At 42.2% G+C, this 576,716-nt stretch overlaps 4 protein-coding genes, 1 long non-coding RNA gene and 2 pseudogenes across 10 annotated transcripts; 3 read left to right on the top strand and 4 right to left on the bottom strand.

The window, feature by feature from the left end:
* The first annotated feature begins 39,623 nt into the window (after positions 1-39,623).
* Positions 39,624-233,528, top strand: Me3 (malic enzyme 3). 4 transcript variants are annotated; one of them, XM_045144838.1, is made up of 15 exons: positions 39,624-39,776; positions 39,921-40,327; positions 116,483-116,616; positions 118,699-118,848; positions 163,419-163,494; positions 171,819-171,980; positions 183,321-183,424; positions 209,192-209,301; positions 224,923-225,020; positions 225,311-225,439; positions 229,692-229,797; positions 230,394-230,536; positions 231,016-231,189; positions 231,925-232,023; positions 233,299-233,528. In XM_045144838.1, exons 2-15 carry the CDS (start codon positions 40,145-40,147, stop codon positions 233,458-233,460), a joined length of 1,830 nt encoding a protein of 609 aa, XP_045000773.1. In that variant the 5' UTR covers positions 39,624-39,776; positions 39,921-40,144; the 3' UTR covers positions 233,461-233,528. The 4 variants fall into 4 exon arrangements, with proteins under 4 accessions (XP_045000773.1, XP_045000772.1, XP_004658322.2 ...); XM_045144837.1 differs by having other exon boundaries at positions 40,130-40,327; XM_004658265.3 differs by lacking the exon at positions 39,624-39,776 and having other exon boundaries at positions 39,867-40,327; positions 225,311-225,424.
* Positions 233,529-245,356: 11,828 nt separating this feature from the next.
* On the bottom strand, positions 245,357-287,212 carry Ccdc81 (coiled-coil domain containing 81). The gene is made up of 15 exons (XM_004658266.2): positions 286,965-287,212; positions 280,149-280,210; positions 277,385-277,538; positions 272,596-272,852; positions 269,774-269,853; positions 268,573-268,697; positions 267,714-267,837; positions 265,197-265,287; positions 264,650-264,796; positions 262,938-263,042; positions 259,938-260,110; positions 258,519-258,597; positions 258,075-258,295; positions 247,253-247,378; positions 245,357-246,147 (listed from the first exon to the last, which is right to left on the bottom strand). Exons 1-15 carry the CDS (start codon positions 287,038-287,040, stop codon positions 246,006-246,008), a joined length of 1,962 nt encoding a protein of 653 aa, XP_004658323.2. The 5' UTR covers positions 287,041-287,212; the 3' UTR covers positions 245,357-246,005.
* A 29,896-nt stretch (positions 287,213-317,108) lies between these two features.
* LOC101595735 lies at positions 317,109-318,186 on the top strand (annotated as a pseudogene).
* Positions 318,187-326,057: 7,871 nt separating this feature from the next.
* On the bottom strand, positions 326,058-358,343 carry Hikeshi (heat shock protein nuclear import factor hikeshi). Of its 2 annotated transcripts, none has more exons than XM_004658267.3 (5): positions 358,101-358,343; positions 349,421-349,658; positions 330,871-331,022; positions 327,727-327,845; positions 326,058-326,137 (listed from the first exon to the last, which is right to left on the bottom strand). In XM_004658267.3, the coding sequence occupies exons 1-5, from the start codon at positions 358,128-358,130 to the stop codon at positions 326,083-326,085; spliced, it is 594 nt and encodes a 197-aa protein (XP_004658324.1). In that variant the 5' UTR covers positions 358,131-358,343; the 3' UTR covers positions 326,058-326,082. The 2 variants fall into 2 exon arrangements, with proteins under 2 accessions (XP_004658324.1, XP_045001784.1); XM_045145849.1 differs by lacking the exon at positions 358,101-358,343 and adding an exon at positions 357,775-357,996.
* A 4,898-nt stretch (positions 358,344-363,241) lies between these two features.
* Eed (embryonic ectoderm development) lies at positions 363,242-424,303 on the bottom strand. Of its 2 annotated transcripts, XM_004658269.3 has the most exons (12): positions 424,086-424,303; positions 416,300-416,452; positions 399,527-399,619; positions 394,486-394,551; positions 385,235-385,360; positions 383,713-383,794; positions 381,489-381,580; positions 379,342-379,475; positions 375,699-375,804; positions 365,421-365,579; positions 364,481-364,554; positions 363,242-363,578 (listed from the first exon to the last, which is right to left on the bottom strand). In XM_004658269.3, the coding sequence occupies exons 1-12, from the start codon at positions 424,197-424,199 to the stop codon at positions 363,452-363,454; spliced, it is 1,326 nt and encodes a 441-aa protein (XP_004658326.1). In that variant the 5' UTR covers positions 424,200-424,303; the 3' UTR covers positions 363,242-363,451. The 2 variants fall into 2 exon arrangements, with proteins under 2 accessions (XP_004658326.1, XP_045001451.1); XM_045145516.1 differs by lacking the exon at positions 399,527-399,619 and having other exon boundaries at positions 424,086-424,290.
* Positions 424,304-503,610: 79,307 nt separating this feature from the next.
* Positions 503,611-536,000, top strand: LOC123459229. Its single transcript, XR_006636115.1, has 3 exons — positions 503,611-503,730; positions 517,106-517,223; positions 535,870-536,000. It is a non-coding gene; the product is annotated as an uncharacterized LOC123459229 (long non-coding RNA).
* On the bottom strand, positions 535,868-536,015 carry LOC123459907 (annotated as a pseudogene).
* Between the last annotated feature and the right edge of the window lie 40,701 nt (positions 536,016-576,716).

Raw genomic sequence — 576,716 nt, forward strand, 5'->3', positions numbered from 1 at the left:
ATGCCACTTTGCAATTTTGGTAACTTTCAAATCAGTGAAAGTTAACAGATAATATGCTTATAATTAAAAATATCCACATATTATTTACACCATGTTTAATATTAAGATTAGATACCTTCATATATATTGTTTTGCTGATAGACATAGCAGTCACTTCAAATATTAGCAAAAGAAGATGAAAATGTGTAGGGCTTGACCTCGTTATTCCTTTTTTTTTTTTTTTGTATTTATTTTCTCCTTAAGTTGATTTCTGTTTTCAGTTTGCTTGTACTTAGACTACTGAAGTCTTCTTCATGTTCTTTCATTTGTTTTCCTTCAAATGGTTACACTAGGTCAGATTTGAGTTGTATTCTTAGTGATAGAATTTAGAACAATATAATGCATAATGTAATATATACATCTTTGGAAATGAAAGACAGGATGGGAAAATAGGACTTTTAGTTAATACGGCAGGTTAATACTCAAGGTATACACTGTAAAAATAGAGATGTGATATTTGCTAACTAAGTTCATGGACAAATCATGCAAACTGGAGATAATTTCATTTTCTCTTTCTGTGTCATGGGAGAAGTTAAAAATGTTGAGCTATAAAGCTACTTTGTGAACATTTCTATTAAGCTAGTTATGGATCTATTTAAGGAAGTTATTTGAACAAATTCTCAAAGCCTCATGCTCACCTCAGAGTTAAATGTGATTGGACAAATTTCCAGGCACAAGGAAAAAGAAGCCTATCCCTGGGTCAATATTGACCTTTTCCTATTTGCAAACTTTCCTTTGTACAGTGAAGCCCCCGGAAGAGATGAAAGAGAGATAGAAGCCCCCCTATAAAATTTTAAGCATCTTTCCCTAAGAAGTTTCTGTCATTTTTTATAAATTAAAAGGAGGAGGGGTCATATCTGCTTAGAGTTTGCTTGTTATTTTTCACATAACTCAAAATGTTGCCAGGTGTGGTGGCGCACGCCTTTAATCCCAGCACTAGGGTGGCAGAGGTAGGAGGATCACCTTGAGTTCGAGGCTAGGCTGAGACTACATAGTGAATTCCAGGTCAGCCTGGACTAGCGTAAGACCCTGACTAGAAAAAACTAAAGAAAACAACTTGTTTACACGTTCTGGCATAGTTATTTCTCCTTTCCTCTCTACTCATTACTGGTTCATTTTCCTCTCCTAATGTTTCATCTCCCACATGTCATAGATTCATTCACGGGTTCATTGATGTGGTTAAAATCAATTGAATGCTAATAAAGTAGCATATACCGATGATTCAAAGATCAACAAAATGCACTCCTTTTCCTCCAAATTAATAAGAGCTGGTTCTTAAAGGCTGAATTGTAGGAATTCAGAGAAAATTCCAGACACACTGAAAAGTATGTACAGAATTCCCTTCTACCTTTGTGGTTTAATTTCTAACATGCCTGGAATGTCTTTGGGGCACTAAGTGATGACATGGCAGTGAGCTTGGGAAGGTCTCGACTGAGGGAATTGCAAGAAATGTATCCCTTAGCTGACCCTTGAGTGTGGGAAAGAGCCCTTCTGCCTGGGATAGTTCTTCCTTAGGGCCCTGGAGAATGATTCTGAAACCCAAGTCAGAAGCTCCATAAAGGGTAAAGGAGAAGGAGGCAGAGGATGGAATTAAATCACTAACTCCCATGTCACCTGGAGAGAACAAGCCGCATCTTCTAAAACCAACATTTTTCTGCAATGTAGAGAAACATGCCTAGAGCTGGTACCAATCTGAGTTCTTTGGGGCCTGATGATTATATAATTTAGGGAGGAAGAGCTCTTTAAGAAAATAAATACAAAATTATAAGACAAAAAGTAGAAACAAGGATTTGAAAGGTATCCAAACAACTAAGGGTCCCAAGAACCTTCATTTCTTTTGCTTTATGAAAATCCCACTTTTGGCCATAGCTTCTGCCATGGAACAGACAGGAATATTTGTTCTCTCTCTCTCTCTGTCTCTCTGCATATGTGTGTGTGTGGTTTCCCATGGAGACAATAGGATTTGTTTTAGTGGCATGCCACTCTAGATTGTGTGTGTGTGTGTGTGTGTGTGTGTGTGTATCAGTTCTATTCAAACTTAGGAATGAATCCAGCTTTTGAAAGCAAGTGATGAGGAAGTGTTCCTGGGCAGCATCACAGAGGGGTTAGTACCCTTGTTAGTCCTCAGAGGAACGAGAATTGCTTTCCTTTCTGAGCCTGTGAGTCCTGTGAGCCGCAAGAGCAGTCTCTTGTGTAGATCCTTCCATGAAGACTAAGCTGCCTTGCTCTGGATGTCAAGCATGTCCCCACAAGTATTCATGTGTTCAGTATCTTGAGTTCTGGAGTAAAAGCGGTGATTCACTGGGGACAGACTGTGCTGGTGATGCCTGCAGGAGTTTAGACAGGCAGTTTGCAACCCAACACCCTGTTACATTTAAAATAAAACGATTGATAACTAACAACCATTTTGTCTTCCAAAGAAAACAATTCTTTATGTTGAAAAACAAACTCTGTGATGGCCACTAGGGATGGAATACTGGAGAAATAGTGATTTGTTAATTTGTTTAGTATCTTCACTTTTATCTAATTTCTTTCCTTGTCTAAGAACTTTGGCATTAACATCTACTTAGTCATTTTGTCATGCATACTCCAAGACTGTACAAGTTCTAGGCACTGGTGGGATCTAAGCTACATAAAAGCTTAACAAACAGGTCCTGCCTCATAAAAAAAGTTCAATAGGGACTCTAACCCCCAGCACTGCTTAATAAACACCTGCTGAAGTCAATAGTGTTGGATTAAAATAAATTAACTGAGTACAGAAGAGAGTAAAGAGTAAAATATGTATTTATCCTATATTTTAAACGTCTTAAAAAAAAAACTTTTCCATAGAAAAGCCAAATTATACAGGGATTGTAGGCTCTACACTTAAAGAGTCCAGCATGAACTCCAAATGCAAATTTTGGCTCTGTAATTAGTCACCAGTTCTGATGTAAGCAAAACTCTCTACTATTTTGTGTGTCTGTTTCTCAGTATAACCAGTGATTTTTAGGACAGCACTTACCTTGGACTGTTACAAGAGATAATATATCTAAAACATGTAATAATATACCTGATGTATACATTTAATAGTAAGAACATTTTGACTTGTAAAGGATTTACAAGAGCTAAAGGAACACACAGAAATGAGAGGGAAGAAAGATTATGTGGGCGATTGGTTACCAGGGTGTAGTTTAGGGATGGTAGAGGATGGATGGAAGGAACAAAGGAAGGAAGGAAGGGAGGGAGGGAGGGAGGGAGGGAGGGAGGGAGGGAGGGAGGGAGGGAGGGAAGGAGGAAGAGAGAGAAGAAGGAAGGATTCAGGGTGATGACAGGACATAAGAAGGGTTAGCCCTGGTTCTGTTGCTTTACTTGACTTTGTCAGGAGCTGTTCTCATGTCACCCAGAGCATCAATATACTATGAAGAAGTGTGACTGTGGGGGGCTCTCATTCAGTTGTTTCCATAGGGTGTGTGACTCTGGCACGTGTGATACCAATATTTAGGGTTTGAAAATGGAGAGTCAGACTGAAAAACAGGGCTGGCAGTGAAAGTATTAATAGTGCAGAAACTTCAAGTGCCTTGGGGCAATGGATAGTCACAAGGAGATCAAGCAGTAGGACAAGTTGAACTTGTTCCTGAGTGCACATGAGTGACATAGGGAGACTACCAAATAACTGAGGTCCTTTAGGAGGGGAGAGTGATGACATTGCAAAATTTTGGTATTACTGAGAATTTATTCATTCTCTCATGCCTATAAAACTGGGAACATTTAGAGTACACAAATTTTTAAGTATCCCCAATATTATTCTTTCCTTTTAGTACTGCTATGAAATTTGACAATCTTGTTCACCTATTTTTAAAAATATTTTATTCATTTATTCAAGGGAGAGAGAGAGAAGCAGACAGAGAGATAGAATGGGCATGCCAGGGCCTCTTGCCACTGCAAATGAACTCCTAATGCATGTGCCACCTTGTGTATCTGGCTTACATAGGGACTAGGAAATCAAACCTGGGTCCTTTGGCTTTGTAGGAAAACACCTTAACCACTAAGCCACCTCTTTAGCTCTTGTTTACCTATTTTGATGATACTTTGAGAAAAAAAAAAAGGACTGGCAAGCAAATGCTTTACCATGTGTTATGTTAGTTAAGCTTAGTCACACACTGTTAGCTTTCAGTTTATCCTCTGAGACAATTCTTTTATAAAAACAAAAAAAAACTGAGAAGGGCTGGGGAAATGATCTCAGTGTGCCAAGTGCTTGCCTTAGAAGCATGAAGACCTGAGTATAATTCCCAAACCCATATAAATGTTGGGCGTAATGGCTCACATGTGTAATCCCAGCCCTAGGGAGGAAGACATTGGCCAATGTCACTGGCCAGCCAATCTAGGCTAGTTGGTAAGCTCCAGGCCAATGAGATACTCTGTCTCAAAAAAAGTAGAGGGCTGGGTGTGGCGGCACACACCTTTAGTCCCAGCAATCAGGAGGCAGAGGTAGGAGAATCACTGTGATTTCAAAGTCAGCCAGAGACTACATAGTTAATTCCAGATCAGGCTGGGCTAGAGCGAGACCCCACCTCAATCCCCTGCCAAAAGTGGAGGGTAGAGGGTTGGGGGGATAACTCAGTTGGTAAAGTTCTTTCCACACAAGCATGGAGGCCCAAGTTCGGGTCTTAGCACTCACAGAAATATCAAACATGGTGGTGTGCACCTGTTCTTTGAGTGTTGCGGAGGTAGAAACAGGGACTTGCTGGGACTTACTAAGTAACTTACTAGTCTAGCCATATTGGTGAGCTCTAGGGTCTGTGAGAGAGACCCTATCTCAAAAAACAAGGGTGAGAGCAATTGAGGAGACAGCTGATATCAACCTCTGGTGACCATATGCGCACACACACACACACACACACACACACACACAATGAGGTAGATGGGGTACCTGGGAATGACACCTGAAGTTGTTCTCTAGCATACACACATGCACTCACACATACAGAAACATAAACATGCACACACACATGCACACACACCTCACACTTGGGGAAAAAAATTGAGAGAACAAGTATGTCAACTGTGTTGCAAGGTCCCATAGCTATTCACTCCATCTCAGGATGAATGTTGCTCAGTGTGTGATATATTGCTACTGGGACTCAGAACACGACGCCCCAAAGTCTGGTGCTTTGGCTAAAAGGGATTAAAAGGTTTAAAATGCTAGAAATTACCTTTGGCCAGATTCCCTCTTCTGCCTTTCTTTGTTCTCCTCCATTTCTCCCCAGAAATCAGCCAAAGAAACAAGGCCTCCTCTCTTCCCAAGACAGTCATAAACAGAAATAAATGTCACCGGAGGGGGTCCCACAGTTCTTGTGCATCCCTCCTGTAATGGGTGTCTTGTCCTAGCCTGCAGAAGAGAATGCTCCCGAGATGCTGAGAAGGAGCACGCCCAGGTCTCGCTGTGTACCTTAACAGCTAACTAGAACCACGCTTCTGCGTGCCTCTTCATTCTTCACCACACATGTTACAGTCTTCTTTTTTCTTTCTCAAGGTAGGCTGTCACTATAGCTCAGGTTGACCTGGAATTCACTATGTAGTCTCAGGGTGGCCTTGAACTCATGGAAATGTCTCACCTCTGCCTCCTGAGTGCTGGGATTAAAGGTGTGCACCACTATGCCCAGTTTTTTATTTTTTCTTTGCATGTTACAGTCTTGATTGTCAACTTGATTAGACCGTGAAGCACAGAGGAAATTAGAACAGCCCACGTCCGCTGTTTCCAGGGAGGATGAAGTAGGTGGAGAAGAACACACACACTCCAACGTCAGCTTTTACATGGGTGTTAGGCGTTCACACTCAGGTCCGCGCTCTTGGGAAGCAAGACCATCCACTGAGCCATTTGTCCAGACAAAAACAGATTTTTAATACTATGTGGTAAGAATATGAGTGCAAAGTATAGTAAAAGAGAAAATATGGGTAGCATAAGGAGTGAAAAAAATAGTGTTGGAACAGCTTCTTTCTGGGGCCTCAAAAATCAGCAACTGCCAGTTCTAGGCATGTTGGGAATTCAGTTCACATTGGCATCTACAGAGGTTAAGGACTCATTTTGCACTTTCTAAAGTCCCTCAGTATTGACCAGCCTGTGGAGCGGATGAGGCTGTCTGTCGACGGCACACACTGCCCTGGAGCTTCAGAGCGCTCAGCCTGGGGAGCAGCGTGCGGCTTCGGAGGTCAGCCCTCCCGCAGACCACTGGCGCAGGGCTGTCAGACCCGGCGTTATTCTCGGTGGATAAGGTCTGCTCCCAGTCCGGGGCTTCCTTTGTCTGCGCGCTCCTCTGTCTCAGTCAATCTTTTTGCCTCATCAGGTTAACTTCAGGCTCCTTAACTTGCCTGGGTCTCTGTTCTCACGGGGTAAGACCAGTTTGAAACAATGGGTTGCCTCTCTCCGGACATGGCATCTGAACACTGTCATGTCGGTTCCATAGAGTGACAAAATGAGATTCCTGTCCACTGTTGACAGTTCGCTGGAGGACTCTATCTCACCCAAACCTGTGACTGGACATGAAGCTCGTGGAGACTCTTGGTGTGTTCTGAGCGGAGGAGTGCTGTCATTTTTCACCATAGGCCCCTGACTCAGCTTGTGGACGACGCTTCTCCCCTCACCTCGAGGGAACCTCAGGGCAGGAGCTGTGTCCCAGCTGGCTTGCTTCTGTTCAGGGCATTGCACATTCTGACCCCACATTTTTCAACTATCACTCCTTTGGGAATTTCTGATGCTCTTCTACTTTTTCTCTCTTTGGAATAAAGTCTGTGTTTTTCTTTCTTTCTTTCTTTCTTTTTCTTCTTTTTCTGGCTCTTCTCCTTCACCCGGTCACAAAGAAGCAATGTCTGGTCTGCCTTCTTACCCAGAAGTCTGTTTCTTCTCATAAAAGTCAAGGACTCACCAATTTACACTTGAACCTTTTCTCTCCAATTTTTTTTTGCTGTTGTTGTTGTTCTCTCTGGGGCCTTCACAGAATTGAAAATCTTTTTTTCCATGGTTTGTAATCACTGTTGACTGGTGTAATCATCAGTCTGATACAAGTTTCTCCATATATCCTAGAAAACAAAAACAAACTCTTTTTAGTTTTCATTTCGAACTTTACTGTATGAACATATTGTATATTGGCCATACTCCCCACTCCCCTGCCCTATTCCAGGGAGAGCTCTCCTCAGTGGGGCTATTGTTATTCATTGTGGGGTCATGAATGCACCAGTCAAAACAAATGAACATTTTGATATGGACAGTGAACAAAATAAGGAGGACAAAAGGAAGGAGAAAACAAAACGGAGGAGCGACTACCTTGTAAGTGGTGTGTCCTCGGGGGATAAGGGTGGGGGCAAAACTTGATAAAGGGATGGAACCATGGTCACATTCATACATTAGAGTTCTCCATTAAAATATATTTGATAATTGTAAATTTAATTTAATTTACAATAACATTCTAGAGCTGGAGATATGGCTTTGCAGTTGAGGTGCTTGCCTCAAAGCCAAAGGAACCAGGTTTGATTCTGCAGGACCTGCATAAGCCAGATGCATGTGGTGGCACCTGGAGTTTGTTTGCAGCAGCTGAAGGCCCTAGCCTGCCCATTCTCTCTCTGCGTCATTTTTTCTGTGTCTGCTTCTTCCTCTCTCTCATATAAATAAAATAAATATAAATTAATAAAATTCTATCTCAATACTATAAAAAAGTTTTAATTTTAATTTTGCCTTAAACAATATCCATGAAAAAAAATCTTTTGTATGCTTATTTTTTTCTAATATGCATTGGCACAACTACTAAAGATTTTCAGTTATTAATCAATATACTACCTCAAGTGTTCTCTGCTACAACTTTCCACACTTCAGCAAATAATGAGCTGCATGATTCCTGATATGACTTTGATAGGAGTGTCTCCAGAAAACTCAGTGCTGAAGGTTTAGTTCCCAGCTGGTGGAAACCAATCACTGAGTGGTAAATACATGGTGAGGACTCTGACCTGATCAATGGATTAATACACTGGTAGGTTCCTGTCTGACAGCATTATTGGGCAGAGGTGGGAGCTAAGTGTTTGAGGGAAGGTCACTGGGAATATGCCTTTGAAGCATATATCTTGTCCCAGCTCACTGGTCTTATTCTAAGAAAAGAGAAAGTGAGTTGAGTCAATTGATTAAAGCAAAAACTTCACTAATAATGGTCACACCTGTCATTCACTGAATGTAGGCTGCCTGCCAGCAGATGGTGAGCAGGTCACTTGCTTTACCAATTCACCTATGTGCAGAAACGTAGCTGTCCATGTTACAATAAAAAAGCTGGGGTTTAGTGAGATGAAGTAACTTTCCATACGCCTTTCTGAAGTAGGAATGTCAGAGTTAAATATGGCTGACCCTAAATGCCACACGGGATTCCAGGTAGAACAGAAATCCTTTGAAACATAGGGGAAGTTAGTACAATGTTAAAATTATTAACCTTAGGGGATGAGGATTTAATTCAGTGGAAGAGTGCTTGCTTAGCAAGCACAAGGCCCTGGGTTCAGTCCTCAGAACTAAAAATACATATATTGTGCTGGAGGGATGGCTTAGCACTTAAACCATTTGCCTATAAAGCCAAAGGACCCAGGTTCAATTCCCTAGGGCCCATATTAGCCAGATGTACAAGGGGGTGCACGTGTCTGGAGTTCATTTGTAGTGGCTAGAGGCCCTGGCATGCCCGTTCTCTCCCTCTCTCTCTCCCTCTTTCTCTGTCAAATAAATAAATAAAAATAGAATATTTAAAAAATATATATATTGGCCATAACAAATTATTCCTGACCACTTAAATATATATATATAAAATGTATATATTTACATATATATAATGTATATATTTACATATATATAATGTGTGTGTGTATATATATATATATATATATATATATATATATATATATATATATATACACATACAGTGTTGGCTATGAGTTTGCATTTGCCATATACTGCACTACAAAGACAACTTCCAGTAATTTAGTATGGAAGACTTTATATCTAATAGTACTATTTCATTATGTAAATTTTAGCATTTTTTTTAGTTTTTAATAGCTTTACTAGTATATAATTCACACATTACACAATTCATCTATTTAAGCTGCACATATAGTTCAATTCAATGTATTTTATATGTCCACAGATATGTGATCTGTTATTAATGCCTATCCTTCTATCTTTCTTTTTTTTTAATTTAATTTATTAGTTTTCTTTTCAGTAAATACAGGCAGTTTGGTACCATTATTTAGGCTCATCTGTGATCTACCCCCTCCCATTAGACCCTCCTTGTTAATGAAAATGGGTCTTGCATTGTGGAGTTAGCCCCCAGTTATTGGTATGATAAATGTCTCTGCAAATCATGACCCAACATGTGACTCTGACATTCTTTCCGCCCCCTCTTCCGCAAAATTCCCCTGAGCCATGTTGGGTTCATTTTTGGTCTGCTTCAGTGCTGAGGTGTTGGGGGCCTCTGAGGCTCTGGCTCTCTGATTTGGTAGGAGTTGATTTTTCTCTGCGTTGATCTCCTTCCCCTTTGTGCTGGTATCCAGTTCACAGGAAAACATCACCCTTGCTTATTTCGCCAGTTGTCCTTAGTTTCAGTTGGGCCCCTTTGAGGTATGTTGGGGCAGCTCTCTTCTTAGGATCTGCATCTATCTGGAAAAGAGAAGTAGATTCTCCAATGGAGAGTAAGTGGTATACATATATATATATATATATTTACATATATATATTTACATATATACATATATATATATATATATTTACATATATATACAGTGTTGGCTATGAGTTTGCATTTGCCATGTACTGCACTACAAAGACGACTTCCAGTAATTTAGTATGGAAGAATTTATATCTAATAGTACTATTTCATTATGTAAATTTTGGCATTTTTAACACATAAAAAGCCCTTTATATTCTGAATAGTAAGCTAGTCATTTGCATGCCAAAAATATTGGAAAGAGAATGGAAAACAGCTGGTGCTAAGGAGAAATTTTTACATCATAAACATCATAGCTGATAACAAGGATTGTATTTTCTAGGTATTCACTGTGTTCCAGGTTCTCTGCTTAGCATGTTATCTATATTGGTTTACTAGTTGCAACAACCCCCACTGCATTATTGGAAAGAGAAGGCACAAGGACTTTCCTAGGAATCACAGTGAGTAAGTGGCAGAACCGGAAGTCTAGCTTGGATGATGACAGACATCTGCTTTGGATTAGAGTGGCACATTTGGAATGGTTATCTTGAAAATAATGTTTTATGTAGTGTGTCAGGGTTCTTTTCTGTCCTTCAGAAGACCCTATTACAAATTAGAGTTCTGACATGCTCTCACTGTGGCTATAGGGCATAGAATTTCTACATTTTCTGACCAGAGAGACAAATATTAAAGATTTCCAAGTACTCACCCTCATACCACCTACAGTGTTCTCAACTGTTACCTTCCACACTTCAGAAAATGCTGGGCCTCTGCAGAAAACACCAGTCCCTGCAGCTCAGAAGCTCAGGGTTCATATCTATTTCTAGTTCCCCATAAATGCAGAAGGCTGCAACATAAATAGTCCTTCACTCTGAAACAGAACAGGGCAAATATATCCACAGGCATACATGGGCTGTAGCTGGTTTAATACACAGAGTTCCAATGGCAAACACAGCAAAGCCAACATGACAATAAGAGGGAAGAGGAATGGGGCTGGAGGAAGTCTGCTGACATCACAGGGGGATATCAGCCTGGCCATCTGGTTCCCTGGAGAGGAATAGGGAAGAACCTGGGAGACACAGATCTGCCTCCTTCAAACACATGCTGAACTAATTCACCAGTAAAAGCCCTCTTGGAGGAATCAATAACAGAAGTATATATGAGAGATAAATTATCCCTGTTCAAAGATGGACATAATGGTGCTTAAAGAAGTCTTCAAATGCCTACTATTTAAAGTCAGATAGGCCTAATTCAGGTGATCAACTTGCTTGCTGAAGGAACATCTAACAAGTTGTTTAACTTCTTTGGGCTTATGATTTATCTGGATTATTTTTTTCTGTCCATTTGAGGCATCACAGAACACAAACATGTTGATAAGCAGAAAGAAAGGGGATGGAAGACTCTTCACCCCAGCCTAGCTATCTTCTTCCCAAGCACCATTTGGGACATGACTATAAATATGTTGGCATTCTCTAAGACAATTGTCATGATTCATGGTCAGTAATACCTTGGTAGATAGGGAAATAAGCAATTTAAAATGAGTCATATCTCAAGCACTATAATAGAAATCTCCTAACTGCCGCTTTTTCAAGTGTTAGCTTCTATTGCTAGCTTAAAAACAAACCAATACCATGCTGAAGTCAATGATAAGGATGTAATGATAAGGATGTAAAGACTGGCTGTATCTAATTTCAAGGCTAAAAATGAACAAATGGCAGTGGCTTTAAATTGGCCATAAAGATAAAGGATAAACAGATGATAGACAATAAAATTTTCTGGTCCTTCCTGGCCAAGAGCTAACAAAACTCAAAGGTAAACTGGTGACAATAAATGCAATCAATTATTATTACTTTCTGTCTTGGAGACATCCTGAGTTCTAGGCTCAACTCTTAGTTGACAACCAGGCTAAACCAAATCATATGAATCTTTAGTGCTTAGTGGCCATATATGGATTTGATGATTGGCAAGCCACCCATGAGTAGAAAGTTCTAGATCAAGCATTAAAACCAAAGATGTAGATAGACAAGAAAGGAGGTTACAAAAGAGAGTGATGGATACCAGGGAGTGACCAAGGAGATGACCCAAATGAGGAAAAAGAGCCAAGAAAAGGCAGGTAACTGATAGAGAGGGATTGGAAGGCAGCTTCAACAATGAAGTTCTACCATTCAGTTTTGCTCCAGGTAGTACAGTATGGAAGATCATTGTAGAATTCAGAGACCTGATATAAAATAGCAGTATACTCATGATGGCCACCAGCTCTCTTTGCTATTTCATGACATGAAGGTTTAATGCCATCAGCTAGTTAAGTGCCTTGTATTTGCTTCAGGTATCTTCCTTGATCTTGGGAATGAATTATGAGCACAACCTTTATCTGCACTAAGATTATGGTTTGGCAGTGGTGGTGAGCCTCAAACAAATTATTATAGCTATAATAATAAATCAGATGATTTAAACTGGGCAAAGTTCATGCAAGAAAGCTACAAATACTATAGAAATAAATATAGGAGTGAGCTCAAAGATGTCTTACTGAGCCACAAGATGAGTAGGCATAACTGACCTCCTTAAGGCTAGATAACAGGTTGGACTAATTCAGTCATAGCTGATATTATAGGCAAACCAAGGAAAACATGAGACTGGGAGACAGGAATTATCTTCATCCACTAAAGGTGTGGCTCTAGGAAGTTCTTTGGCATATTCTGAAAAGGGTATATTTAAGAGTGATTTATACTCACATAATCTCATAGGATGTGGCATTGCTGAATAGTAAAATGTGTGTCCAAATTGCACAAGACAAGTAATATAGGATTGTAGCATGTGTTGTGGAAAAGCCAACGCTAGCTTTTCCTTTAGGATACTTGATGAAATTGGCAACTCCCCAAGAGGCCCAAGACAGATCAAATGTATTTATAGTGAATAGAGATACAGTGCACAAAAGGGCTTAATAGAAATTCAGAAAAAAAATATTTTATGGGATGTTATTCCAGAAGGAAAGGAGAGAATATCAAACAACCTTAATCAAAACTTTAGCATTCAAAAACACAATGTACCAAAACTCAGCAAATAATATGCTAGTGGATGGGCATGGGCAAGAGCTTGCACTAGAGCTCAAGAAAGACTATGACAGAAAGCCATCCAAATGGAAACAGATGGAGGTAAAGGAAGTTGGCCAGGAATTTTGATAACAAACACACAAGGAATAAAACTTAGGGATTCCTTTATGTCTGATAATTCACAAATAATGAATGCACTTTACAAAGGTGCTTTCCAAATGCCAAGAGTGTTATATCACTAAAAATGAGCAATTGTATAAGTGGCGGGAATATGGGAAGTTTGAATGTTCTTGTAGTTAGAATGATATTGAAAGAATCTAAATGGTTGTTCTGTTTTCTGAAACATTTAAGTTCATCTTATTGACCCTACTCTGATTTGCTCTTCATGTTCTTTCGTGGTTTCGTTAGCTTACATTTTACTGAAGACATTTCTTTATTTTGGTGTTTGTAATTTCTGAGAGTCAAAACCCGGGTTCACAGTTATACTGCCACCTGATTTGCACAGCCATGGGAACAAAGTAGGCATTGAAATGAGTATAAAGTGAATGAAGTGACTTGAAACCTGTCAGGATGAAGAAGCCAGATCTGCCTAGGCTTTGAAGAAAGCAAATTCCAAATATACAGAGTAGAGACCAAGCCATATTGGGTTGACCTCCCCACTAAACATAACCCAAACTATAATTCTAAGGCTGAACATGCTGACTTGCCCAGGAGAAGTGTGAAACAAATTATTTTCTGCTTCAGAAAAATAGGCTGAATCTCTTAGTAAATTAAGGAAAACTCAAGACTTTAGTTTTGGGCATGATGAACCCCAACTCACCTGTGTTCTATCCAGGTGGAGTTATTAACCTCTTGCATATAAGACATACCAGTCTAGACATCAGCAGAGAAGTTGTGACTCAAACTAAAATTTGTTAACAGTTGATTACTTACCTGAACTATAACATATGGGGAAGGTGGAAGCTCAGACTGGAAGCATAGGTTGTATGTTCAATATTTCAAGTGGAAAATCCTTCAGAGTGATTATAAGGACTAATGCATTTGCTGAGCAGAGTAAATTTGAGAACCAGGGCTCACAGTGGGGAATAAATGTCTAAGTCCATGAGCCTTCAATGCTGGCACGCTCAACCTCAATGTGTCAGATACTTACAGACTCTTCCACTGAGTTCCCTCTAAAAAGAAGGGCAGAAGGGGAACAACCAGTGGAAAAGATGACACAGTGGCTAGACTCCCTGCATAGTCAGGAACCAAATGCCAAATTTAGCATGAACAACATACAGCAAGTGGTCATAACAGGGGTCTTCAAACTTGTTTTCTGGACCAAGCATGAGTAGGAAAAGGACACGGGTACCAGTTGGTATGCTTCCTGCTGGGACTAAAAGTCAAAACATGGAAATAAATTACATATTGAAATTTAGTATTTCCCTTCCTTCAGCCATGGGTGACATGGGTCACTATATTGCATAGCCCAGGCAGCCAAAATCAGCTATACTGATAGAGACATCTGCACAGCAACCATTAAATTCCTGTCATCCAAGCTTTATATAACAGATCCCATTTAAATCCTACAAACAAGCGTTTTCTGGAGGTAGAGCCAGTACATACACAATCTATTACAGTCAAGACTTCATGAAGGGACCCAAGGACTATATTCTAAAGGAAGGAATGCACATTTAAAGTTTATGAAAACACAATTGTTCCATTAAAACTTCAATGTTTAAATTCAGTTGGAAGCAAAAGTAACCTTCTTGCTAATTTGTCATTTGATATAAAACCCTAGAGTTTGCTTAAGCATTCTCTAAGGATTAGGAAAAGGGGGGTATACATTTAAGACTTTAAGCAAGGCTGGGAAATAGCTCAGTACCTAAAGGCACTTGCTTGCAAAGCCTGTGGCCTGGGTTTGATTACCCAGTACCCACATAAAGCCAGAAGCACAAAGTAGAGCATACATTTGGAGTTTGTTTGCACTGCCAAGATGTCCTGGCACATCCATACACTCCTCAGTCTCTCTCCCTCTGTTTGCAGATAAATAAAGTTAATTTAAATTTAACAAAATAATAAGAACCTTCAGTGAAATAATTAATTGCAACTCTAGGGATGCACAAATGTTATTTCATTTTATTTCAACCTTCTCATGGGATGGGAAAGACAATTTTTTTCTTAAATTATCTAAGAGTGCTGAAAACTCTTTGATTAATTATGCTTTACCTCTGAAATATTGATTTTTATTTTACATTTTGAGTACTGAGTGAACAATATTCTTCCCCATAAAGTTTCACTTATATCTGCTTTATATGAGGTCACATTATTGTAATTAAGGGGCCATACAGGTTTGTCAAGTTATGATGTACTATTGGGCAAGGTTATTTCTTTGTAGATTTTTCATATTTTTGAAAAATGTATGTATTTTGAGTTTAGCTTCTGGAGGATTTATGAACTTGTAAAACTACAAGTGATGTATATCTGTTATGCATGTGCATTTTCTAGCACCAGTTTAAAGTTTTCACCTACCTCTCAATGATATTCTTTTTTTAATTTTTTTAAAAATTATTTATTTATTTATTTGAGAGCGACAGACACAGAGAGAAAGACAGATAGAGGGAGAGAGAGAGAATGGGTGTGCCAAGGCTTCCAGCCTCTGCAAACGAACTCCAGACGCGTGCACCCCCTTGTGCACCTGGCTAACGTGGGACCTGGGGAACCGAGCCTCGAACCGGGGTCCTTAGGCTTCACAGGCAAGCACTTAACCGCTAAGCCATCTCCCCAGCCCTTTTTAAAAATTTTTTTGATTTACTTGAGAGCAATAGACAAAGAGAGAAAGAGAGAGAATAGGCACAACAGAACCTCCAGCCACTACAAACGAACTACAGATGCATGGGCTACCTTGTGCATCTAGTTTACATGGGTACTGGGGAATTGAGCCTCAACCCAGGGTTCTTATGCTTCACAGACAAGTGCTTAGCTGCTAAACCATCTCTCCAGCCCTTAACAATATTCTTGATCCAACCACTGATTAAGATAAGTACTGTAGGAGTTTCTAGGAACATAATTAACAAAATTCATGGAGCAGAATGGTTCTTTCTTGTACAATTGTATGGAATGAAATGATGCATTTCTTGCTCACAAAAGCATATGAAATGAGTTTCATGCTCCATATTTGTGATCCACATACTTTTCCTATCTGTTAGATTCTTATCCCTCTATCATTAATATCCTATCAATACCCTTATATAGTGTCTTATTTGTTGAGATTTAGTATAGAGGTGGTAGTGTAGTAGTAGTTTAATCTTTGCTTAAGAAAAATATTTTATTTATCTATACACATAGAGAAGCTGGACTTGCTCCAACACAATCACTCTCAGTTTTCATTTCCCTTGACTATTGGAAATTACTTATTAGATAACTGTTAACTAGCGAAATAATTGTATTTGTACATAGAAGCATATATATTAAAAAGTATATAGAGCCAAGTGTGGTGGCACATGCCTTTAATCCCAGCACTTGGGAGGCAGAGGTAGGAGGGTCACCATGAGTTCAAGGCCACCCTGAGGCTACATAGGGAATTCCATGTCAGCCTGAGCTACAGTGAGACCCTACCTCGAAAAACCAAAAAAAAAAAAAAAAGGTATAAAAGTGACAACTAATGTTGAAAAATGCCTGCTATTTAAAATTGAACATATAAACTACTCTTGAACCATACTTGTGGTAGTTTCAGTGTATGTCTCCAATAGATTCATGAGCTTTATTAAAGCTTGTAACTTGAATTTTCAGCTTCCTGGGTTGAAGAGGTATCACTGGAGGCAGATCCTGGGTACAGCCTGAAGGTAAGTTTGGGGGTGGATCTGAATTCCAGCCCAAGATATGCAGAATGAGTTCTGCCTGGATTTCTGCTGCTTCCTGAAGCTTCTTGCTGCTGGCTGTTTGGTTATGCCTCTCTGCTTGGATCGTGAAAGACAGCTAGCTTCTTCCCCCATCAATGCAACTTCCCCTGGATCTGAAAGCTTCAAAAAAAATTCCTTCTTCCTATAAACTGTACCTGTTTTGGAGGTTCATCCCAGCAGTGTGGAACTGACTATAATACTACTCCCAACTACCTACTGCCCCCATCTTGACATAGTTTCCCATTCAAAGAAATGTAGTCATGAATCTAAGATAATCTAAATGAAAATGTGATGTTTTATTGAATCATTACAGAAGACTAGATGGAGATAAACAAAATCACTTGACATTCTCCTTTCCCATCTCATGCACTTGTACCATGTCTTTTGGATGGCTCCAAGGTATTGCTCAACCCCATTCCAAGCTCTCCATAGTTACCTCCAAGGTAATTTATCCAGTCTCTGTCTCCTATTCTCTCTTTCTGGTAATTATATGTAGTATAATAGCTCTATTTTATTTTTTTTTCCTTGTTCTTTTATTATTCCATCTCTTTCCCCACTTCCCAGCATCCTCTAAAAGCTTATCTAACAAGAAAAAGTCCTCCCTTGTGTGGAATTGTGGTTGGAATTAGTATTTACATTTGGGACTCATTACTTAGTTTCTATAAGCACTGTCAGGGAAAAACTGATATTTATTTGAGAACTGAACTTCAATTTAGATTTTATCTTTCTTGATTAACCAATCCATAAAACTGTTCACACCCAATTTAGTTTGGTAAAATGAATTGTTTATACATTTAGTCAATACATAGTTGCTTTGGATTATCCTGAGCAAGTTAATCACTATATGTAACACACACACACACACACACACACACACACACACACACACACACACACAGTTAAACCAGTCTTTTGGTCTAAGTTCCCTGGTCCAGGAAGGAAAAGCTTTAAGCCCCAGGCAAGTGGAAAACTTATTTGTGTAAATACATCTTACAACAGAGAAAGTTTGGCACATTCTAGAACCTGTAAGTATTTAACTTCTCTTTTACTTCTCCATTAAACTCCACAAAACAAACCTCCAGGGGAAATAACATGATGGAGCATGTGCAATCAAGCACATTGGTAATGTTAAGTCAAAGCATCTTTTTGTCTTTGTTCCCACAGTAGGGAAGCCCTGTATTCCTCCTGACATGAGGCTGTAGACATGCTCATACATGGGTTTCAGATGGTGCCAGGCTATGCTCTCAGGAATGATCACAGCTCATATCTATTGGGTTTGGGAAGCAAGGTGAATAGCACAGATCTCAAATATCTCTTTGAAAATTTCCATCAGTAGTAAAGTAAAAAACTGAACTTGATAAGTCAGTAAGTAGCTTTAGGAAGGCCAGATTCTGATTTCACCACCTGAGGAAGGAAGTTCATCTGTCCTGAAGTAATTGTCATCCTCTGCAAACAGATCTACAGTGGGTCAGTCCACAGTAGTGAAGAAGTACCTAGAGAGAGAGCTACTCTCAGCTAACAGGCATACCAGACGAGGAGTTGAGACACAGCTCTTTTTCTGGTTCTGTCATCAATGACTTGTGTGACCTTGCCCTTGAAGCTAACTTCTGATCACAATGTTCTATCATAAGCACACTTTTGTAATGTACAATTTGGGACCAATGTATACAAGAAAACTTCATCTAAGGGAGTGTAAAATCAGGTACTTACTGGCTTTCCACTCATGCAATAATGGCATTAATACTATGGGGGTAAACAATATCTCTGTGATTGAGTTTGTGTTTTCTTGATGCCTTTGCCTTGTACTACATTTGTTCATTCAGCAGAGAACCCAGGCATTTCCTTAGGTGTTGGGAGTGCAAAGAAAGTCTAAACTGAAACATCACTCTACAAGGTAGTCAGCATTCAGGATCCCTTTGGGAAGTGTTCCTTACCTACCTGTTTCTCTCTAAAAGTTGAAACAAATTGCTGCATGAATCAAGAGCTCATTCTATTTTACTGTAGAGCAGGATTGCATAGGATAGAGGTACCATGGCTTGTTCAATCATTCACTCATTGAATGGTGTTTTTTCCATTTTCGGTTGTTTCACTATTATGAACAATGTTGTATAAACATTTATATGAGCATATATTTACATTTATCCAGAATAAATGCCCAAGAGTATAAATTTTTATGGCATGCCCATGCTTCCTTGCTTTTATAAGAAACTGCCAAACTGTTATTAAGAATGGCTATACCATTTTATATTACCACTATGAATGCATATGAGGTTCAATTTCTCTGTATCTTTTCCAGCATTTGATATTATCATCCTTTCTCAGTTAAACAATTCTTGTAGGTTTATACTGAAATACTTTATTTTATTTTGTATTCTGAATATAATTTGTTATTTTAATTTGTATTCTAAATCTAATTTGTTATTCTGAATATATTCTCTTATTCTATTTTCCTATCCATACCTATTTTTTCTCCCTTAGTAATTGGATTATTTTAATGTTAAGTTTTACGGTTTTAAAATATATGAATTTTAAGTATGTTGAAGTAAAATTATATAGGGAGTAGAGGAGATAGTTGAGTGGGTAAAGTGCTTATCATATAAGCATGAGGACCTGAGTTCAAATCTCCAATGCCTGAAAAATGTTGGGTGTGGCAGCCCACCTGTAATCACAATGTTGGGGAAGCCAAGACAGTCTAGCTGAAGTAGTAAACTCTAGGCTCGTTAAGGAACCCTGTCTCAAAAAAAAAAAAAAAAATTGAAACCAATGGAGGAAGATACCCAACATTGATATCTGGCCTACACACACACACACACACACACACACACACACACACACACACACACATGTACCCACAAACATCTGAACATTTATATATAAATGTACTCAAACCACACACACACATACCCATGACAAAAGATATAAGGTGTTTGTCAGATAAATGACTTACAAATATTTTCTTCACTCACTACTTTGGCTTTTCATTCTCTATATAGGGTGTTTTTTTGAAGAATGAGGTTTTAATTTCTTGATTATCACATTTTTATTTTATAGATTATGCTATTATGTCTAGAAAGCCTCCATTAGGCTCAGATCCAAGAGATACTCTCCTGCTTATTTCCTGAAAGCTTTATGTATTTTTTAACTTAAATTTAAATCTTTGATTTATTTTTTAATTAATTTGATGCATCATATGAAGTTTAAGCTGAGTTCTTTTTTTAATCTAGGGATATCCAATTATTCCAGTATGTTTTGTTAAAAAAAAAAAAAAAAAACAACTATCCCTCCACTGACTTGTTTGACACTAGCAATTGACTTATTTTTAAACTGACTTATATGAAAGCTATGGTCCATGCCTTGATTGAAGTCCTACTCTCCAGAGGGAAACTGCAGCAGTCACCACATCTTAGTATAAAAACTAGAATGGGGGCCTGCCAGAGTTCGGGGGAATGTGGCTGGCTTCCTGTCACTTCTCTTTACTTCCACACCTCCCCTGTAAGTGCCTGGATCCCTAAAGTCTGGTTGCAGGTCTAACCAGATGCATGGCAAAGGTCCTGCTCACAAATTTTCATCTCAGGTCTCTGCTCCCTCTCCCACAGTCACTTAGACCTTTCAAGTAAACTTCAGTCTCAGTCATCGAATGCTAGCTGAGATGCTGTACTGTTATGTATGAGACCCACAAGGTCTCCAGAATATGGTTTGAAGTTTCTATCCAGACAAAGAATATTAGGATGGAATAAAACAGAAATCTGTTCATTCTCCAGTGAAGATGTTATGCAGGTTTGGGGCTCAGTAATGATATGCCAAAGTATGGTATTTGGGCATGCTAAAATTGAAAGGAAGGACATTGTTACTCTCCTTTTTTCCTCATGACTGACCATAGAAAACAGGTAAATCACAGAAATTAACTCCTCTCCCCAAAGCCTACTTAACTACTACTTAACTACTATAACTCTAACTTGTCCACATTTTTCTGTGTAAAAGCTGGCCACAAAGAAGTTCTCTAACCTACCTTGTATTAAACATAAGACCTGGGCTGAGGAGATGTCTTAGTGGTTAGGCATTTGCCTGCAAACTCTAATGACCTGGGTTTGATTTCCCAGTACCCACATAAATCAGATGCATAAAGTGGCACATGTATGTGGAGTTCATTTTCAGTGGCAAGAGGCCTTGGTGTTCCCATTCGCTCTCTGTCTCCCTCCTCTCTCTCTCCTTGCAAATAAATAAATTAATTAAATATTTAAAACAACATAAGACTTTCATTTTAGAAGCAGTCTTGCCCTTTATCTGAGATGAAATGCCACACAGATAAGCCAAAAAGAATCTTTTTAAAAAAATTTTGTTTATTTTTATTTATTTATTTGAGAGTGACAGAGAAAGAGGCAGAGAGAGAGAGAGAGAGAGAGAATGGGCACATCAGGGCTTCCAGCCACTGCAAACAAACTCTAAATGTGTGCACCCCCTTGTGCATCTGGCTAATGTGGGTCCTGGGGAATTGAACCTCGAACCGGAGTCCTTAGGCTTCACAGGCAAGCGCTTAACCACTAAGCCATCTCTCCAGTCCTCAAGAAGAATCTTTATAGACCTCACTGCCTTTTCCTTCCTAGCTTCTGACCATTAAATAATATTGTGGGGTGATTTTTTTTGTCCAATCATATTTCCACATGGCTGTCTATTCTAAGTGGAAAGTTTCCCTGAATCTTTACGTCTTCCTTTCTGAAGACTCATAATTCCTGTAAAACTTTGATTAAGCAACTTAGTTCTGTGCTCTTCTGATAAGTCTCTCTTTTGTAATGTGTGAGGGCAAGGAAAGGCAACTCATATTTCTACCCTTACATACACAAGCAGTCAGGCTCATTGTGACTCTGGGCCAGTGGATAATGAGATGGATGTTTCTTGCTTCACTGAGAGACTCCTCTACTTAAACCCATTAGTCCTAAATATGTAAAATATAAATTAGCACTAAATTAACAATAATAGCAACAACAACCCATTATTTGTCCTAACTTATCTGGAGCACTGGTCTACATGGTTAAACTGGCTAACCACAGACTTGAGCCCCTCTGCCCACCTAAGGATTACTTTAACAGTGATTACATCTGATTGTCTTTGCTTTAGCATTTATGGCTTGACCTCCAGATCCATGTTTGAGGAAAATTCATCCTTGTAAAATCAGCTTGTAAAGGTCTTGTCATGAGGCATTTCTCCTCTATGGTAACACTGCCTGCCAGAAATCAAAGGATAATTTTCCTTCAGTGCTAATAGCTAGAAATATGATTCATCAATTAAGAACTGGAGAACACTGGCCTCTTTCATAACTGAAAATGCTCAGGATGTTAATCAACCATAGTCATCCTATTCTGTGGCAGACTGGGCATGTAGTCAAAACTTAAAAGGGAGAATTCTAAGCATGTACTGTTAGCCATAAAGAACTTTCTCTTTGTGTAAGATCCATCCAATAATGATTTGCTGCTGTCCTAGATTGTATGCTACTTAACCATAAACTGAAGAGATAACTCTTGTTAAGGTAATGCTAATTTCTGTAACACATAAACAAAAAAAAATACTAACAGTTTAACGAAACTGAAATGTGTTTCCTCTCACTTAGGTGAGTGTTCCTACTTGGTGGGGAGTTCTATCCAAATGGAAATTAAGACACCCAGGCTCCTTCCAGGTCAAGCTCTTCCTTCTTCAGCATGTGGATTTCAAGGTTGTTGCTTCAGGAGACAGAGCATTGAGGTGACAAGTGAGTGTTCACAGAGGCCTGGCCTGTGAGTAACTCAGATCATTTCTGTAACACTCTTTGGCTAGAACTTGGTGTCTTTACCATCCTAACTTCAAGTATGCCTAGAAAATATATTAACACTTTGTGCCAAGAAGGAAAAGCAACAGGGATCATGATTACTGTATAGTGTATGACATTGCCACTGTAGTTACTGCCCATATTGGCCTAAAGCAGTTATGTAATTTGCAAAATATTTGGGGATCTTCCAGGTGATCATCCAATGTAGCCTGTCTTGCTGATTATGATTGGGAAAACAATGAGTGTGAAGATAATGATGCAGAAAAGACTTCACCATGAGCCAGTAAGCTCACCACAAAATTTGTTCAGTTCTCTTGCTTCCTTAAATATGCATGGGTGTCTATATCCATTACTTTCTCTTACTTCTGTGAACAAATGCCAGATCAGAAGCAATGTAAGGAAGAAAGAGTTTATTTTAGCTTTAAGTTCCATAGGCTAAATTACATCATAGTAGGAGCAAGAAGCTGGCATCACATATCATAGTCACATATGGGAAGAGAGATAGAAAGAGAGAGAGAGAGAACAACAAGTGGGATGCACTATAACACTTCAAGACCTGCCCCCCACCAATTACATATTTCCTCCAACAAGGCTACACTCTATAAAAGTTCCTCAACAGCATTACCAGCTGGGAATTAAGTATTCAAACACATAAGAAACATTTTACATTCAAATCACCACAGTGCATAAAATAGTGAGAACTTTTCTATTGGAATAAACTGCTGATAAGTGACCATTACCGTCATTCTCAGATATTTATCTAGAATGAGGATATTGTACCTAAGTTAAAAAAATGATTTGTCTAGAAAGGCAATATAGTGCATTGGCTACAAACATCCTAGAGATATACCTAGATTTAAATTAGATCACATGCTAACTATGCTGATTGAGGCGATCTGTAGCTATTGCTTCCTCCTTGCTGTAACAAAATACCTGACCAGAAACAGCTTATGGAAGGAAAAGATTTATTTCATCTTACGGTTTTGAGGGAAAGCCTCATCATGGCAGGAAAAACATGGTAGAGCTGACCAGGAAGCCTGGGTCACATCTTCATATCATCAGTAAGGAAGTACCCTATGGACTGTGCTTGGAGCTAAGCTATATCACTCTTAGCAACATACCTCCTTCAGTAAGTCTCTACTTCATAAAGTCCCTACAATCTTCTCAAATTGCCACCAGCTGGGAATTACTTATTCAAAATACTGAACCTATAGGGGACATTTTATTCAAACCACTACACTATATAACTGCAAGTTATAGAGACAAATTTGAGCTAGTTTATGCTAAGTTGAGAATTTCTTATAAGGATGTAAAGGTATCTTTGAGTTTCAGAGGTAGGAAAAACAGCTAAAGTTCAAGAAGGGACACAAATTAGTAGTTATAAGGCTACCATGACTGACTCTCACCTCTGCTATACTCTTTCAGGTAGGTTCATTTTCATTTTCTCTGATTTCTGTATTTCTCCAGTCATATTATTAGGGCATGCTTCCCCAAACATGTCATATCTCTGTGTCCTGGAAATAAGTATGAATTTATTATCCAATTTTATTATTCCAATTTCAAGTTTCAATTTTGGTGATATGTACACCACTTGTTCTAACAAGTAATGATTATGAAGGCATGGTTTCCAAAACTATCTCCCAGAGGCTATCTCCCACAGATGTGAGCTCAGTTCCTACAAGAGAGGGAGAGAAGAAATGAAAGAGAGAGGAAGATAAGGAGGAAGAACAAGAGGAAGAGGCAAGAGAAAAAAATCCTGATAACAAATAATACTCCATGAGTATCAGTTTCTTTTTTAGACAATGATACCTAACCCAAAGAGCTATTTTGAAGAGAATTGAAGGACACAATGCATATAAAGTCCACCAAAGTACCTAGTAGAAAGAATAACGAAGGACTAAGTGCATGAATAAAAACTAATTGACTGAAAGCTCAAGATACAAACTTAAGCATATATATGGGAGTTCTGATAAGTGAACGTTATTGAATTCCAAGTTTATTTAAATACATTTTTTCATGATGTAGTATTAAAAACTGAGATTATTGCAAATAGATTGTGAAAATATTAGAGTCTTGAATAGTAAAATAGACTTGCAGACTTGCCAAGTTCCATATCTGAGCTGTTAAGTAAGAATTTAAGGAAATGCAGATACACCCATTATATAATAGAAAACTCTTATTTTTAATCTCATATGACTTAGTGCACAATCGTTTAAAGCAGATAGAGGCTTTGTGAAATCAACTCATCCCCAGGCTTCCATTCTACCACTGAGTTAGAAAGTCTTGCACAGAGATAGCCTTTACTGTGTGTGTGTGGAGGAAGAGAAAGCACATGCCCGTGTATGTGGGTGTGCGTGTGTGTGGGTGTGTGTATGTGTGTGTGTGTAGCTCAAAGGACAACCTCAGCAGATTGGTCCTCATCTTTCAATTCTTCTGATCATTCCTCCCATTACTGTGGTATATTGGGATTACAGACATGGATGCTACTTGTACTTGTATACAGTTTTCTGTGGGTTTTGGGGATCTGAACTCTGGTTATAAGACTTGCACAGGCAAATGCTTTTAACCAGTAAGCATTTTCACAAGTCCCAGATGTAGTGTTTAGTGTAATGTTTATTTCTTTAGTGTTCCATGAAAGCAAAACATAGTTATAGATGGAAATCCATCAAGGCCCATTTCAACCCATTTTAGACAGCCTGGCTTTCATTGATGCTGTCTATCATCTTGGTGGAATTTGAATCAGATGCATCCCACCCCCATAGACTCCTGTGTTTTGAATACCTGGTCCGCAGCTGGTGGTAGTTTGGGAGGTGGAGCTTTGCTAGAAGTGGTATGTCACTGTGGCAGGCTTTGGTATGTAACAGCTTAGCTTCACCCTTGCCAGAGCTCAGTTTTCTCTCTTTCTCTTGCTACTGTTTTCCACCTGCTGTGGCAAGAAATGATGGCCAGCTTCTGGCTCTACCATTCTCTCACTGCCATAATAAAGCTTGCCCTAGAGACTATAAGCCAAAATAAACCCATTCCTCCCATTAGCAGCTGTTTACTTGGGTGTTTTGTCCCAGAAATGCAAAGGTAACTGCATTTTTCTTTGGAAAACCAAAGGCAAGACCCTTCAAAACTGTCAAAGCTCCATTCAAAGATATAGCTGAGTTCTGTCTGCACTGTTTTCATCATGGAATATCAATGTTAAAAATACATTCCTGCTAGGAAACATCTTGAGTTTCTCTCTTCCTCTAGAAGGCTATGCCTAAAGTTCACTTTCTAAGACCTAACAGTAAACTGAGTCACAACTGAGGGGGCAACAGGAGAGTCAGTTACAAACCTCTGGCTTCCTAGTCCAGATATGTCATCTAATTAAGTAGCACTTCTTGTTTTGGCCAAAATTTTCACGCAGAATGTAGTATATTGTCCATGAGCTCCATTCCTAGATGCCTGTGCCTAAAGTTGTTTCATCCCTGAACTCACACACCATACATCACCCACTTCTCTAGCCATTCCTTCTTCCTAGTAAATCCTCCGTCTTCTAACCCTTTCTCCTCTATCATTTCAACCACTACTTCATGACAAAGAAAAGAATAGTTTAATTACAACAAAAGTCAGAGAATTAGGGGATATCTGAATACAAGCTTTTCATAGTTAAGTCAAGGTTTAATGGCCTTCTGAGAAAGTTCTCACTTTGTTGCAAATGCATTAATCTTCATTTATTTTTTCCTTAGATTATTAAGTCATGAAACTGAGATGACTCTTCACTACAGTCCTCACTGTAGGGGTGGAAAGAAAAGAAGAAGTTTGGGGGCTGGGAAATGGCTTAGCCATTTGCCTGCAAAGCCTAAGGACCCCAGTTCGACTCACCAGGACCCACATAAGCCAGATACACAAGGAGGTGCATGTGTCTGGAGTTTGTTTGCAGTGGCTGGAGGTGCTGGTGTGCCCATTCATTCTTTCTCTCTGCCTCTTTCTTTGTCTCTCTCTCAAGTAATAAATAAAATATATTTTTTTTTAAAAAAAAAAGAAGTTTGGACAGGATGATATTGAACTCAGCCTTACTATGTAACAGTAATAGTAGTTTATTTTATTAATATTTTTCTCTATATACTTTTTATAAAAAGTGTGGGGCTGGAGAGATGCCTTTATAGTTAAGGTGTTTGCTAGCAAAGCCAAAGGACCCAAGTTCAATTCCCCAGTGCCCATGTAAGTAGATACATAAGGTAGCACATGTGTTTGGAGTTGCTTTGCAGCAGCAAATTCTCTATCTGCTACTCTCTCTCAAAATACAAGTAAATAAAAAAAAACTTAAACCAAATGTGATAGTACAAAATTGCCAAGGGCTTCTTAACAATGACACTTCAACTTACTAAATTCTAGATCCCTAGTCTGCTCTGCTCCCCAACAGAGCTTTGACTTTGAGCCCACACTCTCCCCAGAGTTCTTACCCACACAGTTCCAGAAGCCCAGCCTACAAAATATGTTAATAAAAGCTAACACATTGGGCAACAAAGATAGCATTAAAAGATCATGACATCAAAGTAAAAGAGAGACTGATTGAGAGGGGGAGGGGATATGATAAAGAGTGGAGTTTCAAAGGGGAAAGTGGGGGAGGGAGGGAATTACCATGGGATATTGTTTACAATCATGAACGTTGTCCATAAATTTTTTTAAAAAAAGAAATAAACAAAAATGAAAATAAAACGATTACAAGCTGAAACCATGAGTTGAAATGAATAAACTTAAAACTAAAATTCACAAAAGGATATTAAAGTTCAAAGTTTTCTGTAACCCCCCAAAAATGAATTTTTCAAGAAGCCCATTGCCTCTTTAATAGCTCCCCTGACCTTCGAGTTTCTGCTAGCTACAACTCAGCGTGGACAGCTTTTACAAGTACGAAGTGGTACGAAGCTGCCCTACTAGAACGGTGACGGCTTAAGGTGGATAAGAGACCTAGTACGCTTTACTCACCAATCTGCATCTTAAGTAGGTGATTATATAGGTGGATGAAAATGCCTGTTATTGAAAAGATTTATTCTTACTCTTTCTACTCCAGTGACTGGCATTTAATACAATTTTGTACTTTTATATCCATGAATATGTATCCCAAACACCTCATCCCATTTACAGTATGATGTTTTATATATATACAATTCCCTCCAAATTGTGCTTTTCTTATTGAAAAAAGAGAGAGATAACCAGAGCTCTTATATTAGAAAAACATAAATTATTAACTAATGCTAATTTAACTAGTTTATTGAACATGCCCAACTCAATGGGCCACTACAGGAACTGGCATCTTATTTCTTCCCATCACTGCTTTCAATTATGCTTGGTCAGGTCTCCACTTCATGAGCCTTGAGAAAATCTCAGGCAGTTCTCACAAGTTCAAAGTGGCTTGGAGATAATTGAATTTTAATGAAGTCTAACTTAAAGCTCCAATCTCACATCCATGTCAGATTATCCTCCGAAACCTTTGCCTGTTTCACATGGAGTGGGGAAACTCAGCATAGAAGAGAGAGGATGGATACGTTTGTTACGTCCTTTTCTCCACTCCACTAATACTGGACCCTGCCTGGTTGGAGGAAGGGAGTATGACAAGGGATGCAGAAGGTTAAATTTTAACCTCCAAGGCTGTCTTAATCCCTAGAACCTATGATTTGGAAAAAAAGAATCTTCACAGATATAATCAAAGATCTTGAAGTTACCCTAGATGGGCACTAAAGGCAATGACATGTCATCACATAGATCACTCAGAGGACACATGCCCAGAGAAGAGGAAGAGGCAAGGGGTCATGGAGATCAACTGGTGTGATGCAGCCACAAGCTAATAGAGTATTGATTGATGTGAGAGATAGAGGATCCATTTGGCCAAAAGCACTGGGCCCAAGCCTGGTAGCAGCAACTTTTGTTATAAAACATAGAACACTGCTATTGGTCTTAGTTTGAGACTTTAGCTAAAACCATAAGCTCATAAGAAAAGTCTCATTCAATATCTTGACATATAGTATAGAACAGCAAGATTTCTAAAATGCAAATATATTGTTCAAGTTTGATAGCTTTCCTACTAATTCTCATTCATTAGCAATCACCTCTCCATTCTACCTAGGATTTTCTTCTTTTTTTATTAGTTTGTTAAGACTTATTGCTAGATTTTTTAAAAATCCTCAATTTAGTATCTGTCAGTTCCTATGAACTTCCCATCAGTAAGAGTTCCAGGAAATTTTATCTGGATCACATATAAATCTAGTGCCTTGCTTGCTTCTTAAATTAAGAGAATGTCCATCTATAGTATAAAGCTTCATAAAAAAAATAAGGGGAAAATAAGGCTCCTGAGTGTAATTAGTCTGTTTTGATGTTTAGAAGTGATTTTCTTCCTCAGAGGAAGTGCTCTTCTCCATTTCTTCAGGCACCCTACCCCTGCAGAGCTGCTGCATGTCTTCCGTCATCCAGAAAAGTTTCCAGAGAGCAAAGTTTCTATTATTGGCACTGTCACTGATTAATTATAAAACCTACATGATTTCTAAAGTCCCTTCCAACTTTACAATTATGTAATTTCATGCACTCTATAATTACTGGGAGTTTTAGAAATCTTCCTACGAAGCTTCAATACTTCTGATTCATAGATTCCAAGCCTCCCTCTTGTCACACACATCTGACTAAAGCAAATGTTTTTAAGGACATGGAGTGGTCTGTTTGCTGGGTGTGCTGAATCGCACAGAGTCCTCCGTGTGCAGAGGTCCTCTGAGTGTTCTATGCAGACAAACTATGGCAAGGGCTCTTGGGCATTTATGACTGGGCACACCACTGATATACATGAAGCCTTGGAACCATCTGAAGAAAAATACGAACATAGTTTCAACGGGGTGGTATTTAGGTTTGACTTGGTGGGCCAGGCTGATGCTTCAGTGCATGCAGACAGAGCATGCCTGTCCTCCAGGAAAACCAAAGCAAACAAAGAACTTTTGTAGGATAGACTAGAGTTAGAAGCACAAGAGAAAGCAGAGGTTCTGAGTATGATACAAGGTCATTGTAGTTACCTTTTCATTGCTATGGAAAAATACCTGACCAAAAGGTGCTAAGGGGAGGGGAGATCTACTTTGGCTTGAAGTTTTGAAGGGAAGCTTCCTGATGATAGGGAAAGCAGAGACAGACACGAGCAGAGGGTGGAATCGCCATCAGCCACAGCAAGTGGAAAACAGCAGCAGGAGAGAGAGCTGAGCTAACACTGGCAAGCTAGGGGCTTAAGAGCCTCAAGGTCCACCCCCATTTCTTCCAGCAACACTCCACCTTCTAAGTTGCCATCAGCTTGGGACCAAGCATTCAGTCCACATGAGTCTATGTAGGATATCTGATTCAAACCACAATGGTTGTTTGGGAATCCACGTTGGCCAAGACCATTTGTGTGCTTTGAAAAAGGGAGACATGTTCCAACTGAATCTCTCTCCCCTGCTCTGGTAGATAGGAAAGAACAGGTGCAAAGAAAGAGATCTATAAGCCCACTCTACCTCTCCTCTGCCACAGCAGAAAACAAAATATGTAGACTCAGAAATGCAGAGACAGTAGAAAGTAGCAGTGTTTCAACACCTGCTAAGAGAGCAGCTACCCACAGGGTCTCAGAAGTTATGGTGTCAGTGACCCTGGCAGGACCTGAGTAGTTTCTGGGGGCTGGAACAGGTGGCCACAGCCCCAGAGAGCAAGAGGGGCAGAGCAGGCACATGTGTGACTCTGATAAAACTTGATTATGCTTAGTAGAATACAAACCAGCTTCTGCAAGGTGGACTCCTGGAGATGGACAAAATTGGAGTTAGATGAGGTCCTTGTATTTCAAGGTGAAAAGGGGGTTAGATATAGCAAAATAAAGGCTGTGGGGACAGTGAACTTGTCTGCAACTTAATGTAAATGAGGCCCCAGTGAAAGGCATATGATTCCCATTTTAATATATCCTAACATAGTATCTAACATACGTGTGTGTGTGTGTGTGTGTGTGTGTGTGTGTGTGTGTGTATTCTGTGATCATTTAAATACAAGTAAAACTAATGAACATTCAATCTTTGTTTCTGGATATTACCTGCTTTAGAGATGTCCAAGTATTTCACACTCAGCCTTTGAAATCTGAGCCTGTGAAAGTTCAGTCAAATGAAATTTAACCAATTGAATTGAATGCCCAAAACTGTTCCATATAAGTACACTTAAAGTACTAAAATGTCAATATTTGGTATTTACTAGAAAGTTACTATGTAGTAATTTCATCTTCTCAGCCATCTTCTGAACTAAATACTACTATGATCATTTTCACACAGATAAAACGGAGTTTCAGATGGATTAATCAAATCCCTGAGGATCACACAGCCAGTGATTGGTAGAACTGGGATCCAACCCCAGATGTATATGGCTCTAGAGAGAAAGCTCTTCGTTACTATACAAAGAACTTGGCATTTATATTGGCAAAACAACAATCCCTTTATTTTGTGTTACAAATGAAAGTGTTAAATAAGTGCCCATGGGGCTCCATTCTCAGAATTTGCTTTGAAACAGCACCACTAAGTCTGTTTAGTTTTTTTTTTTTTTTTTTAAGGCAAATAGACTTGGTATCTAAATATGATGTCTGGGAAGCAAACCTCTCCAATCCACAACATTTCTTTCTGCTTGATTAATCTCCACTTTCACTCTTGTAAACCAGTCTTCCATTTGAAGCCAAGCCTTAAGCTTAGAATGAAAGGAGAATGAAATCCACCTGCTCTCAGAAGCACAATTCCTGCTAATAATGAGCCTGTGCTGACCAGTCGGGGGACCTGAAAGGCGGAACTGTGTCTTCTTGGTTTGGCTGAATCTCACAGTGCGGTGAATGTTGCTCTGTGGGCTGCATCACTGCACAGATAGCATCCATTGCAATAATCTTCTGCACAAGTTAAGCTCAAGAGCCCTGCATCCACAAAGGAAACAAATTACATCTCCTTGGGGGGAAAGCACAGTGAATTGGGCAAAGGCATTTGGGGCTGAATACCAGCTGAGAGGAGGGTCAAGCTGCTAAACCTTGTGAAAAGGGGAAACAAAACCAATTGACATGATGAGGGGCTGAAGAGAACCCAGGTTCACTGGGAACAACAGCCTATCCTGATCTCACCAATTATAAAGAGAGAAAACACACTTTTAAAAACACTTGAAAATGGAAATAACCCAAACTCCAATGAAAACCTCAGAATTCTTCCAGATCGCTGATGAGCCCTGCCCTACTGAGAAGTGAATGTCGGCAGGGAAAAACCATTTATTTGCCCCTCTTTTATGGAAGTGTGTGGGAACTGTTACAAAGTCAATTAGGAAGCTGGAGGATATGCTCATTAGAGTTTAACAAGCTCGGAGGCTGGAAGGCGCCAGGGAAGCAGCCAGTGGCCCGGGTCAGCTGGTCCAGGGGACGCTGAATGGACCAGATGGGCAAATCACATCATGGACAAAGAACCCTCCTCTTACCCTGCCGGGCCACTGCTCTGACCTCCAAACAAATAAGGAGGGCACCGATTTGTTCCCCTTATCAGCTGCTTAGCTCAGCAGCTGCTGCTCTGAATTTTCTGTTTCCATGTCCTTCCTTTTTTTTTTCCCCCAACAGTTGCCTTTTTGTCTAACTTTTATATGAGGAAGGAGGAGGTGGAAGGGCCCAGAACATAATGGAGAAATGACAAAGTGGTTGTTAGAAGAGAAAGTGCTTCAATGAGGTATTTCAAGAGGGGTAGAAAATAGATATTTTTAAAACAACCTCTGGGAAATCTGGCATGGAAAATACAAGAAAGTGCTGGTCATTAGTTATCTCCCTGTTTGCTCTGATCACATGGACATTTCTTCTTATAATTCCAGTTGTTGTATGGAAGTGGACTCATGTATTAAGTGGCTTGTAAATTGTTTCTGCCTAAGCTAGCAATGAAAATAAAGATGGCCCATAGGTCGAGCTGGGACTCAAAGCAGACCTGCTAAGAACTAGCTGCAGGGCTAAATAAGAATCTGACAGATATCTGCACTCTTCTATCTGGAAGAAATTCTATTTAGTACAACTACTTTAAAAGGCTGAATGAATTTATAAACAAATATTTCAACATGTTCTTGAAATAAGAGACTGCAGGAATCACTGAATCTCGAGGACCACCTCCATTAGAAATGTGGTTATTTAAAATATGTCTTTTTTTTCTTGTGTAAATTATGTATTGAATTGGTGAGAATGGATACAAGAACAGAGAAGCAGAAAGCAATGCAACAGAAAAATTAAAAACATGTTTGAGGGCTGGAGAGATGGCTTAGCGGTTAAGCGCTTGCCTGTGAAGCCTAAGGACCCTGGTTCGAGGCTCAGTTCCCCAGGTCCCACGTTAGCCAGATGCACAAGGGGGCGCACGCGTCTGGAGTTCGTTTGCAGAGGCTGGAAGCCCTGGTGCGCCCATTCTCTCTCTTCCTCTATCTGCCTTTCTCTCTGTGTCTGTCGCTCTCAAATAAATAAATTAAAAAAAAACAAACATGTTTGAGCCAGGTTCCATGGCACACGCCTTTAATCCCAGCACATGGGAGGCAGGGGTAGGAGGATCGCTGAGAGTTCGAGGCCACCCTGAGACTACATAGTGAATTCCAGGTCAGCCTGGACCAGAGTGAGATCCTACCTTGAAAAACCAGGAAAAAAAAAACAAAAACATGTTTTCTTCTACTACCAATCGCTATTTCACTTTTCCTTGCAGTAGTCTCAGAATGTCAGAGAACTGTTTCTTCGCACCTAATAAAATGGCAAGGATGAAGCTATGAAGCCAAAGGATAATGAATCAGGAAGCGAGGCAGGGAGGTGGGGAGAGGGATGTGAAGAGAGGGGGAGTCAGTCTCCCTGGAAACAGCTTCATACGAAGGAAGGAAGTCTCTCAGAGGAACCAGAGGCTCCAGGCTCCACTATCACTGCACACAACCCTGTTTAAGGAACTATGTACTATGCAAGGTGTGCTGGTTTGATTCAGGTGTCCCCCATAAACTTAGGTGTTCTGAATGATAGGTTCCCAGCTGATGGATATTTGGGAATTAATGCCAGTTTCCCCATGCCAGTGTTTGGCACACCCTCCTGTTGCTATGGTCCACCGTATGTTGGCCAGGGGGTGATGTCCACCCTCTGCTCATGCCATCGTTTTCCCCTGCCATCGTGGAGCTTCCCCTTGAGCCTGTAAGCCAAAATAAACCTCTTTTTCCCACAAGCTGCTCTTGGTTGGGTGATTTCTACCAGCAATGCCAACCGGACTGCAACACAAGGTTAAAGAGTGATGGTGAACATGTTCTCTCTCATATGTGGATCCTAGCTACAGATGATTGGGCTTCTGCGTGAGAAGGAAAATATTTAGTAGCAGAGGCCAGTAAGTTAAAAAGGAGACATAAAGGGAAGAGAAAGGAGGGGAGGAGGGTACTTAATAGGTTGATATTGTATATATGTAAGTAAAATGATTGAGATGGGGAGGGGATATGATGGAGAATGGAATTTCAAAGGGGAAAGTGGCGGGGGGAGAGGGAGGGAATTACCATGGGATATTTTTTTATAATCATGGAAAATGCTAATAAAATTTTTTAAAAAAGAGTGATGGTGAGGATGAGGATGAGAGAACTAGATATGAGAGGACACTCTCCACTTGGGGTCTACCTTACATCAGTCCTGGTCAAACACTTCATATATATCCTCAGTGTCCTGGGACCACCATGGTATCTTGAGTCTTAAAACCCAGCCCCCTCAAGGTAAGATAATGTCTCTAGATTTTGTTTCTTCATTTTGAAAAATGAAAATGGTAACCATGCAAAACTCCAACCTATATCAGGCTAGATTAAGATGAGAAAATCTAACCACATAATGTATATCTCACCTAAAGAGCCTCATATATGGGCGGAGGGAGGGTATTACCATGGGATATTTTTTATAATCATAGAAAATGTTTTAAAATTTTGAGAAAAAATAAAATAAGATTAAAAAAAAAAAAAGAGCCTCATATAATGAACAGGCTTTGAGAGCTGAATGAGAGGAAGAGAATGATGAGGCAACCTCAAGTGCAGCCATAGGAGGAAGCTACCATCCCTTAGGGTAGCGGAATGAAAGAAGCAGGTGTGACCATCTTAGGCTGGGCCTGTTGATCAAGAGGCCTGCTGCTAAGTCTGCCGGGCCTGAAAGAGCTGGCTAGTGTGTGGTAGGAGGCTGTCCTCTGGGACCAATGGCTGGTGCTAGGCAAAGGCCTTTGAAAGGAACCAATAGCATGCAAACAGTAAAAAAGAAATCTTTCCTCTCCAGACTGCATCTCCTACTAACGGCCCCTATTGACAAAAACCACTGGGAATCCTGCTGCCAAGGAATTGGTTTTTAGAATGCGTGCTCCAGCCATAACCAGAGTATGCAAAGGCAGCTCTGGAGATAAGAGAAGTAATTTGAAAACAAATTCAGTGGTTTACAAAACAATTATGAGATTAAGTGAGCTAATACAGGTGCTTTTCAACATAGGCCCATTTTAAGTAGAAAATAATGTTAGTTGGAAAAGCATTCAATATGCCCAACCTGTAACCAACATAGCTCAGCAATGCATTACACTAGTGAGTATCAGTCATTTATTGATGTGGTCATGAGACAGAAAGAAAGTACCCTATGTCTTGTTAGCCTGGAAAAAAAGAAAAGATCAAAATTGAAAGTATGGTTTCTATAGAACTGTCAGTTCCTTTCTCATTGCTGGGGAAAACCATCCACCCAAAGCAGCTTAGTGAAGGCAAGGAAAGGGTTTATTTTCAGCTTGCAGTTTTGAGGAGAACTCTGTCATAGTAGGGGAAACACGGAAGAAGTAGAGAGTCAATGTCACGTCTCCACATCACTAAGGAGAAGCATTGAGCACAAGACAGTAAGGGGGAGTGACCAGTGACATTTCAAGTCCTGCCCCAGTGGCACACTTCCCCCAGCCAGCTGCCTCCTTCTACAGGTTCTACAGTCTTCTCCAATAGTGACATCAACTTGATACTAAGTATTCAAACATGTGAATCTATGGAGGGCTCTTAAAATCAAACCAACACAGGAACCATCTTAAAGTTGAAAAAGCTTAAGTACAGGATCATTTGTATTTAGAAAGTGCTTAGAACCGAGCCTGGCATATGGTCAGTATGATATAGTGCACTTTAAACAAATAAATAACCAAAAAATAAAACAATCTGGAAGGTTAGGATCCCAGTTTTATTCATGAGGATAGTAAGGCTTAGGGAGGTCATGTAAAGTACTCAAGGTTACTTGAGCTACTAAGTGCTCAAATCCAGATCATCTGAGTGCAAAGCTGTGAGCCTCTATGAGCCCCTTCAGTGCTCACAGAAGACAAACTATCAATAAGCCACTTTCATGGGCGACTGATAAAAATGTAATAGAAGAGACACAAAGTGAGGCATTTAGGGACCATAGGAGTAAGATGAGTGACTGGCTGAGGAGTCTAGAAGAGCTTCTAAAGGAGATGGTGTTTGGGCAGCTGTGAAGGAAGAACAGGGCTTTGAATAAGATGCTGGAAGCAGGAGACACTGCTTGAGCAAAGCACCCCCCCCCCCCGTGTAAGGTATACATACAGAGTAGGACGATGCAGATGACAAGAAAATAAATGCTCTGCTCCATGCTTCATTGTGAAAAAATATAAGCACAGTTGAGGAAATTAAAATATTGTTAGCAGCAATACAAATTTAAGGGTTATTTTGAGGGCTAGGTGTAGTGGCGCAAGCCTTTAATCCCAGCACTCAGGAGGCAGAGGTAGGAGGATTGCCGTGAGCTCAAGGCCACCCTGAGACTACATAGTGAATTCCAGGTCAGCCTGAGCTAGAGTGAAACCTTACCTCAAAAAAAGAGTTATTTTAATGCAATTATGACCATAATTTATGTATGCTGTTATGAATACATTTTTGAAAAAAATTAGCTAAAAATAATGTTTTAAATTCACCATTATGTAAAGCCATTAAATTTTTTTCAGAAGATAAATGATCTTGTTTTACAGCTCAATTGTACTAAAAATTGGGCTGGAGAGATGGCTTAGTTGTTAAGCGCTTGCCTGTGAAGCCTAAGGACCCCGGTTCGAGGCTCAATTCCCCAAGACCTACATTAGCCAGATGCACAAGAGGGCGCATGTGTCTGTCGTTTGTTAGCAGTGGCTGGAAACCCTGGCACACCTATTCTCCCCCTGCCCCCTCTCTCTGCCTCTTTCTCTCTCTGTGTCGTTCTCAGATAAATAAATAAAAATAAACAAAAAATTAATAAAAATCCACTTTGATGCCCTTTTGAAAATGTGCCAAATTTAATTTCAATCAAGTCCATCATTGGAAGGTTATGCCCTAAATTTGATTTGTATAGATTTTATTTAATTCACCAAACTGAGTGTATTCTCTGTTCCAAGCACTGCCCCAGATGGTGATGATGCAAAGACTTGTAAATAATGGTTTCAATCATTGAAGAACTCACAATTTAGTAGGGCAGCATACAGATACTCAAATTTCTATCTTTATAATAGAAAACAAAAGTAATAAGTGCGCTTGGACATGGAGCCTTTGGCTAGGGGCGATGGAGTGAGATTTCTTCCAGCAACTTCAGGAAGCAGCCTCAAGGTGGATGGTAGCAGAAGTCAGTAGATAGGTGAAAGGAGAGGGGCCAAGACACATTAGGGACAGTCACTAGTTTTATCTGATGCTAGAACAGCCCACAGACTGGATGACAGAGTTGTCAGGAGTTGCAAGAAATTCTGCAGTGTCCCCATGATTCTAAACCTGGTCTCTATAATCTTATGTTCAGCTCTGAAAAACTCAGGAAATTGTCATGGAACCAGAAATGAAACCCACACAGTAACCGAAGCTAACAATTTCTGAGCTTCTATTGTGCCAATTACTTTAATATAAAATGTGTATTGTGCCTGGCGTGGTGGGGCACACCTTTAATCCCAGCACTCGGGAGGCAGAGGTAGGAGGACTGCCATGAGTTTGAGGCCACCCTGAGACTCATAGTAAATTCCAGGTCAGCCTGAGCTAGAGTGATATCCCACTTGAGAACCCCCCCCCCAAAAAAAAGCATATTGTGTTTTAGACTTCAGGTACTAGTTAGGAAGAACCATCCTATTGTTTCTTCCTTTAAGCAACAGGCTCCCCTGATGAACTTTAGTAGAGCACAGCCACGCTTTCGGTTAGACACAAGCTTCTAATCTTCCTGGGATCTTGATGTGACTGTATGAGGTACCAATAGAATGTGAGCAGAAGCCAAGTTAGCGTGCAACTTCCATTTTGCTTCTTCTGGAGACAATCACGTGTCCTCCAATTCCTCTTTTCCCTTTCCACGGGGAAATACTGGGAAGACCATGTGATACTAGTGTCTGGAGAAAGAGCCGGGCCTGAGGTTCCAGGACCCAAGCAGCTGCCTCCTGCTGCCGCCTTCTCCCCTCTGCCTCATGGGCTTGCATTTAGCCACTGACATACCCAAAGAACAAACGCACACAGAGAAGAGCAGAACTCTGAGAACCCTGTCTGTGTTCAGAGAATACAGTCCACCTGTGAGGACATGTGAGAGACTTGCTGTACCAGCATCAGTGGACTGAGGCTGTGAAACTGTATGTGCTTCTGTGAAAATGTTGATGTTTCCATTTTGCTTTCTAGCTGGATTTTCAAGAACAAAGGTTACCCATTGAATGTCTCCAGGTGAGGAAAAGACCATTGCAATGAATTAGGACAGACTCCCTTAAGAGACGCTTTCTGGGGATTTGCTGTGTGCAGGCTTCTAAGGATGGAAGCCAGCGTGTGCAATTTCTGCCTTCAGGATGTTTGTGGACTGGGAGGGAGATGTGCAAATACAGGGACAGTATTGGAAGGAATGAGTTAGTGCTCTTTGTTACAGGGAAATAAAAATTTCTGACTTAAACTAGTTTAAGAATTTGTTTAAACCTCATTATGTAAATATCCTGAAAACCTCAACTTCGGGCACTTACAGTGCACAGGCTGAGACCCCACGGATGGAGCCTGGGGTTCTGTCTTTTTGCCTCTGCCTCTCTTCCTCTGCCACCTCATTTTGGTTCTGTTTTGAGAAGCGCAGTTTATTGAGAATCCTATTCATTTCAGACTGCACCTGGGGGTTTAGTGCAGAGAAAGGAGCTGCAGGAGGGAGACAGTCACTGCTGGGGAGATCAGGGAGTCCTGAGAACGGGCCAATAGCACGGCGATGTCTGCTCTGCACTTGGAACATGTGACTGGGGTGAGCTTTGAGGGGGTGTCAGAGAGAAGCATGCCATCTGTCTGGCAGCCAGTCTGAGGGTTCATAGTGCTATCACTTCCTTCCTCTAACAACCATTTATTGGGCAACTATATGCCGGGCACAGAAGAAAAATGGCTTTACTTGCAGATTCTCTTACCGAAACATATATTGAGGAGGAGGCAGACATTAAACATATAAAGAGCAAGCTATTAAGTGACTTACTAACTTATGTGTAATAAAATTAAAAAAAAAAAAACCCTTCACTGTGTGTCCTCTGGTGGTGGTCAACATTGGATGAGTAGAGAAGTCCTTTAAGTAGGCAAATTAGTGGTGACCAAGGAGATGGGAATGTAGCTGTGTGGCGAGCTGGGTTCCGAGGCCAGAAGAACTGACAGCGGAGAGTCCAGAAGACACCTTTGAAGAAAGAGCGAAAGCAGAGAACAAGGTAGAAAAGGATGAGCACGAACAAGTGGGCAGGAGCTGGGCTGTGAACTCACCAAGTTCCCCCCACCCCACCCCCCCGCCACCACCTCAGGCCCTGACATTACTCACACGGAACAAAATCAGTGAAATGTTTGCTTCACAAGGAATCTCAGAAAGGAAGCATGGATTTAAGTTCAAGGCTAGGTAAACAAGTTTTTCCCATCTCGCCCCACATTCATGGCAGGCAGACTCCACAGGGTCCCCAGAAGCCCACTTAAGAACTAAGGACATTGCACTTATAGATTAGAACTTTCTGAACGCTGGGTAGGGTGACTGGGTAACTAGATGTTAAACTGTATTTAAAATAATTATCGACGTTCTTGTAAGCCGCGTGTGGGTGGTGGTTGGTGTCTGGACTGCACGCATCCCAGGTCTTCTTCCTGGGGTCCAAAGCGGCTACGCTGCTGCAGGCGCGCGGTTAAGGAGCCCGCGCGCATCCCCAAGGGAGGCCTGACGCCCTGAAGAAAGAATTGGGGACCGCTTTTCTGGCACGCAGCAGCAGCCAGCCTTTGAGGGGCAGGACAGGGGACCCTGGGGACCGCAGCGTCTGCCCAGAGGACAGCCGGCTGCGGAGCATCATCTTCACTCGGGACGACGCAGGTGAGCCGGGGCAGAGGAAGCGGGGTGTGGGCTGCGGGGACCCCTCTTGACCGCGCAGTCGCCAGTCATCCGGGATGGGGGCGGGGACGACGCGGGCTGTCAACCACACCGGATCTGCTTTACCGGCTTGCTTTCGCTTTGCAGGGTGCTCGGCAGGCCTGGCGCACCGCACCCGAGCAGGTGGCCTCGGAGGAGGGGCGGCGATTAGCACTTTGAACGCTTGGGGAACCCCTGGCTCCCCCCCCCCATTGGAGTACGCGTCCCCGGCTCCCGTCCAGGTGCCCTCCAGCGCGCGGGTCCTGGCTGGCTCTAGAAGCGCGGCGTCCCTAACCTTGATCTCTCCCCGGTGCCAGGTCTGCGCCAGGATCATGGGCGCCGCGCTGGGCACCGGCACACGGCTGGCTTCAGTGCCCCGCAGGGTCTCGGGCAGCTTCCCGTACTGGGCACCCTCCGTGCCAGCCCAAGGCTGCCACTCCAAGTCCGGCCCACCTCGCTCGGTGCTCCTGAAGAAGCGTGGGTACGATATCACCAGGAACCCACATCTCAACAAGGTAACGGGCTGGGTCTGGAAGAGTCGCGAGGCCCGAGCCACCCCGTGGCTGGCGAGGAGGGGAGCCCCGCCCCCTGGGCCTGGGAAAGTCTGGCGGGGCCCTTTCTGGGGCTTTCTGGGTTTGCCTTGCCAGAGCCGGGCTCGTTATAGCTTTTCAGCCCTGCCCCCTCACTCCCTTTCTCCTGGTCATTTCTTCAGCATAACAGTATAGATATAGACCAGACCGAGGTACCCCTAATGTTGGTCTGACCTAGGATCAGATTTCCCTGGGGTCAGATTTCTGGTGTATCTTGTGCATCATTCCTTTAACTTTGGTGAGCTGGTGTCCTTATCTATTAAAGAGATGCACCTCGCAGGAATGTTGCAAGGTTTCAAGAGAAAATGGAGGTAGAGATCTTAGGACCAGTGAGAAAATAAACGTCAGCTACGGTTATGATCATTTGGAGAAAAAGATGAATCTGCGTGCAGACACAAAGCTCTAGTTATATACATCGCATTTAGTGCTTGAAGGAGTATCAGAGATCCCAGGCCAAACCTCTCCAGTAACAGAAACCGGACAAAGGGAACTTGCTCAAGGTCACCCCTTTTTAAATGCGGGCGCTGCCTCCTGGAGCGCTTGTGTCTAATGCTTCTGCCTTGCGCAGCTCACTGTTAGCACCTTTGTACAAACGCATTTCTTCTGGAAGAGCAGAAGTGTCTCCACGGTCACCGTAACTTGGGCAACTCCAGCTTCTTCGAGGCTCGACTTGGTCCAGTCAAAAAAAAATAAAAAAAATAGACCAATTCGTGCCTCATTTGAGACAATCATGTCGCTGAATTTAAAGTCATATTTTAAATTATTCAAAGTGCCACCTATGCAGTTACTGCAAAACAAGCATTTTAACAATTGCTCTGAATCAGGATTATGAAAGTGCAGCGGGGCAACCTGTATAGGAAATGTAGAGTTTTTATTTTTTCCTTTATTGCATGTGTATGTGTATGCATGTTCATACGTGTGGGTGAAATTGTGTGGAGGGGTGTACATGCACATGTGTGCAGGTATGGAGGCCAGAGGGTTGACTTCAGGTGTCTTCCTTAATTGTTCTCCACCTTAGTCTTGAGACAAAGTTTGTCACCGTGCCCAGAGCTCATGAGGTCAGTTAGACTCGCTGGCCAGTGAGCCCCAGCGATTCCTATTTCTGCCTTCTTGGTGCTTAGATTACATACATCCCCTACAACGCCTGGTGTTTCACATGGGTTCTGGGGCTAGGTGAAGACCTCTGGTCCTCATGCTCATTTCCAAATCAATCACCAGCTGGACCTAGCCCTGGAACCGAAGATAGGGTTTAAGGTAGGGCCACTTATACCAACTGGCTTAAAATAAAATGATATGGTGCTCTATTATAAATCTGGATGTTGTCATCAGATATCAGATGCTGGAAAGCAAAATGATAAACTCCCAGTACAGGCATCAAGCACTATGTTAATCATTGCCTTTGAAGTATGTATGTATTACCAGTCAGCCATTGTAGCTTTGTGAGTTAAGAAAACAAGGGGGAGGGAGCCCAAATGCATTTCATATATGTTTGTGTGTGTGCTGTGCATGTGTGTATGTAGAGACCAGAGAATAATCTGGGTGTCTTTTTCTCCATCTTAGTCTTGAGACAATCTTTCACTGGACCTAGAGCTTACTGGTTGGATTAGCTAGCCAGTGAGCCTAGAGAATTCCTTGTCTCTGCCTCCCCTGTGCTGGGATTCCAGGCATGCACCATGCTGCATTTTACATGGGTCCTGGGGATCTGAACACTGGTCCTCCAGCTTACATGGCAAGTGCTTTTCTCACAGAGCTATCTCCCCAGCCTCCCAGTACTCATGTCTTTTCATCCTTGGTTTTGGTACCCTAAAAACTTCTGTCCCCAGTTTAAAGCTTTTTCCTTCAAAGTCATATAAATGGAAGGCGATCCATACATCGATGGGGTCTGACCTTTCTTGATGTTATATAACGTCTTCATACATCTCTAAAGATGCTGATGCCCCTCGCCCTGACCTGTGGGGAGAGAGGAAAGCAGTGGGCAGGAGCTTTGCCAGGGAGCTACTATGAATGACCATCCCCTCCCTCTGGCTGTCCAGGTCATCGCCAGCATCAATTCAGAATCTCCAGAGAAGGCTTGGGCTTTCATTCAGCCAGAGGGCAGGACTGTGTTGAGGTTAAACAGAAGAACAAGTTTATCGCTGAGAAACAAGAGAGGGGAAGCCTTGAAAGAGTCTTCAGTGCTGAAGTTAATGGCAAGTTTGTGGGTAGATTTTCTTTTCTTTTTTTCCTAGAAGGTGAATCCTTCCAGGGCAAGAACTGAAGTAACTGAGTTTAATGTTCCTGTGACCAGCATGCAACTGCACCAGGGTAGCTCCTGAAGGATCTAACAGTGCACATAAGACTTCAGGCTATGGAGGCTTGGGGCCAGCACCGCAGCATTCTCTGCATATCTGAGCTTACACAGTTCTTACCTAAATTACTCTGTATTCATTGGTGGTTTATGGTTACAACAAGTTGTCTTTGAATGAAACACACACACACACACACACACACACACACACACACACACACACAGAAGATATACAGAGAGAAGAATATATGTATATACATATAGATATAGAGAAGAATACATATATTCTTCTTCTCTCAGTGGCAGCTTAGAAGTTTATTTGTTCTTTTGAACTGAGAGGAATTTGTCATTACAGTCTTGCCTCATCCACCATTTTGGACATGGTGGCTGGGTTTTATGGAGAACTAAAAGTTTGTTGGTGTTGCTGTTTTCTTCCCCTAAAGCAGGTAAGATAGTATGTTATCCCAAGACACATGCTTCAGATATGACCAAAGAGTAGGCCTCTTGGTTGAAAGAAAAGCAATAGATTACTAAGTAAACATGAGTTGCATACAAATCAATTCAGCCCTGAATTTCTGGGGTGCTGACACATGCCATAGAAACTCAAACACTGCTTGGATATTTCAGGACCAACTAAGTAGAAGCAGTTGAAATAACTATTTCCCTATTGCATGTTGTCCTATCTTCATGGGATTGGTCAATATTTGGTGTTGGGCCTTTGTGCAAAGAGCAACTAGAAGATCTTGTATTAGTTAGACTTAAAGGTCAGACAATGCTAACAAAGTGAACTCCAAATACAGAGGCTTAAACAAGGTAGAATTACGTCTGTCTCATATAAATAAGTCTGGGTAGGCACTCATGGGTAGCCTGTGGTTGGGCCTGTTGTTCTGTCTTCCTTTTTAAAAGAACCATTCACAAGTCTTAAGTATCATTTCTATTCACATCCAGTCAGACAGAATTTGGTCATATGCACACTTAACATAACTTGGAATTGGAGTCTTTGGCTGAGTACTCATGTCTTCAGGAAAAAAAAATAGTTCTGTATGATTAACAAAAGGAAAGAATAGATATTTGTAGAAAATGTCACAAAATGTTGAACTGAAACTTGCATTCTTTTGCTGTGTTCTTCTCCAATCTCTCACTTGCTCGATATCTAACTTTTATGAAAGAATGTGTAAAGTCAGTCTTAGACTTTCCAGTCTTTTGGTCCACTCCTCTCTCTGTTAACCACACACTGAGGGTCTAAGACTTTGGGCATATCTTTCACCACTCTCTTCTCTCAGACCCTGTAACTAAAACATCAGAAAAATCTCCTTGCTCTGTCTTCAGACTACACCTGACATCCAGCCCCTTCCACCACACGCTGTGCTGGTTTCAGGCCACTGACTCTGCTGCATCCCTGTGGAAGTGTGCCCAGTGGCAGCTTCCCAAATGGTCTCCTTGTTTTTATCCCCGAGCGCCTCTTGTTTGTTCCCAATACAATAGCAGAGTGATCCTTCTACAGTGCGTGTTAAATAAACACTTCCAGGAGCATTAATGAGCCCTTCAGAAATGTTGGCTTATTTTTATGAATGCTTCAATCCATAAAATTGTGCCACTTTTCTGCTTAGAACCTTGCAAAGTCAACAGGTATGCAATGCCTTTCATGACTTGGCTCTTTGTGCCTTCGTCATCTCCTGCTTGTCCACACCAGTCACTGCTCCAACCACACCAGCCTCCTTGCTGTCCCCCAGACACTGCAAGCATGCTCCTACCTAATGGCATTGTGCTGCCTGGTCTCTCTCCCCAGGATACACTTATCCAACACAGTCACATAGTAGTTAGCTCCCTTCTTCATCGGAGGCATCTCACTTTCGCAATGAGACCTACTCTGACCATCCCACATGAAGTTTCATGTAGTCCTTTCAACCTTCTTCACCCCTTCAGCATGCTTCCCTTTCTCCCAACATATTTGAGGCTTCCTCGCACACTACTTGATGTGTTTACTTATTGTCGCTGCTGTTAATTGCTTAGATTTCCTTCCTGTGGTGCAAGCTTCATTTCAGCAGGGATTTGTGATGTATTTCAGGTACTTAGTGCTCAATTAACAGACAGAATGAGTGAATGGGTCAGATTGTTATCTGAGTTGTCAGCCTCAAAGCCTGGGTCCTGGCAGCCCTAACAAACTAACCTTACCAACAGCCCTCTATAGGCCAATTAAAGAGAAAAGTTAATAGTGAAAAGTAGAGGCAGGAGATTTATTCAATGTGGAAATTCCAATTCCCTAGGGTCCATTGTCTCAATCACCAGACAGCCAAAGGGAGAATCCTACATGAGTCTCTAGAATATCATCCCTCCTGACAGGAAGGTTACCAAGTTCAGGAGTTGCTCAGATTCTCTGCTGACATTGCCTTCTCTCCTCCCTTTCTTTCACCTCCCTTCCCACAGAAAGAGCCCTTCTTTTACTCTAATGCCTCTCCTCCCTCAGTGCCCCCATCTATGGCATTGAAATGCCTATTTGGGATGTGGACAGGTCTCACAGTAGCCCGTTTTTGTGTCCAGGGTGTATCATAGAGTGAAGTACAAGGGAAGCACAACAAAGAAATATTTATTCTGTCTATTTCAAGTTTTCCCAGACTTAATAAGAGTTCAGGGAGGAAAGATGTCCCATTCTGAAGACACATGCTAGAGGTGGAGAATTAATTCTTAAGCCCCATGGAGAAGCAAAAAGGGATATCTAGGGAGTGAATTAAAGGTAGAAGGTCAGCTTCTGTCAACATCTCCAACTTTCTTGGACCTTGATCCTCCACTTTTGACTTCTTGGAGCCCCCATTCCCTCTCTGGACCTCTTCAGTTTCTCTGTTCCTTGGGTGTGCTGCACAAGAGAAGCAGTATCAGGGGTAGCTTCATCTCCAATGGTCTGAAAATTAAACAGCTCTGGGAAGAGATTTGCTGTTGCTGGAACCTGTAGTTGATAGGCAAAGTGTTCTCTCATAAGCATGGGGCTATAAATAGTTGTACTGTTCTCCTGAGAAAGTGTGCTATGTGTTAAGTAAGCATTTACAGGTTCATTACGAAGACTTGAGAAATACTATCTCCTGTCAATGAACACTTAATTCAAAATGCAAAATGTTAAATGGACTCTATACCCATGAGAGTTACTAGAAAAAGATGTAACTCTGGAGAGTGACTTGGAAGTGAATGTCTGGAAGCTACTATACTTATAACAGTGAGATTATGGGAGATTTATTTCCTCTATATACAATTTCCTTTAATTCCCCATTGTCTTTTCAATTTTATGTAACAGTTTCTTTGGGAACCACGAGTTGAGTAAATAACATTCACATTAATTTTTTGAAAGTGAATCCATCTGTAATCCATGGGTGTAACTCCCTCTGCCATGGTCTTATTTCAGGCTTTTATAATTAGCTATCTTCTGCAGATAATAGTTTTAGATTCGTGTAATAATAAAATGTTAGCATAGGAACCTCCTGCCAGTTCTAAAAGCAGTTGTAAACAGCAGTATTTGGATTACATAAGCAGCTGCATGGAGGGCAAATCCCTCACAGAAGTATGTGCTGTCTGGATCCAACCTGGGCCAACTGGCATCTTAAATCATTTTAACTTTTGGCTTGATATCAAGTTTCTTTGGACAATTCTTCAGGCTCATCTCTAGTCTCCCCACTTCGCGTTTCTCTTGTCTGTCTTTGGCTCTGTAGACTCATGGGGCTTTACAGTTTTATTTTACATTACATTTCTGTCATTTCTACCAAGGATTTATTTTGTTAACCATCTTCTTCTTCCCAAATGCCAGTCATATAGCGAGAGGGGAAAATGGCCTTTCGATTTTTTGGCCATTGCAGAAGGGCGCTAATGTGAGCACTTTTGTTGGCAAAGACGTAGATTACTGCTAGCTTCAAAAACGTTCACTTTGATGTATAGAAAGTATGCTTGGAAAGCCTTTGGGGTGGTGTCTGACCGCCTTTCTGATGTGGAGCACAAAAGATGCTCTATGACTGTGATGAAAATCTGATGGGTATCCTATAATTGGGGTGCCAAGGTCAGTGGCTAAAAGCATGCATTCATTTTGTACCCAAGGGGTTGCCAAGCAGCCCGGTTAAAACAGTTCCTACCAAGAGTAGACAGGAAAGAATAAAATATACCCAGTCATTTGAGGAGAGGGGTTTTTGATGGAATAAGCATCAGCTTTTGAGGAACTTGAATAAGAGAACATTAAAGCTGCATTTGCTGTTAAGAGGTTACTGAAAACTAGAAGGACTAGAGGGGATATAGTTGAATGGTAGGCAACTTGAGAATATTATTCTTTAAAGCATTTTGTCTCACTTGGTATCATTGTTTGGTTGTGAGCTACAGGAACTCCACATGTGGTTGGTCCTGAAACATACTCCTGTGAGGTGTAGAATTCTGGAGAAAACAAGCTCTGTTGAACCCTTTGTTTTGTCCTTTTGGAAAACAGAAGGATGGAGTCCACATCTCCATGAACTGGCAGCTCTCCTGAGTTGTGGGGCTGTTCAGTGACTTCCTGGAGGAGTTCACTAAGTATACAGTGGTGCTATACTCCAGTAACGGTTCATAGTTTCAATACCCTTTTCTGGTATTAAAAGTGGTATTGAGAATTCCAGCTCAGAATCCCATTATGCTGATTTTCCTGTGATAGTGTAATTGAAAAAAATTCATATAATAATTATGACAACTAGCATTTTTGGAGATACAATATGCCAGTAATTATTCTAAACAATTAGCATAGACATGAATTCATTTATTACAATACCACAACCTTTTTGTAGCTAGACAGTGTTAGTCTTATATTACAGATAACAAAACAGAGGCAAGAGAAGGTTAGCACACTTACCCATGGTTACACAGCTTGTGGCAGAGTTGGGTCTTAACCCCAGGCTATCTGGTTAGTGCCACACCTACATCCCCTGGGCTACACTACCACTTCCAGTGCACAGGAGCCCTCTTACTTGGAATTATGGCATGGCACCTGATTGCTGTGGCCTTCCCAGGGTAATGACAGTGGTATTCTCATCCACTGCTGTGGACCTCTGACTGCCTGTTATCACTTTTACTTGTTCGGCTAGAATTAAGGAATTACAGGTGGAAGGAATTTCAAAGATCACTGGATCTACTTTTTAAAATACGTTTAATTCTCCCAACACTCAATTATCTACATATTATATTCATCAGTAGGCATTTTATGAGATCCATTTTGGCAGTGAAGACCTCATAGTAAATCCAGTATTTCTTCTACCTATGAGAAGTTCACAGTATAAAAAGGGGTGCAGGTGAGGACCCACAAGTAAGGAGGCAGTTTCAATTCACTGGGTAAGTAAAGTAAGAAGGTAATTTTGTAAGTGTTACAAAAGCATGGAAGAGAGGTACAGAAATGCCTCTGATGGCAGAGTTTTCAGAGCCAACACAGATGGTAGTATCAGAGTTGGCAAATGAAGGTGGTGGAGGAGAAGCTGTTTAGGTCAGACCATTAGACAGAATGACCACCCATTGCTACTGTGGTAGAATGGGCAAAAATTTAGTTCAAGACCTACAGCCTATAAGGGGCTTCAGTTTCAGAGCTTAAATCATATAACCTCAAACTTGACAAATAGAGCTAATATCTCCAGAATTTGTAGATGCTCTTTGATTTTATTCATTGCATTGATTTTATGTTGCAGGAGTACTATTCAGATTAGGTCACTTAATCCTCAGCACACTTTAGCACCCAGCAGCTTCTCTGTCACACTGCCTTTCTTCTTTCTTTAAAATATATATTATTTATTTGAGAGAGAGAGAAAGGCAGAGAGACAGAGAGAATGGGCATGCCAGGGCCTCCAACCACTGCAAACAAACTCCAGACAATGCTCTCCCTTGTGCATCTGGCTGTGGGCCCTAGGGGATCAAATTGGGGTCCTTTGACTTTATAGGCAAGCACCTTAACCACTAATCCATCTTCTCTAGCCCGACTGCCTTTCTTGAGAATGCTACACAGAAGCAACTTTTTGAGCTTCCACATTCCTTTGGCATCTAGAATATATATGTAGGTGATGTTGGCTCCCTCCCCATCTGATCTCAGTGATCACTTGTTAGTTGTGTGTCTTTCTTCATCATTTGTGTTCTCTTCACACCCAGGAGCTTGTCTTTGAGGTACACAGCCAGAAGACTTCCTTCCCTATAGTATCCCCTCAATGAGCATTAGCTCCATGAATCCTTTTACTATTCTTTCTGCCTCAACAGATCAGAATCCACTAGAGTGAAGATCTGTGGCTGGAAGCCCTGGCGTGCCCATTCTCACACTCTCTCTCTTCCCCTTTCTCTGTCAAATAAATAAATAAATATTTTTGTTAAGAAAAGGTAACACTTAGCCTTTCATCCTAAACTACTTCCTGAATCAGCCTCTAGTGACTTGAGCAGAAATACTCCTGAACCTCCATAGTGAAGCAAAGACGTGCATTAATATTAACTATTGTCACGTTTCAAGCTGAAACACCTGCTAACATAGCTCGTGCTGCTACTCCTGTCTGTCCATGTCTGATAAATGAACATGCTCCTGACTCCTTCCTTCTTTAAACATTTCTATTTTTCTTTGCTGTAATGTGATCTCAAAGACAGTCCACAAAGTGTTTGGCAGAAAGCTGAGCCCTCATGTCAGACTCTCTTTTCTTATCTCTCATTTTATTTTTGGTCTATTCTAGTCTGTACTTATTTGTTTTGACTGTCAAAATCTTTTGAGGTCACAAGGACAGGGAATAGTAACACACTTGGTGCTTGCTGAAATAGGAGGAGAGATAGTTAGTGTCGAGAAATACCCATTAACATCCAGTTTTAGAAACAGGCTTTGAAATCTGCCCATCAGAGCTCGACTATTTCTCCTGCTCTCCCACTCCAAGAGCTGGCAGCAGCTCCTTCGTGCACATCTGCGGAGCCTCAGAAGCTGCTTGGCCCGGCTGGAGGGAAGTGGGAGCATGAGCGCTGATAGCACAGCTGTCAGGATGGCGGCCTGGCCTGCAGAGGTTCAGTACCTCCACTCATCAGTTTCCTTCAGTCACTGGCCTCAGCTGCAAGGCCATAGGGTCCTGAGCATCTCCAGCTGCTCTACTGATGAGTGAGCTGTTGAATATTCTCTGACCATCTCCCAGTCAACTAGACAGTGACAGCTGCCTCCTCTGGTACTTATGATCCCTGGGAATAGCATTAGAAATAACAAGAGCAAACCATTATATACTGCCTTTAGGTACTATAAATAGGGTTAGTTCTAAGCAAAATAAATATTATCGAGGGAATTTTGTACTATATCTGTTTTCACCTCCTCTTTCCACAGCCTCTTCTCCCATGCACATTGCCATCCAAGGCACATCCTGCACGTCTGGATGGTGCCCCTAAGATACCCACAGCTGCCAATCTGCAAAGGCCTGTATTGTTTATAGGGACTTGCTTCCTGTCCCAGATCTCATTGACCACCCATCATCCATCCACCCACCCATCAGTGTTTCTTTTTATTTCATATGTGTGTATATATAGTATGCATGTGTATATGCAGATGTACATATCCAGTGCCAACGGAGAAGGTCCCCAGGAGTCCCCTACCGTCACTCGTCTATGTGTTTCCCTGAGACAGAATCTCTCATGGACTCCAGAGCTTGCTGTTTTCACCAGCCCCAAAAATTCTCTCTTTTCTCCAACAGATATGGGTGACTATGCCCAGATGTTCATGCGGGTACTGGGGAATGAAAATCATGTGGTCTCAGGCACCCTCCAGCCCTCATGGTTACATGGAAAGTGTTCATACCTACTGAGCCATCTCTCCAGCCCCCAGTATTTATTGATTACCTAATATATACTAGAGTGGTTAAGTATTTGGAATAACATAATGAACCCCAACAACTATGAACCTTTTTCTTATTGGGTATATAACCTAGAGAAGCAGACATGAAATAAATAAAAGTATAAAGGTAATTATTGATGGTAAGAAAAAAAATAAACAGGTGACATGGTATCTTAGTCTTTCTGTCACTGTGGAAAATACCTGAGAGAAACCATCTATAAGGAGAAAAGATGTATTTGGCTTACCGTTTCAGTGGTTTCAGTCCAACTGGCTCCATTGCTATGAGCTATGCTGGGGCAGAGCATCATGGAGGTGGTGTGCATAGAAACTCAGCTTTGGCAGCCAGTAAGGAGAATGAGGGAGGGTCCAGGGACAAGAAAGACCCTTCAAAGTCACACCCCTACTGACCAGTTCCTTCAACTAGGTCCCACTTCCTAATAATACATTTAACTAAGAACTTATTGTTAGACCAATCCACTGATGAACTTAGCACCCTCATGACCCAGTCATTTCTCATTATTGTCACCAGCTGGGCACCAAGCTTTCAAGACACTGGGCATTTTAGGGGAGTACTTCATATCCCAACCATAAAATGTGGGGAAAGTAATAGAAGCTGGTCTTAAGGTTGCTAGGGAAGACTTTTTAAAGAAGGATATTTGAAAAGAGACCTAAAGAGAGAGGCCAGACAGAGGAGATGTTGCACTCATTATAGTCTAAGCAGAAGGAATTGTTTCTGTAGAGACTGGAGGTAACCCATAGCTTCACATGGCAAATCCTGAAAGCTAACCACAAGACCAACAAGAATGTTATAAGAAGCGGGAAGACTATGTAACATCAGAGCTAGGGTCAAATGGTATAGGGTCTGGGAGTGTGAGGTGTTTGCTAGGAGTCATTGCTATAAAACAAACACCATTACGTGGTTCAAAGCAAGGACTCAATCTCAGATTCCTTGAGACTGTTCACCACTCTATTGAACACCCCTCTGTGGAACACCTGCTGTCTTCCAGCACTGAGTTAGGCTCACAATCCTTAGTTTCAAGAACTTGGAGTCCAGGGGAGAGACAGCCCTGCAAACTCATAATGCAAAGCAGTATGATGGGGTTTGTATTGCACTAGAAGTATGCAGTTGCTAATGTGTCCAAGTAATTTTTACCTGGAGGGGGAGATGAAGCATAAGTAGGTTTATTAAAGTGGGCGAGTTTTGGTCCTATATTAAGTTAAATAATGTGTTGCACAGTATTAAAGGGAAAGTCACCTCTGACCTCTGCCCTGAGGTGATGTTTCTTTTCTTGCATTGAGATTCCTAGGTAGACAAATGGGGAAAGATATTTCAAGGAAATGAAGGACCATTGCATGGTGTGTGTGGTCATGTGGGTGATTCTGGATTAGGACAGAGTGTGGAGTGATGGGGCTGGAGAGCAAGTTATTGTGATGGGGGGCGGGGGTGTGGAGGAGTGGAAAGGACCAGGATAAACTCTGTGAGCCAAGAATTTGACCTTAGTCCCAAAGATGAGGAGGTGACACCACCATAGGATTTGAACACTAAATATATCACTTGGTTCCAGATAGGGGAGAACAAAACCATGCAAAGTACTTAGAGGAAGACCTGATATGACTGATGGTGAGGTGAACACAGATCTGAGTGGCCTGATGAAACTGGAAACTGAGTTCTGTCCAGAATTCCTCATACTCCATGGTACAATCCCAAGAGTTATTGCCAATATTTTTTAAATGAATGGAAACCATATATTTATCAACCATAAATTTATACAGCTCAAGTGGGAGGTTACATTCCTTTGTCTTTGCCTAGAAAATTAAACAAAATTAAACTGTATCTCATGCCAAGATCAGAAGTTCTGCTTAGCAACTATGTGTCTTAATGGAAAATAAATGAGTTAGTAATAAATGAAAGATCTTTTCAAAATATAAATTTCCCTAAGGGACACTTGGAGACTATAAAATAGTGAGAGACTGTGGAGTCGAGGCCCATTATATTTTAAGTGTTTTATTATAAATGGTGAAGTCATTGCCCTTTATCTAACTAGCCATACTTGCTCTGGTTACAGTTTTATCTCCTGGAGTACAGAGAAGGTATCAGCTCACTGAATACATGGTTGCTTTAGCTGGTATCTTTGTTGCCCAGCCTCTCATGCAATCCCTGGTACCAATGCTCCCAATCACAAGGACATGGGTGACAAAATTTTAACACTTCTAACAGTTCCAGCGACTTCTTTTTTCTCAGGTCCCTGGAGCAACAATCATTCCTTACACTGAAAATGGAAGGAATGTTAGTAGTTTGGAAAATATAATTTACAGGTGAGAATTTACTTCCTCTCTTTCTTCTTATTCTCCTATCCTCCCCACCCCTGCAGGGACTTGTATATTAGAATAAGGAGGATTTGGAGTTCATGCGGTATGGACCTTTCACAGATTTAGCCCACCACGGGCTAAATCAGTGAAAGCAGTGTTGTCACTTTCTCCATTGGATTGGATGTTACTTTGCCTTTCCTCTTGCCAAGTCCTGGGTTGTCTTCATGAACCATGATTCCTGGAGAACAAAAATAGAAAACCAGAAGCTTATGGAAATAATTTTTTTGGCTAGTTCAATCTAGAATGGGCCACTTGTGTCAGTGGAAAGCTGTTTAAAGATTTTTTTTTGTGAGTGGAATTTTAGAATCAGCAATAAAAATACCATTGTCAGTCTACTCTTGTTTTTCATACATTTTTGGGTATTGTCTGGGCATGGCCATGTATCACATGGTATGATTCTAGCTATGGTGCCCAAACATCATAGAAGTCCAATGATGAAAAGTTTCCCAGAATAAAATGTTCCTGGAGGCTACTGGTCTTATATGTCTTGTACAGTTATAGAAAGTCTTTGGCTTCCATGCCACATGTGACCTTTGCCCTTTTCCTCTCATGAGGGAGGCTCCAAGGGGGGAGAGGGAGCTTGAAAAGAAAAAGCATCTATGAAAAAAAAAATACCACAATGAAACCTAATTGTCTGTAGGTCTATAGGCTAAAAAAAAAAGAAAGAAAGAAAGAAAAGAAAAAAAGAAAGAAAATTAAATTATATATTTTTTGAAAACATCTTTGGCTTTAAAAACACTGCAGCTCTCCCAGGTCTTTGGTATTGTGTAACTTACTCTGTAAAATATAACTTGTAGTGGTTGTCTTTAATTCACCCCCTCTTCAAAAGAGCAAATTTTTATAATGGAGTCTAACACTATAAACATGTCATGATATTGTAATTGAAAGAAGAAAGGCTGTAAACACATTTGCATCCATTTAGCTTATGGTTTATAGATCTGAGGAACTTGGGTCCATACTTTACATGGGGAAGCATTTATTTTATTGGCTTTGCCTCAGAAGCATAGCTCCCATCAGCCCACTCAGGAAGTGCTCCATTAATGTTTTTCATCAAGTAACTTTTTCTGTAGTACTTTCCACTGGTTTTTCTGTTTCAATTCCATTTTTGTCCCTATTTTATCATCACTTTGACTATTATTTTCTTATCAAAGGAGTTACAATGTTTCTCCTATTTTTGATGTTTCCACTCTAGATGCCAAGACATGTTATGTAACTCAGAAAATTGCATTATTATTACTAAATATTTATATTCAATTTAAACTTACATATTATAAATTTTGTTGATCAAGGTCTCACCTCACAGACCTCCCTAAAATCTTCTGTTATTCTGGCTCAACTTTCCAAGTGCTGGATTCTAGGCAAATGCCACCATTCATCCAGTGGGATTTTTTTTTTTAAGATCTATTTCCATGAGTGGTTCATTGATACCAGTAAAATAGAGAACAGATCATCATATGTGATCTCCTGACTCTCTATTTATTGAACACAGTGATATCAGCCTTTGAGGAATGGTAAATCTCCATTTTCCCCCCTGGAAAGATAAGGAAAAAGCAACATCCTAGAGATGAGATCCCAGGGACTTGACAAGAGGAATTGAAATACCTGGGAGAATCAATGGGGGAAAACAGCAAGAAGGAGGGGGGAAAAAAGAGCCTGAATAGTAAGTGTATCATTGTTATAGGTCAAGAAGCTTTGGGTTGTAAGTCAGGGTGGAGAGCCTCAATGAAGATACGACATAGCAGACAGTTAGACAGTAGAGAAGACTGAGGACAGAGACCAGCACCAGCCAAGATGAGGTAGTTCAGGATCAGTGTGAGTGACTGCAGAGTATGTGTTACTACTGTTCAGTGCATCTTGACAGCACACACAGATGCAAGACAGCTTCTTAAGAAAATCAAACCAGCCTGCGGCCTGCTGAGTCAGCGTAAGAACATGTGGTCCCAGGCCATGTTTTGAGCATATGTTAGTCATATGCCAAAGCTGTGGTCCAAACCCTGGGTCACAGCCACTCACCTCCCTAGACTATGGAGGTTGGGCTGTGCACTGCAGTTTGAAGGAATTCAAGGTCCCTGGGATTCAAGAAAAGAAGACCCAGAGTCCTTCTAGCCTTGAGAAGCTCCCATAGGCTTTCTTCCCATGCTTTGATGGCCTGTCATGCCAGACAAAAGCATGCTGTGTGGCTCTCATGGCTGAACCCTCTGCTGCAGGATCCTTTGGGCCAGAGAGCGTCCCTGAATTTGGTCTAAGCCCCAGAAGTCAGTCTTGTTGTCTCTTTTTCCTACATCTAAGGTCTTTCAAGTGGTTATCATATTATATCATATCATATGATTTTTTTCCTATCATTTTGTATCTCTTATTACCAGGGAATTGGTGAAAACTAGGCCAGAAACCAGTAGGTGGCCAAATTTGTGCCTTAAAGGTCAATTCTGGACTCACAGCCACTCTTTTTTTTGGGGGGGGGGGTTTCAAGGTAGGGTCTCACTGTAGCCCAGGCTGACCTGGAATTCACTATGGAGTCTCAGGGTGCCCTCAAACTCACAACAATCTTCCTACCTCTGCCTTTTGAGTGCTGGGATTAAAGGCATGTGCCACCATGCCCAGCTGATTCACAGCCACTCTTTACCCAATACACATTTACAAGTCACCTATCCAGAGGATGCCTGGTTCCCTGCCTCTCTGTGCACACATCACCCCCAGTCACCCACTGCTTCCTAGAGCAGTGGCCGTCACAGAGACATTGAGCCATGAGAAACTGAAAAATTATGTGTTTGCAGCTTAATTTGAAAGGCTATCCAAATTTCCTCCACCTTGAAGTTTTCTGCTTTTTACTCCCTTTAGTCTCCCAGACTGAAGAAAGCACAAAGATTTTTGTTCAGGATACCACAGAGCCCATACCTGAGGCCATGCATTCATTATTTGTTCCTTTCGGAGAAAACTTACAGTGAAGGCAGACCCAGTGGGAAGCCCAGGTCCAGATTCTAGGACTGGCTGCACTCAAATGAGGTCCTCTGAGCCTCTGTTATGAAGGCATCGCTTCTACCCTAGCTCAGATGCTTTAATGTGTGTTTTCATGGTATCAGGAACTGCTTATGACAGCGTGTGGGGACATGTTTATGCTTGGAACAAATATTTGGGTGAGTGGTTTGTGTTTTGCGACACGGAAGCACTGATGCTAAATCAAGCCATGTAGCTGTGATTAAAGCACTGTTCATGCATTGTCTGGCAGGATCTGCATCTTGTTGTGCCGGTTATGCATTTCCAGTGGGGAAATCTGCTACAGGGAAAGGGATTACTTCTCCAGCTCCTTGACAAACTCGGAAGGAACAGGCTTCTCACAATTGCAAAGACAATGCCAACAGTCTTCTATGGGAAGCCACCGCCGGCAAAGTCAGGAGACTCCAACTGAAGTAGCAGTCAGAACACAGGCTGGGGCAGAGAAGACAGTAATTAGAGGGTGAGCGAGCTGACTCCAGCTGTGTGGCCTGAGGACTTGTCTTCCATTGCTAGAGTTGGCTGTTAATCCTTCTGAGGACTTCTTCCAACTTAACATTCTGTAGAGACAGAGAATGGGTCCTCTGACATTGACTTCCTGAGGGACTTTCCAGCCACGTTTGGAAGCAAAATCCTTCCCATTCTAATAGAGAGATAAGTAGAAGACTGCAATGGAAGGAGCACAGGCTCTGGTATTAGAGGGATCTGGGTTTATATCCTGACTTGCTGTGTGGTCTGGGAAGACTACCTGACAGTTCTTTCCCACAGTTTCCTCTGTATAAAAGAGTACATGTCCAACCTCCCAGCATTCTTTTGAGAATTAAAAGAGATAATGTACCTATATGAAGTGTTCACTTAAAACAGAGTGTCTGACAGAAAAGATAGTGGGCTCCCAGTGAGGCTACGTAGCCCCTCGACCCTTTTACCAACATCGGCATTGTGTTAAAAAGAGTTCCAGAAACTTGAAGCCCAGTCTGCTGCATAACTTTACCCTTCACAAGAGTTTCCCTCTTTCCTTGAAGAAGACCTTTCAACGAAGGCCCATTCAGTATTACTCATTTCTTTTAGTGTGTATAGTGGGTCATCCCCTGCCCCTACCCCAAAGCCGAATGGCTGCACTTATTTGTAAAGCTCCACAGTGAATGTTAATCCCCCCTTCTCTTGGTAGCTGTCATAACGTAGAGGTCTGACTGCAGAAGGAACATAGTTGTGCTGCACTCGTGCTCCGTGGTCCTCTCTGCACCGAGTGTGTGTGTGTGTGTGTGTGTGTGTGTCCAGGTATGCTGTAACACCCTACACTTACAGTGTTTGGGAGGAACTTTCCAGTACCTCAATCTCCATGCAGTATCTAATCACCTTAAACTCTGAATTTGAGGTTGGTCTGGAAACAAAATGCCATTTGCGTTTACCATAGCAGAGACTTAAGAGGATCTGGCATATCTAAGACAATCAGGAGCCAGAACCGGGCTGAGGGAGGAGGCTCCTTTGGAGAGTATGGTCCAGGTGGGACACAGGCCAAGGTGTCATAGTAAAGACAAAACCACCTTGCTTAGTGACTAGGGACTTAATATTTGCCTGTGTAGTTCAGAACCTCACCTCTTCCTATGTGAGCATTCTCAGAGGCTCTGTAATAAGTTGTCTATAGTTTCTCCTATCCCTGCTCCCAGTCCACCTTTGCCTCTACTTCATTCAATTTCTAAAGCATGATCTCGCTTTCTTAGAAAGGCTTCAGTGGCTCACTCCTATGCTATAAAGTTCAAACGACTCAGCACAACACAAGGACCCTCTGGAGGGGAGGCTCTGCCTACTTCCGCCTTCTCTGCTTCCCGGTGTGTAGCCTGTGCCCAGCTACAGCAGACTCACAACCCTCAAACACACCCCAGGCTCATTCCATTCCTGTCTCAGTGCTTCTCTTAGCTCTGACAGCTCTCATGTCACCTCCCTGACAGCTCTGGACCAAATTTGGGCTTTTTCCATTGTGTTTCCATGATCACTCCACTGCCATGACCCTTATCACACTGCCGTGAAGCACTTTTTCCTTTTATTTTTATCTTACATGCTGTGTAATAGGATGCCTTCAGGACAGTGATAGTTCTATGGTGTTTTTTTTTTTTTTTAATCCTTAAGAACCTAGCTTACTGCTTTTAACACACATAGCAGGTGTTTCATAATATTTGGTGGTTGAGTGAGCTCATACCCATGTATAGATCCTAGTTATGCATTAAACCCAGCCACTGTTGGTCTTGAATTTCTGGAGATAGAGAGAACTATGACTGATCTTGCATTTGTGTTTTGACTTCATTCCATATTTATTTTCTCCTTACAAATATCTAGGAATGATGGGAGGCCAACAGCAAATCCTGGCCACACCCTCCTCTCCTTGTTTATTTTCTCTGTAAATTGACTCCTGTTGTCTCAACACTGACAAGTCTAGGTGTGAGACTCCACTCTCTGCTCACCAGTTACTGGATCACTACAGGAGAAACACTTCAAGGAAAAGAGAAGCTGACATTTGCAGGGACACCTTTGCCTGTCTTTCTCAGTTATTCCCCAAAGCCTTTTGAGGTGGTCATTTATCCATTCTTTTTTTTAAGGATAAAGAAACTCAGGATCTGAGAAGTTAAGTAGCTTGCCAGAGATCTCACACACAGCAAACAGAAAAGCCAGTTATTCAGCCGTGATTCCAAAGTGTGTGCATGCCCTGCTTAACTGTGTCCCCTCTGAGCCTCCGGCTCCCTATCTGACACCTCACAGGAGGTAGAGAATGGTGGTTGTGCAAGGTCTCTGTAGATTGTCACAGGTCTCTAGGTGCAGGGAGTGTTGTCACTTGGGGCCTCTGCTAGAGTGCCAGTTCTCTAACTACCTCCGTCTTCAGTGGTCAGGCAAGGCTCAGTCCAGCCACTACCCTCCTGTCTAGCCCATGACCTTGATCTTCCTCTTTGCAAGTGTCTATTGTGCTACTGGTGTCCTTAAAACACCTCACAGACATCTCATTTTACACTTTATTCAGATGACTAAGGAGAACATGCCATATTTGTTCCCACTTTATAAGGTGAAACATCCCGGGGACACAGAATGTACCGAGCATCTGTTATATGGACTTCAACAGAGCAAGTGTTTGACCAGGGACCTTTTACTTGCTCCCTGCCACTTCACTGAACCCATTCCTTTCACTCTCAGATGCTTGAGGCTCTATAAGCATCAAGGTCTCCCTTCTGGGAGTCTGACAGTGTGTGTATGGTAGCTCTGAGCCTTCCTGGGACATGGGCACTATTCTAAGCAAAGCAGACCCAGAATAATGAAGATCCAGGGACAGAACTAGTCAAGTTAAAGAGTTCCAATCCTCTTTAGCCACTTTAACCTCATTAGCTCTGCTTTAGCCACATTGTGCTTGCCTCTTAACCTCTTCAATGTTTCCTCATTTCTGTGATGAGCACAATATCACCTGGTTGTTTGAGCAAATGACATAGGTTCTCCATAATCTATAACACTTTTATCTTAGTTCAGGTGGTCGTAATAGACTAACACATCATAGCCATTTAACATCTCACAATCTTGGAGGCTTGAATGTGAGATCAGGGTGCTAACATGGTAGACGGCCATCTCTTTCTCTGTATGTCCTTGCATGGCCCTTCCCTGGTATGTGAAAGTGACGAGTGCTCTTTTACCATTCAAAGACACAAATCCTATTAGAAGAGCCCTGCCTTCATGATGTCACCTTAGCCTCATCATCTCCCAAGGCCACACTTCCAATCACCATCACATCAGAGTCTGGGGCTCAAAATCTGAATTGGAGAGGAGCAAACATTCAGTCCTTAAAAGTCCTCAGCATAGTAACATTCATTTATACATTGTTAATAAGGGAAGATGTAAGAGAGGAGTGTAGTTTCAATCACAAAGCTCTGGAGACATGTTAAGGTGACCTACAAAACTCTCAGGCCCATGGAAAGGTCCTAATTTTTGGTCCATAGTACCTGATCATATTCAGAATGGAGCAAAGGTGCTATCTCACCCCTTAAGAATGGCTACATGAGGTTTCTTAGGTTTTGATATATGTTTGTCTCATGATTACAAGTTAATAAATGGAGAATTCTGCCTAAATTAACATTGATTGTTCCTTATCAACAACCGTAGCTTAAGTTTGTTCTAGGAGAGTAAGCCAGGGATAATGTTCAAAGGAACCTGTGAAAGAAGACAAACTAGCTGCTATCTATGCCCACTTTTGTTTTTTTAGAGTAAGAAACAAAATAGAAAAGCAAACAAAAAGCCCAGGACCATTTCCCAGCATGGGAACGTGATACTCTCTAACCAGAGCCTTTGTGCAGAACAGACAATGTCCTGAGTACAAGACTAAAATGCTACCAGCCATCCTTTGTTTTGCAGATAGCTTTCTTTTAAAGGCACAATAATTTATTTAGAACTAAAGTCCACAGCTTTGCTGTGAGACCAGTAAGCTGAATGCCAAGTAAAACAGACCATTCTATGGTCTGATTGTGAGCTAAGAAGAGAGAGAGGTCTAGGACTTAAGTAGCTTAAGCTTCCACAGTGGTAGCAGGGCCAAATGGTCTAAAGTGCCAGATGAAGATGCCATCCTGCGAGGCATCTGTCCTCTTTGCTGTCATGATGTCAAAATACAGGCTGACAGCCTCAAGCTGCTCAGTGGGTGGTGGGTTACGAACAGAGAAGACAATCCCAACAGGGAAGGTAATGGTTCATGTGGAGAGGCATGAACCATTCTGCTAGACAGATGGAGACCTCCACCCCTCTCTCATTTTTCCCACCTCTGTATTCCCTCTTGTCTTCATCCCCCTCTCTTCTTCCTCAAGGGGCCCTTTATAAATGTTTCCATTGTATGAAACCCTTCATAATTGTATCTGATCGGCATTCTCCCTTCCTCCTTTGGGCCCCTTGAGTACTGTCCTCTTTCACCCTCCTGCCTAAGAGGAGCATGCACTTGGGTTGGAGACCATGTGCTCTTGCAGTAGAGGCTCCTCTGCAGAGAACTCCCTCTCCTTTCCTCACAGACGAGCAGATCACAGCATCCTTCAACAGCAGCTTCTCATTTCTCTTATTATACTCCTCCCCCATTCCATTACTTTCTAATATTTTAATGTAGATGGTAGAAGGTGGCATTAAACAAGCTTTATGTAGTCTTGAATTCTGGTCTTGCCTTCCCAAATGATGAGGCCTTGGGAACATTATGTCAGCGTGTTGCTTCCTAACCCACAGAGACTTCATAACAGTGTCCCCCACGTGGCTGTCGCAAGGGTCAAACGGAATGATGCTCTTGCACCTCTTAGAGCCCAACATGTGGGAAGTGATTTAAATGTCCATCTCTTGATACGCTGTGTCCTTGGTCCCATCTCTCTGGTGTGACAAAAAGCTGACTAGAGACTATAAAGTGACCTTTGGCTTTGCACAAAGTAGTTTCTGCAGCCAGAGATTAAAAACCCAAACCCTCAGCCAGGCCACACAATGCTTGGTGGTGAATCGGAGGTCATTACTGAAATGCATACCAGAGACACACAGCATTTTCCTGTGGGAACCCTCTACAACCCGACTCTGTGTCCCTGGGCACTGACGGGCGGTGGGGGGGGGGTAGCTCTGTGGCACTCCAGAGGAAAGTGACTAAATGCTGCCACTCAGCTGCGGTGACTAACTCATGAATGAGAGGACTGAGGGAAGCCCTTCCTCCCCATATGTTTCCTGTTGATACAGCCATGACCCAGGGTCTGGGATTCTATGGAGGATCAAGGCCCAAGAGGACTCATGAACTGCACAGCACTCTGGCTTACTCTGAGAGAAGTTTCCCGCCTTCACCAGCACTGGTCACCTGGGGTCAAACAGCTTCCCTTCTTCCCAAGACCCAGAGACTACTTAGGCTCCTATGCACATGTTGGGACTCTCATCACAGTAGGTGAAAGTTTGTCCCAGGCATGGCTTGCTTTCTATTGCAAGGACAGAGTGAGTGCATATGGTGCTGGATGGAACCCTTACCTTGGGGATGGGGAGCAGGGAAACCTCACTGTCTGAGGAGAGCAGGAGATTTGGCAATGCAGTCCTAAGGATGAGCTCTCGAGTGTCTATGCTTTTGAGGAACCCCTTACAATGAATCTGCTTGACCATGGTATAAAACACAAACAAGTGCTGAGCAGCTGCAAATCCACAGCATAGCAGAGGCTGCTCCACCTCATTCCACAGAGAAATCCACTTTTCCCTCTCAGCTCCTCCACTGACATCGGGGGCTAGCCAGCTTCCCCACTGCTGCCCCTCCAAACCATGAGACCCGAGTGAAAGCCCTTTCCCAGGAAAACCCAGGTACTTCTGCTCCCAGAATCCCTTTTTTAAAAATACCTGTTTATTTATTTATTTGAGAAAAAGAGAGAGAGACAATGAGCACACCAGGGTATCTAGCCACTGCAAACAATCTCTAGACAAACAGGTCACCTTGTGCATCTGGTGTATGTGGGTCCTGGGCAATCAAACCTGGGTCCATAGGCTTTGCATAAGCCATCTCTGCAGCCCTGCTCTCTTAAACATACCCTTTTCCAAGCTCTGCAGTTCACACCATGACTTCAGAGTTGTGTTGGAGCCGCTGGCTGTGGAGAAGGCAGCCTCTCTGAGGCTCAGCTCCTTCATCTGCAATGCTCTACAACAAAGATGACATGAGGTGATTCACAGCTATGTCTCAGAACGTTGGCACGGTGGGTGGGGGCCAGTGTCTATCATGGTTGACAGTAGTGCTCACCATTAAAACTCTGTTGGGTTCCAGGTGCATCAGAGTCACCAAGGAAGCTTTGTGAACCAAACAGTGACTTGACAGACTGGAAAAGGAGCTGTGGGCACTTTTTAAAAAGTTCACCAAGGGCTAGAGAGATGGCTCAATGGTTCAGAACACTTCTTGCACAAGCATGAGGGCCTGATTTGTCCTAAAGAGACTGCTTGAGTTTGATCCTCAGGACCAACATAGACTGCTGAGTGTGGCCTTGTGCCAGTCCAGTTGTGGAGCAGAGACACAAGAATAGATTTAAAAAAGAAGAAGAAGAAGGAGGAGGAGGAGGAAGAAGAGGAGGAGGAGAAGGAGAAGGAGAAGAAGAAACACTCTGGGATCAGTAAGAGAGTCAGGCTCAAATAAGAACAGACTGGGTATAAGAACTATGAGGCAGGACACCTGATATTTTGCTCTGGTCTTTGCAGACAGTTGCATGGGTCGCTGCATGAGCACATATACATGCATTTCTCTCTCTCTTTCTCTCTCAGACACACACACATGCGCACACACACACGAAAAGCAGCCAGGCATGGTGGCTAACACCTTTAATCCCAGCACTCAAGAGGCTAAGGCAGGAGAACTGCTATGAGTTCACGGGTACCCTGAGACTACATAATGAATTCCAGGTCAGCCTAGGCTAGAGTGAGACCCTACGTCAACAACCAAAAAAAGGAAAAGCTTACCAAGAAGATTCTTATATGCATTTGGGTTCTGGAACTAACTGTCCTTTCACAGTGTGTTACTGCCAACAGGTTAAAGGCATTGTAGGTAGGCTGACCTTAGCTTTGGAAAATCCTCACTTAGGTCTCTTAGTCATCCATCCCTCTTACACAGCCACCAGGGCGCTAATGTGAGAGAAGGAGATAGCAAGATAGCATGGGCCATGAAGACCTGGGTTTTAGAACGGGAAATACCCACATTCAAATCCAAGCTCTGTCATCTACAGACACTGTGACCTTTGCCAAGTTGCCTGATCTCTTCACATTCAGCTCCAGGGTCACAGTTCTTGTGGTGGTTTGATTCAGGTGTTCCCCATAAACTTAGGTGTTCTGAATGCTAGGTTCCCAGCTGATGGAGGTTTGGGAATCAATGCCTCCTGGAGGGAGTGTATTGTTGGGGGCCAGCTTATGGGTATTAAAGCCAGTTTCCCCTTGCCAGTGTTTGGCACACCCTTCTGTTGCTGTGGTCCATCTTATGTTGGCCAGGGGGTGATATCCACCCTCTGCTCATGCCATCGTTTTCCCCTGCCATCATGGAGCTTCCCCTCGAGCCTGTAAGCCAAAATAAACCTTTTTCCCAGAAGCTACTCTTGGTGGGGTGATTTCTACCAGCAATGTGAACCGGACTGCAACAGTTCTCAAACTGATTTTTAAACATTTTGTTCAGCCCAACCCTGCAATTCAGTACATAGCACCCTTCTTCCAAACCCACTGTTCCTCCAGTTCTGTCCAGAGCCTCGTGGCCCCAAGCGTAGGATCCTCTATGACTCGGCCGTTCCATCCCAGCTTATGTCCCATTCATGACCTTCCTACCATCTGTGCCTCCTCCGTCACCAGCAAGGCTTCCACATGCACCTTCTGACTGCCTCAGGTTCTGGCCCACACCTTTCCAGAGCCTGGGTGGCCCACATCAGACACTTTCAAGGGGCCCTGATTAACATCTTGAGCTTCCCTTCAACACCCATGGGCGGTCCACTGCCCACGAGCTGTGCAGCACTGTGAGCACTGCCCTCGGCTTTTGTGCTTCTGACTCTGGACCCTAGCATATGACTCACGTACATTAACATAACCACTCAAGAAATGACCGTTTCTGAAGGGAAATGCTGGAGGTGAGTTTTCCAAAAAGGTGCCAAGGAGTGCATTTTCTCAGGGCTGCAGGCTGATTTGATCAAATCATCTTCATCCTGTTGACTCCCCTTGGCATTTGGAACTTGTTTAAAGCACACTCTGTGGGAGGCTTGATGCCTGCCTAAAATTACATTTGCTATGGGGGCTTGCAAGGTGGTGTGTAATGTGCCAATTGGTGTTTAGATTCTGGCACTGAGACTGTAGCTTAATTGTAGAGCATTTGCCTAGTGTGCATAAGACCCTGGGGTTCAATCACTAGCTCCACAAAAAAAAAAAAAGGTTTCTGGAGCAAAGAACAGTCTAGGAACACATTCCCAGTAATCTGCTTCATGGAAATTCAGAAGTGGCACAATCCATAGAATTATAAGGGACACAGCAGTGTGATGGAAGGAGCTGCAGAGGTGGGCTAGAAGATAACCCATCTGCTGAAAAAGTACTTGTCTCACGAACATGAGGACCTGAGCTCGATACCCAGTATCCACATAAAAGGGTTGGGAAGCCAGGCATGGTGGCGCACACCTTTAATCCCAGCGCTTGGGAGGCAGAGGTAGGAGGATCACTGTGAGTTCAAGGCCACCCTGAGACTACAGAGTGAATTCCAGGTCAGCCTGGGCTACAGTGAAAACTTACCTCAAAAAAACAAACAAAACAAAAGCATTGGGAGTGGTGGTGGTGAATACCTACCGGCCCAGCCCTGCTGTGGTGGAGAGAGGAAGATCCCTGGGGTTCACTGGCCAGCCAGTCTAACCTAATTGGTAAGCTCCAAGCCAATGAGAGAGCCTATCTCAAAATGGTGGGTGACATTCCTGAGAAGGACACCTGAGGTTGTTCTCTGGCCTGCACACACACATACACTCACATACATGAACGTGCACACACACACACACACACACACACACATATACACACATTTTTTTTTTTTAAATGCTGAGAGCGGTCCCTTGAACTAGAGGCCCAGACTGAATACAGTGGAGAGTGAGCTGAGTCCCAGCCTTCATCTCTGTTTTCTCGCTGTGGGCGCAGTGTGACCAGCAGCTCCGCCCCCGGCTGGCATGTCTTTCTCAGCATGCTACCCTTTCCCCGTGGGGAAAAAGCCATCCTTCCTTTCCTGGCCCCACCAAACTGCTGAGCTGTTCTACTCAGGCCACTGAAGATGTCACTAGTGGGTGACTCACACCTGGAAAGTCCAGCTGCCTTTATCAAACATCAGGTCAGTGGGGACTCCTGATAGAAAGCCACATGCCCACTGCTTGCCCTTCTCCCCCTTTATTGATAACAGAGGAGGTTCAGGACTTTTCTCCATACACTATTAGCCTGGCTATGAACTCTTACAAAACATAGATCAAGGCCCTGAAAGCCTTCCCAGAAGATTTAAACTGTGGGTGACAAGTCATCATTTGCAGAACCTCTGACGTTCCTCTGGTTCTGGAGTTATGAACCGAGCGGTTTCGGACATGGTTTCCCCTTCTGTGTGCTCCAAACTGCCTCCCTGCCAGGCTATAGGCAGGCTATTGGCAGACTGCTGTTCACATGCAGCTTCAATCACGATTTGCCCCCCACGCGATCTAGCTAGACTGCTGCCGGAAGCAGGGGCAGGCTGCCTCTTTGGCTCAGAGTGGTAACGGTGGTCACAGCCTGGGATAGCTCTGGCCCACGTCTTCAGGACCACTCTAGACCTCTCAAAACAAACATTGGAACACTGAGATTCAGAGGATACCCCAGATCAAACTGAGCTTTATATTCTAAGAAAAGTGTTTTTCTATCAGACAAGAAAGCTTTAACTAGTTTTATCTACCCACTATCCTTAAAGCTCCAACTGATGACCAAAGTTGTAGCCAGGATAAGTACGCCAGCTCCGGGAATCAGGAATGCAGCGGCTTTACCCATGGGGAAAGAGGAGGGTCTTTTCCAAAGCTGGGTAAGTCAGCTTTCTTTCTTCAGTTGAAAAGATCCTTCCTGTCTTTTCAAACCATTTTTTTTTCTTCAGTGAAGAACTTTTTAAAGAAAACAAATAAATGAGTACAAGTTCTGCCTCTTTGTCTTGAAACGTGTCCTGAAGGCCTACAAACAGAGCCATACCTCTGGGAATAAAGAGTCCAGCTGCTCTAGATGTCACGAAAAAGGCACACAAGTTCAGGGACATGAACTCAGGATGCTACACGTTCTCATGACCCAGTGAGAAAGATAGCAGGGCTCCAGTTTCCAAGCCTGGGTTTTCTTTCCCCCCACAGATAAATCATCCTTGGGGCCCACTGGATAATGGATGAAGAACACAGATATCTTCTTCATATTTGATATTTTTTAGTCTTTATTTGACAGTTGAAAAAAATAAAAACAAAAACTAGGTCTGGAAGCTTCTCTCAACATGAAGTTAAACTTTTCTGTAAGTTGGAGAATGAATCTGAGATTCAGAGGCCCCATAATTTAGGCAAGGCCTATAAGAAAATGGTCTTAGTAAGTACAGTCTCTAGATCCATCTCCTGATTTGGTTACCTAACCAAGCTCCTAAAAAGGAATGGGGTTTCCTACACAAGTTACCAAGAGCATAGTAGAACACACTGAATGCTTACACTCTGGAAGCAGAACTAGGACTGTTAATGTGAACCTGGGGGCTGGTGAGATCGCTCAGCACTTAAGGCGCTTGCCTGAAAAGCCTCACAACTGAAGTTTGAGTCCCCAGTACCCACTAGAGCTAGATGCACAAGGTGGCATATGCATCTGGGGTTCTTTGCAATGGTTTGATACTCCAGCAGGTTCATATCCTCCTTCCTTTCTCTTTCTCCCACATGGTGGCGTACATTTTTAACCATAGCACTTGGGAGGCAGAGGTAGGAGGATTTCTGTGAGTTTGAAGTCAGCCTGAGACTAAATAGTTCCAGATCAGCCTGGACTAGAGTGAGACCCTACCTCAGGAAAGCAAATATATATATATATATATATATATATATATATATATATATATATATATATATGTATATGTATATGTATATGTATATGTATATGTATATGTATATGTATATGTATATGTATATGTATATGTATATGTATATGTATATGTATATGTATATGTATATGTATTTATATATTTATATATATTTACTTATATATATTTATATATATGTAAAGTTATATATATATAAGTTAACCTGGGCTGGTACATTTTTTCAAAGTACTGATTATAGTAGTTCTGGGCATCAGAATTTTTTAAGCTCTTGAGGTAACTGAAACATGTCACCAAAAATAAGAACCACTGTTTAGGAAAGACAGACACTGTGTCTTGGAATATGTGCTTGGAGAACTGAAATATCTGCTACCCCAGAGCAGATCCCAGAAGAAGTTTCAGTGGCTCCAACAGCACTGGGATGAGCTTAGAGACAGGAGTGGTCGATACAGCTCTGCCAAGGCTGGGAACCAGCCTGTCACACTGGCTACCAGAGGAGATCCTTCGAATAGCTAGAGTGAACCCTTACACACATATACACTTGGGATTATTTTACGCATTACACCTTATTGTGTATTACATCTTAACTCTCCCATTGGATTACTAGCTTTCTCAGATTTTGGGTGAAGTCCACCAACTTCCATTAAACTTCATGCTCTGGGCATGGAGGGAGACCTGGGTTGTTCTTCACGTTCTCCCTCACCACACGGCACAGGTCTTGGCACGTGGTGACTGGACTTGGAAGGTGGTAGCCAGAGGCATAAACATTCCTGGGAAGGTGATATTTTCAAGATAATTCATTCCAGGAGCCATTCTGCTTTTGTGACTGAAACTGAGAACGCGCTTATCTATAGTCAAACTGAGTCCGCCGATAACCCCTGGTGCATCTATAGACCTCTTGCCTCAGGTTGAGTTTTTCTTTGGTCCTGCTACATAATTTTCTGTTGCTCACTAGATCTACTAGTAATAATGGCTTTGTCAGAGGAGCCATGAGTACATTCACCAAATCCTAAGGGCTGTGATTTTGAGGTTGATACTAAATCCTTCAGAGTGAGAAGAGGGAGGTCAGACTTCATGAGTCAGCACAAAAGCTGCCCAAGGATGCATCTGCCAATAGGCCATGTACATAATTCTGCGAAGCTTGGTAATTCCACTGCATGTCTGACTGAACCATTATATCTGTGGCCTTGCACAATGCAAGAATAAGATAATTATACTATATATTTGTATATGGAAAGAAAGATTTTTCACCATTTGAAAAAGGCAGCCTTCCAAAGTTGAATGCCCCCTGGGGTGGGCATATTAAGTGGCCTTGTTGTCAAATTTCTAGCACAGTTGTGGTTGTGGTGATTACAAGGGGATATAAATGGGGAATTGAAACTTGCCGTGCATTGATTGGCTATGTAAGTCATGTTGTGAATGTTAGACCGCTTAATCCTTGCCACAATGTCTTTTACCTGGAAGATATTTTCAAAAGGCAAATATGAGATTGTACCCCATCTGCTGCAAACCTTTCAATTGCTTTCCAGGGCATTTAAAGTAGAAAAGTGAACTCATAGCCTGTCCTCCAAGGTCTCCTGTGGGCTGTGTGGCTCTTTCCACTGTGAGTGTAGCAGTTCTGGACAAAGCCTTGTTCCCTCTCACAGGCACGGTGATATGCCTTCAATCCTCTTCTGAACCATCCTTCACCCAACTCTCCTCCGAAGCCCCTAGTACACCTCTACCTACTTGCTTCCTAGCCTCCCTGCAGATCAGTAACATGTGACAATAATGAAGACAGAAAACACAGAAGTTATTTAAACAGAAAGGATATATTGTGACAATTATCAAGTGTTTAATTATTTCAATTACTTAATACTTATTTTATCAATATTAAATAATTTAACAAATGCTAAATTATTTTTAAAGGTGTTAAATAAGTAACAGAAAGAGATAACAAAATACAAAATTTTAACTTGGGGTTGGCAAACCGTGGCCTATGAGCCAAAAATCCAGTTCATAGTCTGTTTCTCTACGACAAGTGAGCTAGAAGTGGTCTTTACATTTGAAAAGATTGTCAGAAAGAATGCCACAAAGATTGCACGTGACCCACAAAGTCTGCAACACTTGCTATTTGGCCCTGTACATAAGAAGTTTAATATCCCCACTTGTGGCAATTGTAGGAAGCAGCTACCTGATCTAAGAAGTAAGAGGTGACATTACTTAAATGTGGAAACTTAAAGAAGGGGCCTTGCCCTGTCCAGAGCACTGGCCAGCTGGATTCACAGGTTTCTTTGAGACAGAGTATAATGAAATCAGTTTTCCTAATAAAGAAGCTACACACCGCCCTGGGCTGCCCCCACAGGCGGGATCTGCTGCCGCCTCGTGAGGACACACTGTACCTTCTGTTCACAGAAATCACCCATGAAGCCACAGAAATCACCCAGGAAGTAGTCAGGAAAGAGCAAGTACTCTCCCTGTCCTACAACTTTCAATCCACTTCAATTGCTCCCTCTTGACAGACCCGAACACAAAGGCTCTTTGCAAAGCAAACATCTAGTTTGCAGGATCCCGGTTCGAACCCCACAGCACAGGTGACAATAGAGGAGTAATGATTTCATTCCTGGTACAGGGAGGCACCCCAGAGTTCCCGCTGGGATCAGTGGCCTCCATCGTGTCTGCACTATGCATCTTTCCTCCACTTCAGTAGGTGGATTTGATGGAACTCAAACTGATGGAACAGCTCAATACACTGTTCAACCTTTAATCCTCACATAAGGCCTGTGGAGACTGACACTCACCTTATCTTCACTTTATGGATAATGAAACTGACACACAGATAAGTGACATAGCTCACTGAAGGGACACTCAGCAAGAAAGAGGAACCAGGCCTTGTGCTCAGACAGTTGTGTTCCAGGGTCTGTGTTCTGATCACTGCCTTCAGCTTCCGTTTTCCTGGTTGAGTGGTTGAATGAGTGATAGAAGAATCCAAGTCACAGAAAAGTTAAAGCCAGCAGTTACTAAAGAGAGCTAAGCTTAACACTGGGGTCTGTTCCACCTCAAAGGACATACTCTCCCTAGACATGAGCTGACAAACTAGAGCAATGCAGGTCAGTAACACATGAGATCCCTGGTAAAGTATGGGAGACATGTGAATATATCACTGTTTTCTGAAGTTTGAACAGATGAGATGTTTCCTATGGTCTCTGACTTATCCAGAAGGTGAGATCAGCTATCCTTCTCAGTTTTTTTTAACCAAGGTGCATGAAAAAAAAAAAAAAAAATCACTACATTCCAGTCACCAATCCCAGGGAGCTGGTCTTCGGACAAGCTTTGTTAAACATATTGTGTTAACTATAGCTAATGTTAAGTGAGAAGTCTGGCAATGGGAATATACTGTTTAAATGTTTGGATTTCATTCAATGAACATACTAAAGGAAAGTATATTATTTAAAATACTGAGAACTGGAGAAATGACTTAGCAGTTAAGGCATTTGCCTACAAATCCTAAGGACCTGGGTTCAACTCCCCAATATCCTTGTAAACCCAGATGCATGCATCTAGAGGTCATTTGCAGCAGCTGGAGGCCTGGTATGCCCATTCTCTCTCTCTGTCTGCTTGCAAATAAATAAATAAATACAAATATAGAAAATAAAAATAGCTGGGCATGGAAGCACATGCCTTTAATCCTAGCACTCGGGATGCAGAGGTAGGAGGATAACTGAGAGTTCGAGGGCACCCTGAGACTACAGAGTGTACTTGAGGTCAGCCTGAGCTACAGTGAGACCCTACCTCAAAAAAAATAAACAAAATAAAAATATAAATAAAATATAAAATATTGAAAAAGTAAATATTTCTTCCAGAAAATTTGAACATATTTAAGTAGTACTGTATCACTTAAGGACAGTATTCGAGGTAGCATACCACCTTCCATCTCCTGTCTCATCAATCTACCACACAGGGCACACGTGCAGGGCTCCACATGCTTCTCTTTTCCCTGTGCCTATAGCAGTTACCTTCTCGTTGTGGGGACAAAACACCTGACCAGGTGTCACACCTTCTGCAACAAGGCCACCTCCCAAAGGCTCCACAACTTTTCTAAATTACCACTAGCTGGGGACCAAGTATTCAAAACACATGAGCCCACTGGAGACATTTTGCATTCAAACCACCACAGTGTCTTTTGCAATACTGTTTCAGAGTAAAGCCACCATCCCATTCTATGAGGTATCCATGAGGCAGTCCAAGGTCTGGCCCTCAGAACAGCTCATTTGTTGAAGTTCATAGGCAGAAAAGTGGTAGGTGTCACAAACATTCATTCATTCATAAAACCGTTAAACAAGCCAGTAAAATCTAATCACTCAGTGTAAACAGCTGAGGCTTCTACCTGTGCTATTTTAAACATAGTGAAATGAATCTTAAGCAGTTTCCTATGACTGGATATCTCAAATATTCTTGTGAGCAGTAGCTATAATCTGGTTAAAGCATTGGAGAGGAGAGGATAGAGAACTGCTCTTAAAGCCATGATATGGTAAGCATATTACTTCTACTCAGCTCTATGCATTGGTTTGGAGGGAATTGTGAGAAAGCCCACAAATTTTACAGCAACCTTTAGTGAAAGTAAGGACAACTCTCTGTTGGTTAAAATAAAAACAAGCCAGATCGCAAGACAAATCAAATACAGGTTATAGAAGTGTCTGATAGACCCATTTAGTGGATTTTAGGCAGGCCCAGGGAAATACTGGGACAAAAGGCTAGGAAACCTTCATAACCTTTAACTTCTCTCTTTTTGATAACAAGCCAGTTTCTACTTTTGGAATGTCTTCATGTCTCTCCCGTAGTGCCCAAGTTTATATTAAATTCTAGCCTCGGCCAGACACTGGCCCATACCCACAGTCCCAGCACTTGGAAAGCTAAGGCTGAAGGATCACGAGTTTGAAGCTAGTCTGGGCTACTTAATGAGTTCCAGGCCATCCTGGGCTGCATAGTAGTGAGTATCTTAAAAAGAATAAAATTTACACAAACAAAAGCTACAAAAATAAACCCAGCCTCAAAGAGATGGAAATTTTGGTCCCCAAAACAAAGTAATTGAGAAACAGTGGACTGGTCCAATGTGAGTCAGGTGGACACGCCTGGTTCAGCAAATAGCTGGAGGGGACGGTCACATTGTGCACCATGGCTGCGGCAGGACAGAGGGCGTATGGGTGTGGACGGGGCAGCGATCGTGATTTCGAGTCAGGAAAACACTCCGAAATATGCCCGCATTAAGGAAAAAGTATTTATAACCGCCACAAGGGAAATGTATATTTCATCACCTATTTTGGCACACAGATAGAACTTGGTTGTTGAGTCTTTCCACTGTGGTGACTGCTCATCTACGATGTCAAGGAAGCCTAGCGTAGATTTCCTAGTGACTCTCATTGACAGGAGCAACCAGCCTGAAAACCAGAAATGCTGAGTTTTAGTCCTAGCTCTCTCACAAACTTTCCCGAAACTTGTGTTTGAGATCAGTTTGAACTCAGATACAACCCTATTTATAAGAGCAAGTTCAGACACTAGCAGAGCAGCGGGAGGAGAACAGAAAGGGAGGGGTGGGCCTGAATTTAAAAATGCTTTAAGAAGTTTGGCATCGTGGTATGCGCCTGTAGTCATAGCACTTAGAAGGCCAGCATGAGCTACAATGAGAGACTCTGTCTTAAAAAAAAACCCACAATAATAATAATAACAATTTTTAATTAAAAAGAAGTACTTTAAAGGGAAAAACACATAAATAAAAACTTTCTAAAGCGATGAAACCAGTCCTGACCTGTTGATTACTCAAGAGAAATTCTAGGCCAAGCATAAATAATTCAAAGTACTACACTTTTGTTGAAGAATTTTAAGAATCATGCTTACAAATTAGCTAAAGCCAGGGAGGAAGATTTTTAAAAATTATGATGCTATTAACCTTTATTGTCCTTAAGTCTCATGAATTTTGTGCCAATAGAAACAATAATTTTTTTGTTGGCTTTGGACCTGGATTGAAATTGCTGAAAATGATTGTTTTCTCCTCCTATTCACCTCAAAGAACATTGTGTTAGGATGGAAAATGAGTACATCAAATAGGCAAACAATTTTCCCAAAGCTATTGTGGAGCCATTTGGAGATGGCACGAATAGATGGCTTCTTGATTTTCTGATCTGGGCTCAACATTTTCTGTTCTGGACTCTTCAATTGAGAGGCCTGGAAGAATTCCAGGCCATCTGACCTCTGGATCTCAACCCAGATCTTGCTCAGGAGGAGGCCTGGTGAGGAGCTTGGACTGTGCTGTATTATATAACCAATCACAAGCATGAGAAACCGCAGTGTGATGGGAAACTACACCAAAACCAGTGACTGGAGGTTAGATGAAGCCCATCTGGTAAAACCTCAGGAAATTGGCCTGAGGTTCTCAAGAGCAAAGGTTGACTGATTTAGCTAAGTGTGTGGATTTTAAAACATCTAAGCAGAAAAGGATGTATTAGATTAACATGCACAAGTAGCTGAAACTAGTGAGTTAGTGATAGAGGTATCCATGCTATCTTAAAGAAATATAGCTCGGGCTGGAGAGATGGCTTAGTGGTTAAGCGCTTGCCTGTGAAGCCTAAGGACCCCAGTTCGAGGCTCAATTCCCCAGGACCCACGTTAGCCAGATGCACAAGAGGGCTCACGCATCTGGAGTTCGTTTGCAGTGGCTGGAAGCCCTGGCACGTCCATTCTCTCTCTTTCTCTCTATCTGCTTCTTTCTCTCTCTGTCTGTCGCTCTCAAATAAATAAATAAAAATAAACAAAAAATTTAAAAAAAAAAGAAATACAGCTAAGGGCTGTAGGAGTGGCTTAGCAGTTAAGGTGTTTGTTGTTTGCACAAAGCAATGGACCCAGGTTCAATTCCCCAGGACCCACGTTAGCCAGATGTGCAAGAGGGCACCCTCATCTGGAGTTGGTTTGCAGTGGCTGGAGGCCCTGGTGTGCCCATTCTCTCTCTCCCTCTTTCTCTGTCAAATAAGTAAATAAAAGTAAAAAAAAAATTAAAAAGAAAAGAAATGCAGCTAAGTTCTTCATGAGCAAAGACATCAATGTGCCAATGAATATACATGGTTAGCTGCTTGTCTCCTTACATGTGACCAGCACTCTCTTTACAACTGTATGGAGTGGTGAAGGAGTACATTTGCTGTCCAAAGACCTGAGTGCAGACACTAGTTCTGTTATTCGTAGGTGTGGTCCTGGCCAATTGGCTCTCTGATTTCCCAATACAGCATAAAAAGAAACATAAAAAGAAAAGATTAAATACAAAAAGAATGAAACACAATGGCTCCCCATGATGGTTGATGCCTTTTCAAGCAGAAAAGGGTAAAAAAAAAAAAGTTTTAAAACAAGCTGAAAATTAAAATATCACATCTGAGACTATTTTGTGAGATTAAATTACCTCAGAGGACTCCATCCAAATGAAATGATATGGTTAGTGTGTTCAGAGTAATGATTGCAGATTTTAAGGTTAGGTTGGCCACATTTACCAACTTGAAGGTCAGAAATAACGTGTTCCATACATCAGTTTAATAAAGCATTTGCTGGACTTCTAGGAGATGCGAGGCGCTATGCTAAAGGCTGCTGATTTAAGGGAAGATAAGACATATGTTTGCAATCCAGAGCATGGAAAAGATAACAAACTTTAATTTTTATCCAAAAACATTGAAATTTAGCACTGCAAAAATAGTTAATTGTATTGAGAATTTCACATGAGAAAGTTCATTCCCGAGATAAATGGCTTTGTTGCCATAAATTTACTTGAATCTCATAGTTGGAAGAATGTTAATCAGCTAATCAGGCTCACACCCAAGAGATGAAATTGTTTCCCTAATTGATGTAGGATACTTAATCAAAAGCCTTCCTTCTCTCTACTTCCAAAAGGATCGCATTGACCAGGAAGGTCAGATTAGGCAGGCAAAAAGAAGATGAAGTTAGTTAATACCATATTTTTAACTCTTAATTTCATACTTCACTATGCAGTTTCAAGTTATTCTATAAATTTTCATACAAATAGTTTTTATATCAACAAGATTGAGAAGTCTTTAATCAGGCCATACATCTGACCAGGTCCATGCTACATACGTTCAGACTTACACTTACTTAGCTGGTCTTCGCCCATTGCATCCTCTGGGTGTGCTTTTCTGGGTGTTGTTCATGGAGTTTTACCTCATTAACCTTCATACTCTCTCTACAAAGGCCTTGGGGGATAGATATTATCACAGTGTTCAGAGTGAGGAAACTGAAGCTAAGTGAGTTATTGTAGGTAGTCTGCACCATTGTTTTCTATTTTTGACTGTTTCATACATGTATACAATGCATTTTGTTCCTCTCCCCCATTTATCCTCTCTCTTCCCCTCCCCTTCCCACTACAGCCCTTCATATTCCCATTAGATCCCCTTCTTACTTCCATGCTAGATATTCTAAGTGGATTTGAACTCAAGTCCTGTTTCCTCTGAATTGAAGCACTCCCTCATAGAGGGAACAGGAGACTCACAGGCCTCCTCTGAGAAGTTATACAAGCAATAACCAACTCTTGGGGAATAGGACACTGTTCAGGGGTATAGCTACCTGCCAGTTACTCAAGGGACTCTAGTAATGCAACTTTCATGAGTCATTTCCAATGCAGGCAGGCATGGGCTTTCCAGTGTAGTTACCCAAGTCACCTATTCTACTGAAAGCAGCCCCCACACATGCTCTTGCAAATAACTGCATTAAACTCATTGGTTCAACAAGCTGGGCTTGGATGGAATCTTTTCTCTGGTCTGCCATTGCCTTCTCAACCTTGGGTAAACAGGAGCAACAGGTCTTCAACTCTAGACCTGGGGATATTATCTAATAGGCTTCAGTCATACCGATTTGTAACCATGCACTGCAGTTTAATATCATCCTTGAATTTTTTTCTTTTTTTTTAGGTTTTGAATTATTTGTTTTTCCTCTATCATTTAGACTCTAACTTTTAGATCAGGTTTCACATCTGTGCTGCAGTTTAGCACCCAAAAAAGAAATCTTATATATGCAAGAGCTGGAGTATGTTTTTCTTTATCCATTGGTTATTTTTCCTTTCCTACTCACATAGTTTGTGGTTAAATTATTTTCCTTAGACTTTCATAGTAAAATAATTTGCCTTTGGATAGAGGCCAAGCACAGGCCATTTTCAATTCTCTGCAAGACTGTTTTTCTAAGCAGCACAAATGAAAGAATTTCTATGTCTTACAATGGGCATTTGTAAGTTAGGTATTTTAGGCAATCAGGGGTAAACTATGAAGTCTCATCTACTTACCACACCTACTCTTAGGAAATGACCCAGTAACTACACAGAAAATGAAAGCAATGACCCGAAAGCCCACATCAGTTACCATTTCCAAATTCATGTAACAGCTTGTCTCCTTTAAGTTGAATTTAAAATTTAATGAGATTGTTTAATCTTCTACTTTTTACATAGCTCTGAATTTCTATTTTGTAAAATTTTAGTTCCCATAGAAGAAACTTAGAATTGGAAAGAAACACCCTCAGATTTAATAAAATGAGGGCTCGCCTGTGCCAGGAAGAATGCTAAACATATCTAGATTGTTATAGTTGTGACCTATGACCCCTTGGAGTAGGTAATTTGCTTCATATATAATAGATGAACTGAAGCTCAAAGAAATAATTTGTCCCAGGCAACTCAGCTGTAATAAACGCCAGCTTTAAGACTCAAAAACAGATCAAACTGGTTCCCGAGACTTTGTTCCTTATCTTTTCTATTTCCAAAACAAAGTTTTTTATTTTGAACCATCTTACAGTGATAGAAAAGTTTGCCCCCCAAAAAAAAGAAAGAGAAAGAGAGCAATGTCTAAGATAGTACAGAGAAATCATGTGTGCTATATACTAAGTTTCCTCACATTGTTGACATTTTCCTGGTGTATTTATCAAAATTAAGAAAGTGATGTTGGTATATTTACTATTACTAAAACCCAGGCTTTATTTAGATTAACAACAGTTTTTTCTACTATCTCCTTCTCTGTCCAGGATGCAATGCAGGGAACCACATTGCATTCCATCATCATGTCTCCCCAGTTCCTCTTGTCTATGACAGTGTCTTGGTCTTTATTTTTCATGACCTTGACAGTCTTGAAGAGTATTAGCCAGGTGTCCTGTAGAATGTCTTCCAGCTGTATTTGATTTCATTTTCCTCATGATTAGACTGGGCTGTCGATTTTTTTTTTTTTTTTTTGAGGAATCACAGAAGTGGAACTTTTTCTTCTCATTTTCTTTCTTTCTTTCTGGCAAGGCCTCATGTACCCCAGGCTGGCCTGAAACTTGCCCTACTCCTTTCTCAACCTCTGAGTGCTAGGATACCACCTGCCTGGCTTAGAACCTTTGTTCTTAACCTCTTTATTAACCTCTATCACTTTTACACATCCTTATGTCATAAGTAGGCATTTTATTTTCCATTCTACCAAAGAATATGCTCTGCTATGATGAGAAATTTACTTAAGATGCTAATATAATTTAAAATCTCATGATGACTTGCATACTTCCATCATGAAAATTAAAAGCTTAAGAACTAATGTCAGCAAAACATTTCAAAACAAGAGAATTTCCAGTATTTTAATGTATAAAATGTTTCCAAGAGAAGTAAGCTTAAATAAGATAAGAGGCTTATTTAGAAAAAAAAACTACTGTAATTTATGATAATGAAATATTTACAGCTACACAAATGCCTCAAAATAAGGACATAGTTAAGTAAATTATAGGGCATGTACATAATTGTATATCATCAACCTTTTAAAAAGATATCTACTAAAGTGGGTCATAATGTGAGCAATATTGAGTTAGATAAAAGGATGTAATATTTCATTCTTTTTGGGCTGGAGAGATGGCTTAGCGGTTAAGCACTTGCCTGTGAAGCCTAAGGACCCCGGTTCGAGGCTCGGTTCCCCAGGTCCCACGTTAGCCAGATGCACAAGGGGGCGCACGCGTCTGGAGTTCGTTTGCAGAGGCTGGAAGCCCTGGCGCGCCCATTCTCTCTCTCTCCCTCTATCTGTCTTTCTCTCTGTGTCTGTCGCTCTCAAATAAATAAATAAAATAAAATAAAAAGATATCTACTAAAGTGGGTCATAATGTGAGCAATATTGAGTTAGATAAAAGGATGTAATATTTCATTCTTTTTAATCACAATGAACAATATATGTGTTGTGCAAAAATGATTAGAAGGAAACATAGAAAATGTCAGCAGTAGTTATACTTAGGTAGCCAGATTAACAGTTTTAATTTTCTTCTACTTTTATATACATTTTATAGGTATTTATGAGTATTTTTTTATTTTGCTTTTGTTGGTGGTAGCATTGGTTTTTGATCTTTGCAAAGAAATATGCTCTAAACCACTACTAGAATCTAACTTCAGGATGTGATTATGTAGGAGAATCTTCAAGACTAAAGTTGTATGAGTTAGGCTTCACCTCAACTTCTAAGCCATAGCACTGTTGAGATCAGAGTGCTAGCATTATCTATGGGGACTAGGGAGGAGTAAAGAGGTGCTCCCTGGTTACTTGCACACCACAAGACCCCAACACTGCCACAGCCCTTGTAAAGGTAAGAGCAGACCTGGACTTCTACCGGTTCTGTACATGTAACCCCACCCAGAAGCAGAAGTAACTGGAGTCTTCCTACCTGGATTTGGACCTTGCATAGGTCACTTCATTATCTGTGCCTCTGCGTCTTTAACTGTGAAATGAGAATAGCAAGAGACCTACCTTGGAGGATTCAGAGAATACAAAATAGGTTCATGAATGTGAAATGCTTAGAACAGTTCCTGGAATATAACAGGCAGTCAACAAATGGACAAAAATATGATGAAATTTTTTAGCAGTCAATTCCTATCCACCAGGACTTTGAGAATCCCATGGAATTTGAGAATCCTTTAGTAAATGATATTTTGGGTAATTTTCAGCTCTAAAATTCCATAATTCAAGTTATCCAGAGGCTATAACTTCTCAAATTAAGATCTGTTGCAGTCAGGTTCACATTGCTGGTAAAAATCACCCAACCAAGAGCAGCTTGTGGGAAAAAGAGGTTTATCTTGTCTTACAGGCTTGACAGGGACACTCCATCATGGCAGGAAAAATGATGACATGAGCAGAGGGTGGATATCACCCCCTGGCCAACATAAGGTGGACCATAGCAACAGGAGAGTGTGCCAAACACTGGCATGGGGAAACTGGCTATAACAACACCCATAAGCCCGTTCCCAACAATACACCACCTCCAGGAGGCTTTAATTTCCAATTGCCATCAGCTGGGGAACCTAGCATCCAGAACATCTAAGTTTATGGGGGACACCTGAATCAAACCACCACATTCTCCCCCTGACCCCCATAAACTGATATCTATACATGACATAATATACAATACATTCAGTGCAACTTTAAAAGTGCCCATAGTTTTTATCAATCCCAATGATGTTCAAATACCCTCATAGTCTAAAATCTTTTAACTGAGTCATAATAACCAAAAAATTCCCCTCAAAATCCTTAATGGCACAGAATAAATACTCATACTGCAAAAGATGCCATTGGGCATAGCAAAGAAATATTCAACCAATACAAGATTTAAAACAACCAGGGCAAACATCAAACTCTGTAACTTCAAGTCCAACAATCTAGACAGTGACAGATCTCCAAGTTCAATAATTCTAACCAGCAATAAGTCTCTGGCATTCCAATTCCACCCCTCCAACTAGGCTACTCACAGTCCCAGAAAACTTCATCGGGTCCAGCAGCTTTCCATAGCAGCCATCTTATGGTCCTGGCATCTCCACTGGCTCTCCGCTGCAACCCACGGTTCATCCTCACGGCCCCATGGGGTCTCCATGCAGGCATCCAGCAAACCTGCTTCACACTTCTCATGGCGCTTTCCAAAACATAAAACCATGTTGCAAACACAATGACCCTCTCTTTTCTGCATTTTTTATACTCCACAATACCAAACAGGATGTCAATTTGTTAATCCAGGGAGGAATAAAGCAGACTTTGAAGAACAGGACACTTCTTGAGCACTCAGGCCCCTTCAAAAGAGTCGATATTCTTCCTGTTGCCCCAGTGCAGGTCAGCTGGCCCAGTCTCAAAGGTCGTAATCTCTCAAACAATTTGCAGGTGAATGGGCAGCAATTTAGGCCCACAGATTTCATTTGTTTCTGTGCCATATCCCTCTGCTCACACCAGTTCATTTCTATGCCAAGCAACCCTGCACAACTTCTCAGGACATGGGCATAACAGCAAGCTTCCCACAAAAACTGCTAGCCCAGTCCAAGCAAAGCTCTTTCTTACCCTCATAAGCTAAACCTCACAGTCCATAGTTCTTACTGCATTCGGGTCTTTCAACTCTGACCTGAGTAGTCCATCAAGCTGTACTTACAGCACTGCAAGGCATCTTAGGCCAAGGTTTCAAATCCTTCCACATTCCTCTTGAAAATCAGCTCCAAAAGGTCAAAGCCACATAGTCAGGTATCTAGCAACAATCCCACTCCTTGGTACCACTTTACTGTTGCAGTCAGGTTTGCATTGCTGCTAGAAATCACCCAACCAAGAACAGCTTGTGGGAAAAAGAGGTTTATTTTGGCTTAAAGGCTTGAGGGGAAGTTCCACAATGGCAGGGGAAAACGATGGCATGAGCAGAGGGTGGACATCACCCTCTGGCCAACATAAGGTGGACAATAGCAACAGGAGAGTGTGCCTAACACTGGCAAGGGGAAACTGGCTATATCACCCATAAGCCTGCCCCCAACAATGCACTGAGCTGAGAACCTACCACTCAGAGCACCTAAGTGTATGGGGGACACCTAAATCAAACCACCACAAGATCCTAAAAAATATATGTGTGAGCTCTATATGTGTTCAGAAGCTAATTGTCATTTATTTACATGGAAGATTGGCTTAAGTTCCAATTTTGACTTCTGAAAGACAGAAAAGCAGGCACTGAAAGGCTCCCTAGTTGAAGGCTCTTGTTTCTCTCTCTCTCTCTCTCTCTCTTTCTCTCTATCTCTCTCTCTCTCTCTCTCTCTCTGTGTGTGTGTGTGTGTGTGTGTGTGTGTGTGTATAATTTAATTCTGCCAGGATGTGGTATTCTGCTTGCACCCACAGCTTTAACAGTCCTCTTGCAGGTACATGTAACATATTTTAACATGTGAGACAGTTTATAAAGAAAGTGATCAATTTCTTTGAAATGGTAAGTGGCATGTAACTGGGAATACCAAACCATTAATACTTAATGTGATATTTAAGAATAACAGTAGAAGAGAAGCAAGTAGACCTGTTTTTGGCTAGCGGGAAACAAAGAAGCTGTTATTGAAAAGCTTAATTTCAAGGGCACTTCGCTCAGGGAAATGTTTGGCAAAAAAGTAATAATTCTTGGACACATTTTTTGGTTGAATATTATAAAGAAGCTGGGAGAAAGAGGACTGAGGCCCAAAGTAAGAGCATCACCCTGAGAAATGAGAGGTCTGGGACCTCAGAGAGGATTGCTTTTCCTTTAGAGAATTCTTCCTTTCCATTCCGCCCACAGACAAGAAAGGAAACTGACCTCTAATCTGCTCACATGGAGCAAAGAGGATCCTGGACTCACAGCAGAAGTAGATTCCAGACCTTGTATTTGGGGTTTAAATACAAAAATAACATTACTGGATATGGTAGTGCATGCCATTAATGCCAACATTTAGGAGGCTAAGGTAGGTGAATCAAAGTGGGTTCCAGCTCTGCCTAGGCTAGAGTGAGACCCTGCCTTGAAAAACAAAAACAAAAACAAAAACAAAAACATGATGTCAGTTCAAAAGATGATGTTTTAACTAGTTGAGATAAGGAGAAAATAGAATGCTTTGCAGCCTCCGGTGCTATGGGAACCAGAAGTGGGCTTGAATTCTCATGCCACGATTTATTAGCTGCACCACTGGCACAAATTATTTTAACATTCTCTTCCCCAACTATTTCTTAGAAGTATGAATACAATGATGAGAGATTCTATTTCAAAGTCATGAGCACAGGCAGGGATAGGCACATGATAAACATTCAGTAAATGGTAAGCAGATGATGACAGATGAAGAAACTGAGGTTTAGAGAGCTGAGAAGTTTGTTCAAGATCCAACCTATAGAACAGAGGGCTGACAACAATTAAGGCTACGTCTGCAGACTTAACTTCTAGGTGTCCCTGTTCCCTAAAAGATGAGTAGAACTTTCCTTAGGCCATCACTAGCCAGATATTCATCTCTTCCATTTCCCCACTGCTTTATTAAGGATGATTGACAAACAGAAATTGATTGTACTTCAGGTATACAGTGTGATGGCCTATTACATGTAATGCATTGTGAAATCACGGCTACAATCAAGCTAATTAAAATATCCATCTCCTAATATAGTTATCCATCTCTACCCTCCTGTGGCAAGCACATTTAAGTTCTAATTTAAGTGCAAATTTCAATATATAATACTTGTTATATAGTCACTGCATTGTACATTGGTTCTCCAGAGCTCTCTCATCTCTTTAAAAATATTTTATTGTTATTTATATATTTGAAAGATAGAGAAAGAGAGAATGGGTGGGCCAGGAGCTCCAGCCACTGCAAACAAACTCCAGATGCATGCGCCACCTTGTGTGACTGGCTTACGTGGGTCCTGGAGAATCAAATTGAAGTCCTTTGGTCTTGCAGGCAAGTGCCTTAACTGCTAAGCCATCTGTCCAGCTCAATTTTATACCCTTTGACCAACATGTCCCCAGCCCCTCCCCACAACTTCTGACAGCCACCATTCTATGTTTCTATGAATTTGACTTTCTTACATTCTACTTATAAGTGAGATCATGAAGTACTTGCTTTCCTGTGTCTGGCATATTTCACTCAACATGTCCTTCAGGTTCATCCTTCTTAGTTACAGAAAAATAATATTCACATATAAGTATACATATAGGATGGATACATACACACATCCATATACATATATATACATGCATGCCCACCAACCCATCAACAGGCACTAAAGTTGCTTCTGTGTCAAACATGTTGTCTTGAGTGCACAGTTAGAAAAAAGAGAAGTAACCAACATTGCCTTCTAGTGAAGCAGTCTAGATTCTATGTTGGGCCTTTTCAGATTTTCTGTTCCAAACTACAGGCAGTCAAACAGCCAGTGAGAGCAGTGTGGTCAAGTACGGTGAGTCCTCATAGGAGCAGGGGAAGAGTGGGGCAGTGTGCAGAAGGGATGACAGCCAAGCCCAGGGAAGTATCTGCCAGTCTACTTGGCTTCAGACAAGGGGCAGCAGACAAAGCCCCCCTTCTCTGCATGCCCAGTCTCAGAGAACCACAGTATGCCAGCAGGTTCACTTACTTACAGTCACATGGAGCTGAAAGGACGGCGTTTCCCATTTCCCCAGCCAGGACCACAGAGGCGTTTACCACCAAGTTCAGGATCTGTGCCCTTCTCCCAGAAGTCTTGGAATGGAAAAGGAAATGTCTTTTAGCAATCTGAACTTTGCTACATCTTACACCTTTTTGCTCAGCACCGTGCATGTGGTGTACCCACTAACTTCCACATTTGTTAAATTTCCACATTATGCTAACCATACTGTAAGCTCAGTATAATGTCCCTTTCTCTGTAAAATATCAGGAATAATGTTTTTCTTTCCTATACTCCCTCAAAGTATTTAGTTTCTGTTTGTAGATCACTTTATTATGAATAATGGTTCAGGCATTGAAAAATGTACAAATATAATGGTCAAAAACCTATGTACTAATCATGTGGTTTATAAAATGAAATATTATAATTGCATTCACTTCCCCCTATTCATCTCTTTGGTTTCTTTTGTCACACCTAACATAATCACTATCATAAATTTTGGGTTTAAGCCGGATGTGGTGGAGCATGCCTTTAAGCCCAGCACTTGGGAGGCAGAAGTAGGAGTTCAAGGCCATCCTGATAATATAGAGTGAAGTCCAGGGCATTCTGAGCTAGAGTGAGACCCTACCTTGAAAAACCAAAAAATAATAATAAAATATAAAAAAGTGCATGAGAATCAAACACAAATGTTATTATTAATATTATTATTACTATTATTATTATTGGTTTTTTGAGGTAGGGTCTCACTCTAGCTCAGGCTGACCTGGAGTTCATCTGTAGTCTAAGGGTGGCCTCAAACTCACAATGATCCTCCTACCTCTGCCTCCTGAGTGCTGGGATTAAAGGCATGTGCCACCACGCCTGGTGCATGTTTTTATACTTTGATTATACATATATATTGTAGTTATCTTTGCATTGCTGAGACAAAGCAGCTGATGGGAGAAAAGGTTTTCATTTTAGCTTATAGTCTCAGGAAAAGATTCATGATGGCAGGGGAAATTACCACATAAACCAAGGCTGCACATCATTTCTGCCACAGAAGGTGGAAAAACAGCAGCAGGCAAGTGAGCCAAATCCTATCAAGGGAGACCCGGCTACAGCAGCCCTGAGCCTGCCCTCACCAACAAACATTCTCCAAGAAAGCCTCCACCTCCTAAATCACCACCAATATGCACAAAACACATGAGCTTATGGTGGCCATCTCCAAACCACCACAATACAGATTTTCTTTTTTATGTATATGTGAGTGGTATGGACATGCACATGTTCATATGTGTGTGGGAACACACATGTATGTGAGTGTGCATGTATGTTTGCATGAATTCTTGCAGAGGCCAGAGGACAGCATCAAGTGTCAGATATGGCATCCACTTGTTTTTGAGACAAGGTCTTTCACTGGCCCAGAGCTCACCAATTACACTAGACTGGCTGGCCAATGCGCTCCAGGGATCCGAAGTTACAGGCATGTACCACCACTTCTGACATGTGCGTGTGTACTGGGGGTCTAAGCCAGGCCCTCATGCTGGCAAGGCAGGCACTTAACCAACTCAGACAACGCTCTAGCCCCACACATGCAGGCATACTTAGATTGTAGTTGCTTTATATATGTTTGAGCATTTTAGCAATTAAGTCCAATTTAACCATCTTTTTTCAGCTTTCCCATCTCCAGGGTAGGCCTGGAGACAGTTCTATGTTTAAAGGACTCTGAGGACAAAAGAGTCAAAGCAAAGCACATGAAGGGAGCTCATGCTCAACATGAGATGAGTGTTAAATAGGTGTTCATTACTTTTGCCTTTTGTGATTGGTGGGTCATCTGTGTTATATGTTAGTTTTGTGCCATTTGTTTTAATCACTACATAGCATTTTATTGTACCAATAAATGTATTTCTCCATGCTTGTGTTTCCACTTTTTGTTATTATAAACAAGTCTGCAATCAATATTTTTATCCACATTTGCACATTGGCAAGTCTTTCTGGTTTATAAGGAGAATATGGAATTGCTGACATATATTCTTCAATATAATTTGACTCCTATTATGCTAGTGCATGTGCATATATGTATGTTTGAACAAATATTATCATTTGTGGCAGATTATAAACTCCTTAGAGACGAGCCTAGTGGAAGTCAATCCTTGAACCATTTATTTAGTAAAATTTTCATTCTGTCCCCAGTATTCACAACATGCAGGACTAGATGACAAGATGCAAAGATTAAATGGCCCAGGCTGACTGCCAGATGTCTATATGCTCTTTAAGGTACACTCAGGATGCATGAAGTCAGAACTGTGGCCCTTTCCGAGGAGAGGGAGCTGATTTTCATAGTGTATGCCTGTTGTGTTAAGCATTATATGTGTGCTTTCATTCAATTAAACACCAATTTCCATACTTTCTACTTGTGTGCCTGAGACTGGCTGTTAACCCACTGAGTCCACTTACCTCTCATGAGAAAGCACTGTTTCTACTGTATTTTTTTTATATATTTTTTGTCCATTCTTTATTTATTTGAGAGTGACAGACACAGAGCGAAAGACAGATAGAGGGAGAGAGAGAGAGAATGGGCACGCCAGGGCTTCCGGCCACTGCAAGTGAACTCCAGATGCGTGCGCCCCCTTGTGCATCTGGCTAACGTGGGACCTGGGGAATCAAGCCTCGAACCGGGGTCCTTAGGCTTCAGAGGCAAGCGCTTAACCGCTAAGCCATCTCTCCAGCCCTCTACTATATTTTAAGGCTGAGAGACAAGTTCAAATTCTAGCATCACCACATGCTAACTGTGTGACCTTGTACAGAGGGATTAAGTTCTCTACATCCCTGCTTCCTGGTCCATAAAATGGTATTGATTTTACTATGCAAAGAGCTTTCATGAGAAAATGGAAGTAAAGTGCTCAAGTATGGGTGGCTATAATGATGACCATGTCATCCACTAACCAAGACATGAGCTGTTTTAGGAGTTAGCACAACTAGAAAGTCACTATGGAAATTGTGCTTTCCTTCACTGTACCATAAATCATCAGTTATAATCAAATTCTCTAATTTGAAATGTTAGACTAGTAAAGACTTTCTCAATGCAATTCATATTCCTTTTCCATATGAGGTGGTTTGATTCAGGTATTCCCCATAAACTTAGGTGTTCTGAAACCTAGGTGCCCAGCTGATGCAGATTTGCAAATGAATGCCTCCTGGAGGCAGTGTACTGTTGGGGCAGGATTATAGGTGTTATAGCCAGTTTTCCCTTGCCAGAGTTTGGCACACTCTCCTGCTGTTGTTATCCAACTGATGTTGGCCGGAAGGTGATATCCACCCTCTGCTCATGTCATCGTTTGCCCCTGCCATCATGGAGCTTCCCCTCAAGTCTGTAAGCCAAAATAAACTTTTTTTTTTTCCCCCACAAGCTGCTCTTGGTCAGGTGATTTATGCCAGCAATGCGAACCTGACTGCAACACCCTAGAATGTATATTCACAATGTGTTTGGTCTCAGCCCTGTGCTGTTTACAGAACACAGAGCATCTGTGTTGCTTTTGATTTTTTTTAACCAATAGATTTTTTACTATAATTAAGAAAAAAAAAATCCATACCTCACAGTTTTCCTTTAGACTCTGCTGTGTACCTTGAGCCTCCACTGGCAACTGCACACTCCCACCTCTAGAGGGAGTCTAGAGGGTGCTTGAGTCCATTGCTCTGATTGTATTGAACCCTTATCTGGAAACATCACCTCTGTGAAGGACAAGAGAATTCATATACTGCCTAAGAACTGTTTGAATCCCATGAAGACTTAGTTGTGCTAGAATCAGGTCTCATTGCAGAATGGTCTCCAGCTCCCCATAGTGGCCCCTTGTAAAAATGTTTCCTAAGCCAAGCAAGTGGTGCATAAAGTCAAAATTCACAGGCCTTACATCTTGCCTAGCTCTTTGTTTCTTTGTAAGGGATAAATAATAATTCAGAAAATGAGCTACAGCTTAATCTTATGTGTTAGATACATTGCAGAATTTTTGGAAACTTTCCTTTCTAACAAGAACCTTTTGGGATTTTTCAGTTGTTTAATTTAATATGGCAACCTTATATTTAAGGACTATACTGCTTATGTTTATAACTAGAATAAATTCTGTAACAAAATATATTTACTTTCCAAAAAATTACTACCTGATGCGAAGCACTTGAGAAATACTTGGTAGGTTTATGTGGCTTGTGGGACATCAAGATATTGTCCTTCCTAGCACCAGAGAAAGAATGATTGTTTAGTCCAATTCTTTTGTAGGACACAAGGAAGATTAAAGCCTTGCTTAAATATCTGAAGAATCACTACATAGAATGGAGACTTGCATGGCAAAATTCTAGGAGGCAGAATAAGGATATATTCAATAGAGTTTATTGGAAGATCAACTTTTATTCAATATTAAAAATATTTGTTAAAAGACACTGACTTTCCTGTCTTTAGACATGCTTGACTGAAATCTGATGAAACATCTATCAAGCAGATTGCAGAATGGAGTGACAAGTCTGCTCCAAATCTAAGATTGTGCAAGTATCTCAAAAGAAGGACTTACTTTCCTAGTCTGCTCTTTTCCTGAAGATTTTTTGGGGGGTCTCTTTGTGGGTATTTTTTTCCTCTAGCAGAAATAAAGAAAACTTATGTCTTTTAACTCGTTGGTCTGCACAGTGCTGTGAAATCAGGAGGAAAGATCTAATGATCTGTATGGTGGGAGAAGATGAAATTAAAGATGATGTCACAGAACTGGGAGCACTGAAAGACAAGTTAGAGATGCTTGAGGGACCCCAAAGCAAAGGTATGAAAAGATAAAAGAGTGTGGTTCATTATCTGCATGATGTGCTTCCTGGAATGACTTGACTTAGTGCCATAAGGGTAGTAGGAGAAGTAGAGATTAATAAATGAGGGTGACATCCAAACTGTTTAATGACCAGTGTGGCATGGATCTAAACCAATTGAAATGGAGGCTAGCCAATTCAAAGTGCTGTGACATGCCAGGCAAATACCAGACTTGCCAGTAAGTCTGACAAGTAGCTTCTGGCCAGAATATTCCAAATAAGGAGAAACAATCACATTTAAAATTTAGGGAGAACATTCTTAGGGGAGGCTAGGTTACTAAATGTCTTAATGGCTATGCATGTGCTAAATTGAAAGAATTTATTTAGCAAGTCATTTCAAGAAAAAAATATGAGGAGTTTAGTCCCAATCCCAGCTATGGAAATTGATCTGTACTTTAATCCACAAAACAACAACAGCCACAGTGTCCCAAAATAAAAAATGAAGCTATAGGTTTACAAGAAATAAAACCCTATCTTTTTTTTCTTATCATTAGTGCCAGAGTGGCTTTCAGGCAATGCCTGTCTTGGCATTGGTTACTGAGTTTATTTACTGAAAACAGCTACATCACATATTTACAGTTCCCTCATGTGTACCACACTAAGTTTCTCTATACATGTGGGGTGGCACCTGGATTTAAAAAAGTAATGGTAAACATTAGCAAATTCAAGGCAAGATTTTTCCAGACAAATCACCTCTAAACCAAGTGAATCACCAACCGCAGGCATCATGCCACCTGCTGAAAGTCCTCTGCTTCTTTGTGCTGGGAGCCATTGGCACTGTGGGTCAGAGGTCTCCTCCCAGTGTGCAACAGAGTTCCTTTTACTTTGTACACATGTGAAGACTGAGCCTGAACAGTACCCGGGGACTGTTAATCACTGGGTTATCATGGATATTAGAGGGAATGTCATGTTCACAGAGCAGAGGACAATGCATGTAGAGCAAAATATGAGAGTACTCAAAGAACAGCTTCTCTAGAGATAGGCCACGAGTTAGTCCTTTAGTATCAACACAAGTGTTTTGAGCAGCACTTATGTGTGGAGGAATGTAAGTGAATAGAGATAACCTCATCCTTTTGCTATCCATAAAGAGAAATTTAGTATGGCATGGATGTTGGTGGCAAAGCTAAGCTTCCAACAAAAATCTTTTAAAACCAAACTCCAGGCCACACAGCATGTCAAAGGCCATGTTGGTAATTGGTTTACTTGAAGTTAGACATGCAACTATGGACAAGTAACTTCTCTGACTTTTCATCTAATTGATGGAACTGATGACATGGTTCAATAAGCAATAAGAAAACAATGGATAACAGTATTACATATTTTGTTCTTACTGTCATTCATATAAGTTCAGGCAGCACTGGAAAGGTGGAAAAGTGGAGTGCGAACTGGATTCCTTGGGCCAGCCATGGGAGCCATGCATGTGAGCTTCGGAAGTTCTTGGAAATTGAGTGGAGTTGAGAAATAGTCGAATGGTTCAGGGCAATTGTTGAAGACCCATAGAAGCAGTGGATATATAAATATGCAATTTTTATAAATGATTATTTAAAAATAATATTTTCATAACTATTTTTATGATATAGTCTCTAATCCAGAGGTATATCTGCTTAAAATACTTGGTCAAGGCTGGTGACATGGTTTAATGGTTAAGGCACTTGCCTGCAAAGACAAAGAACCCAGGTTTGATTCCCCAGGATCCAAGAAAGCTAAGTGCACAAGGTGGCACATGTGTTTGGAGTTTGTTTGCAATGGCTGGGTGCCCTGGCACACCTATTCTCTTTCCCTCTCTCTCTCTCTCTCTCTCTCTCCCTCACCTCCCCCCCCTTTGCCTCTTTCTCTCTCTCAAATAAATAATTTTTCAAAACATTTAAAAAATATTTGTCAGCTGGCTTCCAAATTATGTGTACTTTCTGCATCTGATTTCCTGATCTGTAAGATGAGAATATCTCCCTCATTCATTAAGACGGCTAAATTAGTTTAAGTTGTAAACTGATAGATGCCTGTTAACATCTACTTAAATCTGTTTAAATTCATATCACATTTTACTATGCTTATCATAGTATATACAGTGTATGATTTTTTTGCAGTACTAAGTGTTGAGCCTAGGGCTTTGCATATGTTAGCAAGCTCTCTGTTACTGAGCTATATCTCCAGCCCTAATATGTAATTTGTAAAGTATATCTTTTTCCTGTTTTCAATTATTTTTCTAACAAAATAAGCTACTATCATAGCAGAGAATGGTGATTTTATAGAGGAACCTTCTTTTTTCTTGTTTTGTTCTAGCAGGCAGCCCTTGTATAGCAAAGTAGACTTTCTTAATCAAAGGCAATTTACCCCAAGATATCAAATTCTCAGAAAGATGATGCAATATCTAAGTCTATACATGTTCAAGAAACATACATCTCAGAATTCAAGTAGATAGGACAAAGACCTGACAATAGTTCTGCTACCTAGAACTTCAGTCATCTTCCCTCCCTCACAAATAGCAAGATGTGTGTGGCTGTCATGGTCTCTGCTTCCCATGACAGACCTGTGACCAGAACTAGTCACATGGCTCCAGGCTAACACAAAGAGGCTGGGAGATACATGGAAGTGCATGAACTATTTAGAAGTGGTTGATTCTTCCACATTGTTCTGGGCTAGTGGAGAAAACAAACTGTAGTCCAGAAGTTGTCTGTTGCTTCTGCCCTGGTCTTATAAATGTTGTTTCTTGGAACTGAGTTGTTCCATATTTTGATTCTAGTTCCCTGGGCTCCTGTGGTCACAGTCCTGCCTTGGCTGTGTACTTCAGCAGTTATAAGCAGTCCTGGTATTGAACTGCAATTCCAGTACATGCCTCTTATCTACCACTTATACTTACTTTATATGCTTACTGAACTTCTATGATCTGATAATAAATTTAATGCTCTAAATATACCACCTGTATACCTTGTCTTCTTGCCTTTTCTTGACTACACTCTTCTGACTGTTTCCAGAAACTTCTCTGTGTTAACTATTTTCCCTGATGAATTTGTCTGTTCACAACCTGCCCCGCTCTGATTTGATCTGCCCCACTATTCTGTAAGACTTACTCTGGCAGAAGAAGTAGAAAAGGTAAAGAAAAAAAGGAGGAAACATTAGCAAAACAAATCACAAGAGAGTGAAAGTGATATAATTAGTGATCATTACATTACACGTAGAAAGAGGTTCAAGTCTAACTTTTGTCCCAGCCTATCTATATGGCCTTTGCTGAATTTTCAGTTTCTTCATCTAGAGCATGAATGAGGTAGATCAGATGATCATTAAGGTCCTTTCAAGCCTTGGTAAACTATAATTTTTCATATACATAAGATGTTTTCTTAAAATCTCTTGGGCTCTTTTTTAATATCTATTATTTGCAAGCAGAGAAAGAGAAATAGCAAGAAAGAGTAAGAGAGAATGGATTCACCAAGACATAGAGCCACTGCAAACAAACTCCAGATCCATGTGCCACCTTGTGCGTTCAGCCTTATGTGGGTATGAGGAAATTGAACCCAGGTCTTAGGCTTTGCAGGGAACTGTCATAACTACTGAGCCATCTCCCCAGCTCCTATTGGGCTCTTTTGAGAGTAAGGGAGAAGAAGGGCAGCACATGAGCACTGAGTAGGAGGGGTTTTTATCCAAATTTTGAATAGGAACTATTTAGGAGTAAGTAGTCCTAATGGTTTAACATTTCCCAGGGTTTTCCTCAGTAAAGCCTAGAACATGTGCTTTAAAATTAGGAAAGAGAGAGTTAGAAATTACATATATATCATGGTCAGATATGTTCCTCTGACCATGATGAACACATTAAAATTTCACAAGTAGGAAATTTATAGAGCACTTTTCATTTTACCCATTTTTTGTCCTAGTCAAAAAGGGCTGAAATTCAGTGTGTCCTCAAATTAACTAAAGAAACCCCTTGTCAAATCCTCCTCAATCCATCTGGTAATTATTACTAAAGCATTATGGAGTATATGTGCTTTCCATTGGAAAAAATGGATAATCACTTCAAATATGTCATTTCATTGGTTTTGAAATATGAAAGCAACTTGTTAAAGGAGCTATCAAAGCAGTCTGAAGCACAGTGTGAGTTGTCAGGGGAAAAATATAAAAGAATTTTCAATAACTGGAGGTTCAACAGATACTAATGCCAAAGCCTGAGATTATAAGAACACTTTATTCAATTCTTACAGAGTGTGGTTCATTGCCTGGGGCATCTGAACCCTGCGAGGTAAACATCAAACCACTTGGGTCATATTACAGTGTCTACAGTCTAGTAAGTACAGGGAGGGATCCACTCAAAGGTGTTCCCAAATGCTCTCCCAAGAGCATTTTGTTATAAGAGTGCTATGCTCTATGCCAACCTTGCCTTTTACATATCAGTACCAATGAGAACATAGTTTCTCTTAAGTGGGATATAGTTGAATGAATAAGACCCAGAGTTACACAGACTCTGGGGCCACATCTAAGCTTCTGCCATCTTATTCATGATCTTGCTGATCTTGGACCAGCACAGGGCCTGGAAGACACTCAAGAAATTTCCCTTGACCTGACCCATTGAACTAGAGCGATGATAAATCTGACTACCAGTTTCCTTCTCTATGATAGTGTGTACAGACTCTAAAAACAGACCATGTGGAATCAGATCCTTGATTTGTAAGTACTTCACTCTAGATTCAATTTCTTCATCTGCCAAGTGAAGATAAAGACAATTTCTACTCGTCAGTCAAAAGTGGGAATGGGGAGATGGCTCAGTGCTAAGTGCTTAACACACAAACATGAGGACAAGCATTTGGATCACTAGTACCCACACAAAATTTATCTCATTGATGGGCCACCTCTACCACATCTGTTGGGGGCACAGAAGAAATTGCAGAGGAAGTGGTGACATGAATACTGCTCTTTAAAAACTTAAATTAAAGAGCTGGGTATGGTGGCACATGCCTTTAATTCCAACACTCTCCAACAGCAGAGGTAGGAGGATGGTCAATAATTCAAGGCTACCCTGAGACTATACAGTGAATTTCAGGTGAGCCTAAGGTAGAGTAAGACCCTACCTAGAAAAACAAAACAACAAAAAAATATTAAGTTAAAATAAAAGGACACCCAACCTTGACCTCTGGCTTCCATATGCACACACACAAACATTCATGTTCATCTACACACATAAATGCACCCAGACACATATGTAAAAGTGTGCACACATGCATATACACCACACATACATACACATGCAAAAAGTAACAAATGCTTAAAACAGTACCTGATATATAGTAAATATAAATACATATAAATAGGGCTGAAGAGATGGCTGAGCTATTAATGCACTTGCCTGCAAAGCCAAAGGACCCAGGTTCAATTCCCCAGGACCCATGTAAGCAAGATGCACAAGGTGCCACATACATCTGGAGTTCATTTGTAATGGCTGGAAGCCCTGGGATGCCCATTCTCTACCTGCCTCTCTCTCTTTCTCTCTCTCTCTCTCTCTCTCTCTCTAGTAAATAAAAATAAAAAAGTATTTTTAAAAAATGATAAAGAGATTATCTCTGGATGATAAGAGAAAGATGTGGTTTGAGCTTTTGCTCATTTTTTCTGCATGCACCTTTGTAAAGCATATATGAGTTTTAAACCTAGGGAAAAATATGTTACAAGTTCTTTGATGGATGAACTTAGGGCAGTGACATGAGACTTATGATAGTATTTAGCAAAATTTTAGGCATAAAACTGAAATCGGAATTACATCTACTATGTTTGTACTTATTACGCCATGTGGCACTTGTTGAAGTATCCAAAACACACTCTGCTGTCCTGACGGGAGTTTAAATTCTCAGCAGTCGGGAATGACACTGCCAGAGCCCTAAGGAGGCAGCCTGTCTGGTTTTTACTTACTCTGCTTACTCTGTCTAGTGAGTGGCAGAAGGTTGGGGAGTCACTGACCTTCATATTCATTTGTCACGGTAATGGTGGACTGTGACACAGTTGTGCAGGAGTGAATCATTCTCATGTCAGTGAGCCAAGGCCACCATTGTCATCCCCATCCAACTTCTTGTTCTCTTGTCATCTGTCACAGTGCATCGTCACTATGCAGAGGCATCAATATTACACCAAGTTTATACATGGGGAAGCAGAGGGTGATGAAAAGTTAAATAAATGTCTCAAGGCAATACACTTAGTAACCAATGAACCAGGACTGAAATCCAGGATGTTTGGCATCTAAACTCTGTTTCTTTTTTCCTTTCATGCCTCATCCCAGAGGAATGGCCAGATAATATATTCTCCAGATCTTGTGGCATAGGAGGGCTTCCTTGCATATTCCACATTGCACCATTTTTAATCTTTTATCTTGTTGTTAGCCAGCCAGAAACAAGGAAGATTTGCCATCTCCAAATCTGGAGGGGAATTAGAAAATTGTTCCTTTGTTGCTGGTTTAGTGCAGCAACCCTTAGCTAAAGGGCTTATCTCAGATCTAGACACTGACCTAGTCACATCCAGCAATTGTCTGTGGAAACCCTGTCTTCCCATTGGTTACAATGAGATTTCCAAACAGTGTCTCTATGTTTGCCTAGTTAAGGCCAAAGGCTCACACTTCTCTGTTTGGATACAGTAATGGAGTTACCACCTCTAAACAGAAGTAGATTCTGTGAAGTACTCTTTGACCTCTCCCCATAGCTAATTTCTCCTTGGAAACAGATTGCATTTACATATATTATTCTCCCAAGTGGTATTTTGTCAACAAAGCTCAATGGTCATTCCAGGTTAAACTGGAGTGTCTCCAGAGCCTACAAAACTGGCTCTGAGTGAAGGGAGCTGAGTCACTATAAGTATTTGAACTAACCATTGGCTGGATGTAATGGAACAAAGCAGCAGCATGTACCTAATAGCCCATGGACATTGTTGCTCAAGTGATTGACTTCCCCTGACTCACCTGCCCACATTGTCATGGTACTGATGACTGGAGTGATGGAAAGATGGATTAGCTGGGGACATAAAAACAGAACAAAGTCCCAGCTCCTAGGCAGTTCCTCCTTTTACTTGGTCCAGCCAGGCTTGGACCCAGGTAAGGCTCAGTTCACAGTGAGTGTTGTAGTCAGCTCCTCACTGCTGAGATGAACTTCCAAACCAGACACAGTTTATGGGAGGAAGGGAGTTATTTCAGGCTTACAGATCCAGGAGAAGTTCCCAATGGTGGAAGAAGCTGGTCCCCTTTACCAGATTCACGCAGAGAGAAACCGCTGCCAGCACTACAAACAAGCACACTCTGGGAACCCCAGGCAGAACCCAAGCACTCTGCATACCTTGGGCTGGAATCCACATCTGCCCCATGGCACCTCCCCTCCACCAGCAAGACTCTGCCTGCTAGGGGCAGAAGCTGCAAACTGAATTGTATAAACTCCTGAGTCTATTATAGGGGACATCAATCCAAACTACCACAGGGAAGTATGTTGGCTTGATCAAGCTGCCTTAACAAAATACCACAGTGTGACTTACACAACAGAAGTTAATTTTCCCACAGTTCTAGAGGGCAGCATCAAAGATCAAGGTGCCAGGAGTTTGAGCTCTTCTGGGGTCTACTCACTTTGCTCGCAGATGGACACCTCCTCACTGTGTCTTCACATGGTCATCCCTCTGTGATGTCTGTGTCCTGACCTCCTCTTCCCATAAGGACAACAGTCAGGTTGAATTAGGACCTCCCATGAAAATTGTATTTGTCAGTCAATTGCCCTTTGTAATCCTTTATCTGCAAACACACATTCTCAGGTATTGAGGTAGAGGGCTTCATCTTAAAAAATTTTGAGAGGTAATAATTCCACCCATAAAGGAGGCCTGTGGAAAACCAGGACAGAACAGTATTTCACTTGCTAAACCACACAGGATGTCAAAAATCCTGCTGGCACTGAGGTGACTAACTAACCCTTAGAGAAAGAGGGAACACCTCAGAGTGCCTTAGGACCCCAGTACAGATGCTAAGGAAGGCTGAAAAACAGTGGCCAGCCCCAGTTTTATGAGTGGGTATATCTTTTTTCCATTACTCTACAGTCAAGAAGACATCCCATCTTGCTTTCAGTCTCTCCCTCCAACACACTCAGTCTGAGCCTTTCCTATACCTTGCACTAGTACAGAGCATCCCATCCCTTCACCTGGACCATAACAACCACTTCATCACATCCCAGTCTCCAGCTTCTGCCCATCCCCAGTTTTCTGCACAGTCTCATTTAAATGATAGTTGGACCATCTTTGCCATAGGACTGCTTCCCTATTGCCTTAGGGCCATCTGTTATACTTCAGCATGAGAATGAGACCATGTTTTAACAGGTTCTCTGCTCACCAATGCTTCCAAAGAAATATAGTTAGTGCAGCTTAGCGGGGCTTGTTTCCATCTGGCCCAATCTACCTCCAGCCTCCCAGTTGGTTCAGTACCATGAATCTCTTCTTTTAGGTGCCTCATGGCTGAGGCTTTCATACCAGTCTGGCTTTCTTTCTCATGCTCTCATGGAAGAGCGAGCCAAAGATGATCTCTGGTAGCTTTTCTAAGCCTTCCTCACACTCGCCCCAGTCCCTGAGGAAATGATTCTCCCCTGACTCTGCAGTCGACACACCTGCACAGGCTTGCTTCTGTGCCGCTCATCACCTCGCCTCACTAGGATGTGAGATACTGAGGAAAAATAGAACTTTCTCTTACTCGCCACACTGGGTGTGGTGATATGTATACCAGTCCCCCATATCACCCTTACCTAGTAGACAGGTGATCAATAAGCAGGTAGACAAAGGAATGGAAGTCTTTTATGACATCACTGGTGGCCCACACTATCTGATGACATCTTCTTCGACCTTGGTAACAAACTACTTTGGATAGCCTCCCCGACCCATCTACCACAGCACTTCAGACAGAAGTGTTTTAAAATGCAATGGTTTTGTTAAAATTATATGTGAGAAAACAGAGCTGGCGATAGAGGCTAAAAATGCTACTCACATAAAAACTCACACACCCAATCATGATGACATGAAACTTGCACACCTCTGCTTAGCTCCTGAGCTCTGGTGCTACAGGACACATGTAGATATCTGGTCTGTTACTTCTCATGAAGCTTACCAGGAAGAAAGATGCAGACAAATGTCCCAATGGCAGTTGGAAGCTAAAGCGAAACAGAGCAGTTTCCCATTACAGAATATATCAAAACTGGAGGAGACCTAAGGAAACAAACAAAAAGTTAGTTCAATTTAATTTTAGTTTAATTTTTTAAACAATTCTCTTGGGCGCCAAACAAAACAAGCAAACTTTTTTTTTCATTTAAACACTATTATACTAATTTCAATGACCATTATGAAAGCTGAATAAGAGATGAAATTTTATTTTTTTAAATGCACAAATATTTTTAAAGCCCTGCTAAAGCACAGTGGGAAAAGTAAGGCACGTCCCTGTTCCCAAGACATGCCTTTGTTCACCCCACGTGACATGACTGTGAAACTTCTGGGGATCCACTGGAGTCTTCAAGTCCAGAAGGACATTTCCTAATTGATTCGTCCAACCTTAGAGTTGACTGACTCATGCACTTACACGTTCACATTCTGTTTTCTCAGTCTCACTCACTCTTTATTTCTTCGGCTCTCACTATAAGCCAGGTATGGGGGTAAAAAAAAAGTTAAAAAGATATAGTACCCAAGGAAGTCCAGAAGTCTAAATATGGAAACAGACACCTAAAAAAAATCTGACATTTTTTAATAGTACCAAGACTATAAGACAGTAAGAAGGACAAAGAAGGAGAAGGCAACTGAGATACTAGTCAATACTTCAAATAAAGTGTCCTGGGTTCCCAGGACCCTGAGCTTAAGTTGCCATCCTGCCCCTGCTAAAGGAATAATGGGGGATGCTTTTCTGTTAGGACCCTCTGCACCCACCAGGCCTCCAACTCCGCTCTTGTCACCTGCAGTGCTCAATGAACAGTGCTGGCCCTGGGGCGGGAGGAAGGCCAGGGGCGGAGATCCCTCTCCATCATGGGAGACACACAGCTGCAGCCTCACAAAGCCTGGGGCCAACATGTCAAGCAGATTCTTTTGTCCCAGACCATTGGGAAATTAGGGAAGGCATTGTGCCCATATGTCTTTAAATGATGTTGTCATTCATCAGAAAACCTTAGGGAAGCCCAGCCCTTCTTTCATCAGAATTGAATTGAGACCATTAATATAGGAAGATTTGTCCTTGCTTGTCATACCATAGTGGATCGACGAGCTGTTGAGGGCATCAGGCCTCCACACTCCTTAGCTGCATCCCAAGGCTCACTCGAGGCTGCCACTTAGGTCCTGAGTTGGTGACTTGCCCTGCGGTTTAATGTGTTTGTGCTTGCTGCCTGAGGTTTTGAGAGTTAACCACTCTCTTGGTGGTTTCTCATTGCAGTCCTCAGCAAGCCGTCCATACACATACACATACAATCTCTGCCCTCTCTTCCAAAGCTTGGAGAACCTGTCCCTTCTTTACCTACACAGTTGCTCTGCTGAGCCCTACTCTATCACTCAGCCTAATTACCTCTTTTATTGTTGTTATGTGAAAATCATTTGATTGTTCTTTAGCATAGAGTTTCTGTTATTATTGTTGCTGTTACTACTACTATAATAGCATAATACCTAACATGAGATCCACATTTTATGACAGATTTTTTAAGTATACAATACTTAAAATACTACTGTGTGGTATTAGAGGTATAATGTCATACAGTAGCTCTCTAGAACCTCTTTATTTTTCAGAACTGGAAATTTAAGCCTATTGATGAATTACGCACCATTTCATGCTCCCTTAGGCACCTAGCAACCACCATTCTCTTCTATGCTTCTGTGAGTTTCCCTGGGAGACTTCATATATGTGCTATTGCACAGCATTTGCCTTTCTGTGACCAGTTCATTTCATTGAGCTTACTGTCCTCAACGTCCATCCATGTTGTTCAGTACTGCATGATTTCCTGCATTTTTAAGGATGAATAGCATTCTGTTGTACACGTGTACCACTGTTTTTTTATTATTTCTTTTTTTTTGTTAAGAACATACTTTGTATGGATACAGCATGTTTTTTTTTTCCCCCCTTCCTTCCCCCATTACATAGGGGGCTCTCCTCACTGGGGTTGCTAGTATTCCCCATGGGATTGTGGGTTATGCATTGTGGGAGCAGCAGTCAGTTACGGGGGGGGGGGGGGTTAAATTATTATTTCTTTTTTGTTTATTAAGGATATACTTTTATACTTTGTATGGATACATCATGTGTTGGAACACGATCTATTATTAAAAAATACTTTTCTTTATTTGTGTTCACACATGTGTGTGTGAAAGAGAGGGAGGAGGCAGGGAGGGAGAGAAAGAGAATTGAGTGAAGTTTCTTTTATCTTTTGGGGACTAGTTTCTTTTCAGACCCTATAGATTGCAAATATTTTCTTCCTTCTTCTACATCACCTTTTCACTCTGCTGGGTTTCCTGTGCTGGGCAGAAGTTCCATTTATCTGTTTGGTTTTGATTTTCTATGTTTTCCTGTTGAATAATAATAATAAAAAAAAGCCTGAACCATTATTACTGACCTTTGCCCCCGAGGAATTTAACAGTTTCCAGACTCATATTTTAATTCTGAATCCACATTGGTGTATAGTACAAGGTAAGGGTCCAACTGCAGGTTTTGCATGGGTAGATGCAGTTTTCTCAGTACTCTTGTTGAAGATAATTAACTCATTATCCTTTATCTCTTATTTTGAATGTGGCTTCCTTGGAGAAGTTGCTTTTAATCACACACCTACCTCAAAATAAACACAAATTAGAGTTCCCAGTTCATTATATACTTTTGTAGCATCCTGTGTAACTGCTTTGTAGTATCTCGTCTATAAAGTGATTATTCAGGTAATTATTCATTTAGTTTTGTCTTCTCCATTAGAATATTCACTTCTGTTTTCCCCAATACTGCCTAGCTTACTGCATAACACAAAGTAGTTGCTCAAATTTTTGTGTAATGAATGGTATCACTTTACAGACTTTGAATGACTGACAATCACTTTATCATGGTGTGTGTGTATATGTGCACGTGCAAACGCGTGTGTCTGTCAATTGTGACTAAATGAGTGTGAGATTTATACCTTTTTAATTCTTTCCCTGAGCTTAGCACTGTACATGCCACACAGTAGGTACTCTGAAAGAATGATTAGATTGATTAAGTAGGGTAAACAGATGGTCTAGCTGCATAGACATAGCCGTGAGGAACCTGTTATCTGTCAATATCTGGTTATCTAGTTTGCATCAACATTCAGCCATAAAATTACTTAGGGGTTGGAGGATATGGCTCAGAAATTTGTTCCCTATAAAAAGCTAATCTCTAATTTTGGTTCTCTCACCAAGATTTAACTGCCCCAATGCATAGATATGTAAAGTTCTCCTCCACCACCTCCTTCTTTCGCCTTTCTCCTCAACGCATCTTCGTAGATGCATTCAGCACCATTGTGCTTTTGCAGTACACAGTTTTCATATTTTAAGGCATTGGCATCAATAGATAGTTATGTTAAACAGCATTTTTCTTTTGTCAATAATATTAAAAAATGAATACATCTTTGCATATCTGCCTTCAATCCCTTATTAAGTTCTCCTAATTAAACTCTACTTGGGTATTTACCAAAGGTTAGAGTGGTCATTTTTACTTCGGAATTTGAAAGCTGAGGGTCAAGTGTCTGCAAGACTTTTGTCTCCCCTTCTAAAGCCAATTCTCATAGTCACCAGGTCAGGTGAAACATGTTGCCCCTCTGAAATCACCATTTACAAATGGGCCCAGAACTGGAAACAGAAGCCAGCCACCACAGTACTCCTGAGGCACACTGAATTTTAAAAATCATTATTCAGTTAAGTTTGAGTCGCTGTCCTCTTCCTCCTTCAATCCACTGTGCTGGTTGCCAGGCAAGCACAGAAAGGCTTTCCCACAGAGGAACTCCCGTGTGTGTGTGTGTGTGTGTGTACACAATAATTGCTCCCTCTGAGGACAGTGGGGTAGCTTGCTATGTCGAAGGCTACCCACAGAGAGGTGGCAGGAGCAGTCATTTAAAGGAGATTTTAAATGTTGACTTTACTTATCACAGGATATAGGTTTTAGAAGATTCTGTTAACTAAATGGCACTAAATATAGCTTCTGCCGTGGAGTTGTTTGTGCTGGGGCGTTTAGAGGAGAGGTCAGCCTGCAGGTCCCTGTGAATGTCAACACAGCCTCCTTCAGAGCAGATGATATCAGTCTACAACAACCCGGCCGCACTTGCAGGAATTCCAGTGACCTTTTTAGGAAATCAAAAACAGAAAAGAGTGACTTAACTACGTACCGTCAGCCCTTCAGCTCATAGATCCTAGAGTTAGCCAAGTTTATGAAATGAGAAAGAAAATGGAAAAGACACTCAAATTCATTAAATGCAAGGATTAGATTCTATCTCTGGAGGAAATTAAGAAAACAACCCCATGTTGATTAAATAAACCAGGCACTGGTAGAAAGAAAGACTCACATGATTTGCAGTTCCATATTTCCCTTCTAATATAATCTGAACAATGTCATTCAAAAGGCATTCTTGAGCTTTTAACTTTTGGTCCAGTCTCCTTTGAGCTTTTGCATTAATTTTAGATCTATGTTAGAACACAAGCTGAAATTTATTAAGCACCTAACTATATATTCCAAACAAATGGCAATCCAATGCTGAGAACCAAGTAGTTTGTAGAATAGGTCAGTGGTAGAGGTTCAAGAGAGAAGAATTAACAGAATGAAATTCCTTAAAAATAATTACAGGGTACTGTGCCTCTCAGGAGCATGAGACTTGGAAATCTGTGTGTCCGCCACAGTACTCAGCATTTAGAAAGGGCCCAGTTGTAGCCATGTTTATAAACACCTCAAGAATACTGACCACTAGCCAGGCACATCATACAAAGGGAGCTCCAGCCAATTCAATTTTGTCAGCCTACGAAAGGATATGACTATCTTCTTTGAGGAAAGTGAGTTAAGAACGTTGTCCATGATCCCCTAGCAGGTGAGGCTAGGTCACCAGCTGAACTAGGGAACCAACTTCAAGGAACAACCTCCCTCATTGGAGGCCTCCTTGCCTCTCATTGGCAAATCTGTCCCTGAACACCTGAGCTCCAGTAAAAATGCCCCCTGTGCTTTTCTGCTCATCACTCCACCCTGCCTGGCACTAAACCAGCTCACATAAATCCAAGTTAATTCTGAGACAAGCAAGATGTGAAGGACACTGGTTTGAATTAAAAGATCACTAGACTGGCTCACTACAAAAGCAAAGACTCCATATTTGGCCTGTCATACTCCAGGTGCCTGTTACATGGCTGCTATTCAAAATATACTCATTAAATAAATGATCCTGTAAACTAATTAATAGACCAACACAATGAAATGGGACTCAAGATTCAAGGCTCATTTCTGTCCCTTGCTGGGGCCATAGTTTTGAGCAGATCTGTGAATTATCTTAGACTCAGCTATCTGATCTTCAAAATGGCATGATAACTTTCACAGTTTACCTCATAGAGCAGTGACCCTAATAGAGAGCAATATTTGGGAGCCACTAACATAGGAAATAAGACTTGTTCACAGATCCTGCCAAGGCGTATATATATATATATATATATATTTGATATGAACCCAAACCACAGTTTATTCTGGACCTGCCTCCTGGTGTCAAAACACATAAGGAGGGTATTGGTGATTGGTCACTTTCATCTGTGAACCACAATGTTCATCTGTCACCAGGAAAAATGACTTCCTTCCTGCTTTACCTAGTCAGGTGGCAGAGGTGGTCGAGGCCCAGGAGAGTGAGGCTTTGCTGCACATCAGTTAGGGCTGGAAAAGCTTAACAGCTGGTGAACTGCACAGCTAATAAGCTTGTCCTTGGCTTTCTTACATCCCGTCATGGCACCTCCTCTCACTCATGCGTACACACACAGCGGGCGTGCATGCACAAGGCCTATTCGAGGACCCTCCCAAGGTGTGTCTGTTTGTTTTCTTACTTCTAGTCATAGCTCACTTCTTGACCCAATCTTCCCAGGCTGGGCCCATCAAAGTGCAGTTGTTGGAGGAAGGAAGCTGCCTCCTGTTCTCAGCTGTCCCTCTGCTGTTACCCTGTGGAGGTTCCACTAAGTGAGAGAGCCATTAAAGTGCCAAGAACAACATTATTTAAATTTTAAATAATAGGCTCTTGGGGATAGATGTTCATGAAGCATTCAGACCGCCCCTGGGAATTTTCCCAAGAGAATGATTCAAAATCTTTCTGACTATCCACCTCTGTTCCCTTGCTGAAGTAAGAACAAAACTTCCAGGGCTGTCAAGCACTTCAAGAGCAGATTCTTCAAGTTGTCTCCCATGCTGGTTGTTATTCAACAATTGTGCATAACCCAGGCATCCAAAAACAAAATAATGAAAGTAGCCATTGTTCTCATATACTTTTGAGTGGCATTTCTTAGCCACATCCCCATGGCATGTCATTGACCATCTGGGCTTCTATTCTCTTTCTATAAATGGGAATAATAACACCTGCCCTGCCTAGGCTCAGATGACATAAGTCTTATGAGAATGTTTGTTTGACACAATAAAGCAATAAAGTATTCAAGTGTCTTTTTTTCAATCACTGACAAAAAAAATGGGCAAAGCACATAACCACTCATGTGATGAATTTTATTTTTACAATCCAGTTGGATAAACTGTGTAGAATATAAAAAAAAAATCAGCGCACTTTTTAAAAACTAAGATTCCTTTTGCTTTCACAAGCACTGAGGAACACATTTTAGTTAATAGGTGACATGGGGCATAACTCTGTGCACACCAATTCTGAGGGAGAGTTTGGGAGCTGTCAGCATAGATTGAAATGTAGTGATCACCCTAGCCTCTAGCAAAGCACCCGGCACACAGGACATGCCTGACGCTTGTGGAGTGAGCAAGTGAAGGAAGAGACAGGTCTTCCTCTCTTTGCAGGAAGGCAGACAGTGATCAGCAGAGCAGGCTGTGCTACCAGAAATCTCAACCTGGAGGTGGCAGGCTTCCCGCTCTGGTTCAGGGAGCACTGCGGGACTCCAGCGGGGGAATATTGTGCCCTGGGGTACCACTGGGTGTGCTTTCCCTGGTGCCACAGCTGTGCAGTCTCTGTTAGTTAAAATAAACCCAGGGCTGCCTAAGTAGCCTTGTTGCTCCACCAGATCACTGAATCTTCTGCCTGAGTCCAGAAGCACAGATGTGTCCACTGAAGGTTAAAACCAGCTTTAGTCTGGGAACAGGGGAGGGGACGTTCTGTCCAGAGCGGTGGGATGAGAAACTCTATGCTAGGTTCTACCACTGTGGGAATTCGGGGCACTTGACTGACAATTTGAAGGAAAACATGACAGAATTGGATGCTGACTCTAATAAGCTTTAAAGCTCTGGAAGAAGAAAATACTCAGGACAGCTGTTGTCCCCAATTCTGAAGCATACCAGAATCACCTAAAGAAAGTATGGGAGATACACAGCTTTCTGATCCTCTGGACTGAATGTCCGTCTTTGGGGAGGCTTCCGAGTGGTTCCGATCTTCTACCTGCCAGGCAGGGACTCTGTTCTGCCACACTCACTGTGAACAAGTGAGCTCTGAATAAAATGGTACTCAGTGAGGCCAGCTAAGGGGTTCTTCAACCTAGTTCACACTAAGGAAAACCCAACAATGGTGCAACAGAGCAGATGAGAAAGAAGCATTTCCCATCAGCATTTCTAGGAAATGCACAAAAAGGAAGGAGGTGGGACCCACAAGGAAGTCAAAGAGGCAACCCTTCTTTCCTCTGTGCTGGCTGTCAGGTAGTTACACAAATGAGGCAGGTGGCCTGGTCCTGCCTCTGAGATTTCAACTGAAGAGGCCCTGGGGAGAAGGGAAATGGAAACAGAGCAGGCAGGAGAGGCTGAGCACTCCACGGAGGAGACCTCACCTTCTCTTCTCCCATGGTCTCTTCTTCCTCCACACCCTCCAGTGCTGGAATGCACTGGGGAAGAGAGCAGTCTACAGTGAGGTTTGTTTAGGATTTGCATGCAGGTTCTCTCATTCTTACTCTCCCTGGTCACCTGCTTCCCCATCTACTTTGCTCCAAGCATCTCATAGAACTAATAACATTTCCTCCTTTATTTTGAAGGGTGAATAACATTGGCTGCCACTTATGGAGGGTTTTATTAAGCGCTAGTGCTATGGCTTGCATAAGATTTGAGTACCCCACAAAGACTTAATGTTATTAAAGGCTTGGTATCCAATATGCACGTGTGAGAGGTGGTCGAACCCATGAGAGGTTCTTGCAGGTCATTACGAGCAGTTTCTCAGGAGGTAGCTCTTGTAAACTCTAAGGAACAACCCTATTGCCTCTTGTCTGCTCTACTTTCTGGTTCCAGATGTGATCACTGTTTTCCATAACCCACTACTGTCATGATACACTATGATCTACTGCACTCACCAGACTCCAGATCAGTGTAGCTGTCCCATATGTGGGAGAAAGAAATGCTTCCACAGACAGGCCAAGAAGAATCTGAAAAACAGGCCTTGTTCAATTTTCCTTCCTCTGCCTTATCTCCCAATAAATCACACCCTTTCCTCCCCATTACATTTTTACACAGCGATCTCGTTGACCATAAACATAACTACAGTTTTCCCCAGTCTTCTGAGTCCCCATTGAAGAAGCTCCTGGACTTAATAATCATTAAGCTTTCCTCTTGTTCACCCTTCCTGTCACGGTGGTGTCAGTTGTTTCACTTATGATGGGTGAGGGAGGTAATGTATCACCACACAGCTTCCTTAGCGAAGTGAGAGTCTTTAATCAATTCTTCATTCCTCTAGTACATATGATGAAGAACTGACATAGCCAAGTCCCTGAAGACAGACTCACAAACGGATGGTTGTGAGGCAGGACACTGAAGCCTGGTAGAAGTGTGCTTGGGGTGCTGCAGGAAAACGAGTCACTGAACTCAGCCAGGGAAGAGCACAGGAAGGCATCGACCATCACTTCTCTCTGTCTCCTGACATTCTTCCCTGCACGGTCCCAAAGGCCAAACAGTCTCCAGAGGCCAACACACCCAGATCTGTCTTTATCTTGGAAAAACCGAACCAGTGAAGCTTTGTTTGTTATGCCTATAATTACCAAAAAGTTTAATATTTTTATATTCAAAATTACTTCCTGGCATATTATTTTTGCTGAGTCATCCATGTACCCACAAAGGAGAGAAAGTATGTATTATATACTTTTCCCAAATAGGTAAAACTGAAGCCCGGGGATATAAAGATCTCACTGGTGTGGTGTGATATGAAGATGAGAGTAGAACCTTCTTATCTTTGGTACAATGAGTTCATCTTGGTGGCTTAGGACCAGAAACTTAGCTAGGAGTGGTGACCAGAGAAGTTCACCCTGGTGCACATTCTCCAAACAAGCCTATCTCTACTGGCTGTTTATACTGGCACAACTGTTATTAGAAGCATTTTTTAATGTTAGGAGAAGTTGTTTGGAGATGTTGAGACTCACTTCAAGGATCAAGAGTGGTATGACTGCTTCCCTCACACTGAAAGCAGAGGCCCCATTTGCACTGCTGCCTTGTCCTATCTGAGCAGGGTTAGGCCCTGTTGAGGTTGGGCATGGTCAGGCTTGAGTGCTACCTAGAGGTTTTATACAGAATGTGGGCAGCATCTCTAGAACCTCCAGTTACCTTAATGCTGGCCTCCTCCGAAGCCCAGGTGCTCACGGGGAGCATCTCAAGCAGTGGTCTTGTAGATTCGCATGGACTTTCTTATGTCCCTTTTACTCATCCTCTCCAGGACCTCACTGAGATAAAAGTCTTCACGGGCCAGGTTGTAGACTACTTCAGAACTTTTCTACTAGTGTGGGTATATAATGGGTATCACAAAGTCCCAATGTGAAATGCTCTGATGTTTCCAATAATTTGAAAAATATGCCCACCAAGATTTCTGGGTGTGTGTGGGGGGGGGGTGTGCATGTATGAAGGCCAGAGAAAGACTCTGGGAATCTGCTATCATTCTTTTGCCTCATTTCCAGGAGACAGAGTCTCTCACTGAATTGGGAGCTCTTCCATGCTCAGCTTTTTATGTGGATTTGCTGAGAATCAAACTCTGTTCCTCTTTCTTGCACACTGATTTAGCTCCCCTGTCCCTCAGCAGAGGGTGGACAACAGCAGTGGGAGAGTGTGACAAATGCTGGCAAGGGGAAGCTGGCTATAACACCCATGTGCCCCTGCCCGACAATACATTACCTCCGGGAGGCTTCAATTGCCAAATTGCCACCAGTTGGGGACCTAGCATTCAGAACACTTAAGTTTATGGAGGACACCTGCATCAAACCACCACTCTCCCCTCATATCCATACTTACAGATATTACAAGCTAAGATACATATATCAGCAGACAGCTTTGGTATGTCTGAGTTTAGATAACTTCACTTGATGCAATTATTTCCATGTCCATCCATTTTCCTAAAGGCTTCATAATTTCATTTTTCCATACTGCTGAATAGAGTTCCATTGTGTATATGTACCACATTCATTATTCGTTCATCTGTCAGTGGGCTTCCAGGCTGATTTTACAGCTTTATTTTTTTTTTAAGTTGTTTCCTCATCCTTAATTTTTAAATTACTCATTGTGAAAGACATGCTGTCAGTTACAACACACATAGCCTGGCTGGCCAGAGCAGGATCCCAAACTCCCTTGAAGGCCTCTGCTGCCACCTCCGCCCACGTGCAGCTTGCCACCCCAGGGTGCTTGCCAGTCACTAAGTTCAACACTAACTGCTCCTGCTAACTCCTACTCTCTGCATGGAGGGAGATCAAAGCATCTCCATTCTGTAGCCAGGGCATAATACAAGGTCAGAGCTCTGATGTCCAAATTCCTATACTTCCCAGTAGGCCAGACTAGGAGAGATCTAATGTGTAAAATATCAGTACAGTGTGTGGCTCTCTATACTCAAATTATTTAAAATAAGAGGAAATTAAACAGCACAGTTTTATAGGTCACATTTCAAGCACCCAATAGATGCGTGTCGCCAGTGGCTGATACATTGTTCAGAGAAAATATAGAACAGTATTCTCATGGCAGCACTGAGCAGACTATTGTGTTAATGTGGTAGTGAGGGCATGTGGCTGTTAGTTTACTGTAGGAATGGCTCACCTGGAGCCTACAGGGAGCTGAAGCCTTCTGCGTAATCCATGCCTTCCCAGGGTCTAAAATAGCATCTGTTACATGACTGTTTCACTAAATGAATTCATCCATTCACACCCCTATGTGTTCATTGAGTCATGACTCTGCCAGGCAAAAGGGTCAAAGCATTCACTTAGATAGTCTCTGCCCTCAAGGAATTTATTGTCTTTCTTGAAAATAAAAAGAAAGAAAATAAACACCAAAAAGTATTTTTGCTATTTATGCTAAATTAAATAGACTCCTTAACCTAAAGCAATAGGAAACTACAACAGACAAGCCTTAAAACAATAGCAATAAACAACAAAAACAAAACCTTTCTCCCAGCCCCAGCTGAAATCACAGAGTATTTGGGGAAATGAGCAAGAGTGCTACTTTCTTGATGAACCTGATATCAGCACAAGAGATAGGAGACAGACACCGAGGACACTCAACACCTGCCAAAACAGAGATCCGGAGTCTCCTAAGTGCCCATCGCTGAAGTAGACTTAAAACACACCCAACATGGCTCAGGGAATTTTGCGGAAGAGGGGCCAGAACGATTGTGAGTTGTAACTATAGATTGTTATGCACAGAGGCATTGCCTCTCCCCCATACCTTACTGCTGACCCCACAATGCACGACCCATAATCCCTATGGGGTTGACCTGCATCCCCAATGAGGAGGGCCCCTTCGGAAAAAGGGCAAGGATGAGAGAAAGGGTGGCACTGACATGTGTTGGTTATATGCTAAGCATGTCCATAACTAATAAAAATAAATTTTAAAAAACTTTCTTACCATACCTTTGAATTTAAAGGGAGAGGGGAGAGTTCAACATCTGTGTTCCAACCTGACCCCACAGCCCAGTTTGGTTAGCAATCTCAGAAGATAATTTCTCATAGTCCATAGAGAACTAAAGGTAGAGCCTCTGTCTTCTAGCTGCTCCCACTCCCATACTGCCTGCATGAGGGTGGCACTCATGTGCCCTGGCTCTAATGCCTTAAAGAAAAGATGAATTATACCTCCCAACTAGAACATAAGTCTCTGTACATTACCTAAATGGAAGGTCACACACTTCTCCTATGTACACACAGCACAGGCACAAGAGCCCACTCCTCAACTCCCCCACCAGGACTTTACAACGTGTTTCTGGAGCTGTGATTTTTGCACCCAAGAACAGAAGTATGTCTGGGAGAAACATCTTTCTCAGAGCTCTGTCTGTGGAGACTTTCCACACTTGTGTGTTTCTGAGACCCCTATATATCCATCCATCCCAGGAGTGTGCTCCAAGGCCTCATAAACTTGGCATGCAGTGAGGGCCAATGGCAGCCTTCCTAATTCAACTTCCTGTCTCCAACAGAAATCACAGCACCATAACTCGTGACAATCCCAAAAAAGTAGAGTTAAGAGGTAACATGCACAAGGAGGAGGAAATGCCTTCCAGCCCCCAACAGCTTTGACTGTACACCTCGGGCTGATCACCCACAGCTCTGTCCCTGCTGTGGCTGCTTTCTTTGCTGTTAGGATTGATTGATGGGAGAAGCTGGTTATCACATAGGCTGTCAGCCTAGAGCACGGTGTCATGGTGTGTGGAACAGAAAACCAGCACTGTCACACATGTCTGCTTCCGGTCGTGATGCCAGAGAGAGGAAACATGACTACATGCATTTCATGGGTCCTGTGTATACAGACCTGTTCACACCTGTACACAGATGGGCTGAAAGTTCAGATGCAAATACAGATCAACACTAGCTAACATACGGCTCAATATGTGGAAGCAGATAATCACATCCCTATTCAGTCAACAAGATTTTTTATATATAAGATTTCTTTTTGTCTGTTTAAAAATATTCTTATTTGGGCTCGATAGATGGCTCAGAGGTTAAGGCGCTTGCCTGCAAAGCCTAGCAACCCGAGTTTGATTGCCCAGTATCCACATAAGGCCAGATGCACAAAGTGGCGCATGCTTCTGGAGTTTGTTTATAGCTGCTGGCGGCCCTAGCATGCCCATTCTTTCTGTCTCTCTCTGCTGGCAAATAAATAAAAATATCTTTAAAACATTATTTTTCTTTTTTACTGAGCAATCAAACCTAGGCTATCAGGCTTTTCAAGCAAGCACCATCTCTCCAATCAACAACTTGATTTTAGTTTTTGTTTTTTGACACATTATACGTGTATGGAATGTATTTTGATCTTATTCCCCTCAGTTTCCCTCTGTTATTATTCTTCCCCTCCATCTAAAACCCTTCTTCTCCTCAACTAAGCCTCTCCTATTTTTAAGCCTCTTTTTCTGACTCACTGAATTAAATTTGCATTGCATGCATGAGCACAGATAGAGGTTATTCAATGGACAACTTCCCAGTGGCTACACCACGAAGAACATACTCCCCCTCCCCCAGAAATTATTAGCTCCCCAGAAGGGAATCTGTGTGACGTTGTAAACTTGGCCAACAACTATTTTGACATGCCTAGTCTTGGGAACTCTGGATTAGCGTAGAGGAAAATATATCAACTTTAGAAACATTTGGACCTGGGTTATACTCCTGATTTGTTTTTGAATTGACTTACTGTTTGAGTTCGGACAAGTTACTTCTTCTCTGGCCATAGTTTCCTAATCCACAAAATTGGGAATGATAGTATGCTTTGCTGTGAGGGACTCTATGAGGGTTATATGAGTAGACAAGGATCAAGTATTATTTCTCAATGCCTGAACCATCCTCAGGAGTGCTCCATCAAAGGTAGTCATTGCTCTTCTTATAAGTGATGATATTGTTGTGCTAAAACTTGTGATATCTTTTTTGGAGTGTCTGCTTCCTCACTGCCTTGTTTGTTATCTAGCAACTGATGTCCATGAAGTCAAACAGAATACACATTGCATGTGCTCCACTGCATGCACTGACAGGCAAAGAAGGGATGAGCTGCATGAAATAGGGGAGGCAGAGAGGCCCTCCCTCTCGGGGACCTTGACTATGACATGGAAGAGAGGGTAAGAGCACTCTGAGCATGGTAAGGAGGGGCACTGGTGTGAGACTAACCATGGCAGAGAAGGAATGTGTCTGTGATGGGAAAATGACTGGAACTTCAGTGGCAGCAGCCTTGCCTGAGACTATGGGCTGCCCCTGGCCAGCCTGGCTCTTAAGTGCCCCTCAAGACTCATCTTTGAGTCAAGCTCATCTGATGAGCTTTGTAGTGCCACCTCTCTTGAACAAACTAAGTAAAAGAACAGCTGGTGCTCATTGAGGACATTCTATGTGCTCATATCTATGAGCTTTTCACATGCATTATTATTTCATTTAACTCCATAATTCATGGACTGGCAGCACTGTTTCCTAAGTGGAAGAAATGGCTTGTGAAGTAAGAGACCTGTGATTGCTATTTCATGTTAACCCATGTGTCTTTTCAAGTAGACTCATTAGGAGAGTGGCCAACGCCTATTCCCTTTGACACCCCCAGAATCCTAACACAGAAGGTCTGGCACAAATAGGAATCGACAGAAGTTTATGGAATAAATAAGAAGATTGGCAGATGTATGACATGGTTCTGGGGCCAGAGACACCAGGAAGACTACCAAAATTAGAAGAAAAAAAGAAAAGAAAAGAAAAGAAAACCCTCAGTCATGAGGAACAAGAGTACTTGGAAGCCTGGGTCTTCAAACAGCAGGAGGTTGGGACCAGGCATATCATGATAGTCTATGCCTCTGAGCCTTGCCATCTAATTGGTGAGATGTGTTCAGATATCCTCTCTCTGATAGCATTAACTTTTACCCTGGGTTCTCAGACAGTCTTGCACACAGGCAGAGTTTAGAGGCTGGTACAGAGGGAAGACAGTAAGATGGGAAAAGTCAAGAGTAGAAAGTAAAATATTAAAACTGGTATAGCACCACTACTGACCAGTCAGAATGGCCACAGGCCCTTAGTGTTAAGCAGGATCCAGAGGCCTCTTACTTACTTAACCAGACAGTCCAGTGGTTACTGAGTGTTGAGGAAGCCCTGGGGCTAGTTGGGAGAAGCGAGAGCAAGTGAGGATGCCCAAGGGCCTGGGAGAAGGGGTCAGAGCAGTAGCTCTGCATCGGTTGAAACATCTCTAACTAATAACAAGTGGGAGGAACCCACCAGTGGGCCCTAGCTAAAAATTACCACTTGGGTAGGGAGGTGGAAATTTAATTATGGGTCAGTCATTTTTCAAAGGCCATTTGTCCTATTTTGAAAGTTTTTGTAAAACCAGATAATATAATCTGTGACTCTATTCACTGGGCACACAGATGCACACACACAAAAAAATGTCTCAGTGTGGTAATAATAGATACGTGCTCCACTACTGACTCCTCCATGCTGTGTGTCCTGGTCTTACTGTAGAACCTCTGCTGGAGTTTGTGACTTTTGACACATATACCAAGAGCTGGAGTGCCAATTTAAAAATTATTTATTTTCTAGCCAGGTGTGGTGGTACACACCTTTAATCCCAGCACTCAGGAGGCAGAGGTAGGAAGATCGCCATGAGTGTGAGGCCACCCTGAGACTACATAGTGAAGTCCAGGTCAGTCTGGGCTAGAATGAGACCCTACCTCCAGAAAAAATATATATATATATATTTATTTTCCTGATAAATACAAGTTCTAATATTTTTCATCTCTGCCATAGTGAATAGCCTTAAAAGTTCCTATCTTAAGCCAAGCAGGGTGGCACAGGTCTGTAGTTCCAGCTACTCAGGAGGCTGTGGGAGGATTGCAAGTTCAAGGCCAGCCTGGGCTACAGTTGAGTTTCAGGCAAGCTTGGACAACTTAGAGCTTATCTCAAAATAAAAGGTAAATAGAAGGCTGGGGATATAGTTTAGTGATAGAGTGCTTCCCTGGCATACATGGGGCCTGGGTCCAATCTCCAGTACTTCCACAAAAGAGAGAGAAAAAGAGAGAGGGAAATGCTACTTGGATATTACTTTAGAGCCATGGTGTAGCTAAATTGCATGCCTTTTGTGAATTTATAAATCTGGCTTATCTTAATATTAGTTTCAGCATGAAAAGCTTCTAGAAATAATTTCTTTAAATCCTCCAAATTACCAGAGGCTAAGTAGTCATTCTTTGTCCTCAAATACGAAAGAAGTTGCTGGAAGTCAGCCAAGAGAAACACTTGGGCTTGTAGACAGAAGCAGGCTGTTATTAAAAGCCATGGTGGTCATTAACAAAGATGATGTCATCATGAAATATCTGGGCTCCCCAGGATTCTTGTGGCCAAGAAGGGGCAACCATAGTCTTTCCCAAGACAATAAACAGCCACCTAATGGTGTTGGGAGAAAGTTCCCAGTGGCCAGACCAGTGGCTTCCTGCAAAAGGATCTGGGATGCAATATGTAGCTTCCTGCTTGCAAAGCTACTGGCTTTGCAGATATATGAACTGGTAACATTGGGTTTTGAAGGAGAACTACTTTAGAATGTTATGTGTGGAGTACTCATGAGAAGTCTCTTGTGAGTCAACCTTACAGACAGGGTAGGACCTCCTTTCTGACCTTTCACACAGCTCCAATAGTTCTTCTAGGAGGGGCAATAGTTCTTCAAGATATCCAGAGGCTAAATTATTATGACTTTACAAAAATTCGAAAGAAGCCCAGTGTCTGAGATCCTGAACTCATAAACCAAGGGCAAAGAAGAAATTAGTAGCAGCCAATGACTCTAACTTTTATTCACTCTTCCCTCTATTTCTCTCACTCTTTTTTTTCCCTCTGTGCTTCCCTTGCCAACCCTTTCTCTCAATGGTTCCTTGAAGGCCCTAGGGGCAAGTGACAAGTGGGAAGAATACAACCTTTGATAAAATCTTGGTCTAAGATGACCATGGTGAAGTTTTATTAGCAAAAGTACTTATTGGTTAAAGTGGTAACTTGTGGCTCACATTTCTTTCACAAATGACAACGTTAAGCAACTTTTTTTTTTTTTTTGGTTTTTCGAGTTAGGGTCTCACTCTGGCTCAGGCTGACTTGGAATTCACTATGTAGTCTCAGGGTGGCCTCGAACTCTCAGAGATCCTCCTACCTCTGCCTCCTGGGATTAAAGGCGTGTGCCACCATGCCCAGCTTAAGCAACCTTTTTTTTATGCCATTAACCATGTGTGTATTTTCTTTAGGGAAATGTCTATTTAAGTCCCTTGCTGACTTTTAGATTGAGTTTTATTTTTTTTAATTGTTGTTGCATGGAACAAAAGGATACAACAAGCACTCATGAATCTATTTCTAATATAAATAAAGTCTGACAAAGACAAATTTGCATGGCGGAAAAACTCCAAAGCAGAAGTCACTATTTTAGCGGCCCCCACCAGGACTAGCTTGGCCAGGTGGCCAGGATCCATCTCAACAACGACAATAAGCTTCACGTCTGTGGACTTCCCCTGGAAAATCCACACCCCTGGTCCAATTATGAGAAACACTGGACAAATTCCAGCAGAGGAGTATTGTACAAACTACCATCCTCTAAACTATCCCGGTCATCAAAAACAAGAGATGTGTGAGAACTGACAGAGCCGTGGCAAGCCCAAGGAAACGATGACTAAGAAGCGTGGCACCCTTGATGAGGTCCTGGAACATACACACGTGGTTAAAAAAAAAGGAAGGAAATCTGAATAAACCATCAGCTTGAGTTATAATAGTGAGTCACTATTTAACCATCAACCCTAATGAATGTGCCACACTAATGTAAAGAAACTAATCAAGGAAATGGGGGAGAGACATACATGAGAATGCCATTCTACAGTCTCAGTTTTTCTGTAAATATTTAACTTCTTAAAAATAAATGTAGGGGCAGAAGAGATTTCTCAGTGGTTAATGGTGCTTGCTTGCAAAGCCTGATGGCCTGGGTTCGATTCCCCAGTACCTATGTAATGTCAGACGCACAAAGTGGTTCATACATCTGAAATTTGTTTGCAATGGCAAGAGATCCTGGTACACATATATTCTCTCCTTCTATTGTTCTCTCTCCCCGTCTCTCTTTCTTTCTCCCTCTCACTGTCTCTCAAACGCATGGTAATCCTCCCTCTGCCTCCCGAGTGCTGGGATTAAAGGCATGTGCCACCACGCCCAGCTCGAATAAAAATATTTTAAGAAAATAAATAAATTTAAAGCTGAGGAGATGGATCAGTGGGTAAGAGCACTTGCTGCAGAAGCAGAAGAACTTGAATTCCATCCCCAGCACAATAAAAAGCCAGGCATGGCTGCACACGCCTGGAACTCCAGCACTGGGGGGGTAGAGACAGGAGGACCTCTGGGCACACTGGTCAGCCAGTCTAGCCACAAAACAGAGAGCTCCAGCTTTCATGAGTAACCCTATCTCAAGGAAATGAGGAGGAAGTATGACAGAGAAGAACACCCAACATTCTACTCTGGGCCCCTCAAATGTGCACATGGGGTGCTATATCTGTGCACACATGAGCACATATGCCTGCACCACGCATGTTCATATATGCACTACATAAACTTAAAACAGAAGCAAATTCAGATGAGGTACCTGTTTTCCTCATTTTCTGGCACGAGATTTCCTCCCCTCCCCTCCCCTACCCCCCACCACCTGCCTGTCCTGTCTTCAATGGCAGAAGTGGGGGTTTGGAGTCCAGGCCCTTTCTACACTGTCTTTTGCCTGCTTACAAAAGCAACCTTTGTTCCTTGTCTTCCTACACTTAGGTGTGTGTTCCTTTCTCCTCAGGGCATGGCCTTTACACTGGAGGAAAGGATGCAGCTTGGAATCCATGGCCTGATCCCTCCCTGCTTCCTGAGCCAGGATGTCCAGCTCCTCCGGATCATGCGGTACTATGAGAAGCAGCAGAGTGACCTGGACAAGTCAGTGCCTGAAGTAGATTGTCTGTGTGTGATCCTTGGGCTGTCCTGCCCCGTGGCCCACAGGGGGTTTTCTTTGTCCTGAGAGATGTCAGACCCCTCTATGTCCGAAAGAGGGGTGGTCTCCCAGGGCAAAGACTTGTTATAACAGAGGCACAACAGAAATATTCTTGAAGGACTGGGATGTGAAATTAGATTCAAAATTCAAATCTGGGGCTGGGGATATGGCTGTCATTAAAGTTCTTGTCATGCAAGTATGAGGGCCTGAGTTCAGATTCCAGAACCTATGTAAATGCTAGGAATGTGGTGGTGGTACTTATGATCCTAGTGCTGGGGAGCTGAGACATGTAGATCCCCCAGGCAAGCTGGCTAGTTAGCCTAGCCCAATCAGAGCACTCTGGGTTCTAGTGAGAGACTGTCAATAAATAAGGCGGCAAAAGACAGACAACCAATGTCAACCTCTGCCTACACACACACACACACACACACACACACACACACCTGCACACACACTCAAACACTCACTCATACACATACACATACACATACACATACAAACAATCCCAAATCCTTCCCTTTCCAGTTCTTTCCATCCCAGTGAGCATCACTTATTTGCCTAGAATGACCCTCCGGGATCTGGGAGAGATGAGTACACCCAGTGCTGCGAGCTCAAGAGGGCTTGCTCCCGACACACGCATTGCCCCAAAGACCCTCACCTCAGCGGGTGCCTGGAGGAAACGTTAGGAAGGCTCCCCATAGCTAAGTGTTTGGGAGGAATGAGCAGAATGTAGAATTGGGGAGAAATATGCATAAATGGCTACATGGTAAGAGAATGCCCTACATTGCCAATGAGTTCAGATGGTGACTACTTCTGAGCGTAAATCCTCCCTTCCTAAAGCATTATTAAGAACATAATGTTTCATTCTGGACAAGTGCCTTTGGTGGTGAGGAGGCTGAGGTCCAGGAGGTCAGTTGTAGGGCTGGACACTATCACCATACCCAAAGATATCCCACTACAGGGGGGCTCTTTTCCCCTCTCAGCTCCAGGCAGGGCCTCAATAACCCACACACTCTCTCCCAAAGTGTTGTGCAAAAGACTGCAGTTCAGCAGCCACGCTTCAGTGTGAATTTCAGCCCCTGGGTGTTCTCTCCCAGAGGCTGTGGGGTTGTCCACAGGGAGCGTTAAACACTGTTCTTGCCTTTGAGGGAACATGAGTGGAGACTCTTTCCTGGCTTGGTGATTTCAGACTGCAGGGAACACCAAAAAAAAAAAAAAGAAAGAAAGAAAGAAAGAAAAAAGAAAAGAAAAAAAAAGCCAGGCGTGGTGGCACACGCCTTTAATCCCAGCACCCGGGAGGCAGAGATAGGAGGATTGCCATGAGTTTTAGGCCACCCTGAGACTCCATAGTGAATTCCAGGTCAACCTGGGCTAGAGTGAGACCCTATCTGGAAAAAAAAAAAAAAAAGAAAGAAAGAAAGAAAAGGTTGGTTTTGGAACAGTCCTCCTGAGATAAGCAGCTATTCAATCACTGGTACACTCCGCTTGGAATAGGAAACAGGGCAGTAGAAATGGCTACTTCATACAGCACTCATATTTTCCCTGACCCTATTCCATGTAGAACATTATTATTACTCTACTTTCACTCGAGTCACATAACCATCTTGCAGTGGTTGAGGGAACAGATTCTGAAGACACACTGCCCAGGTTCAAATCTCTACTTTGCTATGAAACCTTGGGCGCACTAGTAACCCTTGTCTGTGAAAAAGCAAGAACTGTAGTGCCTGCCTCACAAGTCACTGGAAGTTTTCAATGGGGAAATGTAAGCTAGAACACTCTTTCTACACGATGTATAATAATTATGACCTTAAGGCAGTCACACTCTTACCATTGCAAAGATGTGGACCCTCCCCACTGGAGCAGAAGGGCAATTTGCCCTTGAATACGCAGAGGTGGGAGCCCTGGCACTTCATTCCTCCCTACAAGGCCTCCATCCGTCCTCTCTTCACAGTGATTCCTCCAGAGGCTGCCAGGTGGCCGAACCATGCTCCTAGGATCAGCTTGCTCCTTAACTCTTCCTTTCCCAGGTACATCATTCTCATGACGCTCCAAGACCGCAACGAGAAGCTCTTCTATCGGGTGCTGACTTCAGACGTGGAGAAGTTTATGCCCATTGTGTACACCCCTACTGTGGGGCTGGCCTGTCAGCACTATGGACTGACCTTCCGCCGGCCTCGGTGAGCATCCGTCGGGCGGGGTGGGGCTGCCCCACGGAAGGCTAGGAACTGTTTCCGCTGCTCTTACTTCTCGACAGCTCAGAAGGTAACTCCTCTTGGCTCAGTGGCTTGGAAGGAGGCATTTGATTTTAAGCACTTGTTCAGAAAAATAACCCTGTATTCAGAAATATGAGTAAGAAGTTACAAAGGGAATACAGAAACTTCTCCACATACAGATGATAAATGCTCAGTATGTCGCTCAGAGTTGGCCCAGGAGTGGGGTTCCCATTATTCTCATGTTATCTACCCCCCATACACCTCCACTTCTGTTTATCTCCAAAGTTCCTCCTGGTGATTTAGGGCATTAAGTTATGGCTTGTTGGATGCCAAGCACATTTCTTTGGTGGGGGGGTGGTGCCTCAAAGAACTAGTATACTTTCATCTGAGTTTGACTTAAATTCCACATAAAATGTCATTTTATTTGTCAAAAAATTGACATTTAAAAAAATTTGACATTTTATTATGGAATTTGAGGGGAGTGGAGTGTGTGTGTATGCACATGTGTGTGCAGATGTCTATGTCCCATGCACACATGTGGACGTCAGAGGAGACCATCTGGTGTCTTCCTCTATTGTTCAACTTGGGTGCTTCCTTGATATAGAGCCTCTGTCTCTGAATCCAGACCTAGTGTTTTCACCAACCCCACTGATTCTGGGCTCTGCTCCCCACAAAACTGGGGTTACAGACCTGCATAGCCACCCTCAGCTGTTTATGTGGGAATCAAACTCGGACATTTGTCAGACCCTCACATTTGTGAGACAAGTGTTCCTAAACGACTAAGCCAACTCCCAGCCCTTGAGGGGAGTTTTCTAAAGAAAGGAGTTAGTTTTGCTTACATGTTGAGTTCAGCACATATGCATACATGTCATTTTATTTTTCTATTTGTATGTGACATGTGTGCATATTCATGTGGACACACGTGTGTGCATGTGCATGTGCAAGTAGGAGCCAGAGGCCAACCTCAGGTATCTTTGTGGATCACTCTCCACCTTACTTTGTATTTTTCACTGTATCAATGAATGGCAGCTTTTATTAAGTTCTCACATGTGTTCATATGTGAATATGTATTAAAATTTTTCCCCTTAAAAGAGCTGTTCTGGGGCTGGAGAGATGGCCCAGAGGTTGAGACACTTGCCTGCAAAGCTTAACAACCTGGGTTTGATTCCCCAGTACCTACATAAAACCAGATGCACAAGGTGGCACATGCATCTGAAGTTCACTTGCAGTGGCTAGAGGCCCTGGCATACACATTCATCCTTTCTCCCTCTCTCTCTCTTCCTTTCTCTGTATCTCTCTGCTTACAAATAAAGAGGAAACAAAGAACTGCTCTGAATCTGTAACTTAGTACTTATACTTAACTAAATCCTTAGTTTAAACTCATGTTTTTATAGCTAATAGTAATTTCCTACTTTTAATGTTTTTCCAGTTCTGACATTTTCATACATGTATATATGAATTTTGATCTTATTCCCAATTACCCTTTCTTACCTTCTTCTTCCACTAACACACTTATTTCCAATTACTCCCCATCCTACTTTCATGCCACAGCTTCTGGGCAATCATGAGTATAGTCATGTCATATCTAGAAGACGGCAGTTCTCAGCCCTCTTGCTTTATATTTTTCCACCCCTTCTGTGTGGCTCCTTAATCCTTGAAGAGTCCATCTTACTTTCCAAGACAGGGTCTCTCACTTACTGATTCAACCAGACCTGCAAGGGAGCAAGCTCTGGGGATCCTGCTGGCTCCAGGGCTTGGATTACAGGTGCACACCACCACACTGGCATTTTAAGTAGGTGCTGGGGATCAAACTCAGATTCTCAAGCTCGCATGGCAAGCACTTACCCAGTGAGCCATATCCCCTGCCTCAATATATGTATTTGTATATATTTAAAGTGGAAAAAGAGGATTTTCAAAGGTTCTCAGTGCAAGACATCTGATAAGTATAAATACTAGGGCTAGAAAGATAGTTTAGCAGTTAAGGCACTTGCCTACAAAACCTAAGGGCCCATGTTCAACTCTTCAGATCCCACATAAGCCATACCCACAAGGTGATGCACGCATACAAGGTTGCACATGTACAGAAGGTCGCACACAAGTCTGGGGTTCAATTACAGTGGCTGGAGGCCCTGGCATGCCAATTCTCTTTCTCTCTGTTGCTCACTTGCTTTCTTGCACAAAGAAACGGCCAGTCTGTTGGGCTTGCTTCAAGAGAAATTAAATGAAATGCATAGTTCTAGCACTAACAACAACAAAAAAGAATGGCCTAGATTTGTTACCTGTAACGGAACATTATCAGTCAGCAAGCATCGGCCTCTGTTATGATACCTAAACACAGTGTACCATGCACAGATTTGTAGTTTACATTTATATAGATTTTATATATCAGTTTTGTCTTGGCTTATTTTGGTTTTTTGAGTAAAAGTCTCATGTAGTCCAGGTTGGCCTCAAACACTATATAGCCAAAGCTGGCCATGATCTCTTGATACCTCCTGCCTCCATCTTCCAAGTGTGCCGGTTATAGAAGTGTGCCACTATGCCCAGTTATAAAGCAGTTATTTATTTATTTTTATTTATTTATTTTTTTTCTTTTTGGTTTTTCAAGGTAGGGTCTCACTCTAGCTCAGGCTAACCTGGAATTCACTATGTAGTCTCAAGATGGCCATGAACTCACAACGATCCTCCTACTTCTGCCTCCTGAGTGCTGGGATAGTGCTGGGATTAAAGGTGCACCACCACACCCAGCTATAAATCAGTTTTATAAATCATGTGTTATAAAGGGAACATGTAATCATGAATCTGTGATGTCTTTTGTTCATTTGAGCCAGACCATGGAAGATGACAAAAAATGTGGACACTCCTCCCCTTTATTCGAATGTATGACTTCTGGAACCCCATGGTGGTGAAACAAGAGGGTAATAGCACTAGAAAGAATGGGCAAGGGCCTCTGCCCAACAAAGAGGAAGTCCCATGGTCAAGAGGGTCTAATTCATGGGCAGGTGTTTCAGCCTCTGGTCCAGGCCCCACTTGTGGTTCTCCAAGGGGTTGGCAATGGACAAGGAGGTGGCAGCCAAGTGGAGTTCCAGGTGGGACCCTGATACCACTTATGCCCGGAGAACCTCGTCACTTCCGGGTATGGATGGAGAAGGTGCTGCAGTGTGGGAAACAGATACACAACAGCACAAGCAAGAAACCTCATGATGAGCTGGGGCAAGACAAAGACATACCTGTGAAGGTTAAATCCTATCCTAAGTCCTTTACACATCTCATTCAGTTATCACCTCTTCCCCAGGACATAACCACTTTCATCACAGTTGCAGATAGGGAAACTGAAACACAAAGAAGTAAATTGCCCAGAATCACATAGCTTGAGACTACCAAAGCTAGGACTCAACCTACATACACTCAACAGAAATGTGGACAGGTAACCACTACACTATGCTCACCACACTGCCTTTATAGCCCAGGACCGTGCACATATGGTGGGCATTTAGAACGGCAGGCCACTGCAGCTCCAGGAAGGTTCCACTGCTAAAGAGTTGACGGTATAGATTTCTAGATGCGGTTTTCAGGCCTCTCCCAGGAGAATTGATCCAGCCAGGTCTGAGGCAGGCTCAGGCAGACTGACCATCTTCTTCGATTAGCCCCTCACAGCCAATACAGACTTCCCAAATGTTTCTTTCTCACTAATCCTTCTTCAGACGACGACCCAATTAAGTTATTTGACATGTGACATTCTGAGTTGTTGCTCTAGGTTTTCATCTGGCCTCTTTCCAGGTGTTCATTTCACACCTGCCTTGCTCCTGAGGTAAAGAATACTTTGGGCTCTGCCCTACCCCTGAGCCCCTCCTGAGTCCTGCCTGGGATGGCTTTGTGGATTAACAACTGAAGAGAGGACAGCCAACCACAAGGCCAAGAGCCAGGCCTTCTCGGTTTCTGAAATGATAAACATTCCTGCCAGGTTGCTGGGAACAATGGAGTCCTCTGTGAAAGGGGTCTGCCTCCCCCACCAAAGCTAATTAGGTCCAGCTGATACTAAAACTGAGCCTCCAACACAACACGCCTGAGCTCCGCAATGCCTCACAACTTGGAAGGAAATACCAGGGTACCTCAAAGTACCTGAGGGTCATCAGCACACCCTCTGCATGGGGGTCCATGAACCTGGTTTGCAGGGATGCTCTCTGAATGATACTTAGAAGAAGTGAAAGCCAGAGGTGAGGCTGAGGTGAGCTGAGGCCAGGAGAGGTCTCAAGCCCGAAGAGGGGTGTGAAGAGGAAGCTAACATGGTTCCCAGTGTCTATGAATGTTTTCCCCCCAGGCACCTCCTCCCACCAGCCCTGTCTTTACTTTCCTCGTCCCCTTAGACTCCAAATAAAAACAATAGGCACACATTTGTGGACATAGCAATTCAAGTGTTAATGTGAAGTCCAACCTGGAAACATTAGTCATGATTCCCATTAAAGAGAGTGAGGCAGGCTTCATTCAAACAGGGACAGGCATGCCCACAGGTATAGACACTACAGTGTAGTCTTGCCATGAGGGAACACACTGCACTCAACTTGAAGAAGACAAGTGGAGACAATAAGAAGCAGGGGAGGAGATAGTGGATGAGAAGTTTCTAAGAGGAGACATCCACAACCAGGGGTGATGGCTATACTGACTTGACAATGTTGTCACTGAGGAAGGTCAGAATGATAATATTTCAAGGTGATCAGATATACAAAGTAGGGTTTTGTTGTTTTTAATTGGGTTAATTAATTAATTGTCAATTGGACAGAGAATGAAGTCCACTATTTGGCCTGGTTAGAAAGGACTGAGGAGGGGTTGGAGAGATTGCTTAGTGGTTAAGCACTTGCCTGTGAAGCCTAAGGACCCTGGTTCAAGACTCGATTCCCCAAACCCATATAAGCCAGTTGCACAAGGTGGTGCATGCATCTGGAGTTTATTTGCAGTGGCTGGAGGCCCTGGCTTGCCCATTCTTTTTCTCTCTCTCCTGTTTCTGCCTGTTTCTCTCTCTGTCTTCCTGTCACTCTCAAATAAATAAATTAAAAGGAAAAAAAAAAAACCAAACAGGACTAAGGAACCTTCCCAGAGGTTTACTCAGGAGAATATGTCACAGTTTTGAGTTGTGAATAGTGGAAAGAGCTCAGATTTTAATGTGCAGAAACCTTGGCTTTAAAGTTCGGCTCCTGATGACTTTGACAATTAACTTACATCCCCTTCAGTCTCCCTTATGGGAAATGAGAACAATGTCTATGCCCTTGGCCACCTGTGAGGAGTACATGATTCCATATATAAAGGAGGCCCTGGGAGGTGCTGTGCACAGCTGTGAGCTGCCTGACCCACCATGCTCAGGATCTGTCATCTAGCTCAGTCATCCTATCTAAGAATGTAAACCACAAACCCACTGAGTGCATCTCAGTTCTAGAAAATATCACTGGGCTCTGTTGTCTGAATCAGGCCCTATATTAACTGATTAACTAGAAAACCCTTTAGCAAGCATCAACAAGGACATAAATAGTAGATGAAAGAGAAGAATAGGAATTGCAGGCTCTGTGGGAAATACCTGAAGATTTATTTGGATTTGGACAAAGTCAGCATCCCTTGGCCCTGAGCCAAGCTGCTGTCCTTGTAGATATGTATGTAGGTGTGCTTCTGCACCCAGGCCAGCGTCATGTAAATGCAGGATAGTAACAGCTGTCATTTATTGAATGCTCACAGTGCTTCTGATGAGCCCCAGGGGCACATGATGTCGGAGCCCTACAACAACCCAACAAGGCAATTGCTATTTTTCTGAGAAGAAAACCAAGACTTCTTGTCTAAGACATTATAGCTGACTCAGAGTCAATTCCTTGTGCTTTTCCTGAAGTTTAAGTCCATTTTCTTGAGGACCTAGTAAACATGAGGCACCAGAAATAGACACTTGCACTCTTTCTTTCTTATAAACTCCTTTGCATGATGGGCCTCTGCATGAGAGGTTATGTGGACGCACACAAACACACAGGAGGGTCAGCGCAATATGGCTGGAGTCCACAAGGAATTCTTAGCTACCCCATTAACACCTATGTGTCCTCTGCACCTGGCTACTCCACTTCCTTAGCTTGTGTCACAGAAATGGATGGGGGCTGTTGTGAAGGTCACAGGAGCTCTGTGCATGCACACATGCTGTCGATTGTAAAATTCCTCATAAACTCAAAAGGCATTACTTATACATCTTTTCTCCCTCACCTCAGTCCCCACCTTATAAAAATAAGTCTCCTGAATGATCATCCACCCTGCTTCCTGCCTCATTCTCTTACATGGGCACATTTTTATCTCCAAACACTTCCGCTATGGCCACTGTGCATGCACTCATGAAAAGAGACCCCTTGGGACACAAATCCAAATGTTTCTGCTTCCTAAATGCTCACTGTAACCCATTTCAAACCATACATAAGAAAAATCGGTGCTGACATCTTAACCAAAGCAACTATGGAAAACAGAAAATTTAGCAAATGGGAAGATGCTTGATTCTCAGCACAATCTTTGAATACATCACATCTGAATTTAAACCCAATTGTCAATAAACACACACACACACACACACACACACACACACACTCCTAGCACAATCAGGAGGCAGACAGAAAACATTAGCATTGTCATAGCCCACCTCATCTGTACCCTCAGGGCACTAAAGCACTGATCCCTTTGCCAAGACTATTCCTCATCCATTTCCACCCAGACTCCTCTGCAAACCGTTTCAGCTGTGCTGCTGGAAGGACTCCCTCAAGGTGGACAAATGTGAGGTCTGCACTTGGGTCTGACCCTCCTAGCCCTTAATCTTGGCTGTTATGGAAAGAGCATTTGATTAGGAGTCCAGAGGTCTGGGTTCTGCACATGTAACCCCCTTCCTGATGATGAACCATAAAGCAAGCCACTGTACTCGTTAGTTTCCATAAGAGAGGTAGGGCTAGGATCATACCTACTATGATCCCTTCCAGTTCTAACAATGTATAATCCAATAAACAGAATTCTAATTAGAAATGAGACCTTGAGGGGCTGGAGAGATGGTTTAATGGTTACGGCACTTGCCTGTGAAGCCTAAGGACTCAGGTTTGATTCTCCAGTACCCATGTAAAGCCAGATTCACAAGGTGGTGTTGCATATGTCTGGCCCTGGCATGCCCATTCTCTCTCTCTCTCTCTCTCTCTCTCTCTCTCTCTCTCTGTCTCATAAAGAAATGAATAGAAAATATTTTAAAAATAAAAAATAAATGAGACTTTGGGGTGAGCCATGGTCATATTATATGGCTAAGATTAGCCTGTGAAATCTCCATGTCAGAGCAGCAATTCTCAATTCTTTTCTTTATTATTATTATTATTATTATTAGATATGGACATATTTTGTGTGTAAACAACACATTTTGGTGCCATTCTTTCTCTCCCTGCCCCTTTTATGAAGAGGCCTTCCACACTGGGGGTGCAGGTCAACCCCATGGGGATTGTGAGTCATGCATTATGGGGGTGGGGAGAGGCGATGCCTCTGTGCAAAATGTCTGAACTTGTGGCTCTACCAATCTTTCTGCTCCCTCTTCTGCAAAATTCCATGAGCCATGCTGGGAGCAGTTTAAGTCTGCTTCAGTGATGGGCACTTAGGAGCTCTGGATCTCTGATTTGGTAGGTGTTGAGTGCATCTATCACTGTCACCCCTTGTGCTGATATCAGCTTATCTGAGCATGCAGCATTCTTGCCTATTTCCCCAGTTCCTCTGTGGTTTCAATTGGGGCCAGGGTGGAGTGCGCTGGGTCATTTACTCCTCAGGTCCAGCTCTCATCTGAAAAAGAGAATCGGATTCTCCAACAGAGAATGAAGTCATCACCAGTTAAATGGAATAACCATTATTAATTTAGACAGAATTAAAATGGTTTAGACCCTCTTATAGTCTAAGGTTAGTGGGAGCTTGACAATGGAAAGCAGAATTTTTATCTGGATATGTTTCTGACTTGTTTCCCAGGTTCAGATATGTTTTCCTTTCCACTGAGCAGATCTGTTAGCCAATCCAAGAACAGTTTGTTACTCACCATGTCCATGTGCCACTTTGCACTTATATGAGCATCATGTTGGGTTGTTTGCTTCTGAGTCACTTAGACTTTGAGTTGTTAGGGCAGATGTTGGCCACTTTTCCCTGGTAGCTCATGTAGCGTCTTCCAGCACTACATGGGCTAATTGTCTGGGGACTGGCTCTCCTCCAGATCCCAACCGGATCTCTCTCCATGGTCTGTGTGGAAAATGTGTGGTATATTCAGCAATAGGATCTTACCATTAACCTCTGGTGAGTAATCAAGTGCTCTGACATAAGTCTGCCTTGTTTGTTTTGGGACATCTACTAGGTTTCTCTGATCAACAGCTCATTGTAGATGTAGATGCCATCTTGGGACAGGGAATTACAGGCCATTACCAAGAGAAAAGAAAAAAGAAAAAGCTAGAGAAGAAAAGGAAACAGGAGAAACTTGAGGTTAAGTTTCATCTCACTCTATCCAGGGACCTTTGATTTGATGCTCCCTCTAAGGTTCTCTTGAGGGTTCCACCTTTTAGTCTGACTTCCAGAATATAGGATTCTATGGTACCAGTTCAATTTGAGTTCAGTTTTGTGTCCTCCCCCCTTTCCCTTCCCCAAGCCCTGCCCTCCCTATTGCCCAAGCCTCAAGATGCTACTCAGTTATGTCAGCAACTTGAGCTGATCCAGGTTAAGAAGTGCAGATGAGTGAGATCATGCGATGGTTGTCTTTCTGTGATTGTGTGAGTTCACGTAGAATGATCTGTTCCAATTTTGACCACTTTTCTACAAATTTCAATGTGTCATTTTTTTCTTACTGCTGAGTAGAACTCCATCATGTAGATATACCATATCTTGTTTATCCATTCATCCAATGATGGGCACCTGGGTTGATTCCAGTTTTTAGCTATTATGAATTGAGCAGCAATAAACATGATTCAGTAAATATCTCTGAATTGAGATGTGGAGCTTTTAGAGTAAATGCCCAGTAAGGGAATAACAGGGTCTGTTGGCAACTCTATATTCATCCTTTTCAGAAGTCTCCATATTGATTTCCAGAGTGCTTGTACAAGCATACATTCCCACCAACAGTGAATGAGTGTTCCTATTTCTCCACAGCCTCACCAACATTTGTTTTCATTTGATTTTTTAATGTTTGCTATCCTTACTGGGGTAAAGTGGAATCTCATAGTTGTTTTAATTTACATTTCCCTAATGGTTAGTGATGTTGAACATTTTCTTAAGTGTGTGTTACCATTTGTAATTCTTCCTCTGAGAACTCCCTATGTAGTTCTATGCCCCACTTTTGGAGTGGGTTGTTAGGCTTTTTATTGTTTAGTTTTTTGAGTTCTTCATAGATTCTAGATATTAGGTTTCTGTCAGTGGTATAGCTGGCAAAGATTTTCTCCCATTCAGTGGGTAGTTTATTGGCTCTGCTTATGTTTGTCTGTGCAAAAGCTTTTTAGCTTCATGAGATCCCATTGGTCAAGTGCTTGTTTAATTTCCTTGGCCACTAGAGTTTTATTCAAGAAGTCTTTTTCCAGTCCTATGTTGTGGAGAGGGACTCCTTTTTTTTTTTTTTTTTTTTCCTCTTTCAGTAATTGAAGAGTTCCAGCTCTTATCTTGAGGTCTTTAATCAATTTGGACTTGAATTTTATGTATAGCAAAATGAGTGGAGCTAATTTCATTTTTCTCCATATGGTCATCCAATTTGTCCAACACCATTTGTTGAAGATGCTGTCTTTTTCCAGTCTATATTATTGGCACCTTTGTCAAAGATCAATCAGCTATAGTTGCTTGCACTAAGGTCTGGGTCTTCAATTCTATTCCATTGGTCTATGTGTCTATTTTATTCCAGTACCATGCTGTTTTTGTCACTGTGACTTTGTAATATACCTTCAGATCAGGTATGGTGATAGGAACCAGAAGTATTTCTTTTGCTGAGGATATGTTTGGATAGCCAAGGCCTTCTGCCATTCTATGTGAATTATTTTTTCTTTTTCTTTTTTTTTTTTTTTTTTTGGTTTTTCGAGGTAGGGTCTCACTCTAGCCCAGGCTAACCTGGAATTCACTATGGAGTCTCAGGGTGGCCTCGAACTCACGGCGATTCTCCTACCTCTGCTTCCCGAGTGCTGGGATTAAAGGTGTGCGCCACCATGCCCAGCTTCCATGTGAATTTTGAGATCATTTTTTCAATCTCTGTGAACAATGATGCTAGTATTTTTATTAGTATTGCATTAAATCTGTATATTGCTTTTTGTAGTATTGCCATTTTCACAATATTAATTCTACCTATCCAGGAGCATGGGAGGTATTTTCAGCTTCTCAAGTCCTCTTCTATTTCTTTCTTGAATGTTTCTATGTTTTTGTTATATAGTTCTTTCACATCCTTTTTAGTGTTATTCCCTGGTATTTAAATTTTTTTGTTGTTGCTATTGAAAATGGGACAGCCTCACTGATTTCTTTCTCTGTATATTTATCCTTTGCATATAGAAAAGCTACTGATTTTGTGCATTGATTTTGTATCCTACCACTTTGCTGAAGAAATTTATCACCTTTAGAAGTTTTGAGATGGAGACTTTCAGGTCACTTATATATAGGGTCATGTCATCTGCAAATAGAGCCATCTTGGCTTCTTCCTTTCCAATTTGAATCCCTTTTATTTTTATTTTATTTTATTTTTTTGGTTTTTCGAGGTAGGGTCTCACTCTGGTCCAGGCTGACCTGGAATTAACTCTGTCATCTCAGGGTGGCCTTAAACTCATGGCAATCCTCCTACCTCTGCCTCCTGAGTGCTGGGATTAAAGGTGTGTGCCACCATGCTCGGCCCCTTTTATTTCTTTCTCCTGTCTTATTGCTTGGGCTAGTACTTCTAATACTATGTTAAAGAGCCATGGTGAGAGTGAACACCCCTGTCTTGTTCCCTGCTTGTTCTCAGCAGGAACTCCTTGAGTTTTTCCCCATTAAGTACTGTTTGGGCTGTAGGAGCTTTATATATAGCCTTTATTGTATTGAAATATAAACCCTCCATGCCTATTCATTCAAGTATATTGATCATGAAGTGGTGTTGTATTTTGTCAAAGGCTTTCTCTGCATCAATTGAGATGATCATGTGGTTCTTATGATTGAGATTATTCATGTGGTGTATTATGTTGACCAATTTCTATATGTTAAACCATCCCTGGGATGAAGCCTACTTAATCAAGGTGGATAATAATCTTGAAGTGTTGTTGAATTTGGTTTTCAAGGATTTTATTCAGGATCTTTGCATCTAAGTTCATTAGAGATATGGGCCTATACTTTTCTTTCCTTCCTTGTTGCATCTCTGTCTGGTTTTGGTATTAGGGTGATGCTAACTTCATAAAAGGAATCAGAGAGGATTCGCTGGTCTCCAATTATTCAGAATAGTTTGAAAAAAAAATGGTTTCAGTTCTTCTATGAAGGCTTGATAGAATTCATCGAAGAAGCCATCCAGTCCTGGACTCTTCTTTTTGGGGAGGTTTTTGATTACTTTTTCAATCTCCATGGATATGATAGGTTTGTTTAGGAAATTAATCTGCTCTGAGTTTAGTTTTGGTAGGTGATATGTGCGTAGGAATTCATCCATTTCTTCAGACTATTTAATTTTGTGGAGTAGAGGTTTTGGAAGTATGCCGTGATGATTCTTCCAATTTCATTGATATCTGTTGTGACTACTCCTTTTTCATTTCAGATTTTGTTACTTTCAGAACTCGCTCTTTTTTTTTTTTTTAATTGACCAGTTTGTTCAGGGGCTTGTCAATCTTGTTTATTTTTTCAAAGAACCAGCTCTTCATTTCATCAATTTTTAAAATTGTTTGTTTTCTTAGTTTCTAATTCATTAATTTCTTCTCTAATCTTGATTCTTTCTTTCTGTCTGGAGCTCTTTGGGTTGGATTCTTCTTGGTTTTCCAGCGCCTTTAGGTAGACAGTCAGGTTATTGACTTGGGATCTCTCTGTCTTTGTAATGAACGCATTTAGGGCTATGAATTTTCCCCTGATGACTGTCTTCATTGAGTCCCATAAGTTTTGGTAGGTTGTGTTTTCATTATCATTTAATTCTAGGAATGCTACAATTTCATCCATGACCCATTCATTCTTGAAAAGTGTGTCATTTAGTTTTCAGGAGCTAGAGGAGTTCTTGATGTGTCTCTTGTTGTTAATTTATAGCTTTAAAGCATTATAATCTGAAGGTATGCTTTATGCCTTAATGTGTGGTCAATTTTGGAGAAGGTCCCATGGGCTGCTGAGAAGAATGTGTATTCTGTAGAGTTGAGTGTTGTGGTGGAAAGTTCTGTAGATATCCTTAGGACTAGTTGATCTAAGATGTTGTTGAGCTCTATTATTTCCCTTGATTTTCTGTTGGATGATCTGTCTATTGATGATAGTGGAATATTGAAGTGTCTGACTATGATGGTGTTGGTGTTTGTTTTTGTTTTATTGGCAAGTAGATTTGGTTTTATAAACTGTGGTGCCCCTATGTTTGGCAGATATATATTTATGATTGTGATGTGCTCTTGTTGGATCATTCCCTTTATGAGTAAGATGTGCTCTTCTTTGTCCTTTTTGATTACTTTTGGTTTGAAGTCTATTTTACCAGATACTAATATAGTGACACTGCTTGTGTTTTTTTAATTTCCATTTCCTTCAAATATCATTTTACAACCTTTCACCCTGAGGAGGTGTCTATCTTTAGTGGTGAGGTGGGTTTCTTGAAGACAGCAGATAGAAGGATTCAGTGTTTTGATCCATCCTGATAACCTGTGTCTTTTGATGGGTGAGTTAAAACCGTTAATATTTAAGGTTACTACTGTGAGGTTTGAGTTAATCCCTACCATGATGAGGTGTTTTATGGGGTTTGGTGCTTTCTTGTATTATGTACTGTTTGGGGCCTGGTTTATTTTGGTTAGTATGAGCTTCTTTTTGTTGGCTCTTGAGATTGGTTGTTTTACTGTTCTGTGTGGAGTATTCCATCTAGTATTCTCTGTAGGTTTGGCTTTGTGTTCATATAATCAAAGAGTTGACTTTTTTCATGGAAAGTTTTTCTTTCACTATCTCTTATGAGGGATACTTTTGCTGGGTACAGTAGCTTGGGTTGGAAGCCAGTATGTTCCGTATGCTTCTGATCTGGATTTCCTCTTCTTCTGGTATACCCATGATCCAGATGTTTGGTCATTTTAGGGTGTCCCACAGTTCCCTCATATTCTGTTCACTTGATTTTTTTTAAAACAGCAAAATTTTTGGCCTCCCTATCAATTTGTTCTGTCTTATCTTCCAGATCAGAAGTTCTGTCTTCCACATGAGTAACTCTATTGGTGAGTGGTTCTAGAGAGGTTTTTATAATTTCTATTTGATTTTTGTTTCTCTTGTGTTGTTTTGTATCATGTCTATCTCTTGTGAGATAAGATTTTTCTGAGATAAGATTTCAAGTTTCAAGTTCTGATTTGCTTGATGTTTTCTGTAGTTCATTCTTGCATTTGATCAAGTCTTCATTAAGCTTAATCAACCAGTTGTTGAGGTCTTCCATTTCTTGACTTACCTTCAATGTATTCATATCTCTTTGGAGGGTTCTAATGTTTCCCTCAATCAAGTTAAGCCTACTGTCAAAAGCTGAACACTCTAGAAGATGATACTCTTCCATTTCATTGAAACAATTGTTGGTTCTTTGATAGTTTGCTTCAAGTTCAATGATGGTTTCATCAGGGCCTCATGGGTGTGGTATTTTCATTTTAGAAATGAATTTCTATTGATTTCTATTGAACTGAGAATTAAAAATATCTGGATTTGACCCAGGCATGGTGGTGCACACCTTAAATCCCAGCACTTGGGAGGCAGAGGTAGGAGGATTGCTTTGAGTTCAAGGCCATCCTAAGACTACATAGTGAATTCCAGGTCAGCCTGGACTAGAGTGAGACCCTACCTCAAAAAACAAACAAACAAAAAATCTGGATTTGCTGGACATGGTGACACACACATTTAATCCCAGCACTTGGGAGGCAGAGGTAGGAGGATTGCTGTGAGTTCAAAGACACCCTGAGACTATATAGTGAATTCCAGATCAGCTTGGACTAGAGTGAGACCCTACATCAAAAAACTGAAAAAAAAATCTGGATTTTACAGGCATGGTGACACACACGTTTAATCCCAGCTCTTTGAGGCAGAAGTAGGAGGATTGCTGTGAGTTTGAGGCCAGCCTGGAACTACAGAAATTAAGTCCCAGGCTAGCTTGTGTGAGTGTGAGATCCTATCTCAAATATATACACAGTGGTCTGAGGAGATGGCTTGTTCAGTATTTTCTATGAAGCATGAGGACATGAGTTTGGATCCCCAGCATTCACGTAAAAGTCAGCCAAAATGATTTACTTATAATCCCAGAGCTAGGAAGATGGGGAAAGCAGAATCCCAGGGCCTTGGTGACTAGCTTACCTGGTCAAATCAATAAGTTTCAGGTCCAGTGAGAGACTGTGTCTCAAACATAAGATGGAGATGAATCAAGGAAGATACACAACCTCTCCCTCTGGTTTCCACATGGATGTGCACACAGATGCATGCACACTCACACACATACACAAATATATCTGGGATGCATTTAATGAGGATGATGGAGATGCACTGAGGAGACTCAAAACTCATCAAAGCAAAAAAAAAAAAAAAAAAATAGAGACTGCCAGGATCTCTTCAGTAAAGGAGACTTGTAACACACCCTCCAAAGCTCAGTGACACTGTGAAAGAGGGGGAAAGAATGCAAGAGCAATGGGATGGGAAGGTGTGCTCTGAGATATTAACCTTCCCACAGTGACTGACTGGTGCATTCATGACTTCACAATGATTACCAGTAACCCCACAAGGAGGACCCTCAGTGGAGTGGGGTAGAGGAGAACATGAGCTGGGTGAACTCTGCCATTCCCTCCAGCTTGGGTCTCCCATGGCTTTTAGGGAGGTGCTAGCCTGCATCTCATAATTTTCAAGCCACCCCCATCTTGAATGTACATTTGGAGCTTAGGTCAGGATCGTATAACAAAACTTTCATTTCCAACTGAGGCCTCAGCAAACCAAATTGTTGAGCTTTATTGCTAAGTTCCCAATTTCCCTCATGCCTTATTCACAGGATTTTTGGGGCAGGATGAGTCCCCTCTTATCCCAGACTGCTTCCTAACACCACACAGCAGTCACCTTCTCCCATGCTGCATGGCCATTCTCCTGACTCCCTTGCCTTGTAATGGCAAAACTGTGCATGCCTTCGATGTCAACAATTGACTTGACAGAAAGATCATATCCAGTGATTTGGGTGAGCATGTTAGCTGGTGTGGCCTGGATAAAAAATAATGATCTGAGCAGGCTGATGTCATTTTTAGGAGTTTGCACTGAGATATTGGGGAGTGGGAGAGCTATAGAGGAAGAACTTTCTAGTTAGGAAAAGAAAATGAAGACAAAAAGGATGCTATGGTTTAGATCTTAGAGCCAGTTGTATAGAACAGAAAAATGCCAACTGGGAAGGAAGAGGAACTAGAGCAGTAGGTGAAGGAGGGAATCTGTGGAGAACAGGGAAGAAAGAAAGAAAGGAGAGAGGGATGGAGGGAGGAAAAGAAAACATGGGCCAAGACTACTTTCCTCGCTAGTTCCTACTCACAAGTTTACAATAATGTACTCTTTTTCTCCAGAGGGCGCTTAAATGAACCCATACTTGGCGTAACTAAAAAAGCCAAACTGAGGTTGGGAAGATGGTTCAGTGGTTAAAGGTGTTTGCTTACAAAACCTGCCAGCCTGACTGGCTTGATTTTCCAGTACCCAGAAAGTGGTACATGCATCTGGACTTCATCTGTAGCATCAAGGAGCCCTAGTACACCCATTCCCCCTCTCATAAATAATAAATAAATAATATTTTTTACAAGAAAAGCCAAACTCAAAAGGAACTATGAAAGCCAAAGGACCTGGCTCCTGGTTCACAGATTGTCTGGCACTAACAGGTGAAGGTAAAGTGTCTCAGTCTCTAGTGTGCACTAGTGTGTATTAGATTTGATAAATTGCCCTTCCACAAGTCTTGGAGGAGGGCAGAGAATTTCCATAGTTACAAGGCCCAGTTGTTGCTGAGGCTGCTATGCAGGGAGACATGCTTTAAGAACTAATGACTTTCTTAAAATCCCCCACCCTTTCTTGGGCTAGGATGTCCACATCAAGATATTATTACTAGGGGACCTCAGGGGCTCCTTTTAACCATGACAATATCCAGGTTTTGGAGAAGATTAGAGCACTGTAACTATAAAGTTACCACTAAGGTTTCTGGTATTTAAGTGAAAAATGCAAAAGTAGATGAAAACACATTCTTTTCATTTTCTGACAAGTAAAAGCTTGCAGGCTTATCTGCAGAAGTGTCATTTTTGCTGAGAGCACTGATTCACAAATGGGCACTTTTCCAGACAGACCAGCTGGGCAGTCCAGGATTTGTTAGGGATGGTTTAGTCCTGTGACTTGGGAATTGAGACAGGAATAGATCTAAAGGCATGAGGAACCCTTCCAAAAAACAGGAGGTTCAGCTATTATTTGACATGAATGTCACATGGAAAAAGTTAAGTTGTTCCTGGATCCCACATTGCTGAAACAGTGAAACAGAGAAGTGGAGGAGAGAAGGATCATTTATTTATCTATTTTATCTAAGTTATATGGATTTCAATCACGGAGGAAATTGCCTTATACATTTTTTAGGGGACGTGTTGAGATTTACATTTTAAAAAGTGAATGTGGGATGGCTCAGGAAAGTGCTTGTCTCACAAGCATGAGGACCTGAGTTTGGATCCCCAGTATCCATGTAAAAGCTGAGCATAGAGGCACCGTAACCCCAACAGTAAGGAGGCAGAAATAAGAGGATCCCTGGGGCTTGCTGACTAGCTAGCCTAACTGGATTGGTGAACTCCAGGGTCAGTAGGAGACCTTATCTCAATAATAACAACAGTAACAAAATGAGGAATGATTGAGGAAGTCACTTGATCTTGACCTCTGGCATCCATCTGCACACTTGTGCACATGCACCCACACATGTACACACATGCATACTATACACATATGCAAACAAAAAATGAATTTATAGTTGCACAGGACCTACCCAGGATTTTCCCACCCCAAGGGACAGATCGCTCTGTAAGGAGGCCAGAGGATACTTTCTGTCCTATTCACCCATTTGCAAATCTGGTATCAGAGGCTGGGAATGACTGGAAGTGGAAATGATTGCGCAATACTACACACATGTGAAGATTGTATTCTCCTCACTTAAACCGGAGACAGATGAGCTTAATTAAGTAGAATAGGATATTCTGGGTTTGACTTCCTTTGGCTAAAGGCAGATCCCCCTGGCAATTTAAACAAACTGATTTTTGTTTCTCTTTTTCTCTGGCTCCTTTTCATCCTTTGTCCCTGGAAATTCTAGCCATGGTGATCAAAGGAATAGGTGTGGGGGAGAATTTCCTGGGTCAGGCAAGGAAATACATACATTTGAGTTAATAATAACCTTGATCTTCCATTGACCTGGAAAATGTTCTAAAGACTGCATTTGCTTACACTAAATTTAATCCAAAAAGAGTGGCTTCTTAAGTAACAAGTAGGACAAATGTTTCTGAAATGTTCTGGAATAAAGGAGAACTAAAGGATTACTTACATAAAACTTCAAAAACAAACAAACAAAAAAGCTAAAGCTGTCTTGCCTAGCCAGGCCCTAATCCATTGTTATATTTATGTTCTAACATCAGTCCATTACACCTACTTAGATATCTTCAAATTCACCATGTGCCTTAGAGGTAATATTAAGAACTTCATTAATGTGCTGATTTCTTAGAGACTCTTAAACATTTCTCAAGCCAATAGGAATTAGAATTTAGGAAGTATATGTACAGCCCTAGGGCAACATAAACCAATGAGTAAAATAAAGGAAGTGTTATCTAATTTACTAGACACTAGTATCAAGATTATTCATTATGGTAAAGAAATCCCACTGGATTACTGGCTCTTTTTTTTTTTTTTTTTTTTTTGGTTTTCTGAGGTAGGGTCTCACTGTAGCCCCGGCTGACTTGGAATTCACTATGGAGTCTCAGGGTGGCCTCGATCTCACAGTGATCCTCCTACCTCTGCCTCCCAAGTACTGGGATTAAAGGCGTGCGCCACCACACCTGGCTGTGGATTACTGGTTATTAATCTAAGCATTGAAAGGGTTTTTGTTTGTTTTTGTTTTTCAAGGTGGGGTCTTGCTCTAGCTCAGTCTGACCTGGAATTCACTATGGAGTCTCAGGGTGGCCCCGAACTCACAGCGATCCTCCAACCTCTGCCTCCCAAGTGCTAGGACTAAAGGTGTGCACTACCATGCCCAGCTCTGAAAAAAGGATTTTGATTCACATTGGGAAAATGGCCCAGCTTGTTCCCTGGCATACAGAGGTTTATTGTATGTTTCCTAAGAGGAAGAATTGCATAGGCAAGGGATGTGGCTTCAACAATCCGAGAATTACAAACCCCAGGACTGCCAGTGGCAAGGGCATTGTTGATTGCCTCCTCTCCCTGCTTAATCTCCCCAAGTGTTCCAGTTATCTTTCTTCCTCTAATTAGTATACATGTTGAGTGTCTTGGCCCTTCCAGAACAAAGCAGTGGTTGCTAATTAATCCCAGATTATCATAGTAGTTAGTACTTAATTAAGTGTAGATCTATGACCCAATTCTGAACACAAAGATGTGAGGGTGATCAGCCAGAGGACTTTAGCAGATTGTTTTTCTCATCAGAAGAGAGCTCTTCTTCTCCCCTAAACATCCCATATCTGTCTAGAATGTCTGAAACTGCAACAATCATCCTACAGCCTTAGGGAAATAGCCCTAGTACCAAAACTATAATACCGGGAAACGTGGACAGCAGAGTCCAGGGTCACGTTGTTGAGCCTCCCGGAGGTGTAGGCCTCTGAACTTCACATTAGATGAAACAAATTTCCTCTTCACAGCCAGTTAAGTCAAAGGTTTCTGTTTCCTGCAGCTGAAGACAACTCCCTTTCCTAATGGGATATTTGAATCACACTTCTCTCATGGAACAGTAGTTTGCATCCTAGCAGAGCACTGGGCACACTTCTATGTGCTCCGCCCATGCCGCTCATACAGCATTTCTTATGGTATAATAGAACATTAGTCCCATTTTCAGGAAGAAAAGAAATGGGGAACTGAGAGTTAACCTGAAAAACATTAGTCCTCTGGAATGTGGTAGAGTCACAGTTCACTCCAGGCTCCAGCGTGTGCATCCTTATTAGCCTCTACCATGTCCTTTGTTTCATGAGCCTCTTCCTTCTGGTGAGCATTTGTCTCTAGGATGAGACCTGACCACCATGTCAGCTCCCAGAGTACAGAAGATAGAATGACATTATGGCCAGGATAGGGAAGGGAAGAGTGAGTGTAAAGCAAAGTGAGGAGTTTGGATCATGCTTGTCAGACACTGTGAGGCACCTTTGGGTGCAGGAACACTAGAATGGAAGCACTTCTGAAAGAAGACAATTCATAGAGGAGAACCCAATGGGAACTAACTGAAGCATGAGACCAAAGAGCCTGATGGGGGGCTGGAGAGATGGCTTAGCCAATAAGGCACTTGCCAGCAAAGCCAAAGGACCCAGATTTGATTTCCTAGTTCCCATGTAACCCTAATGCACCAGGTAGCAATGCATCTGTGGTTCATTTGCAGTGGCTGGAGGCCATGTGCCTGTTTTTTCTCTCTCTCCGTCTATCAAGTAAATAAATAATTTTTTTTTAAAGGAGCCTGATATGTCTTTGGTGAGAAAAGGAAGGGTAAAGACCAAAAGCACTGAGAGTTAAGGTCTGTGGTACATGGAGACTGGTTGGCGGTAAAAGGGACAGTTGTCAGAGTGTGACCTGTGCTATGCCACACTGAGTATGGCAAGCTGCGGTAGGCTCCAAAATTGGAACACTGAGCAGCATTATAACTACTACTGATATCACTTGCTTTCATTGTATGGTGAAAGCCAGTACTGTGATGGTCCATTTATTGTCTTTGAATCCCACCACTAAGAAGCTAGAATGCACTAGTCTCCCCAGATGGTGGACTCAGAGGTGAAAAGAGACTTGCCCAAGACCATGAGGCTAGTAATGTAGGTCACAAACCTAAATCTTTCCTGCCCAAAGGCCTCTCCTTCTATTTTGAAATTACCTATAGACCTATATTGTTAAAACTTGACATTTTTGAATCGTGTGTATTCCCACAAGTGTGACCAGCTCTCACTGTCCCCAACAACAATGCAAACAGAGCCCAAAGCTGAAAAAAATGAGCAGCCAGCACCCGCAGGAGTCCCTGTATATCAGTTTCAGGGCTAGAGTCCCTTGTAGCACGATGAGGTGAGGAGGGGACGGGACTTGCAAAGTCCAGTGAAGGTGCTTGGTTACAGAGCCTCAGGAAGAAAGCCGGACTGGCCTGGGTTCCTCACACCTGCACAGGCAGAGCCTTTTCAGCACATAGCAAGGATATCGCAGGCATTTCGTTGGCCTTCTGTTCCCACAATACTCCCTTGAGTTGTATATGTGAATGCTTAGACTTTATTTACTATTTACAAAACAACTTTACACTCAAATCCAGGCTTAGAAATTGGAAAGATATAAAGAGCTACAGTGAGGTGAGGTCAGGACCTGCATAACCAGGGTCCTGGGTTCTGAAGGATTTAATAACAATGTTCAAGCCCATTCACAAATGAGGTTGAAGAGATTGCCCTTGTCCCCTGGCACAGGATGGACTGTGGGTGAGTGGATCAGTGCTTCTCCTGTGTAGTCAAGCAGGGTGGGGGGCCATAGATGTGAGGTTGTCATGGTAATCTTTTCCTTACTAGAATAATAGAAGATACTAGAGTGCCCCTGTTCAGATTTCATGGGGACAGGAGTGAGGGTGTCCAAGAGTGAAGAGGAGAAAAACATACCTCTAGGCAAAGAAAGTGCATGAAGTTTAAATTCAATGCTAGCTAAACTAATTAAAGTGATAATTAATCAAATAGTTTTTATTATCAAATCAAGAAGCTGTTTGAGAATAAACCACATAAGCCAGTAATTTTAAACTTCCCTAAGAAACTGAAAAGGCATTTTCTCCAGCTTGCTCACTTGTACACATTCTTCTCTCTATCTCTGTCAAGATTCTGGTCCACTGCATCAGGAGAGGAACCCAAGATGCTCTGTTTTAAAATTCTGCGTCCCATTCCCTGTAGGAGGCTCATATACCACATTTCCACAAACACTGCTCTAGGTTGGCACAAAGCCTCAGAGAGCAGACCTGGAGTCCACTCATATTGTCTCACCTCGTGGGAAAACAGGGAAAATAAAGACTGCTTTCTACTTAAATCCAGTTTAAAAACAAAACAAACAAAATGAAAAGTTTGATGACTCACTGATTAATGACGTTTTTCTCCAAGTAAGCAACTTTGGTAAACATGTCTTACTTTCTTTCAATCTTACATTTTAGTGTAGGCTTTATTAATTGATGGAAACCAACATGAGTTCTCTTTGCCCAATTCCCTTTATCCACCCTATCCAGATGGCAAGCCTCTGCTTGGTCTTTATAATCCACCCAAAATACCTTTGTCTCTTGGCAACTCCCTGTTTCTGTTTTCCTGGTCATTTGCAGAATGCTTGGTTCCTCTTCTGTGTCTGTTTACAGTGTTCTCTGATAAGTAATCCCTTCCTGTACAACTCACTACCTCCCAGCAGCACCACAGACTGGCATGGAACCCTTTGCACATGGGCCTTTGGCAGGCTTTCAAATCTGAACTGTAAGGAAAATCTTCGTCTTCTTCCTGGTCTTAGAAAGGATTCTGCTTTTCAACCCTGGGCAGGATGTTAGCTGTGGACTTGTCATATGACCTTTATATGGTAGACAATTTTTCTATGCCTAATTTGTTATTAGGAGAAGATGGTGTATTTTTCCAAATGCTTTTTCTGCCTCTGTAGTGATAATCATACAGTCTCTGCCTGTCACTCTGTTCACATGCTGAATTGCTTTTATTGATTTGCATGTTAAATCATCCTTGCATCCCAGGAATTAATCCCACTTAATTATGGTGAATGATAATTTTTCAAAACTTTTATTGACAGATTCCATAGATATAAACAATAAAACCATGGCAATTCTCTTCTTCCACTCCCACTCCCCCCTCTCAAATCCACCCTCCTTTGAATCCCCTCACCCTCCCAATTAGTCTCTCTTTATTTTGATGTCATCATCTTTTCCTCCTATTGTGGAGGTCTTATGTAGGTAGCATCAGGCACTGTGAGATCATGAATATCAAGGCCATTTTGTGTCTGGAATATTGCAGACTAAGCAGTCCTACTCTTCCTTTGGATCTTACATTCTTTCTACCATCTCTTCCATATGGACCATGAGCCTTGGCGGGGTGAGAGAGATGTCTCAGTGCTAAACATTTCACTGTCACTTTGTCTCAACACCATGGTGAGTTTTGAGTTACCCTAGTGGTCACCACCATCTGAAAAGAGAAGCTTCTCTAACCAAAAAATGAGAGTAGCATTAATATATGGGTATGAGCATATTTTAAAGTGTTTATAGGGCCATTTGGTAAGCATAATATATGCATTTAGCCAAACAACAGCAAACATTATTTCCCTAGGGTTCATGATCTCCCCAGCCATAGACTTTTGACTAGGCTTTCACTACCAGGCATGCATTTTCTCTGGTGGAATGGGCCTCCAGTCCAATTAGTGAGTGGTTGGTTTCCTCCATAACAGACATGCCACTATTGCAGAAATGAGCACATTTGGCCTAGCTGACCAGTCTTAGGGCTTGCAGGGTCCACTGCTGTTTAACACCATTGATGACTTCTCTCTCCCAAAGGGCTACATTCAGGATAGCTCTTTCCAGCTTTCCAACAGCTCGTCAGCAGGGAGGAGATTTCCAGCTTGGCTCCAACTTGGTTTCTCAGTGACCTGCAGCCCAAGCATGTGGATTCTTTTTTTTTTTAATTATTTATTTATTTATTTGAGAGCGACAGACACAGAGAGAAAGAGAGATAGAGGGAGAGAGAGAATGGGCACACCAGGGCTTCCAGCCTCTGCAAACGAACTCCAGACGTGTGTGCCCCTTGTGCATCTGGCTAACGTGGGACCTGGGGAACCGAGCCTCGAACTGGGGTCCTTAGGCTTCACAGGCAAGCGCTTAACTGCTAAGCCATCTCTCCAGCCCATGGATTCTTTAGCAATAGGCTCTTACCATCCAGTTCTGGTGGGCAATCAAGAGCCTTGGCAAAAGCCTGTATTGTTTTAGGGACATGTGGGACCTCCTTTACCAACAGCTCACTAAAAGATAGCCTATCCTTGGCATTTAAATTGTTTTAGAAACAATTGGTAGTTTCTGGGTGCACCATTATCCAAAAAAATGTGTTTCCATATGGTTTATTCATAACAACTTAAATTTTGATTAACCCTCCACCCACCCTTCCTTTGCTCAATCCTTTCCCCTGACCCCACTTAGACCATTCCACCCACCTGTAATCTGTCCCTCTACTTACATACATACAGTTACCTCCCCTTAACTCCTCCCCTCCTTATAGCCCCTTTCTAACCTTCTGACCTCTGCTACTCGCTTTTACTCCAGCTCCGTACCAACATAAACATTTATTGGTAGGATCCACATATGAGGGAGAACAGAAAGTTTGACTTTCTGAGCCTGAATTACCTCACTTAGTATAATCCTTTCCAGATTCATCATTTCCCTGAAAATTTAATAATTTCATTTTTTGACTGCTGAATAGAGCTCCATTGTATAAATGTACCATATCTTCATTATCCACTCATCAGTAGAGGAACATCTAGGCTACTTCCATTTCCTACCTATTGTGAATACAGCAGCAATAAACATGGTTGTGCAAGTATCTCTAAAGTAGTGAGAAGAGTCATTAGGATATATGTCAAGGAGTGGAATAGCTGGGTCATATGCTAAATCTATTTTTTGCTGTCTCAGGAAACTCCACACTGATTTCCACAATGGCTGAACTGATTTACATTCCCACCACAGTGTAAAAGGGTTCCATACCCTTTCTAGTATTTATTGTCATTTGTTTCCTTGATGTAAGCCATTATGACAGGAATAAGTAGTTTTAGTTTGAATTTCCCTGATGGCTAATGATTATAATATTTTTTAAGATGTTTATGTGACATCTTTATTTCTTCTTTTTTTAATATTTTTTGTTTATTTTTATTTATTTATTTGAGAGTGACAGAGAGAAAGAGGCAGATAGAGAGAGAGAGAGAGAGAGAGAGAGAGAAGGAATGAGAACGCCAGGGCCTCCAGCCACTGCAAACAAACTCCAGATGCGTGTGCCCCTTGTGCATCCGGCTAACGTGGGTCCTGGGGAATTGAGCCTCAAACTGGGGTCCTTAGGCTTCACAGGCAAGCGCTTAACCACTAAGCCATCTCTCCAGCCCTGTATTTCTTCTTTTGAGAACTCTCTATTTAGTTCCATAGCCCTTTTTTTTGATTGGGTTGCTTGATTTCTTATTCCTTAGTTTTTTGAGTTCTTTATATATCCTGGATATTAATACTCTGTCAGCTATATAGCTGGCAAAGACTTTCTCCCATTCTGTAAGTTGCCTCCTTGTGCTTTTCATATTGTCCTTTGCTATACAGAAGCTTTTTAATTTCATAAGGGCCCCATGGTTGATTAGTGCTTTTATTTCCTAAGCAACTGAGGTTATATTCAGAAACTCCTAGTCTATACCAACATGTTGAAGTGTTTTCTCTATTTTTTCCTCTAGCAGTTTGAGTTTCAGGTCTGATATTAAGGTCTTTGGTCCATTTAGACTTAATTCTTATGCATGGAAAGAGAAAAGCATCTGTTTTTGTCTTTCTACATATAGATAGCTATCCAGTTTTCCCAATACCATTTATTAAAGAGTCTGTCTTTTCTCCAGTGAATATTTTTTGTCAAAAAAATCAGATGACTGTAGTTGCCTTGGTTTATATCTGGGTCCTCTATTCTGCTCCACAGATCTACATGTCTGCTTTTGCACCAGTACCATGTTGCTTTTGTTACTATGGCTCTGAATGATGATACTGCCAGCTTTATTTTTGTTATTCAGAATTGAAGGATACTCTTAATGTGCTATAAAATCTGGTTTGTTAGTGTTGTTTTGAGGATAGTTTCATCTGTAGTCATCAATTTTTTGAAAGGCTTGAAAACTGACATTAGTTCTTTAAATGTTTGATAAAATTCAACAAAGCCATTTGATCCTGAGTCTCTCTTTAATGAGACATTCAATTACTAATTTAAACTCCTTGTTTGTTATTGATCTCTTCAAATGTTTTATTTCTTCATGATTTGGTTTTGGAAGGTAATATGTTCCCAGAAATCTATGCATTTGTTTGAAACACCATAATGAAACCTAATTCTCTGTATGCCAATAAAATAAATGAATTTCCCAATTCCTCTATGGTTTCAGCTGGGGCCGGGGTGGAGTGTGCTGGGTTGTTTATCTTCTCAGGTCCAGTTCCCATCTGAAGAAGAGAAGTAGATTCTCCAATGGAGAGTGAAGTCAGCACTGAGTAAATGGGATAGCCATTATTAATTTAGAGAGAATTAAAAGGGTTTAGACACTCTTGGGAGTGGGGGCTTGACAATGGAAAGAAGAATCATTATCTGGATATGATTCTGACTTGTTTCCCAGTTCCAGATATGGTTTCCTTTTCACTGAGCAGATCTGTTAACCAATCCAAGAGCAGTTGGTTGCTCACCATGGCTGTGCGCCACTATTGGACTTGGGTGGGCATCATGTCAGGTTGTTTGCTTCTGAGTTGCTTATACTTTGAGTTGCTTGGACAGAGCCCATCGCTGAAGTAGACTTAAAATGCTTCCAGCACAGCTCAGGGAATTCTGTGGAAGAGGAGGCGGAAAGATGGTTAGAACCACAAGTTGGGACATTTTGCACAGAGACATTGCTTTTCCCCCATACCTGACTGCTGCCCCCATAATGCATAACCCACAATCCCCATAGGATTGACCTGCATCCCCAACAAGGAAGACCTCTTCAGAGAAGGGGCAGGGAGGAAGGAAAGGATGGTACCAATGTGTGTTGTTTACATACTAAGTATGTCCATATCTAATAATAAAAATAAATAAATAAATTTTAAAAAGTAAATGAATTCAATTTAAAAATTTGAAAAACTTTGAGGCACACATTGACTTTCTGCCAAGGTTACCCTGCTGCTGTCCAAAGGCCTAAAGCTTCAGTCAGTCTGACCCTCCATTCTCATGCTTCAAAATCACATCTGTGTCTTTGAATAGCAGTGGGTTTGGTTGGGACTTATCCTTGACCAGAGACATTTCCATTCTTGTCATTTCAGAGCAAATACTGTCTTTGCCTTCCTGAGATTTCTTCTCTTAAAGATATTTCTAGTTTGAATCCTAAACAACAAACTGGGTCAAATGTGTCCTCCCCCTCCTCCTAGCTAACAGAAGTTTATGAGAGGCCTTTTAAAACTATTCTTCCAGGTACATTGCTATCTTACATGTGCTTCCAGTGATCAAGGTCCTTAAGATTTAAATGTATGTTTCCCCAGTGAACTTTTGTCCCCTCTGAAACTGCATTCTGTTCTCTCTTATTAAATTCCAGCTCTTGTGACTAACAATGTGATGATAGCTGGGAAATGTTTATATGATAAATTATATAAGGCAAAGACTTTCTCTTACAAATTGCTTCAAGATAGGACTCTGATGCCTGCCCGTAGAATTGCCACATAAAGTCTATCACAGAGTCTTTACAGTCTCAGCTCAGCCTTGGTGTAGGAGCCTTTTGTTTCAGTGTATTTCCATAGGGTTCTGAGCTCCTGGCCTGATTCTCACATTGAAGCTGCAGACACTTATGATAGTGGGATAAAAAGTATGCCTGAGGACTTCTCAAACCTGCTTTATACACACAAGCAGGGGCTGGAGAAATGCCTTAGTGGTTCAGGGGCTTGCCTGAGAAGCCTAAGGACCCAGGTTCAATTCCCCAGGAGCCATGTAAAGCTGGAGTTCCTCTGCAGTGGCTAGAGGTCCTGGTACACCCATTCTCTCTCTCTCTCTCTCCTCTCTCTCTTTCTAATAAATAAATAAATAATTTAAATTAATAAAACAGAATTTTTTCTCCATCTTGTACATATGTGTAAACAAGTGACTATGAGTCATGAGGTCAGCTATTTCAGAATTTTGGGTTATAATTACTGGGTTTGGGTATCAGCAGTTTGAGTTAGAACAGAGATGTGTTCCAAAAAGCTTACTTCGCAGAGACCCAAGTTGCCCAGCGGCCTTTGAGGTGGGAGGAGGTGTTTATTTTACAAAGTGGAGGCAGGTGTGGGGCTTTGCCATGTTCATGGCCATGAAAGAAAGCAAAGAGTGTTAAGTGTGACTTCTCAGCATAACAGCAGCCCAAAATCTCTATGATTATTATTTCTAGAGGAGTAAATATTTCAGTGGAAAAAAAGAAACTCCTTTGTACTAACTCTCACTCTCTGAGTTTCCCAGCACATTTTCATATTTCAAGTAACGGCTGAAACTGCATTAACCTTCTCTGTTTTAATTCAAAGCATCTGTGAGTTGCAAAATTTGAATTTTTGGACTCTAGTGTGATTTCCTACTTGGACTTTAGTGTTAATTTGAGCTAAAATGCCCATCTGTGGGGCCTTTTGTTCCATCATGATTGTAAAGTGTCGATTCAGCTATGGTATGATGGAGATACAGGGCTTTCCTCATAAGCTTTGCTATGTGCCCACAATTTTTAATGAAAACACACTCTTCCACTATCTGCATACCTTCACAGGATCCTTCTTTTTCAAGAAGACAGAGAAATTCCTCCAACCCTTGGAATTCAACTCAGCAACTTTCTACTGCCAAACGCCATTGCATAATGAACAGAGAGGGTACAGCAGCATAATTATATTTTCAAATTCCAGGAATGGGAGAAAAGAGTAAAAACAATTACGAACCTATTCTAGTTTTGCTCTGTGTTAATGGAAAGGGCATGTCTTATGAATGCCTCCTGAAACTTCAGCAAGAGAGGACAGAGGGCATGGTGGCATGGTGACTTCTCTCCTGCTGCTCATGCTACCTCGGCTTGTTGTTCATTCTGTCACATCATCTCATCACCTGGCCCACTACCCTCGGGTATAGGTGGAACAACAGTACCTGTCGCCGGCCAGTGAGGGAATGGTGCAGCATATCTAGAAAGTTCCCAGTGGAGGCTATGCTGGCTTCTTTTCCTTCTTACTTTACATTTGACAACTAAGATAACAATGACATGACTTACCTGAAACCAAAGGTCTGGCCCCTAAAGATCCAAGAATTGCCTTAGATTTAATGGCCTAACACCTTTTTACAGCCCCATTCTTTGTGCCCAAAATTAATTCTGCAGAGTTTGGCAAGCAGAGCATTGTGGACTACACCAAGAATAACAGACAGCAAAAGTCTTTGGGTGATAAAACCCCACTTTGTGTATTTTGTGTTTATGGGCATCTTAATTATTAACTACACAGAGAAGATATTCAAACAATGCAACCAAAAGAATGAGCTTGCCACCCAACCAATATTTGTAAAATTGAGTTTAATACACTGGGTCTGTAGGTCAGCAAGTTTTGAGTGAAAAAAAGAAATGTAGAAATGTGTTTGTGTGTGCATACAGAAACTAGTATAGTAAATCTATGAAATATGGCATAAAATTCTGTTTCTTGAAGGATCTGACATATATTCCTTTGGTAAATGTTTCTAAAGTACCAACTTAAAATTTATCAAGAGCTCTTTTATAATATTGTCCATGCATACACTCATACCAACTGAGTGAAATGGAATTAATGATTACAACACCATCTTAGTGATGAACAGCTGAGACTCAGAGAAGCTAAGTAGCAAATAAGGGTTGGATTGGGAATTTGAGTCTGGGTCTGCCTAGTTCCCAATCTCAGTTATTGCGATGATTCCATGGATGTCTGTGAGCTTTACTAGATTATAGGCCTAGAATTACAGAATTTTAGAAGTTATCTGATCTATATCCTTCATTTTACTAATGGGGAAACAGGTTGAGAGGAATCCTGTAGCCTCACATTCCCATGGTTAGATACAGTGGTGTGAAATTTCCGCTGCCCTCTCCTAACTTCCCCAATCAGGGAAGGAGAGAAAGGAATTGGCCATTTATTGAAGTATGGTGTTTATTTGGCTGAAGAAAAGTACCCACGGAAAATGTTGGAACAGTGGTCATGGTTCTTAACCTTGTGATGCTCAATCTACTTGGGGAAATCCATCTTACAACAGCCAGTGAGGACAAAAGAAAAACAAAGAGAAGGGACAGGGGCCCTCCAGGCCCCCTCTGTCACCATTTCACATGGACTTGGCCATTCTGGGTCTGCTTAGTCTGTGGGTTTTCTCTCTTCCAGTTATGCCTTCGTAATACCACCCCCCATTGTACCATGTTTTCTTTGGTCAGCATAAATCAAAAAAACCTTTCTGACCAGAGAGAATTACATTCACCCCCATATCTCATGTGCCAGCACAGTGCCTACACCAAGTAGAACACATGAAGCCATGTAGGCTCAAGGCAGTCATTAACCTCAAACATGGGAGACCCAGACATGCTTATTCACCCCAAGGTCCTGCAGATAATGTCATGTAGACAACATCAGTGTCAATATCTTTAGCCTCACTCCAAAGACAGAAACACTTCGTGTCCATCCACTGTTATCTGTGGAGGTCAGAAGGAAACGGGACCTCCCCTGGGCGGGTGGGCACACATCCACTGCCTTTCTGGTACCCAGCCTCGGAGGGAAGTGGACTGCAAACAGGATGGGCTGTCCAGGGCACAGGAAGTTAGCTGTGGTACTTTGGTGTGCTTGAATAATCACACTGTCCCCCCAGAGAGAAAATAAAAGTAAAAAAAGGTCTGTGAGTGACCCTTCAGTGACACTCTGTCTTATCGAAGGACACCTCATCTCCCACTTCAATCAAGCCACCCTCAGGACTTTCCACAGCCGTGAGCGGTGACCTTCCCTCGGCCTCGGCCTCCTCAGACGCCTGGCCTAGGGCCCTAGAAGACCCGGAGGTCCACTTCCTATAGCCTCCTTAGAGCCGTCTCTCCTGCCATGCTGCTGACTTTGGGGGATTTCTGTCGGGCTTTAAAAATAACTTTTTGTGGGTTTTCAAAGGACAGGTTCTCTTCCTGCCAAAAATGTGTGGAATGGTGGTTCCGTGGCAACAGTGAGCCTTTGTTACAGAGCTGAAAGTGCATCCCCCCCTCCTTAGCCCACTGCGGCGCTTTGCCTAATGTCACAGACCCTATTTTAATTAAGTCTTCCCTCTGTGTTGAACTTGGTGCCAAGAAACCTAAATGAATGTTGTCCATTTCACTAAGTTTTGTTGTTTGGGTTTTTTCTTTTTTTCTAGTTCTATTTTAGGAAATTTCTTAAGGGTCATTCCCCTGCAGACCAAGATCGGGGTTAAGAATCTCCCCCCCCCCCCCCCCCCCCGCCAAGAAATGGTATAATGAGTGAACATTATCTTTGGTTGGTTTTCTCTCTCATGTAACTGAATTCGAAAATTCAAGAGAATTTTTCTGGCTCCTGATAGAAACTGGAGATAAGGATGTGATTTACAGGCCTATATTGGAGCCGGATAATTCACCTGCATTTGCCTTGATGAAATTCCAGCAGACCTAAGCGTTTTAAGAAACATTCAGGGAAGGAATCGTGATAACCACTACTATCAAAAAACAAAATTGTAGTTGGTATATGACTAACTACAAGCTGGGTGGCTTGAAACAGCAGAAGGGAATTGTATCAGTTTTCAGAGCCTGAAGTATGAGGTCAAGGTATCAGCAGGTCCTGGCTCTTTCTGAAACCTGAAGGGAAGAATCTGTCTCTGCCCTTTTAATCTTCTGTTATTTACTGGAAATTCTTGGCATTCCTGCCTTGTAGATATATCACTCCACTCTCGGTCCCCATCATGGCATGATCTGTCTTCTCCCTGCATGGCTCTGTCTTACCGTACCCTCAGAAGGTCAGCAGTCCTATTGAACTAGGTTCTTCCCTGATAACCTTACCTTAACTGATTATTCTGCAAAGGCTTTATCTAATGAAGGTCACAGGTACTTGGAGCTATGATTTCAACATTTAGGGGATTGCATGATCCAGATGGCTTACTACCAACTCTATACCATTCACCCTCACAGAAGCATCTAGAGATATTACTATGTGCTCAGCTTGTAAATACAAAATAAATAAATAAATAAATAAATGCCCATATTTCCCTCATTTCACTGCCACATTCTGAACCACTATCTAGTGCATATATTATATATATATATATATATATATATATATATATATATATATATATATATATATATTTTAAACAATATTTTATTAACTGTTTTTTCTTAAGTAGAAACTTTGTAAGGATACATCACATCTCATGTGTTGGTACCATCATTTCCCTCCTCCTTGCCCCTGCTACACTGAGAACCTTCCTTAGTGGGATTGTTGGTATTCACCATGAGTTGTGGGTTATGAGTTGTGAGGGCAGCAGGCAGTCAATGGTTTTACCTAGGCCCTAGCTATTGGGCAAGTGGTGGTGCATCTCTTCCGGGCAGTAAGCTATCCTTGTCTTATTGACAGATTTTGGTTGTTCTTGGTTCTCACCGCTTTCTAAAAAAGAAAAACAGGTTCTCCCATGAAGAGTGAGATCAGGATAGGGTAAGGGTATAAGCATTGTGAATTAGAGAGATTTTGCTGGGTGCAGCTTCACTTTGGGCTGAATACTAGTGGGAGCTTCTCACTGGAGTTCATAATCTTGGTCTCCACAGGATTCTGCCTTGGTTCCCAGTTACAGCTAAGGGTTCCTTTCCACTGGGCAGATCTCTTAGCCAATCAGAGAGCCACTGGCTACCTACCTAGGTTGTGTGCCACTATTGCACAGATGTGAACATGTTGTCAGGGCTGGTTACCTGCATATAGCAGAGTCCCCTGCTTGCTCACAATGATTTTGGCTGTTTTCCCCCAGCAGCTCACGTAGCATTTTTTCATCGCTACATCTAACCATCTGGAAACTGGCTTCCTTCTATATTCAGCTGGATCTCTCTCTGTTCTATGTTGACAGCATGTGGTAGCTTCAGGAATAGTGTCTTACCTTTCACCTCAGGCAGGTAGTCAAGTACTTGGACAGAAGCCTGTGTTGTTTTGGGGACCTCATAGGTCTTTTTAATCAATAGCTCAATGTGGATTGGTACTGGAAGTTACAAGCCAGAGCCAATGTTTTAGGGTTCAGCTTCATCCCAAATCCCTCTTCAGGGCCCTTCTTACCAGACGATCCCTCCATGCTTCTATTGAAGGTTATGTCTTTTAGTCTGCTATCCAGGAGAAAGGTTTCTATGGTACCAGTTCATTTTGGATCTTGTTTTGTGTATATCTTCCCCTCTTTTTCCCCTTCTCCTAGACCTTTCCATCCTTGAGTTGCCTGTCCAGTATGCCTGCAACTCATGCTGTTCCAGTTTAGGGTCCACAGATGTGGGATAACACGAGGGGTTTGTTTTTCTTTGTATGAGTTCACTTAGTATGCTCTGCTCTAACTCCGTCCATTTTCCTACAAATTTCATTATATCATTTTTTCTTACTGCTGAGTAGAATTCCATTGTGCATATGCACCACATCTTCATTATCCATCATCAAACAATGGACATCTAGGTTGATTTCACTTCTTAGCTATTGTGAATTGAGCAGCTATAAACATAGTTCAGCAAATATCTCTGCTGTGAAGAGTGGGGCCTTTAGCATAAATGTCCAGCAGAGGCATTGGTAAGTCAGTTGGTTGCTCTATTTTCATTTTTTCAGGAGTCTCCATGTTGATTGCCACAGTGGTCGTACAAGTTTGCACTCCCACCAGCAATGAATGAGGGTTCCTCTTTCCCTGCATCCTTTCAACATTTATTGTCAGTTTCTTTTCCTTTTTCTTTTGCTTTTGTTTTTATTTTTATTTATTTATTTGATAGAGAGAGAGAAAAAAAAAAGAAAGAATGGGCATGCCAGGGGCTCTAGCCACAGCAAATGAGCTCCATATGCATGTACCAACTAGTGCATCTGGCTTACATGGGTCCTGGAGAATTGAACCTGGGTCCTTAGGCTTTGCAGGCAAGCACTTTAATGACTAAGACATCTCTTCAACCCTGACATGAGTTTTTAATAATTGTTATCCTTTCTGGAGTAAGGTGGAATCTCTTGATGTTTTAATTTGCACTTCCTTGGTGGTTAAAGATGTTGAACAGTTTCTTAGGTGAGTATTAACCATTTGTATTTCTTCCTTTCAGAATGCCCTATTCAGTTATTTGCCCCATATTTTGATTGGATTATTTGATTTTTTTTATTGCTTAGTTTTTTGCATTCTTTGTATGATCTAGATATTAGACCTCTGTCAGTGGTATAGCTAGTGAAGATTTTCTCCCTTTTATCTGTTAGCTCTGTTTATAGTTTGTCTGTACAAAAGATTTTTAGCTTCATGAGATCCAAGTAGTTGAAAGATTACTTAATTTCTTGACTACTGGGGTATTGTTCAGGCAGTCTTTCCCCACTCCTATATTGTGGAAGTTTCCCCCTATTTCTTCATCCAGTAGTTTGAGAGTTTCAGACCTTACATTAAGGTCTCTAATCCATTTGAATTGATTTGGGGCATGCTGAGAGGAGTGGAGTAGCTGTAGTTACTTGAACAAAAGGCTTGGTCTTCAATTCTGTTCCTGACTGGTATGTCTGTTTTTATGCCAGTACCATGCTGCTTTTGTTTCTATGGCTTTGTAATATACCTTTAGATTGGGTATGGTGATACCTCCAGAGGTGTCTCTTTTGCTGAGTATAGTTTTGGATATCCAAGGCCTTCTGCCATTCCATGTGAATTTTGAAATTATTTTTTCTATCTCTATAAAGAATTATGCTGGGATTGTTTGTTTGTTTGTTTGTTTGTTTGTTTGTTTTGAGGTAGGGTCTGACTCTAGCCCAGGCTGACCTGGAATTCACTATGGAGTATCAGGGTGGCCTCAAACTCACGGTGATCCTCCTACCTCTGCCTCCTGAGTGCTGGGATTAAAGGCATGTGCCACCATGCCCAGCTGATGCTGGGATTTTTAGTGGCATTGAATTGAATCTATATATTGATTTTGGCAAAATTTCCATTTTTACAATATTAATACCACCTATCCAGGAGCATGGTAAGCCTTTCCATCTCCTCAGGTCCTCCTCAGTTTCTTTCTTGTTTTTATGTTTTCATTATATAGATCTTTCACATCCTTGGTTAGTGTTCTACCAAGTTATTTGGGTTTTTTTTTTTTTTTGAGGCTATTGAAAATGGGCTAGCCTTGATGATTTCTCTCTCTATATATTTGTCTTTTTAAAATATTTTTTGGTTCATTTTTATTTATTTATTTGAGAGTGACAGAGAGAGAGAAAGAGGCAGATAGAGAGAAAATGGGCGCACCAGGGCTTCCAGCCACTGTAAACGAACTCCAGACACATGCGCCCCCTTGTGCATCTGGCTAACATGGGTCCTGGGGAATCGAGCCTTGAACCAGAGTCCTTAGCCTTCACAGGCAAGCGCTTAACAGCTAAGCCATCTCTCCAGCCCTGTATATTTGTCTTTTGCATATAGGAATACTACTGATTTTTGTGTGTTGATATTGTATACTGTCACTTGGCTGAAAAAATTATCACTTTTAGAAGTTTTGTGGTGGAGTCTTTCAGACTTGTGCTTCAGCTCATGTCATCTGCAAACAAGGATAGTTTGACTTCTTCCTAATTTTATCCCTTTTCATATCTTTCTCCTGTCTTATTGCTTGGGCCAGAATGTCTGATACCATGTTGAAGAGCAGTGGTGAGAATGGGCACCCCTGTCTTATTCCTGATCCTAATGGGAACTCCTTGAGTCTTTCCCCAGTAAGAATTTAGGTGCTTTGTATAGCCTTTATAATGTTGAGATATAATCCCTCCATCTAGTGCATATGTTGTCTGTAGAATATCTGGTATGTGTATGGCATTATTCCAGGCCCCAGGGTCACAGGCAAACAAGGCAGATACTGTTCAATGCTTCTTCAACAACATATGCTATAGTGGGAAGATATTTGTCTTAGAAGTATAACTTCCTAGCTAGGTGTGGTGGTTCACACCTATAATCCCAGGACTTGGGAGGCTGAGGTAGGAGGATTGCCATAAACTGAAGGCCAGCCTGGACTACAGTGTGAGTTCCAGGTCAGTTTGAGCTACAGTGAGAACCTGCCTTACAGAAAAGGAAGAAATATGGTTTTCTAAAATCAGAAACTCCCGATGCCATAGCACATTGCACATTTCCAGTAAGAAATCCTTTTCTGTGGTTGCCATGATGAGGTCTACAAAAGGAATCATGTCTGCTGAGAGGAAAAGCAAGTGAGAAGTCATTCAAACATGGGTGGCCCTGACTTCTGCTTTCGCCAATGTCCCAATATTTTGTTTTGTTTATGGAGCATCTTAAAGACTTTGTTAAACAAAGTGAATCATGGCCAGGTCATGAAACAAACCATCCTAAAATGTCAATGCTTAAAACAAACTTTATTACGAGTTTCTGCATGCATACACACATGCATGTGTGTGCACACACACACATGCACACCCCACCACTAGCAATCTGGGAGTAGGCTCTGTGTCTCCCTTACTCCAGACCCCAGACTAATGAAGCAGCCTTGTCCAAACTACACAGGTTACTGCAACAAAGTGAGAAAGAGAAGAAGATGGTAAATCACACACTAGCCCTTAAGCATGGTTACCCAGGGAGTTGGGCTGTATCCATTGACATTTTATTAGCCACACAGGTTGCTGCTAGGCTGTGTTTCATTTCAGCAAATCATGGGCATGCATCCTTCCTTGTGCCTGGGAGAGACAATACACGAAGTATTTGATGACCATAACTAATTGTTTCAGTACATGGATAGAAATGAGTCTCAGCCTTGCATCAAGATGAGCAGCCCACAACAAATGTGCTTGTCATGTCAAATGAATTAGTGTGTGAAAGAATAGCAAAGATGCCAAGTGTGACTTTTGTTGGCATGACCTCAATTCCCTTCCTCTCTGTGCACTTCCACGCAAGAGGGCCCATGCCCTTCAAGGCCGCTCCTCAGGCTTGATCAGTGGGCCCCGTGATCACACACCAGTGAAGACAGTACCTGTGTTTGGTGTATAGGAGCTGCAGGAAGAAAATCGGAACTTGGGAAAGCCATGAATCAAAGTCCTTAGTTCAGATTTGAAATGACCCTTAAAGGCCCATGGGTTAAAGGCTTTGGCACTATTAAGAGGTAGTGGAACCTTTAGAAGGTATGGCCTAGTGGGAGGAAAACAGGTCGCTGGGTATATGCCCTTGAACAAAGACCTCATCGTTGTTCTTTGTCCCTCTGCTGCCTTGAGGTGAAGGGAGTCCTTGGCTGGGTGCTGCCGCCATGATGAACTGTGGCACCGCTGGCCCAAGCACGACAGGCCAACCAATCCTAGGTTGAAACCTCCAGAATTATGAGCCAAAATGAACGTTTTCTCCTTGTAAGTTACTTAGCCCAGGCATTCTTGTCACAGTGACAGAAGGCAGACTAATACATTCAGATTATGACACACGTTCCAAGTATTTCTTTGCAGTTTCTCCTTAAACAGCAATCTTCTGAGAGCATATATAAAATACAATATACTTTTAAAGTCTAGATAACTTATTTACAACTATTCAGGGTCACACTGTATTTGATGTAAATCGAGGCATCTATTCATTTAAAATGGGTTCCAAAGGTTGGCAGCTTGCCATATTACTACACCCACATATATTTCTTGCCCCTCAAATTCTAATTTTGCTTCCCTGAAATAAACAGGAAGAACTTAGGAGAAGTCATCAGTAACTAAAATTACTTTTGTTTGGTTTGGTTTGGTTTGGTCTTGTTGGAGTTCTTGGCTATTAACAGTGAGATTCCCACGCGGGCCCCTTCCCCAGGTGCCCATCTGGGTAGCCCCAGGAGCATGAGAGACCTAATTCTTCCGAGGAGCCATCTGGCTGGACGAGTGCTCAGACTGTCTTGGCTTCTTGAGGGATGTTCAGAGCCTTGGGATCCCAGGTGACCTATCATTCACTTAGATCCTCTGTGACCAGAGTCAGGCTCCTGCAGCTTTCCAGCATCCTGCCTCTGTCAGCGCCTCCAGCAGTAGGGTCTCCGCCCACTTGCAAGGTGTCCCACAGCTGTGGAAGGCAGTGCCTCCCAGACGTCACTCACTCCCAGGTTTGGCTCCTACTCAAGGAGAGGAGATTGAAGCTGCCCTGGCGGATCCCAGAGCACTTCTCTGCCCTTGGTTCCCGTCTGGGTGGAGCTGCAGGAAGCCAGAGCAGTGTGTGCTCAGGTTAGTGCCCCCCACCCGAGACTTCCAGTACTAGAAGAGGGCAGACCACTCTTAAGATTCCCAAGCCCAAGGGGCTTCACCGGCTTGCCTTGTCTGGGGCTCATAGTCATTCTGTAATGGAAAAGCCATGCTCTCCATTTTACTAAGGAGAAAACTAAGGCATATGAAATGATTGGCCACAAATAACACGCGTAACGAGGCCACTGTTCTGCATCCCAGAGGCCTGTACTTGAATCTCACCTCACTACCTCATAACCAGACCTGTGTAACAATGATGCCACCTACTAAGCATAATATGAACTCACTTTAGGTATATACAGAGTATGCAGAGCCTGCCCAGATCACTGGATCATAGATACTCAAAGAAGCTGAATGAGTGAATTAGTGAATGAATGAATGATTTTGTGACTTATTTTCACTTCCAGGTTGGCAGATTTCATTCTCTGAATATTAACACTTGTAAGGAAAATGGAAAACCTTAGTCCTGACAATGTATCATAAGGCCCTTTTTATTTTGCCTTTACTCAGTGACTAATATAATGGATTTTTCTACCTGCCACACTTTATTTATGACAGCCTTCTTTGGTCCCCAATAAAAGGGACTGGATGTAGGGCTGGAGAGGTGACTTAGTGGTTAAGGTGCTTGCCTGTAAAGCCTAAGGATCCATGTTTGATGCCCCAGAATCCACGTAAGGCAGATGCACAAGGTGGGCCATGCATCTGGAGTTCATTTCCGTTGACTAAAGGCCCTGGGTTGGCCATTTTCTCTCTCTCTCTCTCACACACACACACACTATCTCTCCCTCTCTCTTTTTCTCTCTCCTTATTACTCTCAAATAAATAAATTAATATTTTTAAAAGGCATGGTAACTATAACTGAGAAAAAACATTGATACATATCATTCTAGCTAAAAATACTAATTTCTGATGAAATACTAGTATTTACCAGACGATTCCAATGAGCTACTGGACATTTTGCCAGCATTTGAGCCTGCACTGCTAAACACCACTCCAAGTCAGCAACAGGCAAAGCCACTATATGTTGGGTTTACAGCAGACACTGTACATGAGTGTTTATAGCAGACGCTGTAACACTAGTCAAATATGCATTGCCTTAAGAAAGCATTATAGTCAAGGTAGGAAGCAGGAGGAGTGATTCCCCTACTCTACACTTGATGAAAAGAAGTTCTAGGATTGGAAGTAACTTGTGCATGCCCATGTAGCCAAGGAGTGGCAATGCCAGTCTTGAATCCAGGTCCTGTGGCTGCAGACCGTGGGCACTAACCCACCTCTAGTCTATGTGACCTTCCCTCTGCCGGTCCTCTGAAATGCCGCTGGAGTCACTTGCAGCCTTGTCGCTTTTCAGTGAGTTCGGTGGTTTGATTCAGGTGTCCCCATAAACTGTGATGTTCTGGATGCTAGGTTCCCCAGCTGATGGCAATTGGAAATTAAAGCCTCCTGGAGGCGTGTATTGCTGGGGGTGGGCTTATGGGTGTTATAGCCAGTTTCCCCTTGCCAGTGTTTGGCACACTCTCCTGTTTCTATGGTTCACCTTGTGTTGGCCAGGGGTGATGTCCACCCTCTGCCCATGTCATCGTTTTCCCTGCCATCATGGAGTGTCACCCTCAAGTCTGTAAGCCAAAATAAACCTCTTTTTTTTCCAACAAGCTGCTATTGGTTGGGTGATTTCTACCAGCAATATGAACCTGACTGCAGCACCCACCCTCTAGCTTCAAGGACTATTGTGTGTTTGTATCAGGGGGGAACTAGGCAGGACTATGAAGGAACACCTCCTAAGGCATCTAGATACCTTTCTGAGGCCACTGAGGATGAATGTCCAACAGTGAGTTCCTGTATCTCTCAGCTAAGTGAATGTTGCTTGAGAGCATTTTAGAGGAAGTGTTGTCTTTCCCTGGCAGCATCTTCTTTCTGAGCTGGTCAACATGTTAATCTGACAGGGAATAGATGAATGAAGAGATTCCCCCCACCACACACACACACACAGAGAGTCCTGCTGGAGCCTCCAGCTTGGTTGTTGGTCATCATAATCCCCACGCTGCACATATTACTTCCTTGCCAATAAGAATCAAAGAAAAAATATTTTGCTAGTGTGCCCAGTGTGCTTATCTGTTTGTTGGGGAACAAGAGACAGTGAAGAGAGCACTGGTCTTAGGTGGGTCCTATTGTTTTTCAGTTTTGTGGCCTCAGACAAGTCCCTTTACCATTCTGGACTCTAGTTTCTTTGCTTTTAAAATAAGATCGTTGGATCAGATATCACAAAACACTCTTCCAAGGAAATTCTTTGCTGGTTTATACACACTGTTTAAAAATTCTTAATAAATTTCAAAAGGTGAGGATTTTGCAGTTTTATCTCTGCAGACCATGAAAATGTATGGGAAAAGAAAAGAAGAGAAAGGAGTCTTCTGACATTTTAAAAGCTCGTAGCTAAATGTAAAACTGGGGCTGGAGAGATGGCTTAGCGGTTAAGCGCTTGCCTGTGAAGCCTAAGGACCCCGGTTCGAGGCTCGGTTCCCCAGGTCCCACGTTAGCCAGATGCACAAGGGGGCGCACGCGTCTGGAGTTCATTTGCAGTGGCTGGAAGCCCTGGCGCACCCATTCTCTCTCTCTCCCTCCATCTGTCTTTCTCTCTATGTCTGTCGTTCTCAAATAAATAAATAAAAAATGAACCAAAAAAAAAAAATTTAAATGTAAAACTGTTGGAGTATGCCTCATCCTCGTACCTGCAATAAAGAGGGCTTATTTTAAAGCACCAGATAATTTCCATACTCACATTTTCCTGTGTTAACAATTAATCACTTAGAGATTTGTGCAGGCCTAAAAGAGAACATATCCCTTACCCCTTATCATGTGTACTTTTTGTCCTAAGATCTTATGGGGTCAGGGTGTAGAGGGAATGTTAACATAAAATATATTTCAAAAGCAAAGCCAAATTAAGAACCCCTTCCCCCCCCCCCAAGAGACCATAAATGTGTCACAGAGGGGAGTTTGGGTTAAGTGATTTCCCCAAGGTCTCTCAGTGAGTCATCAGTGTGTCTGGGGCTGGGACCTTGTCTTGGAATTTGAAAAAACTCAGCCTCCTTGTTAGTGAAGAAAAGAAAAATGAATCTCTATTCCCTTAACAGTTCCTAGTTGGGTGAAAACTCTGTAGTGAAAAACAGATTAATAAGAAAAGCTGGAAATTTATTTATTTGACAGAGAAAGAGGGGAAGAGAGAAAGAGAGAGAGAGAATGGGAATGCCAGGACCTCCAGCCACAGCAAACAAACTCCAGACATGCATGCCCCCTTGTGCATCTGGCTAATGTGGGACCTAGGATATCAAACCTAGGTCCTTTGACTTTGTAGGCAAATGCCTTAACCACTAAGCCATCCCTCCAGCTTCAAAGACTGGAAATTTAATAACATGTATTCCACATGTACACATAGGAGCCAAACAAGTAGTTAGAATTTAGGATATAAATACTACATTCGAGTAAAACAAAGAAAAGGAGTCTGGAGTTCTGAAAGAAAGGGGTTATGAGGAGATGTCCAGGACAAGTGTGGAAAGCAAGGATTGATTATTTAGTAAGTCTTGTGCATTTAGGTCAATGCCTTCTCCACTGAAAAGAGTTGCTAAGAGTTCTCTTCTTCCTGTTACAGGAGAGAGATGCAGCTATAATGATGGAAACGACTTAGCAAAATATAAACTTTCTCTACAATAGGAAAACATGTCTGATTTTCAGAGCTTTTTCTGCATCTGCTAATTCTCAATGGTGCTGATGCAAAAACACAGCTCTCACCTCAAAAGGAATAAGAATATATTCTGGAGCCAACCATGTGTGAGGGGCCACAGCCTGGAGGAGTATCTCAGTTACTCCAAATACCATATTCCAACCTGGTGATGGTCTCATGGAATGTTTATAGTTATAGAGCAGAAGTAAGTCACAAACCAAGTCTTCTTTCAAATACCTCGATGGGAGCATCAGGTAAATGGGTTATAGCACAAGAAACCCTCTTCTGCAAGCTTCAGATGCTATTGTATGACTGTCTTAGCTTTGGGGTTGGTTGAAGCTGGTAATCTGTTGATACATTCCAAAAGGTTTTACCTGCCAGCCACAAGGATGTTACTTACATCAGACACAGAGAGCTGAACACACTTGTCCAAGATAGCGTGGCAACATTCCATCTCTCCATAGTCACCAAAGTTCTAACCAGACAATCAGTTTTGTAGAATCTTGAACATAGGTGCACTTCTTTTTTCTTGGAACTTCATGATGGCCTTTAGCTCAAAATAATCCCTAGGCCAAAGAGGCCTATTTTAGGGTGGAATATGCTGGCAGCCTGTTCTGAAACCTGCTCACAAGCTTTAGGAGTTAATTCAAAGGCTGACACTGCCCTTCTTCAAGGTGGTGAATAGAATTTTACAGCCTAAATCCTTGGCCCATCTACTGTCCTCCCTGTGCCCATTCCCTAGCACTGTCCAGCGCCACCCAGCATCACCCAGATCACATGTTCCTTGCAGGCTGATACAACTTACCACATAAATTGCCTTCACTCCAACTCTTATTCCATTTTATTCAACACTTTTCATCTTTGTCCCTCAACCACCATCAACACTTCTCTACCTCTTCAAATACGATGTATTTGGCATTAACCTAAGGTATGCAGTGATGGACAATAAAAAAACAAATAAATGCAGATCTTGCCCTCATGAAGCTTGCAGTCTAATGAAGGTTTGTTACCAAAGAATCACACCAGTCTATGTGTTTGTTTTGGGAGGAATGAAAGAGTTGGAGCACATAACAAGGAGCTTCTACTTTTTGATCTTGAACTTATAAAAATAATGAGAAATAATCAACTAAATGAAGAGTGAGGAGAAGCAGGGAAGATCAGGAAGAAGGAACAGCATGTGAACAGCCCTGAAGTAGGAAGAACATGGCACAGGAGGGCTGGAAAGGAAGCCAGTGTGGCTGACAACTGGAGAATGAGTCTTTGTTTTATCTTGTCTTGGAGTCATAGTGGTGGAAGATTAGATCATAAATTTGCTCTTAGACATGTTAAGTTTGAGTGCCTTTGAGGTATGTCAGGGAGGCAGTTAAATATAGAGGTCTAGAACAATGGCTTTAAAACTCAGGGTGATTTCTGTCTCCTGAGGGTATATTTGCTAATGACTGGAGACATCTTTTGGCTGTCTCAGCAGAGTGTGAGGTGCTACTGGCATCTAGTGGGTAGAGATCATGGATGGTGCCAAACATTCTACAATGCCCAAGACAACCTCACCTGCACAGCAAAGAATTATCTAACCAAAAATGTCAATAGTGTCAAAGGTGAGAAACTCTGGATTTCAGACATTTAAGAGTCATTGCCCAAATGTCTTAGGCATTGATGAAATCACAGAGAAAGAATGAAAGTAAGGACAGTGGGATAGCTGGTGTATTTGAGAGACCTTATCACATAGTGGCTAGACGACCCAGCATAGGAGACTAAACAGGAACAGCCAGAGAAAGAGGAAATCTCAAAGAAAGTGAACTCATAGAGGCCAAAATTGGGGTGGGCAAGTGAGTAAGTGGTAGATGTTCCTAAGAAGTCAGAGTAGATAGGGCCTGAAATGTGTTTGTTGCAATCAAGGATATGATGGTCACTGGTAGTTTAGAAGCATGATATTGAGAAAAGACAAATTATAGTGGATATAGAAATAGGTGGAAGATAAAAAAAATGGAAATAGGTAGTATAGGAAAGTTTTTAAGAAGTTTGGAGATAGGTGGAAGAAGAAAGAACAATCCCAGCAAGGAATGGAAGGAAAGTATAATTTGTGATTCAGTGGTATTGTTGTCATTGTTGCTATTTGACTTTTGAACCTCAGGCATAAATGAAGTAAGCAGGTTAGTATAACGAACTTCTATGCACCTAGACTTCTGTGTAATCTGGTTCTATCTTGTTTCTCCAAAGACTAGTTTTCTGTTTCTAACTAAACTGGATTTAAGTTCCAAGCTCCCTCTTGCCAAATTGGCAACAACGCATCTCTGCTCAGTTCTTCCAGTGTCTTTGTGTCAGCCAGTGGTGTGGGATTTTTATGCCCACGTCCATTCTCTCTGAAGCACCTTCCACTTCAGAATGCTCCCCCGTCACTGCCTAACTGTTCTTCTAACCTCTGCTCTCCGACACCTCAAGCTTGTAAGCCCCTGGCTTTCTACTGTTCCAACTATTTGCACATTTGACTGCACTTGGAGAAAAGCTGAAAATTTGCATATCTAAAAAGATATAACTCTTATTTTCCAAGGTAGATTCTTCCAAGGTAAAATAATTTTATAACTGTAAAGAGCAGAAAGATTCTATTAAAGCTATTATGTCTCTATCAAAATCCACAAGTCTTGTTAAGTTTTAGAATGATAAAGACTTGAACATGTGAATTTTATGGGAAATATAGGAGAGACAAAGAGAGGAAGAAAGAGAGGAGAACCTCCATTATTCTCTTACCACTGATCCTAGGGCAAAAGACTCATATCCACATACTTTAGATCTAAACATTAAATACCCCAAATCAAGATAGTCAAGTGTTAAATAAAGCATGTTCTATTTTCTTTCATTTATAAGTACACGCTCTTAATATTCCGGAAGGCCAAGTTTGTTTTTAGAATTCTCAGACTCAAAGGTCAAGAAAACTATCTCTGGATATGTAGTCCACTCCCTTTTCCCATCCCAGCTACATCCCCCACTTCAGGAGTCAGAGGTACTTGTTTCTGGGCTCTCCAACCCAAGCCAGTTGTCAAAGCATCCATTCAGGAAACTCAGGTCTTGATTCCTGGTCCAAAGAGATGAAGAGAAGGTGCAATATGTAGAAAACACAAGCAACAGGTAGGCTGAGCCCTTAGTTCGAAGCACCATTGGTCCCATATGCAGAAGCAATTGAGCAGTACCCTCCACACTACTGGGGCTTTGGGAAGGGATTCCTTTTGTCCAGGTCTATGGATGAAACTAAGTGATGAACTTGATAGTCAGTGCTGGGGCTCTCACTCTGTCTCTACGTTGACTTCCTGGTTTCTCTGTGTTGTGCGTGTTTGTTTTTCCTAGTGGGCTGTTTATCACCATTCATGACAGGGGCCACATTGCAACAATGCTGAACTCTTGGCCAGAAGAAACCATTAAGGTATGCTCTTGTTTTTATTACTATTTCTCTGTTGTTGGATGAATCGCTATGGTCTGCATAGGAATCATTTCCACCTAGAAAATGAGCCACTCTGACACTGAAGACAGCAGACTGTCTACTCTCCCCAGGCCTGCTATAGCCAGACACACATGCAGCACAGAGCAGAGACTGATGTTAACCAAGCACTTGTGAAAACTTACTCATTGTTCTCATTAATATTAGTCTGAAGAAAGAAGTGTTCAACATGGATTGGTACCTGGTAGATATATACAGTGCCCTTTTCCTATGGGAAACAGGGAGAAATTATAGAATCTCTTCTGGAGTCACTCATATGTCATAAGTTAAAAAAAAAAAAGAAGACAGACACACAAAAGACTAACCAGGTAGAACTGAATGAGAGGTAAGTGAGGTACCCAGAAAGAGCTGAGGATGACTGCAGAGGTAGGCTTCAAGGGGGAAAAGACACCAGAACTGGGCTTTGGAGTGAAGGTAGAGTTTGCATAGTCAGGATTTCAAAATGAAGATGTATGCATGAACCTTCTGCACAAAGAGAAAAAGCTTATGATAAGCAAGACTGCCACCTGGGTATGTGTACCCAAGGTGACCCAGTAATCAGGAGCGCAGAGTGACAAAGCAAGCCTGGCACTGCTCTCTGAAGATCAATTTCAGTCAAGAATGTCAGAAGTACCGGGCATGGTGGCACACACCTTTAATCCCAGCACTCAGGAGGCAGAGGTAGGATAACGGCTGTGAGTTCGAGGCCAGCCTGGGATTACAGAGTGAGTTCCAGGTCAACTTGGGCTACAGTGAGACCTGACCTCAAAATAAAGTCAGAAGAAAATGAGCAGAAAGCAAATATATTAATTTTTAAATATGAAGTGTGTGACTTTATAAAAATTATTAGCTTCTGGCTAAGCCCTCAGCTCTCCTTCTGCTATAAGGACTTTGATGAAAGAGTTTGAGGAACCCTGGCATCCAAGGCCATTGCCATGTCTGGAAACAACATGAGCCACAGGGGCTGGAGCTGACTAAGTCCAGTGTAACTTCTAGGGCTACTGCTCACCTCACCCTGCCGCCCCTGGGAGACTGTGGTCCTCTGCTATCTTCTCTGCAAAACGTCTTGCCCTCTTCACCCTGCCAGTTCCCTTAGCCCTCCTCACTCCTCTCCAAAGAGTAACAAATGCAGCCTCTTACCCACCTCTCTTTGGGTTTCACCCACATCTGGCTTTCTCTGGAGAACGTGATCCTTTAGAATCAGCTCAGAAAAGGATGTTGGCTCTCAAGAGCCAGGTCTCAGCTACAGCCAAAGCTTCGTCAACCTTTGGCCTCCATAGGTATATGCACCTACAGTTGCACATATGCCACCACATAAGTGCACCCACACATATGAACCTGCATACACACACACACACACACCTGAACACACAAGATACATTTTTTTAACATGGGTTAGGAAAATGACTCATCAGGTAAAGGTGCTTGCTTGCAAAGTCCGCTGGTTCAGGTTTGATTCCCTAGTAACCACAGAAAGCCAGATGCACAAAATGGCACATGCATCTGGAACTCATGTGCAGTGGCCCTAACACACTTACTCTTGTTCTCATTTTCACTTTCTCACTCTCTCTCAAATAATTGAATATATTTTCAAAATTTTCATAAAATGAAAAAGGCATTGATTTTTCCCCCCAGAATTCCTTATATCATGTTTGGGAATAGAATACAAATTCAAAATAGAACCTTAGGAATTGAATAGCTACTGACCTCAATAAACATGTTTGAAGTCCTTCTAAATATTGAGTGCTAATTTCCAGATAGATGGCAACAGTGATTCTGGAGGATTGAAAACAGATGCTTTGTGGTCACCCTAGAGGAGGGGGGCGGCTCAAGCAGGTCCCAGGTAGAGAGCAAGAGCAACTGGACCTCCAAGGGGATTGGAAGGACATGCACTGATCAGGGCCGATGAGTGGCCTCTAACTCAGTCACATTTGTTCAGAATTCAGTATTTCTTCTGAAAGAGTTCTCTAGGACCCTGGGGTAAAGCTGTTCCGGGACCAAATTCAAGGAGTACATACTCTGGTAGATAGGCTTGCCAGCGAACAAGGATAGAACATCATTTCTTTGCTACCCAGAAAAGGAGTGTGCAAGACAAGGTACAAAGAGACCTCTGGTGTCCACCCTCCCTGTGAGATGCCAGAGTAGGCCAGTGAATGTTGTGCAACCTCACCCTTTATTCCTACCACACTTCAGAGAAGCCCCAGTGATTACATACAGAAAGCAAGCCTGGTTTTCCTACCAGACACATAGGGCTTCTGGTCTTGAACCTCCCATGTGCCTGCTGAATGTGCAGACACCCTCCCTGAGTGCTATTTTCCTACTGTAAAGATTAACCATAATGTTTGTAGACATTGACAATCAACTGAATGAGCATTGTCAAAACAGGGGCAAGGGTGGGTAGCAGGGGGAGCTACAGCACTCATAGGCATGCAGGGCCTAAGGGAAGCCAAGGAAGTGAGGGGCCCTCCTGGGAATCAGAGGCCACATATGAGCGGTCAGATGACTTGATCCCCAGACACATCTGATTTGGATCTCATTGGTTGTTGAAAACTATGAACTTAGAGGCAACATTTTAAAATCAGACTTCATTTAAAACAAATATCAAAGCACTTGAATCTCTGGCTTCTTCTCTGGAAAAATTAGGAATATTGTGTTTATTGGACTGTCCCTGGCATTCCTCAGTCCCTTATCTTGACCTATTCACAAGCCTTTCTCTGTAGGTTCCCTCCCTCCCTGCACACGCAAGGTAACCTTTCAGAAGCTCAAAATGTTCTAAGCTATAGCCTTTCTATTTTCCTTTTTTTTTGTTGTTGTTCTTTATTTTTATTTATTTATTTGAGAGCAACAGACAGAGAGAGAAATAGGCAGAGAGAGAGAATGGGCATGCCGGGTCCTCCAGCCACTGCAAAATGAACTCCAGATGCATGTGCCATCTTGTGCATCTGGCTTATGTGGATCCTGGGGAATTGAACCTTGAACCAGGGTCCTTAGTCTTCACAGGCAAGTGCTTAACCACTAAGCCATCTCTCCAGCCCAATATAGCCTTTCTATTTTTTAATGTATTTCCTTCAGTTGCCTTAAAAATATGAGGCAACAATCTCCCCACCTTCACAGTGTTAGGACTTACCAGTGTCTCTGAGAGACAAAGAATCTAAGAGGTTATGTTCCTTTCAAGTGAGGAGTAGAAACACAATCTAAAACTAAGGAATATGCATTATTTACATTCCAGATCAGGGGAGAAGAATGAAGAGAGGAAGAAGAAGAGGATGAGGAAGGGAAAGAATGAGAAAGAAGTATGGAACCAAAGGGAGAGGAAGGAGAGGTTTATACAATGGACTGTAGGAAGCCCATGATCATAGCTACAAGTCTAAGGAAGCAAAGAGCCATGATCATCCAGCAAGTCCTTGGTCATTCCCATTGGATCCACAAGGGCTAAAGGGCATCCCTAGTAAATTAGAAAATGTCATAGGTCTGAAGTAGCCAGGCAAAGAAGGAACCTAGCATACCATCCTCCAAAGTCCCCCTTGTTATCTGAAAGGCAAGGGACTTAAAACTTACCAGATATCCACATAAGGAAAATGTGATTTTTGCCATTCCAGAAAATTGTTGCTGACTTTTAAAACCCAAGAAGGCTGCCTAGATTTTAATTAAGCATTTTGACAAAACCCACTGAACCATTGGTTCTCATCATTAGTGGCATTGCCATCATGAAAAATGGGATATACCATCTTCTGTCTGAACTTATAAATGTAAACCAGCCCTGAATTCTGTCCAATGCAGAAGTGACTTCATGCTCTATGTTGGATTTATCCTATTGCTTCACATTTATTAGTATGTGTCACTTTGCAGGCCATGGAGTTAATTGCTGAGAAATCAAAAATGGTTCAACCCAGGGCTGGAGAGATGGCTCAGCAGTTAAGGTGCTTGCCTGCAAAGCCTAAGGGACCATATTCTATTCCCCAGTGCCCTTGTAGAGCCAGATACACAAAGTAATGCATGCATCAGGAGTTGATTTGCAGTGGCTAGAGGCCCTTGCATGGACATTCTCTCTTTCTCTCTCTTTCTCATAAATAAAAAAAATTTTTTAAAGTAATACAACCCAATACTTGCCCCTAAAATGCTTAGAACTATTATGAAAGACAAGGAAAGTATAAGGAAGAGAGTAATAGCTACTTTGGACAAGTGAACTGCTCTAAGAATTCAAAGGAGGGAGTGATGAATCCAAAGGGAAGCTTCGAGGAGGAGGTTCTTTTGAACTGTTCCTTGAGCCCTACAAATTGGTAAAATTCCTATCAAGGAAATAGAAGAGTTGAGTAAAATGCTACCTACTTAAGAAGTATAAAGCTCATGTGAAATTAGAAGTATTTTTGTTAGGATGGAGAAGAAGCAAAAATTCAAAGGTCAGATGAAACCTAACTCATGAAAATACTGAAGATCAAGCTAAGATACCTGAGGTTTATTTGACAGATCAAGCTGACATTAGATGTTGTATGAGCATGCTTGGAGAAATAAAATGAAATGAGGAGAGTCTGAGAGCAAAAGACCAGTCAGAACATTATAAAGTCTTGGGTGAGTGGTGGATGGTCTGGTCCAAGAAAGCAAAAATAGGCTGGAGAGATGGCTTAGCAGTTAAGCACTTGCCTGTGAAACCTAAGGACCCTGGTTCGAGGCTCGGTTCCCCAGGACCCACATTAGCCAGATGCACAAGGGGGTGCACACGTCTGGAGTTCGTTTGCAGTGGCTGGAAGCCCTGGTGTGCCCATTCTCTCTCTCTCTCCCTCTTTCACTCTCTCAGTCACTCTCAAATAAATAAATAAGAAGGAACAGAAAAAGCAAAAATAATATGAAGATAATTGAATCAATGCCAGGAAATGGAGCAGGTCATTGCAACAGGACTTTGTGGCCAATTGGCCAAGGATTTCTGATGACGGAGAACTTAGGAAATGTGAGGAAATCAGAGAAAAAGTCAACAAAGTAAAAATGTTTGAAAGGAGGAAGAAGGGGGAAAGTATTCATTTGTTTAGACTTGTGGAATTTGAGGGGAATATGGTACATCCATTTGGCTGGGTCCAATAGTTAGCTACAAGTGTCATCTGCTTAATCATGAGTCCAGCATAGTACCATATGATGGCTAATGCATAAAAAAAGGAAGTTTATTAAACTTTTAACTTTAGAAGTTTGTGGCTTGAGCATCAGCTCAGCATTGGGGAATATCTCACAAGAAATGCCTTCACAATGCAGAAGGGGGGAGATGTGAAGGTGGGAGGTGACATGTCAGACTGGAAGCCAGAGAGACCACAGTGGGATTGCTCTTGCTCTTTCGACCTTCACATTTGTGTCAGCTCACTGGAGTCACACAAACACTATTTTGATCTCTTCCAAAGACAGTGCCTACCGCTTCCCACATGAGCTCTCAGAAAGACAAGTCACACTAAAACCACAAGCAGCGTGACCCCCAGATGCCCCAGATGTTATGCCGTACCTTATGTGAGTCTTGGCACTCAACAGGGACTTAACTGTTTGTAGACGGAAGGGAGGTGACAGGAAGTGTGTGTTGTAATAGATGTAACCAGGGCTGATAGTTCAAAGGAAGGGAAATCTTCATTAAACTGCAACGTGCTGAATTTGTCCTACTGGAGAATGGTGCAAAAGGCCTTCCAGGAAGAAGGACGACAGTAGTAGAGAGATATTGTATTCCTCAGAGTGAAGACACCACTGCCCAAAGATGTGACTGCATGCAGATGTAGTGGAAGATAACTTTCAGAAGGTTTGTTGGGTTCAGGTCATTTTAGAGGTGTCCAGAAGGACAATTAGAAGCTATTGAAAGTATTTAAGCCTGGAAATGAGATAATGAAAATGACCTTTTGACACAATGAAACTGGCGGTGGTTGGCAGGAGAAAATAGGAGAAAGACAGAGACAAGCACCCCATGGTGATATTGCAGGAAGTCAACACTTTGAACAGCATACAGGGAAATGGGTAATAGATGGTGATCCATTCCCTCGGAGAAGCTGAAGCCCAGGACATTTCCAGGCTGGGAGCAACAGCAAAGAACACTCTACCGCCACCCTAGGCTTGTTGAAATAATGCCCCAGAAGATGCGTTCAGCACAGTGCCTATGCTTCATTTTGTACTGCTTACTGCCCCCTAAACAGAGCAAGTTCAGAACCAATGGGAAGCCAAATGAGAAAGCTTTGACTTAGAGAGAAGGTAGAGAAATGCCCAGAGTTTGGGCCCCCAGAGGTAACTTGAGAGAGAGAGGTTCCAGCTAGAGATACAGTCGGGTGACCAGAGGCAGAGGCAAAGAGGGGCGTGCTGCTGCAGCCGGGAAGAACTGGCCAGGAGTACAGGAGTTGTAGTTCAGTGGAGACAGAGCCCTGACACAGAATCCCAACGCCTCCCTGGAATCCTGCAGCATCCACAAACAAGGTGATCTTGGCAAGTCACTGGGGCTTTCTAAGATACCTGACACAGAACCATCCATCCAGTACCTGGAATATGGCTAGAGCTTGACAAATACATGTAGACCATGAAGGCCTTGAGCCATAGTTGCATGAAACACCAGGAACAGTTTTTTCTACCTGCCCAGGCCAATGCAGGGGTTGTGGGAGGTGGAGGTGAGATATGTGTTGTAAACACTAACCATAGAGGTCATAGACCCATCAAAGGGGGAATATCATGATTTTCCTGACTCTGCTGCATTCTCTGGCCCTCCCTTCCAGAAGGGCAGGAGTGTTTTTAGAATCTTTACACCTATTCCTACTAAAAGGCAGCTGCAGCCTGTGTGTGCTGTCACCCTTAGAGAGATGAGAGAGAGCTATAAGTACAAAGACAGCACATGTGTTTATCTCTTTATCCCAGCACCCAGTATTGTCCCTGTGTACCTAAACTAAATTCCAAGGGGCCCATGGTTAGCCAAGCAGGACATCCACGCTCAGAGTTGGTCTTAAATCCAGAACTCAATGGAAGGATGGGTGGCTCACAGATTTAACTATCTTAGGAATGAAAGGAGTCTATGATGGTAAGGAGGCTGTTCTGACCTATAAACAATTGAGAGATTGTCATTATAATATTTCACCATCTAATTCCTGCCTAACTTCCCATTTTGTTCTCACATATAACTGACACATCCCTGCTTCCCACACACACAGACTAAATACCTCCCATCTTTATGCTGGACCTTAACTTCCTTTTCCTTCAACTGTCATTCTCTCCTCTTCACCCTCACAATCTCCACCTGTCCAAGGACTGGCCTGTGGGTCACCCTCATCTACAAATGGCTAAATCTGCAGGAGCAGGTCATCCTCCCAGAACCCCTCAACCTCTGCTGCCTGTGCACTGTCCCGCTGCACTCTGGCCTGCATTCCAAAGCCATAATCGTTAACAAGCATGTTCTGTCTATTTTTGACACCTTTTTGGAGGACTGGGTCCATGCATGCTTGTCTTTCCAGGTGAGCAGACGGATGTGGTAGCGTCTTGCTAGCAGAGTAAGTGCTTCATAGTTATAGTATATAGTTATAGTTAACTATATACTTAGTCAGTGAAGAAATGTGCATCCATCATAATCATGTAACCATATCTATCATTGCCATGAGCTTCAGCATCTGTTCATTTACAATAGGTAAGCCTGGAGCCAACGCCGTTTCTAGCACATAGTTGGTGTACAAAGAACTCGGTGGTTCTTTGCTATATGCAAAAGGCAACCGTAGCACATCTTGAGGCTGCCTGATCAGAAAAGAAATGGAGATTCTAGGAGGCATCACAGGCTCTGCTCTTTGCACGGTGGATATACCACAGCCTGGGAGCAAGCTGGGGAGCACTTACATCGGCCTCGAAACCTTGGAGCTGTAGCAGCAGCACGAACACTTGCTTTCCATTTTCTCCCTTCATTACATCCTTCCCTCCCTGCCCTCAACCCCAAGTGTCTGTTTAGTTTCTCTGAGGAAGAATGACTGGATGTGGTTTCCTTCCAGCTGTTTCTGCAGCAACTCCACACCCCAACTCCAAACCTCAGAATGAGGAGCTGGTATCTGTCTGTAACTTTGCCTCTGTGGGGTTTCTCACTCACGTGCCAGAGAAGATCAGACCCTTGCAGCTGATGAACCCTGTGGGCTTTATCCCAGATAGGCTGCTTTATCCACGCCCCCCCCCCCCCCCCCCCCCCGACACACACATACTCAAGAGAATCCAGTTGTAAGCTTGACTGCTAAGATGTTGAAATGAGCAATTGGTCAAGCTCCTGATTGAGGGCATCCCACTGTGTTTTTCAGGCCGTGGTGGTGACTGATGGGGAGCGCATACTGGGCTTAGGAGACCTGGGCTGCTATGGCATGGGCATCCCTGTGGGCAAGTTGGCCCTGTACACAGCATGTGGAGGTGTGAACCCGCAGCACTGCCTGCCTGTGATGCTGGATGTCGGCACCAACAATCAGGTAACGCTGCCAGAGCCAGGAGCTCTGGGGTAGGAAGTGGGTAGAGAGGGGAACTCTTCTGTTATTTAATTGCATCCACACAGCGATGGGACATTCCTTTCCCAGCATCCCCTTTAACAAGGCATTCACCTCACTCAGGGGTGCAGGAGAGGAGGTACATCTTGCTAGTTGTTCTCCCCTCACAGCCCCGTCCGCTCGGGGGTACTTCTGTGCCCCTGACGAACCCTATTTGTGCTTCCTGTCTCCCATTGCTTCCATGAGCCCATGCAACTTGCAAACCCCTTGAAACCATTCTCGGACCCACCGTGAAGAGAGTCTAGCTGTTGGAGGTAAGAGTGGGCTGTGTTTTCAGCATTTTCAAGACAAGCTGCCTGAGTGAAAGGGCGAAAGCTCAAAGCACCTGAGTCACAGAGTGAAATGTCCAAAACAGGCAGAAGAGTGTCCTGTCAACCCAGCGAGAGAAACTGAGCGGAATCATGGGTGACTAAAGGAGTTCAACCCAAGCCAGGGCCTTGTCTATTCTGGGTACCACCACGGGACACTGTGTGCGCATGTCCATGACTCTCTACCTCAGAAAAGGTGTCCAAGAATTCCTTCCCTTTCATTTAAACATTGTTTGTTTAATGGAAACAATTTGTTCTGTTTTGCTCAGAGAATACCAAATATGTTTCTATAAAATTATGTTTTGCAAATTATAATTAACGATACAAAATAATGGGTTTCATTATGGTATCTTCTTTTTTTTCTTTCGGTTTTTCAAGGTAGGGTCTCACTGTAGCCAAGGCTGACCTGGAATTCACTATGTAGTCTCAGGGTGACCTCCAATTCAGGGCGATCCTCCTACCTCTGCCTCCCACGTGCTGGGATTAAAGGCGTGTGCCACCATGCTCAGCTTCGTTATGATATCTTCATACATGTATATAATGGACTTTGAAAGAATGCCTTCTTGACAACATTTAAGTTTTGAGTTTAAGACCAATACATGTTGTTTTTTCAAAGATTAAACTCCAGAGGCTGGGAGGTGGCCCCACTCTTGCCATACAAGCATGAGGACCTAGTTTAGATCCCACCATCCATGTAAATGCTGGGCATGCTGGTCTGTGCCTGAAATTCCACCCTAGGGAAGCAGAGACAGCACTGGGACTTGCTAGCTAACAAGTCTAGCAGAACCAGTAAACTTCAGGTTCAGTGAGAGATCTTGTCTCGAAAAATAAGATGGAGAGTAATTGAGGATGACAACATCAATCTCTGGGTTCCACACACACATGCACATGCACACATGCATGCATGAACACCTGAAGAAACATGTACACCCATACACACACATATATACACATGCAAAATAAAATAAAATCTAGAGAAGGGTTTAAAATATCAGTCGTGAGCTGGAGAAATTGCTCAGTGGTTAAGGTACTTAACCTGAAAAGTCTAAGGACCCAGGTTTGATTCTCCAGTACCCACATAAAGCCAGATGGACAAGGTGGCACATATATCTGGAGTTCATTTGCAATGGCTAGAGGACCTGGAGTGCCCATTCTCTCCCTCTCCCTCTCTCTCTCTGTCTCTCTCTTGCTCCTCCCTCTGTATCTGCCTCTCTCTCAAATAAATAAATAAAATATTTAAGTATCATTCATAGGATCAGTGCTAATAATTTTTTGCATTTTAGTGTATTTTCTTCTAGCCTTTTTTCCTCTAAAAACACTTATGACAACCAAATTTTGCAGTTATGTTACCTATGATGTTTTAGACAGAGTTTTGAAAATATTTTTATTTTATTTTTTTGAGGTAAAGTCCCACTCTAGCCAAGGCTGACCTGGAACTCACTCTGTGGTACCAAGCTGGTCTTGAACTTGCAGCAATCTTCCTACCTCTGTCTCTTGAGTGCTTGGATTTAAGGTGTGCATCACCATGCCCAGCTTTTTATTTTAGTTTAAATAATTTCTTACATGTATATAATTGTTTTTGATCACATGCACCCCCCCCGTCAGCCTCTCATAGTCCCCCTTCTCACTCCCAACAAACCCTTCTTCCCAAATAATCTCCTTCCAGCTTTCATGTCTTTTTGTGTGTGTGACACACTGAGATAGTTTAGGGTTGCTCACAGGAGCATGGATGGGGGAGGGCTGTTTACTGGAGTCTTCCCAGAGGAGCTCCTGGTGGTTACTGGAGGAGGGGAGTCGTGATCTGCAGTGGTATACAGCCACTGGTAAGCTGCCTATTCTACTTTTGAAGCTTAAAATATGTTATGAATTTTCTCTCAGGTCAGTAACTGTTACTCTGCCATGTCACTTTAATGTCACTGTTGTATCGTAATTCACATAAGAAGCCCTGAGCAGTTTGGACATTTAGATCATGTCTAGACTTATAGCACAGTTAAACTCAGATACTCCTTTGTAGATCAGGCTTTGTCCCAATCTCTAATATATCTCTAGGATAAATTACTAAAAATATAACTGTTGCTGTAAGCAAGTCATTTACTTTAATTTTTTACTTGATTGTCAAAAAGGGAATGATTATTTCTATTCTATAGTGATATTTCCTTTGTTATTCCTGTGTATTTGTGTGTGCATGTGTGTATGCATTGGGACACGTGTGTGTGTGTGTGTGTGTGTGTGTGTGTGTGTGTGTGCACATGGAGGCTAGAGGTTAACATCAGGTGTGTTCCTTAATCACTGCCCTCTATTTCTGGAGACAGGGTTTCATTTCCAGGACCCCCTGTCTCGGCCTCTGTAGTTCTGGGACTACAGGCAGGCTGCCACAACCCCAGCATCTCCCTAGCTGCGGGGGATTCCAACTCCAGTCCTCATACTTGAGCAGCAAGATCTCCATCACTGCATCATCTCTCCAGCCATGGTGACGTCTCTTAAGAAAATGTGTGAAGACTCTCTGCATGGATTTCCTCCATTCTTGAGGAAGCAGTCGCTACGGTGGCTAGCAAGGACTGATGCTTCGTCAGGCTTCATCCACAGACTCCCTCCAATGAAGGAGCATCCGGGAGGCCTTGCCTGAGAGCCAGCATGGAGGAGAGGGCAGAGGGCAGGAGGCAGGAGGAGTGGGGAAAAGACTAGACTTAGAAACAGTGACCCTTGTCCCAGTACTACTGACTAGCCAGGCGGGTCACTCCACCTCTTTCTTTGTAGGCTTGATCCCCTTCCAAGACAATAAGAAACTGGAGTAGAAGGTTTCTGAGCATCTTACTCCTTCTAAAAAACCTTCCACTCCACATGCCTCCTTGCCAACCTGGTAGACTGAAAACTGGATGGGGGCACAAGCCTTATCGCTTCCCAACAGGACTAGAGTTTTGCTCTGTACTGTGTTCCCTCCTCCAGACAAATGTCTGAGTTTATGCTCGGCTCCTTCTCTGCCTTAAAGAATGTGTCTTTTGCTTGTGTGGAGGAGCACAGCAACCCAGTTGTTCTTCCAGCACTTCCTACCACATTGCATATAGATTTGAGACCCTCACTCTGCCTGTCATGTAGAAGCTGGTCCTACATAAGAAGGGACACAGCTTTAGTTCAATTCTGAGGCCATTACATTCCTAGGAATGGTGTTGATCACCTGTAAGAGATTCATTAGAACCCTTTGTTGTTGAAGGTCCAGCATCCAGCATGATGTGCTAAATTTCAGTTTATTACAAACCCAGCACAAGAGATGGCTACAAACCAGTGGCAATCTTGAGCCAGGACCTTACACCCAGACTTAGTCTTGCAATAACCTGTGAGCACAGCATCTGCCACTGCTTTCATTTTCCACATCAGGAAACCGAGGTCTAGAGAGTTCAATTTGCTCAAAAGGATCTGCCACCCATGGTAAGATTGGAATCCTAGTTGGAAACTGGGTTCCTCTTGCCAACAGTACCCTTGCCAGCATTCCATTGTTCTACAGGTAAATATCATCTCTTGATTTTCAGAATTTTCATTACTAAAGTAACTTTATGATATTATTTGATTTTTAAGGAAATGGCATTCTTCCATGATACTCCATTTGTGTCCCTTTCCAGTGTTTGTCTACACATATACATGGTATTAGCTGGTTGTAATCCTAATGTACCTGTAATTCTGTTCTAACTCTTTCAATTATGGTAATTTTGTGAACAATTTCTCTTTACTTATTTAATAAAAGTTTATTGAATGTTTAGTAGGTGTTGGGCACTCTTCTAGGCATGTAGGAAGTGAGAAGCAGGCCTGGATGTTTTATTCCAGTTGTCAGGATTTCAGCACTATCACCCAGTTGATCATTTTAGTGGGTCATGCATCTACTCAAGGTGCCTGCTTCACCCTCAAGTGCTTCAGAACAACATTAGGAATACAGTGATTTCTCTCTCTCTTCACATGTATTTGCTGTTACCCACACTCACAGTTCTTAAAAAAAATGTGTGTGTGTGTTAACAAGATACTTTCCCCATGTCTTAGGGTTCATCTTTTGCACAGAGCAAGCTTGGGCTACAGGAGAGGGAAGCTTGGCGTGACAGCAAGCCTGGCAGCAGTGGAGCATGGAGGGTGCTGTTTGAAGCATTTTAGTGTCAGAACTAGACCAGCTGTGTATATGTCTCTACAAAAACTCCTGAGGCAACAGCAACTTTAACCGAAGTTAAAATCACTCCTCCAAGTTTCCTGTTGAAAGAGAACATCTGCTGTCTACAGCCTCAAAACTGAGTCACTTTTACCTGCCAACGCTAAAGAGGTTTGGAAAAATAAATACGTGGAGCAATGGACATCCCATGGTTAAGTGCCAAGGACACAGGGGGAAGGAGCCCCTTTCAGTTATAGCCATGTGCAGATGAAACAAAGCACAAGATGGTCACATTGTCCAAGTGTGGTGGTTTGAATGTAAAATGTCCCTCCTAGACTCATGTTCTTGAATATTTAATACCCAGTTGGTGATGCTGTTTGAGAAGGCTGTGGAACCTATAGGAACCTTGCTGGAGGAATTGTGCCCCTGAGGATGAGCCTTAGCTATTGCAGTCCATCCCCACTTGCCAGTTGACTCTCTGCTCCTCTGCTGATGGTCAGAGGTGACACCAGCTGCCTGTTCCTGCCAAGCTTTCCCTGCCATGATGAAACTTCCCCTCAAAACTATAGGCAGAAAGTAACCCCTTTTCTTCCATGGCTGCTTCTGATCAGGTGTTTCGTCACAGCAATGAGAAAGTAACTGCTACACCAAAATAGAAGGGAACAAAAGCCATCTCATTCAACTCTTTCATTTGATGTGGGAAAAGAGGCCCAGAGCAGAAATGCCTTCCCCTAGAACCAGCTTCAAGCTCTGTAGTCCTCCTATTCTATGCCAAGGTCCACTGGGGCACACCATGGGGCTTGGCTTTCTCGTGGTTCTGTTGAGCCTTGAACATCTTCCAGTGGAAGTTGGAAGCCTCTATTTGCCTCTCATGGAATTGCTGTGTGACCCTCTGGCACTGTCTGCTCCAGGAGACAAACACAGATCATCAGCAGAGCTGGCGACCTTGTCTTGAGCAATGGGGAGATTGCTGAGGAAACAGCGTCAGCAGCTGCTCTGCAATTTTGCAAGATGTCACTGTGAGTAATGAACACTGCCTCAGAATGCCGTCAGAGAGCTCACTCTCTGCACATATGTAGTCAGCGAGGATGCCACCCCCAGGATCTTTGTAGCTTACTCTTAGGCTCATCTACATATCCCAAGAAATGAACAATACATAAGACTGGGACTCTGAGGGGAAAGAGTGATATGACCACAGTGTGAACCCAACCCCACAGCCTCCCAGCTCCACACATGCTGTGTGTGATCTCTTAGTGTGCCTTTTGCTGTCTTCCAACTCCCCCAGTGACATGCCCAGCGACGAGAAGAAAAACCACTTGTTTTCCATAATATTGTGTCTCCAAGGAAAACCGTAGGAAGGAAAGCTGGGCAAACAGCCCTGGAAGGTGTACTCAACCCCTGACTCCCAGGGCAGAGGGGGAAGTTCCAGTTTACCCTCTGGATAAATTCCTTCAGCTACAGTTATAACCATTGATTTACTTGGTTCCAAATGGCACTTAGAAACTAACAGGAAAGATTTAGTCATTAAGTGAATAGTTAGGCGACAGGGTACCTTCTAGGCACAGAGTTTGGAAATAAATAAGTGGAGTACCCCCACCTTGGGAAGAGCTCTGTTCTAGAAATCATAGTGTCTTCTCTCTTGCTCCCATCAGTGTATTTTGTGAATGTGAACAGCTCACATAAGCTTCCCAAGCCTTGGAATTCTCTTAGAGGAAGCTATACTCAGTATTTCCCAGACCTTCTGGGTTTTTACCCTGACATCGGCGCAGCCCAATCATGAGACTCATACAGCTCATACTAGTAAATGCTTTTGAAAGGTTTGCTCTGTGCCAGCACCATGACTATCCTGGGGGAGACATGAGTGAGTAAGAAACAGCCTTTTCTTCAAGGACTTGCATTATATCACAGAAATAATGATCCTTTTTTAACAGAAAAGAAAAGTAAAGCAGAGAGAAGTTAAATTTCCTGCCAAAGCCACAAAATTAGTTAAGTAACAGTGTGAATTCAAAGTCAGATTCATCCAGTTCCAAAGTGCAGAACCCCTTTTTCCACACTGAGGGTACACAAGGAAGAACATCCTGACCACACCCGTTCCTCTGTAGGACAATATCTTCTTATTTTAAGATTCCTTCTGCCTGTGTTGAGAGGGATGCCAGAATTAGCAGACAAAAATGCAAGATACCAGTTAAATTTCAAATAAACAGTCATTTTTTAAAATTATTTATTTATTTGCTTATTTGACAGATAGAGACAGAGGAAGAGGCATATAGAGAGAATGGGTGCACCAGGGCTTCCAGCCACTGCAAATGAACTCCAGACACATGCACCACCTTGTGCATCTGGCTTACATGGGTCCTGGGGAATCAAACATGGATCCTTAGGCTTTGTGGGCATATGCCTTAACCACTAAGCCATCTCTCCAGCCCAACAGTCATTTTTTTAGCACAATTATGTCTCATGTAACACTTGGGACATATTTAAGATGAACAAAAACATTAAATTATTACCAATCTGACATTCAAATTTAAGTGGTCATCTTATATTTGGTTACCCTTTGGCTGGCAATAATGCTATATGCTAAAAACATCCTTGATAAATGTATACACGTGTGCATATGAGGAAGTCATGCTAGATGAGGGGAGGCTGCAAGAGGGTGGTCCAGGATAGCGAATGCTCCCATACCTTGCTGCAGTCAATCTTTTGTGCAGGTCAACTGGTGAGATGCAGGAAACAACGTGGACTATCTCTCCCACATCCTGTTAAGTTGGCTGTGGGGCCTCCACTCCCTGCTGCTTTCCTCCTGCCAGAGGAGAGTTATCTGACTAGAAACTTCCCACCCTGGTCACAAGGAACTCTGAATCTTCCCAGCCATTACTGAACTCTTCTGGGAAGACCAGGCAGAGGATGAGGAGTTGCTGCCTGGTTCCCTGACTCCCACAGCAACAAGTGATGGGGAGAGGAAGATGCTACCATGAGAATGTTCAAAGCTGGGCTCAGCGAGTTTGGGCAATTTGTTTAAATCCTCAAACTCTAACTTCTTATTATCTGTAAAACAGACATGAGAATAGATCAGACTATCAGAAGGACAAAATGATTAAAGTACTTAAAGGCTCTGCAAACATTTTTAGTGCCATTTCCATATGGAATTTTTTTCTAGTTTTGTGGTTAGTTTTGAAGTGTCTCACGCATAGATCATTGTATTGTACAAATAAAACATCAAGTCTTTTTTTTTGCTGGGTGTGGTGATTAATGCCTTTAATTCCAGTATTGAGGTAAGAGGATTGTTGTGAGCTACAGGCTAGCTTGCGCTACAGAATTTGTTCCAGGTCAGCCTGGGCTAGAATGGGACCATCCTTCAAAAAAACATATAAGCTTTTTGGATTCTGGTATCTGTAATAGTTACCTTTCTTGTTACTATCATAAATACTTAAAATAAGCAACTTAAGGGCTAGAGAGATGACTCAGCAGTTAAGACACTTGGCTGCAAAGCCTAACAACTGGGCTTTGATTCCCCTGCACTCACATAAATCCAGATGCACAAAGTGACACATGCATTTGGAGTTTGTTGCAGTGGCTAGATGCTCTGGCATGTCCATTCTTTCTTTCTCTTGTGTATGCCTTCTCTGCCCCCCCTTTCCCTCTCCCATTTCTCTCTGCTTGTAAAAATAATAATAATAATAATAATAATAATAATAATAATAAAATATTCTTTAAATAAAATAAGCAACTTAAGGGAGAATTTGATTTGGCAGACAGTTTCAGGGGGTCAGTCCAGTCCATCTCCACCATTGCAGGAATGCGTGAGCTGGAGTACGTCATGGCTGGGGCAGCAGTGGCATGGGGTGGTGGGTAGAAGTAGATAGGTAGGCCTGGAATCAGGGCTGGGCTCTGACCCGTAATGCCTGCCTCCGCACTGCTTCCAACTAGGTCCCACCTCCTAAAGGTTCTACAACCTCCCAAAACACCACCAGCAGCCGGGTAACACACAAACCTGTGGGGGACAGTTCCCACTCAAACCCTAACAGAGTCACCCTCATGCCTCAACAGTATCTCATTATGGCTGATCTTTCATCTCTACTAAGACACATTGGAGGAAAAAATGAAAGTCCAAACATTCTTCAGCATCACTGGCAAATTTGACTCACCAGAAACTGTATGTGCAGCATGAAGAATTCACTCTATGCTGCCCGCTGCACTAGGATGGAAATCTGTAACTTGGCAGCATCACACATCATAAATCACCACGAAACCTTCTAATCTCTGTAAGAACTAGGAAAATAAGCATTTTTTTTTTTTTTGCAAATGCCAAGTTACACCATTCTCAATCATTTTTATGTGTTCCTGTCCAGGGTGTGTGTATGTGTGTGTGTTTAGATAGTTGTAACTATGATATCTGTGCAAGTTTGTGTCCTGCTTTTTCTGCTCTAAATCGCCTCACTTATACTTGTCCACATGGCTGCCTAGTCTTAACAGCCACGTTTACATGACTGCTCAGCTCTTCTTTGAGTTATACCACCATTGACCCTACCATTTCCCTTCTCTGGATGTTTGCTGCCTCTTATTAGCTGTAGATGGTCCCTGGAAAATGGTACGTGGAAAGGTAGACATCAGAAATGTCCTACCTACAAACTTCAGTTACTCCACCACATACACCACTAACACCTCCAAGAAAGACAGACCTCAAACAATTTTGAAAACCAATCAAGTGGGAGAAAGAGGTTTGGACCCATTTACTAAATGAAAACCATGAGAACTTTTTTAAAAAGTGGTAAACCCACTGAAGCAGATGACATGGGGCCAGGCCTGGGTGAAGAGTTAGGAGGGCAGATACTTCCTGTTCCGCATTTCCTCATGAACCCTTTCCCCAGAATTCTTGCAGTGATATCAAAGCAACATGGAATGAGAAAGGTAGATTTAAAAATATGTCAATCCAGAGGAGTGCACAGCACTGCAGTATCCCTATCACACCTTCCAAGGTTCAGGGTCCATTGTAGAAGAGGTGGCAGAAAGAATTTAAGGGCCAAAGGAAGGGTAAGGACTCCTAACAACATGATCCTCCAGGCACAAAATGGCCTGGATAGCCATGACCTCACAGTACCTGACACTACCTACAGAAGATCATCATAATAGGACAAAAAGATGATGACACCAAAATAAAAGAGAGACTGATTGAGAGGGGGAGGGGATATGATGCAGAATGGAGTTTCAAAGGGGAAAGTGGGGGAAGGGAGGGACTTATCATGGGATATTGTTTACAATCGTGGAAGTTGTCAATAAAAAAATATGTCAATCTTCAATGTTGCTATTTTTGTGTGCATGTACATGTGCAGTCTGTATGGTGTGGCGTGGTATGTGTGTATGGTGTATGCATGTATGTATAGAGATGTATGAGCCTCATGCACATGCCTTTGAAGGCTAGAGGAGAGCTTCAGGCATCTTCCTCTATTGCCCACCCATGTGTTTCTTTGGAATGGGATCTCTTAATTTAATGAACTGAACTGCCACTTCTTTTTTTTTTTTTTTTTTTTTTTTTTTTTGGAGGCAAACCCAACAGACTGCATATTTTTATGCAAGAGGGAGAGAGAGAATAAGCACACAGGACCTCTGACCACTGCAATCAAACTCCAGATGCGTGCGCCCCCTTGTGTGCATATGCAACCTTGTGCACTTGCATCACTGGGTGTCTGGCATACATGGGATCTGGAGAGTTGAACATGAGTCCTTAGGCTTCACAGGCAAGCACCTTAACCACTAATCTCTCCAGACCCTGAGCTGCCATTTTTACAGTCAGAAAACCTGGCCAGCAAGACCCAGAGATTCTTCTGTCTCCACTCTGCACAGGAGTGGGGTACCAGGCATGTGTGCCCATGTCCAGCAATTTATATGGATACAGAAGAATCAAACTCAGGGCAAATCAACCACTCCCAGGCCTTTATGATTGTTTGGCAAGCACACTTACCCACTGAGCCATCTACCCAGACCCCCAAATATATCAATTTTTATTGATGTTCAGGAGTGTTTAAAAACTGTCTTCAGACAGGAACTGACTGTTGCATTTACAACCTCATAGCAATGGCTATTACCGGCATAGGACCTGCATAATATTGGACCCATCATCAGCATTTCATATATGATGGAAGAGGGCAAAAAAAAAGACATCAAAGTTGTAGAAGGACTCGTTGGAAAGAAGGTATTCAGTGGAATTGGGATCAGGGAAGGGCAACAAAAGAGGTGAAGAGAGATCAAAATCAAAATACATTATGTACATGTGTAAAAATTGTCAATAAAAAAAACATTAAAAAAAAAGAATTAGCCAAGCCAAAATGTCAATAGTGCCACTGCTCCAAAACCCAGTAATAAAACCAGACCTGGTAGCCAAGGGTTGGAAGACTGTGTCTGACTGAAGCCTGCCTACCTCAAAGCATTGCTCACTCCTAAAGTAGGGATTGCATAGGAGTCCATCCTTAGTCTGCGGCTTGGCCTTAGAACCTTTCAGAGCTTGTTCTTGGGTAGAGGGAAATGCAAACAGCTTCCTACTCTCATTTCTCCTCCTACTTCTCTGTCATTCCTGCTAAACTTCTACACTTGTCTTTTTTAAAACTTGATAATACCTGGCATGGTGGCACATGCCTTTAACCCCAGTGCTCAAGAAGCAGTGGTAGGAAGATCACCATGAGTTCGAGGCCACCCTGAAACTACCTAGTGAATTCCAGGTTAGCCTGAGCTACAGTGAAATCTAACCCAGAAAAACCAACAACAACAACAACAACAAAAAGATAATACAGATGACAAGGAAAAGATTCAGTAAATGGGTTCTGTCTGTTCCAGGAGCTGCTCAAAGACCCTCTGTACATTGGTCTGAAACATGAGCGTGTGTGTGGGAAGGAATATGATGAGTTGGTGGACGAGTTCATGAAGGCGGTGACAGAAAAGTAAGTGGCCAAGCTGTCTCCTTGAGAGAAGCGTCTCAAGAGATACCATGTCTGGGTGTGTGGAGAATCGCTTAGTGGGTCAAGTGCTTGCTGTGCATGGATGCGCTCCTGAGTTCAGATCCCCAGAACACATGTAAAGTGCATAGTGGTGCACACTAGTAATTACAGGGCTAGGGAAGTAGAGACACAAGGATCCCCAGGAGAGGACTTGCTGGCTCACTGGTCTAGCCAAATCAATGAGTCTTGAGTTCAAGCAGAGATCCTACCTCAAAAAACTAAGGAGGAAGAGCAATTGAGAAAGATACTCAAAGTCAGCCTCTGGCCTTCACACTCATGCACACGTATACATGTACACACACACACATGCACTCGCAGATTTGTGAACATGAATACACACATGTGCCCATGTATAGACATAGAGAGAGATGGTGGCTGAAGTCAACACTGGTTTTGACAGAATCACAAAAGAGGCAATAGGTATATAGTAGATATATGCTTTGTGGGGTGGGCTGATAATTCCCAATTGGATCATGTATTTGAAAGACTAAAAGCTGGCAAGGCTAGTTGTCTGGAAAAATCTTTGAGAAGACTCTGTGATCTGGAGGTCTTTAAGTACTTCTTGTTCCTGGAGAAAAACCTTCTTGGTATAAGCTGTTCAGGGTCCTTGGCATGAATAGAAATGTTGCAAGGGATAGAATAAAGACATTGACCTCTGATGAAATAGCTTTAGAAGGCAACTTTCCAGATTTGTCACCATTTTTCCACATCTATATGAGAATGACGAGTATTAAGAAGCCACTTTAGCAGAGTACCTGGACCATGGATCTTCTAAATTTATGAGGTGCCACATCTTCACTTCGGTGCATAATATTGGCAGCTCTGCTTCCCTCCCTTGCCCTGCCTGTCAACCATCATGGCCATGCCTCCCCTGAGCATGGCTGGCATGCTACCAGGAGGGAGTTCTGGTAACACTCTGCCCCTATGAGTTGGGCAAGCCAGAACTTCAGCAGCTCAGTAAACCTGTGAAGATGAAAGAAATCTTATTCTTTAAAAAGAGGTAACAATAATTATGGTTCTATGGGATGAGGAGGACTCTGCAGAAAAGGGGAAGTGGGTGCTGGGTGCATGATGAGATCCCAAGTTCTTGAGTTCAGAGGATCAAGGGTTAAAGTGCACACCCAGGGAGCTCAGTGCACACCTGGGGAGCTCAATTTATGAAGCACAGGAAAGACCCACAGGGAGATGTGACATATGAGGCAGAGAGCAATGAGCACAAATAGGACAAGTGAGTGTAAATGGTGTGATGCAATCAGGGTTGGGATTTTTGCCAGGAAATATAGAAGCTGGGAACATTTAAAGAATTTATTATAATGTGTCCAAGGTCTCAGATGAGCAAGAGGGGACAGTAGGGTGTGGCAGAGCAGGGCTGGGGGCTGGGGGTGTGTAAGAGACAAGAGAAAATGCGATGGGATTACTGGACTGTAAGTCCTGGTGAGACCTGAGAGTTGTTGAATTGAGTACCAAATGGAATGAGCTGGACAAAAAGAAGGTGGTGATCCATAAGTTAGATGTTTGCGGTTGAGATTATAGAGGAAGTGTGGCCACCAATGGAATCATCGTGCACTCAAGGGTCAGGTGCATGAACAGAGGCACATCGAGTGCTCATTTCATTCCTCCCCTTTCAGGCCATCCTGAGTGCCACATTCAAGTCCAGACAAATTACACTGAGGGTCATAACTTACCTGAAGAACATAACCTTGATAGGGCAGTAAAGGAAAGGGTCCATTTTGTGGAGAGAAGACTCAAGCCACTTTGTCTGCATCAGGATTACAGCACTACTTCCAAACATCAAAAATTATTCTTTCAGAGGAAAATTGGATTTGTTTCTCTATAAGCAAATGCAGATTCAATTGGTAGATTGCTGATAGAGGTCATTTTAGCTATTTTGATAGATCTCACAACACACTGAACTCTGTGGGAATGACCTCTCTGTCACAGAAGGAACCCCAGGTCAGATTAGGTCAGCTATAGCTTATTGGTAGTGATATTATGAGTTCAAGTATCAGATGCTCTTTAACATGCTCCCCATTATTCTATTCGGTTCTCTTAAGAACCCTAAGTGACTGGTATTATTATTCCCACTTTCATGGAAGAGGAGGCTGAGTCCCTGAGAGGCCAAATACCTCAGTTCACAAAGTACCTTGCAGGACTGTAAGGTAAACCCAGCCTGCTCTCTCTGGATCTGGACTATTTCATACAATACTGAGTTACAAGAAAGAAAAGAATGAAATTGGCTTTGATAGCCGGTGCTTAGCTTCCTGTTTCCAGAGATCATGGCTTATCTAAAGAGTCAGTAGTCATTCCGTGATTCCCCAAAGAGAAGTTTTGCTATTAATGTGAGAAGGTTAAATAAATGAGGATGTAAGAGACTCTTCAAATCATCATCAAAATCAGTTCACAGTTCCATAGACACATGCAGGGCATTCAGGGTGAACCCCCTGGGAGGGGTGTGTGTCAGCCAACGGGAATGTATCTGTGAGCAGAAAAGATGATGGATTGACAGTCTATTGTTTGGACTTTCTAACAAGCAGCAAAAACAGATGTTTTTGTGGATACTGTGAGTGGAGGATGAGCTGGTCTCCCCAGATGCTCTTGGGGATATAGTAGCCCCAGGATGAAATGCCTGGCCTCGGGTGAGTCAGAAGCCCTGAAGCTAAACACAATGTGCTTTAAGAAAGAACCTTGTGCCAGGCATGGTGGTGCATGACTTTAATCCCAACCTTTGGGAGGTACAGGTAGGAGGATTGCTGTGAGTTTGAGGGGCCACCCTGAGACTACGTAGTGAATTCCAGGTCAGCCTGAGCTAGAGTGAAACCCTACCTAAAAAAAAAAAAACCTTGGGAAAGAGTAACTCCTGCTTTCAACATACTCATCCCTGCCCAAACTTCCTGCTCATAAAAAGCTCCATCTTTTTACTAATCAGTGTGTCTTTAAATTTGGGGGGTTTTATTTAAAATGTATATATATTTGGGGGGCTGGAAAGATTGCTTAGTGGTTAAGGTGTAGGCCTGCAAAGCCTAGGGACCCAAGTTCTATTCTCCAGGTCCCATATCAGCCAGATGCACATGGTGGTGCATGCATCTGGAGTTCATTTGCAGTGGCTAGAGAACCTGGTCCCCTCATTCTCTCTCTCCCTCCCTCCCTCTATGTCTCAAATAAATTTTAAAAAATCCTTTTAATTGTTAAAATATATATTTGGGCTGGAAAGATGGCTCAGCTGTTAAGATGCTTGCCTGTAATGCCTAACGAGTAGAGTTTGATTCTCTAGTACCTACATAAAGCCAGAAGCACAAGTGGCTTATGCATCTGGAATTCATTTGCAGCTGCTGGAGACCCTGGAATGGCCCATTCTTTCTGTCTCTCTCTTCTTGCTCTCTGCTCTCTATCTCTCTCTGTTTGCAAATAATAAATAAATAAATAATAAAAATCAGAAACTTACTGACTCCATGGTTTATCCCAGAGATTGGCCACTGAGGGAGAAACACCAGGGCAAAGGGAGTCTCCATTTAAGTCTATGAAGAAGGGAGTGCCCTCCTCCAGGCTGGGATGCCACAGGAGCAGCAGGCACTCACTCATCCCGCCCTTCCTGCTCTCCTGTGGGGCATGGTGGGGCTGCATCTAGTCCCAGTGTGGCAAGCTTTTCTCAAGTTTGCTTTTACATTTCTTATCTCTGTTACATGGAATTTTCTGTTTTAAGTTTGCGCCTGGAGCCACAGCTCTAGCTGGCACTTGCTCTGCGGTTGTAGTAATAAAGGGGAAAGTAATAATGGTGAAAGAAACTCTTAAAAAAAAAAAAAGTCGGGCTGGATAAACGGCTTAGCAGTTAAGGCACTTGCCGGCAAAGCCAAAGGACCTCGGTTTGGTTCTCCAGGACCCATGTAAGCCAGATGCACAAGGTGGCACATGTGTCTGGACTTCGTTTGCAGTGGATGGAGGCCCTGGTGCACCCATTCTCTATCTGCCCCCCCACCTCCCTCTCTCTCTCTCTCTCTCTCTCTCTCTCTCTCTGTCTTGCTCTGCTTCTCTAGCTCAAATAAATAAATAAAAATATTTTTTAAAAGTCATTTTTTAGCTCCAGGAAAGGAAAAACCTAATTTTCTTTCCCTGAGCCTCCCCCTCCCCTTTTCTCTTACACACACACACACACACACACACACACACACACACACACACAGACAAAGGTTTACACCATAGTGAAAGTCATTACTTCACTACTAATGGCCTTTGTAGATAAACTCTAGTTTTCAAAGAAATCTAAACAGCCCTGGACCTCTTATTCCTAGGGCCAATTGTTTCATAAGCCCACCCCTTGATGCTACCTTCAACCTCGACGCACATACCCACCCTCCTGGAGCCCAGCCCACGTGACCACCGTGCCATCCCCAGGCCTGTCAGCCTGGGTGGAGCTTCTCAACCCCATCTCCTTTGTTCTTATTCACCTTGTGTCCATGAAAATATGCTAAAACCACAACTCAGCCAGGCATGGTGGCTCACCCCTTTAATCTCAGCATTCGGGAGGCAGAGGTAGGAGGATCGCCATGAGTTCGAGGCCACCCTGAGACTACAGAGTGAATTCCAGGTCAGCCTAGACTAGAGTGAAACCCTACCTCTCGAAAAACAAAAAGAAAAAAAAAAAAAAAACCCTCAATGGATCTATTTTGCCCTGATGAGAGTGAGAGGGAGCAAAGAAAGAAACTGATACTTGCCAGGCTTTCACACAACACAGCAAAGTGACAGCTAGAATCAAGGAAGCGAGAGGCCCGGGCTGTTCACCACCCCTTGGTCTACGGTCAGAGCACTTCACTTCTGTTTCTGTTGTCACTGTACCCAAATTTGCTCCTCTCTGCTTGAAACCCAATAGCTTCAGAAAACACTGCTGAGGCAAAGAAAAAGATTTGTTTGGAAAAGTTAGCAAACCAAAGAATATGGAAGCTATTACCAACAAAGACCGTCTTGCTTAGGGATTACAGCCACAAGGCCTAGGTAGGGACGTCTGGGGAGGCATGTGAGATATAGACAGGTGGGTACTAAGGTATCTAGAAATTCCAGGGCAGCACAAATTTTGGGTAGTTTGCTTTTCGGCTGCATAGACTTCTGTCACCTATAGGTCCATCAGATGTCCTCTAAATATAAAGGAGAGTTACCAAGTAGCTTGTGTAACTTGTGTTTCATTTCTCAAAAATAGCTAACCTTGCAGTTCATGTAAGGTGATTATGCAGCATTCATCAGAGTACAGGGGGAGATCAGGAAACTTTCACTGAAGAAAACAGTGAAATGCAACTTTCAAGAACAGCAGTTTCAACTTTTTAAAATTGTTTATTTATTTATTTGACAGAGAAAAAGGGAGAGAGAGAAAATGGGCACACCAGGGCCTCCAGCCACTACAAACTAACTCCAGATGCAAATGCCCCCTTGTGCGTCTGGCAAATGTGGGTCCTGGGGAATCAAGCCCGGGTCCTTTGGCTTTGCAGGCAAATGCCTTAACTGCTAAGCCATCCCGCCAGCCCCAGTTTCAACTTTTTTGATGGCTTTAGTTAAGGCGTCACCACCACAAGGGTAGCAGTCACATATATTGCTGTATCAGTTACTTTCTTGTTGCTAGGACAAAACATCATAACAGAGCAGCTTAAGGAAAAGAGAGGCTTTGTTTCAGCTTACATTGGTCCAAGCATTTGACCTCAGGAGCATTTACACTGGCACATCACACAACTCCTACAGCTCAATAGCAAGTCAGAGGCTAATGTAGCCTCCAGCTTATGCATCGGGGCATTTACTTCCCCATGTATTCAGAAAATGTTCAGAGTTAAACAAAGTTCATTATCATTTATTCTCATTCTACCACCTACCTACCTACCTATCTTTCTTGTTCTCCCTTAATTCTCACCTGCACATCCCACCTTCATCCTCCCCATACCATAGCTACTGTGGGACTGAGCACTGAAGCAATAAAGTAGATATGTAAATACTGAACAACTCTGGTCCTCACAATCTAGCCTTTCATCTGGGAGAATGTAGACCTCAGCTTCCTATCCTAATCCATAGTCATCTTGAGTAGAAGCCTGAACATCTGCAGGGTTGGAGGTTTTTTGTTTGTTTGGTTGGTTGGTTGGTTAGGGGTTTTTTTTGTTTGTTTTGTTTTTTCAATGTAGGGTCTCACTCTAGCTCAGGCTAACCTGGAATTCACTATGTAGTCTCAGAGTGGCTGGAGCTCACTGCAATCCCCTTCCCTCTGCCTACTGCTTCCCTATGATTCTGATAAAACTGGACAATGACTAAGGTTTGTGAAACTGATAGTCTTCATCCCAATAGGATACCCCAGTTCTTAACACCTTAAGAATCGGGCTAAGAGCTAAGGTGAGGATTTAAGGACAAGCCCAGAATTTCTACAACACATGATATATCCATAAGGAAAGGTCTTGCAGGCTCTCTGGGCTTAACCTCTGGCAGTGGTCTATCTGAATGATATGCCTGCCACTCAGACAGATGGCTTTCTCCTCGTCTGGGAAACTCCCAAGCAGGTCTGTCCCCACTGGTTCTGATGGAATCTCCTGTGTCCTGAAGAACTTGCTGCTTTCATGCCTGGCATCATTGCATTTCCACATGTGGAGAAAGCACTCACACATCCGGGCGCCCAGGCTCCAAAGGTATATCATGGTCTGGAGTCAGGCCTGACTTTCCCCACAAGCAGGCCTGTGCTGGGCCGACTCCCCAGCTTCAGCTTTGCCTTTATGACAGCTGTTAAGTTTGGAAGAGGGAAATGGCAGGTGAATGAGTTGTAAAGACAGTAGGGAGTGCCATGTTCAGGGAAGTTCTCCTACAGAGTTTCTTATGGGAATATAGAAAATCACATCTTGGTCCCATCACTTGTCTATTTTTTGGAATTTGACTTTTCAAACAGCAAATGGTAAATTATTCTACAAAGGGGTGCAGTTTGCAGACAAAGAGGTTAGAACACCAGGTACTGCCACTAGAGCTCCAGGAGCTGAGCACTATTTTACTCACTAGGTGAGAAGACTCATTCCAGAAGCTCTGAGCACAGAGCAGCACAAACAAGCAATGTCTCACAATGCATTCTGGGCATTTTGCACAGTGACTGTGTGCCCAGCACTATACCAGCCATTGCCATGAGATTCAAAATAAATAACATGACAAGGACAGTGTTCTCAAGAATCTTACAGCTGAAAGGACAAAAATTTTGAACAAGAAATAATTATATTTAAAATTATAGGAGAGTTAAGGACTTGTCATTGGCCTTCCATAGAAAGTTAGAAAAATGAACACAGTGATTTCCAGGAAGAAATAGATACTGTGCAAATGTGGAGCCAAATTTGATTAATCAGTAGAAGAAAGAATGTTTTCCACATGGCTGAAACATCATGAGAAAAGCAAAAATTCAGGAAAGACAGGCACATGAAGAATGAACCAACTTGAGATCGATGCATACTCGTTCCAAATAAGATTAAGTAGAAATGGAGCAAGGTACACATATTATTCAGATTTTCTTTTCTCCAGTGAAATAGGACCAATGAAATCATGCAAGAGAAACACAGAGAAAGAATGGATGCCTAGGTCATAGATGATAATGATGGTAAATAGAAGTAGATAGATAGATAGGTAGCTAGATAGATGATAGATAGATGATACATACGTGATTGATAGATGATAGGTAGGTAGATAGGCCAATAGGTAGGTAGGTAGGTAGGTAGGTAGGTAGGTAGATAGATAGATAAATAGATAGATATAGATAATAGATAGATAGATGGATGATAGGTATATAAATGATTGAGAAATAGATGATAGATAGATAGATAATAGGTAGGTAGATAGATAGATAATAGGTAGATAGATGATAGAAGACATAAATAATAGGTAAGTAGATTGATGATATATAAATGATTGAGAAATAGATGATATATAGGTAGATGATAGATAGATAGATAGATAGATAGATAGATAGATAGATAGATAGATAGATAGATAATAGAATAAATATGAGAAGATGTTTATGGGAACTGGCTCATGTGATTATGGAGGCTGACTCCCATGATAATCCACCCAAGGAGCAGTGAAGTCCATGACATAGCTCAAACCAAATCTAAAAGCCATAAAACCATCAGAACTAATGGTATAACTTGTTCTGAGGACAAAAGCCTAAGAACCTGGAGCAGAGTGTTCAGGGAATGAATGCCACTGGTACAGGTCCCAGAGTTCTATGTCAGGAGAAAATAAAATTCTGATGTTCAGGGTCAGGAGAAAATGGATATTCTAGTTTCGAAAGACAGAGCAAACTTACCTTCCCTCTGATTTTTTTTTCTATCCCATCTTGACCATCTAGATGGTCCTACACACACTGGGTGGGTATAGATCATGCTTTGACCACTGATTCAAATCCCAATTTCTTCTGGAGATACCCTCACAGATACAGTCAGAAATACTGTTCTCCCCCACAATGCAACACCCACAATCCACGGGGTGGTGGGGGGCAGACAACAGGGAAAAGGCTAACAATGGTACCATCATGGTTGTATACACACTATATACATCATGTGAGTATCCTTTATCCCAGGTAAGTTGACACCTAAAATTAACTATTACACTATCATAAACTTGAAACCACAGAATGTCTTAATCACTAGGGCTTAAAGTAGAAAAGATTTCAGTCATCTAATCCAATGTCTTTCAAACCAAGCTGCCCTGACCCCAGAGCTCTAAATGTATGCAATAGGAAATCTAGAAATAGAATACTTTCCATCAACTATAACAAATTTAAACTACCTGAAGCAATACTTTCTTGTTCTTAATTGCTTTCTGTATCAGGTATCAGGTTTCTGCTCAATGTTTCATTTAAGAACTCTGATAAAAAAAAAAAAAGATGTTTGAAACTTACCAACCCACTCAATACTTGATTTGATACTTGATACAGTGAGCAATAATAAGCCATGGGAAATTCCTGAGCAACAGAAGTATTGTATTAAAATTGAAAGAATTTGAAAAGAGATTAGCCTAACATAATGTCCAAACTTAAATTCTGTTCAGTCTAGGGAAATCTACCTTTATTAGCCTGACCTGAAACTTCTTCCCTGTTTGCAATCCCATGGGATGAATATTTCATCTATTAGTTTTGCATACACTATTTTGAGGCATATCTGCTATAATGTCTAAGTGCATATTTTAGGGATTTGTTATTGTGTGCATGTGTGTGTGTGTGTTTCATAGTCTGAGAAAAGATTGCACAAAAATGTGCCTGGGCTATTGTAGAAGGGTTTAAGTATTGGCAAGGTCAGGAATGGGTGGCCTCCATAGATCATTTCTACCCCCAGACCTAGAACTCAGCAACGTCTCTTAGACTGGTAGTCCCTAGGGAACATAGCTTAACTCATGATTGCCCACAGAACTGGTGAGGGTGGAACTGGGGACTAAGTGGGTAGATAGTTCAAAACCCTTCACCAGGCTAGCAATCATGTAGAAAGGACTGATGGCTATGAGCTACTACATTACAAAAGTTCAGAGGAAAGTACTCTGGAGTTCATTCTGGTTTGTATGAACTAAGGAAGCAAAACTTTTTCCAATCTCAGCCTGGCATGGGTAACTGTTAACGGTCCAGTCATCACATGTGCTCAACAGGATAATAGCCAGATACTGTGTGTTGACATTCCCTGGCTTGTAAGGAAACTGTCTTGGATCACAGAAAGGGTTAGGAGAGTATATCAAAACATAAAGTGGCACCAACTCTCTAGGACTAAGTAGACTCAAAAATTGAGAGGACTTGCAGTTCGTTAGTTAATTAAGGTCCAGCCTCAAGACAAAGCCAAAATGTACTTGAAGAAACTCACTGGCCAGAGTGATGTACTTTATGATGCCAGCTGGCCGTTTACTTTTCATTTTCTCTCAGCAGTCTGATTTTATCACTTAGCTTCAAGAATAAGAGCAAAAGCCTGGTGTGGTGGCGCACGCCTTTAATGCCAGCACTCGGGAGGCAGAGGTAGGAGGATTACTATGAGTTCGAGGCCACCGTGAGTCTACATAGTTAATTCCAGGTCAGCCTGAGCCAGAGTGAGACCCTACCTCGAAACCCCCCCACCACAAAAAAAAAAAAAAAGAATAAAAGCAAAATGGGGTCCAGACCTGAAACATTGAAATGATGGCAGAAGAAATAATATTTTTGTGAATGTGTAGAGAAGGGTTCTGGGGTTTCTGAATTTCCTCAATGGATTAAGAACATAACTATAGCTCTTAATTAATTGTTTACCATGTGCAGAGTCTGGTGGGTAGGTGGGGGGGTGTAAGTGTGTGTGTGTGTGTGTGTGTGATCTTTCATAGTCTGAGAACAGATTACACAAAGATGTGCCTGGACTATTGTAGAAGGGTTTAAGTATTGGCAAGGTCAGGAATGGGTGGCCTCCATAGATCATTTCTACCCCAGGTCCTAGAACTCAGCAATGTCTCTCAGACTGGTAGTCCCTAGGGAACATAGCTTAACTCATGATTGCCCACAGAACTGGTGAGGGTGGAACTGGGGGCTGAGTGCACTATGCACTATGAACTCATCTAGTTCTCACAGGAACCCTATGGAGGAAACACTATTATTAGCTTCATTTTAAGAGATGAGGAAGCCGGGCATGGTGGCACACGCCTTTAATACCAGCACTCGGGAGGCAGAGGTAGGAGGATCGCCATGAGTTCATGGCTACCCGGAGACTATATAATGAATTCCAGGTCAGCCTGGACTAGAGTGAAACCCTACCTCAAAAAAAAAAAAAAAATAAGATGAGGAAACTGAAGATTATAAGTTGTAATTGCCTCACTATTGCAGGAGATCCCATGTAAACCTCACCTATTAACTATGATTGTCAAAAGCCTGAGTTCGGGAGGTAGATGGCCTAAGTTTGTACCTTTTGTTAACAGCTATTTATTAAGTTTCTACTTAATTTGCCAGGCCTCATCTCTAAAGTGCATTTTCAATGCCTAACTATTAGAATGTTTATGCTAGATCAATGAAATCACCTGCATATAATGTTTAGTATCTACCTGAATGATAGCAAACCATGCTACTATCATTAACTTGATTTCCAAAGCTCCCTCCCTTTGAGCAGGGTACAGCAGTGTCCACATCCATGCATCCATAATGATATTAATTCATCCATCACTGCCTTCCACAGCTCTCCCCCGCCCATCCTCTGCACTCCAATATGAAGTTCTCTCTCTTTCCCAAAGCTAAACTTCAGAAGCAAGAAAGATAGTCCCAGGTAGAAGCCGCCACCTCTTTAGACTTCCATCATGTGCATTTAGTAAAGGTCTGATCCCCAGAAACAGTCCCCATGCCTAGGGGAACACACTGTGCACACAGGTGTATGCCTGGCTCATAGGGTTGTGTGTCCTCGGGGATGAGGTCTTCTCACATGTTCCACAGTTGCTCCAGCTCATTGTTACTTGGGCTTTGCAGGCCGAGTGCTCTGACAGGATTGCCCTCTTGCATAACCATACATCTTCTCAGACACATCACAGCTACAGAGCTTTAGGCTTGCTCACTCTCCACCTTTGAGACCTTTTCATTTTCATTGCTGTTTTTGCATTCTTTAGGCTTATAGATGAGTCCATGCGTAGGCAGGATCAAGTGTTAGGGTCTGTATAAGAAAGAATGTTGGGATGGAGTCCTGCCAACAACTGAAAGCCCAAGAGGCTGCCCCTGAAACCTCCATGAAGAAGAAATAGACTGTGATCACCAATCTAGAGAAACATCAGGAGCTTGAAAGAATGGAAGAAACCTAAACACCAAGCCTTTACCACACACGCACTTGGAATCCACATTTAAATATACACATGGAGCAAAGATTCCTGAAAAGCAGTGAATATGTGATATTGTCACTTGGCTATATTACTGGGGAAACTGGCAAAAGGAAAGGTATTTGTCTCTGAGGACACTCCCATCCCCCATGCTGTGTGGAACTCAGCTCCCCGGTGAAAATGCATGCATGACTCGCCACAGTGCACAGGGAGACAATCCAGAGAAGGAGTACAAGACACACGACCAGTAGAAGCGTTAGAATGCCAAGAAAAATACACTGAAACCATGAAGTAGTTCTACTGAAGTTTATTGAAGGTTTTGTTTCAAGAATGAAGCTTTAAAGAAAGTACATAACACCATAAACAAAAAAGCAGGTGTGGTGGATTGATTCAGGTGTCCCCCATAAACTTAGGTGTTCGGAACGCTATGTTCCCAGCTGATGGAGATTCGGGAATTAAAGCCTCCTGTAGGCGGTGTATTGTTGGGGCAAGCTTATAGGTGTTATAGACAGTTTGCCCTTGCCAGTGTTTGGCACACTCTCCTGTTCCTGTTGTCCACCTTATGTTGGCCAGGGGGTGATGTCCACCCTCTGCTCATGACATCATTTTCCTCTGCCATCATGGAGCTTCCCCTTAAGTCTGAAGGCCAAAGTAAACCTCTTTCTCCCACAAGCTGCTCTTGGTTGGGTGATTTCTGTCAGCAATGTGAACCTGACTGCAATAGCAGGCATATTTGAAAAATAACCAAATGATGCATGTGAAAGTGAAAAAAAGCTATGGAAACCCAGACATCCAAATACACACACACACACACACACACACAAGCCGGGCGTGATGGTATACGCCTGTAATCTCAGCACTCAGGAAGCAGAGATAGTAGGATCACCATGAGATCGAGGCCACCCTGAGACTACAGAGTTAATTCCAGGTCAGCCTGAGCCAGAGTGAGACCCTACCTTGAAAAACAAAAACAAAATGAAAGGTAAAGCCAAGTGTGGTGGCACATGCCTTTAATCCCAGCACTCAGGAGACAGAGGTAGGAGGATCACAGTGAATTGGAGGCTAGTTTAGGACTACAGAGTGAGATCCAGGTCAGCCTGGGCTAGAGTGCGATCTTGACTCACAAAAATATAAAATACAACAAAAATCCTCAAAAGTTATATAAAGAAAAAAAATCACCAAATTGTTAATAATGATTATAGTGAAAGGATGAGATTTCTAGGGATTTTTGCTTGCGAAATTATTCTCTTTCTCTCTCTCTCTCTCTCTCTCTCTCTCTCTCTCTCTCTCTCTCTTCATGCATGCATGATTATTATGCAAATATTTCTTTTGTAATTAGAAAAGGTGAGTTATTTTAAATTATGAATGAAGTAGCAATCCTTGCCAAGAGATATTTTCTTTAAATAAAACAGAAAGGCTAGGGGCTAGAGAGATTGCTCAGCTCAGTGGTTAAAGTGCTTGCCTGCAAAGCCTAACGACCTGAGTTTAATTCCCCAGTACCCACATAAAGCCAGATGCACAAAGTGGTTCCTGCACCTGGAGTTCACTTGCAGTAGCTGGAGGCCCTGGCCTACCTATTCTTTCTCTCTCTCTCTCTTTGAAAATAAATGGAAAACCTTTTTAAGGCAGTTAAATAATAAACAAGCACCCTACTTTTTGCCCTATCAGTGAACTGGTACTAGGCCAACCTAGGTTCCTATACACTATAAGAGATTTGCCAACCTTAACTCATTTAATAATCTCAACAACACTATTTTAGTCAGCTCCCCACTACTGTAATGAAATACCTAGAATAATTATAAAAAGGAAGTTTTTCTTTAGCTCAGAGTCTTAGAGGTTCCAGTTCAAGAGAAGACAGACCCTCTGCTCTGGGCCTCTGATGAGAGTATGAGGTGGCAATGGCAGTGAGCGTGGGGCGGAACAAATCACTTGCCTCATGACCAAAAGGGAAGATGGAGCAGGTCCCACAATTCCCTTAGCCAACATGCGCACAAGAACCTGAAGTTGTACCATAAGGCCCCACCTCCTGAAGGTCCATAGCAGCCACTGTTGTGCCTCCCTGGAGACTAACCTTTTGACACATAGGCAATGCATCCAAACTGTAGTAAGCTGTATTAAGTAGATGCAATTAATGGCTTGTCCCACTCTGATATGAATTCAGGGAGGGGCCTTTGTCTTTCCTGTCTACTGCTGTGAACAAGTATCTAGAACAGTGCCTGCTGCAGCATGCTCAGTATTTACTGAATGACGCATGTTTTATAAGAGACCTGAGGCACCAAGAGGATAAGGAAACTGCCTGTGTTAAAACCGTCACTAAATAGTAGAGCCAGGTTATGCACCTAGATACTCTAGTTCAAGAATCTGCCTTCTAATTGGATATTCCCTATTTCTATCCCATCACATGAAAGAAAAAATAGTCCAGCATACTCCAGACACCTTCTTAATACAGTAGAGAAGGAAAATAAACTGGAGGAAGATCTTTCTAGAGCTATTCCCCTTAGCCGACTCATGGTTTCTCTATCTTGTTCAGGGGCAAGGCTAGTGCCTTCCTATCCTCACCACTCGGGCACAGTGGAGGGAGCAGCCATCAGTTCCCATTTTCAAAACACTAAGAAATTGAGGAAAAAGATAACTAATATACAAGAGTTAGAGAGGAGAGAGATAGAGGGGAGAGGGAGAGAGGGAGGGAAGGAAGATGTAGGAGATTTAGGTCAGTCTTGATCCTACCCTCTCCAGTGTCTTGTGGTTCAGGTGTTTCCTGTAAGGGACTAGTGAAGGTTCAGTCATTTGGTCTGTCTTTTAGGAAGTAGAATTTTATGGTACCACTCTAGCTTCCATTTGTGAATGAAGCATCATTTTAAATAATTTTTTAATTAATTATTTATTTATTTATTTGAGAGCGTCAGACACAGAGAGAAAGACAGATAGAGGGAGAGAGAGAGAATGGGCGCACCAGGGCTTCCAGCCTCTGCAAAGGAACTCCAGATGCTTGCGCCCCCTTGTGCATCTGGCTAACATGGGACCTGGGGAACCGAGCCTCGAACCGGGGTTCTTAGGCTTCACAGGCAAGTGCTTAACCACTAAGCCATCTCTCCAGCCCTGAAGCATCATTTTAATTCATCAGCATCCAGGTTAGTCAGCTGGCTTTTGCTGGTTCTTTCTTGAGTACATAAGGGCCAGTTGTCCAGTTGCCCCATTACTCATCAGAGCTGGGCAAACCTCCAGGGTTTTCAACAAACCTTAGACCCCATCCAGGCCCCACCCCAGTGGAAAAGCTGAGGCACGTGTGTGCCAAGCTTCTCATGTTTGTTTGTTTGTTTGTTTTTTCGAGGTAGGGTCTCACTCTAGCCCAGGCTGACCTGGAATTCACTATTCACTATGTAGTTTCAAGGTGGCCTTGAACTCACAGCGATCCTCCTACCTCTGCCTCCAGAGTGCTAGGATTAAAGGTGTGCACCACCACGCCCGGTTTCTCATGTTGTTTTTAAAGAAATATAAAGAAGGGCTCTCGGGCTAGAGTGAGATCCTACTCAAAAACAAAAACAAAAACAAAAACAAAAGAAGGGAAAGTCTCTAAGCTTAATGGCATTGCAGACCACAATGAAAGTTTAGGCATTTTAATTTAATTTAATTTAATTTTAATTTTAAAATATTGTTATAAAAAAAAAGATGACAGATGACTGTGAGCTCTAATCCCTGATTGTAACATCTCAGAGGAGTATTCCTATTCTGTACCCACCACAAGCAGCAGAAGCAGCCCCTGTTCAGTATCTCCATAGGCATTGATTTTTGTACAGAACCTGTACTGGCCTGCATTCCCAGCTGGGAAAATGTTCTCTTTAAGTGATGCAAAGTGGTGTTAACGTTAATCCTTGGGGATAAAGGAGAAGGTGTCAGGTATGTGATAATGAAGGCACTTTGCCACTGCGGCCTCTGAGAGAGGACAGTGTGGCTCCAAAAGATGCTACTGATATCATATAGGATGTACAGACTGGGACCTCTGTGAAAGGGATTGTTCTCTGCCACTTATTCACTCATTTGTTCAATAACTCTTTATTGAGCCAGGCAAGCATTAGGTACTAAGTATGCAGTAGCATGTTTGGTCCTCCAACATGGGTCAGTGAGATAGATTTGTCAAGCCCAGAGGAAGGAAAGGGGCTTAGATAAACCTCCTTCTTCAGCTGCCATGTCATACAACAAAGTAAAGATGCCACCTGTGCCATCTAGGACTCTGGTATCTGCTTTGATCCACTGCATTGCTCCACATGGACTGGTCATTTTTTCTTCTTCCCTTCCCTAACTCTGGTTCACTTGGATGTTGAAGAACTTTGGTTTTCCACCATTACCATCTTCCACCCCCAGATCAAGGGTCATGATTCAAGGCAAAAGACAACCAGGGTTGTAAGAGATGTTTAGACTCAGAGGAGGATCAAGATACAACTGCATCATAAACTGTGGTATAATGCAGAGCCCCTGAACAGCCATACAGCTAATCAGAAATCCTTTGTGGAGGACAGCAGTGGCCTCATCACAATTGGACACACACACAATCTATGTGGAAACGTGAGCTGAACCCCAAGCCAACCCATGGGATGGTGGCTGAGAGAAAGATAAGACCTTTATGAATGGAAGTGTAAGGAATGAGTTGCTCTGTCCTAGAGGAAAAACTCAGAGTTGACCACTGACCTTTGAAAGGTTGAGAGGTCAGCAGATCAGTCACCACACTCTCCCCAGTCCTGGGATTGCTGGCGCCATGGGAGAGCCTGCCCAGGAATTCACACAAACAGGGACATTCAGGAGGAAATCCAAGTATTCCTGAAGTGTTTTCTGTCTGGCCTGGACTTGTCGTCAAAAGAATGACTAAGGAATGAGTACCTTATCCTGGGACATTTACTTGAGAATTGTTGCTTCCTGTAACTGTATTACCAGTCAATGGGGTTTTCCCCCCACTGAAGCCAGAATGCCAGTCTCCAGATCCCAGGAGCCCAGCAATCTGGCTTTCAGGCAGGCACACCAGGGTATTTCCCAGCATGGGAGATGGAAAGGGAAGAGCCTTGGAATAACCCCACTCACCCAAAGATAGAATCCGTTCCAGGACTTCCTCATAGAGGTCAGCCACAGTGACCGCAGAATCACCTCCAGTAACCAGCAGCCTCTGACCATCCAGTGTTTGACATCTCTACCTTATATGGCACTAAAGTCTGGGTCTATCTTTCTTCCCACCCATTGGCTGTATTTTTTTTTTTTTTCCTCAAGGCAATACAAAAATAAGTCAGCTTAATCCCCAGCCCAAAATGGTTCTTCATTTATGCCACTGTACCTCATTCCACATGGCCTTCTCTTTGTCAGGCTGAGTGGCTTTTCTACAAACCCATGATTTCCAGATTTCTTACCTATTAAACAGTTTTTGTGCCAGCCTTGTCCAATTCCTGACTCTCATAGCTGATCTCACTCCCCAAATCAGTGAGTCATTCTATCATACATATCTGGGAGTAAGTTGTGGTGTGATAGCTAATGACTCTCCCATGATATCTGAGCACATCTTCACGTTCCAGCTGGGCTCTTGTTCCCACGTCCTCCCGACAGCTCAGAATCTTTCCTTTACTCTCCTCATCATCCTTCATCCCTCATCTCTTATCTATCCTCCAACATGATGTCTTTATCTCATGTATATACCTCTCGTTTCCAAAACAAATCCATCTTCCAATTCTTTATCCTCCAATGGCTATTCTTTTTCCCTGCTTCACAGGTAAAGTTCTTAAAATTCATGACCACTCATATCCCTTCCCCTTCCACTGTACATATTAACCTCATGCAATATGGGTCCATTTTCCCACCCCACTGAAAGTAGTTTACAAAGTTCACCAGTGACTTCCTAAACAGTGATTCAAATAGACACGCCTTAATTCCCACGCAAGTACTGTGTCAGCTTTTCTGGAAACTTCCTTCCACTTCTGTAGTTCCCCTGATCACTGGTCCTTGGCTGGACTCTCTTCCAGGACCTCTTGCTGGTCCCTAAGCATGCCCTGGGCCCCTGCTGCCTACTCTATGCACACACTATGTAAGGACCCTCATTCAGTCCCATGAATTCAGCTACTCACAGTGTCCCTTGATGAATGTCCCTCTCTCCCGAATCCTCATACATAAGACTTCTACGTCCATCCAAATGCCACACAGAACCTCAGACTCAACAGGGACCAAGCCTCTCTTATCTGGTAAGTTTGCCTCTATTTCCTTACCCTGGCCTCAAAGAGTAGAAGATAGCACCATGCACCCTTCCTGAGCTCCTCTTCTTTCATCTTCCTCATTGGACCTGTCATCAAATCTTGTCCTTAATCAGGGCCTCCATAGACGTGCACCTTCATATGCGTTGTTTCACTCAATGCTCACATTATTAGTCCCATTTTGGTGAAGGCCGAAATCTGTACTAACCAGCTTTTTCTTAAGGTCACACATTTAGTAAGTGAAAGAACCAACTTCTTGACCTCAAAGCTCTCTCAGCTCCTTCATACTCTGCCTTTCTTTGGAGCTGCTCTTCTTACCACCTTAACATCATTTTTTCTCAACTCCCTTTCTCCCTCAGTGTCTCCATCGCTTTACACTAGTACCTCAGCATTGATTGCTATAATCAGAACGGCCTTATCTCCAGTGTGTCCTCCCAGCTATCCAACCGTCATCCACTCTGCTGCCAAAATGAACTTGAAATACAAGTCACCTTCTCACCCAAGCCCCTTAGTGGGCTCTCACTACCCTCCAGAGTGTTTAGGGCCTTTATGCAGGCATTTTGAAATATGACCTAGCTTTTCTCCTCCAACCCCCTCCACTCTCCCAAGATCAAGCTCCTTTGCTTTTTTCTGTAACTCCAAGAAGGCCTCCTACTCTCTGCCATGTGTGAATGATGCTCCCTCTGCCCGAGACCCTTCACATGTCCCCTTATCCATACCTATTCAGTCTGGGAGCCTGGGCTCCTTCTTCAAGCCCCATCTCTGAATTTCTGCTCTCTAAAGCCCTCACTGCCTCCCCTCCAAACAGTGCTGCCTGCTCTCCTGAAGGCTTCCCACATGCTTGGTACAAACCATCATTATTACTCTTGTATTAATCTTTTGCTGCAATTACATTTTTTTCTTATGCACCTTTTTAACTGTGAATATGTGTGTCCTGTGCAATTCTATTATTTATAGTGGACACTTAGACCTCTTCATAGAACAGAATTTTTATACCATACTAGTATAGTTCTGGGCATAGAGGATACCCTGACCAATACATTTCTTCAATTGAATTAGAACAAAACATCATAGCTAAATGTGGTGTCATATGGCACATACTGTTATAGATATGTCCAGAGTACCACTGGAAGAGATCTGAAAAAAATAGATCAAGTAAAACTTCCAAGAAGAGATTTCATTACAGCTGTGCCTTATGGTTTGAGTAGGGGTTTGTCTGGGCACAAAAGAACCAACAGCTGAAGCAAAGACATAGAGAGACATAAAAGTCCATGTGCTGCTGGGAAGTAGCAACACATATCTACAGTGTCAGGAGATACAAGTGACTACTGAGCAATTAGGCCAGGGCCAAAGTGAACACACTATAGAATTTATACATAATCCAAACACCACAACACCTCTTAGGGTCTTTGCAAACCTAACTGGCCCACAGATAGATTTGTATTCAGAAAGCTGGGGAGTATGGACTGGGAAAAGGGAGATAAACATGAAGGAGGTGAGGTTAGACATTGTAGGATCCATCCAGACATAGCAATTGCAGTAACTCCAGGGAGAAATGCTTTTGCCCTAAATGCACCCAGCCCCATCTATATGAAGTTCTTTCTGTACAAGTCATGCCTCTCAAAATGTGCTTTACCATAGTTGGGGAGAGAAGGACACAGCCAGGTAGTCTTTGATAAAATAAATTTATAAATTTGGAGTTCCAGTTAAGCCTGGACTAGAGTGAGATCCTACCTTGAAAAATCAAAAAAAGAAGAAGGAGGAGAAGGACGAAGAAGAGAAGGAAAAGAAGAAGAGATAAGGAGAAAAAAAAAAGAAATTAGAAAGTGTTGGCTTAAACACACTTCTTTATGTAGGACTTTTTAGAATCTTTAACATACATTATATCTGGGATATATAATATACAGAGTTATTCGAATTTATTTTGCTGCAGAACTTTTGCTAAGAGCATTTCAAGGGCATAAGGGAAAGAATTTAATGGAATTTGTAAAAAAAAAAAAAAAAATTAAAGACCTAGAGCTTCATGATTGTGTCACTTCTAGTTCCTGAAAGGAGAAAGAAAAACATTCATTTGCCATAGGTGATAGCTGATATTCTCACGGGACACTCTGCCCTGGGAGTCCTGCACGTGGCTTTCACAGGGAAAACAAAGCAGACTCCATTGAAAATATGAGTCATAGCTTTTAGTCATTCTATTTGGAGGTAGTCTGAGCAAGTTCACTTGTTCCTCCCAGGTCCCTCATATTTGTTCAAGCTTGAGGGGGCTCAGAGAAGGTGTTTGGGAGAATGGCAGGTCTCTCCCTCTGAAACAGAGAATGTCTGTAGGCCCTGAACTGTGTTCCACTCACCAGCATCCCTCACCCTTTGGTCAACTTGTGAGGCTTGGTGGAGAGAAGAACAAAACTCAGGCTCCCTTAGTCTAGGAAGCCTGTGTCCCTAGTGGCAGGTCCCCAGCTCTGCTAGGTCTCAAGACCCTCTTCCATAGACACAGGTCACCATCTGCAGCTTTCTCCTTACTGAAGCATGGGGAGAGAAATCAAACACCCACCCACCATCGTGTGCCTGTAAGTGACTCCTAGCCTTGGAATGCCTTCCATGACAGCTCAAAGGCCACTTTCCAACCAAGTCCCCAGGGTCAAGAAGTCTGGGAGCTCCCTGTGTGCTCTGGGAGGTGGCTTTTTCTCCATCACAGGAATTCTCCACTGGAGAGGAATCAGACATTCCTCTGTGGCTGCCAGGACTTCTGGGTGAAGAGTTTAAAAGTGCACAAAGGGACAGATAAGCCGGAACCTCCCGGGTGGGGATGGCTTCTGGCAGGACAGAAAGACAGCACTACACAGCCAGCACTAAAATTGGATAACTGCCCAGAATAGGGGGCTCTGAGAAAGCCTCTTGGGAGAAGGGTCCTACTGTTACTGCTACTGCCATTGGAGGATGGCCATCTGCTGGCCTGGCTGTGTAAGCACAGAGAGGACTCAGACACTGCCTGTCCAAGTCCCCTGGTCTTACTAGGAACTGTGGGAACCCCCTACACACACACACACACACACACACACACACACACACACACACACACTTACATCTACCCTAGTCTTGTGAAAATATCTGAGTGTGCATCAACTCCAACCTCAGATATTAAGTGACTTTGTGTAATGCTCTGAGATCAGACTGAGACCCAGAGGACTGAAGAGTACTCTGGCAAGACCATGTGTTTATCAGAGACAGAGAAAGAAAGTGGATTTTGGCTCCCTGTTCAGTACTTTCTTTATTATGTTTTCCCAATGGAAAGAAACTAAGTTTTATTAACCATTAAGTTTATATTTTACAAATCTGTATAGCTTTTTTTAAAGAAAATATTTATTTGAGAGAGTGACAGACAGAGAGAGAAAGAGGCAGAGAGAGAGAGATAATGGGTGCTCCAGGGCCTCCAGCCACTGCAAATGAACTCCAGATGTGTGTGCCCCCTTGTGCATCTGGCTAACGTGGGTCCTGGGGAATCAAGTCTTGAACCAGGGTCCTTAGGCTTCACAGGCAAGCGCTTAACCACTAAGCCATCTCTCCAGCCTCTGTATAACTTTTAACAATAAACTAAGGTAGTGTCAGATGAGAACCAGATCCATGTTCGAGCTCCGACACCTACTAAGGGCAAAAAAAAAAAAAAAAAAAAAAAAAAAAAAAAAGTCTACATTTAGGATTTCTTCCCTGAAAACAGCACCTACATGGTAAGGTCATGCAAAAATTGAGAGAGAGTGTATTAAAGCTGAGTGAAATACTCCACAAAGTTTAGCTGTTTTTCTGCCATTGTTATTAGTTTTTATGAGTTATTGATGCTCATTGATAATTAGCGTTCACCATATGTCTTATATGTAAATTGATTAATCGAGAACTGTTTTTCACCTGAGCCACTTAGATTTTCATGCTAAAAGTTTGTTTGTTTTTTTGCTTTTAATTAATTTGTAATTAGTTTGACAAGTTGGAAGACAAATTCATAACACCAGAATTTCACCAATTCTTTCTTAAGACATTATTGAATGATAATATTGCCTCATCATAGGTTTTTGGTAGTTTTGGACAGATAGATGAATAATGGATAAATGGATGGAGAGATGATGACTGGATGATTCTGAGACAGTGACTGAGGTAACTGCTTCTGATTCACACTAAATATTAGTTTGGTTTCATAAAAAGCCATATAGGAGAGGCCAAGAGTCTGGAGTAATGTGGTGAAAGGCCCCCAGGTTTTGATGCAAAGAGCAGATTCAATGGAAGAGAAGGGAAATGGGGAAAGACTGGTCAGAGAGGAAAAGGAAACTACGGGTTCCTAGAGTGGGAGCCGCTCCTAGCCTGAAGAGCAGTGCTGGGAGACTGTGTACAGGAAGGGCAGGGCCTGGGGTCGAAAGTGAGACACTCGGTGTCAAACACGGCGTTTTATACAGCTCCAAGTTGGGAATAGATCAACCCAAATTACTGGAGTTTTACTGTGTAATCTAACAAATTATTATATGGAAACAAAGGGAATAATTTTCATAAGACTAAATTAAACATGAAATAGTAATCATATACCGAACAAAGATATTTATAATTTTTGCCATATTTTCAGAAAATGGGTGGTGGCATTGCTTAAAGGTCAAGTGTGTGTGTGTGTGTGTGTGTGTGTGTGTGTGTGTGTGTGTGTAACTATGCATGTGGCAGGGACATATACATATATAACTTGTTTTGCTATTTGAGCTTTTTAGCATTTTTCCCTCAGGCTAGTTGCAAAACAATGCTGAAAGTCTTGTATATAGTAAAATGTCACCAGCAACTAAGGACAGCCTGTTCCATCCCCCAGTTCACATACTTGCAATTCATAACCTGAACAAAACTCCACAGTAAGTTTTGGCTTGGCTCGCATTTGTGAGTATTTATTATTTCTATTCATAGTACACTTATCCTTCAAGAAGAGTTAAAAGAATGCTAAACTGTGGAAATTATGAAACTGTTTTCTAAGAACCTGAAAATTATGACAATCTGCATCAAATCATAATGCTGTACAACTTTGATATAATACCATTTTTAAATACTTTTATTTATTTAGTTGCAAGCAGAAAGAATAAAGTGAGAGAGGGAATGGGTATGCCAGGGCCTCTTGCCTCAAACTCCAGATGCATGTGCCACTTTGTGCATTTGGCTTTATGTGGGTATTGGAAATCAAACCTGGGCCATCACGTTTTGCAAACAAGTGTCTTTAACTTCTGAGCCATCTCCCCAACCCAGAACTTTTATTTACCAATTATACTTCAGTATGTCTGGGAAAAACATCACCCTCAACATTGAATCCTTTCAAGAGACCACAGAAGTTGGTCAGGAAGGGATAATATTGTGCCCATGGACAAAATGAGGGCGAAGGCAGAGCAGAAGAGACACATGCACTATCACTCACTTGTACGTCAAGAGCCAGGTCCGGCATGGGCCACTTGTCCTAGACCTGGACCTCTGCAGCATCAGACAGCAGCAGGTCGTCTCTGTCCCGATCCTATTACATGACCCTACCTCCCAGAGCTCCCACCGGCAGCTCAGACAAACTAAGGCTCTGGGGGGTGGGGGGAACCCTGGTGGGAGCCTAGATTCCTCAGTCATGGACATTTATGTTCAAGACAATAAGCCATATACAGAATAAGAGGCTGAAAAAAAATGTTTTCTGAGTCATTTCAGTGTTGTTCACACCCTCGTAACCACCAGTCACGTAAAAAAAAAAAAAATTGCTTCGAGTACACAGGAAGGCCATCAATGGACCCCACCCACCATTTCTAAAAACGGTAATAAATCTTTCCACAGCTGGTCACAGACAGGCGCCATGCCTATGGTCCATAATAGGTTGGGAAGAATAGGCCACTTTTCTCCCTACACTCCCTAAAACGCCTATATCTAATGTGGCTCCATCAAGATATTTTCTAAATAAACATGACCTTAGAGTCTGTTACTGAAAACCCACATTGACTCATGGGATATAAGCCATGGCTTATTTATACATTTGCTAATTTTTAAAGTATTTATTTATTTATTTCTTCATTTATTTTAAAAGAGAGAAGAGTGGGCTGGAGAGATGGCTTAGCGGTTAAGCGCTTGCCTGTGAAGCCTAAGGACCCTGGTTCGAGGCTCGGTTCCCCAGGTCCCACGTTAGCCAGATGCACAAGGGGGCGCACGCGTCTGGAGTTTGTTTGCAGAGGCTGGAAGCCCTGGCGCGCCCATTCTCTCTCTCTCCCTCTACCTGTCTTTCTCTCTGTGTCTGTCGCTCTCAAATAAATAAATAAAAATTAAAAAAAAAAAAGAGAGAGAGAGAGAAGAGAGACAGAATGAGCATGACAGGGCTCCTACTGCAGCAAATGAACTCTAGAGACATGAGCCTCTTTATACATCTGGCTTTACAAGTGTGCTGGGGAATTGAACCCAGGCTACCAAGTCTTGCAAGCAAGTGCCTTGAACCTATGAGCCATCTCTCCAGCCCATATTAGATAAGTTTTAATAATTCATGCCAGGCCTACTTAGAGAAAGAGTCTGAGGACACAGATACAACTACTAAATGTCATAATCAAAGAGCAAGAAGAGAGTAAGGGTAAAACCTTTGTACAGAAACCTTAGCTGAAGAGTCTTAGTACAAAGTGAGTGAGAAATTGCTCTCTCAGTGTCCCAGAGCACAACAAATGTTAAAAAGAGAAACAGGTGCTAGAGGGAACGCAGAGTGGTTAAGGCATTCATCTGCAAAGCCAAAGGACCCTGGTTTGATTCCCCAGCACCCCCAAGGGGGCACACGTGTCTGCAGTGGCGGGAGGCCCTAGAATGCCCATTCTCTCCCTCTCTCTCTCTCTCTCTCTCTCTCTCTCTCTCTCTCTCTCTCTCTCTCTTCTTCTTCTTCTTCTTCTTCTTCTTCTGTCAAATAAATAAATAAAATATTTTTTTAAAGAAAGAAAAGAAAACAGGTTACGAAATGCTTAACAAATGTAGTCTATGCTCTACTAGGCACAGGGCATTGCCGTCATCCACCAGGACAGCGGCTCTCAGTGTTCTAGACTGTCGGAATCATGACCCTGTAGAGGGCTTGTTCAAAATGCAGATTTCTGAGCCTCATCCCACAGCCACTGAGTGAGGCTGTCTGTGACTTGGACCTGGTGATCTGCATTTTAAACAAGGCCATTGAGTCTTCTATCCGTGCAGATTGGATATCATCTTCATAAAGATGTTAGCAGATGACAGCGGCTTCTTTCAATGGTCTTCCTCAGCCTTGTTTGCCACGCGTCACAGAATGATACCTGAATGTAGAGGAGTCAAATGGGACAACAGCAGGAGTCAGAGTCTAGAGTCTATAGGCACAGAGGCACTCCCTGTGGTAGAGTGGGCTTTCTGCCGAGAGCTCAGATAATTACAGACAGCCTCCTGACCCTCCTGAGGGCTGCCATGATGGGCTCACGTTAGACACCGTGGTGTTGAGCTAGCTGACTGAAGCCCAGGGCCCCTGCTCTCTCTCTTTACATCCATTATGGGGCAGGCAGAGCTCTACATCTAGGAGGAGTTCCTGATCCAGCCATGTGGCAAAAACCAAGAAGAAAGACCTGTGCTAATCATACCTCCTGGCCTGAGATGCTCCTGCCTCCAACACAGGCTACAGTCTGCCTCCAAGAGACAGTCATTCTTTCCTCCCTCTCTCTCCATTTCCCCACAGGTTTGGAATAAATTGCCTCATCCAGTTTGAAGACTTTGCCAACGCCAATGCCTTCCGCCTGCTCAACAAATACCGCAACAAGTACTGCATGTTCAACGATGACATCCAAGGTATGTTTCCACCCACCTGACAAAGTCATTGGGAACTTAATTAGTTTTTCACAAGACTCACCCAAATGCCAAGGCAGGGAAGAAGTGTCATTTCATAGCTGCTCTGATGCCAGAAGCTGCTTAGAAAAGAACGTTAACCTTGGGTTCACCTCCCTCTTGGCTGTCTTCACTCTGTGGCCATTCCTTGACTTTGTTCAGCTTCAGTTTGCTTAAGCAGATAATGGATCATTGCTACATCAGAAAGAGGCAAGAATTATATGACCTAATATATTTAAGAAATCACAGGGCTGGAGGGATGGTTTTAGCAGTTAAGGCACTTGCCTGCAAAGCCTAAAGACCCCCATTTGATTCCCCAGTATCCATATAAGCCAGATGTATGAGGTGGCATATGCATCTGGAGTTCATTTGTAGTGGCTACAGTCCCTGGCATGCCCATTTTCTCTCTCTAGCTTCCTCTGTATCTTTCTCTCAAATAAATAAATAAATTTAAAATATATAAAAATTATTTTTTAAAAAGAAATTATAAACATGGCTGTCAGTTATTAGCTATTTGAACTAGAAAACTCACTTCTCTAGCTGTCATTTCATTATCTATTCTACAGAGATGATGATAACTTCAGTGGAAGAGTCTTGTGAAATTAAAGAGATGATATATAGAAAACACTAGCATATAGGACATATTAGACCTAAACATCAGTGGCCATAAAGACAGCTTTCTGTAGCCATAGTGTCTTGTTCTTGGGTTTTCCAAACACAAAGTATATCCCTAACTGATAAGTCAGAGAAATTCCTTTTCTAAACTTGGCTGGAATGTAAGCTGCTGAGAACAGTAAGTTTAAGAGACATTGGCATCAGGGGCATCACCAATATGGGGAACTGGAGATGTAGCTCACTTGATCAAGTCCTTTTCTAGCATGGATGAAGCCCTCAGTTCAATCCCTACCTCCCAATAAAACCAGGACATGGTGACATATTCCTGTAATCCCACACTTAGAAGGATCAAGAGACTCAAGGCCATCCTTAGCCACATAGTGAGTGCAAGGCCAGCCTAGTATATGTGACACTGTCTTAAATACAACAGCCAACCTGAAGCACCTTCTAACTCGGCATCCTCTTGGCCACCTGTTCAAGAGCCCTGAGATGCCTGAAGGCAGTTGATTCTGAGTGTGGAGATGCCTGTATCTGAAGTGGGAAGAGTGGCCTCTCGGGGGTGACCTCACGTGACCCAGGAATTCTCAGTAAGAAGCAGAGGGAGCTCAGGAGAAACACTGATGAGTGCCCATAGTTATTATTTAACAAATAAAGTTTGGCAAACCAAGCCTATCAAAACCAAAGATTCATATCAGATAAAAAGAAAGAGTTGGTAGGGGGAAATTCTTGGTCCTTGAAATTAAATGACTGGCCAAAATCATTCTACAGCGGATTCCGTCACAGGCCCAAAAAGTGCACGACCTCTGAGCCTATCGGTTCAGGTTAGACTACAGCGAGCACAGACCCAGGAAAAACCAGCTAAAGTTTTCAGCTAAATATCTGCAATACATCAGGCACTGTTCTGGACACTTTCCATGTTTAAACCTGAAATATTCACAGCTTATGAATGAAGAAATTCCAACACGAAGAGAGCAAGTAGCTTACATAGCCAGTGAGTGCGCAGCTGAGATTTGAGCCAGGATTCAGACTCTTAATTCCAAATTCATAGCCACTTAACATACTGTTCCAGGTTGCATATTATAAAACCAAGTGCCTCTTCTTTTCTATATGGTACAAGGCGTCGGGCAGAAGAAATACGATGCATGACCTTTTTTATTGGGTGTAAATTTTCTAGGAATGGAATAGCACAGTTATTATGACACAATGTTGGATAATGCACTTCAAACTTACAATTCCAGTGCCTGAAGAGTGGGTGCCCAGGGCAGGGATGAAGGTCAAGAAGGGGAAAGCCACAATCACACCTTGCCCTGACAGCCCCTCCATTCTGTATCTCCATCACCCTGACGCCTGAGCCCAGGACAGGCACTGAAAGGCAAGACCAGCCTTATTTCCATAAACCAGGCCCTCTGTAGTGACAGAGCAGTACAGGAGGGCTCGCTGGGAGCAGGGGAGCGTTCTCTCCCTGCCTACCAGTAACCTCACTCTCAGCATAACTGCCAGGCCTGGGCCTGTGGCCTTGGAGGAAGCACCTGCTAGCTAGCCTTTGGCCCGTTCCCCTGTCGTAGCTATGTGTCAGCAGCAAGACAGCCATCCCTTCAAGTCCCATGGGCTGCCAAGCCCAAGTCATGTGGGCTGCACACCTGGCACATGGACTCCAGATGTCCCAGCAGACAGACAGCCCCATGTGTTTACATCCTCATAAATGCACACACTAGGCATCTGCAATCCATCGGCTTCATCGCCGCCACACCACTGCCAGAAATGCACCTTGCGCCTCTCGGGTGGAATTATGACTCACTATGTTTGTGAGGAAGTTCACACTCAGTCACTGAAATATACGACTTATGGAGGGGAAAGGAGCCTCTCCGCTGTCTCGGCCCTCTAAGCCTCCCTTTATGTGTAATCCTATGACCTCCTCACCAGCCATTCCTCTGTGTGCAAAAATCTTGCTTCCACTATCCCATAATCTTTCCTTTAATATTCTTATCTGTTTGATTGTTTATTTGCAACAAGAGAGAGACAGAGAGAAGAGATTCAGGCAGAGAAAATGGGAGAATGGTTGTGCCAGGACCTTCAGCCACTGCAAACAAAATCCAAGTGTATGTGCCACTTTGTGCATCTGGATTTACAAGGGTACTGAGGAATCAAACTCAAGTCATTAGGCTTTACAGGCAAGTGCCTTATCTGCTGAGCCATCTCTCCAGCCCCCGCCTCCCATAATCTTCATTCTGGTAAATTATAAGTTTACACCTATGTGCACAAATGGTATTCAAGTTTTTTGACAGTATCTTGTGTAGCCCAGGTTTGTCTTGCCCTTACCAAGGCCTTACACTCCTGATCCTCCTGCCTCCACCTCCCAAGTGCTGAGATTACAGGGGCACACCACTACACCCAGCTGTTTCCCATCCTCTTTGTCTGGAGAACTCCTTTTTCTTTCCTGCCCAGGGAAATCTCTGCTCCTGATTAGGATATAGGTACCGAGGTGCTTCCTTCTGTTCATTCTTATGTCAATCAGCTTTACTTCTCTTTGAAAAAAATGCCTCAGAAAAACCACTTAAAGAAAGAAAGATTTGTTTTGCTCACAATTTCAGTGGTTTTGGTCCATGGTCAGCTGGCTCCAGTGTTTCGGGACCCGTGGTAGGCAGGGCATCGTGACAGAAGGACGTGGTGGAGCAGAGCTGTTTGCCTCATTGTAACTTGGAAACAATGAGAGAGGAGGAGAAAGTCCTCGAGACAAGATATACTCTTGAAATACATTTTTTTTTTTACTCCATCCATGGGCCGCTTCCTAACTTTCATCATCTCCTAATAATACTATCGAATTATGACTCTGTCTTGGATGAACTCAGAACTCCCATAATCCAGTCACCTCTCAATGAATGTGTTTACCAACTGGAGAGCCAAGATTTCAACATGTGAGCTTTGGGGCGGATACATATCTGAACTGTACCAATACTACTCCCCCTCATACCCCTGTGTACTCCAGACATCTATATTGCAATCTCCGCTTCTCATGACATGATAAGCCTCTGGAGTCAAGGCCTACATCTTTTTGTTGTTGTTGTTGTTCCTCAGCTCTCAGCACAGTGACTGGCACCTTGTAGGTGCTGACTAGATGTGAGAAGAGTGAATGAATGATACCAATACATATGCATGACCTTCTCACCATCACACCCACCCAGTCCTGTGAAATGCCTCTGCTGGGCAGTTGCCCCTGTAATCCCTCTCTTTTCCTGAGTACACATATGTTCATATATAAGTGCACCTCGTGTTTGCTCATATTGAGATGCAAACTCCATTCACATGTGTATGCTTTATGCATACACACATAAAACAATCCCTCTGTTTAAATTCATTAGGTTGTTGTGTCCTACCTATTAGACTTGCAGGCACTCAGATAAATAGTTTTCTGATGACAAACGAAAGGAGAATTTCCTGTTCTTTTCACATAAATTAAGACTGAAGTCATTAATCTAGAGTTTATGAGGAGATCTGGGGAACAGTGCAAGAAAGACAGGAGCTTTATAATCCCATCCCAGCCCCTGGTGAGTCCCACATGATATGGAGCTGTGAGCACCCAATTAACCATACTGAGGAGGTGAGCATAGAGATCCACCCACATCCTGCTTCAAGGAAAGACTTGCCGCAAATGATGATAAGGTTGCCAGCACATCAAACAGAGCCTATACTACAAAGCATCTCCTTACCTATAGTCCTGTCAGGTCACAGGCTACCCTCCTACCCACTGATGATGAAATGCATATACAAGCTCAACAATTTTATCCCCAGGCAGGACCTAGCTTCCAAGGGGGCTATCGGAGGCATTGGAGCCTAGACTGAACCTCACCTTCCTTCTCTGCCCCATCCTGCTTCTTTTTCCTCCGGTCCACTAGAGCACTTCTTAAAAACATCTGGAATTATGTCCGTGTCTGCTTCCCAGGGTACCCAAACTGTGCCAAATAATAACATTTTGCATGCACACAGAACTTTAGGTGTGAACAGTGTTTGGCATCCACACTATGCCACAAGTTCCAGAAACTCACCCTCTTCCTGGTGGGGGGACAGGTGCTAATGCCCCAATTCATGAGGAAACTAAAGAGAAAATTCATTGAGTAGATAAACACAAAAGTAGACCTAGAGCAGTTTTTTTCGAACTCAGAATTTTCTACTCTCCCCATAACATCAGGCTGCCAATGGCCCTCATGACCACGAGGTGGTGAAGGAATAGGTCCTTTTGCTAAGGGTTAATTAAACCACAGACCCTACAGTGGGTGTCACTGCTCCCCAGCATCCTGCAGCTATAGTTCTCCACACCCTCTCCTAAATCCTGGTTTATAAACCCAAAAAAAAGAGACCCACAGAGGGAAAGGTACTCACAGTCTCAGCTGGTTGGAATCAGGGCCAGAAGACTGATGTGTTATGAGAGGTTTGGTGAGGAACTTGGAATTAATAGGCCAATATGCAGAATTGTCCCTTTACCAAACGCAAAGTAAGAGCAAACGAAACAAAAGCACAGTGGGGCTGAGGCTGCAGCTTAGTGGCTCAGCAGTAGAACATTTGCCTAGCATGCTCAAGACCCTGAGTTTGAACCCTGACACTATAACTAATAAGAAGAAGGAGGAGGAGGAAGAGGAAGATTGGAGATATAGCTTAGTGGTTAAGGCAATTTCCTACAAAGCCTAAGGACCCAGGTTCAACTCCCCAGAACCCATGTAAGCCAGATAGATGCACAGGGTGGCACATGTATCTGGAGTTTGATTCCAGTGGCTAGAGGCCCTGGCACACCAATTCTCTCTCTCTCTCATTAAAAAAAAATACAATAATAATGATGATGATGATGTTTCCCAAAAAAAGAGGGACACCTCCATGCTCAGAATTGAAGAGCACTGGGAGTAAAAGAAAGAGAGATGGAGGGAGGGATAAACAATGCGAAGTCACAGTGACAAATGGAAATGAAAGCCACCTAACATGAACCTGGACAAGCTCACTGCCCCCTCCTCAAGAAGGACCTGGAAATAGAGCCTTGGAATCTTCTTGCCATAAAGACTGGAACCAAATGTCTCCCACGGAAATGAGACTGGGGCCATGCTGCCTGCCCTAAACACCAGCCTCACGTCCTCACTGGAACAGCGAGAGATAGAACCAAAGACCTCAGGAGGCCCCCAAGGCTGAGCTTCCTGAGTTTTCCACTGCATGTGAGCTCAGGCACATTATTAGAACCATCACCAAACCACACACCCTGCACCACAAAAGTCACTGACCCGGTGGGTCCAGCCCCAGGACTGGGCCTGTGGCACCACAGCACCTGGGAAAAGAGCTCCTCCTAAAGTCTTCTCTGCCCTCACCCCAACACAAGCTCACAGGAAGCCTTAGCCCAGGCTGGTCTGGTCCTTGGCGAGCAGGGATGCTGATGTCCTGACTCATAGCTGGCTACCTCTCCAGGAATTTTGGACTAGGCAGAGGCTCAGGTGATTTTTGTTGTTACAGCTGGGACCAGAGATGCATCTCTGCTCTTGGGGGAGGTAAGAGAGGCCAGGAAGGGGAAAGGCAATGGATGCTCATGCTCCGGGACAGCCCATTTCTGACCTTTGGAAGGAGAGCTATGCACAAAGAATCAGCTCTGGAATGCGGCCAGCTCAGTGACTGGGGGTCCCTGACCTCCACATGCAAGCTGACCACCGTGTGGCGGGGGACAGGAAACACAAAGGACTCATCAGCTCCAGAGCATACTCCACCCCACCAGCCTTCTCTGGACCTGTGTGGATCCTAGTCCTTCCACCTCCTCAGAGCTAGACGGCCTGTCAGGGTGCCTGGGTGCCAGTGTTAGCCTTTCATACTTCACTGGGGGGGAAGGGTACACAGGTATGGAAGCCAGGTAACAAACTCAGGTTTCATTTCTCAAGCACTGTCCACTTTTTTTTTTTAAATTTTCCTTTTTTGAGACAGGAGCTCTCACTGACTTGGAACCAGCCAAGCACGGAAAATTGGCTAACAAACAACCCTGTGGGTTGGTGCCTGTGACAATTCATTGCTGCATTGGCTGCTGCTCAAGGATTCTAGGGATGTAGATATATGCACCTAGAGCCTCACAGGAGTACTCATGTCATGGTACCTATCACTAATACCCTGATGCACAATGGTCTCTCCATAGGCATAAAGAGACAGGGTGTTTTGAGACCCAAGACAGAGGATCTGAGGGAGGAGGGGCAGGAGGGGCACAGCACTGGTGAAGCTGAGGGAAAGGGAGCCCTACCTTGCTTCCTGCCACTTTTCCACATGGCCACGTTCTTCAGCACTGAGCTTCACTGACCTGGGTTTTCTGCCCGCTCTGTGGTGTTCATTGTGCTGATCCTTCTGCAGAAAACTCTTCCTACTCTTCACTAACTTTGTTTTGTCCTTAAATATTCAAGTGTCACCTTCCATATGACACTGAATCTAGGGACAAGACACACCTAGAAAACCCCCCATTCTTCCCATGGACCAGTGACTATAGACTGTACAGAATGTTCCCCGGGACCACTGCTGGGGGACACATAGCTGCCCTCGGTGGCAGGATGGGGAGGATCCACCAATGCCACAGTACACCAGACAGATGGGCATGAGTGTCACAGCTCCAGAGATTTTTTTTCCAGTTGATCTGTCTTGTTTACAAGACAGCAGCATCATTTAATGCTGACAAGGGTCCACTTCCCCCTCTCCATCCACCACAGACACACTGAGCAGCAGTTCTCACGTTCCCTTGATCTTCCTCACTATAGAACTTCCTGCCTTTCCTCCATGCTCATCTCTCCATAGGCCCCAGAGCCTTCCTTTTCACTATGCCCTATGTACTGAAGCGGTTCACTCCCAGGGCCATCCCCAGCCCTGGAGTTCACATAGGCACGTGAACCTGAATGTGGTTTAAGAACCTTCCCCAAGATTCTGAGAAGATTGTAATTATTTAGGGTCCTTCCAAACTGTGGTAGAATGAGTCTAGAAAGAGCCTTGGTTGCTTCCATCTAGAACACTTCTTAAACTTTCTCTGCTTTGCACCTTGAGAGGTTTGGGTTTTTTTCTATTTTTGCATGGCCATAGTAGTATGTGAAGGGGTGCATGCGCGTGTGCATGCACGTGTGTGTGTGTGTGTGTGTGTGTGTGTGTGTGTGTGATTGTGTGTGTGTCCATGTGTTCACCTGCAGCAAGCAAAGAAGGTCAGGTGTCTGCCTTTCTCATTCACCCACATGATTTTCCTTGTGATAGAGTCTCTTGCTAATTCCACAGCTGCTATTTGTGAGCCGTGGTGATTCTCTGGTCTCCACTCCCCACTGGACTGGGATGGCAGCCTTTTGTGGTCATGTCTCGCTGTTTGTGTAGGTTCTGGAGGCTTGCATTGGTGCTGTGCCAGTCCCTTTCAGGCCCTCATGTTTCTACAGGAAGTGCACTTAGCCATCTCTCTAGCCCTCTGGAGAAATTTTCATGTGACTACAGATACATAGAAATGTAGGTATGAGAATCAAATATTTACTGATATCTCATAAAAATTATTTCAAAACAATCCTTTGCCATATAATATAATTTTACCAATTATTAAATATAATTTTGATAAATTTTATTTATAAATAACTTTAATAATAAATAAATTTACCATTTATTAAATATAAAGGCAAAATTGCATACTAATGAGACAGATGTGATTATTTCTCCTTACATAAGAAAGTAAACCTTGGGCTGGGGAGATGGCTTAGCGGTTAAGTGCTTGCCTGTGAAGCCTAAGGACCCCGGTTCAAGGCTTGGTTCCCCAGGTCCCACGTTAGCCAGATGCACAAGGGGGCGCACGCGTCTGGAGTTCGTTTGCAGAGGCTGGAAGCCCTGGCATGCCCATCCTCTTTCTCTCCCTCTATCTGTCTTTCTCCCTGTGTCTGTCACTCTCAAATAAATAAATAATTAATGAACAAAAAAATATTAAAAAAAAAAGAAAGTAAACCTTGGCTGAATATTTGATACTGTGAGATGTACAGCATCTTCAGCATTTTCCTAATTGATCATAGCTGAATTTTGTTTTACAATCATGCCACTTCACATAAATACACAGTACAGGAATTATGCTTAGAATGATTTCAGAAATTATTGAAAATCTGTCCCCTATTCCAAGCTAAATGTCCTTAAGTGATTTTTTTAAATGAAATTGAACTCAGCAACTCAAACAACAAATTTTAAAATCAAGGATTCTACAACAATTCAATTCAAAGATATATGAATTTTATATTTATATGCTGAGAATTGGGAGTAGAAAAATACTAAAAGTCTTTGTTTTCTTTAATTAAACCATTATGCTTAAACCACTATACCTGTGTAAGAGCAGAAAGGTTTGTATGTACAGTAAAAACACTGCAGTTCATAACACAGCAGTCTCAGACCCGAGCTGAGATATTTCAGGAAGCATTCTCAGTGTGACAGCGTGGACAGCGCAAAGGGCACGTGTCGTGTGGTCAGAGCAAAGGCCGTAGTGAAGTTGCATGGTTTAACACAGGAACATACTGCCAGGAACATCTTGGACTCACTATGTGTTTTATTTTAATTAGTTTATAGTTGTTGCACATTCAAGGCCCTTTTACTATTACCTCTTTTTTTTTCATTTTATTTTATCTGTAAGCAGGGCAAGACAGAGATCGGGTACGCCAGGGCCTCTAGCCACTGCCAATGAACTCAGGTTCATGTGTCACTTTGTGATTAAGGCTTTGGTGGATGCTACGGAATCAAACTCAGGTTGGTAGGGTTCACAGGCAAGTGCCTTAAACACTGAGCATTCTCTCCAGCCCTCCCCAAACTTTTTGAGACTCCCCCCGCTCAGTTACCTGACCTTATTTATAGGTTCCACAAACCTCAGTTTGAGGAACTGGACTCTACAGAATCCAAGAACTCTGCAAAAGTTCTTCATGACACAGAATAGGGTTAAAATAGCCTCGAGGCCCTTTGCTGGGTGTCCAGAAAGGCGAGCCTGACTTTTATGAACTGATGTGGTCAACCTCTGGAGAACAGCCTGTTCTGTCCCTCTTCATATAACCAGTGCCCACTGGTAGCCTAGAACCAATCTTCAATTCAGGCAAATGAGACATAGGGCGGCATAATTGTCTGCCATGGGAAGGTCACTCTTGTGAATCACAGCTGCAGACCTGGCTTTATAGAAGCTATCTAGTCCTCGAGGATGCAGCCATCTCCGCCAGACCCCTGACCCAGCCCACCTTAGCCTGTCTCTCTCCCTGCCTGGGTCATTAATACTCTCACCCTCGCCTGTTCAAGTGATGAACTCTTCCCCATCCCTCCAGGAGCCTGCTCAGCATAGAAACTCCTTCAGCTTGTTCGAATGTGACTATTAAAAGCAGACACGTTCTCAGCTTGCCCTTTTTGTGCTATTTCCTCAACCTACAGCCTCACGTATTCATTTTGTAGGAAAAGTAACTATGGAACTCCCTCAAAAAAAAAAAAGAAGAAGAAGAAAAAACCAGAATGCTTGTCTGTTTTGTATCACAAATGGGAACAACCAGTACCTGGTACTTGTAGGATGGATGCAAGCCACGTTCCTACCCCCAAAACCCTTAGGCTTCTCAGGTGGCTATTTCCATAAAGCCAAGCACTTTTCTTCCTTTCCATTTTAAAATCCCTGGCATGCAGCCGCAAGAGTCCTCCCACCCCTGCTATCAATGAAAATTAATGGTGATAACTTGATCTGCCAATTCTTTTGTATAATTTGGGGCTTAAGAATCACCACTCCTCTGCGGAGGTGTCGTGGGTAACTAGGATAGCTTGCCATTAGAGCGTGGCCTCGGGGTAGTATCGTGGGAAGGAGACCCTGAAGAACTAGGCAGTGAGATTGCCAGTGAGTGTGGGCTTCCGGGAGCCAGGGGCAGAAGGAGTTCCCCAGAGGAAAGGATGGACAACAGCGTCAAGAGAAGCTGAGCCAGGAGGGCGTGGTGGCTCACGCCTGTAATCTCAGCACTTGGAAAGCTGAGCTAAGAGAATATCTGTGAGTTCCAGGTAAGCCTGGACTACAGTGAGACTCTCCTTTGGGGGTGGGGACAGAAGCTGAGAACTGACCACTGAAGTTGGCAAGGTGGAGAGTCTCAGTGACCTTGACAAAAGGTGAGTCAGTCACATGCTTGCACTGGGTTTCACAGAGGGTGAGAAGAAAATAAATAGAGGTACGTTCATCTCCTTAAAAGAAGTTGGCTATCAAAGGGAATAAGAAATAGGCTGGGGGCTGGAGAGATGGCTTAGCGGTTAAGCGCTTGCCTGTGAAGCCTAAGGACCCTGGTTCGAGGCTCGGTTCCCCAGGTCCCACGTTAGCCAGATGCACAAGGGGGCGCACGCGTCTGGAGTTCGTTTGCAGTGGCTGGGAGCCCTGGCGCACCCATTCTCTCTCTCTCCCTCTATCTGTCTTTCTCCCTATGTCTGTCGCTCTCAAATAAATAAATAAAAAATGAACAACAAAAAATTTAAAAAAAAAGAAATAGGCTGGACCCTACATAAGGCCAAGACATGCTTTGTTTTCAACTTTTTATTAACAATGTCCATAAATATAGACAATATACGTAATCCCTACTCTTTTCCCCTTCCCAAATCCCTCCTTCACTGAATCCCTTCTTTTCAACGAGTTTCTCTTCTATTTTGCTGCCATCATTTTTTCCTCCTGTTATACAGATCTTGTGTAGGTAACTTCAGCCACAACAAGGTCATGAATATCAAGGCCACGTTGTGTCTGACTTGTGAGCTCTTCTCCCCTTCCTCTGGCTCTTGCATTCTCTCTAGCACCTACTCCACAGTGGTCCGTGAGAGAGGGTGTATCTTGAATAGAGATGCCTCAGTGGCAAACACACCAGTGTGGCTTCTTCACAGCTCTTTAAAGGCCAAGGCTTTTGAAATATATATCTAAGCATCACAGTGTATTTATATGCTGATGAGAATGATCCCAACAGAGAGGGAGAAAGTGAGGATGCAAGAAAATGACAGCACAGAACCCTCAAGCAAATGAAAATGATGGCCCCCACTGCATATAGGAAGGACCTCAGTTTTAGCAGGAATGGCAAAGACCATGGATTGGCACAGAGGGCTTATGGGCTTAGTCGCAAGAAGACTCAGCACCTTGAGAAGTGTGATTTACTCCTCTGCATATTCAAGACGCAGAAATGCCCGGAGCAGCCCTCGGGTCAGCGTTCTCCTGATTGTGCCTATGTCCTTTGACCCTTAGCCCAGAAAGAGACTAACCTCAGTTGTGGGAGAACAGTACCTAGTCATAGATTCATGGTGAAGAGTAACTGAGCAAAGACAGGTCGGTAAGTAGCAGAGCCTAGGCCACCATAAAAATGCTCAGGAGTGCTGGGGACATGGCTTAGCAGGGAAGAGTACTTGCCACACAAGCACGAGGACCTGAAAGTGCTTGAAAGAGCCCGAATTTGGTCCCCATGCCCACATAAAGTGAGTTGGGTGTGGCTTTACACACCTGTGACCCTAGTGGTTTAGGAAATTGTAGAGCTCACTGGCTAGCCAGTTAATGATAAAAAAAAAAAAAAAAAAAACTCTTCAGGTTCAGTGTCTCAAGAAAATAATGTGGGGGAGCAATAGAGGACACCCAACATTCTCCTCTGGCCTCTGTACACATATGCACGCATCTGTACACATACATGCATACACCATACATATACCACTCACACCACACATATTATACACACATTTAAAAAAAAAAAGAATGTCAACCAATTTTTTAACTGTCTTGGTGTTCTTTTATTACTTTGCACAGCTCTTTCCTATCAGAGTCACAGCTTAGCACTGATACGCCCTGCCAAAGTTCTCTCCATCTGTCTCCACTTTACCATCCGTCCCCCAGTTCTCTCCTAGGGAACCATAATGCCTCCCCTGCTGCCTCCAACTCATCAGGAAAGGCTGTCTGGGCTGGAGACCCCACCCCAGAATTCCTGGCTTTGCTTCTACTGGTGACTGACCAGAGCTCCCTCTCCCCTTGGTCAGTATCCTCCTCTGTAACAGCTCATGATCACTAGTCCCCACCTAGATCATATATCACATCATCTCAATTACTAAAAATAACGATGCTGTCTACACACACACACACACACACACACACACACACACACACGTTCTACAAGGACATGTCCATCTGACCTGCTTGAGACTGGATTGTAATCCTGGAGGTCACGGTCACCAGACCCCACCTAACACTGAATTTTCACAGATACATTCAGTTATTGAATCCTCAGGTTCAAATCCCAGCAGATATTTGACACCCAAAAAAGAAAAGGCCCATGAAGAAGGTGGCACTGGGAAATAGCACCATCTGGTGGCACATGGTCTGCAGCTGTCTCTCATTAGGAAGCAGACAGCTCACCGGAAGCAGAATGCGAAGAGCAGAAAGCTCCTGGCACCCAAACTGATGAGGAGTCGTGCAGACAGCTTTGGAAATGCACTCTGACTCAGTATGACTAAAACAAAGGCAGGTTTTAAGAGTCATAGAGAGAAAGTGGGACAGAGGAGAGCAGCCACGGTGGCACACAGACTTGGAGTAAATGATGGACAAAGGGCAGCTGGGATTTGGAGACAAGATCATAGAATGCCATTCTCCTTGCACCTCATCGACTGACTTAAATAACTAAGTTTTCTTTATGGGATATTAGTTGTGAGCTTCTTTTGAACACAGTACAGTGCTAGTCTTGGCCATGATGCAGCCTAACTTTGTCCAGGTTCAATTAAAAACAGACATGGTGGAGGGGCTGGAGAGATGGCTTAGCAGTTAAGTCATTTGCCTGAAAAGCAAAAGGACGCAGGTTCAACTCCCCAGGACTCACATAAGCCAGATGTACAAGGCTACATATGCATCTGGAGTTTGTTTGCAGTGGTTGGAGGTCCTGATATCCCCATTCTCTATCTACCTCTTTCTCTCTCCTTCTCTCTCTCTCTCTTTCTCTCAAATAAATAAATGAAAAAATTAAAAACTTAAAAATAAACAATTTAAAAAAAAAAATAGACATGGGGGCTAGAGAGATGGCTCAGCAGTTAGGGCGCTTGCCTACAATGCCAAACTACCCAAGTTTACTTCTCCAGTACACACGTAAAGCCAGATGCACAAAGTGGTACATGTGTCTGGAGAAAATAATGTGGGGGAGCAATAGTGGACACCCAAAATACTCTCTTTAGTGTTGGCCCTAGCTAATTTACTTAATCATTACTCCGTTGTTAGAAGTTTAAAGTACTTTCAGGCATTCTGTATTATTATAATTAACATTGTCATAAATGCCCTAGTACATGTATTTTAGGTTTTTCTATACATAGATTTCCAGACATAGAAGCATGAGATCAAAGAGCAAAATATTTTATGTCCTGGATCTATATAGACAAATAGTCCCCTGCCCTCAAAAACAGGATAGGAAGGAAGGGATGGAGGGCGGGAAGAAGGGAGAAAAGGAAGGAAGAAATGGAGAGAGAAGGAAGGAAGGATTGAAAAGAAAGAAAAAGAAAAAGATGGTGAAGGGAGAGAGGGAAGAAAGGGAGAAAATATCAAAGAAAGGAAGGGAAGAAGGAAGAGAAGGAGGGAGAAAAAAAATGAAGAAAAAATGAATTGCAGCTCTTATGCTGGAACTTTTTACTTCTCATTACTCTTCACCAACCACAGATAACATTGGTTTCGTGTTGCTTGAAACTCCTGAAAATAGAAACAAGCTATTAATCAACCCATGTTTTCTTTTCTTGTCTGAATCAAGTAAAACCATGAAAGGGTTTTGCAAATAGCCACAGATAATAGTGCAGGCAGAAGCATTACAGACAAGGAGAAACATCCAGATCTAGAGTACCTGTTTCAGCAAGAATAGGTCTCTTTCTTGTCTACAATGGAAAGAGTCCATCATGCTACCAGGGCATGCCCCCACCAGACATTGGTGCCATATCAGAAGCTCAACATTGGCCTCTGCCATTGACCAGCTAGTCATTAAGCAGTATCAAGGACAGATCAGCACTGATGAGAGGAAATCCACGCATAGCCTCCATACTTGCATCCACTGTTACTTTGTTGTAAGTCCATTGAGCAAACTTCAGTGATGGGAAAGACTGGGTCTGATATAGAGGACATGACAATGCAGGTGCAACCTTGCACTTCTAGTTAGTACCAATACATCATTAAAAATGGTATATGAACTAAGCCCAACATTCTTTGTCAACTGAGAATGAGGCCTTAGATACAGATCAAAAAAAAAAAAAAAAAGAGGAAATAAGGCAGCAGTGATTTTTTTTTTAAAAGGCCAAGAGGCCTTATTATGCAACTTACTTGTCCCTTCTGGACAGACTCAAGATGTCTGATAACGGTATGCCATCATACACAACCAATCTTATAATGTGGTGGGTGACATGAGATGCATAGTTCATGACACATGGTCCCTTAATGTCTAATTTTTAAATGTGTCTTAATCCATTGAACCCTTAAGCAACTAATTCTATAACATTCAATAACATTTGTTTTGGTTTCTATTAAATTACATTTATTCCATTACTTGGCTTATGAATGGTGGCAGTAGCAGCCCCTTGCTAGCTGTCTCCAGGGACAATTCCAGACACCTTTGCTACAAAGAAGAGAAGCTACAGCCCGGTGTGGTGGCACACACTTCAGCATTCCAGAGGCTGAGATAGGAGGATTGCTGTGAGTTAGAGGTCAGTCTGGGGCTACAGAATGAGTTCCAGGTCACTCTGAGGTAGGATGAGACCCTCCCTTGAATAAAGATGGAAACACACACAAACACACATACAGAGGAACTTAAATAAAAAGGTATGGATTTGCTCCAAAACCTGCATACCTACAGGTCTGCCTTCTATAAGACCTGAAGAAAGTTGCTTATTCCCTCACAGCTCCTCAGAGTTGAGAACTCTACTAAGGGTCTTCTCTTGGGGGTTGAGGGTTTTGTGGTAGAAGGTAGATCACAGTCCACTTTGTTGCAGGCACAGCCTCTGTTGCTGTGGCAGGAATCTTTGCTGCTCTGAGAATCACCAAGAACAAGCTCTCCAATCATGTGTTTGTCTTCCTGGGTGCAGGTGAGGTAAGTGCCATATGCGAGGGTCTCTAACATCATTCCAGTTGATGAATAAGAATGGGTGGGACAGTATTCAGGAGGGCAGATATTCTAAGAAGAGGAAGTACTAAAGTCTATTCTGATCACTGAAACTTCCTGACCTTCAACATATGAGCTTCTCAAAGCTAGACTTTAATTGGGAGACTTAAGAGCTGTGGGGTCAAGAACAAAAGACGAGTTGATTTTGGTGAGGCACTTGACATGTGCTGAACAGCTGTGTGCTCTGTGTCTAAACCTCCTCCTGTGGTGTCTCCCAGGCAGCTATGGGCATCGCCCACCTCCTTCTCATGGCCCTAGAAAAGGAAGGCATATCCAAGGCAGAGGCCATAAGGAAGATCTGGATGGTGGACTCCCAGGGGCTGATTGTCAAGGTACTGTTGGTACAGGTACCTGGAGGCTTTCTGGCATCTAGAATTCCCAGAAACTAGATGGAAAGAGTCCTCTAAGGGCAAAGTTCTCAGATGGAATGCAAGCAAAAGGAAGGCAAGGGCCAAAACACTGAAGGAAAAGCCATAATTGCTCTTGGCCACAAGCTCTGAGTAGTGTGGTGTGTGTGTTTATAGACATAGACAACACATGCGTGCACACATGCTCACACATCCTTTCCAGCCCTTTCACACTTCACATTTCCTACCTTGCACTTCCCTCCTGACACATTGATTCAGAGCTCTCCGAAAGTCACAGGCTCTTCCACATTTCCACACATTCTGTTCCTTTGTCTAATATGTTCTCTCTTTGTCTATATACCCACTAAAAGTCCTCAACTGCTTCCCAGTCTCCTTGTCTTCTGATGGAGCTCACATGCTACCTCTGTTTGCATGGTGCATCTAGATCTCAGTTAAGTTCCTGGATCTCTGCTCACAGACGCACTCCCTTCCCATATACTGCACCAACCACTCAGTAAAGTAGCAATCTTCCTACTTGTCTGTCTTCCTACTAGATAATATAGCCTTGATATCTGCAGTGGTTTGAATCAGATGTCCCCCTTATATTCATGTGTTGTGAATGCTGGGTTCCCAGCTGGTGGCAATTTAGGAGACAAGAACTTGAAGGATGAGGTATATTCCTGGGGGAAAGCTTTGGGGTATTGTTGCAGTCAGGTTCACAAGGCTGGTAGAAAGAAATTACCCAACCAAGAGCAGCTTGTGGGAAAAAAGAGAGGTTTATTTTGGTTTACAGGCTTGAGGGGAAACTCCATGATGGCAGGGAAAATGATGGTATGAGCAAAGGGCGGACATCACTCCCTGACCAACATAAGGTGGACAATAGCAACAAGAGAATGTGCTAAGCACTGGCATTGGGAAACTGGTTATAACACCCATAAACTTGCCCCCAACAATACACCCCCCTCCAGGAGGTGTTAATTCCCAAAATTCCATCAGCTAGGAACACCTATGTTTATGGGGGTGTTCATTCAGAACACCTAAGTTTATGGGGGACACCTGAATCAAACCACCACATTCTGCCCCTAGCCCCCATAAACTGATATCTATATATAATGTAAAATATAATGCATTCAGTCCAATTTTAAAAGTCCCCATAGTTTTTTATCAATTCTAATCACGTTCAAATATCCCCATAGTCCAAGATCTTTTAACTGAGCCATGATACCAAAAAATCCCCCCCCCAAAAAAAACAAACCTTAATGGCACAGAATAAACATTCATCCTGCAAAAAAAAATGGCATTGGGCATAGCAAAGAAATATTCAACCAATACAAGATTTAAAACAACCAGGGCAAACATCAAACTCTGTAACTCCAAGTCCAACAACTCTAGCCAGTGGCAAATCTCCAAGTCCGATAATTCTAACCAGCAACAAGTCTCTGGTATTCCAATTCCATCCCTCCAGCTAAGCAACTCACAGTGCTGGGAAACTTCATCTGGAGACAGAAGCTCTCCTTAGCAGCCATCTCTTGGTCCCAGCATCTCCCCCTGGGTCTCCACTGCAACCCTCATGGCCCCATGGGGTCTCCATGCAGGCATCCAGCAAACTTGCTTCAGACTGCCACTGGCCATTTCCAAAACACAAGACCATGTTGCAAACTCAATTGCCCTCTCTTTCCTGCATTTCTTATACTCCATAATACCAAGTAGGGTGCCAATTTGTTAATCCAGGAAGGAACAAAGCAGACTTTAAAGAACAGGACACTCCTTGAGCACTCAGACCTCTTCAAAAGAGTCTACATTCTTCCTGTTGCCCCAGTGCAGGTCAGCTGGCCCAGTCTCAAAGGCTGTAATCTCTCAAACAATTTACAGGTGAACAAGCAGCAGCTTAGGCCCAAGGGTTTCATTTTTTCTGAGCCATTTCCCTCAGCTCTCACCAGTTTCTATGCAAAGCAACCCTGCACAACTTCTCAGGACCCAGTTATAACAGCAAGCCCCTCACACAAACTGTTTGTAACCCAGTCCAGGCAAAGCTCTTTCTAACCCTCATAAGCCAAACCTCACAGTCTGTAGTTCTCACTACATTCAGGTCTTTCAGCTCTGACCAGAATAATCCATCAAGCTGTACTTACACCACTGCAAGGCATCTCTTACACAAAGGTTTCAAATCCTTCCACATTCCTCTTGAAAATCATCTCCAAAAGGCTAAAGTCTTTTAGTGTCTAGCAATAATCCCACTCCTAGGTAACACATTACTGTTGCAGTCAGGTTCTCATTGCTGGTAGAAATCACCCAACCAAGAACAGATTGTGGGGGAAAAAAAGAGGCTTATTTTGGCTTACAGACTCAAGGGGGAAGCTCCATGAAGGCAGAGTAAACAATGGCATGAGCAGAGGGTGTACATCACCCCCTGACCCACATAAGGTAGACAACAGGAACAGGAGAGTGTGCCAAACACTGGCATGGGGAAACTGGCTATAATACCCATAAGCCCACCCCCAACAATACACTGCCTCCAGGAGGTGTTAATTCCCAAATCTCCATCAGCTGGGAACCTAGCATTCAGAACACCTAAGTTTATGGGAAGACACCTGAATCAAACCTCCTCGGGTGTAATAACCAGCTCCCCCTTGCCAGAACTCAGCTTACTCTACTGCTGCTGTTTTCCACCTACTGGGTCACAGGTGATGTCCAGCCTCTGCTCATGCCAGGCTTTCCCCTGCCATCATGAAGCTTCCCCTCAAGACTGCAAGCCAAAATAACGTTCCTCCCATCAGCTGCTTTTGGTTGTGTGCTTTGTCCAAGCATGAGAAGGTAACTACAACAACGTCAATGCCTGACACATATTAATCATGTAATCAATGTGGGAGGTGTGAGTAAAAGAATGAACAAGCAAGAAATAGCTCAGCTTCTGACAAGAATGTGATGAGAAACACAACCAAACTTCGAGAGCCCCATGCTTCCATTTTTCAGAATTCCATTAACATTAAATGTCAGTGAGAGATGAAAAATGGTTACACAGATAAGAATGCAAATGTATAGGAGGTCATCCAATAAAAAACAGTAGAAACTGGCCTTCTTGCTTCAAAGCGGGGAGGAGCTTAGGCCCAGAGAGTCTTCTTTCCATCCGCACATCATTCCAGAGAATAATCCATCCATAAATACAAGCTGCCACAGTTTAAAACCCTTCCCTGTTGCTCATGTTTTAACATCACTGTGCTTACCTCATTGATCGCATCTCTAACCAAGGTGCTGTCAAAGCTGGTATCTGCATTCTGGTACTCATACTCAGCTGGCCTCCTCAGAAATGACTGTGCTCTTTTACCAGCACTCTTTTACCAGGCTCTATTTGAAGAAATGGAAGGGATCAAGAGCTGGTTAGTCAGACACAGATGGCTAGCCTAAGCCTGTCCTGCCATTCACCTTAGCATTATTCACAGGAAAACTAAGAATCTTGTTAAATACCTTCACATTAGCTCTCTGACCCTGGGAGTCTCAAATCTCCATCTGTTGCAGTCAGGTCCGCATTGCTGGCAGAAATCACCCAACCAAGAGCAGCTTGTGGGAAAAAGAGGTTTATTTTGGCTCACAGGCTCAAGGGGGAAGCTCCATGATGGCGGGGAAAAATGATGACATGAGTATAGGGTGGACATCACCCCCTGGCCAACATAAGGTGGACCATAGCAACAGGAGGGTGTGTAAAGCGCTGGCAAGGGGAAACTGACTATAATACCCATAAGCCCGCCCCCAAAAACACACTGCCTCCAGGAGGCGTTAATTCCCAAATCTCCATCAGCTGGGAACCTAACATTCAGACCACCTAATTTTATGGGGAACACCTGAATCAAACCACCACACCATCCCTCAACTGGGTCTGTATGCTGCACATCTTAGTGCCAAGGAACTTGGTGAGACTAAAGCATTTCCCAAGAGCAATTCTATCCTGGTCCAGAAAGTGAGGACCTCAACAACTCCAAAAAAAAAAAAAAAAAAAAAAAAAAGTTTTATGGGCTCTGTGGTTTGGGTTAAAGAAATATGTTTGTGTGCGTGCATGTGCACATAAACATCCTTAGGCTCCACCTAGAGTTCTACTGGAAAATCTGAGTCAGCATCCGGGTCTCAAAGCTTTTGAAAGTTCAAATCAAAGCAGGAGGCTTACTGGGAAATACTTTGAGAAATGTTCAGTGCATCAGCACCCTTCTGGATAGGCCCTTAGCACCACGGCTGCATTGCCTTCCTTCTTTTCCTACAGGGGAGGAGCCAGCTGAACCACGAGAAGGAGGTGTTTGCCCAGGACCATCCCGAAGTGAACTCCCTGGAAGAGGTCGTGAGGCTAGTTAAGCCCACAACCATTATAGGTAGGAGAAGGTAGCAACCCACCGACCGCTCAGCCAACCCACTTGACTTTCCGATGGGCGGGCTGAGACTCAGGGAAGAATCACAAGCAACCTATAGAAACACGTCTCTTTCCCCTATCCTATGTCCAACTCAATGCCATAAACTTTTAACGAGTGGCTTCAGTTATAAAAACCATAGAGATGAGGCGCCAGAGGTGGGACTTGTTGATACCGAATAGCAGTGGAAAGGCACAGTGCCTGTCTCTCTAACCAAATGAGCACTCCCCCTACTCCAGGGCAGGGGCCCTGCCACCTGCCACCTCTGCCTGGACTAGAGGAAGAGCCTTGTGTCAGCGACAGTGCCCGGGAACGTCTTCACGGCATACCTTAAAGAGGCCTGAAGTGGACCAGTAGACCAAGGATGAGCAGGCGGCCTCCGGCAGCTCCACAGGCAAACCCTTTTCCCTTCTGCTCCTGTCAGTCTCTGTGGCAGATGCCACCTCCAAAACTCCTGAGTCTTTTACAGCACACCCAGTTCCCTCACTAGCACCCCCAGGAGAAGAATGGGGTGTTTTACGGAGTAGGCACCCCCCTACTTCTCTCCCTTTTCCCTGTAGGTGTTGCCGCTGCCGCAGGAGCCTTCACAGAGCAGATTCTGAGGGACATGGCCTCCTTCAATGAACACCCTATCGTCTTTGCCCTGAGCAACCCCACAAGCAAGGCCGAGTGCACAGCTGAGAAGTGTTACCAGGTCACTGAGGTCAGCAAGGAGTCCTTTCCTCCCCTGGCTGAGAGAATAAAGTGACAATCACTACCAGTAACCCTAAAGGGGTGAATACTATCCCCCCCCCATAAGTAAATTGAGTTTTTGAAAGAGAAACAATGTGTCCATAGTCACTGGGCTATAGTGCTCAACAGTCACTCCCAAAACGCACAGCGCTCTGGCCAGAACCCGAGGCGTCTGTGTACTCTGGGCCACTGTCCTGGATTGGCCTTGCCAAATGCCCGGTTAGACAGCCCAGAGGTTGTCAAGACCTCTCAGTGATTGTTGGCTGTCAAGTAAGTTGGAGGTGAGGGTTGGGGATGAGCCTGGGATGTGTGGTCAAATGAATGATTTGAATTCTTGCCACAATGCTGGGCACTTAAGGAAGGACGAAGATGGGTCCCAGTCTTTGAGAGGTGGGAATAGGCCGCCCCTACTGCCCCAAGCTCCACCTTTGGTTTCCTTCCTGCCGCCAGGGCCGGGCGATCTTTGCCAGTGGAAGTCCTTTTAAGAGTGTGACTCTGGAAGACGGCAGAACATTCACTCCCGGCCAGGGAAATAATGCGTATGTGTTCCCTGGGGTGGCACTGGGAGTCATCGCTGGCAGGATCCGACACATCCCAGATGAAATCTTTCTCTTGACAGCAGAGGTACCTCTGTCTTTCCTCCTTCGAATGCCTCTAATAGAGCCTGTGGGCCAACACCCAGTCTTTAGGCCGAGTGGCCCTTAACAATTCTACTCTTCTCCCCAACTACCACCAACCCCGGCATCAGGCTAGGAGCAAGGCTGGAAAAGGAAGCTCATGGAGCCATGAACACAGACAGTTAATTTTCCCAGATGAGCACCCAGAATAATAGCAAGCATGTGGGAGGAGGCTGGGACCCAGGGCTTGAGGGACCCCAGAGATCTCTGTAACAGCCTGTCCCTATCAGAGGAGAGTCTTTGTTTTACAGGTCACAGATTGATTCATTTTGGTCTTCATGATTTCACTTTCAAATTCAAAGAGCCTCAGGCGGTTCTAAATCCCAGCAAGGCTGGGTGTGGCGGAGCACACCTTTCATCCCCGCACTCTGGAGGCAGAAGTAGGGGGATCTCAGTGAGTTTGAGGACAGCCTGGGACTCCAGACTGAGACCCCCCCCTCCAAAAGAAATTTAACCTCAGTCAGATTCACAGTATAGAAGGAATGAGTCCTTGTATTTAAGCCTCAACATTAAGCCGCCTTGGGGCTATGTGATGGCAGAGTCAACAGAAGGAACTGCAGTGTTTAACTACCTGTACTGGGCTGAGTGACTCTGAGGTAATGAGCTGGGCTTGTTTTGGAAAAAATAAGTGAACGTATTTCTCACCCCTTCTCTGGTCCCCTGCCTCTTCTCTTTTCTCCAGCATATTGCCCAAGAGGTTTCTGAGCAGCATCTGTCCCAGGGGAGACTGTACCCACCACTCAATTCCATCCGAGATGTGTCTCTCAGAATTGCAGTCAAGGTAAAGGGCACCCTACCCCTGAAATAGGGATGGTAAGGCTTGACCATTTTTTGTGACTTTGAGGGGGCTAAGGGAATGAAAAGTATGGAGACATTCTGAAATCCTTGGGCTGCATGGAAAGCAACTCCAAGACTGGGTGACAGCTCTTGCCTAGTCAGCAGCCCAAGCCTCACCCTGAACACCCACCCAGGGCAATTCTGGGGAAGTTCTCAAATTTCCTCCCCAAACATCAGGCAGAAAGATCTTCAGAGTCCATGGTCTTGTGAACCAGAATGTGGGTGGAAAATTTTTTTAATGAATCATAATCGTTCACTTATAAGAAAGGTCAGCTTAAATAGCATCATGGAAAGGACTTGGGCTATGGAGTTCCTTCTCTGATTGAGGATCTCTGAACCGCAATTTGCTCCTCCAAAGAGGTCATTAGCATCCCTTTCTCCCACAGCTCTGGAGATTAAAAGAAATCATACCCATTGCCTTTCTCTGAGAATGAACCGGTCACGGGGTAATGGGGTGATCAGTTTCATGGAATGTTCTAGCTATTCAACTATGCAGAGATGACAGGTTTTCATGAGAACATAATACAACAAAGACTGACCTCAAATGATAAACAGAGCTGGATAATGGTTACATGAGGGATCAGCATACTGTTATTTCCATTCCTGCATAGGTTTTTGCTATAACTTTAAAAAATAATGTCATAAAATACACTGAATAGCAATGCACAGTCACATAAGTTGTCCAGTGAAAGATCCCTCAAGAATGTCAAGATGCAACCCAACCCATAGTCCAGCTCACACTATCCACTTCCTTTGGAAGAAGGGATATTTATTCGCAGTGTCCTAACGACAAATCAAATACCCAGAGACAGCGGGTAGGATACTCATCCAGTTCAAGCACTCCAACCCACGCTGAGAAGAAACTTGACCTGTTAGCTAGCTTTACCTTCACATCACTCCAGAGAGTATGTCAACAGTCTCTGTTTACAGATGGGTAAACTGAGGCTCAGCAAATATACTGTCATGGCCAAGAAGCCATAGGGAATTACAAACAGGAATAATTTGGGTGAGGCCTCTTGATTCTGACACAGTATTCATCCTGCTATAAACCTGTCTAGGCAAAAAGCTTAAAGTTCTTATCTAGAAGTTTCATGGCAACTGAAGAGGAACATGTCTGATTCCTCAGGAGATATTCCTGTGCCTCAGAATGCCAAGCAAGGGCTCTGTAGGTAGATTTCCCCATAGAGCCAGTTCTTCAGCCAGATGTGTTTTTCCCTAGGTGCTCGAATACGCGTACAAACACAACCTGGCCTCCTACTATCCAGAGCCTAAGGACAAGGAGGCTTTTATAAGATCCCTGATCTATACTCCGGAATATGACTCCTTCACACTGGACAGCTACAGTTGGCCCAAGGAAGCCATAAAGATTCAGACAGTCTGATGCAGTCTCAAGGGCTTATACAAGCTGAATAGCCCAAAACCACATAATATAAATGGACTCTAAAATGGCCAACTTGTCACTGTTGTTTTGTTTGTTCATTGGATGGATGGGTGGATGGAAGAATGGATGGATGGATGGATGGATGGATGGATGGATGGCTTTCCTTTGAGTATTCTAGTGTAAGGGAAGGTGTTAAGACACACCATGAATGAGAGCTGTCACTGAAGGACCTGAAAGGCACCTTTCTAATACCCTTTTCTTGAGTTCCTTTCCAACATTTATTAATCCAGTGATTGCCAGTTATTAAGTAGGCTATCTGGGAAATACAGAATTCTGCCTAAAATCTCACCTTTATAGAGTTCAGTGTCCAGTAGATTGGGCATCACTTTTCCATAAAAGAGAAAGTGCTAAAGTGGTATATCCATTTTAAAAAATGTTCAGGTAACTGGGCTGGAGAGATGGCTTAGCGGTTAAGTGCTTGCCTGTGAAGCCTAAGGACCCCGGTTCGAGGCTCGGCTCCCCAGGTCCCACGTTAGCCAGATGCACAAGGGGGCGCACGTGTCTGGAGTTCGTTTGCAGAGGCTGGAAGCCCTGGCGCACCCATTCTCTCTCTCTCCCTCTATCTGTCTTTCTCTCTGTGTCTGTTGCTCTCAAATAAATAAATAAATAAATAAACAAAAAAACAAGAAAGCAAAATTAACAGGTTTTTTAAAAAAAAAAAAAAAAATGTTCAGGTAAGGTCAAGAGAGCAAAAATAAGAGAGGGCTTTTTCTGTGAGGCCACAAAAGAAGGGTGAGAGTGGGGGAAAGCTGTGTTTACCCAAGGGTAAAGGATGGGTGGAAGTCATGGGGAAGTAAGAACTGTATGAACAGCCACACGCCATACAATGTGGCCCACCTATCAGGGAGGCTAATTCTTGTCAGAGGAATATACTCCTTTAAGAACCAGTAAGGGGGCTGGAGAGATGGCTTAGCGGTTAAGCGCTTGCCTGTGAAGCCTAAGGACCCTGGTTCGAGGCTCGGTTCCCCAGGTCCCACGTTAGCCAGATGCACAAGGGGGCGCACGCGTCTGGAGTTCGTCTGCAGTGGCTGGAAGCCCTGGCGCGTCCATTCTCTCTCTCTCTCCTGCTATCTGTCTTTCTCTCTGTGTCTGTCGCTCTCAAATAAATAAACAAAAAATAAAAAAATAAAAAAACCAGTAAGGAAGCCGGGTGCAGTGGTGCATGCCTTTAATCCCAGCACTTGGGAGGCAGAGGTAGAGGATCACCATGAGTTTGAGTCCACCCTGAGACTACATAGTATAATTCTAGGTCAGCCTGAGCTAGAGTGAAACCCTACCTTGGAAAAAAAAAAACAAGAAGAATAAAAAAGAAAAATAAAAACCAGTAACAGTACAGATGTGAGTAGCTCAAAGCAACTCCCTAACTGCCAAGAACAGTCACTGCCCTATGGGTTGTGGAGTACGAAGCACCCTTCGTTGTCGTTGCTGCCGCTGCTGTCACTAGAAGGGAAAGTAGAGAAGAGTGGGTGGGAAGAGCCAGCATGCCAAAGACTGAGGCGGAAGAGCAGCAAGGAGGGCAAACCCCATGGGGACTTCTGAGGACGCTCCTGCTAAGACCTGTTGAGATGTCAGCTTCCAGCCTCTACTTTCACTGTACAAGTCATGCTTAGGGACCTATCCCTGCTGCCACCTCAGCCAGAATTCCCACAGCACGTGACTGGATCCTATGTGACTAACTCTCTGACAGGCTAGGTTAACTACCAGGCTCCTAGCAGAGTAGTTACCTGAGCCGTCACACCCCTTGTTCAGGTCTCATTCTTATAATATCTACTTCCTCGGTGCTAGTACTCAGCCAGGAATATCTTGTGATCAGGGTATCTAAATGTAAAGCTAACACTACAAATTTCCACAAGAAAAAGCAGTAAGACCTTGTGACTTGAGGAGCATTCATTTTGTTATTTATAAAGCATAAGTCATAAAATTTAAGAAATGACTAGTTACAAATTCAAAACTTTGGCACTCACACAAAAGAGCCGAGCAGGGATGAGGAGATAGATGGCTGAGCACTTAAAGGCTTTGCTTGCAAAGCTTGCTGGCCTGAGTTCAATTCCCCACGTAAGTCAAACACAAAAAGTAGTGTATCTGGCATTCATTTGCAAGAGACCCCGGTGCATGCACACACACATGTGATTAAACAAATTAAAATTAAAATGCAGACAAACTAATATCTGATAAAAAGCACTAAATCTGGAAAACATAAAAAACAATTACAACTCAAGAAGATGACAACACAATTTTTTAAATGGACAAATAAAGGGACATGCTGGCATATACCTATCATTCCTACACTTGGGAGATGGAGATGGGAGGGTCAGTTCAAGATCATCCTTGGCTACATGAGACTCAATCTCCAAAATAAAAAGTCAATTCAGGGCTGGAGAGATGGTTTATCAGTTAAGCACTTGCCTGTGAAGCCTAAGGACACCGGTTCGAGGCTCAATTCCCCAGGACCCATGTTAGCCAGATGCACAAGAGGGTGCATGCATCTGGAGTTTGTAGTGACTGGAGGCCCTGGCGGGCCCATTCTTTCTCTCTATCTGCCTCTTTCTCTCTATGTCTGTCACTCTCAAATAAGTAAATAAAAATTTAAAAAAAATTTAAAAAGTCAGTTCATTAGTCAAAAATATATATGAATGAAATGATATGATATGAAATTATATAAAAAATATATGAATGGCTAACAAGCACATGAAAAGATGCTTAACATAATTGGTCAAGTACAAACAAAAACCACAATGGTTTACCACTTCATACTCACTAGAATGTCTACCATTTAAAAAATTATGTGTTGGAGAGAATGTAGAGAAATCAGACAAGTTGTTTCAGTAGACTCTCTCTTAAGCACCATGGGATTAAGGGAAAAAATCCACTGCCTTTATTTCCACTCTAGCTCCTCATTCTGCCATACATCGCCATAGAACTTAACTAGTGACATATAGTACAGTAGCTGCAGAACAGAACATGTATGCAATGACTGGCTGATTCAAGCATCTAAATGCCCTGCCCCTTTGTCCCAGCTATAGACATCTTGAAATTCCATTTTCAGAGCTCCCTGGCTGAAACTAGTATTGTAACTTGCATACCACCATTCAACTTCTTATGCCCATCCTGCTTTTCTTTGTCGCTAACAGGTAATGTTCCCCAGTGCAATCCTTAGTACATCTCTGAATGCAAATCTCAGATCTGTTTCCTGGGGGGTCCACCTTGCAACAGATGCAGGAAACTGGCCAAGCTTTCCAATTTTCTGATCTTTCGCATCAGCCACACATGACAAATAGCCTTGCTGGATTTCTCTTGACCTTAGGAGAAACTTTCTGCATGGACCAAACCTGATCCTTTCTTTTCTTTTTTCTTTTTCTTTTTATTTATTTTATTTTATTTTATTTTTTATCTTTTCACAATTTTTATTAACATTTTCCATGATTATAAAAATATCCCATGGTAATACCCTCCCTCCTTGCACTTTCCCCTTGAAATTCCATTCTCCATTCTCCATCATATTACCTCCCCATCTCAATCATTGTACTTACATATATACAATACCAACCTATTAAGTACCCTCCTCCCTTCTTTTCTCTTCCCTTTATATCTCCTTTGTAACTTACTGGCCTCTGCTACTAAGTATTTTCCTTCTCACGCAGAAGCCCAATCATCTGTAGCTAGGATCCACATATGAGGGAGAACATATGGTGCTTGGCTTTCTGGGCCTGGGTTACCTCACTTAGTATAATCCTTTCCAGGTCCATCCATTTTTCTGCAAATTTCATAACTTCATTTTTCTTTACTGCTGAATAGAACTTCATTGTATAAATGTGCCACATATTTTCATTATCCATTCATCAATTGAGGGACATCTAGCTGGTTCCATTTCCCAGCTATTATAAATTGAGCAGCAATAAACATGGTTGAGGACGTACTTCTAAAGAAATGAGATGAGTCCTTAGGATATATGCCTAGGAGTGCTATAGCTGGGTCATATGGTAGATCAATCTTTAGCTGTTTTAGGAACCTCCACACTGATTTCCACAATAGCTGGACCAGATTGCATTCCCACCAGCAGTGTAGAAGGGGTCCTCTTTTTCCACATCCCCGCCAACATTTATGATCATTTGTTTTCATGATGGTGGCCAATCTGACAGGAGTGAGATGGAATCTCAATGTAGTTTTAATCTGCATTTCCCTGATGACTAGTAACAGAACATTTTTTTAGATGCTTATATGCCATTCGTATTTCTTCCTTTGAGAATGCTCTATTTAGCTCCATAGCCCATTTTTGATTGGCTTATTTGATTCTAATCCTTTCTTAGACCATATCCAGAATTAGTAAATGCACACAGAAAAGAAATGGCTACTTATGCTCCCTCTGGAATTTCTATTCACCTAGCTCATGTGGCTTTCACCTATCTCTAAGCATAATTTTTTTTTCATATTTCCCTGGTTGTTGTAATGTTTACCAAATCCTATGTAAAGAAGTACAAGTCTAACATAATATTCAAAATTCCAAATATATAGATAGTAATTTTTTTCCCTAATACTTTGAATTGTGGTCAGAGAATTTGCTCTGACTTATGTACATATTTTTAGAATTTGGGCTTGAGAGATGGCTCAGCATTTAGGTGTGCTTGCTTGCTTGCCAAGTCTGAAAGCCTGACGACCAGGGTTCAATTCCCCAGTAAACATGTAAAGCCAGATGCACAGAGCACAAAGTGGAGCATGTGTCTAGGGTTCATTTGCAGTGACAAGAGGCCCTGGTACACTCATACTCACTTTCTGTCTACCTGTTTCTCTCTCTCTCTCTCTCTCTCTCTCTCTCTCTCTTTCTCTCTCTCTTTGTCTCTGTCTTGCAAGTAAAATAAAATAAAAATATTTTAGATGTTTTTAAATTTACTAAAGTTTGTGGTCAAACATATGCTCAAATTAAAGAAAAAAAATTCTCATCTTCCTAAAAAGAATATGTATTCTAACACTATTGACTACAGTATCTTTTATATGTTCATGGAATCAAGCTTATTGTTTTGCTCAATTCTATAATTAAGTAAGATTAGAAGTAATCTTATAAATAAGATTGCTGAATTTTTTCTACTTAATCTATTTATGAAATAATAAAATTCCCCACAGTTAAGGCAAACTTTTAAATTTTCCTTGCAGTTTTGACTATATTTGCTTTTTGTATTTTGGCTGTGTTGTTAGGTATACAAAGTTTAGAACAGTTATAATTTCTGATGGACTCAAACCTTTGAAACTTTGTAGTCTTATTCATCTCTAGTAATACTTTTGCTGTGCATACCATCTTAGATGGATACCTCCTTCCCTTTCTCCTTCCCTTCTTCCCTCCCTCCCTGCCCACCCATAGACTCATGTGTTTTAATAGTTCATCCTCAGCTGGTAGAAATTTGGGAGGTGGAGACTTGCTGAAAGCATGTTGCTGGGGATGAGCTTTGGGCAAACTTTGGTGTTATAGCTCACTCTCTTGCTGCTTTCTGCCAGCTGTTGTGGCAAGAAGTGACACCTAGCCTCTGCTCTACCATGCTTTCCTGCCATGATGAAACTTCCCCTCAGGACTATAAGTCTAAATAAACTTTTCCTCCCATCAGCTGATTTGGTTGAGTGGTTTGTCCCAGTAACACAAAGATAACTACAAAGCTCACAATTTATTATTTATTCAAATATTTAAGCTCTTATACTAACTAGTCATGCATGGCAAACACTGACAGATTATTTCTCCCACAGAATTCAAATAATTTCCCCACAGTAAAAATAGAACTGCTATCCGGGCATGGTAGCACATGCCTTTAATTCCAGCACTCAGGAGGCAGAGGTAGGAGGATCGTCATGAGTTCGAGGCCACCCTGAGACTCCAAAGTGAATTCCAGGTCAGCCTGGGGCAGAGTGAGACCCTATCTTAGAAAAAAAAAAAATAGAACTGCCTTAACATCAGAACATATCAGCATTTTATCAATTTCATAATAAAATAATTATAAAGTACATTAATAGTATTATGTAGTTCAAAATACATAAAATAATAAATGTTTAGTGAATTCATTAGTAAAAACTCATTCCTGTTTGGGAGAAAAAAATAATACTTTAAACCAAAGCAACAGGTATTAAGCAATTTCTAATATGTTTGAATATGTAAGAATTTCAGAAATTTTATAATTAAGCACTGTTTAAGCTACAAAGAGAAAGCATCTCTACTTTTTAAAAATGCTTACAAAATTAAAAACTCTTTCCTATATTCTGTCCTGGACAACATTATTTCACTAGAAATATTTCATAATCTTCTGCCATTCTCTCTTCAGGCCCTCCTCCTATAAATTATTTCCTAAATGTAAACAATTTAGGGTGAGGCTTTTTAAAAAAATTTTTTTAATTTTTTAATTTTTATTAACATTTTCCATGATTATAAAAAAATCCCATGGTAATTCCCTCCCTCCCCCCCACACTTTCCCCTTTGAAATTCCATTCTCCATCATATTACCTCCCCATCTCAATCATTGGACTTACATATATATAATATCAACCTATTAAGTACCCTTTTCCCTTCCTTTCTCATCCCTTTATATCTCCTTAATAACTTACTGGCCTCTGCTACTAAGTATTTTCCTTCAGGGTGAGGCTTTTGTATCTGAAGACATCAAAACACACATGCCTCTGTACAGTGTTGATGTTACATGAACTTCTAAGTAGATGATTTTTTTTGAAATGGAGGTTTCATAACAGCATAAATTTTTATAGAAATACATTAATTAATTAATTAAGGAAGATAGGGGAGGGCTTAAACAAAGAGTATAGTAGCTGAGTAAGCAGAGGGGCAGAATACTGGGGGCAAAATTGTTTAAGTGAGGTCATGGAGGGGCTGTAGGAAAGGAGGAGGAGGTGGGAAGGGGTTAATCAATATTGAAGATGCTATGAATAAGGCATATGGAAAAAATATATATATGTATATATTTGGATGGTGATGAGTCATCATCAAAAGGTATATATATATATGGAGAGAGAGAGAGACAGAGAGAGAAGGTTGTTGCAGTCAGCTGCACATTGCTAGACAACACCTGACCAGAAGCAGCTTATAGGAAGAAAGGATTTATTTTGGGCTTACAAATTTTAGGGGAACACCATCAATGGTGGAAGAAGCTGGCTCATTTCCATAGATCCAAGCAGAGAGACACCATGAAACAACCAGAAACACCAAAAGCTCAAACACCCAGAGCTCCAAACTACTCTCTGCCCACCTTAACACTGGACCCCAGTGACATACCTGTTCCACAGGAGGGCTCTGCCCACTGGAGACTCAAGTTTCAAGCCTAAGTCTATGGGGCCATACAATCAAGCTACCACAGTCTGTCCCAGACCCCCATAGACTCATGGCCATCTCACAGCGTAAAATGCATTCAGTCCAACTTCAAATGTCCCCATAAGCTTTACCAACTTTAAAAAGACTAAAGTCCCAAGCCTCATCTACGATTTAAGATCTCATATTTGGGCTGGAAAAATGGCTTAGTAGTTAAGGGGCTTGCCTACAAAGCCTAATGACCCAAATTCAATTCCCCAGTACCTGTGTAAAGCCAGATGCACAAAATGGTGCATGCATCTGGAGTTTGTTTGCAGCAGCTGGAGATCCTGGCGTGACCATTCTCTCTGGCTGTATCTCTTCTATCTCTCTCTGTTTGCAAATAAATAAGATCTCAGATTTAATATTTGAGATCATCTAAGATTGTCTCTTAACTGTGAGTCCTGTAAAATCAAAACAAATTACATACTTCCAACACATAATGGCACAGAATAAACATTTCCATTGCAATAAGGCATAAAAAGAGAGACCAGACTGATGCTCATAAAATCACAGCAGGCTGGTGAGACGTAGTAATGGTCAGTTATGAGGGAAACCAACTGCTCTCTGATTGCACTTGAGGCCCAATCCACGGAAGGGAATCCATGCCTGGTATTGAAATCTTAACCAGAAGCTTATGGCTAGGGATATCATAAGCCCTGGGGGAAAGCTACTACTGTTGTTTGCCTAAATGGATATATTATGCCCAACAGATTTCCCTCTAAATATTTATGTTTACACACATATACTAACACTACTCTCACTTTGGGTTAGAGAAGCTTCTCTTTTCAGATAATGGTGAGTACTGGGGAGGCTCAAAAGTCATCAACATGCTGAGCCAGTGACAGTAGAGTGTTCAGCACAGAGACATCTCTATCATACTCTTCAAGGATCAAAGAACCGTTGCAGAAGAGGTGGAAGAAAGAATTTAAGTGCCAAAAGAAGGGGAGGAGTGCTTTGCAGTACTTTCTTCCAGACACAAATTGACCTCACAAGGGCTAATATTACCTACACAAGACTTGCATAATAGGAGGGAAAAAAGGATTACATCAAAACAGAGGAGAGCTTAGCTGAAAAGAAAGCATTCAATGGAGGAGGCATTTGAAGAGGGGGAAAAGTGGTTAATGGGAGGGGATTATGATCACGGTATATTGTCTACATAAATAAGTTTTTAAATTTTAAAAAGAAATACATTAATTAATCACCATGAAGCTTAGAATATACCAAAATCAATTGTTATACAAACCTGCTGTATCCCAGATACACATGTGGAGGAGTAACCATAAAAGAGCAATAACTGCATAGGCCCTACTTGCAATTTTGAGCTGAATTAAACAACAACAACAAAAAAAAAATAGACATGGTCTGGAATGCTGTTTAGTTTCTGAAACTTTATTTCAATTTTCCTGAATTTGTTAAAATTTGCTTTGTGCCCTAATAAATGGTGTATTTTAGAGAATGTTTCATGTGCTGCTGAAAAGAATGTATATTCTGTACCATTTGGATGAAATGTCCTGTATATATCTGTTAGGTCCATTCCTTCTATGACTTCATTTGGTCTTCACGAAATTCAGTGTTTGCAAGACTTAACCAATCTGCTTGGATGGTGGGGAGCCATCATCAAAAGGCCAATCTAGAGCCTGCATGTCTTCTTTCTCTAAAAGAGCAGCATCCTAAGTTGCTTCACACACTATTGCTACAACAGCTATTAGATATAAAGCCGTCAAATTCAAACTATGGATTAGATACTAGTATGATTTCTGTTGCCCTAGTTTAAGAAACCTAGGCACAGGAATTTTCAGTAACTTTCCCAAGGTCATGGAGGTAAATGGCAACAGCAATTAGACTCCTGCTATTCTGGCTTTGGAGCCTACCTCCCTAATGCATATGGTCTGTTGTACAACTCATTTGTATTGCTATCTTTCTTGGATCATTTGGAGAAAGCCAAATGTCTTCTTTACCCTACCTCTTAAGGGAAGTAGGCATGCTTTAATAATACTGTGAAGCCTTTTATTTTAATGCCACAAATTGGATATCATTTATTAAAATCATTATTTAAATTTACCCAACAACTTATTTTCTTTGCTCACTATTCCTTTGCATTTCCAAACTTCCTTCTGAGGCTTCTCTATCCAGAATAATGTTTGGAAGGTTCCTGAAATTCTGAGTATATGATCAACATTGGTGCTTTATTTCAGTCCCTAGACTGTTGGTAAATGTTTTATTTTTCTTTGGTTTATCAGCTTTATTTTTTATTTTGTTCCTTAAATGTTTTGATGGACATGCAATTCTACATTAACAGTAACTGAAGAAACTTGACACACAGCACCTAAATCAAATGGTCAAAGTTGAGATGACCAGTAATGAGACACATTAGGTTGTGTACCCCCCCACCCGAGAGGATCAAATGAAAGAAACATAGCATCCCATCTGTGCTATTCCTGTCCAGAAAATACATTACTAGATTCAGTTACAAGGAAAATATACTCTTCCCAAGTCAGCCAACAAAGGCAAGCTAAGGAACTGTTGTTCAAGATAAAGATATGACCTGACTGGTAAATAATACCTGATCCTTTCGCACTGTGTGGTGGTTTGATTCATGTGTCTCCCATAAACGTAGTTGTTCTGGATGCTAGGTTTCCAGCTGATAGAGATTTGGGAATTAACACCTCCAGGAAGCAGTATATTGTTGGGTGCCGGCTTATGTGTATTATAGCCAGTTTCCTCTTTCCAGTGTTTGACACATTCTCCTGTTGCTGTTGTCCACCCAGTGTTGGCGAGGAGGTGATGTTCACCCTCTGCTCATGCTGTCATTTTCCCCTCTCATCCTGGAGCTTCCCCTAAGTCTGTAAGCCAAAATAAACCTTTTCTTTTTTTCCCCAAAAGCTGCTCTTGGTCAGACGATTTCTGCCAGCAATACAAACCTGACTACAACACACTGCTATGTTATATATTTCATTATGTACATCATAGAGACAGTGGGTAACATTAAAATCTTTTAATTATGTGGTCATGATAAAGCAATGTTTATTTTTTGATTTTGATGTTTGTATTATAATCTAGGTAAGACATACAGATAGGATGGCACTATATATATCCTTAAGTGTTCAGGAATAATAGAATGTATGTCAGACTTACTCTGTCATGTTTAGTTCTGAAAGTAGGATTTTTCTTTTACTGTTCTTGAATCTCCTGCAAGCTTGAAAATATTTTAAAATAAAAGTTTATCTTTGGCATTACTTTTTTAAAGGCAGTTTCGGTCTCTCTCGCTCTCTCTCAATTAAATAAAAATATTTAAAATATAAAAAAGATCTATACCATGGGTAATGAACTGGTGATATTTTCTCTAGTTTCTTGCTCCCATTTTATATCTGGTCCCTAGACTTTTGTTGCACCCTTGCATCCATGTTTATTACAGATCTTCCCCTGGTTGGTAGGAAGTGGAATCAACCTAGATCACCATCAACCAAGGGATGATGAAAGTGTGGCACATATACACAGCAGAATTTTATTAAGCTACGATTATGAAATTAGCAAGAAAGTGGATGGAACTAGAAAATTTGTGTTAAAAGATGTTTCTATGGCAGACATAACAAACATTTGTTTATAGTCTTTGTTTTATAAACTATACATTTAAGTTTTAAGTGACGTCAATAAAAATAGATACGTGGATAGGTGATTTTTGAGATTATAGTTAGTCTTAAAATTTAAATAAAATGTGGAATGTGTCCTCAGAGACTGTGCCCTCTCTATTGTGTTTATGTAGCATAATAGTAACCATGACAAAGTAGCAAAAATTGGAATTATTAGCTGGGCACAGAGGGAGGAGAATTGCAAGTTCTAGGCCAACCTGGGATACATGAGACTATCTCAAATAAACAAATAAGAAAAGAAGAAAAAAGCAACAAAATTGGAAGCACTGCAGCTTTTCATTGAAACACCCTTTATTATTTATCCTATTTTGAATATTGTGATTTGAATTTACATAATGTTTTCTTGACAAGTGTCATACTTAGTTTAATTTCTTTGGATAAAGTGGAATCCCAGTTATTACATTCCAAATTTGATTTCATGAAAAATACTACTTAAAAGATCTTTGAATTCTAAGAAATAATTGGAAAATAATTTGAGCTACAGAATAATGGAAATGCAGCATATTAGAGTCTATAGGATACAGCCAAAGCCATGTTCAAAGGGAAGAAATTTATAGCACTTAGTGCTTATATTAAGCAAAGAGGAAAAGTTTCAAAACAATGATCTGCGTTTCCCCTTAATTAGAAAAAGAGCAAATTAAGCACAAAACAAGCAGAAGAAAAGAAATTAAGGAGAGCAGAAATAGATGATATGAAGTGGTAGGAATGGGGCTGAGAGAGAAATGGTGAAGATAAATGAAGAAAGTTCTTGGTTGGACATTCTTACATCAGTTCCTTGACAGGAAGTCCTCCTCTTCAACAGCATATAGCCTCAGAATGGAGGCAAGTGAAGCAGAGAGAAAAACCAGGCAGACTCCCCTCACAGCACAAAGGTATTCCTACAGAAAACACGAACAGAGTGAGGAAGAAACGGCCAGACAATAGAATGTTTCTCTGAAAGTTCCCCAAGCAAATGGTACCTCTTGGGGCCCTGACAAAGTCCCAATGTGTCATCAACTAGAATATTCCCACAGCTTTGCTCTGAGCCCCTGAGGTGAACAGCTTAACCTTCCTCTGTGATGTACACACATAACCTTCCAAAAAAGTCTAGAGTCAAGGAAGGGGTAAAACTTACCATTACCAATTATGCATAGTCAGATATCTAGAAAACATTTATTGTGACATATTCATTATAGACACACAAAAAAATGAAATTCCTTACATAAGGTCACAGAGAGATGGCAGGGCTGGGTCATGTCAGTAGCCAGCATGAAGCTGGATCCCATACCCGGCCCATGTGGCAATGGGTTTGAGCCTAAGAACCACTCAGACACCTTCATTGCCATCAGAGTCAAATTCAGGGAGGCAGGATGGAGCAAGACAATTTGAGGACATAAATTCAATAGGGGGTTAAAAAGCTACTGAAAGCACCCAGTTGTTTTCCTCTGCAGCACAAACACAGACACTGCAAACAAGTGAAAGATAAAAGCACTCCCTAGGACACCTAAATTAAATGTGGAGTTCTACACAAGCAAGCGAGAGCCCTGCAGGAACTTGCTCAGGGGCCACACGTTGCTCTCGCCCACGTTGGAGGTGCGTCTCTGGCATTGCTTGCAGCGCTGATACGTGGCACACTGGTCCAAGAGGAACAGCTTGTCTGAAGCCCTGAGGACAGAAGGCACAGGCAGATGTCAACGGGTGTTTCCTCAAGTCCCAGGTGGCAGAAAAATAAAAGGAAAAACAACACCTGGTCTCTGATTTAAAGGTGCTTACAATGCACCTGCTGTGCCCACCCCTCCTTACAGGCAGCTCACCTGCAGCTTTCATTCTGGCAACCCCTGCTTCTGAATCTCCACTGTTGCCTCTGCTGCACCAAATCAAAGGCTGTGAACTGGTACCTTCACACCAGTGGAGGCCTGCCTTCCTGCCCTGCTTACACCCAACACAGGAGACAACACATACAGCCCACGCTCACACAGCCATCTAAGGTGGCCCCAAAGCCTCTGTGTTTGTTCTTTTGCCACATGGATGTCCCTCTGCCTCTGGCTCCCAGGGGGACAGTGTTTGAGATGGGATTAAGCCATCAAGCTGCTGTTTAACAGAGCACACCTGACACCTTCAAAGAATTAAGAGAAGTGAAAAAGAAAAGCCCCAGGAGGTCAGAGCTTCTGGACAGTTGAGGGCAGGAGAGAGTAAGAGGATAAAAAGACAAAGTGGAAACGGAGGGCAGCAGTGCCTGATTCTCCACTTGGTTCTGCAAGCTGGCTGTGGTTGTGCTCCTCTGCTCCATCAGCCTTTCTGCAAGGACAGGATTCTGGAAGAAAAAGCCTCTAGGGGAGGGGTAGGGAAGACCTATCTGGATGGTGTTGGAAATGGGACAGGGTACATTATGCTAACTGTGTGCACTTGAACCTTGTGTTTCTTTTTGCTTGGTTTTCTTTTTGTATCAACTCCTTCCTTCATGCTGCCTGCTTGAATCCCTATCCACAGCTTAACCTTTGCCCTCTGGTAGCACGTCTGCAATGCCCCAACCCTGGAGCAAATTCATTAACTTGCAGCACAGACTTGTTTAGTGTGGCTCCTCTCTCCTTGACCATACATGTTGGCCAAGCATTCTTCCAGAATCCACATAAAATTTTCTAGACAGCCACTACTAATCAACTGCAGTTGGTGCCCTAACCTGTCCACCACCCCAGAATTAGAGGAGCATACACAAGGAACTTGTCTACAAAGAAGTTCTTGAAAAGGACTGGTTCCAGTGAGGTCTCACCGATCGAAAGCCTTCTCCTCCAGGTCTCGCTGCTTCTTCATCTCAACACTCCTCTCCCAGTCCTCCTGCAAGCACCGGTTGATCCTGCTGACTCGCTCCAGCTCAGCATTTCTGTCGGCCAAGTGCCTGGTGAGAAAAGAACAGCCTGATCCATTCATAATACTTGGAAGGGCAGGCATTGGAATTTGGAAGCCTGGTTGCTTTTATGTTAAATTAAACAGAAAACCTTCTGGTTTTCTTCATTATTCTTTGAAATAATGTTCCAAAAGGCAAAGTGAAACTCCTCACTGTCAAATAATAGATGGGTCTGGAATCTTTCATCTTCCATCCTGATTAAAAATGGCAGGATTGAAGCTCTTTTCTAATTAACAACTTCAGCTTGTAAAGCCATTGATTTCTTTTGATGCTAATGTAATTCATCTGACGAATCAACCCATATTCCCATATTGTAGCTTTGTTCCTTTAGCTCCACCTCTCAGCTGTCAATGATCATTCTATTAGTTGCTATAGGCATGTTCAGAATTTTTTTTCTTTTGAGGGTCTTCCTATGTAGCTCAGAGTGACCCTGAGCTCTTCATCTACCTGCTTCAGCCTCCAGAATGCTAGGATTACAGGAATGCACCACTATACTTGGCTTCTGCAGGCACATTCAAGACAAAGTAGAAAGCCATGCAAATGAAATACATCAGAAAGAAGAAAAGAAACAGAACTGAAAGCTGGAGAGATGGCTCAGAGATTAAGAGCACTTCCCATGCAGGCTTGAGGGCCTGAGGAGGCCTGGGAGCACCCCTGAGTTCAATCCCCATGACACATATAAACAACAAAGCATGACCACACAAATCTGTAAACCCATTCCTGTGAATAGAAGAAACAGGAGAATTGCTGGGGCTCACCTAAAAATAAAATGGCAGGGGCTGGAGAGATGGCTCAGCAGCATGAAAAGCCTCACAACCCAGGTTTGATTCCTCAGTCCCCAGGTAAAGCCAGATGCACAAATAGGCACACACATCTAGAGTTTGTTTGCAGTCGTGAGAGACCCTGGTGTGCACATTCGCTATCTCTTCTCTGAGTGCAAATAAAAATAAATAATATTTTACTTAGAAAATGGTAAGCTTGGAAAACATTATAGGCCATTGCTGAGGCCCTTGGTTTCCCACCAGGAATAGATGGTAAGACCCTATTTCTGAAGACTCCACATATCTGGGCTGCAAGGCCACTGAGAAATCCTGCTAGAACTGAGCTGATAACCCCCTCATGTAGACTAGCTAACAGAAAGCTGGAAGAAGCCATTCTGCATACAGTTCAATGGGAGAAAGAGAAATCACTAGTAAAGATACTCAACAGTGGACACTACAAGCCTTATATTTGGCCAGCCAGGCCAAATGAGCCAACGGGTGCAATAGTGGCACATCTGTCATGGTGGAAACCAACTTCCCTCTAATTGGACTTGAGGCCTGCTCCATGGAAGGGAATACATCCCTGATAATAAAAACTTAAAACAGGGGTAGTCATGAGCCCTAGGGGTGTAACATCTGCTGCTATTTGGCTAAATATATATACTATGCTTATCAAACTTCCCAGTAAGTACTTCTCTTGATGTTCATACCCTTATATTAATGCTACTCTCACTTTTGGTAGAGAATCTTCTCTTTTCAGATGACAGTGACCTTGGGATGACTCAGAAGGCATCAGGGTGCTAGAAAGAAGTGACAGGAGTGCTCAGCACTGCAATATCTCTATCACACCTTCCAAGACTCAGGGTCTATTATGGAAGAGGTGGCAGAAAGAATGTAAGAGCCAATGGAAGGGTAGGACTCCTTACAATGTGTTCCCCCCAGACACAAAATGGCCTGGATATCCATGTCCTCACAGTGCCTGACACTACCTACACAAGACCATCATAATAGGAGGAAAAGATCATGACATCAAAATAAAAGAGAGACTAATTGAGATGGGGAGGGGCTATGATGGAGAATGGAGTTTCCAAGGGGAAAGAGGGGGAAGGAAGGGTATTATCATGGGATATTTTTTATAATCATGGAAGTTATTAATAAAAAAAATTTTGAAAAGAAAATGGCAAGCTTGGGCTATAGGGATGACTTAGCAGGTAAGCTGATTGCCTGAAAAGCCAAAGGACTCCCAGTTTTATTCCCCAAGACCCACATTAACCAGATATACAAGGGGGCACACACATCTAGAGTTTGTTTGCAGTAGCTGAAGGCCCCAGAGTGCTCTCTCTCTCTCTCTCTCCCTCCCTCCCTCCCTGTTTCTCTGCCAAGTAAACAATTTTTTTTTAAATGTCAAGCTCCAGTATCAGTAAGACACTCCAGCTCCAGTAAGATCCCGAAACAGAAAAGCAATGAAGGGAGACACCATATGTTCCCCTCCTGCCACTGCAAACAAGCACACGGGAGCATGAGTAAATACATGTGCACCCACCCTGCACGCACACACACATGCACACACTCACAGAATAAGGTTTAAAAAGAAAAAAGTTATTATGCAGAAAAAAGGTAGATAAAGAAAATACACGGCATGGTGAAAAAGCTAAAAGGAGAGCTTGGTGAAGATGGTGTCATCAGTGAAGTGGCTACAAATATGTTTCTTCAAGTTTCCAAACTAACATCACTACTGTGGTGAATCCCCATACATCTGATCCAAATTCCTTACATGTGTTTATTTCTTGCCAAAATAAAGCTTTTACTATCAGTTCTCCTTAAGGTCTTAAAGGAGCATTACAAACCATGACCATGGATTTAGTCCACTCTGAAGGACTTTGTGTTAAGGTGAAAACAACCATTAGGTGTCAGGATCCTCTGAAAAAAAACAGTCCTGCCCTTAATTGGTTCACTTTTTGCTAAAACACCTAAGCCACCTTTTCAGCTAGCAAACATGTATTCAACTGCTATTGTGTGGTTATTACAATGATTGATGAAATATACAGAGGCCCAATGTCCACCACACAGTGAGTCACTGACTGGTTTCTATTTTTTTTCTTAAGTTTTTTCTTTTCGTATTGCATAATTTTGCTTAAAAACTTTTTTTTTACTACTTTAAACAGTTGTAAGTAAACAATGACTTGGTATTAAGCATATTCACATCATCATGCAAAAAATCCCCAGAATGTTTTTCATCTTGTAAAACTGAAAGATTCTATCCACTCAAGGGCTCATTTCTCCTTCTCTAGCCCCCTCCTGCAAGCACCAGTGTTATGTGCTAAAGCCAGTGATCTGTGGGGAACAAGCCCAAAAAAGGACTCAAAATAAGAATACTGTTTAACAATGCAGGCCATTGCCAAAGCATTTGGTTACCTATCAGAGCTAAAAGGTAACACCCTTTTGCTGAAGACACCACAGGCTGTGATCACAGGACATTAAGAGACTGCACTGGAACTGAGGGAAATCATGAAAAAGCAGGAGTTCCTACAACCCATGAAATCAACTACCCGGGCAAGAAGTATACACGAGTGCAACGGTAGCACAGCCTATGTGGGTAACCAACTATTCTCAGATTGAACATGAGATCCACTCAGTGGGAGATAACTCATACCTAAACCTGGGAACCAAGTCAAAATCCCATGGATAGGAAATCCACAGAGAACCATCACTGCTCTTTGACTTCAAAGAGTATGCACATCAAAAGTTCTCTCAAATTACACTTGTCCTCTTTAATCAAACTGCTCTCACTCTTGATTGGAGGATATGTTTTATTTTATAGATGACAGAGAATACTGGGGAGATCCAGGACCCATCAATAAGAAAAGATAGCTGACTATATACCATGAGACATGTTGTCTACCACATCTGCCAGGACCCTGGAGATTGCAGAGAAAGCAGCGATCCGAGAGTACTGCTCTCACTACTAGCCTGACAATCAGCTCCAGGGAGATGGTGACAGACAGTGTGGTCACTCCAAACTCATCAAAAATCCAGAGGCCACAGAAAACACAACACTAAATCAGACTTCTAACATGCTCACTAAGGCTCAAGGAACATTGCAGAACAGGGGGGCAGGAAGATTGTAAGAGCCACAGGGTAGGTAGGATTAGCCCAAAGCACAGTCCCACCCCCAGATTGAACAGCCCTTCAGGACCCCAAAATGATTACCAATAATCTCACTGAGGAGCATCCTCAATGGCATGAGGTAGAGGAGAGGGAGATAAGAGTATAAACTTTAAAAAAAATAAAATTTAGTTTATAAAAAAAAAGAACACCTGGGGATAGAGAGAAGGCCCAGCAGTTAATGCACTTGCCTGCAAAGCCAAAGGACTTGAGTTTGATTTCCCAGTACCTATGTAAAGCCAGATACACAAAGTAGTACATGCATCTGGAGTCCATTTGCAGTGACTGGAGGCCCTGGTGCACCCATTCTCTCTGTCTCTCTATCTCCTTTTGATTGCAAATAAATAAAATATTTTTAAAGAGCACCTCTTTAACCTTATGTAATAGAGAACTTCTGTCCCAATTGATAACCCCCCCAAAAAAAAATACAGATCAGCCTCTCCCTTCATTTCTTCTTCCTGTAATGGTAGTAGACACCATTGACAGATTGGTTACTTTAAGCCAGGCTCTAGCTAAGTTATTTGCAAGAATTATTTTATTTAATCTTCAATCATGCAGATTTAAATACTTGTATTAGTCCTAATTTGATAATAAAGCCAATACCTTCAAAGGTACGTAACCACTTAATATCACAATTAATAAAGTGGCAGGACCTCACCCACCAATCAGAATGGACCTAGGAAGTGGTGTGGAAGCCACACATATTCAGCCTTCAAGTAAAAATCATGGAGAGGTGAAGTAGGGGTTCAAGGGAGGGTTTATAGCATCCTAGGCAGCAGGGGGTACACTTGTAAGACTTAGACAAGTCCATTTATCATTATGTATAAAGATATTTCAGGTTTTTTTAGCAAACATATACACATGGAAGAACACATTGCTCTGGGAACACACAAGACTCATATGGATTGGACTTGGCTCCCCAGGAGGACTGGTTATCTGAAATATAGACATGCATAATGCAGATTATGATTCTACCAGAGAATAAGCATCATACCTTTATCCACTCCCACCACTCTGTACCCACAATCAAACCCTACCCTTATCATCATACCATGTTCAACTCACTACTTCACTGATGCTTGTATGCCTAGACCAACTTGATACAGAACACAATAGATCTATACAATACCCCTCTAACCATTTCTAACATTTAATAAATGACTTTTTTATGAGAAAGAGAGAATTGGTGTGACAGGGCCTCCAGCCACTGCAATTGAACTCCAAATGTGTGCACCATCTTGTGCACCTTGTATGATTGTGTCACTTTGTAGTCTGGCTTACTTGGGATCTGGAGAGTCAAACATGGTCTTTAAACTTCACAGGCAAACACCTTAACCACTACGCCATATCTCCAGCCCCAATCAATGAGTTTTTATAGATATAACTACCTTCTAAAAAGAGAAAGATTCCTTGGCCAGAAGCCTATTTTGACAACCTGAGAAAATTAATAATTTTGGTTTTTCAGGGATATGAGAATTATTGAACATCTACAAATAAGAAAGTGGCATTTCCTGTGACAACTTGGGTTATAGGTGGGAGGCAGAAGATAGAGGATGGAAGGGCTAGGAAGGAAGCATGGGGATGCTACAGTAGTTAAGAGCCAGTTGGGACCTTTAAAAACTCCCCACTTGCCAGGCATGGTAGTGCATATCTTTAATTTCAACACTCAAAAGGCTGAGGTATGAGGATCAATGTGAGTTCAAAGCCAACCTGGACTACAGAGTGAGTTCCAGGTCAGCCTGGACTAGACTAAGACCCTGATTAAAAAAAAAAAAAAGAATCCTTACTAGCTATGTGACAAAGCATTTTAAGAAACTGAGAGACTAAGCCGGGCGTGGTGGCGCACGCCTTTAATCCCAGCACTCGGGAGTCAGAGGTAGGAGGATCGCTGTGAGTTCAAGGCCACCCTGAGACTACAGAGTTAATTCCAGGTCAGCCTGGACCAGAGTGAGACCCTACCTCGAAAAAAAACCAAAAAGATAAAAAAGAAACTGAGAGACTGGAGAGATGGCTTGGTGAGTAATTGTTCTTGGAGTATAAGCATGAGAACCTGAGTTTATATACCCAACACCCATATAAATGTCAGGCATGGGGGCATGTGCCTGTAATTCCAGCCCTGGGGAAGTGGAGACAAGAAGATCCTTGAGAATTTCTGGCCAGCTTATCTAGCTGAATCAGTGGGCTTGTGTTCAATGACAGACTCTGTCTCAAAAAAACAAAAAAACAAAAGAAGAAAGAAAGAAAGAAAGAAAGAAAGAAAGAAAGAAAGAAAGAAAGAAAGAAAGAAAGAAAGAGAGAAAGAGAGAAAGAAAGAGACAAATCTTAGTAACCACTGGAAGACTCAGACTCATCCATGTGCTGGGGAGAAGTGACAGTGAAGTGTGTAGCAATAAATGAGACATCTCCCCCTCTAAGGCTCAAGGACCATTGCAGAAGAGATACCAGAAAGAATGTATAAGTATGTAGGAAAGAATGAGGAGGAGTGCTTTGTAATGCTGTCTTCCAGACACAAAATGGCCCAGTAACTAAATTACCTCACAGCAGCTGTTGTTACTTGCACAAGGCCTGCAAGATATTGGGCCCATCAACATACTGTCATGGATGATGGAGGAGGGCCCCATAAAAGACATCAAAATAGAAAGGGACTAGCTAGAAAAAAATCAGGGAATTCCATGGAAAAAGGATGAAGCAAGGGTGACAAAAGAACAATGGGGCTAGGTGTGGTGGGGCACACCTTGGGCCCAGCACTCAGGAGGCAAAGGTAGGAAGATCACCATGAGTTCATGAGACTACATAGTGAATTCCAGGTCAGCCTGTACTACAGTGAGACCCTACCTTGAAAAAAAAAAAAAAGCAATGGGAAGGGATTATGATAAAAAAAAAAAAACTTTATGTATGTGTATAAAAATCATCAATAAGGGCTGAAGGAATGCCTTAGTGGTTAAGGCATTTGCCTGCAAAGCCAAAGCACCCAGGTTCAATTCCCCAGGGCCCACGTGCACAAGGTGACACATGCATCTGGAGTTTGTTTGCAGTGGCTGGATGCCCTGGCATGCCACTCTTTATCTATGTGTGTGTGTGTGTGTGTGTCCCTCTTTCTCTCTGTCAAATAAATAAATAATCATCAATAAAAAGGTTTTTAAGAACGACACATTAAAATTTGAAGGAAAATGGATGAACCTGGAACAGATCATTCTCAGTGAACTCATCTAATCACAAAAAGATAATCACCACATAGTCTCGTTCATCTACAGCTCCTAACCTGAATCTACCCAAGATGCCAACATACCTAGCAAGCATCTTGAGGACCAGACAATAGGGTAGGTGGGGAGGGAGGGAAGGGTAAGGCAGGGGGTAGGGGACACAAAACTGGACCCAAACGGTAATGGTACCACATAATTCTACATCCTAAAAGACAGACCAAATGGTTGAACCTTCACCAGGCCCTTAGAGAAAACACCTGAATCACAAGGCCTTGGAGTGTATGATGAAGACTGACATAATCTTCTCCTGTTTCTATTTCTCTCTCTTTCTCTCTCTCTCTGCCTCTCTCTCTCTCTTCTCTCTCATCTCTTTATGTCTTTTATAATACTTATCTTTTTCTTCCCTCTCTTCTTGGGCACTGACCTGTGGCTCCCAGTACCAGCATGTGGCTATCATCCACAATGAGCTTTGGATCAGAGAACTACAATGTTTCCCAAAAGAAGACAGATTTCTGTCAGAGTACTTGATGACCCACCAAAGGTTAGTGGTAAGACACTACTGCCAAAGACACCATAAGCTGTTGGCACATAACATGGAGTGACATGGTAGGAAGCTGGAAGAGAGTCAGTCCCCAAACAGTTAGTGCATCTAGTGCCAGAAGGTGCTACATGAGCAGCTGGGGGAAAATGACCAACATCTGTCTGAGCAACTCATGCTCTAACATACTTAGCAACAAACAACCTGACATGATGCTCACACAAGTGCAATAATGGCATACGGCCATGGTGGGAAACCAACTGCTCTTGATTTGGCTAACTGATCTGCTCAGTGGAACAGAACCCATAGCTGGAGCTGGGAAACAAGTCACAACCATATTCAAATAAGAGTCCACTCTCCATTATCAAGCTCCCACCCATTGGGGGTTAAAAGAGTGCCTACACCTATTAAATTATCCCTAAAAAATAATGGTCATCCCATTTATCTTGTACTAACTTTACTCTCTGTCAGAGAACCTGCTTCTCTTTTTCAGATACACACAGATCCTAAGGAGAAAACCACCCATCATACCTCAAAAGTGCCCCACCTGGAACTAAGAATAATTGGGGAAACAAGCAAGAGTGCTGTTTTCTTAGTACCAAGAAAACCTGGTGCCAATGCAAGGGTGAAGGAGATAGACATAGAAAACAACCAACTCCTACCAAACCAGATATCCCAAGACACAGAGGCTCCTAAGACCTCATCACTGAAACAGACCTAAAATAAACCCAACATGGCTCAGGGAAATTTGTGAAAGAGGGACCAGAAAGAATGTCAGAGCCACATGTTGGGTCATGATACACAGAGACATTGCCTCCTAGCCATAACTGATGGCTAACCCCACAATGCATGACCCATATACCCCAACAAGGAGGGTCCCTGTGGAAGGGGAGGACAAGGAGGAGGCTAATCATGGTACCAACACGGCTGTATTCTTTAAAAATATTTAAAAATATTTAAAAATTAAATTTAAAAATTAAAAAATTAAAAATTAAAAATTAAAAATTAAATTTAAAAATTAAAATATTTAAAAATATGTATTCTTTAAAAATAAAGTCTAGAATCAGGTATGGTGGTACATGCCTTTAATCCCAGCACTCAGGAGGCTGAAGTAGGAGGATCACTGTGAGTTCAAGGCTACCCTGACCTGAGACTACATAGTGAATTCCATGTCAGCCTGAGCTAGACCTTACTTTGAAAATTTGAAAAACCAAAAATAAATAAATAAATAAATAAAGTCTAAGACTATATGTTATTGGTACAGAACATGGAGTGACCTGGCTGGAATCTGGAAGACAGTCAGTTCCCCCAGTTAGCTTGTCTAGTGCCAGAAGGTGTTATGTGAGTGACTAAAGGAAAATGACCAGCATCTGTCCAAGCAACTCATGGTCTAAGCTACTCACCAGAAAACAACCTGACATGATCCTCACACAAGTGCAATAGTGGCACACAGCCATGGTGAGTAACCAACTGCTCTTGATTTGGCTAACTGATCTGGATCAGTGGAATGGAACCCATAGCTAGAGCTGAGAAACAAGTCAGAACCATATCCAAAAAATAAGTCTGCTCTCCATTATCAAGCTCCCACCAATCGTGGGCTACAAGAGGGCCTACACCTATTAAATTCTCTCTAAAACAATAATGGTTATCCCATTTATCTGGTGATAACCTCACTCTCCATTGGAGAATTTGGTTCTCTTTTTCAGATGGACGCAGAACCTGAGGAGAGATTCAGCCCATCACACCTCACCAGGGCTTGGGGCCTGAAAGGAGTAACTGGGGAAATGAGCAAGAGTGCTGCTTTCTTGGTGAACCTGGTACCAGCACAAGGGTGAAGGAGATAGACACAGAGAACACACAACTCCTACCAAACCAGATATCCAGAGGCACAGAGGGTCTCAAGACCTCATCACTGAAGTAGAACTGAAACAAACCCATCATGGCTCAAGGAAACTTGCAGAAGAGGCAGGAGAAAGATTGTTAGAGTCACATGTTGGGACATTATGCACAGAGACATTGCATCTTACCCATAACTGATGGCTAACCCCACAATGAATGATCCACATTCCTCAACAAGGAGGGCCTCTGTGGAGGGGAAGGACAGGGAAGAGGCTAAAGATGGTACCAACATGGCTGTACACACACTGTGTACATAACTAATAAATGAATAAATAAATAGTCTAGGGATGGAGAGATGGCTCAGCAGTTACTATGCTTGCCTGCAAAGCATAACAACCCAAGTTCAATTCCTCAATACTCATGTAAAGTCAGATGCACAATGTGGCTCATTCATCTGGTGTTTGTTTGCAGTGACTAGAGGTCCTGGTATGCCCATTCTCTCTGTCTGTCTCTCTTCTGTCTCTCTCTGCTTGCAAAAACATAAATAAATAAAGTCTAGAAGGATAGAGGAAGACATTCAACATCAGCTTCTAGCATCTACACACATGTGCACACATGCCCTCACACACATACACATGAACCCACACACATATGGACATGCATATATGCATGTCACACACACAAACAAACAAACAAAACTGAATGCCTGGCATTTAAACTTACAGATCTGTGCACTGTTATAGCATTCAGTGCTTCTATGCTGACCCCACCAACTTCACCATCACCCTCATGATGGTAGCAAAATTTACTGGAAATTGAGAAAGAACTCAAGTGTCATGTCTGGATCTTCTTAGCATGAACTATAATTTAGTGTCATATTGTACATCCAGTGGATAGTGCTAATGTGGACAATTCTTTTAAGAAGTACCGTGATAAGGAAAAATGGAGAAGGAACTTAAGGAGAAGTGGAGATCACAAGAGGTATTTTCATTACTTACTTACTTTTTCTTCATTGGATGAATTGTAAGGATAAAATGAAATCAAGCCTGTAATGGGTTTAGGATAATGTCATGCACAACTCCTCAATATGCCTCCCTGCTATTGTTCAAGAGAAAGCAAGAGTGGAGGGAAACAGGAAGCAGAGGAGGAGAGAAGGAGGGAGGAACACCGGGTCTCCTTACTCTCTGTGCGTCCTCTGAAGCATCTGTAGATCGCGCTTCTGGTCTACCAGCTGGTTCAGGATGGCTTTCCTCTTCAGGTTGGCAGCTGCCTCCATCTGGTGCTTCATACAATTCTGTTCTTGCATTCGCTTTTCCACCATCGGCTCACCCTCATTCTTCCCAAAAATGGGCTCGGAGGAGTCTGGCTCAAACACAGGCAACTGAGGAGGTTTGTTCTTTATCTGAAACAGGAGGCACATAGTGAAGAGTATGATCCTTTGAGGGAATGAGCTTCATGCATAACTCCATTACTTAGAAAACACCAATACCTGACAGGGATGGATAAGGGTCTCAAAGCCCACCAAATATAAAGCACACAAGCCTACTCACAACAGTATGATATTAATGCCTATTTACAGACTCTACTGAAGCACTGCATAATTTTCAAAATTTGTATCATCTCACCTGTGCATCCAAAGCTCTCTTGTAACATTGAGTTTCTTCCATCTTCTCTTTTAAGTATTTGGTTCTTTGTGCAGCAAGTCTAGGATTTAAGAAAAAAGACGGGACAGCCATTTCTTACAAGGTCAATCAGAATACAAATGAACATCATAAAAACATGCTTATTAAGTATACATAGGAATTAGAGCATGATACATAAAAATCGATGTTTCAGGGATAGAGGGATGGCTTAGCAGTTAAGGCATTTGCCTGCAAAGTAAAAGGACCCTGGTTCAATTCCCCAGGACCCACGTAAGCCAGATGTACAAGGTGGTGCATGTGTCTGAAGTTCTTTTGCAGTGGCTGGAGGCCCTGGCCATGCCCATCGCCCCGCCCCTCATAAATAAAACTTAAAAAAATAAAAAAATTTAAAAAATGATGTTTCATTCTGAGAAAAGAAGAGTAATTCAAATCCATAGGCTAGTGAACATGTGTTAAACATCAGGCAGATAAGACAGTATGAGCAGGTGACTTGTCATACTGTCCAATTGCTACAAAAGAGCAGGCACCTGCCCCAATTCCATGCATGCACAAATCTTTTAAAAGTCTAGATGAGTAAGCAGGGAGTGACTGTTCTTCCTATAAACTGATTCCATGAAAAATTTCTCTTTAAGGAATGTGTTCTGAACTATTGCAACTTAATGACTCATTATATACAACCTCCAAGAGACTCCTGTGATCTATAAAACAAGGAGATTGGAACATATATGTTTTTTAGAAATACATTATTTTGGTCATTTATTGCAGGAGTCTCTCTTCAGTCTACAGTAGCCTCCACATTACTCTCCTGACTTCAGTAGGAAGCGCCTATGGCAGTTATAAACTTCATGCCCCTGGCCCTAACCAGGCCTCACTCTAAGCAATCAGATTTTCTTTCCTGAAAATATAAAATTGAAACTAACATTCCCCAACTCAAGGTGAACTAAAGACGGTATCAACGAAGGCACTATGGGTGCAGGCACAGTTTTGCATACCATCTCCAGGCTTGCCTGTGTTCCCCACTCATTTGTGCCCTTAGGTTCCACAGGACACCCCACATGCTTACAGTAAAACCTCAGCTTGGTCATGAGGCAACCTGAGAATCCAATGGTTGGGTATGAAGTCTACTTGAGGTAGGTTCCTTTTCTTCCTCCATCTACCAGTATCAGTGATTATAAAACATTCAAAATGATACTAATTATAGAACATATAGATTGGCAATCATTACTATAATTTTCTTTTTCTAGTGAAAGTTTGCTGAGGTACTGGCTGTTGTTTGGGTTAGTTTACTCCTTTGCCTACAGGGATATTAATGAAATTTCAATTCTGATTCAGTCGCACACAGAAGGTAGTGTCACACAACAATTCCAAGTCTGGTTCTCAGAGCACGCCTCGTGGACTCACTCCTCTGTGAGCTGGACTTGTTCTAGGCGGTCCATCAACTCTCTGTTTTGTCTTTGCTTTATTTCCTTTTCCCGTCTGTTATCCATTTGTTTCAGGAGACTTTGGGAATATTCCTCTTGCCTAAGAGCATTAATCTCAGGACTAAGAGGTCGTTTATCAAATAAGAAGGATTTCTAAAATGAAAGAGAAGCAGTTTTATACTCATATACCAAAAGGTAAAGCTAATAATTCAGACTAAGGTCAATCAGAAAGTATTACTTAATTTTTAACATTTGCCCAACCTTCAAACACTGACCAGCTAGCTTTTATATAACCCACAAAATAACATGAACAGACTATGAAGTTGAGCCAAGATGTACCACTTCTGAGAACGCAATTTAGAAAATGCCATGGGGAAGTTCCTGAGGTAGCACTTATAACATCCAGATGGAAGGAAGAGGAATTCGGAGCGCAAAAGCATGGGTAAGGACGCAGTGGAGGTTAAAAGAAACAGAACCGAATAGCTACTGTGAGCTGGCCATTCTCCACACTGGTGATCAAACCATGTCTTTGACCAGAGGTCCTCACTCTCATCCAGCTTACAGTCTGCTTCAGGAAAACAGGCAATAAACAAGTAATCTAATCATTTCAGGTTGTAATAAGTGCTATGAAGCCCTATCACAGAAAGAGTGGGAATTGGGTTGAATTTTCTGGTTCCTTAGAAAGACTTTTCCATGGAGAGGAGTGGATCACCTCCACTGAAAACATTAGGACATCCTGTGTCACAAACGGAAGGAGCAGCAGTGCAGAGACGCATGGTCAGCAAGCAGAAGAGAGGGCTGTATGGCTGAGGCATATGGAACAAGAGGTAGAAGTGAATGAGCTCAAAGAGTGGTGAAGGTAGTCACATAGGGTCTGATGAGGAGTCTGGATTTCACTTTTACTCAGTGGGACACAATTAGAGGAATTAGACCAGAAAGTGATGTGTTTTGATGAAGAATTTTTTTAAAAAAATTGATTATAGAAGACTGCAAGAAATGAGTCTAGTCAGGGAGATAGTGCAGAAGCTGTCTATATAATGTGTCTTGTGGAAGGATGGTAACATTGATGATGAAGAGAGCTGAACAGATGTTGAATACATTTGGAATATGAGTGCAATTTTATTTGCCAATAGTTGGATTTGAGGGGCAGAGAAAGAGAAATTGGAAATCAATCACTCCAGATGTGGTGTTTGTGCAAATGGCTGGCTTAGAATTTTAATTCTATGATGTTAAAATAATCTAACCCATGAGAAAACAGAGAACAGCTATGATAGACTCAAAAGGTCTGTTCTAGTATTTTAAAGTTTAAGGTATTTAGAGATGTATCAAAGAAGTGGTACAAAATGGGCAATAATAAATACAATATGGAGCTAATATGGAGGTCTAAATATCAGGAGCCCAATGTATGCTTTGCTTCCTTCTCTGCTGCCCTTACCTCGAATGTTCTTCACCCATTCATTGCTTTGTCTAACACTTATGTTGTAGGAATTCTTTTTCCCTTTTTTAATTTAATTTTTATTGTTATTAATTGTGAATTGTTATTAGTTTTATGGACTTATTGCAACTTGGTTATATCCCCACAGAATTATACTCTTGTGTTCCTTCTCCCCTACCCCCATACCACTGAGGGCCCTCCTCAGTGGGGTTATTGATATTCATTGTGGGGTCATGAATGTACCAGTCAGTCTCTGAGCAGGGGTGGAGGGTGTGGGGAACAATGCCTTAGGACATTTCTTCCCACCTGGTGGATCTTACAATCTTTCTGCCCACTTTTCCACAAGTTCCCTAAGCCTTGGAGGGTGTGTTGTAAGTATCCTTGAGTGTTGAACTTTCGGGGCTGGAGAGATGTCTCAGTGATTAAGGTGCTTGCCTACAAAGTCTAACGGCCAGGGTTCAATTCCCCAGCACTCATGTAAAGCCAGATGTGTGAAGTGGTGCATGCTTCTGGAGTTTGTTTGCAACAGCTAGAGGTCATAGCACACCCATTCTCTCTCTCTCTCACTCCTCTCTCTCCTTGAAAATAACCAAAATTAAATTGAATTAGTGTTGAGCTCTTGGCAGGCTCTGATTTTCTGCCTTTTGAGTTTTGAGTCTCTTCAGCGTCTGCCATCCTGAAGGAGGTTTGCAAACTAGCAATGGGAGCAGCACTCACATTTAATCTGTTGCAGGAACTCTTCCCAGTTCACTGGTTTATATTAACTTACTCTACACTTTGCTCATATTGTGTACTCTTCAAAGACAGATCACAGCAGTTATTATACCACACTCTCTTTGACTGTCTCTCATACACTGAGACTTCTTTGGAAAAGACAGCTTATGTTCCAACCTGGCAGCAGAGTGGCCAGTCCAGAGAAGCTCAATATATGTCTCAGATAAACAAAAATATTTTATTACATCTATGTGCAAAATGTTGATCATGGTGTAAAATGCAAAAGATCGGGCAGAAATACAAGTAGACACATGATACTTGAAATTAAACAGCAAAGCAAGTGCTTTACCTCTCTCCAAATCTGCACTTCTTCTGAATCTAAGCGTCTCAAGCTTCTCAAATCTGCACACACATATTACCTGGGGGTCTCCTCCCAGCACGGAGCCCCACTGAGGAAATCTGAGGTAAGCCCTAGAGTTTTGCATGTTCAGCAAGCTCCTAGACAATGTCAATGCTACTGGTGGTTCTCTCTTTAGATTCTAAGGGCTGGACCTTAGGATCTTGCTCCCCACCTGGGCTTGCCCCAGGACCTGATTGACAATGAGTATAATTAACATGAGCTGTAGTGACCAATAGGAACTATACTGTCACTGTGAATGGTATGGAGTCAGACACCAGACAGCTCCAACCCTGGGAGATGGTTCCAAGCTACACAAGCCACTCTCCAACTTGGCTCTTTTAAAATAACACATCGTGAAACACAGACGTGAGACTGTCCAGAATCTCTCAGATGGGACAGCTAATAGCAATATAAGTTTGGAAGGGACTCACATAAAATTCAGGTTTCTCAGTCTTGTGACTTCTTATAGCTTCAGCAACTCCAAGATTATAGGCAGCATTTTTCTGATTTTGTTCTCTGGCAGCCATACTTTTCATCTATTGCAAGTCAGTTTTCAATTTTAAACAGATTGAAAGAGACTTAAAAACCTTTAATTCTATGATATTAAATAACTATATGACATGAAAATGCTCTATTCTTTTAATTCCATGGTATTAATATACTCCAAAACAGAAAGCCATTTGGAAGCAATAAGGATACTTTCTGATGTCTTTAAACTTTTACAGACATGGGGGAGGAGAGGAGTTTTATTTCCTAATTTTGGATTTGGAGCACCACGATGATCATAAGAAGACATAGAAAATTTTATCACACATGTAACAAAGGGAAGCATGATCATTATTGGAGACCTCGAAAATCAAGATACAGCAAGTATCGTTCTGACTTTCAGTGTTCAAGATATGCCATGAATGTAAAACCTCTAAAGGTATAACTAGACACATGTTTTTTTCAGAAATCAAAAATAGGGGCTGGAGAGATGGCTCAGCATTTCAAGATGCTTGCTTGCAAAGCCTGTTGGTCCAGGTTTGGTGACCCAGTACCCACATAAAGCCAGATGCACAAAAGTGCACATGCATCTGGAGTTTGTTTGCAATGGCAACAGGCCATGGTATAACCATACTCATTCTCTCTGTCTGCCTCTTTCTCTTTCTCTCTCTCTCAAATAAAGAAATAAATAAAAATATATGTTATTTGTTTATTTGAGAGAGAAAAAAGCAAAGAGAGAGAGAATGGGAGCATGAGGACCTCTAGCTATGGCAAATGAACTCCACATGCATGTGCCACCTTGTGCATCTGGCTTATATAGAGACTGGGAATTGAACCTGGGTCCTCAGTTTTCATAAGCAAGTGCCTTAACCACTGAGCCATCTCTCCAGCCCTATAAAGTATTAAAAAAAAAAAAAAAGAAGTCAAGGGCTGGAAAAAATGCCTTAGTGGTTAAGGTGCTTGCCTGCAAAGCCAAAGGACCCAGGTTCAATTCCCCAGTGCCCACATCAGCCAGATGTACAATGGGGCGCACACATCTAGAGTTCATTTGCAGATGCTGGAGGCCCTGGTGCACCCATTCTCTCCCTCCCTCCCTCTCTCTCTCTCTCTCTATCTATCTATCTATCTATCTGTCTGTCTCTCTATCTCTTTCTCCCTGCCTATTTCTCTCTCAAATAAAGAAAAATAAAAATTTTCATTCTTACAACTTATATAATAACCTTTGCTTCTGCAATGGAGCATTTCATTTTTTTTAATATTTATTTATTTATTTAATTTTTCTTAATATTTTCCATGGTTATAAAAAATATCCCATGGTAAAACCCTCCCTCCCCCCCACACACACTTTCCCCTTTGAAATTCCATCCCAGTGGAGCATTTCTTAAAAGCCAAAAGATATCAAGTGAATAACATTCAATAAACCAACATTTAAAAAAAAGAAAAAGAGTAATAAAGCCAGCATTTCTGCCTTCAAAACTTAGTCCCTTGTGACCCCATTGCTTATTGTTACTGAAAAAAAGTAGAGCCTAAGTTTTCATGCAGAAGCATAGAAGTGACCATATGTTACAATGTGAACACAGAGTAAAATGTACCCAATAGACCTTGATCACTGCACTCTGCCCCAAAATGAACCTCTCTCACTGAGGTGTTAGACTACCTGGTTTTTGAAGAAAGCCTCCTGGTCTTTCATGATTTGGTACTGCTGCATGAGTCGCTCGTCTTCTATCTCCTTCTTCCTCCTGCCCTCGCCATAGTACAAGGGGTAATTCCGTTGTGCTCGTTGTAAACACACGTAGCACATTTCCTACGACACCAAATTTCAAGACAAATTAATGCTTATGTTTTCCTTTCATTTTACTCTGTTCCCTTCACAAGCTCACCAAAGATTGGGCGTGTCTACTTCATAAAAGAATTCATTGCTGTCAATTAGCAAAAAGGTTTACCGAGTAAAGCCCATAAATATGCAAAAGGATTTCCTGAACTTTGAAAGAAACAGACAACTGGAAGAGATTTGCCGGCCCTATTTTTGTTAAGGGGCAGACCTTCACCAGCAGGTTGTCACAGTCCAGATTACACTGCTGAGTACTTGAGCCATATCCATGAATGATGCTAAACAAAAATATAACAAATTTCCAGAGTTCTCCTGGAGAAACAGAAGTCAGAAGTTTAGCCTGGCTGGGATTTATTCACTGAAGATACTATACCTGTCCTGCCTTATTATGATCCTGGCAAGTAGGGGCAGGAGGTGTTCTGGACTTCTCGTTGTCACTTTTCAGACAACCTGGAGATGATGAGCTGTAAAGACAGTGAAATACTAGGTAATGTTAAATACAATCTGACCTCTACAGCAATGATGATTTTAAAGTCAAGAATAAAAATAAGATCAAGTATCTAAGAAGCTGTCTTCAGAATACTTGTATCTATCCAGGGCAAGAACCTGTATTTTCTGTCAGAGTTGGGTTTGAATCTATTTGGTTGCTTGAAAGGTAAATGACACTAAACAAGCTATATATTCTTAGGAACACTCAGTTAACCAGTCCTGTGAAATGGGGAGAAAATTCATTCAGTTCACAAAAACGTACTGAGTGCTTACCATGTATACTCCTACAAACACAAAGTGGTGTACAAACAAAACACACACACACACACACACACATGCACACACACAATCCCTGTCCCTGGGAATTAACATTTTCATAGAAAGACACAGTCAGTAACAAGATAAATATGTATGCTGTGTAGCATATCTGTGGTAGCTTTGCCAAAAGAACCATTGCAGAGCACACATCAGTAAAAAAGCTAGAAGGGCAGGAAGAAACAATGGTGAGCAAGGAAATGGAGAAAACATGTTTGCAAACCTAAATAATCATTGAACAAAAACAATTTTAAATTTTCATATACTTGAAAGAGCAAATTAGGGGCTGGAGAGATGGCTTAGCAGTTAAGTGCTTGCCTGTGAAGCCTAAGGACCCCAGTTCATGGATTGATTCCCCAGTACCCACGTAAGCCAGATGCACAAGGTGCCACGTGCATCTGGAATTGGTTTGCAGTGGCTGGAGGCCTTGGCCCACCCATTCTCAACCTCCTTCTCTCTCTCTCTCTCTCTCTCTCCCTCCCTCCCTCTTTCCCTCTTTGTTCATCGCTCTCAAATAAATAAATAAAATTTTTCTTTAAAAAAAAAAAGGAAATTAGGGCTAAATTTAGCCCTGAGGCCAAACTCAAGAGCTTCTCTCCACACTGGAAGGCTTCTAGAGGCTCAGCCCCAGCTACTGAGATAGTGAGATAGCAAGGACAGTGTGGCCAAGTCAGCTCCATGATGTTTCTGAATCTACAGGGCATCCTGGACTACTCAGGCCTTCTGATACTTTTCAAATTGCTTGTTAAGAGATCTGCTTAGGTTTTCATTTGTACAAGTGGCAAATTGATAATAAAATTATTGCATTATTTTTGAACAAGAAGAAACACAGATAGCCAATAAGTACTTTTTAAAACTATTCAACATTCCTAGCCATTGGGGAAATGCAAATCAAAACAACTTTGAGATACCATCTTATACCAGTCAGAATGGCTGTCACCAAGAAAACAGACCAAAAGGAAAAATGCTGGTGAGGATGCATGGAAAGAGGAACCCTCATCCACTGCCAGTTGGAGTGCAAACTAGTAGAGCCATTATGGAAATCAGTATGGAGGTGTCGCAAAAGGTTAGACATAGATCTTCTATACAACCCAGCTATACCACTCCTGGGCATATGCCCTGAAGACTCCGCACTGTCCTACAGAGGTACTTACATAGCCGTGTTTATTGCAGTACTACTTACAGTAGCTGAAAGTTAGAATCAACCTAAACGCCCATCGATAGGTGAATGAATGTTGAAAATGTAGGATATATGCACAATGGAACTGTATTCAGCAATATGGAAAAATGAAATTTGCAGGGCAATGGATGGATCTGAAATGGATTAAGTGAAGTGACTTGAACTCAGAAAGACCAAAACTACATATTCTCTCTGATATGTAGGTCTTAGCTTGTAATCTCTATTGATATGTATATCTGGATAGGGCAAATGTGGAAAAACCTATAAAGATAGAACCATAACCAAAAGTGAATATAAAGAGATATGCTAGAAGAAAGAGGAGGGAAAGACAAAAGAATACATGTAACATGTAAACAGAAGGAAGGACATTGGGGACAAAAAGGGCAGGGGTGATAGAAGGAGGAACAGGAATCAACAAAAACAAATGTACTTGAAAATTCCAGAATGAATAATGCCTAAATCTCTGTAGACCAACTGAAAAAGTAATGCCTCAGAATTATATTTAGTAGGGACTGGAGTGATTGCTCAGTGGTCAAAGGCACTTGCTTGTAAAGCCTGATCATCTGGGTTCGATCCCCTAGTACCCACGTAAAGCCAGATGCACAAAGTGGTTCATGCGTCTAGAGTTCCTTTGCAGTAGCAGGAGGCCCTGGCATGTCCATTCTCATTCTCCCCATTTCTCAAATAAACAAATAAAAATGTTTTTTAAATTCTATTTAGCCAGGTGTGGTGGTACATGCCTTTAATCCCAGCACTCAGGAGGCAGAGGTAGGAGGATCTCCATGAGTTCGAGGCCACCCTAAGACTACATAGTGAATTTCAGGTTAGTCTGGGCTAGACTGAGACCCTACCTCGAAGAAATCATATTTAGTAAAGTGCAACGGAAAAGAAATGTCAATGCCTTACTTCTCAGGGGTCATCGTCTTCCTAGGGCTCCCAGTTTGCTCAATCTTGTCCAGCAAGCTGACACTTGTCACTTTAGCAGGGGACATGGCTTGTCTATCACGAATTCTCTTTGGTGAGGAGACATCTAGAATAAAAGAAAATGTAAATGAAACTCCCTTCAACTTTCAAAAAGCTAAATGGGTAGCTTATGCTTAAAACAGATGAACTCTGGCATTAAAGTTAAATAGTTAAATAGTTATTTCTTGTCCTAGTGAGATAAAGTGTACACTAGCGCCCACCTCACTTATTTGTTACCTACCTGCACTCTGTAGTCATCAGAATTGGACCCCTTCAAGCACCATGAAGTCAGCAGAGAAAACAGTGTGAGAGACTAAGAGTCATCAGCCAAAGATTCATAACATGGTTAAAGTGAGATACAGGATTCCAGAAACAGAAGATATTTGTTAGAGAAAAGAATATAGTGGTTATTCATAAATCTAATCTTATTTACTATAGACATGTGAGTTGCTAAGCACTACAGCTGAGCTCATAACAATAACAGACCTGAGAAAATGGCTCAGTCAGTAAAGTGCTTGCCTAAAAGCACAAGGACCTGAATTTGATTCCAGAACCCACCTAACAAAAAGCCTAGGACAATGGTCCCCACCTGCAATGCCAGTGCTGGGGAAGTGGAGACAGGCAAAACCCTGGGACTCGCTGACAAGTCAGGCTAGACTACTTGGCAATTTCCAAGACAGGGAGAGACCCTGTTTATTGGAAAAAGGTGGGTGAAACCTGAGGAACGACACCCAGGCTGTCCTCTGTTACACACGCACGTGTGCGTGCACACACACAGGGAAGAATACCAGACTGCACCTACCTCTGGCACCTTCTGCTTTTTTGTCCAACTGGTCTTTGAGCTTGTTCTTCCTTTGTGTGTTTTCTCCACATTCTTCCACAATGGTCTCCATGGGCGCTTTGTTTTCCATCTCTTTGTGCTCAATCCTAGAAATTGGTCAAGATGTTTGTCTTCTGCAATGGCCCTGAACAGGTAACTATGAACTCGGTGCTGGGAAGGAACGCTGCCACCTCGCTGATTCTGCAGTAAGCCTACTTTCCTCAGGTGACAGAAGATTTGACTTACTGGGTACAGAGCACAGATACCCTCTCTTTCAGGCTAAATCAGAGATCCAGCCAAGACTGTCCCCCTATACTATGGGTTCAAAATCGTCTTATATTTAAAGAAATTTTCTTTGAAGGTCTCCATTAAGTTTTGTGTTATTGTTGTTGCTTTGTTTGGTTTTTTGAGGCGGGGTCTCACTCTGGCCCATGCTGACCTGGAATTCACTATGTAGTCTCAGGCTGGTCTTAAACTCAGGGCTATCCTCCTACCTCTGTCTCCCGAGTGCTGGGATTAAAGGCGTGTGCCACCACGCCCGGCCTTCCATTAAGTTTTGGCTTTGGTTTCAGTGTGAATTTTTCTAAGTCTTTGCTAGGTCTGGGAGATACAGTGAGAGGTGGTTGTCATACAGCTTGAAGTCAAGAAATTATAGCCTCATAGACAGAGTGTATCAAACTGTAAGCCTGCAATAAATCCTTTCCTCTCATATGTTGCTTCTGGTGGAGTGTTTTCCTGGTAACAAGAAGGTAACTGTGGGCTGGAGAGATGGCTTAGCAGTTGAGCACTTGCCTATGAAACCTAAGGACCCCAGTTCGAGGCTGGATTCCCCAGGACTCATGTTAGCCAGATGCACAAGGGGGCGCACATGTCTGGAGTTGTTGCAGTGGCTGGAAGCCCTGGAGCACCCATTCTCTTTCTCTCTCTCTCTCTCTCTCTATCTCTCTCTATCTCTCTCTTTCTCCCTCTTTCTCTCTCTGTCTGTCGCTCTCAAATAAATAAAAAAATTTTTAAATAATAAAAAAAGAAGGTAACTGCAACAACTGAACTATATACAAAAAGGAGAGAGAAGGGGGGGAAAGGAGAGAGAACAAGAAGGAAGGACAGGAAAAAAAAAAAAAAAAAAAAAACACCAGGCAAGGAGAGCTGGTGCCTGGATTCACCCACGGAGTGGGGCACCCACCTGGGAAACATGAGCACATTGCTGGGCCGAATTCCAGAGTCCTCTCTGTTCGACAGCACGGAGTCCACAGTGCCCGGTCTCTGGAGGACACAAAGGTCACATGTGGCTGTGATCCAGAAACTAAAGGCTTTCTCTGAGGCCACGCTACCATTATGCTGCGTGTGTTTGTCTGAAACTAAAACTCCAGTGAAGGATTCCGTTCATTAAAGTGCCCCAGCAAGCCTCCCCTTTGTGTAAGTTCTTGAGAGCTAAAACTTCTTTCTGGCAAGGGAGGAAGGTGAACCTCCTGAAACTATCAGGAAGTGAGCAGGCACTCTGATTCCACTCTTAACCCAAAGGACTCTAAAGTTAGGCAAGTTAGAGAAGGTCTCTGGAGTCGAGTGGGCCTGTGGCCCACTGCCTACATTGATGACTGCTTTGCGTCCTTGGGCACTAGACTTGTGGGGATAATGACAGGATATTAATGAGACATTCTATGTAAGTGGTCACAAGCTAAGCACTCAACTAACAGCTATTGTATTTATCACATGATATAATAACCACATTATTAGTACACACAATAAATTTATAAAATTATTTTGGATAAATACTATTGCCTACAAAGGGTTTTGAAGGGAATTCCAAAAAAAGATAAGTTTTTGTTTGTTTGCTTTGGTTTGTTTAAAAAGAAAAGTAACATCAGGACTGGAAAAATGGCTTAGCTTTTATGGCTCTTGCCTATAAAGTCAAAGGACCCAGGTTTGATTCCCCAGGACCATATAAGCAAGATGTACAAGGTGGTGCATGTGTCTGGAGTTCAGTGGCTAAAGGCCCTGGCTCGCTCACCCACTCACTCTCGCTCTCTCTCTGTCTTTCTCTGTCTCTCTCTCTCTCTCTCTCTCTCTCTCAATAAAATAACTTTTTAGAAAAGCAACATCAATGAACTGTGCACATTAAGTTTCCCAAGAGGACTGTTCTACAGGACAGTACTCAGGTTCAAATTATAGAGCAAGTGGGAATAAAACTCCCTCATACACATACACACACATCCAACTTCACTGTGCTTATAGACCGAATAAGATATTAAGAAGTATTGGATTTGCCTAGAGTTCTCAAGCTGACTGCATTGCAGCCTGACTTCTCAGCTTCTTAGCATGCCCCAGCCTATGAAAAGATGGACATAATTAACAGAACTCAGTCTGCTTTGGCCTCCAAGCCTTTTTTTCATACAACAAAGTCTCAGGACTAGTTCTTTTAGAAGGAATTCTTTAAAAGTTATGCTTTAGGGCTGGAGAGAGGGCTTAGCGGTTAAGCACTTGCCTATGAATCCTAAGGACCCTGGTTCAAGGCTTGATTCACCAAGACCCACATTAGCCAGATGCACAAGGGGGCGCATGCATCTGGAGTTCATTTGCAGTGGCTGGAAGCCTTGGCGCACCCATTCTCTCTCTCCCTCCCTCTCTCCTTCGCTCTGTCTGTCACTCTCAAATAAATAAATAAAAATTTAAAAATAAAAAATTTTAAAAGTTATGCTTTAGAATTCAATGGACTAAGTAAATTTCCGTTGTCTCTTTGTAAGCATACAGTGACACTCCACTCCAGTGTTCAGCAGGATCCTCCAGAGATGGAAATGACTCAACCACTTTGGCCATGCTCATGAATTTGTAAAAATTGCCTTGTGTTTTCATGGAAAAGACAGGTTTTTCCTGTATATGTTTCCACTTTTCACACCCTCAGTTGGCTCCCTCTTAGCAATCCTATATGAAACAAGATTGTATAGAAAGCACCAAGAGCCCAGCACCCTGACATAACCCGCTGGGATTGGCGCTCATTAGCCTAGGGCTGTTAGCTGTTAGATGGAAATGAATAGTCCACAAGTGAAAATAAAAGTCTGATGTGTGATAGTAAAACACAAGAGGGAACTTGGGAACTATCAGGGACATAGGAGTAGATGAAACCAGTGAGTATTAGACATGTTTTTTTCAGAAAACACCAAGTCTCCCTTCCAGATTTCCATGAAGGGAGAAATGGACAGTGTTAGACCATCTTCATAGAGTTTTCACTTTTAAAAAAATTGGCTTATGCTATATGGAATATGGTGGCAATGCAGTTAATTCATATTCAATTCCTTTGTTAGTAGCCCGAGGTGTTCTGTGCATAAGCACATGAAATGGCTGCTTAATCTTGTTGACTATTGCTTTGCCTCTTTCAAATCTGCTATGTCCAACTTAACATGGAAATCATGCCAGCTACTTAATGGTTAACAATGGTGATGCCATTAATGAAATTTCTTCTATGCCATTGAAAATTTAAAGTTAGTACATGGCCATGACTTGGGTCAGATGTTGTTGTAGATTTTCACTAAAATAAAATAACTTTAGCAGCAAAAACTAAGTGATGAGTCGCTTTGGGTTTCATAGCTGTGCTATCAGCAGTGGCCTCCTAACTTGGTTCCCCCATATAACCTCTGTGAACCCCCACTTTCCTCACATGTAAAATCAGGGCGACAATATTAGAATGCTAATTTATGATGTTTTGAGGCTCAAATGAAATAAAAATACATGTGAGAGTACTTTTAAAACAGTAAGGTACTATAAAATGTCTCGAATTCTGAGTTTGTGTTGTTATTTATGTCCTCTGGTTGGTATTGACACAAATTTAAAACTCCTTTGACCTTCATTTTTGTCAAGGAATTGATCATCTATAAATAGGCATGTCCACATACTTGAAAAAACTGTTCCTTAAAATACATCAGTCTGCATTTTTGTTAATTACACCACATCAACATTTGACTCAGAGCCACAACCACAGGAAATGGGTTAGAAGAAGAAGCATCAACTTACATTGGATAGGGCTTTCGTCAAAGTCCCGCTTCCATCCATCGTACAAATGAAGTCTTTATAAAATCTCATCTTCACTTTGCTGTCTTTGATCACAAGGACCCCAATTCCTTTGAATACAAACTCCACATTTTGTTTGGTGGAAATAGATCGTGATAAGAAAAGCAATGTCTCCTTAATACATCCTTCTACAGTATCTCTGTTAAACGGGCCCTCCAGCGATATCATAACGAAATTAAGTGGAACAACTGGGATATCACCTGGAGGAGAAAAAGACAGTTGGGGTGAGAGAAAGGGGTTGCCATTATAATGAGGATATAACATGTACACTCACAAATAGTTTTAAGATTCTTCATACTAAAAGATAGAATTGGGGCTGGAGAGATGGCTTAGCAGTTAAGGCGCTTGCCTGAAAAGCCTAAGGTTCCATGTTCAACTCTCCAGATCCCACATAAGCCAAACGCACAAGGTCACACATACACACAAGGTGGTACATGCATCAGGAGTTCAATTACAGTGGCTGGAGGCCCTGGCACTCCAATTCTCTCACGCTTTTGCTCTTCTCTCGCTCTTGCTCTCTCACATGAACAAAAGGCCAATCTGTTGTGCTTGCCTCAAAAAAAAAAAAAATAGAATTGTTCTAGCTATGCTAGCTATGCCCCTAGTTGTAACCGATGCAATATTATTTCTGCAGATAGCAAATGCAATAGGCCATAGTAATACATGCTGGTCAAAATTTTCCCTAAAGATATAATATTTATATTTACATTCAAAAAAATTTTTAAAGGGCTGGGTGTGGTGGTGCATGTCTTTAATCTCAGCACCCAGGAGGCAGAAGCAGGAGGATCACCATGAAGTTCAAGGCTAGCCTGGGACTACAGAGTGAGTTTCAGGTCAGCCTGGGTGGCAGTGAGACCGTACCTTGAAAAAACAAAAAAATAACAAAATAACAAATACTTAGCTATTTAAGTACCCTAAAAGGACACTTGGTTTTCTTTAGAAGACAGAGCAGTAACTAACTGCTTGATTCATCAGAGGGTTTTTCTGAAGTATTCAATCCCCTTATCTTTTATAACATTCTGCAGAAATATATGTGTATCTGATTTTTGTATCTGATGATTATACTTTTTGTTTGTTTGTTTTTTGAGGTAGAGTCTCACTCTAGCCCAGGCTGACCTGAAATTCACCATGTAGTCTCAGGGTGGCCTTGAACTCATGGTGATCCCCCTACCTCTGCATCCCACGTGCTGGGATTAAAGGCGTGCATCACCATGCCCTGCTTTATCATACTATTTGTAGATAATTAGACATCTTTACATGTCAATATCCTTAAAATTAAATTGGGTCTTTCACAAGGGTATCATCAGACTGGTTGGCCTGTAGAACTCTTTCCTCCCTAATGACCTTATAAATGACAGTTCAAAGAAACAAGATTGTATCCAGGTTATTAGAAGCATAGCATCTGTGGTGGTTAATCTCTGGTTGCCAATTTAGCATGATTTACAATCACCATGGAAACATATCTCTGGTCATATCCTGTGAGAGATTTTCTAGACTAGACAGTTGAAGTGGGAGACCACCCTACCTGTGGATGGCGTGTCCCGTGAGCTGAGTTCCTGGACTATACATAAAAAAGAAAACCGACTGAGCTTTCAGCATTCCTTACTCTGCTCTGCTTCCTCACTGTGGGACTGAATGTCACCAGCTCCTGCCACCAATGCCATTCCTGTATGATGGACTGTTAGCCTGGAACTGTAAGTAAAATAAATCCTCCCTTACACTGATTTTTGTCAGGTATTTTGTCTCAGTACCTAGAAGGTAACTGATAGGGAAATTGGGGCCATTTCTAGATAAATGATGTAGTCCTGAGCTTTTTAGAAATGGCTTGTGGGAGGAATATGGAAAGATTTGGAACTCTGGACTACAGAAGCCTTACAGTGTGATGATAGGAGCTTCCTGGGCCATTTTGGTGGGACTTTGAAAAACCACAAGGAGCCGGGCGTGGTGGTGCATGCCTTTAATCCCAGCACTCGAGAGGCAGAGGTAGGAGGATTGCCATGAGTTCAAGGCCACCCTGAGATGACAGAGTTAATTCCAGGACAGCCTGGACCAGAGTGAGACCCTACCTCGAAAAACCAAAAAAAAAAAGAAAAGAAAAACCACAAGGCCAAAAGAAATGAGGACAATGGATGTTTGGCTCATGAGATTCCAAAGGGGCAAAAAGGATTCTTATCAGGTATTGGGTTAGAGACAGTACATGTGATAATCTGGCAAAGAATATGCCTATATTCTGCCCACATCCTGAGAACTTGAGCAAAGTTGAATTTAACAGTAATGGACTAATGTGTTTGGTGGAGGAAATTTCAAGGTAGAATAACATTGGAACTGTGGCATGCTTTCTCTCTGCTTGCCCTGATTGAGATCTACAAAGAATGGCAGGAAAATACAGAGCCTTAAGATATAAAGCTGAACATGGAAAGAAATGTAAGCAAATTTAAAACCCTAGACCCAGAGACTGTAGTCACTTAAGGAAGTCACAACCACTAAAATGAAATCTATTGCTCTATATCTGGACAGTAGGAAAGAATGCACTGAGGGCAAGTCCCTATACATTGAAGACTCAAGATAGAAAACAATGTGAATTCTTTTGAAAAGAAAAGGCCTGAAGGAGAACTGCTGAAGGAGGTCACTGCTCCCAGGGTCAGCACAGAGAGGTTGCTACGGCAGTGTTCCCGGGGTACCAGGCCTTGTCCCAATCTGGCAGCAGAACTTGGCAGAATCACCCATGCAGTACTGATTTTGGAAGAATGAAAGATGCAAGATGGAGGAAGTCAAGGACTATTTTACCATGCTTCCAGAGAGTTGCTGAGGCTAAGCAGGGTGAGAGAGGGTCAGAGTCTGTGCAAGGAGGCCCTATGAGGCCACTTCATGAAGCCGTGAAGGCTGACCCCTAAGTTGCAATGGGGTGGGGAGTGCTTTGTTCTCTTGTTGGAGGGTTCATACGATTCTGTCCTTATCTGCTTTTGTTTACTTTATATCCCCTTCTGGGTAAATTTATTCAAATCTAGATCTCTAGAACATTCATCTCTCTCCTAAGCTCAGGGATCACCGTTACCTATATATCCCTAGAAGAATAACAAATTTACATGTCCAAAACCAAATTCATTATGTGATCCCCAAACACCTGCCTTTCCCTTTCCTTGGCTATGGCAGTTAATGGGATGAACATCCATCTGTTCTTTGACCAAAACAGGCATCATGAAGCCTACAAAGCTAAATTTAAACATCCTATGACGGGGCCATGCTTGTTTTTCTTATCAGTATAGCTCAAGAGCCTATAGGGTTGGCCCTCAATAAATATTTACAAAAGGAAGAGAGAAAGGAAGGGAGGGAGGGAAGGAACCAGAGAGGGAGGGAGAAGGTTAGTTTGGTTTTAGGGTATAAGAAAGATATATATGATATGCATTAAGCATGAGTTTATTTTTTTACATTTCATCATCTTTTTTATTGACAACTTCCATAAATATAAACAATATACCATGGTCATAATTCCATCCTACCCCCCTCCTTTTCCTCTCCCAAATCCTCCTCCATTGAATTCCTTTTTCTTTCCAATTAGTCTCTCTTCTGTTTTGATGTCATCATTTTTTTCTCCTATTAAGGCATGGAATTACTGACCTTCTGTTAAACTGTAATAATTTAGGTTATATATGATATGAATGCATTTATCTTTCTCATAGTTAACATTTAGTTATCTTTTTCATTGTCCATACAGAAACCTTGAATTAAATTTCTCTTTTCTTGAGCTATTTTTATTCTATTTTATTCTTTGTTTTATTTATTTATTTGAGAGAGAAAGAAAGAAAGAGAGAGAGAGAAGCAGATAAAGAGAGAATTGGCATGCCAGGGCCTCTAGCCACTCTGCAAACAAATTCCAGATGTATGCACCACTTTATACATTTGGTTTACATGGGAACTGGGGAGTTGAATTTGGGCCCATAGGTTTTACAGGCAAATGCTTTAACCACTAAGCCATCTCTCCAGCTCCTCTAGCTATTTTTATTATCTTAGTATCTGAAATATGAGAATGAGCCTTCAACTCTATGGCATGGCTTTTACCTGACTTTGGCTTTATAATACATTGATATCTCTTAAATTACTGTGTTTAAAAATGATCTTCAGGGCTGAAGAGATGGCTTAGTGATTAAGGAACTTGCCTAGGAAGCCTAAGGACCCAGGTTTGATTCACCAGAAACCACGTAAGGCAGATGCACATGATGGTGCATGTATCTGGAGTTTGTTTGCAATGCTAGAGGACCTGGAATGCCCATTCTCTTTCTTACTCTCTCTTTCTCTTTTTGTCAAAATAAATAAATAAAATATATTTTTTTAAATGATCTTCAGGGGCTGGAGAGATGGCTTAGTGGTTAAGGCATTTGCCTGCAAAGCCAAAGGATCCCGGTTCAACTCTCTAGGAACCACATAAGCCAGATAGATGTACAAGGGGGCACATGCATCTGGAGTTTGTCTTCAGTGTCTGGAGGCCTTGGTGTGCTCGTTCTCTCCTTTTCTCTCTCCTTCCCCCTCTCTCTATCTCTCAAATAAATAAATAAAGTATATTTTAAAAATTGATCTTCAGGAAGACTATTATTTTTCCACCCTGGTCCTTCCTTCTGCAAAGGTATCATATAAAACATGAGTTCCTTAAACCAGAGAAGAGCAGAATGCTGGCAAAGCTTTATACACAGGCCAGTAACATTCTGGCAGATTCTCAAGTGTTAAAATGATTTACCAGGAGAATAGACTTTGTTTTGTTTGAGTCCATGGGTCTGTACTAACTTCTCCGCCATGATAAACACAGGTCTCTGGACTAGAACAAACTTGTTTCCCACCTCGAGATTTTGTCTTGTGAAAGTGAAAGTTCCAAGTCCTGAAATCTGGACCCCCTGAAAGGAAAAAATAAAAAACAAAACAGAGCAATAAACAGGTCATTGAAGGAGTAAGGAAAAATAACCTTCATCCTATTATTAAAAAAATAAAAAGTAGGCTGGGCATGGTGGTGCATGCCTTTAATCCCAGCACTTGGGAGGCAGGGGTAGGAGGATCGCTGAGAGTTCAAGGCCACCCTGAGAAGACGTCATGAATTTGAGGTCAGCCTGAGCCAGAGTGAGATACTACCTCGAAAAACCAAAAAAGAAAAAAGAAAAAAGTGGAGAGAATTTAGTTAGGCCTTAAAAATTCAATAATCTCATAAATTATTATAGCTAAACATTTCTATTAAAATTTGCCTTTTTAAAAATCTGTGACAAAGGGCTGGAGAGATGGCTTAGCGGTTAAGCGCTTGCCTGTGAAGCCTAAGGACCCCGGTTCGAGGCTCAGTTCCCCAGGTCCCACGTTAGCCAGATGCACAAGGGGGCGCACGGGTCTGGAGTTCGTTTGCAGAGGCTGGAAGCCCTGGCGCGCCCACTCTCTCTCTCTCCCTCTATCTGTCTTTCTCTCTGTGTCTGTCACTCTCAAATAAATGAATAAATAATTTAAAAAAAAAACTGTGACAAAGATTATACTTGTCCTAAATTATATGGTATTGCAAATTTTAACTGTTTTCTATTTAAGAGGGTATAATGATCTTTGTTTTCTCATTCTCCTATATATGTCCCACTTAACATCAGACAACCCACCAGTGAAGAAAGATGGGAGGGGGGGAGGTGAAAATGAGCAAAATGCAATAATATATGTGTATGAAAGTGTCATAATATAGCACAATTTTCTTTTCAAGGTAGAGTCTCACTCTAGCTCAGGCTGACCTGGAATTTACTATGTAGTCTCAGAGTGGTCTCGAACTAACAGTGATTCTCTTACCTCTGCTTCCCAAGTGCTGTGATTAAAGGTGTGTGCCACCACACCCAGCTTAATATTTTGTATTCTATCTTAAAAGTTGAATAAATAGAAACGAAGTGAAATCAGACAAACCAGCACCTCAAACATGTCCTGCTTTCATCTTGGTTGATAGATAAAATTATGTTTTTGCTCTCAAACTTGGTCTCTGTTGTGATGTATGACTCCCCAGCAGGAGTATCCAAACTTCAGGCATTGAAACATGACATTGTCATTTACAAGTGTGTTGGGCCACAATCATACCTATCTTGGGATGCATGTGGCCCATGAGTCACTGGTTAGACACATCTACAATCAAGGGTTGAAAACTCCAAAGCCTACATTAGCCAAAAATAAAAATTCAAAAGAATGCAAGGAATGAAGAAAGCCAGTGAGAGGGTGAATAAGGAGTGCATGCTACAACCAAAGAGGAGAACCAGCATGGGCTCCAGTCAAGAGACACATTCAGGAATGAAGTCCACTGTTATCAGAACTGCTGATTTTTTCTTTAAGGAGAGAAAATGCAAACATAAACTTTCCCAATTTTAATTGGTCATTAACTTTCAAATTCTCAAGTCAGACAAAATGAGTTAATGAGACAATGAGTCAATGAGACAAAATGAAAAGTTAACTCAACCTACAGGCTCTTTGAGTGGGACCTCTGAGTGGTGTGTAAAAGGCTCACAAGCATCTAACTCCCTTCAAGATCCTCCAAAATTCTTACCTAAGTCTACGATATCCAAACTCAAGACTTGTCAAAAAAAAAAAAAAATAGTCCAACCAGATGCAAAGTTTCTTATTTCTGACTAGCTGAATTTAAGAACATTATGTTAAATATTTTATTTATTTATTTGAGAGGGGGAAAGAGGCAGCTATATAGAGAGAATGGGCATATGAGGGCCTCCAGCCACTGCAAACGAACTCCAGATGCACATGCCAACTTGTGCACCTGGCTTATGGGGACACTGGGGAATCAAACCTGCATCCTTAGGCTTCATAAGCAAGTGCCTTAACTGCTAAGCAATCTCTCCAGCCCTGAATTTAATTCTTATATTTACATATTTTGATGAAAATTCATTCCCAGCAAATTGACAAAATGCCCACAGCTGTGCCAAGTACTATCAGGTCATACACAAAGAGCACATCTCATTTCTTCACACAAAGCTGGGCTGAGCAAGACTGCACTTCATATCATTAGATGAGCAAAATTTACTACTTTATCATCTAAGGCTGAAATCCAGATTGCCAAGCCTTCTATCCACAAGTCTTACGTGGAACACAGGAGTAAGAGCAAAAATGAGTGTCTCAAAAGTCTACTGTACAACTCACGGCAAAATTAGACAAGACTATGCAAGAAAGAAAAGCCTCTGAATTCTTGTGTTAAAATTAGAGTATAGGGGCTGGAGAGATGGCTTAGTGGTTAAGACACTTGCCTGCAAAGCCAAAAGACCCAGGTTCAATTTCCCAAGACCCACATAAGCCAGATGCACAAAGGAGTACACGCATCTGGAGTTTGTTTGCAGAGTAGAAGCCCTGGTACACCCATTGTCTCTCATATACTCTGCATCTGTTCCTCTCTCTCTCTCTCTCCCTCTCCCTCTCTCTCACTCTCTCTCTCTCAAATAAATAAATAACATAAAATATTTTTAAAAATAAAAATAAAATTAGAGTATAAAGCCTACCTTGTGCAGGTTTAGCTGCCGTTCCACAAACTCTGAAACATTCCCCCAGATAATAGAGACTTCTGAAATTCAAATGAAACCGAAATAACTTATGTGAACACCCATAAAATATTATTTTTGCGCTAATAGGTAAAATGTAAATGCAAAATGCACAATTAAATGATAGCAACACCCAATTTGGGTAGAATTAACAGAAAAACAAATCATTCCCAAAAGTTAATTTCCCCAGTAACTGAAGCTTATCGCTCTAAATTCCAAAGTTGTAATACGGGGGACTGGGAGACGACTCAGTGGTGAAAGTGCTTGTCATGCAAGCATGAGGACCTGAGTGCAGAGCCCCAGAACCGAGCTAAAAGCTGGGCATAGAGCTGGAGAGAGGGCTCAGCAATTAAAGGCACTTCTTTGCAAAGCCTGGTGGCCCAGGTTTGAGTCTCCAGTACCCATGTGAAGCCAGATGAGTGCTGTATGAGTCTGGAGTATGCGGCAGGAGGCCCTGGCATGCCTATTCTCTCTCTCTCTGTCTCTCATATCAAGTAAATTAATAAACATATTGTTTTTAAAAGTTGGGCACGACAGCATGGGGCTAGAGCTGGGGACAGCAGGATCCCTAGGGATTGCTGGCTGGGTGGTCTAGCTAATCAGTGAGCTCTAGATTCAGATGCCCACCATTGGCATTTGGCCTCCACACACACTCACACACACATGCGCCCACAGGCATATAAACATGCATACATACACATATGAATACAAAAATAAAGATGTTTAAATTTTATTTATTTATTAATTTATTTGACAGTGAAAATGAGAGCATATGGACATACCAGGGCCTCTTCCTATTGCAAACAAACTCCAGATACATGTGCCATTTTGTACATCTGGCTTTACATAGTTACTGGGAAATCAAACCCAGGCCATCAAGTTTTGCAAGCCAGCACCTTTGACCTCTGAGACATCTCTCCAGTCCCAAGATGTTATTTTAATAACAGCAACAATATTTTAAAGAAATTTTAAAGAAAACCTTGTAAAATAAAGAAAACCCATTCACACATTTTCTTTAACAAATGGAGGGTTAACCAACTATAATGTTTTTCTTAGTGACTCATTTGACAACAATTTATAGTGTTTATGCCATCTGATTAATATAATCATTCAATCTTATATCTTTCCATGACACATGAATAAGGCTAAGGACTGCTTAGACATGAAAGACTGCCCTTTATAGTCACTGTCACTATGTTTATAATTCTCAACTATGTTTTTCATTTTCAGTTTTCATGGTTAGACTACCAGGTGTCCCTTCTCCCTGCCGCTATTGCTCTGCAGGATTACAGCTTCTAGTCTGTTGTGTTCTGGAAATAACAAATACACTAACATATCTACAATAGTAATTTTTAAAATCATGACTAGGGGTGGGGCCTTTAGGGGCTTTCCTTTGAATTAATACAGACAATTTGCATTTCGACTTTGATCAGAATGGACCTCTGTGTTTAGTTTCTTGTTCTCAGTTGTGTTCCCCATGCTCTGCCTCCAAAATCTGGTAGAAAATAGGCCATCACCAATAAGTATGGTTATCTACCAAGATGTTATATAACACAGGTGTGACTGATATTTAGCATCAGAGAAAATTACATCTGTAATGACTTCTCCATTCCAAGTCTGATCAGATGTTATTTAAAATTTCCAATTAGAGCCGGGTGTGGTGGCACACGTCTTTAATCCCAGCACTCAGGAGGCAGAGGTAGGAGGGTCACCATGAGTTCAAGGCCACCCTGAGACTACATAGTGAATTCCAGGACAGCCTGGGCTAGATTGAAACCCTACCTCAAAAAAACAAAAACTAAATTAAAAAAGTAAAATTTCAAATTTAGGAACTCTTAGAGATTAAAAAGTGTTAAGTTTTTTTTCCTCAAAATAAAAGATCAAGAAAGGTGACATCCCCTAGGTTGCCACTTTGGGACATAGATGAAGCTACCAACAAAAAGATAATTATTTCCCCTACATTGAAAGCTTTGATTTATTGGTATTATTCTCCCCTGATGATTTAAACCACCAGCTGAAGCAGGAAGACAGCAGTCTTGTAATTCTGATATATCAGGGTTATAAATATTCTTATTAATATGCCAGGAAAGAGGCCAATTTGCTGGATGAGAAGTAGCAATTATTCTCATCTGGAAACAAGTTGGATGATGAAAAATCACAACCAGTATAGCTAGGGTAGCATGCATGGTCAGCACAAGGCCCAGATGCTGCCCACATGAGATGTGTAGTTTCTGTAATCAGGCATTTTCTCCATTCTGCACCACTCTACAGCAGACCCAGCCCTTCCCACCCCTCAACTCAGAGGATTTGCTGCTAAGGATTAAGGTCTTTCAACTAATCTCCAACTGTACACTGAGTTAACATTTTCATTGTCACCATAAATGTCACTAATTCACTAATTAAAATCTCACTATCAACATTTACATGGAGAATTTTCAAGGTTATTCAGTCAAAATTGTTAGTGACTAAAAATCTTTCACCTAAATATCACATGCAGATCATGTTTCAGGAAAATTATCTACCTTGAGGAGAAAACAATTTAACTAGGGATAGGAGAAACTGGGTGGTTTGTAATCAAACTCTAATGAAAAGACCTGGCTGAAGTTAATTGGAAATTTGAGAATGGTCTTTCTTCATGTGGATGATGTATTGAAGTCTGTCTGTGATTTACCTAATAAAATGTAATGGGCAGCATTATGTTAAGGTGGATTGATTTAATTATTTAGTCTGAAATTTGCTATTTCCTACTGGAGAAAAAAAGAACCCATAGTCCTCATTCCTCTTTTTAGGCACCTGCAGTTCCAGCAAAACAGTTTGCAAACACTACACATTATAATTTCTAATCAATCTGACAGTTCAAGTTTTAGAGAAGGTAGTGCTAAATCTCAAAGTGAAAATAATTGTAATCACATCTATAAAAGCAATTCAAATAATATGCTACTTTTATAAGTGGTGTTCTTGGGAAGCATGGGTCATTATTTAATCAAAAACTGAAACACCAAGAATCATTATTATAAAGAACTAACCTCCTGTGGTGGTTTGAACATAATGTCCCCATAGCCTTAGGTATTTATTATTAGAATTAAGCTTTCTACTTAGACTTCAGCAGGCAGAGCCCTCCTGGAGGAGGTGTCACTGGGGTGGTTCTTGCATCTAGCCCTAAGAGGTGTATTAGCGAGCCAGTGTGAGCTCTGGCTTTTCACTCCCTCTCTCTGCTATGGATGTGTGGTGGTTTGATTCCAGTGTCTCCCATAAAGTTAGGTATTCTGAATGCTAGATTCCCAGCTGATGGAGATTTGGGAGTCGGAAACTCCTGGAGGCAGTGTATTGTTGGGGCAGGCTTATAAGTCTTCTCTTGCCCGTGTTTGGCACACTCTCCTGTTGCTATTGTCCACTTTATGTTGGCCGGGGAGTGATGTCCACCCTCTGCTCATGCCATTGTTTTCCCTGCCACCATGGAGCTTCCCCCTCGAGCCTGTAAGCCAAAATAAACCTATTTTTTCCCCCACAAGCTGCTCTTGGTTGGCTGATTTCTACCAGCAATGCAAACCTGACTGCAACAGGATGTATGAGAAGTGAGCCAACTCCTGCCATGACGGAGCTTCCCCTGGAATCTGTAAGCAAGCCTCCCATAAGCTATTTCTGGTTGGGTGTTTTCCCAGCGATGAGAAGGAAAATGCAACACCATATCTACATCTTCTATGTTCAGTTCAACCTTCTTTGTTCCTGAATCCTTCCCTTTTTATAGATCCAAAAGGAGTTAATTTTTTTTCCCCTTGGACTTCCAATCTAAGACCCTTCATATAAAGAACATCCTGATAATATTAGGATGGAGTTATGACTTCCTTACACATAAAATGGGAACACTGGGCGAACTATTGTCCTTAAGATTGGAGACACAAATAGGAAAATTTTCATTTCAATGCAAATCCTAAAATTCATAATAATATGTTTAAAACAATCCCAAGTAGCAAGAATCCTGTATCATAGATGACTATTATGAAAAAAGACCATGTCTATTGTATGAATTATAAAACAGTATGCTTGAAACAGAAATAAATATGAAAAATATAAGTCCCCTGGTCGATAGTGCTCATCTTCAAAAATTAAAATATTGATATAAGCCAGAACAGAACAGCAAAGGGTGATTTGACAAAGAGACATTCTGGAGCATGTCCTCTGTGTGCTGTGTAGCCCTGTGGTCCTCCTGCCTCCATGCATCCAACAATCCCATCTCATTTACATCTCTATGATGATAACAGGGCGCTCTAAGCATGACCATTGCATAATATTGAACTTTGGTGAAATACAGAAGCAGAAGACATATGCAACAATGAACATATACAAATGATGACAGTTCGTTTACGTGTTTTGCTGAGGACTGGAATTTATCGACTTCTTTACAATGGGCCATTTGTGGAAGTTAACAAACAGTCTTCAGCTTCTGGGTCATGCATTGAAGCCCTTGCTGAAGTTAGCAGTGCTCTCTGGTCGATAAACTCATCAAGCATGTTGGAATCTTATCACTTCTGGTATGAAATCCACCAGGTCTGATCTGACATTATCAAATACTCCCTCTATTAAGCAGTTCTCCACTGGCTTTTATTATACTGTTTTTTCCTATCTTTCACATTTTTTTTAGTCTCCTTTGCAGGCTCTCGTTTTCAATCCCAGCCATTAAATGTTGGAGTTTTTCCAAGGTGTGGCAGAAGGCTGAGAGAGTCTGTAAATCAATTCTAAGGGATAGACTAAAGTTTGAAAGCTGGTGACATGGAAGAAGGTAGTAGTGTCCTTTGGAAGTCAGCTGGCCAGTTTCGCAACCTGCTACTATAGAACTTCCTGAGCATGTGCCTTGCTATTTATATCTGTGAATTGAAAAGTTTACATTCACACACAGATGTTTCTATCACCTTTATTCATCATTACCAAAAACTTGGCAGCAACTAAGCTGTCCTCCAGGCAAGCTCCTTAGCTGCTGAGCCATCTCCTCAGCCCTTAACCTGTCCTTCAATAGGCAAACTGATAAATGAACTGCAGTACATTTATGTAATAAAAATATTATTCAGCACTAAAAAGAAATGAGCTATCAAGTCTTGAAATGACAGGAGGAAATGTGAATGTATATTACAGAACAAAAGAACTCAATCTGCAAAGGCCACAGACTATGCTACTCAACTACATGACAATTTGGAAGGAACAAATCTCTAAGACAAGCCAAGTGTGGTACGTACACCTTTAATTGCAGCACTTAGGATACACATGTACATACACAATGGGAAAGCTTTTTTTTTTTTTTTTTTTAGGTAGGGTCTTAGTCTAGCTCAGGCTGGCCTGGAATTCATTATGTAGTCTCAGGCTGGCTTCGAACTCACTCAAGGCAATCCTCCTACCTCTGCCTCCCAAGTGCTGGGATTAAAGATGTGTGTCAACCATATCCAGTTGGGAAAAATTTTTTTTTTTTTTTTTTTTTTTTGGTTTTTCAAGGTAGGGTCTCACTCTGGCCCAGACTGACCTGGAATTCACTATGGAGTCTCAGGGTGGCCTTGAACTCATGGCAACCCTCCTACTTCTGCCTCCCGAGTGTTGGGATTAAAGGCATGCGCCACCATGCCTGGCTGGGAAAATAATTTTTAAAGTAATTTTTTACAAGGTCTCACTCTAGCCCAGGCTGACCAGGAATTCACTATATAGTCTGAGGGTGACCTCAACATCATAGCAATCCTCCTACCTCTGCCTCCCAAGTGCTAGGATTAAAGGTGTGCACCATGAAGGGCTTGGAAAAAATAATATTTTTAATCCATGAAACCATTTATTCCCCTATTAGAAGGTTTTGAGAGGAAAAATTAGGAGTGATGCTGGAGAAGAGAAGGGAACAGCACTCATTCCTGTCTGCTTTGTCTCCTAAACTCATTTGGTGATTGGTAAACAACCTCATAATTTACGACGGCTTGATAAATAAGAAGAGCTTGCATTTCTAGAGCACCTTTCTTCAGAATGATCCTATCGCTTGCAGACAGATCTCAAGGTCCACTTTGGGGTGACTCTCCCAGAGACTATGCTAAAAACAGCTTGTGTCTTGTTACTAAGCCTAGTGAGCTTTCTGTGATGTTTGCTAGGCCTCCTGGCAAACACATACCAAGTATCACTTCATGATCACCTCAGTTCCTTTACACAGCTACAGGATGTCAGGAACAAAAGCACCTGTGCCCTTGCCTCATTTCTGATGAAGAGCCTTTTAGAGTGTTGTATGGCTGCTTGTCACGGGTGTTACAAGGGCTTGCACCTGCCCTTCTGGGTGGGGGAGGGATGGTTGTGTTTAGCTACCATTTATTAAGCACTGTACTAGTCAGGAAACGAATATGATTTAATTTTTTGTTGTTCATTTTTTATTTATTTATTTGAGAGCGACAGACACAGAGAGAAAGACATAGAGGGAGAGATAGAGAATGGGCGTGCCAGGGCTTCCAGCCTCTGCAAACGAACTCCAGACGCGTGCGCCCCCTTGTGCATCTGGCTAACGTGGGACCTGGGGATCCGAGCCTCGAACCGGGGTCCTTAGGCTTCACAGGCAAGGGGTTAACCGCTCCAGCCCACAAATATGATTTAAAACCTTTGATTAACAACCCAGAGCTGGCTCAAGAAACTCCCTGAACATCCAACCTGGCTAATGTAATTAGCCAAGGCAACAAGCCACTCCAGGCCAGGTTCAGGTCCTCACTGCATCACGCCAAACGCAGAGAAAGGTCCAGTCCCAAAGCCCCATCCCGAGTCACTTACCCTCCTGGCTCAGCGAGGGCAGCGTGGGCAGCACCTGCCTGCCCATGTCCTGCATAACTGGGACGATGTTGTTCATCTTCTGTCCCGTTGACTCTGCGGTAGGTCCTCGTCTTTTACTTTCCTATATGGAGTTTGCTCTGAAGTGATTTCCTCACCTCTAAGGCCCCTATCCTCAGAATTTGGGATGTGCTTTTAAAATAAAAATTTCAAAACCTCTGATTTTTATTATTAATATCATTATTCTTAAAACATTCTTTTTCGCTGTCCCTTCCCTCTTGATCTGGCTCTTGAACAACCAGATCCCACCGCAGCTTTCCAAAGAGCTGTCCAAGAGTGTTCCGGGCCCACCCGCACCACCAGGGGCGCAGGCAACAGGGTGGGCCCGAGAGGCACTGGGCAGAGACGGCCGCGGAAGCAGGGCAGGGTGTGTTGCTAGGACGCGACAAAGGCCCGCTGTTGCTAGGGCCTCCTTGCTGGGATTCAGCCCCGCCCCCTCAGAGGAGCCCGCGGTTAGGGTAAACCAGGTAATTCCTAAACCTGAAGCAGCAAGATTGAGGAGTAATGTTTGTTTCCCTCCTCTTTCCCTGGGGGCAGCAAAGAACTTGCTGTTTAAAGTGGTCAGAGTTGGTTGGTTGGTTGGTTGGTTGGTTGGTTGGTTGGTTGGTTGGTTGGTTGGTTGGTTGGTTTGTAATCACCTTGGACAAGGCTGTGATGCCTTTTGCATTGAGGGTCTGAGTTCCCAGCTGGAATTTGTTTCTTTGCTGTGTTTGTTTTCCTCCGGCTTCCCCTTTTAGGAATGGAGGGCTATGGAATTGAGAAGTAAAGAGGTAATCTTTTGAAGCTTTTTATTTACAGCCTCCATGCATATAGACAATGATATACCAAGATCATGATCCCCTCCCACCACCCTCCCTTTCCCCTCTTGAATCCTGCTTCTGCTGAATCCCTTCTTTCCAACTAGACTCTCTTCTTTCTATTCTGATGTCATCATTTTCCCCTCTTATGATGCAGATCTTGAATAGGTAGCATCAGCCACTGTGAGGTCATGAACACCACAGCCTCTTTGTATCTGGTAGACAGTATTGCAAAGCACTAGGATTTTTAAAAAATAATTGTTTCCCTTCCCTATATGTGGAAAAAACCTCTCCCTGCAGGATTATGTTCAAGTCGTCCCCTTCTGATAATAACATCAAGTGAACATACCCACTAAACCCCATCCAGCCCAAGAAACAAGGCACACTTCTTTTGCCCTCCATTATCTCAACCATTATCCCAGGGAATACTTGGCATTCCTCTTGCCAGTGTTTGAAATTGTACAGCACAGACCCAGCTCAGTCACATCATTGTGAGCCAGCCATGGTCTCTGTGGTGGGGTTTTCCTTATTTTCACTGTTGCATATTTCCTGGTGTGAATAAACCACAGCTTATTATTTTGTGTGTGTTTGTGTGTGTGTGTGCGCGCGTGTGCATCACGGTCTCCTTCCACTGAATGCCCCCTCCGCCTGCTCTACATGGGTGGCTTGGGGAAAGGGTAACAAAATACAGTTAGGTAAAAAAAAGTAACCAGCAGGTGGAGTAGCTTACAATTATATATTATATAAAGAACTAGAAGAAAAGAGCTTGCTAACACAAAGACGCAATAAACGTTTAAGGAAATGGAAATGCTCATTACCCTGATTTGATCAGTGTATGCTGTATATATGTATCAAATGATCACAGTGTAACCTATAACTATTATCAGTAAAGATTAAAATGTTGCTTAAAAGAAACTATCTTAGGGCTGGAGAGATGGTTTAGGGGTAAAAGACAGTTGCTTGCAAAGCTTGAAGACCCAGGGGTCGATTCCCCATAAAACCATCCTGGGGAATCGAGCCTCGAACTGGGTTCCTTAGGCTTCACAGGCAAGTGCTTAACCACCAAGCCATCTCTCCAGCCCCTTCCTATGGTTTTTTTATAATGTTTTTTAAATTAAATTTTAGTTTATTTATTTGAGAGTAAGAAAAAGAAGGAGGTAGAGAATGAGCATGCCAGGGCCTCTAGCCACTGCAAAAGATCTCCAAATACGTGTGCCACTTTGTACATCTGGCTTACATGGGTACTGGGTAATTAATTGATCCTGGGTCCTTAGGCTTCAAAGGCAAGTGCCTTAACTGCTAAGCCATCTCTCCAGCCCCCTGACTATAGTTTGACCAAAGTGACTCACTATGTACAAGTCTGGCCTCCTCCTCCTGTCTTTTCTATATAATCTAGGAGCTCCTGTCAGTTCCTGGAAGACCAGTTAAGGGCTTCTTCCCTCAGTCTTCCTGCTATAGCTGTACTGATTAAAGTTCCTTTCCTGGTTTTCACCATGACTCTTCCATTTTGGCTTTTTTAAAGTTAAATTTTATTTTATTTTGTGTTTTGTGGGGTTTTGTTGTTGTTTGTTTTTTGTTTGTTTGTTTGTTTGTTTGTTTTGTTTGAGGTAGGGTCTCACTCTAGCACAGGCTGACCTGGAACTCACTCTGTAGTTCCAGGCTGGCCTCAAATTCACAGCAATCCTCCTACCTCTGCCTCCTGAGTGCTGGGACTAAGGCATGTGCTACCACACCTGGCTTATTTTATTTTTATTTTAAGTTCTGTTTTGTTTTTAAGGTAGGGTGTTGCTCTAGCCCAGGCTGACCTGGAATTTACTATGTAGTCTCAGGGTGACCTTGAATTTATGGCAACCCTCCTACCTCTGCCTCCTGAGTGCTGGGATTAAAAGTGTGCGCCACCATGCTGGGCCTTTATTTTATTGTTTATAAAAAGTTATATTCTTCTATTCCATCTCCTCTACTCCAATCCACTGAAGGCCTTCCTCAGTGAGGTTAGTGGTAGTCACTGTGGGATCCTGAAGGCCTCAATCAGTCTCTGGCAGAGGTGGGGCGGGTGGATTGTAAACACTGTCTCGGGGCCATTTGGCTTTTTTTTTTTTTTAAGATTATATACTCTTCCATTCCCTCTCCCTTGTACCCCTTTTCCTGGGCCCTCCTCTGTGGGGTTATGGATTATTCCCCACCCACTTTGTGGCTCTTACAATCTTTCTGCCCCTCTTCTGCAATGTTCCCTGATCCATGGCAGGCCTGTAGGCAGTCTGATTTAGTGATGGGTTCTCCGTAGCCTCTGGATTTCGGCTTCGATGGGTTGTGCTTGACCATCATGTCTGCCACCATCAGCCTGTAACTGGTTGTCAGGCTAGCAGTAAGAGTAGCGTTCACGGTGTCATTTCCAGTGAAAGTCCTCCTGGGCCCTGGCATATGTGGACGAGGTGGCAAGTCTCATGGTGGACATTCAGTTATATTCTTATATTATCAATGGATCTCCACTCTCTTCTGTATTCCCTGCCATGTGTAAAATAAAGCAGATTCTACAACCAAGACTGAGAGCAGCTTAGGTTAAAGGGGTATGTAAAGTTATCTGAGAGATTTTTGGTGTATAAGCCCACTCTTGTCCTCCAGAGAGCAGTTGGGGGCTTCCCTCTGAAGTATGAGTTTCCTGACCATGGGATTCTGACTTGGTTTCCAGGACCAGATATGAGTTCTTTCCCTTGAGTAGGCCTCATATCCAACCAGAAAACAGTTGGTTACCCACAGAGGCTGCATGCCACTATTGCTCAAATATGTACTTCTCGTCTGGCTGGTTGATTTCATAGTGTGCAGGGTCCCCTGTTCAGTCATTGGTGATCACTTTCCTCCAGCAGCTCCCATGGGGCTTTCCAGCGCCGTGAGGGCTAGCCAGGAAGCAGCTAGTTTCCCTTTCCTCTCCAGCATGGTATTCCAACATCCTGTGGCCACAGCCTATGGGGGCCTCAGCAATAGGGTCTTACCTTTTAGCTCTGGCAAGGTAATCAAGTATTCTGGCAATGGCCTACATTGTTTTGGGGACCTCATGGGTCTCTCTAGCTAACAGCTCACTCTGAGGGGCAATGCAACTCTGGGCTGGGGAATTGCCAGCCAGATGCCATGGTTTTAAGAAGGTTAAGCTTTTCTACCTTCTGTCTGGACTGTCCCCCTCCCCCTTTGTTGGGGGTTATAGCTTGTAAAATGCTACTCAGGGTTAGGATTTCTATGGACTGGTTCATGGTGTGTTGACTTTTGTGTAATTTCCTCCCCATCCTTTCTATCCCCTATCCCTCCAAGATTCCCCACCCCCAATAATCTGCCCTCACCTAACTGCCTATAAGACCTTGCTTAGAATGATTTTTTTCCAACTCCATCCATTTACCATCCATTTTATTGTTTCATTTTTCCTTACCACTGAGTAGAATGCTATGGTTTATATGCACCACATCTTCATTATCCATTCACCAGTTGGTGGGTATCTGGGCTCATTCCAGTTCTCAGCTATTGTGACCAGAGCAGCCACACACATGGCTGAGCAGGTATCTCTGTCATAAAGAGTAGTCTTTAGTGTATATGCCCAGGAGTGGTATTGCTGGATCAAATGATGGATCTATTTTCATCATTTTAAGTAATCTCCATGCTGATTTCTGTAGTGGTTGTACACATTTGCACTCCTACCAACAGTGGGCAGGGGTTCATATTCCCCCACAGACTCTCCAGCATTTACTGTCATTCCACTTTTTGATGAATGCATCCTGACTGGAGTGAGATGGAATCTCAGAGTTGTTTTGGTATGCATTTCTCTGGTGATTAAAGATGTTAAACATCTTAAATATGCAATGGCCGTTTGCATTTCTTCCTTTGAGAATTCTCTATCAAATCCCTATCCTGTTTTCATTTGATTTGTCAGCCATTGCAAACAAACTCCAGACGCATGTGCCACATGGTGCATCTGGCTTATGTGGGCCCTGGGGAATCTAACCTGGGTCCTTTGGCTTTGCAGGCAAGTGACTTAACCACTAAGCTATCTCTCCAGCCCTCTCTACACCATTCTTATTATTTAGTTTTTGGGTTCTTTGTAAATTTTATGTATTAGACCTTTGTCAGAGGTATAAAGCTGGTGAAGATTTTCTCCCATTCTGGGGATTGTCTATTGACTGTTGATGGTTTGTTTGTCTGTACAGTAGCTCTTTAGTTTCAAGAGGTCCCAGTAGTTGAGTGTTGATCTAATTTCCTGTGCTACCTGGGTCTTATTCAGGAAGTCTTTCCCTACATCTATATCATGGAGTATTCTCTTGCTTGTTCTTCTAGTTATTTTAGAGTTTCAGGTCTTATATTGAGGTCCTTAATGCATTTAGAGTTGACTTTTGTGCAGGGTGAGAGAAGTGGGTCTAATTTCATTCTTTTATGTACAATTGTCCATTTTCTCCAGTACTGTTTGTTGAAGATGCTATCTTATCTCCGATGTGTAACTTGGGTCCCTTTGTCAAAGATGAGGTAGCTATATTTGCTTGGATTTAGAGATTATTCTTCTACTCTATACCATTGATCTCTATGTCTATTTTTGTGCCACTATCATGCTCTTTTAGGTATTAAGGCTTTGTAGCATATCTTAAAATCACATATGGTGATCCCTCCAAACATATTTATTTTGTTGAGGACTTTTGGCTATCAAAAGCCTTCTGTTCCTCCATATGAATTTTGAGACTAATTTTTCTATCTCTGTGAAGAACATTGCTGGACTTTCTATTGGAACTGCATTGGATCTATATAATACTTTTGGTAGGATGGCCATTTCCACAATAACAATTATTCCAATCCATGAGCATGGGGATCTTTCCATCTCCTCTTATCCCCCCTCACTTTCCTTCCTCAGTATTTTTATGTTTTCATTGTATAGGTCTTTCACGTTGGTTAGTGATATTCCAAGGTATTTAATTTTTGTGTCGCTGTTGAAAACAAGATGGGGGCTGGAGAGATGGCTTAGTGGTTAAGCATTTACCTGTGAAGCCTAAGGACCCCAGTTCGAGGCTTGATTCCCCAGGACCCATGTTAGCCAGATGCACAAGGGGGACCACACATCTGGAGTTTGTTTGCAGTGGCTGGAGGCCCTGGCATGACCATTCTTTCTCTCCCTCTCTTTCCCCCCCCCCCTCTCTCTTTCTCTCTCTTTCTCTCTGCCTCTTTCTCTCTGTTGCTCTCAAATAAATAAATAAACAAAAAAAATTTTTTTAAAAAGAAAACAAGATAGTGTCACTTCTGTCCTTCTGCATATGTTTATCTTAGGTGATAGAAAGGCTGCCAGCTTTTGTATATTGGTTTTGTATTCTGCCATTTTATTGAAAGAATTTATCACTTTTAGAAATTTTTTGGTGGATTTTTTAGGTCGCTTATATATAAAATCATGTCATCTGCAAATAGGGCTAGTTTGAGTTCTTCCTTATCAGTTTGTATTCCTATTATTTGTTTCTCTTGTCTTCTTGTTTGAGCTAAAACTTCAAGTACTATGTTGAAAAGCAATGGTGAGAATATGGTTTATTTTATTTATTATCAAAGGGAGAGAGAGAGAAAATGGGCACACCAAGGCCTCTTTCTGCTATATAAGAACTCCAGATGCATGCACCCATGTGCATCAGGATTTACACAAGTACTGGGGAATCAAATCCAGGTGGGCAAGCTTTGAATGTAAGTGCCATCTTTCCAGCACCCATTTGGCTTTTAGACAAGTAGCTGGACCTTATTTGTTGGGAGCTGTAGGGTTAGGATTCTGGCCTAGGTATCCAGTAACAAAGAGAAATGTATGTGGACTTCAGAGGCTATAAGTTAAGCAACATATGCTGCAGGTCGCTGGGGAATCAAGCTAGAGTTGAGCCGGAGACCTCCTCCATGTTGACTAGCTATCAGAATGTTGGAAAGAGCTATGCAGCATGCAGCCTTTTGAGAGGGAGAAGTCAGCAGTGGTGTTGACCAGCAGTTAACTCTGTAAGCCTTATGGCTGGCCAGTCAGACTAAATGTGTCAGCTGGGGTAACAGTGTAATAGTCTTTTATGGAGGAAAACAACTGCTTGATAATTGGACTGGAGGCTTACTCCATGGAAGGAAGTACATGTCTGGTACTGAAAACCTAGTCAAAAGCCTATGTCTGGGGAGGTCATAAACATTAAGGGGGTAACAACTACTGTTGTCTGACTAAGTGAATATATTATGCCCACCAAAGTGCCCTCTAAACACTTTTGCTATGCCTATGTATTTATGCTACTCTCACTTTTGGTTAGAGAAACTTCTCTTTTCAAATGACCGTGACCACTGGGGTAACTCAAAACTCACCATAGCACTGAGAAGAAATGACAGGGGAATCCTCAGCACTTAGATATCTCTGTCACATCCTCCAAGGTTTGGGTCCATTGGGGAAGAGGTGGAGAAAAGAATGTAAGAGCCAAGGGAAGGGTGGAACTGCTTCCAGACACAAAATGGCCTTGATGTTCATGATGTCACAGTGCCTGACAATACCTATACAAACACCTTCATTATAGGAGAAAAAAATTGATGACCTCAGGGCTGGAGAGATGGCTCAGCAGTTGAGGCACTTGCCAGCAGAACCTAACACCATGAATTTGATTCCTCAGTACCCACACAGAGCCAGATGCACAGTAGTGCATGCATCTTGAGTCTGTTTACAGTGGCTGGAGGGCCTGGCACACCCATTCTCTCTGTCTGCTTGCAAATAAATAAATAAATAAATATTTTTTAAATGATGACATCAATTATCTCTCTCACTCTATCTGCCTCTTTCTCTCCCTCTCTTAAATTAATTTTTAAAATGATGATGTAGGAGCTGGGCGTGGTGGTGCACGCCTTTAATACTAGCACTCGGGAGGCAGAGGTAGGATTGCTGAGACCTCAGAGCCACCCTGAGACTACATAGTTAATTTCAGTCTGGATCAGAGTGAGACCCTACCTCGAAAAACCAAAAAAAAAAAAAAGATGATGTAAAATAGAAGAGAGACTAATTGGAAAGAAGAATGAATTCAATGGAGTTTATATCTGGGAAGGGGAAAATGGGGGTGGTAGGAGGGAATTATCATGGTTTATTATCTATACTTATGGAAGTCAATAATAAAAAGTTATTTTAAAAAGAAGTAAAGCAACAGCTGCTTTAGGCGCTGACTACAGTTGCAGGACCATGCCTGATCTGTGACCTCACTGTAGGCATGTACCACTAGCCTGCAGCTCTGACTTCCTGCCAAGTCTCATTCTGATTCTCCAAATCCAAGACCAGGAAGATACATAGTGCTGCCAAAGGTCAGCATGTCATTGAGGTTGGCCGCACAGAGAGAAATTGCAGTTGAAATTTGTCCTTTGTTCTTGTGATTGTTTGATTATTTGGGCAAATCAAATTTTTCCTTGCTCTTTCCACACCATTCCATGGCCAACAGATGTTGGTTCTGCTGACTTCAGGCCCAGCACCAGTCAAAGAGACCAACACCAGACATTAATGACTCAACAGCACCTACAACCTCATAAGGGCTTATGCCTATAAGAAATCCTACATTCTCAGAAAATACTTAGTAGCAGAGGCCAGTAAGTTAAAAAGGAGATATAAAGTGAAGAGAAAGGAAGGGAGGAAGGTAATAGGTTGATATTGTATATATGTAAGTACAATGATTGTGATGGGGAGGTAATATGATGGAGAATGGAATTTCAAAGGGGAAAGTAGGGGGGGGGAATTACCATGGGATTTTTTTTTATAATCATGGAAAATGTTAATAAAAACTTAAAAAAAAGAAATCCTACATTCTCTGAGTCATGCACAAATATATATATATATATATGTAGAAGGGGCAGCTAGGGGAAAGGTAGGCCATTGGCAAGAGTGGGAACAGGAAACTGACAAGAGAGACTAACAGGAGTAAAAACAATCTAATACTATGTACATGTATAAAAATGCTGTAAGGAAATACACTATAAATAAGTAATATATTCTAACAAAAATATTCTAGAAAAGAAAAAGAGTCTGCTGGGCATGGTAGCACATGTCTTTAATTACAGCAACTTGGGAAGCAAAGATTGGAGGATTGCTGTGATTTCAAGGTCAGCATGAGACTACATAATGAATTCCAGATTAGCATAGGCTAGAGTGGGATCCTACCTCAAAGAAAGCCAGGAGTGATGGCACATGCCTTTAAACCCACCACTAGGGAGGCAGAGGTAGTATCACCATGAGTTTTAGGGCATCCTAAGGCTGCATATTGAAATTCTGGCCAGCCTGGGCTAGAGTGGGACCATACCTTGCAAAACCAGAAAAAAAAAAACGGACTTCCGGATAAGATGGCAGCATAGGAACCATGCCAAACCAGACTAGCAAGGGATTTAAGCAAAACCATAGCAAAATATACTCTCCTTCTGAAAAGTGAAGGTGTATAGGTTTTTATTAGCCATAGCATAGAAGCAGGCGAGACCAAGATCCACCAGAAAGGAGGAAAATGGCCAGAATCCCACTGAGGCACTTGCAGCCCTGATCCACAAGACCCACACCCCCACCTGGTGCTGAGCTGCAGGAGCAGAGACAAAACAAAGGGATTTTCCAACCTCATCAGCCTCCTTGCAAAGTCAAGACAACTGAAGGGGAAACAGCAGAGACCAGCCAAGGAGCTGCTGAAAGGGACCTGTGTGGGGCTAGCTGGGTAGTACAATTCCAGTCTTCCTGCACTCTGCCGTCCAGTCCCCCAACCATCAGGACTATGAGCCTCCAGAGGACATATTCAGCCCCCGGCAACAGGGAATCCAGCACAGCTGATCAGAGCAGCAGATTCACAGCACAACACAGAGGGATTGAGGTGGGCACTCAGCATTAATGACATCTGAAGCCACCCCAAAAGGTAACAAGGCCGACTGACAGAAAAGCAGGTACATGGGCCTGCACGGGAAGTGCCACTCTCTCTTTCCGTGTCAGGGCAGGTTATGTGTTTCATAGTCTTGGTTGGCTTTGCCATTCTCAATTAAGCTGTATTTGGGAGTTGCCTATTGTTGCCTTTGATGCTTTCAGATTCATAGGGCCTTTGTCTTTTGCTTCTGTGATTACTGGGGGCTGAGTGTGAGTCAGATCCAGGATGACCTAGAAACCAATTTAGAACAGAATTCTCAGCCCCCCATCTAACAGGATTAAGGATATAGAGCAACACACACCATTAGGGATTTTGGTTTCATAAACTATCTGATTGTTTTAATCCCTACACTTTCATACTCTGTGCTGGTTTTTATTGAATGTGCATATTGTTCAGTTGAAGTTTATAATTTTCCAATAAATTGTTCCACCCAGCCAACTATAATACTTGAATAGAAGGCAAATTTAACACCTAGGATTACTTCTGCGGTTAGATTGGGATATAAGAGTTACACTTGGCACCAAACAGACAAAACTTGGAAAGAACCTCTCCTTGCCATGTTTTAATTAAACTATTAAACACACAAACCAAAGAAAATATATTGAAAGCAGTTAGAGAGAAAAAGCAACTTACCTACAAAAGCAAGCCATCAGAATAACAGCAGATTACTCAACACAAACTTTAAAAGCCAGAAGGGCTTGGAATGATGTATTCCAAGTTCTAAAATATAACAACTGTCAACCAAGATTACTTTATCTATCCTGCAAAGCTATATTTCCAAATTGATGGAGAAATAAGGACATTCCATAACAAAAACAAACCAAAAGAATTTATGACAACTAAGCCAGCTCTACAGAAAATGCTTGAAGGAATCCTTCATGTTGAAGAGAAAGCAAAACATACACATGAGGAAATAGGAAAACATAAAACACGCTCAAACAGTTAAAACAACAAGTAAAGGGAAAACAGGAAGCTCTACAAAACAAGAAGAATGGAGAGAATAAATACATACCTTTCAATAGTAACTTTTGATATCAATGGCCTCAATGCCCCAACCAAAAGACACAGGCTTGCAGACTGGATTAAAAGGTAGGATCCTGCCATTTGTTGCCTCCAGGAAACTCATCTCTCAATAAAAGATAGACACTGTCTTAGGGTAAAAGGATGGAAAATGATATTTCAAGTAAATGTGCCTAGGAAAAAAGCAGAGGTTGCTATCCTAACATCTGTCAGGATAGACTTGAAACCAACATTAGTAGGAGAGATAAAGGAGGTCACTTTATATTGATTAAAGGCACACTCCAGCAGGAGGACATTACAATCCTAAATGTATATACACCTACATGGGGCTCCCAGTTTCATCAAACAAACACTATTAGACTTAAGGTCACAGATAACACCAAACACAATTGTATTGGGTGACTCCAATACCCCACTCTAATCAATTGACAGGTCATCCTAGCAAAAAATAAACAGAGAGACATCTGGATTAAATGATGTCATGGAACGAATGGAAAGAATATACATTTTTCTCAGCAGCACATGGAACATTCTCTATAATAGACCATATATTGTGACACAAAACAAATCTTAACCAATACAGGAAAAGTTAAATAATCCCTTGTACTCTATCTGACCACAATGGGATTAAACTGCAAATCAGCAACAAGTAAAAGTACAGAGCATACAAAAATTCATGGAGTCTAAACAATATACTACTGAATGATGAATTGGTCATTGAAGAAATCAAAAGGGAAATCAATAAATTCATAGAATCAAATGATGATGAGAATACAACATACCAAAACCTTTGGGACAAAATGAAGGTAGCTCTAAGAGGGAAATTTATAACTCTAAGTGCCTATATTAAGAAGTTAGAGAGTTCACAAATAAACAATTGAATGGTTCACCTTAAGGCCTTGGAAAAAGAAGAACAGTAGAAACCAAAGATTAGTAGATGGGAAGAAATAATAAAGATGAGGGCAGAAATTAATGAATCAGAAGCCAAAAAATCAATCCAGAGAATCAATGAACCAAAGAATTGGTTCTTTGAAAGGATAAATATGACTCATAAACCCTTAGCAAATCTGACCAAAAGAAAGACAGGAGAGACACGAATTAATAAAATTAGAGATTAAAAAGGCACCATTACAACAAATAGCAAAGAAACTCAGAAAATCATAAGGACATACTTTAATAATATATATGCCTCTAAGTTTGAAAATCTGAAAGAAATGGATGACTTCTTTGATTCATATGACCTACCAAAATTAAATCAAGATGAGGTAAACCAATAAAATAGCCCTATAACAAGTAAGGATATCCAAGCAGTTATAAAAAGACTCCCAGGCCCAGATGGATTCACTGGTGAATTTTACCAGAATTTCAAGGAAGAACTAAAACCGCTACTTCTCAAACTTTTCCATAAAATAGAAAAGGAAGGAATTCTACCAAACTCCTTATATGAATGAAGCCAGTATCAGCCTTTTACCAAAACCAGAGAAAGACAGAAAAGAAAAAAACAGGAAATTATAAACCAATCTCCCTCATGAACATAGATGCAAAAATTCTCAACAAAATCTTGGCAAACAGAATATAAAACTATATCAGAAAGATTATTGAATCCAATAATCCCAGGCTTTATCCCAGAAATACAGGGATGGTTCAGCATATGCAAATCAAATGTAGTCTGGTACCACCATTATGGAAATCAGTGTGGTGGCTCTAAAGACAGCTAAAAATAGATTTGCCATATAATCCAGCTACAGCACTCCTAGGAATACATCCTAAAGACTCTTCTCAACACCTCAGAGATACTTGCACAACCATGTTTATTGCTGCTCTATTCACAACATCTGGGAAATGAAACCAGAGTAGATATCCCTCAATAGATGAATGGATAATAAGGATGTGGTACATTTACACAATGGAGTTCTATTCAGCAGTAAAGAAAAATGAAATTTGCAGGAAAATGGATAGATCTGGAAATGATTATACTAAGTGAGGTAACCCAGAAAACCAAACATCACATGTTCTCTCTTATATGTAGATCCTAGATACAAATGCTTAGGCTTGTGTGTGAGCTGGAACCAAAAATCAATAGTAGAGGCCAGTAAGCTAGAAAAAGACTATAGGGGAGAGAGGAGAAGGAAGAACTTTAGGGGTTGAGATATATATATATGAAGAAGAACAAATTACAGGGAGTGGAATGGCCTAAGTGAGGCCAGGGGAAGAAACTGAGTAAGAGAAGGGTGTGGGAAGGGTCAATCAAAATTCAAGATATTCTGAATAAGACATATGAAAGCCTACTTCTTTGGATAATGACACATCAGAAGCTATAGATTGCTACTAGAAATTTTTCAGTGCCATGGATGGGATACCTTCCAGTGAGTTGTTGGCCAAGGAGGTCCCTGTTGCCTCCAAAGCATTATGGGCTACTGCCAAGGTCCTTGGTTTCCATGAGTAACAGATGGTAAGATCCTATTGCTGAAGATTTCACATGCCTGGGCAGTAAGGTTACTGAAAAATCAAGCTGGTGCTGAGCTGGAAACCTTCTCCCTGTAGACCAGCCAACTGAAAGCTGGAAAAAGCTGTACTGTATGCATCCCATGGGAGACAGAAGTCATCAGTGGCAAAAACAGTGGACACTGGAAGCCTCAAGTTTGGCCAAACAGGCCAAATGACTGAACAAGTGTTATAGTGGCATGTCTGCTCTGGGGAAAACCAAATGCTCTCTAATTGGACTGGAGGTCTGCTCTATGGGAGGGAATAGATGCCTGGTACTGAAAACTTAATCAAAAACCTATGGCAGGGGGGGTCATGAGCTTCAGGGATATAAAGCCTGCTTAGCCTGCTTTTGTCTGGCTAAATGTATATATTATTCTCACCAAACTGCCCTGAAAGTATTAATGTTCATATTCATATATTAATGCTACTCTCACTTCTGGCTAGAGAAGCTTCTCTTTTCAGATGGTGGTGACCACTGGGATGACCCAAAAGGCAACATAATGCTGAGAAGAAGTGAGAGAGGAGTGTCCAGCACCAACACATCTCTTATCACACCCTCCATGGCTCAGGATCCGTTGTGGAAGAGGTGACAGAAAGAATGTAAGAGCCAAAGGAAGGGCACCACTCCTTACAATGCAACTGTCCAGACAGAAATTGGCCTCAATATCCATAACCTCACAGTGCCTACCAATACCCTCACAAGACCCTCACAATAGGAGAAAAAGACAATGACATCAAAATAAAAGAGAGACTAATGGAGAGAGGGAGGGTTTATGATGGAGAACAGAGTTGTGATGGGGAAAGTGGGAGGGGAGGGAAATATGGCTTATTGTCTGTAAGTATAGAAGTTGTCAATTAAAAAAAGAGAGATGGGCTGGAGAGATGGCTTAGCGGTTAAGCGCTTGCCTGTGAAGCCTAAGGACCCCGGTTCGAGGCTCAGTTCCCCAGGTCCCACGTTAGCCAGATGCACAAGGGGGCGCACGCGTCTGGAGTTCGTTTGCAGAGGCTGGAAGCCCTGGCGCGCCCATTCTCTCTCTCTCCCTCTATGTCTTTCTCTCTGTGTCTGTCGCTTTCAAATAAATAAAAGTTAAAAAAAAATTTTTTTTAAATAAAAATTAAAAAAAAGAGAGAAAGAGAAAAGAAAAAAGAGAAGCCTATATTCTCTATCACTCATAGAGGTTCTGCTGGGGAGATGGCTCAGTGGGTAAGAGTGCCTGCCACACAAGCATGAGGACCTCAGTTTGATCATTGGCAGCCACACAAGCAAGAAATGTTGGGAGCAGGGAATGGCGGTACATTCCTTTAATCCCACCCAGTACTTGGGAGGCAAAGGTAGGAGAATCACTGTGAGTTGGAGGCCACCCTGAAACTGAATTCCAAGTCAGCCTGGGCTAGAGTAAGACCCTACCTAGGAAAAAATAATAATAAAAAAAATACGTCAGATGTGTCATGCACACCTGTAACTCCAGTCCTGAGGAGGGTGGGGACATGAGAATCACTGGAGCTCTTTGGTCAGCCAGCTGACCAACAACATAAAAAAAAAAAAAAAAAAAGGCAGATCCAGGCTCAGTGAGAGACTTAAGGACCAAATACAGAAGAGAGATAAAGGAGGATAGCTGACGTTTCATTTTGTCCTCTACACACATCCACAGAGGGCACATGCAACTACATACATATGTGCATACATTACACATACATACACCACACACAACCATACTGCTTCCATAGACACACACTAGAAATAGAGAAAGAAAGAAAGAAAGAAAGAAAGAGAGAGAGAGAGAGAGAGGGAGGGAGGGAGGGAGGGAGGGAGGGAGGAAGGAAGGAAGGATGGAGGAAGGAAGGAAGGAAGGAAGGAAGGAAGGAAGGAAGAAGGAAGGCAGGAGGAAGGAAAGAAAGGAGGGAAGGGGAGGGAGGGGAGGGGAGGGGGAGGGGAGGGGAGGGGAGGGGAGGGGAGGGGAGGGGAGGGGAGGGGAGGGGAGGGGAGGGAAGGGAGGGAAGGGAAGGAAGGGAAGGGAAGGGAAGGGAAGGGTAGGGAAGGGAAGGGAAGGGAAGGGAAGGGAAGGGAAGGGCAGGGAAGGGAAGGGAAGGAAGGGAAGGAAAGGAAAGGAAAGGAAAAGGAAAGGAAAGGAAAGGAAAGGAAAGGAAAGGAAAGGAAAGGAAAGGAAAGGAAAGGAAAGGAAAGGAAAGGAAAGGAAAGGAAAGGAAAGGAAAGGAAAGGAAAGGAAAGGAGAGGAGAGGAAGTTGGGTGTAATGGCACGCAGGAGGCAAAGGTAGGAGGATGGTTGTGAGTTCGAGGCCAGCCTGACAGTACATAGTGAATTCCAGGTCAGCCAAGGCTAGAGTGAAACCCTACCTTGAAAATCAAAGAAACAGAAACAAAAACAAAAGAACAAAAAAAAAAAAAAAGGAAGAAGAAGGAAAGAAGGGAGGAAGGAAGGCAGGCAGGCATGCATATCCAGAAGAAGGTATATAAGGCAAGGTACTGAAGGGTCCTTGTGGGTGTGTTTGATTGAGGTAGCCCATAAATTTAGGTGTTCTGAATGTTAGGTTCCCAGCTGATGAAGATTGGGAATTAATGCCTCCTAGAGGCTGTGTATTTTGGGGGACAGGGCTTATGAGTATTATAGCCAGTTTCCTCTTGCCAGTGGCACACTTTCCTGTTGCTGTTGTTGACCTGATGTTGGCGATGAGGTGATGTCCACCCTCTGCCCATGCCATCATTTTCCCCTGCCATCATGGAGCTTTACCTTGAGTCTGTAAGCCAAAATAAAACCCCCTTTTTCCCACAAGCTGCTCTTGGTTGGGCGATTTCTGCCAGCAATGCGAACCTGACTGCAACAATCCTGGTCCTAAAGATTTTACAGAGTGTGTCATGTATGTAAAATGTATGCAATTTTTGAGGTAGGGTCTCACTCGACCTGGAACTCATTCTGTAGTCCTAGTCTGGCCTTGAACTCAAGGAGATCCTCCTAGCTCTGCCTCCCGAGAGCTGGAACCAAAAATGTGCACCACCTCACCTAGTTTTGTGTGAACTTTTGTTTCCATTTCTCTTGGTTGACTGCTTTGTTTTGTTCTATTCTGTTTTTGAGCTAGGATCACACTCTAGCCCGGCTGACCTGGATTCATTTGGAGTCTCAGGGTTGCCTCAAACTCATGGAGATCCTCCTACCTCTGCCTCCGAGTGCTGGAATCAAAGGCATGCACCCCACTAGAAGGGATGGCTATATGGCTGGCATCTGTTTAACTTTATAAGAAATGGCCTTTTAAACTTTTTTATTGTCTGGGCATGGTAGCACATGTCCTATAATCCTTACACTTAGGAGGCAGAGAAGTAGGAGGATCACTGTGAGTTTGAGGCCACCCTGAGATGACATAATGAGTTCTAGGTCAGCCTGGGCTAAAGTGAGACCCTACCTTGAAAATCCATAGCACATTTGCAGGCATCTGTCTGCTAATGAACCATTTTCCTGTTTCTTACCTATCTCATACTCAAGGTCCCTGACACAGGTTGGGGCTGTGGGCTCTGAAACCTAACAATAATGAGAGTAGTCCAAAGTAAGGTATATAAATTCTGGACCACCAAGAATCAGAGTCCAGGCCTTGGAAGAGATTCCCCTGGGCCCACACTGGCGTAAAAATGAACTTCAACCCAAATTCTCCACTCAGTCTTGGAGCCAGTATTTTTTAAAATATTTTATTTATTTGTTTATTGGAGAGGGAGAGAAAGAGACAAAGAGAGAGAGAATGGGAGCTGGGCATGGTGGCACACACCTGTAATCCCAGCCTACAATCTCCAGCCATTGCAAACAAACCCCAGACACATGCACCACTTTGTGCATGGGTACCGGGGAATCAAACATGGGTCCTTGGGCTTTTCAGATAAGCACCTTAAGGGCTAAGCCATCTCTCCAGCCCTCTAGTGCCAATTTTGTGAGCCTTAATTTCCTGTAAAACACACACACACATATAAGACATGAAAGCAGAAAGAGGACTATATGGGAGAGGAAGGGCTCAGTGAGAGAGGGGCAGGAGGTATGAGAAGGGGTAGTGCGAGTGAAATGTGGACAATGTACAATGACCTATACATATCAAAATGCTACAGTGAAGCCCATTATTTTGTATTATGACAAACCAACACACAAACAAATGAGCAACCAAACACCAAACCTACTAAGCATTAAGCACCATGCTAAAGAGATGTCCCTTCTCACCGTTCCCCTTCCTCTTTCTCCCTCATAAATAAATAAATAAAAGATTGTTTTTAAAAATGACATGAAAATCGGGTGTGGTAGTGCACACCTTTAATCCTAGCACTTGGGAGGCAGAGGTAGGAGGATCGCCATGAGTTTGAGGACACCCTGAGAATGCATAGTGATTTCCAGGTCAGTGTGAGCTAGAGTGAGACCCTACCTCAAAAAAAAAACAACAAAAAAACCAAGAGATTCTAGAATTAGGGTTAAAGTTCATTTTCACGCCAGCACAACCCCAGCGGAATCTCTTCCAAGGCCTGGACTCTGATTCTTGGTGGTCCAGAGTTTATATACCTTACCTTGGAGTACTCTCATTATTGTTAGGTCTCAGAGCCCACAGCCCCAACCTAGTGTCGGGGACCTTGAGTATGAGATAGGCAAGTTCTACAGAAACAGGAAAATGGTTCGTTATCAGACAGATGTGTGCAGTTGTGCTGTGGAGATGAAAAGAAACATGATTTACAGTATGGGATAGGAGCTGCAATACAGATTGAGGCCTTGGAACAACACAAAATCTACAGTGTTGGACATAACCAGCACAAAAACCTATGCAGTACAGGATATGACCAGTGCAGTAATTTTGGAGCAAGGGCTTCTAAATCAACTTACCCCAATTTCCATCATGCGTGTGTGTGTGTGTGTGTGTGTGTGTGTGTGTGTGTGTGTGTATGTGTTTGTGTGTGTGTAGTTAAATCTATATTATGCATACCATATTATGTCTCCTCCCCCACATCAGCCCCTTATTCCTCATTCCTCCATTTAGACCCTTTCTTCCACTTTTATAATCCCCTTCTATTTTCATGCCACATGTCATAGTTAATATATATATGTATATATTACTTTTGAATTCAGCCTCATTCAAATTCCCAAGACATGGACAGAATATAGCCTATTTGTCAGAATATAACAGGAATTACCTCTAGCCTAATTTCTGCTAGAGACCTTGTTCCCCTCTGAAACCTCACATGCCAAGCCTTCATTGTTCATATTTCTTGCAGCATTCTGATCTTCCAAACCACCACCAGAATGGCCCATTACAGTGCTTATAGCATTCTATGACTTTTCTAGGCCAATGCTCAAACAGAAGTACCAACGTCCTAAAAGCCACGTAGTCCTTATCACAGCAATGTCCCTACTTCACCATACCAACTTTCTATATTAGTTTTCTATTATTATGAAAAAAGCAACATACAATGAGAGAAAACATGTGACATTTGTCTTTCTGAATCTGGTTTGTTTTGTTTAACATGAAACTCTCTTGTTCCAGCCATGATCCTGCAAGTAGCATGATTTTGCTTCTTATGGTTGAATAAAACTTCATGCGTACGTACACATTTTCTTTATCCATTCGTCTGTTGATAGGCATCTAGGCAGGTTCCCTACCTTGGGTATTGTGACTAGTACAATAAGCACAGATGTGCAAGTAGTGTGTTAATGTTGATTCCTTCAGATACATTCTCAGGAATGGTCTATACGAGATCTTGTGGTGATTCTATTTTACGTTTTCGAGGGGCCTCTATGCCGATTTCCAAAGAGGCTTGCCAGTTTACATTCCCACCAGCAGTGTATCAATGATACTCTTTTACCATACCCGTGCCAGTATCTACTGTCACTTCCTTTTTTTTTTTACTAATTTTTTTTTAATTTTAATTTTTTAATTTTTATTAACATTTTCCATAATTATAAAATATATCCCAGGCTGGAGAGATGGCTTAGCGGTTAAGCGCTTGCCTGTGAAGCCTAAGGACCCCGGTTCAAGACTCGGTTCCCCAGGTCCCACGTTAGCCAGATGCACAAGGGGGCGCACGCGTCTGGAGTTCGTTTGCAGAGGCTGGAAGCCCTGGTGCGCCCATTCTCTCTCTCTCCCTCTATCTGTCTTTCTCTCTGTGTCTGTCGCTCTCAAATAAATAAATAAAAAATTAAAAAAAAATATATATATATATCCCATGGTAATTCCCTCCCTCCCCACCCCCACACTTTCCCATTTGAAATTCCATTCCTACTGTCACTTCTTTTCTTGTTAGTAGCCTTTCTGAATGGAGATGACTTCTCAATGATGTTTTATTTTGTGGTTTTTGTTCTTTGGCTTTTCAAGGTAAGGTCTCACTCTAGCCCAGGCTGACCTCTTCATTATTCACCATTTAGCCTAAGACTGGCCTCAAACTCACAGTGATCCTCCTACCTCATCCTCCCAAGTGCTGGGATTAAAGGCATATGTACCACAAAGCCCAACCTCAATAAAGTTTTAACCAAAGTGGTTATACCAAACAGTTGACCCCCTTTCCCAAGGTTAGTTCCTGGGATGGAGCATTGTGATGATCACACTAACAGCTAAACAATTGAATAGGTGTGGTTTCATCTGAATACAGCATACAGCCTGGACCACTCTCATCTCCATTCCCCATCTACCTACATCTCCTACAAAACACAGAACTTCCTTATGCCTCTCATCACTTGTGATTTTTTTTTTATTGTTCCCGTTTCCCCTTTTTAAAATGCATGTGTGTATGTATGTGTTCTTGCGTGGGAGTGCATGCGCGTTGCATGAATATGTTCTCAGGTGTGCACATGCATGTTACAAGCCAGAGTTTTCTTCTGAAGGAATACTGTCCACGCCTTTGAAAGAGGGTCCCTCACTGGCCTGCAGCTCGCCAGGTAGATTAGACTGGAAGGCTAGCGATCCTCCCATCTCGGCCTCCCCAGTGCTGGGGTGATGGGCACTTAATCCCCACCCCTGGCATTTTCACAGCGGTCTGGCGGATAGAACTCAGGTCCTCATGCTTGGGCAACTGACCTATGTTCTGTGACTCTCTCCTAAATCTCGATAGTGTCCTTGTAGCCAAGTCTCAGATGTTCTTGGGAAACCTACCTCTTCCTGCCTGTGTAGCTGGGTTAGGTGACCCTCTTCTGACTATGAATTTCCTCTATGTTTCTTGAAAGCTGGTTAAGCAAGCTTTGTAAACTCGCTTGTTTGGAACTTCTGGGAATCCTGTCACGCTATCACATATAAGGCACCATCTAGTGGTGAAAGAAGGTTACTGTACTTCTAGATCATTGCTGATGCTTTCAAGGTCCTATTAGAGGGGGGGCGGGGGAAAGCCCAGGTGACTTGCATGTAGATGTTATCCAGTGCCACAGAATAATTTTTGAGAGAATATCTCCCACTCTTTTTACCATTCCATTTTCTTTCACGTTACTCCCTCCTACCTTCCCCCCGCCCCCCCCCCCCCCCCCCCCAGGTAGGGTTTCATTCTAGCTCAGGCTGACCTGGAATTTACTATGTAATCTTAAAGTGGCCTTGAACTCACATCGATCCTCCTACCTGATCCTCCTACCTCTGCCTCCCGAGTGCTGGGATGAAAGGCGTGCACCATCACGCTCGGTTTATTCCCTCCCCCTTTTGTCACCTTCTAAGTCCCTTTCTCCCACATTTCAATTGTACAATTGAAAACAACATTCTGGTGCCTTAAGAAATTAAAGTACAGGCTGGAGAGATGGCTTAGCGGTTAAGCGCTTGCCTGTGAAGCCTAAGGACCCTGGTTCGAGGCTCGGTTCCCCAGGTCCCACGTTAGCCAGATGCACAAGGGGGCGCATGCGTCTGGAGTTCGTTTGCAGAGGCTGGAAGCCCTGGCGCACCCATTCTCTCTCTCTCCCTCTCTCTGTCTTTCTCTGTGTCTGTCGATCTCAAATAAAAAAAAAAAGAAAAAAGAAATTAAAGTACAAAGCCAGGCGTGGTGGTGCACGCCTTTCATCCCAGCACTTGGGAGGCAGAGGTAGGAAGGTAGGAGGATCATCGTGAGTTCAAGGCCATCCTGAGATTACATAGTGAATTCCAGGTCAGCCTGAACTAAAGTGAGACCCTACCTCGGGGGGGGGGGGGGAGATGTAAAGAAAGAGAAAGAGCATGGATGTGCCAAGGTTTCTTGCTGCCACAAACAAATTCTACATACCACTTTTGTGCATTTGGCTTTATGTGAGTACTGGACAATCAAACCCAAGTGAGTAAGCTTTGCAAGCAAGTACCTTTAATGACTAAGCCATTCCCCCAGCCTAATCTTAAACAAACACATAATTATACACTATAGAACAAAGATTTTTTTAACTTCTGTGAATTTAATGTAAAAGCCAATAAAAATAAAAGATTTTCTAAGTTCTTTAGGAAAAATAGTCAAAATTAGCATGTCACTTGGGAGGTGGCAGATCAGTAGTTCAAGGTCATCCTCAGCTATACAGTGAGTTTGAAGAGAGTCTGGGCTATATATTTTCCCATATAATGACATTCTCTTAGCTATATGTGTATGTTACTACAGGCCACTTTTTTTTTTTTTCAAATTTCATTTCAAACTGAATAAGACCAACACAAAAGAGCCCCAAACAACATAGTTAAAGTTGAATTCGGGGCTGGAGAGATGGCTTAGTGGTTAAGGTGTTTGTCTGCAAAGCCAAAGGATCCTGGTTTGACTCTCCAGGACCCACATAAGCCAGATAGATGCACAAGGGGGCTCATGCATCTGGAGTTCATTTGCAGAGGCTGGAGGCCCTGGCATGCCCATCCTCTCTCTCTCTCTCTCTCTCTCTCTCTCTCTCTCTCTCTCTCTCTCCGCCTCTTTCTCTCTCTCAAATAAATAAATAATAAAATATTTAAAAATAAAGCTGAATTCAATATTCTCATTAGCAGTTTCTGTCCTCTTTATTCACACTATGTATTCTGAATATTTTTTCTTGACTGGTAAAACTTGGCCATACTCCCCAAGTCAGGTCAAATATTTTCTTGTGTCAAATGGTTTTGTCCATCTTCCAAACTAAAAATTTTAAAAATAAAACCTCTAGTGAGAGAGGATTATGAACAGGGTATATTGCGTATATGTATACAGGGCTGTATACATCTGTCTGTATAGCTCACTATATGCCAGGTCCTAGAAATTACCAACATTTTTCGGGGTTCACAATGGACTTAGTTCATATTCCTACTGCATTATACTCACTACATGAACATCTGTTTTCCCCGCTCCTGCTCTGGGAACACTACGTGTATAAAGGGTGTTTTCATCATCAGGCCCTTCCACATTGCAAGTGGTAAAGCTATTATTGAGAGAACACAGTACTGCTTTTCCCCACTTGACCTCTTCTCAGTGTCTAAGCTCATCAAGCACCACTTAACTATGAGCAGCAGCTGCTGACAAGTGACATCTTTCCCTGGCTTGTTAGGTACGCCTTGGTATAACCATAAGAATAAAGTCAATGGAAAAAAGAAATCTGATGCAGTTTCGATGAAAGGTAAGGTTAGAGGGGCTGGGGAGGTGGCTCAATGAGTATAGAGTGTCTGCCTACCCTGCACAGTCTTTTAAATTCAATCGTCAGCGATACATAAAACTGAGCTAGAAAATGAGACAAAAGTTAGAGATTTTTAGCTATTTATTTGCACATGTGTTGGGATGAGCTCACCAAGGTTTCTTACCATGGCAAAGGAACACTAGATGCTTGTTCACTGTTTGCATCTGGCTTTACACGGGTGCTGGGGAATCAAACTTGCATTTGCAGGAGTTGCAAAAAAGGGCTTTGAACCACTCAGCCATCTCCACAGCCTGAAAGAACACTTTTAAAACATAGTCACTGTTTGCTGGAAAACACTTAGCACACAAATTTACTATCTTAACCAATTCTGCATGTGTATGTGATGTGTGTGCATGTTCACACATGTGTGTGAAGGTGCCTATGCACATACGTGTGTGTGTGTGTGTGTGTGTGTGTGTGTGTGTGTGTGTGCGCGCGCATGTGCCGGCCTGCAGCACAAAGGTCGAAACAGACCCCGAAGGAGGGAGTGGGAATGAATCTGAGACAAGAACACAAGGAATGGAGCCAAGACAAGTTCTGATCAAGGCTCAGGTTTATTCAGGCAGACACAGGCTTATATACAGAAGACAATGCCCTCGTGCCCAGGGCCATGTGGTAACGCCCCTCTATCAGGTGCTTATGCCTTATGTGAAATGATGCCTGGCGTTATTTCACCTGGGCTGCCTTCTCACCTGGGCTGTAGGAGAAGAGATTAAAGACCACCTGTAGCTCCCAGTGTCAGAGAGCAGCTGCAGCGCCCCTGCGGCTCCCGACATGTGCATGTGGAGGACAAATGTCAAGGTCTAATGTCTTCCTCAACCCTCCCTTCCTTACTTTTTTGTGACAGGGTCCTTAACTGAACCTAGAACTCACTGATTCGGCTCGACTGGCTAGCCAGCAAGCTCCAGGGATCCACAGTCTCGGCCGCCCAGCACTGCTGCAGGCACGCACCACCACGCCTGGCTTGTACACAGGTCCTCCTGCTCGAGTGGCAAGCACTTTACCCACCGAGTCTTCTCCCTTAGCCCTGCTTCTTAACCATTTTAAGAGTACAATTCAACGTTGACTCACGTTGTTTTCCTGCAATCTCCAGAAGCTTTTTTTTTTTTAATTTTTATTAGCATTTTCCATGATTATAAAAAAAAAAATCCCATGGTAATTCCCTCCCTCCTCACCCCTCCAGAAGCTTTTGTTATTGATTTTTTTTTTTTTAATAAAAAGGTTGTACTCTTATATCCTCTCTCCCCCACTCCAAATCTGCTGAGGGTCTTCCTCAGTGGGGTTACTGGTGTGTACTGTGGGGACCAAGTGACAACACTCAGCCTCTGCAGGGGGGTGGGGACATGGTGCCCCAGGCTATTCCCACCCACCCTGAGGCTCTCACAATCTTCCTGCCACCCTCTTCTACAATGTTCCCTGAGCCTTGGCAGGCAAGATCGGGATCTGATTCAGAGTGGAGACCTCTACAGCCTCTGGAGCTCTGTCTTGATGAGGTTTGAATGGCCATAATGTCTGTTACCGTTTCCCCGAAACTTATTTCCAGGCTGGCCTTGAGAACTGTATTTGTTCATCACCACTTCTGCTGCAATGACTTTTGGGTCTGAGAAGATGAGGTAGAGGTGCCCAATCTCATGGTAGAGAGTCAGCTATTTTTAAAAACTCGTATTTTATTTTATTTATTTGAGAGAGAGGGAGAGGGAGAGAGGGAGGGAGAATGGGCATGCCAGGGCATTCAGCCACTGTAAGCAAACTCCAGATGCATAAGCCACCTTCTGCAGCTGGCTTACATGGGTCCTGGAGAATCGAACCCGGGTCTTTTGGCTTCACAGACAAATGTCTTAACTGCTAAGCCATCTCTCCAAACCAATAGCCATCTATTTTTTGATGTATTGATGCATCCTAGTGTTCTTGCGGCATCTGTAAGATAGAAGAGATTCTCCAACCAAAAGTAAAAGCAGTTTGAATCAAAGGACCTAAACATAGTTATTATAGAGTTTCATACATATCTTGTAAAACTACCACCCATTTCCACTTCTCCCACTCCATGATGACCACCACATCCCTTTCTGTTTCTGTGATTCTGACTACTCTAGATACCACATTTGGTGGAATCACATAGCATTTATCATTTTTGCAGCTGGCTTCTTAAATTTAGCATCATGTCCTCAAGTTTCATCTATGTTAGAGTATGCATCAGAAAGCTTTTTGGGCTCAACAATAATACTGTTGTATGTAATGTATGTTATATGTAATACATATGTTGCTCATCATTTCATTGATTGATGAATGCAAATTTAGTTTTACATTGCTAAAGATTTTGATAATTTAGCTTAATGTTTCTTAATCCATCCAGCATATAGTCCTTTTTCTTTCAAATAGACTTAACATTTATTTATTTATTTATTTATTTATTTATTGGTTTTTCGAGGTAGGGTCTCACTCTAGCCAAGGCTGACCTGGAATTCTCTATGTAGTCTCAGGGTAGCCTCGAACTCATGGCAGTCCACCTACCTCTATCTTCCATGTACTGGGATTAAAGGTGTGCACCACCACATCCAGCTGACTACTTTTTTAAGTGTCATTTTAGATTCACAAAATCCAGCAGAAATTACAGAAAATTTCTTACTTATCTCACCTTCCCCATCACACCCAAATAACTTGCCACACTACCAACAGCCCACAACACAGTGTACATTCATTACTCTTGACAAACCTGTGCTGACGCATTATCAGGGTCTACAGTATGTATTAGGGCTCCACTTGGTGGTGTACATTCCCTGGGTTTGGACAAATATCCAATAGCATATGTCAATCCAAATGATAAGCATCCCTAAGCTGAAAAGCCAAAATCCAATTTTTGTTGTTGTTTACAAGGTAGGGTTTCACTTTAACCCAGACTCACCAGGAATTCACTCTGTAGGCCCAAGATGGCCTTGACCTCACTGACATTCACCTACCTCTGCCTCCAAAGGTTGGGATTAAAGGCATATGCTACTACACCCAAAAAAAACTTTTAAATGCCAATGATGAAGCTTCAGATTTTGGAGCATTTTGGATTTGAGACATTCAGATAGATTAGGTACGTCTAACCAATAATCTGTGTAATCATTCCAAAAACAATATCAAAACCTTGAAATCTCAGACCCTGTCCCAAGCAATTCACATACGGGATATCCAACTTGTAGTGCCGCACGGGAATGTTGATGTCTTGAAAGTCCTTTGCTCTGGCTAAGGAGACATCTCAGTTGGTAAAGCGCTTGCCTTGTAAGTATTAGAACCCCAGGTTAGGGGCTGGGGGCATGGCTCAGCCTTAAAAGACCCTAGGCTCTATTCTGCAGTACCCACCTACAGCCAGAGGCTGACCTGACCACAACAATTTATGGAAAGGAAAGGGTTTCATTCAGCTGACAGTTCCAGAGAGCCCATCATAGCAGTGGAAGTATGGCGGCCAGAGCCGGAAGCCTATGTGCATCTCACCAGTCTGGGAGCAAAGAGTGGCCCTGGGGCCACACCCAGTGGAACACTTCCTCCAGCAAAAGTCTGTCTCCTAAAGGTTCTCCAACCTTCCAGAACAGCTGCCACCCACAGCTAGGGACCAAGTGTTCAAACACGTTAGCCTGTGGGCAGTGTGGTAGTTTGAATGTATGTCCAATAGACTCAATTGTTTTATTTATTTATTTATTTATTTATTTATTTACTTATTTACTTATTTTGAGGTAGGGTCTTGCTCTAGCCCAGGCCGACCTGGAATTCACTATGTAATCTCAGGCTGGCCTCAAACTCATGCTGATCCTCCAACCTTGGCTTCCTGAGTGCAGGGATTAAAGGCACGGGCCACTATGCCAGGCCTCAAGTGTTGTATTAAATAAAGCTTGTCTCCAGCCACCTGCCGGGCTGGAGGAGGTGGCACTGGGAGTGGACCCTGGGGTGCAGCCCTAAGGTGTTACTGGGAGCTGATCTGATTTTCAGCCTAAAGGAATACAGACCAGGGTTTCCTACCCTTCACCTGGGTCCCTGCTATTTGCATGTGTGTGGTGCTGGCTGGGGGTGGTTTATCTCTGCCTGGACCTGTGAAAGCAGGCCAGCTTCTTCTGCCATTATGGAACTTCCCCTGGATCTGTAAGCTTCAAATAAATTCCCTTCCTCTCATAAACTGTCTGCTTGGAAGTTCATCCCAGTAAAACAGAGCTGACTACAATAGGGAACATTTTACATTCAAACCACCACAGATAGTAAGATTCTGAAAGAAGAAAACACTCTTCTGTTCACTAGCTATTCATCCTTTTCTCACCTCAGTGCCTGGCAATCTTTGATCTTTTAGTGCTGCCACAGTTTATCCCTCTCCAGAATGTCATATAGTATGTAGCCTTTTCAAATTCAGGGTTTCCTTCCCTTCCCTTTCCTTCCCTCCCCTCCTCGCCCCTGTACCATTCGCATTCCCAGCAGCAGAGTTCCTTAGCTCCACATCACGATGAACATTTGGTGTTGGTATTATAGATTTGGGGCTTTTTAGTAGGTAGTAGCTGTTTGAATTTGCATTTCCTAGGATATGATGTGGAACACCTCTGATATGTTTATTTGACATTCAGATATCCTTTATGGAAAGCGGTCTGTTAAGCCCTTTGGTTTTCTTGGGGGGGGGGGGAGCATTGATGAAGTAGGGTCTCACTCTAGTGGAGGCTGACCTGGAACTCACTATGTACTCTCAGGTTGGTTCGAACTCAGTGATCCCCTTACCTTCTTCAGCCTCCCGAGTGCTGGGATTAAAGGCGTGTGTCACCATGACCAACCTTTGGTTTTTTGGTTTTTTTTTAATTTCAAAATCAATGCTGGACGAGTTGGAGAGATGGCTTAGTGGTTAAATGTACTTGCCAGCAAAACCAAAAGACCCAAGATTGACCAAGGTGGTGCATGCGTCTGGAGATGCTCATTGTTTTTCTCCTTTCTACCTCTCTCTGCTTGCAAATGAAAGCATTTTAAATTTTACTTTATTATATTTATTTTATGAAAGCACATGCGAGAGAGAATTGGCATGCCAGGGCTTCTAGCCACTGAACTCAAACTCCAGACATGTGTGCCAACGTGTACACGAGTGACCATGTGTGCATTGTCACCTTGTGCGTCTGGCTTAGGGGAGTTCTGGGGAATTTAACCTGGATTCTTAGGCTTCACAGGCAAGTGCCTTAACTGCAAGTATCTCCAGCCCAATAAAAATATTTTTTTAAAAAAATCAGTGTTGGGTGTGATGAAACATTATTAGAAATATGAAGTTTTGAATGAATGAGATAAAGAGGTGGCAAGCCCTGAGTTTAGTTCTCAGCACAGGATTATGATGAGTCAGAATCTTCCGTTATCAACTACATCTCCTGCACATTCGTTCTCTCAGGGGTAAAAGGTCTTACTCCAGTCTGTCTTACTGCTTCAAAGACTGCAAATAAAGAAATGCAAAATTTGTACTATTTTTACTTTCTTTTGTTTATTTTTTGAGATCTCACTCTAACCAAGGCTGGCCTGGAACTCAAGGGAATTCTCACATCTTAGCCTCCCAAGTGTTGAGATTAAAGGCATATGCAACCACGCCTAACTCGTGTGTGTGTGTTGAATCTTGAGAATGCTTTGCATTATAGTCTTTAGTTTTTCACAGTCCCTCCCAGGGACTGCACCTTAGGAGTTGCATCTGGTAAGTCATCCCCATTCCAAAGTCCTCCCGAGTTGTGTGCTATCTTCTTGGAGTTTTACAGCTTTTCAGTTTACGTCTAGATCTATGATCCATGTCCAGCTAGCTTTGTGAAAGGTCTAGTCTGGATTTCGTGAAGAGACGAAGTCAGGGCGGTTGTGTGCGCGTCTCTGGCCTGCCCAGTCTCTTCACGTAGGACTCCCGAGTAGGAGATTCAGGGTCGAATCTCATCTCCTTCACTCTGGTTACAAATCACTTGAAATATTTGTTAGTCAACTGCTTGAGGGCAGCAAAGCAAACCCCATCCTTACTCACTGGAACTCAGTTTTGATTTTTAACTTCCCTTCCCCACCCTTCCAGAACACACACATTCCCATTCCAAAACTGATTTTATAGACATTTTAAACATGGTGATGCAACTTGGTGTGCACTACAGCAAATGTACAGGTGTTTTAAAATTGTTTCCAAAAAAGAAACGGGACCTGGATTTAAAATGTAATTTTTTAAATTTCTATTTTTTTCTGCAGCAGTTAGGTTAGAGGAGCCTCATAACTGACCGCTCTACTTCCTTGTGTATTTTTAAGATTAATTGATGTGAACGGGGTGTGGTGGCACATGCCTTTAATCTCAGCACTCGGGAGGCAGAGGTAGGAGGATCACCCAGAGTACAAGGCCACCCTGAGACTACATAGTGAATTCCAGGTCAGCCTGAGCTAGACTGAGACCCTACCTTGAAAAAAAAAAAAAAAAGATTAATTGATGTGGAAAGGGCTTTGCTTGTCTGCTATTTATTGAGATCATTACCCTTGTGGTTTTTGTTGAAACTTTTGGAAAAGGAAAAAAAAAGAAATGAACATTACTGACTTAACATTTTTGCACCTCAAGTTTTTCTAATCTGGCCTATTTTAAGTTTTGTCTTTTTACAGTGAGTTTTTTTGATCTTTAGCTACAGTAAGTTATTATAATTTTTTAAAATATTTTTCCTGACTTTCCACTGATTTCCTTTTTATTGTTGTTACTAGTTATTATTATACTTATGGTGTTGATTGATGATGATGATAAATGATGATTTTTAACCCGATTAAGAGTTTTTCTGAATGTTAAGAATTTCTTTGGCCTCCTGATTTGATTTTGGAGTTTTGTATCTTGGGAGAGAAAGTGAAGGCATTGGCATTTTTAAGTAGATTGATCAATCATATAAACCTTTTTTCTCCCAACCCCACCCTTGCCCTCAACCCCTTCCCCAAACTGGAAATAATTTTACTGGCTGTTAAGTCTATGACCTTATTTTTCCTGATCTTTAACTTAACTGTTTTAGAGCATCTCTGGACTTCTGTATTTTTAATTTATGTTTTTTATTTATTTTTAATCTTTCATTCGTTAAATTTTTAAACTGTGTTGCAATAAAATGTGTGTGGTACTAGTTAACACCTAGAATGGTGATGGCATTTCCCCAGAAAGCCATCTTCCTCTTGTTTACCTTGAATCCCATCCTGCTTTTCCTGTATACTAACCCTCACAAACCATAAGCCTCAGCAACATGGATGCCCAGCCTGGAGCAGCATCAGCCAGGATGACTTGGAGCCAGGGGGGCCTTTGGAGGAGATGCACACCCTTCCTGGGTGATGTTTTTCAGCTTTGTGAAGAACCTTAACTTCAAAGAAAATGGCTAGCAATGTTACCAACAAGACAGATCCTCGCTCTATGAATTCCCGTGTTTTCATTGGGAATCTCAAACACTCTTGTGGTCAAGAAGTCTGATGTGGAGGCCATCTTCTCAAAGTATGGCAAAATTGTTGGCTGCTCTGTTCATAAGGGCTTTGCCTTTGTCCAGTATGTTAATGAGAGAAATGCCTGAGCTGCTGTAGCAGGAGAGGATGGGAGGATGACTGCTGGCCAGGTTTTAGATATTAATCTGGCTGCAGCGCCAAAAGTGAACCAAGGAAAAGCAGGTGTGAAACGATCTGCAGCAGAGATGTACAGGTCAGTACCAGAACACTCTTCTCTGTCTCCTCTACTCAGCTCCTCCTTTCACTTGGATTATGACTTTCAGCGTGATTATTATGACAGGATGTACAGTTATCCAGCACGTGTTCCTCCTCCTCCTATTGCTCGTGCTGTGGTACCCTCTAAATGCCAGTGGGCATCCGGAAACACTTCACAAAGGGGCAAAAGTGGCTTTAATTCTAAGAGTGGACAGCGAGGATCATCTTCTAAGTCTGGAAAGTTAAAAGGAGATGACCTTCAAGCCATTAAGAAGGAACTTACCCAGATAAAACAAAAAGTGGATTCTCTACTGGAAAGCTTGGAAAACATAGAAAAGGAACAGAGCAAACAAGCAGACTTGTCCCTATCAACCCAGTAGAGGTAAAGAATGAAAAGACTGAAGAGGAGCAAACTAGCCCCTCTGTGAAGAAAGAGGAGACGAATGTGAAGATGGAGTCTGAGGCAGGTGCAGATGACTCTGCTGAGGAGGTAGATCTACTGGATGATGATGATAATGAAGATCGGGGAGAAGACCAGCTGGAATTGATCAAAGATGATGAAAAAGAGGCTGAGGAAGGAGAGGATGGCAGAGACAGCGCCCATGGCGAGGATGACTCTTAAGCACCTAGCAGGCTTTAGAAAGCTTACCGATTGTTTCTTTACCTAGGCGTTTGTCCAAGATCAAAATTACACCAGATTCACTCCCCTAGAATCTTCAGCACATTGTCACTATTCTCCTTTTCCTTGTCCTACCCACATTAATTCATACTATACTGCCCAATGCCAAGTTCCATTTTCACTTCCTTTGACACTCGAAATAGTTAAGTCTTACCCTGTAATTTTTGCTTTTGATACCTTTATGACTTAACAATAAAAAATGTATGATTTTTTTTTTAAAAAGGTGTAGTCTGTCTACACTCATTTTCATGCATGTGGATATTCAGTTGATCCAACACCATTTATTAGAAATACTATCTGTGTTCTATTGTGTGGCCTTGTTTATCAAGGGCATGTAGATCATATTTATGATGCCTATGTTCTGTTGCATTGATCCTTTTACAAACTTTTGGACAAACTATATTGTCCTGACAACTGCAGCCTAATAGTTAAGTGTTTAGTTTGGTAATGTCAGTCCTCAAAATTTCTTTTCTTTCACCCTTACTATTGGCCTTTTGTCAGCTCATATAAACTGTAGAATGACTCTGTTGAGATCCACAACATAGTCTGCATGAATCTGCAGACAGGTTGGGAAGAACTGAAAAGATTCAGTTTTCCTATCCACAAACATGAAATATTTGCCTTTAGATTCTTTTCACCACTATATCATAGCTTCTTTTGTGTAAATTTTGTATATATTTTGTTACATGTGTACCTAGGTATGTCATTTTGAATCAATGTAAAATAGTATTGTTTTAAATATCAAATTCCTAGCTGGGCGTGGTGGCACATGCCTTTAATCCCAGCACTCGGGGAGGCAGAGGTAAGAGGATCACCGTGAGTTCAAGGCCACCCTGAGACTACATAGTGAATTCCAGGTCAGCCTGGGCCAGAGTGAGACCCTACTTGAAAAACCAAACAAAAAAAAAAAAGTCAAATTCCATTTATTAATTGCTAGTATATAGGAAAGCGACTAAATGTGCATTTTAACCTTGTATTTTGCAACCTTTCTACAATGACTACAGCGTAGTTCCAAGAATATTTTAGGCTAATTCTTTCAGATTTTTTGCATACATTATGATGTCACCTGCACGTACAGTTTTAGTTCTTGACTTGGCTACTTTTCTCATTGCTGTAAAAGAAATACTGATGAAAGCAGCTTGAGGCAAGAAGGCCCATGTCTTGAGGGAATGCAGTCGATCATGCCAGGGAAAGCATGGCGGCAGTTGTGAGGTGGCTGGCTGCATCATCTCCACTCAGGGAGCAGAGAGGAGAGCCGGGGCTCAACTAGATTCCTTTTCTCTTTTTATTCACTCTAGAGCCCAGCCCACAGGATAGTGCCATCCATGTTCAGGATGTTACCTTTTCAGTCAATTCTCCCTGAAAATGATCTCACAGATACCTGAAGGCATGCCGCACTAATGTTCTAGGTGTTTCCTCTTTTTTTTTTTGAGGTAGGGTCTTGTTGTAACCCTGGCTGACCTAGAATTCACTCCTCCCCCTGCCTCCCTAGTGCAAGAACTAAAGGCCTGCACCTGCGCCACCACGCCTGATATTCTACGTTTCTTAATTCAATCGAGCTGACAATAAAAATGAGCCATCATGCTTCCCAATATCACCTTTTATTTTCTTTGTTCTTTGCATTAGCTAGGACTTAGTACCATGTTGAAAAGCAGTGCCAAGAGGGTATCTTTGTCTGGTTCCTGGTTTTAGTGAGAAAGCTTCACATTATTCATCATTATGTTAGCCTTAGTTGTTTTTTTTTTTCCTAGATGGTCTGTATCAAGTTAAGGAAGTTCTCTATTCCTAGTTTACTAGGACTTTTTAATAGAAATACTTTATATAGCTGAGAAAAATCTCACTTAGTCAGGTATACAAGTTTGTCTTTCAGATTATAATTGTTAAGGTTTTGTATCTATGTTCGTGAAATATTACTCTGTGGATTCTTTTTTTTTTATTTTTAAAATTATTTATTTATTTATTTGAGAGTGACAGACACAGAGAGAAAGACAGATAGAGGGAGAGAGAGAATGGGCACGCCAGGACCTCCAGCCTCTGCAAACGAACTCCAGACATGTGCGCCCCTTGTGCATCTGGCTAACGTGGGACCTGGGGAACCGAGCCTCGAACCAGGATCCTCAGGCTTCACAGGCAAGCGCTTAACCGCTAAGCCATCTCTCCAGCCCACTCTGTGGATTCTTTTACTGCCTTCCTCTACTTTTGGTATTAGGGAAATGCTGACCTCATAGAATGATAAACATGAAGTGGTAGGGAATGGGGCAGGTAGGAAGAGAAGGTAAAGCTTGAGAGCAAAGAACATGCCATGATTCCTGCTTCATTCTGAAATCACTGAGAAATTACTAAAGGGCATGAAGCAAGATACTGAGATTATCAGACATAATACAATCACTCTGCCTACAGCAGAGAAATAAGAGGAAGGATGAAAAATAGCATTAAGGGACTAGAGATGGCCCAAGGAACTTGCTTGCAAAGCTACTGGCCTATGTTTGATTCCCCCAGTACCCACGTAGACAGATGGACAGTGTCACATGTATCTGGAATTTGTCTCCAATGGCAGGATGCTCTGGCATGCCCATACTCATTCATTCTCTCTCTCAAATAAATATATAAAAATATTTAAAAATAACATTAAGGTCCTATAAGAAGCTCCTATAAAGGTGGCCTAAATCCTTCTATTCAAAGTGTGGTTAAGGGCTAGAGAGATGGCTTAGCAGTTAAGGCACTTGCCTGCAAAGCCAAAGGACCCAGGTTCAATTCCCTAGGACCCACGTAAGCCAGATGCACAAGGAGACACACACATCTGGAGGCCCTGATGTACCCATTCTCTCTCTACCTCCTATTTCTCTTTCTCTCTCTCTCTCAAATGAACAAATAAAACTATTTTTAAAAAACCCTCCCATTCATGCTCATGTAAGCAACCCTAATTTAACTCAGAGGGACACACACACTCACACCCCAAGACATGAAAGTGGAAAGGGATTAGTTGGGAAGAGCTGTAGTAGGAGGTAGGTAAGATAAGGAGGTAAAGATAAACAATTTAAGAAAAAAATAATCAAAGAATGTTTGTATTTGTGAGAACTTATACTTTTTATGTTTCACATGCCAGGAAGCTGCTGATTAATGCTAGTGTATTTCATTCATGGGTTCCAAAAGTAAGAGGGGTGGAAACAGCAGTGAGGAATTGACAGATAGGGCCCAACTCTCCCAAAGAATACTGCGCTAGGCATTAGGCACTATTAAAATATGTTAAAGATGTTAATTTACTGGGTCTTAGTTGTCAACACTCTTTGATGTTTCAAATGTCAGAAGTGCACCAGTCATACCTTCTCCTCCTGCCTGGCTGCTGTGCGCAGATTGCTGTCAGCCAACCAAGCCCTTGTCTGACAACCAGCAGAACTGCCCTTAGAGGCTGGGTACCAGAAACACCCGTCACCTGAAGACACTCCACATGAAAGGACTACTGCAACCACAGCTACTGTAGGAGCCATGGCTTCTTCTGGAAACATTCTCTGTGTGATGTATGTGCTTGTGTGAGTGTAGGCACAGGCATGGAAATCAAAGGACCACCTTAGGTTTCAGTGCTTGCCATTGACCTTGAGACACTGCCTCAACCAAGCTACCTGGTCCATAAACCTCCAGGAATTCTCTGGTCTCTGCCTCACATCTCACCATAGGTGTGCTGCTGGGATTACAAATGCTGACTTTTATGTAGATTCTGCAGATCGAAATTCATGTCATCACTTGCACTGAGCCATCTTCCTAACCCCAGATGCCATGACTCCAGTTTCAAAAAGCAACTTGCTTCAGTCATGATCACTACAGGCAACTTAGACTGGCTTTAGAAGGCTATTCTGGGCAAGACAAACTTTGGATGAGCCTGTTCACTACACCTGTTATCACTCAGCACAGGAAAGGCAAACCCTCCCAGTGGCTCTGAAAAAGCCTGTGACTGGTTCCCATGAGTCCTATGATTGATTTTTATGTAAAGCTTCAAAATGGCAGAAGCTATGAACATGGGAAGGACTTCAATTTATGCACAAGCATGACACTCTCCCTTTCCTCGCTATATAAGACCATTTCCCACATTTCCAAGTCAGTCTGGGACACTTCTGTGCTCTTCGCCTGGTATTGGAACATAAGGCCCAAATAAAGTCTTCTCCAAAATGGTCTACATTTCATACTTACAGTCTCTCACAGGTACTGGTTTGAGTTGGTTGTATTCCTATACCCACAAAGCAGCTGAGAAGGCAGCTGGGGTGTCAAAGAGCAGTGGAAGCAGACATTACAGAGATGAGACTGAAGAAAGAAGCTATGTAGAGCCAAGGAGGAGACCCAAATCGCCAGAAGAGCTCCTGGGAGATGCCATGGTTTAAAAGCTGAGGATCACAATACTCAATGCTCAGAACTGCAACAAATGCTGTTGGGTGCAAGCAAGATAGCTAGCACCCAAAGCCCACAGCAACAAGCCTCAGACTCAGGGACAGTTAGAGGAAACAGGTAACTGGGGACAATGAAAGGACAGGAGTTAGATTCGAAGTCAAGCAACACAAAGGGACCCCATGCTCTATCCTCTCACTGACACTCTCCTAGGGAGTCAGAATCCCTAGGCCTCTAATATCCCATGGACTGTGAATAAACAGGGGGACCCAATAGGGTGGTAATATTAAAAGAAGGAAAGGAAGGAAAGGAGGGGAGGGGAGGGGAGGGAAGGGAAGGAAAAGGACCTAAGAAAAAGCCCACCTGGTGGCCTCCCAGCTCTGCACCCCCCCTCCCATCCTGACAAGAGGTTTTTGCTTTCTTTCAACTTTACTTGAATCAAGTTTGCTTGTTTTTCTGTATTTTCTGTTCTCTAAATCTTTATTAGACCAAAAAAGAATCTTTGGACTCTTGGACCAAGTTCTGTCCAAGAGTAAAACAGGACCTGAGCTCAAACTGGAAGTTTATGCTTTGAAAAGTTGAAGGAATAGCCTCTAGTTCTCAGGACCTAGAACTATAAGCCAATATTGTTGTTCTGTGTTAGGGAAGCTCTTGTTCTAGTCCAGTCTGATCTGGAACTCTCTGTAGCTTAGACTGGCCTCACACTCACAGCAATTCTCCTACCTCAGTCTCCTGAGCTCTGGGATTAAAGACATGTGCCACAATACCCAGCTAATCTCTGGTTTTTAAAGCTCAGCCTCTATGCCTCAAGGAGTTATGAACTCAGGCTGCTCCTTGCCTATTCACATTTTCCATCCAAATAGAGCAAAAGGAGTGCATACTTGTACAACCACTATGAAATCAGTATGGAGACTACAGAAATAGATAGAAAATAGATCTACCATTTGATCCAGCTTTACCACTCCTGGGCATATAGTCTATATTAGACTCTACTACAGAGATACTTGCTAAGCCATGTTTGTTGCTGCTCTATTCACAACAGCTAGGAATTAGAATCAGCCCATATGCCCATCAACTCATGAATGGATAATGAAAATGTGGTACATATACACAATGGAATTCAACTCAGGGTAAGGAAAAATGAAATTATTAAATCCATAGGAAAGTGGATGGACTGGGGGCTGAAGAGATGGCTTAGCAGTTAAGGCACTTGCCTGCGAAGCCTAAGGACCCTGGTTCGAATCTCCAGGTCCCACATAAGCCACATGCATGTGGTGGTACATGTGTCTGGAGTTCGTTTGCAGTGGCTAGAGGCCCTGGCACACTCATTCTTTCTTTCTCTTTCTCTCTCTCCCTGTCTCAAATAAAGAAAATGGATAGAATGGGAAAAATCATTCTAAGTGAGGTCACGCAAACACAGAAAGACAAATGCCATATGTACTCTCTGATCTGCGGTTCCTAACTGAGATCAATTGGATATGAGTGCAAATGGTAGTAAGCATCAGGAATATGGGCATAAAACTAGAATGAGACCAGGAGAAAGCACTAAGGAGAGAACAGAGGAGGAGTAACTAGACAGGTTAGGGGAGGGACAGAATATAGGTGGTGGGAAGGGTTTGGAGGGTAGGAGGGAGGATGGGGAGAGACTTATACAAAAATTAAGACAACATGAATCAGTTCCATAGCAACCTTCATTCTGGCTAGCATTCCGTAACATATACTCACCAATAAAGGGGGAGGAGGGCAGTTCAGAAAGAAGCTGGAAAAAGCTTAACTTTATAACCTTGGACTCTGGCTGCTGAATGTCAGGCCCATAATTGGGTTACCCCACACAGTGAGCTATTGGCCAAGAGACCTGTGAGGTCCCTAAAACAAGGTAAGCTATTGCCAAAATACTTGACTACCTGCCAGAGTTAAAAGCTAAGGCCCTTCAGCTGAAGACACCACAGCCCATGGCCACAGGACATCAGAATACCATGTTAGAACTAAAAGGGAAACTAGCTTGCTGCGAACCCTCATGGTGCTGGAAGACCCTATGGGGGTCCCTAGAGGTCAACACCAACAGCATGAAAAAGCAGGGGACCCTGCAGACTACAAAATAAACCAACTGGACAACAAGTATATATACATTAGGGCTGGGTATGGTGGTGCACACCTTTAATCCTAGTACTTGAGAGGCCAAGGTAGTAGGATCACCATGAAGTTGAGGCCAGCCTAAGACTACATAGTGAATTCCAGATCAGCCCAGGTCAGAGTTAGACCCTACCTTGAAAAACAAACAAACAACAAAAAAAGTACACAATTGTACAATATTGGCACACAGCCTCTGCAGGTAACCAGCCATTCTCTGATTGGACATGAGGCCTGCTCAGTGGCAGAGAACTCCTTTCTGGTACTGGAAACCAAGTCAGAATCCCATAGTCAGAAAACTCATAGTCTTCAGAGAGAAGCCCCCACTGCTCTCAGAAGAGTGGGCTTATACACTAGAAAGTCTCTTAGATAACTATGCATATCCTCTTTAATCCAAGCTGATCTCACTCTTGGTTGGAGTACCAGTTTTATTGTTACAGATGACAGATAAAACAGAGGAGAACCAAGATCCATCAATGAGACAAGAAGATAGCCTACTGTCCACCATGAGATGTACCACCTCTACCACATCTTCCAGGGCCCAAGAGAAACTGCAGAAAGTGGCAACATGAATACTGTTCTTACTGCTAGCCTGACAACTAGCTCCAGGGTGATAGTGACAGACACAGTGATCAATCAAAACCTATCAAAGGAGAAATCCACAGAGCTCAACAATAAACCAGACCGCCAACAGGCCTTCCATAGCTCAGGAAACATTGCAGAAGAGGAGGCGGAAAGAACGTAAGAGCCACAGAGTGGGCAGAAATACCCTGAACACAGCCTCCCCTGCTATCTCACAGGGACTGACTGAGGCCTGCATGACCCCACAATGAATACAATAGCTCTACTGAGGAGGGCGCCCAAGGTAACGACAGCAGGGTCACGGGAATAAAAAAGTACAACCTGTTGTGGAGCTGGGCATGGAGACACATGTCTTTCATCCCAGCACTCAGGAGGCTGAGGTAGGGAGATTGATGTGAGTTCGAGACCACAGCAAGACCCTACCTACCTCAAAAACACAAACACACACACACACACATAAAAGTATAACCTATTATAATATTTATAAAATAAAATTAAGAAAAGAATGTAGACAAAAAAATAAGGCATGAATGGTCTATGTTTCTATATAATGGTAATTTTTTTTTCAAGGTAGGGTATCACTCTAGCTCAGGCTGACCAGGAATTCACTATGTAGTCTCAGGGGGGTCTTGAACTCTCTGCAATCCTCTTACCTCTGTCTCCCTAGTGCTGGGATTAAAGGCATGCCCTGCCACACCTGGCTGTTTCTAATTTTTTTTAATAACTAATTTAACTAAGTTTCCTAGTCACTAAGCAGTTTTTAAATTTAGCCTTCATGATCCTTTTGGCTTCATACTTCCAAATGAAATAACAAATTCCAAAAATCCATTAAAAATTATTTTATTCAAATTATGTTTTCCAAAAGAGAGGGTTCTGTGCTAGTCGTCTTTGAAAGTTTTCATACCTAGAAAAAGAAAACCACATATTTATATTTGCAATAAAATTTAAATAAAATATTTAATAGCATCAAAAATCTACATGTCATTTTCAAAACGCTACAATAAAAACAGTACAAAGCAACTCTGAAGATTTACTCTTATAAAAAGATAGCAAGGGGTGGTGGTTAAGGTACTTGCCTGCAAAGCTAAGGACTTGGGTTTGATTCCCCAGTACCCACATAAAGCCAGATATACAAAGTGGCACATGTATATGGAGTTTGTTTGCAGTGGCTAGAGGCCTTGGTGCACCCATTCTCTCTACTTCTTTCTCTCTCTCATAAATAACCAGATAGATAGATAGATAGATAGATAGATAGATAGATAGATAGATAGATAGATAGATAGATAGATAGCTTGACGACCTAGGTTTCCTTCCTTAGTACCCATGTAAAGCCAGACAAGGGTGAAAGTTTTGATTAGCCTTTGTCATATAACACCAATCACATAAATTTCAATAATTACCTTCTACAAATTTAAGAGCTAAAAGAGACTTAAGGAAAAAAATCAAAGCACTTCACTTCATATTAACAGACAAGAGTAAAATTTGCTTACTTTGCATAACAAAACTATGACAACTCAAAGCTCGGATGTTCCAGTGCTCCCGTGCTACATCAGGGCACCACTTCCCCACAAAAACTTTTTAAACATCCCCCCACTACTAGGATATTCAAACTGAAAAGAAATACCTATAAAACAAACATGGTAAATTGGAGAAAAGAAAAAGATTTAATAGTCATTTATGTGTGGGATATAGTGCAAAACAGCCCAGATGGGTTTAGCCTGAATCACACTTATTATTTTCGAAGTAGGGTTTTGCTCTAGCCCAGGCTGACCTGGAATTCACTATGTAGTGAGGATGGCCCCAAACTCATGGTGATCCTCCTACTGCTGCCTCCTGAGTGCTGGGACTAAAGGCATGTGCCACCATGACAAGTAATCAATCACCATTTCTTAAACTAAGAGGGGGTCAATCAGTATGTTCAGTCTCATATACAGTACTTCTAACTCTACAGTGGCTCCTAAAACATACAAAATCATAATTCCCTTCCTATAAATTCATAATGGAATCTAGGCAGAATGCTTAGGGTATTGACCATTCCTGATCTGAATACTACAGTTTCTATAGTATATTCATTATTGGCATGCAAAATACTAATGTATATTGCTGTCAAGTGATGGTGCACACCTTTAATCCCAACACCCAGGAGGCAGAGGTAGGAGAACCACTGTGAGTTCAAGGCCAGCCTAAGAGTACACAGTGAATTCTTGATCAGCGTGGACTACAGTAAGACTATCTCAAAAAAACAAAAAGTAAAAAATATAGTGTGCAGGGCTGGGGAGATAGCTCTGTGGTTAAAAGTGCTTGCCTGCAAAGTCTAAGAACCCAGGCTCTATTCCCCAGTACATATATAAAAAAAAAAAAAAACACTAGTGTACATTGATGTCAAATATAAAAGAATATGCTTGCACATCAAAGAAAAAATATATTCACAAGCTATATATTGTACATATAGTTATTAAAAGCCCAATAGTGCACACAGAAAATGCCTCATACCATTTCAGAACCACATTTGCTGGAATGAACATTTCAGATGGATTTGGTGTCATCTGGGCCTGAGAGATAGCAAATGATGAAGCAAAATTGTAGAAGTTGTCCAACATCTTTTGTGTGAACTGAAAAGTTAATTAATTAATATATTAGTGGATTCAATTTAGACCTCAATATTTTATTAGTTATGGATATACTCAGTATGTAAACAGCACATGCTGGTACCATACTTACCCTCATCCCTGCCCCCCTCCGAAGGGACCCTCCTTGTTGGGGATGCCACAGGGATTGTGGTAGACCAATATTTTTAATTAAAAATATTTCTGTATTAAGTTGGTTTTAAGGACTGCACATTCTAAGATAGTGTAATGCTGAAAGTTAAAGGTGGTTGTAACATGACATGTTACTCATCTCAGATTAAAAAATAGAATATTTTTCCTTCAAACTTTTTCTTTCATGTTTAAGTATACAAACCCCTTTTCTAACACCATTGTCCTCTAATCTACACATTCTCTCATATAAACAATAACCACCTCTAAGAGGTCTGTGTTAACAGAAAGGAAGGAGCATCACATTCATAAAGGAGCTGCTGGCTATTGTGTATGTGGGAGGACACCATTCCATTTCCTCTATTTGATCATCTGTCTCTTCTCACTGACCCTGAAATACTCAACTTTATTTTTATGAGTGAGAGGAGAAATTTGGCCTACTAGATACTAAAACTTCTGGCAAATGGATAGGAAAATAAACCAGCTGGGATAAGACAGACCCCCCAAAAGTATGCAAACACAACAGGATTTAGAACAATGATGCTATCTTCTATAGGTTGGTAGAGGTGGTGGGTGGGGGTACTGAGGCTCATTTCAAATAATGGGCCTTGTCAACTAGCTCTTCATAGGGAGGAGGGAATTAACTTATATCCTTTCCTATCACACATAAAAAGTTCAAAATGGACAAGCTAAAACTTTAAACTATGAAAGGACATTTTGGGAGAGGCAGGAATTCAGTGAGAGGGAGAAAGGGAACAAGAACCAGTACCATGGGAAGTGCATAAGCTCAAAGTATGTCTTGCACAGGTATGAGAATGTCAAAATGAAATGCATTCTTTTATATAACTAATATACAATAAAATTAAATAATAATCAGGAGACTATGGTCAGGTAAGAACATGTCAGATTTCAGTTACTATCATAAAATACCTGAAATAATCAATACAAAAAGAATAAAGGCTTAAACAACAAAAATCTTGGGAAATAAACATGGGTACACATGCCTGTCATCCCAGCAAGCAGGAAGCTGACACAGGAGGATCATGAATTACAGTCAGCCTTGGCTATGTAACTAAACCTTGCCTCAAAACACAAAGTAAGTAAAAATAAAAGTCTATCTATGCTAAGGGGGGAAAGACCACCACAAATTATAAAAAAAAAGCTAACAATTTTACCGACTGAAAATGTTAAACCAGGTATGGCAGCGCATGACTTTAATCCCAGCACTTGGGATGCAGAGGTAGTAGGATCATCATGAGTTCAAAGCCACCCTGAGACTACATAATAATTTCCAGGTCAGCCTGGACTACAGAGAAACCCTACCTCAAAAAAAAAAAAAAAAACAGAACATGAAAATCTCCATATGTGGGACTGGGAAGATTGCTCAGTGGTTAAAAGTACTTGCTTGCAAGCCTGACATGGTAGTGCACGCCTTTAATCCCACACATGGGAGGCAGAGGTAGGAGGTTCAAGGCTACCCTGAGACCACATAGTGAACTCCAGGTCAGCCCAGGCTAGAGTGGTACCCTACCTCGAAGAAAAAAAGAACGTTGCTTACAAAGCCTGTAGGCGCATGTTAGATCCACATTACCCACTTAGAGCTAGATGCACAAGGGGTGTGTGAATATGGGGTTCATCTATGGTGACAAGAGGCCCTAGCATGCCCATTCTTGCTACTCCCATGCTCACTCTCTACTTGAAAACAAGTAACAAAATTTTTTAGGGCTGGGCATAGTGGTGCAGACCTTTAATCCCAGCACTTGGGAGGCAGAGGTACCTCAAAAAATAAAATAAAATAGGGCTGGAGTGATAGCTTAGTGGTTAAGGCATTTGCCTGTAAAGCCAAAGGACCCAGGTTCAATTCCCCAGGACCCACTTAAGCCAGATGCATAAGGTGGCTCTCAGTGTAAAGAATAAATAAAATAAAATATTGTTTGTATGCGAAAAGACACCATGAGCAGAAACAAAAAATAAAGAATATGCTAGGAGAAAATTACAAGGTATTTACAAAGGGTTATTATTGGATGCTGGAAAGATGGGTCAGTGGTTAAAGGTGCTTGCTTTAAAAGCCTGCAGCCCATGGGCTGGAGAGATGGCTTAGCGGTTAAGCGCTTGCCTGTGAAGCCTAAGGACCCCGGTTCGAGGCTCGGTTCCCCAGGTCCCACGTTAGCCAGATGCACAAGGGGGCGCACGCGTCTGGAGTTCGTTTGCAGAGGCTGGAAGCCCTGGCGCGCCCATTACCTCTCTCTCCCTCTATCTGTCTTTCTCTCTATGTCTGTCGCTCTCAAATAAATAAATTTTAAAAAAAAATGAACAACAACAAAAAAAAGATATTTTAAAAGCCTGCAGCCCAGGTTCAATTCCCAAGTGAGTGGGTGGGGCTGTTCTGTAAGGTTGTGGAACCTTTAGTTGCTGGAGGAAGTATGTTACTGGTGGGGACCCAGGCAGGGCAGAGGGGTGGTAAGAGGGGGTGTTGCAGCCCAGACTGGTTTCTACATTTTATTTGCTGATGTGAAGAAGTGACACAGACTTCCTGCTCAGGTCTATCATGCTTTCTCTGCCATAATGGACACGTCTAAAAACTATAAGCCTAAAATAACCCTTTACTTCCTTCAGCAGCTTCCTGGTCAGGAATTTTATCCCAGCAACAAGTAAGTTACTGTCGTACTAATAGAGTATGCTTGAAATGAGATCCTAAATGTTCTTACAACAAAAAAAGGTATGTGAGGTTATGGATACTTTAACTTCATTCAATCCTTTTACAATGGAGACAAACATGAATATGTATCATCTCATAACCACCAAGATATACAATTTTAATTTGTAACTTATATAAGGTGGGTGGGGGTGGGGACAAAAAAATGAAATGTATGTGTACTACCTGGGTGAATGAGTCAACTGAGGACACAGCAGCACTGCCTACAGGAGTCTGCTGGGCCAGACTGTCCAATAATTCCACTGAAATTCCAATCTGAGCAACAGATGGAGTTCGAACTATATTCATGGCTCCAAATGGGTGCTGGCTTCCTTCTCCTGAAAGAAATTTACATGTGCAACACAGTTCAAATTTAATGCCCACTTAACAAATTCTTCTGTAAATTTGAAGAGCCTCTGATAGAAACACATTAAGAGAACTCGTAGGTTCAAATTTGTCTCTCAATGCAAAAGGTCACTTTTAGAATACTAATGAAGATCAAGAGTTATTTCCCACCAGAAAAACAACTGTTACTTTTCTAAAACTCATTAGAAACTATTGTAGCTAACAACAACAACAAAAATAAATAAAGAGAACTAAAGCCAGGTGTGTTGGCTCATGCCTTTAATACTAGCACCAGGAGGCTGAGATAGGAGGATCACCGTGAGTTTCAGGCCACCCTAAGACTACATAGGGAATTCCAGGTCAGCCTGGGCTAGAGCTGCCTGAGGGGGGTGGGGGAAGGAGAGAGAGAGCTCCACTGGGTAAATGTGCCACATCTGCATTATCCAATCATCGTTTAAGGGACATCCAGGCTGGTCCTATTTCCTGGGTATTGAATAGAGCAGCAATAAACATGGATGTGCAAGTATCTCTAAAGTAGTGCAATAAGTCCTTAAGATATATGCCTTATTTTTGTTGCTCAAAATTATTTTGGCTATTAGAGGTGGGTTTTTTTTTTTTTTTTTTGGATTTTCAAATAAATTTTAGGAAGTTTTTTTTCTATTTCTGGGAAGAATGCCATTAAATTTTAATGGTGATTACATTAAATGTGTAGATCACTTTTGGTTAAAGTGACATTTCCACAGTATTGGTTCTTCCAATCCACAAACATGGGGTATCTTTCCATTTCCTAGTGTCTTCTCCAACATCTGTCTTGAGTATTTTAAAGCTTCCATTATAGAGATCCTTCACTTCCTTGGTTAGGTTTATTCCAAGGTACTTTATTTGGATATGTATATTTTGAGGCAATTGTGAGTGGTTCCCTGATTTCATCCTCTGCATGTTTGTTGCTAGTATATCGAAAAGTTACTGGTTTCTGTGTATTTATTCTGTACCCTGCTACATTACTAAAAGTATTTGTCAGCTCTAACAGTTTGCTGGTAGCTTTTAGGGTCCTTTGTGTATAGAATCATATCGTCTGCAAATAATCTCTTCCTTTCAAATTTGTATCCCTTTTATGTGTCTCTCTTGCTTTATTGCTATAGTTAAGACTTCTAGTACTACATTAAATAAAACTGGGGACAGTGGACACCCTTGTCTTGTTCTTGATTTTAGTGGAAAAGCTTCAAATCTTTCCCCATTTAGTATTATGTTGGCTGTAGGTTTGTCATAATCAGGCTTTATTTTATTTTGCTGAGATATGTTCCTTTTGTTCCCAGTTTCTGTAGGACTTTTACTACAAAGAGGTGCTGAGTTTTGTCAAATGCCTTTTCTGCATCTATTGAGAGGATTATGTGATTTTTGTCATTCAGTCCATTTATACAGTGTATTACATTTATTGATTTGCATATGTTGAACTATCCCTACATCTCTGGGAATGAAGGCTACTAGGTCACAGCAATTTTTTCTGACATATCCTTGTATTCTGTTTGCCAATATTTTATCAAGAATTTCTTTTTGTTTTTCGAGGTAGGATATCACTCTAGCCTAGGCTAACCTAGAATTCACTATGTAGTCTCAGAGTGGCCCCAAACTCATGGTGATCCTCCTATCTCTGCCTCCCAAGTGCTGGGATTAAAGGCATGCACCATCTATGTTCATGAAGGAGATTGGTCTGTAATTTTCAGTTTTTGTTCTGCCTTTGTTTGGTTTTGGTATCAGGGTGATGCTGACTTTTGTAGGAGTTCAGTAGTGCTCTTTCCTTTTCTATTTTATGGAAAAGTTTGAGAAGCAATGGTGCTAGTTCTTCCATGAAGGTCTGGTAAAATTCACCAGTGAATCCATCTGGGCCTGGACATTTTAGTTTGGAGTTTTATAATTGCTCGGATCTCCATATTTGTTATAGGTCTATTTAAATGGTTTCTCTCATCTTGATTTAATTTTGGGATGTCATATAGGAAACCATCCATTTCTTTCAAGTTTTCAAACTTGGAGTATATGTTCTTAAAGTATGTCCTTATGATTAAATTTCTTTGCTATCTGTTATAATGGTGCCTTTTTCATCTCTAATTTTATTAATTTTGTCTCTTCTTTCTTCTGGCAAGATTTGATAAGGGTTTATCAATCTTGTTTATTCTTTCAAAGAACCAACTCTGTTTCATTGATTCTTTGTGTTTTTTTTTTTTTTTTGGTTTCTATTTCATTAATGTCTACCCTAATCTTTATTATTTCTTCCCATCTACTGATTTTTCATTTCCACTGTTCTTTTTCCAAGGTCTTAAGGTGAAGCATTTGAAGTATTAAATTGTTTACTTGCAATCTTTCTAATTTCTTTTTTTTTTTTTTTTTTTTTTTTGGTTTTTAGAGGTAGGGTCTCACTCTGGTTCTAATTTCTTAATATAGGCACTTAAAGCTATAATTTCCCCCTTAGGACTGCCTTCATTATGTCCCAAAGGTTTTGGTATGCTGTATTCTCATCATTTCATTCTACGAATTCTATTATTTCCTTTTTGATTTCTTCAATGACCCATCCATAATTCAATAGTAGTATACTGTTTAGTCTCCATGATTTTGTGTATTCTCTGTAGTTTTTCTTGTTGCTGATTGGTACTTTAATCCCATTTTGATTAGACAAAGTGCAAGGTATTATTTCAGTTTTCCTGTATTTGTTAAGATTTGTTTTGTGTCCTAATATATGGTCTATTTTAAAGAATGTTCCATGTGTTGCTGAGAAAAATGTGTCTTCTATAGCATTTGGATGAAATAACTTGTAGATATTTATTAGGTCAATTTGTCCTATGACATCATTTAATCCACGTCTTTATTTTATTTATTTTGTTTTGTTTTGTTTTTCAAGGTAGGGTCTCACTCTGGCTCAGGCTGACCTGGAATTCACTATGTAGTCTCAGGGTGGCCTCGAACTCTCAGCGATCCTCCTACCTCTGCCTCCCAAGTGCTGGAATTAAAAGCGTGCGCCACCACGCCTGGCAGCATGTCTTTATTTTTTGCTGGGATGACCTCTCAATAGATGAGAGTGGGGTACTGGAAGTCACTCACTACAACTGTGCTTGGTGTTATCTGTGACCTTAAATCTAATAGTGTGTGTTTGATAAAACTGAAAGCCCCCATGTTAGGTGCATATATGTTTAGGATTGTAATGTCCTCCTGCTGGAGTGTTCCTTTAATCAATATAAAGTGACCTTCTTTATCTTTCTTCAATAATGTTGGTTTCAAGTCTATCCTGACAGATATTAGGATAGCAACACCTGCTTGTTTCCTAGGCCCATTTGCTTAAAATACTGCTTTCCATCTTTTCACCCTAAGATAGTGTCTGTTGTTTATGGAGAGGTGAGTTTCTTGGAGGCAACAAACAGAAGGATCCTGCCTTTTAATCCAATCTACAAGCCTGTGTCTTTTGGTTAGGGCATTGAGGCCGTTGATATTAAGAGTTACTATTGAAAGGTATGTATTTTCAACATTCTTCTTGTTTTGTAGTCCTTCTTGTTTTCCCTCTACTCTTTTTTGTATTAACTATTTGATTGTGGTCTATTTTTTTTTTCTTGTTTTCTCATGTGTGTGCTTTGCCTTCTCTTCAGCGTGAAAGATTCCTGTAAGTATTTTTGGTACAGTTGGCTTACTGATTATTCCTTTAGCCTGCTTTTGTTGTGGAATGTCCTTATTTTTCGATCCATTTGGATGGTAGTTTAATTATAATATGATGGTGAGAGGTTCTTTCCTGATTTTGTCTGTTTGGCATTCTAATGGCTTTCCTATATCTGCATTGGCATCACTTTCTCTATTCAGGGAAAGTTTCCTTCTGATTTTTTTTTTTTAAAATACCTGCTATGTCTTTGGAGTGAAATACTTCTCCTTCTACTGTGCCCTAAATTCTTATGTTTCATCTCTTAACAGTGTCCAGAATGACTTGAAATTCCCACTCATACTTTTCTATAAGTTTGTCTTTCTCTTTGTTGAACTGTATTAAATCTGCCACCTGGTCTTCTAGTTAAGATAGTCTGCCCTCTCCTCTATCCATTCTATTGGTAAGATTTTCTAGAGTTTTCTATTAGGTTTACTGTTTTTTTCATTTCTAGTATTTCTGATTGCTATTTTTTTTTCATTATTTCTATTTCCTTATATCTTGTATTGACCTCCTTAATTTTGTTTCCTGTGTTCTCCTTTAGGATTTTTTCTTTTTTGATTCCTTTGTTTCCTTCTTTGATTTCTTAAAACACAGATAAAAAATTTTTTAACTCATTGTCAAGCATTTCATTTAAAACAGTCTCACTAAGGGTCATTTTCTGATAAGATTTATAATTTTTGGTGGGATTGTATTGTCATGATTTTTTTGTTGTTTCTTGTATTATAATGTAGATTTTTTTCCATCTTGAATTAATTTGATGCTTGTACCTTCTAATTACCTGCAGTGTCCTTAGCTGGGTAAATATGACTTTATACATCATCAGGGTAGGAGTTTAAGATGCCAGGTGTAGCTTTTATACTCCAACAGAACCAGCAGAAGTGACCCAATGTATTGAGTTTGCTACTCAAGTATTCTAGTAGACTAGGTAGAGCAATTTACTGACAAATTCTAAAACTCAACTGAGCAATATAAACAATTCAATCAAAACCAGCACAGACTATATTATGCAAGAGTGGGAATTAAAACAGATAATTTAATAAAGCCAAAGTCCCTAAGGGTGTGTATTGCCCCACACCCTTAATTCTGTCAATGGGAAGTTGAAATTTCTGGTCTGAAATGGGTTCCCGATCAGCCTGGAGCTGAGTCAGACCCTGCCCCCAATAATGACAGAAGTAAAAGACAAAGGCTCTATTAATCAGTAAACAACAAAGACAACAAAAGTCAACACCAAAATACAGCTTAAGAATTTTCAAGCCAACTAAGAATAAAACACTCAACTGTAACACATAACCTGCCCTCACATGGAAAGAGAGATGAGCACTTCCTGTGCAGGCCTATGTTCCTGCCTTTATGTAAGTAGGCCCTGTTACCTTTTGGGATGGCTCCCAATCTCACCAATCCTGAGTGCCCACCTCAATCCCCCTCTGTTGCATTGTGAATCTGGTGTTGTGATTGGCTGTGCTAGACATTGTGAGGCTGGGGGATGGGGGTGGGAATGAATGAGTTCTCCACTGGTTCTTGGCACTGGCAGTTGAGGGATGGGAGGCTGTGCAAAATGCCTGGGTTTGTACCAGAGTTGCTCAGCTGGTCCCTGTGGTGCCTTGGCAGGATTCTGGCTGATTTCCTCATTTCTAGAAGATCTGAGTCTCTCCTGCTTCTTGGTGTGGTGGATGATAACATACACCTTCAGTTTTTGGTAAAAGAATGAATTTTGCTCTTTTTTTGGCTTGTTTCCCTCCCTACATTGCTTTGGCATGGCTACTATGCCATCTTACCCAGAAGTCGGAAGCACCTTTAATAGCCCCTTAAATTTTTATATATACCATATATATATAGTATATGTGTATGTATGTTCATGTGTGAGTAAATGCACATGTGTAGAGGTCAGAGGATAAGGTGTTGATGTCAGTCCTCACTTCTTACTTCATTTGAGGTATTCTCTTCTCATTCTTGTTCACTGCTGTCTTACGGCCAGCTAGTCCATGAGCTTCAGGGAAATTCTTCACTTTGCCTCCCATCTCTCCGTGTGATAAGATTAGAGAAACTCATCATAGGTTCTGACTTTTATAAGTGGTCTGAGGAGCCAAATTTGGGTATTCATGCTTGTACTTTATCCATAACCATCTCCCCAGCACCAAACCCAAGAATTGCTCCTACGACAGGCCTGGTTATCTTAGAATGGCTGTATTTATAAAGCAGTTTTTCAGTGTGTATAAATCTTTACAGCTATTGTACACAGAAGCTTATGCTATGCCATTATCTCTGACTTAGGTCTCTAAACAGCAATCAGGTGTAAGAGTCCCTGTAAGAATCTCTCTAGCAGATCAACTACAGTATGGCTTCAGGTAAGGATTTTACTACTTGGAGTTTGTTAGCTTCTGAAATGTGTAGTGTAACTTTTTCAACCAATTTGATATAATTAGTCTAATTCATAACAAAATACCATGAAACCGGGTAGCATTTAAATAATAATTTATTCTTCACAATCTGACAGCTGTCAAGTCCAAGATCAAAGGATCAGCAAATTTGATGTCGAGTGAGGAAACATGATTTTAATTCCTAGACAGTGTGCTTTCAATCTCCCCACTTGGTGCAAAGGCAAGGACTTGCTCATTACTTTTTTAAAAGTAGTTTTATTTATTTGCAAGCAGAGGAAGAGAGATAGGAGAGAGAGAGACACACACAGGGGGGGGGGGAGGGGAAGAAAGTGCACATCTAGCTTCATTTGTTCATTTGGATATTGGGAAACTGTACCCAGGCAGGGTTGGGCTGCAAGGTCACTGAGAAATCTAACTGGGGCTGAGGTGAAAATATCCTCTCTGTAGACCAGCTGACAGAAAGCTAGAAAAAGCTGCACTACAAGACTCAAGTTTGGCCTGCCAGGCCAAATGACCAAATGGGAGCAATAGTGGCATGTATATTATGGGGGAAACCAACCACTCTAATTGGACTGGAGGCCCGCACTATGGGAGGGAATACATGCCTGGTACTGAAAACCTAATCAAAGATATATGACAGGGGAGGTCATGAGCCTTAGGAGTGTAACTCCTGCTCTTGTCTGGCTAAATACTTATATTGTACCCACCAAACTGTTCCGTAAGCAGTTAATTAACATTCATACCAATATATTAATGCTACTTTCACTTTTGGTTAGAGAAGCTTCTTTTTGGCTGGGAGTGACCACTGGGATGACCCAAAAGGCACCATAGTGCTGAGAAGAACTGACAGAAGAGTGTTCAGCACTAAAACATTTCTATAACATCTTCCAAGGCTCAGGGTCCATTGCAGAAGAGGTGGCAGAAAGAATGTAAGAGCCAAAAGAAGGGTAAGACTGCTTACAATGCAATCATCCAGATAGAAATTGGCCTTGATATACATGACCTTGTAGTGTCTAGCACTACATTCACAAGACCCTCATAATAAGAGGAAAAGATGATGACATCAAAATAAGACAGACTAATGGAGAGGAAGGGGAGGAAAGGGATGATGGGGTGTGGATTTGTGAAGGGGAAAATGGAGGAGGGGAAGGAATTATCATTGTTTATTGTTGGTAAGTATAGAAGCTGTCAGTAAAAAAAAAAAAAAAACCTGGGCTGGAGAGATGGCTTAGCTGTTAAGGCACATGCCTGTGAAGCCTAAGGTCTCAGGTTTGATTCTCCAGGTCCCATGTAAGCCGGCTGCACAATGGTGGCACATGCATCTGGAGTTCATTTGCATTGGCTAGAGGCCCTGGTGGGTCTCAGTCTTGGTATCTCCCCCTGCCCCCTTGTCTGCCTCTAATAAATAAACAGAGCTGGGCATGGTGGTGCACAACTTTAATCCCAGCACTCGGGAGGCAAAGGAAGGAGGATCACCGAGAGTTCAAGACCACCCTGAGACTACATAGTGAATTCCAGGTCAGCCTGAGCCAGAGTGAGACCCTACCTCGAAAAACCAAAATAAATAAATAAATAAAATAAAAATCTTAAGAAAAAAAAAAACTTGGGCTGGAGAGATGGCTTAGTGGTTAAGGTGCTTGCCTGTGAAGCCTAAGGATCCAAGTCCAATTACTCAGTACCCATGTAAGACAGATGCACAAGGGGGTTGTGATAGTTTGAAAGATGCCCCCCAGTAGATTCCCGAGTGGAAATCTTGCATTTCCAGCCACCTGGCTGGAGGATGAGTCACTGGGTGGATCTTAGGGTCCAGCCCCAAGGTTTAGTAATAGATTTTGAATTCCAGTCTAAAAATATGCAAAGTACCTGGAGTTCCAGAAGTGTGTTTGTTTGAGGTATGGCTTTTAATTTTATTGGCTTAGGGCTTTCTCTCTTTCTCTACTTGGTAGTTTAAGAGGAGTCTAGTAGCCATTATGGAACTTCCCCTGGATCTGCAAACTATAATAAATATCCCTTCCTCTATAACTGTGCCTGGTTTGGAAGTTAGCTGTATGCTACAGGGGTGCAAGCATCTGAAGTTTGTTTGCAGTAAATAGAGGCCCTTACATGCCCATTCTCTCTGTGCCTCTTCCCACCCCCCCCAAAGAAATAAATATTAATAATAAATCTTATGAGAATTTTGATAAATATTTAAATTCAACAAACCCAGTCATTCCAAATTCTCCTTAAGTTGCACAGTAGAAATGGGCCATGTCCTCTGAATACAACTAGCATCCATCAACCATCAGGGATGAAAGTGGAGTAAATATATCCATCTCACAAATCCCCCCTGGAACTACAAGAGTAAATAAGCCCTGAAAAAAATCTTCTACCCAGATCTTCCATAGGATCTGGCTGACAGCTCCATCGTGTCCATTTTCTGCATATGCATCATCAAGTGCACTACTTCAGAAGCTGCAAGGTTTGAATTCTTTAGTGGATGATAATTGATTCAGGAAAAGATAATTATCTTCTCTAGCCATAATCAAAAAAATCCTCATCTTTACATTTACAAACCCTATTTAAATTTTAAAATAAAAACACAGCCGGGCATGGTGGCGCATGCCTTTAATCCCAGCACTTGGGAGGCAGAGGTGGGAGGATCATCGAGAGTTCGAGGCCACCCTGAGACTACATAGTTAATTCCAGGTCAGCCTGGACCAAACTGAGACCCTACCTCGAAAAAACAAAAACAAAAAAAAAAAAAACACAATAAAATAAAAACACAGTAGTTGTTTTTTTTTCCCCCTCTACTTTTCTACCTAGTAATGTAAAATAACCCTCCCCCACACACCACCATTCTGGACCTGTTTATCCAAGCTGGAGCACAAGTAGTAAGAGGCAAAACAGTACAATGCAATCTTTTTACCACACTCCCAAAATGCTGTGATAAAATACTGCACAATGATTTATTCTTAAATGACTACAAATGCCTTGTTTTCTTTGGTTCATTTAGGAATATACAGTTTAATTATCAATTAATTAGGAAATTTAGATGAGATCATAACTTGATGATTTATTATTTGAGATCTGATAAGATAAGCAACTTCACTATGATCCCTATAGAATGAATTTACCTCTTTTATTTGTTTTAGGATTTGTCTTCCTCTGTCAGTGTTTTTCTCTTTGCCATTAGGAGCAAAATATGAAAAAGTGTAAAGCTTAATTTCCAAAGATGAGGTAGTCATACCTAAAGACATAAAATGGTTTTACGTTAATAAAAATTCCTATTATACCTAAGATCAATTGCTAGCCAAGATTAAGCCAGAAACATTGGTTGTTGAATAGTGTTTTCTCTTTCAAAACAGATTTGTCAAGGGTTATATTAGAGCTTTGGCTTAACAATGACCAGATTCTGCTTTATTATAGGTAAACTAACTGTCTAATTTCTGGTATCTCAAACCCAGTGCTTACAACAAATTAACTCAAGATATAATCCCTGCTTCAGGGTACAGCCTCATACTCAAACAATGGTCCTCATCTGAGAGAAATAATTTCAAGATCTGTGGTTCTATTTCCAATGTTCCCTGGGCAATTGGTACCCACACAGGTATCTGGACAATCAAAGATGTTTTCAAACACAGGTGCCAAGACTTTATACTGTTTTACTTGTCTTTTTGCTGACAATTTCTAGGTTAAATTCATTAATTTAGATTTGTACTGTTTTCAAGACTGGTAACTGCATTTATAGTTATTAGATATTTAAAGGATAAGATGTGCCTATGTTCTATGCTTCAGATATGGCCTGTGCTGGCACAGGACAACCAAACTTTAAAAGGTTGAACAAAATGACCTTAAGTTCTTATGCCATTCTTTCTTTAAAATTTTTTTAAAAGATTTATTTATTTATTTATTTATTTGAGAGCGACAGACACAGAGAGAAAGACAGATAGAGGGAGAGAGAGAGAATGGGCGCGCCAGGGCTTCCAGCCACTGCAAACGAACTCCAGACACGTGCGCCCCCTTGTGCATCTGGCTAACGTGGGACCTGGGGAACCGAGCCTCGAACCGGGGTCCTTAGGCTTCACAGGCAAGCGCTTAACCGCTAAGCCATCTCTCCAGCCCTCTTTAAAATGTTTTATTTATTTATTTGAGAGAGAGATATACAGAAATAGGCAGGCAGAGAGACAGTGAGAGAGAATAGACATGCCAGGGCCTCCAGCCACTGCAAACAAACTCCAGATGCATGCGCCTCCTCGTGCATCTGGCTTACATGGGTCCCGGACAGTCGAACCTGGGTCCCCTGGCTTTGCAGGCAAGTGCCTTAACCGCTAAGCCATCTCTCCAGCCCTCTTGTGCTATTCTTTAACTAGATTTGTTTCAGTATTCAGATGTGCTATATACGTACATACATCCAAGTGGGTCTAACTTCCTGAGACCCAGAAATAAAATAACAGGTGTACAGTCTGAAACAAGAGTCAGAACTGAGGAGAAGTCAGTTTTCCTGGCTTCCTAAAGAAGGGAAAACTACTTGGTTTGCATGGCCCTGACTCATCCTGACAGACCACACCAGTATCGGAGAAGCTATAGAGCTACTCTTGGGTACCTAAAGTCTCCTGTGGAAAGCCATTAGTGACCTCCAACATTAATCCTTGATTAAATTTTGGCTATCTGCTTGGCCTCAAACACTCAAGAGAGAAATGTATGACCAAAGATAAAGGGACACCTCAAATATTATATGAATTGCCTATTATGTAACACAAAAGCTATTTCTAAAAGGAGAAACAAACAAGGCCTTAAGACATGTTGGCCCCCTCTCTAACAGTTCTCATTCTATAATAAAGAAAAACAACTAACCATAGATGTCAAAAATGGTATTTTCAAATCTAATGTGCATATGGATGACTCTGACCAAGGGTCATTTAATTTACAAAGACATGTTTACACTGGGAACAATAGTGAGTCCGTTCTAACTTGTGCCAGGACATCATTAAATAAGTCCTGAGGCCAAAAACATATGATACAGCCCCTACTGGTACCCAATGGCTGTATGGTACAGATCTTTGGCCCTGGCTACCCCAGGACCAGTTTTAAAAGGTACACTCTGGGAGGCTATTATACAGAATATGGTATATTCACCATTATCAAGGTTAAATGTCGGGTATATGTTCCTGATAACCTTGCTAATTTCTTCTGTTTTACAAACCATACAGAAACAGATTCATACCATGACATTCACTACTGTGCCACTTGATGAACAGTTTGAGTGGAAATCTCCACCACCTTAAGCTCAGATGGACCTGAGACAATCCACCTCCATCTACCTGGGTTCCCTCCAATGCTCCCCAAGGCCTAGAAGTCCACAAGAAGGAAAACCCTAAAGGTGACCAGTTTGCTATGTGCTCATTTCTCATTAACCCCTTACTTTTATTCTTTCTCCCCAACATTTTCTTACAAGACTGTTTTCTGCAGTCCATTAATACTTTGGGGACCCTTTATAATAGTTACCCTCTCTGGGAGAGACTCTCTAACTGCCATATTTCCACACTGTTCAGCCAGAAGTAGTTCAAGATCTGACGTCATCAACCCTGCCCTCTAACAGCAATCAGAGTGTCATTGTCTTCCATGAGAGGAGGGAATGAAAGGGTGTACAGTTAGGGTGACTGGACCCTTGGAAATAAAAAAAAAAGCAGTAAAGTCTGCACTTGCTAGAAATCAAAGATGATCTGACTTACCTCTTGCCTAGTTCCTTAGACCTGTTTTTCCACAAACAACCGGGCCTCCCCTAGGAAGGAGGTCTTTCATAGTATTAAAACATTGCAGTTCATACTTGGGCTGCAAGGCCACTGAAAAATCCTGCTGGAACTGAGCTGATAATCTCCTCTATGTAGACCAGTTGACAGAAAGCTGGAAGAAGCCATTCTGCATGCAGTTCAATGGGAGAGAGAGAAATCACCAGTGAAGATACTCAACAGTGGACACTACAAGCCTTATATTTGGCCAGCCAGGCCAAATGAGCCAAAAGGTACAACAGTGGCATGTCTGTCATGGTAGAAACCAACTGCCCTCTAATTGGACTGGAGGCCTGCCCTGCTCCATGGGAGAGAATATATCCCGGATACTAAAAATATAAAATGGGGTAGTCATGAGCCCTCAGGGGTGTAACAACTGCTGCTATCTGGCTAAATGTATTTACTATGCTCATCTAACTGCCCAGTAAGTACTTCTCTTAATGTTCATACCTATATATTATGCTACTCTCACTTTTGGTTAGAGAACATTCTCTTTTCAGATGGCAGTGACCTTGGGATGACTCAGAAGGCATCATGGTGTTAGAAAGAAGTGACAGGAGTGCTCAGCACTGCAATATCTCTATCACACCTTCCAAGGCTTAGGGTCCATTGCAGAACAGGTGGCAGAAAGAATGTAAGAGCCAAAGGAAGGGTAGGACTCCTTACAATGTGCTTCCCCAGACACAAAATTGCCTGGATATCCATGACCTCAAGGTGCCTGACATTTATCTACACAAGAATAATAGGAAGAAAAGATCATGACAACAAAATAAAAAAGAGACTGGTTGAGAGGGGGAGGGCACATTATGGAAACTGGAGTTTCAAAAGGGAAAGGAGGAGGAGGGAGGGCATTACAATGGGATATTGTTTATAATCATGGAAGTTGTTAATATAACAAATAATCATAATAATTCAAAAAAATGTGGTTTATCAAATTCAGCCCCTGAAACTTGGTGTCAGGGCTAACATCTTCCTGAGACAGCCCCTATCCCTAACCTACCAACTGTCTCTCTGGTTTACCTGACTGGTAAACAGCCCACCACTATAAAGTTATAGATATCTTTGGGAAGGGAAGACAGGCTCTCTGACCACTTGGGAACTTCCAACTGTGGATAAGTTTTTCCCTCAGCTGGGCCCAGGGCACAGGCCCAGCCAGGTTGAATGGAGGGAGAGCCCTCTAGCCATTACTTTCCACATGGGTTCTTTATCCTTGTCAGTTCCCCACATGGCAGGAGCTCCTTGGTCTTTCTTTTCTCTCTTTTCTTTCCAGTTTTCCCAGGCCCTCCACATGGGATCTCTAGCCACATGGGTACCTTTCTTTAGCTCTATAATTCCCTTAATAAAAGAAAGCCAGAAGAGTAGAAAAATCTTCTGCAGTAGACAGCTCCAACTTGCTGGGATGAGCATCCAAACAAACAGTTTTATGGGAGGAAGGGAATTTATTTCAAGCTTACAGAATCCAGGGGAAGTTCTACTGATGGCAGAAGAAGCTGGCTATCTTTCACAAATCCAAGCTCAGAGAAAAAAACCAACAAGCAGCAACACCAAACAGCAGCAAGCATGAACCACCAACCAGCAGGATCCCGAAAGCTCAGACTGCCTTGACAACTTTTTGCTGAAATTCAGATCCATTCCCAAGTGACGTACGTCATAGGGCTGGATTCCAGGACCCACCACCACCGACACCTCCTCCAGCCAGGCAGGTGGAGATCCAAGTTACAAGCTTATTAAAACACCTGAAGACAGGCATGGTGGTATATGTCTTTAAATCACAGCACTTGGGAGGCTGAGGTAGGACTGCTGTGAATTTGAGGCCATCCTGAGACTACATAGTGAATTCTAGGTCAACCTGAGCTAGAGTGAAACTCGACCTTGAAAAAACCAGAAAACAGACAAAAACATCCAAGTCTATGGAGGACATATCAAGCCCACCACACCAGCAAAAGCAATTAATGTCAAATCAGTTTTAAGTCTTAAAAGTATGGAGAGGCGGATACAGTGGTGCATGCCTTTCACCCCAGCACTTAGGAAGCAGAAGTAGGATGACTGCCATGAGTTCGAGGCCACTCTGAGACTACATAGGGAATTCCAGGTCAGCCTGGGCTATGGTGAAACCCTACCTCAAAAAAAAAAAAACAAAAAACTTAAAAGCAGGGAACTTTTATCTAACAACTGTAAGTGTGTAAAAGACTGAAGGATCATCAGATGAAAAAGTAGTAAACACCTACAGGGATCACATCACCTCTGTCAGAATCCACTTCTTCCTTCGGGTCTCTAGGGATAAGATTCTGCAGGTTCACCAGCAGACACTTCAGATAAAGATGCTTGCCACCTGTAAAGATCCTTACAAAGCCTGCCAGAACAGCTTCAATTCCCAAGCTACCTACATAAGCTGGATGCAAAATATGGTGTCAAGTATCTGGCATCAGATCTGGTGCGCCTATACACATGCATAAATACAAGTGCATGTGCACACACACATGCAAATAAATAAAAATAAAAAACTTCCTCAGTCCCCCCCTCAGAAGTTCTTTGCTACCTCCTGCTTCACTGAACCATGAACACAGCATCAGTATCACCCTTTGTGTCATCATCTTTTAAGAGTCTTTTAAAATATTTTTATAAATTTTATTAATTGAGAAGAGTGAAAATTGGTGTGACAGGGCATCTAGCCACTGCAAACGAACTCTTGACCACCTTGTGCATTGGGCTTTATGTGGGTACTAGGGAATTGAACCTGGGTCCGTTGTCTTTGCAGGCAAGTGCCTTAACTGCTAAGCTATCTTTCCAGCCCACCTTTTAGATTTTTTTTTTCCTTAGAAACCACATGTTCAACTCTGTTTTTCTTATTGTCATTACCTCTTTATTTTCTGAAATTACATCATAGTTTTTCTTTCATTATTTTATTGGTGCTGAGGGACAGTACAGACATTTTAATCATACATATTATCAAGCTTCATAGGAAAACTGGACTACCATATCCAGAGATAGTACAGAGGCACACAGTGCTGACTGGGTAGTGGTCAGGAGTGGTTTCTTTAGGAAATGGCTCTACTAAAACATGGTGTGGTAGTTTCAATATATGACTGCCAATATATTCAGTATTTAATTAGTTTGTAGTTTGTGTATGCAGCCATCTGGTTGGAGGCAGCGTCATTGGGTAGATCTTAGGGTCTAGCCCTAAGGTATGATGGTGGGGTTGAGATTCCAATCTAAAGATATGCAAAGTGTGCCTAGCTGGAGTTCCTGAAATGAGCTGTGTGGTGTAACTTTTGGCTGCTCTGTTTGGTCCTGTGAAAGCAGGCCAGCTTCTTCTGCCATTGTAGAACTTCCCTTGGATCTGTAAGAATCAATAAATCCCTTCCTCCAAAACTGTGCCTGGTGTGGAAGTGCATCTCAGTGAACCTGAAGCTGTCTGCTACACATGGACTAGGAGTAGATGGAAATATTTTAAGACATATTAAACGCACAAATGGGACTCCAAATTGCCATTCAGTATGCTTTGTATTGTAGTACATATAAAACTACCCCCCACCCATGGACTGTTAAGCTCACACCAAAGACAGTCAAAGCCTCCCATAATTCACTATCCCATCATTTTCTAGTGGCAACCAAAATAATACACACCAGCACGTGATTTCACTTCTTTAAAAAATAATTTACATTTAAAAAATGGGATTTGAGGCTGGAGAAATGGCTTAGTGGTTAAGGTACCTGCCTGCAAAGCCTAAGGACCCAGGTTTAATTCCCCAGAAACTATGTGAGCCAGATGCTCATGGTGATACATGGGTCTAGAGTTCATCTGCAGTGGCTAGAGGCCATGGCACACCCATTCTCTCTCTAATGAGTAAATAAAAAGTTAAAGGTGTGTACCACCACATCTGGCTTGAGATTCTTAAAAAAAAAAAAAAAAGTTCCTAGAACTACTAAGAAACTTGCATTTACAAAACAGTTGATAAAAAATATTCCTCTGGGGTAGGCGTGGTGGCACACACCTTTAATCATAGCACTTGGGAGGCAAAGGTAGGGGGATTGCTGTTGAGTTTGAGGCCATTTTGGGACAATGGAGTGAATTCCAGGTCGGCCTGGGTTACAGTGAGACCCTACCTTAAAAAAACAACACACACATACACACACACTCCTCTGGATTGTCAGTGAATGATTGCTCAGACTTGCCTTCTTTCCCTTCTGCTCCAGCACAGGCTGGCTCTTTTTTTTTTTTTTTTTTTTTTTTTTTGAGGTAGGGTTTCACTCTAGCTCCTCAGGCTGACCTGGAATTCACTGTGGAGTCTCCGGGTGGCCTCAAACTCACAGCGATCTTCCTACTTCTGCCTCCTGAGTGCTGGTATTAAAGGCATGTGCCACCACGCCCGGCTCCATGCTGGCTCTTGTTTTAGTTTCTATTTTCTGCAGATAGCTCTTTAGTCTCTGAATTAGTCATTATAGCCTGTTTTCCCTTTGCTCTCTCCTCCCATTTGCATCTATTTCTTTTAGTTTTTTGAGGTAGGGTCTTGCTCTTGCCCAGGCTAACCTGGAATTTTCTATGTGGTCTCAGGTTGGACAAAGGACCCAGATTCGATTCCCAAATGGCCTTGTAAGCAAGATGCACAAGGTGGCACATGCGTCTGGAGTTCGTTTACAGTGGCTGGAGGCCCTGGTATGCCTATTCCTCTCTCTCAAATAAGTAAACATTTCTTTAAAAAGTATTTTAAAACTTTATATACATATAAAATGTTTGACAGCACTGAAAACCTGAACGTGAATTATAAATATGCAATTTAAGGTTAAAGAATTATCATTTGGTTTTAGGTGTGATAATAGCATTACAGTCATATTTTTAAAAATCTTGTCTTTAAAAGATACATTTAATATATTTATATATTACTTGTGATTAAGGATTCTATTTCCAAATAATATCAAAAAAGAAGTAGGGGCTAGGAAGATGGTTCAGCAATTAAAGACACTTGCCTGCAAAGCCTGCTGGCCTGGGTTCAATTCCCAAGCCATCCAAATAAGCTGGACCCAAAAGTGACACAGGCATCTGGTGTTTTTTTTCTTCCAGAAGCAAGAAGTCCTAGAGTGCACACACAGTTGCATGCACATGCACACAAATAAATATAATTAGTTTTTAAAATTTATTTGCAAGCAAAGAAAAGAATGGGGATACCAGGACCACTGGCAGCTTCAAACAAGCTCCAAATACATGTGTCACCTTCTGCATCTGGCTTTATGGGGATACTGGAGGATCAAGTCCAAGCTGTTAGGCTTTGTAAGCAAGTGCCTTAATGCTGAGTCTTCTTTCCAGCCCAATAAAATTAAACTTTTTATGTATTTTTATTTATTTATTTGCAAGTAGATAAGAGAGACACACAGAGAGAGGGAGAACAGGTGCACCAGGGCCTCTAGCCACTGCAAACAAACTCCAGATGTATGTGCCATTTTGTGCATCTGGCTTTATGTGAGTACTAGCAAATGTAACCCAAGTAGTTAGGCTTTGCAGGCAAGCATGTAACCACTGAGCCATCTCTCCAGCCCCCCAATAAAATCAATTTTAAATAGTCATTATCTTTAAATTTCCACCATAGACATCTAAATGTTTGTTAATATGTGACAAGTTATCTACATGTTCCCTAACTTGTAGCTTTCTTTGGACTTCATCAATAATTTATATTAGAGTGTATGCTTATGTATGACTTTTCAAATGTCTCCATCTAGATTTAAGAGAAACACAGGCAATAGGAATAAATGGCACTGAATCTAGTCTCATTATCCTCACAAAATATTTCAAACATTAAAGTAAGGATTATGTCCCTGTAATGTTAACAGAACCAAAAGAACACTGGAGGGAAATCAAATGTTCAGAGTTGAAAATTTGTGCTTGCCAAATATGGTGGCACATGCCTTTAATCCCAGCACTTGGTAGGCAGAGATAGGAGTAGTACTATGAGTTCAAGGCCAACCTGAGACTACATAATGAAATCCAGGCCAATCTGGAATAGAATGAGACCCTACCTTGAAACCACACCTCCCCCCAAAAAAGTTCTTTTTTTTGGTTTCCTGAGGTAGGGTCTCACTCTAGCTCAGTCTGACCTGGAATTCATTATGTAGTCTCAGGGTGGCTTCGAACTCACAGCAATTCTTCTACCTTTGCCTCCTGAGTGCTGGGATTAAAGGCAGGTGTGTGCCACCACACCCAGCTTGAGTTCAAAATTTTTAATGGAAGAAAGAAGTATTCCCATTCTACTTCCTACACAATCCTGTTTTATCCATTTACAACAGAGATAGGCATAGTACAAATTATGAAGACTCCTCACTTATTAAAATAGTCATGAACTCAGAAAACCCAAATAGAACAGTGAATGGTTCTCTTCCAGGGATGAGGGCAAGAGTAAAGCGCCAAGGAAGCTTTTCACTTCCTATTTCCACATGTTTCTGTATCACCTGCTTTTGCAAACATGTTACTCATTATTCTATCACTCAGAAAAACATAATGGAAAATAAAAAGATGTATTTCATCCTATGCAATTTAAAAGAAAGTTTGCCTGGTATTTTAATCATATTCTTACCAGATTTAAGACCTGATATTTTGAAGATGGCACTTGGTTTTCCATTCGTGACGAATCCTAGGAGCTGCCATACTGGAATTCCATCTGAATCAGGATAGGAAAAGTAGACAGATCCTCCCATTCCCTCAGGAAATGGGATTGTGCCCAGCATAAAAACCACAACATGGTTGATATTTTCATAATCAGGCAGGTCAAAAACAAACTTATCTTCTGCCACTTGCTGTGCGGCTGTCTGCACCTAAAACACAAGAAGCCCTTCTTAGTTCAGCCATTTGATGGGCTGCTGTAAGTTTTACGGTATGCTCTATGCTACTCACAGGCATGGTCTATGATGTAAAGTATGCCAAGTTCACCTGATACCCCAATTATGAAGACAACAAATGTACCAAGAAAGTATTGAGAAACTCCAAAAATACACTTAGCCTTAAAATGATCATTTAATGAATGCAATCTTCTCAAACTATTGCTACATTCTTTCTGAAGTTCTCTGAATGAATTTTACTTACATAAACAAATAACCATGCCTTAGGAATGCTGAAAAAAACTGGGTGTTGGTGGCATATGCCCTTAATCCCAGCACTTGGGAGGCAGAGGTAGGAGGATTGCAATGAGTTTGAGGCCACCCTGAGACTACATATAGTGAATTTTAAATCAGCCTGAGCTAGACTGAGACCCTACTTCGAAAAACCAAAATAAAATAAATTAATTAATAAAAAGAATGCTGCAAAAATGAGCTGGGGATAGTGGCACATGCTTGTAGTTCCACTTGCAAAGTAGAGGCAGGAATTCAAGGTCATTCTCAGCTACCTAGTGAGTTTGATGTCAGCCTAGGCTACATTAGACTCAAAAAAGTTGTAAAAATAAAAGGTTCAAATTACAGAATTCCAGCTAATTAAACTGGATAAGCAACCCAAAAATAATCAGTCCTCAGTTATTTTAAGATTTCATATTTGCAAATTCAGCTAAGATTTACTTGTAACTCAAAATCAAGGCTAGCGGCTCTTCTGCAGTTATTCATGGGCACTCTCAAGGGCAGAGCAGAGCTCAAGGTCCCAGCTGAGGGGGAAACCACGCTTCTAGGATTCTTGTTTACTGTACGTGGGGTGAACAAGAGTCTCTTTGGCAGTTGGCTTAATGCCATGCATTCTGTACTTTCCTGTTAGTGATTTTGCCATTTACAATGGCCACATTTTATAATGTGCTAAAAAGACTATGCAATGACAAACCATGAAAATGCACTGTAGTATATTAAGGTGAATTTTTTAAGGCCGTAATAATGTTGACTTGAATATTAATGAATCAAAACTGCTTTTTTTGGAGACAAAGTCTTACGATGTAACCCTAGGTGGCCTAGTACACACTATATATAGCCTGGAACTTGAATTAATCCTCCTGTCTCAGCATCTCAAGTGCTGGGATTATAGGTGTGCCCCACCATAACCAGCGCAACAATATTACAGAAGATGTTCTGAAACAGAAATACATCCAAAACAAGGTGATGATAGAATAATCAAAACCTCTATGACCTTAAAAGGTTCTCAAGAGAAGTTTCAGCCTGTAGCAATGATTTGTGTCCAGAGAGGCTTTGGAGATGACGACGACTGGGAAGACTGAGAATTGACTACAAGCCATACATGGTGGTATGTGCCTATACTCCCAGCACTTTGGGTGTAGAGAGAGGAGCTCCCATGGGGGAGATGAGATTGGAGGAGAGGGAGAAGGAAAAGGGAAGGATGAGAGAAGGAGAACCATTGTATGCATTTTACCTTGAGGGCTAGGGTTTGTAGCTCTGTTGGTAAAGTGCTTGCCTAGCATACATTAGGCACCACAAGGTAGGAAGATAAAACGAACTCAAAATCAACCTTGGCTATTATTTTAAGGGCAGCCTGCGCTACATCAGGCCTATTGAAAAAAAAAAACAAAAAACCTTGATTTTGGCACACATTGCTATTTTATTTCATATGCATTAACAAAAATAAGTGTGAATTCTGAAAGCACTCAGACTATGAAGAATTGATGTCACTTGAGTTAAGGTTCTCTTTGTTTTGTATTTTTGTTTCTCCTTTTGAATTACAATTACTATACACCAAAGTACCAAATCTGTGTAATTACAATCATTTGGAAGGCTAAACATTCAACTGTTATTACCTGAATGCAACTTATTTTCAGTACCCAGTATTTGCTGCTTGTTACTTAAATGCTTATTTTCCCCTTGTATAATATCCTATCTAGTAATACAGGAAATTTAAGTAATATTACATAACTCCATATATTTCTTTTTGCTTTTTTTTTTTTTGAGGTAGGGTCTCACTCTAGCCCAGGCTGACCTGGAATTCACTTTGGGGTCTCAGGGTGGCCTCGAACTCACGGCGATCCTCCTACCTCTGCCTCCCAAGTGCTGGGATTAAAGGCATGAGCCACCACACCTGGCTTCCATAGATTTCATATATAGTGTCAACTACTGAAAATAAAAATCCCCAAAAAGAGAGTCAACAGGTACCATAATGACATGTATGTTATGGGGGAAGCCAACTACTCTAAGTGGACTGGAGGCCCGCTTCATGGGAGGGAATACATGCCTGGTACTGAAAACAAAGTCAACCTGAGCGAGGTCAGGGGAAGAGATTGAGTCAAGGAAGGGTGGGGGGAAGGTTAATTAAAATCTAAGAGGTTACAAATAAGTCATAAGGAAACCTAATTTTTTGAACAATGGCATACTCAGAAGCCGTATATTGTTATTAGAAAATTTTCAGTGCCATGAATGGGATACCTTCCAGTGAGTTGTTGGCCAGGGAGGTCCCTGATACCCCCAAAACATTATAGGCCACTGCCAAGGCTCTTGGTTTCCCACCAGGAATAGATGGTAAGACACTACTGCTGATAAGACTTCACATGCTTGGGCTGCAAGGTCACTTAGAAATCTTGCTGGAAGCCGGGCATGGTGGCGCATGCCTTTAATCCCAGCACTCGGGAGGCAGAGGTAGGAGGATCGCTGTGAGTTCGAGGCCACCCTGAGACTACATAATGAATTCAAGGTCTAAGCTGGAGTGAGAACTTACCACGAAAAACCAAAAAAAAAAAAAAAAAAAAAAGAAAGAAATCTGGCTGGAGCTGAGCTGAAAATCTCTTTCCTGTAGACCTGACAGAAAGCTGGAAAAATCTATGCTGCATGCAGGTCAATGGGAAAGACAGAAGTCCTCAGTGGAGATAAAACAACAATGGGCACTGCAAGCCTTAAGTTGGGTCAGCCAGGCCAAATGACCCAATGGGTACAATAGTGGAATGTCTGTTATAGGGGAAACCAAATCATTCTCTAATTAGACTGGAAGCCTGCTGCACGGGAGGGAATACAGCCTGATACTGAAAACCTGTAACAGGGAAAGTCATGAGCCCTAGTGGTGTCCCGCCTGCTGGTGTCTTGCTGGTGTCTGGCCAAATGCATGTACTATGCTCACCAAACTGCCTGGTCAGCACTTCTCTTAATGTCCATACACATATATTAATGCTACTCTCACTTTTGATTTCAGAAGCTCCTCTTTTCAGATGATGGTGGCCTCTGGAATTGCTCAAAAGGCACCACAGTGCTGTGAAGTGACACAGTGCTCAGCACTGAAATATCTCAATCACACCTTCCAAGGCTCAGGGTCCACTGTGGAAGAGGTGGCAGAAAGAATGTAAGAGCCAAAGGAAGGGAAAGACTCATTACAATGCACTCTTCCAGACACAAAATGGCCTGAATACCAAAGACCTTGGCTTGGCACCATCTATACAAGACTGCCAAATACAAGGAAAAGATGATGACATCAACATAGAAGACTAAGAAGGGGAGGGGATATGATGAAGAGACGAGAAAGGGGGGAAAGGAATTAACATTGTCTGTAATTATGGAAGTTGCCAATAATTTTAAAAAGAAAAAAAAAAAACCTAGTCAAAAGCCTATGACAAGGGGTCATGAGCCTTAGGGGCACAATGCCTGTTGGTATCTGGCTAAATGAATGTATTATGCTCACCAAACTGCCCTGTAAGCACTTTTCTAAATGTTCATACACATATATTAATGCTATTCTCACATTTGGTTACAGAAGTTCTCTTTTTGGATGGCTGTGTCCTCTAGGATGACTCAAAAGGAACCAAAGTGCTGAGGAGTGACAGAGGAGTTCTCATCACCAAATCTCTATGGTTCCTTCCAAGGCTCAGGATCCATTGGGAAATAGATGGCAGAAAGAATGTAAGAGCCAATGCAATCTTCCAGACACCAAATGGCCTGGATATCCATGTCCTCACAGTGCCTGATACTACCTAAATAAAGCCCTCATAATAGGAGGAAAAGATGATGACATCAAAATAAAAGACTAAGGGAGAGGGGAGAGGCTATGATGGAGTGTGGATTTTTGAAGGGGAAAGTGAGGGAGGGGAGGGAATTATCATGGTTTGTTGTCTATAATTATGGAAGCTTCCAATTTAAAAAAAAAAAAAGCTTAAAAAAATCCCAAAATGTCAAGGTTGAATGACATGCAAACCCCTGAAGTGACTATTCAGCTGATAATGATGATCTTGACCTCCTGATCCTATCTGGAATTACAGGAATGAGCCACCACACCCAGCCTGGATCCATATTCTTAAAATTAAGTTTTCATTCCCTTTTGAAGTGTACTGAACCAGCATAAAATTTTCCACCTCACACCTGCTCTCTGATGGACTGGAGGCCTACTCTGCAGGACCGGCTTCATGACTGCTACTGAAAACCTAGTCTACAGCTTATGGGCTGGGGAGGTCACAGGCCCTAGAGAAGAAGCTACCATTGTTGATTGGCTTAATAGACATGTTGTGCCCATCAAGCTGCCTTTTAAATATTAATGTTTACAGTGCTGGGAATGTAGCTCAGTGGTAGAGCTTGCCTAGCATGCACAAGGTTATCAGTTCAATCTCCAGCACTACAACACACACACACACACACACACACACACACAGCTTTTATTTCTTCTTATTATTATTTATTTATTTATTTTGGAGGGCGGTTTTCTGAGGTATGGTCTCACTTTAGCCCAGGCTCACCTGGAATTCACTATGTAATCTCAGGGTGGCCTCAAACCTATGGTGATCCTTCTACCTCTGCCTCCCTAGTGCTGGGACTAAAGGCATGCATTATCACCCCTGGCTATGAGATTTTACGTACTTATGTTTATGCCTCTAGACTAGCACTGCTCTCCCTTTCATGAGAAAAGCACTTGTACAGATGGAGGTGACTAGGGAAAACTTAAAACTCATTCACATGCTGAGAAGCGACAGCACAGTGCTCAGCACTAAATGAGACAACTCCATCACACCATCCAGGGCTCAGAATACTGAGGAAAAAGTGTCAGGATGGAGCAAAGTGCTTTAGAATACCACTTTCTGGTCACCAGGTGACCTCTCACTGCAGCTGTCCTTGCCTGAACAATACTGGCCCCATCACCATGTCACCATGGATGATGGAAGAAGGCAAAAAAAAAAAAAAGAATGACATCAAAACAGAATAGGGTTGGCTGGAGAGATGGCTCAGCGGTTAAGGCACTGGTCTGCGAAGCCTAAGGTCCTAGGTTTGAATCCCCAGAACTCACATAAAGCCAGATGGACATGGTGGTTAGAGGTCCCGGCACACCCATTCTCTTGCTCTCTCAAATAAATAAAAAATAAATAAAAACAAAAGAGGGACTAGATAAAAAAGGATTTAATGAAAGCAGGTTGGGAGGGAGAAGACAAAAAATAATGCTCAAAATACATTATGTACATGTATGAAAACTGTCAAAAAAATAGCCAGGCATGGTGGTGCACATCTTTAATCCCAGCACTCAAGAGGCCAAGGTAGGAAGATTGTGTGTTTAAAGACAACCTGATACTATACTACAAGTCAGCCTGGGCTAGAGCAAGACCCTACCTCAAAATAAAAAAAATAAAAAAAAGTTAAAGCAAAACAAAACAAAGGAGGGGGGCTGGAGAGATAGCTTAGTAGCTAAGGTGGTTGCCAGTGAAGCCTGAAGACCCAGGTTCAATACCCAGTACCCATGTAAGCCACATGCACAAGATGATGCATGTGTCTTGAATTCGTTTGCAGTGGCTAGAAGCCCTGGCATGCCCATTCTCTGCCTCTCTTTCTCTCACAAATATTTTATAAAATGAAAGATAAAAATTTCCATCCTAGCTGGGTGTGGTGGTGCATGCCTTTAATTCCAGCATTTGGGAGGCAGAGGTAGGAGGATTGCCGTGAGTTCGAGGCCACCCTGAGACTCCATAGTGAATTCCAGGTCAGCCTGGGCTAAAGTGAGATCCTACCTCAAAAAAAAAAAAAATCCTATAGAAGAAAAATATAATAAAAGTATAAACCAAAACTTCCTGTCTTAAATTCAATTTCACTAGGATTTTTTGCATCACGCATCCTTAGGAAACATGGTATTCACAGATCATGAAATAACCACCAGGCAAAATAAATGTGTGTCTTCTCTTCATGGAACATTCATGAGATGTTCCATAAATCTCTACTGACTCTCATCACCTCCCCCACTTTTTTTTAGATTTTCTGAGGTGGGGTCTTGCTCTAGCTCAGGCTGACCTGGAATTCACTATGTAGTCTCAGGATGGCCTCCAACTCACAGTGATCCTCCTACTTCTGCCTCCCGAGTGCTGGGATTAAAGGTATGCACCACCACACCGAGCAATCCCCCCTTTTTTTGGACACAAGGTCTCATGTAGCCTACATTCATCTCAAATTCTATACTGCCATCTCCTCTTTTCTTTCCAGTATTGGGGTTAGAGGTGTGTAACATCCCACTCAACTAGGCCCAATATAAACAGTACCTTTATCTTTATTTAAAAAAAAAACCTCAAGGACAGTTTGGAGGATTTTTCTGGTAACAGAATCATGTAATTTAGGGTTGAGTGGGTCTATTTGCCCTTCATTCTCATTTATGTCTAATACTACAGAATCCAGAGCCAAACCCAACCCAAATTTTGTCTCTACTGCATATTCATCACATAGATTTGGTGTTGGGTAAATAGGCACAGATACTACTAAATTTCCTTCCAAATTAGTTGACAACATGACACACGGCTTCTACTGTTTTATTCTTTAATATTTGTATATGGGAGAGCATGAGTTGATACTGGAACTGACCTCAGGGTCGTAGACAAGTACCCCACCACTAAGCTCTACCACCAACTTCTGTTTTTCTGAGATAGGTCTTGTAACTTATGTTGGTCAGGCAAGACTTGAACTTGCCAATCCTCCTCACTCAGCCTTATCCCGAGTAGCTGGGATTACCCTATGAACCAACACACAGGGGTACAAATACAGTTTTTAATGGCAGTCGTCCAAGTCCCACACTTTGTTTTTTCATATCCAGAGCAGGGGCATTCCAAAATTATCTTACCAGTATTACCTCTACAGGGGCCCAAACAGGAAGCTCCCAGTTATTGAAGAGGGACAGTAAGCTTTCTGAGGCTTGCAGACCCTGGTTTCTTACACCCACTTGAACAGTGCACATTATCAAAAGCTAATGAAGGCAGCTGTGGTGACGAACGTCCTTAATCCCAGACAGAGGTGGGATGTTGTTGGTGAGTTCCAGGCCAGCTGGAGCTCTAGAGTGAGTTCCAGGTCAGCCTGGGCTAAAATGATAGATACCCTACCTCAAAACACACACACACACACACAAAACTAACCAAACAAAAGCTAATGAAAAGGGCTGGAGATACAGTTCTGGAAATGTGCTTGCCTAGCATACACGAGGCCAAAACTGACTGGGGGAAGGGGGAGGATTCAACAAAGCCGCTGCATTATTCAATAAAAAGTGAGTGGGAGGGGGACTCAAGGGAAGGGGATCAGGTCTCAAAATGTAAGTCTAGGGGGCTGGAGAGATGGCTTAGCGGTTAAGGCACAGCCTGCGAAGCCCAAGGACCCAGGTTCAATTCTCCAGGTCCCACATAAGGCAGATGCACACCCGTGGCACATGCATCTGGATTCGTTTGCAGTGGCTAGAGGCTGCCTGGCGTGCCCATTCTCTCTCTCTGTCGGTCTCTAATAAATAAATAATAATAATAATAAATAAATGTAAGTCTGGAAGGCTTCTAAGGAAGTAAACAAGATTCACAAACCAGATCACTCCTCAACAATTCCAGGCGCTGCTGATTACACTTTCAATTCTAATGACCCGGCGGGGCAATCTCTTCTGACCAATGAGGAAACCCTAGGCTCGCATCCTCCTCCCGCGTTCGCAGACGAGGCTCCCCGCGACCATGTCAGCCCCGAGCTGTCGGCGCACACGGCCGGGCCACTCCGCACCTGACCCAGCCCCCCACACCTCAGCTTAATCCTAACTCACCTTGGCAGCCCAAGCGAGTCTCTGTCATGGCTACTGAGCGTACGTCGCTCAACGACAAAGCGAGAGCACAGCGCACCGCTCAGGTTCAGGGGGAGCCGGGGCGGGAACGCTACGCGGAAGGCTGCCGAAGAGGCGCGGGGCACTGAGCCGCGAGCTTGGCACAGAGTAACACGCGGCGGTGACACGGCGGGCACCCCGCAGACGAACGTGGGCCAAACACGTTGTCAGATAAACAAGTGAAGAGACCGGGAGCGGGTTAGCCCGCGCACGGCACCGGCGCCCCCCGCCGCCCCCTTCCTGCCTGCCACCCCCGGCCCGGTCCTCACCAGCCTCCCCGCCACCAGGCAGCCAAACATGGCAGCGCCGGCCAACACTCCGCTCGGCCAGCGGGCACCTCTAAGCCGGACACCCGAAATCCCGTGGCCACGCTCCCGGTCGAACCCGAGAAACTTCCAGAATTCGCAAGAGGGAACCAGCGCTTCCACTACATAGTGTAAAGGGCCAGCGCAAGAACGCCTTCTGCCCCCACGACCTCTGACCTTCGCTTCTCAAGCAGCACGCCGCGCTCAGGGACAAGTACTTCCGGGGCGCGCACTAAGTTCCTCCGACTGAGGGAGAAGGGCGAACCGGCGGCAAAAGGGGTGAGAAGACTACAAATCCCATAGTGCCCCGCGCCGGCTTCGGGGACGTTGAGCCCGGAGAGTTTGAATATTGGGATCCATAGGCGTGTTTTCGGTGCTGTACTTTCCAAGTTCTAGCTCAGTCTGACTTGGAATTCACTCTGTAGCCTCAGCCTGGCCTCGAGTCACAGCGATCCCCATACCTCGGCTTGCCTAGTGCTGGGATTGAAGGCTTGGGCAACCACTCCAGGCAGAGGGAGGGAGGAGAGAGGCTAAAACTGTCAAGCACTAATCCCTCCCCATCACCACAACTACCAGCCACAAATTATATAGGAAGTATCAAATTTTGAAGTAGTATTGGTCGCAGTAAACTCCCTTGGGAGAGCTGAGCCAAAGACAAGACATAGAAAGGATCTTTCTACAGTACTACTACCAAGTCCCAGAAGTACTCCATAAACGACAGCCAGCATTGCTGCCTGTGTACACAGATCATTTGTCACTTATAGCTAGCTGTATATCTAACAAGCTGGCTAACCTAACACTCCCATGCTTCTCCATGCCCTCATGTCCTGTGCATACATTTGATTCAAGGAAACTGTACTTTTCAACTTTATGTGCTTATGCAACTCGCTTTACCAGTGTGTATAATATGCACTTTGTTTCTTACATCTCATATCCCCCAAACATTCAAGAATCTTTCCATATCTGCATAAGTAATTTACCTTAAGTACAGATCTTTCTCTCGAGGTCCTGTCTCATTCTAGTCCAGGCTGACCTGGGACTCTGTAGTCCCAGGGTGGCCTCTAACTCATGGCGATCTTCCTACAACTTCCTCCCAAATGCTGGGTTAAAAGACCTGGACCACGAAGCCCAGCCACATTGAATTTTAACCAATACTGAAATTCACTTATATTAGGGAGATATAAAAGCTGAAATATCGGGCTGGAGAGATAGCTTAGCGGTTTACCGCTTGCCTGTGAAGCCTAAGGACCCCGGTTCGAGGCTCGGAAACCTAAGGACCGCGGTTCGAGGCTCGGTTCCCCAGGTCCCACGTTAGCCAGATGCACAAGGGGGCGCACGCGTCTGGAGTTCGTTTGCAGAGGCTGAAAGCACTAGCACGCCCATTCTCTCTCTCTCCCTCTATCTGTCTTTCTCTCTGTGTCTGTCGCTCTCAAATAAATAAATAAATATTTTTTTAAAGCTGAAATCTCCAATAGTAAGTATATTTTCATGCCAATGAATTAAAAGAACAGCAGTGACATGATTTGTAAATTTCTTAAGACTTATGAGGTAAGCAGATTAAAATGACTCATTGCTTTTGAGAAAACCCAAAGGCAGAAAACTTGTAGATTCTTTTTACACTATTTGGTTTTTGCAATCTCTGTGCCTATATTAATAATAAAATTTAATCATATGAAAGTTTCTCTAAAATTCCCTGTAGTAAATATTCCATAATTCTGTTCGGTACTATCACTGTTTTACATCAGTTATGGGCTGTGAACATACACACGGCAGCGGCTAGGGAGATGGCTCACTAGGTAAAGTGCTTGCTGAACAAAACATGAGGACCTGAGTTCAGATCCCCAGCACCCACATAAAAGGTTGGGCATGGCAGTGTTTGTGCACTGTAATTCTAGCGCTAGGGAGACCAAGACAGGAAGATCTCAAAGGCTTGCTGACTAACTAGTCTAGCTGAGTAAGTGAGCTCCAGGTTCAGTGAAAGACCTCAAAAAATAATAAAATAAAAAGGTGGAAAGTAACTGACTTAGGCCCCACTATTGTTCTCCGACCTTCATACACATGTCCATACCTACAAACACACATACACTTGCAGGTACACCACACACAAAAAGATAATAGCAAGTCATATTCAATACCACATTAAAAAGATTATATACAATTATCAATTAAACAAAAAAAAAAATTAGGGCTGGAAGGATATGTTAGCAGTTAAGGTATTGCCTGTGAAGCCCAAGGACCCAGGTCCAATTCCCCAGTACCCACGTAAGCCAGATGCACAAAGTGGTGCATGCGTCTGGAGCTTGTTTGCAGTGACAAGAAGCCCTACTACACCCATACTTGGTCTCTCTGCTCACAAATAACACAAAAATATTTTGAAGAATAAAAATTAGATTAAAAAAATATATATGAGCCGGGCGTGGTGGCGCACGCCTTTAATCCCAGCACTCGGGAGGCAGAGGTAGGAGGATCGCCATGAGTTCAAGGCCACCCTGAGACTCCATAGTGAATTCCAGGTCAGTCTGGGCCAGAGTGAGACCCTACCTCGAAAAACCAAAAAAAAAAATATATATATATATATATATATATATATATATATATATATATATATATACCCTCGTGTCACTCAGGGAAGGGACACAATCTAACAAGAATATGACAATGTTCTTTACTTGCTTCAAAGGTTTGTTTATTCCTGTTAAAAGAATCCAGAGGACCAAGACGATGCATGGTGATCATGGCTATTGGTGATCAAGTTTTCCTGTTTCTTAAAGATTAAAATTATTTGCAGGGAAGTAACCTTGCTTCAGAGATGGTTCAAAGAGGCAATATCCAGCTGTACAAGATGGCCGCCAAGTCTGCACTTCATTTACAGTGGCCAGAGGCCCTGGTGTGCCAATTCTCTCCCAGACGCATGCGCCAATTTGTGCATCTGGTAATATTACGGTGGAGACTGGGGAATCAAATTCAGGTCATTAGTCTTTGTAGGGTAAGCCCCGTATCTGTTGAGCCATCTCTCCAGCACTCTCTGTTTTCCATCTACCTTTTTTCAAATAAATACATATTTCTTTAAAAAAAAAAAAGGGGGGGCTGGAGAGATGGCTTAGCGGTTAAGCGCTTGCTGTGAAGCCTAAGGACCCCAGTTAAAGGCTCGGTTCCCCAGGTCCCACGTTAGCCAGATGCACAAGGGGGCACACGCGTCTGGAGTTCATTTGCAGTGGCTGGAAGCCCTGGCGCGCCCATTCTCTCTCTCTCCCTCTCTTTCTCTCTGTGTCTGTCACTCTCAAATAAATAAATAAATAATTTAAAAAAAAAAAAAAAGGAAAGAGGCAAAGCCAGGTGTGTGGTGCGTGCCTTTAACCCCAGCACTCTGGAGAATTGCCATGAGTTCAACGCCACCCTGAGACTACAGGTCAGCATGGGCTAGAGTGAGACCCTACCTCGAGAAACCAAAAACCAAACCAAACCACCACCACCACAAAAAAAGCCAGCGATATCAAATATTATAAAAATAGAATTCCAAGGCCAAAAAAATTTTTAAACTTTTATTTATTTATTCGCAAGGAGAGGGAGGAAGGAAAGATAGGAAGGAGAGAGAGAGGGAGAAGGAGGGAAGGAAGATGGGCCAATCAGGGCCTCCAGCCACTGCAAAGGAACTCCAGATCCATATGCCACTGTGCATTTGGCTTTACGTGGGTAGTGGGAATCAAACCTGTGTCCTCAAGCTTTACAGGCAAGCACCTTACCTCTAAGCATTCTCTCCAGCCCCCAAAGCCAAAATTAGAAACTATAATTTATGTACATAAAACCTTACTAATCTTTAAAAAATAAACTAAACAAAATTAAATCTCAGGGTTGGAGATATGGCTTAAGAGGTTAAGGTGCTTCCTGTGAAACCAAATGACCAAAGTTCAATTCCCCAGGGCCCACAAAAGCCACATGCACAAGGTGGTGCATGGGTCTGGAGTCTGTTTGCAGCGTCTTGAGGCCCTGGTGCACCCACTCTCTCTCTCTCTCTCTATGCCTCTCTCTTTCTCTCTCAAATAAATAAATAATAAAAATTCATGGTTCACCTCATATTAATTTCTACCTTAGCTTTCTGACTATTTAGACCTTCTGATTCAATCTTTCTGTTTCAGATTAAGCTTTCCATGTGTGACCTTGGTCCTAACAAGACTGTTTTATTCACATGTAAATGCAATGTATCCTACATCCAAAACCAAAATATACTCTTAACTATGAGCTCTACTGCTGCATGCCAATAACATGTTGTTTGGTTTGTTTTTGAGTTTTAAATTTGTATTTTAGGAAGGGTCTCGCTCTAGCCAAGGCTGACCTGTAATTCACTATGTAGTCTCAGGGTGGCCCTGGACTCATGACAATCCTCCTACATGCTGGGATTAAAGGTATGCACCACCAACCCCAGATAATAATGCTTTTTGGAAACAACTTGGTCTTAAAATGACTTCCACGATGTAGGGCTTATGCCTGTTTTTACATACAAAGCATCTAAAGCACAGAAATGTAAGTGACTTACCAAAGCTTGTATTTAGTGACAGAGCCAAGATTTAAGTTTAGTTGTTCAGTCCCACTTAAGCTACTGCTTTCAAGTTAAAACAGTAAATACACAGGGCTGAAGAGATGGCTCAATGGCTGAGACACTTGCCTGCAATGCCTAATGACCCAGGTTCGATTCCACAGTACCCACATAAAGTTGGATGCACAAAGTGACCTATGCCTCTCGACTTTGTTTGCAGTGGCTAGTGACACTGGCACACCCATTCTCTCTCTCTTTGCTTGCAAATCATTAAAAGAGAGAGAGAGAGAGAGAGAGGATGGAGAGATGGCTTAGCTGTTAAGGTGCTTGCCTGAAAAGACAAAAGACCTAGGTTCAATTCCCCAGGACCCATGTAAGCCAGGTGACGTATGTGTATGGAGTTTGTTTGCAGTGGCTGAAGGCCCTAGCATGCCCATTCTCTCCATCTGCCTCTTTCTTTCTCTCTCTCAAATAAAAAAATAAAAAATATATTAAAACAGTAAATACAAAAAGACAAAGACAATTTCATTACTCGGAACTTGTTCTCATCACAAAAATCACTAAACACAGCTTTACAAAAATAAACTTTTATTCAAAGCAGTAGAGTCTGAGCAGGAAGACAGTACAAGGAATGTAAACAATGTGAACATCACTACATTCAGCTCAGCCTGATTGAATGCTGACAAGTAAGTCTAAATGCTCTATGTGCCTTTGCTAGCAAGATACATTAATTCTATTTTACATAGACAACATATTCTAATTTTGCTTAGAAAAAAATATTTTATCGGAGTCGATCCCAACGCCAAATACTGGCATCATCACAAACAGCTATAAGAATGCTGCTGTCTCGGCTAAAGCTGGTTTGTCGAATAGCAGCAGCACATTTATGATGAGTCAGTGTTGTACATCTGGGGAAAAACATGGCAAAGAGGTTAATATCACACATACTATTGTTATTATAGGCCTTAAAATAGTGAATGAGAAAATGAACAGATGGTCCAAGCTCTATAAGAAACATTTACAACCAGAATATCTTCATTAAGAATTCAATCAAATTTTATGACATTTGGTATATTTTAAATTCAAGAAGGCACAATGTAATTTCCATAAAAAGAAAAATAACTTGTCCCTAAGGTACAAATGAAAAACAATTTCTAAAATATGAAAATTGTATTTACTCTGAAACTTATGAATGTTAAATGCTGGGGCTGGGGACATATAGCTCAGTGATAAAACACTTGCCTGGCATGTCCAAGACCCTAGGCTTGATTTCCAGAACCAAAAATATAAATGAACAATAAGTAAAAATGACCAAATGATGCCAATGACAAAATTTTGAGTAAAAAGGCTTAATTTTGGGGGCTGGAGAGATGGCTTAGCAGTTAAGCGCTTGCCTGTGAAGCCTAAGGACTCCGGTTCCAGGCTCAATTCCCCAGGACCCACGTTAGTCAGATGCACAAGGGGGCGCACACATCTGGAGTTTGTATGCAGTGGCTAGAAGCCCTGGCATGCCCATTCTCTCTCTCTCTGCCTCTTTCTCTCTATCTCACTCTGAAATAAATAAATAAAAAGGCTCAAATTTTGAACATTTAAAAACATGTAGGGGCTGGAGGGGATGGTTTAGCTGTTAAGGTGCTTGCCTGCAAAGCCTAAGGATCCAAGTTTAATTCCCCAGGGCTCACATAAGCCAGATGTCCAAGGTAACACATGTGCCTTGAGTTTGTGTTTGCAATGGCTGGAAGCCCTGGCACACCCATTCTCACTGTTTCTCTCTCTTAAATAAATAATTTTTTTTTAAAGTAATACTTACTTGGCTTTATGAGGATCTTCTACTTCTAAATCCCAAACGTAAAGTTTGCCAACCTGATTGCCCAATGCAAGCATCTGTGTAAACACAGTTTTAAAAACATCAAATTAGTAAGAACACAAAGTTCTAAGGCATTCAAGCAACCCTAAGATATCTTTCTTCAGAAAAACCTTGGCTTCTGCCTCTAAGTATGCTCTTAACTATTTCTTTGGATCTTACCTTCCTGATCTGTAAATAGGAATAAGAGCAATTAATAATTCATAGGTGTCCTGAGTAACTAAGAAGGCACACTGGTATTTCAGAAAAGGCTTTACATTTACTTTGTTATCACTTCTTTTCTTTTGTAGAAAAAGTTGACAGAGCTCTTTTAAAACTGTTACAGAAATGCTCTGCAACAGATTTCTATAAAATTTAAGAAACTAGCTATTTTGTCTTTGACCTCCATGCTGGTTTTTTCCCTAAAATTTTCTAGAAAAAAGCTATATAAGATGATCAATACATTTTATTTTTTTTAATATTTTATTTTTATTTATTTATTAGAAAGAGACAATGAACACACCAGGGCCTCCTGCAAACGAACTACACATGCATGTGCCACCATGTGTAGTTGGCTTATGTGGGATCTGGAGAATTGAACCTGTGTCCTTAGGCTTCGCTGGCAAATGCCTTAACTGCTAAGCCAGCTCTCCAGCCCTGATCAATACATTTTAATATTAAATCTTAATAACAGACATTACTGGATGGTACCACGCAGATGATGTGCAGAGCCCACAGAGGTAGACTTTATAACATCAGATAGCAAAGTATTCAATACAAAAAAACAAAACAAAACAAAACAATTCAATCAACATCAAAGGAAAGGGAACATAAGTAACAGAAAGAGCTAGAATGCAATGGCCTTTCATAAGTCGAATAATTTCAAAATGTAAAAATATGCTGCTACCTTTTGCCAGAAATCCATAGAAAACCTCATGTACCAAATGTCACACTGGCTGTAATCAAATCGCCCAAGAATAGTCACATTAGACTCACTAGGTTTAATTTTATCTATATCATCTTCCATTTTGCCAGGTTTCCAGCACACAATGGCATTTTCACAAGACTAAAAAAGAGAAATAAAAGAAACCGGTCTTAATTATAGAACTGAATTTTTAAAACTAAAAATAATCTCACAGAACCTTCTTGGGATATACATTTTCTTATATTTACTTAGTCAATGAAATCTAATGATTAAAAACAGAATTAGACAATACAAAAGAATCATGTTTGAAACACTCATTTTGAAAGTCACAATTTCTCCTCCAAAACAAAATACAGATGATTCCCTGGAAGCTTTGATGTCCAGGGACTTGAGTTCTACAGGAAACTTACAGTGACAAAAATGTTTACTAGAATACATGGCTTTTTCATGACCTGGCCCTTGGCTCATCTTTCCTGAATTTACCAATCTACTGCCAACCAGCAGAGTTCCCTGTTAGCTATTATCCTTTATCAATACAAGGCACCACCACATAATAGACACTCAGCACACATAAGTTATTCATTGAAGGGTCATAGAGATCTGGTTAAGACACTTACATGGCAATGGAATCAAAACAGGCTGAGAAGTTATACTCTATCCTGTAACACTGAGGCTTTGTGTACACACTTCTTAAAGCAGTACTGGTAAATACAAAGGAAAGCCAGGAGTGGTGGCATACACCTTATACACCTTTTATCCCCACACTTGGGAGGGAGAGGAAGGAGAATCAAAAGCTTAAGGTTGTCTTTGGCTAACTAGCAAATCTGTGGCTATGATGAGATACATGAGGCTCTGTCTCAAAAACACAACCAGGGCTGAAGAGATGGCTTTGCGGTTAAGGTGCTTGCCTGCAAACCTAATGACCCGGGTTCGATTCCCCAGAACCCATGCAAAGGCAGATGCCAAAAGTAACACATGCATCTTTGAGTTCATTTATATTGGTTGGAGGCCCTGGTGGGCCCATTCACTGTCACCCTTCCATCTGTTTCTGCTTGCAAATAAATACTTAAAAAAAAAAAACAATCAAATCAAGCAAATGATGAGTCGAAGTCTCCTCCCAGGCCCACTAAAAATTATGCGGCAAAAAGTGCTTGGCATCAGGATTAAAGTCCTGGTGTAGATGCACAGCGCCCCTGGAGTTTTACAAGACTGCCTACTTACTGCATTTAAGCAGTTTAATCACAGGGCTATTGAAAGATTAGGATGGGGACAGCACAGCTTTTGTTACTTTTCAGGGTTTATAAATTAGGGCTATATAACATGTTATACAAGTTCTTCATGGCAAAGGATCCAGCCTGATGTTTTTATGTACAACTAGAATCATCTTGCCCCTAACCCTACTCAATGGAACCTGTAAAAGGGAGGCAGAAACAGAACTACAGAATGGCTCTTCAAGTGCTTCTTATTGTGCTAGAAAAGAATTGGGGGAAAAAATAAAAAGAATTGGGGGACTGGAGAGATGGCTTAGTGGTTAAGGCGCTTTCCTGCAAAGCCAAAGAACCTCAATTCAATTCCCTAGTACACATGTAAACCAGATGTACAAAGGGGTACATGTTTCTGGAGTTCATTTGCAGAGGCTAGAAGCCCTGGTGCGCCCATTGTCTCGCTCACTATGCCTCTTTCCCTCTCTCAAATAAGTAAATAAAAATTAAAAAATAAAAAAGAACTGGGAAAAGGGTGCTGGAGATAGAATCAAGGGCCTCATGACTGTTAGTCAAATGCTCTTTCCCTGAACTGTTCCCCCACCCAAGAATTATTATTACCCTTTATGGAATCTAAAGTACAAGAGACAAGAAGAATTTAGCAGAGCTACTGGATATCTGAACTTCACAATCATGGTGAGGGTGATTATAGTACAGACTACCTGGGTCCTTGTGGTAGCTTTAGAGTCTCTGGGCATGAGGTCTTTACCACATTCTCCCAGTAATGGTAATGCAGAACCACTGGGACTACCACTAAAGATCAGTTCAGTCTCCCATCTAATTCAGAAATTCTTTCATACAGTCTAGGTTCTAAACACAGAACTTTTAGACCTATTAGCTTTTTATTAATGCTACTACAATAATGGGAAGAATGTATATTTAACTTAAAAATCTGAAGATTACATATAGAGCAAATAATTCTCTGAAAAGTGAATCAAGGCAGATCAGTGAAGAACTTGGAACACAGAAGCAGAGTGTTGAGTTCCCAGGGATTTCCGCTGCCATATGTCCTCCCCAGAAAGGCTGCTAGGGAAGGCAGCATAAAGTCACAAATGCTAATGGGGAAAAACAAAGACCTCAACAGAAGTCTGCTATTTCAAGCCAAAGGACTAAGAAAGAAGCAGTGAAGTAAGAAAACTTCCAGACAACAAATGCTCTATTCCAGCCAAACATTATAGAAGAACCAGAGGACTCATCTCTGCTTGAAGGGAGCACTCCTTAGCTCATCACAAAGGACCTCAAGTGAATATCCCATCTGTCTAAGCCCTGTGTAGTCAAGAGGTCACCCTCTCTGTGACCGCTAGCCGAGTTAGGAGCACAGAAGACCTAGCAGAGTCAGGACATTCACAACCACAGTGGTAAGGGCACAGCTACTCTCACAGTGCCAGTGGAGACTACTAGGTGAATAACATGGTCAGGTATGCTGCTGCCCCTTCCAATTAGGGTGATATCAGTTAAGACCCAATGACAAGTCTAAACTCCTACTGGCACCACGAGGCACTGTGTCACTTATTCAGATGAAAAGATGTAAGGAAGCCTGCTACAGAAATAGAAAGGGGGAGGGACTAGGGAATGGCTCAGCAGGTAAGAGAAGGCTTGTCATAAAAATGAGGGCTCAAGAGCTGGAAGGATGGTTTAGTTGTTAAGCACTTGCCCACAAAGCCAAAGGACCCAGGTTTGATTCCCCAGTACCCATGTGAAGCCAGATGCACAAGGTGGCACCTGCGTATAGAGTTCCCTGCTGTGCCCATTCTCTTTCTCTCTTTCTCCTTCTCTCTTGTAAATAAATAAATAAGAAGAAGAAGAAAAAGAAAAAAACGAGTGCTCAACAGCCTGAGTTCAATTCCCCAGGCCCATGTAAGCAGGTGGATGTGGCCATACACAGCTGTAACCCTGACCTTGTGGGGAACAGAATCCAGAGATTCCTGGGGTTCACAAAAACTGTAGCTCTGTCTTCAGAGACAGACTCCATCCCAACGAGATATAGAAATGAGTCATAAAGAAAGGATACCCAACATTCTTTTCTGGCCTCCACATGCCTGAATGTACATCTGCACATGTAAATGCATACATCACACACACAAATCATGTAACAGAAAAAAAATCTCAACAAGATCGAAGGGCTAAGAATGTAGCTTGAAAGCCGGGCTTGGTGACACATGCCTTTACTCCCAGCACTCAGGAGGTAGAGGTAGGAAGATCACTGTGCGTTCAAGGCCAAACACACACACGCACAGTGAATTCATGCACAGTGAATTCCAGGTCGGCCTGGGCCAGAGTGAGACCCTACCTCAAAAAGACAAAAAAGAATATAGCTTGGTAAGAGTGCCTATGGTCTGGGTTTAATCCCCAGCATCAAAACAACACAAAAAGGAAAGAGAATACAAACAACTCTAGGGTCTCATAATTATCAAAGTATCCAGGTCTCAACAAAAAATTACTTGTTATACCAAGAATCACAGAACACTCAACTTTAAAAAAGGGGGTGGGAGGCTGGAGAGATGGTTTAGCAGTTAAGGCACTTGTCTGCAAAGCCTAAGGACCCAGGTTCATCTTCCCAGAACCCACATAAGCCAAATGCACAAGATGATACGCAAAATGCCACACATGGGACTGGAGAGATGGCTTAGTGGTTAAGCACTTGCCTGTGAAGCCTAAGGATCCCGGTTCAAGGCTCAACTCCCCAGGACCTACGTTAGCCAGATGCACAAGGGGGGGGCACGCATCTGAAATTCGTGTGCAGTGGCTAGAGGCCCTGGTGCGTCCATTCTCGATCTATATCTGCATCTTTCTCTCTGTCACTCTCAAATAAATAAAAATAAATAATTTAAAATAAATTTTAAAAAGAAGGCAAAGTATTTCTAGGTTGAATGAACAGAAGTCAACCATGATGTAATTTCATATTAAAAAAAAAAACTCCACACATGCACACAAGATGCAGCATGTGTTTGGAGTTCAACTGCACTGGCTAGATACCCTGGTGTGCCAATTCTCTCCCTCTCTCCCCCTCCCTCCCTCCCTTCCTCCCTCCCTCCCTCTTCCCCTCTTCTCCCCCCCCCAACCCCCTATCATAAAATAAAATAAATGTTTTTTTAAAAAGCAGCAGCAGCAGCTGGGCGTGGTGGGTCACGCCTTTAATCCCAGCACTCAGGAGGGGGAGGTAGGAGGATTGCTCTGAGTCTGAGGCCAGTTTTAAACTATACAGTTAATTCCAATGGCAACCCAGGCTATAGCAAGACCCTACCTTTAAAAAAAAAAAAAAGGGCCGGGTGTGGTGGCGCATGCCTTTAATCCCAGCACTCGGGAGGCAGAGGTAGGAGGATTGCCGTGCGTTCGAGGCCACCCTGAAACTCCATAGTGAATTCCAGGTCAGCCTGGGCTAGAGTGAGACCCTACCTCAAAAAAAAAAAAAAAAGGACACCAATGTATGAGATGGAATTTAAGAGGCAACATGTAAAATGACATCTGGCATGTTCAGGGTGGTGTGGCCAGGCAGTAGACAGCACAAACATCAGAACTACCTGGTAAGATTTTTACAACCCCATTCATAAAAGTGGTTTAAGGACCACAAACATACTTGAACTACAAAAAAGTACCAATAAAAAATAACGAGGAAATCTTAGAAATGAAAACTGCTATTAGTAACAAAAATTAAAAACTCCGGGCTGGAGAGATGGCTTAGTGGTTAAGTGCTTGCCTGTGTAGCCTAGGGACCTTGGTTCCAGGCTCAAATCCCCAGGACCCATGTAAGCCAGATGCACAAAGGGGCGCGTGCATTTGAAGCAACAATAATTACCCAACCATAACCAAAAGAAAATAAAGCACGAAAAGAAAGAAACAAAGAGGAAATGACTATTAAGTTATTTTAGGAACCAAACTACAAACCTAACAGCTTAGAGATGTAGCTCAATGGTAGAGTTATGAGGCTCTGGGTTTAATCACCAGCATGGGGTAGGGGAATAACATCTCAATAGAATCCAAAAATGAGGCTAAAAGAATCAGGATAAGCCAGGCGTGGTGGTGCACACCTTTAATCCCAGCACTCAGAGGCAATGGTAGGAGAACTGCCGTGAGTTCGAGGCCACCCTGAGATAGATTACCTACTGAATTCCAGGTCAGCCTGGGCTAGAGTGAGACCCTACCTCAAAAAAATAAAATAAAATAAAAATAAAATAAAACCACAGTCACAGAGCAGGACTTGCGGATCAGCAGGTAAACTCAGGCTCGGTTACCAGCACCAACATAAAAACCAGGGGTGGCTGCATACTCCTGTAACCCCAGTGCTGAGGCGAAAAACAACACAGGAGAATCACTGGGGATCCCTAAAAAATGGAAGCTCTAGGTTCAGAGAGAGACTGTATTCCAGAAAATGCAATGGAGGACACCTGATATCCTTTGACCTTTACAAACATGTGCACGTGAAATGTGTATGTACGCACATGTGTATAGATTATTCACACACCAAAAATACATGTAAATATGTATATATCTAGTCATATCCAATCTGAAAACTACAGGCAAAGAAAAAAATACTGAAAGCAGTTAAGACAAAGCATACCTCCATAATTTTACAAGAAAAATCATTTTAACAAGAGAAGTCTAATCAGGAAGTATGGGGACCATAGAATGGGACAAATATTTTCCAAGTTTGAAAAAAGTAACTGTGACAGAAAAATCTTTAGTGAATATATATATATATATATATATATATATATATATATATATATATATATATATGTATTGTTCAGAAGTGAAGAAGAAAATGAGGTCACTCTTACAAAGTTAAAGTAAGAAAATTTGCAATAGCAGACCTACACTAAACAAATGGACACTGGAAGCTTTCTGAAACCAAAAGAAAGTGGTTTGAAAAAGTATCTTGTAGCTGGGCATGGTTCAACATGCCTTTAATCCATGCACTTGGGAGACAGAGGTAGGAGGATTGTCATGAGGTCGAGGCCACCCTGAGACTACACAGTGAATTCCAGGTCAGCTTGGGCTAGAGCAAGACCCTACCTTGAAAAAGGAAAGAAGAAGAAGAAAAAAAAAAAGATATCTGTGAAAAGAAGGACAGAAAAGGCAAACTGAAATAATACTTCCTGTTGGATTTGCTAAATTATACCTGGTATTTGCAACAAAAATTATAATACTGAGTGGTCTTACATGCAAGCTAGGTATTTGAGACAGTTAAATTAATGAAAACAAACTGATGGAAAGGAAGGGGTGCAGTACTGCAGAGACACACATCACACAGAGACAATGACGGGGAGTACATGTGCAGTGCTGGCACAGGCAGACACGCATTCCGACAGGAACTCACAAACAGCCTCACGCAAGTGTGGCCAAATGATTTTTTTTCAATTTTCAAACCACAGTCTCATTCTAGCCCAGGCTGACCTGGAACTTACTCTTTAGTGCACCTTGTGCATGTGGCTAATGTGGGTACTGGGGAATCGAAACTGGGTCCTTAGTCTTTGTAGGCAAGTGCCTTAACCACTAAACCATCGTTCCATCCCTCAAATGACTTTTGATAAAAGTGAAATAATGGCTCAATGGAGAAGTAGTCATTCAATACACAATGCTGAAAAAGCAACACATATAAGGGAAAATATTATTCAACCCAAACCTCATGCTTTACACAGAATGTTAACTATAGTCCAGTGTTACACCATTCTGAACATGCCCAATCTCATCAGATCTTGGTAGCTACACAGGGTCAGGCCTGGTTAGTATGGGATGGGAGAAAGTAACTCAAAATGAATCATACATTTAACAAAAATAGCAGTTATCAAACTTAAAAAAAAAAACAGGAGCAAAGAGCTTAGTGAAGAACTTTTAAATACAGTATCAAAAATACCATTAAAAAAATGATTTTTAGGGCTGGAGAGATGGCTCAGCGGTTAAGCGCTTGCCTGTGAAGCCTAAGGATCCCGATTCGAGGCTCGGTTCCCCAGATCCCACGTTAGCCAGATGCACAAGGGGGCGCACGCATCTGGAGTTCGTTTGCTGAGGCTGGAAGCCCTGGCGCGCCCATTCTCTCACTCTCCCTCTATCTGTCTTTCTCTCTGTGTCTGTCGCTCTCAAATAAATAATTTAATTAATTTAAAAAAAAAAGTTGTGAGCTAGCAAGCCTGGCCTACACTATAAAAAAAAAATGATTTTTAAAAAATCTAATTTGATTTCATAAAATCAAAACCTGGGCTGGAGAGATGGCTTAGTGGTTAAGGCATTTGCCTGCAAAACCAAAGGACCCAGGTTCGATTGCCCAGGACCTATGTAACCCAGATGCACAAGGGGGCGCATGCATCTGGAGCTCGTCTACAGTGGCTGAAGGTGCTAATGCGCCCATTCTCTCCCTCCCCCCCACCTCTCTGCCTTTCTCTCCTTTAAATAAACAAAATATATATTTAAAAAAATAAACCTTTTTTGTCAAAAGGCCTTAAGGAGATTAAAAGGCAAGCTACAACCTGAAGAAAATATTTAGAATACATTAAGAACTCTCTCAAAACTCAACAGTAAGAATGAAACAAACAAAAACAACCAATCCAATTAGAAAATGAGCAAGACACCACCAAAAAAGATGGATGGATGAGAAATAAGCACATGGAAAAGGTGTCAACATCACTAGCCATCAAAGATGCAAATTAAGACCACAATGAGGGACTACTACACACCTATCAGAACAACTAAAATAAAAAATGACAATACCAAATGCTGGCGAAGATTCGGAGACACTGGATCTCTCATACATTGCTGGTGACAATGTAAAATAGCACGGCCACTCTGGAAAATAGTTTGGCAGTTTCTTAGAAACTTAACCATTACCCAGCAATTGCCCTCCTAGGTATTTATCTCAGAAAAACAAAAACTTAAGTCCAAGAAATTCCTGTACACAACCATGATTAGCAAATCTGTAAGAGCCCCACACTAGGAGCAACCAAAGCAGCCTACAGGATGTGTTTAAACTGTGTTTAAACTGATGACACAGAAATACCATGGAATACTGATTAGCAATAAAAAAGAACTAATGAGGGTTGAGAGAGATGGCTCAGCAGTTAAACTTGGTTGCAAAGCCTAATGACCCAGGTTCAATTCACCAGTACCCATGTAAAGCCAGATGCACAGTGGTGCATGCATCTGGAGTTTATTTACAGCAGCTAGAGGGCCTACTATGTCCACACTCTCTCATTCCCTCTCTTCACCCTCTCTCTCTCTCTGCTTGCAAGTAATAAAGAAAAATACTTTACCCAAAAGAAAGGGCCACTTGCCTACTAACAAAGTTACCCAAAATAAAGTAAAGGCACTTGCCTGCTAAGCCAAAGGACCTTGGTTCAATTCCCCAGAACCCATGTAAACTAGATGCACAAAGTGGCACATGCATCTGGAGTTCATTTGCAGTGGCTGGAGGCCTTGGTGTGCCCATTCATTCTCTCTCTCTCTCTCTCTATCCCTCCCTCTTTCTCTCAAATAAGTAAATAAAAATGTTAATTAAAAGGGGGGGGCTGGAGAGCTGGCTTAGTGGTTAAGCACTTGCCTGTGAATCCTAAGGACCCTGCTTTGAGGTTCGATTCCCCAAGACCCACCTTAGCCAGATGCACAAGAGGGCGCACACATCTGGAGTTCCTTTGCAGTGGCTGGAGGCCCTGATGTGCCCACTTTCACTCTCTCTCTCTCTGCTTCTTTCTCTGTCTGTCACTCTCCAATAAATAAATCAAAATAAACAAACAAAAAAGAACTAAAGATACAAGCATCAACTTGCATGGCTCTCCAGGGCATATGCTGAGTAAAAATAGAATATCAAAAGATCCCAACTGCAGCATTCTTCTTTTTTTATTTTCTTTTTAAAAATTTTTTTGAGGTAGGGTCTCACTCTAGCTCAGGCTGACCTGGAATTCACTATGTAGTCTCAGGGTGGCCTTGAACTCACAGTGACCCTCCTGCCTCTGCCTCCCCAGTGCTAGGATTAAAGACGTGCGCCACCACGCCTGTTCCACCATGCCTGGCTGCAGCATTCTTGAAATGACGAGGCTCATGTGATAACAGAAGGAGCTATACAAGTTCTATCCATGTTAATTTCCTAGGTTTTAGTGCATAAATTATCTACAACATCATCATTTGGGGAGAGTGAACAATGATCATACTGAGCCTGTCTGAACAATCTTTGGAACTTGATTCTAATTACTTCAAGAACAAAATCTTAAGAAGGGACAGAGAGGAACAGTCACAGTAAAACTAGCAGGACAAGGGAAAAAAGTTAGGTTTTGCCCAAGCAAATGCAAAATACCCTGACTCTCACTTAAAGAAACCAGACAGCAATTTCTCCAAATCTGACTTTCCTAAATGTTAGGATATCACCAATAAGTCCTTGAAACCATCAAGTTAAAAAGAGACAAATAGTTACCTGAAATAACCACAAGGAATTGGCTCTGGGAGTTTCAGATACCAAAATCTATGGGTGCTCAAGTACCTAATTTAAATGGCACAGGATTTGCATATGGTCTACCCACAGTCTTCCACATACTTTATGTTTCCCCCACATACTGTAAACCATGTGTATGACGCATACTTAATACAATGTGAAAGCCACCTAACTAGCTGTGCTGCATTGTTGAGGGAGGGCAAGAAAAACTATCTGTACATGCTCATGTACAGGCAACTTTTTTCACATATTTCTGATCACTGAGGGTTGAATTCAAGGATGTGGAACCCATGGGTGCAAAGGGCCAATTTTCCATCCATCAAGGTATTGGGAGAATGACTGGGCCAACTACTTTCCACATACCACTTCAGCTAACTTCAGCCGTCTGTTTTTGCAAATAAAATCGAAACAGACACAAACATACAAAAATATCCTGTTGATCAAAATATGAGGTTTTAAAAACACAATTCTTAACTGCTATGCACTTTAATAACTTTATCCAAAATTCTATTACCTACAAAGCTCTAGAAAACACACACACACACACACAGTAAGTACAGTTTTACTCTAGTTTTTCCATACCTTGGAAAGTATCAAATCGCCTAACCATCGTACACAATCAACATAATTCCTATGTATGTCTCTGGTAGAAAAGTCAGGAAAGTGGATTTTCTGGGAAATAAATGGCCTGAAGGAAGAAAGGAAAAGTACAATCGTTAAAAGAACAAAGCATAGTGGAACCACACTAATTTCCAGTTTTTGATTTACAGCTAGGGCTTCAAACATGTTAGGCAAGCATACTTCTATCGAGCTAAGCCTAAGCCCAATTTATAAAATTATGTGAACTAAAACATAGCTATTAGCTCCCCTGTGTCCCTAGGTAGCTTTCAACTAATCTCTTTCTTGTGAGCCAGAGTGTCATTTTTGTTATCTTCTTCTACTGTCAGCTAATTCTCTGTGGGGAGTGCGCAATGCTTTGGGAACCGGCATGTGACTCTTGTGCAGGGGCATGATTACACTCTGTTGTTCCAATTTTAGTGTAAGTGCTGCTGAAGCAAGCGCTTTTTATTGTTTTACTTTTCTTTTAAAATTGTATTTTTTGCAAAATCAATTTTATTTTGGTCCCATGATCTGTATTAAAACTGCAGTTTCCTGGGCTAGTGATGTAGATCAGTGGTAAAGTATTTGCCTGGCATGTGAAAAGCCACGGGTTCAATCCTAAGAACCAAAAACCAGGAAAAGGAAAACACAAGCAGCAACAAACCCTGAGCTATCTATTTAACTTTTCAAAATTAGTACTAACAGTCGCTGAAGGTAAATATACCCAGAATACATTTCAAAAGCATCACCATTATAGGAACCAAGAAATATTCCAAAATCAGAATTTTAGTAAAGAATTATGGCTTGAGCAGTAATTTCTGGAAATGAAAACCTTGTAAGAACTTAATATAAGCACTTTTCCAAACTTGTTTATTTTTTCTTTTATTTTCAAGGTAGGGTTTCTCTCTAGCCCAGGCTGACCTGCTATGTAGTCTCAGGATGGCCTCGAACTCACGGCAATCTTCCTACCTCAACTTCCCAAGTGCTGGGATTAAAGGCATATGCCACCATGCCTAGCTAATTCTATGTATTTAAGAAGCTAAAATGTGTTTCAATTTTGCTTATACATATTTTGTAAGAAGGCAGTAAGAATGATAAGTTGTTACCAACTCCAGAGTTAGTAAATTAATAAAACACCTAACTAACATTGCTAACCTTAATAATGATTCTGTTTTATTCTTTTCTGTCTTTTGGTGCTGGGAACCAAATCCATAACATCATCCTTGCTAGGCTAGCGTCCTACCAGAGTTATACCCTTAGCAGCCCCAATACACTTTGCTCATTAAGCAAGTGTAACAGTGTGATGTGCTATGAATTAATTGCCTTAGGCAATTCAAATGCCCTTTGTACCATCATTTACATGTAAAAAGCATGTTGGGCTCATTATCTCAAATAAGTTTTTCAATTCAAACACTAGAATCTTTTATATATTAAAATATTTAATGCTATGAATGATTGGACATAAATTCTTTTTTTTTTAATAATTTTTGTTTATTTATTTGAGAGCGACAGACAGAGCGAGAAAGAGGCAGAGAAAGACACAGAGAGAGTGGGCGCGCCAGGGCCTCCAGCCACTGCAAACGAACTCCAGATGCGTGCGCCCCCCTGTGCATCTGGCTAACGTGGGTCCTGGGGAGTTGAGCCTTGAACCGGTGTCCTTAGCCTTCACAGGCAAGCGCTTAACCACTAAGCCATCTCTCCAGCCCTAAATTCTTAACTATTATATAATTGTTGCCTTTTAGTCATAACCATATTGATATTACAGTCCTAGTAATGCTTTCACAAAAGACCCCAGAAACTCTGTAAACTGTGAAATATAATTTGTATCCAAAAATGGTTAAAAAAAATTGAAAATACAAATTTAACAGGACTAGCCCCTAGAATAGTTAAGTACTTATTCTTGAAAGCCACTAAGGGGCTGGAGAGATGGCTTAGCAGTTAAGTGCTTGCCTGTGAAGCCTAAGGACCTCAGTTCGAGGCTCAATTCCCCAGGACCCACGTAAGTCATATGCACAAGGTGGAACAAACAAACAAACAAACAAACAAAAAAAGCCACTGAGGAGCATGGTGGTGCACACATTTAATCCCAGCACTCAGGATGCAGAAGTAGAAGGATTGCCGTGAGGTCAAGGCTACCCTGAGACTACGTAGTGAATTCCAAGTCAGCCTAGGCTACAGAGAGACTCTATCTTGAAAAAAAAAATTAAAAAGACAAAACGAGGGCTGATGAGTACGCAACAGTATGTATCAATGGTGACAAAGTTAAAAACCTATTTTTTAAATTTAAATTTAAATTTATTTTAGACAGAATAGAATGCCAGGGCCTCTAACCACTGCAAATGAACTTCAGACACATGTGCCACCTGGGGCACCTGGCTTACATGTGGGTCCTGGGGAATCAAACCTGGATCCTTTGACTTTGCAGGCAAGTGCCTTAATAGTTAAGCCCTAAAATCCTACTTTAACCTGACTTGAAAAGCAGGAAATGAGCTCTAGCACTATGCTAAAAAATCTAAAAATTTATGAGGCATGGTGTTACGCCTTTAATCCCAGCACTGCGAGACAGAAATAGGAAGAATGTCATGAGTTCAAGGCCAGCTTGAAACTACATAGTGAATTCAAGTTCAGCCTGGGCTAAAGTGAGACCCTACCTCGAAAACCCAAAAAATAATAAATAAAAATAATTTGGCACATGTAAATGTATGTTTACAGTGAAAGTGTTCATAACCAAGAAAAGGGCAGTTACTCTATTAAGAATCAAAGTACTTCAAAAAAAGAAACAATGGGGTTGAAGAGATGGCTCAGTGGTTAAAAGCACTTGCTCATAAAGCCTGGGTTCAATTCCCTAATACATAAAGCCAAGTGCACAAAATGGCATAGGCCATGTGGAATTCATTTGCAGCGGGCTGGATATCCTGAAGTGCCCATACTCTCTTTCTGTCTCTTTATCTTTCATTCAAATAAATAAAAATATACTTAAAAAGAAAGAATGGAGATAATTATAGAATGCAAGAAAGTTCCGAGATCTTCCACCACAGGTATCTACTTAATGAAGGGAACATGATTTACAGGAAAACACTGTATTCTGAATTATGGCTATGAAGATGATTCTTTTGAAGTTACAGTTTATTACCCTGAAATAGAATCTACTAATGTGTCTTCTAACTTTCTCTGTTCCACAGTAAGTTCAGATGTTTTAAAATGGTTATGTCTTAAGGTCAAGTACAAAAATAAGTGAAATGGCCAGGCATGGTGGCACACACCCTTAATACCAGCACTTGGGAGGCAGAAGTAGGAAGATTGCTGCAAATTCAAAGCCACCCTGAGACTACATAGTGAATTCAACATCAGCCTGGACTAGAGCAAGATCCTACCTCAAAAGACCAAAACATGAATAAATGAATTAAATGAAATTTAGCACAAAAGATAAAAACACAATTGAAATAAGACTGAAAGCTGAGTCATAAAAATATAAAATTAAAAAAATTTTAAATTAAAAATTTAAATTAAAAAATAAAAAATATAATAAATAATAAAAATAACAACAGTGCTGTTGGCTTCATTAACAATACTGGGAAAAAAGTGAAACACACCTCTTGGACAGCACAACAAAACATACTTTTACCTGTTGGTTTTATTTGGGTTATAATCATAAGATTCCTTAATTGCATTCATCATTCTCTTTGAATTGATTCTCCAAAGTTTAAGAGAGTGATCCATACCACAGGACATTATTTTTTCACCCAAAAGATCATAATCCTAGACACAAAAGAGAATTTTAGGTATATAAATTTCAATCTTGTATTTGTCCAATTTCACCTGATATACAATAAAATGAAAACTGTACTTCAAACTACAATGCTAATGTTGACTACATTATGTGTTCCATCTCTTTAGTTCCCTTGTGTTTTTTTGTTTTTGTTTTTGTTTTTGGTGAGTCCTTAGCTCAAATTCTGTTTTTTTCTTTGTTTGTTTTACTGCTATTATCACATTTAATTTCAATGGTATAGTGCTTGTAGTGCTTATTTTTAAACGAATAAAGAAAAAATGCCTAGACCTGGTATGGTGGCATATGCCTTTAATCCCAGCACTTGGAAAACAGGCAGGAGGGACTGCTGTGAGTTGATGCCTGCCTGAGATTACAGAGTGAGTTTCAGGTCAGCCTGTGCTAGAGTGAGATCCTATCTAGAAAAGGAATGAAGGAAGGAACAAAGGGAGGGAAGGAAGGAATCTAATAGAATAATGAATTTTAACTTTTTTATCAGTATTTTGGTAGCTTAGGCTGGCCTGTAACATAATACTCCTGCTTCTGATTTCCATAGATTACAGGCAGTTACCAATAAGTTCTGTTGCCCTTTCATAAATTTATTTTCTTTCTTGTTTTATTTTTTTGTTTTGGTCTTTTGAGATAGGGTCTTACTCTAGCCAACGATGGCCTAGAATTCACTCTTAGTGCTGGGATCAAAGAAAACAAATGAGCAAAGTGGAACATGGGCTGAAAAGATGGTGTAGTGGTTAAAGGCACTTGCTTGCAAAGCCCGGTGACCCAGGTTGATTCCCCAGTACACACATAAAGCCAGATGCATAAAGTGGTGCATGCATCTGGAGTTCAATCACAGTGGCAGGATGCCCTGGCGTGCTCATACTTATTCCCTCTGTCTGCATATTTCTCTATTTCAAATCAATAAATAAAAATATTTTAAATTACTTGAGTACTTATGTAATACCAGTGAATTACAATATTCCAACATAAAGATAACATCTGCTTCTCTTTGATCTTTTTCTTTGCCTTTTTACGGTTCTGGATTCCAACCCAAGGCCTTGCACACGCCAGGCAACTGCTCAACCACTGAGCTCCACCTCCCGCCTAGTATTTGCAGAGATTTTTCATGAACTCCTTGGGTGCCTCATGTTAAATTCAGTAGTATTTCTGGGCTTCTGTCTACATTTGATATTAGGGTGCTGTAACAGATGATCTGCTAGGTGTCTGTCAACCATTAATTGTTTACAGCCAGAGAAGAGGCAATCTGAAACACAGTGTGAGCACATTGGAATACTTCCTTAAATATAAATTTCAACTTCAAAGAAAAAAATTCTTAATGACTAGTTTAATTTTTTCCCCCTCAAAAACAAAACTCAGCAAGAAAATTTTTTCAGTATTTTAGATTAAAGAAAAGGAAAATTTCAGGTGTTATACTATATGCCTGTAATCCTAGTATTCCAGAAGCTGAGGTGGAGGCAGGACTATGGAGAGGTGGAAAGTTTTAGACCAGTCTAGCCTGTATTTAGTGAAAACTTCCTCAAAAGAAGAGAAAGGGAAAAAAGGGCAAGGAATGGGAAAAGAAGGGAAAAAGAAATAAATAAAATATTAAAAAAATAAATTATAAAGGGGGCTGGAAAGATTGCTTAGCAGTTAAAGTGCTTGCCAGAAAAGCCAAAGGACCCAGGTTTGATTCCCCAGTACCCATGTAAAGCCAGATAGATGCATAAGATGGAACATGCATCAGGAGTTTGTTTGCAGTAGTTGGAGGCCCTAACAGGTCCATTCACTCATTCTCTCTCTCTCTCAAATAAATATTTTTTAAAAGGGTGGGGAGGGAAAGGAAAAAAAGAGATCCACAATCTTTTATGTCAAACATAAATGAAATGACAGCTGTACAGGTTGGCTGAAACAAACATGTAACCTATTAGGGAAGGAAAGAAGTTAATGAGAAATATTTATAGCTATGTAAACCTGATTTACAAGGTCACTGTCCTGTAGCTTCAACTTACAGCACTTAGAACTTCATCTCTGTGCCCTTCTACACCTCCAAATATTGCCACGAGTGTATCCGTTTGGATATTCCATAACCGTAAAGCATGATCTAGTATAAACAAACATATAAAACTAAGATGAGCTTTAATCATTCATGTACTGTGAACTCTCAAAACATCTTTATAAGAATCAAAGCTATGAAAATTTAGATTATACACAGTATAGAATATAATTTACAGCTGGACATGGCAGCACATGCCTTTAATGCCAGCACTTGGGAGGCAGAGGTAGGAGGATCACCGAGAGTTCAGGCCACCCTGGGACTACACTGTGAATTTCAGGTCAGCCTGAGCTAGAGTGAGACCCTACCACAGAAAACAAACCAAAAATAAATAAAACGAAAGAGCAAACCACAAAAAGAAAAGGAATGTAATTTATATTAAACATCAACCTTAAATACATTGCATTGCATATAAAATTATTTAGATAAGATATGACTGGGATGGAGAAATGGCTTAGCGGTTAAGACATTTGCCTGCCAAGCCAAAGGACTCAGGTTTGATTCCCCAAGACCCACCAAAACCAGATGCAAAGTGGCACATGCATCTGGAGTTCATTCACAACAAATGGAAGCCCTGGTGTGCCCATTCTCTCTCTCTCTCTCTCCTGGCCCCATTATCTTTCTCTTTCAAATAAATAAGTAAATAAATATGAAAATCTTAAAAAAGAAAAAAATGGGACTGGAGAGATGGCTTAGCGGTTAAACGCTTGCCTGTGAAGCCTAAAGACCCAGGTTCGAGGCTCGGTTCCCCAGGTCCCACGTTAGCCAGATGCACAACGGGGCGCACGCGTCTGGAGTTCGTTTGCAGAGGCTGGAAGCCCTGGCGCGCCCATTCTCTCTCTCCCCCTCTATCTGTCCTTCTCTCTGTGTCTGTCACTCTCAAATAAGTAAATAAAATTTTAAAAAAAATTAAAAAAAAAAAAGAAAGAAAAAAATGCCTCAGCTGGGTGTGGTGACACACACCTTTAATCCCAGCACTTGGGAGACAGAGATAGAAGAATCGTGAGTTCAAGACAACCCTAAGACTACAGAGTGAATTCCAGGTCAGCCGGGTCTAGGATGAGACCCTACCTGGGGGGGGGGGGGGGAGATGTCTAACAGAGCATTGGTGGCACATGCCTTTAATCCCAGAACCTGGGAGGCAGAGGTAGGAGGATTACCATGAATTGAAGGTCACCCTGAGACTACTTATTGAATTCCAGGTCAGCTTGAGCTAGTGAGACCCTACTTCAAAAAGGACCAAACTAGCGGCTGGAGAGATGATTTAGCAGTTAAGGAATTTGCCTGTGTAGCCTAAGGACCCAGGTACCATTCCCCAGTACTACCCACACAAGCCAGATGCACAAGATGACGCATGTGTCTGGACATAGTTTGCAATTGCTAGAGGTCCTGATGTACCTATTCTCTCCCCTACCCCATCTGCCTCTCTCTCTTTCTCTCAAATAAATAAATAAATAAGACATTTTTTTCTAAAAAGAACCAAAACAAATAAATAAATCCCCAGCACCCACATAAAACCAGATGCAAAAAGTGGCACGTGTATCTGCTTTTATTTGCAGTAATGAGACCCTGAAATACCCATATACACACATGCATATAAGAAAAACTCAGAAATGATTAAAAATGACTATGGACTATGTAAACCGAGAAAAGACTCATAAATATAATGCTCTCCTTTTGTTTTGTTTTGTTGATTTTTCAAGGTAGGGTCATACTACAGTCCAGAATTCACTGTGTAGTGTCAGTCCGGCCTAGAACACACAGCAATCTTCCTAACTCTGCCTCCTGAGAGCTTGGATTAAAGGCATGAGCCACTATGCCCAGCTTTAAGAACCTTTTGAAAATCGTAACTTGGGTGGTATGTAATTCAAAACTGACAACACAATGTAGTTACTCACATGAGGTTGGAACCATCACAACATGAGAAGCGTACATACATTTCACATCTTATGTTTATCAGCAGGCATAGCGCATTTCATGGTTCCGCTCTCCAGTTCTTGTTTTGTGAGGTGCTAAGGTAGCCTGAGGAGTTCTCTCTTTTTTTTTTGTTTTGTTTTTTCCTAAAACCTACTACATTTTTTAAAATTTGGCATGCTTTTCTTTAGAACACATCTTACCTGTTTAAAACAATTATTCCAAAATCCATTCAACTAAAGAAGCATTTGTTTCTGTAAACTCACCTTTACTTACTGACAGGAGAAGATTTGGGTCTCTTGGATGGAACTTCAGTTCATTGATAGCATTTCCATGGCCAACATAATGCTGTAGTAGATGAAAAATATTTCAAGTTTCACATCTCAAAATCAATAAATTCTCTTTCATTAATCTTAACAGAAAAGTAAGGCTGGGAATGCAACTCTGTGGTACAGTATATGTCTACCATACTCAAGGTCCTGGGTTAAACCCCCAGCAAAACTAGGGAAAGAGGGAAAAATGCTAACCCTAAAAGCAGTGGTTCTTAAACATGGTTGCATATCAAAATCATCCAACAAAATGACAAGCAAAACATTTTTTTTCTTTTTTCTTTTTTTCCGAGGTAGGGTCTCACTTTAGCCCAGGCTGACCTGGAATTCACTATGGAATCTCAGGGTGGCTTGAACTCATAAAGATCTCCTACCTCTGCCTCCCGAGTGCTGGGATTAAAGGTGTGCGCCACCACGCCCGGCAAAACATTTTTTTTTAAGTCCCACTTGTGGGGCTGTAGAGATGGCTTAGCGGTTAAGTTGCATACCTACAAAGCCAAAGAACCCAGGTGTGACTCTCCAGGACCCACTTAAGCCAGATGCACAAGGGTGCGCAAGCATCTGGAGTTAGTTTGCAGTGGCTGGAGGCCCTGGCATTCCCATTCTCCACTCCCCTCCACCTGCCTATTTCTGTCTCTCTCTCGAATACATAAATTAAAAACAAAATATTTTTTATAAAAAAAAGTCCCACTTGCAGATATTCTGACTGGATTGGATTAGCCAAAATGTGGATGAGAATAATAGTGTTTAAGAGATCCTCAGGTGATTCTAAGGAACTCCCAGGGTTAAAAACAGCCAAGTAATTAATGGTAGGCATGGTGGCTCACACCTATAATCCCAGTACTGAAGAGACTGAGTTGAAGGTCAGCCTGGGCTACAAAGTGGAGCACTGCCTCAAAAAACAACAAAAACATGCATCTGGAGAGATAACTCATCAGTGTAAGGTGCTCGCTTGTATTGCCTGCTGGCCCACATTCAATTCCCCAGTGCCCAAGTAAAGCCAAATGCACAATGTGGCATGTGAGTCTGGAATTTATTTGCAGTTGCAAGAGGCTCTGACATATCCATTCTCTCTCTTAAATAAATAAAAACATTTTTAGAAATAAATGTGTCAAACTGGTCCTCCTATCATTTTCCCAGGTTTTTCCTTCTTGTCATTAGAAAGTCTCCTAAAGTCTGTAACTTTACAGATGCCTTAGAAAACCTCTTATTGTTCAAAGCAGGGAAATCAAAGGCAGAATTTTGTTTTAATTACAGATAATTTTTCTGTATATTTAACTTACATGAGTCAATCATCACAACAGTCTCAAAAAGATAAATCTAAATCAAGCAGTGAGCAAGGTCCAGATCAAATCAGAAGTTTCAGACACTGAATCTATGAGTTTTAAATCCATGATGGGAAGTTTTATGAGGTGTGCATTCAAAGGAAGCAGAGCTGAAGTGGGACCAGAAAACCCACCTTTATGCACTGCATGGTTATGGGGTTGATTATCCTTATGATGCCTCTGGATCCAGCGACAGCTAACAAAGGATGGCTTGTATTGCTATCATAGGTCCATGCACAAGTGTAAAAGTTTTCATCAGCCTAAGAGATGCCATAGTTAAGAAAACCAATTTATTGGGGCTGGAGAGATGGCTTAGCGACTAAGTGCTTGCCAGTAAAACCTAAGGATCCCGGTTCAAGGCTCGATTACCCAGTACCCACATAAGCCAGATGCACAAGGGGGCACATGTGTCTGGAGTTTTGGTTTGCAGTGGCTGGAGGCCCTGATGAGCCCGTTCTCTCTCTCTCTCTCTCCCCCTCCCTCCTATCTCTGTCTGTAACTGTCAAATAAATAAATAAAAATAAACAAAGAATTTGTTTAAAAAAAAAATGGGAGGAAGCCAGGCACACGCCTTTAATCTCAGAACTTGGGAGGCAGAGGTAGGAGAATCTCCAAGAGTTCGAGGCTACCCAGAGAATAGAGTGAATTCCAGATCAACTTAGACTAGAATGAAACCCTACTTCGAAAAAAAAAAAAAAAAAGGAAATTATGGCCCAAGTATTGTCAATCTTTAAAAACATTTTTAAAAATACAGTTTACTTTGGAAAATAAATGTTAGTAATTACCATAAATGGAATCTGTCAAAGAACTGCTCAAGTTTTTTGATTGATTGTTTTTGGTTGTTTTTTTTTTTTTTTTTTTTTTTTGGTTTATTGAGGTAGGGTCTTCCTCTAGCCCAGGTTGACCTGGAATTAGTCTCAGGCTGGCCTAGAACTCACAGCTCTCCTACCTCGATCTCCTACATCAGTGTCCAAAGTGCTGGATTCAAAGCATGCATCACCATTCCCAGCTTCAAGTTTTTGAGAGTTTACTTTATACAACAAAATCAATTACAGGCCAACGTCCAGGTGTGTTAGTACACACCTGTTATCACAGCACTGGGTAGGCAGACAGGAGGACGAACACAAGTTTAAGGCCAGCCTAGCTAGACTATATAGCAAGGTTATCTCAAGAAAGAAAATCAGACTTCCAGTTAAGATGGTGGTGTAGGAACCATGCCAAGCAGCATGATGAAAAAGGAGAAAGACCTCCTCCCACCCCCGGAAAAAAAAAAAAAAAAAAAAACGAGCAAAGTACACTCTTCTACTAAAAAGTGAGGAGTATAAGAAATTATCAACTTCAGTAGAGGAGTAGAAGAGATCCAGAGCATTTGGAGCCCACAGAAGTGGCTCCAGCAGCGGTGGACAGCCACAAGGCTGGGCCTGAACGGCCAGAAAAGCCAGGTGAGGGGACTCTCCACTCACACCAGCCTGCTCGCAAACTCAAGAAATACGAAAGGGAGGATGGCAGGGAAGAACTGAGGAACAGCTCGTGAGGAAGAGGATTGTGAGGACCAGCGGGAAAACTTCAGCCACCATCCACAGCCTCCCCTTCCCCACCACCAGCTACTTGGCAGCAAGCATCAGAGCCCTGGGGAAGGGAGCAGACCTACACAGCACCTGGCACAGATCAGAGCAGTGACCCAGCAACCCAGCAACCCAGCCAACCTACCTAAGCCCACGGAGCAGCAAAGAGGGACACAAGCAGGAGCACAGCATAATCGAGACCAAAACCATCCCAAAAGATAACTGGGATTACACCAAGTCAGTACCTACCAAATAAGCTTGAATCAGATATGCTAATTGCACCTTCCATGTCATGATAAATTATATGTTAAATCTGATAGATGGTCAGTTTTGCCATTCTTAAATATGCCATATTTTGGGCTTGCCATTTGTTGCTTCCTGATTTATAGTGCCTTTGTTTCCTCCTCTGTAGTTCATTAGGGAAAGGTCTCACTTGGTCACAAGCTGACTTGGAACCTTCATCAGACCAGAAAGCATAGCCTTCTAGTTGACATGATTAAAAGTGTGGGGCAATACACATCCTGAGGGACGGTGACTTTGTTAGAGGATCTGGTTGTCATAATACCTTCTCTTGCATACTCTGTGCTGTTTTGCATTGAATGTGTACATTATTTAGGTAAATTTTAGAATCGGCCTGTATTTTGTTCCACTCAGCATACTCTCATAGCAGGCAAACCCAACATCTAGGGTCACTTTTGTAGATACTCTGAGAATCTTAAGAGCCACACCTAGCACCTTAAGCTCCTACCCTGCCAATAAATAACACGAGATTGATAGATATATCTAATAATACTGCAGAACATTAGAAAATCCAAGCATTAAATTAACCCAAGATGCAAAAATAGGTACATAACACAAGAAACACAAAAAAATCAAGACAATATAAATCCACCAAAAAGTATTAACCCATCGGAAATGACCTCCAGTGAGACTGATTTAGAGGAAATGCCTAAGACTTCAAAAGAATGTTTATAAATATGTTTAAGGAAATCAATGAGGAAATTAAAGGAATGAAAGGAATCAAAGAAGACCAGGAATGAAATAAGGAGGTCAATATAAGATATGAGTAAGGAAACAGAAATAATACAGAAAAACCAGTCAGAATTTACTAGCAATGAAGAGTACAGTCAATGAAATAAAAAAAAAAAAATACTCTATAGAAAATCTCACCAGTAGAATAGATGAAGGAGAGGACAGAATATCTAAACTAGAAGACTAGGTGGCAGAATTAATACAGTCAGTCCAACAAAGAAAAGACAAATAGGAAAGTATAAATGGGAACTTCAAGATATTGGGACACTATGAAAAGACAAAACATAAGAATTCAGGGTATAGTAGAAGGAGAATAATTTCACTCCAAAGGTATAGCAGATGTTTTCAACAAAATCACAGAAGAAAACTTGCCCCAAATTTGGAAAGAGATGCCAATGCAGATACAGAAAACCATTAGAAAACCAAACAGACAAAACCAGGAAAGAACCTCTCCTCACCATATGACAACTAAACTACCAAACATACAAACTAAAGAAAATATATTGAAAGCAGTTAAACAGAAAAACCAACTCACAAACAAGGGTAAGCCCATGAGGGTCACAGCAGATTACTTAACAAAAACTTTAAAAGCCAGAAGGGTTGGGATGTTTCCCAAGATCTGAACTATAACAACTGTCAACCAAGGTTACTTTGTGCTGCCAAAATATCCATTCAAATAGGTAGAGAAATAAGGACATTCCACAAAAAAAGACTAAAGGAATATTTGAAGCCAAACCAGCTCTACAGACAGTACTTGAAAGGATCCTCCATGGTGAAGAGAAAGAAAAGCACACATATAAGGAACCTGAAAAAACAATCGATACTCACATACTCGTTAATACAAGAGAGCAAAGGTAAACAAAACGGTATTTCAAGCAAATGGGCCTAGAAAACAAGCAGCGGTTGCTATCCTAATATCTGACAAGGTAGACTTCAGTCCAACATTAGGTAGGGAAGATAAGAAAGGTCACATTATATTGATTAAAGGCACACTCCAACAGGAGGACATGACAAGCCTAAACATATATGCACCTAACACGGGGGTTCCCAACTTCATCAAAAAAACGCCATTAGAACTAAGGTCACAGATAACAACAAACACAGTTGTAGTGAGTGACTTCAACACCCCACTCTCATCAATTGACAGGTCATCCCGGGAAAAAATAAACAGAGAGGCATCTGGATTAAATGAGGTCATAGAACAAATGGACCTAACAGATACATACAGGACATTTCACACAAATGCTGCAGAATACACATTCTTTTCAGCAGCACATGGAACATTCTCTAAAATAGACAATATATTAGGACACAAAGCAAATCTTAACAAATACAGGAACACTGAAATAATTTCTTGTACTCTATCTAATCACAATGGGATCAAACTACAAACTAACAGCAAGAAAAGCTATAGAGCATACAACAAATGATGGAAACTAAACAATACACTACTACGGAAATCAAAAAATTCATAGAATTAAATGATAATGAAAACACAACATACCAAAACCTGGGGCACAATGAAGGCAGCCCTAAGAGGGAAATTTACAGCTTTAAGTGCCTGTATTAAGAAATTAGAAAGATCGCAAGCAAACAACTAATGCTTCACCTTAAAGCCTGGGAAAAAGAATAACAAGGCAAACCAAAAATCAGTAGACGGGAAGAATTAATAAAGACTCAGGCAGAAATTAATGAAATAGAAACCAAAAACAAACAAACAAACAAACAAAAAACCAAAGAATCAATGAAACAAACAGTTGGTTCTTTGAAAAGAGAAACAAGATTGATAAACCTTTAGCAAACTGGACCAAAAGAGAGAAGAGATACAAATTAATAAAATTAGAGATGAAAAAGTCAACATCACAACAGATTTCAAGAAATTCAAAAAAACATATGTACATAATATAAGAATATATACTCCACAAAGTTTAAAAAGCGTAACGAGATGGATCATTTCCTTGATTTATATGACCTACCTAAATTAAATCAAGATGAGATTAACCACTTAAATAGACATATAACAAGTATAGAGATCCAAGCAGTTAACAAAAATCACCCAACTTTTAAAAAAAGTCCAGGCCCAGATAGATTCACTGGTAAATTTTATCAGACCTTCACAGAAGAACAAACACCAATGCTTCTTAAACTTTTCCATAAAATAGAAAAAAGAAGGAATCCTACCAAACTCCTTCTACAAAGCCATCATCACTCTGATACCAAAACCAGGTGAAGAAAAAAAAAAATTATAAACCAATATCCCTCAGGAAACTAGACGCAAAAATTCTCAACAAAATAATGCTAGATAGAATATAACAATATATCAAAAATATCATTCACCCTGACCAAGTAGGGATGGTTCAACATATGCCATAGCAATAAAGCAAAAGACACACATAAACGGGATACAAACTGTAAAGGAAGAGATCAAGTTATCATTATTTGCAGATGACATGATTCTATATATAAATGACCCTAAAGACTCTACCAGCAAACTGTTAAAGCTGATAAAACACCTATAGCCATGTAGCAGGATACAAAATAAACACACAGAAACCATTAGCCTTCCTATATACCAAAAACAAACACACAAAGGATGAAATCAGAGAATCACTACCATTTACAATTGCATCAAAACAAATAAAGTACCTTGGAATGAACCTAACCAAAGACGTGAAGGATCTCTACAATGAAAACTTTAAACACTCAAGCAAGAAATGGCAGAAGACACTAGGAAAAGGCAAGACATCCCTTGTTCTTGGAATGGAAGAATCAATAGTGGGAAAATGGCAATCTTACCGAAAGCAATCTACACATTTAATGCAACCCAATCAAAATTTCAATAGCATTCTTCATGGAAACAGAAAAAAAAAATCCAAAATTTCATTCGGAAACACAAAAAACCTCAAATAACTAAAACAATTTTGAGCAACAAAAATAAGGTTGGTCAGGCTGGAGAGATGGCTTAGTAGTTAAGTGCTTGCCTGTGAAGCCTAAGGACCCTGGTTCAAGATTCAATTCCCCAGGACCCAAGTAACTCAGATGCACAAGTTGGCACATGAATCTGGAATTCATTTGCAGTGGCTGGAGGCCTGCTACACATCTGATAGAGGATTAATATTTAGGATATATAAAAAACTCAAAACATTTGCCGGGCATGGTGGCGCATGCCTTTGATCCCAGCACTTGGGAGGCAGAGGTAGGAGGATTGCCATGAGTTCAAGGACACCCTGAGACTACAGAGTTAATTCCAGGTCAGCCTGGACCAGAGTGAGACCTTACCTCGAAAAACCACAAAAAAAAAAAAATTAAATAATAAGAAATCAACCCAATTAAAAAAATGTGCTATGGAACTAAATAGAGTTCTCAAAAGAAGAAACACATATGGCATATATACATCTAAAAAAATGTTCTACATCCCTAGTCATCAGAGAAATGCAGATTAAAACTATGTTAAGATTCCATCTCACTCCTGTCAGAATGGCTACCATCTTGAAAACAAACGACCATAAATGCTGACAAGGATGCAGAAAGAGGAACTACACTGTAGGTGGGAATGAAATCTGGTCCAGAAAGTGTGGAAATCAGTGTGAAGGTTCCTGAGACAGCTAAAAATATTTACCATATGACCCAGCTATAGCACTCCTAAGCATATATCCTAAGAACTTGTCTCACTACCTTAGAGATACGTGCTCAACCACGTTTACTGCTGCTCTATTCACAACAGCTAGGAAATGGAACCATCCTAGATGTCCCTCAACTGAGGAGTGGATAATGAAGATGTGGCACATATATACAATGGAGTTCTACTCAGTGGTTAAGAAAAATGAAATTTGCAGGAAAAAGGATGGATCTGGAAAGGATTACATGCAATGAGGTAACCCAGGCCCATAAAGCCAAATGTCACATGTTCTCTCTCATGTGTGGATCCTAGCTGCAAATGATTGGACTTCTATATATGTAGAAATAAAACTCAATAGCAGCGGATAGTAAGCTAGAAAGAGGATATAAAGGGAACAGAAAGGGGGGGCACCTAATAGAATGGTAATGTATATATGTAAGTAGAAGAACAGATGAATGGGGGTGAAAGACCTAAGTGCTAAGTGAGGTCAGGAGAAGAGATTGAGTAAAGGAAAGGTGGAGGGAAGACTAATCAAAATCTAAGAGCATAGCCGGGCGTGGTGGCGCACGCCTTTAATCCCAGCACTCGGGAGGCAGAGGTAGGAGGATCACTGTGAGTTCGAGGCCACCCTGAGACTCCATAGTGAATTCCAGGTCAGTCTGGGCCAGAGTGAGACCCTACCTCGATAAAAAAACAAACAAACAAACAAAAAAACAAGATGCAAAATCTAAGAGCATATAAGTAAGTCATATGTAAACCTACTTTTCTAGACACTGGAACATGTAGGAACCACAAATTGTTACTAGAATATTTTCAGAGCCAGGGATAGGATACCTTCCAGTGGGGTCCCTGATGCCCCTAAAACATTACAGGACATTGCCAAGGTTGCCCACCAGGAATAGATGATTAAGACCCAAGACTCCACATACATGGGCTACAAAATCATTGAGAATTCTTGCTGCAGCTGAGCTGAAAATCTCCTTATAGACCAGCTAACAGAAAGCTGGAAAAATCCAAACTGCATGCAGTTCAATGGGAGAGAGAGAAATCATCAGTGTAGATACTCAACAGTGGACACTGCAAGCCTTATATTTGGCCACCCATGCCTAATGAGACAATGCATGCAATAGTGGCACATCTGTTATGGGGAAAACCAACTGCCCCCTAATTTGACTAGAGGCCTGCTTAATGGGAGGGAATATATTTCTAGTATTGAAAACCTACAAAAGGGATAGTAATGAGCCCTAGAGGTGTAACGTCTGTTGGTGTCTGTCTAAATGTATATACTATGCTCACCAAACTGCCCAGTAAGCACTTCTCTTAATGTTCATACCCATATATAATGCTACTCTCACTGTTGGTTAGAGAACCTTCTCTTTTCAGATGGCAGTGACCTTGGCATGACTCAGAAGGCATCATGGTGCTGGAAAGAAGTGACAGAGGAGTGCTCAGCACTGAAATATCTCTATCACACCTTCCAAGGCTCAAGGTCCACTGTGGAAGAGGTGGCAGAAAAAATGAAAGAGCAAAACGAAGGGTAGGACTCCTTACAACAGGCTCCCCCAGACACAAAATGACCTGCATATCCATGGCCTCACAGTGCCTGACACTACCTACACAAGACCACTATAATAGAAGGAAAAAATGATGACATCAAAATAAAAGAGACTGATTGAGAGGTGGAAGGGTTATGATGGAGAATGGAGGTTCAAAGGGGAAAGTGTGGGGAGGGAGGGAATTACCACTGGATATGATTTACAATTATGGAAGTTGTCAATTAAAAAATAATTTTAAAAAATTAATCACCATGGGCTGGAGACAAGGTCAGCAGTTGTCAATAAAAAAATTTTAAAAGAAAGAAAGAAAATGATACGATGATAATTTTAGGTCTAAAATCTACAATTAATGAGCTTAAACTCCTCCCCCAACCCTCCAATCCAGTTACTACTGAACAATTTATATAATTATACTCAACTCCAGCAATGTCGTGCCAAGCCAACCAGAAAGAACAGCTAAACAACTGGGCATGGTTTATTCCAATCAAGTTTTACGCACAAGGATGGGCGTGGTGGTACATGCCTTTTATATCAGCAAGGGTGAGGCAGAGAATAGGATCGCCATGAGTTTGAAGCCACCCTGAGACTACATAGTGATCCAGGTTAGTCTGAGCTAGAATGAGACCCTACCTTGAAAAGCCAAAAAATAAAAAGGAAAATATTTTATGTACAAGTTAGGTGTCCAGCCTGCAGGCTTGCCTCTGCTGGCCCTCTATCCCGATTCTTCTATAAATCCCTAAATCTGCTTCATCTCCCACCTCTTTCTGTGAGAGCTTCCCAATATGGCTTCAGTTACTCGTTTCCATACCACCGACAAAGTGTCCTTGCCTTGTTTTGCTGTTGTATTTCTTCAAATGGATCTGAAAGAATGTTACTTGAGTTTCTATTGCTCTCTCCTCCTTTGTCTTTTTTTCTCCTTTTCTTCGTAACTCATATTTTGCAATACTTTATTTCTAAATTACATATATTTTTTTCATCTTGGCTTTCTGAATCAAATACTTGGAATGACCGCCATTCAGAACTCGATCAACCCATGATCTGATTAAACATACACTGACTACACAGTGAAGTACACTTAAAACCCACCGACCACGGCTGAGGGAATTTTGTGGAAGAGAGGGCAGAAACATTCTAATGCCCAGCAGCATTTACTCCCCTTAAAAATAAGTGAATGCTGTTCCCACAACACATAACCCATAACCCCATGTGGAATACCTGCAAACCCCACTGCGAAGGGTCCCCAAAGGAATGTGGGCAGGGATGAGGGAAAAGGGGGTACTAACAATGTATCCATACAAAATATGTTGTTAATAAAGATTTAAAAATTTTTCAAATATACCGACCCTAAAATTGAAGGCAAGGTCGAATCAGCAGAAGGTTTTCACTAGTCTCTGCTAACACTGTAGATTACTGGATTTATAGCGCCTCCATTGCATCACACCCATGGCATAGAGGGCCCAGGAAACAAGATACAGGATTCTCTTGGGTCACAAGGACAGAGAAGTAGTTGTACTGACTAGAGGCATGATGAAAACTTTAGGGAATTAATTTAGAAAATCTCTAGTGTACTTATTGAAATAAATGTCTTTCACTAAACACTCAGGAAAGGATACATCAGCGTCCACGTAAGATTGCAATAACCGTATTTCTCCTTGTGAATGGCATTCATACAAGGTAACCTAATAAAACAAAAATACACTGAAAGTCATCTCAAGTATAGAAACACACAATTGCTTCTAAAAATTCTAGTCACAATTATATATTAAAGACATTACAGAAAATATTGCTTTAAACTTACCAAAGCCATTATAAAGCATAACATTCTCCATCAATATAATAGTATGTTAGATAATCTAATAATTATTTCCACTTCCAGTTATTTAATTGTATATTTTACCCAACTGTGGTGGTTTGAGTCAGCTGTCCCTGATAAACTTAGGTATTCTGGATGTTAGATTCCCCAGCTGATGGCAATTGGAAATTAATGCTTCCTGGAGGCAGTGTGTTGTTGGGAGTGGGCTTATGGGTGTTATAGCCAGTGTCCCCTTGCCAGTGTTTGGCACGCTCTCCTATTGCTATGGCCCACCTTATGTTGGTCAGAGGTGATGTCCACCCTCTGCTCATGCCATACTTTTCCCTGCCATCGTGGAGCTTCCCTTAGAACCTATAAGCCAAAATAAACCTCTTTTCCCCACAAGCTGCTCTTGATTGGGTGATTTCTACCAGCAATGTGAACCTGACTCCAACACCAACTTTTCAAACTGAATAAAGCTAAATACCTCCAAGTAATTCTGCTTTCTCGTCTTTTAAATAAAATATTGGGCTAGAGACATGGCTTAGTGGTTAAGGCTCTTGCCTGCAAACCCTAAGGACCCAGATTGGATTCACCAGAACCCATATAAGCAAGATGCACAAGATGGTGCACACACCTGTAGTTCATTTGTAAGTGGCTAGAGGCTCTGGCACACCCATTCTCATTCTTATTCTCTTTCTCTAATAAACAAATAAAAATATTTTAAAAAAATTATTGCTGGGCGTGGTGGGGCATGCCTTTAATCCCAGCACTCAGGAGGCAGAGGTAAGAGGATCACCATGAGTTCGAGACCACCCTGCTACTACACAGTGACTTCCAAGTCAGCCTCATCTAGAGTAAAACCCTACCTCTAAAAACAAAAACAAACAAACAAAAAAATCCTTAACCGAAAAAATCTTTGCCACCATATTTAAACAATATTACATAACATGTATACTGAAATATCATTTGATAGTCCATAATTTTTTTATGTTTTTATGTATCAGTTAAAAAGAAGCCAGGAGTGGTGGTGCACACCTTTCTTTAATCCCAGCACTTGGAAGGCAGAGGTAGGAGGACTGTTGTGAGTTCAAGACTACCCTGAGACTACATAATGAATTCCAGGTCAGCCTGGGCTAGAAGGAGACCCTACCTTAATAAGCCAAAAAAAAATATAATTAAAAAGAAAAAAAAGGTTTCATGGGCTGGCTGGAGGGATGGCTTAGTGGTTAAGGCATCTGCCTACAAAGCTAATGGACCCAAGTTAGCCAGATGCACAAGGGGGCACACATGTCTAGAGTTCGTTTGCAGTGGCTGGAGGCCCTGGTGCATCCATTGTCTCTCTCTCTCTCTCTCTCTCTCTCTCTCCCCCTCTTTTTCTGTCAAATAAGTAAAATAAAATAAAATCAATGCTTTAAAAAAAAATTTCAAAAGACTAGGTGTGGTGGTGCATGGCTTTAATCCCAGCATTTGGGAGGAAGAGATAGAAGGATGGATGTTAGTTTGAGACCAGCTTAAGACTCTATAGTGAATTCCAGGTCAGCCCAGGCTGGAGTGAGACTCTATGTCAAAAAAAAAGGAGGGGGGGTGCTGGAGAGATGGCTTAGCAGTTAAGGAGCTTGCCTGCAAAGCCCAAGAACACAGATACAATTCCCCAATACAAACATAACCTAGATGCTCAAGGTAACACATGCATCTGGAGTTCATTTGCAGGAGAGAGAGGCCCTGGCTTGCCCAGTCTCTCTCTAATAAATAGATAATTTCTAAAGGGACGTTAAGGTGATAACTCAGCAATTAAGATACTTCTTTACAAAGTCTGACAGCCCAGGCTCAAGTCCCCAGTACCCACCTAAGCCATATGCACTAAGTGGCGCAGGCATATGGAGTTCATTTACAGTGACAGGAGATCCTGATGCACTCTTTCTCTGTCTGTGTCTGTCCCTTATTTTAAAAAAATTTTTTAAAAACATTTAGGTAGGACTGGAAAGATGGCTTAGCGATTAAGGTGTTTACCTGTAAAGCCAAAGGACCTTGGTTTGATTCCCCAGGACCCAGATGCATAGGGGGCGCATGCACCTGGAGTTCGTTTGCAGTGACTGGAGGCCCTGGTGCACCCATTCTCTCTCTCCCTCTCTTTTGCCTCTTTCTCTCTCACAAATAAATAAAGTTTTAAAAAAATTTAATGTTTTGTTTTCTAAAAGAGCATTTGGGTAGTTAAATATCATTAGTAACATGTAATCCACAACCCACAAAACACTACTAATCAAGTATTAACTGTCTCATATATGGTAGACATTTTCATGTATCACATATTCCAAAATTAAAAATATATTAGATATAACTCTTTTAAAGATTTAAAAGATGTCATCACTTACTAATTTCATAAATGCCTCTATATTAACATGCTGAAATCCACATTTTTCTGCATTCTTGCATATATGTGTATAGAGTAGGCATGTGGAATGCTGTCTGTGGTGTGTGTGATGTGTGTGTGCACATCTGTGTGTAGAAGCATGTGTTCTGTGTGTATGAGCATAAAGGCCAGAGAAAATGTCTGGTATCCTCCTCTCTAGGGTTCTCCTCCTCCCTCCCAGGCAGAGTCTTGCTTTAGCCAAGGTTGACCTGGAATTCACTATGTAGTCTAAGGTGGCCTTGAACTCATGGTAATCCTCCTACCTCTGCCTCCCCTGTGCTGGGATTAAAGGCATGCGCCACCACGCCCGAATATCCTTCTTTCATCACTTGACCTCAATGCTGAGATGTGGTCTCGAGGTGTCCCATATTCTCCCCAACCCTGTGAATCGGATTACACACTTGTGACTTGTGTGGCCATATTCAGCTTGCTTTTGTTTTTTTCTTCTAACCTTTTTAAAAATTTATGAGAGAAAAAGGTAGATAGATGATAGAGAGAATGGATGCACAAGGGCCTCTAGCCACTGCAAACAAACTCCAGATGCATGTGTCAACCTTGTGCATCTGGCTTTCCAAGGGTACTGGGAAATCAAACCCAGGTCCTTAGAGTTTGCAGTCAAGCACCTTAAATGCTGAATTTTAAAACTCTACTTTAGAAACTAACTAATAGAGTATCTCTCAGGTTTGATTTTCTTCCTTTTTTTTGGTTTGGTTTTTCGAGTCTTGCCTACCAGGGTTACCTGGAATTTACTATGTAGTCTCAGGGTAGCCTCGAACCGACAGCCTCCTGAGTGCTGAGATTAAAGGTGTGCACCACCAAGCCCAGTATTATTCTTTTATCTGAAAGTAAAGGAAGTGGCTTTTGTGGACAACTCATATCCAATATATATTTCCTCTATGTTTCTTTTTACAAATACAAGCAACCTATTTCTATGCTATTCATCATAAATCCTATCTCAGTATTATCGGACAATCAAAATAGCAGCTAATTATAGATTTAAAAGGATAATTATTTCCTTGAGGTGTTATCAATTTTAATAGATAGCACTTCAAAACTCCCTGAAATCCAGGCACAGGTAACCCATGCCTAAAAATGCAGTTGGTAGCCGAAGCAGAATGACTGCCATGAGTTCGAGTCCAGTCTGGGCTATATAGAAAGTGTAGACTACCTACAGCTACACAGCAAAACCTTGTCTAACCAAAAGACTCCTTTGAAAACACCAGAAATCACTTAGAAGTAAATGGAGGGTTGGAGAAATTGTGTAGTGGTTAATGCGTTTGCCTGCAACGCCTAAGGACCCAGGTTTGATTCCCCACTTCCCACAAAAGCCAGATGCACAAGGTGGTGCATGTGTCTGGAATTCGTTTGCAGTGCCTGAAGGCCCTCACATACCCATTTTCTCTATCTGCCTTTCTTTCTCTCCAATAAATGAATAAATATTTGGAAGTGAATGGAATGCATACATGAATCTTTACAACCTTGTTCATTCCCTAAATGTTAAATGTGCCATTGGTTTCCCATTCATCTCAATTCAAGATACTTTTGGCTTCCTTAAAAAGAAATTCTAATGTTTACCGCAAATAAATTAAACATTTTCCAAATGAATTTTTAGGCCAGGTATATTGGTGCTCACCTTTAATCCTGGCACTAGGGAGGCAGAGGTAGGAGGATTGCTGTGAGTTTGAGGCCTGCCTGAGACTAAATAGTGAATTCCAAGTCAGCCTAGGCTGCAACGAAACCCCACCTTGAAAAAAACAAAAACAACTATTTTTCAAATGCACTGAATTTATGCTTTCATTTATAGATAATTAAATACATTATTTTTATAAATCACAAGTCTCTTAATCTATTTGAATGCTAACCATTAAATCACTAAACAGGGCTGGGGAGATGGCTCAGTGTTTAAAGGCGCTTGCTTGTAAAGCCTGCCAGCCTAGGTTCAATTTGCTAATACCCACATAAAACCAGATGCACAAAATGACGCATGCATCTAAAGTTTTTGTGTGGTATCAAGAGGACCTAAAGGGCCGATTCTCTCTCTCTCTCAAATAAATAAATTGCTAGGAGAGAGAAGTTAATTCTTCCAATCATTCCAAGTACTTACTAATAAAAACATAAAACCTGCTTCATGAAAAATTAGAAAGAAAAATTTATTTTCACGCTTGCTGTGCATGGTGGTGCACGCCTTTAATCTCAGCACTCGGGAGGCAGAGAGGTAAAAGGATCACCGTAAATTCAAGGCCACCCTGAGAATACATAGTGAATTCCAGGTCTGCCTGGTCTAGGATGAAACCCTACTTCAGAAGAAAATTTATTTTCACTCTTTAAAGAGTAATATTGTTAAACCAGCTACACAGAATTTATTTCAAAATCATTCCATTCCAATACTGTATGAGCAACAAATCCAAAATTAATCAAGCCCAATCCAAGTGGACCCCTTAACACTCACCCTGTTGCTTCCTACAGTTGCAAACACTAACGGATCACCTTCTTTACTGTGCCAGTTAAACTGAACTCCAAACAATGGCTGGTTATGATCTTCCTATAAAATAATTATGAAATGAGAAAGGTTGAGTGTATTTTAGAAACCAAAAAAAAAAAAAAAATGGCAGTAAACTAACTTACCCTTCTTTCTCTCTCCAAATGCAGTTTCCTGTCTCATGTACACCACACAAACTGATACTTGGCACTAAAGAGATGATTAAGTTTCTACATCTTAAGCATTACATGACACTTTTCTAACAAAGACTCAGATCACAAGTTAGCTAACAGCTATTTATCTATGAAAACACTTTGATAAGGCCCTATTTTCTTAAACCCAACCATCTTTTTTTCTGAATCACAATAACTGGGTAGTTTTAGTAGATGCATTTTAGCCTCTTGAACCCTCTAAAAATAATTTATTATTCTGACATAAGTAACAAGTGGGAACTGAGAGATGGCTCAGCAGTTAAAGGTACCTGCATGCAAAGTCTGTCAGCCTGGGTTCAATTCCCCAGTACCCACATAATTCCAGATGCACAGGGTGGTGCATGCATTTGGAGTTCATACAGAGTAGCAAAAGGTACTGACCCACCATTCATATTCTTTCTTTTTCAATTTCTCTTTCCCTCTCTCTCCCTCTCTGCTCACAAATAAATATTTTGAAAAAGTAAACTAATAAATGCCTTTAAGGGGAAAACACAGATTTCCTTGGCATTTACTGAACCCCAATTACTAGGATTGATTTTTCCATTGTAAGATAGAACATATATCCAAACCACCATGTTGAATGCATCAAGATTATTAATCTTGATGTATCATTAAGTAACTTTGAATTTAAGTCATTATAGAAAGTATCATCCAAGATAAACTGAACAGTGGGGACTGGGGAAGGGACTATACCACTATGGATACACATGAAGAGACAGGTCTATAGCAAAATGATTCACCTTTCTACTATTGGTTTTTCCCCAGGACTCCATGCATGGCAAGCAAGCATTCTACAAGGTTATTCAGTTTTGTTTTCAATGTTATTTTTCAGCAATCTCATGGTATTTAACTTTCATGTTCACTTTAAAGCACTATATGCACTTTTAAAATTGTACAGTTTTCATCACCTGAAAAACCACAGCTTGAGGCTTCTGAAGAATTTGGGGGGGAGGTTGATTTTTCAAGATAAAGTCTCGTTCTAACCCAAGATAGCCTGGAATTCACTATGTAGTCTCAGGCTAGCATGAAACTCACAGCTTTACTCCTACTTCTGTCTCCCGAGTGCTGGGATTAAAGGCATTCACCACCACGCCCAGCTTCAGTATTTTTTAAATATACTTTAATACCAGGGTCCGGTGAGGGGTGGGGAGGGAGAATGGGCATGCTAGGGCCTCTACCCACTGCAACTGAACTCCAGATACATGTACCACTTGTACATCTGGCCTTATGTGGGTAGTGGGGGCTCAAACTCAGGCTGTCAGGCTTTGTAAATAAGCACCTTTATTCACTGAGCCATCTTCCCAGCCCCTTTCTGAAATAGTTAAATAGCAGTTAAAACATCTTTCGTGGGCTGGAAAGATAGCTCAGCAGTTAAGGAGCTTGTCTGCAAAGCCTAATGACCCAAGTTTGATTCCCTAGTACCATGTAAAGTCAGATGCACAAAGTGGCACATGCATCCAGATTCGATTTGCAGTGGCTGGAGGTCCTGGCATGCCCATTCTGTGTGTCTGTCACTCTCTGCTTGTAAAGAAAGAAAGAAAAAAATTTGTATTTTTTTAATCTTTCATTTGGGGCTGGAGAAATGGCTTAATGGTTAAGGTGCTTGCCTGCAATGCCTAAGGACCCAAGTTTGATTCTCAGGTCCCAGGCAAGCAAGATGCAAAGTGGCACATATGTCTGGAATTCATCTGCAGTAGCTAGAGATCCTGGCATGCCCATCCTCTCCTCCTCCTCTCTCCCTCTCCCTCCCTCTGTTCCTCTCTCTCTCTCTCTCTTGTCCCTCTCTCCCATTCCTGCCCTCCTGTCTCTAATAAATACAAAAAAAAAAAGAAGAAGAAGAAGAAGAAGCTGGACAAAATGGCACACGCCTTAAACCTTGCACTGGGGAGGCAGAAGTAGGAGGATCTCCATGAGTTTGAGGTCACCCTGAGATTCCATAGTGAATTCTAGATCAGCCTGGGCTAGAGTGAAACCTACCTTGAAAAACCAAAAAAAGAAGAAAATGAAAAACCTTTCATTACATTTGTATGAGAGTTATAGTAAGAGCCAGTAATACAGGCCATGAAGCTAGAAAGGGGCTATGAGAGGTAGAAGGGGGGAAGGCTTAAGGAAAGGGTATAGTAGATATGTAAGTAGAGGAACTGAACAACAGGGGTTGAATGGTCTAAGTGGGGTCAGGGGATGGGATGAGGAAAGAAAGGGATGGGATGGGAAGCAGGTTAATCAAAATTAAAGAAAAAATTGTTTTAAAAAAAAGTATTAAAGGCTGGAGAGGTGGCTTAGCAGCTAAGGTGCTTGCCTGTGAAGCCTAAGGACCCATGTTTGATCTCTCTCAAGATCCCACATAAACCAGCTGCACAAGGTGACACAGCACAAGGTTGTACCCACACACTAGGTGGCACAAGTGTCTGGAGTTCGACTGCAGTGGCTGAGGCCCTGGTACACCAATATTCTCTCTCTTACTCTCCTTAAAAAATAAATACCCAGGTGTGGTGGAGCATGCCTTTAATCCCAGCACTAGGGAGGCAGAGGTAGGAGGATCACCATGAGTTTGAGGCCACCCAGAGACTACATAGTGCACTCCAGGTCAGCCTGGGCTAGAGTGAGACCCTACTTCGAAAAACAAAAATAAATAAATTAATTAAAAGGGCTAGAGATGGTTTAGTGGTTAAGGGGCTTGACTGCAAAGCCAAAGGACCCAGGTTTGATTCGGCAGGACCCACAAAAGCCAAATACATGTATCTGGAGTTCATTTCCACTAGTTGAAGGCTCTGGCCCACCAATTCTTTCTGTCTCTTTCACTCTCTCTCTCTCCCTCAAATAAATTTTAAAAAGTGCTTTAAAATTAAAGATATTATGAATAACCCATATGAAGCCCAGTTCTTCACTAGCTAAATATATATATAATAAAAAAGAGAGAGAGAGAGAGAGAGAGAAACTGGGTGTAGTGACAGATGCCTTTAATCCCAGCACTTGGGAGGGAGAGGTAGGAGGATTGCTGTGAGTTCAAGGCCACTCAGACTATTCCAGGTCAGCCTGGGCTAGAGTGAGACCCTACCTCAAAAAAATCAAAAAAAGCCAGGCATGACAGCACAGACCTTTAATCCCAGCACTCAGGAGGCAGAGGTGGAAGGCCTGCTGAGAGTTTGAGGCCACCCTGAGACTACATAGTGAACTCTAGGTCAGTTTGGACCAGGGTGAGACCCTACCTTGAGAGGAAAAAATTAAAAAATGGCCAGGCATGGTAGCACATGCCTTTAATACCAGTACTTGGGAGACAGTGGTAAGAGGATCACTATGATTTCAAGATCAGCCTGGGACTACACAGAGGATTCTAAATCAGCCTGTACTAGGGCAAAACCCAACCTCCAAAACAATAAAAAAGAAAGAGCATTTTGGAGGTAGAAAGACCTACCTTCCTAGACTGTATTAAAAAGAGGGAATTGGGCTGGAGAGATGGCTTATCGGTTAAGCACTTGCCTGTGAAGCCTAAGGACCCCGGTTCGAGGCTCAGTTCCCCAGGTCTCACGTTAGCCAGATGCACAAGTAGGCGCACGTGTCTGGAGTTCGTTTGCAGAGGCTGGAAGCCCTGGCGCGCCCATTCTCTCTCTCTCCCTCTATCTGTCTTTCTCTCTGTGTCTGTCACTCTCAAATAAATAAATAAATAAAATTTTTAAAAAAAAAAGAGGGAATTGATAGAGGTGGGAAGATGGCTCAGCAGTTCAAGGCACCTGATTACTGGGAAGTGAGCTGAGCAGCAGCATTCATGGCTCTGCTTCCTCACTGTCTTGAGTGAGGCCAGCTGCCTCAAGCTCCTGCTTTTCCTGCAATTATGGTCCGTGACCTGGAACTGAAATTGAGAAGGCAGTTTGAGAGCTACTTACTTACCTGGCACTGCTATGAAGAGACCCCTGAATCTTGGGCTAAGGAGACTTTCCTTACCCAAAAGTTTTGTGTGCGTGCTGAATGCATGAAGCCAAAACATTTCAAGCACAGATGGAAATGAATAACACTTAGAGGCCTTCTATTTGTTTAAAGCTGATCACTGGAACCACTGTCATCTGGTACTTAAGTTCTGATGCCATTTTTTGATGATGATGTTTGTTTTTTTTCAAGGTAGGGTTTCAGTCTAGCCCAGGATGATGTGGAATTCACTATGTAGTTTCAAGCTGGCCTTGAACTCACAGCAATGGTCCTACCTAAGCTTTCCAGATGCTGGGATTAAAGGTATGTGCCACCACACACGTCTACTGCCATTATGAATGAGAACTATGACTACATGAAAACGTTCTTGGAAGACCTGGCACTTTCGGAGCACAGCAGCATAATTCAGGACAGTGAAACATCTGGGTGTGGTTGCCACCTGGACCATAGTTGAGTAAATGAAATATTCCACCATACTCAGCAGGTGGATTTTCAGGTTATAAACAGTTACAGGTTATAGAACAGTTACAAACTAAAGTGACTTCACTGTGCTAACAATGCCAAGGATGGCGCAGTCAGATATGGCCAAGTGTGTGGCCAAGTAGTGACAGGTGGTACTGCGTCTGTAGCACACCAATGCCGGCACGATTCAAGCCCAGACCCTCCAGAAGTTTGCACCCGCTGACTCCCACACTGGTCGATTCCCCATGACTGGAATGAAAGGTGAGGCCTCCTATCTGGGAGAACAAACTATTGGGAGCCAGAGAGCCCTAGGTTCTGGCTAAGAGCTCATTCACACTTCCCACACAGCAGCCTCAAGCCTTGCTTTAATTGACACTTTGCCAATCTCTAGTTTCAATGTGGAATCAACCCCACAGGAGGCCCCAGTTGTTCAGGGCTTTTATGAATACTGAAGGAAGCCTAAGGGCTTCTGCAACCAAGGAAGAAGACAAATCTTGGTTTAGCATCCTCAAGACTATCTAGTTTTTTTGTTGCTTTATTTTTACTTTTGAAAAATGCTCAGTAAAACCTTTTTGGCAGATATTCTCTCCCCTGCACTCCCCCCCCCCACACACACACACAAAATAAACTAGGAATAAACAAAGAATTATTTTCTTCCACTATCATTCTGGACCTGGTGACCACCACCACCCTGTGCCAACTTGTAACCTACATCTACTGCAGCCTTTTTGTCCTAGGACTCTTCAAAAGAGTGAGGCAGGTGATGGGATAGGTGTGAACTAGGACTGCTCTTCCTTAACAAGTGCACTATCCTCAAGAAAAAGGGCACTGGCCTTTCAAGTTAATTACTTAGTTGACAGTTTTAGAATCAAAAGAGTTGGACAAGTAGGTAACAGAACAACTTTTCACACGTTTAGAAGGGCAGGCTGCCATGGAGGGGCTGACCATCAAGGCCGTCTGTGCCTTGGCTATTCCACGAACAGCACACCCTCCCTGCTATCATGTGCAGCAGCCCCGGTCCCAGGCCATGTCTCACAGAACCTACAGAAATTGACTTGGTCTTTTTTTCTTTCTTTTTTATTTTTTTCTCTCTCCCTGAGAAAGAGGCAGAGAGAGAAAGAGAAAGAGAGGGAGAGAATTAGCATGCCAGGGACTCCAGCCGCTGCAAACAAACTCAAGACGTATGTGCCATCATGTGCATCTGACTTACATGGGTCCGGGGAAATTAAACCTGGGTCTTTTGGTTTTGCGAGCAAGTGCCTTAACAGCTAAGCCATCTTTCCAGCTCTGGTTTTGGTCTTTGTTAGTCATCTTTCCAGGACTTATCTGAATTTACCAAAAGCACATGGATGATGGGGCTGAAAAGTGGCTCAGTGGTAAAGGCACTTGCCTACAAAGCCTAACAACTTGGGTTCAATTCCCCAGCAACCACACAGAGCCAGATGCACAGCGGTGCAAGCATCTGGAACTCATTTGCAGTAGGTAGAGGCCCTAGAGCGCCCATATTTAGTCATTCACTTTCATTCTATGCCTGAAAATAAATAAAAAAATATATTTTTTAAATAACTTGGGGGCTGGAGAGATGGCTTAGCAGTTAAGGCACTTGCCTGAAAAGTGTAAGGAGTCATGTTGGACTCTCCAGGTCCCACGTAAGCCAGACGCACAAAGTGACACAAGTGTGTAAGGTTGCACATGAGCACAAGGGGGCACACACATATGGAGTTCTGACTGCAGCGGCTGGCAGCCCTGGCACACCAGTTCTTTCTCCTTTCTCTCATTCACTCTCACACTCTGGTACCAGCTGATATAGACAATTATATATTTATAAAAATCTAATACTCAGTGACCCGGCTGTTTATAAAATTAGGCCTCAGTTAAAAAAGGAAGTGTCTGAAAAACACACATGGAGATCAGTGGAACAGAAAAGAGGACCCAGATGTAAGCCCAGGTAGCTATAACCATCTGATATTTGATAAAAAAGCCAAAAATACTCATTGGAGAAAAGACAGCCTCTTCAGCAAATGGTGTTGGGAAAACTGGATAAATATCTGCAGAAGGATGAAAATAGATTCTTCTCTCTTGCCATGCACAATAATTAAGTCCAAATGGATTAAAGACCTTAACATCAGACCTGAAACTCTGAAACTGCTAGAGGAAAAAGTAGGGGAAACCCTTCAACATATTGGTCTTGGCAAAGACTTTCTGACTACAACCCCAATTGCTCAGGCAATAAAACCACAGATTAATCACTGGGACCTCATGAAATTACAAAGATTTTGCACTGCAAAGGACACAGTGAAAAAAGCAAAGAGGCAACCTACAGAATGGGAAAAAATCTTCGCCAGCTATATACCTGATAGAGGATTAATATCTAGGATATACAAAGAACTCAAAAAATTAAATAATAAGGAATCAAGCAAGCCAAGCAGAAAATGGGCCATGGAGCTAAATAGAGCATTCTCAAAGGAAGAAATACGAATGGCATATATAAGCATCCAAAAATATGTTCTACGTCACTAGTCATCAGGGAAATGCAGATTAAAACTACATTGAGATTCCATCTCACTCCTGTCTGATTGGCCACCATCATGAAAACAAATGATCATAAATGTTGGCGGGGATGTGGAAAAAGAGGGACACTTCACTGCTGGTGGGAATGCAATCTGGTCCAGCCATTGTGGAAATCAGTGTGGAGGTTCCTAAAACAGCTAAAGATTGATCTACCATATGACCCAGCTATAGCACTCCTAGGCACATATCCTAAGGAATCATCTCATTTCCTTAGAAGTACATGCTCAACCATGTTTATTGCTGCTCAACTTATAATAGCTGGGAAATGGAACCAGCCTAGATGTCCCTCAACTGATGAGTGGATAATGAAGATGTAGCACAGTTATACAATGGAGTTTTACTCAGCGGTAAAGAAAAATGAAGTTACGAAATTTGCAGAAAAATGGGATGGATCTGGAAAAGATGATACTAAGTGAGATAACCCAGGCCCAGAAAGCCAAGCGCCACATGTTCTCCCTCATATGTGGATCCTAGCTACAGATGATTGGGCTTCTGTGTGAGAAGGAAAATACTTAGTAGCAGAGGTCAGTAAGTTAAAAAGGAGATACAAAGGGAAGAGAAAGGAAGGGAGGAGGGTACTTAATAGGTTGGTATTGTATATATGTAAGTACAATGATTGAGATGGGGAAGTAATATAATGGAGAATGGAATGTCAAAGAGGAAAGTGGGGTGGGGGAGGGAGGGAATTACCATGGGATTTTTTTTTTATAATCATGGAAAATGTTAATAAAAATTAAATTAAAAAAAAAGAAGTATCTGAATACTGTCTTTTAAGTTCTGGGCTTAATTACAGTTGTCTTCTTTCTCCTCTTATAACACAAGTCTGCCTGCTGTTTGTGCAATCCACTTAAATGTCCTTTGCTATAAAGTGATATGTTTTATTATCAAATGTAATCTGTATATGTGTGTGTGTGTGTGTGTGTGTGTATCTATATATTTTTTTAAACGTCATGGACAGCTTTCCTTGTCCCTCCCATTTTAGCCCTCCAGAAATTTCCTACTTCTTATCTCCCCACCCAGAAGATAAAACCATCACTGAGGCAAGTCAGAAGTTGGACTTTAGGGGAAGGTAGAGGGCCTTCACAACACTGCTACCAGCTATGGGAGTTCTAAGAACTGGCCTGAGACAGCTCGTGTTAACGCTGCCACAGATAATATGGCCACCCTTGTGTCTTTCTGCATGGAGATTATGTAAACATTTTTATTTTTAAAAATTACATACACACATATACATAAGTTAAATATATGTATTATATATCTGTGTGTGTGTGTGTACACACACATGCACATAAAATCTAAATTAGTTTCCTTTTTCGGATATATAAAAAAAATTACCTGTGGGGGTAGATAAATGCTGTGCCCAGACTCATAGATTGTTACAAGAAAATTTAAATTCCAGGTATGAGTTACCTTCCAGTGGATTGTTGGTCAGAGATACCCTTGGTGCTCCTAAAGCATTACTAACTATTGTCACGGCTCTTGGTTGCCCACCAGAACTAGATGGTAAGACCCTGTTGTGCTCAAGATACCACATGCTTTGGGCTACAAATCACTGAGAAATCAAACTGGAGCTGATCTAAAAGCCTCCTCCCTGTTGACTAGCTCTCATGATGCTGAGAAAAAGAGTTAGACCATATCTCGATCACACCTTTCAAGGATCAGGGTCTAATGCAGAAGAGGTGGCAGAAAGAATGTAAGAGCCAAAGGAAGCATAGGACTCCTTACAATGTGCTCCCTCCAGACATAAACTGGCCTAGATATCCATGACCTCATAGTGCCTGACACTATCTACACAAGACCATCATAAGAGGAAAAGATCATGACATCAAAATAAGAGAGATTGTTTGAGATGGGGAGGGGATATGATAGAATTTCAAAGGAGAAAGTGGGGGGGGGGGTATTACCATGGGATATTTTTTTATAATCATGGAAGATGTTAATAAAAATTGAGGGAAAAAAAAAAGAGTTAGACCGCCTGATGGAAGAGAAAAGTAATCAACAGTCTTAACCAGCAATAGGTCATGCAAGTTTTACAGCTAGACAGCTAGACCAAATGTGCCAACTGGTACAATGGGGACATGTCCACTATGGGAAAAACCAACTGTTCTCTAGTTGGACTTGAGGCCCACTTGACATGAGGGAATTTCAGCCTGGTAATGAAAACCTACTCAAAAGCTTATGGCTGAGGAGGTCATAAGCCCTAGTGGGGAAATGAATACTGTTGTCAGGCTAAATGAATACATTATGCCCACCAAATACTTATGGCCATATATGAATGCTACACTCACTTTTGGTTAGAGAAGCTTCTTTTTACAGATGGTAGTAAACACTGGGGAGACTCAAAACTCATCAAAGTGTTGAGAAGAAATAACAGTAAGAGTGTTCAGCACTAAATAAGACATCCCTATCACACCTTCCAAGGCTCAGGGACCATTGCAGAACAGGTGGAGGAAAGAACAGCAAAAGTTAGAGGAAGAGAAGAATGCTTTGCTTAACTTTAAAAAAAAAAACTTTTTTTTTTTTAAAGTTAGGCATGCTGGCACATGCCTTTCCTTTAGCTCCAGCACTCAGGAGGCTCAGTAGGAAGATCGCCTTGAGTTTGAGGTGACCCTAAGACTACACAGTGGAGGGAATTACCATGGGATATATTTTATAATCATGGAAAATGTTAATAAAAATTAAAAAAAAAAGACTACACAGTGAATTCCAGGTCAGCACTAACTCAAAACAACCAAAAGTAAAAATTAAAAAAATAAAAGAGTAACTAGCTGGAAAAGAAGGATTCAATGGATTGGGGGGGGTGAAAAAAGTCATAGGTGGGGGTTATGATCATGGTACGTTGTCTATATGAATGAAAGGGAGTACAGTTAGGGTAAGGGTAAAAAAGGCAGAAAAGTCTGTACTTGATAGAAATCCAAGATGATCTGACTTATTATCTCTTGCCTAGTTCTCTAGAGACCTATTTTTTTTTTTTTTTTCCACAAACAACCAAAAACCCCTACTGGGAGGGAGGTCTTTCACAGGATTAAAACATTGTGGTTGGTCAAGTTCAGCCCTCAGAACTTGGTGCCAGGGCTATCCTTTTCCTGAGATAGCCACTAGCCCTAACCAACCAGCTGTGCCTCTGGTTCACCACAGCTGGAAGACAGCCCACCACTATAAAGTTATAAACATCTTTGCAAAGGAAGGCAGGCTCTCTGATGACTTGGGAACTTCCAGCTGTGGGTGAGTCTACCCTTGGCTGAGCTGAAGAGAGGCCCCTAGCTCTTTCTCTCCACATGGGCTTCTTTGCCCAATCCAGCTCCCCACATGGCAGGAGCTCCTTGGTCTTTCTTTTCTCTCTTTTCTTTCCACAGTTTTTCCAGACCCTCCATGTGGGATCTCTAGCCATGTGAGTGCCTTTCCTTGGCTCCATACTTTCCTCAATAAATATAATAATTGAATAATTATCCTTCTCAGTCTTTTTTATTCAGTTATTTGATTAAAATTAGAAACTAAGGGCCTGGAGAGATGGCTTAGTGGTTAAGGCACTTGCCTGAAAAGCCAAAGGACTCAAGTTCAATTCCCCAGTACCCACATAAGCCAGATGCACAAGGGTATGCATACATCTGGAGTTCGTTTGCACTGGCTAGAGACCCTGGCATGCCCATTCTCTGTTTATCCCCCTGCCTGTTTGCAAATAAATAAATAAATAAAAATCCAACATCTAAAAAAAAAAAATTAGAAACTAAGCCAGGCATGGAAACATACGACTTTAAATCCCAGCACTTGGGAAGCAGAGGTAGAGGGATTGCCATGAGTTTGAAGCCACCATAAGAATACACAGTGAATTCCAGGTCAACCTGAGCTAGAATGAGAAAACCAAACAAACAAACAAAATAGAAAACCAAACAAACAAAAAAAAATGTTTGTTTGTTTGTTTCTTAAAGTGTGGGCTGCAGAGATGGCTTAGCAGTTAAGGCGCTTACCTTCGAAGCCTAAGGACCCAAGTTTGATTTCCCAGAACCCACATGAACCAGATGTACAAGGTGGTGCATGTGTCTGGAGTTTATTTGCAGTGACTAGAGCTCTGGCATGCCCATTCTGCCTCTCTCTCTCTCAATCTCTCTAATAAAGGTCCCTGTCTGCAAAGCCAAAGGACCCAGGTTTGATTCCCCAGGACCCACATAAGCCATATGCACAAGGTGGCCCATGTGTCTGGAGTTAGTTTGCAGCAGCTGAAGGCCCTGATGCACCCATTCTCTCTCTCTCTCTCAAATAAGTAAAATAAATTATGTTTTTTTTTTAAAGGGGTAATAAAGCAGAGGGCTGGAGAGATGGCTCAGTGGTTAACATGCTTGCCTGAGAAAAGCCCGAGGACCCAGGTTTGATTCCACAGTACCCATGTAAGCAAGATACACAAGATGGTTTGTGCATCTGGAGTTAATCTGCAGAGGCTAGAGGCCCTGGGGCACCCATTCTCTCCCTCTACCTCTCTCTTTTTCTTTCTCTCTCTCTCAAATAGATAAATATTTAAAAGAAAGAATGGTGATTGCCAGGAATGAAGGGTTATAGGAAGCCAAGAGATAGGAAAATTTTATTTAGTAGTTTAGAGATTCAGTTTAGGATTATAAAAATGTTCTGGGAGTGGATGGTGCTGATGGTTGAACTACACTTTGACTAATGTCTACTACCATTGTACTCTTAAAATTATTAAAAGGGGGACTGAGGGAATGGTTCAGTGGTTAAGGCACTTGCCTACAAAGCCTAACCACCAAAGTTTGATTCCCCAGAACCCACATGGGGCCAGATGAACAAGGTGGCACATGCACCTGGAGTTTCTTTGCAGTGGCTAGAGGCCCAGGTATGTCCATTCTCTATCTACCTCTTTTTCACCCCCTCCCCTCAAAAAAAAATTTTTTTTTAATCTTCCAGGTTTTTTTTTTTTTTTTTCCTTTTTTGTTTTTTTGAGATAGGATCTTGCTCTAGCCCACACTGACCTGGAATTCCCTATGTAGTCTCAGGGTGGCCTCAAACTCACAGCAATCCTCCTACCTCTACCTCCCAAGTGCTGGGATTAAAGGCGTACACCACCACGCCCAGCTTTCCATTTTTATTAATATGCTGAGACATGCACCTGGAGTACATTTGCACTAGCTGAAGACTCTGATGTGCCCATTCTCTCCTCTCTAAGTCTCTCTGCCTCTCCCTACTTGCAAAAACTAAATAATTTTTAAAAAATTTATTAAAATGAGTCGGGCATGATGGTGCATGCCCTTAATCCCAGCACTCCAGAGCCAGAGGTAGGAAGTTCACCATGAGTTTGAGGCTACCCTGAGACTACACAGTGAATTCCAGGTCAGCCTGAGCTAGATAGAGTGAGACCCTAACTCAAAAAATAAAATAAAAAAACCTTATTAAGATGGTCAATTTTAGGTTATAATAAAATTTATTTGCAAAACAAAAGAAAAAATATCTTCCAGGGATGGAGAGATGGCTCAACACTTTAGACCCTTATTTGCAAGGACTGTAGGCCTGGGTCTGATTCCCCAGTACACACATAATATAAAGCCAGATACAAAAAGCAGGCCTAAGTGTCTGGAGTTTGCAGTGGCAGGAGGCCCTAACATGACCCTTTTCTCTCTGCTTGCAAATAAATAAAAATATTTTTAAGCTGGGCATGGTGGCAGATGCCTTTAATTCCAGCACTGTGGAGGCCAAAGTAGGAGGATTGCCACAGGAATTCGAGGCCACCCTGAGACTACACAGTGAATTCCAGGTCAGCCTAGGCTAGAAAGAGACTCTACCTCGAAAAACCAATATAAATAAATAAAGAATCTGGGGATGGAGAGATAGATGGCTTAGCAGTTAAAGAGCTTGCCAGCAAAGCCAAAGGACCCAGGTTCAATTCCCTAGTACCTGTGTATAAAGCCTGATGCACAAGGCAGCACATGCACCTGGAGTTCATCTGCAGTGGCTAGAGGCCCTGGTATGTCCATTCTCTACCTCTTTCTCTCTCTCTCAAATAATTTTTTTTTAATCTTCCGAAGAAGGAGCCAGATATGGTGGCACACACCTTTAATCCCAGCACTTGGGAGGCAGAGATAGGAGGATGGCTGTGAGTTCAAGGCCAGCCTGAGACAACACAGTGTCTCTACCTTGAAAAATCACCAAAAATTCTTTCAAGAGATAGCTAAAATATTAATATAAAACTTGTTTTTTAATATGCTGAGACTAATTTCTGCCTTTTAAAGCATTTACTAGCATTTAATTATTGCTTAATTATTATTAATAATTATACATAACACTTCATTATTGCTGGACAGACAAGACAGTGTCATTTCACCAGGTTTTTTCCCAGGGTAGGGTCTCACTCTAGCCCAAGCTGTTCTTGAACTCACTCTGTAGGACCAGGCTGCCATCAAATCCACAGTAATCCTCCTACCTCAGCCTCCCAAATGCTGGGATTAAAGGTGTGCACCATCACACCCGGCTTCACCAGGTTTTTATAGCTTCCCAAGACTTTATCTGAAAGTACATTTGGATATTTAGAAAAGGTTTTAACTTAAGTAGAGTATGTTTGCTATACAAAACAATAGGTTTCCCAGACATTTTTTTTTGTCCAAATATACATGTACTTGGACCATATTCACTCATTACTCTCTCCTGATTTGTCGCCCTGTCCCTACACACACACCTAGGTTCCATAGAGAGAAAACACAACTGTCTTTCTGGTCTAGCTTGTTATTTAATATAATCATCTTTGATTCCACTTCCTTCAAGGAACTTAACTCTATGCTCCTTTGTGTATATACACAAGTTCTTTACTGGGCTGACTCCCTAACTTTGCGATTGTGCTGAGATAAACACGGAGGTGGTGTCTGTGGCATGCCAACTGGAATTCCCTTGGGTTTATTCCCAGGAGTAGTATAACAGGATTTAGTTCTTTTGTTTGTTTGTTTTTGTTTTCTGAGGTAGGGTCTCACTCTACCCTAGGCTTAACTGGAATTCACTATGTAGTCTCAGGCTGGCCTTGAACTCACAGCAATCATCCTACCTTGGCCTTGCCTACTGTTAGGGTTTTGTTTGTTTGTTTGTTTTTGTTTTTGAGAAATCTCCAGTGATTTTCACTGTGATGGAAATAGTTTACATTCAGGCCTGCAGTGCTTCAGGGTACATTCTCCACCCCAGCATTTGTCCTTGATTTAATTACATTCTAAAGCAACTGACAGGAGATAGATGATAATGCAGCTCTGATATGACATACCCAATAGCTAGGGATGATGAGCGAGCATGTTTTTATGTATTTATTGGCCAACTGTACTTTTATCTTTTTGGGGGTTTTCGAGGTAGAGTTTCACTCTAGCCCAGACTAGCCAGGAATTCACTATGTATTCTTAGGGTGGTCTCGAACTCACGGCAATCCTTCTACCTCTGTCTCCTGAGTTGTACTTTTCTCTTTTGAGAAGTGTCTTCATTTCATTGCTTGTTTACTGAATACAGTTATGACTGTTTGGTGTTTAATTTTTTCTTGTTTTTTTTCAAGGTATTGTCTCACTCTAGCCCAGGCTGATCTGCAACTCATTCTGTAGTCCCAGGCTGGCCTCAAACTCAGGGCGCTCCACCTACTTCAGCATCCCAAGTGCTGGGATTAAAGGCATGTGCCACCAAGCCCTGCCTGACATTTAATTTTCATGAGTCCTTTATATAGTCTAGATATTAATCTTCTGTAAGATGTACAGCTGGCAAAGATTTTCTCAACAATTTTAAACTTTCACCTATATATCTAACAAAATTTAAGCAGAAAGTGGGCATATAAAACAAAGTAAAGATCAGTAGTTCTGTGTGTGGTGGCTCATGCCTTTAATCCTAGCACTCAGGAGGCACAGACAGGAGGACTACCAGAGTTCCACGGCAGCCTAAAGTGAGACCCTGCTTCAAAAGAAAAAAACAAAAAAAGCCAGCATGGTGGAGCATGCCTTCAATCCTAGCACTTGGGAGGAAGAGGTAGGAGAATTACTGGAAGTTCAAGGCCACAGTGAGACTACATAGTGAATTCCAGGTCAGCCTGGGCTAGAGTAAGACCCTATCTCAAAAAGCAAAGTAATAATAACAACAATAATAAAAACTGTACAAGATTAAGATGTGTTTCAATTTACATGGGTCCAATTAACTGGTCACATTCAGCCTGAAGTATCTAATGTTTAAATTTTACCAGAACATAAAGTGTAAGCTCATAAAACCTTTTATTTAAAGCAGCAATAAAGAAAGCAAGCTAAGCATGGTGGTGCACGCCTTTAATCCCAGCACTCTGGAGGCAAAGGTAGGATTGCCGTGAGTTCAAGGCCACCCTGAGACTACATAGTGAATTCCAGGTCAGCCTGAGCTAGAGTAAAACCCTACCTCAAAAAACCAAAAAGAACAGAAGAGACGAGACAAGACAAAAGCAAGAAAGAAAGAGAGAAAAAAGCGGGCCGAACATGCAGTATTATACATTTAAAATAAAACACAACAAAATTAAAGCAAAAATGACTAAGTATGTAGATTTTGGAACCACCCTCAAAAACAAAAAGTCTTCAAAAACAAGAAAAAAATAAATAAATAAAAAGCCTTCAAAACACTAATTTTAGAGTATTTTAGTTGGGCGTGGTGGTGCACGCCTTTAATTGCAGCACTTGGGAGGCAGAGGTAGGAGGATCACAGTGAAATCAAGGATAGCCTGAGATGACATAGGGAATTCCAGGTCAGCCTAGACTACAGTGAGACTCTACCTCAAAAAAAAAAAAAAAAAAAAACTCCCCCCCCCCAAAAAAAAAGAAAGAATTATTGGGCTGGGGAGATGGAATAGCAGTGCAGTGAAGGCACCTGACTGCAATTCCCTAGTATCCATGCGAGTCAGATGTCTGGTGGCCCATGTGTCTAGAGTTCACTGGCAGTGGCTAGAGGTCCTGGCGTGCCCATAGTGTATGTGTCTCTCTCTAAAATAAAGCAAAAAATTTTTTAATCTTAAAAAAAAAAAGAAAGAAAGCCGGGTATGGTATTCGAGGCTACCCTGAGACTACATAGTGAATTCCAGGTAAGCCTGGGCTAGAATGAGACCTGACCTAGAAAACACACACACACACACACACACACACACACACACAATAATAATAATAATAAACTAAAAATTAATTATTTTGAGCTGGAGAGATGGCTCAGTGGTTAAGGCATGTGCCTGCAGAGCCTAAGGACCCAGGTTTGATTCCCAAGTGTCCACATAAATCAGATGCACAAGGTGGTACATGCATCATTGGTTTGCAGCAGCTAGAGGCCCTGGTGTTCCAATTCTCTCTCTCCCCCCAGATCCCTAGCAAATACGTAAAATAAAAAATGTTTGATGGGTTTTTGAAGGACAGTCTCACTCTCACCTGGCACTCACTGTAGTTCCAGGCTGGCCTTGAACTCACAGCATTCCTCCTACCTCTGACTCCCAAGTGCTGGGATTAAAGGTGCAGTCACCACACCTGACCATAAAAAATATTTTATACTTGAGAGAATACTAAGAAGTATTCTGAAGCCCAGCCCTCAGCCCAAAGGATTGGTCTGTACATACCTTGAGGCTGTTTACACATTTGAAAGAATATTTGCATTTCTTTGACTTCCATTTTCCCTTTCCCCAACTTTTCCTTCCAGGTGCATTGGCTGTATTTGTAGGAGTGTCAGGACGTTCAGTGTTGGTCCCGCTCTCTATACTGACAGCATCATCCTGTAAGCAGTAAATAAATTAGGGAAAAATGTATGAACAGATACTGTAGCAAAAACAAAAATATTAAGAATGATAATACACGGGCTGGAGAGATGGCTCAGCAGTTGAAGGGGCTTGTTTGTAGAGACCGTGGCCTAGGTTCAAATCCCCAGTACCAATTTACAAAGTGAGATGCACAGGGTGGCACATGCATCTGGAGTTCATCTGCAGTGGCAGAAGACCCTAGTGTGCCTGTTTCCTCGCTCTTATTCTTTCTCTCTGCTTTCAAATAAGTAAAAGAAAAGAAAAGGGTGATAATGGAGGAGGAACTTTGCCTTTAGCTATTAAGGCACAGGCCTGCATGGCTGCTTCCATATACTAGGTCATTTACTCTTCACAAGTGTTCCGAAAGCCTACTGGTTCTCTAGTTGGTAAAAGCTACCAGGATTCAACATTTCACCAAGTACCTAAAATTACTGGATAAACCCAAAAAATCTGACTGGCTCTACTACATACATGTCTTCAAAATTTGTTGTGAAGGTCAGAGCATGGAGTAAATAGGTGACCATTCACAGCAAAAGTGTTCCTACTTTAGATATAGTCTTGCAAAATCTTGTTAATGAAATTCTGCTTATTTACAATATAAACCACCAGAATTTTTTAAAGATCCTATAAAATCTATGCTATTTGAAAATGCAATTTTTCTCATGGTTCTGAAGAATAATCTTAACATATTTGAAATCTAGAGAGAGGTTTTTGTTGTTGTTTTTCAAGGTAGGTTCTCACTCTAGCCCAAGCTCACCTTGAACTCACTTTGTAGCCCTATGCTGGCTTCAATCTCACAGGGATCCTCCTACCTCAGCCTCCAGGGACTAAAGGCATGCACCACCATAGAGATCTTGGGGGTTTTCCATCTTCAGATGGCTCCAAAATGAGATGCCTTTAGCAAAATAAACAATCTAGGGCTGGAGACAGGGCTTAGTGGTTAAGGCACTTGTCTGCAAAGCCAAAGGACCCAGGTTCAATTCCCTAGGACCCACATAAGTCAGATGAAAAGGTGACACGTGCATCTGGAGTTCAACTGCAGTGGCTAGAGTCCCTCGCACACCTTCGCCCACCTACCCTCCCACCTTTCCTCTCCCTCTCCCCCCCTCAAATAAATAAAACAATCTAGAACATACTGATTATTATCTAGCATTACAAAAGAACAAAAGAGATGAGGGGTTAGGGAAGTGATTTAGCAGTTATAAGCACTTACTTGCAAGGCCTGAAGACCAGGGTTCAATTCTCTAGCACCCAGGAAAGCTGGGCTCACCAACGTGATATTTACATCTGGTGCTCAATTGCAGTGGCAAATCCCCCCCAACATATAATCCTCTGCAAATAATAACTGACTTGTTTTTTTTTCAAGGTAGGGTCTCACTGTAGTCCAGGCTTACCTGGAATTCACTATGTAATCTCAGGGTGGCTTCTAACTCACAGCAATCCTCCTACCTAGTTCTACCAGAGCAGGGCATGGTGGTACACGCCTTTAATCCCAGCACTCAGGAGGCAGAAGTAGGAGGGATCGTCATGAGTTCGAGGCCAGCCTGGGACTATATAGTAAGTTCCAGGTCAGCCTGGGCTAGAGCAAGACCCTTCCTTGGGGGGAGGGGTAGAGGCATACCAGGCCCAGCAACTGACTTTTTTAAAGACTTCTTTAAAAAGTAAAAGTGGGGGCTGGAGAGATGGCTTAGCGGTTAAGCACTTGCCTGTGAAGCCTAAGGACCCTGGTTCGAGGCTTGGTTCCTCAGGTCCCACGTTAGCCAGATGCACAAGGGGGTGCACGTGTCTGGAGTTCGTTTGCAGAGGCTGGAAGCCCTGGCGCGCCCATTCTCTCTCTCTCCCTCTATCTGTCTTTCTCTCTGTGTCTGTCATTCTCAAATAAATAAATAATTTTTTTAAAAAAAAGTAAAAATGAACAGGGTGTGCTGGCACACGCCTTTAGTCCCAGCATTTGGGAGGCAGAGGTAAGAGGATCACCAGGAGTTCGAGGCCACCTGAGACTATATAGTGAATTCTAGGTCAGCTTGGGCTAGAGCAAGACCCTACCTCAAAAAAACAAAAAAAAAAAAAAAAAAAAAAAAATGTTGGGCATGGTGGCACATGCCTTTAATGCTAGCACTCAGGAGGCAGAGGTAGAAGGATCATCAGGAGTTCGAGGCCAACCTGAGACTATATAGTGAATTCTAGGTCAGCTTGGGCTAGAGCAAGACCCTACCTCAAAACAACAACAAAAAAAAATATGTTGGGCATGGTGGCTCATGCCTTTAATCCTAGCATTCAGGAGGCAGAGGTAGAAGGATCACCTTGAGTTCAAGGCCACCCTGAGACTACATAGTGAAATCCAGGTCAGTCTGAGCTAGAGTGAAACCCTACCACAAAAAACAAAAAATAAAAAGTAGAGATGCAGCTAGGCATAATGTGGTGACTCACAACTGTAATACCAGCAGTCAGGATGCTGAGACAGGAGGACTATGCTGAGTTTGAGGCCTGTCTGTACTATACTATATAGAGAACTATAGGCTACAGTATGAGGTCTTGTATCAAAAGGAAAGTGGTGGGGGGGGGGTGGAAGCAAGTGGTACAAGGTAGACATTCAATAAACACCTAAAATATAATTTAATGAAAATGTAGACATAATGAAAATAGAAATTGTAAAATTTTTAAATTGCATAAAAGTTAATTTTAGCCAGCCATCTGAATCCCAGCACTTGGCAGGTAGAGCAGGATGATCATGACCAGCAAGGACAGGGTGGCAAGACCTTGTATCAAGAAACAAAAAAGAAATCACCTATCTACTAAGATCTCCTTATCTACTACCTGTATTTGTACAGTTAAAAGTACAGTACCGGAGAAATGGCTTAGTGGTTGAGGCACTTGCCAGCAAAGGCTAAGGACCCAGGTTCGATTCCCCAGAACACACATAAGCCAGATACCATGGTGGCACATGGATATGGAATTTGTTTGTAGTGGCTAGAGGGCCTGGTGCACTCATATAAAAAAATTTTTTTCAAAAGAAAAAAAAAAGCCAAGTGCAGAAAGCAGGACAGTGCACCAATGAAAAAATATGTTCCCCGCCAAGTGCCAAACTATAGGTTGTACTGATACTCCTTACCTCACAATTGTTTTATGAGGTGGGGAGAAGACAACTGGCAAATTGGCATACCAGGGCACCCAAACCCAGACACTGCAATCGACGTTGTGTGCATGTGCAAACTTGCCATCTCTCCAGCCCTCACTATTCTTGATTTTGATAAAATCTTACATTTTTTAAAATTTATTTATTTATTTATTTATTTATTTGAGAGAGACAGACACAGAGAGAAAGACAGATAGAGGGAGAGAGAGAGAATGGGCGCGCCAGGGCTTCCAGCCTCTGCAAACGAACTCCAGACGCGTGCGCCCCCTTGTGCATCTGGCTAACGTGGGACCTGGGGAACCGAGCCTCGAACCGGGGTCCTTAGGCTTCACAGGCAAGCGCTTAACCGCTAAGCCATCTCTCCAGCCCAAATCTTACATTTTATCAAAAGTTCATATGACTGTAAAGTAACTTCTGGAATAGTACTAACGGTTGTTGTAGGTAGTAACATCAGACAGCTCAGTCTGGAAGTTTGTCCTTTCCTTAAGTAGCTGGCAAGGTGAAGTCTTAACTTCCTTGCTGAGCGAATGATGGCACTAGTCTTTTGGTTGGCATCACTGTGTTTGTTGAGGACTGGGAGGGGTTGAAATTAGTATAGGTGCATATTAGGAATTTGATAAAGATTTTATTTTCATTTAATGTTAAGGGCTAGAGACATGGTTTAGTGGTTAAGGCCCTTGCCTGCAAAGCCAAAGAACCTAGGTTCAATTCCCCAGAAGCCATGTAAAGCTAGGTACACTAGGTGGCACATGCATCTGGAGTTCATTTGTAGGGACTAAAGGCCATGGCATGCCCATTCTCTCTCTTCCCCAAATAAATAAATATTAAATTTTTTAGAATCTTTTGTTTAAAAGATTAAACAAGACAAGCAATCAAAAAAAGAAACCCCCAAAAAATGCTCCTAGACATTTATATACCAGTTCTTTACATTCAAGAAACCACATAAAGCTGGGTGTGGTGGCGCACACCTTTAATCCCAGCACTCAGAAGCAAAGGTAGGAGGATCATCATGAGTTCAAGGCCACACTGAGAACACATAGTGAATTCCAAGTCAGCCTGGACTAGAGTAAGTAAGACCTTACCTCGAAACCCTCTCCCCGCAAAAAAGCCACAAAAAACACAGGCATACTGCAGATTCTTATTGTGACCATTTAATTTACCATCTCCTCCAAAGGCAAAGCAAGTACAAATATGACACCAACAAAACACTTCCACTTTAACTTTTATTTTTATTTATTTTAGGGGGGACAGGCACAAGAGAATGGGCACACCACGGACTCTATCCAATGCAAACTCACTCCACACACTTGCACCACCTTGTGCATCTGGCTTTCCGTGGTTCCTGCCAGTTACATAAGCAAAAGACAAACTTCCAGACTAAGCCCTCTGATGTTACTACCTACACAGTCATATGAACTTTTGATAAAATGGAAGATTATGTATTTAAAATACTTTCTTCAATTCCTTAACTTTAACAATCAGAGTGGCCTAAGAAACCAAAAATTCCATTTAAAACAGTTTTTCTACCACCTATAAGCTTCTTGGCACTTGTTTACTTAGGAATAAAACTACTCCCTTATTACTTGTTCTTCAACTTATTTTTATACAGCATTCCCTTCCCTATCCCATGTCCTAGTTCAGGTGACCTTGAATGGATATCAATGTGTCTAGAGGTGAGGACACCTGGGATGGAGTGAGGGGTGCCTTAATTTTCACCACTTCTAACTGAAGTAGAGCACTTCCTTTTTAAAATATATTTTATATTTTATTTATTTATTTATTTGAGAGAGGGAGAGGGAAAGGTAGATAGGAAGAGAGAATGGGTACTCCAGGGCCTCTAACCGCTGCAAATGAACTCCAGATGCACGCACCCCCTTGTGCATCTGGCATATGTGGGACCTGGAGAATTGAACCTGGCTCCTTAGGCTTCACAGACATATGCCTTAACCACTAAGCCATCTCTCCAGCCCAACACTTTCTTTTCTTTTATGGCAGGAAGCATAGATGAAAATGTTACTGTGACCATGGCTTTATCAGCAACAGAAATCTGATATTTTATCATCCAAGATTATTGGGACCAGAAGTGTTTCAGAGTTTGAAGTTTTTGAATTAAAAAAAAAAAAAAATCCAGGTGGGGACGTAGTGGCACACACCTTTAATCCCAGCACTCCAGAGGCCAGAGGCAGAGATCATTATGAGTTTGAGGCCACCCTGACAAGGTGAATTCCAGGTCAGCCTGTACTAGAGTGCAACCCTATATCAAAAAAACAAAAAATAAACAAAAACCCATGGTCTAGAGAGATGGCTTAGCAGTTAATGCACTTGCCTGCAAAACCTAAGGACCCAGGTTCAATTCCCCAGTACCCACAGAAGCCAGATGCACAAGGTGACACATACATCTGGAGCTCATCTGCAGTGGCTAGAGGCCTTGGTGCACCCATTCTCTATCTGCCTCTTTCTCTCTCAAATAAATAAAGAAAGAAAGAAAATCCAAAAATCTAGGCTGGAGTTGGCTTAGTGATTAAGGTCCTTGCCTGCAAAGCCAAAGGACCCAGGTTCGAGTCTCAATACTCCCATAAAGCCAGATGCACAGGATGGCACATGCATCTGGAGATCATCATATGCAGTGGCTAGAGGCCCTGGCATGCCCATTCTCTATCTGCCTGTGCCTCTCTCTCTCAAAATAAATAAATAAAATATACTTTTATAAAATCCAAAAATATTAAGTGCTCAAAACTCTACATTTTGAGTGCCAATATGACACTCAAAGTTTCAAATTTTGGACTTTCAGAATAAGGATGCAGCAGATCTTTAAAAAAAACAAAACCCAAAACAAAAAACCTGTCACTCCTATCAGACCCTGCTAGGACTTCTTACTTATACATCTGTTCCTACATCTAAAATTGGGAGAGGGAAAAAAATAAACAAAAACAAAAAACAAAAAAAAAGTAAAGAAAAAAAATAAAATTGGGAGAGGGAGAGTTCATTCTTTGTTGGGGATGAAGCCAGGACTTCCTGCAATCTAATACTGAGTAATACACCCTCCCCAGCCTTAAAGATACTTTTAAAATATATGAGAGTAAAATGAATTAAAATATGTGAAAAATAAAATGAATCTGTATATTATTGTGAGATACATACATACATACATACACACACACACACACACACACACACACACACAAACATTACTCTGCACACCTGTAATCCCAGCACAGAGAGGCTGAGGCAAGAGGAGAACGGATTCAAGGACTATCTGAAATACACAGAAGACCTGGTCCCAAAAACCACTGTGTGTGGTTTTTAGAAAAGTTCCACAGGGATAAACGTCAAAGGCACACACCCTTATTTGGAGGAACCCAAACATAAAGCTAACCCAATCATCATTTGGTTCATGAACATCTTTAGAACCAAAAAGTACATTCTCCTTAGATTGTGCAAAAAGAAAAGTTTTCTCTTAATTTTGTCCCCTCAAATTTTCTTCATTTAAATAGGTCTTTAGTTTTCATTACATCTTGGCCAAATATTAAGTCCATGAAAAGGCTAAAATCGCAATTCTACACTACGTTATCCAAACAGTAATTATTATAAGTAATATTTGTGGGTTTTTTTTTTTTTTCAGGGCAGGCATTTCTCCTAAGTACTTTCTATCATCTCTCATTGAACGGTCACATTCCACAAAGCTCACCTAAATTAAATGTGCCTTTATCGTCGCTGCCTAAAAACGTTGCAGGACGTTTCCCTCTACGTAAAAAATATATATGCATAAACATATACATACACATATACATGTGTATATAGCGTGCATACACATATGTGTATTAAAGCTTCTAAAGAGGAATTAATTTGTCCTCTCCAACTTCTTAATCAAAAGTGGTTCCCCTTCCAAGTTACAAGACGACTTCCTCAACTCTGCTCCTTTCCTACGGGGGGAAAAAGAAAACAACATACCCCGCACGTCCTCGGACGTAGAAAACCCATGACACCCTTTAATAACCCAAGTCCAAGTTCTGCCCTCCCCATCCCGAACATCCCTCGGGGCGGAAGAGTGACAGCCCTCAGCTCCGAGCCCCCGGGCGGATCAACTTCTCCAACAGCAGCCCAGGCTCTTAATCTACAACAATCTCAGATCTGCACTCGCTCTCAGGGGCCCCAAAGGGCCACAAGCACTCCTCCATCCCACGCAAAATGACCTCAAAACAGCCCTCTCGGACCCCCCAAAAACCACTTAAGAAAAAAGAAAAAAAAAAAAAAACCTTTGCCAAGTTTCTGGAAGTTGCCAGCCCCAGCGCCAAAGCCCCGGAGCCAAGTTCGCGGCGGGCCCGCCCGCGTGCGTTCCCGCGGCGCCGGGTGGCTGACACCTCTCCCTCCCCCACGGCCGCGCGCCGCCCCCGCCCGCACTTTCTCCCCCTTCAGAAGCGCCGAGAACTTCCAAGTTCCACGGCGGCGGGACGGCGAGCGCTGCGCACTCACGTTCTCGTCTCCGGAGAGGTCCGGGTTGCTGTTCTCGTCGCTGCTCAACTTCTGCTTCTTGGCAGCAGGCATGTCTGTTCCCGCCGGCGCTGTCGACACTTCCCTCTCGGACATATTCCTCCGCCTCCCTCCAGGTTCCTGCCGCCTCGGGCGGGGCCTCCGCCACACCGCCGTCAAGCAAGCCCGGCCCGAGCCGGCCGCAAAGTTACCACTGCCGCCGCCAGCGCCGCCGCCGCCGCTCCCCCCACTGTCGCAAATCGCGCCCAGCCGCCGAGGCGGGCGTGCGTGCGACCCCGCCACACTGCTGAAAAAGGGGCGCGCGCGCGCCCTCTCGCACGGCTTCCTGGCGGCTGCTTCCCTCGCCCTGCACCCGGCTGCCCGCCGTTTTCCCGCCGCCCTCCCGACGGTTTGCACCGAGCCGTAGGATCCGTTTGGCTGACAAAAAAAAAAAAAAGGCAATATTTCGTACGTCGTCCCCCCCCTCTCCGGCACCGCCTCGAGAAGAGGCGAAACTCAAAGGGACGCTCCCTCAGCCCCTGCTTCCTCCCAAAGACGTTTCATCCGCAATTGGCTCAATTCTTCGGTCTTCGACCCGCTGCAAAGGAGCGAAAGTCTGTGGACTGGGTTTGACCACCACTGCCTCAAGGGAGGGGGGGGACAAACAAAATAAATCACCTCTTGTTCTGGCTGGTGTCAAGGGTGCTCATTGTTGAAGTTGGAGGAAAGCGTTTCACCGCTATTCACTAGACTGTTCGCACCTTAATTCTTTCTTGAGGGTAGAAATTCAAAACCCATTATCGGCCTCCTACTGGACACCCCCATCAGACAAATGGATGAGGCCCAACCGGAGATGCGCATGCGCCGAGCCGTGTTCTCGCGCTGGGTTGCGGGGGACCAGCCTCTTGCAGGCCCCTCCTCGAGGTCTTGTTTGCTTAACCAGGTAGTCTTCCACCGGCTGTCCACAGCCTGGCGTGCATTTCGAAACCCTACCAAACCAGAGTGTCTGAAGGTGCCCTAAACTTTTGACGGCTATTTTGTCTGACGATGATTTATCGCAGTGAATCATTATCCTTATTGTAATAATGTAGGTTGCGTTTATATTGGTTACATACAAACATTTTAAATTGCACAGTTTTAGAGTTAAGTAAAAATGTCTTGGCATATGCAATTCCAGGACTAGGGCGAGAGAGGCAGGAGACTCCCCGCAAGTTTGAGGCCATCCTAGTCTACATAGTATATTCCAAGCTAGGACTACGTAAGAAGAACTTATCTAAAAGTAAACAATGTATATCTTCTACCTAAAGATATAGGCATTATACATATGTATGTGTACATTTAAGCCACATAACTGAACAAATAACACCGTGCTCCCATTTCATAAAACACAATCGTGACTTTTTTTTTCCTAGGATTCAGTGTTCTTACCTGTAAGATAAGGAAATAGGGACAGACCAAACATTTTTTGAGCATCCACTTAATTGTATAATTTTTTTCTTTTTTTAAGCCCCATTGTATCACCCAATAGAGTAAACCATCTATAACATACTAGTGTACTTAAATGATTCCTATATGATATTTTTACAGTGAAAACATGAGTTTGATTATTGTCAAGTCCTCTTCCTTTCAGAAATAAGAGAATTCTTTTAAAAATATTTTTAATTTTTATTTATTTGAGAGGAAGAGAAAGAGGCAGAGAGAGAGAGAATAGGCACGCCAGGGCCTCCAGCCCCTACAAACAAACTCCAGATACATGCAGGGTCTTGTGCATCTGGCTTACGGGAGTCCTGGGAAATCAAACTTCAGTCCTTAGGCTTCACAGGCAAGTGCCTTAACCACTAAGCCATCTCTCCAACCCAAGAAGAGAATTTTTCATTGACCTATATGAGAAACAAGTAAACAATAAGGAAAAATAAGTCTAAAAACTAAGGTTCATGGCTTAATAATAATAGAAATTTTTGTTGAACACTTCTTATGCACCAGGCATCATTAAGAACTCCTCAGTTGGTGAGAGAAAGATAAGGCAGGTACTGAGACAGCTATGAAAAGTAATGTGTGCTTTGTTTGGAATGACATTTTCATGGGCTGAGAAATGTAGCTTCACAAGTGAAGGCTAATCATCAAAAGCATTTCAAATCTAATTACTGTGCAGGTGCACATAACGTGTGTGTGTGTGTGTGTGTGTGTGTTCAGTGACAGCTGCAAGGAAGGGGTCTACTTCTATTCATGAAATTAGAAAAGTGCCTAATCTTTGGATAAAGGACACAAAGGAAAATGTCTTTTAACATTCATGTTATTTTGCTAACAAAGCAAAAATAAAGGGTCTTGCAAGATGTGGAGATGGCTTTGAAAGTAAAGAAGGTGCTTGTTTGCAAAGCCTACCAGCCCAGGTTCATCCCCATCACCCACATAAAGCCAGATACAAAGTAGTGCATGCATTCTGTGATTCTACCACACCTACCACAATGGGATATGGAGAATTGCCGTACAGCTAATCTGGCATGCATTTGCAGTCTGGTAGTACCTCTACACACATGCTGTGCTGTGCACGCCCCCCCCACACACACACATGAGCATAAATGAATAAAGAGTATTACTAAAAGTTAGAGAGAGCCAGGCATGGTGGCACACACCTTTAATCCCAGCACTTGGGAGGCAGAGGTAGGAGGATCGCCATGAGTTCGAGGCCACCCTGAGACTACATAGTGAATTCCAGGTCAGCCAGAGCTAGAATGAGACCCTACCTTGAAAAAGAAGTTAGAGGGAGCACACCTTTAATCCCAGCACTTGGGAGGCAGAGGTAGGAGGATCGCCATGAGTTCGAGGCCACCCTGAGACTACATAGTGAATTCCAGGTCAGCCAGAGCTAGAATGAGACCCTACCTTGAAAAAGAAGTTAGAGGGAGCACACCTTTAATCCCAGCACTTGGGTGGCAGAGGTAGGAGGGTTGCTGTGAGGTCAAGGCCAGCCTAGGACTACAGAGTGAGTTCCAGGTTGGCCTGAGCTAGAGTGAGACCCTACCTGGAGAAACCAAAAAAAAAAAAAAAAAAGACAAGCGAATTCTGGCTGGAGGTAGTCCAAGGTGACCAGTTATTAATGGTGGGAAATTCTCTCTAAATGAATTTTTGCTGTTACTGAATTAGACAGCAGAGCCCAAGAGCAAGGTCTAGTTAAGGGCTCAGAGACTAAACTGGCCTAGGAGAGAGTCCTTGTTGGTAATTTAAGATATGTAAAACATCACAGGGATAATATCTACAGTGCTAGTTTTATTAATTTAATATATAATATAAGTTAATTTAATATATAGAAATCATAACCATCAGATGTGGTGGCACACTCCTTTAATCCTAGCACTTGTGAGGCAGAAGTAGTAGGATCGCCATGACTTCGAGGCCACCCAGAGACTACATAGTAAATTCCAGGTCAGCCTGGGCTAGAGTGAGACCCTACCTCAAAAACAAAACAAAACAAAACAAAAAGTCTAATAACCTATTAAAAACCATAAGTTTGTGCTGGGTATGGTGGTGCATGCCTTCAATCCCAGCCACTTGGGAAGCAGAGGTAGGAGGATTGCCATGAGTTCGAGGCCACCCTGAGACTACATAGTGAATTCCAGGTAAGCCTGTTCTAGAGTGAAACCCTACCTCAAAACAAAAACAAAAGGAACATAAGTATCTGAACATTTAATTCTACTAGGAATGATTTCAGGAACCATCCATCACCATGAGACAGGTTTTACCACCTATACTTTGCAAATGAGGAAAATAAGGTTTAGGGTAATTAACTTGTCTAGGGATACCCAACTTTTCAAGTAGCAGAGCTAGAGATTGCATTCAGTGACTTGAACACTTGAAGGTACTTTTGCTATTAGACAAGGACCCAAGCAGCAATATGTTTAAAGCTTAGTCTTTGGACCATAAAATTTTTAATTTTTTGACATTTTTATACATGTACATAATTATTGTGATCTTCTCCTCCCCACACCATAAGTGCCCTCTCATCTCTTCCCTCCCATTAACACTCCTCCATTAATCTCTGTCTTATTTTCATGCCCCCCTTTTTAACCCATTGAACTAAATTAGAGTTACTTGCATGATCAGGGATAGAAGGTTATTTACCATGGAGTGTGCAATTTACCAGTGGCTACATCACTGATGAGCGTGATTCCCCTATCCCAGGAACCATTGGGTGCCATTAGCTACTTTGGGAGGAGTTGGGTCTCATGCATCCTTCTCCTGTCAATGGTGAAGTATTGGCAGACTCAGTCTTGTGCTGTAGACCACAGCTTCTGTGAATTCAGGAGTGTAATGGCCATGGGAATCCAGCAGACAATATTTCATAGCCTTCCTCAATATCCTCTTGCCCTTACATTCTTCTCATCACCCTCTTCAGTGAGATTTCTTGAGCCTTGAATAAGTTTCTCTGCATTAACTGCTGCCCATTGTAGCAAGAAATTTCTGTGCCCAAGGTACTGATCTCTGGGATGAGACATAGATTTTTAAGAAGCAGTTTGACATGCTATCCAATTAGCATAACCACAATAGTAGGTTCCCCCTTACAGCCTATGTCCCTAGTCATAGCTTTTGGCTATATTGACAGTACCAGGCGTGAAATCCCTCCTGTGGAGCAGGCTTCAAATACAATCAGAAAGTAGTTGATTACTCCCATAATGTTAGCTGCAGTTGCCTCCACATTGCTAGCACAAAGCACCCAACAAAAAAGCAGCTTGTGGCGTGCTGGGTGGATGGCTTAGGGTTAAGGCATTTGCCTGCAAAGCCAAAGGACCCAGGTTTGATTTCCCAGGACCCAAGTTAGCCAGATACACAAGGAGGCGCACGCATCTGGAGTTCATTTGCAGTGGCTGGAGGCCATGGCGTGCCCATTCTCTCCCTCCCTCCCTCTCTCTCTCTCTCTCTCTCTCTCTCTCGCTCTCGCTCTCGCTCTCGCTCTCGCTCTCTCTCTCTCTCGCTCTCGCTCTCTCTCTCTCTCCCTCTTTCTCTGTCAAATAAATAAATAAAAATAATTTCCAAAAATAAAAAGCAGCAGCTTGTGAGCTGGGCATGGTGGCGCACGCCTTTAATCCCAGCACTCAAGAGGGAGGCAGAGGTAGGAGAAGCGCTGTGAGCTCGAGGCCACCCTGAAACTACATAGAATTCCAGGTCAGCCTGGGCTAGAGTGAGACCCTGCCTGGGGGGAGGGGGGAGTGGTAAAGCAGCTTGTGGGATGAAAGGGTTTTGGTTTTGATTTTGTTTTTGTGTTTTGGCTTATGGACTCAATCAGAAAGCTCCATGATGGGGGGGGGATGTGGTTTGAGCAGAAGCTGGGCATCACTTCCTGGTCAACATTAGGTGGGCAACAGTAGCAGGAGAGTGTGCCAGCTAACACTGGCAAGCTAGGACTAATAAACCATCAAGGTCCACCCCTAGCAACACACCCCCTCCATCAAGATTCCAATTCCCAAATTGCCATCCGCTGGGGACTAAGCATTTAGAGTTCATGAGTTTATGGGGGAACACCTAATTCAAACCCCTGCATCCCTCCCCTGGTCCCTATAAACTGATGACCATCCATAATGTAAAATGTCATGCATTCAGTCCAACTTGAAAAGTCTCCGTAGGTTTTTTTTGTGGTTTTTGTTTGTTTGTTTGTTTTGTTTTGTTTTGTTTTTTGAGGTAGAGTCACACTCTAGCTCAGGCTGACCTGGAATTCACTATGTAGTCTCAGGGTGGTGGTGAACTCATGGCAATCCTCCTACCTCTGCCTCCCGAGTGCTGGGATTAAAGGCGTGCGCCACCACGCCCTGCTCCCATAGTTTTTTAAAATCAATCCCAACACTGTTAAAACAGCCCCATAGTCCTAGGACTCTATTTTTTTTTTAATTTTTTATTTATTTAATTGAGAGCGACAGACACAGAGAGAAAGACAGAGGGAGAGAGAGAGAATGGGCACGCCAGGGCTTCTAGCCTCTGTAAACGAACTCCAGATGCGTGCGCCCCCTTGTGCATCTGGCTAACGTGGGACCTGGGGAACCGAGCCTCGAACTGGGGTCTTTAGGCTTCACAGGCAAGCGCTTAACCGCTAAGCCATCTCTCCAGCCCCTCTATTTTTTTTAAGTTACTCTTCTTTTTTTTATTTTATTTTTATTTTTATTTATTTACTTGAGAGCAACAGACAGAGAGAGAAAGAGAGAGAGAATGGGTGCACCAGGGCCTCCAGCCATTGCAAATGAACTCCAGACGCATGTGCCCCCTTGTGCATCTGGCTAACGTGGGTCCTGGGGAATCGAGCCTCGAACCGGGGTCCTTAGGCTTCACAGGCAAGTGCGTAACTGCTAAGCCATCTCTGCAGCCCAGTCCTAGGACTTTTAGCTCTTAGTTATAAAAAAAAAAAAAAAAAAGAAGAAGAAGGAGAAGAAGAAGAAGAGAATAAAACACCATAATAGCACAGCATAAACATCACACTGCAGAAGATGACACTGGGCATAGCAAATAAAAACTGTGTCAATACAAGATCCAAAACAAACAGGGCAAATAATCAAATTCCACAGCCCCAAATCTGACATCTCTAAACAGTGGTAGAGTCTGGAGTTCCAGTTCCACCCTCCAGCTGGACTGCTCACAGCCTGGGGAACAATCCATCCCAAGCTGGCAGCTCTCCTTGGCAGTCATCTTACAGTCCTTGCATTTCAAAAAGTCCTAGGTTCTCTACCACAACCCATGGTTCATCCAAGTGTCTCCATCGGGTCTCCATGCAGGGACTTGCAACAACCCTGTTTCACACTGCCCAGGGTCATTTTCAAAAAACGAAATTGAATTGCAAATCCAATGACCCTTTCTTTTCTGTATTTGTTATACTCCATAGGACCAGGTGGGCTCCAAAACTGTTAATCCAGTGGGGAATAAACCCTCCTCTGAAGAGAGGACACTCCTTCAGTTGCTCAGGCCCTTTTCAAAGGAGTCATCATTCTTCCTGCTATTTCAATGCAGAACAGCTGGCCCAATCTCAATGGTTGTATCTCTCAAACAATTGCAGTAAACTGAGCTGTTGTCTTTAGCCCAAAGATTTTATTTCTTTCTGTGCCATGTCTATCTGCTTACACCAGACCATTTCTATACAATGCAACCCTGGAAGGTAGAATGCAGCAAGCCTCTCAAACAAATTGCTTCAAGGCCAGTCCCTACAAAGTTCTTTCTTCCCATCAGAAGCCAAACCTCACAGTCCGTATTTCTTACTGTACTCGGGTCTTTCAACTCTAACAAGAATGCTCCATCAAGAATGGAGTTTCAAAGGTGAAAGTGGAGGAAGGGCAGGTATTACCATGGGATATTTTTTATAATCATGGAAGTTGTTAATAAAAATTTGAAGAAAAAAAAGAATACTCCATCAAACTGTATGCACAGCATTGCAAGGCATCTATTAGGCCAAGGTTTCAAATCCTTCCACATTCCTCCCACAAGCCAGTTCTAAAATGCCAAAAGCCACAGTCAAGTTTCTAGCAGTGACTTCATTCCTGTTACCAATTTTCTGTTGCAGTTACCTTCCTGTTGCTTATTCAAAGCACCTGACCAGAAACATCTTGTGGGAGGAAAAGATTTACTTTGGCTCACAGACTCAAGAGGAAAACTCCATAATGGCAGGAAAAGTGGGGCATGAGCTGAGGCTAGACATCACCTCCTGACCAACATCAGGTGGACACTAGCAGCAGAAGAATGTGCCAAGTAATATTGGCAAGCTAAGGCTAATAAACTATCAAGGTTCTTCCCCAGCAATATGCCTCCTCCATCAAGACGCCAATTCCCAAATTCCTTCAGCTGCAGATCAAGTATTCCGAACACATGAGTTTATGGGGGACACTTAATTCAAACCACCAGAGCATTCATGCCACTCTTGCACTAATGGCCAGTTCAGTTGTAGAATACTCAGTGTCCAAAGCTGGGTAGGACTGTTGATTGTTTTTTTTTTTTGTTGTTGTTTTTTTTGCCAGCAGTTCACATAGCACTCTGCTATAAAGTAAACTAGAAGTCAGGGACAAAGGATCCAGTTCAGTAATAGTTTAGTTACACTATAGCCTATAGCTAAAACAAGACCAAAATTTTTATACAGCATCAAAGAACATGAAAAATCTGTCTCTTTTGAGACAAAAATAACATGAGAAACCTGGGATTTCAAAAGTCTTTTAGTAAGCCAGGTGTGGCGGTGCATGCCTTTAATCCCAGCACTTGAGAGGCAGAGGTAGGAGGATCACCATGAATTCAAGGCCACCCTGAGATTACACAGTGAATTGCAGGTCATCCTGGGTTAGGGTGAAATACATCACTATTAAGTATACTATTAAGTATTTCAATTTCTTACTTTTTTGTTCATTTTTATTTATTTGAGAGTGACAGAGACAGAAAGAGCAGATAGAAGAGAGAGAATAGGTGTGTCAGGGCCTCTAGCCACTGCAAATGAACTCCAGACACATGTGCCACCTTGAGCATCTGACTTACGTGGCTCCTGGGGAATTGAACCGGGTCCTTTGGCTTTGTAGGGAAGTACTTTAACCACTAAGCCATCTCTCCAGCCCCAAAATAATATTTTAAAAAATTGGCTCACGCCAGGAGTGGTGGCACACACCTTAGTCCCAACACTCAGGAGGTAGAGGTAAGAGGATTTCCATGAATTTGAGGCCACCTTGAGACTATATCGTGAATTCCAAGCCATCCTGGGCTAGAGTAAGACCCTACCTTGGAAAAACAAAAAGAATTAAAAAAAAAAAAAAACTAAACTATATCTTACCTCAGCCTACTGAACACCCTGTAAGAATATACCCTTTGAGCCCAGTGTGGGAGCTTCTGGTGGTTTCATTCAGGTGTCTCCCATAAACGTAGGTGTTCTGAATGCTAGGTTCCCAGCTGATGGAGACTGGGGAATGAATGTCTCCTGGAGGCAGTGTATTGTTGGGGGTGGGCTTATGGGTGTTATAGCCAGTTTCCCCATGCCAGTGTTTGGCACACTCTCCTGTTGCTATGGTCCGCCTTATTTTGGCCAGGGGGTGATGTCCACCCTCTGCTCATGCCATTGTTTTCCCTGCCATTGTGGAGCTTCCCCCTTGAGCATGTAAGCCAAAATAAACCTCTTTTTTTCTCATAAACTGCTCTTGGTTGGGCAATTTCTTTTCTTTTTTAATTTTACTTTTATTTTTTTATTTATTAGAGACAGAAAGAGGGAAGGAGAGAGAATGGGTCTGCTAGGGCCTCTAGCCACTGCAAACAAACTCCAGATGCACACACCCCCTTGTGCATCTGGCTTACATGGGACCTGGAGAATCGAACCAGGGTCCTTAGGCATCGTAGGTATGTGCCTTAACTGCTAAGCCATCTCTCCAGCCTGGTTGGGTGATTTCTACTAGCAATGTGAACCTGACTAAAGCAGTAAAGTGGTACCGCGGAGTGGGATTGCTGCTAGACACCTGACTATGTGGCTTTGGCCTTTGGAGATGATTTTCAAGAAGAATGTGGAAGGATTTGAAACCTTGGCCTAAGATATGCCTTGCAGTGCTGTAAGTACAGCTTGATGGATTGTTTGGTAAGAGTTGAAAGACCTGAATGCAGTAAGAACTATGGACTGTGAGGTTTGGCTTATGAGGGGAAGAGCTTTTCTTGGACTGGGCTAGCAGTTTGTGTGAGGTTTGCTGTTATGCCTGTGTCCTGAGAAGTTGTGCAGGGTTGCTTTGCATAGAAATGAACTGGTGTGGGCTGGAGAGATGGCTTAGTGGTTAAGTGCTTGCCTGTGAAGCCTAAGGACCCTGGTTCGAGGCTCGGTTCCCCAGGTCCCACGTTAGCCAGATGCACAAGGGGGCGCACGCGTCTGGAGTTCATTTGCAGAGGCTGGAAGCCCTGGCACGCCCATTCTCTCTCTCTCCCTCTATCTGTCTTTCTCTCTGTGTCTGTCGCTCTCAAATAAATAAATAAATAAATAAATAAATAAATAAATAAATAAAAAAGAAATGAACTGGTGTGAGCAGAGGGATATGGCACAGAAAGAAAAATCTTTGGGTGAACTGTTGCCCGTTCAGCTGCGATTGAGAGATTACAACCTTTGAGACTGGGCCAGCTGACCTGTGCTGGGGCAACAGGAAGAATGTAGATTCTTTTGAAGGGGCCTGAGTGCTCAAGGAGTGTTCTGTTCTTCAAAATCTGCTTTATTCCCCCCTGGATTAACATATTGGCACCCTACCTGGTATTATGGAGTATAAGAAATGCAGGAAAGAAAGGATCATTGAATTTGTAACAGTCATGTGTTTTGGAAATGGCCATGGTCAGTGTGAAGCAGGTTTGCTGAATGCCTGCATGGAAACCCCATGGGGCCAGGAGGATGAACCGTGGATTGCAGTGGAGACCTAGTAGAGATGCCAGGACCATGAGATGGCTGCTAAGGAAAGCTTCTGGCTTCAGATTAAGTTTTCCAGGACTGTGAGTAGCCTAACTGGAGGGGCGGAACTGAAATACCAGAGACTCATTGCTGGTTAGAGTTATCGGACTGGGAGATTTGTCACTAACTAGAGTTGTTGGACTTGGAGCTACAGAGTTTGGTAATTGCCCTGTTTAAATCATGTCTTGCTTCACTATTTCTTTGTTATGCCTGATGCCATCTTTTGCAGTGTGAATGTTTATTCTGTGCCATTAGGGGCTTGGGGGGATTTTTTGGTATTATGGCTCAGTTAAAAGACCTTGGACTATGGGGATGAATGAATATCATTGGAATTGATAAAACTATGGGGACTTTTAAAATTGGACTGAATGCATTGGTTTTTTGTTTTGTTTTGTTTTGGTTTGGTTTTTGGAGATAGAGTCTCACTCTAGCACAGGCTGACCTGGAATTCACTATGTAATTTCAGGGTGGCCTCGAACTCATGGTGATCCTCTTACCTCTGCTTCCCGAGTGCTGGGATGAAAGGCGTGCACCACCATGCCCAGCTTAATGCATTGTATTTTATATCATGTATGAATATCAGTTTATGGGGGCCAGAAGTGGAATATGATGATTTGATTCAGGTGTCCCCCATAAACTTAGGTGTTCTGAATACTAGGTTCCCAGCTGATGGAGATTGGAGAATTAATGTCTCCTGGAGGCAATGTATTGTTGGGCGTGGGCTTATGGATGTTATAGCCAGTTTGCCCTTGCCAGAGTATGGCATACTCTCTTGTTGCTATTATCCACCTCATGTGGGCCAGGAGGTGATGTCCACCCTCTGATCATGCCATCATTTTCCCTGCCTTCATAGAGCTTCCCCCTCAAACCTGTAAGCCAAAATAAACCTCTTTTTCCCCCCACAAGCTGTTCTTGGTTGGGTGATTTCTACCAGCAATGTGAACCTGACTGCAACAGGGCTCATGCCTTTCATCCCAGCACTCTGGAGGCTGAGACAGGAGGATTACCACAAGCTTAAGGTCATCCTGGGTGACGTAGTTCCAAGTAGAGTGGAATGAGAGAGAGAGAGAGAGAGAGAGAGAGAGAGAGAATGAATCCACAGCCTCTTAGTATTGTCTTCTATTATTTTGTAAAGCTCCATATCAGGAATGAGTTTGAAAAGCTAAACCAAACCAGGTGTGGTTGCACACGCCTTTAATCCCAGCATTCAGGAGGCAAAGATAAGAGGATTGCTGTGAGTTGGAGGCCAGCCTGAGACTAGAGTTCCAGATCAGCCTGGGCTAGAGTGAGTTCTAACTTAAAGAAAAGAAAGAAAGAAAAAGGCTAAACCAAACTTCATGCATGCATATGTATGCTGATCTAGTATTCTGTGAACAGCCTCATATGGTTTCTTTGAACATTTATGTTGCTTGACTTTTTCTGGTGAGACATGAACTAATGATTACTCACCACCAGAAAGGGCTTTGACAACAGATGGAAGAAACAATTCCGATGAAGTGTAGCTTAGGGAACCCGTGAGTAGATTGGCATTACTCTCTGTAGCGCAGGCGACTCAACGGCGGCTGCATCACTGGAAAGCCTGCTCGAGCATGGGTGGTGGTTCACCAAAGCTGCATCCTGCAGGCCCTGCACCTGCAGGCAGCTGGCCCATGGCAGAGGCTCTCCTTCCTGGCAGTGGCAATGGTTACTGCTTACATTAGGGTAAGGAGAGGCTTTATGAGTCTTTGAAAGTTATACTTACTTTTAAAACATATTTTTGTTTATTTATTTGCAAGCAGAGAAAGAAAGAGGAAATGGGCACACGTGGGCGTCCAGTCCCTGCAAACACACTCCAGATATACACGCCACTTTCTGCATCTGACTTTATACGGTTACTGGGGCCTCGAACCCAGGTTGTTAGGCTTTGCAGGCATTGCTTTAACCACTGAGCAATCTTTCCAGCCCCTTATATACTTTAAAAAAATTTTTTTTCTTTATTTATTTGAGAGAGAGAGAGAGAGAGAATGGGCATGCTGGGCCTCTAGCCTCTGCAAACAAACTCTAGATGCATGCACCCCCTTGTGTACCTGGCTTATATGGGTCCTGGGGAATCAAACCTGGGTCCTTTGTCTTAGCAGGTAAGTGCATTAACCACTAGGCCATCTCTCTAGCCCACACGCTTATATACTTTTCGAACCTTCTAAGTTTTATTTACTAAGGATTATAAAGCTCCCTCCTTCTTAGAGGAATTTTTTTTTTTCTATTAAGTAGGAATTTTGTATGGATACATCACATGTGGGTACCATCATTTCCCTCCTCCCTGCTCCCATTCCACTGAGGGCCCTCCTCAGTGGGATTGCTGGTATCCATCATGGGGTTGTGGGTTAAGAGCTGTGAGAGAAGTGGTCATGCGGGATGGGGGTTGCTGGCGGCACTCCTCTGGAGATTCCCTCTCACCCTATGGCTCTTACAATCTTTCCGTTTCTTCTTCCACAAAATCCTGAGTCATGGTGGGTGTGTTTAAGTCTCCTTTAGTGTTGAGCTTTCAGCAGCTTCTGGATTTCTATTTTTTGTTGTTGTTGTTCGTTTTAATTTATTTATTTGAGAGTGACAGAGAGAGAAAGAGGCAGATAGAAAGAGAGAGAGAGAGAAAGGGAGTGCCATGGCTTCCACCCACTGCAAACGAACTCCAGACGCGTGCGCCCCCTTGTGCATCTGGCTAACGTGGGTCTTGGGGAATTGAGCCTCGAACCAGAGTCATTAGGCTTCACAGGCAAGTGCTTAACCGCTAAGCCATCTCTCCAGTCCCTGGATTTCTGTTATTTGTTTATTTATTTATTTTTTAAGAAAAATTCTGGGGCTGGAGAGATGGCATAGCAACTAAGGCACTTGCCTGCGAAGCCAAAAGACCCAGGTTTAATTCCCCAGAACTGATGCACAAGGTGGTGCATGATTTGGAGTTTGCTTGCAATGGCTGGATGCCCTGGCACACCCATTCTCTCTCTTACTCTCTACCTGCCTCTTTCCCACTCTCTCTCAAATAAATAAATAATATAAGCCGGGCGTGGTGGCGCACGCCTTTAATCCCAGCACTCGGGAGGCAGAGGTAGGAGGATCGCCGTGAGTTCAAGGCCACCCTGAGACTACAGAGTTAATTCCAGGTCAGCCTGGACCAGAGTGAGACCCTACCTCGAAAAACCAAAAAAAAAAAAATAAATAATAATAATAATAATAAAACATATTTTTTAAATGTCATTTTGCTGTTGCTTTTAATATTTTATTTTTATTTATTTATTTGGCAGAGAAAGAGGGAGAGAGAGAATGGGCACACCAGGGCTTCCAGCCACTGCAAAGGAACTCCAGACGTGTGCACCCCCTTGTGCATCTGGTTTACATCAGTTCTAGGGAATGGAACCTGGGTCCTTTGGCTTTGCAGGCAAGTGCCTTAATTGTTAAGCCATCACTCCAGCCCTGGTTGACCTGGAATTCATTGTGTAGTCTCAGAATGGCCTTGAACTCACAGTGATCCTCCTACCTCTGCCTCCGTAGCACTGAGAGAAAGTGAAAGAGAGAGACCCAGAATTGGTGCACCAGGGCCTCTAGCCACTGCAATCGAACTCCAGACACATGTGCTATCTGTGTGCATGTGTGACCTTGTGCGCCTGCGTCACCTTGTGCATTTGTCTTATGTGGGTTCTGGGCAGTTGAACCTGGGTCCTTAGGCTTCTCAGGCAAGTACCTTAAGTGCTAAGCCATCTCTCCAGCCCGGTTTCTGGATTTCTGCTTTGGTATGTTTTGAGTATAGAGAAAATGTTTTAATTTGAAAGAAATAGCTATCTGACAATTTCAAAATTAGTCATGCAGAACTTGCTGGAATGTTTTGTGTGTCCAAAGCCTATTATAAAGGGGTGTCATAAAAGGGGAAGACACAGTCTCTACTTTCAAAAAGCTCACTATTCTTTCAGCACTAAAACATGTCTCGTGCAGGTGCTGGGGATATAGCTCAGTTGGTAGAGGGTTTTCCTTAGCATACAAAGCCCTGGGTTTGGTTCCCATCACCAAATACGAATGTGGTATCACATGCCTGTCACCCCAGGTGTGGAGTTGAAGGTTATTTCAAAAGGAAGGCAAGTTCCAGGACAGCCTGGGCTACATGACACCCTATCAAAAAAGAAAGGGAGCCAGACATGATGGCACACACTTTTAGACCCAGCACTCAGGAGGCAGAGGTAGGAGGATCACCATGAGTTCAAGGCCACCACCCTGAGGCTACCTAGTGAAAATGAATTCCAGATCAAGTAAGCTTGGGTTAGAGCAATATCCCTACCTTAAGAACCAGAGAGAGAGAGAGAGAGAGAAAAGAAGGAATTGTTTCCATAGATATTTAAGAAATATGAAGCCGAGCACGGTGGCACACGTCTTTAATCCCAGCCCTCGGGAGGCAGAGGTAGGAGGATCACCGTGACTTCAAGGCCACCCTGAGACTCCATAGTGAATTCCAGGTCAGCCTGGGCTAGAGTGAGACCCTCCCTCAAAAAAAAAAAAAAAAAAAAAAAACCAAGAACAACAAAAAAAGAAATATGATATGATTGACAAGATTCATCAATTTATGGAATATGAAGGACAAAGAACAACAGATATAGGCTTGCTCAGCATTGAACTCTGGGTGATGTTCTGGGTGATAGCACCACTAAGATATGGCTCACGGAAATGTAGGTAAACACAGTATAATTTTACTTCTTCTGAAACTTAAAGAGCAAGTGCAAAGAACAATAGCCTCTCTCTAAGTTAAGGGAAAGGAACTCAAGCAATGGGGATAATTTCAGTGACTTAAGCTTTCAGAGGAAGTTGTGTAGGCATTAAGTGAGACAGTGTATGTGGAAGAGCTTAAAATGTTTATTGTTGCAGGAACAGTTGTTGAAAGATAAACTTTGATTGTTAAAACAAAGGTTTACTTTTATTTTCAAATGATTCTTGATTTTAAGAATATGACTGGAAAAAAAAAGGATATGACTTTATCCACAATTTTCCCTATATAATATGGAAGAAAGGATGCAGGAAAATACATTTTGATTGTGACCATCCTTTCAGATTCTCAGTGCTCTTTCAAATGTAAACCAAAACCTGCCATGTCTCTATTTTAAAATTCTAAGACAAAAAGATTCAGGAAAACTGTTTCAAGAATCATATTCATGGATGGCTTGTTGCACAATTTATGTCATTTAGTCTTTTTTACACCTTTGTGTTCTTTTATTCAGGAAGCTGAAACAAAGTCAAATAACTCTTATGTCATATAAATGGTCTGTGGGTTAGCAAGGTTTGAATCTATATAGCCTAACTCTGGAAACTGATTTCTTTAACCCAGCATCATATGGCTCCCCACTAAGCTGTCAATATTTTGTGGGTCTTCCTTTCTTCTTCCCCGCCCCCAGTGGTTCTTGGGATCTAACCCATGGCCTCATGTACATTAGACAGTCACGCCCCCTCCGAGCTACATCCTCATCACTTTCCATCTTTCTTCTGAGTCTCTGTATTTTTCCCCCCTTTGGCAATAAGCATGTGTTAAGTTTGAATTAAGAGAGAAGATTATTTTTTTAATATTTTATTTTATTTATTTGAGAGAGAGAGATGGAGGAAGAGAGAGGGCACACCAGGGCCTCTAGCCACTGCAAATGAACTCCAGATACATGTGACACCTTGTGCATCTGGCTTATGTGGATCCTGGGGAATTGAACTGAGATCCTTTAGCTTTGCAGGCAAACGCCTTAACCACTTAGCCTTTCTTTCTTTCTTTCCTTCCTTCTTTCCTTCCTTCCTTCCTTCCTTCCTTCCTTCCTTCCTTCCTTCCTTCCTTCCTTCTTTCTTCCTTTCTTTCTTTCACCAAGGCAGGATTTCACTCTGATCCAGGCTGAACAGGAACTCTCTCTGTATCTCCAAGCTGGCCTGAAACTCAAGATGATCTTCCTACCTTAGCCTCCCAAGTGCTGGAATTAAAGACAATGGGTCAGCATGCCAGCCTACCAATTATTTTATTTTTTAAAATTTATTTCACTCCTTTAATCCCAGCACTTGGGAGGCAGAGGTAGGAGGATCGCCGTGAGTTCAAGGCCACCCTGAGACTACATAGTTAATTCCAGGTCAGCCTGGGTCAGAGTGAGACCCTACCTCGAAAAACAAAGAAACAAAAAATTTATTTATTTGACTTCACAGGCAAGCGCTTAACCACTAAGCCATCTCTCCAGCCTAAGGACCCAGGTTCAAGGATGGATTCCCCACGACCAACTTTAGCCAGATGCACAAGGGGGTGTACGCATCTGGAGTTCGTTTGCAGTAGCTGGAGGCCCTGGCGCGCCCATTCTCTCTCCCTCTTTTTCTCTTTGTCTGTCTCTCTCAAATAAATAAATAAGCAAAAAAATAAAGAAAATTATTGATTAGAGAGAGAGAGAGAATGAGCACACTAGGGCCTCTAGCCACTGCAAACGAACTCCAGATGTATGTGCCACCATGTGCATCTGGCTTATGTGTGTTCTGGGGAACCAAACTGATGTCCTTGGGCTTCACAGGCAAGCACCTTAACCACTAGGCCATCTCTCCAGCCCCAAATTCTTATTTATCCCTGTAAAGAGCATTTCTGTGTCTAATTTTGATGTTTCAATACTAAGTATACTGCTGGAAATTTTTTTTTTTTTTTTTTTTTTTTTGGTTTTTCGAGGTAGGGTCTCACTCTGGCTCAGGCTGACCTGGAATTCACTATGTAGTCTCAGGGTGGCCTTGAACTCTCAGCGATCCTCCTACCTCTGCCTCCCGAGTGCTGGGATTAAAGGCGTGCGCCACCATGCCCGGCTTTGTTGTCGTTTTTTAACGTAGGTTCTCACTTTTGCCCAGGCTGGGGAGATGGCTCAGCAATTAAAGGTATTTTTCTTGCAAATCCTGCTGGCCCTAGGTTCAAATCTTTAGTGCCTACATAAGACCAGATGCACAAAGTTGCACAGGTGTCTGAAGCTTATTTGCAGCTGCAAGAGGTGCTTACACACCCATATGTTCTTTTGTTCTGTCTTTGTCCCTCACTTTCTGTGTCTCTCATAAATAAAGGAAAGTGCTGGGTGTGGTGTGTGCATGCTTTTAATCCCAACACTGTGAGTTCAAGACCCACCTGAGACTACATAGTGAATTCCAGGTCAGTCTGGGCTAGGACAAAACTCTACCTCTAAAATAAATAAATAATTAAAAGATTTTTCTTCTTTCTTTTTTTTTGAGGTAGGGTCTCACTAGCTCAGGCTGATCTAGAATTCACTTTGTATTCTCAGGGTGGTCTCAAATTCATGACGATCCTCCTACCTCTGCCTCCTGAGTGCTGGGATTAAAGATGTGTGTCACCATGCCTGGCTCAATTGAAAGCATTTTGAAAAATAAAGTTGAATAGCAATAACAACAACAACAAAGTTGAAGCCATTTGTAATGATGCACACCTTTAATCTCAGCACTTGGGAGGCCGAGGTAGAAGGATCACCATGAGTTGGAGGCCAGCCCAAGATTGCATTTTAAAAACGTGTATTTGGGGCTGGAGGGATTGGTTAGTGGTCAAGGCATTTGCCTAAATGCCAAAGGACCCAGGTTTGATCCCCAAGACTCACATTAGCCGGATACACAAGGGGCACACCCGCATCTGGAGTTCATTTGCAGTCGCTGGAGGCCCTGGTGTGCTCATTCTCTCTCTGTGTCAAATAAATAAATAAAAGAATATTAAAAAGTCTATTTTAAAAGATAGTGCTGGGTGTGGCAGCACGTTCCCTTAATCCCAGCACTCAGGAAGCAGAGGTAGGGGGATTGCAGTGAGTCAAGACAAGCCCGAGATTACATAGTGAATTCTAGGTCAGCCTGGGCTAGAGCAAGGCCTTACCTCAAAAAAACAAAACAACAACAACGACAAAAAAAAAAAAAAAACCAGGAATGAATTCAATCCATAAACACATTTTTTAGAACTTAAAAGACCTAGAGAGTTTCTAATGAAATTTGTCAAAAAAAATGATGCTCTTAGCCTTTGAGGCCAAACAGTTTATGGATATTGGAGACTGTTCTGAACATTCCAGAACATCTGTCACCTCTGGCTTAATCCATGACAACCAATGGCTCTGCATAATTTCAACTCCCAGGGGTAGTGGACACATGCTTCACTAACCACCCCCCTCTTTTCAAGGGGAGAAACATTTGACAAGGGTAGTATACTAGATGCATATTACATAGATATAGTTCACTATAGAAGTTATGTATATGTAGTAATTATTTGTACCAGATTATTTTGCAGTTAAAGAACGAATCTATCATTACGCTATCCAGAATAAGTTTTTTTAAAGCTTATTTGATCTATTTATTTATTTTTGAGAGAGAGAGAGAGAGAGAGAGAGAGGGAGGGAGAGAGAATGGGTGCACCAGGGCCTTTTAGCCCCTGTGAAGGAGCTCCAGACTCGTGCGCCCCCTTGTGCACATGTGAGACATTGCATGCTTGTGAGACTTTTGCCTCTGGCTATAGGTGGGACCTGGAGATTTGAACAATTGTTCTTAGGCTTCGCAGGCAAGTGCCTTAAAGGCTGAGCCATCTCTCCAGTCCCAGAGTTTACATTTTAAAACTTATTCTGGAGCTGGAGAGATGGCTCAGCAGTTAAGGAGCATTCCTGCAAAGCCTAATGAACAAGTTTTGATTCCTCAGTACCCAGGTAAAGCCAGAAGCATAAAGTGGCTCATGCACCTGGAGTTCCTTTGCAGTGGCTGGAAGCCCCGCCATACCCATTTTCTCTCTGTGTGTGTCTCTTTTCTCTCTCTCTGATTGCAAGTAAATAACAATATTTAATATGAACTCTGAATGTAACAAAAAACTATAAAGTAATGTTGCAGTCAGCTGTTCATGGACAGGACAAACATCCAACCCTTCTATCTTGAATTTTCTTTTCCTTTTTTTTTTTTTTTTTAAGTGGTGTCTTACTCTAGCCCAGGCTGACCTGGAATTTGCTATGTAGTCTCAGGGTGGCCTTGAATAGATGGTGATCCTCCTGCCTCTGCCTCTGCTTCCTCTGTGCTGGGATTAAAGGTGTGCACCACCCCACCTGGTTCTATTTTGAATTTTTAAAAAAAGTTATTTATTTTAGAGAGGAAGGCAGACACAAAGAGAGTTTGGGCACAACAGGGCCTCCTGCAAACGAACTTTAGATGCATGGGCCACTTTGTATATCTGGCTCCATGTAGGCACCGGGGAATTGAACCTGGCTTTGTAAGCAAGTGACTTTAACTGCTGAGTGAAACTTTAAGTTTTTTTTTTTTTTAAAGGTAGGGTCTCACTCTAGTCCAGGCTGACCTGGAATTCACTTTGTGTTCTCAGGGTGGCCTTGAACTCATGGCGATCCTCCTACCTCTGCCTCCTAAGTGCTGGGATTAAAGGTATGCACCACCATGCCCCGCAAAAGCTCACTTTTAAACAGAAGGTTGTAGGGTGCTGTGGCCACCTTTAGTGCCAGCACTTGGGAGGCAAGAGGTAGAAGGATTGCATTGAATTTGAGGCCACCCTGAGACTACATAGTGAATTCCAGGTCAGCCTGGGCTAGAGCAAGACCCTACTTGGAAAAACAAACAAGAGACAACATCAAAATAGAAGGACCACCTGTCCTCTACTTGGACTGGAGGCCCGCTCCATGGGAAGGAATATATTACTCATACTGAAAACCTATAATAGGGGTAGTCATGAGTACTAGGGGTGTAACATCTGCTGCTGTCTGGCTAAATGTATATACTATGCTCACCAAACTGCCCAGTAAGCACTTCTCTTAATGTTCATACCCATATATTAATGCTACTCTGACTTTTGGCTAGAGAACCTTCTCTTTTCAGATGGCAGTGACCTTGGGATGACTCAGACGGCACCATTGTGCTGAGAAGAAGTGACAGAGGAGCGCTCAGCACTGAAATATCTCAATCATACCTTCTTCCATGGCTCAAGGTCTATTGTGGAAGGGGTGGCAGAAATAATGTTAGAGCCAAAGGAAGGGTAGGACTCCTTACAACGTGCTCCTCCAGACACAGAATGGCCTGGATATCCATGACCTCGCAGTGCCTGACACTATGTGCACAAGAAAGATCATGGCATCAAAATAAAAGAGAGACTGACTGAAGGGGGAGGGGATATGAGGGAGAATGGAGGTTCAAAGGGGAAGGTGGGAGGAGGGAGGGAATTGCCATGGGGTATTGTTTGCAATTATAGAAGTTGTCAATAAAAAAATATTTAAAAAGTAGAAGGACTGGTTGGAAAGAAGAGGGGACCCAGTGGAAGGGGTATAGGAGAGGGCCGACAAGGGAAGGTGGGGGTGGGGATTAGAATCAGGGTACATTGTGTATACTAAGGAGGTTGTCAATCAAGATGAAAAAAAAAATGAGCCAGATGGGTGACGCATATCTTTAATCCCAATACTCCTAAGGCTGAGGAAGAAATGAAGTAGGATATGAGAAAGCTAGCTTTTCAGACAGTTTTTGTTAGAGAATGAGGCCTACAGAGGACCAGGAGATGCCACCCCCCACACCATGTTTCCCTGACACAAGAAGGAACTCTTGACAGAAATGGAACTCGTGTCTAATGGAGACTGATCGACAGCGCCCCCTGCTGGCCACAGGCTAGCACGCTACTTGGACAGATGTCTGGTGGGCTGGCTCTAAGATCCACCTTCCTTCTATAGAAACCAATGGGGTCTTCCCCTTGCAAGTCTGGCTTTCCCCCAAGGAGCCTGCATAGGTGTCGGGGGAGAACATCAAACTGTTTCTGGGGGAACTTTACTGCGTGCCTTTGTTTTATAGTTTGGGGGTAACTTCTCACTTTAGTTACATGCATGATTTTCCTCTGGTTTCTGAATCTACCTCGTGTGTGCTTTCAGAAAGTCTCGGCTTGCTCCCTGAATAATCTCTCTAAACTCGGGGTAACCATGAGTGTAACTCTCTTCATTTCTCATCTCTCCTCTGAATCTCTTGGCCTCTGCTTTGATATCCGCCCTCTCATTTCTTCCTTGAGCCTCTTTATCCTAACAAGAGCTTGCAGCTCTACCCTAATCTCTCTTTAAAGGCGCAGCTTCTCTTCAATCCAATTTCTCCCTTAAATAAGCCCCACAAATTGTGATTCCCCCCTAAAGTTTAATAATTCATAATTTATCCTTCTTGAGTTTTTTATTAATTCTTTTTTATTATCAACAACTTCAATAATTATAGACAATAAACCCTAATTCCCTCCCCTACGCTTTCCCCTTCACAACTTCACTCTCCATCATTTCCCCTCCCCTTTTCAATCAGTCTCTCTTTTATTTTGATATCATCTTTTCCTCCTATTATACTGTTCTTGTGTGTAGTGCCAAGGTAAGACAGAACCCAAAACTTGGGGTTCATAAATTCTGGAGGACTCCTCCTGAGCCCCCAAATCCTGCATCAGAAGGCTCTCTGTGAATTGGACTACAGGGTAAATTCCAGGTCAGGCTGAACTAGAGTGAGACCCTTCCACAAAAAAAAAAAAAAAAAAAAGGATAAATTAACAAAAGCAAAGCATAATCATTTTATTTTTTATTTTTTTATGAAAGTGAAGACTGTATTTTCTATTTGTGGAACTTAGAAGTCTAAAAGCACAGGACACATTTTCAGGAGAGCCAGTTTGCTCACTTATGATAATCTTTGCAGTATTAGAATATAACTAGGTCACATATGGTCCAGCTGGTCAGAGTCCAAAAGAAACCTCTCTTCTTAAGAGCATACACTGAAAAATTGTGAACACACACACTCACAAAATTAACATCAGACAATTAAAATCCAAGTATATGTAGTGAGTTTTTAAAGGATTTTAAAGCATTGCATACTCATTTATTTAGCATAAATTGTATGTGACATGAGAGCCATCAGAAATGATGATCCAGAGGCCAACCATGGTGGCACACATCTTTAAGCCTAATTGAGATAGGAGGATCACCTTGAGTTCCAGGCCAACATGATGGGTCTACAGAATGAGTTCCAGGTCAGCCTAAGCTAGATCAAGACTCTGCCTCAAAACAAACAAACCAGTATAAACTGTCCACTGTTAGGAACTACCGTATAGAAGCATGATCCAAGGACAAAGGGTAAAACCTAATCTAATGGTAATGAACTAGGCCTGTGTGTTCAGCGTCTTCTTGGTCTCCAGGCATAGGGTATTGCCCCTCTTGAATGGGAGGGAGAACCAGGAGAATCCCAGAGTACACAGGCCAGCTAGACTGGCATTTGAAATGACAAAAAGACAAGTACAAGAAAGAGACTATCACAAAAACAAGGTAGAGAGAGAGAGAGAGAGAGAGAGAGAGGATCAACCTCCATGGTTCTCCTCTAACCTTTACAAGTGCGCAGGAGCATGTTTGCACCCATACACACATACCACACACACACACACACACACACACACACAGAGAGAGAGAGAGAGAGAGAGAGAGAGAGAGAGAGAGAGAGAACTTAATTCTGCAGCCAAACTAAACCCCAAATGTAATAGAAATAACTTTGAAAATGGGTGGTTGTGTGACCTTAGATTCATTACTTCATCTCTGTTTCTCTCAATTTCCTCATCTCTCAACTAAAACATCATAATATCTACTTATGATTCAGTGGTGGCTAAAAGTAATAATGCATGTTAAATACTTTGCATACTATCTTGTACATAGGCGCAGTATACAAAAGCTATTAAATTACTGTTCTAAGTAATATAAAAGAGAAAAAACAAGTCTTTGGGAACCAAGGAAAGACACAGTAATCCTGGCTGAGCAGATAACAAAAGAAGATTCACAGAAAGAAAATGTAAACATTCCAAGATGAGAGATAAAGGCATTTCAGGTGATGGAAACATTGAAAGGCAGAGTTGAGGATTACAGTGCATGCACCACTTTGGTTTTATGGGGTGCTGGGGAGATGACAAGTCAGGTGGGATGCTTTGCAGAGTGAGCATCTTTAACCCCTCAGCCATCTCCCCAGCCCAGTTCTAGGGTCTTAACAGTTATGTTCTTCTGTCTCCACATAGGGTTTATTTTCCTGCCTGTTGCAGGAACTCTGGATATTCCTCAAGACCATCGGTTATCTGTGCACACAGAATGAACGGCCTGGTATACTCAGAGGGATTGTTTATGGAGCCCCAAAGGTAACATAATCAAACACCCTTGAACCACGGCAACAACATAAAGGCCTTGGAACACTCCCTGTGGCTCCTGTGAGTGTATCTCAGACAAGCAGTCACACCTTTCTTTGCCTGATGCAAGCTCTTTGAGTTTTGAGTTGTTTTGAGTTGGCGTCTCTAAAATAGTCTTCCATTCCTGCCCTTGGGGAATTTGGTTGAAACTTCTTTGCCAAAGAGAGTGCCACTGAAAACAAACTCTAGATGCACGCACCACTTGTGCATTTGTCTTTACATAGGTACTGGGGAATTGAACCTCTATCCTTAGGCTTTGCAGGCAAGCATCTTAACCACTAGGCCATCTCTCCAGCCCCGGAATCCTTCTTTGATCTTAGCATTGGCTGTGGATTTTGTTCTCTGTCCAGCAAGATTGGGACTTTCAAGACAGCAGGTTGTGTGTTGGATTCACTTCATATCTTACATATACCTCCTATCTTCCCTTTACCCTACAGGTCTTGTACACAATAATCTTATATGTTAGACAGGAGGATTCAGAGACTTGTTGAAGGAAATAATGAGTGGAATGTCTCAGTCTATAGATTTCATGTGATTTACTTTTTTGTTTGTTTTTTGAGAAAGGTCTCATGTAACCCAGGATGCCCTTAAACTCTGATCATCCTGCCTTCACCTCCCAAGTGCTGGGATCACAGCTGTGTGCCACCATGCTTGGCTCATGAATTGTTTCCTTTTAGTTTTTCTCCAGTCTGGACAGTTGAGTGCCTCCCCTTTGCTCCCCGCAGTCCTGGTGGGTGGTCCCATCACGAGAACTGACAGTTGTTGCCCTATCGATTGCAGGAGACACGGACAGCCATGGGCTCATCAGCAGTGCACGGCTGCGCCTGGTTAGGGGCAGAGTTCCTCCTGGCACTGTGGCCCTGGAAGGGATCAGAGGTGATGCTGCTGGCCCTGGCCATCTGGTGCTCACAAGCAACTTCTTGGGCTATTACTCAACTCCGCCAGCCAGTCACTGGTCATTGCTTCTGTTCTCGTCTGCCAACGAGTCTGGCAGCTGGCCCTGCTGGGTGCCATTCTTCCCCAGGCCAGGGTTCGTGGAGTCCTTGAGGTGATTCAGTTGCGTGTGCAGTTCTGGTACTCAGGTCCATGCTCTTGAGATCCTAGTGGATAGGATTTTATTTTTTTTTTCTGATGCCATTTCATAGTTCACTCCATAGTCCTTCCAATCACCACTCGCTGCTGTCAGGGACGCCCACACTCTGACCTGGACTGACTCCCCTGTGGAGAAAGAAGGTAAGAGCAAACATTGAGAGAGAGACAGGGACACAGAGTGAGAGAGTATGGGTACACTAGGGTCTCAGGACCTCTAGCCACTGCAAATGACCTCCAGATGCATGTGCCACTTTATGCATTTGGCTTTACGTGGATGTTGGGGAATTGAACTCAGACCATCAGGCTTAGCAAGCACATGCCTTTAACTGCTTAGCCATCTCCCCAGCCCCATGCTGGGTGTGTTGAAGGTCTCCGTTTTCTTTCTTTCATTTTTTTTTTTTTTTTCCCTGTTTGATAGTTCTGGAGACTGAAACCAGAAATCATGATGCTGGCCAATTCTGTGTATAGTGAGGGTTTTCTTTCTGCTCTGTCAATGACTACAGTATTCGCTACACGCAGCAGCAGGAGGCCACTTTCTTTCTGTTAGTTTGTCACGAACAATGCTCAGCATTAACATGTGATCAACAAGGTCTGATTTTGTTTGTTTTTGGAGGTAGGGTTTCACTCTAGTCCAGGCTGGCCTGGAATTCACTGTGTAGTCTCAGGCGGGCCTTGAACTTACTGCAATCCTCCTACTTCTGCCTCCCAAGTACTGGGATTAAAGGCATGTGCCACCACGCCTAGCTTTTCCTTTTTGTGATTTTTTTTTTTTCTCTTAAATTATTGTAGTTTGGGTTGGAGAGATGGCTTAGCGGTTAAGATGTTTGCCTGTGAAGCCAAAGCACCCAGGTTTGATTCCCCAGGACCCACATAAGCCAAATGCACAAGGTGGTGCCTGTGTCTGGAGTTCATTTATTGGGGCTGAAGGCCCTGACACACCCATTTCTCTCTCTCTCAAATAAACAAAATTTTTAAAAAAATGTGTAGTCTGTACTGGGAAGTATGTTTTGATCTTTGAAGTGTCTATATATATGAGAAGTAAACAAAGTTCAGACCTAAAGTGCTAGATCTTGTGAAGGAGCCATCACTGTTAAAAGGTAACTAACTTCCTCTCCTTCTTAGAAAAGCCCGCAGGAATGCAGCAACTGAATATCTAATTCAACCACAGGTTCCCACGAGCATCTGAAGCATCTAATTATCAAATAAATGACTCAGAGTAAAACGGCATTAGGACCAGATAAAGTGGAGAGGGGAGGTTGTAGTTACTAAGTAGGACATGCTGATGTCACTGACTTGTCGATTTATAAAGTTAGAGGGAAATAAATTGCAATGAAATATACGTGCAGCCTAATAATTAAGCATTACCTTTGAATCTGGCTAACAACATCATTAGCATCATCAGTAAAGGTTACTTATTAACTGTATGTACCTGAAGTTTATACCCTTAAATTCATTGCTGCTTTGTGTGTCATAGAATGACATTTGTCTAGGCTCTGGCACAGAGCACCTTAAACTTTCGGAATTTCCTGAGTTGCAAGGGTGATGGGAGCATCCTTTGCCCCAGTGTAGTAACTTTTGGCTTCTAGATGGCTTCAGGATGAGACCTGGGAACCAAAAAGGCTAAGTCTTAATTAGAGACATACATGTACAGCCTCAATACTAGTTTCTAGGAGGGGAGACAGGCTGGAGATTGAGGTCATTTAACATTGGATAGCATGGTGGTTTGAAGGCAAAATGTCCCCCATAGCTTTATGTGTTTGAATACTTAATTCCCAGTTGGCAGTAATGTTTGGGAAGGTTGTGGAGCCTTTGGGAAGTGGGGCCTTGCTAGAGGAAGTGTGTCATTGGGAGGAGGCCTTGGTGTATTTTAACCCAGACCTACTTGGTGTGCTCAACTCACTTGCTACCTCCTCCCTGCTGATGTGAAGATGTGATGCATGGATGTCTTCTCTGCCATGACTTCCCTAACATAAGAAAACTGCTCCTTGAAATTGTAGGCAGGAAATAAATCCTTTCCTTCCATAAAATTCTTCTGTTTGGGCACTTTGTCCTAACAATGAGAAAGTGACTGCTATAGATAACAATTTAATCATTTGTGTTTATGTCAAGAAACCTCCATTTAAAAAAATGGGCTGAAGCTGGATGTGGTGGCACACGCCTTTAATCTTAACACTCAGGAGGCAGAGGTAGGAAGATCACTGTGAGTTCAAGGCCACCCTGACACTACATAGTGAATTCCAGGTCAGCCTGCACTAGAGTGAAACCCTACCTTAAAAAACCAAAATATATAAATAAATAAAAATAAAAATAAAGAGCAGGAGAGATGGCTCAGTGGTTAAGACATTTGCCCATAAAGCCTAATGACCTGAGTTTTATTCCCCAGTACCCATAGAAAGTCAGATGCACCGAGTGGCACATGCGTCTGGAATTCATTTGCAGAGGCTAAAGGCCCAGGTGTACCCATTCTCTCTCTTTCTCCCTGCTGGGTATGGCATTGCACACCTTTAATCCCAGCACTTGGGAGGCAGAGGTAAGAGGATCACTGTGAGTTCAAGGCCACCCTGAGACTACATAGAGAATTCTGGATCAGCCTGGGCTGGGACAAGACACTACCAAAAAAAAAAAAAAAAAAAAAAAAAAAAAAAAACAAAACCCAAAAAAAAGGAGTTGAATACGTCAAGATGCCAGGAAGGTGTTATCTTTCCTAACTCTGTGGAAACAGTAGAGCCTGACCTTTGGAACTCTTTGAACTTATGTACCTCTTCAACTGGCTGTTTTAGATCACTTACAATAAACTGTCAAGCTTAAGTAAAGTTCTTTTGTGAGTTCCGTGACCCATTATTTTTCTTTATGTGTGCATTGGAGTTGCATATTCATATGTGTGTGTGTGTGCAGGTGTAGATACACCTGTGTGCACACATGTGTGGAGGCCAAAGGAAACCCCAAATACCACTGCTTAGGCAGCTGGTTGGCCAGTGAGTTCCAGGTGTCCCCCTGTCTCTGCCTTCCCATTGCTGAGAATATAGGCATACATTTTTATGTCAGTTCTGGAATCATATTCAGGTCCGCATGCTTTCAAGGCAAGCACTTACCATCTGAGCTATCTCCCCAGGCCCTAAGGGCTATTCTAGTAAATCTTCAGGCTCGAGGGGAAGCTCCATGATGGCAAGGAAAAATGACGACATGAGCAAAGGGTGAACATCACCCCTGACCAACATAAGGTGGACCAGAGCAACTGGAGAGTGTGCCAAACACTGGCAAGGGGAAACTGGCTATAATGTCCATAAGCCTGCCCCCAACAATACACTCCCTCCAGGAGGCGTTAATTACCAAATCTTCATCAGGTGGGAACCTAGCATTCAGAACACCTGAATTTATGGAGGACACCTGAATCAAACCACCACAGACATCTTCCCAACCTTCACTCACATTTTACTTTTATTTTTAATAATTTTGAAATTTATTTATTGATTGATTTGAGAGAGTCAGAAAGGGGTGGGGGGAGACAGAGAGAGTGCTTCCGGCAGGGCCTCCAGCTATTGCAAACAAACTCCAGACACATGTACCACTTTGTGCATTTGGTTTACGTGGGTCCTGGGGAATTGAAGCTGGGTCCTTTGGCTTTGCAGGCAAGCACCTTAACTGCTTAGCCACTCCTACAGCTCATATTTTTGTTTATTTCTTTAAGAGAAAAAGAGGGCCAGAGGGACAGAGAGAGACATGCCAGTACCTTCAGCCACTGCAAATGATCTCCAGACGCACATGCCCCCTTGTGCATCTGGCTTGCGTGGGTACTGGAGAATCAAACCTGGGTCCTTTGGCTTTGCAGGCAAGCAACTTAACTTCTAAGCCATCTCTCCAGCCCCATTTTTACTTTTATTAAAGGTTATTTTAAAATATAACCGTGTAAGCCAGATGTACAAGGAGGTCCATGTGTCTAGAGTTCATTTTCAGTGGTTGGAGGACCTAGTATGCCAATTCTCTCTCTCCCTCTCTCTGTCTCTTTCTCTCTCTCTCTCTCTCAAATAAATAAATAAAAATAAAGTTAAAAAATAAAATAAAATACTCTATGGAGAGCCTCAGAAGAAAACATTTCATATTTTGTTTTGTTTGAGACAAATTCCCACTATTCAGCCTAAGCTGGCCTCAAGCTTATACTCGTCCTGTTTTACCCAAATGCTGGCATTACAGGTGGGCACCATTATACCTGCCTCATAGTTTTGTGTTTCTTTGTGTATTTGTTTTACACCGCTGGGGATCAACCCAACGTCTCAGACATGTTATGCAAACACATGCATCCTCAACCCTATGTAGTGTTTTATTTTAAATAAGAGATACAATTATTAAATCTTAATACAGAAAGGCCCTAATATCTCATAGGGAGTAGTGCCATCCTGACCTTATGTTCTGTGCTTATCCCCAACTGGTCAAGCTGGAGCTGAGCTGAAAGTCTCCTCCATGTTGACTGTCAGGAGATTGGAAAGAGCTATTTAGTCTGTTAGGGAAGTAAAGTCATCTATGATGTTAAGCAGCTGGTGGACCCTGAAAGCTTTATGGCTGGCCAGCTAGGCCAAGTGTGCCAAGTGTGCCAAATGATGCAATGGTAGCATGTGTATTATGGGAGAATCCACTGCTTTTTGATGGGACCTGAGGCTTTTTCCATGAGAGGGAATTCCTACATGGTACTGAAAAACCCAATCAAAACCCTATGGCTGGGAAGGTCATAAGCCCTAGTGGGGAAACTACTACTGTTGTCTGGCTAAATGGACATAATATGCCCACCAAACTGCCCTCTAATACTTATGCCTATACCCATACATTAATGCTCTTGTTTTTGGCTAGAGAAGATTTTTTCTTTTCCGATAGTCGTGATCACTGAAGTTACTCAAAACTCACCAAAGTTCTGAGAAGTGACAGTGCAGTATTCAGCTCTGTCACACCCTGCAAGGCTCGGGGACCACTGTGGGAAAAGGTAAGGGAAAGAATGTTAGAGCCAAAGGGAGGGAGGAGTGCTTTGCAATCAGGACCGCAAGACGAATGTTATCGAATCCCAGCATGCTGTGGTAAGAGCATTGGCATAACTGTCTGAAAAGTGAGCTCAGGTCCCACTGTAGTGTTTGCTAGTGACTTAGATGACCACCAGACTAATTTCTGAACTTTGGCTTCTTCTCTAGAGAAGCAAAGCATTGGCACTTGCTTACAAAGCTTTCCAGCCCAGGTTCAGTGCCCAAGTACCCATGTTAAACTGGACACAAAATGGGGCATGCATTTGGCATTCATTTGCAGTGACAAGAGACCTTGGTGTGGACATATATTCACACACACCAATAGATAAATGCAAATTTAAAAGTTAAAAAATAAAATGAAGTCACTGGTCTAGGGAGAAGGCTCAGTGTGTAAAGTGCTCGCTATGCAAGCAGAAGACCTGAGTTGGATCCCCAGAGCCCGCATAACATCAGTAGTGGGTGTCTTTGATCCTAACGTGCCTGTGGTGAGATGGGACGAGGAGACAGTAGACTCCTCAGAAGCTGAGAGCTAGCTAGCCTGGAGCAAAGCAAACCAAGAGACTGTGTCTCAAACAAGTCAGAAGGCAAGCACTGACAGCTGAGGTTGTCCTCTGATCTACATGTGGCATACACAAGGCCCCTCAACACACCTGTGCATGTGAACACACAGACACGTACACATAAAGATGTGGGAAATGAGCCAGGCATGGTGGCTTAAGCCTTTAATCCCAGCACTAGGGAAGCAGAGGTAGGAGGATCACCATGAGTCCGAGGCTCCCCTGAGAATACAGAGTGAATTCCAGGTCAGCCTGAGCTAGAGTGAAACTCTGCCTCAAGAAAGAAAGAAAGAAAGAAAGAGAGAGAGAGAGAGAGAGAGAGAGAGAGAGAGAGAGAGAGAGAGAGAGAGAAAGAAAGAAAGAAAGAAAGAAAGAAAGAAAGAAAGAAAGAAAGAAAGAAAGAAAGAAAGAAGCTGGGTGTGGTGGTGCACACCTTTAATCCCAGCACTTGGGAGGCAGACGTAAGAGGATCACCATGAGTTTGGAGCTACAGAGTGAGTTCCAGGTGTCAGCCTGGGTTAGAGTGAGAACCTTCCCCCTCCCCCAAAAAAAGGAGGAGAAGAAGAAGGAAGAATAAGAAGGAAAGGGAAATAAAGATACAGAGGAGGGCTGGAGAGATGGATCAGCAATTAAAGACACTTGCTTGCAGGGCTGGAGGGATGGCTTAGCATTTAAGGCTTTCGTCTGCAAAGCCAAAGGACCATGGTTTGATTCACCAGCACCCAAGTAAGCCCGACGTACAACGTAGCACATGTGTCTGGAGTTCATTTGCAGTGGCTGGAGGCCTTGGCATGCCCATTCTCTTTCTCTCTCTCTCTCTCTCTCTCTCTCTGTGTGTGTGTGTGTGTGTGTGTGTGTGTGTGTGTGAAAGAAATAAACAAAAATAAAATATATTTAAAAAAAGACACTTGCTTGCAAAGCCTGATAGCCCAGGTTCAATTCTTCACTACCCACATAAAGCCTGATGCACAAAGTGATGCATGCATCTGGAGTTCATTGTAGGGCAAGAGGCCCCGGAATGCTCATACTCTCTCTCTCTCTCTTCCTTTCTCTAAAATAAATAATTTTTTTTTAAAAAAGAGAGGAAAGCCAGGTGTGGTGGTGCATGCCTTTAATCCGAGCACATGGGAGGCAGAGGTAGGAGGATCGCTGTGAGTTCAAGGCTACCCTGAGACTATGTAGTGAATTCCAGGTCAACCTGAGCTAGTGTGAGACTCTACCTCAAAAGAGAGAGAGAGAGAGAGAGAGAGAGAGAGAGAGAGAGAGAGAGAGAGGGGGAGAGGGAGGGAGAGAGAGAGGGAGGGAGGGAGGAAGGACAGGAGCAGTGCAAAGTGGTGAGATCTCAGGCAAAACTGTTTGGCAAAGTATATTGAAGAGGAAATCAAAGTCAAGACTGTCGAATAGGCTGTTATGTGTTTATGTATGCAGTAGAGAAGCGACCGTTCTGATGATAAGGTTAGAGCAGACGAAGTACAGAATGTGTAAACTCCACTCACCTGGGGTAGAAGGTGTAGACAGTTTCCCTGGAAGCCCTGGGAATGAAGAGAACTCAGCAATTCAGTTGGTAACTGGGAGGATTACAGAACCAGGCCAAGGAGATTTTGACTTTCACACTCCCACCTCCAGGGGGAGCTCAAGATTTCCATCCTTCATTCCCAAGAAAAACTTGCTTAAAACGCATCCAGGACAGAATGGAGATTTCAAAGAAAAGATTCCATGGGAGGTTCTGTTGGAGGAATACAGAAGTTAATGGAAGTGAGCAGAGACATTGTTTTCCTCATTGGTAGTCTCTGAGGAGCCTTTGGCTTTGGTTAACTCTTATTTATTTATTTTTTCCGAGGTAGGGTCTCACTCTAGCCCAGGCTGACCAGGAACTCACTCTGCAGCTCCAGGCTGGCCTTGAACTCACAGCGATCCTCCCACCTCTGCCTCTCGAGTGCTGGGATTAAAGGCGTGCGCCACCACGCCCGGCTCCTGTTGGGTTAACTCTTACTGCGCTTTTACTCTTTTACCTCACCTCATTCTGATTAGTGGCTGCAACATTCTTAAATCAGAAGGATAAAAAGTAATTTGCAGGATTTTTTTTTATCTTCCCAGCTGCAGCAAGAAACCTGTAGGGACAAGCTGGTAGTCAAGAGTGGACATTGCTCACAGTGCCCTTTGTACATGGCTGGGTGAGAAACTCGTAGCCGCGGGAGCCTGGCCAGATTATGTCCACTTTGTAATTGCATGAGATTGGCATCTGTTGTGGTCACAGGGAGAGCTAGAATTTCCAGAGCAGGGAATTGATGGATAGGATTCTTGCTGAGAGTGATCTTATCCAAGCTTCAGTTAGTGATTACAGGGTAGAGATGGAGATCTATTTCCAGCCCTGGAAAAGCTACTGGGGAGAGGCTGCACCCTAAGAGTACCTTCTGGCACATTTGTGAAGATCCCTCCCTCAGAGTCAGAGAGGAATCTGGCCTTGGCTATTCTTACTACTAGAACAATCCGGCCAGCAGAAGTCTGGCATTTGAAAGAATGCAGGGACAAATGTTTCTCTACAAAACAAAATCTGTGTTCTTGGACAAAACAAGCTCTCAGTGTAAGAGGGAGGACTTAGGAATGCCAAAAACACTCTGCATGGTGGCACATGCCTGTGATCCCAGCCCTCAGGAGGCTGAGGGAAGAAGATCTCAAGTTTGAAGATGTCCTAGCTTCCTTGTTTCAAACAATAATAATAACAAAACAAGCAAATTATAGTCTGAAAGCATGAGACCTATGGGGATTTTATTATGACATTCTCGTGCATATATATAGTGTATTTTCTTTCTTTATTTTTTTGTTTTATTCAAGGTAGAGTTTCATTCTAGCTCAGGCTGACCTAGAATTCACTATGTATTCTTGGGGTGGCCTCAAACTCACGGCTGTCCTCCTACCTCCTCCTCTCAAGTGCTGGGATCAAAGGCACACACCACCACACCTGGCTATATTGTGTATTTTGATTTTACTCACTCCCTAGTATTTTCTCCTTTCTCTCATTCCCTGTGCCCCTTCTACTTGTCTCCTTCTTGTTTCCAAATAGTATCCCCTCTGCTTTCAAGTTTTACAGAGGAGTCTAGATTCTGAAAATGAGAGAAAACGTGATGCTTGTTTTCTAGGTCTGGTTTCTTTTTTACTTTATTTTATAAAGCATGATACTCTTTTATTCCCCTGCCCGGTTCCCATTACCCTGGGGACCTTCCTCAGTGGGGTTATGGTATTCACTGTGGGGTCATGAGGGCCTCAGTCAGCCCCTGTGGAGTAGGGGGACTGTGCCTCAGGATATTCCCACCCACTCTGCGGCCCTTATTATCTTCCCACCCCCTCTTCCACAATGTGCCCTGAGCCATGGCAGGTCTGGTGGCAGTCTGATTTAGTGTTGAGTTCTCCGTAGCCTCTGGATTTCTGCTTTGATAGGTTTTGATTAATGACTGTGTCAGTCACCATCACCTTGAGGGCTGGTTGTCATGCTAGCAGTGAGAACAGCACTCATGTCACAACTTCCTCTGAAATTTCTGCTGGGCCCTGGCAAATGTGGTAGAGCTGGCATGGTGGGCAGTCGGCTAGCTTCTTGTCTTATCAGTGAATCTTAGATCTCCTCTTTCTCTGGCGTCTGTAAAATAAGACAGATTTTTCAACCAAGAGTGAGAGCAGCTAGGGCCAAAGGGGGTGTGCAGAGTTTCTTGAGAGACTTTTGGGTGTGTAAGCCCACTCTTCTTTTCCAGAAGCACCGTGGGCTTCTACCTAGAGTGTATGTTTCCTATCCATGGGATTCTGGCTTGTTTCTCAGGAGCAGATATGAGATCTCACTGACTAAACAGGCCTCACACCCAACCAGGGACCAATTGGTAACCCACGAAGGCTGTGTGCCACTATTGTACAAGTGTGTACTTTTCTGGCCGGTCGATTTTGTAGTTAGCAGGGTCCCCTCCTTATTCATGCTGTTAGTGCCATTGTCTTCCAGCACTGTGAGGGCTGGACAGGAGGGAGCTGGTTTTCCTTTCAGATCCAGCATGATGTTTTGATGCCCTGTGACCACAGCCTGTTGTGTCTTTAACAATAAGGTCTAAACTTTTAACTCTGGCAGGTAATCAAGTGTTTCAGAAATGGCCTGCATTGTTTTGGAGACTTCATGGGTCTCCCAGGCCAACAGCTCACTGTAGGGGGCAGACAACCCAATTCTGGGACAGTCAGAGCCCATGGTTTTGTTTTGTTTTTTTTCACCTTCTGCAGGGCACTTCTGTCTGGACCATCCTCCCTCCCCCTTTATTGGTGGTTGTGCCTTGTAGAATGCTAGGCCAAAGGAGGGTTTCTATGAAACTGATTCATGTTGTCTTAAGTTTTGTGTAATTCCCCACCCCGTCCTCAGTACCCCTTTAAAGGCCCCGAGGGACCTTCCCTTCAGTCTGACTTAGCAGACATTTGACTTGCTGTCCTCAGTGTTTGATGAAAGAGAATTCATACACAATAATGGTTCTGACTAATTTAGGAGATGATAGGAACAGCCCTGCAGAGGATGACAGTTTGTTGGTTCTTTTTTTTCCTTTTCAGATGGTCTTATGTAAACTAGGCTGGCCTCAGACTGTGTAGCTGAGTGTGGCTGAGGTGGCTTTGAGTTCCTCTTTCTGCTGCTTCCACCTCCTAGATGCAGACATTACAGGCACATGCCAACAAATCATACTAGGATAGAACATTTTGAAGAGTTTGAGTAGATCAGTGTGAAATGGGTGTAAGGAAAGTTAGGACAGTTACTTACCAAAGCCACTAGTGTGTAAAGATCTTCAGAGATGGGCTGGAATGATGGCTTAGTGGTTGAGGTGTTTGCCCAGGTTCGATCCCCCAAGGCTAGAGGTCTTGGTGTGCCTATTCTCTCTCTCTTTCTCTGCCTCTTTCACTCTCTATGTCTCTTTCAAATAGTATAAAAATAGTTTAAAGAACAACAACAAAAAAGCCATTCAGAGTTGACTGTGCTGAGTTTCTCTGGCCATACAAGAGAATCTCAGAGCCAAAGGAGACGGGAAAGCACTGAGTGTGACAGAGGTTCTCATCCATCCCTCCCACTGCACTGGGCATTTCCCCCCAGAGAGAGGCCATGCTTACACAGTGAGCCCTGTGGGCTGTGATCTTGCTGTCCATAAGGGGGTGGTGAGCTTTTCTGACTAAGATAGAGAGCCTCAATGACTAAGTGAAGTAGAGAGGGGTGATGCAGGAGCAGCGATGAGGGCTCATGTTGGGACATTCGAACCATGCAGTTAGGAGGTGAGCTGAAGATTGCTGGGCTAGGGAAGAAGATGGGAACATGAGATCTAGAATTTTAGGAGAGTTTAGAAACTCGATAGAGCATTATATGCCAAAGAAAGGAGAGGGAAGAAGGGGGGAACCTCTCCTTTTCCAGATCTCTCTTCCCTCATCAGCTCACTTCTTCACCCTTAAAATGCACTCTGTGTCAACACTACATAACTCCAGTGAGACTATTTGTAGGATAGTACTTTATGAAATTCAAAGTCATAATGATGATAGTGACAATCATAATAATAAATGTAGATATTTTTTTATTTATTTGCAGAGAAAGAGAGAGAGAATTGGCGTATTAGGGCCTCTAGCCACTGCAAACCAATTCAAGATGCGTGCAACTTTGTGCATCTGGCTCTATGTGGGTCCTGGGAAATAGAACCCAGGTCATTAGGCTTTACAGGCAAGTACCTTAACCGCTGAGCCATCTCACTAGGCCCAAGACAGACATTTATTTTTTTAATTTATTTTATTTACTGGAGCATCTCTGTGCATCTAGCTTACTTGAGTCCTGGGAAACCAAATCTGGGTCTATTAGCCTTGCAGGCAAGTGCTTTAACGACTAAGTCATCTCTCTCACCCAAGAGACAATTTTTGAGGGTTACTCTATGTAGACACCAACCTAAACACTTCACATATATCCATATCACTTATTCCTCAACAATTTTGTGACATGTTTTTTCTTTTTATTCTTTTTAAAATTTATTTATTTTATTTTTATTTTCACAATTTTTATTAACATTTTCCATGATTATAAAAAATACCCCATGGTAATATCTCCCCCCCCGCACTTTCCCCTTTGAAATTCCATTCTTCATCATATTACCTCCCCTCTTTTTATTCTTGAAATTTGTTTCCACTTTTGACATTTTCATATATATTTATTTGAATATATATGTATATGTAATATATTTTGACCTCATTCCCTCAGTTCTTTTCTTTTCTTTTAAATTTATTTGAGAGAGAAAGAAAGAGAGGAGAGAATGGGCACACCAGGGCCTCTGGCCACTGCAAACAAACTCTAGACGCATGTGCCCCCTTTGCATCTGGCTTATGTGGGTCCTGGAGAATTGAACTGGGATCCTTTGGCTTTGTAGGCAAATGCTTTAACTGCTAAGCCATCTCTCCAGCCCAGTTATTTTCTTTTGTAATATTTTATTTATTTATTTGAGAGAGACAGAGAGGTAGAGGCAGATAGAGAGAGAAAGAGAAAATGAGCACGTCAGGACCTCACAGCCACTGCAACTGAACTCCAGACCCAGGCGCCACCTTGTACATCTGGCTTTATGTGGGTTCTGGAGAATCAAGACTGATTCTCTGGCTTTGCTAGCAAATGCCTTAACTGCTAAGCAATCTCTCCAACCCAGTTACTCTCTCTTTTCTCCCTCTCCCTCCCATTAATTCTTCTTCCCTCTAATTCTCATCTTAACTTTCATGTCTTTTTTTTAAACATTTAATTTAATTAATTTATTTATTTGACTGAGAAAAAGAGAGAGAGCGAGAGCGAGCATGTCAGGACTCCAGCCACTGCAAATGAACTCCAGACACATGTGCCCCTTGTGCATCTGGCTAACGTGGGTCCTGGGGAATCAAATGTAGGTCCTTTGGCTTTGCAGGCAAATGCCTTAACTGCTAAACCATCCCTCCAGCCCAGTGTCTTATTTTTTCCAACCCATTGAGTTAAATTAGGGTTGCTTGCATGATCATGGATGGAAGTTTATTTACCATGAAATGGACAACTTACCAGTGGCTATCCCACTGATGAACCTGACTCCTCTCTCCTAGTAACCATTAGGTGTCATGAGCTGGTCTGGGAGGTGTGAGGTCTCATGTATCCTTCCTCCACTGGATGTATTGATGGGCTCAGTCTTGTGCTGGAAACCTCAGCTGCTGTGAGCTCATGAGTGTAGTGGTATCTCAGATCTAGAAGACAGCATTTCACAGCTTCTCTCCCTATCCCTCTGCCTACTCTTACTTCTTTCCATCCCCTCCCTCTTCTGTGAGGTTTCCTGTGCCTTGGAAAGAGGGGTTTAGATGTCCTGTTTGAGGCTGAGCACACAGTAGTCACCTGTGCTCAGCAATTCTATGCATTTCTGTATTAATCAGTGCCCATTGTAGTAAGAAACTTTTGTGATAAAGGCATCAAGCAGTACTAACCCATGGGAACAAATATAGATAGTGAGAAAGCAGTTTGATATGCTGTCAATGTCGCATAACCATAGTAGTAGGTACTCCCCCCCACCACCAGGACTATGTCCCTAGTGCAACAGGTTTTCTAATGCCCATTTTAATGACAAAAACACTGAGCCTTAAGGAGTAAGTGAAAGAGTTAGGATTTGAACACTGACAGCTCCAGAACCCAAACTATGAACATTTTTGCTATCATGCTTTGCCAAATAGTCATCTGTTGAGGCATTTCTTTTCATCCTCATGGACAAATGTAAAGCAAGAACACAGGCAGCTGCAGGCTTAACTTAAACCAGCCAATAAATTATGGATGAGCACAAATCAATACCAAGTCACTTTAAAGGGAAAAAAATGGTACTCATGGTGGAAGTAGGAAGATTGGTCCTAGGTCCCTCCCTCCCAGGCAGCATGGTAGGGTGGCCTTCATCTCAGGGCCAGATGAGCTGCCAGAAGTGTCCGTCCTTCAATTCCACTTCTCATGGGCTCTGCTGGTTTCCAGTGATTGCTCCCATGATCCTCTGGTGTTGGGATTTGACACCGCTCAGGTGAGGTCCAGCCTTTTCTCTTAGCCACATTGCTCTGCTTGCTGAGGCGGCTCACCCTGAAGGACCAGTGGGTCCTGAGAAGACAGACTTACAGCAGCTATTCCCTCACATCCACCGATCCTGCTCTTGAATGTTCACAGGCCCTGTATCTAAACTTCCATTGAGCTAATCTCTTGAGAATTTTGTCACAGGCCTTGGGGGCCTCCCCTGAGTCTTGAGAGCACATGTGAGTTGTGTTACTCAATGTCTGATGAAAGAGAATTCCTAAACATTGTTGGTCACGACTAAGCTAGCACATTAGATGCTTTGTCAATCTTAAGAAAAGTTTTGAGCCAGGTGTGATGGCACACACCTTTAATCCCAGCACTTGGGAAGCAGACGGAGGAGGATCACTATGAGTTTGAGGCTAGAGTTAAACCTTACCTGGAAAATCCAAAGAAAAGGAAACGCCTATGTAAACCGGGAATAGTGCTGTACTCTAATCCCAGAACTCGGCAGGCAGAAGTAGAAGCATCACCATGAGTTTGAGGCCAGCCTGAGACTACATAGTGAAGTTCAGATCAGCCTGGGCCAGAGTAAGACCATACCTCAAAAGCAAGAAATGAAAAGAAATAAAGAAAATTCCTAAGTAGGTTGTGCCCTAGACTTTAGGAATACATCTGCCTTAGACTGACCACGCTTTCCACATGTCCTGATGAAGGAGAATAGGAGAAAGCTAGCTCCTTTTGGGCAGTTTCAGTTAGAGATTGAGGCCCAGAGAAAACCATGAGATGCCACTCCACAGGACACCTAACCCTGACACACCAAGGGAACTGTTGGCAGAAATGGAAGTGTTTGATCAAGACTGATCTACAGTGCCCCCTGCCGGCCACAGCCTAGAGTGCTACCTAGATAGGCAGCCAGATGGGCTGGCCCCCGTGGGTTGGCTCTGGAATCCACCCTCCAAATCTACAAACCAGTGGGGTCTTCCCTTGCCTATAAAGGCTACAGTCTTCTTTCTGTCACTGGCTCTCCCCCCACCCCTCTCAGTTTTCTGTGTTGCTCTGCTCAGCTTCTTTGCCACAGGGACACATGTGAGTCTGGCTTCCCCCTCACCTAGCTTGGCAGAGTGGAAGGCCAGGGAGGAGAGCCTGAAACTGTTTCTTGGTCTGGGGGAAGCTTGCCTCTTTCTGCTTTATGGTTTGGGATAACTTAACACTTTGATTACATGCATGATTTTCTTCTGGTCTCCTAATCTACCATGTGCATATTTTCCTTACACCCCAGATCTACTATGTGGGTGCTTTCACTAACTTTAGGTCTGCTACCTATGTGATTTCTTTAAACTCGGGGTAACTATGAGTGTGACTTTCTTTGTCACTCACTTTTCCTTTGGATTTCTTGGTCTCTTCTTTGATACTTGCCCTCTTATTTTTCTTTCAGCCCCAGCATTTGCTCTCTTAACTTCCCTCCACAGGAGAGCGTGTGGCAGAGGCCATGGGTGTTCCTTCTAAGCCTCTCTACATATACTCCTAAGTTCTCTCTCCCACATGCTGTGGCCCTACTTCAATCTTCCCTTGAAAGCCTCAGTTTAACTCCCCTCCACATGCGTGCAGCTGTACTCCAGTTTTTCCTCAAAAACCTCAATTTCTCTTAAATGAAGCTTATAAACCATTCAGTGTTTCCACATGACAGCAGTCTTCCTACTTCCCATGTGTTTGTGACTCTGCTCTAGCTTTCTTTCCTAGATCCTAATTCCCTTAAATAAACCCCACAATTTGTGATTTCTCCATAAATAACCTAAATAATTTACAGTTTATTCTTCTTGAGTCTGTCTTCATCAATTATTTGTTAAAGGGGTTCATAACTTTGGTGGACCCCTCCTGAATCTCCAAAATCCTGCTTCACTGATACTCAAAGATGTGCAGTCAATAATTCATACCTCCAACGTGCTACTGGATAGTAACCAGATCTAACCCACACATGTTGGCACATGCCCATAACCCCAGGATTTGGGAGGTTGAGACAAGAGGATCATGAGTTCTAGACCAGCCAGAGCTAAATAAGTAAACCCTGTTTCAAACAATAAGAGTAAATAACAACAACGAAAAGAATTGGACTCAAGAGAAGCCAATAAAGAGCACACTGTGAAGAGAAGTCCCAAAAAACTATTCTACATGGACTCTTAATTTTTTTGTTGTTTGTTTTTTGAGGTAGGGTCTCATGATGGCCTAGGCTGTCCTAGAATTCACTGTGTTGTATCAGGCTGGCCTTGAACTCACAGTGATCTTCCTATCTCTGCCTCTGAGGTTCTGGGATTAAAGATGTGTGCCACCATACCTGGCCTGGACTTTGTAATTTTGAGTGTGTCCTTGAATCACCTTTATAGCACCATGCTCCACTTAAAGACCTTGGCCCAGCCAGTGATGCAGTGTGGAGGCGTGTTTGGGGGAAGTTGCATAACTATGCACAACAGTCTTCTTGTTTATTTTTATTTATTTGAGAGTGACAGACAAAGAGCGAAAGAGGCGGAGAGAGAGAGAGAGAATTAGGGCATCCAGCCACTGCAAATGATCTCCAGATGTGTGCTCCACCTTGTGCATCTGGCTTATGTGGGTCCTGGGGAATCGAACCTCGAACTGGGGTCCTTAGGCTTCACAGGCAAGCGCTTAACTGCTGAGCCATCTCTCCAGCCCCTACACAACAGTCTTCTTATCCTGAAATCGATAACTAGTTCTTCACTTCATCCTCTACCACTACCTCCATATCTAGCCATTTTGTTTTTAACTACTTAGATATTTTCTCATGATTTCTATTCTAGTTGTAGCGTGATCTAGTGATTTTGGAATCTATGTTTGGATTTGACCCTGGTTTACTTCTAGTTACCAGTTTAGCATTATCTTTTTTGTTTGTTTGTTTTTGTTTTTCCGTTTTGGTGTTTTGAGGTAGGCTCTCACTCTAGCTCAGGCTGACCTGGAATTCACCCTGCAGTCTCAGAGTGGCCCTGAACTCATGGCAATCTTCCTACCTATGTCTCGCCTCTCAAGGGCTGGGATTAAAGGCGTGTGCCACCATACCTGGCCAGTTTAGCATTATCTTTATCCATCTGGTTGTTCACACTGGCCAAGTTAGCAGGGTAATTGCTGACATTCCAGATTGTGATCTTAAGAAACAGTAGTATGGAGCTGGGCGTGGTGCCTTACACCTGTAATTCTAGTGCTGGAGCGGTTGAGGTAGGAGGATCAATCTAGTAGCAGAGGCTCCTAGAGACTCTGACTTAAGAAACAATAACAACAAAAATAAACAATCAAAAAAAAAAAATCAACAATCAGAAGGTGATTGAGAGAACAGCATGAAGGTAACCAATCAAGCCAAACCAAACCCAACAAAAACCAAAACATGTCAACCTATGTGATTCAAAAACTGGCAAACTGGGCTGGAGAGAGCTTAGCGGTTAAGGTGTTTGCTTGCAAAGCCAAATGATCCCCGCTCAACTCTCCAGGACCCACGTAAGCCAGATGCACAAGGTGGCATATGCATCTGGGGTTTGTTTGCAGTGGCTAGAGGCCCTGGTGCTCCCATTCTCTCCCTCTCTTAAATAAATAAATAAAAATATTTTTATAAAACCAGTGCAAAAACTGACAAACTTACATTTCACTTTGTTCCCCTATTATGAACTGTATTTCTAAGATAACAGAATTGGTGGTGAGAAATTGAGAATCATCTATTAGTTTATAGTTTTTGTTTTGTATTTTTGAAGTAGGATCTCACTCTAGCCCAGGCTGACCTGAAATTCACTTTGTAGTCTCAGCCTGGCCTCAAACTCACAGTGATCCACTTGCTTCTGTTTTCCAAGTGCTGGGTTAATAGACGTACATCACCACACCCAGCTAAGGTGTTTTGATTCTATGTGCAATACGGGTTGTTTGTTGATAAGTCATTTTTAATTATTCAGATGTTTGCTCATAGATTTAACATGGATAACCTGATTAGTTCTATAAAAGGTTATTTGCATGAACCCCAAAGGTGGAATCGAATGGGGGAGCGGGCTTCTCCTCTAATGGAAGAAGACAAAGCTGGATAGGACCCCAATGTACTCACCCAGGAACCACAAGACCCTGAGTCTTGTGTCTTCTGAATGTTTGTTTCCTTCTCTATAGAAAACATCTAGTGGTAAGAGAGGGAGGATATTTTCAAGATTGATGTAAACACTGAAAGTTAATTGGTGGTGCACACCTTTAATTCCAGCACTTGGGAGGTAGACGTAGGAGGATCACTATGAGCTAAGGCTACCTTGAGACTACATGGTGAATTCCAGGTCAGCCTGGGCTACAGCAAAACCCTACCTTGAAAATCAAATTAAAAAAAAGTTAAATGGCATTGGATATGTTGGTCATACAGTCATAGTCATATAAAGTACCAAGCATGTAGTTTAATAGAAACATCCCCTCTCTAATGTGAATTTAAAATTAGCAAAAGAAATTATTTCATATCACTTTAAGGCAGCTGGAGAGATGGCCTAGCGGTTAAGGTGCTTGCCTGTGAAGCCTAAGGATCCAGATTCAATTCTCCTATGTAAGCCAGGTACACAAGGTGGTGCATGCGTCTGGAGTTCATTTGCAGTGGCTACAGGCTCTGGCGTGCCCATTCTGTCTTTCACTCTCAATCTCTCTATTTTCCTCCATCTCTCTCTGTCTCTGATGAATAAATAAAAATGAAAAATAAAAACTTAGTCTGGTGTGGTGGCACACATCTTTAATCCCAGCACTTGGGAGGCAAAGATAAGAGGATTGCCTTGAGTTCAAGGCCACCCTGAGACGACATAGTGACTTCCAGGTCACCCTGAACATGAGACCCTATTTCAAAAAACCAAAATAAATAAGATGATGACACAGAGACTATCACTCATTTATTCAACACACTTGGATTGAAAAACCTATTGTCCATCCTTTTGGTAGGATTATAGAAACTAAGACATATGTTCCTCTCTTGAGAAGGCAATTAAATTATAGAAGAAACTAGGCATAAAAACAAAATATTTACTATTCTCTGTGTTAACTGCAGTGATATATGACAGTAAGGGTATTTCTTAGTCCCCAGGGTGGGCTCATAGTTAACATGTACAAATGTTATTCAGAAGTGAGTCTTAGAGCCAGGCATGGTGGTACATGCCTTTGATCTTGGGATCACAAAACAAAACAAGAAATGAGTTTTAGCCTCCTCCCTGTTGACTAGCTGTCAAGATGCTAGAAAAGACCTATGCAGCCTGTTGGGGAAGAGAAGCCATCAACAGCAGTCGTTTTTGTTGTTGTTGTTCAGGTTTTTTTTTTTTTTTTTTCGAGGTAGGGTCTCACTGTAACCCAGACTGATCTGGAATTCACTCTGTAGTCTCAGGGTGACCTCAAACTCACAGTGATCCTCCTACCTGCCTCCCAAGTGCTGGGATTAAACGTGTGCGCCACCATATCCAGCATCATCAGCAGTATTAATCAGCAGTGGACCCTGCAAGCTTTATGGCTGGTTAGTCATAGGTCAAATATATCCATGATAGCATGGTGATACGTCTGTTATGGGAGAAACCAACTGCTCTCTGATTGGACTTGAGACCTACTCCATGGGAGGGAATTTCTGCTTGGTACTGAAAGCCTAATCACAAGCCTATGGCTAGGGAAGTCATAAGCCCTCAGTGAGAGAAGGGGGAACTACTACTGTTGTTTGGCTAAATGGATATATTTTGCCCACCAAGCTGCCCTCTAAACACTTATGTTTATGCCTATATATTTGTTCTCCTTCCCTTCCTTCCTTCCTTCCTTCCTTCCTTCCTTCCTTCCTTCCTTCCTTCCTTTCTTTCTTTCTTTCTTTCTTTCTTTCTTTCTTTCTTATGAGTGAGAGAGCACATGCACGGGTGAGAGAATTGGCGTGCCAGGGCCTCCAGCTACTGTAATGGAACTTCCGATGTATGTGCTACCTGATGCACATGTGCAACCTTGCGCATGCACCACCTTGTGCATCTGGCTTACATGGGATCTGGGGAGTCAAACATGGATCCTTAGGCTTTGCAGAAAGTACTTTAACACTTTAACTGCTAAGTCATCTCTCCAGCCCTTCTTTTTTTCTTTATTGGTTTTTCAAGGTAGGGTCTCACTCTAGTTCAGGCTGACCTGGAATTCACTATGTAGCCTCAGGGTGGTCTTGAACTCTTGGCAACCCTCCTACCTCTGCCTCCCAAGTGCACCACCATGTCTGGCCAGCCCTTCTTTTTTTTAAAAAAAATATATTATTTATTTATTTATTTATTTGAGAGAGAGTAGATGGGTACATCAGGGCCTCCAGCCACTACAAACAAACTGCAGACTCATGTGCCACCTTATGACCTACCCCTAACTCCAGAGGCATGTTCCACCTTGTGGCTTATGTGGGTAGTAGGAAATCAAACCTGGGTCCTTTGGCTTTGCCAGTAAACACCTTAACTACTAAGCCATCTCCTAAAGCCCTACTATGCCTATATATTAATGCTAGTCTCAATTTTGGCTAGAGAAACTTTTCTTTTCACATAGCAATGACCACTGTGGTGACTCAAAACTAACCAAAGGGCTGGAAAGATGGCTTAGCAGTTAAGGCACTTGCCTGTGAAGCCTAAGGACCCAGGTTTGACTCCACAGAACCCATGTAAGCCAGGTGCACAAGGTGGCGCATGTATCTGCAATTCATTTTCAGTGGTTAGAGGCCCAGGTGCTCCCATTTTCTCTCTCTCTCTCATAAATATAAAAATAAAACAAAATAAAAAAATATTTTAAAAACTCACCTGAGCTGGGGAGATGCCTTACTGGTTAAGCGCTTGTCTGTGAAGCATAAGAACCCTGGTTTGAGGCTCAATTCCCCAGGACTCATGTAAGCCAGATGCACAAGGTGGCGCATACATCTGGAGTTCGTTTGCAGTGGCTGGAGGCCCTGGCATGGCCATTCTCTCTCTCTCTCTCTTTCTCTCTCTCTCTCTCCCTCTTACTCTCTCTGTGTGTCTGTTGCTCTCAAATAAATAAATAAAAATAAACAACAACAACAAAAAGCTCACCAAAGTGCTGAGAAATGCCAGTGGCGTGTTAAGTACTAAATGAGATCTTTCTATCACACCCTCCAAAGTTCAGGGACTGTTGTGGAAGACAGGGTGCAAAGCATGTAGGAGCCACAGGAAGGAGAGGAGTGTTTCCAATATCGTCTTTCAGACACAAAGTGACCTAGACATTCATGACCTCACAGTGCTGACACTACCCATACAAGACCAGCATAATAGGTGGGGGAAATGATGGCATCAATGGAAGAGAGACTAGTTAGAAGAAAGGATTCAGTGAAGGCGGAATTTGGGAGGGAAGAAAGGAAGGTGATAGGATGGGATTATGATGATCATGACATATTGTTGTATGAATGGAAGCTTTTTCTCTCCAGATAGCACAAGGTGGTGCATGTATAGCAATGACCTCTGGGGTGACTCAAAACTAACCAAAGGGCTGGAGAGATGGCTTAGTGCTTATGGCACTTGTCTGCAAAGCCAAAGGACCCAGGTTCAGTTCCCCAGGACCCACATAAGCCAGATGCACAGGTTGGGGGGATGCATGCATCTGGAGTTCATTTGCAGTGGCTGGAGGCCCTGGTGCACCCATGCTCTCCCTCTGTCAGTCCCTATCTATCTATCCATCAGTCCCTATATGTCTGTCTGTCTGTCTGTCTGTCTATCTATCTATCTCATGTGTGTGTATTTCTTTCTCTCTCTAAAATAAATTTTTATTTTTATTTTTTGTTTTTTTGAGGTAGGGTCTCACTCTAGCTCAGGCTGAACTGGAATTCACTATGTAGTCTCAGGGTGGCCTTGAACTCATGGTGATCCTCCTTCCTCTGCCACCCAAGTGCTGGATTAAAGGCATGTGCCACCACACCTGGCTTAAATAAATACATATTTTTTTTAAGGTTTAAAAAAGAAATTAGTCTCCTATCCTTTTATTTGTGCATTAGTAAAAATTATACTGATGAATGCAAATATCTTGAGTTAGTCTTTATGCTTTTCCTCTTTCTGGAATGTCCTACCCCTGGAAAATAACTCATCCTTCAGCACAGAAGCCTCAAACATGAAGCATATCCAATATTTCTAGATTCCTGTCTCTTTATATTCTCAATGCATCCTATAGTTCTCGTTCCTAGCTAGCTAGTCAGTAAAATCCTTTATAGGTAGGTTTTTTGCTTGTTTGTTTGAGACAGAGTCTCACTCTAGCCCAGGCTGACCTGGAATTCACTATGTAGTCCTTGAGGTAGTTTTTGAAATTTTATATAATTGAATCCCACTTAGATTTACTACATTAGTTATGACATAAGTATTTGTAGTTTAAAAAAATTCACAAGTGGTTCTAATTCTTGGGATAAGAGTTGCTGATCATGGCACTTAAGATATAAGCGAAGTACTACATTTGGACTTTATTATCTTCCATTATTTTAATTATATATTCCATTAATTTAATTATATTTCTGTTTCCATGCCAGTACCATGCTATCCTAAAATACCTCTGTGTGACCAGCTATGAACCAGGGATTCCTACAACCTCCTCTGAAGGTTTGATAATTTTCTGGAGTGTCTTTAGAATTTAGGAGAGCATTTTATTTACATCCACCAGCTCATTATAGGGAATGCAAATGAAGGGCCACATGAGAAGTACACAGGATGAGGTCCCGGAGGTCCGTGGCGTTAGGGTGTGCCCTCTGCCTGGCATGTGAATGTGCTTGTAAGCAGGGAAGCTCTCTGAACCCCACCACTTGGGGGTTTTCGTGGAGCTTTTACTAGATAGACATGATTGACTTAATCATTTGGTCATTGGTGAATGACTCCTTCACCAGCCCAGAGATTTGGGAATGGAGCTGAAAACTACTATGCTTCAAATCAAGCAAGCGCCTTTAACTGCCAGGCCATCTCTCCAACCCCTACGCCAAACGCCAAATCAAATCTTTTTTTTTTTTTTCTAAAGGATTAGCCTACTTTTATTTATTTTTTTTTTAATTTTTATGTATTTATTTGAGAGCGACAGACAGAGAGAGAAAGATAGATAGAGGGAGAGAGAGAGAATGGGTGCGCCAGAGCTTCCAGCCTCTGCAAACGAACTCCAGACGCGTGCGTCCCCTTGTGCATCTGGCTAACATGGGACCTGGGGAACCGAGCCTCAAACCAGGGTCCTTAGGCTTCACAGGCAAGTGCTTAACCGCTAAGCCATCTCTCCAGCCCCAAATCAAATCTTGATCTTCCTAGATAATAACTTTCATCAGGAAGTTACCTTGGAACTTCCAGCCACCAGTCATCTAATTAGCATACAAAAGACATTTATTTTTTTCCAGAAATTCCAAGATGTTTAGAAGCTCTTTGTCAGGAATCAGTTTATTTATCTTGGTACTTACTATGCCATAAGGGTTGTAGTTACAGAGAAAGAATATTGTGCCAGGCATGGGGCACACGCCATTAATCCCAGCACTCGGGAGGCAGAGGTAGGAGGATTGCCATGAGTTCAAGGCCACTCTGAGACTACATAGTGAATTCCAAATCAGCCTTGGCTAGAGCAAGACTCTACCTTGAAAAACCATACATACATATATATATATATATATATATACACACACACACACACACACACATACATACACACACACACACACACACACACATATATATCTATATATATCTGGTGATGTCGTGAATTACTATCTGCTGATGAAGAAATTGCCCTGAAATCTGAGACAGTTCATATAAATTAAAGAGAACAGGTTTGGACAATCTAGTTTATGATGCGCAGATGTTATACATGCTCATGCATGAGGTGAATTTGATACCTATGCTGTCAATGAAGAGAAGGGCTCTGCAGCCCTTAGCTTAGCCTTCCTTTGGAGTTTGCATTTCCTTCCTCACTTTTTACATTGCAGTGACTTGTCTCATGATGGCACCATTGTGACATACGTGCAGACTAGTCACTCTGCTATTTGCTTAATGTCTTCTTTCATGATGGACTGTGCCTGAAGCTTATCTACTTCCCATCCAACTTTAAATTTATTTTTATTATTTATTTATTTATTTACTTATTTATTAGAGACAGAGAGAGGAGGAGAGAGACACCTCTCTCTCCCTCCCTCCCTCTCTCTCTCTCTCTCTCTCTCTCTCTCTCTCTTGCAGTGGCTTCTAGACACTGCAAACGAATTCCAGACGCTTGTGCCACCATGTGCATCTGGTTTATGTGGCCCTGGGCCATTGGGCTTCACAGGCAAGCGCTTTAACCGCTACGCCGTCTCTCCAGCTCCCCATCCAACTTTAGAGTGGCAAGGAAATGATGGAGCGTCTTCACAGGAAACCTCCTTTAGTCATTGCCGCCATTACTGCAGAGTAGAGTCCCTGGTGGGTCTGAGTGTAGTTCTCAAGGACGGTTAGAAACTGGTTGTAGCTCCCAACTTCTGGGCTTGCTCTTTCAGCTGTTGTTTAAATGGTCTTGCTGTTTCTTTCCAGGACAAACTCCCACAACACTGGGATGCAAATCCCTGCTATAGATATCTCTGAGGCTATTTGTTGCAAAAGTCTAATGAGTGCAAATTGTAGTACTAAGATTTATTCAAATATTACTGAAACCAACAGATAATGCAAATAGAGGATCTGTCAAGCCAGGCGTGGTGGTGCACACCTTTAAACTCAGCACTTGGGAGGCAGAGGTAGGAGGATTGCCGTGAGTTCGAGGCCACCCTGAGATGAGATATTGAATTCCAGGTCAGCTTGAGCTCGAGTGACACCTTTCCTCAGGGGGAAAAAAAAAAAATTAAATATAGGATCTGTCAGGGGATTCACAATTTCTGAACATGGATTTATTACTTGCAGATCATGCCTAATTGATTAAGATTAATGAAAGCATATATAAAAATAACCCTGAAATAGGTCAGACCATGATAATCATATTATAAATTCAAAGAACATTCTGCAGAATTCTGATTAAAAAAAAGATTCTTACCAGGATTAATCATTTCAACAATTAGTGGAATGAAAAATGTATGCCCTAAATCAGTGTAACCAACTCATCCATGTCCAAAAGAACAAATAACAGACTGAGCAATATCTATCACTTGTCAGCTGGTTATTTTGCCCTGGAGTCACCTTAAATTCTGAGTGATAAGGAAGTGAAAAAGTAGAAGGAAATGCACAGGACGCAGAGGGGAGAAATGTACCCTTTATGAAGAAGGAAAAGAAAGAAGTGGAACTATGGGGAGGAGAGAAGCGGTAACGATTGTTTTGACTACGGTTTGTTCTGCAGCTTCTTTAGTGCTAAGAGCAGGGAAAGGAATTAAAAAAAAAAGAATTTGCCATGAGAATAAAGAGCAAAGAAGTAAAATCAACTTGTGAACAAAGAAATTTCATTAAAGAGCTGGGCATGGTGGCGCATACCTTTAATCCAGTACTCGGAAGGGAGAGGTAGGAGGGCCGCCCAGAGCTCAAGGCTGCTCTGAGGCCACATAGGAAGTCCAGCTCAGCCTGGGCTAGAGCGAGACCTTACCTCGAAAAATAAGAAACAAGAAATTGGGTTAAGGTATTGCTGGTTATAAAATTTGGTACTGGGAAAAATGTAGTTATGAGACAGATCAAAAGGTGGAGAAGGCGAGGTTGTAGATAGATGTCTAAAGAAAGAGTTTACTATTATTTTTGCTAGGTTTCACAAAGTTCTCTTTCTGGGAATACACCAGAAATTGAACATTTACCTCTTTTGAAGACTGATGTGGCCGTGTAGCTTGCTTTGGACAATAAAATGGGGTGTCAGGCTGGGCATGTCACTGAGCAGTAAAGCTTTGGGAAGGACTTGCCTAGCAGCCATGACAGGTGGACTGAAAGAAAACTGCTTTTTCAACCACTGAGGTTTGAGGTATCAGCATAAACTACTCTATCTTTACTAATACGATTACCCAGAAAGAAAAAGATTGTTTGTTAACATGGATGAAAGAGAGAGAGAGGGAGGGGGAACCAGGAGAGAGTAGAACAGGGTCAGTGGAGATGGATTTAAGTTCAAGTTAGAGATAATAGAATAGCTGGGAATTGTTAAAATTCTTAGAAGATTAATGTGTGAAAGATTAGGAACTCTATTATATGGTTCTGGCAGTAGCATTCACATCGCTTACTGCTTACAAAACTATGCTCACTTAGCTGAGCATGGTAGTGCATGCCTTGCAGAGTTAGGAAGATCACTCTGAATTCCAGGTCAGCCAGGGATAGGGTGTGTTGCAGTCCGGTTCGCATTGCTGGTAGAAATCACCCAACCAAGAGTAGCTTCTGGGAAAAAGAGGTTTATGTTGGCTTACAGGCTGAGGGGAAGCTTCACGATGGCAGGGGAAAACGATGGCATGAGCAGAGGGTAGACATCACCCCCTGGCAAACATAAGATGGACCACAGCAACAGAAGGGTGTGCCAAACACTGGCATGGGGAAACTGGCTATAACGCCCATAAGCCCGCCCCCAACAATACACTCCCTCCAGGAGGCATTAATTCCCAAATCTCCATCAGCTGGGAACCTAGCATTCAGAACACCTAAGTTTATGGGAGACACCTGAATCAAACTACCACAGGGTGAGACCCTACCTTAAAAAAAATTCATCTTTATTTATCACGTTTTCTTTATTCACATGTCAGCTACCCCAGTCCTAATTTACTTATTTATACCTGGACCATTGTCATAGCCTCCTCTTCAACATAATCTGCCACTCACCATTCCCAGGCCAATCTTGTCTTTCTAAGGGTCTATTATGACTCTCCATGTTATGTGTGACAGCGTTCATAAGCTGCTCATGTGGACTTTTCCACTTCTTATCAGTCGTGTGGTCTGGATGGAGTGCCTGCTAGGCTGCAAGCCACTGGGCACAGTCCTGCATCCTTACTTTTATCAGTGTTTCATCACCAGCTCCCCCAGTGTTCTAATATTAATCTTGCCATTCAAAAATCTCACATTTCTGTAAGGTTCATCTACATTCTGCTTCTTCCTACAGACTTACCCAACAACTTTTTCTCTTTTTCCACTCATGTAGCACTTGGTCAGAGTTCAAAATTCTCTTGTAGGTCATAAGGAACACTTCATTTTTATTTTTATGTACATATATTTTTTATTGACAACTTCCATAATTGTAAACAATATCCCATGGTAATTCCGTACCTCCCCCAACTTTTGCCTTTGAATCTCTACTCTCCATCCTATCCCCTCCTCCTCTCAATCAGTCTCTCTTTTATTTTGATGTCATGATCTTTTCCTCCTGTTATGATGGTCTTGTGTAGGTTCTGTCAGGCACGGTGAAGTCATGGATATCCAGGCCATTTTGTGACTGGAGGAGCACTTTGTAAGGAGTCCTACCCTTCCTTTGGCTCATACATTCTTTCTGCCACCTCTTCCCCAATGGACCCTGAGCCTTGGAAGGTGTAATTGAGATATTTCAGTGCTGAGCACTCCTCTGTCACTTCTTAGCACCATGGTGCATTCTGAGTCATCCCAAGGTCACCATCATCTGAAAAGAGAAGGTTCTCTAACCAAAAGTGAGAGTAGCATTAATATGTAGGTATGAATGTTGAGAGAAGGGCTTGCTGGGCAGTTTGGTGAGCACAGTCTATACTTTTAGCCAGACAGCAGCACACGTTACACTCCTAGGGCTCATGACTATCCTGTTGTCCTCCCATCGAGCAGGCCTCCACGCTTCAACTTTATAGTAGAAGTTGAAAGACTTGGACAATCACAAAACCAGTTAGTGGCAGGTGATACAAAAATCCAGGCGTCTTCATGTATATAAAGATGTCATGATGAAATTCATTGCTTCGTATGCTCACCTAAAAATTCCAGACACAGAGCCAGTTGTGGTGGCTCACACTGCGGAGGCAGAGGGAGGAGGATCACTGTCAGGCTGAGGCCATCTTGAAACTACAGAGTGAATTCCAGGTCAGCCTTGGCTAGAGTGAGACCCTACCTCAAAACAAAAAACAAAAACAACAACAAAACAAATAATGGGGTGGGGAGAGGGTATTACCATGGGATATTTTTTATAATCATGGAAAATATTAATAAAAATGGATAAAAAATAACAAAAAATTAAAAAATTAAGATTTATGAATAAGCCATATGGAAACCTATTTCTTCACTAGCTAATAATATATATTAAAGAAGAGTTTATGGGCTGGACAGATGCTTAGTGGTTAAGGTGCTTGCTGGCAAAGCCAAAGGACCCAGGTTTGATTCCCCAGGACCCACGTAAGCCAGATGTACAATGTGGCACATACATCTGGAATTGATTTGCAGAGGCTAGAGGCCCAGGTGTGCACATTCTCTTTCTCTCTCTCCTTCAAATAAATAAAATATAATAAAAGAGTTTGGGCAAATAAATAAATAAATAAATAAATAAATAAATAAAAACCAAAACAAATAACAGAAGCAGAACAAAGACAAGAGAATCCAGTTATCTTAAATTCAGTCTCCTTCCAACTATAACTTACTGCCTTTACCAGTTACAATGCATTTTAGAGTTTATTTAATCTTGTATTTTGCTTAATGCTTACACAACATGTAGTCCCGATTAAATTATAAACAAATTAAGATAATGATCCGTGCAGTGCACCTGATATGGTTATCAGGTGACAAGCCCTTATTTTGGGACACTCAAGGATGAAGTTCAGAGTAAGAGCCAGCATGGGCTTCAAACTCTGTGAGGCCGGTCAGGTGAGTGATTTCACAGGCATTTCACAGGCCTGAGGTCCTCAAGTCTGAGCTCAGCAGAGAGACCACCAGCCTGAGCTGCTTCCTGCAGGCTGACAATTCCGGAGGCGTGTAAGCTGCGGGGAGAGGGAGCTCGCGGGGATCCTGCCAAGGCTGCGGCTCCTCTGGACCCTGCAAGGGCTGCAGCACAAGGGAAAAGGAAGGGTGGGACTTTCCCCTGTTACTGTAACTCTTCAAAGATTTCTGGGAAGAATGCAATAACATGGACTTTTAGGGAAAAGCCTGTCAGCACTGAAAACAAAAGAACCCCCCCCCCAAAAAAAAATCAGGGCTATGACACAGAAAAAGATGACCTTCAGCAGGAGGAAGTAGAAAGGCAAAAGAGGAAGTGGCTAGAGCAAAAGAAGCCTGAAACTTGGCACAATGGTGAATTTTCTTTCTTTCTTTCTTTCTTTTTTTTTTTTTTTTTGTTTATCGAGATAGGGTCTCACTCTAGCTCAGGCTGACCTGGAATTCACTGTGTTTATAGGGTGGCCTCGAACTCACAGCCATCCTCCTATCTCTGCCTCCCGAGTGCTGGGATTAAAGGCGTGCACCACCACGCCCGGCTAAGTTTTCTGAATGCTGCACTTTCACTTAAATAGAAGGTTGACAAATAAAGTATATTTTAGGCCAGGCATGGTGGCACAGGCCTTTAATCTCACTCCTCGGGAGGCAGAGATAGGAGGATGGCTGTGAGTTCGAGGCCACCCTATAAACACAGTGAATTCCAGGTCAGCCTGAGCTAGAGTGAGACCCTATCTTGAAAAAAAAAATTTTTTTTTAGGCTGGTACTGCAGGAAGATAAGAATGGAATAAAGAAATGTCCTGGGAACTGAATTAGAATGTGTCTTCCTAAGAACTACTTTCTTATTTTTAATAAATACAAATCTGCTTAGTGCTAAACCTTGTACAAGACGTTAGAGATCTAAAGATGAACAAAAGAATTACAAATGGACAGACACTGGAAGAGGGCCGCTTTCTGCAAACTGGTTGCTAATAGGATGCAGAGAAGGAAACTCAAATCCCATGGGTGGGGTCAAGGAGTGTGTGTTGTGGTTTTTGTTGTTGTTTTGTGAGCACTTGCTAAGTGCTTTGTCATTTGATTCTCATAATAATATCAGCACTACTCTATTATGCTTATTCTTCAGGTATGAAAATGAGACTTAGAGCAGAATTTATTCAAGATTTATCCAAGTATTGAGATATGTTTTCCTCAGGAGAAAACCTAGACTAGGGCTAGACATGTAGTGTTGTGCTTGACTAGGCTAGGAAGTTCAAGGTCATCTTCGGCTATGTATTGAATTATGGAACCAGCCTTGGCTATATAAGACTGTGTCTCAAACCTCTCTCTGTCAGTCTGTTGTTCTCAAATAAATAAATAAAAATAAATAAAAAAAAATTCTTAAAAACTGAAAAAGGAGCAAAGGGAACAGAAGCTTGGGAAATGCCTCAGTAGATAAAGCACTTGCTGTGCAAGCCTGACCTTAGCTCTGATCCCCAGAACGCGCATAAAGCTGGATATAGTAGCAAGCATCTATAACCCTAGCATGCCTAAGGCAAGAAGGTAGATTCTCCTAGTAGCTCACAGCTCAACTAGCTCAGCAAACACAGCAGTGTGTAAGAGACAAGGTGGAGCCAGGTGTGGTGGTGCACGCCTTTAGTCCTAGCACTGGGGAGGCGTTTAAGACCATCCTGAGACTAATTCCAGGTCAGCTTGGGCTAGAGCAAGACCCTACCTTGAATCTCCCCCCGCCCACCATAAAGAGACAAGGCAGAAGACAAGGACTAACACCTCAATTTGTTCTCTGACTTCTATACACATGTGCCATGACATGCATGTAACACACACACACACATACACAATACATACAATGAAAAATGATATGGATGGGCAGGAAAACCTGGGCTAAGGGTTGGAGAGATGGCTCAGCAGTTAAGGTGCTTGCTTGCAGAGCTTAACAACTTGAGTCTGATTCCCCAGTACTCACATCAAGCCAGATGCACAAAGTGGCACATGTATCTGGAGTCCATTTGCAGCAGCTAGAGGCCCTAGCGCATCCATTGTCTGTCTCTCTTCTATCTCTCTCTCTGCTTGCAAATAAATAAATAATTAAAAAAAAAAAACCTGGGCTAAGTATTTTTAAAAAAGAACAACCCCTTGTCCCCACTCAGAAATCAGAATTGAAAGGAAAGAAAGAGGGTAAAGAAGAGAGAAGGGAGAGCAAATTGTATGCAGGAATAAAAGAAGAAAAAGGCTATTCAGCAAGAGTATGTAAACTACCATGGAGGAATCATGGGCTTTTCAGTGCTACTGGGTCATTCCATGCATGTGAGGGAGGAGAGTTAATGCTAGAACAAGAGGCATGGATCAGATTGCAATGGACTATCCATGTTCTGCAAAAAACTATGGATTTTATTCTGAAGTTATTGATGTATTAAATACAGCAAACAAAATAATAAGAAAATAATTGTTGTGGTATGCTGAATATGATGCCTCAAAGACGTTCAAGCTCTGACTCCTGAAGCCTGTGAATATGCTATGCTCCGTGGCAGGGACTGGGATTAGACAGAGATGAGGGAAACTGAAGTATACTTGATCCCGGTTTGAAATGCAAGGAGGGAGTTGTGAGCCAGGAATGCCTCTGGCAACTAGAAAAGTCAAGGAAATGGGTCCTTGCCTGGAACCTCTAAAGAAACAACCTGTAACATGGCACATGTGTGTATAGGTCAGAGAACATTCCGTTCAGATGTGTCACATCTAAAACTGAAAAATATAGGTTAAATTAAACTATATGCGTGTAGTAATTGGTTACAGCAACAATAAGGACTAACGCAATTCTTATAATTTAATGAGCACCTATTCTTTTAGTTATTTATTTATTATTTATTTATAAGCAGAGAGAGAGAGAGAGAGAGAGAGAGAGAGAGAGAGAGAGAGAGAGAGAAAGAAAGAGAGAATGACCTCTTGCCACTGGAAACAAACTCAGGATGCATTGGCCACTTTGAATGAGCACCTATTCTGTATAAAGTACTTCATATACACAGCCCCAGGGCTAACAGCATATATATTCAAGCTGGGTATCAATACAAGCCATATATAGAAGCACCCTATATGTGGTTTAATGCTCTACCATTGCTGTATTGAAATTCTTTTTGTTGTTGTTGTTGTTGTTTTTCAAGGTAGGGTCTGACTCTAGTAGAAGCTGAAGTAAATTTTACTCTTTAGTTTGAGGCTGGCCTCAAACCAAAATCACAACAATCCTCCTACCTCTGCCTCCCAAGAGCTAGGATTAAAGGTGAATGCCACCAGGCCTAGTTGAAATTCTTTAAAAAAAAAAAATTTAGGACCTGAGCGTGGTGGTGCACACCTTTAATCCCAGCACTCAGGAGGCAGAGGTAGGAGGATTGCCGTGAGTCTGAGGCCACCCTGAGACTACATAGTGAATTCAGGTCAGCCTGGGCTAGAGTGAAACCCTAGCTTGACCCCCCAACCAAAAAAAAAAAAAAAAAAATTAGGGCTGAAGAGATGGCTTAGCAGTTAAGGCACTTGCTTTTGAAGCCTTAGGACCCAGGTTAGATTTCCCAGTACCCATGTAATCCAGATGCACAAGTTTGCTTGCAGTGGCTGGAGACCCTGATACAACATTCTCTCTCTATCTGCCTCTATCTCTCAAGTAAATAAAATAAATTGTGTTTTATTTATTTATCTGTAAGCAGGGAGAGAGAGTGGTTGCCAGGGCCTCCTGCCACTGCAAACAAATTCCAGATGTATGTGCCATTTTTGTGCATCTGGTTTTACATGGGTACTGGGGATTTGAACCCAGGCCACCAAGGTTTGCAAGCAAGTACTTTTAACCACTGAGCAATCTCCCTAGCCTTGTATTGAAAAAAAATTTTTTTTCCCTGAAGTAGGGTCTCACTATAGCCCAGGTTGGCCTCAGACTCAGTGATCTTCCTATGTCAGCCTCCTGAGTGCTGGGATTAAAGGTATGCACCACTACACCTGGTTTCTGTACTGAAAAAAAATTTTTTAAAGGTAGGGTCTCACTCTAGGCCAGGTTGACCCAACACTTACTCTATAGTCTCAGGCTGACCTCAAATTCATGGCAACCCTCCTACCTCTACCTCCCGAGTACTGGGATTAATGGCATGTGTCACCATACCCAGCCTGTATTGAAATTTTTTTTCTTTTCTCAACTCTCCACCTTCCAGGTAGGCTTTCAGTCTAGGCCAGGCTGACCTGGAATTAACTATGTAGTCTCAGGATGGCCTCAGACTCATGGCGATCCTCCTACCTCTGCCTCCTGAGTGCTGGGATTAAAGGCATGCACTACCAGCTTGACATTCTTAATGATCACTTAACATGAGGACATTCTGCATTATCACTTTGTCTTGAGTCATGTTATGTTGTCATTGCTCCTTAATCCTAACATCAAGCCTGAAACATAGATGAAGACACTGGGAATTTCAGGGGTGTATAACCTAATAACACCTTGAGTCAGGAGGGAAATTCTGCTACATACTAGTCATGGCCCCTAGGACATTCCTACTAATTCTTTCTAAGCCTTGGTTTCTTCTTTTGAATAATAAGTGTAAAGTCTTGGTCACAGAACTATCATGAGGACCAGAAATTATACTTATGAAATGCTTACACTGTGAGTTTATAGAGTAGGCTCTCAGATAAATGGGAGTTGTTGTTCAAAGCCCCAGACTTAGTAAGAGTTGAGCAAGGATTTCATATCTGCGCTTTTCCTGCTACTTCCCGTTTCTCTCAGACTTGCATTTTGAAAGATCATGCTGGAAGACCATGGGTTGGTGGAAGGTAAGATTAAAGGCTGGAAGATTGGTTCAGAGATTGTGGTAATGTGGTGGGTAACTTTTATTTATTTATTTATTTTTGAGGCCGGGGTTTCACTCTAGCCCAAGCTGACCTGGAATTCATTATATAGTCTCAGGATGGCCTCAAACTCACTGTGTTCCCCCGCCTCTGCCTACCAAGTGCTGGGATTAAAGGCGTGCCAGCATGGTAGATAACTTCTGAAAGGATTGTCCATGTTATGCCAACTCTCTTCTGTGGTATTACCTCTAACACACTGAGGTCCTTCACAGATGCTCTGGAATCAGTAACTCCCTCAACATTTCCACTTTAAAAAATTATTTTTTAAATTAAAAATAATGACTTATTTGCATGTGTGATTGTGCTGTGTACATGCATAAGTGATGCATGCACATGTGAACCAGGATATGTCTGGCTTTACATGGGTGGCTGGGGAAATAAACTAGGGCCAGCAGCCTTTGTAAGCAAGTGCCATTAACTGCAGAGCCATCTTCAGTCCCCACTTTCTTTTTAAAATATATTTTATTTATTTATTTGAGAAAGGAGAGAGAGAGAGAGAATGGGCACTCCAGGGCCTCCAGACACTGCAGACGCATTCCAGGTACATGCAGCCCCCTGTGCATCTGACTTACGTGGGTCCTGGAGAGTCAAACCAGGATCTTTTGGCTTTGCAGGCAGATGCCTTATCCACTAAGTCATCTCTCCAGCACCCCAGGCCCCTTCCACTTTCTTTTTTAAAAAATATATTTATTCCTTTAATCCCAACACTCAGGAGGCAGAGGTAGGAAGATCACCATGACTTAAAGGCCAGCCTGAGACTACATAGTGAATTCCAGGTCAGCCTGAGCTGCTGCACAGAAACCCCAGATGCATGTGTGCACATCTGGCTTTAAGTGGGTACTAAAGCATAGAACCCAGGCTAGGAGGCTTTGCAAGCAAACATCTTTAACTGCTGAGTCATCTCTCTAACCCCTGTTCACTTTCTTAGTCTATGTTGGTCTCTAGACTCTCCCAGACATTTTTGTTTGTTTGTTTGTTTGAAGTAGAGTTTCACTCTAGTCCAAGCTGACCTGGAATTCACTGTGAAGTCTCAGGGTGGCCTTGAACTCACAGCAATCCTCCTACCTCTGCCTCCCGAGTGCTGGGATTAAAGGAGTGTGCCACCACACCTGGCTCTCTCAGACATTTTGAGCCAAAAGGCTGAACACTGTCAGAACAAATCACATTCATAGTATACTCTCGAGAGAAGGGCCCAAGGAAACCTACTTGCTGCTGAAGCTATGGAACTGCTCTGAAGATTATATTTCCACATGGAGTGTACCTTTATTCTTTGCATTTGTACACTCAATATATTTTTTCCATCCTAAAGTGAATGTTCACTAATATAATTCTAATACATATAATAATGCCACATTATTGGAAAAATAATGAAAATATGAAGTACACTGGTATAGTGGGGTTGAGGGGGAAATCATATGCATTTAAGAATGTTTAAAGTGGGGAAGAGTTTGGAGTGACTTCCAGGTTACAGGCTGGAGTGGACTGGATCCATGTTGCTACCATCACAAAGAGGGCTTGACAAAGGAAGTGAGTTTAGTTGGAGAAATGGCTCAGCATTTAAGGTGTTGGTCTGCAGAGCCTGATGACCTGGGTTTGATTCTTCAGTACCCACACAAAACCAGATGCACAGGGTGGTGCATGCATCTGGAATTTGTTTACAGTGGCTGGAGGCCCTGATATGCCCATTCTCTCTGTCTCTCTTCTTTCTCTCTGTCTTTCTGTTTGCAAATAAATAAATAAATATGTTTTTAAAGAAGGGATTTAATGAATAAATATGCTCATCAAACTGGCCAGTAAGCACTTCTCTTAATGTTCATAACCATATATTAATGCTACTCTCACTTTTGGTTAGAGAACCTTCTCCTTTCAGATAACAGTGACCTTGGGATGACTCAGAACGCACCATAGTGCTGAGAAGTGACAGAGGAGTGCTCAGCACTGAACTATCTCAATCACACCTTCCATGGCTCAGGGTTCTTTGTGGAAGAGGTGTTAGAAAGAATGTAAGAGCCAAAGGAAGGATAGGACTCCTTACAGCGTGCTCCTGCAGACACAAAATGGTCTAGCTATCCATGACCTCACAGTGCCTGACACTACCTACACAAGGCCATCATAAGAGGAGGAAAAGATCATGACATCAAAATAAAAGAGAGACTAATTGAGAGGGGGAGGGGGTATGATGGAGAGTGGAGTTTCAAAGGGGAATGTGGGGGGAGGGAGGGAATTACCATGGGATATTGTTTATAATCACAGAAGTTGTCAACCAAAAAAATGAAAATAAATAAATAAAAGGAAGGGATTTAAGGGGAGTGTCCTTAAAGTACCCTGAGGAAATCAAGAGGAGCTATATAGTAGGAATTTAGATGGTTGTGTCTGGAATTCAGCATTGAATTGGCTGGCTAGAAATATGTATTTGGGACTTCCAGAACTGACATAGTAATTGCTGCTCAAGAATGATTGAAATGACCCAGAACTAAAAAGAGAGAGAGAGAGAGAAAAGAATCCACGGCTGAAATCCCAGAGAATACCAGTGTTTAAGAGACAAGGAAAAGAAAAGAAACTCTCCAAAGAGATTGAGAAGGAACGGCCAGATAGAAGCAGAACCAGGCAAGGTGTGGTGAAATGAGGGGGAGGGTTGGAAACATGTGTCTAGATCAGTTTAGCATCTCTCCCTCGGTACAGCTGAGGCTACAAGCAGCCCATCACGTGCACCAGAGCTGTGTTCCCACACCCAGGAGATGCCTTTACGTTCCATCAGCTCTCTTTGCTTTGATCCCTGGATCTACCTACACTGCCTGGCCTCTTTGGATCAATGACTTAATCAGGCTAAGCACCTGATGACTGAAATATTGTATTTCCCACCAGTGAAAGGAGCATGGGTAAAAGCAGCCTAAGGTTCTATTTTCTATGCTATTATGTTATCTGTGCACATGCATAAAGCAACAAAACTAACCAGCCAACCAACCAAAGAAAGAAAGTGTGGAGGCACAAACCTTTCATCCCAGCACTCAGGATGCAGAGGTAGGAGGATCACTTTGAGTTTGAGACTACCTACTGAATTCCAGGTCAGCCTGGGCTTGAGCAAGACCCTGCCTCGAAAACAACAACAAAAAGTGACAAAGCCTCGTGTTGGTAGAGGCTGTTGAGAAGAAGGCAGACATGAGATCTGCTGGTGGCATTTTACACACAGTCCACTTTCCTGCAGAGTAACAACAGAGGCATTGTAAGTTTGTACCCTCTGTTTGCTTTGGAACACACATCAAGGAAACAGGCTAAAGTAGTAAGTGTACTACTGATCCCTGTCCTGCTGTTTACAACGGCATAAAACTGGAAACAATCCAAATGTTCAGCTCTAAAGTGAGGATTTAAACAATGCACACCAACGGATTTGGAATGCTGTGCAACTATTAAAAACGACAATTATGTGGACAGGGAAAGGCAACTATGAGATAATAGTTGAGAAACTGGGATCTGCATATGTTGTTAGTGGGAATGGAAGTTGGTACAGCCAACTTTGGAAAACAGTCTGGCAGTATATACACTTATAATTTGGCCCAACAACGTTACTCAGCCATATACCCAGGAGAAATAGCAGTTAAGGTGCATGCCTGCGAAGTCTAAGGACCCAGGTTCGATCCTCCAGGTCCCACATAAGCCAGATGCACATGGTGGCGCATGCATCTGGAGTTCATTTGCTATAGCTGGAGGCCCTGGAGCACCCATTCTCACACTCTCTCTCCCTCTCTGTCTCTAATAAATAAATAAAATAAATCTTTAAAAAAAGAAACTCACACATAAATATTCCTAGCAACCTTAAAGTCTGTTGACTGATTAATAGATAGACAAACAGTAATAATATCTAGTCTCACAAGGGAAATACTTGCTGGCCATACTACTCCACCTAAATATGGGTAACAGTAGAAGAAGGCAGTGACAAACTCCATACATTATACAGCATCATTCATAGGAAATATCCAGGTTGTCAACTCATTAGTGGTTGCCTGTGGCTTGGGGATAGAAGTGGGTATGGGAGGATTGAGCATGATAATTAAAATATAACCCGTTCCTTTGTTCTTATTTTATTTTTATTTTTATTTATTTGAGAGAGAGAGAGAATGGACACACCAGGTCCTCCAGCTGCCGCAAATGAACTCCAGACACATGTGCCACCTTGTGCATCTGGCTTACATGAGTCCTGGGGAATTGAACCTGGGTCCTTTGGCTTTGTAGGCAAGTGCCTTAACTGCTAAGCCATCTCTTCAGTCCCATATTCAGTTTCTTTCTTTAAAAAAAAATTTCATGGGCTAGAGAGATGGCTTAGTGGTTAAGCGCTTGCCTGTGAAGCCTAAGGACCCCAGTTCGAGGCTCGGTTCCCCAGGTCCCACGTTAGCCAGATGCACAAGGGGGCGCACACGTCTGGAGTTCGTTTGCAGTGGCTGGAAGCCCTGGCGCGCCCATTCTCCCTCTCTCTCCCTCTATCTGTCTTTCTCTCTATGTTTGTCGCTCTCAAATAACTAAATAAAAAATGAACAAAAAATATTTTTTAAAAAATTTCATTTTAGAGCTGGCTGTAGTGGCACACACCTTTAATCCCAGCACCTGGAAGGCAGAGGTAGGAGCATTGCCTGAATTTGAGGCCACCCTGAACCTACATAGTAAATTCCAGGTCAGCTTGGGCTAGAGTAAAACCTTACCTCAAAAAAAATTTTTTTTGTTTTAAGCTGGGTATGGTGGCACACACCTTTTAGTCCCAGCACTTGGGAGGCAGAGGTAGGAGGATGGTTGTGAGTTCAAGATTACCCTGAGACTGCATAGTGAATTCCAGGTCAGCCTGGACTACAGTGAGAACCTGACTTAAAAATAATTTTTTTTTAGCCAGGCGTGGTGGCACACAACTTTAATCCCAGCACTGGGGAGGCAGAGGTAGGAGGATTGCAGTGATTTCGAGGCCACTCTGAGACTACATAGTGAATTCCAGGTCAGCCTGGGCTAGAGTGAGACTCTACCTCAAAAAACAAAAACAAAATTATTATTTTTTTAAGCTGGGTGTAGTGATGCACACCTTTAATTGCAGCACTGGCAAGGCAGAGGTAAGAGGGTCACTGTAAAATCAAGTCTAGTTTGGGACTACAGAGTGAGCTCCAGGTCAGACTGGTCTAGGAAAGAAAAGTAAAATAACACACAAACTAGCTGCTGCTTTAAAAGCATTTGTATTTTTGTAACAAAAACAAAAATGAAGGCTGAAAAAGACCAAGAGTCAGTTGAGGAATAATAGGCACCACATTTGGAATCTAAAGGCCCTAACCTTGCTGTGAACTCGCTATCTAATCTTGTCTGGGCCCTCGCTCTTGTGTCTATAAAACAGAGAGCTTAGGTCCCACCTCACATGGCTATTTTGAGCCACCAGTGATTAGCAAGTTCATTTTCTTGCCCTTTAGTATTGCTTAAGCATGAGGTCTAAGCAGTGTGGCAAGAAAGAAGTTCAATAACACATGTGAAAGGGATTTGAAAGTAAAATCTTTCACAGGAGAATAAGATAGTCTAGACCCAATTATACACTGCTGTCTTAGAAAACACAATCAGCAGAAGGGATTCAGTAGGGGGGGGAATCTGGAAGGAGGATGGTGGGAGGGGATTATAATCATGGTATGTTACCTGTGTGTATAGAGGTTGTTGATAAAAAGTTTTTAAAAAATAAAGCACAGAATAAGTATGTTCCCTTTGTCCAGTGTCTTGGAAAGTATCATTGTAAATGGCTGTATGAAAATTAAAGAAAGCTTTTCCACATTCTGAACATGTATTCTAGTTATAGAGGTAATTTGGGGGCAACACAAAGGAGTAAAGGTGTATAATGCCAAGTTACCATAGCAACGTCGTCTGTGCTTTACCCTTCCCAGTGTCTGGCCTGCCCCCAGATGGGATGATGAGCCCAGCACACACCAGACCTGAGCTACATGAAATTATTTACTCCATATGCAGTCAAGATAGGCAGTTACCTTTTCCTACAAATAACATTTCAAAAGAGAAGCCCCAGACATCTCTACAAAACAATTTTCTCTCTTCTCTTCAACTGAGAATCAAGATCCTATATTTCCCTCCCAGTGCGTGGGACGTGGTAAGTACTCAGTACGTAGTATGTGAGCCATGAATGGATGATCAGAATTTACTAGAACTGCAAGGCTGGCACAGAGCATCACAGTTTATTGGTAAGAAGACAGCTAAGTGATGGAACAGGAATCCCAGAAAGAAAATCCAAGTTCAAATGCCTCGCAATTTCCTGTGTGTTCCAAGTCATACCACATTTTTACACCTAGATTTTTCCTTTTTATTAAATTTCTTGAACCTGTAGCAAATTCCATTCAACTATTGTCCTTGTTATTGTGACAGCACACAGTTCTGATCCATCATTGTTTGTGAAGCTAGTGTGGGGAACACTGTGTGGAAACAACCACTTAGTGGATGTTCTGTTCTGCACCCTAAGATCTTGATGGAGCAGGGCGCCTGACCAGACCCACATCTGGGTACATCGGTTTTTCCTTATGAAGGGCAAAGACAAGGAGGGCTGTTTTTGAAATCATCCTTGTGGGATTGTAAAACCTCATTCTATGCCAGGAGTCAAGCTCTCCGTCTCACCATGCAGGCAAGCTTTGAAGAGGGCTCGTAGCACATGATAAAACTTCCCATTGGCTTCCCTAATATTCCTACATTTTGGCACAATTTTTTTTTCCTGGAAGACATTTTTTATTTGTACAAAACTCTTTGGCCCAGGGGAAAGAACATAGACATTCTTGCCATCGCAGACTGGCAGAGACCTGTTTCGACCTACTAACTGCCAAGCATTGGCACTTCATGGGCTCACTTCAATCAATCCCCACAATGCTTCTGAAAGGCAAGTATTCTTTTAAATTTTTTTTTGTTCATTTTTATTTATTTATTTGAGAGTGACAGAGACAGAGAGAGAGAGAAAGAGGCAGATAGAGAGAGAGAGAGAATGGGCACACCAGGGCTTCCAGCCACTGCAATCGAACTCCAGACACGTGTGCCCCCTTGTGCATCTGGCTAACGTGGGACCTGGGGAATCGAGCCTTGAACTGGGGTCCTTAGGCTTCATAGGCAAGTGCTTAACTGCTAAGCCATCTCTCCAGCCCTGAAAGGCAAGTATTTTTTATTTCCATTTATTTGTGAGGAAATCAAGTCGCAGAGCGATCTTATAATTTAGTCAGTGGCCGAGCTATTGCTCAAACACAGTTCTGAGTCTATGCTTGCAGCTAAAGTAACCCAAAATGGCAAAAATAGCCATAAACTTTTGCCAGTGCTACTCTGTACCAAATATTTTGGGAACAAATGAAGGAAGAAAACCCTGGCACAAACAATACCCTAATAACTCTGAGGCCTAAATGATGCTAATTTTAGACCTTAATCATAGTAGCATATGTGTTGTGGTTGGCGGCAACAGGAAGGGATGAAGCAGGAAATACCACGGCCCAGATTCTGGCTAATGAGTAAGATTAACAAATACCAGGGGTGGCTCTGCTTCTAATGTAATCCTTCAAGACCCAGGTCCTCTGTGAAAGCTCTGTCAGCCAGTGACTCCTAGAACTAATTCTTTGTTTGATGCTCCCTTTTTTTTGTATCTCAGGCCAGCCCTGCCCATCACATTTCATTCTAGCATATTCACCAGTTGGTTACAGCACCTTGAGGCTAGCACTTGTGTCTTAGTCATCTTGGTACCCAGGACCTTGAACACACCGTGCGAAGTCCCAAGTCAGTGTTGCTATTCAATAAATACATCATGACCTTCTCCCAGATGCAGTTTTCCAGTTTTCACCAGTACCCTGCTTTCCTTACACCCTGACTTGGAGGAGACTAGCATTCTTTATTGATTGCCTCGCATCTAAGCCCCCTTCCTATGCCTGGGGAAATTGCCATCGCATGAGACATGGTTGGAGGGCAGAGTACGTCTTCACCTTATGGAAGTTGGCAAAGAGGCCAGACACTCGCCCTGCTGTATCTCTGGCAGCTGGTGAGCAAGCCTATGACTTAATCTTACCACAGCTGATATTCTCGCCCAAACTTGAGTTTGAAAGGAATGATAGTGAGACCGATGGAATTTTTGCTTCTGACAGCACTGACTTCCAAAGGCCACTGGCATGGCAAGAGCCTTCTAACTGTGGCGCAGTCTTACCTGTGGTCCTCTTGTGGTTCCTGCTCATTTTCCAAGCTTGATTCTCTGGTCTTGAGACCTTCATGATACCTCTTCAATAAACTTCTACTTTTTTTTTTTTTTTTTTGCTTAAAAGAAATTTTTGTTTGTCTTTCAAGGTAGGGACTCATCTAGCCCAGGCTGACCTGGAATTCACTATGTAGTGTCTGGGTGGCCTCAAAGTCATAGTGATCCTCCTACCGCTGCCTCCCAAGTGCTGGGATTAAAGGCGTGTACCACCATGCACAGCTTTATTTTTTGCTTACTTTTTATTGACAACTTACACACATACACACAATGTACACTGACCATAGTCCCTTCAAATCACCTTACTTTCTCCTCCTTTTCCTATCCCCACTCCACTGTATTGTTTCTTTCCAAATGGTTCCTCTTTTATTTTGATGTTATTATTTTTTAATCCTCATATTGTGTAGATCATATATAGATAGGGACAGCCACTGTGTGGTTATGATGGAATGACCACATTGTGTTTGGAAGACAATATTCCAAAACATTCCTCCCATCCTTTGGCTCCTACATTCTTTCTGCCACTTCTTCTGCAATGGTTCTTGTAAAGTCTTATTTTGATTGAGATAGCCAGACTTAGCTGCTGTTACTTACAACTATGAGCCCTGACTTATTTGGTGATCCCAAAGTACTTGGTCCTGGGTCCTAGAAAACCAAAGTCCCAAAAGTAATTTATTCCTGAACTAAATTCAAAACAGAGATATATAGGATTACACCTTATTTGCTGTCCTTTTACATTTTCACATGCATGTGCATATTTTATTCTCACAACTGTAATTATAGTCAGGGGGGGGGAAAGTAGTGAAAAAAGATTTTAAAACTAGAAAAATGAAGCTCATTGAGTCTAAATGACTTCCCTGAGGTTCCCAAACTAGCTGCCGATGGCACCAACAACAACAACCAAAACAGGAGAAGCCAAGCATTTTGCATGGGAAAATAGGAAAGATTCCTTGAAGGTATCTCAGGAATCAGCTAGACCCTAACTACCACAGAGTGTAAAACTGAATTCATTTGAAAGACTTTTTCTTGAGAGAAAGCTGTCAAGCCACAGGGCTACCTATATTTTTCTGGGTTTATCAGAAGCCACTGTAGCTATGGTCCAGGAGGGCCCAAATCCTGCAACATTACAGCTGTGGTGAATATGCCAGAGATGCCTAATGCACTGCTCTCATTCTCACATCCTCTTCTTCAAACATGAACTCCATCTGCAACCTTGAGGGAGGATTTTCTTTCCTAAATGATGGTGTCCCTAGCCATGGTTGGTTGGCTCAGGAATGTATATATGACCAAGGAAGAAGTCATGTCAAGCCTTCTCATCAGAGACTCCACAGAGACAGGATCAGCTGGCCACAGGATCCTATCCTGTAAGGTGAAAGTGAATAAGGGTACTGAAATAGACCTTTGGAACTTTCTGTTTGGGGTCCTGTGGTCTGATAAGCAGTAGGAGTGGAATTGCCATGAAAAATACAGACAGAGTACCATGATAAGGAGAGAAGAGAGGAAAGCAAGAGAGTGAGCAAGAAGGAGCAAGTGAGAGAGAAAGAGAAAGAGAGGCAAAAAGATCTAGTTTACTTTAGTTCTTTAGTTCCTGACTAAAGGCCTATTTCTGGTCCTGAATTGAGGTTTGAAACAATTGAATTCTATGAGACACCCTTAATTCTCCATAAAACAAAAAGATTTATTTTTTGAGCAGCTATAAACATGATTGAGCAAATATTTCTGTAGTGAAGAGTTGAGCCCTTAGGGTAGATGCACAATGAAGGAATATGTTTTATTTTTTAAAACTTTATACTGACAACTTCCATACATATAGAAAATATCCCGTGATCATCATCCCTTCCCACCACCCTCTCTTTTACCCCTCTCCAAATCCCTCCTTCATTGAATCTCTCCTTTCCAACTAGTCTCTCTTTTATTTCACGTTATCATTTTTTCATCCTATTATGTGGGTCTCAAAAATATTCTTTTTCAGCTAGTTCAGTTTAGTTTTTCTGTCATATCTACATAGGGTAGTGATTCACACTCATTAACATGTCTTCCCCTGCGGTTTCCTGTGCACAACACGGATGTGCAGATTCCACCTGCAATTAAAATGCCTGCCAACAGATGTCGCAGGTTAGTTTCTCTGGAAGCAGGTATCTAAACAGATGTTGGTCAAGGATGAAAATGTGTGAAGGGCCCAGTGGCACAAGTCTTTAATCTCAGCATGGGAGGCAGAGGTAGGAGGATCACTGTAAGTTCAAGGACAGCCTGAGACTATATAGTGAATTCCAGGTAGGTGAGACCCTATCTTAGAAAAAACGTGTGGGAGGGCTAGAGAGATGGCTTAGTGGTTAAGGTGCATGGCTGCGAAGCCTAAGGACCCAGGTTTGATTCTCCAGGTCCCATGTAAGCCAGATGCACATGGTGGCGCATGCACCTGGAGTTCGTTTGCAATAGCTAGAGTCCCTGGCGTGTCCATTCTCTCTCGCTCACGTTCTCTCTCTGTCTCAAATAAATAAATAAATAAATAAATCTTTGAATTAAAAAAAAACTGTGTGGGGGTGGAGAAATGGCTTAGCAGTTAAGGAGCTTACCTGCACAGGTAAAGGAACTTGGTTCAATTCCCCAGGACCCACGTAAGCCAGATGCACAAGGTGGCACATGTGTTTGGAGCTTGTTTGCAGTGGCTGGAAGCCCTAGTGTGCCCATTCTCTCTCTCTCTCTCTCTCTCTCTGCCTCTTTCCCTCTCTCAAATAAATAAATGAAAATAAAATAATTTAAAAATGTATGAAGGGAAAAGAGAGGAAGTAGATTGGTGAGGAGGAGGAAGTAAAACTGGCCAGAAGGCCTGAGAGAACCTTGATCCAGGAAAGATTTACTTATTTATTTATCTCTCTCTTTTTAAAAATATTTTATTTATTTGCAAGCAGAGAGATACAGACAGAGAAAAGGAGAGAGTTGGGGGGGGGATCACATGGGCACATCAAGGCTTCCAGCCACCACAAACTCCTTACATGGGAACAGGGGAATCAAACCCAGGTCATTAGCTTTGCAGGCAAGTGCCTTAACCACTGAACCATCATTCCAGCCACCAAGCCTGGATTTCTTAACCTGCTCCTGTCTCAGCCATTGGACACCAGTGTTCCAGGATCATCTAGTCTTGGGAAAAAATGCTTCTTTGCAGCTGAGCAATGCTGGAGGAGCTGAGGGCTGTCTTCTGTCTGCAGCAGTCCTACGTGGAGGGGGTCTGAATCATCTCTGTCTATGACAGTATGGTGCCATGACTATAGTCTGAACATCTCAGCTGGTTCTTAGTTTGTTCTGTTGAGATCAGCAGGTTCCTGCTTTTCCTGCTAGTGATCTATTTTGGGAAATGGAATTTCATCTCTCTTAGATTAGTTAGACATCACCATTGCAGATTAAAATAGAACCAAAGTGCAAACGGAAGGCTTAATTATATGTATTAGTAACTTAGTAAGTTTGATGCCTTTCTCACTACTTCTTACGATTATCTCGTCAACTTAATGTAATCGGGTTCTTCTATTCCAGCCACGAGTGCAGCACATTTTAAACTATATGTGAGCTATTAACAGATAAGTCAGATCATCTGCTTCTGTGTTCCGCAAGGTGCTCTAGGATGTCATCATGTGACTTCTCTGGTGGTACTCCTGCTCTGCCTACGTTGGCTTCCATTTTCCTTCATATTCCCATTACATGGCTGCATTCATTTCTAAGGCTGCCAGAGTGAGGGATTATCAACTGGTGTCTTAAAATAACAGAAATTTATTAAGTTATCGTATCAAAATTCTGAAGTGCAGGACTCCAAAATCAAGGTATAGGCAGGGCCATAGTCCCTCTCTAAAACCTGTAGGGAAGAATCCTTCACAACCTACAGGGGAGCCAGGTGCAGTGGCGCACACCTTTAACCCCAGCACTCGGGAGGCAGAGGTAGGAGGATCACTGTGAGTTGGAGGCCACCCTAAGACCACATAGTGAATTCCAGGTCAACCTGAGCTAGAGTGAGATCCTACCTTGAAAAAACAAAAACAAAAACAAGACAAAAATCCTTACCTCTTAGCTTCCAGTGTGAGCTATTGGTTTTTGTCAGTTCTAGGCTTGCAGGGTTATCATTCCAGTCTCTCCTCTGTCATCACAAGGGACTTTCCCTATGTGTCTCTGTCTTTGTGACCTATTATGAAAGCACCAGTCATGTTGGATTAGGGTCCACCGTAATGACCTAATCTGAGTATGTTTCAGTAACATCACACTTCACACGTACCCCGGATTAGAATTGTTCAACCCACAGTGGCCTTTGAGTTGTCACCTATGCCTACAATGCTCTTTCCCTAGATAACTGTACGGCTCGCCTTCTTGCTCATTCTGAACTTCTCTCAAATGTCATTTTGCAAGCCGGGCGTGGTGGCGCACGCCTTTAATCCCAGCACTCGGGAGGCAGAGGTAGGAGGATCACCGTGAGTTCAAGGCCACCCTGAGACTACAGAGTTACTTCCAGGTCAGCCTGGACCAGAGTGAGACCCTACCTCGAAAAACCAAAAAAAAAAAAAAAAAAAATGTCATTTTGCCAGGGAAGTCTTTCTCAACAGCTCGATTTGAAATCACAGCATCCATTCCCCAGAGTTTCCTATTCCTCTCCTGTGCTCTTTCTCTCAGCACTTGCTGACTAGACAGTGGATTAGGTTATAGACTTGTGTTTCACATATTTATGTTGCTTTTTATTATCTGTCTTCTTGGGAAACTCCAGGAAGACCAAGATCTTTGTATCTTTTCAAAAAATTATATTTATTTATTTGCAAGCAAAGAGAGAGGAAGAGAGAGAGAGAATGGAGAGAAAGACAGAGAGAGAATGGGCATGCCAGGGTCTCTAGCCACTGCAAACTCCAGACACATTTGCCCCTTGTCCATCTGGCTTACATGGGTCCTGGGGAATCAAACTTAGATCCTTTGGCTTTGCAGGCAAATGCCTTACTGTTAAGCCATTTCTCCAGCCCTCTTTGAATCTTTTTTTTTTTTTTTTAATAATTAACAACTTCCATGTTTGTAAACAATATCCCATGGTAATTCCCTCCCTCCCCCCACTTTCCCCTTTGAAACTCCAGGTCATGGATATCCAGGCCATTTTGTGTCTGGAAGATCATGTTGTAAGGAGTCCTACCCTTCCTTTGGCTCTAATGTTCTTTCTGCCACCCCTTCCACAATGGACCCTGAGCCTTGGAAGGTGTGATAGAGGTATTGTAGTGCTGAGCACTCCTCTGTCACTTCTTCTCAGCACCATGGTGCCTTATGAGTCATCCCAAGGTCACTGCCATCTGAAAAGAGAAGGTTCTCTAACAAAAAAATGAGAGTAGCATTAATATATGGGTATGAATGTTAAGAGAAGTGCTTACTGAGCAGTTTGATGAGCACAGTGTATACATTTAGCCAGACAGCAGCAGACGTCAGCAGCTGTTATTACCAGCACTTAACACAACGTGTGGGACAAGGAATATTCATCGAATGTATACATAAATACCCAGGTCCAAATCAATTCATGGGATGTGTTCAGGCCTAGAGGAATTCTGAAGTTCATAAGAGCCCCCCACAGAACAGCTTTCTTTACAAGCACAGATTGTAGCTCTCCCACCTGGAGCTAAGTGCCTCAGTTACCCACACAAAGGAGTTAAGAGGAGAAACATCTTAAGTTTTGCAACTCTGGTCCACCAAGCACATCTGAGGAAAGAATAAACCAGCATCCTCTCCTTATTTGGTCTTTGGTTTCGGGATTTTCCTTTCCATCTATGAAACAGAAGGAAATAGCAAAGCTATATTTGCCAAAATTGTCTTCTCTAATGCTAATATTTCTTTTTAAAAATTATTTTTATTGACAACTTCCATAATTGTAGACAGTAACCCATGATAATTCCCTCCCTCCCCCCACTTTCCCCTTTGAAACTCCACTCCCCCTGATACCCCTCCCCCCATCAGTCTCTCTTTTGTTTTGGTGTCGTCATCTTTTCCTCCTCTTATGATGGTCTTGGGTAGGTAGTGTCGGGCACAGTGAGGTCATGGATAACCAGGCCATTTTGTGTCTTGAGGAGCATGTTGTAAGGAGTCCTACTCTTCCTTTGGCTCTTACATTCTTTGTTTCTTTTTTTAATTTTAATTTTAATTTACTTGAGAGACAGATGGAGAAAGAAGTGGGGAGAGAGAGAGAGAATGGGCACATCAGGGCCTCTAGCCACTGCAAATGAACTCCAGATGCATGTGTCACCTTTTGCATCTGGTTTACGTAGGAACTGGGGAATCAAGCCTCAAACTGGGATCCTTAGGCTTCACAGTCAAGCGCTTAACCAGTAAGCCATCTCTCCAGCCCTGGTTCTTACATTCTTTCCACTACCTCTTCCGCAATGGACTCTGAACCTTGGAAGGTGTGATTGAGATATTTCAGTGCTGAGCACTCCTCTGTCACTTCTTCTCAGCACTATGGTGCCTTCTGAGACACGCCAAGGTCACTGCCATCTGAAAAGAGAAGCTTCTCTAACCAAAAATGAGAGTAGCACTAATATATAGGTATGAACATTAACAGAAGTGCTTACCAGGAAGTTTGGTGAGCATAGTACATACATTTAGCCTGACACCACCAGACATTACACCCCTAGGGCTCATAACTACTCCTGTTGAAGGTTTTCAGTATTGGGAATGTATTCCCTCCCATGGAACTGGCCTCCAGTCAATTAGAGAGTGGATCTTTACCCCATAACAGACATGCCACTGTTGTACCCATTGGCTCATTTGACCTGGCTGGCAAAATTTAAGGCTTGCAGTGCCCACTGTTGAGTATCTCCACTGGTGATTTCTCTCTCTTTCATTTAACTGTATGAAAAAGTGACCTTACTTATCTTTCCTAACTAATGTTGGTTTGAAGGCTCCCCTGTCAGATATTAGAATAGTGATCCCTACTTGTTTTCTAGGTCCATTTGCTTGAAACACCATTTTCCAACTCTTTACGCTAAGATAGTGTCCATCTTTTGTAGAAAGGTGAGTTTCTTGGAGGCAACAAATTGAAGGATCTTAATTTTTAACCCAGTCTGCAAACCTGTGTCTTTTGGTTGGGGCATTGAGGTTGTTGATATTAAGAATTATTATTGAAAAGTGAGTATTTATTTTTGCCATTTTTGTTGTTTTGTAGTTCTTCCAGTTTTATCTTTGCTCTCTGACTTTAACTAATATTTGAAGATGGTTTGATTTTTCCAGGTTCCTTATAAGTGTGTTTTTCTTTCTCTTTAGCATGGAAGATTCTTTCCAATATTTTCTGTAGAGCTATTTTTGTCTTTAAATATTCCTTTAACCTGTTTTTGTTGTGGAATGTCCTTATTTATCTATTTGAAGGGGTAGCTTTGCAGGATAAAAATGTCCTTGATAGATAGTTGTTATCTTTCAGAACTTGGAATTCATCATTCCAAGCCTTTCTAGCTTTTTTGTTGTTGTTTGTTTGTTTGTTTGTTTTACAAGGTAGGGTCTCGCTCTACCCAGGCTAACCTGGAATTCATTCACTATGTAGTCTCAGGGTGGCCTTGAATTTACAGTGATCCTCCTACCTCTGCCTCCCAAGTTCTGGGATTGAAGACATGTGCCACCACACATGGCCTTATTCATGTCTTGTCTTAATCTCCTTATTTCATTAAGTTTGTTCCTTTTGTCTTCTTTGATTTCTTCATGCATATTCATAATCATTTTTTAAATCTTTCTCAGGCGTTTCCAATAAATAAATCTCACTGGAGGTCATATCTGATGGATTTTTAGTTTTTGGTGGATTTATATTGTCTTGATTTTTTGTGTTTCTTATATTATAATGTTGAGATTTTTGCATGTTGGAGTAATTTAATACTTGGGTTTTCTAATTATCTGCATAATTATATGTATCAATCAATCTGACATTATATATCTTCAGGTTAGGAGCTTAAGGTGCTAGGTGTGGCTCTTAAAAGACTCTTAGAGTAACCACAAAAGTGACCATAGGTGTTGGGTTTGCCTGGTATGAGAGTATACTAGTAGGCTATATGGAACAAAATACAGGTAAATTCTAAAATTTACCTGAAAATAAACACATTCAATGAAAACCAGCACAGAGTATTTATGCAAGAGTAGGTTTTATTTCTGGTCTGTAGAGGGTTCCAAGGTTAGCTTGTGACCAAATGAGACCCTGCCCTGGCCAATGACAGAAGACGAGACAAAGGTACTATAAATCAGGAAGCAACAAATGACAAGTCCAAAATATAGCTTATTTAGGAATGACAAATCTGACCGTCCATCAGATTTGACACATAATTTATCCTGACATGGAAGGTGCAATTAGCACTTTTGATGCTAGCCTACATACCAGGCTTTTTTGGCAGGTACTGACCTGGTATAAGCCCAGTTACCTTTTGGGATGGCTTTGGTCTCAGTTATGCTGCATGCTTACTTGGGTCCCTCTTTGCTGCACTGTGGGCTCAGGTAGGCTGCCTGGGTTGGTGGGTCACTGATCTGATAGCCTGTGCTGGGTGCTGCATAGGTGACCTCCCTTCCCCAGGTCTCTGGTGCTTGCTAGAGCTTGTGTGGGCAGTGGGGGAGGGGAGGAGAGGGGAGGCTGTGGATGGTGGCTGTAGTTCTCCTGCTGGTCCTCAAGATCCTCTTCCTCACGAGCCGCTCCACTGGTCCTGGAGCTTTCCCCTTCACGTTTCTTAAGTTTGTGAGGAGGCTGGTGTGAGTGGAAAATCCCCTCACTTGGCTTTTCCTGCCACTCAGGCTTTGCTGCTGCAGGGACCTGGTGCTGCTCCTGCTGCTGAAGCCACTTCTGTCTGCTTCTGAGGTCTCTAGCTGCTCTGGATCTCTCCTACTTCTCTGCTGCGGTTGATAACTTCTTATACTCCTTCATTTTTTAGTAAAAGGCTGTAGAGTGTGTTTTGCTGGGGTTTTTGTTTGTTTTGCTTTATCTCCCCTAGGCTGTCCTACGCTGTCATCTTAACCAAAAGTCCTAATTCTAATATTTCTATCTGCCTGATGGTTTTCCCATCTTTCCTAGATTCTTTCTCTTTGGTTTGATGCTGTTGTATCAAGTTGAAAGGTTCAGTACAATGAAGTCCACTAGTTCTCCCAGTCACTTGCAGTCACACAGCTACTTTGGAATCACAGATGAACTGTGGTTGTAAACGTTTCAGTTTATGCTATTATCATGACTAACTTTATATATAACTTTGCTGTGTTACAAGGTTCTGATAACTGACCAAATATGATCTGGAATGTTTCTGTGAGAATGTTTGGGATGTAACTCATATTAGTGGACCCTTAGCAAAGCAGATTATAATGTAGCTGGGCCTTATTTAATCAACTGAAGACCTGAATAAAACATCAACAAGAACAAAACTAGCCTCTCCTTAACAAGAGAGTTCTTCCCAAATGATCTTCAGACTTCAATTGCAAAGTTGGTGTGTGGCAGCCTATCTTGCAGACTTTGGACTTGTCTCCTTTATAATCACACGAATTGATTCCTTAAAAATATTTGCCTCTCTCTTTCTCTCTTGTGCATATGCATGCCTTTCTCATTGGTTGTATTACTCTGAAGAATACTGACTAACTAGTACAAGTGTTACAAATATTTCTTACAGAACTAATTCTTTTTTAAATAAATTATTTAACCAACTTATTTATTTGACAGAGAGAAAGAGGGGTAGATAGAGAGAATGAGTGCCAGGGCCTCTAGCCACTGCAAATGAATGCCAGATGCATGTGCCACCTTGTGCATCTGGCTTACATGGATACTGGGGAATTGAATCTGGGTTCTTATGCTTCATAGGCAAGAACCTTAACTGCTAAGCCATCTCTCTAGCACGGAACTAATTCTTTTTTTTTTTTTTTTTTTTTTTTTTTTGAGATAGGGTCTCACTGTAGCCTAGGCTGAACTAGAATTCACTATGTAATTTCAGGGTGGCCTCAAACTTACAGTGATCCTTGTGCCTCTGCCTCTGCCTCTGCCTCTTGAGTGCTGGGATTAAAGGTGTGTGCTACCATGCCCTGCTCAAGAACTTATTGTTTTAATACCAGTGTAACAGGCAGAACCTTATGATATGCTCTGAGAGGTCTGACATATACTATGTCCTATAATAGCAAAAGTGAGATGACATGTTTTCTTATTTCTATGACCCCAGAGCTCCACTCATAAAACTAAAAGCCTTTGTGCAGAAGTGGGGTTCAATAAAGGATGTAGGAAAGACAGATCCAGATAAAGACGAAACTGTACTTTATTACCAACAGATCATGCTTAGTCCCAGAAAAGACAGTACAATTGCCTTCTCCAAGCCAAGTATCAAAGAAAGAGATTTACTGAGGTGGAACAGCAGGAAAGGGAGATGATGTTTTCTTGGTCTCCTGAATAGTTTCAAATTTTGAGATTGTCGAGTAGAATTATTTCCTTTATGTGGCTTTGCCATGGACCAGCTATGTGATCTTGAATGAAAACCTCCCTTTCATAGCAGATGTGGTGGGACACGCCTTTAGCCCCAGCACTCAGGAGGCAGAGGCAGGAGGATCGCTACCCTGAAACTACATAGTGAATTCCAGGTTAGCCTGAGCTAGAATGAGACCCTACATTGAAAAACCAAAAAAAGAAAACCTCCCTTTCCATGGCTTTAAATTTCTACCTGTTAAAGGAGACATTTGAACTGGTCACTTCAGTTGCCCAAGCCCATCTGTCTCACTGAACTCTATGATCCAAGACCTTCAGACTTGAATTGCAATGTTGGTGTGTGCCAGCCGTAGAGTAGGCTGGCTCTTCTTTACCTTCACCTACCCAGCACCTAGCACAGGCCTATCATTTAGTAGCACCCAGTAAGTTGTAGGTAGTCAATATCACTGCCTAATGAAAATAAATGGGTGTTTTAAAATGTGTTAGTTGGTTTTGCATCTCTATAGTCGAGATATCTGTCAGAGACAGCTTACAGGAGGAAAGGTTTATTTTAGCTCCCAGTTTCATAGAGTTTTAGTCTACCACAGTATTGAAGGCATAGCAGAGCGGCTTGGGCTATGGCAGTGGGAGCGAGTGGCAGTGGGTGTTCATGTTATGGCAGTCCAAGAAACACAAAGATTGAGGTTGGAACCAGAGAATGGGTTATAACCTCCTGTATTAGTTACCTATCTCGTTACTTGGAAAAAATACCTGACAAGAAGCAACTTAGCTGGGTGTGGTGGTGCATGTCTGTTGCAGTCAGGTTCCTATTACTGGTAGAAATCACCCAACTAAGAGCAGCATGTGAGAAAAAGAGGTTTATTTTGGCTTACAGGCTCAAGGGGAAGCTCCACGATGGCAGAGAAAAATGATGGCATGAGCAGAGGGTGGACATCACCAACATAAGGTGTACCATAGCAACAGGAGAGTGTGCCAAACACTGGCAAGGGGAAACTGGCTATAACACTCATAAGCCTGCCCCCAACAATATACTCCCTCCAGGAGGTGTTAATTCCCAAATCTCCATCAGCTGGGAACCTCGCATTCAGAACACCTAAGTTTATGGGGGTCGTCTGAATCAAACCAGCACAATGCCTTGAATCCCAGCACTTGGGAGGCAGAGGTAGGAGGATTGCTGTAAGTTCTCAGCCAGCCAGGGACTGACTACAGAGTGAGTTCCAGGTCAGTCTGGGCTAGAGTGAGACCCTACCTCAAAAAAAAAAAAAAAAAAATGATGGAGAATGGAATCTCAAAGGGGTAAGGTGTCGGGGGGAGGGAGGGAATTACCATGGGATATTTTTTTATAATCATGGAAAATGTTAATAAAAATTAAAATAATAATAATAATAATAATAATAATAAATCTTTTAAAAAACAGAACAAAACCAAAAAAGAAAAAGAAAAACTAGTAACAACTTACGGGAGTCAGGGTTATTTTGGCTCACAGTTTGAGGTTACAGAGCATCAGGGCAAGGAAGGCCTGGGGGCCGCAGCTTGAGCAGCTTGTACATTTAGGCCACACTGAAGGGGCAGAGAGGGATGCACACTAGTGTTCAGCTAGATGTCTCCTTTTTATCCAGTTCAGAACCGTCGGCCTATGGCACCGTGCTACCCAGAGTGAAGGTGCATCATCCCATCTCAAGATCCTTCAGGCTTACCTAAGTGATTCCAGGTCCTGTCAAATTGACAATCAGTGTAAACCATCAAAATCCTGTCCCTAGCCACCTACTTCTGCCAGCTGCATCCCGTCTCCTAAGAGTTGCAAAGCCTTCCACAACAGCATTGCCATCTGCGGATAAGCATTCAAAACGTGAACTTGTTGGGGAACATTTCAGATTCAAATCATAATAAAAACTAGTTTGAAAGCCGGGCATGGTGGCGCACACCTTTAATCCCAGCACTTGGGAGGCAGAGGTAGGAGGATACCTGTGAGTTCAAGGCCACCCTGAGACTCCATAGTGAATTCTAGGTCAGCCTTGGCTAGAGAGAGACCCTACCTCAAAAAACAAAACAAAACAAAAAACCTACTTTGATATCTTTGGAGGATAAAAGAATAAATCAAGAAATTTCATCTTGTGGAGGAATATACAAGATTTTGTTGTTGTTGTTGTTGCTGTTTTTGAAGTAGGGTCTCCCTCTAGCCCAGGCTGACCTGGAATTCACTATGGAATGTCATGGTGGCCTTGAACTCAAAGCAATCCTCCTACCTCAGCCTTCCAAGAGCTGGGATTAAAGGCATGTGCTACCTGCCCTGCCCTAAAAGATGTTTCTTAATTAACTTGAAATTCTTTTTTAAAAAAATATTTTATTTATTTATTTACTTGAGAGGGAAAGAGAGAGAATGTGTATGTGTGTGTGTGAGAGAGACAGAGAGAGAGAAAGGGTGCACCAGGGCATCCAGCCACTGCAAACCAGGTGCATGCACCCTCCTTGTGTATCTGGCTAATGTGGGTCCTGGAGAATCTAACTGGGATCCTTTGGCTTTGCAGTCAAACGCCTTAACCACTAAGCCATCTCTCCAGCCATAACTTGAAATTCTTACTGCAATCACAAGCCAGTTCCTGTGACTGGTTTTATATATTCACAGGTTTGCATACTGAGATACAAAGTTGTTTAATCAATTCTGCACCTCTGAGGGTCTCACCAATTCATGAGGACACCAGAAATATATTCGGTTCAAATACAAGAGTAAGTCAAGAGAGGATGGCAGGAGGGGAATATGTAAGTCTTAAATAGTTTTTAAACATTTGATAAAAATAAATAAGCATAACATCAAGTATCATTTGTAGAGCCTGATCAACAGCTCCTGTGTTCTAAGGCCTCATAGGTTCCACCAGTTGTGGGTGGATCTGAGAGATGGAGGACCGGCTAAGCAGCCTCTCCTTGTTGCACCCCATCGCCCTGAAGCTTTCTCTCTGTGTGTCTGGAGCTGACCCAAAAGCTCATTGGCCTCCCCATGTGCCTCCCGGGCTGCAGGCAGGTAAGAAATAACTGCCCTCTGCTCTTTCCTCCTGCCCCAGATTCTCTAGTCAAGTCGAGTTGCTGCTGGTTCAAGCAGAGAATTGCTCCGTATCAGCCAACTCTGAAAGTCAGCTGACTAATGGTTTTCTTTCTTTATTATAAAACAACCCAGAAAAGTTTTAAGTTTGTGGAGAATCCCTGTGAGTCATGTCTCAGGAAAAAAAAAAAAAAAAAAAAATCTCTACCCAGTCATCCTATTTGATTTTTTAAAGGCCTTCAGGTTTTAGATCAGGGGAGCCACCTCCTCATTCTTTAAAAAAAAAAAAAAAAAATTAAAAATAAAAAGAAGCTGAATGTGGGTCTGCGTCTAGTTACTTAGGGACGGTGAGTGTTTGGTATGTCATATGTCACTTCTTCAAGAGCTTTGATCATCTCTTCTGTTAAGAGAAAACTGTAATAACGCTGCTTGTGTGCAACACACACAACACCTCTGCCACAAGGGAGTTCTAAGAGCTGAAAAAGATCATCTATGTGATAATATTATGTACAGCTCCAATGGAAGTCCACTGTATTATCAGATTATAGCTTCGATGAGTCATTTTAAATGTCACTTCTTGACACAGTTATCCTTTACTTGATCATTTTTCCTTTTTTTTTTTGCAAGTTTTTTTTTTTTATGAGAGAGAGAGAGAGAATATTGGCACGCCAGAGCCTCCAGCCACTGCAATCAAACTCCAGATGGGTGCACCACCTTGTGCACATGTGTGACCTTACACATACATCACTTGTGCATCTGCCTTATGTGTGATCTGGGAGTCAAACATGGGTCCTCAGACTTCGCAGGAAGCATCTTAATCACTAAGCCATCTCTCTAGCCCTTCAACATTTTTTTTTCCTTTCTTTCTCTCTCTCTCGAGATAGGGTATCACTCTAGCCCAGGTTGACCTGGAATTCACTATGTAGTCTCAGGCTAGTCTTGAACCCACAGAGATCCTCCTGCCTTGCCTCATGAATGCTGCGATTAAAGGCATGCACCACCATGCCCAGCTCCAACACCCAGCTTTTTTAACAGTGGCATATGTAATGTTCAATCTAGTTGTAGCCATGTGCAAAACCCCAAATGAGGATGGACTAGGAGTCATGCATTCCAGAATTACATCGCGACGGATAATCTTGGGTGTTTCAGCCCATTTTCATACAAGAAACATCTAATCAGGTCAGGGGATAGGAGAGATGATGCCTATCACGTGAAAACTCAAGTTTTTATTGATCATACAGATATATGACTGTAAATTATGATCAATATGTTATACAGTGGCTTTAATCTGCCTTCAAATGAATCATTTCAGAGAGCTGGTAACATCTGAGCTAGGCTTGAAGGGTGACTGAAATTATACAAGTTCAGGTTGAATGAGGGTTGAGAAGATAGCTCTGTCTACAAAGTGTTTGCCTTTCAAGTATGAGGACTAGAGTTTGAACCTCAGCACCATACATAAGTGTGTGGTGGCACACGCCTTAAATCCCAGCACTTGGGAAGCTGAGGCAGGAGGATCGCGTGAGTTCCAAGCCACCTTGAGACTATATAGCAAATTCCAGGTCGGCTAGACAAGAGCCAAGACCCCACCTTGAAAAAACAAAACTAAACAAGACAAAACAGTGTGGTGGCAAGCACTTACAATGCCAGCACTATGGAAGTGGAGACAGGCAGAATCCCAGGACTCCCTGGCCAGCCAGTCTTGCCTACTTGGTGAACTTCAGGCCAATAAGAGACTCTGTCTCAGGCTGGAGAGATGGCTTATCTGTTAAGATGCTTGATTACAAAGCCAAAGGACCCAGGTTCAATTCCCCAGAGCCCATGTAAGCCAGATGCATAAGGTGGAACATGCATCTGGAGTTCATTTGCAGTGGCTGGAGGCCCTGGTGTGCCCATTCTCTCTATCTGCCTCTTTCTCTCTCTTAAATAAATAGTAAGGTATGGGATGGGGAAATGTCAGAGCAGACAAAATAATTGGCATGTAAGGATGAGAACCTGAGTTTGAATCCCCAACACCCACATAAAGCTGGATGCTGTGGCAGGTGTCTATAATCCCCGCATACCTATGGCACAAAGGAAGACAGGAGACAGAAACATGTGCCAGAAGCTCATAGGCAAGCAATTCTGCAAATAGGGAACAATGAGAAACTCTGCCTCAAATAGGTGGAAGGCCAACTGACACCCAAAAGTTGTCCTCTGACCTCCACACGTGCATTGTGGCACACCAGGCCTCCTCTCTCTCTCTCTCTCTCTCTCTCTCTCTCTCTCTCACGCAGACACACACACCAAAAATATGCAGAGAGCAATCGAGGAAGAAAACCTCTGGCCTCTATGTGTATACGTACACATGTGCATGTGCACCTGTATGCACATATGATCACATATACATATATGTGTATGCATACCACACACATACATGCACACCACACATAAAAAAAAAATAGGAAAAGGGCTGGGCATGGTGGTGCAAGCCTTTAATCCCAGCACTCAGGAAACAGAGGTAGGAGGATTGCCGTGAGTTCGAGGCCACCTTGAGAGTACAGAGTAAATACCAGGTCAGCCTGGGCTACGGTGAGACCCTACCTCGCAAACCAAAAAAAAAAAAAAAGGAAAAGGGGTATGTCAGTCATATGTGGGCAGCAGAATGGGTACAGTGCCATCTTGCCTGGTTCCCAGTTATGAAGTGGAGTCACCAGTTCCCTCCAGCTGCAGGCTGGAGCCTCCCTAAAGTAGGATAGTGCATCAGTGAGCCACAGCCTGCTTTGGGGCGAGATATGCTGCTGCTGGTCTGGACTTTATCACACCTCTGGTGAACTCTGCACACTCTGATAGCCTCAAGTCATAGCTTTTCTCCTCTGTACTCCTCCCTCCACCTCCTGGGCATGTTGGTCTTGTTTTCATAACTAAACTTCAACCTAATTCCACCCTTCAGCCTTACATTTCCCTGCTGGGATAGAAGCCTTGCCTTGAACTTCAAACTGTCTGGCTGAGTTCCTGACTGCTTGCTAACCCAATGCATTCTTCCAGGGGCCTGGGTTTGTACCCTGTGTTCCACCCCAGCCTGAGTAGTCCCATAGTCCCACAGCTGAGTTAGTATGGCTAGTTCAAGGCCGACCCAATCGCAGCTTCCTCCTCCTTCTTGTTGCTGTGGTCCCACCAAACTTCATATACAAACCCACCCCAATTCAGACAAGACTTTGCCAAGTCTGTCTGGAGCCCATTTTCTCATTTGTAATATGAGGGGGTTATACTAGGTGACTTGTAAAGTAACTCCCTTCCAACACTAACATTTTGTTTCTAAGTAGGCCAACTGTAAAAGAAGTCTGCCTTGGCACAGAACAATTGAGGCTGGGAATGAGTGAGTCAGACTCAGCAAAATGTCAAGCTAATGGGGAAGCCAGGAGATTAAACTGCAGCATGCCTCTGGATAGACAGCAGCTAGAGACTCCAGCTAGAGATTAGCCTATCCAGACAGCTGTGTGGACAAGAGGATTGCCACCACACCTGGCTTATAGGTCACATTTGTGCTCAAGGAATTAACGTCATTTCATATCTTTCCAAAGGGACATATTCATTTATGACCTGAAGCTATTTAATATGGTGACTGGATTTCTACCTTTCTTCATGGTTAATGATCTAGAATTCAATATTATCCCATTAGTATATAGCCCGTTTCCTGGAAATCGCCTTTCCTTCCTTCCTTCCTTCCTTCCTTCCTTCCTTCCTTCCTTCCTTCCTTCCTTCCTTCTTTCTTTCTTTCTTTCCTTTCTTCTTTCTTTCTTTCCTTCCTTCCTTCCTTCCTTCCTTCCTTCCTTCCTTCCTTCTTTCTTTCTTTCTTTCTTTCTTTCTTTCTTTCTTTCTTTCTTTCTTTCTTTCTTTCTTTCTTTCTTTCTTTCTATGGGGGGGATAGAGAGAATGGGCACTTCAGGGTCTCCAGCTGATGCAAACAACCTCCAGATGCATGTTCCCCCTTGTGCATCTAGCTTATGTGGATCCTGGGGAAGCACCTTTCTGTAAACAGTCCCTGAGCATTCTAGGTTTATTCTCAAGGCTTCCTAAATTCCTTTCAGACACTTTTCAGGGTTTGTGAAAGAAGAGTTCAGGTTCTTGGAGACATACATTTGAATCCTATGGCTACTAACTAAGTGTGGTTGTGGAAAACTTATTTTCCAGTCTTGGATTTCCAAACTGTGAGAAAACAGAGTAATACCTGCCTTGCAGAGTTATCACCTAGGTTTAGGGACCTACAACAACAACAACAAAACTTCACAAAAAAGAAAAACCAAAAAGGAAAAAAAAAAAAGAATTCACTCTCTCAGCAATCCTGAGGTCTTCCTGCCTCGTGACATTTTTGCCTTCAGGACTATTTTTTTTTTCCTTGCCTGACCTTTCCTTCCCTTTCTTAAGCTGCTGGTCCCCACAAGTTCCTGCCCCAAGTCTAGACTAGAGCATGCTGATTCAGCATTAGTTACTTCTGAGGTGAGGACTCTTCTCTTTTCTTCCCTCCCCTCCCCTCCCTTCCTTTCTCCTCTCCTCTCCTCCTTCTTCTTATTTATTTATTTGGGGGCAGGGAGTCACACACACACACACACACACACACACACACACACACACGAGAGAGAGAGAGAGAGAGAGAGAGAGAGAGAGAGAGAGAATGGATGTACCAGGGTCTCCAGCCATTGCAAAAAACTCCACACACATGTGCCACCTTGTGTATCTGGCTGACATGGATCCTGGGGAATCAAACCTGGGTCCTTAGGCTTCATAGGCAAATTTTGCCTTAACTACTAAGCCATCTCTCCAGCCCTCTTTCTTTCTTTTTTGCTGTTCCTCCTTCCCTTCCTTCTGTCCTGCTCTATTCCTCTCCCTCCTGTCTTTCTGGTCAGAGCCAAGCAATCATAGGTCAAGAAAAATCCCCATCAGAAGATGAGATCACAGCTAAAGGCACCAAGGGGTCCACTGTTTCACTGCCAGGACCCTCTCTATTAAAGATCTCAATGCTTGTGTCCAGACTCAGTGCAGAGCCACCTAGCAGATCCTCAAAGGCAGTACAGAGAGGGCGAGCTGATAGAATAAGATGCTCTCATGCTGTTGAGCATGGGAATTAGATGCACAAGAAGTTTGTTTTTTTCTTTTCTTTTCTTTTCGAATAGGGTTTCACTCTAATCTAGGCTGACCTGGAATTCACTCTGTATTCTCAGGGTGGCCTCAAACTCATGGTGATCCTCCTACCTCTGCCTCCCGCATGCTGGGATTAAAGGCATGCACCACCATGTCCAGCCAGACCAACATTGTTTATATACATGTATTTTAACCAAATTTTCAAGACTTATGGACATTTTGGGACAGAAGAATATCCATATGCAAGTTTTATAAGTGTGCAATAAATCATTAGTTTTACTTTTCAAACATTCTTTGTTTAGGTCCTGAGACTACATCTTCTTTCTGTGCAAAAGAAATGACTTAACCAGAGCAAGATAGAGAGAAAAGGCCAGTACTTTATCCAAATGCAGGACTTTAGACTTTATGACCTCATCTGTTTGCATTATCCTATGAGCAAATAGACACTGTTCAAATTCAGGTCACTGAGGTCAGGCATAGTGGCACACACCTATAATCCCAGCACTTGAGAGGGAGAGAAGAGGAGATGGAAATCAAGGCTACACTTTTTACATAGCCCCTCTCTTGGGGTTATTAAGTGCAATCAATGACACCTGTGGATCAGGGAAAATTCAGTAACTAACCCACGATTATAGAGATGATGAGAATAAAAGTATCTTTGAGTGGGGCTGAGCAAGGAAATGGGCCAAGTACAATTTCTCGACCTAGACTCCTCCTAGAGTGCAGAGGTAAACAAGCAGCGTCATTATGACAAAAAATTATCTATCTATCTATCTATCTATCTATCTATCTATCTATCTATCTATCTATCTATATCTCTCTATATATATATATACACACACATATACATACATATATACACATACATACATACATACACATACACACACACATACATACATACATACACACATATATACACATGCATACATACATACATACATACACACATAGGCTGGAGAGATGGCTTAAGTCATCAGTTAAGCACTTGCCTGTGAAGCCTAAGAACCTGGTTCAAGGCTCGATTCCCCAGGACCCACGTTAGCCAGATGCACAAGGGGATACACGCGTCTGGAGTCCATTTGCAATGGCTGGAAGCCCTGGCGTGCCCATTCTCTCTCTCTTTCTCTCTCTCTGTGTCTGACACCCTGAAATAAATAAATAAACAACGAAAAATTATATATATATATATACATATATATATATACATATATATACATATACACACACACACATATACATATACATATACATACACACATACATACATACACAAAGCTGGGCGTGGTGGCGCACACCTTTAATCCCAGCACTTAGAAGGCAGAGGTAGGAGGATCACCATGAGTTTGAGGCCACCCTGAGACTACGTAGTGAATTCCAGGTCAGCCTGGGCTAGAGTGAGACCCTACCTCAAAAGAAAAAAAGAAAAAGCTCTGCCACCATGCCTAGCTGGGGAAAGCATTGTTAAAGATTAAATTTGATAGCTTCTACACTTCTTCTAGATAGAAAAAAAAATTTGTTGTTTTTGTTTGTTTCTCAAGGAGGGTCTTGCACTAGCCCAGGCTGACCTGGAGTTCACTACATAGTTTCAGTGTGGCTTTGAACTAAGGGCGATCCTCCTACCTCACCCCCCTGAGTGCTGGGATTAAAGGCGCGCGCCTCCATGCCTGGCTAGATGACAAAAATTTGTTTTGGTAAAAAGATGTGTCATCTGCTACCAGCTCTGGAAGTCATGTATTGTAACATGAACACTGGGCTACAGTGACCCTACCTTGAAAGACAAACAAACAAAAAGAAAGAAAAAAAGAAAATTATAACATGAATACAGAACTTCATGGCAGGTGATGCTGGCTTTAAGTCCCAAGCTAGTACTCATGAACTCTGTAATTGGGCAAGTTACTAAGCCTCTTTTAAGATTTCTTAACATAAAAGAGGGAGTATAATCGTACCTCTGTGAGAATTATCCTGACATGAGGCAGTGAATTTTTAATACTCAGCACAGTGCTTGTCACAGAGCGAGTGCCCCATCAGGTTCAAGTGTGGTTAATTTTAATATCTCTATTCAATTATGTTGTAGCATGGTATATAAATACAATTTTGCTTTTTTTTTATTTTTTGAGGTAGGGTCTCACTCTAGCCAGGCTGACCTGGAATTCACTATGTAGTTTCAATGTGGCCTCAAACCTACAGCAAACCTCCTACTTCTACCACTTAAATGCTGGGATTAAAGGCATGTACCCTACACCCAGCAATATCACTTTTTAAAATGTAGGGTTTTGTTTTTTGGTTTTTCGAGGTAGGGTTTCACTCTAGCCCAGGCTGACCTGGAATTCACTAATGGGGTCTCAGGGTGGCCTCAAACTCACAGTGATCCTCCTACCTCTGCCACCCAAGTGCTGGGATTAAAGGCATGTGCCACCATGCCCGGCTTTTATTCTTAAACATATTTTATTTATTTACTTGAGAAATAAAGTGGCAGAGTAACAGAGAGATAGAGAGTGAGAGAGAGAGAGAATTGGTGCACCAGGGCCTCCAGCCACTGCAAACAAACTCCAGATGCATGTACCACCTATGCATCTGGTTTACATGGGTACTGGGGAATTGAACCTGAGTCCTTAGGCTTCACAGGCAAGCACCTGAGTGCTAAGCCATCTCTCCAGCCCAGTAAACATTTTTTTTTTTTTTTTGAAGTAGGGTCTCACTCTAGTCCAGGCTGACCTGGAATTCACTATGTAGTCTCAGGCTGGCCTAAAACTCTTGGCAATCCTCCCACCACTGCCTGGGATTAAGGATGTGCAACACCATGCTCTGCTTTGTTCAACATTTTTAAAAAGCATCTTGTTGAATATTGCATCTTAACTATATTGTATAAATTTATCAACATCTAAATGTAGAAATTTTAAAATATTTTATTTATCTGAGAAAGATAGAGAGAAAGAGACAGAGAGGGAGAGAGAGAAAGAGTGAACATGAGCACACCAGGACTTCCTCTCACTGCAAAGGAACTCCAGATGCATGTGATGCATGTGCCTCTTTATGTATCTGGCTTTATGTGGGTAGTGGAGAATCGAACCTGGGATGTTAGGCTTTACAAGCAAGCACCTTTAACTATTAAGCCATCTCTCTAGCTCTCTATGTGCAGGTTTTTTAAATGTATAAGAGCTCTAATTTTATTTTTCAAAAATTCTTTGCCCAGGTCCTGAGTCCACACACTTGATGTGTACATAGTTTAAGAATGAGGCAAGCTGGTCGTGGTAGCACATGCCTTTAATCCCAACAATTGGGGGGCAGAGGTAGAAGGATCCCCATGAGCTCAAGGCCACCTTGAGACTACCAAATGAATTCCAGGTCAGCCTGGGCTACAGCAAAACCCTACCTCAAAAAAAAAAAAAAAAAGAATGAGGCGGTTTGAGGCAGTTTCAGTGTCAGGAGTATGATACCTTATAGCAAGTTGCTGGGCTGGGAGATACCTGATGCACCCAAACATTACAAGGCTCTTGATTACCACCAGAACTAGTTGATAAGACCCTATTTCTAAAGATTCCAGATGCTTGGGCTGCAGGTTACTGAGAAATCAAGCTGGAGCTGAGCTGAAAGCCTCCTCCCTGTTGATTAGCTGTCAGGATAGTACAAAGAGCCATGTACGGGCTGGAGAGATGGCTTAGCGGTTAAGCGCTTGCCTGTGAAGCCTAAGGACCCCGGTTCGAGGCTCGGTTCCCCAGGTCCCATGTTAGCCAGATGCACAAGGGGGCGCACGCGTCTGGAGTTCGTTTGCAGAGGCTGGAAGCCCTGGCGCGCCCATTCTCTCTCTCTCCCTTTATCAGTCTTTCTCTCTGTGTCTGTCGCTCTCAAATAAATAAATAAAAAATTAAAAAAAAAAAAAAGAGCCATGTAGCCTGTTGGGGGAGAAACACCATGTAGGATGTTAACCAGCAGTGGACCCTGCAACTATTGAATGAATAATGAGGATGACATTTGCACAATAGAGTTTTATTTAGCTGTAAAGAAAAATGAATGTATGAAATTTGTGAGGGAATGGATGGATCTAGAAAAGATTATACTAAGTGAGGTAACCCAGGCCCAGAAAGTCAAATGCTTGAGACTAGGTATATCCTAAAGGAAACAGGTTTGTTTGGTTCATAGCTCTGGAGGATTGAGAACGTGGCTCCAGTATCTGCTTGGTTTGGTGAGTGCTTCACAATGAAGGACATGACAATAGAGACATGTGTATAAGAGTAGCAACTAGTCCATGGAGAATAAGGATTCAGGGGAGGTGCCCACCTCCCTTATAACAATTCATTCCCATAGAAACCAATCCAGTTTCACAAGGCGTGACTTACTTCTGAGAGACAGCAGTAATTCATTCATGAGGATGAAGCCCTCACAACCCAGTTCCTAACTACTAGGCTCTATCTCCACAACGGTCTATGACCTCAGCTACCACCAAGGGGGACTCAGCTTGAAGTGCCAAAATTTCCTAAGATCTGGCTGGAGAGATGGCTTAGTGGCTAAGGTACTTGTTGGCAAAGCCAAAGGACTCAGGTTTGATTCCCCAGTACCCACGTAAAGCCAGATGCACAAGGAGGCGCATACATCTGGAATTTATTTGCAGTAGCTAGAGGCCCTGGAATGCCCATTCTCTCCCTTTCTCTCTCTCTCTCTCTCTCTCTCTCTCTCTCTCTCTCTCTCTCTCTCTGCTCTTCTCTCTCAAGCCAAAAAAAAAAAAAATTGAAAGAACTTCCTGGGAAACAACCTATATCTAATTATAGCACTGCTTCTCACAGTGGTATGGTGGTTAGGCACCACTTTAGTTCAGACACCTGCAGCCCATTATTGTGTGAGTTTGAGCAAGTTGAATGACAAGAACAGCAGCCTCCATGCTTCGCTTTCCTTCTCCGCAGAACGGACCTGATTGCTGTACCTACCTCATAAGGTTTTTGTGAGATATAAATGAGGCAATAAATGTAAAGCATTGAGGACAGTGCTTTGACTGCGATGAACGTTCAACAGATGAAAATGATCATGACTCTCCTCCCTCTACCTTATTTTAACATGTAGCTTCCCTTTTCTGTGTTTGTTCCTCCACAGTTCTTAAGACAGGGGGGTTTGTGCCTTGGCTTTTTATTTATTTATTTATTTATTTTGGTAGCTCCATCTGGGTCTAGGACAAAGTCCACGAAACTAGTCATTTGATGGATGTTGGAAGACAAGCTCACATTCTGTCCTCTGTTTTGTTCCTCAGATTTACAAGGTGACTTTGATCATAAAAAGAAGTGATCCTATAAATTAAAACAGCGTGTTATAATTCACAACCAACTGGACATTAGACCAAGCAGTCTGTAAGTTAGTGGCCCGCGTGAGCCCAGGTCTCACTCACTGCTCCAAGCTGCTGGGCTGTCACTTCGCTTCTCACAGCTGTGAGGCTCTCGCTGGCCACAGACACGATGGCCAAAGCCACTGTGTGGCACAGCTCATGCTGCAGGGAACCTCTCCCATGCTCCATGGACAAAGTGGGGAGCACATGTGAGCTAGTGGGAAAACATTCCGTTAACCTTGCAGCACAAAGTTAAGTAATAGACAATTCTGCAGGTGAAATTCAGATCCATTTCTGAACTGTTGACATGTTTCTTTTTTTTTTTAACACTTTTGTAATGACACGTTGTTTTTTGTTTCTGGATCTATGCCAAAGAGCAATTTACCCAACACTGTGATATATTTATTTGTTTCTATACACTGATTTTTTTCTATATTTGGCCTTAGCTAAAGACTCTATATGTGCTGGGTGTGGTGGTGCACACCTTTAATCCCAGCACTCGGGAGGCAAAGACAGGTGGATTGCTGTGAGTTTGAGGAGCAGCCTGAAGCCTGAGCCTACATAGTGAATTCCCCGTCAGCTTGGGTTCAAGCAAGCCACTACCTTGAAAAACAAAAACAAACAAACAAACAAAACCAGGACTGGAAATATGGCTTAGCAGTGAAGCCACTTGCCTGCGAAGCCTAAGGACCCAGGTTCAATTCCCCAGTATCCATATAAGCCACCTGCACAGGGTGGCACGTGTGTATGGAGTTCATTGGCAGTGTGACTGGAGACCCTGGCATGTCCATTCTCTCTTCCTACCTGTCTCTCTTTTTTTCCCCCTCTTTCTCCCTTCTTTTCCAATAAATAAATAATATAAACTTACTGCAAAAAAAACAGATTGGAGGTCAGTTTTTATAATAAACCAAAGACCAGTCATTTCTTCTTAGTGAGCATTAACTTCAATTTAGTTCTTCTCTTTTAGCAATTTCCACTGCATTACTGTTAAAGCATAATTCAGGTCAAGCAGCATAGCCACTTCTGATATATCATTAATAGTCCTTAGTTCAAGAATAAGAGTTACACAAAGTAGCACAGGCCCATTTCCATGGAGAAATTAGGCCAGACAGAAATTAAAGCACAAGATGACGTCATCTCCTCTCTGTCCTCCAGAACAGTCTCTCTCCTCACGACTAAGCTGAGACCCAGACAGAGCAGGCACAGGCCTTTCCCACAGAGCAGGATGTGAATCTCAACAGGTGGTTCTCTATCTGACCTCGCAAGTGTGATGTTCGTACCTCTAGAGGAATGTCCCATTGTTAGGTGCTTGTTCCAGAGGGTTCTGTCCCTTCCTTTGCTAACTCATTCATTCTTCAGACATTAATTAGTATTACTATGTTTAGGAACTAGGAAAGAAAAATGAGTAAGATAGAGAGATTTTTGTGTGTGTGTGTCTGATGGGAAGGCAAAAATAGGCAGATGGTTAAAGCTCTGTACTTGACAAGTATCATGATAAAGCTTTATTAATGAGGCTGCCAGAGAGGTAGGCGGCAACTCCAGAGAAGGGAATGTCACAGAAAACCATGAACAGAGTGTGCTCAGTGGAAAGACGGTGACAATGTGTGCCTCACTGAGGACACGTAGAAGAGAAACAATGTTGAATGCAGATACCTCAGACAGAGGGGTGTATGCCTTGAGCAGATAGCTGGTAGTCATATTCAAAATGGAGTGAATAGTTGCCTTCCCATTTCATAATATAAAAGCCATTCAAAAGCTGAGCATCCAGGAATGTTGGAATACACCTTTAATTCCAGCACTCAAGAGGCAGAGGTAGGAAGATCACTGTGAGTTCAAGGCCAGCCTGAGACTACCTAGTGAATCCCAGGTCAGCCTAGGCTAGAGTGAGACCCTACCTTGAAAAACCAAATAATAATAGTAGTAATAATTATAAAATAAATGAGATTGTCCTGAGAAGCTGGACCACTACCTAAGAGAGCCTGAAATGGGTTCTTGGCTGATGGAGAATCAACTTGGGGCACTGAAACAAGAGATGGGAGTGCCTTGAGGCCAACACTATAAGAGGAGGCCAGAAGATGCCCAATAAATGTTGCCTACTGGGTAGTTTAGAGAAAGCAGGCACTGGCTTTCAGTCTCATAAACTAAAAAAAATTGTTCAGTTTAGGGCTGGAGAGATGGCTTAGTGGTTAAGGTGCTTGCCTGCAAAGCCTAAGGACCCAGGTTTGATTCTCCAGGTCCCATGTACGCCAGATGCACATGGTAGCACATGCGTCTGGAGTGTGTTTGCAGTGGCTAGAAGCCCTGGCACACCCACTCTTCTAATAAATAAATAAAACTAGGTCTTTAAATAAATAAAAATTGTTCAGTTTATGTCATTAAAATAGACAAAGCACGTGTTTATCTTCACCATTAGGAAAACTGCTGAGTTTCTGAATTCTGATCACTCCCACCACTGCATCTCACCTCCCTCCCAAAGCTTATGCTTTCTTTCATTTAGAATACTTCTATGCTCTCCTAGCACAAAGGATGGCTTAGAGTGTTGGATATTATTGCTTCAAGCTCCAATAACGACTAGCATATCCCTCTCATTGGAGTAATACTCATCACACTGTAGTATTGGTATTTACTTCATTTAAAAATATTTTAAGGCCAGGCGTGGTGGTGCACGCCTTTAATCCCAGCACAAGGGAGGCAGAGGTAGGAGGATCACCATGAGTTTGAGGCCACTTTGAGACTACATAATGAATTACAGGTCAGCCTGGACTAGCGTGAGACCCTACCTCTAGGCTGGAGGCCCTGGCATGCTCATTCTCTCTCTTCCTCTCTCTGCCTCTCTCTCTCTCTCTCTCTCAAATAAACAAATAAAAACAAAGTTTAAAAAATATTTTAGTGACACCTTTTCTCTTCTGTGCTTTTTCTACATAGAGTTTTTGGCATCAGAATGACTTTCCATGCTTATACTACCTGGTGAGCTCCTGTCATAAGACCCAAATCATCAGAGTCCTGCACTTACTTCTTCAGTGAGGCCTCCAGACTCCTTCAGGTATGCAAGCACCTCCTCTACTCTGCTCCCACAACATCTTCGCTTGTTTATCTCAGATCACTCAGAACCCTGATGGAAATATTGCCTACTCATGCATTTATCTCACGTGCACAAGGACGAGTTCCTGTGGGCAAGAGGGCTTTTAATAGTTGTTAGCTCTTAAAAGGTTTCTCCAATCTATTCATGTTGAAACAGATCAAATGAGTTCTAGTGACTTTGACATCTGCTGTCTCCCTGGCTACAGCTATAATTTGCCTGCCCTCCCCCCCCACCGAAACTTAAAGGCTGATTGGTTGAACACTGAATAGTCAGCAAGCATCATTCTGCATCCTTTACATTTGGTCACCACATTTAAGTTCCGTCTCTGCCACACAAAGTAGACATTTCTGTCACTGTTATTTTACAGATAAGGAACTAAGGCTGAAGGTGGGTAGGTATCTTTTCCAAGCATAGAATTGGTAGGACTAGATTTAAGTGGAAACTTCTCAAACATCTAAGCTCAACGGCCACAGTATCATCTCTCTCCCCAAAGGCCTGAAGTCAGTAAGTTTTCTCTTGGTTGCTAATTGCTCTGCACTATATTGAATAAAACCATGAAACTCAACATCATCCCACCTTGCAACTATTCATGAAACCTCAGTCAAATGTAGCAGTTGGCACAATGCAGACAAAGCCCAGCTCCTCTTCCTGGCGGGGAGCTGTGTCTTCTAACACTGGGAAATTGTACTCCATTTCCTGGGATCAGATGGAGCGCTCAGCATGGAGATCCCTCCCACAGCTCACGGGTTTGTCCTGATATCTATCCAGAAAGAGTCTGCTCCTGGGCTCCCTGGAGAATTCAAAAACTGTTGGCTTATGGAATGTTTTTCTAGTTGCTGAGCCCTCAAGGTGAAAGGTTTCTTGGATGGAAATGAAGACTAAGTTTACTCAACTTGACATGGTGTCAGAGAGCCCTGAGCTACATCTCGCCAAGACCCGTAGAACAGCTGGAGTTTCTGCACGCCGGACTCCTAAGCACCCCTGCCTTCGGAGGGCAGAGGTCTTCTAGCTCCACTGTGCAGCTGACATGAAGCAGAAATCTCACAGCAGAGCTCTTCAGCCTGAAGACTGTGCAGAACCCTGAGAAGCTGCCACATCTCCCCTCCTTTTCAAGCACCTGCTGCTTAATCTTCAGCTTACGTAGAGAAGAGAGGCCCACAAAAAGATGTTGTAGGCTCTTGTCCTGAGAAGTGGAACATAAGAGACGGCCAGAAAGGGGGAAAAAAGTTACATGCTTAGGAACATCTATTATGTGACAGTCATTTAAAATATACCTCATTTAACCATCACTATAATCATTTTTCCATTTTAAAGATGTGTAAACTGAAGCTGCTTCTAAGGAGAAGAGCATATTTCTTTTCTCTAAAGAGGGATGTTAATGGGATGAAGAGATGGCTTGGTGGTTGAGGCACTTGCCTGTGAAGCCTAAGGACCCAGGTTCAATTCCCTAGTACCCATGTAAGCCAAATGCACAAAGTGGTGCACACATCTGGAGTTTGTTTTCAGTGCTTGGAGGTCCTGGCACACCCATTCTTTCTCTCAGTCTGCCTCCCAACCCCCATCAAATAAATAAAATATATTTATAAAAAAGATATTATTGGGCTGGAGAGATGGCTTAGCAGTTAAGGCATTTGCCTGTGAAGCCAAAGGACCCAGGTTTGATTCCCCAGGACCGATGCAAGCCAGATGCACAAGGGGCACATGCATCTGGAGTTCGTTTGCAGAGGCTAGAGGCCCTGCCATGTCCATTCTCTCTCTGTCTGTCTTTTGTCTCTCTCTCTCTGCTTGCAAATAACTAAATAATTTTCTTTAAAAAAAGATATTATAAGCCAGGTATGGTGGCATACACCTTTAATCCTAGCACTTGGAAGGCAGAGGTAGGAGAATTACTGTGAGTTCAAAGCCAGTTTGGGACTACAGAGTGAGTTTCAGGTCAGCCTGGGCTCAAGTGAGACCCTACCTTGAAAAAAACACAAAAAAGGGATATTGCAAAATATTGACCTTGGCCCTGAAACATCAGTGACTGGAACTCAGTTTGAAGGTGAGAGAGGACACAGTCATACCAGTAAAGTCTCTGCCTTGGACAGGTCTGCTGATCGTCTGAAATGGGATAACTTGCCCACATGCCTGTACTAGAATCAGGAGTTGGATCTGAAGCCCAAGCCTAGCTGTCCAGTGCTGGGAAAAGGAAGCTGTTTGGGATTACAAAAAGATAATTAGCCAGGTATGGTGGCACATGCCTTTAATCATAGCACTTGGGAAGCAGAGGTAAGAGGATAAATGTGAGTTCAAGGCCACCCTGAGACTACATAGTGAATTCCAGGTCAGCCTGGGCTAGAGTGAGACCCTGCCTCAGAAAAAAAGAAAAGACAAAAAAAAAAAAAAAAAAAGGACAGAAAAAGAACCTTGAACTAGGGGATTAAATACGTTTGCTTGAGTCTCAGTTGTCTTGCATAGATCTTGCATGAGAATCTCCTTGGAAGTTTGCTGCATAGGTACCCAACCTACTGGGCGAGAGGAGAAACCAGGAAGTTTTTTTAATTTTTTTTTTTATTATTGACAACTTCCATAATTATAGACAATAAACCATGATAATTTGCCAGGCATAGTGGCACACACCTTTAATCCCAGCACTTGAGAGGCAGAGGTAGGAGAATCACTGTGAGTTCAAGGCCACCCTGAGACCACAGTGAACTCCAGGTCAGCCTAGGCTAGAGCAAGACCCTACTTCGAAAAACAAAATAAATAAGTGAAAACTAAAATTATGATAATTCCCTCCTCTTCACTTTCCTCTACTTAACTCTATTCTCCATCATATGCCCTCCCTGCTCTCTTTAACTTCGATGTCATCAGCTTTTCCTTCTATTATACTGGTCTTGTGCAGGTAGTGCCAGGTACTGTAAGGTTATGGATACCCAGGCCATTTTGTGCCTGGAAGACTGCATTGTAAGGAGTCCTATCCTTCCTTTGGCTCTTACATTCTTCTTGCCACCTCTTCCACAAGGGACACTCAGCCTTGGAAGGTGTGATGGAGATGTTTCAGTGCTGAGCACTCCTCTGTCATTTCTTAGCACTATGCTCCGTTTGAATCATCCCAAACGTTACCGCCATCTGAAAAAAGAAGCTTCTCTAACCAAAAATGAGAGTAGCATTAATATATGGGCATGAACATTAAGAAAAGTGCTTACTGGGCAGTTTGGTGAGCATAATATATATATTGCCAGACACCAGCAGACATTACACCCCTAGGGCTCATGACTTCCCTGTCATAGGTTTTCAGTGTCAGGCATGTATTCCCTCCTGTGGAGCAGGCCTCCAGTCCAAGTAGAGAGCGGTTGGTTTCCCTCATAACAGACATGTCATTATTGCACCTGTTGGCTCATTTAGCCTGGATGGCCCAACTTAAGGCTTGCAGGGTCAACTGTTGTTTATCCCCACCAGAAGACATCTCTCTCTGCCATGTAGCTGCATGCAGCATAGCTTTTCCCAGTTTTCTGTCAGCTGGTCTACAATGGAGGAGGTTTTCGGCTCAGTTCCAACAGGATTTCTCAGTGACCTTGCAGCCCAAGTATGTGGAGTCTTCAGCAACAGGGTCTTAGCATCTATTCCTAGTTGGAAACCAAGAGCCTGGGCAATGGCCTGTAATGTTTGGGAGGCATCAGGGACCTCCCTGGCCAATGCATCCTGAACCTGGAAGTTTTCTGAAGCTTAAGCTTGTGTGGCATTTGTACTGCTTCTCAGCATACGCTAGATACTAGATCAGTAAGACAGAACTTTTTTTCTTAAAATATTTGTGTGTGCATATGTGTGTGTCTGTTTGTGAGAGGCACATGTGTCCGTGTGTGTATATATGTGTGTGTCGAGGGAGGCCTGTAGAGACCTCATCTATACATAAATGAGCCACTTCTGCCAGTGTCCCTTCTATGGTGCTCTGTCCATGGTTGGATGACACCTTAAATTTTTTTGTTTGTTTTTCAAGGTAGAGTCTCACTCTAACCCAGGCTGACCTGGGATACACTATGTAGTCTCAGGGTGGCCTTGAACTCACAGTTATCCTCCTACCTCTGTTTCCCTGGTGCTGGGATTAAAGGCATGAGCCACCACACCTGGCTAACTCTCTTTTTGTAATCCCAAGTAGCTGCCTTCTGGCGGGCACCTTAATCTTTGGATGAGTTTTTCTCCAAGCTTAATGAAGAACAGTTTGGTATACAGGAAGAAGCATAGAGTAGGAATTGGGTGAGCTGGGGCTGAGTTCTGATCTTATTAGCTGCTGACTGTGAGATATTAAACCTTCATTTCCTTCTCTGCTTAATGGGGAGAAGGTGTTAGTGCTTGCCTTTGAAGACCATGCAAGGGTAAAACATTAATGCCTTCTCAGTTCTAATGTGCTATGCTCATGAGTTATTTATCCAAACATATATATATATTTTGGTTTTTTGAGGTAGGGTCTCACTGTAGCCCAGGCTGTCCTGGAATTCACTATGGAGTCTCAGGGTGGCCTCAAACTCACAGCGATCCTCCTACCTCTGACTCCTAAGTGCTGGGATTAAAGGCGTCCACCACCACACCCAGCTCCCAACAATATTTTTGATTACCTGCTATATAAGGTATGTACCAGGAGGTCAGCGTGCAAAGGTAATACATTTTGATTGCCCTATGCCCATAGTCAGATGAAGGGACAGACTAGCAAACAGGCGATTACAACACCCTGTGGTAAGTGCCCTATCTGGGAGGAGAAAATGCTCCAAGCACAAAGAGCAGGTAGCCCAGTACTTATCTGGTATTGCAAAACAAATTACTGTCAAAACTTTGCAGCTTAAAACAACAAACATTCATGGTCTCACATCATGCCTGAGAGTCAGGAATCTGATAGTGCCTGGGCCAGATAGTGCTGGTTCACAGCCTTCATGAATTCCAGCTACCGCCTCTACAAACTAGACTAGGCATGGAATATATACCTAAGAGGCAAGCCACATATTTTTTTTTTTGTACTTTCAGAAAGGACACAGCACTTCAATTATTTTTTGTTTGTTTGTTTTCTGAGATAGGGTCTCATTCTAGCTCAGGCTGACCTGGAATTCACTATGTAGTCTCAGGGTGGCCTCGAACTCATGGCAATCCTCCTACCTCTGCCTCCCTGGGATAAAAGGTGTGTGACACCACGCCCAGCTACTTCTACAGTTTTTGTTGGGCACAAAGACCAACCCCAGTACAATGTGGGAGGGATGATGTGGGAGGGACTATAAAAGATTAGACACCAGGACATGAGAATCTCTTTGGATGTTTGCTGCCATACTCAACCCACTGGGCAAGAGGTGGAGCCAGGAAAAGTCTTCTTAAGTTTGGGTGGCATTTATACTGCTTCTCAGCTTATGCTAGATAACTAGATCAGTAAGACAGAACATTGTTCTTAAAACACTTGTGCGTGGCCAGGCGTGGTGGTGCATGCCTTTAATCCCAGCACTCAGAAGGCAGACGTAGGAGGTCTCCATGAGTTTGAGGTCATCCTGAGACTACATAGTGAATTCCATGCCAGCTTGGGCTAGAGCAAGACCCTACCTCAAAAAACAAAAACCTTGTGGGTGTATGTATGCATGTGTATACACATGTGTGAATGTGTGTCTGTATGTGTGGGGGCACACATGTGCATGTTAGTGGGGAGCCAGAGGACCATTTTGGATGTAGTCTCTCAGGAATGCCATCCTTATCTGGCCAGCAAAGCCTAGGACTTCTCCTGTCTACACTTCCCCAGTGCTGTATTTATGAGCTGGATTTATTTTTGTACATGGGCTTTGGGAGTCAAACTCTGGTTTTTGTGCTTGGATTACCAACTGAGCTATCTCCTCAGCCTGAGAGCTTCTTAAAAATTCAGATTATTCCACTATTAAATAGAAATGATATAGATAGATAAGGCAAGCTTAGAGTTGGTAGGTCTCCTGAGTGGCTACACCCTGGTAAGGTTAGACCTAACTTCTCCTGCTATGGCCTTTTAAGTCTGTGTTTTGGGTATCACCGTCAATAACTACTATCTGCCCCTATTAACAGTGCACCATGATGAGTGGACAGGAAACATGTCTATCTGGCAGATTGCTTTTTGTGTGTCATCTAGGATAGTGTTTGGTACTGTGCCTAAGTGTTTGATGAAAGACTTAAAGGGAATGAATGAGTTCTGGGCACATGAAAAATGTGTGTCATGGCTGGAGAGGTGGCTTAGCAGTTAAGTGCTTGCCTGTGAAGCCGAAGGACCCCGGTTCGAGGCTCGATTCCCCAGGACCTACGTTAGCCAGATGCACAAGGGGCCGCACACATCTGGAGTTCGTTTGCAGTGGCTGGAGGCCCTGGTGTGCCCATTCTCCCTCTCTCTCTTTCTCCCTCTGTCTGTCACTCTCAAATAAATAAATAAAAATAAACAAAAAAATTTAAGAAATAAAAAAATATTTTTTTAGAAAAGAAAAATGTATGTCACAAAGTCAATACCGGCATGTAAGCATAAAGATTATGGGGTAATACCGAGTGTTTTCTGAATGTCAAACTGTATGCTGTGTGCTTTACACATATTATTTAATATTCATAACAATCCTATGATAGATATGATTATACCTGTTAAACAGATGAAAGAAACTAATATCACACATCTAGAAAGTGATAGAATCTGAATTTGTTCTCAAGTCCACCAGTATGCAAATCCTGTGAAAATGATTTAATCAAATCTAGTGGCCAATCTTCATAAATGAACAACAGCAAATAATATAAAAAACAGATTGTAGATCTGAAGAACTTTTGGTGATTGAAAACCAGATAAATGAAAATTAAACAGACTTGAAGAATGACTTTGATTAATATCTAAAAGCTAGGTATCTCTACTATGCACAGATACACACAAATAAATAGTCTGTGGTTCTTTCTTTTATTTGTTTATGCTTTGATCTTCCCCAGGCATCATCTCCTTCCCACCTTCTCTTCCCAGGGCTTCTGCCTTTAGCACCAAGATAAAACATTTGAAACCAGAGTGGACCGTGCTGCAGACACATGGGCCAGCGTTGACCGGCTCGTTTCATACTGCCTGCTGACCCTTCACCCTTCTGTTCGGACTTATTACCACATGACCTGCCTTGATTGCAAGATGCTTTCAAAGCCTGAGGCAATGCCCAGCCCACGGCTCTATTTGTAATGACCGAGTCTGTGATTAACACCCTCACAGATACCATCACTGTACTTAGGCAGGGGGTGAAGGGTGTTGCTTCATTTTGGTGGTAGCCTTTTTCCTGGAGCTCACTGTCTCATGGGAGATTTCTAGGAAATCTCCAGCAGCTGCTCCCATGCAGGAAAGGATCCCCTGCATCTCCATCAATGCCCCAGCCGGGCTCTTCACTTTGTTTTTTCTCTATTCTTCCTTCCTGCTGGGAAGTAATAATGGTGAAGAGCATGGCTTTTGCCATTAGAACTGTGTTTTCATCTTATTAGCTATTTGTGTGGGCAAATCATCTCACTTCTTTGAGCCTTAATTTTCTTGTTCACAAACTGGGGATAATATTACCTACATTGTGGGTTATTGTGAGGATTGAGTACTTACTGCAAATGTTGTTTTCAAGTAACACATACTAATGTTAGCTATCAAGTTCAACTATTATTTGATATGTCTGTTGGATAGTGATTGCAGGAAACTTTTTATCACTATCAACATTTTAGTGGAAGGAGGAAGAAATTCAGAGTTACTAATCACTAGGGTAGAGCACAAGTCTTTTTGAGCCATGTTCTTTCTTTGTGTCCCAGCAGAGCACTTGGAGCCCACTACAACACTGAAATATTTGTTTTTCTAGTGATAAATTCATGTATTTACCTTGATATATATGCTTCAAAATATTTTTATTTACTTATTTGCAAGCAGAGAGAGACAAGGGAGAGATATACAGAGCGAGAGAAAGACAGAGTGAGAGGGAGAGAATGGGCACACCAGGGCCTCTAGCCACTGCCAATGAACTTCACACACAATGTGCTACTTTGGGCCTCTGGCTTTACTTGGGTACTGGAGTATCGAACCCGGGTTGTTAGGCTTTGCAGGCAAGGGCCTTAAATGCTAAGCCATCTCTCCAGCCCCTATATATTTGTTTATTAGAGGTAGGGCCTCACTCTAGGCCAGGCTGACCCAGCACTCATTCTGTAGTTCCAGGCTAGCTTCAAATTCATAGTGATCTGCCTACCTCTGCTTCTCAAGAGCTGGGATTATTAAAGGCATGTGCCACCACACCTAGCTACTGATACAGTTTTTCTTTTTAAAATTTATTTGAGAGAGAGAGAAAGACAGAGAGAGAGAGAGAGAGAGAGAGAGAGAGAGAGAGAGAGAGATTGATGGAGAGAATGGGTGGGCTAGGGCCTCCAGCCACTGCAAACAAACTCCAGACGCATGTGTTACCTTGTGCATCTAGTTTATGTGAGTCCTAGGGTATATGAACCTGGGTCCTTTGGCTTTGCAGGCAAGCACCTTAACCACTAAGTCATCTCTCCAGCCCCAATATACAGTTTTTAATCACATTCTTTCTCTCACACTTAGAACTATCAGTGCCATGTGGATTTAGTTCTTAGCTCCCTCCCATTTTCTTTACTGGCCTGAAGATATTCTGTGAGGCCTACTTCAACCTGTCTTTTCCACTCAATATCCCTCACCCCCAGACTTGGTTCCTTCCTCCTTTCAGTTCCCAGTAATTTTCTTTTTTAAAATTTATTTTATTTTATTTTTATTTGTTTATTTAACAGAGAAAAAGAGGTGGTGAGGGGGGGGCGGGGAGAGAACGGGCACGCCAGGGCCTCCAGCCATTGCAAATTAACTTCAGATGCATGCACCTCCTTGTGCATCTGGCTTACATGGGTCCTAGGGAATCGAACCGAGGTCCTTTAGGTTTTGCAAGCAAATGCCTTAACCACTAAGCCATTTCTCCAGCCAAGTTCCCAGTAATTTACTTTCCCAAGGTCAGGGCTTATGCTGTAGCTGGGACTGTCTGGGCTAGTCTCTGCAGGATGGCCATCAGGCGCCCAGCCTGGCTCAGCTGCCATCAGGATGGGACAACAGAGGCTGGAGGAATCGAAGACTGGCAGACTCAGGGAAGACAGTACACCTGGGGAAGCCTCGGTGCAGCTAAGAAGTCAGCGCTGTTCTGTCAGGGGACCAAAAAGCACTGGCTTTGGGCCTGGGGTAGGTGGAATGCTAGGGTTTAAAAAGTCCTGTACCAGGAAGTATTCAGTTCTAACAGGATCCAAAAATGCTACAGTGTTGTTTTTTTTTTTTCCTCAAAATGAATGATCAAAGTTGCTTCATTTGCTCAAAAGATGCACTAAAAATCCTTTGGCAGACATTGTGTCTGATTTTTAGTTCTAAAAATGCAGTCACTGACTAAGCCATCTTTCCCTATCATCCAAAACATCTGAGAACATGTTGAGATTGCTCTCCAGTTTTCACGAGTTCTTTTGCCTATCATATTCCTCCTTTTGTCAAATGAAGAAGGTTTCAATAATTCAAGGAATTAAGTATAAGTAAATGAATATATTTCTTGCAAATTAAAAAAAAATAACAAACTTGTAGTAGTTGAACATGGTGGCACATGCCTTTCATCTTAGTATTTGGGAGGCTGAGACAGGAGGATTATGAACTTGAGGTCAGCATGGTCTACATATCAAGTTCAAGGACAGCCAAGGCTAACCTACCAAGATCCTGTCTCAAGATACAAATTTATATATTTATAAAATCGAGGTATACACCTCAGTGGTAGAACTTTTTTTATCAGGTGTAACATCCTGGGTTCAATCCCCAGTACTACAAAAGTAAAGCATAGAGTAAAATTAAATTAACAAGCAGAGGGCTGGAGGGATGGCTTAGCAGTTAAGGTATTTGCCTGCAAAGCCAAAGGATCCAGGTTCGATTCCCTAGTACCCACGTTAGCCAGATGCACAAGGAGGTACATGTGTCTGGAGGTCGTTTGCAGTGGCTGGAGGCCCTGGCATGCCCATTCATTCTCTCTCCCTCTTGCTCTGTCAAATAAATAAATAAAGATAAAATATTTTTAAAAATTAAGAAGCAGAGCTAGGAAGATGGCTCAGTGGTTAACGGTGCTTGCTTTCAAAGCCTGCCAGCTTCAGGTTCAATTCCTAAACCACTTTTGTAGACAGATGTAAAAAGTGGCACAAGTGTCTAACATTCATTTGCAGTGCCCAGAGACCTTGGCATGCCCATTACACATGTATGCTTGTGAATAAATAAATAAATAAAGGAAGGAAGTAGAGATTAAAAAGGAAAAATCTTGGAAGCCCACATTCAGCCTCACTTTTTTCTACAAGCTATCTTGTTTATTAAATAATGGGTACAAATTTTTTCCATGCATGTCCATGTTGTGGTCCACACAGAGGTGTATTGGGTTATAGGATGGGGGAAATGTCTAGTTTGGCAGAGCTGGTGATTTTTTAAAATTATTTTTATTTATTTACTTGAGAGAGAGAAAGAGAGGAGGAAAGAGGCAGATAGAGAATGGGCACTCAGGGCCTCCAAGGGCCTCCAACCACTGCCAACGAACTCCAGAGGCATGCGTCCCTTGTGCATCTGGCTTACATGGGTCCTGGGGAGTTGAACCTGAGTCTTTTGGCTTTGCAGGCAAATGCCTTAATGGCTAAGTCATCTCTCCAACCCCTGTTTGTTTGTTCTGAGACATGATGTTACTCTGTACCCTGACTGGCCTGATAGTAACTATGTAGCTCAGGCTAGCTTTGAACTTGTGGCAATCCTCCTGCCTGAGCTTTCTTTGTGCTGGGATAGACCATAGTATTTTCTAACTGGCTGTTTATTTCCACTGTTTATGTTAGCAGTACGAAATTACAAGAAAAAAGACCATGTAGGTTTCTTTTTTTTTTTTTTTTTTTTTTTACTGTTTTCAAGTCATTATTTAAAATTATTGTTTTAAATTCTCTTAAATTGCTATATCAATTTATTATTTACACTGAGGGCAGATGGGTTCCTCTTACATTTCCCTATCTTTGTTTGCAAATGGCTGTAAATCCCAAAGATAAGATCATTCTAGTGGGGCTGGAGAGATGGCTTAGCGGTTAAGCGTTTGCCTGTGAAGCCTAAGGACCCCAGTTCGAGGCTCGGTTCCCCAGGACCCACGTTAGCCAGATGCACAAGGGGGCGCACGCGACTGGAGTTCGTTTGCAGAGGCTGGAAGCCCTGGCTCACCCATTCTCTCTCTCTCCCTTTATCAGCTTCATGGCATGGCATAGAATGAATGTCACATCACACTATAGAATGTTACATTCCGTATCAATAGATACTACGTTGTATCTTCTCGTTGCTGGTACAAGAGCAGCTGATGGGAGGAAAGAGGTTTATTTTGGCTTACAGACTAGAGGGGAAGCTCCGTGATAGCAGGGGAACACCTGGCATGAGCAGAGGGTAGACATCACCTCCTGGCCACCATCAAGTAGAACACCACAGCATGAGAGTGACCCTACAATGGCAAGGGGGAGCTGGCTATAACACTCATAAGCCCACCCCCAACAACACACCTCCTCAAGCAAGGATCCAATTCAATATATTTCTTTTTAAATAATATTTTAACAATATTTTTTGCTGGGCATGGTGGCACACACCTTTAATCCATGAACTCGGGAAATAAAGGTAGGAGGATCGCCAAGAGTTTGAGGCCACCCTGAGACTACATAGTGAATTCCAGGTCAGCCTGGGCTACAGTGAAACCCTACCTTGAAAAACAAAACAAAAAATTATTATTATTTTATTTATTTATTTGAGAGGGAGAAAGAGGCAGATGGGGGGGAGAGAGAGAGAGAGCAAGCGAGCGCATGCCAGGGCCTCCAGCCACTGCAAATGAACTCAAGACGCATGTGCCTTTTGCATCTGGCCTACATGGGTCCTGGGAAATCAAACCTGGGTTCTTTGACATTGCAGGCAAGCACCTTAACCACTAAGCCATCTCTCTTAGCCCCATATTATTTCTTTTTTCTTTTTCTTTGTAAAATATTTTATTATTTATTCGAAAGGCAGAGAGAGAGAATGGATATGCAAGGGCCCTGAGCCACTGCAAATGAACTCCAGATGCACATGCCACCTTTTGCATCTGGTTTACGTGGATACTGGGGAATTGAACCTGGATCCTAGGCTTCGCAGGCAAGCACCTGAACTGCTAAACCATCTGTCCAGCACCCCCATACTCTTTCTTTCTTTTTTGGGGGGGGGTTCGAGGTAGGGTCTCACTGTAGCCCAAGCTAGACTGAAATTCACTACGTAGTCTCAGATGACCTTGAACTCACAGCAATTCTCCTACTTCTGCCTAGGTAGGAGATTAAAGGCGTGCACCACCACACCCGGCAATCCCCCCCATATTATTTCTTAGTGTTAATCTTTCCCTGTATATCTCTTTAGTTGTGTGTAGTTTAAGGTTAAAATGAAATTTTCCTTAGCTGGCTATGGTGATACACATGCGTAATTTCAGCATTTAGGACCCTAAGGAAAGAAGAGACTGCCCTAAATTGGAAGTCAAACTTGGCTACAGTGAGATCCTGTCTTAAAACAAAACAAAATGCAATTTTTGTTTTCTAAGTGAAAAGCTAATTGTCCCATGTGTCTTATAAGACAATCTATTCTTTTCTCACATCTTGAATGCCACGTTTATTCCTATACATGCACATACTTGCTTCTGGATTCTAAACTGAACTTACTGAGCCAGTCCTGTTTGCTCATTGCTTTCATTACCATTTGTTTCTTCCAGATGAACTTTAGAATCAACTCAGCGTTTCACTACTAAAAAAAGTTTCCTTTTTTTGGGGGGGGGGTTTCTGAGGTAGGGTCTCACTCTAGAGCTCAGGCTGCCCTGGAATTCACTATGGAGTCTCAGGCTGGCCTCAAACTCACAGCAATCCTCCTACATCTGCCTCCCGAATGCAGGGATTATAGGCATGTGCCACCACACCCAGCAAGTTTCCAATTTTTTGTTTTTGTTTTTGTTTTTGTTTTTTTTGAGGTAGGGTCTCACTCTGATCCAGGCCGACCTGGAATTAACTCTGTAGTCTCAGGGTGGCCTTGAACTCACAGCGATCCTCCTACCTCTGCCTCCCGAGTGCTGGGATTAAAGGTGTGCACCACCATGCCCGGCAAGTTTCCAATTTTTAATGGAGATTTTATTAGGTTTAAAGTTCAGTTTAAGGGGAGCTAACATCTTATCAATATTGACATTGCACCCATGAACATAGTTCGTCTTTGCAGTTAGTTTTCTTTTTTAGTGAAGCCAATTTTTTTTCATAGGTTTAGTTACTTTGTAGAAATCGTTACCCTTATGAGTTGAATCTATGCTTTTCCCATAATCTTCTTCTCCAACACTTCCTGTGTTCTCCTTGTTTTAGGATGATTTTATTTTTTTACTATTTTTACTATTTCTTCATCATGGGTATTATCATTTAAACAATGAAAAATTTGCAAGTTTCTGTCCTTATTATCATTCCATATATAAGTATTTTATAATTCAGCTTTTCTTTCATAGCATTGTACCCTTAAAAAACTCTTTAGCATACTCATGTTGGCAGCACATATGCTAAGATTGGAATGAAGATACTTTTTCAGAGAGGCAAATGTTTCTTATGTTTGCAGGTTAAAAAATGTCTTTATTTAGCTATCCCGGCTCAGAGTTATTTTCTTTCAAACCACTGCTTTATTGCAGCCTGACATTCAGAGCTGCCTTCAGAAGTCAGAAAACTAGTCTCACCTTCCTTTTTTAGTTTTATTCTTTTTGGGGGGGGGTTCTCAAGGCAGGGTCTTGCTCTAGCCCAGGCGGACCTGGAATTCTATGTAGTCTCGGGATAGCCTTGAACTCACAGTTGTCCTCCTATGTGAGTCTCTTGGAGTGCTGGGATGAAAGGTGTGTGCCACCACATCTGGCTCTCCTTCATTTTCTACAGATAACTTATCTCTCTTTAAATAAGTAAGAGTTTTTTTCTTGGCGTTTTTCAACTCTGAAACACCTCTAGGAGTTGTCAAAGTAAGGATTTAAAAAATTTTATCTTGAGCTAGGTGTGGTAGTTACTGTTTTAATCCCAAATGGGGCGGAGAAATCTCCTTGGGTTTGAGGCCAGCCTGGGGCTACAAAGTGAGTTCCAGGTCAGCCTGAACTAGAGTGAGACACTACCTCGAAAAAGTTTTAAGTAAACTTTATCTTACCTGATTCTTGGCAGCCCCCTGGAAGCTTTGAGCCCTCTTTGGGTGGGAGAAATTTTCTGTTACTTCTTTGTGACTCTCCTCCCTAACAATCCTCAGTTGGCTTTGGCTGTTTCTTCTGAATGAATGGAGTCCTTCTCAATCCAGCCTTTGTGGCAACATCGTCTATTAGGACTGTCATGACAAAATACTGTAGAATTAGTTTATCACTCTTGGTGGCTTCGACAGCTGAACTGAAATGTATTATCCCAAACTAAGGGGCTGGCCTACCAACTTTTTGGTGTAGGCTCCGTTCCTGGCTTGCCCATGGGCTGCCTCTGGCTTCCTGTCCCTCCACTCAGAAGGGATTAGGCACCTCCCTACTTTGTTGGCCTCTACACTGTGATCTCGCTGGACTTATGTCACCTCCACACAGCTCTGGCCTCCAGATATAGTTACATGGGGAGGGGAAGGCTTCAACATACAACCAAGGATGGGTAACATGGAACCCTCTCAAAGTTTCCACTCTTGATCTTTTCTGTGCATTCAGGGAGATTTTTCTTATTTAGCTTTTGAATTGTACCCTGTTGTTTCTATAGCTATGCGATTATTCAACCCATCTGTTACTTTATTTAGTTTATTTTTCAATCGTCTTCCTTTTTTATTGGTTTCTTTGTCATAGCACTTATTCTTTTTTTGCATGTGTATGTGGTGTGCATGTATGTGCATGTGTGTTCATATGTGCAGGGGTGTGTGCACATGTGTGTGCATGTGAATGCATGTGCATGTGGAGGTCGAGGTTAGCATTGGTTGTCTTCTTTAATCGCTCCCCTCTTGGTTTATTGAGACAGGATCTCTCACTAAACTTAAGGCTAGCCAGCTTGCCCAGGAGAGCCTCCTGTCTCTTCCTCCCTGGTGCTGGAATTATAGCACACATTGCCACACTCTGCATATGTATGGGTGCTGGGGATCCACACACAGGCCCTCACATCTGTGTGGCAAAAGTTTTATCAAGCCCTTACCCCAGTCTCTTTATTCCTTTTTCATAGCAACTTGCTACAATGTCCTCATTAATCTTCCTAGGGATGATGCTATTTACAATTTCAATGTCTGTTCTTGTTCCTTTAATTATCCATCTCGCCTCTGGCATGTCTTCAGTTTGGTAATCTCAGTTTCATTCTTGTTTTCTTTCTTTTTCTTTTTGGTTTGTTTTTTCGAGGTAGGGTCTCACTCTGGACCAGGCTGACCTGGAATTCACTATGTAGGCTCAGGGTGGCCTCGAACTCCTGGTGATCCTCCTACCTGTGCCTCCCAAGTGTTGGGATTAAAGACATGAGCCACCACGCCTGGCTTGGTTTCTTTCAAAACTTTTGAATCTCTTCAAGTATCAGGTGATCCTTGGTGTTCTATTCATACTGGTATTTGAAGGGTAGGTGAACTAGTGATTGTACTATTTAAGTTTGTAGCCCCAGTACTGAGACTCCTCTGGGGAATGGAGGGTCATTCTGAACTCTAAACAGGACATTTTGCCTGGCCTACTTCCCTGGAAGATGTACAGAGCAGGCTGGAAGGCAGGCTTGGGGACCACCCTTCTCTCTGTTTCTGGACTTGCTTATCCTAAAGCCAAAATAAGGTGGCCTTCGACGAAGCTGCAGCTGACAGCTGGGGCCAAAGCAGCAATCCTTTTTCCTCTCTGTGTCTGTGGAAGGAGGCTGGGGTCATGTCCACTCCTGCTCTGCTTTTCTCTCAGGCTGTGACACCTCAGCCGTTGCCTTCCTCTCCCCCCCTCTCACCTAACATATGTTTACTGTTGCTGTGCACTGCAAGACAATCTCATAATGCAGGCGTGAGAATTCACATCGGCAGTCAGGTGTGGTCATGCTACACACTTTTTTTTTTTTTTTTTTTTTTTTGGTTTTTCGAGGTAGGGTCTCACTCTAGCCCAGGCTGACCTGGAATTCACTATGTAGTTTCAGGGTGGCCTCGAACTCATAGTAATCCTCCTACCTCTGCCTCCCGAGTGCTGGGATTAAAGGCGTGCGCCACCACGCCTGGCTATGCACACTTTTAAGTCCAGCAATTGGGAGGCTGAGTCAGCAGGATTGGAAACTGGAGGCTATATAGTAAGACTGTCCAACAAAACAAAACAAAACAAAACAAAAAACCCAAACACACAAACAATCTCATTTGGTAACTGAGAAAGCTAAGTTCAACCAGGTTTAGTGTACAGATAAAAACGAAGTGGTCGCTGGGTGTGGTAGTGCAGGTGGCAAAGGTAGGAGGATTGATGTGAGTTCAAGGCCAGCATGAGGGTACATAGTGAGTTTCAGGTGAGCCAGAGCTAGAAAGACACCCTACCTTACCTCCCCCCCCCAAAAAAAAACAGGAGTGAAGCCAGACTTTTTGCACTGCTGTGCACTGTTTCAGTGTTCTTTCCCCTCATCTTTGATATGTTTATCTTGCTTCCTTTATTCACATATAAGTTCCTTGATTTTTTTTTTTCTTTTGGATAGGATCTCATTTGAGGTGCCTGACTGAACGTTGTACAAGCAGCAGTCAGTGTAAGTTTTGTAGACTGACTAGATAAAGCAGTCAATTACAATTATGCTATATCGGGCTGGAGAGATGGCTTAGCGGTTAAGCGCTTGCCTGTGAAGCCTAAGGACCCCGGTTCGAGGCTCGGTTCCCCAGGTCCCACGTTAGCCAGATGCACAAGGGGGCACATGTGTCTGGAGTTCGTTTGCAGAGGCTGGAAGCCCTGGTGCACCCATTCTCTCTCTCTCCCTCTATCTGTCTTTCTCTCTGTGTCTGTCGCTCTCAAATAAATAAATAAATAAATAAACAAAAAAAAACAATTATGCTATATCATGTAAATACACATTAGAATGGTACAAATGCTTTATCTGAAACCTTTAAAGTTTTTATTATGTTTGTCAAATTAAAGATTGGAAAAAATAAAGATCAGGTTGTAACTCATAATTCAAACTTCAAAAAATGTCAACGTTCGGCTTCTGATGGGAATTGTCGTAGACCCTGGTCAGTGCATCCGTACAAACACACGGAAGAGGGGGTTCACCTGCTCATCTCTGACACGAGCTTCTGCCTTGCCTTTTCTGCCTCTTCAGTATTGTTCACATGTTGCGATAACTAGAATTGTCATTCTTTAAAAAAATATTATTTATTTATTTATTTCAGACACAGAGAGAGGAGAGAGAGAGAGAACGAACGGGTGTGCCAGGGCCTCCAACCACTGCAAATGCACGCCAGATGCACGTACTACTACCTTGTGCATCTGGCTTATGTGGGTCCTGAGGAATCGATCCTAGGTCCATTGGCTTTGCAGGTAGCTGCCTTAACCGCTAAGCCATCCCTCTAGTCCTAAACTGTGATTCTTTATGTATTCCATTCTATTTTCTGTCATGTTTCTCTATTGAACCCTACTCCAAGAAGAGACATCTCCTAAGAGAGAGAGCCATGCCTCATATTCCTAAAGATGGCACAACCCAAGCTGGCCGTGGTGCTGCTCACCTTTAATCCCAGCACTCAGGAGGCAGAGGTAGGAAGATCACTGTGAGTTCAAGGTCACCCTGAGACTACATAGTGAATTCCAGGTCAGCCTGGGTCAGAGTGAGACCCTGACTTGAAAAACAAACAAACAAACAAACAAACAATAATGATGGTACAACCTGGATTTATTATTTCTGGTCCCATTTATTTTCAATTCACACATCCAGTGAATAGTCATTGAGTGTCTATGATATTTGTTCTCAGTTTGGGTATTTAATAAAACCACCCAGGCATCTTTTCCCAACTACCATTAGTAGGTTTCACCTCTAGAGTACTGGAGCTCAGACCTAAAGTTCCTCAAGCAAAATGAGAAGAAAGCCATAGATCCAGGATACAGTGTGTCCTACGCTAACAAGTGGGGCTACAAATAAAACCAATAATTGCTAATCTTTCCTGAGAGCTGTGTGCCAGACACCGGTCTGTGCACTTTCCATGTATGAGCACATTTAATATTTTATTTAGTTATTTACTTATTTGAGAGCAAGAGGGAGAGAGACAGAGAGCACGGGCACACCAGGGCCTCCAGTCGCGGCAGATGAACTCCGGATGCGTGTGCCAATGTCCGCATGGCACTCGGTAGGTACTGAGGAATGGAGCCCAGGCATTGCAAGCAAGCACCTTAACCACTGAGCCGTCTCTCCAGTCCAGGAAGGCTTCTTGAAGGAGACAGTGCTTCAATTATCTTGAAGAAAAAAATGGGCACCAAGGTAAAGTTAGGGAAAGAGTACCTCAGTTTCCTGCTTTCTTGGCTTTTTTTTTAAAAACAGGATTTCATAGAGCCAGCCAAGTATGGCCTTGAGATCTATGTAGCCCAGGATGACCTTGAAGTTTGTTGTTGTTGTTGTTTTTCTTCAGGGGAGAGCAGGAACCGCAGTTCCCCACTACCACAAATTATGCAGTCCAGTTTCCCGCATTTGGGGTCAGCACATCCGGAGGGCAATGGATAAGCCTCACCCTGGGAAAACCACCTTTGTGAACATTATTACCTGCCAGGTAAGCGCGACCTTGAAGTTTTGATCCTCCTGTCACCAGCTTTCGGGCGCTGGGTTTTACAGGTGCTCACCACCACATCCTGTTTATTCAGAGCTGAGGATCGAACCCAGAGCTTCAGGCGAGCTAGGCCAGCACTGCACCAACGGAGCTCCATCCTCAGCCATTTCCTGTGTGTCTTGCTACAGACTGCCTTGGCTCCTCCTTGGAGCTCCTTCCTCTTTGTTTCAGCTGCTGACAATGCTGGAATGCCTACAGAAATCCTCAACACGCCTTGCGCTTTAGCTGGGAAGACTGAAGTCATGCACAATTACTCATGCAAAAGTTCCTCCTGACAATGGGTCCTTTTGTGTGCTTCTCGATGAAATATATAAAGCTTCATTCTGTTGTGTGTGTGTGTGTGTGTGTGTGTGTGTGTGTGTGTGTGTGTGTGTTTTAAAGTCTTTGTTGAAGAAACAATTCACAAATGTGCCAAACACACAATGGTTCCCCACCCTCTTCTCTGGTCCATGACTTGATTGGGACGCTAGGCAAACAATTTCCTGGCTTGCCCTGGCCCTGTGCTTGCCTGCGAGCCAAGCACATCGAGAATGGAAGCCAGCCCTTCCCTTCACACGGCTTCTCACCAAATTAGGGCCCTAAGCTTAAACTTGAGGTTAACCTCTGAGAACATTTGCCACACCTGCCACCGCCTCTGCCTGGCCTCAGAGGAAGGGACAGACTTTGTGTTGAGGAAAAGGGAAATGGTATGGTGTTGTTAATTAACCGTGGGAGGAGAGGAAGTCCACTCCAGACACCAGAAATTCCAAGGAAGAACAGTTATAAAAAGCAGCTTTTGTAGCAGCCAGCCAGCCACATTACCCAGCCTAGCCTGGGCTGCGCCTGGAGGTGAAAATAACAACTCCAGTAGCAGGTAGGAGCTCCATATTCCAAGTAGGCAGCAACTTAGGAGGAATGCTGGCTTGGCCAGAGGGCCTCAGGAATGTGGCTGGAGTCTGGCTGTCCTCCTAAGAGCCTTGGAGAAACCGCAGGAAGCTGCCTCGAGCTGGCTGGTGCTTGTAGGTGACTGGTGAGCCTAGGTTACAGGAGCAGCGGCCCTGTTTAATAGAGTCAAAGCTGCAAGATTCGGTCGGTACAATCTCTCTCCTAGCAGGCCCCTTTCCCACCGCGTGCTTATCAAACTCGGGGCTGATCCTCACTTTGCAGATGAGATGATCTCAAACCCAGAGAAGGAACACCTTCCCCGTTACCTAGTTCCTGGAGGTTTGGCTGCCTGTAGGTTGGAATGGAATGTGTAGTGTCTCAGAGACTCGGGTTCGGTGGGGTGCTCCCAGCCAGGGTTTGAGTTGTTGTGAGTCCTGGATTTCTTCTCAGGCAGAAGGACATTTGGCGGTTTGGCTGACACCTTAGGGGGGGGAGGGTGCAGAATTTGCTGACCAGCTTAGAGGAAGGGGAAGGGGACCAACTGAGGCCATGGAATTCAGGAGGATCTTACAATCTGAAAGCTGACAGCTTCACTGAGGCTCCTCAGAAGGCCTGCTTATAGCGTCTGCCTGACTTCACAGAGACAGGGACGGATGTCCAAGACTAGCATTGCCAAAACCAGGAAGTCAGGGTACTAGGATTTCAGACTGGGCAAGTTTCCCAGTCTCTAACATTTTTACATCTGGTCAGACAAGAGGGAAATTCCAACACTGCAGTATCAGACACACAGGATCCCTGGTGTGAATGTGCAGTGGCACATCCTTGCTATGGAGATAGGATCTCCTTTATAGACTCCTGAGGCTGCAGAGTTAAAAAGACTTCAGAAGTCATGTAGACCAATTCTGTTACTTAATAGAACAGGAAATTGAAACAGAAAGAAACAACTGGTTTCAAGGCGCACAATTAGTTTGTAATCATTAACATTGAACCCTGGTTTCAGACACTCTAGTGCTTTCCCCCACAATACCACATCTTTTGTAACATTTGTATATCAGGACCTCCTACCCGTTCCATATGCTATTTCCCATTTCATTTTCATATGCATTGTCTTAAACTATACCTCCTCATCGGATGAATTTCTGAAAAAGTTTTTACTACTTGATATTTTGACCCAAACCAAAAATAAACCCACACACTAGAAAGGGGTCACTACAATCAAGAGCTGCCAATGTGAGATGAGATCTGCTGGAATAAATTCCCAAACTCTGAGGCCTTGTTGTTCAAAGTTGTCCGTGGACTGCATGTCACCTGGGGGTACGGAGGTGTCTCACCCAAGACCTTCTGCAACAAAGTCCACATTTTTAAAACTTTTTTTTTTGCTTTTTCGAGGTAGGGTCTCACTCTAGCCCAGGCTGACCTGGAATTCACTAAGAAGTCTCAGGGTGGCCTTGAACTGACGGCGATCCTCCTACCTCTGTCTCCCAAGTGCTGGGATTAAAGGCGTGCGCCACCACGCCTGGCTAAAACATTTTTTAAGTTTACTTCATCTATTAGAGCGAGTTAAGGAGAGAAAGAGGTATATATATATATATATATATATATATATATATAGAGAGAGAGAGAGAGAGAGAGAGAGAGAGAGAGAGAGAGATTGAGAGGGAGAAAGAGAAAATGGGTGTGCCAGGGTCTCCAGCCACTGCAAACAAACTCCAGGAGCATGCACCACCTTGTGCATCTAGCTTACATGGGTACTGGGGAATCAAACCCAGGTCCTTAGGCTTTGCAGGCAAGCACCTTAACTGCTAAGCCATCTCTCCAGCCCCAAAGACTACATTTTTTTTGTTTATTTTTGCTTATTTATTTGATAGTGTCAGAAAGAGGCAGATAGGGAGAGAAGAGAGAGAATGGGCGCACCAGTGCCTCTAGTCACTGCAAACGAACTCCAGACGTGTGCGCCCCCTTGTGCATCTGGCTAACATGGGTGCTGGGGAATCGAGCCTCGAACTGGGATCCTTAAGCTTCGTAGTGCAAGCGCTTAACCACTAAGCCATCTCTCCAGCCCCCCCCTTTTTTTTTTGTTTATTTGTTTTTATTTGAAGTAGAGTTTTGCTCTACTCCAGGCTAACCTGGAATTCCCTATGTAGTCTCAGGGTGGCCTCTAACTCATGGTGATTCTCCTACCTCTGCCTCTCCAGTGCTGGGATTAAAGGCATGTGCCACCATGCCCAGCTCAAAGACCACATTTTAATACAAGCCTAGGTGATCTTCTGAATCCATACTAAAATTTGAGTCTAGAACTTTAAGATAAGGTGTTAAAAATTTCTCCCTTTTCCCATTTTCTGGAAATGATTAGCCTTTTGCCACCCATCTGCTGCTTTCTTCCATTTACTCTTTTTAAAAAATATCTAATTTTTTTATTAGCAACTTCCATATCCCTGTAATTCCCTCCCACCCCCCACTTTCCCCTTTGAAACTCTATTCTCCATCATATCCCCTCCTCCTCTCAATCAGTCTTTTATTTTGATGTCATGATCTTTTCCTCCTCTTATGATGGTCTTGTGTAGGTAGTGTCAGGCACTGTGAGGTCATGGATATCCAGGCCATTTTGTGTCTGGAGGAGCATGTTGTAAGGAAACCTACCCTTCCTTTGGCTCTTACATTCTTTCCACCACCTTTTCTGCAATGGACCCTGAACCTTGGAAGGTGTTCTTCCATTTATTCTTAAATGTTACATTCATCTTCTTCTGCCTTTTCTTATAAGTTTAAAGTTCTGAAACCAGGCATGGTGGCACATGCCTTTAATCCTAGCACTCGGGAGGCAGAGGTAGGAGGATTGCCATGAGTTCGAGGCCATCCTGAGACTACATAGTGAATTCCAGGTCAGCCTGGGCCAGCATGAGACCCTACCTCAAAAAACCAAAAAACAAAAAAAAGTTTAAAGTTCTGACTAGGAATGGAGAGATTGCTTAGTGGTTAAGGTGCTTGCTTGCAAAGCCTAAAGACTCAGGTTCAGTTCTCAGGACCCATGTAAGCCAGATGCACAAGGCAATGCATGTGTCTAGAGTTCATTTGCAATGGCTGTTGGCCCTGGTGCACCCATTCTCTCTCTCCCTCTCTCCCCAAAAAATACATAAATAAAATATTTAAAAAAATAAAGTTCTGATGAAGGAGGAAAGGGTGGATTTTAAAAGTAGACTCAAAATGGAAACTATTAAGAAAAATAAAACATAGCCAACTTGAAAGACCTTTTGTAGCTCCAATGTCACATTGTTAATGTTGAAATATAAACATCTACTGTGTTTATGTTGGCTGCCCTGTGAAATTATCATCATTAGTTATATTTAGGAATTTGATGGCTTGGAAAGCATACTAAAATATTCTGAGAACAAAAATATTTTCCTTCTAAACTTTCTGGAAAATAAAAATAAAATCTTTTTTTAAAAAAATCCCCCAGACATCTTTCTCTCTGTTAATCCCATCTGCCATTATATATTTCTTCTTTTTATTGCCCCCTCTTTCTTCATCTCTAATTCAACTTTCTCATTTTATTTACATTCTTAATAAAATAAGGAAATAAAGATATATAACTTTAAAATCATGATTTTCTTATAGTAAAGTTAGGAAACAGGCAAGTGAAAGGAAGTGTAGCTGGAGCCAGGTATGGCGGGAACATGTGTAATTCTAGCACTCAGGAGGCAGAAGTAGTGGGGTTTTAGAAAGAAGGAAGGAAGAGAGATGAGAGGACAACAGAGAAGAAAATAAAAAGAAAGACTATAGTCTTACTAATATAGAAACAACTGTAAACCTTTTATATCAAATTATCTCAAACCTTTATTTTAATTTTTATGTATTCGTATGCGTGTGTGTGTGTGTGTGTGTGTGTGTGTACGTGTGCATATACGCTTGTGCCAGGGTTTCTTGCCACTAAAAAAGAATGCCTACGTAGCTTTATGTGGGTAGCTAGAGAATTGAACCTGGGCAACAGGCTTTGAAAGCAAGAGCCAACTGTGAGCCATCTCCCTAGACTGCTCAATCCTTTTTGAGCATATATTTTTTAACAAAGATGAGATGATTCAGAACATAGTAATTAGTATCTTCATTCTTTTAAATAAAAGCATACATTTCTAACTTTATTATATCAATGAAAATACCTCAGTATCATTATTTTTTAAATATTTTATTTATTTATTTGAGAGAAGGGACAGGAGAGAGTCAAAGAGGGAGGGAGAGAGACACAGAGAGACGGAGAGAATGGGTAGAGAGAGAGAATGGGTACACCAGGGCCTCTAGCCACTGAAAATGAACTCCACATGCATGTACCACCATGTGCATATGGCTTTATAAAGGTGCTAGGGAATCAAACTTGTGTCCTTTGGCTTTGCAGGCAAGTGCCTTAACCACGAAGCAATCTCTCCAGCTATGCATATCATTATTTTAATTAAATTATGCATTGAGATTATACCATAATTGACAATAATATTTCTATTGCTAGAAATTTAAGTAATTAAAATCTTTCATGATTTAAAACAATGCAGTATATTCTTAATAGTTTTCTTACCTTTAAATTTCTTTTTAAAAATACTTTATTTGCCGGGCGTGGTGGCGCACGCCTTTAATCCCAGCACTCGGGAGGCAGAGGTAGGAGGATCTCCGTGAGTTCAAGGCCTGAGACTACAGAGTTAATTCCACATCAGCCTGGACCAGAGTGAGACACTACCTCGAAAAACAAAACAAAACAAAACAAAAAGCAAAAAAAAAAAAACCCAACTTTATTTATTTGCACATAGAAACAGAGAGAAGAGAGGCAGAAAAAGATGGTTTAGCCATTATGGCAGTTGACTGTAAAGCCTAATAAACTGGGTTTACTTCCCCAGGACCCACATGAAGCCAGCTGCACAAAGTGGTGCCTGTGCCTGGAGTTCATTTGCAGTGGCGGGAAGCCTTGGCACCTACACCCATTCTCTCTGTCTCTCTCTTCACTCTAACTCTCTCTGCTTACAAATAATTTTTTTTATAGGAATAACATCACTTTTTTTTGGTTTTTTGTTTGTTTGTTTGTTTTTTTGAGGTAGGGTCTCACTCTGGTCCAGGCTGACCTGGAATTCACCATGGAGTCTCAGGGTGGCCTCGAACTCACGGGCGATCCTCCTACCTCTGCCTCCCGAGTGCTGGGATTAAAGGCGTGCGCCACCACGCCCGGCTAACATCAATGTTTTTTAAATTTTTTTGTTCATTTTTATTTATTTATTTGAGAGTGACGGGACAGAAGGAGGCGGGGGGGGGGGGGGGGGGGAGAATGGGCGCGCCAGGGCCTCCAGCCACCGCAAACGAACTCCAGATGCGTGCAGCCCCTTGTGCACCTGGCTAACGTGGGTCCTTAGGCTTCACAGGCAAGCACTTAAGCGCTAAGCCATCTCTCCAGTCCACAAATAAATTTTTAAAAATTTAACATTTTTATTTATTAAGTTGAGAGAAATAAGCAGAGAGAGAGAGAAAGAGAGGCAGGCAGAAAGAAAATGGGCGTGCCAGGGCCCCCAGCCACTGCAAATGAACTCCAGACGCAAGTACCACCTTGTGCATCTGGCTTACATGGGTCCTGGGGAATCAAATCTAAGTTCTTTGGCTTTGCAGGCAAGCACCTTAACCGCTAAGACATCTCTCCAGGCCCATAAAGAATATATATATATATACATATAAAGTATTTAATTAAAACAAACACTTGAATGCATTATTTTACATTGTGAAAAAAAATCAAGATAGTATCAAATAGTTTTTGACCATCATTGCCAGCCCTGGTATTCTTTCTTCCTCTCCTTTTTGGGGCAACGAATCAACTTTTAATGTGTATGCATGGCATTCAAAGCATGAAATTAGATACTGTAAGAATTTCAGTGGATGACATAGTCATGACCCCAGTGAGAGAAAATAGGCGCTGATTCCTGGGTAAACCAAGTAACACAAGCCAGATGCTGCACTACCTAGTGCAAGTCCATGTTAAGGAAACAGAATACAATCCCAATTACTGCCAAGCAGATACCAGCCCTCTTCCTCTTTCACCAAGATTACTGGTGCCCAGAGTCAGCTTTGCTTCCTTGCCTATAATCTCCCCTTTTCAACCCATCCAGTTTGCAGCTGATAATACAATCTCAAGGAGACACTTAAAGGTGGTTTTTATTTATGATATTTGTTCCCTACTCCTCTAGTTTGCCCCCTAAGAAATCCCCTTATCCTTCAAGACTGCTAACATTTTAATCTCCTCCTCATGTAATCTACTGAGCACATATTGCACCCTAATTGTCTGGTCTAAAGTTTTCCTCTTAGCTTTGCAACTTATTTCATTTCCTGTTATAGATCCTACTTTGTTGTGATTATATGGTTCCGTGGCCCATTCCACACTCTACTGTGAGTTCCTAAACACAGGGTCTCTGTCTTTTCTATGTTTGTCCTCAGCAGCAAATATGGTGCTAGGTATATCGTAAATGCTTAACAAATATTTGCTCATTTGTTTGCCAAAAAGAAAGGATAAATGGATCACATGGTTCTCACACTGGCTTTAGGATTTGGAGGTTAATTCTCATAGAAAGGGAAGCGACTGCACCAAGTGGCTATGACAGAGATAGCCTTTGGTATGACTTGTTCTTCTTCTTCTTCTTTTTTTTTTTTTTTTTTTTTTTTTGTTTGTTTTTTCAGGTAGGATCTCACACTAGTCCAGGCTGACCTGGAATTCACTATGTGCTGTCAGGATGGCCTCAAACTCAGCGATCCTCCTACTTCTGCCTCCCAAGTGCTGGGATTAAAGGCATGCGCCACCATGCCTAGCTTGGTATGACTTGTTCTTGATCCTGAAAGAAGTCAAGAGAAGAGCTAGGAATTGCTCCATTCTAAGTCCTGGGTTTTCTGACTGTATTTGAAACAAACAGCCCATTCATTATTCTCTTTCCAATGGAATGCCAGGAAAACATCTGTTCTTTTTTAAGAAAAATATTTTTATTTATTTATTTTCAAACACACAGAGAGAGGGAAGGAGGGAGGGAGAGAACAGGAAGGATTGGGGCTTTTAGCCTCTACAAATGAACTCTAGACACATGGGCCACTTTGTGCATTTGACTTTAGGTATATGCTGGGGAACCAAAGCCAGATCATTGGGTTTTGCAAGCAAGAGCCTTACTTGCTGAGTCATCTCTCCAGCCCCTTGTTCTTTTATTTATTTTATTTTATTTTATTTCTGTCCGGTCAGCGGGGGGTGGTTTTGAGACAGGGTTTTGCTCTAATGCAAGCAGACCTGGAATTCACTCTGCAGTCCCAGCCTGGCCTCAAACACAACCATCCTCTTACCTCTGCCTCCCAAGTGGTGGGATTAAAGGCATATGCCACCACACCTGGCTTCCTTGTTCTTATTTAAAAAGGCATTTTGTAAGAAAAGATTATAAACTTCCCCATTATGATCTACAAGGTTTTAAACCTCCAATAGAATTCTGTTGCCCCCTTTCCTAAAACCCTTCCATCTCTTCCTATTGCTGTTGTTTAAGTTTTTTAATTTACTCACAAAAGTCCCGCATGGCCTCAACACTGCTACTTCTCTAGCATCCACTCTATCTTAAAAAATTTTTAATATTTTATTTTTATTTATTTGAGAGAGAGAGAAAGAGAAACAGGCAGACAGAGATAGAAAGAAAATGGGCACACCAGGGCCTGTAGCCACTGCCAATGAACTCCAGACTCATGCGCCACCCTGTGCATCTAGTTTATGTGGGTCCTGGGGAATCAAACCTGAACCCTTTGGATTTGCAGGCAAGTATCTTAACTGTTAAGTCATCTCTCCAGCCCCATAATCCACTCTATTAATGTAAATGAAACTAATGGAGAGTTTCATCAGGTCCAAATTAATAACAAGTGCTGCTTATCTGGTCTGCCCTTCTGCCCATCCATTTTTTGAGTAAAACCATCAGTTTGGGGTTAGTGAGCCCAGATGTTTCTGTATATTCTCTAGAAGAGGTTGTCATCCCAGAATTTAAATGAACAACAAAAAGAGAGATGGATGTGGTGGCGCACGCCTTTAATCCCAGCACTTGGGAGGCAGAGGTTGGGAGATTCCTGTGAGTTCAAGGCCATCCTGAGATTACATAGTGAATTCCAGATCAGACTGACCTAGAGTGAGACCCTATCTCGAAAAACAAAAATAAATAAATAATAACAACAAAAAGAGCTATAGAAGCCATGCATGGTGGCACATGCCTTTAATCCCAGCACTCGGGAGGCAGAGGTAGGAGGATCACCGAGAGTTTGAGGCCACCCTGAGACTACATAGTTAATTTCAGGTCAGCCTGGACCAGAGTGAGACCCTACCTTGAAAAACCAAAAAAAAAAAAGAAGAAGAAGAAGTAGAGAAAGAGCTGTAGAGATGGCTTAGTGGTTAGAAAAGCACTTGCCTAGGAAGCCTGAGGACCCAGGCTTGATCCCCCAATACCAGTGTAAGCCAGATGCATAAGGTGGTGCATGAGTCTGGAGTTCATTTGCAGTGGCTGAATACCTTGGTATGCCCATTCTCTCTCTGTGTCTGCCTCTCTCTCTCTCTAATAACGAAGTATTTATTTATTAATGTGCAAGTAGAGAGGGGGAAAGAGGGAAAGGAGAGGGTGAGAGAGAGAGAATTATGAATAAATGGACCTGCCAGGGCCTCTTGCTGCTGCCAACAAGCTCCAGATGCTTACACCACTTTGTGCATCTGGCTTTATGTGGGTATTGAGGAATTGAACCTGGGCCGAGCCAGGCCAGCAGGCTTTACAAGTAAGTGCCTCTAACCACTGAGAAATCTCCCTAGCCCTTAGAAAACATTTATTGACCTGATAGTGCTTTATTCTCTGGGGATAAGAATGAAAACTAAGTCATCATGACATAACAAGAACTTGTAAACCTATATGGGGACAGACAAGGACACAAATAATGAGGAGTAGATAGTACAGGTAGGACAGTCTGCTCGTGGTTACTTTTCTAGATTGGGATCCATATGCATTAGGTGGTGGGTTAAGATAGTTAAAGGGTCATAAGCTCTACCCTCACCAGGTGGACTTGTATCTCACCATGAAGTTACCTTGAGTAAGCCACTTGCTCACACTGAATTAGCTTTCTTATGTGAGAACAAAGAATAATGTGCTCACTGAGCAGATTATTATGAAGATTACCTTAGATAAAAAATAAAGAGATGGCTTAGCAGTTAAGGCACTTGCCTGTGAAGCCTAAAGAAACCATGTTCAACTCTCCAGGTCTCATGTAAGCCAGATGCACAGTGATACAAGTGCGCAATGTCACACATGTGCACAAGGGGGCGCACAAGTCTGGAGTTCAACTGCAGTGGCTGAGGGCCCTGGGGTGCCAATTCTCTCCTTCTCTCTCTGTCTCTCTGTCTCTCCCACATAAAAACGTCCAGTCTGTTGGGCTTGCCTCAAAAACAAAATTTAAAATGTGCCACCTGGGTGTGGTGGCTCATGCCTTTAATCCCAACATTTAGGAGGCAGGGGGAAGAGGATTGGCATGAGTTCGAGGCCACCCTGAGATTATATGGTGAATTCCAGGTCAGCCTGAGCTAGAATGAGACCCTGCCTTGAAAAGAAAAAAGAAAAAAAAAGGTGCCAAGTACAATGCCAGGTAATTAAATGTAAATAATACTAGCCCACTAAAAATACCATTAAGATCAATACACAAAGATATAGACATCTTTAAGAAATCTTGTAGGCAGACCTTCATAATAGGAGGAAAAGATGACATCAAAATAAATGAGAAACTGAGCCTCCTAGCACTTGGGAGGCAGAGGTAGGAGGATCTCCATGAATTCAAAGCCACCTGACTACATAGGGAATTCCAGGTCAAACTGGGATAAAGTGAAACCTTGCCTCAAAAAACTACATACAAGTGCAATAGTGGCACACAGCCATGGTGGGTAACTAACTGCTCTTAGACTGACTAACAGATCTGCTCAGTGGAAAGGAAACTGTATCTGGAACTGGGAAACAAGTCAGAATCATGTCCAGATAATGATTCTGCTTTCCATTGTCAAGCCCCCACTAATCTTGGGCTCTAAGAGGGTCTACACCCTTTAAATTCTCTCTAAATTAATAATGGTTATCCCATTTAGATGGTGCTGACTTCACTCTCCACTGGAGAATCTGCTTCTCTTTTTCAGAGAAGAGCTGGACCTGAGGAGTTAAATGACCCAGCGCACTCCACCCCAGCCCCAACTGAAACCAGAGGAACTGGGGAAATGAGCAAGAGTGCTGTTTTCTTATTGAATCTGATATCAGCAGACACTCAACACTTTCCAAATCAGAGATCCGGAGGCTCCTAAGTGCCCATCACTGAAGTAGACTTAAAATGCACACAACGTGGCTTAGGAAATTTTGCAGAAGAGGGGATGGAAAGATTGTTAGAGCCACAAGTTGGGACATTCTGCCTCTCCCCCATAACTGACTGCTGCCCCATAATGCATAACCCATAATCCCCATTGGGTTGTCCTGCATCCCCAATGAGGAAGGCCTCTGCAGAAAAGTAGCAGGGAGGAAGGAAAGGATGGTACCAACACATGTTGTCACATACTAAATATGTCCATATCTAATAAAAATACATTAAAAATAAATAGATATTATATATATATATATATATATATATATATATATAATTTTACTTTTTTATTTGTTTAATTTGAGAGAGAAAGAGACAGAGAGAGGGAGAGAGAGAATAGGTGTGCCAGGGCCTCCAACCACACTGCAAATGAACTCCAGACACATGCGCCCCCTTGTACATCTGGCTTATGTAGGTCCCAGGGAATCAAACCAAGGTCCTTTGGCTTTTTGGGCAAAGGTCTTAACCACTAAGCCATTTCTCCAGTCCTTTTCTCTTCAGCTAATGTCTTTGGCTCAAAGAAAATTTTGGCTTAAGTACATAATTGAAATTCTGTTGCCTGTTCATCTGGCATGCTGTCAAGTACAAATTAAAATCATAGAACCTATATTCTGCTATCTGCGGTACCAGAAGTCTCTCTGATTGCACATATTTGCCAAAACCCACCATTATCAATATTTGAGAATGAAAGTTTAGAGTTGGCTTTTTAAGCATGTTCCCAAAGAAAATGTGTCTCCATGAATTAAATGGAAAACCTGTGATAATTTGCTTAATATAAATAAAATTGAGTGCTGATTTTAATTTGCTGGTACATTGCCCTTCAATTGCTTTTTCCCTTTCTTTCTTTCTTTCTTTCTTTCTTTCTTTCTTTCTTTCTTTCTTTCTTTTTCTTTTTCTTTTTTTTTTCGAGGTAGGGTTTCACTCTAATCCAAGCTGACCTGGAATTTACTATATAATCTCAGGAAGACCTCAAACTTCACAGTGATCCTCCTTTCTCTGCCTCCCAAATGCTGGGATTAACAGCATGCACCACCATGCCTGGCTTCAATTAGTATTTTCAATAAATTTTAAAAAAAATTTCCTTCCTAATGTTAAAACAACAAAAATAAATAAATAAAAGAGAGACTAATAGAGAGGGAGGGGTATGATGGAGAGTGGATTTGTCAAGGGGAAAGTGGAGGAGGGGAGGGAATTAACATGGTCTATTGTCTATAATTATGGAAGTTATCAATAAAAAAAGTTAAATAGAGACTTCCGGTTAAGATGGCGGCGTAGGTACCACGCCAAAACAGCCTGGGGGGGGGAAGACCAAAAAAAACTCAGCAAAATACACACTTTTACTAAAAAGTGAGGTGTATAGGAAGTTGAGGCGGCAGCGGAGAAGTGGAAGAGTTATAGAGCATCCAGAGCCTGCACAGCCGGGAACAGCGGCTCCGGGGCGGCTCAGCTACCCGCCGCAACCGCGGAGCGGCAGAAAAACCGCCGGTCTCTCGGCTCGAGCCGCAGGACAAGCCAGGTGCGAGATTTTCCCCTCACACCGCGCTCTCCGCAACTCGGGAAACGTGAGGGGAGAGCGGCAGCGAGCAACGGAGGGAGGAGCAGACCGCGAAGTAAAAGCACACGTGGAGAAACGATACAACCAGAACAGCGCGGCTCCCTCCCCTCCCCTGCCGCCTGAACCCAGCTCCAGCGAACACAGCAGCGGCCCGGGACCCGGCCACGCCAACTTGGGCTGACGGCGGGACCCAAGCAGGAGCAGAATTTGGCAGCAACTTCAGCGGCTCCAGCACCGGTACCAGTGGCCCCAGCAGCAGCGGACCCAGGAGAGCAGCGGCTTCGGGGTGAGCAGCAGCGGTGGACACGACAACGGCAGCTTCAGCAGTGGTGGGGGCTCCGGCGGTGACACCTACAACAGCTGCAGAGGCGGCGGCAGCGACTCAGTTTGCCCCGTAGGAAAAGCAAGTGCCCAGCTCCAGAAATCAGAACAGCAGCCCGACGACCCAGGCAGCAACTTGACTGAGACCACAATCACCCAAGGTAACTGGGATTGCACCAGGGAAGGGTCTCACCTGGTCACAAGCTGACTTGGATCCCTCAACAGACCAGAAATCTAAACCTCTTTGTTGATAGAGGATCTGGTCATTATAATAACTACTCTTGCATACATACTCGGGGCTGTTTTTGATGGAATGGGTACAGTGTTTAGCTAAATTTTAGAATCTACCAGTATATTATTCCACTCAGCCTGCTTGAATACTCCTATAGCAGGGAAACTCAACCCCTAAGAACATCTTTGTAGATACTCTGAGAGTCTTAAGAGCCACACCTAATACCTTAAGGTCCTACCCTGAAAATATTTTACACCAAATCAATTGATACAGCTAAGAATACACAGCTAGCTAGAAAATCCAAGCATTAACTTAATCCAAGATGCAAAAATATATACATTATAACACAAGAAACACTAAAAAGCAAGACGATATAAATCCACCTAAAAGTATTAATGCATCAGAAATGTCCTCCAGTGAGAAAGAGTTAGAGGAAATGCCTGAGAAAGAGTTCAAAAGAATAATTATAAATATGTTCAAAGAGGTCAAAGAACACATGAAAACAATCAAAGAAGAAATCAAAGAGGAAATCAAAGAGGAAATCAAAGGAATCAAAGAAGAGGCAGGACACCAATTTAATGAAATAAAGAAGGCAATACAAGACATAAATAGAGAAATAGAAATAATAAAGAAAAACCAGTCAGAATTACTAGCAATGAAGAACACAGTTAATGAAATAAAAAACTCTGTAGAAAATCTCACCAGTAGGATGGATGAGGGAGAGGACAGAATATCTAAGCTAGAAGATCAGGTGGCAGACCTAATGCAGTCCAACAAAGAGAAAGACAAACTTATAGAAAAGTATGAGTGGGAATTTCAAGATATTCGGGACACTATGAAAAGATCCAATATAAGAATTCAGGGCATAGTAGAAGGAGAAGAATTCCACTCCAGAGGCATAGTAGGCATCTTCAACAAAATCATAGAGGAAAATTTTCCCCAAATTGGGAAAGAGGTGCCAATACAGATACAGGAAGCCTTTAGAACCCCAGCCAGACAAAACCCAGAAAGAAACTCTCCTCGCCACATTATACTCAAACTTCCAAACACACAAACCAAAGAAAAAATATTGAAAGCAGTTAGAGAGAAAAATCAAGTTACCTACAAAAGCAAGCCCATCAGGATTACAGCAGATTATTCAACACAAACTTTTAAAGCCAGAAGGGCCTGGAGTGATATATTCCAAGTTCTGAAAGATAACAACTGTCAACCAAGGTTACTTTATCCTGCAAAGTTATCCATCCAAATAGATGGAGAAATAAAGACATTCCATGACAAAAGCAGGTTAAAGGAATATCTGAAGACAAAACCAGCTCTACAGAAAATACTTGATAGAATCCTCCATGCTGAACAAAAGGAAAAGCACACATATAAGGAACCTAGAAAAAACCAGCCATACTCAAATACCAGTTAACAGAAGAGAGCACAGGTAGAACCAGTAACACACACACACACACACAAAAATGGCAAACATAAATACATACCTTTCAATAATATCTCTTAATATCAACGGTCTCAATGCCCCAACGAAAAGACATAGATTTGCAGACTGGGTTAAAAAGCAGGATCCTACAATTTGTTGTCTTCAAGAAACTCACCTTTCTACAAAGGATAGACATTATCTTAGGGTGAAAGGTTGGAAGACGGTGTTTCAAGCAAATGGGCCTAGAAAACAAGCAGGGGTTGCTATCCTAATATCAGACAGGGTGGACTTTAGTCCGAAGTTAGTCAAAAAAGATAAGGAAGGTCACTTTATATTGATTAAGGGCACACTCCAACAGGAGGACATTACAATCCTAAACATATATGCACCTAACATGGGGGCTCCCAAATTCGTCAAACAAACACTATTAGAACTAAGGTCACAGATAACACCAAACACGGTGGTGGTGGGTGACTTTAACACCCCACTCTCATCAATAGACAGGTCATCCAGGGAAAGAATAAACAGAGAGGCATCTGGACTAAATGAGGTCATAGAAGATATGGACCTAACAGATATATACAGGACATTTCATCCAAAGGCTGCAGAATATACATTCTTTTCAGCAGCACATGGAACATTCTCTAAAATAGACCATATATTAGGACACAAAGCAAATCTTAACAAATTCAGGAAAATTGAAATAATTCCTTGCATTCTATCTGACCACAATGGAATTAAACTACAAATCAGTAGCAAGAAAGGCTATAGAGCATACACAAAATCATGGAAGCTAAACAATACACTACTAAATGATGAGTGGGTCAATGAAGAAATCAAAAAGGAAATCAAAAAATTTATAGAGTCAAATGATAATGAGAACACAACATGCCAAAATCTCTGGGACACAATGAAGGCAGTTCTAAGAGGTAAATTTATAGCCTTAAGTGCCTATATTAAGAAATTAGAAAGGTCGCAAGTAAACGACCTAATGCTTCGCCTTAAAGCCTTGGAAAAAGAAGAACAAGGCAAACCAAAAAGTAGTAGACGGGAAGAAATAATAAAGATTAGGGCAGAAATTAATGAAATAGAAACAAAAAGAACAATCCAAAGAATTAATGAAACAAAGAGTTGGTTCTTTGAAAGGATAAACAAGATTGATAAACCCTTAGCAAATCTGACCAAAAGAAAGAGAGAAGAGACACAAATTAATAAAATCAGAGATGAACAAGGTAACATCACAACAGATTCCAGAGAAATTCAAAAAATTATAGGGACATACTATAAAAGCATATACTCCACAAAGTATGAAAATCTGAAAGAAATGGATGATTTCCTTGATCTATATGACCTACCTAAATTAAATCAAAATGAGATTAATCACTTAAATAGACCTATAACAAACATGGAGATCCGAGCAGTTATCAATAATCTCCCAACTAAAAAAAGCCCAGGCCCGGATGGATTCACTGCTGAATTTTACCAGACTTTTAAGGAAGAGCTAACACCATTGCTTCTTAAGCTTTTCCAGGAAATAGAAAAAGAAGGAATCCTACCAAACTCCTTCTATGAGGCCAGCATCACCCTGATACCAAAACCAGGCAAAGATAGAACAAAAAAAGAAAATTACAGACCAATCTCCCTCATGAACATAGATGCAAAAATTCTCAACAAAATATTGGCAAACAGAATACAAGAGTATATCAAAAAGATCATTCACCCTGACCAAGTAGGCTTTATCCCAGAGATGCAGGGATGGTTCAACATACGCAAATCTATAAATGTAATACATTACATAAATGGGTTGAAGGACAAAAATCACATGATCATCTCATTAGATGCAGAGAAAGCATTTGACAAAATCCAACATCCCTTCATGATAAAAGTCCTACAGAGACTGGGAATAGAAGGAACATATCTCAATATAATAAAGGCTATTTATGACAAGCCTACAGCCAACATATTACTAAATGGGGAAAAACTGGAAGCTTTTCCACTAAAATCAGGAACAAGACAAGGGTGTCCACTGTCTCCACTTCTATTTAATATAGTTTTGGAAGTCTTAGCCATAGCAATAAGGCAAGAGACACACATAAAAGGGATACAAATTGGAAAGGAAGAAATCAAGTTATCACTATTTGCAGATGACATGATTCTATACATAAAGGACCCTAAAGACTCTACTAGCAAGCTGTTAGAGCTAATCAAAACCTACAGCAATGTAGCAGGATACAAAATAAATACACAGAAATCAGTAGCCTTCATATATGCTAACAACAAACACACAGAGGATGAAATCAGAGAATCACTCCCATTCACAATTGCATCAAAAAAAATAAAATACCTTGGAATAAACCTAACTAAGGAAGTAAAGAATCTATACAATGAGAACTTTAAGACACTCAAGCGAGAAATTGCAGAAGACACTAGAAAGTGGAGAAACATCCCTTGTTCCTGGCTTGGAAGAATCAATATCGTGAAAATGGCAATCTTACCTAAAGCAATCTACACATTTAATGCAATCCCTATCAAAATTCCAAAGGCTTTCTTCATGGAAATAGAAAAAACAATCCAAAAATTCATTTGGAATCATAAAAAACCTCGAATATCTAAAATAATACTGAGCAACAAACAAGAGGCTGGTGGTATCACCATACCTGATTTTAACCTATACTACAGAGCCATAGTAACAAAAACAGCATGGTACTGGCACAAAAACAGACATGTAGATCAGTGGAACAGAATAGAGGACCCAGATGTAAGCCCAAGTAGCTATAGCCACCTGATATTCGATAAAAATGCCAAAAATACTCATTGGAGAAGAGACAGCCTCTTCAGCAAATGGTGTTTTGAAAACTGGATAAATATCTGCAGAAGGATGAAAATAGATTCTTCTCTCTCGCCATGCACAAGAATTAAGTCCAAATGGATTAAAGACCTTAACATCAGACCGGAAACTTTGAAACTGCTAGAGGAAAAAGTTGGGGAAACCCTCCAACATATTGGTCTTGGCAAAGACTTTCTAAATACAACCCCAATTGCTCAGGCAATAAAACCACAGATTAACCACTGGGACCTAATGAAATTACAAAGATTTTGCACCGCAAAGGACACAGTGAAAAAAGCAAAGAGGCAACCTACAGAATGGGAAAAAATCTTCGCCATCTATATATCTGATAAAGGATTAATATCTAGGATATACAAAGAACTCAAAAAGATAACTAATAAGGAATCAAACAGGCCAATCAAAAAATGGGCTAAGGAGCTAAATAGAGAGTTCTCAAAGGAAGAAATACGAATGGCATATAAGCACCTAAAAAAATGTTCTACGTCACTAGTCATCAGGGAAATGCAGATTAAAACTACATTGAGATTCCATCTCACTCCTGTCAGATTGGCCACCATCATGAAAACAAATGATCATAAATGTTGGCGGGGATGTGGAAAAAAAGGAACCCTTCTGCACTGCTGGTGGGAATGCAATCTGGTCCAGCCATTGTGGAAAACAGTGTGGAGGTTCCTAAAGCAGCTAGAGATTGATCTACCATATGACCCAGCTATAGCACTCCTAGGCATATATCCAAAGGATTCATCTCATTTCCTTAGAAGTACATGCTCAACCATGTTTATTGCTGCTCAATTTATAATAGCTGGGAAATGGAACCAGCCTAGATGTCCCTCAACAGATGAGTGGATAATGAAGATGTGGTACATTTATACAATGGAGTTCTACTCAGCGGTAAAGAAAAATGAAGTTATGAAATTTGCAGAAAAATGGATGGACCTGGAAAGTATTATACTAAGTCAGGTAACCCAGGCCCAGAAAGCCAAGCGCCACATGTTCTCCCTCATATGGGGATCCTAGCTACAGATGACTGGGCTTCTGTGTGAGAATGAAAATACTTAGTAGCAGAGGCCAGTAAGTTGAAAAGGAGACATAAAGGGTGGAGAAAGGAAGGGAGGAGGATACTTAATAGGTTGATATTGTATATATGTAATTACAATGATTGTAATGGGGAGGTAATATGATTGAGAATGGAATTTCAAACGGGAAAGTGTGGGGGTGGGGAGGGAGGGAATTACCATGGGATATATTTTATAATCATGGAAAATGTTAATAAAAATTAAAAAAATAAATAAATAAAAAAAAAAAAAAAAAAGTTAAATAAATAAATGAAAAGAAATATTGGGACTGGAGAGATGGCTTAACAGCTAAGGTACTTGCCTGCAAAGCCAAAGGACCCAGGTTCAATTCCCTAGGACCCACATAAGTCAGATGCACAAGGTGGTGGTGCATACATCTGGAATTTGTTTGCTGTGGCCAGAGGCCCTGGCACATCCATTCTCTCTCTCTCTCTGCCTCTTTCTCTCTCTCTCTCTGCCTCTTTCTCTCTCTCTCTGCCTCTTTCTCTCTCTCTCTCTGCCTCTTTCTCTCTCTCTCTGCCTATTTCTCTCTCTCAAATAAATAAATAAAAATAAAACATTAAAGAAAAAAGAAATATTGTTGGCATATAGGGTCAGTGGAAGAGACTTAGTGAAATAGATCTCAACTATCATCCCGGTAGCAGGGTGAACTTGGAACACCTTCCCAGATATGCAACTCTGCTTTACCAGTAAATGTGAAGTCCTTCCTGTTGAATATTTGCACACTGTGACACAGATGATGACATCCTGTGGTCACTTCCCTTCCTTAATCAAATGTTATGTGGTGGTTTCATACACTCCCCACCCAGGATGGTGGATTATCTGTCAGTAACAGAGAAACAGGAAGATCAGTGGTTTTAACTGAGAGAAGAAACTATGTATTTTACAGTAAATAACTTCCATTTTTATCAGTTCCCTGCCCAAACAATGAGAAAATTTGATGTGAAATAATCAGAAGGCCAAGAACAGCTTTTGGAAACGCTGAAAGCTCTGATGAGGTTAAAAGCAAATCCTGTCATTCACAGCATCCTGAACAAGATGACAGATGAAAATAATTTTGAACAGGATAATGACTCTGGCGGTCAGCTGGAAGGAGGAAGGGAGCTTGGTACCTAAAGTATAACTGTCCCTTTTCCTCGGTGAGGCATCTGCTCTGCCCTAGAATCTTACAGTCAGCTTGACCAAGTTAGGAAAGTGATCCAGATTTGAATAAGCAGTCACGGTGTGGGGGCTGGGGAGATTGCTCTGTGGTAGAGTGCCTGCCTTGCATGCATGAAGCCCTGTGTTTGATTCCCAACACCACATAAACCAAGTATGGTGGCATGTGACTATAACCCCAGTGCTCAGGAGGTGAAAATAGAAAATTCAAGGTCATCCTTAGCCACATAGTGGCTAGAGACCATCCTGGGATACACAAGACTCTGTCTCAAAAAAAAAAAAAAAAATAGGGCTGGAGAAATGGCTTAGAGGTTAAGGCCTTTGCCTGCAAAGCCAAAGGTCTGAGGTTTGATTCCCAAGGATCCACGTAAGCCAGATGCACAAGGTGACACGTGTGTCTACAGTTCATTTGCGGCAGGTGAAGGCCCTGGCAAGCCCATTCTCTCTCTATCTGTCTCTCTCTCTCTCTCTCTCTCTCTCTAATAAGTAAAATAAAAATTAAAAGTCAGGTGTGGTGGTGCATGCCTTTAATCCCAGCACTTGGGAGGCAGAGGTAGGAGGATCGCCATAGCTCGATGCCACTCTGAAACTACATAGTGAATTCTAGGTCAGCCTTGGCTATAGCAACACCCTATCTCAAAAAAATAAAAATATATATTTAAAAACATAGTCCATGTCAGGAAGCTAACCTATTTATTATAGAATTTCTTGATTTATGGGAACCACAGGGCTCCTAGGACAACACAAGGCAATAGTTGACATAATAGTCATATTACGCACAAGAAATGCTAGTAGAGACTTTCATCTGCTTCTGAAAGTATATGCTCGTATATAAATTATAATACCCCAAGATTTCATTGGCATGAATATGGCTATATCTGTCTCTGTCATAATAATAATATTAACAGTGGATACTACTTTTGAGTTTCCAGCTGAGGTCACAGTGACTTACCTCTGGGACCCCTTGGTTTAATTGAGACTGTACAAGCCTTAGAGAGCTGCTCATATTTAGGCCATAGGCTCCATGAGGTTAGAGGCCTTGTCTAGTTTCTTCAAGATTGTTCTCCACTAATAAGCCAGCACAGTGTCCAGGATGTGATCGGAGGTCAATCAATGCCTGTAGAAGTGTTTAATTCAATATTCATCATTTCTCTTAATACAACCATCCTGAAAGCTCAGTGTTATTAGCTCCAGTCTTCAGATTTTAAAGTGATTTGCCTTTTCAAAGGTATACACAGAGTTCTGCACACAACAGTGTTCTAAAAATAGAAAACTCACCTGATCCTCAAATTTAATATGAGAGAATGAAGAGAAGTAAGTTCACTTACGTGATTCTTTTCATGCTTCCATAGAATGAGAAGGAGTAGTTCTGTTACCATTTGCCTAAAGGAGCTGCAAAGCATGTTTATGAAGAGTGAGGGAATAGGGCTGGAGAGATGGCTTAGCGGTTAAGCGCTTGCCTGTGAAGCCTAAGGACCCCGGTTCGAGGCTCCGTTCCCCAGGTCCCACGTTAGCCAGATGCACAAGGGGGGGCGCACGCTTCTGGAGTTCGTTTGCAGAGGCTGGAAGCCCTGGCACGCCCATTCTCTCTCTCTCCCTCTATCTGTCTTTCTCTCTGTGTCTGTCGCTCTCAAATAAATAAATTTAAAAAAAAAAAGAGTGAGGGAATAAAGAGGAAATGTTTAAGGAAAGCTTGGGGTCACTGGAGAGATGACTTGGCAGATAAGGCACTTGCCCATATAGCCTAATGACCCAAGTTCAATTCCCTACTACCCACATAAAGCTAGATTCAGTCTGGAGTTCCTTTGCAGTGACTAGAGGCCTTGGTGCACTGATTCATTCTCTCTCTCTCTCTCTCTCTCTCTCTCTCTCTCTCTCTCTCTCCTGGGCATGGTGGCACGCACCTTTTGTCTGGCAATCAGGAGGCTGAGGTAGGAGGATGGCTATTGCTGTGAGTTCAAGGCCAGCCTGAGACTGCCTAGTGAAATCCAGGTCAGCCTGGGCTAGAGCGAGATCCTACCTCAAAGCAACAAAGCAACAACAATAATAATAATAATAAAACAGCTGGGCGTGGTGACACACACCTTTAATCCCAACACTTGGGAGACAGAGGTAGGAGGATTGCAGTGAGTTTGAGACCACCCTGAGACTACATAGTAAATTCCAAGTCAGCCTGGGCTAGAGCGAGACCCTACCTTGAAAAACCAAAAAAGAAAAAACAAGAATAGTTGGGGGATATATAAGCTTCTTCACATAACCTGTGAAAAAGAGCCCATCTTGTCCTGCATAGGTCCAAAGGGCCCAGGGTGAGTTTTAAAGAAACTAATTCTACCTGAACAGAAAGAAGAATGGTCTGACCCCTGATGCTGTTTAGGAAGAATAAAAATCACCTTGAAGACAGAAAATGCTCTTACTGGAGTGTCCCAGCAAGGAATCACATGGTCGTGTGATAGAGATATTGTGAAAGAGCTTTCAGCATTGCACTGAGCTAAATGAATCCCTCCTTCATGTCTAAAGTTGACGATTCTATAATCTCATACTTGGAATTTGTGAGGATGGCATACAAAAATGAATCTATTTGAAGGGAAACCAGGTAAAAGATTAAGCCAGATTGTGTTAGTCTAGAGGTCATGGGGCAGGACCTCTATGTGGTAGAGGCCCTGAGCTTCCAGCTTCCATCCCTGCATCAGCATAGAGCACATAGTCGCTAACATGTACTAGATGGTGGTGGGTGTCTGGAGATACTGAGAACTCTCACTCTGAACACCTCCTCCTCAAGAAGTCACAGGGAGCAACAGGAATGAAAATCGAAGCTGATCAATCTCCTTGTTCCCTTTCCCTATGTAGGGAAGTTTAGTCTGGACACAGAGAGAGAGATCTCCATTTACTTGTGGTTTAAGCGTTAGCCTTCCATACAGTCTTTTCTGCTGGAGAAGTGCCCCTGTGTGGGTGTCTTTTCCGCTGGCCTCACTAACTCACAGCAGTGGCTTGTAGGAGTCATGCAGAATGCAACCTGGGAGATGCTCTATTGTCTGTGTTTGAGAACGTGCAAGAGCAAAGGGCTTAAGTTAATGGGCAGTAAACAGTAATCCAACATAAGGATCCACTCCTACTGGGGGCACTGGAGAAACCCACCCCTCAGGGAGAAAATGATTGTGTCTATCACTGTGCCTGGTACCTGTTAGGGGATCAGAACAGTGTGCTGAACAAATGAAAGACTGGAATGGGGTGTTGATCAGTAGAAGTGCTGTACTCAGAGCCAGGAAGCCTGGATTCCCTTTGGCTCTGTCTCTCAATGGCGGCAGGTCCTTTCCACGTTCCTTATCCTCTCTACTTGTCCTTTGCAGCTGCTTGACGTTCAACTATTTGAAGGACATCAGCTATAGAGACCATACCATGCTAGAAACCAGACATGGTGACACACATTTTTACTCCCAGCACTTGGGAGGGTATGACAAGATTATAAACTCACTGCCAGCTTGGGATACTTAGACCTTATCTCAAAACAAAAACAAAAACAAAAACAAAAGCCAGGGATGGTGGTACACATCTTTAATGTAGGAGGATGGCCATGAGTTTGAGGCCACCCTGAGACTACATAGTGAATTCCAGGTCAGCCTGGGCTAGACTGAGACCCTACCTCGAAAAACCAAAAGAAGAGAGAGAAAAAAGAGGGGAAGCTGGAGAGAGACCTCAGTGTTGAAGGCACTAGCCTGGAAAACCTAACAACCCAAGTTTGATTCCCCTGTACCCATGTAGAGCCAGATGCACAAAGTGGCACATGCATTAGGAGTCATTTGCAGTGGCAGAAGGTCCTGGCGTGCCTAGTATCTCTCCTTCTTTTAATAAATAAATAACTAAATAAAATTTTTAAGCCTGGTTGAGGAATTAAAGTTAAAATTAAAGTTAAAGTTATAGTTAAAGGCACTTGCTTGCAAGCCTCCCGATTTGAGTTCTGTTTTCCTCAGTGTGCCCTTAAGGCAAGAGGCAAAGTGGCCCTTGGGCCTGGGGTCCTCGCAATGGGAAGCAGAGCCAGGAGCGTGGGGAAGCTCCTCAGCAGCAGCCTCAGGTGGCAGGAGAGGAGAAACACCCCAGGGTCCGCTGACCTCTACACGTGTGCTGCGGCACACATGCACCCATCCACACATCACACACGTATGCAAATACGTAATGCTAATAAAATCCTTAAAAACAAAGTAAAACTAGCAAATGAACAAGGAACAAGAGTGATTGTGCGAAGTTGTTGGTCGCAATGGAAAGAAGTGGGGGGTGGGGGAGTGGACGAAATCAGCGTGCTCGTGGGGATGTCAGGGAGGGAGAGAGGTCTGGCCCGACTCCGAGATGCCAGCAGGGTAGAGGCAGCTGTTAGCGAGGTGGGAAGGGGAACGAGCAGGCAGGAGTGGGTTTGGGAGGCCGCTGTCAGACAGCGCCTGCCCTCCCAAAGCCCCCACACTGAGGAAGACCCCGGCTCCCTGGCTCTGCCCACCTTCCTAACTCTGAGCCTAGGTCCCTTGTTCAAGAGGAGTGGGTGTACTGGCTTCAAATGTGACCGAGCCTCAGCTAATATTTCTTCGTGTGCTAGAGCTGTCTTCCATCTCTGCATCTATTTTTAATCTCCATGAGCCTCCATTGTTAAAGGAGTTCCAGAAGGCAAACAAAGGGCCAGGAACCCACAAACACAAAATCATAAAGGCAAAGAAGAGAGGACCGGGGGAAGTGTCAAGATTAGAAGCTGGTTTCCCGCCAGAGCTTCATTTATGTAGCTCGCCCACACTCCCTGTTTCCAAAGACCAACTGCGGGCTCCACTCTTGCACCCCACGTCAAGTGCCTCCAGCTCCTGGTGATGAATAAATGGAACTGGAAGGAGAATTGGAATCCTCCCCTCCCCCAGGACTGGGGGTGGCTGGGAGCACCTCGCTGAGTGGCAGACCGAGGGAACAGCAGGCCAGGAATCAATATACAATAAAATAGAGCTCCCCAAAGGCACTGAGCTTCAGCTTCTGAGCTCAGCCTGATGTAAGTGCTGCAGCCTGGGTGTCTGAGCTGACTCCAGGAACAACTTCCTGGACTGTGGAGAATAGCTATCTTCTTATCATGTCTTCTGAATATTGCTGCAGAGACAGGACCCGCTTCTTAACACAGCAGAAAAGACATGAAAGAGAGAAAGTTTGGAGAGCAACTATGAGAATATGAAAAACTATACATTTTATTTTTTAAAGATTTTTTATTTATCTATTTGATTGAGAGAGAGAGAGAGAAAGATAGACAGTGAGAATGGGCATGTCAGGACCTCTAGCCACTGCAGACAAACTCCAGACACATGCACCACCATGTGCATCTGGCTGAAGCGGGACCTGGAGAATAGAACCTGGGTCCTTAGCCTTTGCAGGCATGCACCTTAACCACTAGGCAATCTCTTCAGCCCTATACCTTTTATTTTTAAAAAGAGTAAATTTTATTGTTTTCTTTTTTTGTTGTTTCCAATGATAAAAGCAATATGTGTTTATGGTGGAAAATTTAAGGAAATAGAAGTCAAAGACTCAACTGCAATCCCAGTGTCCATGCTAGCTATTTGATGAGTACCGATGATTCATTAGATGAGCTCTGTAACAATCTAAAGACTAGGAAATTGTACTTTTCTCCTTTAATTAATATCGGAGGGGTTGGGGGAGATGGTTCCGTTGTTAAGGTACTTTCCTACAAAGACTAACAGTTTGGGCTCAATTCCCCAGTGCCCATGTAAAGCCAGATGTACAAAGTGGCACATATTTCTGGAGTTCGTTTGCAGTGGCTAGAGGTCCTGGCACGCCCATTTTCTCTCTATATATACCTCCCGCACTCTTCCTATCTCTCCTTGTAAATAAATAAATAAATATTTTAAATGATTTTCAAATATTTTATTTTAAGTTATTTATTAGAGAATGTGAGAAAGAGAAAAAGAGAGAGAAAGAGAATGGGTGTGCCTGGGTCTCTAGCCACTGCAAATGAACTCCAGATGCATGTGCTACCATGTGCATCTGGCTTTCATGGGATCTGGAGCATGGAACCTGGGTTCTTAGGCTTTTGAGGCAAGCACTTTAATCACTAAGCCAGCTCTCTAGCTCAATAAATATATATATATTTTAAAATAATGGAACTGTGGTTCAGAGAGGCTGATTTCTGAAAGTACACACTGGCAGTTGGGAAAGCCTGGATGTGAACTTGGTTCTGGATCCAAGCTTTCTTATAATCCTTTGTCTTCATCTGTAACTTATCTTTTTCTTTCTTTCATTTGAGTATGTGACTAGTATGTGTGGTGTAGCATGTGGCACGTGTGTGTGTGTGTGTGTGTGCATATATGGTATAAACATGTATGCAGAGGCCAGGAGAGGATTTCGGGTATCCTCCTCTGTCATGCTTCTGCCTTATTTCCTGGAGACAGGGTCTTCTCACTGAGCCTGGAAATCACCATTTTGGGGCTAGCGTGGCTGGACAGAGAGCCCCTGTGATCTTCTTGTTTTGTTTTCCTCAAAGCAGGGGTTTCAGGCATGCATGGCTACACCTGTCTTTTTATGTGGGTGCTGTACATTGAACTGAGGTCATCAACATGTGCAGCAAGCACTCACTTACGGATCCATCTTGTAGCGCCTCTAAGACCTATCTTGATCCATCAAAGATTATCTAAGATTTTTTTCCCCCTGAGGTAAGGTCTCGCTCTAGCCCAGGCTGGCCTGGAATTCACTATGTAGTCTCAGGGTGGCCTCAAATTCATGGCAATCCTCCTACCTCAGCCTCCTGAGTGCTGGGATTAAAGGTGTGTGCCACCACACCTGGTTTAAGATTATCTGAGATTTTTTATGTTGATGCCAGAGATGGTGCCATTTCATTAAACACTCTCAATTTTCACATGGGAAATAATTTGAGCAAGAGGGTACTACACAAAGGCATTTCAAAAGCACCCTATCTTTCAAGTCTTGTCATACTTCTTGCAATTTTGTAAACTCATCCATTGCAAAAGTGTTGGTTCATTTTTTTGTTTTCTTTCTTCTCCGACAACCACAGCAGAAAGGGACTTCCCTCCTGTCACATAGCCTGAGGCTTTCTTTGTTACTGCCCAAGACAGGCTGCAGTTGGTGCAGATTCTTAGCCCCTTTCCCTTGCATGCCCCTCACCTAAGTAAAATGTTTACATTCTGATGCTGTGGACAAGCTGTGAAAATCATGAAATCATGCCAACAAACCACCACTTTAAAAACATGAACAAATGATGAAACAATCTTACCCCATTTCTAGCTATACCAACTTACCACATCTTTAAAAAAAAAAAAAAAAAAAAAAAAAAAGCTTTATTTTGGGCTGGAGAGATGGCTTAGCGGTTAAGTGCTTGCCTGTGAAGCCTAAGGACCCCGGTTCGAAGCTCGATTCCCCAGAACCCACATTAGCCAGATGCACAAGGGGGCGCACACATCTGGAGTTCATTTGCAGTGGCTGGAAGCCCTGGCATGCCCATTCTCTCTCTCTTTATGTGTCTCTTTCTCTCTCTGTCACACTCAAATAAATAAATAAAAATGAACAAAAAGATTTAAAAAAAATTTTTAAGCTTTATTTTTATTTAGTTATTTGAGAGAGAGAGAAAGAGGCAGACAGAGGGAGAGAGAGAATAGGCGTGCCAGGGCCTCCAGCCAGTGCAAATGAACTCCAGAACTCCAGACACATGCGACCCCTTGTGCATTTGGCTAAGTGGGTCCTGGAGAATTGAACCAAGGTCCTTTGGCTTGGCAGGCAAATGCCTTAACTAAGCCATCTCTCTAGTCCCATCTTACCACATCTTTGATTCCAGATGTTTTTTCAGTTCCTCTCCTGACCATCATTTCACTCTGCCATTATAGGTAGCCTCTGTAGAGTGTGTGATCTTTCTTTTCTATTTTTTTTTTTTTTTTTTGGTAGGGTCTCACTCTAACTCAAGCTGACCTGGAACTCACTCTGTAGTCTCAGGCTGGCCTCAAACTCATAGTGATCTTCCTGCTTCTGCCTCCTGAGTGCTGGGATTAAAGTTATTCACCATGCCTAGCTAAGTGTGTGATCTTCTAAAAGCTGAAAATTCAATAGCTTATTATTTATAGTGCGAATGTGAAAATGTTGTTAGCATTAAAGTTACCTCAACAAACATCATATACCAAGTACTCAACCTAATACCCAGTTTTGCTCCCCATCTGATCCTATCATGACAATTTTAGGCCTTAATTAATTGGCCCTGATTTTCCAATAACTCTCAGGCTTATCAGGGTTTTCACTGGCAATGGGAACATTTGAGATCAAACAGCTTCAATCAATCAGTTCCAGCCCTGCATTTAGTTCCTTATCTGTCAGATTTGGGGCAAGTTACTCAGCTCCCTTGTGTTCCATTTCCTTGTTCACAAAATGAGGAAATGTTATTTATTGCGTCAAGTCATGAGATCAAGGCAGTACTTATCAAGCTCTTAAAACATGACCTGGGAGGTAGTGAATGTTATCTATAATGACAAATGAGTTTTATTCTTATTCTGTCACCTCAAGAGCCAGGGGTCGTTTAAGGGGTCTTTAAGTTTATTTTAAATTTAGTAGTTTTCCTGTTATTTTTCATTTACATTACTGGGAAATTTTTTATTGCATATATACTCTAGTGTGCTTATAACTCTCCACTGAATAAACATATGGGCTTCCTTAGAAATCCTAATAACCTAATAATCATTTATTATACTATGTGTATACACACATACATATGTGTACACACACACACATATATATGTGTATTGTGTGTATATATATATATATCCATCCATGTATATGCACATATATACATATATATATACATGTATATGCACAAATGTATATTAATTTGGAGTGGTGTTCTGGGGATCAAACCCAGGGCTTCAGTAGTACTAAGCAACTACTCTACCACTGTGATATACACCCAGCCCCACATAGTCTTTTGTGGTAGATTTTTTTAGACAATTTTTAAATTTAATATACCTAGTTTATTTTATAAATTTATTTATTTTGTTTTTTCCATGTAGGGTCTCACTCTAGCCCAGGCTGACCCAGAATTCACTATGTAGTCTCAGGCTGGCCTCAAACTCAAGGTGATCCTCCTACCTCTACCTCCCAAGTGCTGGGATTAAAAGCATACACCACCATAACAAGTCTATACATTTATTTTCTTCTACACATTTTTTTTTCCAAATACTAGTTGAAGATTTTGCATTTGCCCTGTGTGATAAGACGGTGCCCATGGCTTCATCTTTAGTTCAAGCTGTATTTTAGGGAGCTCAGTTTAGTAGTAATGCAAAGACTAGACTGAAAAGGTGACCTTAGAGATAGGGAGGTTGGGTCAGACTATAGGCTGTTAGAATAACACAGATTGAGAAGCTCAGTCAAGATGTTAGACAAGAAGGGACACATGTGAGAATAATTTGAGGATAGAATCAAGATGATTCAAGAATATGGGCCAGGGAGATTTCTTAGTGGTTAAAGCCATTTGCTTGCAAAGCCTCAAGGCCTGGATTCATTTACCTAGTACCTATGTAAAGCCAGACACAAAAAGTAGTTCAAGCATCTGGTATTTGTTTGCAAGGGCAAGAAGCCCTGGTCTCTCTCTCTCTCTCTCTCTCTCTCTCTCTCTCTCTCTCACACACACACACACACACACACAAATACAAGTACATAAAAAAATACTAGAGTGGGATAAGAAATGGAAGAGGGGATTCTGATGAATTTTATTTTAGGTGGATGGGAGAAAGATAGAGTAAACCCATTATGAAAGACAGCATTCTTTATCCTTTCCAAATACTTTAAAAAGGATTCAAAACCGTCAAAGAGCAATAGAAATAGATTGTGAAAACTCAGAGTATGTAACATGCCTCTTCTTCAGTTCAAAAGAAAATCTGTATACATCCAGTATCTTTCATATCTCAACCCAATATGAGAAAGAAATGAGATGGTTTAAAAAGATAGGACTACAATGTTGATGATGAATTTCACTGATGCTGCATTCGGCAGTGACAGTTGAGCATATGAAATGCTACGTTCCAGGCAGCATCAGTTTGTGGAAGTTTTCCTCTTCAGACAGAGGAGCCAATGCTCTAGAAGCACCAAACAAGACCACAGGAGTTCCAGCTACATCCTTTTCAAGACGCAAATGCTTTCCACCTTCCCCCAAGAGCCTCAAAGCCCATGCATTCAGTGGACAAGGAACAAGACAGAGGAGCTGCCCCGGTCTGAGGCTGAATGGGCAGCCAAACATGCCAAAAGGAGTGACTGACGCCACCAGCCCAGAAATAGTGTGCTCTCTCCAGACCACGCTTCTCTCCCACCTCCTCCTAGGCACTCCAGCTGGCACAGGGACAGGTTTTGAGAATGAGGAGGAAATTTTGCTAGGTTGTTTCTGTTTGTTCTGTTACCATGTTTTCTAAGTTCAAAAACCAGATGCTTAGCAAATTCAGTTGTCCTGATGAGAACTAAGGGACAGGGTATTTTAAAGATACTGAAAGAAGTATAGAATGTGTAGTTGTCATGGTAAAAATGTGTTATATAAAAAAAGCAACAGCTGGGCATGGTGTTGCATGCCTTTAATCCTAGCTCTCAGGAGGCAGAGGTAGGAGGATCACCGTGAGTTTGAGGCCACCCTGAGACTACATAGAGAATTCCAGGTCAGCCTGGGCTAAAGTGAGATCCTACCTCAAAAAATAAACAAGCAAACAAAACAAACAACAAAAAAAAAAAAAACAGAGCTGGAAGGATGGCTTAACGGTTAAGGCATTTGCTGCAAACACAAAGGATCCAGGTTCCATTCCACAGGACCCATGTTAGCCAGGTACAGAAGGGACCCCACACACATCTGGAGTTCATTTGCAGTGGCTAGAGGCCCTAGCGTGCTCTTTCTCTCTCTCTCTCTCTCTCTCTCTCTCTCTCTCTCTCTCTCTCTCTCTCTCTCTCTCCCTCTTTCTCTGTCAAATTTAAAAAAAAAAAAAAAGCCAGGCGTGGTAGTCCACGCCTTTAATCCCAGCACTTGGGAGGCAGAGGTAGGTGGATCACCCTGAGTTAGAGGCCACCCTGAGACTACATAGTGAGTTTCAGGTCAGCCTGGACTAGAGTGATACCCTACTTAGAAAAAAAAAAAGCTGGGTTTGTGGGTGTGGTGGCGCAGGCCTTTAATCCCAGCACTTGGGAGGCAGAGGTAGGTGGATCACCCTGAGTTAGAGGCCACCCTGAGACTACATAGTGAGTTTCAGGTCAGCCTGGACTAGAGTGATACCCTACTTAGAAAAAAAAAAAGCTGGGTTTGTGGGTGTGGTGGCGCAGGCCTTTAATCCCAGCACTTGGGAGGCAGAGGCCACTCTGAGACTACATAGTGAATTCCAGGTCAGCCTGGCTAGATTGAAACCCTTTCTCGAAAACCAAAATAAATAAATAAATAAAAATAAAAAATGTGTCATATAAAAGACTGACTCAACAAACTTATGCATCACCTACTAGCTGTCCAGCATTGTTCTAGGCCCTGCCAGTGGAACAGAGTGGTGAAGAAAGCAAGCAACATGTTATATAATAAAAATGGGGGGAAAAAAATCAAAAAATAAATAAATAAAATAAAATAAAAATGGACATCCCACTGGGTAGTGTTAATATTTTAGAGTCAGGTCTATTAAGCTAGAGATATAACTCAAGGAGAACACGATTTGGCAGGTAATTATATTTCAGATCTCTAGCTTCTACTTGAATTCCGATAATAAATGAATCAGCGGGAACCTAGCTGACTTATCAGCAACAAGATCCCTAGTATCCAGTAGAAAGTCATAACTCCTTTCTCCGAGCTCTCCAACTTCTTAGATCATCTGAAAGTTATTCCATCATTCCCTCATGTTATTATTATTTATGCATACATCTTATCAACAGTTGTAGACTCCTTCAAAGCAAGCTGCTTTTGCTTATTTTTCCAGATCCTTCTGGTGTTGCTCTCATTCCTCTTTCTTCTCTTTCTAAATGCATCACATACCTGAAACTCCTTCCACACAACTACTTGCTAGTCCCTATATTTGCCAATTTGCGCTTTTGCATGCATAGTTTCCTCTGATGGAATTCCTTTTTACACATCAGTGCCTAGGGGAACTATGGCTTGTGGGAAAATCAGCTCAGAAGAAACCTGCTCTGTTAAGGCCTCTATGACTTCTCAGGACAAGTGATTATGCCTTCTTGCTGTTGCATGATTCTGGGCATGTCTCTGTCCGCTCATTTCACATACAAGAGCTCTACAGCAGAGTCTTCATTTTATCCTCCCTGTAGCTCTGAGGTTTTGCACCTTTGCCTGGAAAAGTACTTCAGAAAAGTATACCAAATAACTAACCAGCCTTCAAATTACCAGGGAAATAGCCACATGAACGTAAGGTAGTCTTCTGCTCTCTAAAATAAATATAAATACATATAACTCATTTGTTCTTTCTATTTCTCCATAGTGTTATTCACTGGCCTACAGGCATTGAGATTTCTATTAGAATCCAAGAGTGAATATAGAGCCCTAGATGAAGAGCCTGTAGGCATCAACAGATGCTCCCCCCACCACTTCTTACAGTGGGGTTACACCACAATAAGCCCATCCTAAGTTGGATATAAAAACAACTACATTTAATACATCTAGCCTATCAAAATATCACAATTTAAATCTAATCTACCTTATTCATACTCAGAACAGTTATATTTGCTTATAACTACATTGTTTGTTTTTATTTTTATTCTGGTATTTCAAGGTAGGGTCTCACTCTAGCCCAGGCTGACCTGGAATTTATTATGTAATCTCAGGGTGGCCTCAAACTAATGGTGATTCTCCTACTTCTGTCCCCGAGTGCTGGGATTAAAGGCATGTGCCACCACTCTGGCTGCCTATAACTATATTGTAATATGGGCATTTTGTTAGATAAATTACTGTGCCAAATACTTCATCTACACCCACATGCAGGTGTTTCATAGACAGATGGAATGCAAAAACTTAAACCATCCAAAAACGCTGACAACATAGTATGTTGTAGGGTGTCAGTTGCTTACCATCGTGACCACATGGCTAACTGGAAACTGAAGATCCCTGCTCAGTATGGAGATAATATTGTATTGAATGTTGAGGTGTCACATTGTGTTGTGGTGTACTGCACTGTATTGTATTATATGTATTGTATTACATATTGTAGCCTGGGAGAGGATCAAATTTCAAAATTTGAAGTATAGCCTGTAATCCCAGCACTCAGGAGACTGAGACAAGAAGATTACCATGAGGCTAGCCTGGCCTATGTAGCCAGGACCATCTACTCAGAGCTGATCACTCACTCACTCATTCACTCAAGCAAGTAGATTAAACATGAACTGTGGTTTCCACTGAATTCATACTACTTTTGCACCGTTGTGGAGTTGAGAAATCCTAAATTGAATCATCAAAAATCAGGGACTGTCTGTATTCTATTCCTAGCTTTACCTGCAGTTTAACCCTATGGCCTCTGTGGCCAAATCATATTACCTCTCTAGGTCTTCACTTGTAAGGCGCAGGTTATACAGAAGTGAGCACACAGGCTGTATCTTATTACAGTCCTTGCATACCTCGCTGCAACTGGGTCTGTCACTTCACAGTCATATGTCTTTGCCATGTCAGTTTCCCTGATAAAAAATTAGGGCTGGAGGCATGGCTTAGCAGTTAAGGTGTTTGCCTGCAAAGCCAAGGACCCAGGTTCGATTCCCTAGGACCCATGTTAGCCACACACATTTGGAGTTTGTTTGCAGTGGCTGGAGGCCCTGGCATGCCCATTTGCTCTTCCTCTGCCAAATAAATAAATAAATAAATAAATAATATTTTTTTTAAAAAAAGAAAAAAATAGTTATTTCCCCTTATAGGACAATCCTCTGGAACTCAGGTTTGTTTTATTTTACTTATAACTTGAATATTATTACATCAACTGTATCATAGCCATATTAACATGACATGTGATAGTCACAAAACACCACATGCATGACTTTATAACTTCTCACCATTCACTCCCACGTCTATGATCCCTACAGTAAATAAGAGCACTTTATCTCTCTGGATTCATGGTCATTACCTCAAAACCAGTAAGGTGAATTCAATGACCTCTGCATTTCCTTCCAGCTTGAACTTGACCCTGAGCCATACTGGAAAATAAATTTTCCTCTAATTAGGAACAGCTTTGTATTATGACTAAAAATTAAGGGCAGACCCAGGAATGGTGGTGCATGCTTTTAATCTCAGCACTCAGGAAACAGAGGTAGGTGTATCCCTGTGAGTTCAAGGCCATCCTGAGACTACAGAGTGAATTCCAGGCCAGCTTGGGCTAGAGCGAGACCCTACCTTAAAAAAACAACAAACAAAAAATTAAGGGCAGAAACTAAGAAGTGCTAAGTATCGAAAAACAACAACAACCAAAGAGAAGACTAGAAGATTCTGGGCAGCAAGAAGGACCCAAGTGCCTTCCCTGCCATGTCTCAGATGAAATATCTACTTCTCTAAAACCAAAAATATTGTATCTCTTAGCATAGTCTACATTTCTTTACATGTAGAAATCTGAACTTGAGAGAGTTATATATCTATTTCCAATGTGTTTTTCATCAACAATCTCTCCTTATCAGAATTGATCAGTCTTTAGAAATGTTTAAGAAAGTGTCTGTCTAGCAGTTTTTAACAAGGGCCTCACTACCTGGCACTTCAGTGTGGAACACACATTGCCCTCACATGCGTTTGTGTATTAATTTATTTATTCATAAGGAAGAGTAGATAAGTGAATGCACTGGGGCCTCCTAGCCACTGCAAATGAACCCCAGACGCATGCACCACCTTGTGCATCTGGCTTTACGTGGGTACTGCGGAACTGAATCTGGACGCTTAGGGTTCACGGTCAAGAGCCTTAAGTGCTGCGCCATCTCTCCAGCCCTCATGTGCCTTTTTAAATGCCTGTTGAGAGTGTCGGCTTCAGCAGAGCAGGTAAGTTATATCCCATAACATTAGGATGCTGTGTAGGTTTTTCCTTCTTTTTCCTCCATATTCCACTGTTATAAACCTAAGAGACTACTGTTGTCTCTTAGGTTGACTGTTATTTTCCCCTCTGAGGAAAGTGATCTTGTTTTAAAGGACATGATGGATAGGAACAGGCACAAGGCTTGGCTGGCAAACAAGGAGCAGGCAAGTCAAGAGGAACGATGAGAGAAACCTTGTTTCTCACCCTCCTCCACAGTTCTGGCATGTGATCTTTAGGAGAGGGAGAGGATAACCAAGCATGGTGGTACCCATAGCTCTAAAAGTCTTTCTAGAAAGGAGAATGGATTTTGGAAGGGCTGACTGGTCATTTCAGACATGTCTGATGTCCAACAAGTGTGTCTAGGCCTCTAACAGAGGGCAAATGTATTACTTGCTTGTGATCCACACTGATAAGCCAATTTACAAAAGAATGCATGACACATCACAGATTACCATTTTCCCTTACTACACGTTCCCATACTGAGATATTCAGGACATATTATTAAAAGCTAATAAAATAGAGCTGGGGACATTGCTCAGTGGTTAAAGGTGCTTGCTTGCAAAGCCTACAAGCCTGGGTTCAATTCTCCAGTACATGCATAAAGCCAGATGCACAAAGTGGCACGTGCGTCTGGGGTTAGTTTGCAGCAGAGGAGGCCCTGGGATGCCCATACTCTCTGTCCTTCTTCCCCCACTCCTTGCAAAGAAATAAATAAAAATATCTTTTTTAATTAGGAAAATAAGCTGGGCATGGTGGCTCACGTCTTTAATCCCAGCACTCTGGAAGCAGTGGTAGGAGGATACACTATGAGCTGGAGGCCACCCTGAGACAACATAGTAGATTCTAGGTCAGCTTGGGCTACAGTAAGACCCTACCTTGGAAAACTAAAAAAACACTAGAAAAATAGCTCAGTATAGTGCACATACTTGTAATACTAGCTACTGGGTGACTGAGGCAGGAGAATTGCCACAAGTTTGGTGCTAGCCTGGGCAACATAGTGAAACTTTGTATAGCAAAAAAAAAAAAAAAAAAAAAAAAAAAAAAATCAAGTTAACCATCTACCTGGGCTCCCTCAAATGCTTGACAAGGCCTAGAAGTCCACAAGAAGGAAAACCCTCATGGTGACCAATTTGCTGGGTGCACGTTTCTCATTAACCCTTACTTTTCTTCTTTCTTTTCAACATTTTCTCCCAAGACTATCTTCCTGCACCCCATCAATACACTTTTGGGGTCCTTTAGAATAGTTCCGCTCTCTGGGAGAATCTCTCTATCATATTTCTACACCACCTCTCAGCCAGAAGTAGTTCAAGATTTGACATCATCATTTCCTTTCCTCTCACAACTGTTAGAGTGTCTTCTCATGAGAGAGGGGAATGAGAGGGGGTACAGTTAGGGTGATTGGACCCCTAGAAGTAAGAAAAGGCAGGGAATTCTTCACTTGCTAGAAATCAAAGATGATCTGACTTCTTATCTCTCGCCTAGTTCCCTAGACCTGTTTTTCCACAAACAACCGGGACCTCCCCTGGAAGGGAGGTCTTTCATAGGATTTAAACATTGTGGTTGATCAAGTTCAACCCCTGGAACTTGGTATCAGGGCTAGCCTCGTCCTGAGACAGCCCTTAGCCCTAACCAACCAGATGTCCCTGTGGTTTACCTGAACTGAAAAATAGCCTACCACCATAAGGTTAGAGATACCTTTGCAAGGGGAGGGCAGGCTCTCTGACCCTTTGAGCACTTCCACCTGTGGGTGAATTTTTCCCTGGGCTGGCTTGGGGCCCAGCTGAGTTGAGTGGAGGGAAGGGTACCCTAGCCCTTACTCTCCACATGTTTTTTTTATTTTTCTTTTTTCCAAGTTAGGGTCTCTCTCTAGCTCCGGCTGACCTGGAATTCACTATGTAGTCTCAGGGTGGCCTCGAACTCAACAGTGATCCTCCTACCTCTGCTTTCCCAAGTGCTGGGATTAAAGGCATGAGCCACCATGCCCGGCTGTTCACATGGGTTCTTTATCCCCATGTAGCTCCTCACATGGCAGAAGCTCCTTGAACTTGCTTTTCTCTCCTCTCTTTCCACAGCATTTCCAGGCCATGTGGGATCTCTAGCCATGTGGATGCCTTTCCTTGGCTCTGTACTTCCTTCAATAAATATAATAATTTAATAATAAAATTAGCCAGGTGTGGTGGAACACACCTTTAGTCCCAGCACTCAGGAGGCAGAGGTAGGAGGATAACCATAAGTTCGAGGCCACCCTGAGACTACACAGTGAATTCCAGGTCAGTCTGGGCTAGTGTGAGACCCCCACCTCAAAAAAATAAATAAATAAATAAAATTAAGTTAAGAACAAATAACAATAAACTAGGGATGTCCTGACCAAGTATTTTGTGTTGGCCTTAATTAGCTTCCACAATGTTGTGGTTTGATCCAGATGTCCCCCATAAACTTAGGTGCTCTGAATGCTTAGGTCTCCAGCTAATGGAAATCTGGGAACTGAATCCTCCTGGAGGCAGTGTATATGGGTGTTATAGCCAGCTTCCTCTTGCCAGTGTTTGGCACACTCTCCTGTTGCTGTTGTCTACCTGATATTGGCCAGGAGGTGATGTTCACCCTCTGCTCATGCCATCATTTTCCCCTGCCATCATGGAGCTTCCTCTCAAGTCTGTAAGCCAGACTGTTTTTTTTTTTTTGAGGTAAGGTGTGGCTCTGGCCCAGGCTGACCTGGAATTTACTATGTAGTCTCAGGAAGGGCTCGAACTCACCACGATCCTCCTACCTCTGAGTGCTGGAATTAAAGGTGTGCGCCATCACACCCGACCAGGATAATTTTTTTTAAGTGGGCATGCACTGTGATGTAGCGTAAGAAAGCATTGGACCACATGACAGAGATGTGATTTCAATCATCCAGGTACATGACAACAGCCAAGTCAAACCATGAGATCATCTTAAAGCTCATTAATCCAGTCTCTTCCCCTAGCTTGGCACAGGAGTGGAATCCAGGCTGGTCAAACCCATCAACGACTCCTCCTACAGTGCTGTTCTCACCTCCCTGTCTCCTCACATATGAAGCAGACCTCTGAGACTAAGTAGGTAGTCCACTTCGATTGCAGAGGCTTTTTTGTTTTGTTTTGTTTTGGTTTGGTTTTTTGAGGTAGGGTTTCACACTAGCCCAGGCTCACCTGACATTCACTATGTAGTCTCGGGGTGGCCTTGAACTCACAGCGATCCTCCTACCTCTGCCTCCTGAGTGCTGGGATTAAGGGTGTGCACCACCACGCCCGGCAGATTGCAGTTTTTAAAAAGGAGGTTGGGCTAGAGAGATGGCTCAGCAGTTAAGACATTTGCCTACAAAGCCAAAAGACCCAGGTCCGATTCCACAGGACCCACATAAGCCAGCTGCACAAGGTAGCACATGCATCTGGAGTTCATTTACAGTGGCTGAAGGCCCTGGCATGCCCATTCTCTCTATTGGTGGCCTCTTTCTCTCTAGCTCAAATAAATAAATAAATTTTACAAATTATAAAAGGAGGTTTTATTATGATTTCTTATTATATACTGTAAAGCATGAGAGGTCTCAGAGAGATACTGTGAAAGACAGACCATAATTGGGTCTCAGTCTCTGTATCTATGTGTGCATGTTTGTGTAAGAGGCAGGATAGAAGGAGAGAGGAGGGGAGGAAGAGGGAAAGAGAGAAGAAATACAAATGGATCTGGAACCTAGGAGAAAGCCTTGAGGTGTAAGTTGGGGAAAATCATTAGCACACAGATTGTATTTAAAGTCATAGAAGTGGATGTGCTCACCTAGCCAAAGTAGAGAGCGTGTGGAGAGGAGCTAGGGCCCAAAGCCAATCACTAAGGCTCTTCAAATCTTGAAATCTGCTATAGACTAGAAGCCAGCACAGGAGACTTTCAATATGTTCATATGCATTTATGACTCCATGAGAGGCAAAAACTGAGGCAACATATCCCAGTGAATTTGACCTTGAAAGTTTTTGTCACATAGCATTTCAAAGGACTGGGTTTCCAAGGAAAACACTTTGGGAAGTACTTCTCATACCCTTCTGGTTTTACTTCATCATGGCAAAATATATTAACTTCTAGAGGGGACCTCAGTAATCTTTTCCTCATAGGCAGTGATGTTTGCATAAAAGCCCATCCAGTGCTAAGTCCTGATGACCCAAGCCAAAAGACAAACTGTAGGAAGCAGGCGTGGGCCAAAGGCAGTGAGCAGAAGAAAGAAGTGTCCCACTACAGCCTCACTGGGCACAAGTGCACAGGTTGGCAGGCTTCTGCCTCTTTTTTCTTTCATATTTCTGGTGCCTATTTTGGTGAAGGAATAAGATTGAAGCTCTGGAAAGAGGCCCAGGAAATAAATCTCTCTCTCTCTTTTTATTTTTTTATTTTTTGCATATGAAGTATGTAACTTCATTTAGGATACTGGAAAACCAGTATTTCTTTTTTTTCTTTTCACAATTTTTATTAACATTTTCCATAATTATAAAAAATATCCCATGGTAATACCTACCCGCCCCCGCACTTTCCCCTTTGAAATTCCATTCTTCATCATATTACCTCCTCATCTCAATCATTGTACTTACATATATACAATACCAACCTATTAAGTACCCTGGTATTTCTATCTACATACAACTATATCAGAGCATCACTTTAAAATTTATTTATTCATTTGCATATGTGTATATGCACGCACACACACCTTTTGCTGCTGCAAATGGATGTCCCAGTTTACATGGATGGCTGGGGAATTGAACTCAGGCCAGCAGGCTTTGCTAACAAATGCCTTTAGCCACCGAGCCATCTTCCTAACCCTCTGCCCCCCCCCCCCCCAACATCATTTGACACTCTATAAAGAGTTAATATAGGTAACATTTTTCAATCTTGTAGTTGGGGACAGGTTTGGTTATAAGAAACAGAAGCTCAGAAGTAAATATATATATATATGGCAGAGAGCTGGGTGTGGTGGCACACGCCTTTAGTCCCAGCACTCAAGAGGCAGAGGTAGGAAGATCACCACGAATTCAAGGCCACCCTGAGACTACATAGTGAATTCTAGATCAGACTGAGGTAGAATGAGACCCTACCTTGAAAACCCGAAAGAAAGAAAAAGTATATTATACAACAGGGAATTATTGAATGGGAACTTATCTCATACTAAGAAATTATTAGAATCTGAGGCAGTCCTGCGGATAGGTTTCTCTCTAGGATCACACACACACACACAGTCTCCTCCTCTTCCTCCTCTCTCTGTCTACTTGATAGGACCTCTTCTATGTCCAGGGATCTTGAAATTAATGTAAATAAGAGAGCATCTTGATTCCCTTGGCCATTTGAACCTTTTCCTTCTTAACCTGTCCCTGCTCTCTGCTCTGTCAACCCTGTGCCACCATGTCTTTAATTCCTGGTGATGTTAGAGTGACCACTGCTCATGTGAGGTCTCAGGAAGTCCTGTTGTCCTCAGGTACGTGCTGAAACTGCCCACATCCTTCTATCTGCATGGACACACCTATTAACGCCTCTCAGATGAACTGCTGCAAGAGCCTGTGTTAACTGGTGGAGTGTAGACTCTTGGCCCCTAAATTCCCTTCTCTACAGAATAGCAAGGAGAAACTTCTTTTTTCCTGTAATAAATCAGATCTTGCCAAGGCTTAACGGCGCTGTCTCATTGCTCTCCACTGACTCTTGCTACAGTCTCATTTTTTCAGCTCCAGACACCAAGGCTCCTTTCTTTTCCTCCAGCACGACACA

The sequence above is a fragment of the Jaculus jaculus genome, chromosome 3 (genome assembly GCF_020740685.1).
Source record: "Jaculus jaculus isolate mJacJac1 chromosome 3, mJacJac1.mat.Y.cur, whole genome shotgun sequence".
Classification (NCBI taxonomy): domain Eukaryota; kingdom Metazoa; phylum Chordata; class Mammalia; order Rodentia; family Dipodidae; genus Jaculus; species Jaculus jaculus.

Bases quoted from the DNA above. Each gene is read 5' to 3' on its own strand.
- Me3 (XM_045144838.1), top strand. From the start codon at position 40,145: ATGGGCGCCGCGCTGGGCACCGGCACACGGCTGGCTTCAGTGCCCCGC. The intron at 163,495-171,818 runs GTATGCTCTTGT...TGTGTTTTTCAG, and splicing joins GGCCAGAAGAAACCATTAAG to GCCGTGGTGGTGACTGATGG. The intron at 209,302-224,922 runs GTATGTTTCCAC...ACTTTGTTGCAG, and splicing joins GTTCAACGATGACATCCAAG to GCACAGCCTCTGTTGCTGTG.
- Ccdc81 (XM_004658266.2), bottom strand. From the start codon at position 287,040: ATGAACAACATCGTCCCAGTTATGCAGGACATGGGCAGGCAGGTGCTG. The intron at 265,288-267,713 runs GTAAGGCATTGA...CTGTCTTTACAG, and splicing joins AAGACGATGACCCCTGAGAA to CTCATCATCTCCAGGTTGTC. The intron at 264,797-265,196 runs GTATAGTATCTT...TTGGTGTCGTAG, and splicing joins ATCATAATAAGGCAGGACAG to GAAATGTGCTACGTGTGTTT.
- Hikeshi (XM_004658267.3), bottom strand. From the start codon at position 358,130: ATGTTTGGCTGCCTGGTGGCGGGGAGGCTG. The intron at 327,846-330,870 runs GTAGTACACATA...TTAACTTTTCAG, and splicing joins CAGTTGACTCATTCACCCAG to TTCACACAAAAGATGTTGGA. The intron at 326,138-327,726 runs GTATGAGGCATT...TTCTTTTTCTAG, and splicing joins GCAAATGTGGTTCTGAAATG to GTATGAAAACTTTCAAAGAC.
- Eed (XM_004658269.3), bottom strand. From the start codon at position 424,199: ATGTCCGAGAGGGAAGTGTCGACAGCGCCGGCGGGAACAGACATGCCT. The intron at 416,453-424,085 runs GTGAGTGCGCAG...TACTGCTTACAG, and splicing joins ACCTCTCCGGAGACGAGAAC to GATGATGCTGTCAGTATAGA. The intron at 399,620-416,299 runs GTATGTACAGAC...ATTATTTTATAG, and splicing joins AATGTGTAAACAGCCTCAAG to GAAGATCATAACCAGCCATT.